The sequence below is a fragment of the Canis lupus genome, chromosome 23 (genome assembly GCF_011100685.1).
Source record: "Canis lupus familiaris isolate Mischka breed German Shepherd chromosome 23, alternate assembly UU_Cfam_GSD_1.0, whole genome shotgun sequence".
Classification (NCBI taxonomy): domain Eukaryota; kingdom Metazoa; phylum Chordata; class Mammalia; order Carnivora; family Canidae; genus Canis; species Canis lupus.
The window spans coordinates 7,475,170-8,051,885 of record NC_049244.1 but is presented as its reverse complement, the minus strand read 5'-3'; the positions used below and the strand labels follow the sequence as shown (position 1 = coordinate 8,051,885).

The following is a 576,716-nucleotide window of genomic DNA, read 5'->3' as shown; positions in this document are numbered from 1 at the left end:
GAGCATCAGGCTTCCTGTGAAGCACAGAAGAACAGTCACAGAACTATGGAGACCATCTGGTCCAACCTAACAGATGTGAAAACTGAGACCCACGGAGGGAAAAGGCTTAAAGGTCTCATAGTAAAGTCAGGAGCAGAGCCAAGCCTGAAACTCTGCCTCCTGCCTTCACAGCTGCCACCCAAACTCTGAAACAGCAAACACAAGTTAGCATACCACCCCTGGTAGACGGAGATGCACCACCCAGATGCCCTTCCAAGGAAGGACTTCCTACCTACCTAGCAGCAGGGAGTGTAATGAACAGCCTCCAGCTGTCAGTCCCTTTAAGTTTACCACAGCTGCTAGAAAGTGCTCACCTGAGACTCCCTTTAAGGGATTCCTCAGCAGTGTGGACAGCAGTCGCACTGAGCAGAGAGGGATCCAAGTCAGCTGCCTTCCTCCTTGCACAGATGAGGAAGCAGTTGCCTTCCAGAGACTGGGCATGCTTCCTCAAATCTGGGCATAAATGCCTCGGTTACGACTGTGGTTTGTGATACAGAGACAGGCACCCCAGAAGGGGTGACTTTTAGCTTTATCATCCGTCTCCAGGGAACAATAACTTTAGCTATCTGCCCCAGTCCTTTTATTTACATATGCAATATACGTGTGCATGCACGGAGAAAAATGAGGGCGGGTGGGTGCCACAGACTAGAAGGTGCCCTCTATGTGTGTTTATATAAACGAGCGAACAGAGCGCCCTTCCACCAGACTGTGGAACACACTGCGACGCGGACTTCGCGCTTTCCTAGCTGCGCCCCCAGAGCCTGGCTCCCGGCAGGTGCCGGCACTCGTGGAGCGGCTGAGTCCCGCGGGGCCGGCCTCTCTGGGGGTGCGCTCCGGCTCCACCACGCTGTCCGCGGACCCCGGGGAGCACCTGCGGGGAGCGCGCGGGGCTCCGGGGCCGCCTTACCCGCCGCAGCTCGTCCACGAATTCCTCGTGGCGCGCATCCTCGCCGCCGCGGGCCTTGATCAAGCTCGCGCTCAGGTCCGCGCCGACCACCTCGTCCGTGTACAAGTTGCGGAAGACGCCGGTGAGCAGGTGCGAGACGTCCTGGGTGCGCAGCGAGGTGGGGCGCAGACGCAGCAAGTGCGGCTCCGGGAGCGGCTGGGGCGTCGGGGGCCCCACGCGGCGGGCCCGGCTCCCGAAGCCGTAGTGGAAGGCCTCGGAGTAGGCTAAGGAGGGCAGCCGGGTGGCCTCGCTGGGGCTGCGGCCCCGGGCCACGCGCGACGCCGGCGTCCAGGTCGCTGCCCCGAGAGCGCAGGACCCGGACTCGCCAGATTGCGGGGCTTCGGCTCCGCCCGTCTCCATGGCAACCGAGACGCCGCTAGCTGCTCGCCGCCCTTCCGCTTCCGGCGGGGCCGCTTCCGCTCGGCCTCTCGCTGCGTTGGCGTCCTCGGTGCCCTGGTGGCGGCCTGTGCTCGCGTCTTTTGCGTGGCCCTTGTTAAAGCGAGCCTGGGCTGAGGCACCAGTGCAGGGTGGCTCATAGCGCAGCCAGGCCCGCCCGCTTGCAAACCCTGGCTCCTCCCTTCTCGGTCCGTCCGTCCGCTCGGGCACTACTTCGTGTAGATTCTATCTCAGGTCTGTGCTAGGAGCTGGAGACAGCAAAGGAAGTAAAATGCTGCTTCTGCCCTCGTTCGTGTGTGGGTGTGAGAGAGACAGACAGACCGACAGACCTAGACCGGGACACCAGGGTGGTGAGCAGGGAGGGAATCGGAAAGCAGGGTGAAGCCCAAGGCTGGCAGTAAATGTCGGTGGTCACGGAGCCACAAAGCACAGGAACTGAATCATCTCCCAGAGGGAGCGTGAACAGTGGCTTTTTGGACCAAGTGAAGACTAGGCAGAGATTTTTTTTTTTTTTTTTTTTTTTTTTTAATGATAGTCACACAGAGAGAGAGAGAGGCAGAGACACAGGCAGAGGAAGGAGCAGGCTCCATGCACCGGGAGCCCGATATGGGACTCGATCCCGCGTCTCCAGGATCCGCCCTGGGCCAAAGGCAGGCGCCAAACCGCTGCGCCACCCAGGGATCCCTGTTTTGTTTTTTAATCACCATCATTAGTCATCAAGGAAGTGGAAATTAAAACCACAAGCACGATACCACTACACACTTAGTAGAATGTCATGAAGTTAAATAAATGTACCAAATGAGTGCTGGTGACATGTGGAGAAACCCCAATTGTCACGTTGCCATGGGAATACCAACAAGCACAGCCCGGCTGGAAAGCGGTGGTCTGGCAGTTTCTTAGAACGTGACACACACAGCAGGCCCGCTCCTAGGTATTTTCCCAGGGGAAATGAAAACTTAGGTGCACACAAAACCCTGTACCCAAATGTTTATGGCGGCTTTATTCATCATCACCAAAACCTAGAAAAAACCCACATGTCCTAACCACTGGTTAAAGGATAAATTGTAGTACATCTGTTCAACAAATGCTCAGCAATATAGAAGAAACAGAATATTGGTACATACAACAGCAGAGATGAGTATCAAATGTATTATGCTGGTAGAAGAAACCATTCTCAAAAGGCTATATACATAATGATTCCATTTTTTAAGGACATTCTGGAAATGCAAAACACAAAACACATCGAGGAGCCTTGGGGGCTCAGTCTGTGAAACAGCAGACTCTTGGTCCCAGCTCAGGTGTTGATCTCAGGGTCATAAGTTCAAGTCCCATGTTGGCTCCATGCTATACATGGAGCCAATTTAAAACAAAATAAACAAACAAAACAGAAAACCAATCAGTGGTTGCCAGAAGCTGGTTATGGAAGCTAGTGTTGGCTCCCAAGGAGCCTGAGGAAATTTTGGGGGGTGAAGGAGCTATTCTTTATTGTGGTGGTGGTTACACAACTGTATGAATTTGTCAAACCTCACAGGACTGTAAAGGATGTAGTTTGCTGTATACAAACTACACTCCAGTTTTTTTAAACAGTGAAGGAAAAAGAAGAGAATGAGTAGGAATAAGAGGAGGAAAAGGGGCATTCTGGGCAGAGGGAACCATTGTATAAGAGTGGGGTGAGAGCAGTGCATATGGGAAGAAATGAAAGAAGTTCAGGAGTGGAATTTCAGAGTTTGAGCAGGAGGAATGAAGCTGAGAGGTGAGGGCCAGATCATAAGCAGGTTTGTAGGCAACATTTAAAAAAAATATTTTATTTATTTATTCATGAGAGAGTCAGAGAGAGAGGCAGAGACATAGGCAGAGGGAGACGCCAGCTCCTGAGATGGGACTCGATCCCAGAATCCTGGGATCATGACCTGAGCCAAAGACAGACAACCCACCATGTGGAAATAAATGGGAACTTAAACTTTAATCTGAGTAAAGGGCCACCAAGGGTCTTCAGCGAGGCATGTGTTCTACTAAGATCACTCTGGTTGCCTCAAAAGAACAGACTGGAGGGAGGAGGCAAGAGGTGTCAGGGTGATGGATTAGGAAACTAGTGCAAAGGTTAGAAAAGAGATGGATTAGGAGCTTGGGTTGGGGGGAGGAACTGATTGGAGACCTGAATTCACAAAGCCTGCTGATTCATAATGGAAGTGAGAAGAGGAGCCCAGAATGACCCCCAAATGTCCTGTGTGTGCAACCAGGGGAGGGATTATCTCCCCTGAAATGAAAGAACCAGGCTTGTCCAGGCCAGCCCCTTGACATCACATGGACTGTCATCATTGGCACACTATGGTGTCCGCTTGCACCTGCTTTTTCCTCCTGGGATGAGTAGGCTTGTCTTCTCTAAACCCACTTCCTGAGATGAGCCCTAGGATGTTTGCCACTGACCTGGGCCACTTCCACTTCTTTTGGGTGGGCCTGTCTCCCTCATCTCATCTGTCCTTTCCAGCACCTTTCCAGTCCTCAGAGAGGGCCCTACTCTGGCTCTCTCCCCAGCTGCCCCCTTCTCCACAGAATGAGAAGACCGAAGAGAGGCCCAGCGTCCACCCTTCAAGTACCTGGGACACAGGAATGATTTGCTCAAACATCCTGAGGCCATTGACAAGTCCTGGGCAGGCCTCTTTTTAAATCTTTCCTCCCTTAAAGCAGTGGAACAGTCTGGGGGAGTCTCCATTTTTCAGGTATTAGGAGTAGGCCAGCTGAAACCAGGGGGTCTCAGGAGCAGCTTTTGTGGGGGCTCCCAGGCCTCCTTCCCTGTCTCGGGGAGAGACAGGAGAATGGATTCTTACTGTCACTTTTGGCCTCCTCGTGCTGCCTCCAGATAGCCTTGGGTCAGTCACAGGGAGAGGTCTGCATCAGCCCAGGAGAAGCCTCCCGTTTTTCTGTGACCCTTCCTACCCTCTGGCTTTAGCCCCCTTGTTCTGTCCAGGCTGAGGTCTCCGGCAACCATTCAGTGCCTCCAGCAGTGGCGGCCCCTCCTCTGTCCTGGTCATCCAGGGCTTCTCAACAGTACTGCAGCCACCTCCTTTTTTTTTTTTTTTTTTTTAAGATTTTATTTATTTATTCATGAGAGGCAGAGAGGGGGGGGGGGGCAGGGACACAGGCAGAGGGAGAAGCAGGGTCCATGCAGGGAGCCCAACATGGGACCCGATCCAGGGTCTCCAGGATCACGCCCTGGGCCGAAGGGGACGCCAAACTGCTGGGCCACCGGGGCTGCCCTGCCTCCTCCTCTCTTGCCTTGCTCCTTCCTCTCCTCTGTGCCCCTTCCCCACCCACGTGTCTCTGCCTGCTGCCAGTCTCTCTCTGTCTGATCAGCTGGATCCATCCTCCATTCTGCCTCCAGACCATGAAATGAATGGTTCAAACCCTGCACCAGAAACAAAGGGCCAAAGGGCTTGAGCCATGTTTACGTCCACTCTCCAGCTTCCTCCTCCAGGCGGACCTCTTAGCACAAAGGGAGTCCCTGGAGCCGCCTTCTTCATTTACTAACCTGTTCTGCTGACTGGAATGTGTGTGTGTGTGTGTGTATGTGTGTGTGTGTGTGTGTTTAAAACAGATGCAAGACAACCCACCATGTGGAAATAAAGTGATTTAATCACGTGCCTACTAATGAACTTCACCTTGTACATGTTTTTGTATGTAACATATAGATAAGATGACAGGATTAGATAATAAGATAATATCATGGAATTAGAATTGCTTAGCCAAAGGGTATGTACTTATTGTTAATATTTGAGATATTGCCACATAGCCCTCCAGAAAGATGATCTCAGAGCAGACTCCCACCAGCATTCTGTGAGAGCATGACGGATGTTTTTCACATGTTTTCAACCATATCCCAAGTTTTATATACAGCCCACATCTCCCTCCAAAACTCTATTTGTGCATCCATCATATACTTGACATCTCACCTCGACAGCCTGAAGGCATCTCAAACGTATATGTCCAGAATAGAGCAGCTGCTCCTCCTCAGCCTTCCCCCATTTCAATTACTGGGAACTCCTTCCTCAGTGGCCCAGCCAAATACCCAGAGCCTTGACTCCTCTGTTTTTCTCAAGCAGCCCCCACCAGTAACTCTTGCTGGCTCTCCCATCAGAATATATCCAGCATCCTACTACTTCTCATGACCTCCACTCCTACCCCCAAGGTCTGAGCCACCACCTGCCTCACTTGGATTACTGCAAGAGCCTCCTCGCCAAGCTCCCTGTTTCAAGCCTTGTCCCTCCACGATACTTCTTTCTGCAGCCAGAGTGATTCTTTTCTTTTTTCTTGAGGGGGGTGGGGAGGGACAGAGGAAGAGGGAGAGAGAGAATTTTAGGTAGACTCCATGTCCAGTGCAGAACCTGATGCGGAGCTCAGTCTCACAACCCTGAGATCATGACCTGAGCTGAAATCAAAAGAGTTAGATGCTGAACCAACTCTGCCACCCAGGTGCCCCAGAGTGATTCTTTTAAAATATAAGTTGGATCATGTCCCTTTTTGGCTTGAAACCTTCCAAGTGCTCCCCATTCCTCCCAGTGTAAAAGTAGAAGCCCTTAGAAGGCCCAGCAGAATGTGGTCCCCATTACTCTTGTCCCCTCTCATTATCCCTCTCCCTTTGCTCCAGCCACATTGAATTCCTTGCCAGTCCTCCAACACACCAGCCATATTCCTGCTGCAGGGCCTTGGCACCGCCTGTCCTCTCTGCCTGGAATCCTCTTCACCAGGTATCTCCAAATGGCCCACCAGGTATCTCCAAATGGCCCACTTGCTCAAATGTCACTTGCCCTGTAAGGTACAAACTATTTAAAATTTAACCCTCTCCCATTCCTGAATTCCCTTACCCTACATACCTTCAATATACTATACAATTCACTTCTTACGTTTATTATAGTGTCTCTTTTCTTCCTATTAGAAGTTAAGCTCCACAAGGGCAGGAATTTGGGGTATATTTTGTTCACTGATGATTCCCAAGTCTCTAGAACACTGCCTGGCACATAGTAGGTGCCCAATAAATATTTGTTGAACAAACAAAATAGCAGAGCAGTATCTTCTTTGCTTCATAGGCTTGAGTGTGTCTCCTCCTTCAGAGGAGGGTCTGAGGGCCAGTTTCCTGACAATTTCCCCACACCAAGCACTAGACCCTGCCTGTGGGGTGGGATTGGGTGGGGGTGAGCATTGGGATTTAGTCCATGTTCAAATAAATATCACAGTTACATTCACAAGCAAGTATACCATAAAATTCCACAAATGTAATTCTGGAAAAGTAACCCCAAGTCGTCCCATATCATCCTGGGATAACCAGTGGGCCCAGACACCCTGTGGTCCATCACAGCATCCTGAAAACCCTGCATAGTCAGTACTGTCTTCATGGCATGATGTAAGCATGCACACTTGCCATAGCCACTTCCTTGGGAGAGGCCACCTTTGCTTTCCCTCTGGATGTGTCTGATTTGGGTCCAGGACCCTCTGGGGGGGATTCAGGTGGGCTTTTTTCCAGCCCTGGCAAGCATCAGGGGCATGCCCTCAGAACAAGAGCCTGAGGCTGGGCTCTGTGACCACCAGGCTCGGTAGAGGAGGCCAGGTAGGGGACATCGGTGGGGACCGTGCATGTCCATCCAGCAGGCACTTATTTGTACCAGGGAGCCAAACTCTGTTATTTCAGGGAATTCTGAGGGAGACTGCAGCTCCTGACTGTGGAGGTCACAGAAATGAAGGGATTTGCTCAAATTCTCACAGAAAGAAAGAGCACAGCCAGTTTAAACAGCCGCTCATCCTGGTGCCCTAGGACAGCCTCCAAAGACCATGGGGGTGCAGAATAAACTGCCTGCAAGTCACCTACCGGAGCTTGCCTGGGTCTGCATTTCTGGGGGAAGGGTGGGGCAGGGCCGGCCCTGAAGCCCTGGGGAGCCTGACAGTCCTGAAAGTTGACATTCATAGCTTTGATCCTCCTCCTCCCCAGGCCTCTAGAGGGGGTAGTGATGAGGGAACAGGGAAGTATCTAGAGGTAGGCAGGACCCTAACACCAGGTCTCACTAGGTCTTCTCTTTCTCCAATCATCCCAGAAGTCCCCTTTGCCTGCACCCAGCCTCACACACACACACCAAAGGCAGGATGGTCAGGGGATCCCTGGGTGGCTCAGCGGTTTCGCACCTGCCTTTGACCCAGGGCGCGATCCTGGAGTCCTGGGATCGAGTCCCGCGTCAGGCTCCTGGCATGGAGCCTGCTTCTCCCTCTGCCTGTGTCTCTGCCCCCCTCTCTCTCTCTCTCTCTCTCTCTGTCTATCATAAATTAAAAAAAAAAAAAAGGAAAAAATAAAAAGAAGGCAGGATGGTCAGCTGAGGTGGCAAGATGCCTGAAACTCTACCATAGGACAACACGGCTTTGAGCATGCGTGGCCCCTCTCTGCACACTAACTGAGCCTGCCAAAAGTCCTGTGAGTCACCAGGATCTCAGGGCATCTTGCAGAGGTAACTGAGAACTGGGCTTTGGGGAGGGTAATTAAGGCGCCTGCCCAGGGCTGGGCCCACAGGAGGCCTTGCTTGTTTAGGGCAGAGGGAGCAGAAGCCAGCAACCCTGTGGTTGGGTACAGAGCCTCTTGCTGGGCCCTCCACACAAAGACGCAGTCATACTCCCTGCAGAGCCTTGCACCCAACAGAAGCAGGCGGAGTGCCTCACGGTCTGTAAGAGTGGGAGGGCCAGACAGAGGAGGTGAGGACAGTCCTGGAGTTCAGTCTGAGCCACAGGGCAGGGCAGCAGCCTGGCCTCTCTGAGCAGGGCACTGCCCAGCTCTCTTTTCTGGCAGAACCTGGTCATATGTGCCAACTCTGAGTCAGCCACACCTAACAATCTCAGGCCAGGGAGGTTTCAGCTTGGGCCAGATGCCAGAAGACGACCTGTGTGGGGAGGGTTCAGGGTATGTAAAGGAAGAACCTGGCTGCAGCCCCCACCAGAGGCATCTGGGGCCGGGGGAGAAGCTGCGGTTCCACATAATGCCCTAGTTTGGAGCCTGGGGCTCAGAGCTGGGAGGTGACGTGGATAAATAGGAATGATGCTTGAATTGAAGCCAAGGCAACTGCTGGTGTCAGAATTTCTTCGCATTTCTGCCTGGGAAGAGGAATAGGGCTGGAAGAGTCCTGATGTACTGAGTAGAGGGGTTTGGAGGACCCCAGGAAAGTCAGAGGCTCCCAGAGGGCAGGCCTGAAGGCATATGTCCTAGCCTAGATGAAAAGAGAGAGAGAGAGAGAGAGAGAGAGAGAGAGTGAGTTGAGGGCAGAAAAGAACCCCCTCATCCATCCTTCCCCCATACCCCTGGCTCAGGCTCTAAAGTCAGGCCTGCCAGTGTGGACTTGCTCATCCCTGACTGGAAAGGAAACCAAGGAGAGTCTGCCAGGCCTGCCAGGCCAGGGAGCACTCCTACTGAAGAACAGACCCACCAGAACAAGTGCCAGATAAAGAGCTAGACCCTGTATGTGGGTCAGAGAGGAGGCTCTCCGAAGTTCCTAAGCCCTGACCCAGTCTCAGTCCTCAGAACAGGAAGACCTGCTCTGTGGCTTGCATCCCTACCTGGGGTATTCAAGACCACCTACACCTGATTGTACTAGAAAGAGGAGGGGTTAAAGCGAGCCAGGCTTCTCCTCCAAGAGAGGTCCAACAGACTTTCAGGTTGGCTTTATTGGCCCAAAAAGCCCGGGTGATTCACTGGTGGGCCCAGCACCCCTCATCCTGGGAGGACTTCTGGGGGCTCTCCCAAGGGACTCTCCCAAAGGGTGGTGGGCAGCAGGATTCCTGCTGGGGGTATATGGGTACCCTATAAAGAGGGTGTCTGGGTTGCTATAGTTGAGTGGGAGCCTCCATGTAGGGGGCTAGGGACCCCTTGTTCAGACAGCCCCTTGGAAAGCCACCCAAAGAAGGGACCCTGGAGATGTAACCCACCCCTAGGTCCTGTCCTTCCACTCTGCTGTACAGATCACCAGAGATTTGCGGTGTGAGAGGCTCAAAGGTGAGTTCCCTGCACCCAGTTGCTGTAAGCTTTCCCTGCCTGCGCCCCAGCCCCTGCCAAAGGCGCTTCTGGGGTCAGAAACTTCCATGGAGAGAGGAGGGGCCCCTCCTCAGGACAAGATCCAGGCGTACCTCTCTGAGGACCTCCTAACCCATGCCCGTGCACCCATTTTGCAGAAGGGAAAGCAGAGATCCGGGGAGCCACAGCTGGACGGCCGGACGCCCGGGCCCTGTTTCACAGCAGCTCTGCGGGGCGTCGGAAGTTCCGCGGTCCCTGTCCCAGAAGCAGGCCAGATTCTTCCGAGCATCACCCCAAACCCGGAGCGGCGCCCACAGGTAGGGCGTGGGCCGGACCGCCCGCGGTAATGACAGGGCCCACGGCCTGCGGGCGGCGGCGGAGGAAGCGGGAGGCATCCGGCTATTTCTGGCCGGGACGCGCCCACTGGCCCGGGCGGGGGTTGGCTCGGCCGCGCGGCCCCCCTCGGCCCTCCCAGATCCCCGAGAGGGGCGGGGAGCAGCGCGGGTCGGCGCGCCCGGGGGCGGGGCGGCGGCCCGGGCCCACCTCCGCTCTCCTCCCCGCGGAGTCTCTTCGGGTCCCTCGGCCGCGCTCGGTCGGACCCGTGCGTCCCGAGGCGCCCCCGCCCGCTGCGCGCCCGTCGGGCATGGACCCGCGCCGGGACTTCCTGACCCTGCACGGTGAGCTCCCGGCGGGCGGGCAGACCCTGCGGGGCCCACCCCGCCCAAAGGCTCCCGGCCCTGGCCGGGGACCCCCGCTCCTTCGGCCGCCCTCCGCCCCGCCCCGCCCCGGGCCCGCCTCTCGGCTCCCGGTTGCATCGGGGAAATCTCGGCCCCGGACTCTCGGGGCGGGACCGCCGGGCAAGACCCTGGCGTCTCCGCGCTCGTCCCCCGGGTCTGGCCGGAGGTGGGGTGGGGTGGGGGCGGGGGGGCGGGGGTGGGGGCGGGTCTGAAGACTTCTCTGAAGGCCACCCCCGACCCCCTGACCCCGCTGCAAGGATTCAACCTTTTTCTGGTCTCGGAGGGCTGGGCGCCGCGGTCCGGCGGGCGCGGAGGGCCGAGGCGGGACGGTGCCGCGTCCGTGAGTCGCAAGATCTCCGCGCCCCGCCCGCGCCGCTGGAGAGGCTCCCCAAAGCCCGGGCTCGCCTGGCCGCGTGAGGCCGCGCGGGCGGGGCGGGGCGGGGCGGGAGGAGGTGAGGAGGTGTGCGAGGTTGGCCGAGGTCGGGCCGGGCGGCAGGAACTGCCCCGCGCGGAAATCCCAGTCAGCGATGCCCAGGCTGGAAGCGGCAGCCCGTCCTCCCGTCCGCGCACCCTCCCGGAGGGACTGAGCCAAGTCTCACCTGGAACTGCCTGCAACTCCGCCCTTGGTCTGGCCGAGTTCTGTCCCTCTGACCCACCGGGTAACAGGCTGGGTGGGCTCCGTGCGGTAACGCCCTCCTCCAGGAGAAAGAGCCGCAGTGGCTTCCCACTGCAGGGCCTGGACGTCTGGCAGGTCAGGACGGCCAAGCTGGTCTGGCATCTCTTCGCTCCAGCCTGGGGACTCACTCACTCTGAAGGATGTCCTGCGCTCCTGGTTCCTGAGATCATCTGCGGTGATTTTGCCTTACGCAAATCCCTGCTTAACCATATCTCCGTGTTTTCTAGTATCCCTGGGGCTGGAGACTTCAGTGCCTGCCACCTATCCATCTAAATCATACATGGAGGTATTGGGAAAGAGAAAGGCAGAGCTCTCCAGCTGCCCGCTAGAGACCCCCTGGAATTCAGGGGAACAGGACATGTTCTTTTCAGACAGCCCCTAGTCTGCCGTGTGTTACCTGGTCTCCATGGCCCAAAGAGATCTTGCTCAGCGCCCAGAGCAGTTATCCTCCCACCAGTAGCTTGGGCTCCTCAAGGCAACCTCGTCCAGCTGGGTCATGGGATCCCTGCCCCTTCCAGTGCTTCCTCTTCTCTCTTCAGAGCAGAGGTGTCTTTAGTGCTTTGGCCAGACTGGCAGGAATGGAGCCTGGATGGCTCAGAGGACCAGTGGAGACCTCTCCTTTCTCTCTCCATCGTTTAATTAGTGCTGTCTCCTCTGCTGAGTGCCACCTCGTCTGTGCCTGTCTCACACTCAGATCTCCTAGAAGCCCTCTGGTCTCCTCTGAACCAGCTCATGTTGGAACGGGCTCCATCCTCAGGAGCCTCATCTGTGCCCTTGTCATCTTCCCTGGAGAGGAAGCTATGTGGAGACACTGTGGCGTGGGTCTGGCCACATTGGCCCATTCTGTTTGAGACCTGCCTCCAAATGCCTCACTCTGTCCAGCCTTTCCTGTGGGGCAAGCAGGAACCCTAAGCTCTTTCCCTGAAGGCCCTGCCACTTCTAGCCCAACACCCAGAATTACCTCCCTTAAGTGCCTTTGATCCTCCTGTAGACCAGATCAGGGAGCTCTAAGGACCTGCTGAGGAGAATTGATGGTAGGAAGGAGTGGTCATTGTGCCCTGTGCTATTCCAGGGTGTCCACACTTCCACTGGAGAGTCTGTACCTCTTGCATATCTGCACCCAACCACGCTATCTGGCTTGGGCAGTCAGCAGACCGCTGCAGAGAGCCCCCCACCCATCTACTGGCCTGGGGGGCTATAGGGCCTCCCTAGTCATGAGATGTCTCTTACATCCTCACCCCAGATGCAGGTAGATGCGGTGTCGCAAATAGGCATAGGTTCTGGAGGCAGACTGAGTTCAAGCCTTGACTTTTTCATCTTAGATAAATTCCTGGTTTTCTTTGTGCTTCAATTTCCTCAGTGAAATAGGAGATAAGGACACTACCGACTTCATAGGCTTGCTGTGAGGACTGAATGAGGTAATACATATGAGGCAATGGGAACAGTGCCTGGTGCTCCATCGGGCCTATATTTCTGCAGGAGGTTCAGCCACAAGTGATCATGCTCTCTGTGTTCTTGGGAGATGAAGGGGCATCATAAGGGAGTCCCTTGCTAGGAAAAATGTGCCCAGAACAGGACTCAAGTACCAAGGGGCTCCTTCTGGTGTCTCAGAAGCCCTCAGACTGATGCTCCAGTCCCCTGGCCTCCTCCCCCTACTCCACTACCTCTGCTGTCTCCATCCTAGCCAGGCCTGTGCTGGGCTCTCCAGGAGGTCCCCAGATGTGCCCAAAAGGACACTGCTTCCCAGGCCCTCCCCTCACTGAACACATCCACCTTCACTAACTTTACTTACACTAAATCCACCCTGCCCCACTGTAAAAACTGGCATTTGTAAAAGTGGAAGGCAGGCTGTAGGGGGGGCCTCATCTTGGACCCAGGAGACCTGAGTTCCAGTCCTCATTTTGCTTCTCTTTAGGTTGTGACCCTGAGCATGCCCCCTTGCCCTTTTTCTGGGCCCTTTTTTTCCACCCATGGCATAGCAACACCCAATTTACAGGGGATGTCATGAGGGAAAAGCACAAATGGGCATAGGAGCTCTAGTTTGCAAAAAAGCCAGTGCCCCCAAGAGATCATGGTTCCAGAGCCATCACAGCAAGTTGGGGTGGCCAGCCCCCTACCCATTCAATTATGTTTCAAAACTGTCTGTCTCTGGGGTTCCAGGTTCATACCCCACAGACACACACTGATCCACACTGATCTTAACATTTTGTGCCATAGGGCCACTTTGACAGTCAGAGGAAGCCTGTGGCCCCCTCCTCAACGTCATGTTTTAAATACATAAAGTAAAATACAAGAGAATTCAAAGGAAGCAAATTACATTGAGATGTGATTCTATCCATAGGTCCTTGGCGTGGGGCAGTGTGTGTGTGTAGGAGGGTGTTCTTGGTCCTCTGGATGGGAACCCTTGTGTGGTTCCTCTAAAACAGGTTCATCTTACCGTCTGCCTGCCCACCCCTAAAAGAAGAACAACTTGTTTGTGCCTGTATTTCAGCCTGTCTACACTAACACACGTTCTCATGATTTATTCTGTGTGGCGTGACCTTAGGCAAGTCACTCTGCGCTTCAGTTTATTGTTAGTGTTGCTTTGCTTGGCCGAGCTAATGGCTGGCTTTGCCGGTGACTCACTGCCAGCGCTGGTGACTGGAGCAGCAGTGAGGCAAAAGGAGGTACTGTTCAGAGGCAGAGAGTAAAAGAGAGGGGTGAGTCAGGCCTCTGGGTGGCGTCCTGACCTTGGCACACAGTAGGGGCTGGGTGCATGAAAGAGAAGTTGTAACTTCCATGAAAGGTCCCACTGTTTCCCAGCGCCCTGGCAGCCCAGTTTTGTATAAAGTTGCAGTGGCTCTCATCTATTTGTCAAAGCAAGCCTGCGTTAATGAACTCATTTTTAAGATCAGCCTTTTTTAAAGAGTTCCATTCGTATTTGGAAGCTTCGAGATTACCCCACTCGGGTGGAGACACCGAGAGAAGGAAACGGGTCTGCCTGTGAGGCAACAGCCAGCTGAATGACAATGAATTCGTTGAGTAATCCAGGCAAAATATTTGGCGGCCTTGGTGGTCTGCCCCAGGCCGGGTCCCCCGCGCCGTCTGACCCCGCCCCATCCTGTCCGCTTAGTCCGCCCACCCAGGCCGCCGCTGCCCGCCCCCAGTCTCCCCTCCTCGGCTTCGTCTCGCCTCGCTCACGCTTTGGGGCCTCCGCCCGCCCCTAGCAGGTGTTTCGAATTCGCGACTCGGGCTCCGCCCCCGCTTGGACACCGCCCCTGGCGGGACACCCACCGCCTCCAGGGCCGGGGTTCAGCCCCTGCCTGCCCGAACCCCGCGTTTTCAGTGAGGGACCCTCCCCCGGCTCGCCCCTGGGCCCCGGCCCCGCCCCTGGCCGGTTTCCCGAGTGAGGCTCGGCCTCCACGTGGCCTCCCACTCGCGGCCGCCTGCCCCGGCCGCCCCCACAACCTCTGGGGTTGGGGCCCCGCCCCCTGCCCGCCCTCTGGGCTCGCGCTCGCCGCTCCTCGGCTTCCCGGGCTATAGACTAGTCCCGCTTCGCCTCTTGCGTTCTGGCTCCTCCTCTCACCGCCTGGAGGCCGCCCTCGCCGCGACTCCCGGGGCAAAGGTCCTGCCCCTCCCGGACCGGCCACGTCTCCCAGGCTCTGCCTCCGCCCCTTTCAGCCCAGATTTCCCTCCCGCCCCGCCTCCGGGGCCGAGGCTCCGCCCCTCCGGGCTGGCCCCGCCCCTCCCCGGGGCTCTGACCCCGCCCCTGGCCCGCCTCCAGGGCGGTGGCTCCGCCCCCGCCGCCGGGGCTTTTTGGAGGCTGCGCGGTCCCGGGCCGGGCTCGGTGGCGCGGAGGCACTGCAGGGCGTCATGCAGTGCCTGGGAATCCCGAGCCGCAGCCGCTCCAGAGAGCGTTACCTGCAGGAGGAGAGCCTCAAGGTGGCCGCGCTCAATGGGCAGAGGCTAGGTAAGGCACGCCGGGGGCTCGGAGCTCTGCGGGGAAAGCAGCTGGGGCAAGATGCAGACTGTTCCCGAGCCCCGGGCTCTGCCTCCCATCCTTCGGTCGGACCTGTTTAGTACTTCTGTGAGTGGGAGACCCACCGCGGGGCTGTGTTAGCAGGGGTGGCATGCGGGATGTGTTTAGGGGGGATTGGTTGCTCTCCTGATCTACCTGAGCCACTCCGAAGCCCCCCACCCCCGTATTACCCCTAATGCCGCCTGTTTACAGATTTCTGAGGCACTACTAGATATATGGCCCAGGGTGTTACTGGTATGACTGTGTAGCTCAGTGAAATGATTTTCCGAGACTATGTGATCCGGTGTGATGCTGTGCAAGTGTGAGTGACAGGTGTGACAGTGGGTTGACCTGGTGTGTAACCTAGTGGTGAGCCTGCCCCTCGTGTGGTACGTGGAGCCGCTGTGTGGCAATGATGATATGTAATGCTGTATAACCAAGTGTGTGACATTGTGACACCAGTGTGGTGTCCACACACACCAGTGTGTGATCCAGGGTGATGCTGTGCACTGTGTGTGACTGTGGGAGACAGACGGTGGGTGCCCCAGGTGATTGATGCTGTCCTGTGTTACAGTGTAGCTTATGTGGACTTTCTGATACTGCTCTTTGTGACATTACTCAGTGTGCCTGAGTGGTGACTTGCATAAGGTAATGTTAATGTTTTGTAGCACTAACCCTTAGGCAGGCTTCTGAGTCCTGACTCCACCATGTAACTTCCTAGAACCTCAGTTTCCTCATCTGTAAAATGGGAATAATGATAGTGCCTTCCTCAGAGGGTTGTTGGGGGAATTAAATACCTGTGCTAAAAACAGTATTTTATTCAAATACTGACCATTAATGTGATGGTGGCTGCTATCATTATCATTGTGATGTCCTGGCACTGTATGTTGAGATGGCAGTGTGCAACTGCGTAGCTGTGTATGGCTGTGGGCTCCAGACCCAACTTGTCTCCATTGTGCATCACCTTCGGTATAGGGGCAGGACTCCCGGCACCCGCCTTGGCCTCCTCTTAGCACCTGCACACCCTCTGCCCTCCTCCACATGGCCACCTCACTGTGTGCGGCTGCCTGAGCAAGTTGGTGAGGCTACAACGTCAGCCCAGGGGCCCCTGAGGTCAGAGGCCCCGCGTCTCTATCCTCCCACAGGAGGAGAAAGTACTAAAGCTGAGTGAGTGGGGCTGAGCGAGGGGTGCCCATGGACTTTCTGGGTGCTAAGGGAGCAAGGATGGTGGGGCAGGCAGCCCAGAGGCCTCAGAAATAAATGGGCCACGCAAATGAGACTCAGAGATGGGGGTGCCTGCCCAGGTTCTCTAATGGCCCAGAAAGCAGTGGCTATTATCAAGGCCCACCTTGGGGCTGAGGTACGTGTTCCGGAAGCCATGTCGGCAACCGGGGGACTTATCTCTGCCTGACCGCAGACAAGGCCACAGCCTGGCTCCAGGACAGGATGAACATGTCATCTCCCCATGGTGTTTTCCAGAACCGGAGGGTGGGGTTCACCTACTTTCTAGCCCCCTCCCCTGCTACCATCTGTGTCATTGGCAGTGGCTTGTTCTAATGAGTGTCCTGCCTGGGGGTAGGGAGCAGGCAGGGGGTAAGGCGATGCCTTGCCTTAGGAAGGACATGGAATGTCCTGGCAGAGGCTGAGGGACTCTCTCCTAGCATCTGGGACTCCCTTCCCCTTCCTGCTGTTCCAAGTGCTAGGGACACAGCCAGCAGTTTAGGGTACCCTGCAGGAGCCCCCTTCTCTTCCACTGAACATCCCTGGCACTGAATGGGGGATGCTCACACTAAGACAGAGGGGTCTCCCAGCAGTGTGGAGAGACCTGGGACAGAGGAGGGAGGAGGCCCATAGACGCCTCTTGCCACGTTGTTCTCACCCAGTGCTAGTGGGGGAACAGAGGCACAGGGAAGGGAAGCTGCCTAAAGCCATGGGGTGGGGCGGGGGGGGCGGGTTGTTAGCACTGGGCTCTGTCTTTAGTGGAGGCAGGAGATTTGGGAGGTATAGAGAAGATATGGGTGGCTGAGGCCTGGGGAAGCGATCCAGAAGGTTCCATAGGTCTTGTGGCTGTGTGGGTTTGGCTGGTCGAGTAGGGGCAGTGGGGACATGGATGAAGCTGGATGGCTGATCAGGGTCTGTAGACCTGGGCTCAGAAAAGAAAAGCTTAGAGGCCTCGTCACAGGGCCCTCAGACTGGACCCACACGGTCCCTGATGTCAGCGCTCTGCTGGAGCCAAAGGACCACATAGTTTTAGTTTTGGGGACGGAATGAAGTGAGATGGCCACCTGGCTCCAAAGAGAGCTGGCTGCTGGACTGCATCTGGCTCAGCTGATAGATATGAATCTAGATGCATCTATTTCTATATTATACTGATGAATCATTAAGGTGGTGAGTGGTCTCTCCTGGATCCCAGTTGATACAGGGTCTGCTTGGGGATGAGGGCTCCTGGGGGCCAAGCCCAGTGCCCCTTCAGTTCCTCCTGCTTGGTCCTGTTAGGACAGAGGGCATTGTATCTTTGGGAGCCCATGCCATAGAGACCAGCCCAGGTCTCTGAAGACAGCTGGGCAAGAGGAGCCATGCAGCCAGGGTTCTGGTTGTCACTTGGGGCCCTGGGCTGGGTCCTGCCTCAGACACTAAGAGGGCTCAGTGTGCCTTAGGACTGTTATACCCTGAAGGTCCCAGACCCAGGACATTCAGAGACAGGGTGGGCAGGGAGAGCCTGGGGCATCCCAGCAGGCCAAACCCTGGCCACAGTGGGCTCATTGGTCTCTTCTCAAGCAGGTGGAAGTCAGGGTGGGGCAGCAGGGGTGAAGGTGGCAGGGATGGGCCCAAGGGTCCTACAGCAACCATAATGTTGACACCAAGAACTACAACTGCTGTTACCTCCAGACCTTTTCTGTTCTGCTCTGCCTAATATTTTGGTCCCAGCTTCCTTCAGATCACTTTCACCCCTAAGTGTGACCAGGAAGGGCACAAACTTTGTTTCGCAGAACCAGGCCATTTCCTAGGTGTCTGGTTCCTCAGGAATTGGATGTGCTTGAATTAGCTGCTTCCCCTTGTTCCATTCTGCTGTGGATGGCAGGTCACAGTATATAAAGTGTAGCCTTGAGTGGGGGGGCGTCCTAAGGTTTGCCTGGCCTTAACTGGCAATCAGAGATGACTTCCTGGAGGAGGCAGGGCCTCCAGGATCACGTTGGAACATGGGTGAAGGTGGGAGAAGGGGACTGAGAGCTGAGGACAAGGCTGGTGGGAAGTGGGTCCCTTCTCAGAGAGGGTCCAGAGGCAAGAGGAGCTAGCACAGGGCCTGGGGCAGCAGGGACACCAGAGGAAGTGGCATTTCACCAGCCCTGCCCCCTAGGTCTCCAGCACGATGAGGACCTACATGCACTGCTGAAGGGCAGCCAGCTCCTGAAGGTGAAATCCAACTCATGGCGGAGAGAGCGTTTCTACAAGTTGCAGGAAGACTGCAAGACCATCTGGCAGGAGTCCCGTAAGGTCATGCGGACCCCAGAGTCCCAGCTGTGTGAGTGTCCCTGGGGCTGCAGGGTGGGAGCAGAGCGTAGGACCTGTGCTTGCATGGGGAAGCCAATGCTGGTTGGGGCCGGGGCCAGAGAGGTCAGTCCTGGACCAGGACCACAAATAGGGAAACCCAGGCCTGTCCTGGTGGTGCCCAGGTTGGTCACACAACCAGGACCAGATACAGGGAAGCTGAAGCTGGCAGAGTTTGGGCAGGGGGTGGGGGGGGAGTTAGTTAAATCCCCCACAGGGAAATTGAGGCCTAGTCTGGGCCAGGGAGGGTAGTCATTGAGGACCAATCTCAGAGGCTGCTGGACAGTGTTGTCTGAACTCATGGGGTATCCACCCAGACAGATATGGGAAGGAGGGAAGTTGGGTGGATTAGGACTCCAGGTGTAGTGAGACCAAAAGCCAGGCCCAAAGTCCGGAGGCAGATAAGGCCCTTCCTGGTTTCAGTGGCCAGGATATGAGGTGGGGCCGCAGGAGGCAGTTCCTCCCTGGGACTGGGGCCATAGCAAAGAGGGAGGGTGGAGTAGAGAGAGGCCATAGCTGGGCAGTTCCCCTCAGGATGTTGGGGCTGAGGGTTTTCTGAACCCAAGGCTGAGGCCTGCAAATGGAGAACACCTCCAGCAAGGCCTCACAGAGAAAGCTGTACTGACTAGCTGCCTTTTAACCCAGTGCCCTAAAGATTTTGTAAAATGAGATGCCCACGCTACATCTTTACTTGGTGGGAAAGTTTTAGACCAACACTACTCCAAGGAACTTTCTTTGATAATGGAAGCGTTCTATTATCTGCGCTGTCCAGTAGGGGTGCCGCTAGCTACCTGTGGCCATTGATCACTTGAAATGTGACTAGTGTGACTGAGGAACTGGATTCTTAATTTTACTGAATTTTAGCTACTTTATATTTAAATAGCGCATGTAACTAGTGACTGTTGCATTGAATCATGCAGAAAGATCATTGTAGCTGGATTTCACACAACCCCGATCCCCCTTGGCTGTGATGGGTAGGGGCAGGGGCAGCCCACTGGGGAGTGTGATCAGACACAGATGACAGGCTCCGGGTGGGAAGGGGGACAGGAGGAAGGGGAGGTGCCCAGGAAGGGTTTGCTGGGTAGAAACCTGAGAAAGTATCACTGGCTGGCCCTATGGCCTGTAGCAGGGTTAGAGGGAGGCAGGACAGAAGCAGGGTCAGATGAGGATTGCTGGGCTGGGGCTTTGGGGGTGTGGGCCATGGATGTTTTCTGTGCAAGGCAGGATAGGGTTAAAGAAGATAGAGCCCGAAGTCCTCTCACACAGCATGGGAGTGACCCAGACCTTGCCTCTGCCTGTCTGTGGCACCAGCCAGGCTGCTTCATAGGCCTCTGCCCTGATATGGGGCTTCCTGTCAGATGCTGGCTGGGGAGGAGGCAGGGGTAATGGCACAGTAGGAGTGGGCATCTTGCTCTCTGGGCTCTGGGGATTCCTGAGAGCACCCCCACCAGGCAGGACATGTGCATGGTTCCCTGCATGTGCCCAGCACTTGATGGCAGTGGGCATGGGGGCAGAGACAAGAGCAGGGGCCCTGGGCTGGTGCAATGAGCCGCCCTCATACTGGGACAGCTGTGAGCGCCAGGGCAGGAGGGGCATTCCAGGCAGGAGACCGGTGTGAGCAAAGGTGCAGCAGCAAGAATGGGGAAGGGGTGGGAGTGAGGGCTCTGAACCTGACCAGAGGGGCCGCCGGGGTGACAGGTGCGGGGTCAGGTAGCAGGTGGATTCAGGTGAGGAATGTGGCTCTCTTCCATGTCGGAGACCCCGAGACGGCTCTCGGGCTGAGCAAACCCGTTGGCTGCTTCCCTTCCCCAGGTAAGCAGTAAGACTGTTGTCCCCAAATACATTCTACCCTTGGGGAAACTGAGGCCAGGTGAGGTGGGAGTGGAGCAGCACCCCCAGTTCTCTCCGCATCTGTTCCCTGCTTGAAGTTTCCCCTGATCCTGCCACTGCTATGCTCGCCCCGCACTGGCTCCCAGAGGCAGACAAGGGGTTATCAGCAGTATAGGCATCTGGACTTTCTCTCTGTGCGGGCGGGGGTGCTGGCCCGGGTGCTGCCTGGCTCATGTTTCCTCTTTCCCCTCCGAGCCAGCCCCGGGCAGGGCACAGGAGGCTGGATGAAGCAGTGATGTCCCCCTGCACCCCAGATGGCCCAGGGCCCAAATGGCCCCCTCTCAGAACCTGCCCAGGCAGGGTGCAGGCAGGCTCGGGGAGGACAGGTGAGCTTGCAGCTGGAGCTAGTCTAGGACCCAGGACAGATGGATGTGGGTGACTCAGGACATAGGTGGGGCAGGGGCAGAGCCTAGAGCTTGATGCTGAGCAGCTTAGCATGAGCCCAGCCGGTGAGACTGGCTCCCTGGAGGAAGGGCTCCCTGGGGGCCCACGAGAGGCAAGGTCTTGCTTGGAAGGCTTGGGTATGATAGGAAGTCTCTCTCCCAGTTCCTAAGGACAGAATGATGTACTCTCCCAGAGCCCTAAGGGATACCTCTTGGGATCCTAGAGGACGAGATTGCCTTCCCGCAGCTTTCTCGCCAAGGGGTTCCCTGAGGTCAGGACACATCCAGACCTACGTAGGGCAAGGCCCTGTCTGTGATGCAGCACAGGCACTTCTCCCTGTGCCCCCACATTCCAGGGCCAGGGCTGCTGGAGGGGGGCTCCAGGCTCCTGAATGATTGGGACAGGCGCCTGGAGGCTCGCATGGTGCAAAGTCAGGTGCAGTAAAGGAGGCTATGTGGCCTCCTGTCTGTCACAGGCTCCAAGCTCCAGAACAGTCTCTCCCCATCTCTAAAAGCCCTGCCCTGCCCTAGTCCTCTCACAGGGGCCCTACTCCCTCCAGGCTAGGAACAGCAGGACTTGGGGTCCCAGGTGCTTCTCTAGAGTCAGTCTGTCCCTCTGTCCCCGTCCCCCTCCTCGTGTTTCCCTGCCCACCACAGCTGTGTCTCACACTCCTCCACTTCAGTCCCTGTCCTCCTTCCTCTCTTGTGTTCCCACTTATCCATCCTCCTGCCACCCTCCTCGTCCCCAGACCCAGGCCTGAGCTCCAGCCTCAGCTCTGTGTCCCCACGCGGTACCTTGGCCACATCAGGGGTAGGGTCTGGCCTCACAGCTCTCTCTGCCACCTGTCCCCTCCTTGCAGTCTCCATTGAGGACATTCAGGAGGTGCGGAAGGGCCACCGCACGGAGGGCCTGGAGAAGTTTGCCCGGGATGTGCCCGAGGACCGCTGCTTCTCCATTGTCTTCAAGGACCAGCGCAATACACTAGACCTCATCGCCCCATCGCCAGCTGAGGCCCAGCATTGGGTGCAGGGTCTGCGTAAGATCATCCACCACTCGGGCTCCATGGACCAGAGGCAGAAGCTGCAGCAGTATCCTTTTGGTGGCAGTGGGTCCTGACCCAGCCCATGGGTGCTGACTCTGGTCATCCCCAGGGCAGCCTGGGTGTGGAAGATACCCAGCTTGGGCCATCATCCCCAAATGGCATAGGCTACGTGGCTCCAACAACAGAGATGAATTTTCTCACAGTTCTGGAGGCCGGAGGTCTGAGGGCTGGGTGCCAGCATGGTCGGGTTCTGGTGAGAGTGGTCTTCCTGGCTTGTAAGTGGCTGTCTGCTCACTGCGTCCTCACGTGGCAAAGACACAGGGAGAGAGACGAGATCTTTGGTGTCTCCTCTTATAAGGGCACTAATTCTATCACGAGGGCTTTACCTCATGACCTCATTAAGGCCCCCAAGACTCATCCCAAGATGCCATGATATTGGGAGTTGGGGCTTCAACATATTAATTTGGGAGGAACACAGTTCAGTCCTTAGCTGAAGGGAAGCAGAGAAGGTACCTGGGGTCCTGTTTGATCTACTGTGTGCAGCCCCCAATGTTCCCTCTCCTCCCCCCCATAACCAGCACAGAGTTCTGGAATGGCAGCAGCCTGCTTCAATGGGAGACTGTGTCTTGGGCATTTTAATCTTGTTTCTTGGAGTTACTACATTTTTTTCTCTCTGGGAATTTGGAAGGCCATGTGCCATTCTCTGGGGAGTGATTGATTTTCCCTGGGCCTCATGTGCAGGCCAGCCTGCAGGCTTAAAACTAATTCACCTCCAAATCTGGATGCACAACAACATGCTAGCCTATGATTCAAAGTGATCAGGCTTCTGGTTCATAGGATTAGGGTGGAACCGGTTCCAGCTCCTTTATTTTAATGACAGTTTTATTGACATATAATTTACATACCATGTAATTCACCTGCTTAAAGTGTACACATCAGTGCTGGTTAGTAGTAAATTCACAGGCTTATAAGTAAATTTACAACATTTTCATCACCTTAAAAAGAACCCATTAGCAGCCAGGCCACATCTCCCCATGATCCCCCTGCCCTGGACAATCGCTAATCTACTTTTTGGCTCTGTATATTTGCCTTTTTCTGAACATCTCATATAAATGGAATCGTACAGTCCTTTGTGACTGGCTTCATTCACTGAGCATGTTTTTCAGGTGCATCCGTGTTGTAGTATGACTCAGGATTTCCTGGGGTAGTATACATCAGACCTTCATTCCTTCTTATGGCTGAACAATATTCCATGGTGTGGTTATTCCACATTTTATTTATCCAGTCAGCAGTTGATGGACAGTGGAGCTGTCCACTGTTTCACTCTGGAGCTTTTATGAATTAATGCCGCTATGAACATTTGTGCAGAAGTTTTGTGTAGTCTATACCTAGAATTTATAAGTCTTACAGTAACCGTATGTTTAACCTTTTGAGGGACTTCCAGTTTCCCAATGAGGAAATTGACGTTCCCACCAGCAGTGTAGGAGGGTTCCAACTTTTTGCATCTTTGCTAAGGCTTGTTGCTATTCTTACTACTTTATGGTAGTCACCTTTGTGGGTGTGAAATGGTATCTCCTTGTGGTTTCAATTTGCATTTCCTTGATAGCCAATGATGTCAGCTATCTTTACATGTGTTTATCAGTCATTTATAGAAATATCTATCAGATACTTTAAAGAAATATCTGTCAGATCCTTTGCCCATTTTCTGTTCTTTTGGTTTTTTTAATATTTTATTTTTATGTAATTTCTATAGCCAATGTGGGTCTGGACAACCCTAAGATCAGGAGTTGCATGCTTGGGCACCCGGGTGCTCAGTCAGTTAGGTGTCCAGTTCTATTTTGGCTCAAGTCATGATTTCAGGATTGTGAGATCGAGCCCCACGTCTGGCTCCATGCTCAGTGGGTAGTCTGCTGGAGATTTTCTCCCTCTGCCCCGCCCCCTGCTCACACATGCGCGCGCGCGCTCTCTCTCTCTCTCTCTCTCTCTAAAATAAATTAAAAATCTAAAAAAAGAAAAAAGAAAGAAAAAAAATTGCATCTTCTACCCACTGAGCCAACCAGGCACCCCTGTTAAGCTCTTTTTTAAATGGATCTGTCTTTTAAACATTTTTATTGGTGGGAAAATCTACGTAAAATTTACCATCTTCAACTGTTTTAGTAGTGTTGAGTACATTCACATTGTCACGCCAGTCAGAACTTTCTTTGTCTTGTAAAGCTGAAATTCTATACCCATTGAACATTCTCATTCTCCCGCCTCTAATCTCCACCCCCACCCCCTACCCACCCCCACCCCTGCCCCGCAACCACCCTCTACTTCCTATCTCTATGAATTTGAGTACCCTAGGGACCTCAGACAAGTAGAATCAGATAGCATTTGTCTTTTTTGCACCTGGCTTATTTCACTTAGCATTATGTCCTCAAGGTTCATCCGTATTATAGCCTGTGTCCAGATTTACATCCTTTTTAAAGGCTGAATAATAATATTCCATTGTCTGCATATACCATATACTGTTTTTTCATTCATCCGTTGAAGGGTGCCTGGTTTGCTTCCACCTTTTTGCTGTTTTGTGAATAATGCTGCTGTGAACATGGCTGTACAAATATCTCTTTGAGACCTTGCTTTCAGTTCTTTGGGGTATATACCTAGAAGTAGAGTTGCTGGATCACAGGGTAATTCTACTTTCAATTTTTTGAGGAACTACCATACTGTTTTCCATAGCACCTGTACTAGTGTACACTAACTGACAGTGCACAAGGGTTCCAATTTCTTCAAATCCTCAACACACTTGTTATTTTATGGATTTTTTTGTTTGATTTGGTTTGGAATTTTCATTTGCATTTCTCTAATAATTAATGATGCTAAGCATATGTGCTTTCCTGAATTTTCTCTGGAGAAATGTCTATTCACATCTCTGGTGCAATTGGTTTGTGGTTTTTTTTAAAGATTTTATTTATTTATTCATGAGAGACAGAGAGGCAGAGACATAGCAGGAGGGAGAAGCAGGCTCCATGCAGGGAGCCTGATGCAGGACTCGATCCCAGGACCCCTGGATCACACCCTGAGCCAAAGGCAGACCCTCAACCACTGAGCCGCCCAGGTACCCCCCCCCGCCCCCCCGCTGGTACAATTTTTAATTGGGCTATGTCTTTTGATTATTGAGTTGTAAGAGTTATTTATATATGCAAGGTACAAGTTTCATCATAATTATCCTTGTAAATAATTTCTCCCATTCTGAAGGTTCTTTTCTTTTTCTTGATGGTATCTGAAACAAGAGGGTTTAGTTTTGGTGACACCTAATTTAGCTACTTTTGCTTTTTTTTGCTTGTGATTTTTGCTGTTATATCTAAGAAGGCTTTGCTTAACCCAAAGTCACAAATATTTGCTTTTGTTATTTTTTCTAAACGTTTTATAGTTTTAGCTATTACATGTAGGTCTTTGATTCATTTTGAATTCATTTTTGTGTGTAGTGTGGTTTGGGGGATCCAACTTCATTTTTTTCACATGTAGGTAGTTGTCCTTGCACCATTTGTTGAAAAGACTGTTCTTTCCTCATCAGTTGTCCTTACACCCTCATCAAAAACCAATTGACCGTAGATATGAGGGCTTATTTTCATGACTGTCAGTTTTATTCCATTTATCTGTATGTCTGTCCTTGCACCAGTACCATATTCTGGTTACTGTAACTTTGTAAGTTTTGAAATTGGGAAGTATGAGTTCTCCAAATTTGTTCTTTTTTTAAATAAAAAAATCTGTTTATTTATGAGAAAGAGAGAGAGAGAGAGAGAGGAGGACCAGGAGAGAGAGAGAGAGAGAGAGAGAAAGAGAGTGAGAGAGAGAGAAAAGGAACAGGAGGGGCAGAGGGAGAGTGAGAGAGGATCTCAAGCAGACTCTATGCTGAGCATGGAGCCTGGTTCAGGATTCAATCTCATGACCTAAGATTGAGCTCTTGGCTGAAACCAAGAGCTGGACGCTTAACTGACTGCTCCACCCAGGTGCCCTTGTTCTTTTTTTGCAAGATTGTTTTGACTATTCTGGGTCCCTTGATGTTCCATGTGAATTTTAGGATCAATTTCTGCAGAGAAGCAAGCATGATTATGATAGGGGTTGTGCCGAATCTGTAGATCAATCTGGAGAGTATTCCCTATTTAACGATATCAAATCTTGTGATTTGTAAATATGGGTATCTTTCCATTTATTTAGATCTTTCTAAATTTCTTTCAACATTGTTTTGTAGTTTTCAGAGTATAAACTATACATTTAAAAAATTTAGGTGTTTTAACTCATTTTGAGGCTCTTTGCTGGAATTACTTTGTTAATTTCATTTTCTGATTATTCATGACTAGTGTATAACCAGCTGCTTTGAGGGACATACTTTGAGCCCTGTTAGTTTCCTTACTCTGTGCTTTTCAGCATTTCACAGATTTTTAAGTATTTTTTTCAAGTCTACCTCTGACTGATTTTGAGCTTTTTTAAAAGTCTAATTCTGTAAGTGGTGGCTTATCCTTGGACAATCTTGTACCCTCTGGAGGCTTCTGTTGCCCAGCCTTTGAGATCATAAAATCATCCCAGCTTGCTGAATAGTAGTTAGCATGGGAACCTCATATCCAGCTGGACCACTTTGAATTTGATTTTTTTACCTGCAATTCTGCTATAATTATTTTTTCATGTAAATATATACATAAAATGTGGAGTTTTCTTTTAATTTTTAAAAAAGATTTAATTTATTAGAGTGTGTGTGTGTGTGTGTGTGTGTGTGCCCACGTGTGTGCATGTGGCGGGTGTGTGTGGGGGTGTGTGTGTGTGTGTGTGGAGGGAGGGGCAGAAGGAGGAGAGAGAATCTCCAGGTAGACTCCCTGCTGAGAACGCGGAGCCCAAGGCAGGTTTCAGTTTCATAAGCCTAAGATCATGACCTGAGCCAAAACCAAGTCAGACGCTTAACCAGCTAAGCCACCTAGGCACCTCAAAATGACGTTTTAAAGGCCCACAAAACAAAACTCCGATATTTGGGTTTTCCCCCAATCTCCTTTTCTGCATTTCAATTTGCCTAATGATGCATTTGCCAAAATAGTGGAGATCATACATTTGTATCCACTTTCTGTGTACCATTATGTCATAATTATTTCCCAGTGTTAGTACAGTTTCCATAAAAAGCTGTAGTGACTGTGTAATATTCCCTGGAGTAGATGCCCTATAAGTTAGTGATCTATTCTTTTTGTGCTGAACATTTATTTTCAGTCTCTCACTACTATAAGTAACATTGCAAAGAACTATGTTCCTAAAACCTTTAGGTATTTAGGAGTATCTCCTTATCAATAGATTCCTAGAAGTGGAATTAGCAAGTACAATGATGTAATAGTTTCAAGCTTTAGCTGTATCTCTGCATCACATTGCCAAGGGTTGGACAATTTCCTTTGTCCAAATGGTGGTTAGGAGTATCCGTGTCACCTCACCCCTACCTGCACTGAGTAGTATGCTTTTATTTATTTATTTGCTTATTTATTTATTTTTAAATTTTATTTAAATTCAGTTTGCCATCATATAGTATAACATCCAGTGCTCATCTCATCATGTGGGTAGTATGCTTTTAAATTGCTGATCTTATAGTTTAAGAAATTGCATCTCATTTGCAAATTATTAATATCTTTGATTACCAAGAACATTTGCAAAAGATCAGTTTGTGTCCTTTTCTCAATTATTAGGGTCATCCTCATGTTATCTGGATGGCTTTATTTCTACTTTACTCAACCCTCAGAATTATTTAAAGTTTATATGGTATCAGTTATGTTGTTTCCTTTGTGACCTCTAAAAACCTGCTGACTTCTAAAATCCTGCTGTCAATTTTTAAAAATTGTTTTTGTTGTCTTTGTTCTTCAATTTCTGTGGAATGTACCGTGGAGTTCCTCTTTCTTGGCTTCTCCAGGTCAAGTCTGAGGGGAGAGGGGCTGGAGGTAAGGGAGAAGTGGGGGCCTAAGTGCCCCAGTGTGACAGCATGATTCAGGCTTTGTTTTTGCCTGTGGTATCCTCACCTTCTGACCTGTGGCTTACAGTTTGCTGTTTCCTGTAAAATAAGTAAGTAGAAAAAAGACCTCTTTAATAGGATGTAACATTTCTCCAAAGAGGCCATCGGGTTGTGTCCCTGGAATGCTGATGTGCAGTACAGTATGCCTGGCCTGCAGGGAGCTTTGTCTATAGGTGATCTCAATCCACCTTGTTCCAGGAGTTGACCCTGGGCTTGAACTGTGGTTCTCGCTGGGACCTTGGGGGTACCAGGGCTCCTGGGTTCTTTCCTTACTTCTTGCCCAGCTGGATTCACTCCTGCTTGCGAAAAGCTGACAAAAACAAGGACAACAAGATGAGCTTCAAGGAGCTGCAGAACTTCCTGAAGGAACTCAACATCCAGGTGGATGACAGCTATGCCCGCAAGATCTTCAGGGTGAGGCAGGGAGTGAGGGCTGGGCCTGGGTGGCTGTGGGCCCTAGAGCCGGGTTGGGACCATGCTCTGAGCCCTGCCCACCTGGCCTTGCAGGAATGTGACCACTCCCAGACGGACTCCCTGGAGGACGATGAGATTGAGGCCTTCTACAAGATGCTGACCCAGCGGGCGGAGATTGACCGCACCTTCGCTGAGGCGGCGGGCTCTGGGGAGACACTGTCCGTGGACCAGTTAGTAAGCTTCCTGCAGCACCAGCAGCGGGAAGAGGCGGCAGGGCCTGCCCTGGCGCTCTCCCTCATTGAGCGCTATGAGCCCAGTGAGACTGGTGAGAGCCTGGCTGCGGTCCCTGGGGTCACACGGGGCTGGGAGACCCCTGGGGAGACTGCAGCCCAAGTGTAGGGAGCTGGAGGGAAGGGGGATGCCTCAGCGGGCCCCAGGGCCTCTGGTCAGCGTTTGCCTGCCCCATGAAGGCAAGCAGATGGGAGACAGGGCCCCAGCATCACTACCCTTCTCCTGGTTCTTCGTCCAGGGGGGTTTGTAGGCTCCTCCCTCAGGAAATAGAGAGGAGGCTGGAAAAGCAAACCCTTTTCCTGCTTCCATCCTGGGGCCCTGTCCTGGGGAGGCTTCAGTCTGGAGGCACGGAGGAGGAGGAGGAGGAGGAGGAGGAGGAGGAGGAGGAGGAGGAGGAGGAGGAGATGAGGCCCCACCTTCAGGGGCCTCACAGTGTGGGGGACCGGGGAGGAGACAGGGTCCCAGTCTGATGGCTGACTCAGACATACCCCCTCCGAGGGATATCTCGACCACCAGCTGAGGACGGGGAGGCAGGGACAGCAAGGGGCTCCCCTGCCAGGGCGGCGGCGCCAGGAGGGTCTCCTGGAGGTGGCTGGCCCCAAGGCTCTGACCGGTGCCCGGCTCCTTTGCAGCCAAGGCGCAGCGGCAGATGACCAAGGACGGCTTCCTCATGTACCTGCTGTCCGCCGACGGCAGCGCCTTCAGCCTGGCGCACCGGCGGGTCTACCAGGACATGGGCCAGCCGCTCAGCCACTACCTGATGTCCTCCTCGCACAACACCTACCTGCTGGAAGACCAGCTCACGGGGCCCAGCAGCACCGAGGCCTACATCCGGTGGGGCCCGGGAGGGGGCGGGGCGGGGCGGGGCGGAGCTGGGGGGCGGGGGCCGGGCGGCCTGGGGGAGGGGCCGGGCGGAGCTGGGGGCGGGGCGGCCTGGGGGCGGGGCCGGGCGGCCTGTGGGCGGGGCTGAGCTGGGGGCGGGGCTGAGCTGGGGGCGGGGCTGAGGGCCTAGCGGGCGCGCCTACCCGCAGGGCGCTGTGCAAGGGCTGCCGCTGCCTGGAGCTCGACTGCTGGGACGGCCCCAACCAGGAGCCCATCATCTACCATGGCTACACTTTCACCTCCAAGATCCTCCTCTGCGACGTGCTCAGGGCCATCCGGGACTACGCCTTCAAGGTGGGCGCGCCCCTGGCGGGTGAGGAGGGCCGTGGTAGGGGCCGCCCCCCCTCCTAACCTGCCCTGGGGCCTCCAGGCGTCCCCGTACCCCGTCATCCTGTCCCTGGAGAACCACTGCAGCCTGGAGCAGCAGCGGGTGATGGCGCGACACCTGCGCACCATCCTGGGCCCCATGCTGTTGGACCGGCCGCTGGACGGGGTCACCACCAGTCTGCCTTCCCCTGAGGTTCGCGGTGGGCATGGGGGCGTCCTGGTGAGAGGGCAGGGGGACTGGCTGGGAGGCCAGCTGGGTCTTGACGAGCTGCTCCTCCGGCCTTAGCAACTGAAGGGGAAGATCTTGCTGAAGGGGAAGAAGCTTGGGGGCCTCCTGCCCCCTGGCGGGGAGGGCGGCCCTGAAGCCACTGTTGTGTCTGATGAGGATGAGGCTGCTGAGATGGAGGACGAGGCCGTGAGGAGCCGAGTGCAGCGCAAGCCCAGGGTTCGAGGGGGAGCTGCGGGGAGGGGGCAGCGCCGGGGCCCTCTGCCATCATGGGCTGTCTGCCTTGCCTCAGTTCTCCGTGGCTGCCACTCAGACCCTCTGCCCCCCTCTCTCTGTCTGTCTCCCTCTCTGTCTCTCTGTGTCTGGGTTTCTGGCTCTCTCAGTGCCCACCCGCCCCAACCTCTGAATCTAACCTGGGCCTCCCCGTGGCCCCCAGGAGGACAAGCTCAGGCTAGTGAAGGAGCTCTCGGATATGGTCATTTACTGCAAGAGTGTCCACTTTGGGGGCTTCTCCAGCCCTGGCACCTCAGGGCAGGCCTTCTATGAGATGGTGTCCTTCTCTGAGAACCGCGCCCTCCGACTGCTCCAAGAATCAGGTGAGCCTCGGCCCTGCGTCCTCAGCGCGCTGGCCATCCCTCTGACCGTTTGGACTGGCCAGGGCCAGGCCTGGCTCCACCACTTGGGTCGTGGCACAGAGCTGGCACACTCCCTACCCTTCCAGATGGGGTGGGCATGGGGTTGGGGGTTGGGAGGTGGGGGTGCTTGGGCTCAGCAGGAGGCCTGCACTTCTGACCACCCACACCCTTTTCAGGAAACAGCTTTGTTCGCCACAACGTCAATCACCTGAGCAGGATCTACCCTGCTGGCTGGAGAACGGACTCCTCCAACTACAGCCCTGTGGAGATGTGGAACGGGGGCTGCCAGATAGGTAGGGGCTGGCAGGGGCTGGGAGGAGGCCTGCATGGGAGGGTTTCGGTCCAGAGGGCCAGGGGTCAGGAGGCTCTGGGGACCCAGCTGGAGCTGGACACAGGGGCTCTGGGGGCTCAGGAGCTAACCAGCCACCAGCGAGTCTGAAATCCCATTGTCAGCACCGTAGTCCTTTGAATTCTGGCACCAGGAATGGAATGTGAGGTTGGCGTGGGGGCCAGTTAGGGTGGCAGGAGGGCAGTGGGCATCGGAGTGGTGCCGGACCACGTTTCTGCCTCCCCACGTGACTCTGAGGCCTTCACTCTACCCCGGGTAGGCTGGGCTCCAGGGCCCCCCGGGGCCAGCCCGCAGCCCGTGACTGGTCTATCCTGCCTCTAGTGGCCCTGAATTTCCAGACACCTGGCCCGGAGATGGACGTGTACCAGGGCCGCTTCCAGGACAACGGGGCCTGTGGGTATGTGCTGAAGCCTGCCTTCCTGCGAGACCTGAACTCTACCTTTAACTCACGTGCCCTGGCTCAGGGGCCCTGGTGGACCAGGAAGCGGCTTAGCATCAGGGTATGGCCAGCCACAGGAGGGATAGGAGCCTGTGGGCCTCCCTCCCTGCTACCCCTGCTGAACCCCCATCTGTCCCTTGCCCCTCAGGTCATCTCTGGACAGCAGTTGCCAAAAGTCAACAAGAATAAGAATTCAATAGTGGACCCCAAGGTGACGGTGGAGATCCATGGTGTGGGCCGCGACATGGCCAGCCGCCAGACTGCTGTCGTCACCAATAATGGTACTTGGTGGGCCTCGGTGGGGCCTGACCCCTGGAGCTGGTGGCCATGCTGTTGACATGGTACTGGTACTCCTAGGTTTCAACCCGTGGTGGGACACAGAGTTCGAGTTTGAGGTGGCCGTGCCTGAGCTCGCCCTCGTGCGCTTTGTGGTGGAGGATTATGACGCATCCTCTAAGAACGACTTTATTGGCCAGAGCACCATCCCCTTGGGCAGCCTCAAGCAAGGTGTTTGTTGGGGAGAGGGGGTGACAAGTTGGAGGGGGCAGGGCCTGTTATCTCTTGGGCTAGGGCCATTATCCCTTGAAGCATCCTCATTGAGTGACTGGAACTCTCCTTGTGCTCTTTCCTGCCCATCCACCTGCCAGGATACCGCCATGTCCACCTCTTGTCAAAGAACGGAGACCAGCACCCATCTGCCACCCTCTTTGTGAAGGTGTCTCTCCAGGACTAGGTTTGGGGGTTCTGGTTCTGGCGGGGGCTTCCCCAAGCAGGCCTGGCCCTCTGTCCACGTGTAGGGACAGGGCTGGTATAGCCGCTCCTGACCTCTCACTCGGAGCTAGAGGCCCCACGCTGCCTTCAGCTCTACATATTGTCTGTGCTGCTGCCTCTCTAGGGGTCCCAGGAGCTGGCCTAGTCCCTGGAACTCTCCTCAATTCCGTTAGGAAAAACACTGCAGCCCTCTGCCCTCTGGCCTGGCCCTGGGTTGAGGGTTTTTATAAAAAATATAAAACTTAGTCCTGTGATCTCCTTATCTGAATGCCAGAAAATCCCTATAAAGAACACATGCATGTGTGTGTATGTGTGTGTGTGTGTGTGTGAGTGCGCTGGAGCCCCAGCACCTCTCTCTCCACCTCCCCCACACTCACACTGTGAGTACGAGGGTGGTCTGTCCCCTTGGGCAGGAAGGACCAGCAAGAACAAACCCCTCCGTGGAAGACAGTGAAGAGAGCTCAGTCCTCTGGAATGTCACAGACCATCCCCATCAATCCCAGAGGCCCCTTCTTCCCAGAGGTGGACCAACCCAACAGAGTGATCCAGACTTGAAAGTTCACACATCACACCTTGTGAGGGCTACCAGCTTTTATTGACCGGGGTGGAGGGGGTGATCCGGAAGTCTCCGACTAGGGAGTGCCAGCAGGGTCTCCCCGGGGCTCAGGTATGTGTTGAGAAGGTACCCTTGGAGGTCCCGGCCATGTGGGTAGCACCAGCAGGGGCAGGGCCTGGGATCAGAAAAAGCCAAGCTGCTTTTTCTCCTGCTGCTGCCTCCACTTGGCCATGCTATAGAATTCTTCCTTGGATTTCCCAAAGATATCTTGGAAGTCAGAGTCAGAGAGATAGAACTGGTGGGGAGAGGGTACAGGGGAAGAGTTGTCAACTGATCCCAGAATCCTAGCCCATCCACCCAGTGGTGTTATCCCAGGGCTAACGGCTCTCCTCTCCCACATCTCTCTGCCTGTTATCCCATCTGGAACTCATATCTCCCAGGTAGCCTGCCCATTGCCCACCATCTGTGGGCAGTGCCCCAAGGGCCTCCAGCTCAGTTTTAGATGATGCATCAGTGTTGGGGCAGTGAGTGGCAGGGCCTCAGGCACCCACCTCCTTGTGGGCTGGGTCCACGCCCTCTGGCAGGTCCTCAGCAGCTTGGTGCATTAGCTGCTCACGGGGCAGGCTCCCCTTGATGGTGGGTTTGGGGCTGCTGTGGTAGCTGCTGGTGCTGGTGCCACCGCCCTTGGAGTCAAGCTGCAGCTCATTTCCTGAGCCGTCCTGGGAGCCCTTGAGGGTCCGTGGGGACAAGGGGCCTGCCCTGCCATGGCTTGGCACTCTAGACAGCTGGAAGTTGTTGAGTTCCTGCCCGGAGAGGGGACTCAGGCTGGGGAGATGTGGGGAGAAGTTCCCAGAGGGAGGCCACACTGAGCCCACTGGCCCCCTTCCCCCACTGCAAACCCTGCCCCCCACCAGGGCCTGGCTCCTGCCTTGCCCATTCTTCCCTTCTGGATCATACTGACCAAGCCTAGAACCCAGCAGGAGCCTGGGGAACCCAATACTCACTGCTGTGAGCTCAAATATGGCAGGTTTTGCTCCCAGGCCACCATCCACCACCTCCTCATAGGACTGGTTGTTCTGAGGGCAAGAATCAGGGCAGGGGCAGGATGGAGGGCACCACCGGGTGATGGAGGGTGGTGGAGGCCCCCAGGAGGGGGCCTGCAGACAAGACCAGGTCTGCTCTACCCACACCGGAGGTCCCCAGACAGGGCAATACCTCCTTCCAGTTGGCTCAGGGCGGGCCCCTCTCCCTGAAGTAGGATGGGGCTGGGAGTTGAGGCCTCACTCACAGTCCACTTGTAGGGGTCCCAAGTGAAGAACCATCCAGTGAAGGTAGGAGGCTCATGGCCCTGCTTGATCACCACGATTGGCGTGGCAAGGCTCCTCCCTGCCGGGTGGGTCTTCAGGTACTCCTGGCCCCAGGTCACCGCCTCCTTCCACCCACTGGCAGCTTCTCCAAGCCACAGGAAGATCTGGGCCACAGAGGGGGCCTGGCCTTGGGCGAGTGCAGGGGCTGCCCAGAGCTGACCACTTCCTTCCCACCCCTATCCATTAAATGGTCTCATGGCCCCCAGACATCCCAGCCAACCAGGCCCACCCAGCAGGCTGGCCGCCATACACACACACCCACAGACGTGCTGGAAAGTCACAGGTATGCATGTATACATTCACTCCACAAGTATTTATTGAGCACCTATTGTGTGCCAGACGCTGTTCTAGGCACTGGAGATTCAACAATGAAAAAACAAAACGGGTAAAAATCCCTGCCTGCTCTTTATAGAGTTTTCATTTTATTGGGGAAGAAAGACAATAAGTAAAATATGTGCTATATTAGATGGAGAAAAATAAGGCAGGGAAAGACGACTTGAAGGAGGGTGGGGATGACTATAATTTTACATTAGAATCAGGGAGAGCCTTACTGAGAAGGTGACATCAAGGAGGCCACCGTGGCTATACCAGAGCAAGTGGAGGGGGGCAGAGAGTCGAGGCCACCAGGTCATGTGGGCTGCCATAAGGGCTTTGCTTTTGTCCTGAGATGGGAACACACAAGCCTCATCACCACATTCACACGGTGTCACTGGCACTGACGTAGACACACAGTCACTCGCTACACAGTCACACAAAGGAATCACATACACTCGCATGGTCATTCAATCTGCAGCCACTATCACTGCCACAGTAGCCACAGGCACGTAGTCACCTGGAATCACCCTGCTATAAGGTACACAGTCACAACTACAGGATGGCTCACAATTGCACTGCAGCCCCAGACACAGCCAGTCCCCTGCAGCTTCACCGTGACACAGAGGTGTCCGCGGTCATAAAGTGCACTGTCACTCACGGTGTTACTGTGTCACACACAATCACACAGGCTCACCCGCGACCTGGCATGGCTAGGAACCCACAGTTCTGCACACTCAGCCCCAGCTGTGGTGGGGGTGGCCGCCTCACCTCCTGCCAAGTGTCCAGTAACATGATGTCATACTTGTCCAGGTCCTCTTGGCTAAAGAACACAACTTCTGTGAGGACCAGCTGGCCCATCTGGCTGGAGCACTCAAACAGTCGTGGCTGGAAGCTGGAGACATCCTCGGGAAGCCTGGCCAGTGTGGGCAGCCAGGCTGTGAGGGCTGCAGAGAGAACTGTGCCCCTCATCAGCCTGGACTGAGCTAGCCCTGAGCACAGGGCCCCTGCCCCCAGGATGGGAAACGGCTTCTGGAGCGGGAGGCCTGGACCCTCCTCTGAGCTCCACCTATCCCATAATTTACTCCAGAGGAGCCTGGCTCCTCTCTGGGCCCCAGTGTCCCCACCTGCCAGTGGGAAAGCATGTTATGTGACCTGTCTAGCCATAGCCAGCTGTGACACATGCTGCCCTGGGAATTCCCCTATGAATGGGCCCTGGGAAGAGGATGGCAGTCTTATTGGGACTGGGCCGGGGGTGGGGGGCCTTGAGGAGGGGTATTAAGCTGGGGCCCTGGCCACCACAGGAGGGAGGAGCCCCTGGTCCTGGCTGGATGCTCAGGGGACTTGCAGGGAGTACAGTGCATAACCCAGCCCCACAGACACTCACAGTGGCTCTGACTCAGCAGCCTCCTCCCTTGAAGGCCTCACCCTGCCTTGCCTTCTGATCCACACCCTGTCCTTTAACACACTCCACACATGCTGTTTATTGACACGTCATGTTACACACACACACACACACGCACACACACACTCAGCACCATGACGCCTGGGGACTGTGGCGGGGAATGTGATAATGGGGCTTTGCCTTCTTGCCCTCTGCCACTGGGAAGGTCCAGGACTGGCCAATGTAGGGAGCATGTTTGGCCAGAAGAGGGCGCCACAACTCCGCTGGTCCTGGCATCTTCCCAGTTACCCAGGACTGCAGAGTGAAGGGTGGGCCCACTCTTCTGGGAACCCCTGGAATGGGGAGCCAAGAGACCTCAGTTCTAGGGTGGCCTTTCCAGCTTTCTGTATGACCCTGAGGTAGTCACCCACCCTCTGTGGGTCTCAGTTTCCTCCTCTGTGTAAGGATAACACCCTTCTCCCAACCTTGTTACCTCTTATTGCTGGGGTAGGGAGCCCGGCCCCCCAGGGCCTCCCAGAAGCAGGGAGGCTCCTGACCCTCCAGCACCGTTTCCTTGGTCTCCCCAGACATGGCAGTGACCACTGTCCGCGCCATCTCCCGCTGGTCACCACTGCAGCCCTGGCGGACAAAGCTGGGTGAGGCCCTGAATGGGGAGGGGTCTTCACCTCCACCCCCAGGGACTCTTGGGGACTGGGCCTGAGACACAGGAGGCCTAGGCTGATGGCAAGGCACACATGAGCAAGCAATCTCCCCTTCCCCATTCCCAGGACTGGGACCTTCTCCTGGTCCAGAGAATGGGATGGGGACCCCAGGCTCAGGGATCATTTGTGGTTTATGTTGAAGAGAAGAGAAAACGACTAGGCCTCCTCTTTTTCCCAAGAGACTCGGTAAGGGTCATGCTCCTTGCTCGAGGCAGGAAAGAGAGGAGGCAACCTGGGCCTGGCCTGACTCTGACCAGTAGAGTCCCAGAACTGCCTGCCAGTTTCAACTCCCTCCCCCCACACCAGGCTCCACAGGGAACACTATGGCCTTTCCCCTGCTCTGCTCCTGGCCTATCTGAGGCTGGACATGAAGTCTGCCTCCCCTGTGGAGCAGAGCCATCCCTGCCTGCGGCATAAGTCAAGTGGTCAGTGTAAGAGGTACCTTTCCAAACCAGAGGTAACAGATGCTAGCTGTGACCAGCAAGAAGACGTCATTGGAGTTGAGAGCTGAGGCACGGGCCGGCACCTCCATGGTCTTGGTGTTGTAGATGTCAGTGCCTTGCACGTGGAAGAGCCTCATGGCAGATGCTGGCAGCTCCTTCCTGTTGTGCCCCATGCGCCCCTACAAGAGGGCTGGGCCTCAGGATGAGGCTGGGAGCTACCTACCTGTCCCAGTGATGGACAAACTGCCCTGGGGCCCAGAAGACTCTTGCTTAAAGCCACCACCCTCTTCGAGACCTTCTGAGTATGGAGTGTGAAGACCTCGTCAGCCTAGGATAGGGAACCAGGCCCTTTCTAAATGAATCCCTCCCCCATCTCCAAGGAGTCAGGTTATGGTTCCTCTAGGCCTTGAAGACAGAAAATGGAGACCCCAGGCAAGGTCCCACTCCCTTCCAATTCAACTTCTTTACCTGTGCTTCTGTTTTGTGGCTGACTCTGGGGAGCAAGTGAAGAAACTCGGGTGGGGGTCACCCTTGGAGCTCCTGGGTGTCTGACAGCACCAGGAGATCAGGGGGTGGGTAGGCTAGGTGTTGGGGCTGAAGAGAAGCCTAGCCCTTACATAAGGGCTACGGGCACAGGAAGGAGCTGGGGAGTCTGCGGGAACAGCACCAAGGTGGGCCCTACCTGGAAGACCACCAGCTGGCCCTGGAGGATGGCGAGGAAGTGCGGGGGCTCGCTGCCCATGGTAACATGCTCCCGCACCAGAGCTCCATGGTACATGAGGTCCAGCTCCTCCGCGTTGCAGTTCAGGGCTTTGATCTCACTTGTGGTGGCCTGGTGGCCCTGCAGGTGGGGGTGGTAAGGGCCTGGGGCAGCTCTTAGATCCCACTCTCAGATCCTCAGCTCTGGGGCCTGAAGGTGCCTACCACCCCCTCAGGCCAGCATACCTGCCACAGGTACAGAATATACTGGACGCGGCCCATCTTTTGGTATGTATAGAGGACAAGGTAGCAGTTGCCCGCATACAATTGTCCGTGATGCTTGGGGTCCATGGGTTGTCTGCATAAGTCCTGGATGCACCATACCTGGGGAACAGGGGACCAGTGGGCACAGGTGCCTCCTCCATTTGAACCAGCCCGCCCAGCTTGTGCCCAACCAGAGAGCTCTCCTCAGCCTAGGGGCAGGACTCATCTGTGCAGGCAAAGGCTCTGCTGGGCCACAGGCAGGTTAGGGGCGGGCAGGTCCTGGCACAGCTGCTTGCTGTTCAGGTCAGGGCAGAGAAAGCTGGGCAGACACAAGGCCTTGGGGCTCTTGGGAAAATTCTCTTTTCTCACGTGTCACTTAAAAAGACAAAGTTTGTTCAAAGGTTTAAAGGAAAATACTTCCTTACACTAAATAGTGTGATTTTCTGTTCCTGTGGGGAGAGCGCCTGGGCTCTGAAGCCAGGCAGATCCTCATCAAATCCCAGGTGGTGAGACCTTCCAAGCTTCAACTTTTCCCACCTGTAAAGTGGGTGTAACACCCACCTGACAATGGCAGGAAACAATGCCTGGGCATCCTGTGCCCACACAGAGCCTGACAGCTCTCTCTGGGGAAGATGTCTCCTGGACCAGAGCAACCCGAATCCAAGTACACATGCCCCTGGGTGTCCCTGTGTGACGTGCAACTGTGTGTACGTGGGGCACTTTAGTGGCCATGCGGGTCACCTGAGGGCAAAGCCCACCCCTGTGTGCCTATCTCCTCCCAGCTAAGCTAATGCCCCTTACCTCCACCTGCCCGGAGGCGTCGTCCACCATCCTGAGCTGGGCCGCTAGCTCAGGCTGACTGTGCAGCTCACCCACATCCAGCCTTCCCCGAATCAATTCACCTAAGGGAGGCCGTAGGGTATCACTGGCGTCCTCACCCCCGCTAACCTCGCCCAGCCCATCACTCGAGAAGGGCCTCTGGCGGCGCGCCCGACCCTGAGGCGCTTCCTGGGTGCAGCTCCTTGTCCGTCCCACTCCAACCCCCAGACCCGGCCCCGCGTTTGCGGCGCGCGTATCCCCACAACTACTCGGGCCTCGTCCCGCGCATTCTTCCCTGCGGCAGAGGTTCTGGGTGCCGCCCCGCCCGCTCTCATCCCACCGAGGCTCTGGGTGCCGCCCCGCCCCGCAGGCCCCGCCCCCGCAGGCCCCGCCCCACGGGCCCCGCCCCCACGGGCCCCGCTCCGCTCCGGCCCCGCCCCCCACCCCGCCCCCGCCGGCCCCGCAGGCCTCGCTCCGCGCCGGCCCCGCCCCGCCCCCGGCCCCGCCCCGCGCCAGCCCCGTCCCGCCCCGCAGGCCCCGCTCCGCGACGGCCCCGCCCCCGCCCCCGCCCCCGCCCCCGCCCCGCCCGCAGGCCCCGCCCCCCGCGGCCCCCGCCCCGCAGGCCCCGCCCCCCCGCGGGCCCCGCTCCGCTCCGGCCCCGCCCCCGCCCCCGCCCCGCCCCCGCCCCGCCCCCGGCCCCGCCCCGCCCCCGCCCCCGCCCCCGCCCCGCCCCGCCCCCGGCCCCGCCCCGCGCCAGCCCCGTCCCGCCCCGCAGGCCCCGCTCCGCTCCGCTCCGGCCCCGCCCCCGCCCCAGCCCCGTCCCGCCCCGCAGGCCCCGCCCCCCGCAGGCCCCGCCCCGCCGGCCCCGCCCCACCCTGCAGGCCCCGCCCCCCAGGCCCCTGCCCCCGACTCACTCATCCCGTGGAGGTTCCTGTTCTCTGGCTTCTTCGCAGACCAGGCCCGGAAGAGCTGTTTGAACGCGGCCGACTCGGCGCCGTCGTTCACCACCTCCACGTTTGTGTAGGTCGGGTAGCCCTTGGCCTGGATGAAGGCCTGGGGCGGGGGCTCTGTCAGGCGTGCGGCCCGGGGGCCCCATTCGCCGCTCCACCCCCAGGGCCCTGCGGCTCGGCCCAGCCCGGAGCAGCATTCATTAACCGAGCTCATGACCCGCTTAAGAAGTTGGCTCCTTCGCTACCTACTTCTCTGAGGTCCCTGAGAACGGGCAAGGTCCCCTCAATCTGCACCTCGGGAAGGGCGGGCCATGACAACACCCCCAAACCTCAGGCAGAGCCCTGTCTCCCTCGAAAAGGAGGGGGCGCCCAGTGCAGTAGGCTTCTCGGCCTGCAAAGGGGGCCTTTCACATGATTTTGGGGTGCTAACTGGTCACCCGCTCCCCCAACTCCTATCAAGGTCCCAGGGCAGGCTGCATGCCCCTATGTTTCCCCTCAGACCCCTGGGCAGAGCTGTGTCTCCCTCTTAAGACGGGGGCGGGGGTAGGGGGGCGCTTTGTCTCTAGGCTCCAGACTTTGTCTCTTAGGGCTCCCAGGGCAGGATGTATCCTCCTCCTGGCCCAAGGGCACCTCCCCTTAAAGACCCCAGGAACGTGGATGGCTCCTAGCTTAGAATGGTACTGCCATTTCTTCCCTCACACCCCAGGGCAGAGCTCCCCCTTCCACCCCCAGGCAGCCCCCTTGAGCCAGGGCCCAACAGCTTCACCAGGGCCCGGCTGAAGGCGGCCTTTTTCTCTTGGAGGCCAGACATGCGTCCCTGCCACACATAGATCTTGGAACCGCCCTGATCCAGGATGTAGTAGTCCTGGGAGCAAGAGAGGGACAGGTCAGGAGGTGGTGCAGGCTGGGTTGGGGTTGTGGGTGGGTGGGGATGGATGAGGTGGCTGGGGGCAGGCCACCTCACCTCCTCTCGCAGTAGGTGTTGGGTTAGTGGGCAGGTGGCCAACTCCTGGATCACCAAGTCCTCCTCCTTCTCACAGACACTGGGGACAGGCATCCAGATGGAGGCAGTCCAGCCTCCTTTAGCCTCCCCGCCCCACCTCCCTGAGGCAGAAGGCATGGGGCCTGGGGCCCTGAGTTGAAGTCTTGACTTCACTGCAGCCTTGCTGTGGAGCCTCGGGTAGCTCCCTTAGGTAACCCTCCAGTGCCTTAGTTGTCCTATCTGTACAGTGGGTTTCTCAGAAGGGCAGTCATGCAAGACTACAGACTGGGCCCAAAGCCCCACGTGGCTTGGTCCAGAAAGCATGGGCCTTTCCTGGAGAGCTTTCTAGAGACATTGTTATTGAAATAATGATAGACATGCAGACCCAGGCTATTCCACCCACCCTGCCCATTCCCAGGGTCTTCTCACTGGTAGAGGCGGACACTGGCCTTCTGCAGCTGGTTAATACTCTTGTTGGGCATGGAGGCAGGCAGGTTGCCCACTCTGCAGCCCAGCACAGCTTCCATGATCCTCATGAGGTCAGTGGCTTTGACCTCATCATCCACCACACCAATCTGTGCGCGACCACCACGCTCCCTGTCCTGGAGGCTGCAGGTCAGGGCCAGTCCCTGTAAGACAGGACCTGGCCATCAGGGCTCTCCCAGCAGGCTCCTCACCCCCCTACTGCTCAGATAGTCCTAGATCCCTCCTGTCACAACTCAGCTCCCAGAAGCTGGAGTCGGGGAGGTGTTACCGTATCCTGGCATTCAAGGATACCACCAGTGCAGGGTCGGGACTCAGCTGGCACAAAGTAGGAGCTTCTCAGATTGTAGTGGAGAACCAAGCCCACCTCTTGGGGTGGCTGGAGCATGGGCATCTGGAGGATCCCCCTTCTCCCTGAGCCCTGCATCCCTTACCTCTCAGGGTAGACACTGACCCTCGCCTTCTCAGAAATGCTGGTCTCGGGCCCATTCCACTGGATCATGATCTTGCCCAGGTCCAGCAGGAAGATGTCACTCTTATTAAAGCTGTTCCAAGAGAGCTCCACCTGCCAGAGCCAGGAGGGATGGCACAGGAAACAGGCTGTCATACCACCAGCACCGAGGCAGAGGGGTACCACAGCCTATTTCCACCCACATGAGCAGCGTCCACTTGTGTGCACGAAGCTGTGAGCAACTGCGTATATGTGTGACCAGTATTGTGGAGCACAGGCATGCCTCTGTGTGACCATGTGAGACCTTGAAGGTCCCTCTGTGGGCGTAGCTGTGTGCATCTCTAGGCACGTGTGACTTTAGGTAATGCTGCATTTCACAGGGTGTACGTGATTATGACACTTAATGCATGTTGGTAGCTGCACAAATGTAGTTGTACATGTGTATACAACTGGGGTGTGCATATCCATTTATCCACATGTGTAGATATGTGTGTACATGCGCATGTGTATATCTACAGGGACACATCAAATGTGAACAAGTGTGTGAGCTCACGGGTGACAATGTATATATGCCTGAGTGGGGGCAGTGTGCTACCTGTGGATGAGGATAGTTCTCATCCAAACAGAGACACTCTGGGGAGTAAAAAGAGGGACTCTAATGATACTATGCAGGCAAAACCTTGCACTGTGTGTTTTCCCTGCAGGTCCAGGGAGATAGGGTCACTGAATCTGTGGGGACAGTGAGTGAGCCTGTGTGGGGGTGTCACAGGGCTGCCGTATACCATATAGACAGTAACATGCACAAGTCAGGTGTCACCACTGACATCACAGACATCACACATCTGAATGTTCACGATACCAAATCCCTCCCAAATGGCAGCAATGTGTCTTGTTCTAAAAAGATCCCATTACTTGCCTGACAGATGGAAGTAATGGGCACTCTACAGACTAGGGTGGGCTTGGCGGGGGGACCAGTGGGTCATCTGGGAAGGCTGACAGCCCATGGTCTCCTCCCCCTGCCCTGCCTCCACCCTCCACACTTCCCTATACTGCCCTACACACATCGCACATCCTGACCTGAGCCCAAGGATGAAGCGGCATCCCGGCAGCCCTCACCTCAGTGGCTGATACGTGCTTCCTCCCTTGGATGTGCAGCAGTCGCTGGATGTTGTACATGTTGGTCTCCACATGCTTGAGGGCAGAGTCCAGGCCACCTTTCCTGTAGCTGAGGAGGGAATGGGGTCTCCTGTAAGACTGCATGTTGCTACGTGCAGGAGTGAGCACAGTTGTGAGCACATGTGTACACATGTACCTGTGTACAAGTGGGGGCATACGGGTATCTGTCCACGGAAGGATAGACCTGAATGAGTGGAATTTGGGCAACAGCATACATGTGTGCCCATGGACACATTTGCATGTTGGTGTGCCCACCTACCGGCCCATCCCATAGGACTGGTTTGTTTTCTGCCTGTGCTCATATAAACACGTCCATCTGTATACCATATGCATGTGTGAGGCTTAACTGTACAAAACAGAAATGATCAAATATTGGCATTTTCCTATGGTTTAACCTAATCTATTGCAATTATTAATTTAATACAGATTTGAAGCAATTTACAGCCAAAGACATATTTTTACTAGGCACAGTAACATAGAGGCAAACTCAAAACAACATTGGTATCCACTCCTGGGTATATCCCCGAGAGAAGTGAAAACCCTGTCCACACAAAGCTTGTAGACAACATGGATGTTAACTAAACTTAGGGTGGTGATCACGTCATAATAGTTGTAAGTCAAGGGACGCCTGGGTGGCTCAGCAGTTGAACATCTGCCTTTGGCCCAGGGTGTGTGATCCCGGAGTCTGGGGATCGAGTCCCGCATCAGGCTCCTTTCGGGGAGCCTGCTTCTCTCTCTGCCTGTGTCTCTGCCTCTCTCTCTGTGTGTCTCTCGTGAATAAATAAAATCTTTTAAAAATTAAAAAAAAATACTTGTAAGTCAAACCATCATGCTGTATACCTCAAACTGTACAGTGATGTATGTCAATGATATCAATTAAACTGGAAAAAAAACAACCCAAAACATGTATACAAATATCCATAACAGCCCCTAAGGGTTAGCAATTCAAATATTCTGGAAGTGATTAATGCATACACAAAGCGGGTTCCCACATCACGTGTTGTATAATTCCATTTATAAAAATGTCCAGAATAGGCAAGTCTATACAGCGTGAGGGACGAAAGTGTTGGGTGGGGGGAAACAGGGAGTGTTGTGAAGGGTATGGGGCTTCTTTTTGGGGTGATGTTTGCACAAGTCTGTGACTATATGAGAAATCACTGAATTTATACACTATTTTTTTTTAAAGATTGTATTTATTTTTTCATGAGACCCAGAGAGAGAGGCAGCGACACAGGCGGAGGAGAAGCAGGCTGCCCGCGGGAGCCGAGGCGGGACCGACCGGGAACCCCGGGATCACACCCTGGGCCCAGGGCAGACGCTCAACCGCGGCGCCTCCCAGGCGTCCCACATTCACACTCTGAAAGGGTCGCTGAGACCCGTTTGTAACTCAGGCAAGGCGTCTCCCCCAGCCCGACCCCCAGCAGGGAGCAGGGCATCCGCCAGGCCTCGCCGCCACCGCCCAGCACTTACAGGACGCCCGGGCGGAAGTAGCTGCGGAAACAGTGGGACTCGTGGCCCTGCGCCTCCCGGTGCTGCACGGCGGCCCCGCCCAGCGCCTCCAGCAGGTGCTGCACGAAGGCGCCCGCCGAGCCCTGCGCCGCCGCGTCCGCCTCCTTCCCCACCCAGTAGTGCAGGTCGCTGGATGCCCCCTGAGTGGCCTTCAGGCTCCGGGGAACCTAAAGCACAGGTGTTTGCGGGGGGGGGGGGGGGGGGAGTGGGGGATGGCTTGCAGAAGACCCAGGGGTGGAGTGGACCCAGATCCTGGATGCTCTGACCGCCTTCAGGGGACTGGGCAGGTGCCTCCACCCCTAGGAGGTTCAGAATGGGGAGGGAAGGTCGAAGAAGCCTCAAAGGCGGCAGCCCCCTCATGGGATGGACTCTAGGGCAGCCAGCCTGCCTCTTCCCGAAGCAAGAGCCTCATCTGCATGATCAGACTCCCCAGCGGGGCCAAGCCACCCCTCAGACAGACTCCCCAAATGCTCACATGGAGGACGATGTAGCAGTGTTCCTCAAAGAAGTTCCCATAGGCCCTTTCAGGTACTGGCACCATCCTCTGGTTCTGGGAGAATGGGACACCTATTGACAACTCAGCAGGACAACTCAGCCATGACCCTCTGGGGTGGGGTGGAGGAGGGAGCTCTGAGTTGGCAGGTGGTGGGGGGAGCCCTAGCCTCAGAGACTGCTGTGTCACCATCTCTGCTGTCTGGTGGTGCCCCTCACCTCAATGATCCATACGTGGAGGTCCCTGTGGCTCGCAATGGCTGGGAGGCCTTTGTTGATGTCCATCCTAGGACAGGCGGGAATGACAAAAGCTGGAGTTCTCATTCTCAGGCCCTGGCTGCCTGTGCTCTGTGCTCCAAGCAGGAACTCTCCCCACCTGCAGCTCTCCAAAGCACCAACATCATAGAACATGCCTTTCATCAGAAGGGCTCTATAAATACCCAAATGCTAGCAAACCAGGACAGGTACTGCAGACACTGGCACAGAGGCTTTGCAAGCAGGGACCTGGTTTGTTGTCTGTGGTTATGCTCTTGAAAGAGAGCCAAGCTCTGTGGGCAGGGATGAGTTTTGAACACAGGGACCTCTGCAAACAGGGAGTTAGAAACAGGTATGTAGACAGACAAGATCTGCAGCTAGGGACAGCCATGGGGAACAATGACAGGTTGTGCAGACAGGCAAGAGTTCTGCTAGTAAAAGAACAGATTCTGCAGCCAGGGATAGGCTCAGCAAACAGGCTCTTGAAATGAGACTAAATCCTGTAGATTTTGTCTACAGGATTCAAAGCTGCAAACAGGCCTAGGTCTTCCAGTTAGGGGACAGGCTATGCAAAGAGAGACCACACAGGCAGAGAGTGATAGATTCTGTGGATAGAAAAAGGCTCTACATATAAGCAAGGCTCTGCAAACAGGGACGGCTTCCTCAGACTGAAGAAAGAGCTGCAACAGTCACAGGTTCTCCTGACAAAAATGAATTCTGTGGTCAAGGACCAACTGTGTGTATCGGGACAGCCTGCAAAAAGAGACACAGACTCTATCCAGGGAAATTCAGACAGGCCAGGGAAACAGCAAAGGCCATGAACACAAAAAAAGACTCAAACAGCCACAGGCTTGGCAGATATGGAGGAGCTACACAGACTGGGAAAGGCTCTGTAAATTTGGGTGAGGACAAACCCTTAAGATAGGGACTCTTTGCATAAGGGACAGACTGTAGATATGGACAGGTACATAGAAAGGATAGGCTCTGCAAACAGACGAGGCAGGTTCTTTAAGCAAGCAGACGCTGCATCCAGGAACAGCCTTGGAAAACAGACTCAAATCCTACGTACAAAGAGATGGGAAAAGCTGGGCAAACACCCATCAATTCTGCCAAGAGACCCAGACTCTGAAAAAAAGACAGAGGCTCTGCAGACAGAGGCTCTACAGTCAGAGACTTTGCACTTTGTAAGCCCACACATGCCCTGCAAACAGACAGGTTCTGAAACAATGACAGCCTCTTCAGAGCAGGCAGGGTTTGCTGAAATGAGCTGGCAGGGAAATCAGCTTTGTGTTCAAGCACACGGGTCCTGGATCTTGAAACAGGACTGGGTTCTATAGAGAGCCCAGGTTCTGCAAACAGGGACAGAGTTGATAGAAAAAGATGAATTCTGGAAACGGATACTCTGTAAATAGGGGAAGGTTCTGCTAACAGTTATACATAGAATTAGGAACGGAGTGTGTGGACAGGCAGAGGCTCTGCAAACGGGGATGTGCTATGCAGAGAGACATAGCTGCTCCCAGACAGACACAGTGTCCTCTGACAGTGATAACTCTTCACAGGACTAGATCCTGCAGGCAGATATCGTTTCCATTCAGGGAAATTCAAATAGGTTGTGCAAGCAGTTAAAAGCCCTAAAAAGATGTCATAGATTGTACAAATAGGGCTCAGATTCTGCAGACAGAATCAGACTCTGAAATAGGAAAAGACTCTGCAAACAGGGGCATAGTCTATGGACAGAGACACTTACTGCAGAGGAAATAGGGTCTGCTGATAGGGATAGGTACTGTAAACAAAGCTTTGCAAACAGGAGCAGTGTCTTTCGGCAGGAAAGAGGTATCCCAGACAAGGACACCAGACAAGCTCCGTAGACAGGGATACGTTCTACGTGCAGGGCAGCTTCTGCCATAAAAGTGAATCTTATACATAGAGGAGTGGGGACACACTGTTTAAAAATACAGGTACTGGGAGACTCAGTCGGTTAAGTGTCTGCCTTTGGCTCAGGTCATGATCTCAGGGTCCTGGGATGGAGCCCCACGTCAGGTGCCCCTGCTCAGCAGGGAGTCTGCTTGTGCCTCTCCCCCTTCTCTCAAATAAATACAATCTTAAGAAGAAAAAAAGACACATTCTGAAAAAAGACCCTGAAAAGAGCCTCTAGACCCAGGCTCAGGAGAGAAACAGACAAAAAGAAGTTTCTGCAAACTCAGGACAGACTCTGCACACAAGGATCGTCTCTGGAGACTGTGATGGAGTCTGTAGCAAGCAACAGGCTTAGCTAACCTGAGAGGCCTGGTAAATCCAGCAGAGGCGCTCTTAAATTCTGAAACAGAGCTGAACTCTTAATGCAAACAGACCTGTGAACAGACACAGGCTCTGCAAACAGTGACTTGGCTCCCCCTTCACTCAGTACTATGGTTCTGGGTGTACCTGGGAGAGCAGCATGGACTGAGAGGTATCTGGGGAGGAAGGGGCTCTCGATCTCGTTACATCAGCAGACAACTCTTGACTCCCCCAGGCTTCCCCATAGCAGTGCTTCAGAAACCTCTGTGGGAGGTCTGGTCATTCCTTCATCTGTGGAAGTTCTTTCTTCATCTAACCTAAATCCCACCAGCTGCAGAGTTTGCTTCTTGCTGCTGCGGGGCCCCAGATCCAGAATCACCACTCTCTGAATTTCTCTTTCCTAGTGACCTATGGTGTCGGTTCCTCTCCCCTCCCCACCCCAGTCCAGCCCCGTCTTAGCAGCGGTAGGAACCCCTGAGGCTCTGCTGACCCTGCATGACCGGGGCAGAGGAGGTAGGGGGAGTTAGGGACTTGTAGAATCAGGGGCTTACTGTGACTTACAAAGAGTCACCTGCGTGCCTTGCACCTTTGTCCAGGGCCCCTGAGGGCGGGCTCAGGCCCCGGGGAGCTCGGAGGTCCCTATGGAATTCCAGGCCCTCTCAAAGAGAGGTGGCTTCTGGAAGCTTGGAGTGGTGAGCATGGCAGGGAGCTGCCTGGAGCGGCCGGTAGAGCAGGGCCCTGCGGGGGCTCCGGCTGGAGCAGAGGAGCAGAGGCCTCCGGGGGCAGAGGCCTGTCCTCTCACTTCCTGCCAGCTCCCAGCTGCCCCATAGCCCGCAGGTACTCAGTGGCAACTATCCATACCTACCCAGGGAGGGTGGAGGGACGGCGGGGCCACCATGGCTCTGAGCCCAGAACTGCTGTTGCAGTACCTGCCACGCTGTGTGACAGTGATGCGGGTGATGGGCAGCCATGGTGATCGTGGAAAGGTGATGACACTGGGCGACAGGCACAGTGACATTCAGTGGTGATGGACAGAAGCATTGTCCAGGGACAGCAGGCAGGGCACAAGTGGGTAGTGGCCAGAGGTATAAACTATGGGCTGCAGTCATGTGACAGAGTGACAGGAAGCCTGGCTGGCCACCGCACTGTGGTCACCAGTGACCCGTGGGGGACAGGAGAGTCAAACTGGAGACCAGAAGACCGGGACTGGGCAGGGTCAGCATCACCTGCAGCAGGCGGGAAGGGTGCCTCGAATCCAGGTCCAGCTTACCTTGTGGGCTCTGGGGGCCTGAGTCCCTCACCCCCACGTAAGCTGGGTTCTGGGGCTGGAGAGGGATTCTCACAGGGATCCCGGAGCACCTCTCTCTCCCCTAGGCAGTCTCCTTCTCCCTTGGGGTGGAGGGGGGCAGGGGCGGGGAGGGCTTCCCTTCCCAGAGGGCCCCCTCTAAACTGCCAAGCCCTCCCGCCTAGAGCCCCTCCCCCCTCCTTCTGGAAGCCCCTTCCTCTTCCTGGGGGCTCACTCCCTACAGCCCAGGACCCCCTTCTCTCCCTGACACCCAGTTCCTTCTCTGACAAATTCCCCTCCCCCTCCCCCATGCTCCCTCCTTTCCTGGGCCCCCTCTGTCCCCACTGGGCACTCCTTCCCCCAGGTATCCCCCCTCCCCAGCCCCCTTCCTCTGCCCTCCCGGCCCCCAGCGCTCCCTACACTGTTCCAGAGGCCCCTCTCCCCAACCTCCCTGCAGCACCCCTTCCCTTCCCCAGTGCCCCCTGGCTCCCCTGGCCTCCCCTTCTCTCGCCTGGGCCCTCCTCACTGCCAGGTGCTCCCTTCCTTCTCCAGATGCCCTCTCCTTTCCTGGGCTCCTCCCTTCTTCTGGGGCCCGGAGGTCACTTCCTCCTCCTGAGGGACCTGTGGCAGGCGGGACCCTGAGGTCACTCCGCCTGAACCGCAGGAAGCGGGGAGGGGCGCCGCCCGCGGGAGTGGGGGCAGGGGGTGCCGGGCCTGGCCCCCAGGTGCTCCCACCCTGGCCCACGGAGCCTCCACCCGTACAGGATCTGCCACCTTCTCCCCATCGGTCGCCGGGGGCGCCGGCCCTTCCTCTCCCAGCGTGTGTCCACTCGCTGCCTCCCACGTTCCGATGACCCCGCGGGACACCCTAGACTCGGAGCAGCGCCCCCCCCCCCCCCCGCCCCGACCCTGGGCCCCCTCACTGCCAGGCCTACCTGCTGCCAGGTGCTCTCTTCCTGGGCCAGTGGGCAGTGCCTGCTGTCCCCCAGCCCGCCCTGCTCTGTAATTCGACCCCTGCTCCGCCGTGGACACACCCCACTCCGCCGCCTGTGGGCTGGGCCTCAAAAGCACTCAGTCAGTCAGTCAGTCAACAAATATTGACTCAGCTCCCAGGCCGTGGTCCACAGGGCCACAGCTGGTCGGCCAGGCCTCACCTCCTGGGGACTGGCGGCCAGAAGGGCACGGAGGCCTGGGCTGCTCTAAGATGCGGGGTGTGGAATATAGGATCACTTTCCTGAGAGCCCGAGGAGCCCCTGATCCGCGACCCCCAGAAGGCCAGGCCATCCCAACAAACCTTAGGAGGCAGGAGGACCATGGCTGTTGGATTGGGGGCGGCAATCTGGCTCCGTGAGACCCCGGTCACTTCAGGAGGTGGGGGAGGTGGCCAGGGCTCCCTCTAGCATCTCTGCTATCCTGGGCGCTCCCAGATTGGCCTTGCTGCCCAGCACCGTCCTCCCCGGGGGACCCGGATACCCACGGTGGGAGAGGCCAGCCCAGCCCTTGCACGGAAGACACCTTTCCCACACCTCGGGCTGCTCCCTCCTTTCCTTCCTGATTGTAGGGTGGGGCAGGTGCTGAAAATAGAACATTTCAGAAACTGCAGGAACAAGGCCACCCCTTACTTTCAGCCGTTTGTCTCAGTCCTAGCCACAGCCCAGCTAGTGGGGCTCCTCTCCCAGGACATACTGCTAAAGTCTGCCTTTTGGCACCGAGCCTCTTTCCCCGTGTCCAGTCCTCGTCCCTACCTACGGCTCCCTGTCACAGAGAGGGGGTGACTCCAGGAAGTCTGGGTCCACCTGCCTAGTACAACCTCCTGCCAGGACGTGACTGCATTTGACAGAACTAATCGGCCCCTGTGACTGAAGGGATGCCTGTGTCACAGGACAGTTGGTCAGTCCCCGTGTGTGTCTGAACTCGTGCGTGAGCCAATGTCTGTTCAATCCTCTGTTCCTTTTTATGACGGTGTGTGTTTGGCTCTGCTTGTGCTTGTGCAGGCCTGTTTCCTGTTTTCCTGACCCCTTTGGTCCCCAAGCTCAGCAAAATCCGGTGTCCTCACTTCTCATGTCTTCACTGCAGATCCTCCCCTCCCTGCACTCTGCTTGGCCTTTGTTCTGGAACGCCCTGGAAATGGCTCTTTCCTAGTCACCGATGCCCACTCTTGCCACAACAGGTTGTTCCCTGTGTTCATCTTACTCTCCCTCTTACCACCCAGGGACCCTGCCGACCACCCCTTCCTCTGGAAACACCTCACAGGCCAAGAGTTCTCCCCAGCTCACTGGCCACTCTGCCCTCTCAGCTGGGTCCTTGACATGTCAGTGGCCACACAACTCAGGCCGTAGCTCCTGTTCCTTGTCTGTTTTCTTCCCAGGATGTAAATGCCACGGAAACACCAGTCTCTTCCACACCCACTCCCTCTCCTTCTGAACGTCCACCTCCAACTCACCCTTCATCCTTCAGCTGTCGGGTCACATCTCTCCCGATGCATCTGACCTCACACTTGACATCCCAGTCAAGCCCCTCCAAGGCCAAAAAATGTTATGAATGTCCCCAAACCTGGGGGCCATCCTGGGTTCCTCTCCTTCCCTCACGTGCACAGGGTGGCCACTAGCCAGTCTGGTTCATCTTGGATCCTGAACTTGGCTGGGCCTCCTTGCCCTGCTCTGGGACCCAGCCTCTCACCAGTTGGGCGGGAGCCTCTCTCTGTGTCTCCTGGTCTCTCTGGCCCCTATGTCCATCCTTGTCCATCCCCCCACAGTTGCCAAAGGGATCTCTTAACCACAAATAGATCACACCATTCCCCTTCTTCAAACCTTCCAGTGGCTTCCCTAAAATAAAGCCCCAAAGTGCCTCTCCCTCTGGCTGCATCTCCATTCACTCCCCCCATTTCCTCACTGTGCTCTAGCTATAATTTTCTCATTGTCCTTTAAGACACCAACCTCATTCTAGTCTCTGGACTTTGTACTTGCTGTTACCTCTGCCAGAAGCCTCTCCCCGAAATCGTCCCATGCCTCTTTTTCTGCATTCTGGCCTCAGCCAGGATGACACCTGCCCAGAGGGGCCTTCCCTGACCATGTTAGCTAACACAGCATTCTCCCCAGCCACCCGCCACTTTCCTCATCTTCCTACTGCTTCCAGAAGCAGATAACCTTACTGATTTGGATCTTTGTTCCGGGTGTGAGGTCCCTGCGAGCGGGGCCTTGCTTACTGCTGTAGCCTGCGTGTAGAATGGCGCCGGGCCCACGAGGGCTGCTTAATAAATATTTGTCGATGAGCTCCCGTGGCCTGCGTTCTGATCGCCTGGACCCTTTCTGAAGGGGAGGCCTGGAGTCGAGCCTTCCTCAGAGTCAGGTTCCAGCCCCAGTTCAAGTGCCCACTGGCTGTGTGACTCTGGGCACATTTCTCAGGCTTTTTCTTGAGCTGACATGTCCTCCTGTGAGAAGGCAGGGCAGGTCACATCTTGTGAGCCGGACACCCCACCTGGTGCAATCCAGCCTCAGCTTAGTGGGGGCACAAGGACCTCTCCGAGGTCCCTCCCCAGAGTTCTCTGGGTCTCTGGAAACCAGAGACTTTGTATGTGCTCGACTGCCCGACTCCAGGATGGTGGGCATCGCCCGTGGCCTGTGATCCTCAGGGCCAAAGAAATGGCAGTGGCCCCCCACTGCGGGGCAGTCCCCGGGGGCCCAGATGATCGCTCCGCTTTGTGTCTGGTGTGGACAATCTTCAGCTCATGGGATCACACGCATGACCCAGAGAGAGGAAACGGAGGCTCAGGGTAGTGCTCCCACGTAACCAGGGTGCTGCAAGGACGGGGGAAGCCCAGCCTCTCCCCACCTCCTCCCCTAAGCAACAAGGGAGCTCGGCCACCCGCTTCTCCTGCTCAGCCAGCACAGCCCCGCTCTGCCCCACTGGTCCCGTGGACCTCTTCGCCCTCCGGGGACCCTGCGGCCCACCGCGCTCTCGCCGGGCGGTTCCCAGGGAGCCCACACCCACACCTGGAAGCCGGCCCGCCCCGGCCCAGCTCTGCCTCGTCAGTGTCAGTCCCTCGCAGTGTGCTGCCCGCCGTGGACACCAGGGCCTGCGAGGGGTGCGACCCTCCGGAGAGCGGGGGAGGAAGGCTTGGCCGGAGCCTTGGACACGTCCTGGCCCCAGGAGAGCAGCCTCGGGCCCACGTGGGCTCCCTGTGACACGGTCCCTCGGAGGGCGCGGTGGTGGGAACCGCTAGGGCCAGGCGAAGAGGAGTCTGTCGCTGTGCCCGTGGGGCCACCACTCTGATGGGCCTCATGAGTCCGAGGACAGCTCAAAAAAGAGCCCCAGGCCCCTGCAGACGAGGAGGTGCCGCTGCTTTGCGTTCCCGCTGCTGGGGATGTGTCACCCTGGCCAGTCGTGGACCCCCTCAGTGGGGACACCGCCTGGGCCAGGACCGGGGTGGGGAGTGGCAAGGCTCGGTTAGGTTGGTGGGCAGTGTGACCAGTGCTCTCACACGAAGTGGGGGGATCCACTCTGCTCCGCACCTCACAGCAGGGAATTGTCAGCTGGGTGTGACCCTATTAGGACCCATTCCTCACCCTTGCCTTGAGGAAGGCCCCGCCGTGCCCGTGTGGGGTTTTCTTTGGAATTTTCTGGGTTTCCTGATCTTTTAGCAATGAACACATGTGGCTGAGCTTTCAGGTAAGGCAATACATGCCATTTCCCCAAAACCCGGCCTGTGGCTCCTTTGCCATACCTGGGGTGTCAGGCCTGAAACACCTTGTGGGACTTTCTTTACCTCCACAGCCAGTCAGAACAGGGGTTCGCAGCTCTTCCTGAAACTTTGAGCCCCTTGGGGGCACTTAAAAATGTGATGCCCAGTCTCAGGGTTTGGGGTTTAAATGGTTTGGGGTGGACTTAAGGGATGTTTATGTAAGAGCCTTCAAGTGATTCCAGTGGGCAGCCACAGCCAAGAATCACTGAGCTAAGGGATGGGGCTGTAATAGAAGTTTGGGATGGAAAACTCTGGAGGCCACATAACCTCCTGAGTGCTGGAGGGCCCAGTATATTCTCCTTGCAGATCAGGCTGGTGACCATGCCAGTTGGTGGCTCTGGGCCTTGAGCACGGGCAGCCCCAGCACAGGAGACCTGCCACGTGAGCATTCCAGTTTCTCCAAGGCCTCTGCTACAAGCCCCCGATGCACCCCGGGTTAGCCCCGGTTAGTCTCCCCAGGCTGGCTTTCCCCAGCCATTCCTCCCTTCTGCTCCCCTCCCGGATTCCTGTCCCTTCTTTGGTCCTGGAATACAAATATGTGCTCAAACAGGAAAGCATCGGGAGGTGAAATCTCAGTATGCCCAAGTCCCAAAGAAGTGACCTCCTGATGACGTGCGTTTCCTTCCCACCTACTGGGAGGGCCTATGGACATTCACTGGGACATCTCAGCTTCAGGGGCTGCCACAATTCTCGGCTGTCTGTCTGTCTGGTTGTGGGGCTGGGCTGAGGGCGGTGCCTGGAGTAGACGTCCCACTGTGAGCACGCGGGCTTGGCCGTCCTTACTCTGCCCGGCCACGCTTCAGCTGGCAGCCGCAGCAGGAGCCCGCGTGCCGTGGGCTCGGGGTTCAAGGCCGCGCGCTCCCACGCGAAGCGGGCGGCTCCTGTGGGGCGGGGCGGGGCGGGGCTGCGCGTGGAAGCCGCCGCGCAAGGAAAGCGAGCCAGGCTGCTGCTGTGTGCGGGGACACCGCCAGGGGCCTGACATCGAGCGGGATGGGTTTCCGGCCTCGCCTGGGGTCCAGGTCGGTGGCTCCCGGGGTGCTGCGCCCCTGCTCCCATCCACCGCGGCCCCGCAGAACGACGCAGGGGCCCAGGACACCGAGGCGCTGGCGTGAGGCTGCGCAGGCGGAGCGGACAGAGCGACCCAGCGGGCGGCGGCGCAGGGCAGGCGCGGGAGGAGCAGGCCATCCACAAGGGGGCGCGGCTTCACGTGTTTATTTTTGGCAGGAAGGAAATCATCGCAACCCTCTCGCCCCTGGAAACGTGCACATTCCACATGTAGTATTTCCCATGTAATGCTGGCTTGTTTGTCACATTCAAATGTCCAACAGAAATCCACGACTACCCAGGCACCAGAATCCCCACTACCGGGGGAGGGGGCTGGGGGGGGGTTAGAGAAGCTCCCTGGAGAAGGAACAGAACAGACAATAGCATCAATCTTACAGTGAGATAGGTACAGAGGCAGCCAACAGATTCTGCTCAGGTAACTGCTCGCACTTCAAGCCATCCCCTCCTCTGGAGCCCCGGCATGCCAGCTGTCCATCACAGCACCTTTAAAAGCGGAGGCACAAACGTCACAAGTGTTTGTCCATATAGGGCTGTGTGGTTCTAGATTTTATTAGAGAGCTGTCCTTAAAATATAGGATTGCAAAATGTTGCCAGGTTATAGATTTACAGATTTCTTTTTTATACCAGAAGTTCAAATGCTGCGACCATGACAAGTCAGTGTCATCACAGCCTCTTCACGTCTCCAAAGTCACCTCATCAAAACTGCAGTGTCTAAGGAGCTTCCCCACCAACCATCGGCTGTTGACAAGTGGTCCTCCCCCTTAGGATACAGATACACCGCTTACAAACAGCTAATGGGTGAAGCCACAGACCAATACACAGGATTCCAGAGCAACAGGAGACAGAACAGTGACAACCTCAGATGTGCCCGGGCACCACCACTCAGGCCCGGCCAGAGATGTCATCCCATCATAGGGGCCCGAGTCCACAACCCAAGGTATCTTGGCCCAGATCTTAATGTAGAAAAATACTTGTCCGGGAGACTATATTTTAACCCGGTACACAAGAAACTCAGGAGGCTGGATTTCTCTTTTGGTTAGAGTGGGGTGGTGAGATGGTATTTTGGTAACATGGGAAGCATATGGCACAGAGAAACAGCTAATAGGGTTCATCAGGTTTTAAAGCCCACAATTTAATAAAAGGTAATAATTAAAAACAATACCCGTATTTACCTTAAAAAACATAAATCCCAAACATTCATCTCATTTCTTGGCCTTATGTTAGAATTCTATTGCTTCATTTACACGTAGAGGATTAAAAATATATAGAGAGATATAGATATTCTGATTATGTACATAAAGCAGAATAAAGGGTTAAAATAAAAATGGCATTTTGGAGTATGGTCAAATAAGGTGCACAGAATCCAGAACCCTCAGGGGGTCTGTTGGCCCCCCTGAGACATTCTATGTCTGCGATGGCTGGAACCGGGCTCCATCCCCAACAGTCGTGCAATGGCGCTCACGGTTTCAGGAACTACTAGGTGCAGTGTCTGGCTCAAGCTTGCCAGTGTCTTCACTCCATCTCTCAGAAGTGGGACACTGTTCCTAGGTTCGATTCCCCTGAAATACTCTGGAATTTCAGTCCTCTCTGCCCCCTATTCCAGGGAAGGTCTCATGATGCCAGCAGAGAAAGGGCAGGGGGGAGGGTGAAAGGCTGTTCCCAGGACTGATCTTTGTGTGGGTTTCAACACATGACAGACACTTGACTGCAACATTCAAGACATTTAAGGCAGTGGGTTCATTAATGACTAGTTTTCCAAATCAAGGTTTAGGGCATATGCAGATCTGCCATGTAAAACTGCCATTCCCTGTGGTCATGCCTAGCATGGGGCTGTTTCTACTGGAACTGGCATGGGGATTACTGGATTCTGCACATGCAGAATGCTGGGGCACCTGGTTACCCCTGAATACTTCTCTTCCAAATGCATGGCAGTCCACAGCTGAAAGTGCTGTTTGGGAGGACGTGATTGGCAGCTGGCTTCATTATTTTGTAAATGAAAGGAAGAACAAAATTTTACCTCACCCCCCCACCCCCCCATCTCCAGACTTGTTAGTGCCAGTTGCTCCCACAGAACTCTGGCGGAGGCCCAACCCACAGAGGACTAAGGCAATGGTGCCGACATGAAAGGGTTCTTTTAAATTATTTTTAAGAGCAATACTTTATAGACTGTCTTGTCAAACGAGGAACATGGCACTGCTTAAAACAGCTCACTGGGAAAGGCTGCAAGGGAAGCCCTAGCCCAGGGAGGGCACCCTGCCTCTCCCCAGCTCAGGGCAATGAGTTCCACATATGGACAGGTTTCCCCAACCCCGGCTCAGAAATAGGCTGTGCTTCAAGAGAGAAGTCCAGGAGCAGACCTGGGCCACATCAGTGCGGTGGCTGGTTGAGGCCACGGATTCTCAAGGAACAATAGTCAGCTCATCACAGTATCTGATGTTGACTGTGGTCTAGAATGAATGCCACGCCTGTGTGGTGTGCTGGCCCTTGCCTCTTTGTTCCCTTCTGGACTCCCACGGCCAGTGCCAGGGAAGGGGTACACTTGGTGCAGTCTGCAGGGGAGCGGGACACCTACTTTCCTGACCCTGTCCAAATCTGCAGCTTAGCAGTGAGCGGATTCTGAGCATAGGCACAGTGGCAAAGAACAGTGTAACAGCCGCTGGTCAATTCCATTTGGTGGCAGCGCAGTAGCAGCAAAGAAAATTCCCAAACAGCTCCGTGTGTATCCAGCTTTTGGAAAGGAAAGATTTAAAAATCAATACACAGATTTTTTTTTTCTCTTTAAATATCCAAGGGTTTCAGAGTTTCTTATAACTGCTCCACCCAGAACGACAACAACAAAACAAAAAACATACAGAAGTATGGCAGTAGTGTGAAAGCGGAAGTGACGATGCCACTTTTCAAGGGGGAAGTGTGACCTCAAGACAAAACTGTCACCATCTGAAATAATATAATAATATAAAAGTATCTATTGTTTCCAAAAGTGTTGAGCCACACAACCGCGGATACATTCCAAACTGGGTCAGTGATTAATGGAGACACCGCCATGGTCACCGAGACTCCTATCAGGAGCCTGTCCCTGCAGCACGCCTGTTGGGAGACAGGCTTCTATGACTCACCTCCATCCCTAGCCACCCCCCCACCCCCCAGGTTCTAGAAAATTGTCATATTTGTCTTTTTTAGAGAATCTAAGACAATAAAAGACTAAAAGATGTCTGGAAATATGTTGTGTAGAAAAATTAACTCTCAGCTTAAAATAACATTCAAAAAGGCACTTCATCCTGTAGGAAAGAGATTCTGAGTTGGGTCAGCTGCTCCAAGCTCGGATAGAAAGGGACAGGTTGTCTGCTTGGAGGGGGGTGGGGGTGGGGAACAGTTGATAGGAAGTCTCATAGATATCAAGCTTGTTTTTTTTTTTTTTCCATTTTTTTCTTTTTGGTATGTTTTACGAAAAGCAAATCCAGTAAAACGCATGTCCCTTTATGAAATCTGTTAAAAGAGTTCATTTTAAAATAGTTGTTTCTGTTCTTAAAAAATAAAACAGGTAGGTATGGCCACGTGGACCCCGTGGCCTGGAGCACGGAGTGTCCTCACTTTCCGCTCCCAGGGAGCTGAGGCTGGGTGGATCCCCGAGGCCAGAGGCTCCAGAGCGACCAGGCGGGAGGCAGGCAGAGGCCGGCGCTACCTATTGCAGAGTCTGTGCAGCATGCTGTACACGTCGTCTTCCCGGCTCAAGCCCTCAAAGAAGGGGATGAGGTCCAGCAGCTCTGTGTCCGTCATGTCATCGAACCAGGACTGCACAGGCACCTGGAAGACAGTGTGTGGAGGGGCAGCGGAACCGCAGCCAGCCCTGGGGACAGCTCCTAGCCTGGCTGGGGCCCCCGTGCTTTTAACTTTTTTTTTTTTTTTTTTGGTAAGGAAGACAGGTATCTTAAAAACCATCACCTGCCCCCCCATCACCATCATCACCATCACCATTATCTTGTTTGTTCTCCTGTCCCAACTAAGATTGATCCAAAAAGCAATTTGGTTCAGGAGGAAGGCAAAGTTCAGTGTATTTGCCTTTTATGTCTTAATGCTAGTTTGTGTGCACTTGCTTGTTTTGGTTTCTCGCCATAGGAAAGGTGGCCAGAGCACAGAATTATCTGAGAGCTAGCCTTGCTCCTTGCCAATTTCAAAAGCTCTCTCCATTGTAGCCAACCAGCTTTTTCCACCTCACCTGGAGCCAGAGGTTACCTGCCAGCTACTGACACCCAGGGAGCCCACAAACAGAGGGCACAGGAAAGCATCCACTTGGGGTGCCATGTGCCATGCCGCACGGCAAAGAGAAGTGGAGAGCTTCCTCCCATCCTTAGCAGTGATCAGTTACAAGCAGAAGTATAAAATTTCAAGACAGTCTGAGCCATGGGCACAGACAGAATTTTCACTTAGTTTTAGAGGGTGGGGAGAGGTGGAAATGGGTGGTAGCCAGGGGTGCAAAAGAAGAGTGAGTTGTAAAGAGAAATTTGGGAGAAACCAAAGTAGTTCAAAAGTAGTATTTTGGGCACTTTTACAAATCTAAAGACTGCTCAGAGACAAAACAATTCATTGTATAATTTAGAAATATAAACTAGGATTACCCAAAAATGACTAGTCCTAGGAGAAGGGCAGGGGATGAGGGAAAGGGTAGACTTGGACACAAGACTTCTCTAAATTCATCTCTGTTGGTAGTTTTGATGTTGGAATCATGGAAATATGTTACATAATTGAAATAAGATTAAACCATTAAGAAAAGAAAGCAATAAAAAGTGAACCTAAGAATAAAGTTGATGACATAACCACACAGAGAATTATTTCAAGTGATTTTAAAAAACCTAGTGTTCTGCCAGTTTTCCAAAAAACCCTACGTGCATTCAATTGTCTTAGTAGTGGTGACAATATCAGTACTGCTATTTGGAAACTACTAGATGTGTACTACAGAATAAATCAAATAGGTAATGATATTAATATATTTAGGAACTAAGAGTTTCAGCACAAGAGGAAGAACAAAACTGAAGAAATTAAATAAAAACTGTTATAACATTGATCTGGAAAAACCAATATGATTTTATGATTTAATTTTAATTCTACAAATATGTATACTTCAGTTCTATCCAGTATAAAGGGCTGGAAGCAAAGGCTATCTCAGGAACAATAAGAATCCACCCAAACTGTCATCTCTAAATACCATTTCCATTAATAGGAAGCAGGCTCCACAAAAGTGGCTGAGGCAAGAAATGGACAAGATGAGTATGGAGCATCTTGTTGCACCAGAAAACTGGAAGCATTCAAAGACTACTGTTATATGAAAGGATGGCCGCTGTCCAAAGGTGAACACTTGAGCATACAAAAGAATAACAAATGGATTAAATTATAACAATAAAAAAAATCCATGAGTTCATAATAACACTTAAGACAAATTCACTGGCTACTTTTGGAAGTTTGCTAGAGCACCACCTCACTATCTGAAGAGTGAAGAATTAAAGAGGACCAAGACTTTACCCTGACTTCCTAATTCAAACATTCAAAGTGAATTTAGGGTAATCAAGTAATCAATGGGGGCAAGCTTGATTTAAAAAAAAAAAAAAAAAAAAAGAGTTCCAGCCAACAAATGTGCAAAGAATGGCAGAATTTAGAAATCACCATTTTGTAATTCTCAATGAAATAGTTGATGTAGGCAAGAGTATCATCAACAGCTGTTCACATTTTTAGTTGAAAGGTCGATGCAGAATTTGAAAACAGATGGAATAGGCTAACAACACTTGAATCCAAAGATCAATTCAAGATCTTTAAAAGTGGCACCTGAGTTGGCTAAGCATCTGACTCTTGATCTTGGGGTTGGTGCATTCGAGTCTGATGCTGGGCTCTCCACTGGGCGTGCAGCCTACTTAATAATAATAAATAAAGTCTTTAAAATTGGAACAACTTGACATTACAATGCATCTTGATGTGATTTCATGGTCTTGATGGTAAAAACTTGAAAGATTTGAAAAATTGAGCCTGCATTTAATCAAGTAACAGTGATCTAACTACTTGTTTAAAGGAAATATGGCAATTAGAAAAACACAGTAAAGCACCCCCAGGAGGCTGCAACCAGACAGATCCAGAAGAGAGGAAATTTCTACAGGACAATAACCAGAATTTCTTCGACAAGTAAATAGGATGGAAGAAAAAGGGAGAAGGGAGGGAGAATTGCTAAGATTATACAACAATTACTAGACACATTACTAACCAAAGCAGGGCTTGGACCTTGTTTGATTCTGAGTCAAACAATTCAAATGTAGGACAACATTTTGAGATGACGGGGAAAATATGAACACAGTCTGGATACTGGGTAATATTAAGAAACTGTTAGTTCTGTCACGTGTGATAATGGAACTGTGATTATATTAAGAAGTAATCCTTATCTGTTAGAGACACATGACAAAATGCATTAGATTGAATTTGATTAACTCGCTGAAATGAACATGTTTAAATGTAATAAATTTGGAATGTTTACTCAAGTAATCATTGCACACTAGCTAACTGAATCTAGCTTGAACTCATTTTGTTTTAAGTGGAGCCACAGAGTTCTGGCTTCAAGGAAAGGACCCTGGGGAAGCTTCTGTTGAGTCTGAGAAGCCCAGGTTTGGGAGAAACCCTCCCCTCCAGGGCAGGCTGCCTGAGCTGTGGGCCAGTGTGGCGGGACTGAGGGCTTGGCCATCAGCAGCAGGCCTGGCTGGGTTCTCTACCCTTGGAAACAGGCCAGGAGGTGGGAGGCCATCTGTCTCTTGCTCAGAGAGTCATGCTGCACCCAGTAGCAGGTACTAAGGATTGCCACGTTCCAGGGAGTTTTATGTAGGAAATGTTCCCATTGCATACTTTTTAGATATCATTATGAGGCGGAAAAGCCTGGCAGGCTTGTCTGAAGACCTTAACTGGGCTCCTTCTATTCATTCTTGTTTAAGAACTTCTGCTGAAGAGGTCATGCAGGCCTTCTGAGTCTATAGAAGTCATGAAGCTAGCTCCAGGAGGTTATTGATGGAACCCTTCTCAGTAACTAACATTAAAAACACCAAGATCCAGGCCCACTGAGCACTTACCCAATGCAGGCAGTGTTCTAAGGGCCTTCCATGCTCTGCCACACTGAATCCTCCAACCATCCTACGAGTCAGCAGCCCTAGAATCCCCATTTGAGGGGGAGGTAGCTAAGGCTCAGTGAGGTTAGATAACTTGGTCAGTGCCATGTAAGTCAGGGCGTGGAGCTGGATGGGGAGCTGTGTTATCCCCCCTGGGGGCTACTTACTGCATTCTCAGGATGGAAGATGTACGAGGCGGGAGAATTGTCCACAATGATCACTTTGCTCAGCTCCCGGCCCAGGCGGCTCAGGTCCTTCACGTAGTTCCCACGATGGAAGACACATGATTCTCTGAAGAGCCGGGCCCGGAACACACCCCAGCGGTCCAGCAGGTCGGCCACGGGGTCTGCGTACTGAAAAGCAGGGCACGGTGAAGGCAAAATGCCTGAAAGAGCCCACAAACCCTAACTACAGCTCCCAGATCCGCACTGCTTTTCTAGAAAGAGATTTAAATAATTGGATGTATGTTAGGATCCTGGTTATTCTACTCTCCGTGTGTGTTAGATATACCCAATTCTTCCACTTCATTGTTTGTTTCTTTTTTTTTTTTTTTTATTTTTTATTTTTTATTTTTTTTTTTTTTAATTTTTATTTATTTATGATAGTCACAGAGAGAGAGGGAGAGAGAGAGAGGCAGAGACACAGGCAGAGGGAGAAGCAGGCTCCATGCACCGGGAGCCTGATGTGGGATTCGATCCCGGGTCTCCAAGATCGCGCCCTGGGCCAAAGGCAGGCGCCAAACCGCTGCGCCACCCAGGGATCCCTTTTTTTTTTTTTTTTAAAAAGATTTTATTTATTTACTCATGAGAGACAGAGAGAGGCAGAGACACAGAGGGAGAAGCAGGTTCCCTGCGGGGAGCCTGATGTGGGACTCAATCCCAGGACCCCAGGATCACGACCTGAGCTGAAGGCAGATGCTCAACCGCTGAGCCACCCAGGCGTCCCTTCCACTTCTTTCACCTCTCACATCCAATCTATCAGAAATTGGTTCCATCTCCGAGAGTATCTTGAATGCAAGAGTATCTGCATCTCTATATGCATAATTGGCACTTCCCTGGTCCTGACCTGTGTAACCTCTGGCTGGGGTAGGTGTGAGCTTCCCAAAGAGCCTCTCCTCCCACTGTGTCTCTGTTGCAGCCTCTGTGCCTCACTGTTGTCAGGCTACTGGAAAACACGTCCCTTCATGCCACTCCCCTGCTTATAACTCCCATTCTCGACCAGCGGCCCCTGGACTGAGGCCCTCACTCCTTGGACCTGCCATACCCTACAGGGCTGCAGCCACGTAATTTCCACCACCCCTTGGCTCCAGCCTGTCCGTCACCTGAGGTGCACTGGGTTTGACCATGGTCAGAACCTCTGTACCCATAGAACATGCTCTCCTCAGATCTCTACATGAATATCTCCCCTCTGTCTCCTTCACCTTTCAGGTCTTGGTTCCCTGGCCACCCGTACATCCCTCCCTTTCTGGCTACTATTGCCTCACTCTGGTCTCCTTCATGGAGTTCGCTCATCACTCCCCAGAGATTACTGGGTTTCCTCTTCCCTGGTCAGGATGCAGGCCTTATCTGTCATGCTCACCATGATGTCCCTGGCATTTTGCACAGTGCCCACCTTATGGTGGGAGCTCAGGAAATATTAGTTTCATAAAAAATGAATAAGCAGGCAGGCTTTGAATCTGGCTTGTGTGGCATGAGGCCATGCTGCCCCCCCATGGGTACTCTGGCAGCTGGGCCAGACAAGCCCCTGATGGCCACAGGACAGTGCCCAGACACCGGCTTCAATTTCCTTGGAGCCCAGGTGTTTTATAAGAAGGAGTGTGAGCCCTGCTTGGCCCTCTCTCATGGCCTGGGGAATTTTCCCAAAGCAAGCTGACCTTCATAACTGATAAAGAAATAAAGGGATCATCCCAGAGGGAAAATTTTCATAAATGAAGATGTCTGAAAGACTGGGCCACACGGAGCAGCTGGGCTGGAGGCAAGGGTAGAGTTCCAAAGCCAATGTGAGGCCAGGTCTCAGCACTGAGACTGCCACAGCCAGGTGTCACCATGGGGCCTGGCAATTTTGCTGGCATTTCTGCTGGGGAGGCAGGATGCCCCTCTGAGGCTGGAGGTGTTGGGAAGGCCAGCAGTAGAGTGCACAGCAGCCCCCAAGAGCAGAGAAATCCCAGCACACTGAAGGATGCAGGGCTCTAGGCAGCAGCTTGGACTCTGTGGGAATGTCCTCCTTTCCCCGGAGACATCAGGAGGAGGCTGTATTTCCTGCTAACCAGGTGGCCATTGCAGTTTTCAGCTGCTAAGTGAGAAGTGCCCCATGGATGCTAGGGGTTGACTCTAGATGGAAACAGTGATTAATTTCCACTGGTGGTGGTGTACATCCTTCCAGGAAATGTCTGAGTCTGGGGGCTCCAGGCCTTGGAGATGGATGTGGGGAAGGTCAGCTCCACAAGGCTTTGTCTCTTTTGTTCTCTGCTGCATCCCCAGTGCCCAGGACAGAGCCCAACATACCATAGGCACTAAGTATTTGTTGGGTGAATCCATCAACAAAGGAGACCAAGATGAGGAAGCAGACATTGAAGGGCTCTGACAGCATAGGGTTTCCGTAGGCTCCTGGGCAGTGGGCCAGCAGGGTGGTGCTGGCTGGGAGCTAAGCCCAGAGCCAAGAACTGGGGAGTGCCCACCTGTCCACAGAACTTGCGCATCAGGGAGGAAAGGGCTGGAAAGTTGCACCTGGGAGCTGACGCAGCTGAGCCAGGCTGGAGCAGCACTGAGAGGAGGGCTGCAGAGACAGATGGAGGCACAGGTGGGAGCAGTTGAGGAAGGGAGACTGCACAAGGATGTTTGAGTGCTGGGGACAACGCCAAGGAAGAGTGTTTCAATTCTGCCAACCTCCCCCACGACAGCAACCCCCTAACCCTACCAGTTCTCCATCTACCTGCACAGGTACTATCTTCCTGTTTATTTCTTTAGTTGTTACTTCAGTCTTCTCAGCACCCCAGAGCACTGCCAGGAGAGCCATCTCCACTACAATACAATTGGTCTTGGTGCCATTCATGGGAAAGAGTACCCACAGGGAAAACTGTCTTCCCTGAGGCTTTTTTTTTTTTTTTTCATAAGGAAAAGGAAGGTCTAGGTTTTAGATTCCCTCTCTACCAGCTCATGCTACAAGGCCTGGCAACGAGCCCGGCAGAATGTTGTGCAGGTGGGGTCCTCTCTCATCTCAGCCATGACAGAGAGATGGCCCAAACCAGGAATGCCCAGTCTGGCAAAGTGTGATGTCTGGGAACCTAGAGTTAGAGTCCCCAGCATGCAGAGGAGAAGGCAGCTGTCCAGAGCCAGGAATTGTCGGGGGATGGGGTGGGGTGGAGCTATATGTGAGTCCTTGCAGCAGGTCTGGAGATGAGTAGACTGCTAACCTGGGCTCCCCAAAGCTCATATCTGGGGCCAGTTTAGAGTCTCTGAGGTACCCTCGGAGACACTGGTGGTGCCACCCATAAATGGATGACCCCCCCTTGCCATCAGAGTCAGGATTTGAGAGATGGTGATGACAAGGATTTCCTCCGAGGGGTGGGAGCCTACCCTCTCTCCCTTAGGCTCAGGACACACATAATCATATAGGGGGCAGTCCTGTGAACCTGCTAGTTCCTTTAACAGTAGGAGAAGGCAAAGAAACCACTCTATGTGGTTAGAGCCAGTGTAGACACTGGGTCAAAGATGTGTGAATTATTTTGTTATCATCAATAATTATGATCATGAAACAATGAATGTCAGGAGCACTTCCATGTGACAGTGCCTGTGGGGCATATGAAGCACAGCAGTTGCTCCATGAATACTTGCTGAATATGAGTCAGGCACTATGCTAATGCCCTTTACATGCATTATATCATTTGTGCCACCCTATGATGTAAAGAGAGTTGTCCCTCATTTCTAGAAGAAATGGAGTCGAGAGAAGTGAAGCCATTTGCCCAGTATCAGAGGGCTCACTAGGACAGTCAGAACCATCCTTCGGCCTGTGCATGTCAGTGAATCTTGGACACTTATCCTTTCCCAAACTTGTGTAAGCTAATGAAGGACACAAAGGCTTACGCCTCTAGTAGTGGGTTGCCAGTCAACAGAGGAGACGCAGATGCCCTTTCTCAGTTCCACCGGACACTTTTGTGATATCCTGCATGCAGCAACTTCATGGAGCATTTGTTCCCAGGGCTCCCTGTCACCATGGTAACCCAGAAGCCTTTCAGGCTGGTGCCATGCACATGGCCTGCATCAATCCCATCTGGGGTGGGAACCTGTCACCATAGAAACCACTTCCCCCACCTTAACAGAGGGCTGCCTGACAGATAGGGGGTCGGGGTGGAGTGGCTGGAGGCACCCAGCTGGGAGCAGGATGTACCTTAGCCAAGCTGGCAGTAAAGAGCACACACTCGAAGAGCTGCCCCATCCTCTGGAGGAACTCATCCACGTGGGGCCGCTTCAGCACATACACCTGCAAAGGCAGCAAACAGCAAACTGGTCAGTCATGGCAGCTGCTGGGGGTGGCCTGGGGCCAACACCCATGTAGGAAGAATTCCTGAGAAGGTCACCACTTCCTGGCCCCAGCTCTATCTGTGGCACAGATACCTCTATCTATCTATCTATCTATCTATCTATCTATCTATCTATCTATCTATCTATCTATCTATCATCTATCACCACTATATGAGGGCTGTGTGGTCAGATGCGGCACTTAAGGCCAGACACAATTCTCTGGCAGGGCTCCTGGTCTGAGTTTGGTGTAGACACCCCTCCCAAGGGAGAAAGGGTAGCTGACCGTGGTACTATGGGTCTTAGGGATTTTCAGAACCAGTGAGTAGAAGAGTTGTGCCATGTTTGCATGGAATGACTCATCCTCTCATGTGTTTCTTGGCATACACTCTGGGTCAGGCCCTATGTGGACACAGGCCACAGTCTGGGGCTGTCCTTTTGGAGGTCAAGGCCTGACCCACTGCCTGGCAGCACTGGGACTGCTCCTGCTGCTACCTTCTACCCTTGACTGAACACCTCCCTTTTTAAAAAAAATTTTTTTTATTGGAGTTCAATTTGCCAACATATAGCATATCACCCAGTGCTCATTCCATCAAGTGCCCCCCTCAGTGCCCGTCACCCAGTTACCCCATCCCCCCACCCACCTCCCCTTCCACTACCCCTTGTTCTTTCCCAGAGTTAGGAGTCTCTCATGTTCTGTGACCCTCACTGATATTTCCCACTCGTTTTCTCTCTTTTCCCCTTTATTCCCTTTCACTATTTTTTATATTCCCCAAATTAATGAGACCATATAATGTTTGTCCTTCTCCAATGGACTTATTTCACTGAGCATAATACCCTCCAGTGGAACACCTCCCTTGCTCAGAAGGCCTGGAGTGGGAGTGCAGGGCCCAGCAAAGCTGTAAGAGGTGCCTTCCGTGTCAGCTTGGGAAGCCGTCTACTTGACACCACAAAGGTTACTCTGCTGGGGTTTGTACAGAAACAGATTACAGGGGACTTGAAGGTACCTATTCCTGGCCCCCAGCCAGCAATCAGGAGGGGCCTTCAAGCAGAGGGGGGCAAAGAGGAGGCTTTCCTAGAGTGGCTGCTGGGCTCTCTGCTCCTGACTGGGGAACCTGAACAAATCTGAGGAGACTAGGGAGATGGGAGAGAAAGCAGAGCTGGTGAGAGAAGATAGGGAAGGTGGGAGGAGGGAAGAACTAATTAAAACTTGAATAAATTCCATTTGAAATTAGCCACTTCCCTAAAATAAATCAAACTTATTAAAATTCAATTCAACTCATATTCACTGAGCCCCAGTTCTGTGCTCAGCCTGAAGAAGTTATAAAAATGAACAAAATGCAGGCCTTGCCCTTGAAGAGCTCACAGTCTAGAGCAGATACAAATAAAAACAAATCAAGATAAGCATGCATAATGGAAGTTGTAGTAGAGGGATATATTAAGGACAGTTAACCTCCTTCTCAAGGGAGGAGGTCACAGAAGGTAATATTTGGGTGAACAGGAGCTCATCAGGCTGATAAGAATGAGAAGCAAGCTTCCAGGCAGAAGAAATTGTATGAGCATGAGACTTGGTCTGAAAATACCTGGGGGTTAGAGCATGGCCGAGCCCTTGGTGACCAGCCCTCTAGAAGAGATGGGAGACAGACGTGGTTGAAGAGGAAGTATGAAAGGCAGCTCGGGAAGAGTATACGTGGGGCTGTGAATGGCAGAGGTTGCCAGCTGTCTATCCTGTGGAGTCACAGTGGGGAGTCGGGGCATTCTGTGCATTGCAGAGGAATTCTGTAATGAGCCAAGGCCTGGTGGAAACTTGTAGCCAAGTGAAAGAGTGGGGTAAGCACAGTCTGGCTGAGGGTGTAGTGAGGGGCCAGAGGAGTAGGACGGCCTGGGGGATGGTGGTGACAACAGGGCTGGGAGGAGCTGGGAGGCGGGGTAGGGGTGAGGGCAGAGCTTGTGGCTGTAGTAGCTCCAGGCCCCCACTTTGCCCATGAGACTTCTTGATGCCAGGGAATGGGTACAGCCTGTGGTCCTCAGTCTCCTTGGGAATAGTACTTGGAAAGCAAGCTTTGCTCTATGCAAACAGCAGGAGACTGATTTGGGAACTCTGATGTTGATGCCTCTGGCAGACAGGAAGGTCCTGGGCCCAGATGCCAGCGTCCAGGCCCGCGTCCGCGTGCAAGTAACCAAGAATAGGCCCATTGGGACCTGCACAGCCTATCCTGGATTACTTGAACGAGGCCACGGCCTTCGCCAGGGCCTTGGTCCTCCTCTTGGCGCCTGTGGCTTCATTCCCTCAGGAGAGAGAGTTTCTGACCCCAGCCCTGGGGCCCTGGAGTATCTATTGCCATATGAATCAGCACAATCTCGAGGGAGGCTAGGGGTAGCTGGAGTGGCTCCTTTGAGAATGGGCTGGCCATAGCAGGTCAGGCCCGGAAGGTCATGCTTGCAGTTGCAGGTAAGAAGGATTAATTTCTCTCCTAATTCTTGTCATGCCAGTAGGCAGCCTCTCTTTTGTCTCACTACTTTGTAGCAGAAGCCAAGATAATAAATGAAGCCCTAACTGCTTCTTAGATGCTGAGTTAATTCAGCTGATGCTTTTGCAAATGTTAAATGCCCAAGTGCCTGCCTTTTGGCTCCCCGGTGGCTTTTAAAAGCATGAAGTGTGGAGACACTAGGGACAAAGTTGCCTTTCTCAGTACTGGCTTCCTGGCAAGACCGTCTGGGAGAGGAGGGAAGGGACCAGAGCATCAGGAAAAGAGACATGGGCCAGGAGGCAAAAGACTGGAAGTCTCATATTAATTTTTCCCATTATATGACCTTGAACCAACCCTTTCTCTGGCTAAGACTTCGTTTCCCCATTTGGATAATGAGGTGGCAGGGCCAGCTGATTTCCAAGGTGTCACCAATTCTGACATCCCCATACTCAAGGGCCAAAGAGACGACTGGCATCATTAAGGAAAGACATTTCTTTTGGCTCAAGCACAAGAGAGATTTTCCTTCCTGGGATAGAAACACATCAGGTCAGAGACTCTTCCCTGAAGACCCTGGGGTTGACAAGGAAGATGGTCAGACCATCCCTGTGGAAAACCTGACAAAACCCCCTCTGCTCCTTAACCTCCAAGGCTACTTTTCCTACAATGTTCCAATATGTTCATAAATGAAGCTATTCCTGGAGAAGTGTCATGCAGATGAGAAAAAAATATCAGAGCAAAGATGCATGCCAATTAACTAGGGCATCTTTATTCAAATTTGTCTCCTGATCCAAAAACACATCTTTCCCCCTTCATCCTTTGGGTTGGGATTTTGCTAAAGATTCATTAGAGAACATGAAACAGGAGCGACAAGATCAGTCTGGAGTGGCTGGCATTGGAAATGGACATCTCTTCCCAAGATGCCACCATTAGTGGGTGACTTGTGGCATTTTTCTGTTGCCTGCTAGGAGAGTAGCCGAAAGCATTTACAATGAGGAAGTTAATTAGATCATCAAGCTAGGCCAGTGGGGGATATGGAAACTTCTAAAAGTCTGAATCAAATCAAAGAACTATTTGAACTTGCAACCACATCTAATATCTACAAATAGATTTTAGCTTCCCTTAAAAACTCGGTGTAGAAGACATTCATCTTAGTGGGAAAAAAACCAGAAAACCATTGTATTGATTTTACAAAGCCGGCTCCCTTTTGATTCAGTCATAAAATTATTGATGAAATGGGAATTTAGAAATAAGTTTATAGGAAATGTAATTACTAAAATAATGTTAATTGCAACACAAGTTGAGCTTTGATTTCTTACCTGATGTATAGTTCCATCGATTTCAACCGGAACAATAAAATCAGCATTACTAATAGGCTAGAGAGAAAATAAATTATAATTAATAAATCTGAAAGAACAAAATAAAATTGGAACTTCAATAAGAAAAAAGCTGTCTGGGCCAATGTTTTTATTATTGGAAAAAAACAGTTCAGGCAAAGGATGTTGAAGTATGCTTTGGTTCCTTAAAATAAACACAAACAGGAAAGTGCATTTTTTTTTCCTATTCTGAATACTGTTACATCTTCAGCACCTTGGTCCAACCTTTCTATCATTTTCCTGGCCTAAATGACAAAAGGTAGGGAAGCCTACCCAGGGAATGGGTCTTCCCAGTAACCCCAGCTCTTGCCTAGAGCCCTGACAGGATGATGTGGAACCACTGCTGGCCACTAGGGGGAGGAGGTGAGAACCCAATGGTCCCAGAGAACCGTGCTACTTGGGGGAAAATGATTTGTATGGGACCGACAGATGCAGGCTGCCCTGTGATGGGCTGCTCAGCAGGAGATGTTAAGCACATGGACACAAAGCAGGGCCACAGACATGTGGGGTGAAGTAAGAGGCCACAGGCCAGGACCTCAGGCAGGCTCCTTCCCTCTGGACCTTGGTTTCTCCTCTCTACCACAGTTACAGTACTGGGTCTGATGAGTGACCCATGGCTCCATCAGTCCTGAGCATCAGTGATTTCAGCCTTGCTGGGGACCAGCTCCTGCTCTGAGCAGCCCACTCTAGATTGCTACTGCTCTGCTCTAGGTAACACAATGCACTCCCACAAACTTCAGTGTATTTAACAACATCAATGACAACATTAATGACACTTAAAGTCCAAATACAATTCTTTGATAGCCCTTGTGCAAGTCAATGCTGGGCTTACATACAGTGCTAAATGCAATTACACAAACAAGGTGGAAACTACTCAAATGAGAATCAATTACCCTAGGATAGGGAGGAGAGCATGTATGTGGGGGCCACTGGGCAGGGTTGCAGAGAGGGGTGTGTGGTAGAGAGTCTCTGGTTAGAATATGAACTGGGATCTGTCTTTAAGCCCATCACTGTACACACACACATCATTCTTTGATAAGCAGACTGAAAATACATAGAAAATACTAGATTGCAGAACCATTCCTAAGTACTCAGTAGAGCACCTGAGCCTTAAGATTACAGTTTATTCACTCCTGTGGTTGGAAGGTCAAGGATGAATTCAGTATTTTACAATTCCACAACTGAAATAGAATATCATGCTAAGAAACCCCACAAGATTGAGGGAAGAAACTCCAGCAAGGCATTAGTAGATTGTGAAATTGTATTCCATAAGGTATATTAAAAGAGAAAAAGCCATTACCCAACTCAGAGCAAGCCTGAGCCTCCATCTCTTCTCACATGCTGGTGTAAAGGAGGCTGTGCCAAGCCATAGTTCTTAGCCTGGGTCCGAGAGCCTCTGAATTATACACCTGTATATTTTCTTTTCTTTTCTTTCTTTCTTTTTAAAGATTTTATTTATTTATTCATGAGAGAGAGAGAGAGAGAGAGAGAGAAAGAGAGAGAGAGATAAAGGCAGAGACATAGGCAGAAGCTCAAGTATCATGCCCTGAGCTGAAGACAGACGCTCAACCACTGAGCCACCCAGGCATCCCCATACATTTTCAAGGAGTGAGGTTCACAGATTTTGGATTTTCAAAGGCCTCTGAAATGCCCCGAATGCTAAAAACCATACATTTAATAAAGGTGGTTGTCAGAGGGAAAGTGGGTGAAAGAATGGGTGAAATAAAGGGGATTAAGAGTACATGCATCTTGATGAGCACGGAGAAATGTATAGAATTGTTGACTTATTATGTTGTGTACCTAAAACTAACACTGCTCCACTGGCCAGTTAGACCCCATTCCTCCTTTTACCCTCAGCCCTCAACTCCTCTCCTGTATGTAAAGTATATTTGAGTAAAAAACAAACTGAATACAATAAAGAATAAGCTGCTTGCAAATATAGGCAGGCCAGGGAGGGAAGAAATGAAGACATGCTGTTCACATAAGCTCATATAATGCCTTTGGAGGCAGGAACCCTCTGTGACCTCAGGCTGTCTGGCCAGCATTGCCCATACTCCCAGAGCTGCTTGGGAGCAAGCTGGGTAGGCTGAAATGGCAAATGGCCCCTGCTCCAAAGGGCTTTCCTCCAGAGGAATCTGAAAAGTCCTGAGCAGCTTGCCCACAGGGGAGAAAAGGCTTCCAATGCTGTTCAGAGCTAAGCTGGGATGTAAGGTCATGGCAGCCATGGGACCAATCCTGGAAGGGCCCTCAAGGTGCTGGACAAGGAGGTGGCACTTCCAGGCTTCAGTGGCCAGAGACAGGCCATTTCCCACTGCTAGAGTAAGTGTGGCACCTCCTCCACTCTCCCAAAGGACTCACAGACAATTGCCTGGCCTTGTCCTGGTAAGGAAGGCTTCTGTTCAGGGAGAAGCAGGCTCAAGGAAGGATGCTTCTGACAGAGAGGTCTTCAGGTACATTTGATGGCTCTTCTACTTCCCAATACAATGGTTAAGGAATGGCTATGGTTCATGTGAGACACATACCTCATCATGGCTGGTGCTTTCCATATCTCTTAGCAAAGGAAGGGGAGGAGTTGAGGGCTGAGGGTAAAAGGAGGAATGGGGTCTAACCGGCCAGTGGAGCAGTTTAATCTCCAGAAATACCCCAAGGAAAACAGGACCAAGACCCTCCTTCCTCTCCCCAACATACTAATCCTCTATTTCCAAACCTTTTTTCCAAAGTTGCCTCTTTGAAACAACTTGTTTCATTTCAAAAAATGGAAAGGCGGTTCACAAAGTCATTTCTTAATAGTGTAGCCACAGCTGTTCCTCCACAGATGCTCTCTGGTAATGTGTAATTTTTGCTGTCATTCTAGCAGGGAGGTGGAATGAGGAAGGAGACAGAAGTAAGACTGTGTGACATCACTGCAGCCCCACCCTCTTCAGGAGGAAAGTCACGCAGGTGGATGGATACTCATTTAGTTATGAAGCTAGTAAAAAACCAACCAAAACCCAACCAGCAACCTCCTGTGAAAAAGCTTGAAATACACAGCTGAATCTGTTCAGATGCTGCAACTCTGGAAGTCTTCTTTAGAGTTGGACATCTTTTAAAAACTGCTCTGGGAAATATTCCAAGGTAGCAGGTTGCTTGACAATTTAACAGTGCCTCTCCTGCCCCTCCCAATAAAACATACAGCACTCTTCTAGCTACCTTGACAAATACACAGTGGCGTCTTGGGGGCACTGGTGTATTGATTGCCGCTTGCCACCTGAAAAGTATTTGTAGGGGTTGGAGGCTTAGGGCTAGAGGCTTGAAAAACTCAAATCTCATAAGTAAGACATGTCTAAGTGACACTGGCAGCCCAGCATTTCCTCCAAACTAACCATGTAATATTCAACTACTTCAGTTAATGTTTACCAGAGTTAGTAAGCAACTGTTCTTGAGATTTTTTCATGAACAGTGAAGACATACACCAACAACTACAAAATGTCATCCTTTTTATTCTTCCTTTCCTATACAACTGTGACTGAATCACAAAGATCATGGATTGTTTATGTTGATTTACCTTAAATGAACTGTGCACCAATGTTTCATCTAAGTCAATGACCACACACTTCTTTCCATAGTCAAGCACCGTCACCTCTGGAAGGAGGTATTTAGCTGGTGGCTAAAATGAAAAAAAAAAAAAAAAAAAAAAAAAAAACAGTACTATTACCTTTATGTAAAAGACAAACCAATGCCCTTATTATTGTTATCATATTACGTCTTTGAGGTTATAAATGAGACCAAACACTTAAATTCCTGATTAAGTACATCATGGAATTTTATTAAAAACAATAGGACTAAGTAGTTTGCAATGGAAGTTTTAACAAATACTGGGTCATTGTGTGAATGGTTATTTGAGGGCCTAGGCTTTGGAACCAGACAAGCCAGGGTTTGAATATCAGCTCTGTCTTTTTCTTGGCTCTAAGTTGGAGTAATAATACCTACCATGACAGGTTGTGGGGAAGTACCCAGCATTCCACCTGGCACATATATGGTACCTGCTGCTATTATTAAAATGGGCTATACAAAAATAAATGCTCAATAGCTACTCTAACCACGCAGGCTCATTTCCTGGGGTCCTATTTTGTCTGAAATTCACTGTGGCACACAAGTGTATCTTACAGCTATACTGGAACCACACTGTTTTGTTTGTTTGTTTTAATGACTAACATTTTCAGAAACTTGAAGAGCACCTACAGACCCACCAGCAAAATGCAATCCAAACTGACTTCCAATAATAGGAAACAGAAATAAAAGTGGTTGAGGTAAAGTGCCCTGTCTTGCGTCTGCCCCACTGCAGTATTAATATTGAGCAAGCATGGCACTGTTACCCCTTGGATTCTCAGTATCTGAAAGTTGTTTTAATCTACACGCTATGTGCTAATCAGAAAACATACTATTTATGTCTTTGTACTAGCTGACTCCAATCTTATGTATGATAAAGAGGTTGTAAAGAGCTAATAATCTGCTAGGTATCTTCAGCCAACTTCATTCTTGATTTAGAGTTTTATTTCTTTGGGCCTTGCCTCATTCCAGAAATGATTTGGTTTACTTTGTGGTGTATTCAGTATCCAATGTTAACTAGCTAATTCTCTATCCTGGAAGGTCAAGCTCTGTTCTATTATTTAATGCAAAACAAAACGCAAAAAACTGTGTCTCTAGCCACTGAAGAGCAGACAATTTAGCATGCTAAAACAAACAAGCGAACCCAAAAACAAGAAACAAAAAAATGCAATCAAGAGGTAGTCCCTTTTAAATGGATATTTCCTTTCTTTGGTGGTGGGGGGAACATTAGTCAAGGATCCACAGTTAATTTTGGACGACAGGGTAGGTAAATTTGCAAGTGTGATGATCATCTTGTCTGGGCTGACTGGATGAGGCTGCATGTGGGTATTCTAATTCTATAGGGGCTCTCTCCAGTGAGTGTGGGTATTTCCTTTTGTCCAATATCATCCTGAAGAAAAAGCCTCCATGGATTCCAACTCCCTTGGCTCTAATTAAAGTTCACCAAGCAGTACTCCCTCAGCCAGTACTCCAAGTAGCACTGTGAGGAGATGTGCCTTAGACACGGGGCATGGGGTTTGGGGTCCTAGAAATGACTCTGTCCTTCATTATAAATCAGCAAGCAAGCAGGTTGCTAGAAAAATTAAACTTGCAAGAAGCAGCTTTGTATCAAAAAGTGTTTTGAAAAGGCAGGGCATGATGAGCTCTGTAAGTGAACAGAATAAAGAGGATTTTAGTTACTTCTGTTGTTTGGGCCATACTAGAAAAGCATGCCTGTGCCTAGAATAAAATTAGTTTTAATTTTTTATTACACAATTATATAATAAAAACACATTCTCATTGTAAAGAACCCAGACATGTAACAGACAACTCTTCCCTTTCCCCTGTTCTCCATTCCTCTTCCCAGATTCTCCCCCCTTTTAGTTTCGTATGCATCTGTCCAGGCCTTTCTCAATGCGTTTATATACTAAAACAACACTTTCACTTTATGTAATTGCTAGCCTGGAAAATAAGGCTCTAGAAATTCTATCCCTAGCAGATCTGAAAACATCAAAGATCTGCCAAAAGTGGCTCAGTTATTTTCCAAACCTGAGAATAAAAATTACTTTCTTAGCCTATTTAACCCATACTTTGCAAGCATTCTCTGAGCTAACAGGATGGAAAAGGCCTCACGGTACTACTGGAAGAGAGAAAAGAGGGAGAAAGGTGAGAGTCCTCTTAAGCAAGCTACTGATTTAGCATTTGTGCTGCAGAGAACAAGGCTGGGCTGGGGGCAATAGACAAGAAGGAGGTTCCATTAATCCTCAGCCTGCTTCCTAAATACACACAGCTTCAGAGCTTGGCTTTAGATTAATGCAAATTCTTCAGCCACTGGTAAGAATTCTTCTGGACAGCTCTGTCCTTGGAACATGCAAGGACGCTATATAATTGCAATAGTGCTTTATTATTTCAATTGATCTGTTCAGGTGATGCTTGAATTATTAACTAAAAATGTCCCGAGGCAAATTTTCTCTCAGGCCACCAGAGAACTAGAGAAGAAGAGAAGCACTAGTTATATTAAGAAGAGCCTTTTCTATACAAACCTCTTGCTCCAAAGCACATGGAGGGCATCGCCAGAAGAGTGGAAGAGGTGGGGATAGGGGGCAAAACCATGTGAGGGGAAGGGGGAAGGAAGGAATCTTGGCTTGCCACCCAAGGTATGGGAAGGGCCTTCATTCCAGTTTTCTTCCTTGTAGTAGTAGGTCTGGAATTTCTCATCCTTGGTAGTGAACCCACAGCCATGAACAGTTAACTCTAAGGTTCTTTAGAGTACCCACCCCACTCACTCTCTTTTTGGCATAACAGATGGGGGCCAAGTCTTAGAGTCTGTACACTAGGCTTCCCAAGCCATAGAGTGGAGGGCAGAGATCCCAGGGCTTCTGTGGGAGGGGGCAAAGGAAACTCTAGACTATCTTTAATTACATTCGTTTCTGCTGATGGGTTCTTCATAACATCTGGTGTAAAAAAGTATACTACTGTTTATTGAAAGGCTTAGGCAAATAGCATAGACACCTGTTAGAAAACACATTTCTCTTCTCCCCTTTCAGCACTTTTATGGCTCAGATAGAGGTGAACCTTAGGACGGAGTGAGATTCGTGCAAGAGTGGGCACAGGGGTAGTCGGTTCACAGCCTCAGTAGCATTCCTCTCTGGGACCAAAGCATTTGAGTGACCACCCAGTCTTCAGGGGGTTCTAAACTAGTCTCTCTGCTTTTTTTCTTACCCTTCAATACCTGACCTTTACTGGACAGCCCATGAAGCTTCCAATAAGATGCGTGGAGAGCCCCAAATCCCAGCTTGTGTTTGGGAGACAAACGAGTGGAATGTTTAACATCAAGTCCAGATAAAGATGTCATTTTCAAGAGGGGTACAAAAGCTAGATTAATCAATAAATAGTGTTGAGACAACTGCCCTGCCACTTGGAAAAGGAAATAAAGCTGGATCACTACTTCATGCCTTACATCAACATGAATTCCAGATAGGTCACAGATTTAAATGTAGAGATAAAACCATTAAAATACTAGGAGAAAATATGGCTCACAGTCATAGAGTGGGGAGATCTTTCTAAGTATGACATAAAATTCAGGAGCCATAAGGATAAGATGAACACATCTGCCTATGTAAAATGAAACTTCTTTGTGGCCAAAATTATTATAACCAAGGCTAAAAGACATACCATAAATTTTGGGGGAAAGTCCTAATTTCCTCGAAATTAAAAGATAACACGGTATAACATCCAGAAGAAATGAATAGGGAAGAAGAAAGACATATGGATAATAAACCTGTGAAAAGATGTTCATCTTCATTCATAAAGAAAATGCAAATCAAAGCAATGAACTGATATACCATTCTTTACTTACAGATCAGCAAAGATTCAATATTCAATTATAATTTTTTATAAATTTATTTTTTATTGGTGTTCAATTTGCCAACATAGAGAATAACACCCAGTGCTTATCCCATCAAGTGCCCCCCTCAGTGCCCGTCACCCAGTCACCCCCACCCCCCGCCCACCTCCCTTTCTACCACCCTTAGTTCGTTTCCCAGAGTTAGGAGTCTCTCATGTTCTGTCTCCCTTTCTAATATTTCCCACTCATTTTTTCTCTTTTCCTCTTTATTCTCTTTTACTATTTTTTATATTCCCCAAATGAATGAGACCATATAATGTTTGTCCTTCTCCTATTGACTTATTTCACTCAGCATAATACCCTCCAGTTCCATCCACGTCGAAGCAAATGGTGGGTATTTGTCATTTCTAATGGCTGAGTAATATTCCAGTGTATACATAGACCACATCTTCTTTATCCATTCATCTTTTGATGGACACCGAGGCTCCTTCCACAGTTTGGCTATTGTGGACATTGCTGCTAGAAACATCGGGGTGCAGGTGTCCTGGCATTTCACTGCATCTTTATCTTTGGGGTAAATCCTCAGCAGTGCAATTGCTGGGTCGTAGGGCAGGTCTATTTTTAACTCTTTGAGGAACCTCCACACAGTTTTCCAGAGTGGCTGCACCAGTTCACATTCCCACCAACAGTGCAAGAGGGTTCCCCTTTCTCCACATCCTCTCCAACATTTGTTGTTTCCTGCCTTGTTAATTTTCCCCATTCTCACTGGTGTGAGGTGGTATCTCATCAATTATTATCATTTTTGATAAGGGAATGGGCAATCCCATACACTCCTGGTGAGAGTATAAATTAGGCTTTCAGAGGACAATGTGGCTTTAATCTATCCAAAATGTAATATATATTCTTTGATCTAGTATTTCCACAATTAGGAAGGGATCACAACAAGTACTATAATTCAAGTCCAAAAACATACATACATAGGAATATTCCTAAGAGAAGCATTTGTAACAGCCTAGAAGTAGAAACAAGGCAAATGCCAACAAGGACACATAAAACATTGAGGTAGATCATTACGCTCTAATATTTGGGAAGATGTTCAAGGTATATAGTTTAAAGCAAAAAACATCTTGCAATACTCTCATTTGTGTAAATACAGTTGTGTATAGATTTCTGGAAGGATACATAACACATATTGGAAGTGGTCATTCTAGGGAGTGGGACCATGTTGGGAGATTTTTTTTTTTTACTTTATTCTTTCAGTGTTTTTTAAAACTATGAGCTTGAATCATTGCTTAGTAAAAAATCAAAAGACCAAGGCTGTACATATAAACAGAGTAGAAAGAAAATGAACCAATATGGCTATGGTGGGAAGCAGAGATGAGGGGCTCCAGCTAGAACTACTCTGGGTACCCACCAACTCAGGGGTACCTTTCATCCCAGGGACTGGAAACAGCTTTTATCCCAGAGGCTGGGAACAGCTTTCAGGAGGCTACAGGCTCTGGTTTGGGAACAGCACAAGCCTGGATTTCTGGTCCTATGATACAGTACCACAAGCTCACATAGGCTGCTCTAGCAGGTTCCCCATGATCTAGAAAGGGCAGGGCTACTGTGTTTATGTGACCTGCAGCCTTGACAGGCGGTGCAGATTCTGCAGGGGATCCCAAGGCTAGAATCCTGTGGCTGAGCTGGCCTCCAAATGGACTTGGGTTCAGCTGTGCATGCTAAGCAGGCAGTTGGAAATCACTCTAAGCCCATCAGTAGTAGAACTGCTTTTCTGGAGAATATCATTTAGTGATGCAAGTTACTTTAGTTAGGTTTTGTTTTTCTGCAAGAAATTTCAGAAACTCACAAGAGTTTCTAGAGTCTCATTTCTTAGGAAGGAGTCAGTGGTTTATTGATCTAACACTGCACTAAATTATATAAGGGATCTTTTTCTCTTTGGCTATTTTATTCTGGGATTTTAGAATATGTTGTATTTGTGGGGAAAGGGTCATTTTCCCTGAGTTTTGCCCTGACAAATGCTTGGTTTGGCACTTAATGAACTTTGAGCAAAGCCAGTACCATAGGAGTATCACAGGTAGGGGGAAAGCTACTTTCACCTGTTTAATATAGGTAGCTTTTCAGGAAAAATCTATGTAACTACTATGTATAGTTGAAAGGACACCCCTGGTGTCAATTCCACTAGGTAGCCCGCTCAAATACTGGATAAAAAGTCCTGCTGCCTGATCCATCTTTTTGATTAAAGTTGGTTTACCTGATGAAGCCCAACCTCCAGGCTTGCTGGTAAAGTTAGAACCACTCTACAAACCCCTGAAACTTGTTAATGGAGAATTAAAGTCCTGAGAAAAATGAAATTATCAAAAAGCTGGGGGGAGGGGCAATATATTCCAATTTATAAGTGACACTCATTACCAAATATGGAGTCAACTTGTACTAATGAAATCCATTCCTTTCAATGTAAGATTGCTAGGTCTCCTGGATGTTCCTAGAAAATATGTGGAGAAGTCCAAGGAGAGTTAGACGAACAGATTTGACTCAAACAATCTGAATCAGAGACTCTTTATGAATTAAAGTTATCAATTCATGGACATCTTTTAAAACCTAAATTCTAAAAAATAAATAAATAAATAAATAAATAAATAAATAAATAAATAAATAAATAAATAAAATAAAATAAAATAAAATAAAATAAAATAAAATAAAATAAAATAAAACCTAAATTCTTCTCTAAGGGCACAGAGCTTTTTAAAAGGCCTTGCTTGATATGGACATCTCAAGTGCAAGTTTCTTTGGAGAGTCAGTCTGATTGTTCTCTTTCTTGTTGGCTGGCCTCAGGCTACGTGGCTCTGTTGTCAGAGCAGAAACAGTTGGGGTGGCGTATGTATGTGTATTTATGTGTGTATGTTGGAGGGGTGGGAGGCTGAACACTGGTAGCTACTCCCAAATTCCAGGGCTGAAAAGAGAAGCAGTGGCTCAAGGGAGTGCCCAGCTGAAACAGAGTTAGAGCAAAGCCAGCCTGTGGGAGTGGGAGTAAATCCTGCAATTTCGGGGAATGCAATCGGGGCAATTTTTTTCTCATCTCAGAGCCAGGGCCAAGTTCCCAACACTGCTGAGTAGTCAGAAATGGTCTGCTCACCTGGGACAGGGCTTGCTGAGCCCACCAGGACAGAACCTGCTATACAATCTTATGTCTGGGCAAAAGTATGTTCTCATGGTCTATGGAGTTGGGGCTGAGGTGCTGGGGTGGGGAAGTGTGGCAGGTTGCCTTAGGTTATTAGCTTGGAGGCCCTTTGCAGAAAGAAAGGAAAGGTAAGAATTTGGGTAATAGATACTGGTTGCCCTGCTGTTCCTGAGAAAGGAAACTCTCTGTACAGAACCTCCTGCTCACAGTTTTTAAATGTAACTTCATTTTTTAACAGAATGGAGCTGTTTATACCACATGCCTAAACTCAACATATGCAAGAATGTTTAAAAAAAATCTTTTATATCAGTAGGCCCAAAGATACAAGATTCCATGAATGTGTAAATAAAATTGGATAAATATACATACACTTGGTATGGGAATGACCTGCCTCTGGTCACCCTAAGGAAAAAGAAAAAAGAAATCATTGTCAGGTTTGAAGAGAAGTAAGTAGATCATATACTCAAAAGAAACTTCAAAGCACTCTTGAGTACAGCAGCCCTATGATTTCCTGTTCTCTGTACCTTAGTGGCATTTAATGAACAGGAGGAACCCAAAGATTTTCCAGTTAGGGCACTGGGCTCCACTCTACCTCCCAGATACTCCCTACCTTGACGAACCAGGCTGGGTTCCCGAGGCTCCTTAATCATGTTTATTTAAGTGGTGCCTCCCTTGCTCCCAGGAATTTAATCCTTAATTGAAAAATAAAAACAAAAGCTCATATATTACTTTGAACCATTAATCCCTTTAATAACTGGCTTATTTCTTCTTTTAAGTAGGTTTTTCCCTGAAAAGACTGAGCCTTAAGTCAATACAATATGCAGGGAAAGGAAAACAAGTTTATCAGGTTATAAGGAACCCTCTTATACTGGTTTTCTTCTAGAGGACTGGGCAGAGGGGACAGGCAAGGCTCAAGAAGTTCCCTCTGAGGCCATAGATGTGGAGCTAGCATTCTTTTTAAGGGGAACAGAACCTGTACTCACAGGAAGTATTAAAAAAATTCAGGTCCCAAGGTGGGGCCTCACCCATTCCTCAGCCTCGGAATGCCAGCCATTCCAAACCTGGTTGATGAAACATTTCATTTTAGCATCATGAAGAAATGCTAATAAAATAACACAGTTTTTCCATTATTGCCACTGGGCATTTCCAGTTTCTGGATTTCTTCTTTTTTAAACAGTGGGACTGGAGGCAATGAATAGCAGCATCCTAGTCCTTGATGAAGAGATACACTGTTTCCAGTCTCCCACATATAAGGATTTGTGAACAGTATGTCCATCTTTACTGAGGTGACACACTGGTGACAAAGGTCTCATGGGAAGGGGTCAAATCCGACTGTTGACAGATGCAGGTGGCTGGTACCTTTTGAGTTCTGCTCTGACTCTAAGCACGATTTAGCAACTTCTTGATTAACTGCAGCCCTAGTAACCACCTCTGCAGTGTAGCAGCAACTACTATTTCCTCTCCAGATCATCTTGACTGCTCTTTCCTTTTTCAGGACACTTGGGGCTTGTCTTAAGGATTCTAAACTGTCCTCTGCCATTATTCAAGGCAGAGCTGTGCTGTTCTCCAACATGACGGCAGAATCAAATCAAATTCCAGTTTCTAAGAACTTCCATGGGGAAGTTCATTTCAGAAGCTCTTAAGTAATATTATATCCAACACCTGGATGTAGCAGCCGATCACTGCTCTTGGTGGGGAGACTTTAACCAGAAGCTCACAAGCCTGTTGGACCATTACAGAGTAGTTCTCAATTCTGGAGCTACCAACATTCTGGGCCTGATAACTCTTTGTGTGGGAGCTGTCCTGAGCCTTGTAGGATGCTCGACAGCATCCTTGGCTCTTTTACTCACTGGATGCCAGTACAGTGCCCAGTAGTGGCCATCGAAAATGTCTCCAGACATTGTCAAATGTGCCCTAAGGGGCCAGAATCCTCTCCAAGTGAGAACCACTGCACTGGTGGGATGCTGCAAACCGCCCCTCCACTCAGGTGCATCTTCAGACAAGCTGAGCACATCATTGGTAAAACAAGAGGTAACAGTAAAAACAACTGAAGTGCTTGGCAAAACACAGGCTAGGACCGAAGACACTACTCTGGCCAGGTATTTGGGCTGGAAAATTACCCTGGAAAAGTTTGCATATATGTGTACCTGTGTGCATGGGGTATGCATGTATTTGCGAGTATCCAAGCAATCCCTTTTCTTTGCCCTCTCCCAGAGGTCCCAGAAGTCCTCCATGGTCCTGGCCATTGGGGTCTTCTGGGTGCTGACTTCTTCCTGCCTCTGGCCAAGGCGTCAGACCCATTTATTTGGGGCAACTGGCCTGCAGGTCCAGGTTGTAACTGTGATGGTGGTGACTGCTGCCACTTTAGGCCACTGCTGCGGAAGCATTTCTCCAGGGCAAAGTGAATACGTACGATAGAACCCCAGATGCCACCTGTTGCATTCTGCCCACAGCCTTCCCTCTGCTTCTGACATGCTGAGTTCCAAGAGGAAGGGAGCTGGAGGCCAGCAGTAGGGATGGGCCTAGAATCTGTTTCCACATCTCATGCGCCTGGGCTCTGTGTTCTAGGGGTCCTGACCAAGCTGAATGTGAGGAAGGGCACAAGGTCCTCTTCTAGGCCTCAGTGCCCCACTTTGACGCCGGTTCTTTCTGTGGTGTCTGGTCTTACAGACTGAATAGTCAAGTGTTACGCAAATGATGCATTACTCAGAGTTAAATAGTTAATCTTTTAAAAAGCCATTTTGATAAATGTTAAGTGAAGGAAGTCCCATGAATGAACACTGAATCCAGGTGAGCTCAGTTCTGCCAGAGGAACTGCCTTCAAAGGCCTTTATGCTCTCATATATACAGCCAGCCATTCTAAGAAACCTGCCAGGGGTGCACCACCCTTGTCTCATGGCATTTCATCTAGGCAAATATTATTTTTATTTTATTTTTTAAAATATTTTATTTTTAAGTAATCTCTACACCCATATGTGACTCACAACCCTGAGATAAGAGTCGTACACTCCACTGACTGAGCCAGTCATGCACCCTGGCAAATACTATCTTTATTTATTTTTTTTATTTTTATTTTTTTTAATTTTTTTTATTTATGATAGGCACACAGTGAGAGAGAGAGAGAGAGAGGCAGAGACACAGGCAGAGGGAGAAGCAGGCCCCATGCACCGGGAGCCCGACGTGGGATTCGATCCCGGGTCTCCAGGATCGCGCCCCGGGCCAAAGGCAGGCGCCAAACCGCTGCGCCACCCAGGGATCCCTATCTTTATTTTTTTTTAAAGATTTTATTTATTTATTAGAGAGAGTGAGAGAGAGAGAGAGAGGCAGAGATACAGGCCGAGGGAGAAGCAGGCTCCATGCAGTGAGCCCGACGTGGGACTCGATCCTGGGTCTCCAGGACCACGCCCTGGGCTGAAGGCGGCGCTAAACCGCTGCGCCACCCAGGCTGCCCAAATACTATCTTTAAATAAAACTTTTACTATGATAGCAGTGATTCTTCCCTTATATCCTCTACAAACCTCAGGTACCAACTATGGTCCTTTTGCTAATGATGATTCTCTAAAGCAATGACAGTATGAGGAAAGCTCACTGGGGGAACACATCAGAATCTGGCGCTACAAGCAGGTTTACAATAGAATCTCATCATATAAATTCCACTAATAAATTTTTCCATACCAATGTATAATAAGGATTCATCTGTTAAGGCAAGTCATCTTTCATTATTTTTTCCTAAATTTTCTTACCTATTCTTGGATATTATTTCTTCCACATAAATTTTAAGTCTTATCTAGAAATATAGCAGATCTCTCCATAAATAAGAGCTACCATAGCAATACATTTTCATGATTCTATTTTGGAAGTATTTGGGTTTTCTATGTAAATAATCATGTCTAATGAAAATAAAACTAATTTCCAATCCTTTTCATATTTACACCAAGTGTTTCATTTTCTTGTCTTATTGTATTAGCCAGAAACTGCCAAAGATTTTACTATGTTGTTTGCTGTGTTTATTGTTTAAAGATTTTATTTTTACGTAATACCTACCCCCAACATGGGCCTTGAACCTGCAACCCCGAGACCAAGAGTCATTCCTCTGAGCCAGCCAGATAGATACCCCATATTTTTAGAAGATAGTTTTTAAAAATCATGTTTAAATGGTTTTCTTCTATATATTTGTCTGCACTGTTGTCTGCACAAAGTTTTATGACTATTATACACTTCATGTATCAGACCTATTATTATTAGAAAATGTCCCTCTTTCTCCCATTTAATGTCTTTGACCTTGAATTTTGTTTTGTCTGATATGAATATTGCCACTTTTGCTTTCTTTTTATTTGGTCTTTTTATATTTTGCCCATCTATTTTCTACCTTTTAAAAATCACTGTATATTAGATGTTGGGTCAGAAACTAGTAGCCACCTACTATAATAGTAATTAGCGCTGGTATCCAAATAATTCCAGTTCTCTTCCTAGACAGTTGGTAGGATTGCATTTCCAAGTTCCTTGAAGTTAGGTGTAGTCATACGAACTGCTTTCGCCGTAAGATGTAAGTTACTTCTTAGTGAAAACTTAAAGAGCCAGTGTGACTCACCCTTTTTCCTACTGTGACAAATCAATAATGGAAGCAAGGAGATGAGGCTTTTCTCAAGTCTAGTCTATGAATGAGGATAAAACAGACTAGGTAATCCAATAATGGTAGCTATGAGTTACAGGTGGCTACTGAGCCTGTGCAAGGTAGCTAGTGCAAAGTAAGATGTGCTATGAGTATAAAGTATAAGATTTTGAAGAATTAGTAAGATAAAAAGAATATAAATCTTATCTCACTGATAATTTTTTCTACTGATTACATGTTGAAATAATATTTTGGATATCTTTGGTTAAGTAAAACATATTGTTAAACTTGGTTTCACCTTTTTAAAATTAGTTTTAAAAATAAGGCTACTAGAAAAACATAAATAACATATGTGACTCACATTATCTATTTATTAGCAAGTGCCATAGAGCAGAGAGCTCACATAATCCATGATAAACATGCAGCAGGAGTGAAAAATATACTCTTACTGTTTTAAGCCTCTGAGGTTTGGGGGTTGTTACTACAGCATAATTGAACCCACATTGACTAGTACATCTACTCAGTAGTCATTCTTCCTTTTTCCTTTGTGAAAGTGCTCTGATTCTGTTGAAGGCAGGAATATGCCAGTCTAAATTCTTCCCCTTTCAGGCTTTCTTTGCTGCAGGAGGGTAGATGCGTGACAAAGTTCTGGCCAATCAACATACATAGAAGTCCCCTGGAGTTTTCTGTGAAAGCATTTACTTTCCACAAAAAGGACAGGCATGAGTAATGCTACTCCTCCTTCTCCTCTTCCCTTGAATGTGGATATGCTGTCTGAAGCTTATGACTTTGAGATAATAAACAACAAACATGAGGATGAAGGCAAACATGCCAAAGATGGTGGGGCAGAAAAATGGAGAGACAAGAACAGAACAAACTTGGGTCCCTGATGGCATCATCAGGCACCTAAGCCAATCCCAACAACTGCCAGACTCAGGCCTTTTATGTGAAAATATAATCCCCTATTTGTTTAAGTTATTATTTGTCAGTCTTCTTTTACTTGCTGCCAAAATTGTCCTATCTGATACAGGTCTATTCTTGGAAATAGCATACAGATGAATTTGTCAAGCCAATCTGATATAATCTTGGTCTTTTGTTAGGAGAATTTGGTTCACTAAACTTGGTTTCATGCCTATTCTTTATGTTAGGTTTATTGTTTTGTCTTTTTTTTCTTTTCTTAATTTTGATGGCTTGTTCACATTTCTGCCCATTTCTCCTTTTACTCCTTGTGAATTTTGAGACTCTGTTTTCATTTCTTTTTTTTTAAGATTTATTTATTTATTTGTGTGTGTGTGAGAGAGAGAGAGAGAGAGAGAGAGAGAGAGAGAGAGAGACAGCGCAAGTGAGCAAGCAGGGTGGAGGGGCAGAGGAGGAGGGAGAAAGAGAGAGAATCCCAAGCAGGCTCCATGCTCAGCACAGGCCCAATATGGGGCTCAACTGAAGATCTATTTTCTAATCGTGCTGCTTGTTGCAGTTCTATTCCTAATGCTTGTATTTATTCCTACATTTCCTATAATTACATCATAACAGAATATCAATCTCACCCAGATTTCTTTTTTCCCTTCTTTGAATCATTATGTGTCTGAAAATGTACTTCCTTTGCCTTAATAGATAAATGATATCTTGGCCACACATAGAATTTTTGGTTTGGAATTCTCTCTCAGTAGCCTGTAGATTTTTTTTTTTTCATAGTCTTGTGGCTTTCAATATGGTTGATGAGAAGTCTGGTACTAGCATAACTTTCTTTCTTTTGAAAATATCTTGTTTTGGTAGCTTGCAAGGAGCACATACTTAGATATATGCTGTTGAAATTCTGAAAACGTAAGTGTAACGAGAAGTCTTGCAGAACTCCTGTTACTTGCTATTAGGTCTCCTGGATGCCTCTTCCCACCCCCCTCAATTATTATCTCTATATCTCTGGTCTCAACTATAAGATATCTTTTCTACTTGCTCTTCTAGAACATTAATTCAGTTCTCAGCAGTGACCATCCTCATTCTCCTTTTTCTCAGTTTTTTTAATTTTTTTTACTGAATTTTTAAATTTAGACATCACGGGATTTCTTTTTTATTTTTATTTTTTATTTTATTTTATTTTATTTTATTTTTTTGGGGGGATTTCTTTTTTAAATTCTAAAAGTTACTTTTGTACTCAAAATTCATTTCTCGAAATATCATTTCTTGAGTTGTCTACTAAAGGTCTCTTCAGAGTGCCTGGGTGGCTCAGTAGGTTGGGCATCTGACTTCAGTTCAGGTCATGATCTTGGGGTCCTGGGACCAAGCTGCATTAGGCTTCACATTCAGTGGGGAGTCAGCTTCTCCCTCTTCCTCTGCCCCTCTCCTCACTCATGCTTTCTCTCTCTCTCTCTCTCTCTCTCAAATAAATAAAACCTTAAAACAAAAAGTTCTATCTCTTCCACTAATTCTACCCCAGTAGGAGCCTCATATTCCAGTTTTTCAACTTGGACCTTCTCAGCAGGGGCAAATGAGAGAGCAATGCCAGGCCCCACAAGGAACAATGTTTTCATGGTCCAGCAGAGCCCAAATTGATAAACCACAAGGACATGAAGAAAGTCCCTGCACTAGTGGGCTCCTTTAGGGTACAAGAAGTAAAAGCAACTCAGCTTATCAGTACAGGCCTTCCAAGGACCACACACATTAAGTGGGCAGTGGCCCTTTTCAAGGGGCTTCACAACTCTTGCTGGCTGGTGGACCTCACAAGACTATCTGCTTGAAGTGTCTGTCCTAGAACTCTAAGACAAGCAGGCATTTCCCTCTGTTGGTAGTTCCCTGCTTCTCACCAAGGACTAGAGAGGATGAATCCTGTGCCTGCTCTTTCCACTGGTGATGTCAGGAAAACTAGAGGCCTTAATACACTTTCCAGGTTCTTCAAGCAGGCTCACCTGTGTTTATTCAGAGAGAGAATTTAAATGGCCAGAGCCATGTGCTCAGGTTATCACCTTCCCAGAATCCTTTTCCTTACACTGATATATACTTTTAAAATGATTTATTTTCTAATCCCAGAAGTAATTTAAGCTTATTTGGTGAAAATTGTGAAAAGAAAAAAAAAAAAAAAGAAAGAAAGAAGTAAAACACAGAAAAGGGGAGAAAATCCAATATATGATCCCATCAGTCTGAGATAATCTCTTCATATTTTGGCATATACTATTCTAGTCTTATAGATGCCTGTGTGTGTGTGTGTGTGTGTGTGTGTGTGTATGTGTGCGTATGACTACATGTATACTTGTAAATATACTCCCCTACGAGTTTTTTATCCTGTACATGACATATTGTGAACATTTCCCTATGTCAGTTATATTTATGAAACATTATTTTTAACAGCTGCACATTATTTGATTGCATGGTTATTCTATTAGTTTTTTTATTGTCTATTGTTGCTCATCAGGTTGTTTACAATTCTGCAATATTAAAATCTATGCTGGACAGTACTCTATGGTTCAATCTTTGCACATCTATAATTATGTCAGTAAATAATTGCTAAGGTTTTAAGATTATATTGTCAAATTTCCCTCCAGAAAGGTGTAACCAATTAACATGGCTACCAATAACCCATTTATATCTTCTACCCTCTCCTCTACCCTTCTATCCATGCTACCCTCATCCAAATCCAAATACTATCTTTATAAATATCTTTTAATAATTTGATAGATGGAAAAGGCCATCTCACTGTTTTAGTTTGCATTTCTTTGATTACTAACCATACTGAACATTTTCTCATGTTTATTGACCAATGGTATTTATTTTACAAAATGCTTGCTCACGTCCTTTGGTCACACTATTTGGGACATTAAGTTTGATGGGTTTTGTGTCCTCAATCTCAACTATCTTCAGAATGAATAATCTTCTTTGTCTTTTTTTTAAGGTTTTATTTATTTATTCATGACAGACACAGAGAGAGAGGCAGAGACACAGGCAGAGGGAGAAGCAGGCTTCCCACAGGGAGTCCGATGTGGAACTTGATCCTCGAGTCCCTTCTTTGCCTTTTTCAGTGATTGTTACCTGAAATTCTATTTGAATGAATGCTGCAATCCTGCCTTTTTTTTTTTTCTCTTATACTTGTGTGACATCTTCTTTGCTCATCCTTTTACTTTTAGCTGTTCTAAGTCACTTTGCTTAGGATACGTCCATTAGACAGCATGTGGATAGAGTTTAGTTGTGCTTTTTTTAATATATTGTGAAAATCTGACTTAAATTTTGTATCTGACAGATATAAAAGAACATAAAATAAATCTGTTTGTTATTAAACAAAGTAGTTAAATCCATTTATACTTATTATTAAGTATAAATGGTTTTTTGGTATGCCTCTGTTTTTCCATTTGTCTTCCCATGCCTTTCTCTACTACTGGTTCTTTAGCTTTCCGTTTCATGCAGCAAGACAGAATGTTATAAAAATGTGAAGTGATTCTTATAACTCTCATCAAATATGTGCTTCAGTTGCTAAATGGGAATGACTGAGATATCCTCGGGGAGTGAAGATGACTTTTCAAGCCATTTTAGATCTGTAAGTTAATGGCTGCACACATACTATTACAGACTCTTATTCAGGATGTTCACGAAGGATGGGACAGCTGTACAGCTACTGAGGCTCTGGTGAGTGCACACCTGTCCTCTGGCACTGACCTTCTGAAGCCCACCGTTCTCCTCCACCAGGGGCGGAAGCACGCTGGGGCCGCTGGCGGGCGGGGCCTCCACATTGTAGTCACGGAAGCAGCAGAAGAAGGAGCTGAGGATTCCACGGCTCCTCTGCTTCTTTAAGCTGACGTTGCATTGAGATGCTGGAAAGAGAAACAGCACAATGGCCAACTGCAGCATGTGGTTGTCATGGTTGTCATGCAAGGTAAAAGCCCAAACGTGCAGCTGCCCCCCTAGAGCCCTGATACTAGGAGACCTACTGAGCACGAGAAGAGGAGGGGCCCCAGGAAGTTACTCTAAAGGATTGTTATTCCACATGGGATTCCTAGAGGGCCAACTGGTCGATGGAGTCAGATCCTGCTGGCCAGACAGTATTCCTCTGACCACAGCCCAGTGGGGGCTGCTGGCTCATTAACTGACCCATCCTTAGGGTCGAGCACCATCTGCATTCCTGAACCCAGCAATACGGTCTTCCAACCAAGACTAAGCATGACTTCAAAACAGAGATCCTTTCAGGCAGAAGTCAGACTCTATACTCTCTGAGAAGCATTTCTCTGTGAAGGGTACCAAGAAAGAGTCACTTTGAAACTAGGTTCTTGAACACTCTAACTCCAAGACTAACTTCATTAAGAAATAAGATGTAGAAGGGAATAAGAAGACTCCTTCTTAAACTCTGTGGTTTGTCAAGAAATTGATGGGGGGGCTGGAGTCTTCCATTACATTTAAAATATAATCAGCAGATGTGGGACAGCGAACACGTGCTCTGGCTGGAGCAGGGCTGGCCTGGGAAAAGCCCATCCTCCTGAAATCCAGGGCAATCCTGTGCCGTGGACTCATTTCCCAGCCTGGACTAAGCCACCCAAGGGAGTGATGTTATCCTTTCTGTTATCCATGTCTCAAGACGAGCTGCCACAAGTCAGAAATAAAAGGCAAAAATTAGTATAAGATGAAAAACACACCTTACGGGAGGAGAATGACAACCTGGAGGGCCAGGAGTAGTGCCCGGGAATGCAGCCAGGGCTGTCCCACCACATACCATGTCTGGGCGGGTCAACAGTACTGAGCAGAAGCCACAAAGGGCCCGTGCTCAGGGTTAATGGGAAATTACCAATGTAGGAAATCACTGAGTCCACATGATAACTGTTGGGAGTTTATCTCTTCCCAAAAGCAGTTTTGGCATGATTCCTCTTTTTGTGTGCTTGAGGGATTTGTACAGCACCTTCACTCTCAAGGGATCATAAAACTTCTGCTAAATGTCTTGGGGTACTCTTCTGCCAGCAGCAAAACCAAATGCATTTACACGGAAATTCACATGAAAAAGGACTGAAAAATTTCTTGCCAGCAACCCCACAGGTGTGGATGACTCCAGCTTGGGTTTGGGTGAGCGACTAAGTGTGAGTTTAAGGTCCTGATTCACTAACGAGATTTAGCACCATAAACTCCTGGAAACGCTGGCTGTTTTATCTTCCTTGAGAATGTGTGGGTACACATCACAGGGCACCAGTCTTCTCACTTGGGGCCCCCCATGGCAGGCCAGGCCAGGCCAGGCCACAGGGACGACTGGGCACAGAGGCCTTCCAAGCAGCAGGGGGCAAGGAGTGATAATGACCACTGTTTCCTGAGGGCCAGCGTCTAAATTCCAGTACTTTACAATCCTCATCTCACATAACCCTCACAACTATCCAAGGCAATCGACATTCCTGCTTCCATCTTACTGCTGAGGAAATAAACTAGGAATTGCACGTGCAAGGATCTAAACCCAAGGGGGACTGTTTCCAAAGTATGTGTTCTCTCCATGTGCCATGTTGAACAGTCCTGACAGACCAGGTGAGATCAATGAGGGAACATGCCAAATGGAGAGAAAACCACTGCAATAAACTCATATTTGGTATAAATGATTGGGGGGCATCTGGGTGGCTCTCAGTCTGTGGAGCATCTGACTCTTGATTTGGGCTCAGGTCACAATCTCAGGGTTGTGAGGCGGAGCCCTGTACCAGGCTCTGTGCTGGGCGTGGAGCCAGCTTAAGATTCTCTCTCTCCCTTTCTCCCTGTGCCTCCCTACCTCTACAAAATAAATAAATAAATAGTTAATTAAAAAAATATGTATGATTGGTTAAACTGTTTTGCTGTTACTTTGAGTGCTTTGGTTGTTATGCCACACTCAAATAATTTAGTCAGAGGAAGAAATAAAATGGTCTCTTCCCTAGCTGATAGCACATTTCCTTGCAAGTAAACAAGCTATTTGTTCATGTCTCAGAGACACTGAGTAGCTAATGCTCAAGCTGGGCAGTAAAGAGCTCTGCAAAAAGCACCCTCCCTCAGATCCCATTTTCATCCTCAGGTCACATACATTTTTCCCACAACAAACTAACAAATTAACAAACTAACTTATATGCTAAAAAAACAAAACAAAACAAAAAAAAAACAACCCTGACCCTGGAACCAGTGAGCTACTTACAGTTTCTACCATTTGATGGCTTACTCGTAGAAGCGACAAACAGAGCTGTGGGAGTGAGTCCCTAGGAAGGCCATCACCCCCTGATAGGAAAGTGACAGCCCAATTTAGAACCTCCCTTCTGTGCACCAGGAGGTGAAGCCGCCCGAAGTGGTCTCACTTCCAAGGCTGAGGCAGGGGCTCTCTAATTTTCTAATTGCTCTTGGACTGGTCTGGTGCTCTCAAAATCAGGTTAGCAAGGGAAATGAATAGAGTTGCTTAGGACCAGCATCAGCCTTACCCTACCCTCAGCACTCATTTGGTCCTGAAAGGGCTCAAGATGCTGGCTGTCTGGGTCTTATAACCCTACTGTCTTCCCCTTACAAACTGCTTTCCAGCAATTATCCAAGGCCTGGCCAATCCAAGCCACATGACTGGCTTAGGGTTGGGCATTTGACTGAACCTGGGCCAAGGAGGGTGTGCCCCAGGATTCAGGCTACAGCCATTGGAAAGGATGTTCTCTTTTTTGCTGGTTTGCCAAGTGGGTAGGATGTAAACCTGGAGCCCCTGGTGGCTCCTTTGCCACCAAGTGAGAAGCATCTATCTGAGCATGAGACAACGCGGAGGAAAAAGTAGCTGAGACATGGAGAGGGACAGATCTCTGACAAAACCTTCTGGGGACTTGGTTTCATTAAAGCCAGATCCTCCTGGAATTTTCAGTTATATAAATTATCTGTTTCTCTAGGTTTACGTTATTTGCGCTGGAAAAGTTTATTACTGAACATGTAAGCTCCCAGGCAAGGCAGTGTAGAAACAGTGGTGAACCACACAAGGCACCATCCCCACTTCATGAGCCTCAAGTCTAGTGCAAGAGAGGCTGGATGAGAAGTTTGTGTCTTGCAATGATGGCAGCACAGGGCACTGACGGGGCCCAAAGAAGGGTGCGCAGTCCAGATTTGAGAGTGGGTAGAAGTGATTTCTTAGAAGAAGTGCTTTCTGAGCCGGGCCAATAGGTGCATAAAATTGTTGGAGGGGGCAGGGAAGTGGGGAAACAGCAACGTGCAAAGGGCCTGATGTGAAAGACAGCATGAGGTATTTGAAAAATCAGAGCAGTGGCGAGGGGGTTGGGGACATGGTTGATGATGGATGGCCTTGTAAACCATGGTAATGAGTTTGTATTTGACTCTACAGAAATGGGGAGTGGTGTGAGCAGATCTGTACCACAAATGTCACGGTTTGACCTCTGTAACTGGAACCACTGAGCTTAAATTTTAAGTTGACTGATACAGGCTATCGATCTGCATCAAAGAGGATACTGAATTTGCAAATCAGAGATATGGACCATTTCTGGGTACTGAATGGAAATCTCTTACTTAAAAACTGACTTTAAATACAAGTTACATGGAGATAAAAAATACACAATAAAGTAAAAAATATATATAAGTCACATGGAAAGAAAATGGGCTTTGGAGTTCTATTTGGGGTTTAAGTCTCACCCTGCCACTTGTTAGCCAGTGTGACTTCATCGACTTAAGCCACACCACTAATATAGGAATCTTCATATCTACCCTTGCAGAAAAGGCTGTTGTGTCGATGCAGCAAAAACACGCATATTTGTTCAAGAGAAAAGATCTACCAGTAGCTTAAAATATAGCAACAAAAGATTGATTGATTTTAGGTACTGATCAGTGTCTCACTGTGAACATTTATAAGTTAGTGTGTATCCAGACAACAGTTCTTATAAAAACAGCCTGGCTTAATGAGAAAACATGGAGGCAGACCCGTTTTGGTTTTGGGTATGTGAATTCTAAACTTAGAACTTGAAGTAGCTCCTAAAAATTTTACTTTCTATCCAGTGAAGGTTTCTTTGTATAATAATAATAATCATAATAATAATGTGGGAAACTAAACAATAAAAAGCAGCTCCACATTGAAGCTTAACATTAACCCTAGTACTCAGGCCTTTTCTTGGAACTCTTATATGAAATATGGTTAGAAAGAAAGTGTTATAATTAAAAACATGAAATGTTCAGGGGAAAGTCCACCAAGGTGGACAGTGAGGTTCGGTCCTTCAGTGGTTATCAAGAGGACTGGTCTAAAGAGCTATTGAACTGTGCTTATGGCAACAGAAGAAAGGTGCAAGTGGATCCATCAGGACTTGGTATGCACCAGCCAAAAGAGGGCATTTCTAGTCATCCGCTTATACTTCCTGACCTAACTGGTCCTCTTCTGCATCCAGAAACTGAAATGTTGACCCTAAACTGCCAGTGTTTCTTAATCCGTGTGATAGCTGTGTATGCACATAACAATGTGCAATTCTTGGGTTCTGACCTGGTTTAGATTAAAGATGTGGGGAGGCTCTGGTTCCATCATCCTGAACTCCTAGCTTCAGACTAGGACCTCTGTGGTCTACAAAGACTCAGAGCTTCACATATTCACCTTTGTGAATACTGCGACCCATCTGTTCTCATCTCAGATCTGACCTGGAGCTCCCGCTGCCCCACACACATCCCCACAATGACATAAGGGGTTCACAATGAAGATCAGAGAAGCTGGAATATAGGTGGAAATGTTTGCTACTATGAATCCATCCATCCCCAATAATTCAAGTTTCTCCCCAAGCGAAGAAACTGCATCTTGGCAGCTACAGAAAACAAAGGTTTGCCTTTAATTTCCACAGTGTCAAGCCAGCCTACATGCCAGCACAGAGGACAGACGGCCAAAGACTCAACATAACAGAATTTCTAGGAGAAAAGTGACTTAACACGAAGTCTACTGCTAATGTGTCAAAGCACCAAAACCTGCCCTGAAAACTAGCTCCTTTCTTGTCAAGAAAGGTATTCCACAGCAGGTCTGTATCATTGAGTGTTCACAGCAGAACATTAAAAGTGTGTCCAAGCATCAATGTGGACACCAGTGCTGTTAAGGCCTCAAAACCACATATTGGAGTTTCCCAAGGAAAAGATGCTTCTTTGCACATGGGGATGTCAGAGCACATGAAGAGACCGTGCAGCTGAATTCAAAACTATACTACTACAGAAAGAGCTGAACATCATTTTTTAAGGGGGGGAGGGGGAGTTCCTCCCAATGGCCCAGCATTTAAATGAATGCACCCTTTCTTCTCTTGTAGGACTGGGCTGCAATCTCTGGAATGTATCCCAGGGCCGTGGTTTGGAGTGGGTGTCTAACAGGAAATTCTGGGCAGTCTATGCATACATTACATTCCTTTCCCACCCCGAAAGAGTGGTCAACAAACACAACTTTCCTCTGTTTGAATAAAACAGGGGGTGTAGGGGGCTGTTGGAGTGGGGAGAGGCCAGGGCACAGACCGCACAGAGTTCAAAAGCAGATGTGGCAGCTGAGAATCCAAACATCCTTTTCTCCTAGAAAAAGGACTTAGTCATCAAAAGAGTCACCTTTTGAGATATCCAGTCAGTCCCTATTCTAGTTCCAAGTGATAATTTCCCCTGGCAATTGCACCTGGCACTCTGAAAGAAATGCACCTTTGAAAGCTCTTTTCCTGGGGCAGCCTACGACTGGCAATGGTGAGGAATCATAGGGAGCAGCAAGGGTGGATGGCTAAAAGCTGGGCAGGAGGAATTCCAATCTCGTCCTTCCATGATGGTACTGTGTGTTTCCTTTATACACTGCTGGCTCCTAACAGTCCTCATTAGTTTGGTGCCTTGCTTGCCAGAGGCCCTTGACATGATACTGACTGGCCTTCCCAGTGTGCAGTGCCCAGATGACACCCCATTTTCCAGTGAGGAAACGGAAACTCAGAGCACTTTCAACTGTGCAGTGAGGGTGCTGGGGTTCAAAGCCAGAAGTGCCTGACTGCTGCACTCCCAGACTTCCCACTACCCTTCTCTGCCTCTCCCCAGTCCTCTTCTGGGTTTGGGGTTTACTTCCAGGGAGAAAATAGATATGAGGCCTTGTGCTGCCTGCCATTACTCCAAAGGTTGCACTTCTGAAAATTCCAAAGTGAGCCAAGGATACTCGTGGCAGGCCTATTAGGTAAGGCCCGACACATACCTAGGCCACTAAATTCTCCATGACTCAGGTTCCAAGAAGTGTCCCTGTGCTGGGAACACCCTCCTGGCCTCACCATGTCCCAGACCCCTGGTCAGAGGCCACACAGCTCCTAGGTAATAGGGCTGGACAGAAACCAGGTCTGTGAGAGTCTAGAATCGGAGCTCTCAGCCATCCCTGTACAGAGTCTGTTTTTCATAGCAAGAGCCCAAATAGGTAACAGAATAAAGGGTTTAAACAGAAAATGCACTTAAGAGGAAGTAAAGGTTAAAATTTTACAGTAATCAAACAAATGAACACTTAAACAGTGAAGACCAGTTTTTTACCTATTAAATGAATAGAAATGATAGAAATAAAAACAGAGAGCCAATGGTGGTGAGGTTTTGATGGCCCAGGCCCCTTTGCTCACACGTGGCTGGTAACTCTGTAAACTGGAACAATCCATTTGAAAAGCAGAGGAGTGACGTGTTGAAGACTGTGAAGTATTCATGTAAACCATGTGAATGTCCAATAGAGTAGGAATGGTTAATTAAAGTACCACATAGCAGCTGGATAGAATACTGTGCAGCCACAAGAAATACCACTATGAAGGTCTGTGGAGAAGTGCCCGTGGTCACTATCTGGTGAAGCATCTCAGACACTGCACATGCCCTATGCCTGTAACTCTGTCATGTGTTTCTGGACAAGATCCGGAATGTAGGCTCCAGGGGTACAGGCTTGGAAATCATCTTGCTCATGCTTGAGTCCCTAAGACAGAGGAGCGTCTGGTATAAACAGGCTTGTTGTGACAGATGTTTACTGAATGAATGAATGTATGAAAGGAAACAGAACAGTGAAAATGACTGAGGTATTATTAGTAAGGAACAGCTCCTACAGTTGTTCAGAGAGAGGTCAGCTCAAGCAGCTCTACTTCCTGAGAAGCCCTCTTGCCCACAGCAACCCTCTTCCTCCAAACTGGTTTAACCTATGCCACCCACACATGGCCAACCCCCCCATCTGAGGAATCCAACTCTTAGCTCCCAGACATTTTTAGTGAAGGTAGCAATCCCTACTAATCCCTATAAAATAATTTTATAATCCCTATAAAATAATTAGTAAAAATTTTCAGAGAGAGATTATATAAAATTCACCAATATGTGCAGTAGGCATGGCAATCTCTGGATCCTAGGACTAGGTTGTTATTTTTCTTTATACTTTTCTATTGTTTCCCAATTTCTACTATCTATATCATGTTAATAATGGAAAAAATGAATATTAAAAATGTTTGTTTCTACTTAAAAAATATATGTGAACATTTTCCCATATCTGATACTCTTTGACAACCTTACTTTGCTTGGTTGTACTGTATTCTACTGGGTAGATGTGTACCATACCATAATTAAACTAACTTTGGACATTTATGTTATATTATTTAAAAAGGTGTCATGACAAATACTGCAGTTGGTTTGCAACAGCAATGGTAGAACAATCTAGTTGTCCATTAACATGGGACAAAATAGGATAGGATCTCCAGTGTGGAATATTCTACAGCTGTTAAAAAGAAGGTTGCAGTTCCATCTGTACAGATACTAGCTAACACTTATGTAAGATGTGCCAGTTGCTATTTTATGCACTTTCTATATAGTGACTCATTGAATTATTTCAGTAATGTTACAATGTAAGGACTATTACTATACTCTTCATAGATGAGAAAACTAAGGCTCAGAGAAGTTAAGAAACTTGCCTGAGATGACATAGAATAAATAGAGTTTATTCAAACCCAACTAGTAAGTAGTAGAGTCTGTTCAAACCAACTAATCTGTGCTTTTTAACTTCTGCTACTGATAATGGAGCACATTCTGAGGGTAAATGAGAAAAGCAAGGTCCATATGGTACATATAACATGCTACCACCAACTTTCAGCACAAAATTAAACAGATTAGCAAAATAAAAAGCACAAGCATGTGTTTATTCTTACATGTACAAAGAGTATCTCTGGAAGGATTTATAAGTAACTGGTTGCTCCATGGCGGAGAAGTGGAGGATAGAACTAGAAGGAAAGGAGAATTACTTTTTACTCTATTTCCTTTTAGTATCCTTTGAATTATGTATCACTTGTTAAAGTAATAATTCTATGTAATGTATCATGCATTATAATAAGAAACTCAAAAAATATTATGGTGAAATTAGTGTACATAATTTTATGTGCATGTCTGATTATTCCATTAGAAGAAATTCCTAGAATTGTAATTGCTAGGACCAAAGTCTCTGAAAAAATGTCAAGCCTCTTGATACCTGTGGACAATCTGCCACCTAGAGAGGTAGTGTCAATGTATGCTCCCACCTGTGGGGTGTGCCACTGAGGCTGTGCCAACATGGAGCCTTTGCCAGTCTGAAAGGTGGAAACAGCAACCCTGTCGCTTTCATGTGTATTTCTTTGACTGCCATCCAAGTTCTATAATCTCTCCTATACCTTTTGGCCATTTCTATTTCTTCTTCAGAAACTACGCTTATATATATATTTTTGCCTATTTTTACATTTTTTCTTTGATTTCTAAGAGTTCCTTTGTCCTATATTGGAAACATAATCCTTGGACTATTCTGTACTGGACTGTTCTGTATGTGGGAAATAGTCTGTTTTAGGCTGTTTGCTTTTGTTTATAATGGTTGTAGATGTGCAGGAGTTTTAAGTTTTTAGGGAGTCAAACCTAATGGTTTTTTAACTGATTGCTTCTCACACTAATATGATACATTATTCATTTACATTTTCTTTTAGTTCCTTTTTAGTTAAAAGTATCTTTTAAAGTAAATATTTAAAAAAAAATAAAGTAAATATTTTTTTCTGTTTGGAGTTTATTTTGAACATAGTAGGATATATGCATCTACCTATTTATCCCCAAAGATTAAATATCCTAGGGGATCCCTGGGTGGTTCAGTAGTTTAGTGCCTGCCTTCGCCCGAGGGCGTGATCCTGGAGTCCCGGGATTGAGTCCTGCATCTGGCTCCCTGCATGGAGCCTACTTCTCCCTCTGTCTCTGCCCCTCTCTCTCTCTCTCTCTCTCTCTCTGTCTCATGAATAAATAAAATCTTAAAAAAATATCAAATATCCTAATAATATTTATTTAAAATTCACCTTCATACACTGATTTGGGCATTTTATTCTATTCTATTCTATTCTATTCTATTCTATTCTATCCCTTCCCATCCCACTTTATTCCACTCCATTCCCCTGCTTGTGCCCGTAATACAAAGCTTTGCTACTGTAGGTTTATTGTTTTATATTAAACAATACAAGTCCCCCTTTATTATTTTTTTCCAAAATTTCTTGGATAGTCTACCCCTTTATGCTTCCAGATGAATGTCAGAATCACTCATCAAGTTCTAAAAAAAATACCATTGGGATTTGGTTGCATTAGGCTCATAAAATATACATCCACTAATTCTAGTTACTTCTATTAAAGTGATTAAAGGAAGGTTAAAATGAAGAAGTTAAAAAATCCATTTGTTGTGTCTTATTCCCCCAAATTGTGCCAAGATTAAAAATGGTCTTGGTTATCAGCTTAAAATAGACTGTTATAACTATGTTTTATATGACTTCCATGATAACAATAAAAAATACATATAGATGAGAGACAAAAGAAAATGAGAAAGAACTAAAAAGCATGTCACCACAAAAATGTCAATGACATACAAGACAGCTAAAAAGAAAAAAAAGAGAGACTAAAAGTTACAAGACAGAAAACAAAATGCTATAGTGAACCTTCCCTATCAGTAATTAGTATAAATGTTAATAGGTTAAACTTCCCAATCAAAAGACACAGAGTGGCTGACTGGATAAAAAATAAGATCCAACTATATGCTGTCTGTAAGAAACCCACTTTAGATTTAAGAATACACATAGGCTGAAAGTGACAGGATAGATAAAGACATTCCATGGAAATGGTAACCAAAAGAGAGGAGAGTGGCTATAGTTACACAGTCAAAATAGATTCTAAGTAAAAACTGTCACAAGAGGGGTGCCTGGGTGGCTCAGTTGGTTAAGCATCTGCCTTTGGCTCAGGTCTTGATCCTGGAGTCCCAAGATCGAGCCCCATGTAGGGCTCCCTGCTCAGTGGAGAGTCTGCTTCTCCGGCTGCCTGTCCTTCTGTTCCTTCTCTCTCTCTCTTTCTCTCTCTCTCTCCCCCCTTCTTCTCTCTCACTCACTGTCTCTCAAATAAATAAATAAAATCTTCAAAAAAGCTGTCACAAGAGACAAAGAAGAACATTATCTAATGGTCAAAGGGTCAATTCACTGGAAAGGCAATAACTATAAATGTGTGTGTACCCAACACCAGAGCAAGCAAGCATGGGCAGAACTGAAGCAAGAAACAGACAGTGACAAAATAATTGTAGGAGATTTCCATAATAGACACAACATCTAGAGAGAAGACAAATGAAAAAACAAGAGGACTTGAGCATCACAAGAAACCAAAGGGACCTACGAGGCATGTACAAAACACTACACCCAACAGCAGCACAGCACATATTCTTCTCAAGTGCACACAGAACATTCTCCAAGACAGATCACATGTTAAGTCACAAAACATATTTAAGAAGACTGAAATCATACCAAATAACTTTTCCAACCATACTGGAATTAAACAAGAATTCAATAGCAGAGGGGAAATTGGAAAATTCACATATATGTGAAAATTAAACAACACACACTTGAAAAACCAATGAGTCAAAGAAGAAATCACAAATATCTGAGACAAATAAAAATGAAAACATGACACACCAAAACTTATGAGATGTAGAAAAAGTACAAAGAGGGACATGTAGAGTGGCAAATGCCTACATTAAATAAGAATGATATCAGATAAACAACCTAATTTTATACCTCAAAGAATTGGAAAAAAAAGAGAAAATCAAGCCCAAAGTTAGCAGAAGGAAGGAAGTAATAAAAATTATAACAGAAATAAAATAAAGACTAGAAAGACAATAGAAAAAAATAAATGAGACTAAGAGTTGTTTTTTCGCATAGATCAACAAAACTGACAAATCTTTAGCTAGGCTAATTAATGAAAAAAGAAGACTTCAATAAAGTAAAAAATGAAAGAGGAGGCATTAGAACTGATATCTCAGAAATAAAAAAAGATTATAACTGAATCATAAAGAAAGAGAAAATCAATAATGAGTAAGGAAACAGAATCAGTAATAAAAAATGAAAATAAAATAAATAAAAAATCTCCCAACAAAGAAAAGCCCAGGGTCATATGGCTTCATTGAAGAATTCTATCAAACATTTAAAGAAGAATTAATGCAATCCCTCTCAAACCCATCCAAAAAATTAAAGAGGATGGAACACTTCACTCATTTTATAAGGGCAGCTTCATCTTGATACCAAAGCCAAATAAAGACCTACAAGAAAAGAAAAGCATAAACCAATAATATCCCTGATGAATACAGCTGTAAAAATCCTTAACAAAATACCAGCAAATCAAACTTAACAGCATATTAAAAGGATCATGTGCATAAGGTGGGATTTATCCATGGGTTGCAAGGATGGCTCAATATATACAAATCAATGTGATACACCACATTAACAGAGTGAAACATAAAGACCACGTGATCTTCAACAGAGGCAGAAAGGCATTTGATAGAATTCAGCACCAACTCATAATAAAACAGGAAAAAATGAGGATTAAAAAATAATCTCAATATAGTAAGTGTTTTTATAAATATAGCCCATAGTTTTGCTGTTGTTGTTATTATGTTACAGTTAAACATATCTCTCCTATGAAATGCCCCTTCCCCTCCAAAAAGCCTATAGTTAACATCATACTCCAAGTGAGAAACTGAAAGCTTTTCCTCAAGGATCAGGAACAAGGCAAAGATTCCCATTTGCCACCTTTATTCAACATAGCAGTGAAAGTCCTAGCTAGAGCAATTAGACAGGAAAAGAGGTAAAAGGCACTTAAATTATTAAGAAAAAAGCAAAAACTGTCTCAACACAGATAACATGATCCTATATATAGAAAACCATAAAGATCCCATAAAAAACTATTAGAACTAATAAATGAATTCAGCAAAGTTGAATACAAAATTAATGTACAAAAAATCTGTTGCATTTCCATCTGCTTACAATTAACAATCCAACAATGAAAAGGAAATTAAGAAAACAATTGCATTTTCAATAGCATCCAAAAAAATGAAATTACTTAGGAATAAACTTAGACAAGGGAACAAAAGACATGTACACTGAAAACTACAAAATACTACTGAAAGAATTATAGAAAACACAAATAAATGCTAAGACAGCATGTGTTCATAGATTCAAAGACTTAATGTTGTTAAATTACAGATTCAGTGTAATCTCTATTAAAATCTCAATGGCTTTTTCTTGTTTCTTTGCAAAAATAGAAAAAAAAAAAAAAAAAAACAATCCTAGAATTCATATGGAACCCAAATAGGTAAAACAATCTTGAGAAAGAAGAACAAAGCTGGAAGCCTCACATTTCCTGACTTGAAAACATTAGAAAGCTACACAACAGTATGGTGCTGGCATAAAAACCAATGGAACAAAACAGAGAGCCCAGAAATAAACTCACACATACATAGTCAAATGATCTTCACAATCTTCAACAATGGAGTCAAGACTACAAAATGAGGAAAGTGTAGTCCCTTCAACAAATGGTATTTCTGGAAACTATATACCATCTACATGCAAAATAATACAGTTGGGCCCTTATATTATGCCGTACACAAAAATCAACTCAATATGGATTAGACTTAAACTTAAAACCTAAAATTGTAAAACTCCTAGAAGAAAACATAGGGAAAAACACTGATCTTGGCAATGATTTCTTGGATATTGACACCCAAAGTGTAGGCAACAAAAGCAAAAACAGACAAGTGGGACTACAGCAAACAAAAGAGTTTCCACACAGCAAAGGCAACCATCAGCAGAGTGAGAAGGCAACCTATGAAATGGGAGAAAATATTTTCAAACCATATATCTGGTAAGGGGTTAATATCCAAAATACATACAGAACTCTTATCACTTATTAGCGAAACAAAACAATCAATCTGATTTTAAAAATGGACAAAAGATTTGAAAAGACATTTCTCTTAAAGAGGACCTACAATGGCCAACATGTGTATGAAAGGATACTCAACTTCACTAATCATCAAGGAAATGCAGATCAAAACCACAATGAGATAATATCTTACACCTGTAAGGATGACCATTACTTTTTTTTTAAATTTTTATTTATTTATGATAGTCACAGAGAGAGAGAGAGAGAGAGAGAGAGGCAGAGACATAAGCAGGCTCCATGCACCGGGAGCCCGACGTGGGACCCGATCCCAGGTCTCCAGGATCGCGCCCTGGGCCAAAGGCAGGCGCCAAACTGCTGCACCACCCAGGGATCCCCAGGATGACCATTACTTAAAAAAAACAAAAACAAAAACACACACACAAGAGAAAATAACAAGTGTTGGCAAGGATGTGGAGAGACTGAACACTTGTGCACTGTTGCTGGAAATGCAAAATGGTGCAGTCCCTGTGGAAAACAATGTGGTCTCAATTAGCAGCACTGTCAGCCCCCAGAGGGCAGTGAATTCACCAGCACATGTTTACTTAGTGTCCACTATGTGTCAGATAGTGTTCTAGGTGGACAAAACTTATAAACACCGCTGCTTTCACTGAGCTTACTTATATTTCAGGGGAAGAGACAGACAGTAAATAAGCATGTATAGAGTATGTTAGGTGTTGATAAGTATTATGGATCAAAGTAAAGCAAGAAAGAGCAGAAAAAGAGGTGTGTGTGTGTGTGTGTGTGTGTGTGTGTGTGTGTGTGATTTCAAATAGTGGATCTGGGGGAAGACCACACTGATAAGGTGACACTTGAGCAAAGACCTGAAGGAGGCAGAGGCAAGCCTTCTAGAGGAAGAGCACTCTGGGCTCTCATGCAACCAGAGTGGATGATGCAGGTGCAAATATCCTGAGGTAGGGGGCATTCTGGCATGTTCAAAACAGCAAGGGGACCAATGTGGCTGCAACAGACTAATTGAGGAGACAGTGGTAGGAGCGGAGGTCAGTGGTGAGAGGCTAGGTCAGGTAGGGCTCTTCCTCTGATTAAGATGGGAAAGTTGAAACAGCCCATAAAAATGGCAGGCGTATGATAGAACTTAAATCTATTTAGGGCCAAAGTCAGGTCCTATGGGGTTATCAGCCCTGAGGAACAGTCCTGGCTTTGGAGAACTATTACCCCTATAAGGAAGGAACTTCACAACTGATGTATCTTCTCCACTTCTCCTTCTGTTACCCACTTTCCAATGGCCTCCACACATATCCCACCCAGCACTCTTTCTGTAATGTTTGCCTACCCTTACCTGTCTATCAGCACCTGCCCTCCTCCCAGGACCAGATGCATACTTTGTAGGAGCCTGGTGCAAAATAAAAATTCAGAGCCTCCTAGCTTAAAAAGTGAGGATTTCAAGACAGTAACAGCAGAGCATGAAACCTAGTGTGGGGCCTTCTGTGAGGTACCAGAATGCACGCCCACGAAGCGGCCCTGCTTATTTCTATTCTACCCAAGAAGGTAGATGAAGGCAAGGCCCTGTGGATGAGCCCTTCCTCCCACTCCAAACACAGCCTCAGTTAGAGGTGCAGGGTGACTGACAGCAGCACTTACTACATTCTACAAAGAGCTGAACAGGTCTGGGTAGAACAGAGAGACCAGCGCAGGACCAGCAGTGGGAGGGCAGCCTTTCATAGGGCAAGGCAGCTTCCTGAGGGGGAACCTGGGCACTCAGAGAGCCCTAACAGAAATGTTTCCTGAGTACCTCCTGTGCACTGGGCTTGAGGGAATAAGACAACGATGGATGATGCGGGCGAGTATCCACAGTAGTTGGCTAAGGCTTCTTTGGACAGAAAAGGTCCCCAGGGGAGATGGGAAGGCAGCTGGGCCTAGAAAGATGGACAGAGGGGATATGGGGGGACTTTTATATGGGACAAATGGAAAGTTACAAGGGCAGGCAGGCAGTCAGTGTGTCTGGGGGGCAACGGGGAGGCCAATTTGGCTGGTGGCAGAGGATGTCCCACCAGGTAGGACCACAGCAGGGAGGGCCCTTAATCTGAGGGCAGTGTCTGTGTGTGTGTGTGTGTGTGTGTGTGTGTGTGTGTGTGTGTGGTGGGGGTGGTGTCAGTGAATGCTCTGAGGAGGGACAGGATGAGAGCTGTGCTCTTGGAAGGCTTGTCTGGCAGTGTACGAAGGGCAGACGGCAGGCTCAGATCCTCATCTAAGCAGGAGTGAGGGCAGGGGGGCAGGAACCTACCCAAATTAGCTGGGTAGAGCCTTCTGACCATCAGCAGTGGGTCTGCCCAGATGGACAGACACAAGAGGAGGTTTAGATGCACATTTCCAAGCAAGGAACAACAAATAAGAGAACTGAACATCCCTGAGACAAAGTTCTCTGGCAGGATGCCCCAAACCACGTGCATCCCGCAGAATTCCTAATTTTAGAAACCAGACTGGAACTTGTCTGACCAAAATAAACCTGGCCCTAAATATTTACTTTTGTCATTATTTTGCAATTGTGGAGGCAGGAAGATCAACACAAGCCCAGAAGGTTTTCCAGGTTACCCACCAGGATAATTCCTCATGGTGCCCTCTCACCCTTGCTGGAAAAGCTAGTAACTACAATACAGGGGAGTCTCCAAGTAAAAGGAAAAGCTGTTGGCACTGGGTCACTCGTCCCTGTTTTTTGGTCTTTTAAATATCAACTTTGGACTTCGTAACTCTTTCGAATTCCTTTTTCGCATGGATAAACAAGCCTCTCAATCGTGGGAGAGCAACCACAAGGGACAAAAGAGCAAATGGCTGGCCTAGAGAAATTTATTTTCATCACATAAACAGGACACACAGCACTCCTTCTCTCTCTCTAGGCCAAATAATCGAAACAACTTTAGCATGAATCATGATGAACTCTGAATTCTTACCTCAAGAATTTTAAGGCAAAGAAAATTTCACCTTGGATGAGTCTGAAGTGTATGGTAAGAGACCTGTCTTCCTTATGCCCAGTTTTCAAACACAGAAACTCTTCCCTGATTCATTTTAATAAGAGAAAGGTAAAATAGCAGAGTTCGTTTGTGACGTTTGGATGAAAACGGGCATCAGCTCTCATGCATATGGACAGATGTTTTCAGGTTAATTTTGAAATTTCATCATTACACGTGTCATTCCTTTCCTACGATCATAGTTTTCCTGACAGCCTAAGTAAGTGATTTAAAACTGTCTGGATTTTGTTTTGCTTTGTAAGTGTGTTGTTTCATTTAAAAAAAAAAATAGACAAAAGCAAGGAATACCTAGAAGGCTTGTTCGCATCAACTAGCTAACAGTTTAATAATTCAGATGGAAATATGCCATTAAATGTCACTGTCAGCAGCTTATAGTTTTAACCACACATTTTTAATTCCCATAAGTGCATGACTGTATAAGAAATTTTTTAGTTATTTGTTCCTTAACCAGGAATCTTCTAGGGTGTATAATCTTTATAAATGGAAAAAATATTAACAAACGACCCCAGGAAACCTCTTGAGATAAAAAATGCTTAAACCACATATTTCAAAATAAACGCCACACTTTGGGGGACTGAACATGGAATAAGTAGTACCATGTGATTCTTCCTACACAGAGTTCCATTCTGCCAAGATCAGATATTTTAAGAACACATTTGAACTATCAGCTGGGATGCAGTCCTCTGGAATTCTTCATGGCATCTTTAGGGTTCCCCCAAAGAAGACCCTGGGGCTCCTTCCTCCAGGTGACTACTTCCATACCTCTAAAGGAACACCAGCAACATGGACAGTGACCTCAGCTTTCCCTTTCACATCCCCCACAACCAACCTGCTGCTAGGCACAGGCTCTTCTCCCATCTGCTCAGCCATCATCCTGGCCCACGCCACTACCCCACCCTCCCCGGGACCTGTGCAACAGCCTGGCTGATGACAGGTCTCTCAGCACCCACTCTTGCAGAGCAATCTCTACTGAAATGCAGATGTGGTGAGGTCCTTCCCTGCTCAGAGTCCCTCAGTGGCTCCACCTAGCCCAGGCTAGGTTGCTGCAGTGTAACAAGAGATGAGGTAACACCAAACAGAGTCAAGAAGGCTTGATGAACTCACCCCCTGCTGTCCCTGATGGAAGGGCAGCCTTGGCTCATCTAATACCCACAGGCTGGGACAGTCCTGCAGGCTCATGGGCTCTGAGGCTGGGCTGGGATGCAGCCTTGAAAGCAGTCCTGCAGACATACTTCGATGCCCCAGGCCAGGCGGGGGCAAGGCCCTGGCTGGCAAGCAGGCTGTGCTCACAAGCCTCATTTTGCCAATCACTTGTTTGGGATATGGAATGCTCTTTCCCATAAATACCATGTGACAAAGAGTGATAAGGTGCCCATAAAAGCTAATTTAACCCATAACTCAACAGAGGTGCTTTTGTGAGGAAAAGGAGTAGCAATCTATTTAGTAAGGATTTATCTGGTACTAGATATAAGGATGTTTGCTAGCTCCTCCAATAAAATAACATCTTGATCCTCTCTACCTGGGCAGAGAGGGAGAATCTTTCCATGAGACAGAGCAACTGGGAACTCCCAGCCAAATTCGTGTCCTGAGATCTGATTTCACTTTGGGTATCCAACTGGTCAGTTGCTCCTGCTTCAAGTACCTCAGGGTACTGTTTTTCAGGCCACTCAGTCTCAGTCTGGAGACAGACCCTGGCCTTCATGCTCCACAACACTGCAAGTCTGAAGAAAGAATTCAAGAATCAAACTCAGGGTAACTTGTAGCCACTGCTAGATGTAGCTGCCCTCACTTTCCTCTCCATGGGAACTCTACGGGGCTGTCCCCAGCTATCTCTCCTCTCTAAGCACAGGTCTTCATTCCCCTTGCTTGACTTGAAGAAGTCCCCAAGCACATGTGAACTCCGCAGAGGCAAGGCCCAAGACAACATGGCACAAAAAGAAATGGCTGTCCCACGATCATCAGGAGTTGTAATGACCACTCTTATAGGAGGTATGTCTGCTTACCACACTGAGAAGGCCTCAGAAAGTTGTAACAGTGGCACATCAGCTTTAAATTTGTACACATTGTGTGTGTGTGTGTGTGTGTGTGTGTGAGTGAGTCAGTGGGTGGGTGATGGTGGTGGTGGCAGTCATAGGGGCTGGGACTGCTTTCTCACACCAGCTATATTCCAGATGCTGATGAGGCACTGAGAGCTTAAAAGAGTTAAAGAAAGAAACATTTCTGTCCTTGGAAAACATGCATACTGACGAGTGGGAGGGGACAGACACACACACACCCAGCTACCTATAACACCGCCTCTAAATGTGGGCATATGGACTATGGCTGGGGTCAAATAGGTCAGGCAGAACAGGCACTGGTCCCACACCCTCTCTGGGTCTCTTTCCGACTGTGAAAGAGACAGTGCCATGGGGCGTGTGCTACACCGGCCAGCCAAGCACAGACAGAGGGGTACTCCTCACATGGGAGCAGTGTATAGAATCCCAGACAGCACCTGTCCCCAACAGCCTTTTCCTTAGGAGAGCCACTGAACCGCTCCAAAGGGAAACTCTGTTAGCTGGTAAATAAAAGGCCTTGTGCTGGCCACCTCTAGAGGATGAGAGAAGAGATAAAATCATGGGTGAGAAAGTATGAGGATGGTGCTTTTGGCTTCCCTCTCTCTCTTGCTCCTATCATGAGGGTTCTGGTTCACTGAGGCTCAGAGAGGCTGAGGGACCTGGATGCCAGCCCATGGCTGGTGGAGCCAGGTCCATGGGGCTCAGAAATGCAGAAGGCAGTAGGGCTCATGGGGATTGGAGCAGGGAAGAGACTAGAACTGGGCTCAACTGTTAGCGTCCCCTTAAACTTGAGCTAATCAGGCCAAAACACTTGCACCCATCCATATGGCAAGGGGAAGGCATCCACATTAAATCCCTAGTGGCTGACAGCACCACAGAGCAGGGGTGAAAGGATGGACAGTCTTGAGCCAGGCGTTGGTCTTCCCTCCCAAAAGGTCACTTGTTGAAAATACCACTGTTCATGAGGACATTTCCAAAATGAAAATGCCACTTGTGCATGGACCTCAACCATCCACAGACCCAAGTGAGAAAGAGCCCGGGCCTCCCACACATCTCCTGCCAGGGAGCCCAATAGGGCTTGTCTCCCCCTCCACTCTGATGTTAAAGCACCAGGGCAGATGTTCACAGCCTGCGGAAACACAGCTGATATGAGGGGGAGCAAAGTTACAGCACAGCTCAAGCTGCCAATTAAAAGGAGGAGAAGACTGCTTCCTTCCTGAGCAGTTCCAGCAGCTCACACCCCTGCTTGCCGCAGCAGATAAGTCAGCTCTAGAGAGAGCTGCCCTCACGGGTGCTCAGTCTCACCAAGACCTGGCACAGGTCACACAGCACTCCATCTGCTGGAGGGAAGGTCCAGGGAGCTCAATTCTGGCCACCAGGTGGGTTTAGCCCCCAAGACAGGGTGCTGTAGCACATGCTCAAAGACCTCAAATGGAGATATGAATTCCTGTCTTTCATCCAGAAATCATTTCTCAGGATTCAGCTAAATCCTTTCTGTCCTACAGTAGGTTGAAATTGAACGATACTCCCCATCAAAGGCAGCCACACACTGATCCCTGGAACCTGTGAAATGTTACCTCTATGGCAAAGGAAATTAGTATACTTGATTACATTAGGGATTTAGAGATGAGGAGATTACCCTGGATTATTCAGATAGGCCCTGTATGTAATCATAAGGATGCCAAGAAATCAACGTAGGAAGTAGGAGATGTGAGAAATAACGGGAGGCTGCAGTGATGTGAGGAAGGGGTCATGAGCTAAAAAATGCAGGTGCCCCAGAAATCAGAAAAGGTCAGGAAACAGATTCCCCCCTAGAGCCTCCAGAAGGACCCAGCTTTGCCCACACCCGGACCTGAAGCCAGCAAAGCTGATTTGACTTCTGACCTCTAGAACTAGGAGGAAATATGAGTGTTATTGAAGCCTCTAGCAGAACCTGAGAGAAGGAATCACCTCAGGGCTTCCATAACTCTCCACCCTCTTAGATGAGCTTTCTGGCTCCTGCCTGCTTTTGCCAGCTCCCTTCTCCAACCATCCTGTGGATTCCTTCACTGGGCTTACTCACTGAGGAATGCCTGCAAACAAACTTCCTTCTCTGTCTCCCCTGAGGCCCTGCCAAGCACAGCTGCCAGAACCCAGGAGGGTCTCTGAGGGCAGAGACTGATGGAGAGCCCATCATCCTGAGAAAGGGGAGCCCTGGGCCTCCATCCATTTGGTCTCTGAGGATCCTTCCTCTGCTGCAGCCTCCTACCAATCCCTGAGCTTCCCCAGGACCTGGTTTTGGATTAGCAAATACCTATTGTCATCAAATTCCTCTGTAAAAAATGGTCCTCCACACCTGCCCCGCCTATTCCTATTCTGGGCTCTCTCACACTTCACTTTTAAAATAAAGATGGAGGTGAAAACGTATTCAGAGATTCTGTCCTGTCATGTGTTAATTATTAACTTGAGGCAAAATTCTACAACTGCTTTTCCAGGGAAGGGAAAAGTTTTAAATTCTAAATTGAGGAAACTGTCTGGAATGTCCTCAGTGAGGGGGGCCTATCTTAAGGCAGACTCCTGGAAACAGCAAGGATACTCTGATCATGAAACCCTAAGTGCAGTTTCCCAAGGGTCCAGAGTCCATAGTAGAGTATCTTCTATAGAAAAGTCTAGTTTCCAAGCTTTAAAATATCAGTAGATGGTCATTTTTAAAAGGTAACTCATACAAGGACCCTAATATAAAACACTGCAAGCTGAGAAGAGCCGCTCTGTGGGGTGTGGGGGGCAAAAGGGGGCAGGAAGCACCAAATCTGATCCACTCAACCCAAGGGGGTTTCTGAGCCGTCTAAAAACCACTGATATCACACATAATCTACTTGTATATTACGTACAGTCTTTTAAATGACAAGTATTCCCATTGACACAAGTCCTATTACAATAAAAGATGCTCTTGCCACTTCCACAGTGTCCCTGAGGGTTCTCCTCTCAACATTCTCTAGGCCCTGTTTCTCCTTCCAGAGAGGTAGCACAGCCTGTAGGAGGGAGGGAACAGTACTTTCTTCATGGTTCTGACTGGCTAACAGCAGCCGATCACATAAAGTTCTTAATGTTTGTTGGGTGAATGACTCAAATTGTTTCCAAGCTCCAGGCACTGTCATTTATTTAAGATCCCACCTGATGCAAAAAGACAAATGAGAAACAACTCTATCATAATTGAAGAATACAATTTCTTAGCGTCACCATAAAGCAATATAAGTTTTGGTCTATTTGTTCATGATCATATTCAAGCAAGAGAACATGGGATGGAGAACTAGTAAGAGTACATGTTACATGAAAACAGAATGTGACTAGAATGACAGAATGAAGTTAGAATCCTCTAGAAATGTGAGCTCAGATGATATCTCCCAGGAGATGCAGACCACATTTATAGGCTGAGGGTGCTCCAAGAATACATTAAATGCAAGAAGGCTTGGGAACTATTCCACATGTGTCCCTAAAGGTGGTGAGACAATCTGGGAGCAGGGTCATGGCACTAAGAAAAGACCGGGCACATGGCACAGGGGGCCACATGGACCCCAGCCAGCCTAAGCAGACAGACATAGGGACTTCCAGAGCTGGCCAAAGCCTTGGCTTGATGAAGTAAGCAATGAGAGCAGACTGCACAGGGGTGGAAGGGGCTTTGACAAGTTAGACTTTGAGGAATGTCCTGATATCACGTGGATTTCTGAGTTCCTTACTAAAGGTATAAAGAAATGAAGTGGTCTGCACAAAGTCAGAGTTGGTTAGAGGCTGACAGAGACTATAACTTAGAGCACCAGGCTTGATCATCATCTGTTCTCTTACTCCACAAAGCAAATATGCATGTTAAACTGAGTATACTAAGCCTATGTTCCTTCTGGAGCACCCTTCTGTACATTTCTGGTTGCTCCCTGCCTCTGCCTTTGCTTCTGCTCTCCACCTCTCCTCACTTTATAAACCTGCCAGGCTCTCGCTAGACCCTAGCCCTTTATTAACCTTTTAAGGCCCAGTTCCATGAAACTCCAAAATTCTTCCCCAAAACTCCAACCCATATTTCTCTTCCTTAATTCCCCCCTCCCTTTTTTTTAAATAAAAATTTTATTTATTTATTCATGAAAGACACACAGAGAGAGCCAGAGACATAGGCAGAGGGAGAAGCAGGCTCCCTGTAGGGAGCCCAACGCTGGATTTGATCCCCAGAACCAGGGATCATGCCCTGAGCCGAAGGGAGATGCTCAAGCACTGAGCCATCCAGGTGCCCCCCTTCCTTAATTCCTACCGTGCCTTTGGGCACTTGCTCATCCAGCTCTTTACTCAATTTTTTACTGTCAAATACCATAGCACTGAATTTTACACTTTGCTTATCTGTGCCTTACTCAACACCGTATCCCTATTGCCTGCCTAGACACTCAAATTAAGGTTGAATGAATAAAAGAATGAAGGCTTCATCACTTACAGTTTGTCTCTAGCTGAGGACAGGAACTGTCCAACACTTCCTTTAACACTCCTTTGAAAGTTATAAATAAAAATTTGATGACTGAGTAACACTGTGTACTAAATAGAAACATTTAATAGTAAAACTATATCTAGTAAGTACACTGTGGTCTGGCATTTGCTGTAAGGCTACATTTTCAAGCAGATGACATCAATCTAATAAATTCTAAATTTATTCACCTATACTGTGATATGATTTAGGACAATTTATCAGCAGATCATTTTCTAAATAATTACAATGAGAGTGTCTAACACTTTAGGGCAAAAGATGTGCCATAAATATTAAACAGGATACATAAATGCTTTCTTACATTTCATTTGTATATAAACCAGAGTGGAAAACTCACTTTGCATGAGTAAATTATTCATACTCTGCTAAGCTCTATTTTAAAAGTTACGATAATTTAGTCATGAAGTGTATCTTCTCTGCCATTGGACCGTGAGCTCCTGAAGAAAAAAAAATGAGTCCTTGTTCTATCCTTCCTGCATTTGTCCTTCCCTGTACTGTGCCCTGATCTCACCCAGACATAGGACCTTAGTGCTCAGTAAGTGTCTGCTGAACAAATGAATGAACACAAAAATGGATGTGTACACTGCCCAGTCAAGTAAATGTTACATTCGTTTCAACTCCAAAGCAATGAACATCAGCCCAGGGTCACTGGGAACCTCTCTTGACCTAGGACACTAGAGAGATGTGATGAAGTTGGACAAAAATTGTGGCATCTCATGGGTAGAAAGAAGCAGGACACCTAGGTACAATCCAAGCTTTGCCTGTGACTTGTGCACCTAATATGTGGCACCTAGATGTTTCCTCTTTGGGCCTCAGTTTCTCTAACTGATCTCACTTGGCACCGCCTACCTGCCCACATTCCTGTCAGGATAGTTGTGCAGAACAAACACTGTGGTTTCTGGGGAAATACTCTGTAAACTATAAAGCAACATATGTGTTTCTTAGAGTTCCCATGTCAAAGCCACTTAAGCTGGGTGGCTTAAAGCAATAGGAATTTACCACTTCACAATTCTGAAAGCTAGGAGTCTGAATCCAGGTATCGGCAGGGTCATAGGTCCTCCTTAACTTGCAGGGAGAATCCTTTGCTTCTTCTAGCATCTGGTGTTTGCTGGTAACCCTTGGTGTTCCTTGGCTTGTAGATGTACCACTCCAGTATCTGCCTCTGTTTTCACATCGATGTCTTCTCCCTGTGTGCCTCTGTCTCTGTATATCTTCTCCTCTTCTTATAAGGACACAAGTCCATTGGATTAAGGGCCTATTCCACTACAATATGACCTCATCCTAACTAATTATATCTGCAATGACCCCATTTCCAAATAAGGCCATGTTCTGAGGTACTGGGGTTTAGGACTTCTCCTCATGTCTTTCTATAGGACACAACTGAATCCACATCAAGCGCCATGTGAATAAAAGTACCACATTTAAAAAAACCACTGAAATAACGTTAGGCTAGGTAATTCAGGTGGATAACACACCTGCTGAGAACAATGAAAAAAGCTGGAAAAATATTTTTAAAATTCTGCTAGAAATTATGGAGGATTATCAGGCAATGAAGAATAACAAAGCCAAAACTCAGAAGAGAGAAGTCCAGAGAGACAAGCCTGGAGTTTGGGGACACTACCTCCAAGAGTGCCTGTTTCTGGAAGAGCTGGCTGAGAGGCTGAGAGGCTGAGCAGTGCTTTGGACAGCCTGTGGAACTAGAGGATCTAAAATTAGAGTCTTATTCCCAAAGTACTACGCTCTGAGAGTAAAGGTGAACCACAAGCAGACTGGTCCTGACAGATAGAAAGGCCCTCTCAATCTTGGAGACTGGATGGCAGTGATAACAGATTGCTGATGTGCTACAGGGCCTGCCAGAAGCAAATATAAATTCTCTTGAAAGTTAAGATAACATTGCTGAAGGCCTCAGGTTTTTCTGTAAGTTTTTCATCTATGATTTGACACTCAATCAAAAATAACCAGGTATATGAGTATATAAGACAATATGAATGAATTCTGAGTAAAACAACAGGCAACTGAAACAGACTTATATGGCTAAAAATAAAAGTGCTATCAGACACAGAGTTTTATTTTTTAAGATGCAGAATTTTTTTTTAAACTATGCTTAGTATGTTCAAAGATAAAACTGAAAAGTTTCTCAGAGAAATAGAGGCAAAATAAAACAAAAGAAAAAAACATATAGAAACCCTGGAACTTAAAATAACTCACATTAAGAATTCAACAGATGCAGGGCCCCAGGGTGGCACAGTTGGTTAAGTGTCTGACTCTTGGTTTCAGCTGTGGTCATGATCTGAGAGTCCTTGGATCAAGCCCCAGGTCGGGCTCCATGCTCTGCTTCGGGATTCTCTGTCTCCCTCTGCCCCCTCCCCCACTCATTTGCACACTCTCTTTCTAGAACATGAAATGCAAGAAAGTTTCAGGACATTAAAAAGAGAATTCAATAGATAGGTTTAAGAGCAGCTTAAATATAGCTTGAAAAGAAAATTAATGAACTAAATGATAGGTCCAAAGAAAATACCTAGTTTGAACTTCAGAGAGACAAAAGGATAGGAAATAAAGATGGGAGAGAGTAAGAGATACAGAGGATGAAGAAGGAAGGGATCATAGATATGCAGTTACAGCCATAGGACAGGAAGGAAAGACCTGGGCAGAAGAAATGACAGCCAAAAAATTTAAAACTGAAAAAAAGACATCAAGCATAGATCTAATATCTTAAATAGATAAACCCCACACAAGATGAATAAAAAGAAAGCTACACCTAAGCACTTTACAGTAAACTGCTGCGCACCAAAGACAAAGTGAAAATCTTAAAAAGCGGCCAGTGGGGAAAAAAGACAGATTATCATTAAGGGGCTTAAATTAGATGGACAGTTGATTTCTTAGTGAAAATACTGAAAGCCAAAAGGTACTGGAATATTGTCAAAGTACTAAAAGAAAATATCCAAATGTTTAAAGAACAAATAAGATCAATTTTGAATAAACTCTTAGGGAGGAAATAACGCATATCTCACACAAACCATAGCACAGATATTACCAAAGGGTAAAATTATACACAATCCTTGTCAGGAGCACAGATGTAAAAAATCCCAAACAAAATATTCGGAGATGGATCCAGCAATATATAAAAATGATAATACATCACAAGCAAAATGGGTTTAATGCCGGAATACAACTTATCAAAGTCAGAAAAATAATCTGATGAAATTCAATATCCATTTATGATAAAATTCCTTGTGAATTAGGACTAGATAAGGACTTCCTGAATCTGATAATTGGTATTTATAAATAACTGTAGCACTCATCATACTTGGTGAAATGTTGAAAGCTTCCTACAGAGATCAAGGACAAGACTAGGCTGCCCAAGTCACAAATTCTATCCTACATCATACTGGGAAAAAAGGAGGTATAAGAAAAGGGGGGAATCTCATTCATGGATTTTCTGACTGTGTGCATAGAAAATCCAAAAGAATCTTCAGATAAATTTCTAGAATCAACAATTATTTGGGAGATAAAGTCAGTCTGAAAATATCTTTTGTGTTTCTAAACATCAATAATAAATATTTAGGAAAGGAAAAAGAATCTAAAGTCATAATTTATACTGACATCCAAATACAAAATAGGAATAAACTATGATGTGCAAGATATGTAAGACCTGTACACAGAAAATTCTAAAATGTTATTTGGAGAAATTTTAAAGTCCATAAAAAATAGAGGGACATACCATGTCATGGTTTTGAAGATTCAATACTGTAAAGAAGTCAATTCTCCCCAAATTGGTCTATAGACTCCATGCAATCTCAGAGAAAACCACAGTAGTTTTTGTTTGTTTGTTTTATGGAAACTAGAAACAGATAAGCTGATTCTAAGAAGAAATGCAAAGAGCCAGTAACAGACTTGCTTCACTGGATACTAAAACTTACAGAGCAATAGTAACTTAAGAAAATGCAATTTTGGTAAAAGAACAGATGAACAGACTAATGCATTAGAACAGAAGCCCTGGGGCAGCCCCGGTGGCGCAGCAGTTTGGCGCCGCCTGCAGCCTGGGGTGTGATCCTGGAGACCCGGGATCGAGTCCCACGTCAGGCTCCCTGCATGGAGCCTGCTTCTCCCTCTGCCTGTGTCTCTGCCTCTCTCTGTGTGTGTCTATGAGTGAATAAATAAAATCTTAAAAAAAAAAAAAAAGAACAGAAGCCCTGAAACAGTTGTGGGCAGATATATATTCCCACACAGAGAGAACAATGTTGGCAGATTCCTAGAGCAACATCATTACTCTCTGTAATCCTGGGCAAGGCTAATCCCCTGTCTGATCTTCAGTTTCTTCATCTCTAGCATCTATAAGCTGGACTGTGTCACAAAATTCTGACTTGAAATAAAAATAGGCAGATCAATAAACATGTCCAGTTTGCAGTGTCTCACATCCACCTGAAAGCAAGACAATCTTCTAAGAAACCATTTCCCCTCTGCTTTCTGGGAAAAAGAAAAAGCAGGGATTATGCCCTCTGTTCTGTCACCTACAGATTTTAGTCCTAAACATTCCAGGCAGTCTCAGTATAAAGGGTATAGCTTAGTGAGGTTTATACTATTTGCTCATTTAGGAGGCATACAAGGTAGAGGACAAATCAAGTAGAACTTGGTTTTAAAATACTACTTTTCATTTACATGTCTATCAAGTTTCTAATTAAACTATTTAAGCTCTTTGAATGTCAGTTATCCTTATCTGGGAAAGGACAGTTACTGTGAAGGTTAAATTGAATAATGCTTATAAAGCATTTAGGAGAGTGTCAGCACAGAGTAAGCATTTAAAAAGTAGAAGCCATGGGGATCCCTGGGTGGTTCAGTGGTTTAGCACCTGCCTTCAGCCCAGGGTGTGATCCTGGAGTCCCGGGATAGAGTTCCACATCAGGCTCCCTGTAAGGAGCCTGCTTCTCCTTCTGCCTGTGTCTCTGCCTGCCTCTCTCTCTCTCTCTCTCTATCTCATGAATAAATAAATAAAATCTTAAAAAAAAATAGTAGAAGCCAAAGTGAAATAAGCGGGACAGATAAACACCCTAGTGATTTTACGCACATGTAGAATCTTAAAAATAAAACAAATGAACAGACACACAGGAACAATAAAAAAAGAAACAGACTCATAAATACAGAGAACAGATCGAAAGTTGCCAGAGGTGAAGGGTGTAAGAGGATGGGTGAAATAGGTGAAGGGGATTAAAAGTTACAAATTTCCAGTATAACATAAATAAGTCACAGAGAAGAAAAGTACAGCATAGGGAATATGATATTGTAATAACTGTATGGTGATAGATGTTGGTTACAGTTGTCATGGTGAGCATAGAGTGATGTAGAGTTGTCAAAGCACTGTGTTGCATACCTGAAGTAAATATCAACTATATTTCCATTAACAATAAAAATATAAATAAAATTTGGAAGCTATTGTTGAAAAGATTCTAGGGCTGGGTGTTAGGGCTATGGTGATGATGAAGAGAGAATAACAGAAGTAACAGTGTAGACTTGTGAGGGTTTATCACAGAGTGCCTAATGTCTGGTTAATGTTTATAAAATATTTGTGGAATGGAGAGGTTACTCATTTACTAGGCTCTCCCAAATCCTTCAAGCAGTTAAGGTCCCTTGTTTATAGTGTCAGACGCCCTTTGAAATGATAACCAAATTCCTAATACATTTCTGTTTCCCATTATTACTGAAGCCTGGGCTGGTCCCCATGTCCCCAACATCACACACACACACACACACACACACACACACACACACACACACACACACCTGAAGACCTGGCTTCAGCTAAGATTTTTTTTCCCACCTTAAACACATGGGTACCTTTCCTGCCTCTTATGCTCAACTCGTGTCTGGGTAGCCTGAAGCCTAGCTAACACCTAATGGATTTACCTTACCCAGAAACTCCTAATACAAAACCTACCATCCATAAAGGAAATATTTCACAACCAATAAGAGGACAGGTACTCAAACCTGTATTCCAGAACTTACACCTGAGGCCTGAAAACATCTGCCTGGAAGGAAGGAGTGGTCAGGGTTGACTGCAGAGGGAGTTGGCCTCCTGTCCTCCAAGGGGAGCCACAGTACTCTATCCTTCCCTGCTGGGACAGTCCCATCACCTCTGGACCCTCACCCCACCCCCCAAGACGCCACAGTATAGGTGCTGTCGAAGCAAGCACTCCCCCAAGCTACCCTAAATCAAAGTGCTTTAAAGTTACAAATGAATATGCTGAACTGTAATTAACTAAAGAGGTTTTCCTAATGACAGTTTTTCACTTGTAAGCATATCAGAGTCCTGCTCCTCCCTCTCTCTGTAGAGGGTTACACCTGCTACCCAGGTGTTTGGACAGCTTCCTGATTCTCGCTACTACCTCTCCTCTTGCCCTTCCTAGTAAGAGAATCTGAAACCTTTTTGGAAATCTACTAAAATGTTAAAGAAAATTTCTTGACCTGCAAAGAAATCCCTATTGTTTGCCAAAGGGTCTTCTTGCTGGATGTTTGGTGGAACAGGAAGCAGGTAATTTGCACCCAAGACAAAGAAGACTGTTATTCCTTCATCCCTCAGTCCACTCTGTTCCAGATACTCAGCTCTACTTTCCTCTCACATTCTCACTGGCCCTTCTCTGAGTTGTTTCCCAGTTCTTGCTGAATAACAAAAGGGAAGTCATCGCTCTGCAGCCTCCACTCAAGTTCTTAATGCATTGAAAATTGTTACCAGAGCAGCCCCGGTGGCGCAGCGGTTTGGCACCGCCTGCAGCCTGGGGTGTGATCCTGGAGACCCGGGATCGAGTCCCACGTCGGGCTCCCTGCATGGAGCCTGCTTCTCCCTCTTCCTCTCCCTCTGCCTGTGCCTCTCTCTCTCTCTGTGTCTATGAATAAATAAACAGAATCGTAAAAAAAAAAAAAAAACCCTTAAAAAAAAAGAAAAAAAAATTGTTACCAAAAGGGACCTTCCCAAGTCTGTGAAACCCAAAGGATACTCTACTCTGACTTACTATTCAGTCATGTCAGCAAAGCACACTGTGGAAAAGTGAACGCAGCAGTCACCATAACCACATCTCACCCTTTGCTTTGATTTCCTGAGTACAGCAATAAACTGAGTCAGCCCATGATAAACTGTTTTGAAAGAATCAAGGGAATGAAGTGATTTAAATTACCTTTATGCTCACTGGAGGCTCTGTGTCTGTCCCAGCACCCATGAAAGACACAGGACAAAATCACCACCTAACAAAGCTCTATTTACAGTCATAAAGCAGGGCAGAGGCCAGGACTTTGCACACAGGCAGGGGCCTCGACCTTGGAACCAGTGGAGTTGAGAAGAGCTATACCCACCGTCTCACCTCCCCCAGACCTCAGACCCCACATTCATGTGTGCTGAGCTCACACCTCTCACACAGGGCCCTGGCCCCCACCCTGTGCAGTGCAGTAATTCAGGCTCTATGTATTTGTCTAGGACAGGACAAAGGGACATCTGTTTCAGTAGCAAGCAAACTTTTTCCATGGGAATATAGCACAAAATTTTAAAAATCAAAGCCAATAAAAATATTCATTATATCCTACAACTGATTTTTCAAGAATATGTTTGCTATACTATTGATGCACATTCTTTGTAAATATTATCTACTTCAAATGACTGAGAAATTTTACCAAATTACCTTTACACTGAATTTTCAGATCTCTGAATAGAAGAATGCAGTCCAGCCTCTGAGAACCATAGATTCAAAGGGAATTCAGTAAGTAAAATCTTAGGGCCTTATGGAAACTATTGTATGGTCACTCTGTGTGGCCTAGAATAGTGTTAATACTTTATTCACACTACCTCATTTAATCTTTTACAGATGGGAACACTGAAGCACGGGGAGGGTAAGTCACTTGCTTAAAGTCACATAGCTAATTAGTCGGGCTGGGATTTGAGTCCTGTTCATGACTTAACCACTCTTCCCAGAATATGAAGATAATGGGAATGTGTGGTACATTCACTTTGTGGGAAATGAAAGTTTAATCTTTAATCAGCGGAAGTTTGAAATCCATTGGCATTAGTTCCTGGGCACCACGGTCTTGAATTCCAAGTGATGGTGACTTGCTCTCCCTTTCTTTGTTCCCTCCCCACACATGGGACTTGGTGTCAAGCCCTGCTCAAGGTCACACAGCCCCAAGATCTTGATCACAGAGCCCCTGGTGGGAAGGGCCAGACTTTCCCGCTGCAGGAGGAGTTAGAGAACTCAGGTTACCCATCTAGGACTACTCCTTTCCCTCCTGCTGCTGACTGAGAGAATACCGCTACACAGGAAAAACAGGAAGCTGGTAACCAGATATGCCAGAACAACAACCCCACTGTTCAGGGCCACTGGTGAGAAGCACAGCCACTGCTGTGAGTCCCTAGGCCGCCTGCCTGGAAGGAAACAGCAGGCCTCAGGGCAGGGTTGGGCATGCCACAAGCAGTCCTGGGTTAGCAGTGCAGCTTTATTCTTCCTAACCAGCCACTCAGCCACCCTGCACAGCCCGCTCAGCCCTAGGATCTGGAAGGCAAGAAGCAGAAAAAGGAGCCCTGTTTACTGGGCACCCACCATGCCAGCGTTTGTTCATAACCATAGCCAGTCCCACACATGGAAGGTGGGTCATAATTTCCATGGCATCAAAGAGGCTCAGAGAGCTTGTGTGATCCGCCCAGCCAGGACATCACAGTCAGGGACTGGAACCTGGTCTTGTCTACCTACAAAGCGTTCAGTTCAGTGCATTTTTCGTTACCCCATGCTGTAAAATTTCTCAAATTTAACAAATAGTATCTTGATTTTTGTTTGACTAATAAAATAAAACAAAAAAACACCAAAGAATCATAGCAGTTCCTATAAAGAAAAACTTTATATAAAAATTTTAAAAATTTTAAAGGGAAAATATAAAATAGTTGCAGAATTCACAAAAACTAAACACTGGGTAAAGGCTATATAAAACTGAAAAGAAGGGACGCCTGGGTAGCTCAGCAGTTAAAGTGTCTGCCTTAGGCCCAGGGCATGATCCTGGAGTCCTGGGGTCGAGTCCCACATCGGGCTCCCTGCATGGAGCCTGCTTCTCCCACTGCCTGTGTCTCTGCCTCTGCCTCTCTCTCTCTCTCATAAATAAATAAAATCTTAAAAAAAAAAAATTAGAAAAGAAAAGCCCAAGACCACCCAATGGTAATATAAACAAAAGTACTAATCTCAAACTTGGAAAAATTTCAACCTCTTTATAATCAAAGAAATGCAAAAATAAAATCAATGTATGTAAGCTATAAAATTGGCAATTAAGAACTTTTAAATGCCACCACTGCTACAAGAATGTACTACTGTTGTAAGTGTAAATTGCTACTATCCTTTTGGAAAGCAATTTGGTAATCTGTACCAAGAGTACAGATGCTTTTCATACACTCCTTTACCCAGTAATTCTATTTCCTGAGTCTATCCTAAGGGACTAATTTAAAATATGAAAAGGTTACATGCAGCATTTTCTGCATTACTTATATGTGGGGGATAAGGGGAAAGCGACTTAAATGTCATTCTAATAAGTGCTGGTATATTCAGTCAATAAAGTATTACACAGCCATTAAAAATGACAGTAACAGAGTCTATATAGCAAAATGGAAAAATACTGTTAAATGCAACATTAAGGAAAGGTAACTGGGATAAGGATGTAAAGTGTAATTTATGTAAAATGAGGTTATGTCAGCATGTGATATCACTTTTGCAAAAAAAAAAAAAACAAAAAAAACAAATTACCCATAAGAGACTAAAAAGGAAAACGTCAAAAAGAGAAAAGAGGGTGTGTTACTCAAAATATTTTACAAAAGCTCTTCGGATAAGTTACATGCACTTGCCATATCTTCCACCTTCCCTTGAGCATTTTTTTTTTTAAACAAAAGAGAACCATATTTGGAATAGCCTTGCCTGCTGTGATGGACATTGGCCCACTTGGTGGGCACTTACCAGATGGTGAGTTTCCAGAAGTGAGCCTGAGGGGCGGCTCACAGCAGCTCTTCCTTCGTGTGGTTTCTACACAGCTTTTGTGCTGTTTTTGTGTTCTGATCCTACAAAGGTTACTTTTGTTCCATTAAGTACTGTGGTTCAGGGGATATACTGAGGGCTATGGAGGAAGACCATTCAAACGTAACAGTAAAATCCTTTTTAGGTTTCTCTTAAAATCTAAAAGAAAAAGAAAAACTGAGGACTTATTGTTTGTTTTGTACCTTATGAGCAGAGGGTTGCATTTATCACATGCAACAGTTCCTGGTTAACACTGTCTAGGCAAAAGCCCTGTATTTATGTTTTTATGCATTTTTTTCCTTTTATGCCTATCAGCCCATTTCCATTCCCCTTGCTCCACAGAGAAATTTTCTAATGTGCCTGAGGTGTATCCTTATATCTCTAACAGTGTTTACAAAATGTGCAATGGGGGTTTCTGTGCACCTATTTTTAACTTATGGAAATATTAGTTTGTGCATCTCATCCTTCTTTTTTCCACTAAATACTATGCCCTTGACATTCACTCACATTGCTCTGTGCACAGTGCTGAACTGCTGGGTAATAAATACAGTGAGGTGTGTATCCACTAGGGCACTGAATGCTGTGGACTCTCAGTCTGTCATCTCTTCACCCCCTTCCTCCTTCCTCAGCTCTGCCACTTGTCTGCACATGTGCTACATGTGGACTGCAGGGATATGGCCAAACATAATACTGAATATCAAGTGAATATGAAAATTATTTAGCCCTTTTATTATTTTTAAAGAAAAAATTGCACTTGATATATGTAGTTTATGAGCACGTATTTTTCCTGTATGCCAAGAAGTCTCTGTGATAGTTTTGATAATTAAAAATGTATAAATATATTCAATTCCCTTATCCTCTCTTAGAACTATTTTGAAGCAGCTGCTTTTAGAAGGGCCATAGGTGGTCACCTAAGACTCTCAAGGCCGAGGTCTGAATTCCAGAAATGTCAGAAAGCTGCTGCTGCTGTTTGATGACATGATTCTGTAATCTGGTATCTCTGAGGTCACACTTTGATCCTGAAATTGACACTCTGGGAACCACGTATGTCTCAGCAAGTGCACATAGCAGGACAGAGTGAATGGAGGAAGCTTTTTAGCTGGGACAGGAGCAAGGGTAATGTCCCCACTGAACTCTGTACCCTGCCTGTGACCCGTACCACAATAAAAGCTATTTATGACTACAATTCTCTTTAGTCCTGTACTTGATGTTCATCAAAGCAGTTTCCCACAGACTCCTTCCTTTGCACCGCCTAACAATCACGTGCGGGACAGGGTAGGTGTTACCAACTCCTGGTTTGGAGGGAAGGTGCTGAGGCTCAGAGGGTAAAGCCACTTGCTCAAAGTCACAGCAAGGGGTAGGAGGGACAGTCCAGCCTTAGTTGATGTGATTCGCTCTTGCTCTTTCCCCACTACCACAGTGGGAAAGCACACCTGTGCTTTCTTTGGAAATCAGGGTTCTAAAAGCCTCTGCCTACCAAGGCTCCAATGATTCTTATCCTAGTGACTCTGCTCAAAAGATCATGTTTCTACTAGTCCCTCCCTCTCCTGATCCTGGTGAACCATGAAAGGAGGCAAGAGTGAAAAATGGGAGCCCCAAAGGGCCAGCTCCTCCCCTGCTTGCAGGCATCTTTTTTCAGAGCTGGAAAAGATCTTAGGAACCGTATCCATCAGGGTTCTGGCAGGAAACAGATGGCACTCTCAAATTGGGTAATTTGAGGAGAGTTTAATAAAGGGGCCATTTATAAGGGGTAGGCAGGGAGTAGGGGAACCACACTGCAATGTTCTGGGACCAGTAGCAGTGCCACAGTTACAACCCTAGGACCAAAGCGGTGAGGGAAGAGAGGCTACTGGAACCTTGAGACAAAGTGCCCTGCATAAAGGGCTGTCGGCCAGAAGCCCAGACACCAGGAGGAGCCAGGAGAATCAATACTTTGGTCCCACTCCTCCTCCACTCCTTGCCCCCTATCTCCTGTGGGTTTTCCTTATAGGGTAAACAACATAACAGGGGCCAGGAAGCAAGGGAGCCCATTCATATAGTCCCTACTGGTCAGCTTCCAGATCACAGGGCAGGGTGGAGAAGGCTGGAGGAGAGAGGATCTGAGGGACAAGGAGAAAACATCCAGCACAAAAACAAACTGATCCAACCCTTTAGCCTGAAAGGTATGTAACTCCCAGCGAAAGTCCTGGTGTAGAAAATGGATAGATGAGCTACAGAGCTGGGCTGGGAACTCAATCCCTGGGTGCCAGTCCACACTCCTCCACTCTCCATTTGACCCAAGAATTCCTTTTCCTACAAGCATGGCTCAAGCCTTGAAAAAGAATGGGCCTTCAAATCAGCTGGAAATGATTTATTTCTCATTTAGGGATTGTGTATTCCAAAGTTACTCCTAATCCCTACCTTGACACTACTCCGCAATAACTTTTGTTCACAACTGTGTGCTACACCTTTGACACAGGAGTCAGAATCCCCGCAATATAAAGGGACCAGCTCAGAAATAAAATATCTTGCAGCAGGTATAGGCATGCAAACACACATAGGTGAGAACATGTCTGCAGTTCTGTGGTGAAGCCCAGCTGTGACACAAGAGGGGAAGAGCGAAGTCCCTCCGTCCAATCTCTCCATTCAGACAACCAGGCCCCCGACCTTCAGTGAACTGGCACAGCACCCTCCCACTCTACTTACATACAGAAATAGCTGTGCATTGACCCATGCGCTCCCCAGGCCTGGAAAAGTCCTCCAGGATATTTTAAAAATCACATGTTCTTCCAAGCCTTTTAAAATTTGACTAGAGAAGTAGTTGGCTAAAAAAAAAGAGCAAATTATCGAGGTCCTTTTTGGAGGCACTGTCTGAGCTACAAATTCAAAATAAAAGATCAAAATGTCATTTGACTCTCAATTTCCTTATATATTTTATAAACCTAGTCCTCTTTATAAAACAAGACAGTCTCCCCAATTCTTTGGATAAGAGACTTAGCTCAAGAAAACCATGAAAAGATTATCAATGATAAATCTCATGCATATATTAGCATGCTACATCTATATAAAATTAAAAACACCAGACAACTCTTGTTTAGCTTCCTAATTTTTATGTCCAGTAATTCCATCTCTAAATGTTTCCTGAGTGTCTGTGTTTGGAGCTACTGGCAGAACAAAGTTCAGTGAGACGACTCAGAGTGGCAAGTGGGGACCAAATCCCAAAGGAAGGTTCTCCCATCTTTTTCTGTCTCTTGTAGGCAGTAAGGAGGCACTGAGCACTTCCAAACAGAGAAGTGATTAGACTGCATCACGCTTTGGCAAGTTATGCTAAAAATATGAACAGGATGGGGATCCCTGGGTGACTCAGTGGTTTAGTGCATGCCTTTGGCCCAGGGTGTGATCTTGGAGTCCCAGGATCAAGTCCCACATCAGGCTCCCTGCATGGAGCCTGCTTTTCCCTCTGCCTGTGTCTCTGCCTCTCCCTCTCTCTCTCTCTCTGTGTGTCTCATGAATAAATAAATAAAATCTTAAAAAAAAAAAAAGAAATATGTACAGGATGATGATGACGTGGAACCCAGAGGCAGGAAGCCTCGTTAGGCGTCTGTTATGATATTGCAGTCAAGATGCAAGGATGGACAGAAAAACCACTTTTCCAGATCATAGAATGTGGAGAAGTAAGTGGCAAAGATTTGGACCAGGTCTACATGATGCAGCAGAGAGATGTGTTCTGGAATGTGGAAAGGAAGGGGACTCATGGCTAGACATGATTTCTCCACAAAAAGGGGGCTGAGCAGAAAGCTGTGAGCTGAGTGCCCAGACAAGGGTGAGCTGTGCCCTTCCTGGTGGCTTGTCTCAGAGTCTGGGGTGGAACACTGCTCTGGCCAGGGACTGGAAGGGGACCTCTCAGTCCTGACAGGCTCCTCCAATCTCATCTCTGTTCCAATGAATCAGCACTAGGGTGAACTGGTTTTCCTGTGGCATAACTCTTCACACTGTGAAGTTCTTTCTTAGTGTGAGTGAGACAAGTACTCTGGGTCTTTCACCTGCTTGAGTGTCCTCTAAAGCTTGGTAGTGTGTACCTCTCCGTCTTCTCCTGGGTGTCTGTAAAGCGGCCCAGTGAGGACCCTCCCCCAAAGGGAATTAGTGCTGAACAGCTGAAAAAAGAGCCACAACCAGCCTGACTCTGCTCAGCAAACTGGCCTTCCTCTCTGATTCAAATGAAAATGTCACATAATCAAGTTCAGAGTTAGTAAAGGGCCGTTCTGCTGGCAAGCGGACAGGCAACCAGACCACGGAGCCAACTTTACTGCCCAGAATTGTTCACGCTCAGGAGATTTAGTGTACAGCTCTCCTGCCCTGGAGAGGCTGAAGGAGCAGTCCAGGAGCCAGCAAGTGTGTGGTACGGATCTGGCGAGGGAGGGAGTGCCACCCAATGACTTTATGTTGATACTGTTAGAGCTCACTCATGTGCTGCTTCTATGAACCAGTTGCCTGGTGGCAGTGGCTGTGGGAAGCTGGCTGGCGGACCTGGCACCAGCTGGAAGCAACTGCATGGAGTTGGCAAGAACTCTGCCCAGCAGTGGTAGTGTCCCTGACCTATCGCAGCTTCTCAGCAGAAGAGGATGGATGCAGGGTGGACAAGAGAAAAGGGACAATGGGGCTTCTGTCCCAAGAGACTCTGAGCTTGTGCCCAGACTGCTATGAAGCCATTGCGTGGCCCACACTGAAAGATGTGATGGGGGTGTGACACACCCTCTGCTGTCTGCCTGCACAGCTTCGTGGTAACAAGGGTGTCCTTGCCTGGCTCTGGCATTCGACCCTTGGGACTCCGTTCTCTTCATCTGCATCAGGAATCACACGAAGACCCTACAGCCAAACTGAGGAGATGGAGCAGCTTCATTCATCCAAGCTGCAGGCCTCTTCCCCACTCTCTGACCACAGGCTCTCATGTCCCAGGCTGCCAGGCAACTCTCCCCAGCTCCCTGTCCCTACCTCCAGGCAGCCTCACACCTCAGGGCTCAAAACTATTTTGTGGCTGCAGTAGCAGCTGTAATAACAGCAACAAGGAGGCCTCTGGAGTGAGTCACTGATTCAAAGTATGTGCATGCACATTCCCTCATTTGTCCTGATAACTACCCCTCACCTCTGGGCAGCTTGGGACGGAGAGTGCAGCTAACAGCAGCTCCATTCTCCAACCATGTCCTCCTCAGGAATGCCAGCAATCTGACCAGCAGCCTTTTCCCAAGACCTTTCCTCCCTCCCTTCAGAGAACCCACACTCTCCACTCTGCCCTGGCATTACTACACTGGTGGCCCAGGCTGGTGTGTGGCTCTCTAACACCCAGATAACAGGAATCACAACCCGCCCACACACACATACGCCCTCACCCCCATCTCAAAGTCTTAAACAAGTCAGGCATCCTTGCTTGGCTCTGGCATCTGACCCAGCCAAGCATCCTTGCCCAGCTCTGGCATCTGAACCTTAGGGCCCGGAGAGGCCCACCTGGGCCTGTACCTCCCTGTTGCTCAACTTCAGGGTAACAGAGTTTCTTCGAACACAACTCTTGTGGTTTCAATGTGCACAGTGCCCCTACCCCTACAGCTGCGCATGGCTCTGTGCCTGAAACTCTCTGATATAATGTACCGGAGAGGACCTGGGATCCATTAGCACCTGCCACAGCCACAGGTCTCTGTTGAGGAAAGAAACCAAAGTGTGTCCTGTGGATAAAGGGTGACTGGGGGCAACTGGGATGGCCTGGTGCAAGATGGCCTGACTGTGATGTTCCTTGTGAGTGGTGACTGTTTGACTCAAGACATCATCTCTTTAGGGAGTCTGACTGTGAGACACAGCAGTGGCAGCAGGGATAGCAGCCAAGGTGAGACAGTAGAGAGGGCAGTAGAAGCAAGAGGAAGAAAGAGCAAAGAGCCCGGTTTTGCAGGCCTAGAAGAATCCTTAGGGGAAGGAGCCCTGTATGACCAGTTCTTAAGTGCTGGCATGACAGTGGGTGCTTAGAGTTCCTGGTACATCCTAAATGATGAGGTGTTACTGGGCCTGCTGGGAAGTACAGAGACCCTGGGTGAATGGGGTGTGGGCAGAAGGGACCCAGGCCTCACTTTCTCCTTGTCCCTGGGGATCTGCCCAAAGAGCTCTCATACCCTGACAAACTGGGTACACCTCCTAGAGGCTGAAAACGCCAAAAGCCAGACTTGAATAGGAAGAATTATCACCAGAGGAACAATTGATCTTCCAAGATACTAAATGCTGATACAGCCAATGATGGCTGCTCACCTGTCAAACGTTCCCTTGCCTCCCTTTCCAACAGAACTCTGATCTTTTCAGGGATGGCAGTGTGTGCAGCTGAAACTTCTCCCACACAGTCCCTTACACCTATGTGGCCACATGATAGACTTCTGGCCAATCAGACATAAGCTAAACCTTTAGGAAAAATCTCCTGCTTTCCTGATCTAAGGATTGCCCCTGATTTCTACTCTACTTCTTCCTGCCTCAGATGTAGCAGCCATCTGCCACCATGAGGAGGAAAGTCACATGCCATGAACAGTATAGGTAGGAAGGTAAGAGACTGAATCCTTGATGATACTGTGTGAGCCCTGGACTGGCTCCTTCCAGAATTCTCATTGCGTCTGAGAAACACCTGCTTACTGATTTAAGCCACTTTTGGTTGGGTTTTCTGAGTTTTGCAGCTGAATGCATCCCTCACTGATATACCTGCCTAGTCATGGAGCTGCTGGTAAATGGCGCAGCTGGGTGCCAAGCAAGGTCTGCATAATTTCAGAGCCTACCTTGCTTGTTTTCCACTGGGCAGTACTACCTCTTGCTCTCAGAACAAGGGGTCTGCAAATTAAATAAGATGCTGTTTGTAAAGTGCCTGACACATCACAGCAGATACCCAGTAATTATTAGCTACTGTTACTACTATTAGTATGAGGCCAAATAGGCTCCAAGTCACTTCAAGCTCCTCTGTGTTAGATCTATGGCCATAGTCAAGAGGGAACCGAGAAAAAGGTATCTTTCTTTCTGAGGAAAAGAGAGTAAGGAGGGGTTAGGTCCTTGGGCCTAACGCTAGGAACAAAAGAGTTATCCACTGAGATGGGCTCCCATTCCCACAGCCTACTTGTCCCCTGGGAAGGGTAGCACAAGTACAGAATGACCCTTGCCATCATTAGTGAATCAGAAGACTTCCTCTTTGTTCCTTCAGTCTGGACCCAGCATCTACCGAAACCAGACAAAGGCTCTGACAGGCTCAATCAGGGGCATCAGGCATCCTGGCAAACATGCATTTCTCTTCCTTCCCCAGACACAGAAGTGTGTTTCCTGAAACCAAGGATATTGCTGCTTTTACAACAGAACATTGAAAATAATCCAGAAGCCTAATAACAGGTACTATTTTAAAATGTGATGCTATGTCCACAAAAGAGAACAAATATTCCATAGTCATTAAATATGATATTCTCTAAGGGTTTTTGTAATTTGGGAAAAATTCTCATGCTATGTGAAAAATAGCTGATATATTAAGTTATACATGTTATATTTCCCATGATCCCCTTATGATATTATACATATACATATGTAAGAGAAAATTAAAAAGCAAGAAAAATAAAAAAGTTAACAATGATTAATATCTTTAAGTTGTGGTATTATGGATGACTTTTTTATCTCTACACTTTTGTATGTTTTCTATGATTTCTTTAGCTTCTTTTATAACAAGAAAATAAGTTGAAGAAAGGGGAAAGTGTATTAATGACAGAAGTTGTGACATTGTTATTAGTATTTGGACAGGATATCTGTCTTCAAAACATGCTGTTTGCCAAGCATGTTGTTTGAAAGCAGACATTTTAGTGAAATATTTTTAAAATGGACGACAGTCTCTGATGTGGCATTCCTCATTTCCCAGCAAAAGAAAAACACTGCCTCCCTTACTTGGGGCCTGGGTCTAGAGACACATTCTTTACCTCTTCGAAGCAGCTCTGATCTGAGACCCTTATCACTGGGGTTCCCTGAGAGAAAACCCTCTTTGTAAAAGACCATCTTTGCCAAGTTCACAGAGCACAGATATCTCAGATACCTGGAAAGGTGTGGCTAGGCGTTTTGATGAGGTTGGGACATGGTTTCTCTCCCTAATATGATGAAAAGTGAACTGATATTAAGAGACGTGTTTTCCCTGCAGTTCAGCTCGCTGTAGCTCCATAAGCATCAAGCTTGAGTCTTTGGAACTGGCTCTAAGCCAGCCAGCAAACCACCACAACCATGGCAAACTTACTATGGAAGTGCTCTGGCCTACCATTCTTTCTGTTTTTCTCACCCGAGGCATTTGTGTTCCTACATCACACTTTTTCAGCCTACCATTTCTTTCCTCACATCAAATACTTAAACTCAGTGGTCTGGAAGTAACAGTATCTCCACTAGCTTTCCTTTACATGTGACATAGCAGGTATTGACCTGGACCTGGATGCTTAGAGATGGAAAGTTAATTTTTCATCATGCACCCAATGGTTCAATATATTGTCTGGGACTTTGATCAAAGATCAGAACCCATCAGAGGTAATACTAAAACCATTAATGAAAACTCATGTAGTAAAAGATACTCTTTTCATCCAAAGAAATCATGTTGTTCCATACAGTTTTAAGATTCCATTTCCTTGCACTCGGGAATTACCAGAATGCTATAAGCATTCTGTGAAAAGTCTCATTTCAAGTTTGGATTATTCAGACTCCTCTGTGACAGATGTAGAACTCCCAGATTCCCATGAAGTGTTGTAAGTTTTCCCCTATAACCCCCATCTGGCTTAACAACACCATCAGTCATTTTTTCAGAATGTGAAAGTTCAACAGTTTTAAATGTTAAAACTCTGTAAAAAGCAGCATTACCACCCAGCAACAGCTCAGAGCTTTGACACTCTGAATATGGGATTTGTAATACATCTAACAGTACAATCCAGACTTGATGAAGAAAGAGTTGGCTAATAGAGTACAATAACATTTCAAGAGGAAATATTTACTCTGTTTGAGCAACAACTTTTTCAAGTGGCCATAGGATCACAGACTGTTGGAACTAGAAGGGCCTTGAAGATCCTCTAACTCCTTCAAGTTGAAGCTAGGGCCTGTGCACCCCTCCAAGGGTGCATGACTGGAATAAAACCTTACAGTGAGGAGGATTGGGGCTCTCATCCAGGCTTCCTACATTTCTAGGTACCACTAAGTAACATTTATGTTAAAGCATCTGTCTCTCAGCCTTGTGCAAAGACACAACGTCTCCCACCTATCTAATGAATAAAATCCAAACCTGGTTTTTAAGGCCCTGGTCTCACCTTTCTACTTTTATTCTACACTCTCCAAATACCTGCACAGGCTCCTTTTTACACCTGGGATACCATTTCTCCTGCTGAAGCCTTCTGTCATTGGTATTCAATATATACCCTCCTCCATGCAGCCTTCCATGGTTCTTCTGACGTAAATATGCTGTCATTCTGAACAACCACACAACCACACCAGCTTGTCCCTTACTCTATTAGAGAAGGTATCAAATTCTGCACTCTATTATTGGTATGTTTGTTTTAGATCTTTCATTAGACTGCAAGCTTCCAGAAGACAGGGAAAATGCTTGACTCATATTAATTAATTATTCTATGGTACTTTGCTTATTAGTAGTGTTCAGGAAACTCAGAACAAATGTGCTCATAATAGATATTTCTTGTCTAAAAGACAGATTCAATGAAGGTTCAATTCACTGTGTTGCAGTAATTCTGTGTACAAAGAATTACAAACAAACTTCTTCCTCACTCATTCTCCCCAACACTTTGTTATGAGAAATTTCACATATACAACAAAGTTGTTTAAGGCCACCAAATTCTACCATTAACATTTATCTGACTGTACTTACTTTATCACATATATATCTATACACATATCTCTTCTTATATTCATTAATCCATTTAATCTTTTTTATATATTTTGAAGTAAACTACAGGTATCATTCTATTTCCTCTAAATAATTCAGGATGTGTATCATTAACTACAGTTCAAATTTCATTTTTTTCTCTTGAGGTAAAATTTGCATTCAATGAAGTGCCCAAATCTTAAATGTATATACAGTGAGTTTACATAAATATACACACTTGGATTAAAAAAATCCTTACTCTGCTGTAAGGAACCACTGTTTTGACTTTTCCCCCCTTATCCTAGAATTTCATATAAATGGAATAAAATATTACATACTTTTTGTGGAAGGCTTCTTTCACTCAGTTTTTTAGTTTCATGCAGATTGCATGTTTTAGTAATATTATCCTTGATATTCTAAGTAGCATTCCATCGTATTAGTATACCACTGTTTATACATTCCCTTTTCCCACTGATGGGAACACATAGGCTTTATATGTGTTTGTCAACATATATTTCAATTTCTCTTGGTGTAAATAATTATGAGTAGAATTGCTAAGTCAAACAAGGACATATTTAGTTTTATAAGAAATGCCAGAAGGGGCACCTGAGTGGTTCAGTTAGTTAAACATCTGATTCTTGATTTCAGTTCAGTTTTTGATCTTGGGGTCATGAGTTCAAGCCCCGCATTGGGCTCTATGCTAGGAATGGAGTGTACCAAAAAAAAAAAAAAAAAAAGAAAGAAAGAAAAAGAAAAGCTATAGTTTTAGAAAGTGGTTACATCATTTTACATTTCTACCAACACTGAGAGCGCCAAATTGCTTGTGGGAAAGTTTCTGATGTTGAATTAGACTTTTTAATAGACATAGGGCTATTCAGATTTTCTCTTTCATCAGGTGTCAGTTTTTTTTTTTTTAAGATTTTAAAAATTATTTATTTGAGAGAAGGAGAGGGGGGAAGAGAAAAAAAGGAGAGAGAGTACAAGAAGGGGAGGGGCAGAGGGAGAGGGAGATATGGACTCCCTGCTGATCAGGGAGCCTGACATGGGATTTGATTCCAGGACCCCAGGATCATGATCTGAGCCAAAGGCATATGCTTAACTGACTGAGCCACCCAGGTGCCCCCAGGTGGATGAGTTGTATTTTTCAAAGAATTTGTAGAGTTCATCAAAGTTGTTGAATTTTCTTGACATAATATTCCCCCATTAATTTTTAATGTCTATAGGACATTATTCTTTTATTCTGGTTATTGGTAATGAGCCCGCTCTCTATATTTAATCAATTTTATTGATCTTTTAAAAGATGTAGTATTTGGATTTACGGTTTTCCCTATTTTTGTCTATTTTCTGGTTTACTGATTTACAGTCTTATCTTTTTTCTTTCATAATGTGGTTTTGTTGGTTGTCCTGAGGATCAGAAGACATTTCAATTTGTACACAATTCTTTTTTTTTTTATGATAGTCACACACAGAGAGAGAGAGAGAGAGAGAGAGAGAGAGGCAGAGACACAGGCAGAGGGAGAAGCAGGCTCCATGCACCAGGAGCCCGACGTGGGATTCGATCCCGGGTCTCCAGGATCGCGCCCTGGGCCAATTCCAGGGCAGGCGCCAAACTGCTGCGCCACCCAGGGATCCCAATTTGTACACAATTCTTAACATGCTTACTGAAAATCTAAAAAACCATGTAGTTGTGATTCTTTTCTAAAAGTTATTCCAGTGACCTTCCAGCTTAAAATTTGAAGGCAAATTTTCCTTAACAGTATATTAAGTACCAATATCTTCAAATGTTGATACACATTAAGTCTCATTAATTCACAAATTAACATAATATATACTATATACTCAAATTCTCGATCTTGCATAATAGCACATTAACACAGTTACTAGGAAAACTGGACTACCAGACCAACATGTTACAAGATGCACAAAATTTTGACAGAGCCAAGATCAAGGAGTGGTTTTCTTTAGGAAACAGTTCTACCAAAACAACATGGAAATATAAGTAATTAAAATGTTCAAGACATTAAATGCACGCCTAACTCCAAACTGCCATTTAGTATGCCTGGTATTATAGGATATTAAAAACTACCCCATCTATGGATAATGTTAAACTGACAGCCAAGACAATCAAAGCCCCCCCACATTCAATACCTCACTATTCTCTGGTTGTACCAAAAAATAAACAACCAGCAAATGATTTCATCTCTTAAAAAAAAAGCAGTTACCCTTAAAAAAGCAGGATGAGGTGGGAGTCCCTCTTCCTTAAAAATGTTTCTAGAGCTACTAAAAAACTTGCATTTACTAAATAGTTGATAAAAATATTTCTCTGGATTGTATAAGAAGGGAGACAGGGACCACTGATAAAACATGGTATATGATATTAATCAGACCGCTTCTTTCTCTCCTGCTTCATCAGAAGCTAGACTCTCATTTTCATTTCTCTGTTTTTCTGCAGGTAAGTCCTCTTTCATTTCCTGGTTAGCCACTTCAGCCTATCTTCCCTTTGCTCCCCTTTCCTCTTTGTTTATACTTCCTTGTCTGAAGATTTATTGTCTCCTGCCACCTTTCTTGGCTTTGTTTCTGCTTTTGCAGGTGCAGCTTTAGCTGACGACCTTGAGACCTTCTCTTGGGCTCTTACTACACTGCTCCCTCGCTCAGTCCTCGAGGAACTGAGCTTCCTCTTGGGGTGGGGGTGGGTGGGGAGAAAGGGTCCCAGTGCTGGGTGCCTGCGGGCTGAGGCACACCAAGAACCTTCATGAGGCTGGGCTGCCTGGTTGGTGTGGCTCCTCCTGGGTGCTGTTATCTTTTTCATGTCCTTCTTACCACTTATTTTGGATATTTTTCTTAAGAGGAAACCTTCAGTCATTGAGTTTTAGACCTGTCTTACCTGATATGGTAGCCAATGACCACATGTGGGTATCTAAATTTATTTAAATTAAATTAGTTAAAAATTAAAGCCATATATGATTAGTGGCTATCAGACTTGACAGCACAGGTACAGAACATTTTAATGGCCACAGAAAATTCTATTGTACAGCAAACTTAAGTAAGACCTTTCTTTTGGGGGCACCTCCATGGCTCAGTTGGTTAAGCCTCTAACTCCTGATTTTGCTTCAGGTCATGATCTCAGGGTCATGGGATCGAGCTCCTGGCTGGACTTGGTGCTCAACACAGAGTCTGCTTAGGATTCTCTCTCTCCTTCTCTCTTTGGCCCTCCTCTCTCCCTCAAATAAATAAATAAAATCTTTTAAAAATACCTTTTTGTAATACATTTTAAAGCTATAAAATTTCTTCTAAGTACCACTTTAATGGCATCCCATAAATTTTGATATGTTGTATTTTCAATATCATTTAGTTAAAACTATTTTTGAATACCTTGTGATTTCTTCTTTGAAATACAGGTTATTTACAAGTATGTTCCTGAATTTCCAAATATTTGGGGTTTTCCAAGATAGATTTCTCTTATTGATTTCTAATTTAATTCCAATATAGTCAGAGGATATATTACATTCTCTACATATTCTAAATGGTCAAACTTTATTGAGATTTGTTTTATGGTCCAGCATTTTGACCAACATGGTAAACATGCCATGTGCAATTGAAAAGAATGTGTATCCTGTTATTGTTGAATGTAGTATTCTACAAATACCAATCTGGTTTATGTCTTCATCTATGCCTTTTACTGATTTTTTTTGGGGGGTGAGGTATAATTGATCTATCATTGCTGACAGTGGGAAAATCTCCCACTCTGATTGAGGTGTTTTTGTTTCTCCTGCTAATTCTGTGAATTGGTACATAAGTTTCTGCCTGACAACTTTCAGTTGGCTAATATGAAATAGAAATTTTGACTAAGGGGATCCCTGGGTGGCGCAGCGGTTTGGCGCCTGCCTTTGGCCCAGGGCGCGATCCTGGAGACCCGGGATCGAATCCCACGTCAGGCTCCCAGTGCATGGAGCCTGCTTCTCCCTCTGCCTGTGTCTCTGCCCCTCTCTCTCTCTCTGTGTGACTATCATAGATAAATAAAAAATTTAAAAAAAATAAAAAAATAAAAATAAAAATAAAAATAAAAAAAGAAATTTTGACTAAAAGATTTAACAATGAAGCTTCTGGTATCATAATAATATGTTAAAGTATACAATGAACTAGGTGGCTTATTTGGTTGTTGTTGTTGTTTTTTTTTTTTTTTTTAAGAAAGATTTATTTATTTATTTATGAGAGAGAGAGAGAAGAGAGAGAGAGAGAAGCAGAGACACAGGAGGAGGGAGAAGCAGGCTCCATGCCGGGAGCCTGACACAGGACTCGATCCCAGGACTCCAGGATCGTGCCCTGGGCCAAAGGCAGGCGCTAAACTGCTGAGCCACCCAGGGATCCCCTTATTTGGTTGTTAATAGTAGTTTGTATACTAAGACCCTAAAAATAACTGTTTCCTCTAGAAGTTTTCAAGTCCCATGTCTTCATCTACTTACAGATATAGTTTTCAAAGTTGCTAATCTGAATTAATTATAGGAAGGAGCAATTTACACTTTAAATGTTCTTTAAAAAGTATGCTTTGGGTTCCACCTTTGGTAGAGCCAATAAGCTCCTACTGGACCAATTCTCCCAGAAAAAAGCTATACACTCCAGACAAAATATAGAAACAACTGCCTGAGGCATTGTAGAAAGACAAAAAAATAGGGAGATTCAGCAGCAGGGCTGAGATATGAAGAAGGGAAAAGACACAGATGTGTTTCTCAATGTTATGGCTTTTAGTTTGGTGGCAGGCCACTGCCTGTGCCATGCTGAGTGGTTAAAACTCCAAGAGAAAGCATGCAGTCTTTCTGAGACAGATTTTGGGACCACCACAGCCTTGGAAAGTAAAGAGGGAATCCCAGAAAGCATACAGCCAGAAAGAGAAAGCCTCAAATTCTGTGTAAAAACTCTGCCCAAATCTCCTGAGACAGGCGTGCATGGGGGGACTCTAAGCAACCTACCTAAGGATAAAATAACTGAACCAAGAATTGAGGTGCTGCCCAATAACCAGGGTTTGCGGTTTTAGTTCAACCAAGGTAATTGCTAGCTAAGGTAAAAGCCAAAATAAACAATAACCATCCACCCAACAATAAACCTCCTCAGAAGAATATAGTAAAATCCGGAGTCTCCCTAATGTAGTAGTACAATGCTTAAAATATAATCTAAAATTATTAAACATACAAAGAAATAGGAAAATGCAGTCCATTTTCAAGAAAAAAAAAACAATAACAATCCCAAGATAAACCAGATGTTGCAGTTAGCAGATAAGGATTTTATTTTATTTATTTGACAGAGAGAGAGCACAAGCAGGGAGAGTGGCAGAGGGAGAGAGAGAACCAGGCTCCCCATGGAGCAGGGAGCCAAATCCAGGGCTCAATCCCAGCACCATGGCATCATGACCTGAGCTGAAAGCAGACGTTTAACTGACTGAGCCACCCAGGTGCCCCCGCAGATAAGGATTTTATTTTTTAAACAAATTTTTAAAAGATTTATTTATTTATGATAGAGAGAGAGAGAGAGAGAGAGAGAGAGGCAGAGACACAGGAGGAGGGAGAAGCAGGCTCCATGCCGGGAGCCCGACACGGAACTCGATCCCGGGACTCCAGGATCGCGCCCTGGGCCAAAGGCAGGCGCTAAACCGCTGAGCCATACAGGGATCCCCTGGTAAGGATTTTAAAGCAGCTATTCTAATTATGCTCAAAGGCAAAAAAGAATATATGAAATATATAGAAAACCTTGCCATAGAAATAGAGACTGTAAAAGAGGACCAAGTGGAAGTTCTCTAATTAAAAAATATAATATAAAAAATTATTTAAAAAATCACTGGATGAACTTAAAAGAATGGAAATGATATTGTAAAGCATCAGTGATCTTGAAAACAGACCAAGAGAAATTGCCTAATCTGAAGAATAGCGAGAAATAAAGATTAAAAAAAACCACAACAGAATATCAGACCTGTAGGACAATATCAAAAAAGTCTATCATAGTGGTGAAAAGACACATGAAAAGATACCTAAGCGGGCAGCCCAGGGTGGCTCAGCGGTTTAGCACCACCTTCAGCCCAGGGCATGATCCTGGACATCTGGGATGGAGTCCCACATCAGGCTCCCTGCATGGAGCCTGCTTCTCCCTCTGCCTGTGTCTCTGCCTCTCTCTCTCTCATGAATAAATAAATCTTAAAAAAAAAAGAAAAAGAAAAGATACTTAAGATCACTCATGATCAGGGAAATACAAATCAAAACTACAATGAGAGATGTCTGGGTGGCTCAGTGGTTGAGTATCTACCTTTGGCTCAGGGCATGATCCCAGAATCCCAGGATTGAGTCCTACATCGGGCTCCCCATAGGGAGCCTGCCTCTCCCTCTGCCCATGTCTCTGCCTCTCTCTGTTTATCCCTCATGAATAAATAAATCAAATCTTTAAAAAATACAATGCAGTATCACCTCACATCTTTCAGAATGGTTAAAATAAAAAACACAAGAAACAAGTGTTGGCCAAGATGTGTAGGAAAAGGAACACTTTTATACTGTTGGTGGGAATGCAAACTGGTGTAGCCACTGTGGAAAACAGTATGGAGATTCCTCAAGAGGTTAAAACTAGAACTACCCTACAATCCAGTAATCATACTACTGGGTGTCTACCCCAAAATACAGAAACACTAATTCAAAGGAATATATGCACCCCTATGTTTATACCAGCATTATTTACAATAGCCAAATTTTGGAAGCAGCCCAAGTGTCCACTGATAGGTGAATGAATAAAGAAGAGGTGGGATACACACACACACACACACACACACACACACACACACTCACACAGGTATATTTTAGCCATAAAAAAGAATGAAATCTTACCATTTGCAATGACATGGATGGAGCAAGAGAATGTTAAGTGAAATAAGTCAGAGAAAGACAAATACCATATTATTCCATTCATATGTAGAATTTGAGAAACAAAACAAATAAGCAAAGGAAAAATAGAGAAAGACAAACCAAGAAACAGATTCTTAACTACAGAGAACAAACTGATGGTTATAAACGGGAGGCGAGTGGGAGGATGGGTAAATAGGTGACAGGGATTAAGGAGTGCACTTTGGTGATGAGTACCAGGTGTCGTATAGAAGTGCTGAATCAGGGATCCCTGGGTGGCGCAGCGGTTTAGCGCCTGCCTTTGGCCCAGGGCGTGAACCTGGAGACCCGGGATCGAATCCCACGTCGGCTCCCGGTGCATGGAGCCTGCTTCTCCCTCTGCCTGTGTCTCTGCCTCTCTCTCTCTCTCTCACTGTGTGCCTATCATAAATAAAAAAATAAAAAATAAAAAAAAAAGAAGTGCTGAATCATTATATTGTACACCTGAAACTAATATAATGTTGTATGTTAACTCTACCAGAATTAAGATATTAAATAAGTCTATCATAGGTATAAGCACAGTCTCAGAAGGAGAAGAGAGAGAGAATGGGGCAGAAAAATATCTGAAGAAATAATAGCTGAAAACTCTCCAATTTTGGTATAAAACCTAAATTTATAGAATCAAGAAGCTCAATGAACTCTAAGCAGAATAAATAAAACCAAAGATAAAGATAAGAAAATCTTGAAAGCAGCCAGAAAAAAAGGATAAATTACATAAAGATAACAATGATCCCAGTGACCACTGACTTCTCATCAGAAAGCAAGGAAACCAGAAGATGGTTAAAATAGCAGCTGAAAAAAAATCCTCAACCCAGAATTCTATATCCAGTGAAAATATCTGTCAGGAATGAAGATTAAGTAAATATACAGTATATTTGTCATATCTTTCAGTCAAAGCTTTTTATTTTGCCCTAAAACTTGGTTAGCTATGTAGCAGTCAGCACATCAATTCACAGAACCTTTAAAACACATGTTTTAAAATACACAGTAATTTATGTGCTTGCTTCAGCAGCACATATACTAAAAAGAACAGTATTTTTTTTTTTTTTAATCATGTAAACTGGAGGGAGGGTAGGGTGCGGGTGGATCAACAAAACAACCTATCTTCAGTTTTTCCCTTTATGGTAAATAGTGGGTAAGAAGTTATTTCTATGTAATCTGATCTAAGTCTGGGAATCATTTACATTCCCAAGATTTCCTGGTCTCAAAAGTCTCTTGTCCTTCCTCCTTTCCCACACGTGTGCAACTGGGCAAGTGAGGAATAGTTCAATTTACGCCTCTTAACAGTATTCAGACCTAGAGACAGTATGTAGAACTATCAAAAGCTCACCTGCTAAGAGTCCAAAATGAAAGGTGGGCAACATATGAGGCACAAGAAAAGAAAACAGGCCAACACAGCCTGAAAGGACACATTCAAATTGGAGAATTAACTGCAAAAGTTTGAGACTGAGTCAATATTTGCATTAGAAAGCTCAACCTGAATTAACACGTTTGTTGGACTTGCTAGTCCAGAAATAGTTCCCAAGAGGGCTCTGGAAATGTGACTTTCTTCTGCACATCTGCTCTGACTTGTATGAGTTCTCTTAACACTTTTTAAAGCCGCTAAGTGTTAATTTTTGTTCAAAGAAGGATTACCAAACAACCTGTTAGCAATACAAAGATCCCCTTCATACTTGCCCTCCTTAAACCTAGAAGCATAGTTTTCCAAACTGTTAACATCCCAAGCTGACTGCCAAACACAGTTATTAACTAGAGTCTGACATCTAAACAACAGCTGTGTGCTGTCCTGCTTAAAGGACAGCCTCACACAGACAGTGACTCTCCAAAGGTCAGCTGTGTCCTGCAGCAGGAAGTCCACGCCATGGTTAGTGGCACATGCCGGCACAACGGAACAGTCTATGTTTGTCCCAATTCCCTTTCCTCCCTTTTGGCTAATCTTCACTGGTCATAAATGTTCAGCTCGCCTTGCACAGGAAGTGGGGGCCTTAAACTCCATCCTGCTCACTCGCTGCAGATCTTGCTCTGACACAAACTCTTTTCACTGAAGATCAGCTTAGAGTTGCCACTGAAAATGGTGCTGATGACAAAGGGCCAGGAGACAAAGTAAAAACACTTGTCTCAGAAGCAAAAACATTTAAAAAATATTTACTGTCAGGTACTGTTCTAGTACTTTCTTACAATATCCCCATCCTCTACTCCTGTAAGAGTAATCCCTCCAGGTTACTACACAGGGAAGCTGAAGTTGCTCACTTACTTAAATGAACTGCCCATGGTCACATGGCTTTGGAGGAACACTGCCAGACTACCTAGTTCTCTTTAACTCAAGTCCAAGGGTCTTTCTACTCTGGCAACCTTCAAAAGTACAAACACCCTTCAAAATTTCAACTAGATTTTAAAAAAAGAACTTGTCATATTGATGGGATGTAGGTGGAAAGTTGATTTAAAAATTTACCTGGAGGAGTAGATGCATAGGAATAGCTAATGTCATTTTAATAATAATAATGTGGGATTTTCCTTTGCAGATATAAAAAAATGTGTTATAAGGATAATGCATGAAACTATGGTATTTGTTTACCCACACAGTGCCTAGCCGATAGTAAGTACTCAATAAATGTTAGCTATGATTATTATAATATGCTAAATACATTATATACTATCTTACTTAGCTCTTTTTTTCATAGGGCCATTCTGAGGACAATTTTATTCCATATTGCATTATCAGGAAACTGAGGCACAGAGTTTAATAACTCGCTACAGGTCACAAAGTATGGACTATCTGGAATCTGAATTAAGGCTGATTTCAGAATTAAGGATGTTATTTCATGAAGAATATTAATATCAAAAGTCTCAAAGAATTCAAATGTTCGCCAATAGGGGGCTTAGATAAATGAAGGTGCATCCATATAAAGAATATTTCCGAACATGAGGTAAATCTATATGAAAAGATGTCTATAATACATGTCAACAGAAAAAACATTGCACCTATGCACTGCAGAGGTGAGATCTCATTTTTGTTGAACAATAACCATATATGTTGAGTCATGGTTGTTTGTGAAGATACATGTGTATATACATATATTGTATACATGTATGTGCATATATTATATAAAGCTGTATATACATACATATATACCATCCTTATTCCCTATGGATGGGATTAGGATGGAGGAAATTCTTTTCTAACACACTTTGTATTGTTTCAATCTGTTATAAGTATGCATTACTTCAGTAATAAACCAGTAAGATTTATTTATTTTTTTTTTATGATAGTCACAGAGAGAGAGAGAGAGGCAGAGACACAGGCAGAGGGAGAAGCAGGCTCCATGCACCGGGAGCCCGACGTGGGATTCGATCCCGGGTCTCCAGGATCACGCCCTGGGCCAAAGGCAGGCACCAAACCGCTGTACCACCCAGGGATCCCAAACCAGTAAGATTTTTAAAATAGCTCACTACCTAAAAAATAAAAGATGTTTTTTTTTTTTTCAAAGGAAAACACTTCCATAAACAGGTGAAATCTTGGCTAACTGAAAGTGCAAGGGGTCCTCCCAAACTAGGAGTTTGGTACAGTCATTTCCACTGTAAAATGGCACTCCAGGCCTACAACAGAAGACAGTCTGGACTTTAACACAGACCCATGTACACAAACAGCCATGTCCTAGCTTGTGGCTGGCCTGGTGTCCTGCACACACCTGTGTGTAGGAGTAGAAAGGCTCTTTTCTATGTAGTCATTTCTTTTAGACAGTGCAAGTCATCAAGAGTAGAGATAGAGAATTGAATGGCTGCTTAAATATGGCCACAGTAGTCCAATTCTAACGAGGCTTGGTGAGCCCATATGTGGATTAGTCTGGACTAGGATAGGTCCCAGATTTACGATAAGGTACCTCCAGCAAGCAGTGGTGATACTGGAGAGAAGGTTATCCCTGGAAAGGAAATCTGGTCCAGCCCATGTTTTCTAGGTTGACTGGGTTGGCCATCCCCAGGTTGGGATAGCCTGGAACCATAGTACCACACTCCAACATCAACCTGGGCAGTGGTGAAAATGGGAGAGCCTGGTGTGCCCGCTAGTTAACTCTACTCCCTAAGGTTGGCCTTGAAACACAGTGAGTCACACCAACAGGCTTCACGTGGTGAAAAGTGGAATCATCATCTGATGCAAGGTCTAGCTGGATGCATTTTGGATAGAATTTCCCTGAAGCTGTCTCAATAGCTAAGTGGCAAATTGTTTTCTAAATTCATCTATAAGGGGATTTTCTCCTTCCTTCCTTTCCTCCCTTCCTGTTAAGAGATACACATCCCTCCGTCTTAGAACCTCACCTGAAACTTGGTATGACTCTGGCAGGAGCCTAGTCACCTGCCAGGGGACAGGAAGGATATCCTGTGACAAGGAACCTGGGGACAAAGGGCCTAGATCCAATCAAGACTTTGTGTGCTGTCCCATCACCCACCACACGGGTGATGCCTGTGCTGGCAAAAGCTTGTTGAAAGATGCAGGCTTGAATTTCCCACTGATGGGCCAAACTTCTGACCTTTTATTATTTTTTAAAATAATTTTCATTTTTAGCAGAGCAGACAAAATCATATGGTTTAAATAAAATTTCTCAAAAATACTGAATTAAAAGAAAAAAGACACTACCCTGAGGTACACACTTCCAATGCTTTTAGTTTTTTAAAAAACCAAATAATATGTTAATATTGCCATTTCTTGGTTTATCCTATTTATCCTTCATCTTTTAACTTTGTTATAATAATTTAGGTTTCAGCTTCTTTACACGTACATCCACCACATTTCCCCTTCCTTACGTTATTACAAGAAAGAAAAGCCAAGGAATTTACTGATTTTTTTTCTGTGTACCATTTTCTTCCTTGTAGTAAACATTTCCCTTTTTATTTCATTTGTTTAATCTTTTCTGCACTTCTATTTAAATATTCCCAAACCTTGCATGAATTAACAATAAATATTATTTTCCAAATGGCCAAATACGTCAGATAATCTATGAATTCCAAAATGGCTGAGCCTATTTTATACACATTGGGCTTCTCTGCACTGTTTTCCTGTGTTGGATTGTGTTTCTCTCTCCTTTTTTATTTATTTCCTCATTTTGCTGAAATATTTATTCTGGTTGTTTCCTAGAAAAGGATCCACAGGAAGCAAACTTTTGAGTCCTTGCAGATTTAAAAGTGTCTTTGTTCTATCTTTGTATTTGATTGAAAGTTCAGCTGAGTATAAAATTCTAGATGGAAAATTTTCCTCAGAATTGACTTTGTTCCCTTGTCTTCTAGCTTCCAGTACTGACGTTAAGAACTGTAATAGCATTCTGATTTTTATTCATTTGTTTGTGACAAGCTTTCCCCCTCCAAAGCTTTTATAATTCACTGTTTCTAGAGTTTTGAATGTTGATGACAAAATGTGTAGGCATGAATAATTTTTTTCATTTGTTGCATTTTTCTTTTTAAGCTTTTATTTTTTTAAGTCATCTCTACACCCAATGTGGGGCTTGAACTCACAACCCTGAGACCAGAAGTTGCATGCTCCACTGACTAAACCAGTCAGGCACCCCTCATTCATTGCATGTTTTATATTATTTTAATTTTTTAAAAGATTTTATTTATTTATTCATGAAAGACACAGAGAGAGAAGCAGAGCCATAGGCAGAGAGAGAAGCAGGCTCCATGCAGGGAGCCCGCTGTGAGACCAGATTCTGGGACCCCAGGATCATGCCCTGGGCCAAAGGCAGGGGCTCAACCGCTGAGCCACCCAGGCGTCCCTCATTGCGTGTTTTAATCTATAGCACCTTGACTTGATCATCAGTTCTGAAATTTCTCTTGTATTATTTCTCACATAATTTCCTTCTATTTCTGTGTTTTCTCCTTGGAATTCCTATTAGTCAAACACTGAAACTCCTGGATGTGCCACTAAAAAATTTTAAATATTATTCTTCCCCTATTTTCTTTTTTTAAAAATAAATTTATTTTTTATTGGTGTTCAATTTGCCAACATATAGAATAACACCCAGTGCTCATCCCATCAAGTGCCCCCCTCAGTGCCCATCACCCAATCACCTCCTCTACGCACAGAGTGGTCCATATCTTGCATAGGAGATATCATGTGAATAAATAAAAGTGATAGCTAGCTAAGGCCTCCTGGCTGCTGCCTGCCATCCAGCCATCAAGCTAGCATTCAGATCCCCCACACTGCTTAGGCCACAAATATATATATATATATATATTTTTTTTTAAATACTTATTTTAAAAGACCCTGAGGTAAGACTGTATATTTCAATCCAACAAAATTTTCCTGGGTCTCAGCCATTCCACAGCAGCTTCATGCTAAGGCAAATGGAAGCCTACCAAGTGCAGAGGCAGAGTCAAGGCTTTCAGCCTGGCCTGGCCCACAGCAGCAACCTCCGGTACTCTCCCTAACTGTGTATCTAAAGATCCACAATTTGAGCAACATCTCCAAAATGTATGGGCAACAAATGAAATATTCTGGCTCCTCCTAGGAGATGAGAATGATGTATGGCCTAAAGATGGTTCCAGAAACAAACTGGTTTTCTAGTCTCTAGAAGCGTGAGCCTTACATTGTGACAAACACCAAGCAACCTATTTAAATCAGTCCTCTTTTAAAGAATATTGCACAACTCAAACAGTGCAATCTAAAAAGTATTTTGGTAGCACGGGAGATCACTTGGTAGGTTCTCATGGACTAGCATCTTCTATCCCCCAAAAGAAATAAGCCACCGGAGCTTGCATTTTAGCACCCTTCTAGGGCTCTCCTGTACTTGGAATCTCAAGTATGGCACCACTGTGTCTGGAGCACCAAGAAAGGTTAACTTGGCACTATGATTACAGCAAGGTGATGCTTTGGCAACCCAATTGGTTGAGTATTTTTACAGAAGAGTTAGAAAAACATATGATTTCAAAGATTAATTCAGATTTGCATCACTTTAGAGACGAGGCAATCTTACTTTTAGCTTAAAAACATAACCAAGGAGTGAGAAAACACTGGCAGTACGGCTCAAATGAGAAAAAATTCATACCTCCCATTGGTGTTAGCCTGATAGTAAATGTCGAGAGATGTTTTTCCTGTTGTCAAGCCAACATGTGCCATAATGGGCATGCATGGATCTCCCGGACCCAAACTTTACAAAGCCTTAACTGCTGCCACGTCTGTCATCTATCACACCCTTCACTCCAGCACTAACACATCTTTTCAAAGCACCCTCTCCTCCACCTTTGGCTCTGCTCATCTGCGTGGTTACAGCCTGTTATGTAACTGCCACTTATCAAGAACTAAAATGCTGAACTGCTGTGTATTTCTTAAATTATGCAAAGCTTGACCTTATTGCTAGGAAATACCTGGTGTATTTTCATTGTCTTCAGGGGTCCAGGCAGCATTTTGAAGAGCTATTACCACCTTATTAGTCATTTCTCTGATCTGCACTCAAGCAACAAGAAAGGAATTGGTAACTCTTAAGGGTGATAACTGTGTTGAGCCATGAATCGTGCCTTTAGAGTCTCATTATTTCATCAGAGTTCCCATGAAACAATGATAATAACTGCAATCTCTTACTGAACACTTACTATGTGCCAAACACTGCTTCAAGTGCTTTACATGCACTTTTTATCCTCATTACCATCCTGTAAGGTAAGAATTATTTTTTATTTTCATAATCTAATAATTTTTTAAATCACTTTTATTCCCACTCTCTAGATGAGGAAACAGGAAAAGGATGTCAAAGGTCATACTACTAGAAATGGTAGAACTGAGATACAAACCCAGGGAGGCAGTATGCTTAGTGCCTTGCCCTAATGACTATACAGACTGCCTTTCCATCTTGGCATACTGGCCCAGGGCTGCATGTGCTGGGATTTGGAGAGCTCTAGGTACATGTTTGGGTTTGGTTTACTTGGGTGTCCTGTGGCACAGATAGTTGGCAGGCTGCAGAGACTGGGCATCTGCACTTCAGAAGGTGCTCAGAAATGCTCAGCAAGTGGGGTGTTTCCAACAAGAATTCCACTACACTTGATATGTTGCCAAGGTGTGCCTAAGAGTATTTTGAAAAATAATTTGGGTCCTGGGGCCAAATAGCCAAGCATGTCAAGGGAGGGCAGCTGCTGGAGCCCAGGCCAGTTTGAGCCTGGGAAGGCATGCAAACTATAGCACAGAGCTGTTGCTATCCCACATTCTGGATAGGAATCTGGTTGTGGGTTAACCCAAACCTACTCCTGACATGGGAAGCTTCAGAAAAGCATGAGTGTCTATAGGGGCAATATCAAGGAACTCAAAACAGAAAGACACAAACTCTATTTCTTAAAGGGTAATCTGAGGATCATCTATATCAACGTCATGTGAAGAGTTGTCTCTGTTTGTTTTGTTTAATGAGGAAATTCAGTCCTACTGGATCCCTACTGGATCAGAGTTTCCCTTACTGGGCTTAGAATTAGAAGTCTGGAATTTTAGAAATCTTCCCAGGTAATTCTAATATACTCTAAAAATTGATAACCATTACTTTGGATCTCTGGGGCTTCATGTCTGGGTATGAGAGAAAAACTGTATTTTAAAAGCAAATTTCAATTCAACATGTAGTATTTAGGTCTGCAAATCACAGTTCTAGTCTCAGTTTTACTAACAGCTTGCTGGTTGACTACGGGGATGTCCCTTGGCCTCTCTGAATCTTAGGCTCCTCATCAGTAAGATCACAGGACTAGGTTACTCCTAGCTCCAAATCCTGGGCTTCCCCAAGTGTATCCAAGTATACTCAACACATCTAAGTGTTTATTGAAATGCAACTGGTGAGGTACTAAAAGGGGTGGTCAGATGAGTACCTAGAGGGCCAAACATGAGTCATTATGGACTGGAGTAAGGCAACATGCCTTCAAATGAGGGGATTCTGAAATGGGGTGGTCACCCTAACACGGCATCACAGTGAGGGGACAAAGACCCAGATGTGAGGATGTCAGAAAGTGAGCTGGGAGAGAAATAAAGCATGTATAAGAAAAAGGAAATATTTGGAAATGAGCGTGGGGAAATAAGATGGTTCCATGTTAATGAAGCCCTTCAAAGTCTGGGGAGGGGATGTAGTATATGATGGAACCTACCAAGAGAAGTGACAATGGAAAGTGGAGTTTGGGGAATATGACTGTGCTGGCTTAGGCAGGATAGGAAGGGTGGGAGAGGGGCTAGGGCAGGCCCCGAGGCTCAGCTAGGGAGAGAGATTTATGACCCAGAGACAGGCTTATTGTAGAGATGATGTGGCCTTGACCTGGATCTATGGCAATAGGAACAGGAGGGGAAGGACATGTCAATGGGAAAATCTCCAAGTCCCTGGGATTGTGGGTAATTCTTAGGGGTTTTTGTTTACTTGTTTTTGCTTTTTGCTTATCTGTAGTTTCTGTCCTCTCTGTAGGGAGCAGATATTGCTCTGTGCTAAGAAAAAGAAACATACAGTTCAGCATTTCCTCTGGGAATCCAGCAGACAAAGCTCCTACCCCTTTGCAGCTCAGCCCTTCCTCTTGTCAGCTCACTTCTCTTTAGAATCCCCTTTCTCATACTGTTTGCTCACACATTTGCACCCCTTTGTTCCTGCCTCATGTCCCTTTACTAAGAGGCTTCTACAGAGCATTCCTTCTTTTCTGGATGATTCCTCTCAGGGCAAGCCAGGAAACTCCCTCTCTCTTGCAGTGGCTCTAGACCAGGCCTCTCCCAACTTTCTTCATCAAGCTTTCTCTGAGGAATTAGCCTTCTTTCTGGCCTGGAACCCAAACTCTTGGTATTTGCCTCAAAAACTTCTTTTGCAGAGTTCCCATCACCACTCTGGGGAAATGCTCCCATTCACAACTAAGATCACCGAAACTCCTGGCATCACAACTCTTACTTTCCCCAACTTCCACAACCATTTCTGATACTCTATGGCCACCTAGCCAACTTGTGTACCTTGAAACATGTCAAACTCTGAAACCCTACTTTGACCATGAACACCTGTCCTCTGGCTTCTTGGATGTCCATATTTCAACTCAATGTCCAGTCCTTAGCACTCTTTCTAATTCACTTTCCTCCCAAGCATCCTGGATTCCAAGGCCAATTAAGTATATTGCCCTCGTCAGTATCCTGAATTCTGTTTTCCTCCAAAGCTCTACTAAGCCTTCTGTACCACCATTTCTGTACCACCATATAACCTGGCACCAATTATGCATTCTGCTTCAGAAGAAGTGCCGTTCTTCTGGGCCCTTTCAAAACCTTTGGTAGGACCCCAGTCAGCTTAGCTGACCCACACCCCATACCTCTCTCCTAAGGCCAACTCTATGAGAGAACTACTGTCCTCAAGACCCCTGTTCCACTCTTGGCAAATGTTCTTTCCTCCAATTTCACTAAGAAATTGGCAGCTATGAGTTGTGAATGTTCTTATCTCCCTTCTCTTTGGCTTTGAACTTCTTCATATCTCCAATCAACTTTTCCTCCCTTCTGAGAAGAAATGTCCTGCTCCTTTAAGGCTAACTTCTGTGTCTGAGTCCAGGATCTCCTGTCTTTCTAAGGGATTTACTCAACGGATTGTTCCTTCTTTCTTATAGCTTTGAGCTTTCCTTCCTTCCTGGCTGTTCTCCACCAGGCAAGAAAAATGCTTTGACACTCCCCTCCCCAACCACCCTCTCATCTTGTGACTGCCAAGCTCTTGAGAAAGTTTTGCTATTTTTGTAGAAATGATGCATGTTCATGCAAACATTTTAAACAATACAGAAGAGCAAAAAGAAAATAACTATTACCCAACATTCTACCACCCATAGATAACTGCTGTTAGAAATTTGGCGGCTGGGGTGCCTGGGTGGCTCAGTCAGTTCAGCATCTGGCTCTTGATTTTGGCTCAGGTCATGATCTCAGGGTTGTGGGATCAAGCACCAAGTGGGATGAGCGCTCAGTGGGGAATTGCTTGAGATTCTCTCTTCTTCCTCTCCCTCATGCACAAGCTCTCTCTCTCAAACAAATGAATAAATCTTAAAAAAATAAATTTGGTGACTATACTTCCAAATTATTTTCTTTGTATACATTCATATGTAAAAGTATGTATTTAACACAGAAGAGACTACAGTATACATACTCTTCTGTGATTTGCTTTTTTTTTTTTTTTTTAAGATTTTATTTATTTATTCATGAGAGACACAGAGAGAGAGAGAGGCACAGACACAGGGAGAAGCAGGCTCCATGCTGGGAGTCTGATGTGGGACTCGATCCTGGATCTCCAGAATTACACCCTGGGCCAAAGGCGGCACTAAAATACTGAGCCACCCAGGGCTGCCCTATGATTTGCTTTTTATAACCAATAATATTTCCCTAGCTCATTTCCATGTCAATGTCCTAAGTTTTGTAGCCATAAAAGTTAGTCTAGTGAATGTGACTAACATAATTACTTCCCTGTCCCATATTGAGTTTTCAGGTGTTTTCTGTTTGCTTGTTTGTTTTCTGCTGCTATAGATAACACTGTATTGAGTATTTTTGCATTTGTGAATTTATGGCAAATTCCTTTTTAAAAGTATTGTTAGATGAAACATACTCACATTTTGTTTGATATACACTATAAAACAGTCTTCCAGAAAGATGATATGAACTTCAACTCCCATCAATAGTTCTCATTTCCCTAAACCCTTCTAAACCCTGAGTTTTGTTGTGTTTAAAAATTTTACCCAATATCAAGAATGAAAAAGAGGAGAGCATTATGGATTCTATAGACATTAAAAAGAGGATAGTTTGAAAAACTTTGCTTTTGAAAATGTAGATGAGATGGACAAATTCCTAGGAAAAAGGAACATGCCAAAACTTATATGAGAAGAAATGGAATATCTGAATAGTCCTACATCTATTAAGTAAATTAAATCTACATTTAAAAACTTCCCCACAAAGGAACTCCAGGATTCCTTCCCCACAAAGGAACTCAAAGGGATTCACCTATGTATTCTACTCAATTATTTAAAGAAAAAATAACACTAACTTTACACAAATTCTTTCAGAGAAAGAATAAAGAGAATAAAATTGTCCAATTTTTTTTTTTGAGGCCAGTATAACCTTGATACCAAAACCTCACAAGGACACTGAAAGAAAAGAAAACCACAGGCCAATCTCTTTTGGACATGATGATAAAGTTACAGGCACTGTTAATACTATAGTGGTTTATTTCCCGTTATCTTCGTAACCGAGAAAAATTCTCAATTTTAGTTAAGGGTCAATGAAAATTAAGAAGTTATATTTTTCACTAACCAAGTTGCTGGATTCTCTGAATTCTATTCATGGGCCATTTGGGGATCTGTGGACTCCAGGTTAAAAATCCCTTCACTGAAAAACCAGTGCTGGAGGCAGCCCAGGTGACTAGGAAACCAGTGCTCTAGTCCAAATGTTGATCCCACCAGTTCAAAGACTTAATGAGCGCGCCTCTATGCGAGGGATGCCACAGGTCTTCAAACACTTTTTCAGTTGATTTCTTTTAAGATGACTCCTTTTGATTTTGCATTTCACACATTTCTTTGTTCTCCTTCCAATATGATTTTACTTTGCTTAATATAAAGGACTTGACTAAACATTTCAGTTCCTTTATTCTCAAAATAAATTCCCATGATAACGGGGTAGAATTGGCAAATCTAGCAAATCATCTCTTTGATGCTACCCAAGCTATTTGACTACACATTTGTAAATAGAACATTTTAAGCCAGCATAGACTTTTACAGCCAGCACTCTACACAAAGCCAACCTGACTCCAGACCAAGCACTCACAACACCCTTTGAAAGGTCACCTGAGAGAAACATAATAGGACTGGGGCGTGACCTGGCTCCAACCTGCATATCTGGCATAGCCTGAGTTAGCACTGAGATCACAGAATCCCCTCTGGAAAGCTCAAGTTTTTTTGGATATCTTCCTGAACACTCTCCTATTGGGAAAAGAACCAATTAAATTCATTAACTGCTTCTTTACCATTCTTTGGAATTGATCTCTATGTAAAGGGGGCAATAATTTTCTAAATTTATCTTAATACTCAACCAAACTCCAGGATTAACATTTTTAATTATGAAGTATTTAAGCATAAGAGAAGTACAAAGAATAAATATAACCAACAACTATATATTAGGCTACCCAACTACCCAGCTCTAGCACCTCTTAAAATCTTGCTGTATTTGTCTCAAGAAATAATTCATAGAATACAAAACATTCAGTATACACCTAAAATTACTTATATAGCCTTCCTTGATTTCATTCCTTTTCCTCCCTCTTGGGAAATAACCACTATTACGAATTTGCTCATCATTCCAAAAGGATGTTTCTGTAGTTTTATAATATATACATGTATCCATACACTATAAACTATTTTTGCATGTTTTCGAATTTCTGTATGGTATCACACTGTAGCTAGTAGTTCCACATTATGGAACTTGCTTTTTCATTCAATGTTACATTTTAAAATTTTAGCCATGTTAACAGGTGTGGCTCCTGTTTATTCCTTTTAATTGCCTTATATGATTTCACTGTTGGCTTCCTGGGGCATCTGGCTGGCTCAGTTGATACAGCATGTGACTCTTGATCTTCAAGTACAGAGTTCAAGCCCCATGTTGGGTATAGAGCTTATATAAAAAAATTGGCTTCCCTTTGTTTCTAGTAGTTTCTAGAAAATGAGCACCTCTTCATGGAGCCTGCTTCTCCCTCTGCCTGTGTCTCTGCCTCCCTCTCTCTCTCTCTGTGTGTGACTATCATAAAAAGAAAAAAAAATTAAAAAAAAAAAAAAAGAAAATGAGCACCTCTTAAGGGAGAACAAGGATTGTTACTTGTTCTGATGCTGCTAAGTTAAATCATCAGCAGGTGGAGGCAGCAATGTATTTCACTAGGTAGTTCTAAAGTATAATTAAGCCTTTTGCCTGGTCTGTGAAACAGCCAAATCTGATTCTCTGGCAATATCACAGAGCCTACAAAATCACTAAAATCTTTTGACAAACCCCTTTCTGTCTAAAACAGTTCACATGGATTCTGTGGTTTGCCCCTCAGAACTCTGACCAATACAATGAGATTCAAACATCTTTAAGAGCCTTTCTTAGCACTCTTTCTTTCCAAAACACCTCAAAACTCCACTTTTACCTAATTACACACCTAGAATGATAAGAGTGAAACCTATCACTTCTTTCAGAATTTTAGAGAGAAAAACTAGTAGATTCTTGGCCCTTACTTTAACTTCTCTCATTTCTTACTGTTCACAGTACACAAGTGAATATGAAGAGTGAAGAGTTAATAGTAAGACTTAAGGAAACAGAATTTGTTATATAAATAACAGAGCATGAATTGTAAGAAAATATGGCCTGTCAACTTGGGTGAGCCCTAGAACTTATCCTGTTAAATATGGTGCCTCTGGCAGAAGCAAGAAGCATCTTTTGGAAAAATATGGTTGCTGTTTTTCAGGATGTAAATTTTTTGAGCTTATGGTATTCTCCAAATATTACCTATGTTGTCTTTTAACAGAATCACACAGACTAGGTTTAACTTCTGGCTCCACTATTTGGTAGGTCTATATCTACATCATATAAGCAAGTTACTTAACCTCTCTGAAACTCTGTTTACACGGATATAAAATACAGATTATAATACCTACATCTAAAGGTTGTTCGAGGATGAAATGCATGTAAAGTACTTGGCATACAGTAGGCATAAAATAAATAATAGCTTCCATGGCACTTTGTATACCTTTTCTTAGAGCAATATGCTTGAACACCTCAAATATATGGGCAGGTCTCATTCATCTGTGCATCCAGGCACCTGGTATGTGTGAACAACTCATCATGAGTGATCAATAAATGTTTCTGAATAAAAGAATTAGAAATAATATGAATAGTAACAAGAAAAATGTTGATTAGACACGTACTTTGATATGCACTATATGTATACACACATATATTACACTGTTTAATCCTCATTATAATCCTATGAAGTATTAACTACTATAAAATCAAGGCTCAGAGAGATTAGGTAACTTGTCAAACTTCACACAACTCATAATGATGAAGCTGGAATTCAAACCGAAGCCTATGCCTTTGAATGTTACACTGTTTACTGCATCCTGCTCAGGCAGTACAAGGAGGTGTCAAGAGAAATTGATGCTTGAGCTGGATTTTAGAGGACTAAGAATCCATCAAGCACATAAGGGAAAAGTATCCCAGTAAGGTGAATCAGTACATGTACAATGGAGCAAAAAATCACAGCATGTATGGGCTTAGCAAGTAGCTCATTACAGTGTAGAAGAGGGGTCCCTAGATAGGACACTGTAAAGGCGGTCTAGGGTCAGTCCATGAAGGGGTTATAGGCTATGAAACATCATGTTCTTATCTTGGGGCCAATGGGGTATCACAGAGAAACAGCTTTAAGCAGGCAGTAGCATGATCAGAGCTGTGCTTTAGAAATTTACCTCAAGCAGCCTCACAGAGGAAGAACTGGTATGAGAGCCCAGATAGGGGGTAGAAAGATAGAAAAGGATTTTAGCCCTTTTCTTGAGTTATCCTATCTCTGAGACTCTGATCATCTCTATATCATTTTCTAAGTGGCATGTTAACATTAGTGGCCAACACAGCTGTGATCTCTATACAAACTGGGTCACACTTTCTGGTTGAAGACTTCGTTCTCTTTTTTTTTTTAAGATTTATTTATTTATTTATTTATTCATGAGAGACACAGAGAGAAAGAGGCAGAGACACAGGCAGAGGGAGAAACAGGCTCCATGCAGGGAGCCTGACGTGGGACTCAATCCTGGGACTCCAGGATCAGGCCCTGGGCTGAAGGCAGGTGCTAAACTACTGAGCCACCCAGGGATCCCTGAAGACTTCTTTCTTGGGAAAGTTTCACTTGTTTACTTACCTGGGGGTAAAAAAAGAAAAAAAAAAATGAGGGTACCCAGTGAATGAGCTCAATCTGCCCTTTTGTTTCAGGTAGTATAAGTACTTCTCCCTGGCTCCTCCATCACAAACATCTGTGGATAGCCTGAAAGGTATCCCTCACAGGCTCTAGAGCCCAGGCCCTTTCTTCAGAGCTGGGGCTTCAGTACATTTCTCTGTTCCAGTGCTATTCTACTCCTTTGTTCTCTCAGACTCCATCAAAATAGTTCCTATTTTTATACTATTGTATAACTATGGGAGACTATATTTTAAACGAAAATGCTTATTTATCTTATATTTTTGTATTAGCTTTTTGCAGAAGGATACTCAAGATTAGAAGAAATTCTCAGACCCAAATTTAAATCTGAAAAAAAAGAGAAAGATATACCATACAAAATCTGTTTCAGTAAGTTCCTAAAAAAAGATGGGAGGAAGTCATAGGTTTTGTCTTTCAGAGCCCCCCTCACTGCAAAATGCAGAGTAAATCTTCCCTGCCAGATTGTAAAATGTCTTGGTCTTCTCTTCTGCTTAAATCATGACCAAAAATTTACTTCTGAGGGATGGCTGGTACCATATTAAGCTTAACACCACTTCACAATAAAGAGGTGATCAAGACTTGAGGAGAATTCAGAATCCAGAAATAGTCCTACATATATGTAGTCAATTGATTTTTAATAAAGGTTCAAAGGCAATACAATAGAGAAAGGGTGGTCTTTTCAATAAATGAGGTGGTAACAACTGCAACATCCATATACAAACAAATCTCAAGTTTTGCCCTTTAGAAGACATCAACACCTCACACCCATAGGGTAATTGCTATAAAAGACCAAAAATAACAAGTGTTGGCAAGAATGTGGAAAATTTTGAATCCTCATATACCTGATAGGAATGTAAAATGGTATAGCTGCTATGGTATACTGTATCACTGGTCCTCAGAAAATTAAACATAGAATTACCATATGATGCAGAAATTCCACTTTTGGATATGTACCTACTCACAACGACTAAAAGATGGAAGCAACCTAGTGTCCACTGACAAATGAATAAGTAAGCAAAATGTGGTGGGGCACCTGGGTGGCTCAGTGGTTGAGCATCTGCTTTTGGCTCAGGTTGTGATCCCGGGGTCCTGGTATCGAAGACCCTGCAGGGAGCCTGCTTCTGCCTGTATCTCTGCCTCTCTCTGTGTCTCTCATGAATAAGCAAGTAAATAAATAAAATCTTTAAAAAATAAATAAAATGTGGTATGCTTTATATACTATATATACATAAATTTATACAATATGTATAACATATACAGTAGCTATAAAGCATATATACATACATATACAATACTGTTGACCCCTGAAAAACATAGGTTTTAACTGTATGAATCCACTTATACATGGATTTTTTTTACAGTAATGTAAGGGTACTTTGTCTTCTTTATGATTTTCTCAATATTTTCTCTAACCTACTTTATTGTAAGAATACAGTATATAACAAATATACAAAACATGTGTTGTCTGTTCATGTTATTAGTAAGCTTTCCTGTCAAGAGCAGGCTATTAGCAATTTAAGTTGTGAAGTCAAAAGTTATATGAGATTTTCAACTACTTCAGGAGGTCAGTGCCCTTAACCTCTGAATTATTCAAAGGTCAACTTGACTATATGTGATGGAATATTATACAGCCTTAAAAGGAAGGGAATTCTAACACATGCTACAACATAGATCAGCCTTGAGGACATTATAGTAAGAGAAACAAGGTGGCCATAAAAAGACAAATACTGCCTGACTCCACTTAGAAGAGGTACCCAGGATAGTCAAAATCAGAGACAGAAAGTAGAATGGTGGTTGCCAAGAACTAGGGAGAAGGGGAAAGGGGAGTTACTGTTTAATGGGTACAGAGTTTCAGTGTTGCAGGATGAAAAGAGTTCTGGAGGTGGATAGTGGCGATAGTTGCATAACAGTGTGAATATACTTAATACTACTGAATCGCACTCTTAAAAACGGTTAAGATGGTAACTTTTATGTTGTGTGTATTCCACAATTTTAAAAATTGGAAAATAAAAGATATTGCTAAGAGAATGAAAAGACAAACAAAGACTGAGAGAAAATACTTGGCAAAACATATTCAACAAAGAATGTATATCCAGAATATATGAAGAAACTTCTAACTCAATAAAAAGAAATGAAACCATCCACAGGGAGCCTGGATGGCTCAGTCAGTTAAGCATTCAACTCTAGATTTTGGCTCAGGTCAGGATCTCAAGTTCCTGGGATGGAGCCCTGGGCAGAGCCCCACATCAAACTCTATGCTCAGTGGGGCATCTGTTTGAGGTTTTTCTCTCTCCCTTTGCCTTTGCCCCTCCCTTCATTCACCTGTGTACTCTCGCTCTCAAATAAATAAATCTTAAAAAAAAAAAAGGAAATGAAACAATCCAATTTTCTAAAATTGGGCAACAATTTGAACCAACAACTTAGCACAGAATCTATTTACATGGCACACAAGCACATAAAAAGAATCAGAATCTCAGCACTACTGGTTGTTAGGGATGGCTACAATAAAAAACTGACAGTGCCAAGTGCCAACAAGGATGCAGAACAACTGGACTGTCATACACTGCTGATGGAAATGCAAAATGGTACTACCACTTTGGAAAATAAGTTTTTTATAAAGTACAACACACACTTTTAAACTGTTGTACTTCCATGCAAGTGAATGCTACCCAACAATAAATACAAACAAAGGAGGATACATGCAACCACCTGGATGAGTTTCAAAAGCATCAGGTTAAATGAAAAGCCAAACTCAAAAGGCTACATATTACACGATTCCATTTAGTATAATATGTCATTCCAGAAAAGGCAAAAAACAATAGGAGAGAGAACAGATCATTGTTGGCAGCTGAGCGTAGAGGGAGGATGGCTGCAATGGGGCCCAGGGAGGATTTTGAGACTGATGTTAATATTCTCTGCCTTGACTGTGGAGGTGGTTGTATAGCTGCCTGAGTTTGTCAACATTCACAGAAATTTGTAACCTTGGGTTACATGAAAAAGACTGATTTTTATTGTATGCAAATTTGCCTCAGTATAAAAGCAAACTAAAAAACATTTCAAAAAGAAGTCAGCCCTATGGCAGTGACATAGAGTAAACTGTGGAGCAGAAAAATTACTGCTCGCCAATAACTGTTTAAACATCTGACAGTTAATAAGCCATAAGCTACTCAAATTGCACACTTATTTGATGACGGCTATGAAATATGTTTGTTCTAACCAAAACCAAAATGAATGTGTTGAGCTGTTTCCTCAACAAGAAGAAAGAAAATATGGCTCTTACTGAAGTCTACGGAATTAAGGTCAATGGTTTCTGACTTGAACATAAGTGAGCCAAATCCTTAGAACAAATTTAATGATATTCTAAGCATGGTAGCTGAGTCTTGATCAGAATGCAGAAGATATTCTATACAACGTAAAGTACAGTATACATTCCTATTGGAACACTGACTTCTCTCTGGTACTTTCAAGCCATGTTAACAAGGTGGTGCAGTCTGTACTTCAAGATACCCTGAAATGTTTAAATGTTAAATACTAATTATGAAAAATAAGAATAGTATCAGTCATCAAATGTTAAGCCACTTCTCTTCAGTTTTTAAAATGCTTTAAGTACCAGGATCTAAAAACATTTTGGCAAATAGCCTTAATACAAATAATCACAAAGAAACCTTTCAGTTTTTAACTTGAAGCAGCTACTCAGAATCAAAATGAGCTATTACTTAGGTGATTACATAATCCTTAGCATCCATAAAGACCACTGTTTATTATGCCCTGGTTTCAGAGAACTATGCCACTAGTGTTTTCCGTCCTGATCCCAAATACAAAAATGTCCACATCCCAACCCAGTGCTACAAACAGTTCCTAAGCCTTTGCCCCATTATGTGATGTTATTTCAGAGCCATAAAGGCAAATATTTGTTTATTTTTATTTTAAATACAGCATAGAATATGCATCATCACTTTTTTGAAAATAGGAAAATATATATTAAAATATTAAAGGGAAGAAAACTATTTCAAGAAAGCAGATTTTAAAAAGAAAGGCCACTAAAAATACTGAATGTTGGGGTGCCTGGGTGGCTCAGTGGGTTAAGTGTCTGCCTCAGGTTATGAGCCCAAGTTCCTGGGATCAAATTCCGCATTGGTCTCCCTGTTCAGCAGGGAGTCTGCTTCTCCCCATTCCTCTAAGCACCCTTCCCCTCCCACTGCTCATGCTCTCTAATAAATAAATTAAATCTTAAAAAAAAATGAAAATACTGAATGTTAAATGCCTAATAAATCAAGATTTAAGATCTGGAAAATAAGTTAAAAGGTATATATCATATCTTTAATATCACTCAAGAGACTCCTTACATTCCCTGACCTTGGCACCCAAACAGTACTGACAGAGCAAGTGAAAAACATGTATATTAAAAATATATATGTATATTTAAATCTAGAATCATTGGTGGCCAGAGTATTTCCTGACTTCTGCCAATTCCTAGCTGAAAAGACCCAGTAAACCCACTGGCACTGTCACGTATCCCACTTCCTCTGCCCACAACATCACTAAAAGAGAAAAAGGCTTTTACCTCACTTCTGGGTATATATCCAAAGGAAACAAAATCACCATCTCAAAGAGACATCTGTCCCAGTCTCATGTTGATTGCAGCATTATTCACGATAGCCAAGACATGGAAACAACCTAAGAATCCATCAATAGAGGAATGGATAAAGATGTGGTATATGCCTATACAATGGAAGGTTATACAGCTATAAAAAAAGAAGGAAATCCTTCCCTTTGTAACAACATGGATGGACTTTGAGGGCATTAGCTAAGTGAAATAAGTCAGACAGACAAAGATAAATCCTGGATGATCTCACTCATATGAGGAATCCAAAAAAAAAAAAAAAAAAACCAAATTCATAGAAAAGGTAATCAGATTTGTGGTTGCCAGACACAAGGAGTCGGGGAGGGGGACTGGGTGAAGGTGATCATAAGGAACAAGCTTGTAAACTCCCAGTTACGAGATAAATAAGCACTGGAGATATATCATACAACACGATGACTATAGTTAACACTGCCGTACGGTATATTTCAAAGTTGCTAAAAGAGTAAATCCTAAAAGCTCTTATAAGAAAAAAAGGAAGTTTTCTGTTTTGTAACTACACAAGGTGAAGGATGTCACCTAAACTTATTATAGTAATCATTTCACAGTAGGTATGTACCTAAGTCATCATGCCACATAACTTAAGCTCAAATAGTATCAGATGTCAATTATATCTCAATAAAAAAATTGGAAGGTAGATAAGTAGATAAGTAAATACATACCTACCTACCTACCTCAGAATTAAACTTGAGGCTCAGTGGTCCCTCCTGAAAACCCAGTCCTGCCATTACAAGTGGGGCTACTCTCCAACCTGGACAGGCCAGTCAAGTGCACTGTAGTGCAAGTTTCTAAAGCCCTAAAACCTTCTTCCAGAGCAGCCTAGACTGAAAGCAGACTTTTCCAGTCACTGGCCAGCAAGCCATGTCCAGTGGTCATGAGTGCTAAATCCAGAGATACACTCCTTTGTGTTTAACCTATGAAGACATTTCTATATATTTAAATTGATGCTTTCTTGCTTGAAAAATAGTCAAAGCTATGAGTTTGAACATGCTTGCCAATCAAACAGAATATTAGATTAAAAATATATTTAAATCAGGATACTATGAACTCTGATCTAAAATTCTGGTGTTAAGACCAAAACTTATGAATGCATCTTTTTAAGATTATTTAAACAACAGTTGTCACTGAAGCCCTACTGATCTAACCTTGATTTCATACTGAATTCATTACTATGTCTCTTTTTTAGGGGACAATCAAGATTCTCAAAGCACTAACTCACTTTGACTTTTACATTACACAATGTTGAAATAAGCCTTTAAAATGACAACTTTCCAACTGCAGTCTTCCTTAAAATACTAATTTGGATTAGTCTAAAAGCTAATCAGGGGACTTCTGCTTCCAGGTACATGGAGTAGACATATTTTCTTCTTATTCTTTCCAAATATAACTAAAAACCCTGGACACTGTTTACAAAATAAACAACAGAAGACTCTGAAAGGTGGAAAGAAGATAGACCAGCTAGAGACTCTGAGACTTGAAATGACATTGCAGTGATGTTTTCTTTTTTCTAACAGCCCAGACTTAGCTGAAGAAGCTGGATAAAGCTAACACCAACAGTTGTAGGCAAGAGTTCCCTCAAAAGACTATTCTTTTTTTTTTAAGATTTTTATTTATTTATTCATGAGAGACAGAGAGAGAGAGGCAGAGACACAGGCAGACGGAGAAGCAGGCTCCATGCAGCGAGCCTGATGTAGGACTCAATCCCGGGTCTTCAGGATCATGCCTTGGGCCCAAGGCAGGCACTAAACCGCTGAGCCACCCAGGGATCCCCAAAAGACTATTCTTTATAACCAAAGGATTGGAAAAGGGACAGCTTAGCAAGACAGAAAACTTTCAGATAATACTGCTCTACTGTAGCCAACTCCCCCCCCCACCACACACACACACACACACACACACACACACACACACACAAATTGTAGTCCCAACCTCACCCGTGCCAGTAAAATCTCATGGGTACCAAGAATTCCACCCTCATTAGGGTGTAAGGAGGCTGGGGTAGTGTCAGAGAAGGCCAAGTAGGGAGCAGGGACTTTAATCCCTGACCACTGGTAAAGAGCCCCAGCCCCCCTCCACCATCCTGCCTCCCAGAGGTGTCAGTGGAGACCACGTGGCCAGCTTGGACTTCCATCCCTACCTAGCAATACAGTACTCTTCGTCTCCCACTGGAGTGGTCAGAGGAGGCAAAGGAAGAGTCGGGGCTTTCCCATTACCCGGTGTTAATGAGACCACTCCCACTGCAGTTCAGTGGAGACCAGGTAGAAGCCAAAACTCCCTCCCTGCCCAGCAGGGTGTCAAAAGAGGCCAAGCAGAGATCCTGGACTTCTGTATCTATCTGGCATAATGAGACAGTACTCTTCCCTCTCTGCTGGAGCGGCTCAGAGAAAATCAAATAAAACAGAAGGTTTAAATAAGATCCAGAGTCTCATAACATAGTATGAAAATGTCCAGGTTTCAACTGTAATTCACTTATTAAACCAAGAACCAGAAATTCTCAAATTGAATGAAAAAGGACAATCAATAGATGCCAACACCAAGATGACAGATGTTTTACTTATCTGATAAAGATTTTAAAGCAGCTATTATAAAAGCAATTATAAACACTTTAAAACAAGTGAGGAAAATAGAAAGTCTCAGCAAAAAAAAAAAAAAAAAAAAAAAAAAAAAAAGAAAGCCTCAGCAAAGAAATACAATACATAAAGAAAAACTAAATGGAAGATTTAGAACTAAAAAATACAAAACTGAAATAGAAGTTCAGGGGATGAAAAAAAAAAAAAGTTCAGGGGATGAAAGATACATAGTAGCATGGAGGGAACCAGGAACAAACCAATGAACTTAAAGGCAGGACAAACAATAGAGATTATCCAATCTGGATTAATAGAAAAGAAAAAAGATAGCATTGATAAATCCGTGGACTATAGCAAAGGATTTAATATTTGTGTCATCAGAGTCCCAGAAGGAGAAGAGAAACAACAATGCTGAAAAAGTATTTCAGGAAATAATGACTGAAAACATCCCAAATTTGGCAAGAGACATGCTCTACAAATTCAATGAACTGAGTAAATTCCAAGCAGGATAAATCCAAAGAAACCCACACCAAGACATGTCATAACGAAACTTCTGAAGACTAAAGATGACACAGCCACTTTGGAAGACAGTTTGGCAGTTTCTTACAAAACTAAAAATATTCTTACTCTACTACACAGCAATGGTACCCCATGCTGTTTATCCAAATGAGTTGAAAAGTTGTGTCTCCAGGAAAACCTGCACCTAGATGTTTATAGCACTTTATTTGCAACTGTTAAAACCTGGAAGTAACGGAGATGTCCTTTAGTAGGCAAATGGACAAACTATGGTGTATCTGTACAATGGAATATTATTCTGCACTAGAAAGAAACGAGCTATGAAAAGCCATGGAGGAAGTTTAAATGCATATTGCTAAGTGAAAGAAGCCAATCTGAAAAGGCTACATACTATATGATTCCAACTATGTAACATTCTGTTAAAGGCAAAACTATGGAAACACTAAAAAGATCAGTAGTTGCCAGGGGTTGCAAGAAGGGAGGAATGAATAAATAGGACACGGAGGATTATTAGGGCAGTGAAGTTATTCTGTATGATATTCTAACGGTGGATACATGCCATTACACATTCGTCAAAACTCACAGAATGTAAAACACCAGGAATGAGCCATAATGGAAACTGTGGACTTGGGGTGATAACAATTGTGTCAGTGCAGATTCATAGATTATAGTAAATGTACCACTCTGGTGCAGGGTACTGATAGTGGGGGAAGGCTGTACCTGTATGGGGTCAGCGTTGTATGGGAACTCTAATTTCTACTCAATTTTGCTGTGAGCCTAAAACTGCTCTAAAAAATAGCCTATTTTTTAAAAAATACATTGAGCAGAGTGAAAATGTCACATCAGAATTCGTGGGACATTGCAAAAGTAGTGTTAAGACAAAAATTTGTAGCACTACAAATGTATACATTAGAAAGTCTCAAATCAATAATCTAAGCTCTCCTCCAAGAACTAAGAAAAAGAGCAAAATAAACCCAAATCGAGCAGAAGGAAGGAAATAATAAAGAACAGAAATCACTGAAGTTGAGGGTGCCTGGCTAGCTCAGTTGGTTAAGCATCTGCCTTTGGCTCAGATCATGATCTCAGGGTCCTGGGGCTGAGCCTCCCATTGGGCTCCTTGCTCAGTGGGGAGTCTGCTTCTCCTTCTTTCTCTCCCCCTCCCCTGCTCATGCTCTCTCTCAAATACATAAAGTCTTAAAAAAAAATTACTGAAGTTGAAGACATGAAAGCAATAGAGAAAATTAATGCATCAAAGAGCTGGTTCTTTATAAAGATCAAGAAAATTGAGAAACCTCTAGCAAGAACAAAAATTAACAATATCAAGAATGAAATATAATGTATCATTTCAAACCCTACAGGCATCAAACAGATAATATGGGAATAATACTATGAACAAATCTACATATAAATTTGACAACTTACATGAAATGGATTAAATCTTTAAAAAAAAACACCTATAACTTAGCCAATATGAACAAGATAATTTGAATCGCTCTATAACTATTAAGGAAATTGAATTTGTAGTTAAAAATTCCCCCCAAAAGAAATCTTCAGACCCAGATGATTTCACTAGAAAATTAACACCTATTTTGCATAATCTCTTCCAAAAAAAAAGAGAGAACATTTCCCAATTTATCTTGTGAGGCTGATGCCAAACCAGATTAAAGACAATGCAAAAAAAAGAAAACTATAGAACAATATCACTCATGTGAATATAGATATAAAAATCCTTAACAACATATTAACAAATAGAATTCATCAATATAAAAAAGAATTATATACCTCAGAAAACCATGCAGTTTATTTTAGGGATGGAAGGCTGGTTCAATATTCAAAAATCCGTCAATATAATCTACCACATTAGCAGACTAAAAGACAAAAACTCACATGATCATATCAGTTGATGCACAAAAGTACATGACAAAATAACAACATCCACTCTTGGTAAAAGCTTTCAGAAAAAATAGAATACAGGGAAACTTCTTTAAACTGATAAAGATTTTCTACAAAAAATCTGTAGCTGGGGCACCTGAGTGGCTCAGTGATTGAGTGTCTGCCTTTAGCTCAGATAGTAGTGATCCCGGGGTCCTGGGATGGAGTCCCACATTGGGCTCTCTACAGGGATCCTGATTCTCCCTCTGCCTCTGTCTCTGCCTCTCTCTGTGTTTCTCATGAATAAATAAATAAATATGAAAAAAGGGGGGAAAAGAAAAACAACAGAACTAGAACAGCTACAATAACTTTTGAAAGAGAACAAAAATTGGAGGAATCAGTCTATCCGATTTCAAGACTTAATACATAGCTACGGAAATCAAGACTGCACAGTATAGGCAGAGGTCGCAAAATAAAGAACCCAGAAAGAAACCTATACAAACGTGCTAAACTGATTCTTGACAGAGATGCAAAAGAAATTCAAAAGAGGAAGGACAGACTTTCCAACAAATGTGGCTGAAGTAATTAGAGTCAGAGGCAAAAAACTGAACCTAAGTTTCTTACCTTACAAAAAAAATTTTAACTCAGAATGGACTTTTTTTTTTTGCATCAGTGAAAATTCTTGCATATATACCTTTTGATGACGTATGAGGACATTTCTCTAGGAGAAAAACCCTGAAATAGAACTATACTTGAAGGAATCACCTATAGTGTTGATGGGCTGAACCAACACCTGTTCCCTTCCATGTTTAATCATCTCCTGCCTCCCACAACAAAGGCTGGAAAAGCTGGAAACTCACTTTGTTGCAGCTAGGGGTGGCCATGTGACCCAGTTCTAGCTAGGTAAACATCAGCAAAAGTTTGCTGAGCAGTTCCTAGGAATGTTTTTTGCTTTCCAGTAAAAGGGGTAGGCACGACTGGCACTGTCTCTTTTTTCTGCCCTGAAGGCGGCAGTGGTGTTTGGAGGGGAGGGGTGGCAGCCTTGTTACAACATGAAGGAAAGCCGAGAGGGTCATGGTGAGGTCAGTCCTGCTATCAATGAATTGCTGAAGGAAAATCAGCAGAAGCTTACCTCCAGACTATTTGTTGTTACATGAGAAAAAACTCCTATTGGTTTAAGCCATAGTATAAGCCTGGTTTTCTTTTACTTGCAGCCAAATAGGTTCCTAAACAATTCAGTACTAAATTACTCTCTAAAAAGTCTGTGTTTATTTTATTCTCTAACAAAAGTCTGTAAGAGTGTCCATTTCCCAAAACTTTTATTTACTTTGAATGTTGTCAGTCATTTAAATGTTTAAACAAGCTGATGTATGCAACTATTTCACACGAAGTAGAGGATCATTTCCTACATTTATTGAACCGATTTCCTCTTCTATAACTTCTATAATTCCTTGTTCCTATCTCCCTTGTCCACTCTTCTAGTGGATCTTCTTACTAATTTATAAGAGTAAATTTCTTGAAAGCAAAGCACACTTAGCTGAACTTACCGGGAAATCTGTCTCTGCATCTTTATACTAGCAACCAAATCAAACACAATTAAGAAATACATCTTCCCTGACAGGCCAGGCTGACAGTGACAATCATGACAGTCATCTCTAAGTAGTGCACCACCATGTGGCAATGCGACAAGAAGTAATTCAACTCATGCAAAACACCATAGCCCAAGCTTATTGGTACTTTTTTTTTTTAAACAAATCTACACTTAAAAGAAATGTTTACAGAGTAGTGGCACACCAGGCAGAGTCCTTAATGTACATCATCTCATTTAACCCTCATATCAATTTGGGGAATATAAATAATAGTGAAAGGGAATATAAAGGAAGGGAGAAGAAATGTGTGGGAAATATCAGAAAGGGAGACAGAACATAAAGACTCCTAACTCTGGGAAACGATCTAGGGGTGGTGAGAGGGGAGGAGGGCGGGGGGTGGGGGTGAATGGGTGACGGGCACTGAGGGGGATGCTTGGCGGGATGAGCACTGGGTGTTATTCTGTATGTTGGTAAATTGAACACCAATAAAAAATTAATTTATTAAAAAAAAACAAATCCAAGAGCAGTATTTTTATTTGTTTCACAAAATAACTGATTAAAGTAATCATTCAAAACCAATAGTTTCTTTTCTACCACAAAAAGGTACAACATTCCAGGACCCATAAATAAAAACAAAAAGATTAAATGTTTACCTTAAATTTAACTATGTAAAATACATTGTGCCTATCTAAATATAGATCAACGCGCTTAAGCTAGAAACATTGCTGAACCTGTTTAGTGGTTAAGGAATCTGAAGAAGCTGTTCCAAAGTTTGGCTCTCAAGTTTTTTGCCACATTGTAATTGACCTTTTTTTTTTTCCTATTTTTTAAAATGAAAAACTGAATTGAGCACTATAATAATGCTTCAGCAAGAGGAACCTACTAGCTAGCCACTCCATCCGAGAGCAGCAAGTATTCGTCTGATCAGTTAACAATCTGCCAACCTGACACTAGAAAATAAACAAAATAAGCTGTTAAAGATAATAAAAGGTCGTCATGAAAAGCAATGTGAAGAGGTTGAATAGAACAAGCATTTGAGTATTGAGTATTTGTACATGGTTTGGATTTTGGTTTGATTGACTCTACTTTAAAAAGTCTAGCAGCTAGAGGAACAGAGAAAGTTGGGGAGGATCCTACTCCTTGACTCAGGCCGGGGGCAGCAGGAGGGCTGAAACCCTGACAAATATTTCCTTGCTTTATGCCGCACCTCTCCTCACATGAGCTCTCGATTCTCTCTCTGGCAAAGCACCACACAAAGCGCTCAATCCGGAGTGTGGGAGAGCACAGACATCAAACCACCTTAGTGCCTCCCACTAAACCTTCCTCAAGAGGACACACCCAGCCCAGTGCTTGCAGGCCAGGGCCCCAAGAACTGACAGCTCCCAATGGCAGGAAGGCCAGGCTACCTATGTGTTGCCCACTTGGGCCCCAGGGAGGCATAAGAGATTCACCTGAAGCACCTTTTTTTTTTGCATAATTTTTTAGCAGTTTTAAGGCACAGGAAAATGTCTGGGGGAGTTTGGTTTCTAATTCTACATAAAAGAAAACAAGTCTGCAGACACATAATGTTTACAGTCTACAAAAGTGCAAATGGGATGATAAAACCCCAATCTGACGGTACCTCTCACAGTTTCTTGCATTTTCCAATGGGCTTGCCTAGTAGTCCCTGCTTAGAAAGAGAGGGTCTTTTCTCCCACTCTACCCCCACCCCCTTCCTCAGAAAGGCTGCACACCTCACCCCTCTGGCCCAGCAAGGATAACACATGGAAAGAAATGTGATTCTTTGCCAAAGTTGGCTGTGGCCAGACGAGGCTGGATGAGGGGAGGGTGCCCTGGTGGGCTGCCCCGGACATCAGTCTAGGTGTTTGTGGGGCACACATAAAGAGAGGGAGGCAAGGCTTTAGTCACCGGAACAGACCAAGCCAGATTCTTTGGCCCTTCAAAACGTCAGGACAACTGACTAGAAGGGCATATGAGAAAGGGGTATATCAAGTCTCAGAGAGGAGCAGAGACACAAAGAAAAAGAACAAGAAACAGAAGAGGGTGATGCAGTCAAATATGCTAAAATCAAACCATGCACTGCAGCACAGAGGGAAGAGACACACCTGGCACCCTAAGGGCTCCCTGAGTGCCTGTTAGAGGCGGGCCCTAAAAGACTTGCAGGCACTCCCACCAGGCTGGTGTCATTGAGACAGTACAGTCCAAAAGGGGGTAGGCTTAGGTACTGCCCATCCCCCCTTTCCTCCCCCCAGCACTTGCACCACCAACTAAACACCCAGGCACACAGCCTCGATGGTGCACACATACATATGACACAGGCAGGCACACAGGCTTCAGTCCATGGACACAACGTATTCAGCCTGCCAGCCGGGTAGTGTAGGCACACGATGCACACACACAAACTCCCGTCAGGAGGGAACACACAAACCTTTCTGCAGGCTCACGCTCATGCAGATACACACATACCTACCCCACAGCCTCTTAGCTACATGCAAAACCTCTACAAAAGGTACATACAAAAACTCATGGCCTGGCAGAAAAACATGCACTCATAACCTCTCTGGTAGGTGCACACACACCCTCACAATCTCACTTGGCGTGTGCACACACACGCAAGTGCACACACACTCAGAATCCACCAGGCACACACTCACCACCTGTCAGGTGCTTAGCATACTCAGCACCTCTCTGGGAGACGCACACCCCCCTTAACGACCTCTCAGTCTCATGCACACACAGCACCTACCAGGGCGCACACACACGCTCACAACTTCTCCGGCGGCCGAGCGCCAACCCAAACTCGCAGGCCGTCAGGGTCACCGCCGCCAGGTCCCAGCCCGGCCCGGCCCGCGGGCGCACCCCTCCCCCAGGCCCGTGCGGGCGCGCGAAGGCCAACTCCAGCGGCGGCGCGGGGAGTGCGCCGCGCCCGCCCCCGCCCCCGCCCCCGCGCCCGCCCCCGCTCACCTTTCTCGCTGGCGCCCCGCGCGCGGCCCTCGTCCTCCTTGGGGTTGGTCACCTGGGTGATGATGGCCGGGCCGTCCATGGGTGCGCGGCGCGGCGGCCGCCCGCGGGCCCGGCCCCCCGCAAGCCAGGCGCGCGGGGGCGCGGCGCGGGGGGCGCGCGGGGCCGCGGGCCGGGGGGGCGCTCGCCGCCGCCGCCGCCGCCGCCGCCGCCGCCGCCGCCGCCGCCTGGGCGCGCCCGCCGCCCGGCCCCGCGCTCAGGGAGAGGCGGCCCGGGCCCGCGCCCCAGCTCCCTCCGCCGCCGCCGCTGGGCTGGAGCGGCCGCCGCCTCGTCACCATGAACCCCGGAGCCGCGCCCGGGAGAGCCGCGCACGGAGAGGCGGAGCGGGAGGCCGGGCGCCGCGGGAAGCGGGAGCGGCCGAGGGGGAAGGAGAAGGAGCGAGCGCCGAGCGAGGGCGGGAGGGCGGGCGGGAAGGAGGGAGGGAGCGAGGGGAAGGAGGAGGGCGGGCGGGTGGGTGTGTCCCGGCCCGGGGACCGGCCTCCGCCGCCGCCGCCCGCCAGCCCCGGGGGGGGGAGGGTGCGCGGGGAGACGGAGGGGCGAGCGGGGCCGCGAGGAGCGCGCGTGCGGGGGCGCGGGGGAGGCTCGGGCGGACGAGCGGGGCGCAGGAGGCCGGGAGGGCTCGGGCCGCGGATGCCGGGGGCGCGGGCGGGGGCGGGGCGGGGCAGAGGCGGGGGGCGGAGTCTGGCGGGCGCGGGGCCGAGCGGGGCCGAGCGGGGGCCCGCGGGCGTGCAGGCGGGGTTCGGAGGCCCGAGGAGGGTCGCTCGGCCGCGGGGGTGGGCTTGGGCGCCGAGACAGGAGGTGGCCCCGCGAGGGGGCCTGGGGGGGATGCCGGGACCGAGCAGCCGCGGACGGAGGCGGTCGGGCGGAGCGGGCCTCGGGCACCCGTGCGGGGCGGCGGGCGGCCGGAGGGGGCGGCGCGGTCGGGGCTGGGGCTTCGCGTCCGCCGTGGGCCCGAGAGCCTGCGAGCCGGGCGGCGGGGCCTCGAGGACCACCCTGCTGGCACGTGGGGTGTCGGCGTCCAGGGGGCCTGAGCAACGGGCATTTCCGGTGCTCCGCAGCCGGGGTGGGGGTGGGGGTGGGGGCGGGGGCGGGGGCGGGCGGGGCTGGGCAGGGGCCGGGCTGCTGAAGGACCGCCAGCCGCGGGCAGGCCCGGAGCGACGGCCAGAGCGCGTGCATGACGGGAAAGGGCCCCTCGCTCAGCCTGGGAGGGTCGGAGCCCTCGCGCGCTCGCGCCGCGGCGTTCCAACTTGGAAGCTCCAGCGACCGCCCTGGACGCCAGGGGGCGGGGCGGGGGCGGGGCCGCGGGGCCGGGGCGGGGCGGGGCGGGGCCGGGGCAGCACTCGCGCGCGCTCTCCACCGATTAGACGGGTTGGCGAGGCTGAGGGGGCGGGCTGCCTCCTGGAGCGCGCCGGCTCCCTGCGCGGGGTTGCGCGCGCACTTCGGGTCTCGTAGGCACGTTCAGCCCCGAGGAGACTTAGGTGATCTAGTCGGTCCCTTCTCGCGCCTTCAAGTCTCCTGGAGCCCGGAGCCGGTTGTAGCTAGGTCGCGTGCTCAACCGGGAGAACCGGCGAACCTCTCCAAAGTTTAAAGTACAATCCCGGAGAAGCCCTCAGGCCGGGGGCAGCCCGCAGACCTCACCTGTTTCCGCGCCAGGTGGAGCGCAGGGAGGGTCCCGCTGCGGGAGACAGCCCAGGGACCGACCGGGCTCCCGAGGCCAAGCAGGTGGGAACTGCTACAAATAGACTCGGGCAGGCCCCACCGCCCGCAAACCCAAGGCCTCAGGTGACATCCTGGCTCTGTGCGTGTGGTTGGGTCCTAGTGCCAGGTGACTGGATGTGTGTTCATGCTTGAGTACCTGCTCTTCTAACGGCACCTTTGGGACCCCCAGTGATTGCCTGAGGTGGCCGAGACGTGAAGATTTAAGTGAAGTGCCCTTCTGGTTAGGAAGGCAAGCCCTAGAGTATGTGGCCCAGGCTCTAGGAGATGCTCTAACCCTCCCAAGTGCAGACCAGACTAGGGCCCCAGCGCCTCCAGGACTACACTTGTCCCTACTTCTAATGATCTTCACATTTGTTAGGAGGGCATGGCCAGCTCAGGGCCTGGTAAACTAAAATGTCCTCTGGATTCAACTTTTTGAAAACTACAGAATTCTAAGGGGTCAGAGGGACCTTCCAGAGAAAGCTGTGCAGTGAGACATGGTTCTCTTACAGTTCTTAGTATATAACCACACAAATTAGTATCCCCGCTGCTTCCTTGATGCGGCATCCCATTAGCCAGGGCAAGGTGATGAGAGCATTTGGACCCTGACCCACATGCTTGAGGTCTTGATAACTTTTAGGTGGGGGACTTTCCAGAGGTTCTGCTCACTTAGCTGAGGCTGGGAAGGAGCTCAGAACTCAGGCACAAGGCCAAAGAAGATAACTTTCATACACAGAGCCTTTCCTGTCTGGTCCTCCCTGAAAGAATGACTCCGTAGGACCCTCCAGTAACAAATTTCTCTTGCCTGCATCCTTCACTGTCCTCAGCTTCCTCCTGAAATGACCTCTAAAAAAAGAAAAAATTACCTTACTCAAGTTTTTGTCTCAAGCTCAGGTAAAGCAGCTTGCTATGTTTTAAGTCCTCCTTACCCTCCATATTTTGTTCATTTAAAGTTTCAGCTTATTTATTTTATAAATATTCATAGAAATAAAGAGAAAAAACCACCACAGCCCTATTAGTTGATCCTTAAATCAATCTATTTTTCTCTATTTCTCTCTGTCCTTGCCAATATGTTAACATAATTCTATGTAGCTATAAAAATATCATGGTTAAGGGCCGCCTGTGTGGCTCAGTCCACTAAGCATCTGCCTTTGGCTCAGGTCATGATCCCAAGGTGGTGGGATATAGCGCCCCCTGCTCAGCAGGGAGCCTGCTTCTCCCTCTCTGCCTCTCCCCCTGTTTATGTTCTGTCTCTCTGTCAAATAAAATCGTTTTAAAAATGTATCATGGTTAAAATTATAAAGTGAGCATTTTTCCATGCGGTAACATAATCATTTATAACTCCCATAATAAATGATTGCATAATACCTCACTGAATGAGCCTTAGATAAGGTAGTATCTTGGCTTGCTTGATAAAGCAATTCAAGAATTGCTGTTGGTTTAACTGGTTAGTAATGAGAAGAAAATACATTTATCTCAGTCTTTACACCATATCAAGATCGATCAAATAATTAAATATAAAAATTCATAAGTAAATATAAGAAAATAAATATAGGTAAATGTTTTTCATATATCAGTTGGGAAAAGGCTAAGTGTGACAAAAATTACAAAGAAATACAGTTATTACAAAGGTTAAGATTGATAAATTTGGCTACATTTGTTCTTTCAACAAATATATTTTAAAGATTTGAGGGAGAGTGACAGAATGAGTAGGGGGGAGGAGCAGAGGGAGAAGCAGACTCCCTGTGGAGCAGGTCTACAGAGGACTCCATCCCAGGCCCCTGGGATCATGACCTGAGCCCAAGGCAGATGCTTGACCTACTGAGCCACCCACATGCCCTCAACAAATATTTATTGAGTGCTCACTATGTGTCAAGTTCTGTTTTAGACAGGATCTCAAGAGTTTTCTGAAATGAGGATTAAGGAAGTGGGCTGTCATACTCTCACATGCCAGTTAGAGCTATGGACTGTCTCTGGGAGTAGGGGGGCTTAAAGCCTTCATGTACGTTAGGCTCTTGAGGAATGGGAGCGAAACAGACCCAGTGATCTGAGGACAGGTGTCAGCCATTGGAGGTCAAAGCACATCAAGTCCCAGAGAGGGATGCCCAGGTCAATAAATCACCGCTGTAAACAGTAAAAGGGATCTAAGGGATCTGAACAAAGCACCAAAATGTTTGAGTCACGATTCCCAAACTATTATCATGCAGTGTCGTTATACCATAATGCACTATTTAATGTTTTAACTTCTTTTTTTATTCAAATAGAAAATTAGTGGATAACATTAAAAAAAAAAAAAGACAAATGGAGATTGTAGGAAGAATAACAACCCTAAAAAAAGAAGAGTTGCCCAGAGTAGGGGGGTAGAGACCGTTATATGAAGGGCAGGGGACATAGCCCTAGAGTTGGCAAGCGTGGCTCCATGAGGCCAAGGACAGGAGTAGGTAGGAAGATGAAGGGTATGTGTGAGGGCAGCCTCGCCTGGAGTCTAAGGGGTAGAGCTCCAGTGTGGAGGGGACAATTGGACCAGAAGGTGGGGCAAACGGTCAAGAATGCTCTTGGAGTGAGGGAGAGGCTGCCCTTGACAAAGGAACAGTGGATATGGAATGGGCAACTAAGGAGGCAGAGCAGAATGAGTGTCCCAGGTAGAGGGAACAAGAGCATGATTTCCAGCTTAGAGGCCAGGGAGAGCAGGCTCGGGAAAGAGTCCACAGTGGTTAGAGTTGAAGATCTCTGGTGATGTGTAAGGCTCATCAAGCAGAGGCTTGTGACTCAGGAAAGGTATTGAGGATTTCTGTACTCTGGGGGCAGTGGGAGTGACATATTCAGATACATGTTTAGTAAGTTCCTACTGACTAGCAGATTGGGTCAGAGGCAGTGCAAGGGACAAGGAAACCCATGGAATGTGTCGCATTAATCCAGAAAGGAGATGATGGTGATGCTCTCTGGACTGGCCATTCCCAGCCTGGCTGGCCCCGTTCTCCATCTTTGAATCTCTGCCCTCCAGGCTCTGTCCTTGGTCAGCTTTCTCTTTTCTCTGCAGGCATCTCAGTCTTGTGTTTTGTGTCTTGTTACTTAGTTTCTATCTCCGTGCCAGCGTTCTTGGTCTTTCTCTAATTCTACCTGCATGTGCTTCTGACTCAGGGCAGCAAGTCTTACTGGGAAAGGAGTGGAAGTAGAATCTGGGCTGGGGGCACCTGGGGAGATCAGTGGTTGAGTGTCTGCCTTGGGCTCAGGGCATGATCCTAGGGTCTTGGGATCAAGTAAGTCCCTCATCGGGCTCCCTGCAGGGAGACTGCTTCTCAATCTGCCTATGTCTCTGCCTCTCTCTGTGTGTCTTTCATGAATAAATAAATAAATAATCTTTTAAAAAAAGAATCTGAGCAGAGATTCCTGATGGTCAGTCAAGTGGATACAAACCTGAGCCCGCCTACAAGTCTCTCTCTTGGGGTCACCTTGGGACCTAGATGAGTTTCCTCTGGGTAAGAGTTCTCTTTTACAGCGGATGGAGCCAGAGTTTTATCAGATCCCAAAAGGGCCTGCTCTAGCTGGGCAGGATAGGCCATACCCACAGAGGTCCTTTATATATTCTCCAGGTGTATATTTGGGTACCTTCAGTATGCCCGGCTTGGGTCAAATGCAGGAGACATAGTGCCCACAAGGGGCTCATAGCCTGATGGATGAGGTAGAGGAATAATCAGAGGGTGGCACAGAGTATAACTGGTTTATTCTCCTGGCAGTCCAGGAGTCCCTACAGAGGATATGATGCTAGCAAAATCATTTTCTGAGTCACAGTCTCCCAGGTAAGAGACTTTTCCAGCCACAGAGAAGACTCCATTCTGAGGAGCAGTATAACATCATGATGGAGGAAAAGATTGGAATTTTGAAAGCCAGGTTGAGTTTGGCCTTTAACCTGTGAGTAATCTGGAGCCTTCCTGAGCAAGGAACAGGCACCATTCAAGAAACTTGTTCAGATCTGTGAGTAGAGTGAAAAACAATTCGAACCAGGCTAAGCAACAACGAAGCTCATGTAACTAAACCAGGGTTACGTGTCTGGGCTGCAGTAGTCTGGGAACAGCACTCCTGACTCAAGGCTGTGGAGCTCCCTACAGGGAGGGTATGAATTTCCTATGACCTGGAGGATCAAGGTGTAGTTAGGGAAGCCAGAGGTCTTCCTTATGCCCAAGACAGCCTGTCTTGTCTTTCCCACGCAGGTTGCCCAGGACATCATTCCTTAAGGGCTCCACAAAAGTGCATCCTTTTACCTTCAACACCCATGTACCCACAACATCCTAATTCTTCCTTTCCAAGACCCCTTCCCCCATTATACATGGATTCCTCCAACCGAATGCCTATTTCCACTAACACTTGGGGCATCCGGGCCATCTTTGTTTGCCTTCTGCGGTCATCCCCAGGGACGTTTTCCATCTGTCCCTATGTGGGACCTGTGCAAAGCATCCTTCCCACTGACTCACAGTTCTCTGCCAAGAAGGCCGCCCCCTGATGAGCCAGAGGTCCAGTAGGTGAAGCCCGCCCCCTGGTGGTCCCCAAGTTGTGAGGTCTTTTTCATGTGCCCAACTGGATAAGAAAGTTGGGACTCCTTGCCAGCTCCCTGGAGTGTACTGTAGGGCCCAAGGACAGGCTGCCCTCAAATGTGCCTTTTTCACATGTTAATTGTTTTAAATAAAAGTTACCTTAGCAAAAGCCTGTGTCAGAAGGACACTCAGACTCTCTGTCCCCCTGAAATCAGGAAATAAATCTCCCATGTGAAAGGTACCCTTCCTGTACCAGGGAGTAAAGAGACATCCTTATCACCAGAGACGGGAAACTTAGAGCTCACAAGGCTGTGTACAAAGAACCCTTGTTACTTTTTGCTAATTTATTCCTCCAGCCCCCAAGTTGAAGTTCCCAAAGTTAAGTTTTCTTAACTTATCAATTCCTCACAAATGTATTATCTCTTTGTCTAAAAACTATAAGAAACTTTCTGCCTTGGTCATTTCTTTGGGTCTCAATTTCATTATTGGGCCTCCATGTACACATAAGAAAACTTTGGGGTTTTTCTCCCATAACCTGTCTCATGTCAAGTTAATTCTTAGTACAGCTAGCTAGAAGACCCTTGGACCAAGGGAAATTTCTTCCTTTTCTTCCACACCATAGCCACAGTGGGCCCAGTCGTGTCCCCTACTTCACCTAGCTGTCATGATTTGCACTCCTGTTCCACTTTTCGCAGGGTATTAACAGAAAAGCCGTCAGGAATGTGAGGATCTGTGTGCTTGTCCCGGGAGCAGAGAGCAGGGGAATTGAACTGGGCCCCACTTGGCAGCCAGCCTTGGAATAGAAGATGAAGTGGCGCTGGTGATGATGGCCACTGGTGATGGAGAATAGGGTAGTCAGCTGGGGTCCTGAACGCAGAGAAGAGGACACCTGGTATAAAGTTGGTGGTTGGAAGCATTTGGAAAATTTGAGAATAAGATACATCCTGGTCTAAGACAGACTCTGGGGCTGTGAGGTTGAGATGTTGCATCTTCAGAGATGTTGCATCATCAGGATACCCAGAAATCCAAGAAGCCTTCCTAGAGGAGGACACGCTAGCCCCTTTCCTTCTACTTCCAAAATCTCAGGCCTGCCCTGCCCAGAGAACATGGGTAGAGTAAGGGGACACAGCCCTGTGCTCACATCCTCCCTGGGAGCTCTGGGTGGAGGGAAGGCAAGGCCTTGCCCTAAAACCCTGTTACAGAGGAATAGCTACTGGTGCAGAATGGGTAAGGCAGCCCTGTGTGCCCTCAGCCCACTGGTGGCAGTGGCTTTGGTTCCTGAAAGGACAGTCAGTCATAGAGTCCTAGCTTGATTTGGTGCCTGGGACCCCACACTTTTAGCCCTCACGTGGATTTCCCTTTCAATGCCTCCCGTATGTCCCAAGGCACCTGGGGTCATCTCCCCAGGCTGGTAGAGGCTGTTCTTGCCTCGTTGATGGCATCTGGCTTCTCTTACCCAGGCTCCCCAGGCACTGGGCTCTGGCCTGGCCACAGGTACCCCCTTTATTCCCTCCTCTGTGTTTGCAGAGGCTGAGTTCGAGCTGAGATAGACAAACCCAGACATGTCCAAAGTCTGTGTCATGAGATATATCATGGGCAGGTCCGGTCACAGACACACATCTTGGCACACACAGGTACAAGCTCATTTGTACTCAGGCTCATATACGTGCTGGGACACAGGGCACACACATGACAAGGCTGTCTTTGCCCAGGCTGGTTTCTTCCACCTTGGCATGCCTCTTTCTCTCCCTCTCTGTAGCCTTCTGGCTCTCCATGTCCCAACCCTGCCAAGCATTACCCTGCCCCTTCAGTTCCCCTTGAACCCCGCCTCCTGCCTCCTGGTGTTTTTTGGACATGATCACAAGTAAGAGCAAGGAAATGTCTGCTAGCAATTTCTATTTTTCACACAAACTTGCCCAGAGGCCTGGGTGGAGAGAGGGCTGGGCTTTCTGCTTTGGAACTGGGAGAAGAGGAGAATACAGGAAGAAAAAACAGATGTCAATAAATCAGCCGTTCCTCTGACACACCCCCTCCCACCCCCGGAGCCACACACACCTCCTTGGGTCCCCCCCCGCCCCCCCGCCCGCCGACATTCTCAGGTGCACCCTGCTGCTCTTCATCCTTCTATACTGCTGTCCCAGAAGCTCGGCTAGAGCTGACTCTTGGGGCTCAAGACCCAGTGAATTGCTGGTCCTGCTCTGCTGCCAAGCTGGCCATGGGAGGCTCTCCCTGTGCTCCAACACCTGAGTGCCAGGCTGGGGACCCGTCTCCACTGAAAGAAGCCACAGGCAAGTGCTTCCTCTCTCCAGGCCTTGCATTTCCTGGGAAGGCCATGCAGCTACATGATGCCTGTTGCCCAGAAGGAATGGGTGCAGACCAGAAGGAGGCGCCTAGCCTGGTCTGAGCTTGGAGATGGGACTGAAAGAATAACATTTCCAGACAGTCTGTAATTGTTATAAAAGTTTTTAAAATATTCAAATCAAAATGTTTTTGAGAGGGATCCCTGGGTGGCGCAGCGGTTTGGCGCCTGCCTTTGGCCCAGGGCGTGATCCTGGAGACCCGGGATCGAATCCCACATCGGGCTCCCGGTGCATGGAGCCTGCTTCTCCCTCTGCCTGTGTCTCTGCCTCTCTCTCTCTCTCTGTATCTGTCATAAATAAATAAAATATTTTTAAAAAAATGTTTTTGAGAAACAAAGATATGAGCCACATGGATTTGGTCAGACCTAGAGAGGCCACAAAGCTCCTTAACATTTACTATCTCTGTAAATCCCTGATACTTCCTGGCAGGTGGGGAGGTGGGTGGGTGTCGGCCATCCTGATTGTTTACTGTATACCAAGCTCTGCATGGGTACCATGTATCCCTGAGGGGCACAGGCTCCTTCAGCTGCAAGGAATGGAGCTGGGGTGAGCATCCCAGAGCAGGCGCTCTGCTCTATCCAAACTTCAGAGGAATCCAGCTTAGATTCTGGAGAAACCCACCACCTGGCAGGCCTTGGGGATGAGTGGGTCCCACTGCCAAGCTCAGGAAACTGAGGCCATTCAGGATCAGAGCCACTCCAGACCAGTCCTCTTTACATTTGTCATGAATGTGACTCCCCTGTGTTTCTATTCCTGCTTTCCTTTGGGTCTGATCACTTGTCTTCCTGCTGGCATTTAACTAATTCTCTTAAACCTCAGTTTAAATTCTGAGGGTGGGGGTGGGGGGCGGAGAGTCCGTTTGGCTCGGTTCATTACCATAGTTCAGGTTACTCTGGTTGGATAAAATTTTATTCCAAAGCTTAGCGACTTAAAAGAAACCCCAGAAATATGTGTATGCGTGTGATCTGCAGACATATTTATTTAGGGTAAGTAGCCCATGATGAGGGACTGAAATGGGCACTTTCTCCTACATTCTAGATAATGAGGCCTGAGACCCAGATTCCATTAGACGGCTGTTCACTAGATCATGAAGACGTGACCTCAGGAAACCCAACTCACAACTGCAGACTGCATATCTGTGGACTGTTCCAAGAAACCTATGAGGAGATGGAGATAAATGGCAAGAGAATAAGACGTAGCCCTAAAGCTACATCTTCCCTATGGTGCCTCTCCTTAGCATATGCTATTCCCTCTACCAAGAATGTTGTTCCCTGCTCTGTGCCTCGAGTAACTTTTCCCTGCCTCCCAAGGCCCAGATAGCAGGGAGCCTCCTTTTCTGGGCTTAGTGCTCCTGGTCTGTGCTCCCTTGGCCTTTGGACTGATTAATCTGGAAAGAGCAATTGCAGAGTGAAAAGGGAGAGGTGGCCTGAATGTCCCCTGAATCAGTCTGCAAACTGATTTAACACCTCCTGTCTTTGGCGGATTAGGCTGCACCCTCAGATGAGACCATTCCATTTGCAGCACGGGGTTCCTGCCTCTCACCTGGTTTCTCCTTCCTACCCACAAAAGCTTGATATGCCAAGAACATTTCCCTTTCCAATGCTGAAACACATTTTCCCTCTTTCAAAAGTTCATTCTAACTTTAAAGTCTCTTCTTTCCCCTTCAGTCATACAAACACGTTTTCTTCAACTGTGAGGCTCTGATAGATTATTAGACACCCCTCTGGTGCTGTGTATCGCTAAGACCAGAAAGCAGGAAGCAAGATTGCTTGAACCTCTCTAAAGGCAGCTAGAGAAATGCAGGACTCCCATGGGGCAAGGCTATCTGGATCACACCACTTTTCTTCATTGTTGAGAATGGAGACTGCATCCAGATTTAAATTGCTTTATTACTAAATTGATTATATAAGGACCATCTCTGTGGCTTCCTTGTTGCTAGTAAGCTGGTTTGAAAGTTCCAGAGGCAGAGGAGCCTGGGTGGCTCATTTTGCTGGATGTCTAACTCTTGGTTTTGGCTTAGGTCATGATGTCAGGGTCATAAGAATGAGCTCTGCATCAGGCTCTACACTAAGCATGGAATCTGCTTAAGATTCTCTCTCTTCTTCTCCCTCTGCCCCTCGCTCTACTCTCTCTTTCTCTTAAAAAAGAGAAAGTTTCCAGATGCAGCAAAATATTCTCCAGCACCAGCAATGGTTGTTATCAGCAAGACCTCACTCAAAATCGACTCAGGAAAATAGCTCCAAGCCAGAGACTGCAAACTGGCAGCCTAGGGATCCATGCTGGTGGCAAATATGATTGGTTGTTCTTACTGTTGTTGCTTGTTTTCACTTGTACCATGCAGACTCTCAAAATGGATTTTTTAAAATAATTATAGCCTTAAAGAAACATTACAAGAATAAAGAATTCCCATATACCCATCAACTGGATTCCCTAAGTGATCACTTTTTAGCTCCCTATATTGTTATCATTTGAACCATATGAGAGTAAGATTTACCAGTAAACACCAGTGAATACTTCAGTGAATATTTCCTTTTTTTTTTTTTGAAGATTTTATTTATTTATTCATGAAAGACACAGAGAGAGGCAGAGACATAGGCAGAGGGAGAAGCAGGCTCCCTATGGGGAGCCGATGTGGGATTTGATCCCAGGACCCCGGGATCATGCCTTGAGCCGAAGGCAGATACTCAACCACTGAGCCACCCAGGTGCCCCTCAGTGACTATTTCCTAAAAACCAAGAATAGTCTGTTACATAACCATGTACAATTACCAAAACAGAAAATCAACATTGAGACAATATTATTATTTGACCTATAGACCTTCCTCACCTTTCACCAACTAACCTGTCCTGCCCTTTGTAACAAAAGAGAAAGTTTACTTTTTTTTCTGGTCCAGGAGCCGATCTAGGACCATGTTGTCATGTTTCTATTATTTCCTTAATCTAAAACAGTTCCTTGGTCATTGTCTTTCATAATCTTGCCAGTTTTGAAGAACAGAGGCTAGTTGTTTTGTAGAAAATCCCTGAATAGGGATCCTTGGGTGGCGCAGCGGTTTGGTGCCTGCCTTTGGCCCAGGGCGTGATCCTGGAGACCCCGTGATCCTGGAGACTCGGGATCGAGTCCCACGTCGGGCTCCCAGTGCATGGAGCCTGCTTCTCCCTCTGCCTATGTCTCTGCCTCTCTCTCTCTCTCTCTCTCTCTCTCTGTGACTATCATTAAAAAAAAAAAAAAAAAAAATTAAAAAAAAGAAAGAAAATCCCTGAATAGGTTTGCCTCTTGTTTTCTGATGATTAGATGCAAGTTATGCATTTTTGTCAGGAATGCTCCAGAAGCGTTGTATCCCTACCCGTGTGTCATGTGAAGAGGCCCATCATATTGCTTGTGGCGTTATTGGTAACATTCACTTTGATCACTTGGTTAGGGCAGCAACTCTAGGGGTTTGTCCACTATAAATTTTGTCCCTGTGTATTTCCCCCTTTCTAAATAAAAAGTATTTTGCGGGGAAGTACTTTAAGACATGTAAATATCCTTATTCTCACCAAATGTTTACCTTCCAAATGTTTACCTTCCGGTTTTAGTATCTGTTGATTCTTGCTTGAATTGGTTACTGCCATCACATTTTCACAGTTTGGGAAAAGTGGGAATTTGTTTGAGTTGGCTTTTGTGTGTGTTTGGCATCTCCCCATTATTCTTTGAGCCCTTCTTTAATTTCTGGTACAAAATGTTCCAGGCTTATCTTGTCCTTTCCCTGCCCTAGTGCTAGAATCAGTCATTTGTCTAAGGAGCCTTGATTCTGTTTAGTGGAGAATACAAACCAGGATCTGGGTGCTAGGTGCACTCACTGCTACTGGGGTGTTATTGATTCTAGGCTCACTCGGTGGACACAGCTAAATAAATGTATCTGTCTTCATCTGTATCAATTTCTTTATTTATATTAATCAAACTATCAGTCATCCATCTATATTCATTCTACTAAAACCATAGGTTTATAAGTGGTACCTCCAGTTACTAACACTGCACAATTATGCCACCCCCCCTCCCCATCTCTGTAACTCCCTTCTCTGACAGTGAGAAACTGGACTCCTGCTACCCATGGTCCCTTTATATACTCATGCTAGAAAATCCAGAAAGTAGCTTCAGAATGCTAACCCATTCCACTGCAAAAAACCAGCCCAACCAGAGTTCAGTATTTGTTCCATGTTCTCTCTGTCTTTTGTCAAAATACTTTATCCCGCCCCCTTTAGTTCTTCCACCCCCAAGTTAGGGTCATTTTTTTCTCTCCTGTAGAATTTTCCCCATTCTTGTTGATTTTCTTTTCTTTTCTTTTCTTTTTTTTTTTTTTTTTTACGGTAACTCAGACATTAATATGGCCCCAAAAGTCAGAGGTATATGGAAAGGTACATCTAGAGAAGTGTCACTGCCCTATCTGTTGTACCTTCCCCCAAGCCCCACACCTCCACCCTGCTTCTACCTTAGCACTTTGGGTAATCATTGCCATGAGTTTCTGCTCTGTCCTTTCTGTGTTTTCCTCTGCTGTACAAACAGCAAATACATGTATCTATTAATTTCTAATATTCTAAGCAAAAGGTAGCATACAGTAGATACTCACTTGTATCTTTCTTTTTCACTTAATATAGTCTGCAAATAATTCCTTCAGTTTATAGAGATCTTCCCCCCCCCCCCTTTTTTTTTTCTTTTTCTTTAGCTGCACTGTCAAGGAGTAGCTTAAGGGTACATGCCTGATAACTGGGTTAAAAGGTAAACACATATGTAGTTTTGTTCGGAATTGCCCATTTCCTCCCAGGAAGATTGTATCAATTTGCATTTCCACCAGCAATGTATGCAAGCGCCTCTTTCCCCACAGCCACAACAATAGAATGTGTTGTCATATTGTAAATTTTTGCCAATCTGCTAGGAGAGAAATGGTATCACAACATAGTTTAAATTTGTATTTCTCTTATAATGTGAGTTGAACATATTTTCACATGTTTAAGGCCCATTTAAATATCTATATCTATCTATATATATATTTTAGTGAACTGTCTATTCATGTCTTTTGCCCATTTTCCCATATTTTTTAAAAATCTCACCTCCTCCATGTTTTAAAGCTCTTTCTATATTAAGGATATTGGTCCTTTATCTCTAACATAGATTGCAAATATTTTCTTCCATTTTATCATTTGACTTTGCTTATCGTGTTTTTCTCGCCAAGAGGAAAATTTTTAGTTTCATGTGGTCAAATTTATCAATCTGTTCTTTATTGCCACCAGATTTTGAGGCATAGTTAGAAAGCCTTTCCTGACACGTAGATTATGCAAAGATCCATCCATATTTTCTTCTAGTACTTGTGTGGTTTCGTCTTTTACACTTGGATCGCTGATCCATTTGGAGTTTATTCTCTTGTAGGTAGTGAGATCAGGATCTAGTTTTTCTTTGCTCATGGCTACCCTGTTGTCTCAGCACCATTTATTGTAAAAGTCAATCTTTGCCCTAGTGATTCAAGATTCCACCTTTATTGTGTATAAATTTTCCATATGTACTTAGGTTGATTTGGGGGCTTTTTATTCTGTTCTGCTGGAATGTCTATTCATGTACCAGTATCACACTGTTTTAATTATAGAGGTTTTAGAACATGTTTTAATGTCTCATAGGACTAGTCCTTGACCCCTAGTTAAAGCTTTTTCCCCCCTCATTTTTTCTAGATATTCTTGCATGTTTATTTTTCTATATAAACTTTAGTATCAACTTGTCAAGCATCATTAAAAAAATAATTTGTCTCCAAAAAAGTTCCCCAAATTTTGAATTAGTTCCTAAAATATAAGATGGGGAGAAAATATGAATTTCTGGTTTTTCTTGAAAATTGGGATGGTCTATCAACATGGGTATTTTCTTTCCACATGACAGAGCAATAGCTGTGGCCTTCACAAAGACCTGTGGTCTCCAGGGCTACACAGTGCCTACCACTCCCTCTGACCCCTCACCCCCGACCTTCACACATAGATGTTCCTACTGTGGCACTTGAGTTGGTGACACAAGCTTTAAATGACCAGGAAAATTATATACCATGTCTATCCTTTGTTATATATTTCTCTGAGCCACCCAGGTGCCCCAATATGAATGTTTTCTATGAATTGAGGGAAGAACACAAGGTGCAGAATAATACAAATAGCAGGCTGCCTTTTCTGTATAAAAGGAAAAACCAAAGATCCATATTTATATTTGTTTGTAAGTACATAAGGATACTCTGGATGCACTCATAAGGAACAAATAAAATTGTTAGGGGGATAGAGTAGGAGGGAAATCTCTCTCTCTCTCTCTCTCTCTCTCTCTCTCTCTCTCCTTTCCATGACTCTGAGGAGTAGGTTTTAAGCCAAATACTTATATATGCATACATAATGCATGTGTACATATACACACATGTATAAAAGCAGCTATTAAACAGAAAAGATAGCAGAGGAAGCCATCAGATCCTGGAGACCACAACTATTCAGCCAGGACTCTCTGTAGGGACAGCTGTTGGATGGGGTCACTTGCTGGAATTTCATCCAGTCTTGCTCAAAGATGATATATTACACATGTTAATTATATTTTGACAGAAAAGGCAATGAAATATGTTTCTGCTCCTACTATCTTGCATTGAGAAACTCCCAGAGAGCACTTTACAAATTGACAGTCAATAAACCACTTCACCCAGTGGAGACATAGAGCAAACTCCAAGATGGAATGCTGCTATTCACGCACCAGAGGATGCCCCTCCCCCACAACGCTCCATGATAAAAAAAAAAAAAGTGAAATATTACAGCTAGTGAAATTGGGAATTTAGCAAAGAAAGAATTTATGGAGTAACTATAGTTCTAGAATGATAGAAAGCTATATCTTCTGAAATATTAAAATGCAAATTCAGGAAGTCTGTAGAGAATAACACAGATCTTATATATTATATAGGGTTTGGCACATGGCATATGATCCATGTGAAGTGAATTTAAAAAAAAAAGGAAATGTATTAAGCTGAGTGCTGTTACTCAAATAGATGAATCTGTATCTGTCATAGCATTTATCAAAATATTTTCAATTGGGGAGCCTAGAAAATAATTAGAACCACTACTGTGGCAGATACTAGTCTGGATGTACATACATCTCAATAACTTGCCTTTTTCCCTTTTTCGGTTTATAGTTTAATTTTTTCTGGGAGTGCCAGTTTCTTTGGAGTTATTAGCTTCTTTTAAAAATAATTCTCAAATAGCAAGCCATTATTCTGTTTTATCTCCTTGCAAGCATCTAACAACAAACAAATGTTAACATTCTGGTAGGCAAAATACTGGTGTTTCAGTTCAGTATGCTACACCTCAAGGTCATATATTCTAAGTAGAAGAATATTAACTTTCAAAAAATTTTTGCATAAACCACCTGAGAATAATGATTCTTGGGTGCAGTGAAAGGAGTCTTTAGCTCATAGGCAGAGTATACAGTTAAGCATTTATACATTGATACCTGGACACAGACAGGGAAAAGAATCTCTATGAAATAGGCCAGAATGTAAAGAGCTCAGATTCTAAGTATGCCTCTGTTACTTTTCTAAGATACATTTCAAATGATTTGTCCAGTAACTGCAACACTGTAGAGGAAATGTTGTCAAGAGATAGCCATTGACTGAGTGGTGTTTCACCCATTGTTACAAAAAGATTAAAAGCGAAATCTCCTTGACCACGGGATAGTTTTGGGAGGAGGAGTGGAGGAAATAGGTTACAAAACATAGAGAACAGCCTCATTTCAGGAAGGATCACGTTCCCCAGGCCGTTCTCTCACTTTGTCTATTGTCCTGCAACTTGAAATGAGGGTCTGTTTTAAAAATTGCTTTTGTAAGTTTATGGTTGAAGTCTTTTGTTGTTGTTGTTCTTTTTTTTTTTTTTTTTTTTTTTAAAGATTTTATTTATTTATTCATGATAGTCACAGAAAGAGAGAGAGAGGCAGAGACACAGGCAGAGGGAGAAGCAGGCTCCATGCACCGGGAGCCTGACGTGGGATTCGATCCCGGATCTCCAGGATCGCGCCCTGGGCCAAAGGCAGGCGCCAAACCGCTGCGCCACCCAGGGATCCCCTGTTGTTGTTCTTTTAAAAGCTACTTACTGGGGCGCCTGGGTGGCTCAGTTGGATAAGCCTCTGCTTTCAGCTTAGGTCACGATCCCGGGGTCCTGGGATCCAGCTCCACATCGGGCTCCCTGCTGGGCGGGGAGTCTGCTTCTCCCTCTCCCTCTGTGTGCCTGCTTTCTCTCTCTCTCTCTCTCTCAAATAAATAAATAACATCTTTATTTTTTAAAAAAGATTTATTTATTTATGAGAGACAGAGTGAGAGAGAGAGAGAGAGAGAGCGCGAGTGAGCGCCAGAGACACAGGCAGAAGGAGAAGCAGTCTCCACGCAGAGGTGCCCGGCGTGGGACTCGATCTCCAGGATCACACCCTGGGCTAAAGGAGGCGCTAAACCGCTGAGCCACCCGGGCTGCCCATAAATAATATCTTTAAAACAAATAAAAGCTGCTTGCTTTCTTTTCCCATTATTCCCACTAATTGCATAACTTCATTTCTTTGATTGTGCGACTCCTCAGCACTACTTCACTGACGTTTTGGGAAGTTAAATGTTTGTTCTCGTGAACACCAAAAATATCCGAACTCCTTTAAAGCAGTTGTTAGACAGGCAGCCCTGACTTGTCCTGACCAGCAGGGGACAGTCGGGAGCCAGATTATTGGATTTCCACCCAATTAATTCATACTCTTGAGGGTGAGCTACTGCCTTCACTTTAGGCCTTCCCTTGAGGCTTCCGAATGGGTGAAGGGCTGCTCTCCTTCCAGCCACCTGCTAGCAGTTCCTGGCTCGGCCACTCCTGCTTCACTTCACACTCGTGCCTCTTGGCTACTACTGTCTGGACACTGGGATCTTCTCAGTTTCTTGAACAATCTAGGCTCCTGCCTGCCACTGGGTCTTTGCACCTGCTGTTCCCTCTGCCCGAGATGCTTTTCTCTTCTTCTTCACCCAGTTATTTCTCCTTCTCTATCATCTCTTCCTTAGGGAACACTTCTATGCTACCAGAACAGGAAAACTTTTTCATTTCATGCTCCCATAATACCCTTTTTTTTGGTATGATTACCTGTATTATTGTCTATATGATTATTGTCAGTAACCGTAGTTGCATAGCCTTGCTGTAGTTTGCTGAGGGGTGGGATGTTAGCCTGAGAGACCCTGATTCCTCCCTGTGAGGACCCACTTCCACACCCAAACTCACAAGAAACTTCTGGGCTGATATCATGTTTCACAGTGAGAGCTGTGACGATCAGTAGTCTCTTCAGTGACCATAAAAGTTGGGGGCGGGGGTTGAGGCTAGATGCATCTGTTTCCCTTTTCTGTTCAACTTTTGTTTTCCCTGAAATTAAGAATTGTCTGGTTTTCCCTTTTATTTAGTTTTCTCTGTGCTGCTCACTAATTCATCCCCAAACCTAGTTCAGACTGTATCTCCCTTCTTTATGACCAGACATGTCAGGTGTCTTTCAGCCCTGATTTCTTGATGAAGCAGCATCTCCCAGAGTCTTCTGACTTGCTCTCGTATGCCTGGGCTCACTCTCCCACCCACTACTGGTGGCAATGCAGAATGGCGCAGCCACTTTGGAAGAGAGTTTGGCAGTTTCCTACAAAACCAAACACAGCCGGACACCTGGGTGGCTCAGTGGTTGAGTGTCTGCTTTCGGCTTAGGTAGTGATCCCAGAGTCCTGGGATCGAGTCTCACATCAGGCTTCCTCTGCTTCTCCCTCTGCCTGTGTCTCTGCCTCTCTCTCTGTCTCTCATGAAAAAATAAATAAAATCTTTTAAAAAATATTTAAAACAAAAACAACCGAACTCACCCTTACCATACCATTTTGCAATTGCACTCCTTGGTATTTGTTCAAATGAGTTGAACGTTTACATCTACACAAGAACCTGCACACAGATATTTGAGCAGCTCTATTCATAACTGCTAAAACTTGGAAGCAACCAAGATGTCCTTCAGTAGGTAAATGGACGTATAGACTGTGCTACATCCAGACAATGAAATGTTATTCAGTGCTAAAAAAGAAATGAGTTGCCGAGCCGTGAAAAGATGTGGAGGATATGTAAATGTATTTTACTAAGTGAAAGAGGCTTGTCTGAAAGGGCTACAGACTGTGTGATTCCAACTATGTGGCCTTCTGGAAAAGGCAAAACTATAAAACTGTTAGGAAAAAAAGGAGGAGGAAATATTCACAACCTCAGGTTCGGTGAAGGGTCCATAGATGTGACACCAAAAACATGATCCTTAAAGGAAATAATCAATAAATCAAAAAATGAAAAGACAGATAGTAGACTGGGAAAAAATGTTTCTAAACCACATATCACAAAGGACTAGTATCTAGAATGTATAAAGAGCTGTCCAAACTCTGCAGCAAAATATCACACAGTTCAATTCAAAAGTAGGCAAAAGACTTGGAGCGAGGTCTCACCAAAAAGGATATACTGTGGGCAAATAAGCCCATGAAAAGATGTTGGGCGTCACTATCTGTTAGGGAAATGTAAATTAAAGCTGCAGTAAGATTGCATCTATTAGCCAGCGAAAAGTAAAAATAGTGATGATACCAAATTCTGGTGAGAATGTAGAAAAACTGTATCTTTCCTATATTGCTGTGAAAATGGAAAATGGAACAGTTACTGGAAAGGAGTTTGCAGTTTCTTATACAACTAAATGTATGCTAACTGTATGACTCAGTAATTATCCTTTTAGGCATTTGTCACAGAGAAATGAAAACTTATGTGCCATGTAAACCTGAATACAAATGTCGTAATACATCATTATTTGTAATAGCCCCAAACTGGGAATGACCCACATGCCCTTCAGCAGGTGAATAGTCAAACAAGCAATACTATGTCCATACCACAGACTATTATAGAAATAAAACGCTACAAACTGTTGATATATGTAACAACTTGGATGGATCTCTAGGGAATTACTCTGAATGAAGAAAAGCAATCTTGAGGGTTATCTACTATTTTTTTTTACTACAATTAAAAGAAGTTCAAATATTCTTGTTTCTCTGATTCCAGTCAGATAAAAGTCACTCCCAGTCCATAGTCCATACAATGTTTGGCAAAACAAAATTTGTCTACACAGTTTCAACACAGTATTTGCAAACACCTAATGACAAGTTGTTTCCCACTTCAGACTTTGGAATATAGTTTCTTACTATGGTAAGCAAGGTTATGGATAGCACTTGGGCCAATGGAAAAAAAAGCCTATTGAATCCATATATTGTATCTATAGGATAGTACTAGAAAACTAGTGTTACCAGTATGGAAGCTAACTACCAAACATGAAATTAGGAATCTTCCTCCTCCCAATCTTCCCACATGGCTGAAGAAGGCTTTCCACACATGGTCATTTGTATGGAAGACTCATATGCAAAGTGGGCATTTCTGCAGAGAAAATAAAGGAACACTTTCTGTGAATAGAAATAAATCTGACTAGAGTGTACCAGTGGAAAGAAAAAAGAAGGTTATGTACTCTATGGTTCCATTTATAAAACATCTTCTAAAAGACAAAATTATAGAGATGGAGAGTAGATGAATGGTTGTCAGAGGTTAGGGGTGGTGGGGGAGGGGTAGCATGAACAAATCCCTTTGTGGTGATTAATCTTCAAATTTTTTTTCGATTGAGTTATAACTGACATATAACATTATATTAGTTTCAAGTGTACAAAATAATGTGATGATTAATCTTGATTGTGGTCGTGGTTATGTGAGTCTGTGTAGGTGACCAAATTGCATGAAACTATAGATCACTCACATACACACACACACACACACACACACACACACATCAGTGCATGTCTACTAAAGCTGATGAGAGGCACTTGGGTGGTTCAAGAGGTTAAGCCCCCAACTCTTGATTTCGGTTCAGGTCATGAGAGCGAGCCCTACCTGGAGCTTGTGCTCAGCACAGAATCTGGCCTGAGATTCTCTTTCCCTCTGCCCCTCCCCCCGACTCTCTGTCTAGAATCAATCAATCAATGTTCTTAAAATAACTGATGAAATCTGAGTATGGTCTGAGTATTGATACAATGTAAATTTTTTCCTTTTTGATACTGAATGGGTTATAGTTATGCTAGATGTTACTATTGGGGAAACCTGGGTGAAAGGTCCATGGAACTTTTTTATACTATTTTTCAGTTGCCTGTGAGTCTATAATTATTTCCCCCAAAAGTTAAAAAAAAAAAAAAGCCGATGGCCCAACAAAATAATTGAAGCAAATATGACAAAGTGGTGGTAGGTTCCCAGGCATTTGTTATAATCATGTTTGCACTTTCCTGAAATATTTCCCAGAATTAAGATAAATGGCATGGGGAAGATACTTCTTTTTTTCTTTTGTAGCAGTGGATTAAAAAATACCTAGGAATTATCCACAACCTTATTATAAGTCAACAGGATGTCAAAGCTGCCAACGAAACACGGATAAAGATCCTTGTTATTGAATGTAGTTCTAGACTGGCAAATCACAGGAAGGAGGGAAAGTTGAGTAGCTTCATTATAGGGTGACAGTTATTTTCCTCTTTATGTCAGAGATGGTGCAGGATGTGGAAACTGTCATAAAAATAGTTTTAGGAACTGGAGGTTTCTTGATGCGGGAAAGAGAAATTTTGTAGGTTATATAGCACCTCTTTCTCATATGCTTCAAGTGCTGTCATGGAGACAAAATTGACTTTTTTTAAAAGGAGGCTTAGGACATATGGTGGGGAGGGTTGGTGAGACAGTGGAAGAATAGACAAATAGACTGGTGGAATAGAATGGAGACCCAGGAATGAACGCTCACACATATGATCAAATGACTTTTGAGGAGGATGCCAAGACCATTCAATGGGGAAAAAGACAGTTTTTTCAACAAGTGGTACTGGGACAACTTGATATCCACATGCAAAGAATGACACTGGACCCTTACCTCACACCACATACAAAAAATCAACTCAAAATGGAGGATGGACTTCAAAGTGAGACCTAAAGCAAAAAAGACTCTTAGAAGAAAACATAGGACAGAAGCTTCCCAACAGTAAATTTGGCAATGATTTCTTGAACATGACACCAAAGACACAGTTAACAAAAGAAAAAATAGACAAATTGGACTCCATAAGAGTGTAAAGATTTTATGTGTCAAGAGGTACTATTCACAGAGTAATTCTCCCACAGAATGGGAGAAAATATTTGCAAATCTTATATCTGATATGGCTTTTATACCCGCAATATATAAAGACCTCCTAAAACTCAGCAGCAACAGCAACACAAAAAACAATTCAAAAATGGGCAGAAGGCTTGAGTAGACATTTCTCCACAGAAGATGTACAAGTGGCCAATAAGCACATGAAAAGATACTCAACATTACAAATTGTTAGGAAAATGTAAGTTAAACCTACAATGAGATATCATCTCATACCCATTAGGATGGTTACTATCAAAAACAAACAAAAAAACCCAAAGCCCAGAAAACAAGTGTTGGTGAGGAAGTGGACACATGGGACCCCCTGTGCATGGCTAGGAGTATAAGTGGTTCAGGCACTATGGAAAATAGTGTGGTGGTTCTTCAAATAATGAAAAATAGAATTAACCATGTCATCTAACAATTTCGTTTCTGAGTAGGTTCCCAAAAGAATTGCAAGCAGGGTCTTGAAGAGATATTTGTACACTCATCTTCATTGCAGCATTATTCACAACAACCAAAAGGTGGAAGCAAACCAAGTGCTCTGCTGACTAGCGAATGGAGAAGCAAAATGTAGAATATACAGGCAATGGGATGTTATTTAGCTTTAAAAAGAAAGAAAACTCTGCAATATGCTTCAATTTGGATGCACCTGGAGGACATTATGCTGAGTGAAATAAGTCAGTCAGAAAAAGACAAATATTGTATGATCCCACTTATATGAGGTACTTAAAATAGTCAAAATCATAGAGACAGGAAGTAGAAGGGCGGCTGCTAGGGGTCGGGATGAGAGGAGAACAGGACCTGCTTTATAGGGACAGAGTTTTGGTTTCATATAATGAAAACCAGCTATGGGGATGGATTGTGGTGATGGTTGTGTAACAAAATGGATGTACTTAATGCCACTGACTATACCGTTACAAATGATTAAGATGGTAAATTATAGATTATATATATTTTATCACATTTTTTAAAAAAGGGATGCTTGGGGACAAAAGGTTGGGGAGGGCTGGGGAAACAGAGGGGGCTCCCAAAGTTCAGGTAATGCTGACCACTGAGGGGAGGTGCAGGTGGAAATCACATGAATGCTCTATCAAATGGAATGTTTGACAGAAGCTGGAAGAATGTAATTTTGGGGATGCTGAAGAAAAAATTTCCATAACAAATGATCTCCAGAATAGATGACAATTCCAAGATTTAGATTCTAGATGTAACTGATATGTGCCAGACCTTGCTGTTAATGAAAGCATAGACAGAACCATAATGACGCATACCCAAGTATCTATACTTTGGCCAGAATCATTCAACCAAACGTTCTTGAATCCCCTCTTCAGCCATGGTCATGATTATATGCAGCTGCATGATTCCCTGTATCCATCTGGCCTGGGGATCCTGGGTGAGCTTATTTTCTAAGGCCCCTTAGACCAGGTTCTGGCACATGGTTAGGGGGTGGGGGTTGCCTCACCAATAACCAGGGCTCTCTTCTGCCAGTCACTTGTCTCTGGGCCCTGGCGGGGATGGCCCTCTGTACCTCTTCTCTCCTGTTGGGTGTTGGCCCATGATCTGCCTAAATCAATAGCTCATCTTGTCAAACAAGCCCCTGTACTGTACACCTCACACATCATCTGTCAGCCAGTTTGGACACGGCATGTGAACATGATAGACATTTGATATCACAACTAGCCTGGGGAAGTCTTACATGGAGAGTCTATGGATGGTCATCATTTCTCAGAAAAGCCTGGAAAACAGTCTATATTTCTGCTGTGGAAGGAGTTTCTAAATGTTTCAGTGATGGATATATAGTGTCTTAGAGATTCCTGTCCTGAAAATATAGGATCCCTCGAGGAAGCTATATCATTCACAATAGCTGGAGTGTGCAGTGTATGTTGTGATTCTCATGTTGCAAGTCCCCAGACTAAGGGGCTAATCTTGCAGGGACTAAGGAGGGAACAGAGAGATCTGAGTTGTTCACCATTGAGTGTGAACCCTCATGTACAGTTGGTGGGAATGCAAATTGGTACAACTGCTGGGGAAAACAGTATGGAGTTTTCTCAAAAAATTAAGAATAGAGGGGCTTAGTTAGTTAAGCACCCAATTCTTGATTTCTGCTCAGGTCATGATCTCAGGGTTGTGAGATTGAGCATGTCGGGCTCCTTGCTGGGCGTGGAGCCTGCTTAAGATTCTCTCTCTCTCTTCCTTTGTCCCTTCCCCCACCTCTCTTTAAAAGATTAAAAATAGGGGCACCAGGGTGGCTCAGTGGTTGAGCCTCTGCCTTTGGCTCAGATCATGATCCCGGGGTTCTGGGACTGAGTCCCACATCAGACTCCCCACAGGAAGCCTGGTTCTCTCTCTGCTTATGTCTCTGCCTCTTCTTCTATGTCTCTTATGAATAAGGAAGTAAAATCTTAAAAAAACTTAAAAATAGAATTATTCTATGATCTAGTACGAAAACACGAACTTGAAAGATATATGTGCAGTATGTTTATTGCAGAATTATTTACAATAGCAAAGATAGGGAAGCAACTCAAGGGTTCATCCATTGATGAATTATAAAGAAGACGTGGTATGTACGTATATATACACGTACATACCACGTCTTCTTTATAACATATATGTCATATATAACATATATAACATACATACGTACATATACCACATATATACCATATATAGACATATATATATATATGTGTGTGTGTGTATATATAATAGAATATCAGCCATAAAAAAGAATGAGAGATTGTGATTTTGCCATTTGTAACAACATGGGTGGACCTAGAGGGTATCATACTGGGTGATATAAATCAGACAGAAAAAGACAAATACTATGTGATTTCACTTACCTGTGGAATCTAAAAATAGAACAAAAGGACAAAAAACAGACTCTTAAATACAGGGAGCAAACTGGTGGTTGCCAGAAGGGAGGTGGAGGGGGGAATGGGTGAAACAGATAAAAGGAATTAAGAGGTACAAACTTCCAGTTACAAAGTAAAGAAATCTCAGAAATAAAAAGTTCAGCATAAGAAATACTGTCAATAAAATTGAAATAACATTGCTGGCAGATGGTGCCTACACTTAGACTGTGATGAGCATTGAGTAACGTATAGAATCGTTGGAACACTATGCTGTATGCTTGAGACTAATATAACTCTGTATGTTAATTATACTGCAAAAGAAAGAATATGAGGGGCACCTGGGTGCCTCAGCAGTTAAGTGTTTGCCTTCAGCTCAGGGTGTGATCCCAGGGTCCTGGGAACCAGTCCCCCAATGGGCTCTTGGCAGGGAGCCTGCTTCTCTCTCTGCCTGTGTCTCTGCCTCTCTCTCTCTCTCTGTGTGTGTGTCTCATAAATAAATAAAAATTTAAAAAATCTAAAAAAAGTTATGTACACTCCTCTTATTCCTTAATAATACACTCCCCATGTTCCTTTGTGAGTGGGTGCATTTTGATGACTCATTTCTGGTTCGTGTTCTATGGGGCTTCCGGGAAGGCTAATTAAAAGGGAGGAGGCATGTGCCATCTTATCCTCCTCCTCTACTGTTGGCTTGGAAGGTTGCCATGATGGCTGGTACCCTGGTAGCCATCCGGAACCATGAAACAACTTTAAGAATGAAAACCACATGTCTAGAAAGATAGGAGCTGATCTCCTGATAATTCATGAATCTACTATATGAGACTGTGATGATCCAGACCTGGTCGTCTTTTGTGTGAGAGAGGAACACACTTCTATCAGGTTTAAACCATTGTTATTTTGGATTTTTTTCCTATGATATGGAGCCGAGTATTCTCTTAACTGATAAGGTGGTTCTGAACGGATGTTGATTTGGAGGGAATTTCATTTTTCTTGATCTGTCATTTCTTAGAAAAAGTTTCTTGGAAATACTTTTTAAAATGCGCTCCCTCTCCCTGCTTTTTCATCTATTTGGTGTCTTCAAAGGGTTATACTTTCGTTGAGATTTGTTTTGATTTTTAGGATCTTTTTCAATTATAGAACAATCATATCAAATACAGTGCAAAATGATCTTGACTAAACTTTGAGGCATAGCAGAGGCCTGGCAGCAAGCCCAGATGGCACAGTTTCAGGTCTTGGCACAGAGCTGGCGATACCCTCTTATATCCACTTCAGTTGGATGTGTACATAGAATGAATAGATGTGATCTCAGGGTCAGGCGCTTTGCTGATGGATGGCTGCCAGTTGGTTTGATAATGCAGGCAGAGCTCTAAGTGAGCACTTACATTAATTCTGTTACTAAGCACAGTAACCTGATGAACAGACACTTTAAGGACCAGATGTAATCTGGTGGATTGAAAAACTCTTGATTGAAGGGGGGGAGGGCTGACATGACTAATTGGCGATTTTTCTTCCTCTTAATTTTGTATCTTTTGATTCTTTTGAGGTTGTCCAGGCATTTTCCTGGCTTAAGGAAACAGGTTAGGCAACCTTAGAGAAATGTACTTAATTAGATGGTGGCAGGTCTTGTTAAGCCAGGAAGCATCCGGAATGAAAAAGCTTGAAATTACTCACTGGACCAGTGCCCTCAGAGTCAGGCTCATCAATGCTTTTTGCTGCACACAAATCTCTTCTCTTTCTAGACTTGCAAATTGGGATCTCTTTCCTAAGCAATGCACACTGTGCCAGGTGTAGTTTTATTGAAGAAATAATTTGCATACGCTTCATTGTTACAAAAGAAATGCCTGCTTACTGTAGCAAACTAAATTCAGATAAGTAAAAACAAAACAACAAACAAAGCCAAAACACACTGACAATCCCATCTACCTAAAGGCAACCATTTTTAATCCCTTGGTGTGTATCTTTTCATCCACCTTCTACACTCTGTGGTGCTTGTGCATGAATTTTCATTATAGGGCAGTAAATTTTAACAAATATAAAGGCAGTAAGAAATGAAATAGGAATAAAATACCAGTAGATCTGCTTGGTACAGCCAAAGGCTTATTCTTGAGAAAGACTAGTAAAGTAGATAGATCTTTGTTGGTCTCATCCAGGGGAAAAAGAGAAAAACACACAAATGAACAACATTTGAGAAAAGAACAGGGACATAACTAGACAGAGATGACAACTCTAAGAGAACACGACTAAATGTCTAAGGATGCTACCGAAACACTTCTCAGAAAATGCTTGGTGACTGGTGGGAACACGTGGAAGCAGTCTACTCATAACAAGGAATCCACCTCATTTAATTTGGGCACTTTTATTAATATCAAGGTCCCGGGGACACCTGGGGCCTCAGCAGCTGAGCGTCTGCCTTCGGCTCAGGGCGTGACCCGAGGTCCTGGGATCAAGTCCCATGTCGGGCTCCCTGCATGGAGCCTGCTTCTCCCTCTGCCTCTGTCTCTGCCTCTGCCTCTGCCTCTCTCTCTCTCTGTGTCTCTGAATAAATAAATAAAATCTTAAAAAAAATATTAAGGTCCTGGGTGTGGCTCTGGGCAGGTAAGTGATGCACTGAGAAGGTGGTGGCTATGGGATGTAGGCCAAGGACAGTGGACAGTTCAGCCACATTGAGGGGGTTGCTCATGCACGACTAGATAGACCTGCATATGCTCGTCAATGCTCATGAAGTACTGCATTCAAACTCCATCTTCAACATCCTAAAAAGGTTCAAGTTCTTCAATCACCAAAGAAATTATAGACCAAACTCCTGAATCATTTGCAGCCATTTTTTTTTATTCCAAACGTGTATTTTTGTAAACCTGCATTTCCCAAATAGTGCAAGTGAATTAGAAGTGACTGCATAGACTTTAATACATGTGACTTTGTAAGGGGTGACCCCTCCCACCAAAAGTCCTCAGCAGAAATGTACGTGGATGCATCAGTCAAGTTCTGGAAGTGAAGTTAGCGTGGGTGTCTGCCATGCAATTAATCACTCTTAAAGCTTTTAAACTCACTCTGCCCATCACACTGTGCACATTAGAATTTTTTTAAAAACCTTAACAAAGTCTGAAATCTAGATCATTGTGCTATAAAGCATTGCACCACATGGGAAATTTGTTCATTATCCCTCACAATGTGCTGAAAATTGGAAGACATTCTAGAAGATTCATCTTGGCCCTACTGGCTCTGTATCCTTCCTTTAGCCATTCATTTCAGAAAATATTCTCCACTGTGTACACCGCTGCTCTATACAGCAGGACAGTAGAACACCACATCCTGTACATTGGAGTATTTCTGAAGTGACACTCACTTTCTGCCTTTTCTTCTGCTACAGGGCCATTTCCTCTGCATAACCATCCTTTACAGTGCCTCTAAATTCCCAGAAGTTTGAGTCAGGTGTCTGTAGGTTTCACCAGATGCACATTTCCTTTGTGACCTATGTGTTACTGCATTCCCCTGGCCATAATACCTTTTCCAAAAATAAAAGTAGTAGAATAACCTTTAAAAAATGACCCGGCTAGGGTTCTAACAGGTAGCATACAGCACGGGTATCACTTGGGGGATCTATTACACTTCTGCATTGAAAACAGGTCCCAGATGTTCTCGGGAGGCCTGCTGGGTTTCTGTTTGTTTTTAATCCCCATGTCCTTGGCTCAAAGACTGTAGGCTGCTCTTGATATGGTGACGGAGGACTTTCTATTGGATTTTCTACAACATTTATCAAACTTTGGAATACTCCTGGGGATGGAATTTTCACAAAGAGCTGATTCCAGATGTGTGCCTGTGAGTCACCAGAAAGCCAGCAGACCTACTCCCTTTTTCTAGCATCTCCTTACTCCTAAACTTTACAGCCTCTTCATGGCGACAGGTCTAGGACTCACTCTGGGGGATGTCCCCAACTCATGAGTCCTGTATCAATTAAGCACAAGCAAATCAGTTTTGAACAGAAGGCATTCTCTTCCTAAGTTTTCACAGAGGTCCTTCTTCCATTTTTAAAAAGTGTCTCAATACTTCTGACAGTTAATGCCATACTGAATCCATAATTAAAAGCTGAAGCAGACTGAAGCTGAAGCAGCTGTGTAAGAGAATATCTGATAGGATTCCACAGTGAACCCATATAAGCAGGAAGGTTAGAAACTGGAATGCACTGTGGACTTTTAAAAGAATATTCTGGAGGAGTAACACAGATGCCATTCACCCTGTCTGCTTCCCCTGAGAGCCTCTTGAGAGCTTCTGAGCTGGGGTGGAGCTGGTAAAATGCCCAGTTGAGAGGGCTAACAGTACGCTTGGCTTCTTTCTCACTGTGTTAAATGGCTCCCTGTTGCCCCACCTACTACTCAGCACCATTGGACACGCAGGGGCACCATCCTGCTCCAGAGAGACTCCTGGAGTGGCTGCCAGTGTTTGCTTCCAGTGAGGCCAAGTACAATTTTTAAAAAGAACTGTCTTATGGAATCTTAGTGATCCTGAGTATATGACTACTCCTGTGGGTCTACCATTCAGAATCAACCAGAGGCGAATAGATCCTGGCTGTGACACTGCCCACAGGAGCAGGGTGCGTCATCCTCGACACTACTGCCAATGTGTCTGCACCCCTTGTGGGAAGCTGGTTAGTGGCTATAAATGCATTTGGTCAAAGCTGCTGATGGAGCTGACCCAGGCCTACCACCTAAGAATCTTAAATGGTTTATTAAAGGACAACATGACACAGTGAACAAGAATCCAGCAAAGGAAAGCTACACATGGGGTCTCATAAAGGCTTTCACTCTCTACACTCTTCTTGAAGGGAGGTCTGGCTCTTCAGGCAAAACATGCCTGTGGTGTTCTCGGGGGACGCCGCAGCACCTAGCACAGCTCCTGGCCTACAGGGCCCCCATAAGTATCCTTGAAATGAGTGACTATGACCCACTCAAAACTGCCTTTGTTGCTCTTGATAGAAGTCACAGGTGAACTCTTAGAACTGGTTTCTTTGCCTGCATCTGCTCAGTAGTCACCTCTGTGACTCCCTCTGTTAGAAGCAACATCCCTGACTTCATTCTAAGATCAGCCTCATTCATGCCACTGACCCTCTGGGCTTTGCTGTCTATTCCCATATTCACCAGGAGGGGACACATGATACATACATTGTCTTCCTGCATCAGAGTCAACTGCATAATGAGAAACAAAAAGATGCTTCTGTTCTATGCCAGGTTCACAACTGCCCGCCCGGTCTCCTCATGAGTCTGCCCCAACTTTAAATGCCTTTGCAAGTATTAGCCAAGTACCTGCACAGAAAAATCCCTTTCCTCTGGAGTTGTCTTTGCAACAATGTTCACAGACCCCCAACATGTTAGTTTCCAGCAAACAAGGCCTTTCGAGAAAGATCTTTCATCTTATTTCTGGCTTCATGTCCATTTGATGCCATCCGTTAAGTACCTGGGGCATCACTGGGCTGTAATAAGCCAGTAAGGACTCTTTGTCAGACCCTGTTCTTTGCCACTTTTTTTCTCTCATCAGATGGTCTGTGGCGACAGCAGCCAGAGCTGCTACCAGTCACTGACTGTTCACTACGGGCCAGGCGCAGGGCTGAGTACACTCTAGCCGTCATGTCACTGCCCTTTTAGAAAACCATTTTGCACTCAAAACTGGGCAGCAGTGCATCTGATAATAAACACCGTCAAATGGGGGGACTGGAAGGCCCCAACTCAGCATTCACACACACAGGGGGCGGGGCAGGGGGCAGAGGTCACAGTTATGCCTAGATCCCTGTGCATCATTTCTTTCACAACATTTCTGGATGCCTCCCTGCGCTGGGGGTGCACTTCCAGCTCTCTTTAGAAGACTTCCTCTGGGCTATCAGAGCCATTCTGCCTCCAGGAACTGAGAGTGAGAAGTTTACACCTCCCTTGGGAGCAAGAATATAAAAGCTCAGCTCCCTCACCTCAGGTTGGGAGAACTCTGAGACTTAACTTGCCCTCCAGAGCTCCCTGGTAGGATAAGGCTGAAGCTACCCTCCACGGGATATCCTCTGAAATGGCACCCTTACCTGGCTTTCTCCCCTTCCCTGTCCTGCTTCCCTCATACCCCTATTGCAGTTTTCCGGGGGCACAGACACTCCCTTAATCAGTCACTTGCATGTAAATCCTTCTATCAGAGTCTGTTTTGGGCGAACCTCACTTAAGACACTATTTTAAAAACTATAGACACGTTGAATGGTCATCTCTGGGAAGAATCTGCAGTCACCATTAGATGGGACAGGCAAGAATGGTAGGGGAAGTGGAGACCTCTGAAGTCAATGAAAAGGCAACACATCACAGCATTCAGACACAAGTCTTTGCTCGGTGGGCACCAGCTTAGTCCTTGTGGTGTGTGGACTCCAATGCATGATGTCCGGGATGAGACGCCATCCTGAGGTTTACCAGATGACCAAATGGCCTTGCTCCAAGTTCTTATCTATTAATCCAAGTGGAAGGAGGGTGTGATGTCTGCTGTAGAGGTGATGCAGAGCAGACTTGTGCTAGGATCAGGTTTTTCCATCCAAGTTCCTATTGGAAATCTCCCAGTGAAAGGTACATATGAAAAGCTACTTACAGTTCTTTAGCACATTGCTTCAAACCTGACTCCAGGCAATAAAGGTGTGAATTGTCTTAAAGGTCTCACCACCACCACGGTTTATAATGCAGCACTACCAGCCTGGTGGATTCATCGCATGAGCTTTCTTCAGATTATTTCATCTCCGAGTCTCTTTTAACAGCAAGTTCCAAAGTACGATCAGATTTTTATCCTTTAAAATGTGTATGAATGCACATGGACTTCCAAGCTTTCAGGCCAGATATCAGTGCTTGAGTGAATTATATAACTATTTAATAGAAATAACAAAACATCGATACAAATATAAAGACGTAATCAGTATAAAAGGCTTATATTTATAAAAATACTTTTAGGTAACAGTTTTCCCCTGAGGGTTGACCACACACGTTGCATCCATAAATACTGCTCATCTCTGTAGCTTGCTTTCCAAAGTTCGGAGTTCATCTCTAAAAGGAAATGGGTGGTGGCTGTAGTCATGTGACCTGGCCAGAGTGGCTGCCTCAGGTTGGCTCCTGGGCTTGGTGAAATGAGGAAGAGAACAGCATCAGTGGGGCCTCCGAAAAATCTGGAGAAGATTCTTTCTTCCAAATATGGAAGATACAAAGATCAAGATACAGGCGAATCATCGGGTCACGTGACTGGCGTGGCAGGTCACTGGTTTTTCTGGACCCAGTCCCAACTGTCTTCGTTCTCTTTCCGGTTTTTCTCGGCCTCGATAATTTCTTTGTACCTTCGGCGAAAGAAGCCCATCTAAAAGGCAGAGAGAGGAGAAGCCAGGTTAGAATGTTGGAGAATCAGTCGTTCTGATTCCCTGGGTGAGGAGGAGGTACAACCTCTACTCACAGAGCTGGGAGGGCTTGGAAAATCCCCTAGAGTAGATTGATGTAGGAAAAGCATCATTGTGGAGCAATCTTTCAAAATGCATGGACTTCCTCCAGGTTGTCTTATGATTGACTGTTCCTTGTTAAGTGCTTTAAGTGGAGCGTTTCCTGAATGGTGTGCCGGGGAACACTAGTTCCTGAGCGTTACTCAAAGGCATTTGGGAATAAAGTAGGTTTCATTCATGGTCAAAGAAGTTTGGGAAATGTTGCACTCTTTCTTGTATGTCTTGTCCTTTGCTCACTGGCATTAGTGGCCACTGTTTCTAAGGTCAGACATCCCGTCGTGCCTCTGCCCTTAAGCCTGACCAGCAGGAGTAGTTTCCACCAGCTCCCTCCCTGGTGTGACAACCCTCAGGTGCACGGCCTACCAGAGCTTCCCAGTGGAATGTGCCCATTTATTCATGAGACACACAGAGAAAGGTCGAGACACAGGCAGAGGGAGAAGCAGGCTCCCCATGGGGAGCCTGATGTGAGACTCGATCCCAGCACCCTGGGATCATGGCCCGAGTCAAAAGCAGATGCTCACCTAGCCACCCAGATGCCCCTGCAACTAGTCTTACCACGTCTTTATTGGCTTCCTTCTTTTTCCTGTCTCACTTCTCTGCTCCGATTGGTGTTTCCTGAAGTTACCCATGCTCAAACCCCCACTTCAGTCGCCTTGAATGGGGGGATTCAAACAGCCACACACATTCGGTCTGCTATTGGCAGCTCTGTGGCACTGCAGGTTTGTGGTACTGTTGCGAGCTTGTAACTCCCATGTTTAAAAATGCTCACGACCAGCAATTTCTGCAGCATGCCCATGTTCTCCAGCTCCTTCACCATGAACTGAGCGTCCACAGTCATTCTGATGATTAGGATTCTTTCCCCCCAAGAAGGGGCTGATTGGCCTAGCAGAAGATGAGAGCTGTCAAGGCAGCTGCCAGGAAACATCTCCACCCACACTGCCACGGGAATCCTGAGAATTTGCTTTGAGCAGAGTCAATGAAGTGTTTGGTGCAGTCTGAGTGAATGGGAAGAGGCTTTCTTCAAACAACTGGCAAGGATCTTGTGTTCTGAGCTTCAACCCTCATGTCCAGTTTTGTGGACACTGAGTTCCTAGCGTTTTCAGCTCTGGCAGTTTCTTCTAGTATGTGCCAGAACCCCACTTTCTGAGACCCCTGCTCCACCTCCCGTGTGCACACACACTTTTCTTCTCCTTAAATCTCTACCGTCTTCTCCCTTCTGCAAGGAATGTAGAACAGGGGCTTGGTCTGGATGTTTTGGAAAACAGCCTTTGTTAAGGCCACCAAAGCACACCCACAGAAGGTCAGAAGAGCAACCCATGACTTACTGGAAATGTCTAAGAAGTTACTGCTTGAAATACCGTTAGGATAAAAATGCGGTTGACTGGACAAATGTGTCATGAGCACCTTCTGTGCTGGGGAGAACATAATCATGAGACTAAGCTGGATGTGGTACGGATGTAAGATTCTTTAGCTCAGGGCAGCCTGGGTGGCGCAGCAATTTAGCGCCACCTTCAGCCCTGGGCGTGATCCTGGAGACCCGGGATTGAGTCCCACGTCAGGCTCCCTGCATGGAGCCTGCTTCTCCCTCTGCCTGTGTCTCTGTCTGCCTCTCTCTCTCATAAATAAATAAATAAAATAAAATAAAAATCCTTTAGCACAGAACTCTGCCTGCTGATGGTGTGATGCCTCACAGGTTCAGTTCCAGGGAAGTAACTCATCTCTACTGTGGCACTCATCAAGCAGGATTTCAACTGCTCCCTTATTATCTTTCCCATTTGCCTTAAGTCTTAGGAACCCCCGGGGCACCTGGGTGCTCAGTGGTTGAGCGTCTGCCTTTGGCTCAGGTCATGATCCTGGGGTCCTGGGATTGAGTCCCACATCAGGCTCCCCGCAGGGGCCCTGCTTCTCCTTCTGCCTATGTCTTTGCCTCTCTCTGTGTGTCTTTCATGAATAGATACATACATTTTTTTTTTTAAGTCTCAGAACCCCCGACAGGTAGGATTTTCGTATTTTGTCCATGGAACTGAGCGTATCACCTGTACTTGGCAGCAGTGACAAACTCCAAAAATGCCCACAGTCCTGCATTCCTCGAATCCAGGCCTTTTACCATGTGACTTTGTGGTGGTTCCCATCCTGAGGCCAGGGCTGACTCCCACCCCTTGAATCTGCACCGTGACTCGTTCTGACAACTGGATACTGTGGAGGGGATGCCGTGTCAGTTCCACACTTACGCCTCCAGAGGCCTCACCCACTTCTGCTAGCTCTCGCAGAACCCTGCCTGGCCTCCATGTGAATGAGCTCCATCTAGATGAGAGTGCACCCAGCTGAGGCCCTGCTAGACCAGCCAAGCTCCAACTGCCTGCAGGTGTAGACATGAGTCCAGCTGAGACCAGAGAGTGGCCCCCCTCACACCCCGCTTAGGCTCAGCCCAAACCACAGACCCATGAACTTCACAGATATTTGTTGCTTTTAAGTCATTAAACTCTGGGGTGCTTTGTTATGCAGCATGAGTTAACTAGATACGGCAGTCTGTGTTTTTTGTCTGACGTACTGAATGAATCAACACCCACAGGAAGAGAGGCAGAGGGGCACCTGATAGTTTTAGATCTAAGGAGCATCATTTGTACTGCAGCAGCCTTGTACTGCTGCACAGACTTTCCTTGTTCATCTCCAAGCAGGACAAAAGTCGGCTCACTTTCTCATGGCTATGCTAGCATAAGGATCTGAGATAGAGTGCGCAAACCAGCTAGCAGGGATTTGGAGCTCCTGGATTACACTGTCACGCGTAGCTACCATGTGCTCATGTTTCAGTGTTATACATGTTATCAACAAAGTGAAGGCACCATTGTCTCCTGCAGGCATGCAGAGGCAAGCTCTTTTCTATCAAGCAGTGTGGTGTTAGCATAAGTCCTAAGAATCACCCTCCACCCCACCTCCGGAATGACTGGAACGCTGCTGCGAAATAGCCTTGCAAACTCCATGCCCTCCTCCAACACCACAGTGTCTCAAGAGCTCTGTGCCCGGCACACCTGTGTGTAGTCTCTTAGATGGAAGGTTGGAGCTGCCACTGAGCTTTGCCCTCCTTCTATGCAGCCCAAAGACCATTTCTTAAACCACAGCCTACTCTCATGGCTAAGGAGTCCTGGGTGCAGCAGTGCAGGCTGTGCCCCTCACATCACAGACATGTTAGGTTTATTACAACTACTTTCCAGTAGATGGCAGTAGAGTGTCTTCCCCCCCCACCCCCACTAACCAAATCAGCCGAGGTTTTCCGAATTTCCTGACAGATGGAAGTAAAGTTTCTGGCCCAGGCGGTGCTGTTTACTAGTCTGCAGAGAGGTGCCATAGAGTCCAGCGGTGGGTCTGTCAAAATAATACTGTTTCTTGCACGATCAAGCTAATTCCATTTCAGAAACAGAGCATATTAGCTTTGTGCTTTGTTTTAGAGCTTAATTTTGGCTTTTGATAGACCCAAAGCCCAGGCTCTGAGTTTACCAAGCAATGGGCTCCCAACAACTGTGTCACCCAGGCCTGCCCACCCAGTGCCATAGGATCCACTCGGAGAGATGTGGCAGAGGGAGCCGTGGGTCCTGATTATTGCTCCTGCTCCAACTACCTCCCTGCTGGGCCACAGGGAAGCTCGCTGTCTGGCTGTGCCCCAGAGACCCAGGGCATTCTCAGACCTCAGCGGAAACACAACGACGACCCCTTTTTATGTTGGTCCCCAAACCAGACTCGGGATTGCAGCCTGTGGGGCATGCAACCTTGTACCCAGGACTCACGCTACGGAGGCACAAGGCACAGAGTCCCCACCTGCGGGCAGCTGTTTTCCAAGAGTTTATGGAAATTTTGGAAAACTGAATGTGAACATTTTTATATTAAAGTATGGATGTATAATAAGACATAAAGAGTTATACAATTCCTTAAATGAAGATAAACTGAGACTTCAAAGACATTTCTCTCTCATGCAGGTCTTCCTTAACCATACACTCTCACTCTGGTTAGTCCTCACGATTACTTTGGGGGAAGACCTTTGAGATGTGCCGGGCAAAACCTGTTTTTGCTGCCGACAGAGCCCACTGGGAAATGGATCAGTGATGAGTTAAAGCTGAACCCTGCAGCAGCACCCCCACTCAGTTCCCATCCAGGGGAGTCAATGTTGACCTGCACTTTTTCTGGAACCTTCCAGGGCCTGCTTTGCCACTCGAAGGGCAAAAGACTGTGTTTATAACGGTTCTGTCTGTAGTGGAGGAAACATTCATGGAAACCCTAGAGGAGGAGCGACTCAGGCCAAGCTTTGCTCAGCAGCAAACAGAGGCAGCAGTGTGCTTTCTGGCGTTTGTCTCTGTTGGTCCTGCTAGGAGCCTCCAGCCCCACAGAGTGGCTCCCTGAGCCCTCCTGACAGACTCACAAAACCTTCTGATGGAAACTTGTATCAAAAACCTCCCAGAAAACAAGGGAAAGATTTCCTTTGAAGAGTCCTAGTTGGGGAGGTACTGGGAGGGAGGCTTAAAACTTAGGAATAAAGGCAGCCTGGTCAACCTCTGGGACCTGCACCAGCCCATTTCGGGGTGAGCGAGGGCCTAGCTGCACAGCTCCAGGCGTCTAGCCTCCTGTGAGATCCCGGCCCCCTCCTTCCCTGGCCTGTGGGTTGCCTCTTGGGTAGCCATTCCAAGGACCTCAGCCACACTCCTTCTTTGGACTAACTTGTGGCCTCATGTTTATGGGATCTCTTCAGTTCCCTGAGTATTTACACAGCATGTCTCTCTTGAGATGTTGACGGTGCAACATCAGCCCAATATTTACTTCCAAGCATAAATAGTCCCCACTGAGTGTCTCTGGCACATGGTTTTGATTGAGACAGTGCGAAGGATGTTTGTGCGCGTGCGTGTGTACATGCGTGTGTGCGTGCATCTTCACCTTCTTTCTTTGGAAGAGAAGCAAGATGGATTCTTACAGCCTGGCTAGAGGGAAGGTGATAACCCAGTGACTCCTGGAGGGGCTGCCAGACCTTACACATCCTCTGGGCCATTTCACAGATTTATTTTCCTGCGTGTTTCTGCTTGAGGTCAGAAGAAATGCTCTCAAATAAAAACCATGAACCCAAAGCCAGCTTTAAAGCAGCAGGCTCCTGGAACAGGCCCAGCAGAGGGTTCAAGGGCAGTGAACACCCACCATGGCCGGCCTCCTCCCTGCCTGGGAAAAGGAAGAGCTAAGGGGTCCCAGCCTTCTGGGGAAGGGCCTGGTTACTGGGCTGGCAAGGTGGTGGCGCTTCCCTTTGCTCCAAGCATCGGAGCTTGCAAAAGGGGCAGAGAGGAGCAAGGGGAAAGGTTCCTTGGTTGAACGTGGAAGGGGGGGATGAAGAGTGTTTCTCCTCCACTGAGGGGTGGCTTGTGTGTTTTGGCAAACTGCCCAAGGGTGGAGGGAGAGTGGTGGGGAAGGGAGGCACTGAGAAGCCAGGGCCCTAAATGAGGCTTTCTCTTCCAAAGGAAAAACAACCTGAGTCTTCACTCTCTTGCCACTTGCCCCAGAGGCTGGCCTCGGGACCTGAAGGCACTTCGTAATGTGCACGTGCCCCACGAAGTGGCTATCCCTACTGGACAATTACACTTTCTTTTATCAACAGGCCTTTATGATTGTGGCAAAGAGACACGAGGCCCAGGCCCAGGCAGCTTCAACCCCCATCAGGAGCTAAAGGAAAGGAGAGGGGAACTCATTTGGATTTTTCTCCCTTAAAAGAGTTTCATATTTCAAAGTTTTCTTCCTGCATGGTGGTTTGGCAAGCTACTGTAATCCTCACACATAAAGTTTAAATTATGGCTCCCAGTGTCTGCTAACATCCCAGCTTTGGGGGAAGCTGATTAGGATCTATTTCAGTATTTGAAGAAGGGTCTGGTTAGCTCGGAACCCTGGTTGTGGATTTTGTGCTGGAGCCAGGGCCTGCTGCCGCCAAGCTTGAGAGCGCCTGGGGGATGCAGGCGGCGGGCGGACCTTCAGGAAGGTTCTGGGGTCTGCCCTGAGGCAGAGGTGGAGGCTGAGCAGTAGGCAGGGAGCCTGGAAGGGCTTTCTATTGTAGATTGATCGTGGATGAGGGGCATGTTAGTAGCACCATGGTGAGTGCAGGAGGGCCTAGGAGATGGTGGCACAGCCCCTTCCCCTGGCCAAGTCCTGCTCACCAATCTGGGTGCTTGGCTCAGCCACCATGTCTGGTCACTTAACCGCATTTCCCAGAGGTCTTCCAGGTTGAGTAAGGGCTCTTTTGTTTACCGCTGTCCCTTTGCCCAGAGTCTCTCACCTAGTAGGGACCCAATACTGTTTGCTGAATGAAGGCACTAGCCATCTTTCAAGGGTAAAGCGTGCTGACCCACAGGCCTGTGTCTTACAAAGAACACATCAGCACAGCCACTGGCTTTGTTCCGTTCTCAGTACCATGCTATGATCTGTGGTTATGTGGCACATTCTGGGGAATGACCATTTTTGGCTCATCAGCTTGAGGCAATGGCAAGCAACCATAGGTGGCAAGATAAGGGGTTCCTGGTCAGCAGTGGCAACTGGGTACCACTCAGTGGTTTTCCCCTTGACGGGGATGGAAGGAATTATATATGAACCATGGCATTAAGCCCAAAACCATAAAGACCTCCCATGGAAGCTGAATATTAGGCTGGTCTTTAGTCCAACTAATCAACAGACTTCTACGCACTGGATTGTCGATACGGTATCAGATTTCTATTCTATACATAAGGCATCATTTTTAGGTTACAGACACAGGAATCACAGTTGATAAGAGGTCTGTTGGTGAAGTTTCAGGAATATGTAGGTCTTCAAAATAATCCTACATTTTGCTTGCCATTTTTAACCTCCTATGGTCATCATACTAGTTCACTGTTGAAGAAAGATGCTTTTCTTTTTATTCTTAAGATTTTATTTATTTATTTATTCAGACACACACACACACACACAGAGAGAGAGAGAGAGAGAGAGAGAGAGAGAGAGAGAGGCAGAGACACAGGCAGAGGGAGAAGCAGACCTCATGCAGGGAGCCAGATGCTAGACTTGATCCCAGGTCTCCAGGATCACACCCTGGGCTGAAGGCGGCGCTAAACCACGGAGCCATCCAGGCTGCCCGAAAGATGCTTTTCTTTTTTTTTTTTTTTTGAAAGATGCTTTTCTTAAAGAAACTCCCTCTGCTAACTTACTTCCTGCATTGTAGCTTTGCCTAAAGAGATTATCCACTCTGAATTCTGAGTGTATTCGTGAATGTTGCACCAAGATTAATTTTTATTCCCTTTCCCTAAAGAAGCTCAATTGTGATTTTATTTATGATACTATGGAAGAGAGATGAGGTTTCAAATACTTTAAAACAACAGTGACTTTCAAAGAAAAGATTAAGAGTTTGCCCCTATCTCTGGCCATCATGAATGTGGCAGATAAAAGGTGGCCCTAAACCCTTTGCCCCTCCTCCTATTAGGATGTGGGGTCTATTTCCCCTCCTTTGAATCTGGGTTGGCATGTGACTGCTTTCACCAACAGAATATGGTGGAATGATGCTATGCCAGTTCTGGACCAGGCTTTAAGAGAACCAGCAGCTTTTACCATGCTCTCTTGGGGCCTACACTATCAGGTAAGAAGTCAGACCCTTCCCTTGGGAAGTTCTGAGTCTACATGGAGAGGGAGTGGGCCTCCCAGTCATCCTCACCAAGTGCCAGCAATGTGAGTGAAGCTGTCTTGAACTCCTCATGCCACCAGGTAAATGCCACTTGTGACTCCACTTAATGTCATTGGGAGCAGAAGAACCACCTAAACTCTTCCTGGACTCCTAACCTATACATTTGTAAGAGGTAATATAATGGCTGTTCAAAGCCACTCAACTTGGGGGCAGTTTGTTACACAGCAGCAGCTAAATGGTACAATATAAAAGCCCATGATGTGGGCAACAGCACCACGAACAACCATGAAGCCCTGCTGGAGTGAGCACCTTTGTGGTATCTGCCTAATTTCCTTCTTTTATGAGATTCAGCCCAACTCCCATCCTACCTCCCCAAAGTGCCACCTTGTATCTTTCTCTCACTGTAGTCTTAGCTGTTTGGATCAGTGGGAGACATGTGACCCAAGTGGAGCCAAATTCTCTCCCTGCCAGTTTCCTGCCTCCAGCCACAGCAGTATACATTCTCTCCCCTAGACTTGCAGACTGGGATCAGTCTTTGGCTGGGACTGATGTGTACAGGGATGTGTGGAGAGGCAGGTCTGTTTTGGGAGAACATGATGCAGGGCTGTAGAGAGGCAGTAGTGAGGGGCTGCATGGGACAAAGGGAGTGAGGGGAAGAGGGGGTTGTCTGGCTTGGTTTCTGGACACTTTCTGGATGCAGATACACATGTTTCCTTTGGGGTCTATGCATACCCTTACATCCTTAGAATTCTCTTTCTTGCTTATGTGGCTGTGGATGGATTTCTAGTTTGTTGGTTGTTGTTATTGTTGTTGTTGGTTTTTGCCACTGAAAAAAAAGGGCCTTGATGATGCCTGAGATAGTATGTTTAGCCCTGGAAACTGAAGGGAAAGCTGGCCAGACCAGTGAGGTGACAGGAATATCCTTTTGGCAACCTTCCCCCTGCTATGTGAGGGGAGCTTGGAGTGACTCAAGCCCATTCTAGTCGCCTATAGGCACCACACACTCAAAATGTCTCATACCAAGCAGCTCCTTTTCCAAAATGACTTCAGATCCTGCCTTCCTTCCTCTGACTAAGGGAAACCATCAATTGTCTAAGCTAAAAGCAGCGAAGGATGGCTACTTTCATTCCTTCCTGACCTCCCAGCCCAACCAGCCTCCAAGTCCTACCTGCTCTAATGTGCTCCCCTCCCCTCCACCATGGTGATGTCCCTGGAGGCTAGGGCCATCACCATGGTGGAGGGGAGGGGAGCACAGATCTGGCAATACTACTGCTCTACCACCAGGCCCCCCATGCTTCCCCTTTCTCCTGGTCAGTGGGTGCTGTCACAGCCCTGGTGGACGATCTCACTGCAGGTGGCTGCCCTCTCATGACACACCTCACAAGCTGCTTGCCACAACACAACTTTCTCACCAACTCTACCTTCTAGATGGAATATCTATCTGCCCTTCCCTGCCTGGAAAACTCAAACCACATCCAAGGTCAGACTTGAATGACACCTCATTTGTGAAATGTCCTATGATTTTTCTCAGGTGCTTCTAAGTGTTAATTAAGCTCAGTGCTAAAGATTTTGCCTGTATCTTCTCTATGCCTCGGCTCCAGGTTATGGTCTCCATTTTACTGAGGAAGAGACTGAATGTCAGAGAGGGTGACTCTCCCAAGCTGGCGAGTGCTAGAGCCCAGTTCTTGTGCACAGCCATTGGCCTAGCCTGCAAAGTGCTCCTCTCACCTTCCACATGGTACTCTATGGCCTCTCACATGGTACTCTGTGGTCTTTCCATTCCCCCTTGGTGTGAGAGATTAATGGTACCTTATTCTCAGTTTCCAGAGAAGCTTGCACACACTCATCATACTCTATTATGTTATAGGTCTGTGTGCTGCATGGTGAAGCGTTCAAGGGCATGGAGGAGTCACAATCACTGATGTATCTATGTACCTACCCAGCATTTGGTTCAAAGCAAGTGTTCAATAAATGTGAGCCAAAATGAAGTACGGCTTTTGGATGATGAGCAAAGTGGTTTTGAGCCCCACGGCATCATTCAACTGCTTCCTTAAAGCTATTTTAGACCATTGTCTTCCACCTCATTAGTAATGGCAAGACTTTGTCTGTGGTAATGCCGCCACTTAACTGCCACCACTCTGCCCTCTTTCCCGGTCCATGGTAGATGGTGGTGTCTGCCTTCTTGGGTCCTGGCTCTTTGGATCACATATATCTGGGTGACATCAGGGTCCTGGCCACCCCATGACAGCCATCTCCTACAACTGCATTATTTAAATAAACACAGCAAAAGCAAAGCTAAGCAGATGGCAGGTGGAATGAAGCAAGTGCATGTAAACAGAGGTGAGACATACACCTGAGTGGCAGAGCCAAGAAGGGTGGTCAAAAGGAGGGCATTCTTGTCATGAGCGGGAATGGGGCATGGCCACAAAACTCCCCACTCTGGCCCTGTCTGGTCTCATGCACCCAGCTTTGGAGGACAGAGGCTTACTCTCATCTGAAGGGCCCAGACAAAGGCAGAAGGAAGAAATACACACACACACACACCCCAACCAATGCCCTTACGGTCTCTTCAGATTCCAAACACTGAGCTGGCTTTGTTCTTTGCCCACAGACCAGAGGCAGTCTGGGCAGGAAGTTGGAAGAGAGAAGGGGGAGTTAAGAATCTACTGGCCACATAGATTAAACAAACAACAAATTGGCAGATTAAAAAAAAAAGGTTAATATCCACTCCTGGCAAATATATAGGAAAATGGACACATACTGCAGCGCTTGTGGGAGGGTGAATTGGTATCACCTTTCTAGAGGCAATTTGCAGTATGTAATAAAAGGCTTAAAGTACTCTTTTCCTTTGACTCTGTAATTCCATTTATAGGGTTTCATCTTAAGCACAAAATGGAAGATTTGTGCAAATATTTGGCTCTTAGGATGATATTCACTATGGCACTCTTAAAGGAGGTGTGAAACCAGGAGCCACCTAAATTCCTGTATCACAGGGCTGGACAAGGGCAGACCTTGCAGCCTCATGACAGGCCTGAGAGTGGGTTTTTAACAATATGGAAAGATGTTTAAATACTGTGTTTGGGGAAGAATAGGCTTAAACACAGTACATGAAAAGCATGGGAATGTAAGATAAGCTTACTTCAAGTTGTGTGCTCAATATTTTTCATTAAACCTCCAGACCCTTTTTCAGGTGATATAGCTCTAAATTTAAAGCAATGAGTCCCATTGTCAGTCTGAAAAATGTGTAATACAACACTTTTTTTTTCCTGTTTCTAGACTTCTCAGATAAAAGTATATTTAATATGCTTTTTTTTCAGATTAATAATTGAACCCACAGTTTTGACCTTAGAGGTCTTGTAGCTCACAATATATCAAGTATATCGAGTATATTACTGGAAAATTTAACATCCCTATTCAAAAATAAGTAGGTGCTATGAGAGTACTTGGTCTACATCTTTATGCAGCGAGTAAGGTCAAGAAGAGACAACACTGTTCATCATGGTTATTCTGAGATGTGGACTCCTGAGTGTTTTACAATCTTTTTTTTCTTCCTGACATGTTACAATGTTGGATCAATAAAAATTATTTTGCAATCTCAGAAGCTAATTATTTGAATCTAAAGCTTTTGTCTATAATGCTGTAAGAGGCCATTTCCGCCTGCCTCTGAAACTGCGAACCCTGGAAAATCAAGGCTTTGGGAACAGTAGGTCCCACCTATGGTTCCTGGTGCTATCCTAGGAGCCAGAGACCCAAGACCACACAGGGGCTCCACTCACCTGGAACATTACTGTCCAGTGGAAGAGACATACCTTCACTAGATAATGACTCTGAGGTTGTTACTGACGAATATAGAGGCTCTGAAGTAAAGGGACTCCAGATCTCTGAGAGTGTGAGGCAAAGAAAGCATCTCAGACTTGGGATGAGGACATTCCCTTCTTCTCGAGAAAGTGACAGGAGGCAAGAAGGATGGGCAGGTATTCCCTGGTGAAGGAGGCAGGGGAAATCTATCCCTTGGTTCACCTACAAATGAACCACCAAGGGGTTGGGAGAATGGTCCACTCAGCTCCCCAGGCAGAACTCTGGACAGTTAGCTCATCTCAGCTACCTGAGTAAGGCAGAAGCCCTTTTCATAGTCTACATGGATAAAGAACAAAGAATTACCCTGCAGTCCCTTGCTTTTTTTTCCCCCCAAGGAAATGGTAAACCATCCCAGGGTCCGCTGTGCCTCCCCAGGCTTCTGTTGGTGTGGAGTCAGGCTCCCACCTTCCTGATAGGACCAGTGAAAGGGTAAGAATGGAGTGAGGCTGAGATGTTTGAATGGTTATGAGTGGCCTCAAGAGGAACCAAGATTCCATTAGAGCCTGCAGGGGGCCCTGCCCTTCCTCCACTGTACCTGCACCATGAAGAAAGTCCTAAGAGGAAATTTCTTCCAAGAGAATTTGCCTCTGGTGAGGCAGGAAGACTGTGCACCTATGGGTGGGGGCTCCGTGGGGCCCCCCACAATCACCAGACTCACCTTCCAGAGCAGCACAGCCAGCAGCAGGAAGATAAGGATTCCCACCAGTAAACTTATGGCAATGATCCACCCCACAACGTAGCCACGGGGCTCCAGATTGTGCAAGGCTTCGAAGACCACCTAGGAGGCAAAGCAGAAGGGGGGGAAGATGCTCAAACACAAGTACTCATCGCGTGACAGAGCCCGGCCTGGGCTTGATGTCTGGAGGGAACTATAAGTGTGTCCATTCTGTTGTTACCAGAGTAGATTTTGGTTCTATGCTTTTCTGCTTATAGACTGATGGATTTTTTCCCCCATGAGCATCAGAAAAGGCACTTGAAATCCAAGCCCCAGTTCTTGAAAGGGTTGTAACAACAAAAAGCCTGACCAGTATCATGAAGCGAACATAAGTGTGGTAAAGGTCTCAGAGGACGTGCTCCGCTCTTGATTCAGGCAACAACAGTCTCTCTTTTATTATGGTTTTGCAATGAAGGACATGGACATGCCCTCCATGTAAGACAGGTACTCTCCCCAAGTGTTCACCTCAACAAGTAGCTTAGCGCAATCGTTTGATCAATGCCAGTTTCCTGACAGGCTGTCGTTCCACAAGGGCCAGGACACCATCTGTCTCAGGTCTCATGGCAGCACCTAGCACACAGTAGGCCCTCACTACTGAAGCGCCGGGCTCTGGTTTCCAGTGGGAGCCATATGCATCCTGGCCCCTGCCACAGTGAGGCAAGTTTCCCCAAATTTTATGGAAACCTGGTGGTGTGTGGGTTAGCAGCCTGCAAGAGCCAACCGCGTGCTTCTCTTCCTCGCCCCACATCTAGTGACACTGCAGTCGTGGTCTGAAATGGGCCACGGGCCAATGTTTACACTGCGGAAACTGGCAGACGAGTCAGGGCCTCCCACTCTCCACCAGGGAACTGATTGCTTAATACATATTAATGCTAAGTGTACCCTTCGGCCCTGTTTTAGCCTCACTGGGCACCGTGCAGTTTGGTTTTGTAGAATTCAAAGCATCCACTGTGTCCTCGCTGCCTGGCAGCTTTCCCTAACATCCACTGCCCACTCGAGCTTGCTGCAAAAGAGACAGGACTCACAGTGCTGGGCGGTCATCATCTCCCTCGGCTGCCTGGTTGGCCCATACCCAGGTCTTTGTCCGAGCTGGGCCATTCCATCCTTGGGGAAAGCCTATCTAACCCTAGCTGGATGCTGGAGGCCAACTGAGGCTCTGCCTCTGCCCGGAAGCCTTGCTTATCATGGAGGAGCCCAGCGGTCCTGCCTCCCCCTGCTCAAGCCATATGTCCAGCACCATGTATGTCCCCTTTTAGGGCCTAGCTCCCAGCTCTCTAATTCTTCCCAAATAGCTCTCTGTGTCAGGCTCGGTGCTTTACTTGTAACCCCCTGACTAGTTTACACAACAACCCGAGGACGGCTTCAACGCCCATTTTACAGAAGGGAACCATGGAGGCCCAGAGAGGAAAAGCCTTTTGCTCTGTAGCTTAAGTACAGAGTCAGGATTTGAACTCAGGTCTAGCCAACCCCAAGCCCCTAAATCTGAGCTTGCCAATGTCACACCACGGAGTGCCTAAGCTGATGGTGGCTCTTCTTAAAGAATACTCGTTGGTTAAATGGATCATTTGTTGTCTGTGTCTGGGTGATAAGGAAAGCCAATGTGAGCATCTCTATCTCACTGTGTCTATCCCTACAGCTGGGGTAGGAGGGGAGTTGTGCACCGGGGGCTGGGGGGGCTGTGGTCATTCATGAGGCAGATGACCTGCCACAGTCACACCTGCAGGCCCTGAATCCAGAACATTATCTCAAGGAAAACCAGGCAGAGCAGAGACCATCCCTTCCTGCATGGGGACAAGTGAAAGATAATAACTACAGACACAGTTGTCATTCTGGGAATGGAAAGGAGGCCACCTTGTAGCACAGACTCACTGACTGTGTGACCTTGGGCAAGGTACTTTACCTCTCTGAGCCTCATTTCATCTGCACAATAGGGGTAAAATAGCACCTCCCTAGAGAATTCAAGGGTACTATGCACATAAAGCTCTGAATCTAATACCTGGCAGAGCCAATCCTTGACAGATAGAAAGTGATTTTTCTATCAGTGCTGACCAGAAGATGTTTTTGAGGTTGTACACAGTTGGCTAGTCTTTAATTTTTAAAAACCATTTGTTGATGTCTAAAATACATAGAGAAAAGTGAACATAACCCAAGTGCATGGCTCACTGAATTTTTATATACCACATGCTAAACATACACGTGTAATCAGCACCCAGAATAAGAAACAAAATATGACCAGTCCCCCAGATGCCTCCTTCCCCCTCCTTTTCTGCTAACACCTGCACAAGGGTAACCACTAATCTGACTTCTCAGGGCCTAGATTAACTGCGCCTGCTTTTGTCCTTGGAACATTTGGAACAGTACAGTGTGAACTCCTGTGTCTGGCTTCTTTCTCTTAATGTTGTGTTTTGGGGAGCATCTGGGTAGCTCAGTGGTTGAGTGTTTGCCTTCAGCTCAGGTCGTGATCCCGGGGTTCTGGGATCGAGTCCTGCATCAGGCTCCCCGCAGGGAGCCTGCTTCTCCCTCTGCCTGTGTCTCTGCCTCTCTCTAGGTCTCTCATGAATAAATGGGTAAAATCTTAAACAAAACAAAACATTATGTTTTGGGGAGTCATCCAGGTTGTAGCATATTTATCCTTACTGCTGGATAGAACTGTACTGTGTGAACACACTACAATCTATTTATCCATCCTATCCTGTCACCAAGAGTGGTTTTCAGACACTGAGCAGGGGGTAGTGGCTTGGAAAGGAGCTGTGAATTCTGTCTTCATGCGCCCCTATTTCCTATCTGGTTTAGATTGAGAGGTCCCTGTCTTTATTTTATTTATTTATTTTTTAAAAGATTTTATTTATTTATTCATGATAGACATAGAAAGAGAGAGAGGGGGGCAGAGACACAGGCGGAAGGAGAAGCAGGCTCCATGCAGGGGAGCCTGACGCGGGACTTGATCCTGGGCTCCAGGATCGCGCCCTGGGCCAAAGGCAGGCACTAAACCGCTGAGCCACCCAAGGATCCCCGAGGTCCCTGTCTTTTTTTTTTTTTTTTAATTTTTATTTATTTATGATTGTCACACACAGAGAGAGAGAGAGAGAGAGAGAGGCAGGGACACAGGCAGAGGGAGAAGCAGGCTCCATGCACCGGGAGCCCGATGTGGGATTCGATCCCGGGTCTCCAGGATCGCGCCCTGGGCCAAAGGCGCTAAACCGCTGCGCCACCCAGGGATCCCGGTCCCTGTCTTTAAAGACAGATTGGTGCCTTTGGATTCTCACCCCTAAAAAGCTATAGACTGAACCACCTCCCATATTCAGAATCTCTCACGGTGTCTTGTACAGATGAGGCAAGACACTGTGGCCAACAGGCACGATGTTAGGCAACCAAGATCCTGCTCTCAGCTCCCCCCTTGTGAAATGGGGGTCTGAAAGGGAAAATCAGATATAGTGTTGTGAAAGTAACGCAAGTCTGTGAACCTTCCTGTCGACGGTGAGTTGCTGAGGCAGGCCGTGAGCTCAGTGTGGGCCAGCTGTAGTCCAGCTCCTTGGAGAGCCCCAGTGGCTTCTCAGGGACAGTGCCAGAAATCTGCATCCCCGCAAAGCTGCGCCGGAGGTCTGGTTTTGCGGATACAGACACAGTTAAGGGTGTCCACTGCAGTTTAGTCTAGCAAATTCCACAAGAATGCCCTGTCATTTCCCCGGAATGCGTGTTTAATCCTTTCTTATTTTTAGTGATGCAGTTCATTTTCTCGGGTGTGTGTCTCGTGCTCTGGCAGAGCTGGCCCCTGCACGTCAAGACTCTAGTAAGTTCGTGTAGGAGAGAAAATCAGAGTGTCCTGCAGTTTTAAGAGGTCCCATCTTGGAGCACCTGGGTGGCTCAGTGGTTGAGCAAACTGCCTTTGGATCTGGGCGTGAGCCTGGGATCCTGGGAGGGAGTCCTGCATTGGGCTCCCCGCGGGGAGCCTGCTTCTCTCTCTTTCTATGTCTCTGCCTCTCTGTGTCTCTCATGAATGAATAAATAAAATCTTAAAAAAAAAAAAAAAAGAAAGAAAAAGAAGTCCCATCTTAGATAAGACCATTTCAGGAGCCTTCGGGAGGATTCCCTAGTGTTAGGAGTTGTCTTTCTAAAATGTAGGTCTTCTGTTGCTTCTCTACTTAAGCTATCAATGGCTTCCCTTTACACTGAATACATCATCTGGGTCCTGGGGCTCTTTACAGTCTGGTCTCCCTCCTACCTGGCCAGCCCCTTGCAGAGCAACCATTCACATCCTAGTCAGTCTGCGTCATCTTGCCTGTGGGACCCGTGCTCTCTGGCCTCTCTGCAGGCTGCTCTGGCCATCTGGAATGCCCTTCCATTCTTGTCCATTTAGCAAACTCCAATATTGCTCATCTTAAAAATGTTCATACCCTTTGGTTCATTCATCCTGTACTTGAAAATTTACTCAAAGGCAAAGAAACATAAAACAGAAAAAGTTTTGTTTTCAAAGATGTTCACTGAGTAATTATTTATACTGGTACATAATAGAGATTTCCCCAACGTCTAACAACAAGGCAACGGATAAGTAAATAGGTAATTATGGTCAACCACAAAGTGGAATACCATAGAGCTATTAAAAAGGATGATAAATCTGGCTGTCCAAGTACAATTTTCAAAAAGCTGAAGACATGCTGCTCATACAAATAGAGAGCGAACACATGTTAAAGATGGATTTAATTCATTATTGAGGGAACCAGCAGGATGGTGAAACTAGTTCAAAGAAGGATCTGAAAACGTATGTGGAACACACGTGCACATACACACACATACGCGAGTGTACACACACAAGAATGCTGAAATCAGATACAAAACTGGCTAATATCCCACAGGGCGATGAACTATAATCTTCGGAATCATATTTTCTGCCAGACAGAAATCATTTTCACCTTTATTGGCAAAAGGCTTTATAACTTATTAGTCTTCTACAATCAACTTGTAATTTGACAGAATCCAGGCCCTAGAGAGTTAGGCAGGCGTGCTACACCTTTTCTCAGATTTCAGTGTGTCCAAGATTCACGTGAGGAACCTAGTTACAATGCAGATTCTGAATCTGTGACTCTGGGTTGGGACCAGAGATTCTACATTTCAAATAAGCTTCTTGGTGATGCTAATGCCGCTGGTCCATACTTTGAGTAGAGAGGGGCTAGGGAATGCTCCAGTCTACCATTGGAAGGACGTGCAATCATCTTTTTACCTGATTTCCATGTTTTAAATACTTTTGAAAACATGATAACGTGGGAAAAATGATAAATGTTACAATGTTAAGTCAAAAAATGAGAATATCAGTTTAATATTTAGAAGGTATCAGCTTTGTAGAAAGATGATAGGAAGTTTCAAAAGTACACAGGTGCTTTTTGATATGGGCATTTTTTTTCTTTTTGCTAATAAATTTTTTTTTAAGCTGAGCATTTTTTCCCTTTTAAAACATTTATTTAAATTCATTTGCCAACGTATAGTGTAACACCCAGTGCTCATCACACCACGTGCCCTCCTTAATGCCCATCATCCAGTAACCCCATACCCCCTAATTTAGCATTTTAAAGCGAATTAAAAAAAAAAAGATGAAAAGGAAAGACACTGCTTCAACATCTCCTATTTCAAGAAGCCTGATCCATTCCTTTCTTTTTGGCAGAATTAGTCATTCTCTGAGCTTCTGGAAACAGCAATTTTCAACCTCTTTTAGCAGAGAAGACCTACTGTGCTATCCCCATGTCTGAAACAGAAAAAAGTGGAGGTTCTCTGGTCGTAAAGAAGGTAGGCAGCCAGAGTCCAGCGTGCTCGGCCCCCTTCCCAAGTCTGCCTATCCCTACCCCAGAGCCAGTTTTAAAACAGTTTTAAAACCATAGCTGAGTACTTGGCAGTCCTGGCTCCAAGTCCTTCTCACTCTGTCAGGTAATGATGGATCTTCCTGCTGATGGACTCCAGTGCCCTGTGAATTCTTACAGAACACGGTTTCGAATGCATGTCCTCCTGTCGCCTAAACCAGGATCATGATTCATTATGTGATTCATGAATGCACAGATTAATACATTCAATGTCCTCTTGGCTATAATATGAGATGAAGCATGAATGTGATTCAGTCTGCAACAAGACATCTGGGGTTTGAAGCTTGAGTCTCTGAGCGTCTGAGTGTGCTTCCCTTCTCTCTACCTCAAAAATAGAGTTGCAAATGTTATTTCTTTGCAGGGAGTTCTGGCCATCCATCCATCCATCTGCTTACCCACCCACCCACTCATCTGTCCACCCAACCATCTGTCCATCCATCCCATCCATCTGTCCATCCATCCATCTATCCATCCATCCATCCATGCATCTAACAAATGCTTACATAGCAACTGCTATGTGCCAGGCACTGTGGGGGTTCCGTGACGAATCAAGCAGGTGGTCCAGGCTCTCACAAAGCTTCCAGTTTTTAGAGAATACTGACCAATTAGACCCATAAATGTGAAATTATAATTTTGTAAAGTGCTCCAAAGGAGAGGTTCACGGTTATGAAAGATTCTGAGATAGGCATGGCAGTCAGAAAGAGTTCCTAGAGGAACTGCGTGAGCTGAGAGTGACGAGTCAAAAAGGAAGGGAGGGAACAGCATTCTAAGAAGGAGCAGCATGTGCAAAACCCCTATGGCAGGAATATGCTTGGTAGGGGTGATACAGGGCCAGCAGACAGTGGGGTTGGAGCAAACAGAATGAACAAGAAGCCAAAGGAAGATGTTCAGGATGAAGCTGGACAGATAGGAAGGGCTGGAGGCTGTGTTAAGAATCATCTGCTTTATCTTAAGAGGAATGGGATTCCAATGCAGGGTTTTGACCAGGGGAGGGACATGGTTCGCAGTATGCCTGGAGCACTTAGCTGAGAAAGGACTGTAGATTAGGAGGAAGAGCTTCACGTGGTGGGGCGTGTGTGGGTTCACGGAATAAACCTGGGTAGCAGGGCTGCAGGGGAAATGGTGCTGGGGAGGTATATGGTGCTTTTCAGGTATGAAAGGAGGTGAGGAGAAAGGGAAAGAGATTGAGGATGAGGAGGAGTCTCATGGTGGAGGTTGATAGGAGGCCAAGAGATGGGGAGACAGAAGTTCTGAGCAGTGAAGGGATGGATGATGGCATGGCCATGGACTTAAGCTGGAGGGCTTAGGTGCCGGATGTTAATTAAGAATACATAAGAGAAGGAGGAGTTGAGGATTTGTCTCAACAGAGGTTCTGAGGAGGACAGACGTGAGGCTGGGGACACAGCCGGCCCCGATACCGGGCATCCTGCCTGCTGCTGTAAAGTTTCATGTACTTGAGGTTGGCAGGCTAGTGTCAGGGGACCACCGGGAGCCAACTTCCAGTCTGAGGCAGCTGGCAAACCAGAACCAGAGAGCTCAATTCACTTCTGTGTTTCTGGAAACTTTTACAATCCCACCACTGCAAATATGCCTAATGTCATAGCTGGCAATGCTCAGGTGTCTGTGTAAGGCCTGAGGACATGACTACAACAGGGTGCCCCCGGTCCAGGACTCTGCTGGACAACGGCTGCCGGGGATGAAGGGACCTGCAGTCAGCCCTACCCAAAGGGAGCTTCGACCTCAGACCCAGTCGGCGGAAGGTCAGTTACAATGGCAAGAGGCTGTCTGCTGTCAACATCACACACGTCTCACAGAAAAGGAATTTGAGTACAATAAAAAGTAGAAAGGGAGGAACATCTGGGACAATGAAATGACATTTCCACCTGCTTCTGATTACATCTAATAGCCAGTGAGGGTGTGTGGGAGGGAGGACAGAGAAAGGGCTGTGAGGGCTGGAAGAAGTGCTCCCCACAGAGCCAAGCCTTAAACTGCTCTCAGAACACAGTCTTCGGGGAGCACACCAGCTCAGGGGAGCAGGGACACTTATGGAGACAACATCAATGACCAGAAAACACACTGCACGTTTGGCAAGATTGATACTGTCCGTCTATGCTGTGACAGACAGACATGCCAAGCACACCGTGGCTGCCAGGCGCTGGGTTTCAGAGAAGCCTTGCCCCATTAGCACACGCAGAGGAATGAGCTGGGCTGGTGCTAATTCCTTTGTTGTTAATAACGGGTCACATTTGTTGGGGACTTACTGAGTTCCTGACATTTCGTTGAGGAGTTTATATCCACTACTGCCCATAATCCTCACCACCGCTCTTTAAAGGGAGGAGGGGGGAAAAATTTAAAAAAAAAAAAAAAAAAAAAGGGATCCCTGGGTGGCTCAGCAGTTTAGCGCCTGCCTTTGGCCCGGGGCGTGATCCTGGAGTCCCGGGATCGAGTCCCACGTCGGGCTCCTGGCATTGAGCCTGCTTCTCCCTCCTCCTGTGTCTTTGCCTCTCTCTCAATTTCTGTGTCTATCATGAATAAATAAATAAATAAATCTTTAAAAAAATTTTAAAAAAATAAAGGGAGGAGGGGAGGACAGCTCATTTATCTCCAGCTATCTTGATGAGAAGCTGTGCATCTGGTGAGGGCCCAGGCCACAACAGGAAGAGCTTCAGAATCAACAGACCCTTTAGTCTGCACACAATGTGCTTCCCAGGCTACCGGAGCCACGGGTCGCTCTGAAGACCAAGGGCCAGCTGCTTACCACCCATGACTGTGATACCTACCACCTGCTCAGAATGGTGTTCCCTTTGTGTGTGGGCACAAGGCCATGGGCCAGAATGGGGCAGAGGAGCACGGTATTAAGGAAGACTCAGGACTTGCAAACAGGCGCACCCAGCAGCCAGTCCTGGCTCTTCGACCGACACGCTGTGGCACCTCAGGTTGGAAGGTCTTTCCAGAGCCTCAGTTTCCCCAACAGGAAACGAGAGTCATGATACCTGGCTCAGAAGGTCACCAGAGCTTATCACATCAAACGCCAGGCACACCACAGGGATTAAATACCACCTTTCACAGCAGAATTCTCTAAAGACCAGGGGTTCAATGAGGGAGTACTGAGGCCACCAACGGAAATGGGAGGTAAAAAACTGGGGGAATTTGGGGTACCTCAGCTCTGATTCAACCAAACCATGTTTCAATTTAGGAGTGGGTTCCATTGTTTTAAAAAATAACAGCAGTGATGATGATCATGATGGTAACCAGAGATCACTGATTTAGAATAAGCTGGCTGAGACCCTGGACGTTTTGGGGGAGGGAGAGGCTTATTCTTCATGTGGTTCATCCTGTCCTTGGTCATCTCTTTATGCCATGAGAGCCACTATTAAGTGAATGCCCACATGGATGCTCCAGGCAAGGGGCTTTGTATCAAGATGTCACTTGATCCCTCCCAACTCTTTTGGTCAGGCATTCCCTACATGTGGCCAGCACAAACTGCAACATCTTTACTGACATAAATCTACATGTCCATTTCCATCTCCTCTGCCACCATCATCTCTTGCCAGGGAACTGTCACAAGCTTCTAACTAACCTTATTTTCACCTTTCCTTCTTCCAATCCACTAACCACATGGCAGCCTGTGATTTTTAAATATACAGTTGACTCTTACATCACAAGAGTTGCAAGAGTTGGTTTGACCTGTGCAGGTCCGCTTCTATGCGGATTTTTTTTCAATAAATACAGTACAGTACTATAGATGTATTTTCTCTACCTTACGGTTTTCTTTTTCTTTCTTTTTTTTAAGATTTTATTTATTTATTCATGAGAGAGACAGAGAGAGGCAGAGACACAGGCAGAGGGAGAGGCAGGCTCCCTGCAAGGACCCTGATGTGGGATTCGATCCCGGAACTCCGGGATCACGCCCTGGGCTGAAGGCAGACGCGCAACCGTTGAGTCACCCAGGCATCCCTACCTTATGGTTTTCTTAATGACATTTTCTTTTCTCTAGCTTACTTTATTTGCGAATATATAGTATGTAATACAGATAACATAACCACATATGTGTTAATTGACTGTTCATGTTATCAGTAAGGCTTCCAGTCAATAGTAGGCCATTAGTCCTTACGTTTTTTGGAGAGACAAAAGTTATATGTGAATTTTTGGCTGCCAGAGGGGTCATTGTGACTCTGTGTTGTTCAAGGGTCAATTGTGTATTGGATCATGCCATTCCCTACTTCAAACAGAAGCTCTCAGAGGCTTCCTTTTGCTACTGCCCCCTGGCGTTACATGGCGTGGAGTTGCCTATGCGTTCCCCTGCAGATATATTCACTGTTCCCTGGGGGTCTTGACACACTGGTCTTTGAACAGTGAACATAGTGGGCTGTTTGGACCTTCAAGCAGCTCTTCCCTCAAGCTGGGGCACCTCTTTCCATTCTTGGCAAGCTAATTCCTTCTCATTTTCTATATCTCAACTTCCTCAGAGAAAGATTCTTTGACCCCCTTAACAGAGAGCAGGTTACTCCCATAGAACTAACCTCAATTTGAAATGAAATCCTTTTTTGCTTCCCTGATTACCATCTGTTGTCCTCTCAGTCATCTCTGGGAGTACAGGGACCATGTTTATTTTGTTTCCCATTGAATTTCTACTGCCTAGTACAGCACCTGGCTCTTAGCAAGCCCCCAGTAAGTATTCATCAAATAAATAAGCAACTGGTACCTGTTAAGAAGTAGGACTCCTCTTCTGGCAAATGCTGAGATATTACTTAATTCCTTATAGTTAATAACTGAATTCTCACTTGTTGGGGGTGGTGGGTGAGAGGGAGGACCACCTTTGGATGATGGTATATGATGGGGATGGTGGTGACCTTCTAATGACCCTCATCTGCAACGTAACTTGCTGTTCAAGGGGGGAAAACTTTCTTGCCATGTAGAATGTAATTTTAACTGTAACTGGCCACATAAGTGTAAAGCACATGTCATAATCCACTTGGTGACTGTAACAACTGTAAAGCTCACACCAAGAAGCAGTACAACAAAAGGACGCTAAGAGGCATCTTTTGGAGTAATCTCTGTTTACCATGTTAAGTGATGCCTCTCTGGTTGAGATGCCCTGGCTTGCATCTTTGGTTGGGAGGCTGTGGTAGGGTACAGAACAAAGGCAGAAATCTCTAGCAAGTAGAAGCTTTCTCATAGTATGGGTGGGGAAACTGAGGCTCACAGAGCATATCTGCCACCCAAAGTCACACAACTAGGATGTGAGGGAGATGGATTTGAATCTGGGCTTTCCTGACTCCCAAGGGGAGATGCAGTGCTCTGTATTCAGAGGTCTGACTTCTCAAAAGGGCCAAGCCTGGGAATTGAACTGAAATGACTTCAGAGAAAATGAACCTGCAACTTGCTGTCCTGATCCATTAGTGTTTGAGAGGGCAGATTTCTTTAGGAGTGAAAGTATGGCTGTGATCCCATGGCTTCATTGTGGGGTCTGATTAGGGATGAGAGGAGAAAGCCCCTACTGGGGTGAGGACAACCAGGTCCAGTCTGAAGGACCTGGCTGGGCTCCAAGGCCACCTGGGCGGTTTTTAATAGAGATGCTTTAAAACAGGTCAATGATTTCCTTTCCATACTGGATACTTTGCATTTGTCCAGGCTGTTTCACTCCCCTTGGCTCAGTGCCTCCCCCAGGGTCTGGCTGGCTGCAGTGGAGAAGGGGGAGGAACACCAGGCTGGGACTCAAAGGTTCTGGGCACTGTTCTTGGTTCAGTCCCTATGAGATCTTGGGCAAATCATTTCTTCTTCCCAAGTATCAGAGGCCCTGTGTTCAGTAGAGCAAGAGACTAGTGGCTCTAACCCGGGGTGGGAGGCAAAAGGGAATCTTCGGGCACTTGTTAGAAATCTGACCTATCTTCCCATCTGCAGAAGGGATGCTGGTGGCAGTGAGCTGCGCGAGGGAGGTGAATGCCAATGGGACATATGGTTCCCATGCACCATGGCAGACGGAGAAGGGCCCCAAACATTTGCCCTGTCAAATAAGCAAGGAAACAGCACTCATTCAAGCACACGCTTTCTTAAAAAAAATAAAAAAGCAAAAGCGCACAAATACTCCTTAACCATCTTTGGAGAAATATTTTTACATTCCCTCACTAAGGTTGCAGCTTGCCCAAAAGAATGGTCTAAATGATTGAACAAGGACTCTGGCTCAGAGGGATGCCCTAAGAAGAGCTTGGGAATGGTTAGTTGGCCCAATATTGAGCCTCAAGGATTGGAGAAGCACAGGGGAGGGGACACTTGTCACTTTTTAGCAGTTCCGTGATGACCTCCCTCCTAGTGCTGGGGAATCCTCCTCTGCGTGAGTCTCAGGGCAATGGTGAGGCAGAAATGTCGGTGATCTGCTTTCCCTGGGATGTGGTCTCCTGGTGACAGGGACCTAACCTCAGCTAGTGAAAGCCTCCTGCCTGACTCTGGAGCAAGGGGCCGAGAGAAGCTAGGCACATCTGTGTCCCGGGCACCACGCCAGGCTCTTCCTGTGGCCTAACTGAGCCTGTGGTCCTGGCTCCTTGGGTTTCTTAATTCCTCTCCTATCACTAGTCTGGTTCTCCAGCCTTCTTGGCAATTCTGGGAGCCACAATAGCCTCTGAACCTACTGTGATTCTGCAGAAGAGAGACAGAGCCAGTCCCTCCTACTTGCTCCTAAGATCTCAGCCTGGTACACAGTCCACATGGCAATGACTTATTTGTCTACAGATTTATGTGTGTATCATATTTTCTGCTATTTGAAAATATCAAGGAAATAGGTCTGCTATGTAATTCATAGAGGCTTCTCACCCAGCTTGGGAAGGGAGTTGGGGGCGGTGGCTTGCAGTCGCAAAGCCCATTCTCCAGATTTTTGGTTTGCCCTGTGGGAGTTTTTAGCTTTAGTTGTTGGCAACTCTCCCTGAAAAGTAAGAAGGGCTGGGTGGAATAAGAATACGAGATGCAGCATACTCTTGGCACCTGGAAACCAGTATGGAATGCCACCTCACTGGTCTCACCTGGAACTCTCAGGTTTGGATCTGCACACAGATAAGCTTGGTGTGGTTGGTCTTGGACAAATGCTAACACATGACCTGGAAAGTACTCCCACGTCTATTTATCAATAATCAGGGCAAATGCTTCAAGAATCTATTACATATTTCTACGTATTCATCCAAATGCTTTGTAAAGCACCACTCAGACCAGAGCATAAAAAGAAAAGATCCACAAGGTCACAGGAAAATCATTTCATGTCCCTGTCGATGACATTTACCATTGTGTACACCTACCTCATGTAGTTACAAATCAGATTTCTCTTCTTGCCCATACCCTGTTCATACCAGCTACAGGTACACTTCCTATTCATTCCAAGGCCATCAAAATTTGGTACCTAATCTAAAATCTTGTGAAATTTTGCTTGGTTTAAATCTGGTGGCTACCCTCCATGGAAATTTCCCCTCAAAAAGACAGTTGACAGAGAGCCAGGCATTCAGAAGACTCATGCAGGGAAGAACGTGTTTGTTCTAAAAAAGTAAACCTTCCTACTCAGAAAAGATTTCTTTTTTCCTGCCAGGAAAGTTGAGAACAGATTGTAGGACTTCATCTTAGCTCATGGATTGAAAAGGCAAAGTCCTGGAAAGGAGGGAGAGTGGGACATTGTAGGATTCTGATGGCTGAGTACTAAAGAAAAATCAGTTGAAATGAGAGCTTCTTCCAAAGAACTCTTGATAATGAAAATATCACCATAGTGCTCAAAACGGAACAGTAATTAATGGAAGTGGTATTTTGGGGGCGTACAGATGACTCAGAAGCCAACAATGGGACATTAAGCAATGTCTTCCTGGATCCCACAGTTCAGTGTTGTCATCGAAGGCAATGTGCCGATTTTTTTTTTCATCTACACAAGGGATTCCACCTGTAGAAAACCTGCTAAATTACATCCATTTGCTCTTAACTGGGAACACTGTGGTCTACCCAAATATTCCAAACCTCTCATGTTGGGCATGGATTGCATTCTAGAAAACTCTTTAACCAGAGCTATGACAATGAGTGATGAATTACGATCTCCTTCACTTCTCAGGCGAGAGTCTGAATTAGCAGTGCAATGGCCAAAAGGCAGGGAGGGAGAGGCAAAAGCCAGCTCCAAATATCCAACTGCCAGAAAAACTCCTCCTCAAAGGTGAGAGATGCCAACGCCTTTCCTTCTCATCCCATTTGGTTTCCGTTATTAAAATTAGCACCTGGTCAATTCCTTGGTATGAATAGAGGAGTCAAGCTCCGCATCTGATGGATGGCCCTTTCCAAGCCCTGGGGCAGCTCAAACATCCCATCTCCGGAGCTTCACAGATCCACTTTCATTCTGTACCAGCCAACGCTCTCGTCTCTTGTTCGCTGCACACAGGAGCAGGCCTGAGGTTTCGAGGTGGTCCCAGAGGCTTACTGTTTAGGGTCTTATAAGAGTGGGCTCTGGTCTGATCCCCATCCTAACCTTCAGATGCATGGTGTTTCCATTGTTGATGGGAAATAAGTTAACAACCTTTTCTTTTTTTAAATTTTTTAAATTGGAGTTCAATTTGCCAACATACAGCACAACACTCAGTGCTCCTCCCGCCAAGTGCCCCCCTCATTGCCCATCACCCAATCACCCCAACCCCCCGGCCACTTCCCCTTCCACTACCCCTTGTTCATTTCTCAGAGTTAGTTAGCAACCTTTTCTTTATAGATACATAATCTCTATGAATTTATCACATATGTAAATTTATCACAGCAACATGGATGCTTCCAAGAGTCCCCGAGAGAAGGTGAATTCCAGGGAAGGAGCACAAAAAAGTAATGTCATTGCCTAGCTCAGTGGCAAAACCAGTTCACAGGTTGCTGTTTCCCCTTTCTATCTGCCTAGGATCTGAGTGTGGGTGTCAGGGATGTGCCTCCCTGCCCATCCCCGAAAGCCAGTAAAGGGCAGCACAATCCCAAGGCCACACTTCCCCTCCGGTCTCTCTCAAACCCCGACGTCCAAGCTTCCTTGCTGCTGTGCCCTCCTATGTCTCTGAGGCTTGCATCCCAACTGTACTCTATGGAGGACAAGGGGTTAGAGAATGAAAGAAGGTTCTAGGCCTTGGAAATTTGGATGTGACCTCTTTAAAGTTATTTAAACAACTTGTTTTTAAAACATCCAGTGTTTATCCATGAAGCAATGTTATGGGGGTGGCACAGATGAGATTTCAGGGAAAGGTCTGAAAAAGATAAAAATAGTCTTGGCTTTCCGAATGGAAATTCAAGCCCTGTCAAGGGTACTTCCAGACTATTTTTCCTTTGGCTGGTCATAGCAGGGAGCTTTCACATAATGATGGCACAGTAAAGAGCAATGCTATCACAAGAGCAGACGGCAGAAATTCTCCATGTGGGCCTGGAAGCCAAGGCAGGCATGGTCTTGGGTCTACCACAAATCTTGGCTCAGAGACACCATCTTTACCCTCAAATTCTAGCACCAAGCCACCCAGATTTCCCCACCCTCTAAGGAGTGCTGTTCTAGGGGTGGCTGACTCACCGTCATCTCTTCTGGGTTCCCGTTGGCTATCTCCACCACCCTCAGGGCAGGGTCCACCTTGACCTTGGCGCGGGTCATAAACTGGATGACAGATGAACTGTCCTGTGGAGGAAACAATACAACTCAGACTTTTTTTTTAGCGATAGTGGTTAGGCCTTAAGGTACTGGGCAAAACTGAAATTCTAAGATTCCATGGGAGACGGACAAAAATGTTATCACTGAACCAGATACCTTCCCATCCCAGGTACCTACATAAGCAGAATTTTACAGTCTCTGTTGAGAATTCTTTCATGCCATGGTGGGTGCTTAAAAATGGAAGTTTTGCCAATCATCAATACATGCAAGCTTGTGTGCCGTGGTTTCCAAGTGGTAAGAGCCAGATATTTGGATATTGATACTGACATATTCACAAAGAGTAGAAAATAAATAAAGCTGTTTAATTGTGTACAACAAATCCGGGCCTGGCATTCCATAGAAGGCATCTGATTTCTATTTCTCAAGCATCTTCCTTCTCTGACCACAACCCTCAAACCCTTTACATGAGTTACTTTTAACTCTTTCTTTACCCTTACAGGAGGGGGTAAAAATGCCATTTGTCTGGGGGTCAAATCCATTTCACATGGGGAGAGGGTACCGGGTAGAGGGAAGGAGAAAGGGAAACATCTGGTTTTTAAATCAGGCTGTGGCCTGAGAAGCAAGGGGTCTGGGGTGGGCGTGGGCGTGTCTAAGACTCAGGAAGAGTCCACTAGCCAGATGCTGTCGCAGGCCTTGGTGGGGGTTCAGATCCAGATAATGAGAAAATGGTTCCCAGGCAGGGATGCAGGAGGAATTTAGAAAAAGGGCAAAACTCTGGCTCCGGAAAGGGTCACGACCTTGAGCCAGTGGTACAGATGGTGCTATACTGACCGCAGTGGAGGAGCAGCCTGGCTTCAGGCGTGGAAACAGAGTGCAGGCTACTGGAGTGTTCCGCAGCCCACCTGCTGGGGGGAGCTGGAGCTCTGTCAGGAAGGTGTCTCGTAGTTCACCCACCCACATCTCCTCAGCCTGCCTGTCGCACACGGAGGCACAGATCAGATGCCAGCTTCCACCCACTTCTGCCAAAACCTACCCCCCCGAGAAGTGAAAGCAGAGGACTCTCATAGGAAACCGTTCTGAGGGAGCCCCCCACTCATCTCTGTCAAAGAAATCACAGAAACCTTCCTGGGATGACATGGGGATGCTACTTTGTGTACTTTACCTGGGACTTACGCACTAGTTCTTATTCTTAAACAGCAATAAAACCAATTTTATTCTTACTTTTATTTTTTTAAAAGATTTTATGTATTTATTCATGAGACACAAAGAGAGAGAGGCAGAGACACAGGCAGAGGGAGAAGCAGGATCCCTGTGGGAAGCCCGATGCAGGACTAGGTCCCAGAACCCCAGATCATGCCCTGAGCCAAAGGCAGATGCTTAACCCATGAGCCATCCAGGTGCCCCTAAAACCAAATTTAAACGCTTCTTGGAAGCTTGTCACTCAAACTGCTCCAGTGAGCTCTCATGAAGCAGTAAATAATTTTGTATGCAAATCGTCTTTTCCTGACTTAACAGTTTTGCAGATTTGTGGCTTTATGTGTCAGGATATACTGTGTTTGCAAGCTTGGATAATCATCATCTTGGATATTTATACAACAATAACAGTAATGACAATGGTAACTGTCAGAGTCAAAGGCCGAGCAGATGAGCAGCCTGCCACAGGACAGGCCCCTGGTGGTTGTAGAAGAACACTTTCAGAGAAATCTGAAGCCTCTGTTAATTTAAAAAGGCAGACCTTACATTTCAAATGAAAACTTGTTAGGATCAAAACAATAAGACCTCAAATTCCCTTGTCTGGTGCTGGATCTTGAGGTCAAAGGAAAATAAACACAACCATAGACACAGGCAAACCACAAGGCTGGAGCAGCTCCATAACCTTTGGGAGGCCAGAGGGCTCCCAGAGCTGGCCAGTGCTCACTCCCCAGGGGAGGTCGTGGCTGGCTTTGGGGCACTGACATTCTGCATGTCAAGCGCCGGGAGCAACTGATGCCCCATCTGGTTCCAGGTCAGCCTCATTTTAGGCTTTCCTCAGCACCTGGAATTTCTGGTTTCTGCAGAAAGGGCACTTGCAGGGAGAGTGATCCTCTAACACCTACATATGACACCCCACAGCCATCTCTTGGGGTGCAGATTGGGCTGGATGGCCCTTGGGAACAGCAGTCCAAACTAATTTCCCTGCAAAGGAAATCTGAGAGAACTGTGCACAGCTTCCCCTGAGTGTGTGTGGGCTGCACCAACGACAGATGGACAGTGGGCGAAGCATCCTGTGTCCCCTCTGCCTGAGATTTCTCAGGTCCACATGCCACTGCCATGCCTAATTTAAAAACTAACGTTGGAAAGACTTTTCTAAAGATATTCATTCAGGTTTATACTGAACACATTTAGTTTTTCCAGAGGAAAATAAATAGAATCTCTGTGGCTAACATGCATATTTTATCTTCACAAGTGATTATTTTTAAAGCATCTTGTTGGATGTGGCCTTTCAGAGTCAGCAGCTCTTATGTTAAAATAAAAATCAGTGAATTCATATGACATTTTTAAAGAACCACTAATTCACTGACTGAGGTATTTTTAAATGAGGCACTTTTGATAAACTCAAAATAGGAATGACAAAGTCATCTGAAATTCAGAAGTTGGACTTCTCTGAAGGTAGGTGTTGGCCAAACAAAGGACTGGTAAACAACCACCCATGGGTCAAAGCTGGGCCTTTGCCTGTTTTTGTAAATAAAGTTTTATTGGGACACAGCCACACCCAGTCATTTGAGCATGGTCTATGGCTGTTTTCACACTACAATAGCAGAGCTGAGCTGTGGCAAGAGACTGTATGGCCTGTAAAGCCTGAAATATTTACTACTGGCCTTTTACAGAAAATGTTTGCCAACCTCTGATTTAGAATTGGGTCCGGAGAGCAGAGGTACTGGCATCACTTGGGAGCTTGTCAGAAATACAGAATCTCAAACTCCACCTCCCAGGAATTTCCATTTTAATAAGGTCTCCAGGTGATTCGGATGCAAGCTAAAGTCTGAGAAACTTAAATGTGCAAACAAAACACCTGGTGAGCTTATGAAACTGAAGATGCTGTGTCTGAGTCATAGAGCCCAAGATTCTGCATTTCTTTTTTCTTTTCTTTAATTCCACATTTATAATAAGTTCCCAAGTGATGCAGATACTGCTGGTCCTCAGACCACACTTGGAACAGCAAGGATCTGTATCTCCCACCCTCAGCATCCTCCAGCAGTGAATTACCAATGGCATTTGCCAGAGAAGTTTTAGAAGGGGCAGAGTTTCTGAGAAAACCCACTTCAATGCTTTTAAATTCCTCAGGAATCACCTACTTTTAATTTATGTTTAATTTTTAAAAAATATTTTATTTATTTATTTGACAGAGAAAGACAGATCGAGAGAGTGAGGGAGCACACACAAGCAGGGGAGAGGCAGGCAGAGGGAGAGGAAGAAGCAGGCTCCCTGCTAAGCTGGGAGCTCTTTATATGGCTCAATCCTAGGACCCTGGGATCATGACCTGAGCTGAAGGCAGATGCTTAACCAACTGAGCCACCCAGGTGCCCCGGATTTACCTTCTTCAATATTTCTGTGTTCAGCAGCATGTAAATGTCTATAGTACGACTTTCTTCTTTAGCAAGTGCACTAAGGTTACAGTGAATTGTTAGGCAAGAAATTCCTGGTTTTTCACAGTCCTGAGAAGAAAAATCAGAGAACTTACAAATGCTATTAAAAACAAAGACAAATGCACAGTTTATGGAGCAGAGTGGTCCATGAGGTTCTATTCTGGTCACTACAATAGCAGGCATTCCCAGGAATTCCACAGTTAGATGCAATCATCATTCCTTCCTGCCACCAGAGGGCAACAGAGGGATTTCCTGCCCAGCAGGCACCAGAACATACTTTCAAGTCAAGCAAATGGGAAAAAGCCTGGTTTACCCTATCAAAAAATTGGATTTCACAAGGAGAAATAATCATTCTTAAAAATAAACACATTTACATATTCCGAAATTATTTTCCTTAGAGTTCTGAACACAATATGTATTTCCTTATATTATGTAACTTTTGCCTGTGCAGTGGCAATTATACTTTCATGTTCCTTTTTCAGGTAGAGCAAATAAGAGGGTTAAGAAGTCATAGGACTCAAGAAAACATATGAGTAAAGAAAAGCACGTTTGACAGGAAAACACGTGAGTCACCAATAGAAATCTAAATTCCAAATTAAAGTTACAAAAGTGGAATTCTTCTCTTTTCTAAGGTAGGATCCAGAATGTATATACATAGATTTATGATGTTTCAAGGGTAAGGTAAGACTGTCAGCAGATACAGAGTCCTGTCTAACAACTAGATATCACTGTGCCTAACAATTCTAAGGGCTTTCAAAAGTAGTTGTGTCATCAGCACTAGGTAAGTAAAAAAAAACAAAAAACAAAAAACCACAAAACACAAAACAAAACAAAAAACCTGGGGGGGGGGGAAGAAAAACCCTCAAACCCAAAAAACCACCCCCATATTCCAAGTGGCAAACAGTCCTACTTTTTTTTTGGTCAGGAAAAAAAAGAGAAAAAAAATGTGAGCAAGATGTGCCCAGCTTGAAATAAGGAGCTAAAGAGATGTAACCAAATACATGGGGGAAAGGAGGCTTTGGGAAAACATACAATTCTATCTTCAATACGCTCACTTTAAAACAATGGAGGTAAAACTTATACATAGTGGACAGAATTAATCTTAATGGCCCATCTTGATATATTTTACATGTCACACCCAGATCAAGATGTCGAACATTTCTGGTACTTAAGCAGGTTCCCTCATGCCCCTGCCTGTTGCTATTCTTTCAAGAGTAACCACTATCCCAACCTCCAACATCATTGCTAGGCTTGTTATCTGAATGTCATATAAGTGAAATTTTATACGTGTGCTTTGGCTCCAGCTTCTTTCAGGCGTTACTATGTCTGTGAGATTCATTCATGTCGCTCTGTGTGGTAGTATTGTTCATTACTCTGTAATATTCCCCTGTGCGGCTATGCAACAATGGTCTACCCATTCTCCTGTTGATGGGGATCTGGAATTTTCCTAGCTTTTAGCTATAAGAAGATTGCTATAAATGTTCTTATCCATGTCTTTGGGGGATAGAAATACTCATTTCTCTTGGGGATATACCTGGGAGTGGAACTGCTGGGTCACAGGATAGAGAGATGTTTAGTTTAGTGGATCCTACCCAAGAGTTTTCCGAAATGCTTGTAGGAGAACCATCACTCTTGATTAGACTCATATTTGTTGGAAAAATGTTTTACTTTGTGTTTGGTGGGTTGCAAAGGTTTTCCTTTTGCCAGGCGATGGAATTTGGAATGTAAATTTAACACTTTGATTGAAACCTCAGGCTGAAAAATAGGAGTTGACCACAGTCCTTGTGACTTTATACGCCAATTGATGAAAACCAGATTTGGGAAATAATAAATGCCAAATAGAAAACTGGCCTCTCATCTCAGACTTGCCTTCCTGGTGAGGACCACCCATGTTAACCCAACTAGTAAGCAAATTCTTACCAAGACTTTTCTTCCAGACTTTGTGAAAAAGGCAAATATTGTATGGAAGATATTTTCTTGCTCCTGAGGGATGATGCAGGGGGTTGGGTTTTTCTGGAAAGAACAGTTTCCCTTCTCTTGGCCCACCTGAAAGTGAAAAGAAATAGATCAGAGCGGTCTGACCCAAGAATGAAATCATAAGCTTGTAATCCCTTCTTGCAGGGGTGATAGCAAAGTCATCTCTTCCCCCTCATCCATTGTCCAGTGGACAATATGGCTGCAAAGCTGAAGGGCAGGGTAGTAGAATCAACCAGGCCAAACAATCCTAAGTCCTTAAATAATCAAGATGAGATGGCATATAACATGCAAATGGGGTGTGACTAGGAGATAGCGAGACTTTTTTTTTTTATAAATTTTATTTATTGGAGTTCAATTTGCCAACATAAAGAATAACACCCAGTGCTCATCCCATCAAATGCCCACCTCAGTGCCCGTCACCCAGTCACCCCCACCCCCACCCTCCTCCTCTTCCACCACCCCTAGTTCGTTTCCCAGAGTTAGCAGTCTTTCATGTTCTGTCTCCCTTTCTGATATTTCCCACTTATTTTTTCTCCTTTCCCCTTTATTCCCTTTTACTATTTTTTATATTCCCCAAATGAATGAGACCATATAATGTTTGTCCTTCTCTGATTGACTTACTTCACTCAGGAGACAGAGAGACTTAAGGAACAAACCAACCTTATACTTTACGGTTTCTAAAGCACATTTATAAGCCTCCTTGTAGCTACTCTCTGAGATAAGCTTTCATGCTTTGTCCAGATGAGGAAAATGAGATTCAGGTTAAGTCATTTGCCAACAATCACAGAGTTCAGAACCCAGGTTTTGAAGCCAGGTCTTCTGAGCCCAAGTCTTCGTGCATGGTCCACTGCCAGAGGTTTTCAAACTGTGTTCCATGGAACTCCTAGGGTGCTGTAAAACCCCATAGTCATCTTCCTAGAGAGAAGAGGCATCTAGCAGGACTTCTCTGGGCCCCATTCTCTGCTCTAACTAGAGCAGCAACCACATATAATGTCACTTAAAATGAGGGTTCTACTTAAAAAAAAAAAAAAAAAAAAAAAAGGTTGGGCAGCCACCACACTGAGCCATACGGGAGCTTATATGCCCCTGAGCTCTTGGTGAGTTATCTGATCTTGCTTCTGATGGCAGTAGCAAGAGTGCTGAGCAACAGCAACATTAAAAACAAAACACATTGAAACAACAGTGTATGGTCTTCCATGGTGGTTTCTTTAAGAACAACACTATTTTTGATGCCTATACTGAGGAAATGTTGATAAAACCTCAAGACTTCTTTACCTAGATCATCACACCACACTGGTTGTGGCCAAGGATCAGATAGAACTTAAGGTCAAGTGGTAAGAGTCATAATTAGTAATTTATAATTTAGGATTGTGTTTATAATCCCATTTCTAACCAGAATTGTCTGTTTAAATCAAACAGTTGATTATTATTTTTAATACCCTTGAGGAAAACATAGTGTGTTTGAATTTATATAAGAATGTTTCAGCTTCCCACTCATGGTAGGGAGCAAAACTTAAAATTTTTACATAAACTTCTAACTTAGGCCAACAGTGCTAGTCTTGTCATGATGAACTATAAAATAAGACTCCCAAATTTGCTGCATTAATCTCAGTTTTATCTTTGGTCTAAACACATATGGCAGGATCTACTATATATGCCTAAAAACAAATAAGATGAAAATCTATTTCCTCAAACTGATTATTAGAAAAGAGAGTGTAGCCTTCACCAATCTCTCATAGTTTAGGATTTATTATTCTTTAAGAATATCTCATAATTTGGGATTGTCTCAATTACTTTATTGGAATCATAAAATCTGGGAAGACATGTCAGTCTGAAATGTTCTCAAACAGTTTTGGCTGCTTTTAGAGGTCATGAGAGGGAATTAATGGGAAGGCAGAAATGAGATTTAACATAAACTTAGGGATTATTCCTGGGGTGCAAGTGTGTCAAACGGTGCTAAGTATTTTAAAGCTCATTTTGGAAAGCAAAACAAGTAGTGAGGATTATGAATAATCACAAGAAAAATGAGAAAAACTGCTGCAATGTTACACAAATAAGCATTGGTGCTTTGCAATAAAATTTCAGCAAGAAGCCTGGATTCAAAATGTACTACATTTCAAATTAATTAGACAAATTCAAGATGATATGCTCTGGAAAACTGTGGACTAAAAAGTGGCTTCATTGTGATATACACTGATCTAAAAAAATATACATTTGTACAAAATCATTTCAGGAGATGTGAGAATGGGAAGAGTAATATAAATTAGTATATTATTCTCACATAATTTTAGGTATGCAACTGCATGGTTAGGTTAAATATTATAAGTAGAGATTATTTAATTCATGTTTCTAACTTCTTTTATTGAGGTAGAATTTACATTCACAAACATGCACAGATCCTAAGGGATCTGGGGTCTGATGAAATTTGACAAATGAAATCACTCACATCACCACCACCCCAGTGAAGGTATAGAATCTGTCACTCACTCCACAAAGTTCCCTCTGGTCTCCTTCTAGTTCATTCCCATCTCCTACCTCCAAGGCAACCACACTTCTCATTCCTACTATGTCGGCAAAAAAAGTGTTAAATGTGCCTCATTAGGGAAGTGGGGGATTGTGTTATTTGAGGGTTACCCTCCATTTAGGCAAACAGGGCACACCGTGGATGGCAAACATTTCATTCATCGAGCATTTGAGAATTTTAACACATTGTGCCCGTGTTCTTAATTCCAATCACTTTTTGCTGGGAAGCATCCTCCACTTTCCCTGTCTTCTGGGGTGGACATTTGCTGAGAGGCCACTGGGAAATGGTCCTTCTGCAGCCCGGGGCAGAGGGTGGGGGTGAGGGCACATTCCTCTGTTGAGATTACTGGGCCTGACCACACAAACACATTGGTCTGGGTTTAGAGAAACAGAATCTCTGAGTCTTGCAGGATGCACTGGTCCTTAATTAAAATCAGGGATGGGGGCAGAGTTTCTCCTAGCTCTGCAGATTGGCACTTCGGGGTCTCTAGGCTGGGAGAGAAAGTGTAGGATCGAGTCCCAGCTCAGCCAGTTTCACTAGCTTCGGGTGTGGGGAGCCTGGCACTGTGAAGACCCCCTCCCCCCATAGATGGGCAGAAAGCAGAGAATGGCAGGGTGAGGAGGGGGTGAGCAGCTGCCGAAGGCTCAGTGCATGCCAGGTGGGGCAGAGCAGAGCTTAGAGCTTCCCTCTCCTTTCCCCTGGAGTTTCGGGGGCTAGTGAATGGGGTGCTGACAACCATGTGATGTTATCCCATGTGACATCTGATCTGCTCCAGTGGAATCTGGAGAAGGGAAATGGAGACTGAGTCTGTGGTGAATGAAAATCTCAGCCAGTTGTGCTCCCGACTGTGGTTACACGGGAATCACTTCAATGGGGGGGGGGGGGGGGGGCGCATTTTTCTGGGAGGTTTAGGGGGGGTCCTCTTTCAAAGGCAGAATGAAGGTTGCTTGGTGCTGCATGGGTCTGATTCCCACCAGCTAATCCTGCTGCAGACGCTCCCTCAGCTAGAATTGAGCAACTCAGATCCTGGCCGGGTCATAGAAGGGAAGGATTTTTCTGTGTTGGATAGATATGTATGTGACAGTCGCAGTAACACCTAACACTTGTGCAGCCCTTACTATGTGCAGGTTCTGAGTGCTTTACACATACTAGCTCATGCAGTCCTGGCCTTGGGAGGGGAGTACTATTGCTAGCCCCATTCTACAGATGGAGAAACTGAGAGGCAAGGGGAGGCCAGATGACTGCCTAAGGACCCCTGTTAGCAGGCCATCCAGCTCCAGAGCTGGTACTTATGACCACCTCCCTGCCTCTCAGGTATAGAGGCTGAGGATGGGGTTGGGGTGGGAGTCATGGATCAGCAAAAGTGGAGGAAAACCAGACCTTCCTGTTCCTACCTAGGTCAAAGGGAAGGAAGCACTAGCCTAGCAGCCTAGAACGCCAAGAATCCTCCATCCTGACCCATTTCTGCCACTGTGGCCAAAAAAACAACTCCTGGCCAGAGTGTGGGAGATAAAAGTGCCTGCTAGCTGGGGGGCCAGGCTGCCTTGGGTTGGAAGGGGAACAGAGTATCCTGGAATGTGGTTTCTGGGAGGCAGCCTGCAGGTCACACAGTTCCTTGGCCTCAGCTGACAGATAAGGAACCAGAGGCCCGGAGTTCCAGACCTCATCCAAGGTCATGCAACTGGTTGCTGGCAGCAGGAAGCACCCAGTGAAGGATTCCTATGGGACAGATGGTCTTGATGAGCACTTGACAGTCCCGGGTGTCAGCCCTAGCTCTGCTTCCTGAGAGCCATGCCAGTTCGGGTCTCCAGGGCCTCAGCTCCTCATGTAAAATTAGGATGGTGGTCTAGGTAGTTACTAAAGTTGTCCTCACCTGCTAATTCCATACTTTGAGGACTATCTGTGCATTTTGTAAAAGCACGGGGCCATCCACTCTCACATTATGTAGACAAGCAATTGCTGATCCCCCCACTAGCTTGGTTCTAACCACGTTCTTTGCTTAAAACGAAGGGGAAGTACTGTTTTCTTCTCACGTTGCAGACAATCCAAACACCACAGTGCTCATTTCCATGGCTGGCCAGGGACTCTGTGGCCACTACCCCCTGCTCATCTCTGCCCACTCACTTCTCATCAATTTTCCAGACTATCCAAGTCCACATGCTTCCCATGACATGGCTGCTTATCTTCTAGGACCTCTGGGAGCTGGACGAGGTCCATGTCTATTGGAATGTGAATAGAAGGACTTCACCAAAAACACACACACAAAGGACACGGCGATGCAGGACACGGAGTCAAGGCTGGATTCTGCCAAGGCAGCAGCTATTGAGGGTTTTCTGCTGGCTTTTGGTCTCCCCTGCTCCCCTCATCCCGACCCCAAAGAAAACATTATGTAAGTCAAAACCAAGAGATGGTGGTGATTTGGGAAATTGTGAGGAGCCCAAGGAGAATGTGGACATCACTTGGTGGCAGGGTCCGGGTCAGTCTCGGTCAGGAGGGTTCATGGTCAGAAGCCAGCATCTAGAGCTTTTACTTTAGTAAAGTCTTTAGACTTTCCAGGCTGTGGTGGTCCGATCAAGGGGCTGGGGAAACAAAGTATTTCCATGTTATGGCTGAGTGATAGAGGCCTGCATAAAGTCCTCAGAGTTGTTTGGTGACCTAGAATTAGAGAGAGGACACAGATCTCCCCCACTGGGGGCCCAGAACAGAGTAGCCCTAATGAAGTCTTTGTCCCTGGGCCTGAAGACTTGAGAGACAGAGAGGTCCTTTGATCTGTCTTCTGAGTCTCATTCCCCAAGCATATCATCCTGGAAATCAATTCCAACTGTTTAAGGCCCCATCCCTGTGCTGAGTTCAGATAAATGGGAATAATACTGGCTAACATTGGTACTATTCTAAGAGTCATGCACTGAATCTATATAGTACCCACACAGAGAATACTGCGATCAGTAGGGTGACCATATCATTTATTGTCCAAACCAGGACATTTTTTAAAAAAGATTTTATTTATTTATTCATGAGAGATAGAGAAAGGCACAGACACAGGCAGAGGGAGAAGCAGGCTCCATGCAGGGAGCCCGATGTGACTGGATTCCGGGACTCCAGGATCACGCCCTGGGCTGAAGGCAGGCACTATACTGCTGAGCTACCCAGGGATCCCCAAAACCAGGACATTTTTTAGAATAAAGTGGGGGAGTCAACCAGATAGACTAGTAAGATAGAGACCTCTATTAGGGATGGCCAGGCAAACTGGGACATCTGGTCTCCTTAATTTTTATCCCTGTTTTACAAATGAGAAGACTGAGGCCCAGAGAGGGTAAGTAGCCAGCCAAGTACCTAGATGGTTCGACTGTGGAAGGAATACCACCTCTGAAGCTGTCCCCAGCTGTCCCTTCCTGTTTCATCATCCTTGGGCACAGGCTGCACAGCCTCTGTTCCCCACACATCTGGACCTTCATCTCACTGTCCATCTGCTCACAGCCCTCAGAGCAGCAGTCCTGCTGCCACCATGACTCTTATCTACAAATTTCTCCCTCCGCCAGCAGTCAGCCTGTCATAATCTGCACTCTGGACTCAGAGGAGGTGGCGCTTCACATGGATCTTGGAAGATAAAGAGGAATTCCAGAGAGCAAAAGTGATAAGGGGGAGGTAATTCCAGGCAGGGAGGAATAGCATCTGTGAAAGCACAGAGGTTCCAACAGTAGACTTGATCTAGAGGGAGCCTAAGAGTTCAACATGGCTTAGGTACTAGATGAATGTTGGGTAGTAGTGGTGAGAAAGGAGGCAGGAGAGGTGGGTCTTGGACACAAAGGAGAATCTTGCAAGCAAATCTTAGATTGGGATGGGGGGAAGCACCTACCCAGATGGCGATGAATATGTCTCAAAATGAAGGAACCATTTTTCATCCTGGGCATGTGGTATTACTGGTATGTGTTTAATAGGCTAACACAAAAATGTCTCGTTTCTACCAGCATCAGCCCATTCCTTGACCATCCCATCCAGGAATGAGAAAGCTCACCAAAATGCTCCTGGCTTGATGTACAAAGTGGACTTCCCTGAACACAGTACACGGCCAATACAAGAGAAGTGTGGGGGATTAAATTGGCATGGGAACAAAACTCAAATGATGCTTGAAGTCTTGACCAATGTGGGTTTTAGGGGAAGTTTGATTTTAAAACTCTGTTGAATTGACTTGGATTAAAGAGGGTACAGGTTCATTTTTGAATAACATGTGTTTCATGTTAACTCACATTTATCTGTTAATCACTGGCTCTGTGTTCTCTGTTACATCCTCGGGCCACTTTTTCATATCGTATTACACCCATCACAGCTGATGGCAACTGGGTAAACATGACCTGTCCCCTGACTTACCACCTGCTCCTCCAGATTCACACGCCCCTTGAGTTTGAAAACCCAGAGAATGTTTTGAATGCCTACTTGACTAATTCAATTATCTACTGCCTAATCTTGGAAACAAGTATCAGAAGATAATAGGCCCCCTTCGGCTACAGGAGGCTCAACATTTACCACAGTGGCTTTGGCGATATTAATTTTAGGATTTCAAGGTTTTAAGTAAAAACAATACTTATATAATGATTGAGCAATTATACCAACTGGTTAATTAGGCTGACCTAAGATGTTTACTGACAGAAAGATAAATAAAAACTATGTATTTTCCATTCAGCAAAATATAAACTGTGATAATAGTCTTTTCCAGTCTTAGAGAGCTCCTTAGCTTATGACTTCTTAAATCACGTTGCTTTGATTCACTATTGAGTGTTTCTTAGTATTGACCAAAGAATGGGAAAAGAGGATAATATTTTACCAATAAATCAAACAAATATTTTTCATGTATTACCATTCATTTTGAGTCTTTGTAATAATAATAAAGATGCAGAATAATGCAGAAGGGGGGCTGCTCAAAGGCTCCATTTATTTACTCTAATTTTTCAACTGCAAGAACAATCTTAACAAAAGGGCAGAGAAACCAATAACACACCCTGGGTACTTCCTCCTCACAGATAAGCCTCGCTTTAGGTTACTAATATATTTGAAAGGTTGAAAACACAATTTTTGTATGCATGCATCATTTTGTGTAAAGGAAGGATTTCTCAAAGGCATCCTCTGGGAGACCTTCCAGGACCATGGATTCTTTTGCTTTGTGCAAAGGGCCCTTGTGTATCAGTTCAACAAATTCTGATTTTCTGATATTTATGTCTGTGTGTAGCTGGAGAGTGCAACACATTCATACAGACAAACAAAAGGCAAAACACTCGGATGATCACAACAATATGAAGTAAATTAACAGGAGGCTCCGGCTTTGGCTAGTCCCTCCTCACCTTGATCCTCAAATCAAGAACATGCTGTTTCTGAACTGAAAAAGGTAAATAAGAGCAGAGCAGCAATCTGTAAACAATAACCCACCTCCAAACGGGCAGAGCTGGGGATGGAGCAAGAGGAGCAAGGAGTTTAAGAAGGACCTGATGTCAGGACGCCTGGATGGATCAGTGGTTGAGCATCTGCCTTAGGCTCAAGGCATGATCCCAGGGTCCTGGGATAGAGTTCTGCATCAGGCTCTCCACAGAGAGCCTGCTTCTCCCTTTGCCTATGCCTCTCCACACAGCTCCTGGCCCCGTCTCTCATGAATAAATAAATAAAATCTTAAAAAAAAAAAAAAAAGACCTGATGTCATTGAATTTCCAGATGGGCAAAGACAGTCACTTTAAAAAAGCCTGAAAAGATCATAAATTTCACTTGAGATGTCTCCTCTCTTTCAAATTGAAAATGATCCTCTAAATAAAACGCTTGTTTCTTCTTACCGTCTCCCCAATCCCTTAGGGTCACCACTGCGGTGAAAGGTCAGGGTGTTACTGAGACCAAAACTGAAACAGGAAATAAAAGGGCAAAGCCTCAGAATCAATCTTCCAGAGTGAAGGGAGAGCGTAAACCATCGTCCGGTTTTGACCTCTGTATGAGTCTGCCACTATTTTATAAAATATTTCACTTCTTATGATAAAAGCCAATGGTTTTTCCCTTTCAGCAGCTCCAGGGTTTGGCGAAAACAATGGTGTTCCCTCCCCGCTCTCCCCACACCCTTTTCCTCTGGGTGTGGCCAGCCCATGGGCTGGGAAGTCAAGAGTGCAGGCTGCCACCAGTGCTGCCCTGTAAAACAGAATTCATTTACATTTAATCACAGCAAGACTAGTCTTCCTGATGAGGCCCATTTCTCAAGCATGGGGATGGCCTTTTCCTGGAGTTAAAGGGATACAGATGGGAAGTACTTTCAGAGAAGCAGTGACACAAAAGAATTTCCAGATGCGGTCAGATTCTCTTTAGTGAAAAAGTGAGACATAAATACATTATCTGAGCGCTTGACATGCATGCCAAAAATGTTTTCCTTCCACAGATAATGAAGCATTTTGGAGAGAGAACAGTCTGTTGATTTGGGTAATAAATGAGTCAGTAGCCCTCACGTTGGACACAACACAGCCCTGGGAACTGTATCAGTTTATCTAGATTCTGGGTCCAGCTTAGACCCAGCTTATGGTAAAGAGCAAAGTTCATCTCTAGTTTACATGAAAGGATAAAGTAACACACCTACTGATTCACTGAGTTATTGCAGCGTTTATTAGATTATCACTTTATAATTATCCCTTTATCAAAAAGCAAAAAGGTGTCTGATTGGCTCAGCCTGCTGAGCATCTGTCCGACTCTTGGTTTTTGCTCAGGTCATGATCAGGGTCATGGGACTGAGCCCCGCATCAGGGTCTCCTCTCCCTCTGCCCTCCTCCTGCTTGCAGGAGAACTCTCTCTCAAATAAAGAAGTAAATAAATAAGTAAAATCTTAGGGCACCTGGATGGCTCAGTCAATTAAGTGTCTACCTTTTTGGCTCAGGTCATGATCTGGGGTTCCTGGAATCCAGCCCTGCTTCTCCCTCTCCCCTTGCCTCTCCCCCTGCTCATGCTCTCTGTCTCTCAAATAAATGAAATCTAAAAATAAATAAATACAATCTTAAAAAAAAGAGTGAAGAACAATTTTCTGATTGCCGTCTGTGTAGCCATCTGTCCTAACCTTGCACACAACTTTCTGAGAGTAGATACAATCAGAGCAGTAAAAAGAGAAACCTTAAATCCAAAGTTTCAAGACTTCATGAGAGGCCTAAATAAAATATGCTGCTACTCCCCAGTTTGGATCATTAAGGAGATGTGTGAGTGAAGCTGGTTCCTGGACAGCTGGGGAGAGAATCACTTCTCAGTGTCTAACAATGTCAAGAAAGTTCCTTCCGGTCAGAAGAAATGTGGTGTGGATGTCAGAGAGGAGTTTTCCTGTTTTGGGGTTTTGGAAGCATCCACAATTAGTCCTGGGCCGGTTACACGAGAACCACGTGTTACCGATGAGCTCTGTTTATCCTCAACGAGATTTCCTGTTAGCAACTTCAGTAACAACCCCTCGCCCAGCAACGACAGGGCTCTGTGTCACGTCGCTTTTAAGGAAGGAGGGAAGTAAACTGCATAATCGTTGACTTTCAAGGGGACCAGAACAACCCCGCACGCAGCACAGGCATTCCAACTGGCCCACACGCCGGTGATGGAGAGTTAATGCTTCCAGATGTCACAGCGGCCCCGGAGCACCAGGACCCTGGGCTCCTTGATGAGCTGGCGCCCTCGATCAGCAGGGAGATGTCACTGCTGGCTGGATCCACTCACTCCGTCCACGGGTTAGAGGGCACCCTCTGGACCACACTGAGCACGGACAGCCCAGGCTGAGCCTTGTCCCCACCTTCCAGAGCGTGTGTTGAATGTAAGCTGTGCAAAAACACACACACTTTCTCCCTCTAGCCAAAACTAAAATTGATCCAAGAGCTCAGGAACGTAACTCTGTCTCCAAAATTCAATCAGCCATCTCCCCACTTTTAAGTGTTTGGCTTCTGTTGAGAAAAAAAAAAAAAGGAAGCCAACCTAATCCTGACTCATTTCAGGAACTCGACTATTCGGCTCATATTCAGACATATGCAGAGGGAAGAAAAAGAAAAAAAAAAAAAGGTTGGAGGCCACTGCTGAGATCTGAGTACCTGACTGTGTGTGTGTGTGTGTGTGTGTGTGTGTGTGTGTGTGTGTGTGTGTTGTGAGAAGGAGAATGTTTTCACCATGTCTCTGACCAAAATTTGCAGAGTTCAAGTCTGCTCTTAGAAGCCTTCATTTCTGGTATGTGATTCAGCTCCTGATTTCAAAGTTTTACCTTTTTACTTATTCCCACATTGAAATTAAGGCCACTTCTGCTGTGAGTTAAGGGAAATTGCCAAAACATCTACACGTGGGATTTCAACTCCATGCAAATTTCCTGAATTCCCAAGACATGTGAGATGCTCATTAGATGTGCCACAGGGTGTGCAGTTGTCGAAGGAAGCACACCCTCCGGTAAGGCAGAAATACATACTTGCGTTGATTAGAATCAACAGAGTGGGTGTGGCCAATTCTTTCATTTATCTGAGCACAGACTGTGGTTGGGGCACCAGATGCTGGGGATACACAGGAAACAAGGTGGCCATGACTTTGCTTTCATGGTGTTTTCAATCTTGTGGAAGAAGGCAATGAAAAATAGTAATTTCAGACAGTGGCAAATGCTATGAAAAAAATAACACAGGAAAATGGGATAAAGGTGATGGGGGTTTGCAACATTAGCTAAGGTGGTCAGGGAAGAGCTCAGTGAAATGGCGAACTTTGGGCTCAGAGCCATAGTATGAGAAGGAACCAGCTATGTAAAGATCTGGGGAAGGGTGTTCACAGCAGAAGCAGGTGCAAAGGCCCTGAGGTAGGACTACCCAGGAAGGTATCTGAGAGGGCCTGATAGAAGAGAGGATGTGTGAGAATTAAGTCTTGAGGAATGAGTGGGCTTTCCATAGCCAGGGGTAAGGAAGAAACCAGGAGGTCAGGAAGCCCAGGGAAATGCATGGTGGGTGGGTCAGCAGCCTTCATAGGGTGGGTCATGAAGCCTTCATCTTCATGGTCCAGAGTGGCAGGAAGACAAGGTCAGAGGCAGAGGAAATTGGAGGAAATGGCCTGGAAAGGTAGATGGGGGGGGCGGTCATGGTGGGTTTTAGGCCACATGGTTTTGACCATTAAGATCTCCTTGCTGGGGCACCTGGATGGCTCAGTCAGTTAAGTGTCTGACTCTTGATTTCAGCTCAGGTCATGATCTCAGGGTTGTGAGATTGAGCTTCATGCGGGGCATGGAGTTTGCTTAAGATTCTCTCTCTCTCCCCTTGCCCTTTCTCCCCCCACTGTCTCTCAAAAAAAAAATCTTTTTGCTATTCTTTTTACAGAGAACCCCAGGGGTGTCTCTCAGAGTTACACAGATAAGTTAATATGTGTAGAAGGCAGCAAGTCCTTGAATGGCAAAGCAGGTCCTCAAGGAAAAGAAGGAATATTACCCATAGACACTGTGTCCCAGGGAGGCTTTTTTTTTTATGTTTTTTTTTTTAATTTATTCATCAGAGAGAGAGAGAAAGAGAGAAAGAGAGAGAGAGGCAGAGACACAGGCAGAGGGAGAAGCAGGCTCCACGCAGGGAGCCTGACGAGGGACTCGATCCCAGGACTCCAGGATCATGCCCTGGGCCGAAGGCAGCCGCTTAAACCACTGAGCAACCTGGGCTTCCCCCAGGGAGGCTTTCTAAGCCATGAATTCTTGTTCACAGGAACCTCCCTCCCATGATGAGTGCTGGTTTGGTATAAGCCCTCGGATTTCTACAGAAAAGTTGAGGAAGAAGGAGGGGGAATAAAAGAAACATGTGTTCACTATGGAGGAGAGTAGTGGACACTGAAAAAAGAAGCAAGTTGTTCAATTTTGGGTTATTCGCCAGGGTGTTTTAAAGTGCCAGACCTGGCTTGTATACAAATTAAGTTCTGACCTCCTGCAAGCTTGCCGTGGGAGAGACTTCTTGTTGCAATCACCCTCCAAGCATAATTAAGTCATGAGATCCAGGGCTCGCTCCTCTCCTACAAAGTGTGCCTTAACCACCAGCCAGCTTTAAAAGCCAGGGTTACTGTCAACTGCTGTTGCCAGCGAATAAGTGATTCCCTTTGTGGCAGAAAAAACTCCCCCACGATGAGTCCTAATGAGCACACACACACACAGAGGCTCCTGGATGTCCAGTCTGGACACTGCACAGGGCAGCATGGGAACTGGGATTTCACAGGAGAGAACCCAAGCAGGGCTAGGAGCAAGAAGAGAAAATTCTCAGAAAACAGAGACATGCCAAGGCCTTCACACACAAAGATCACTGGACAACCTCCCGAGAGAGCATGGATCCCCCACCCTGAATGAAGGTCTCAGCAAGACCTGCCCTGACTACTCTTGGAAGCTACAAACTTTCCCATCCTCACTCCCTTGTCTCCTTTGTTTTTCCTCATGGCACTTGCCATCATGTAACACGCTACTTTATTTTACTTATTACTTGTCTCTACCACAATGTAAGCTACATGAGGGCTGGAAATTATTATATTTTGTCTGCTTTTTTTCCCCCTGCAGCTAAAGCCAGTGTGTGGCATATGGTGGGTGCAAGGCATTTGCTGAATGAATGGATGAACATGTGGATAAAAGATTCCCCACGACAGTCTTGCAAAGATTGTCATCACTAATTTATAGATGAGAAAAAGGAAGCTTGGAGTGATTTAAGTAATATGCGTTGGGCCAGGGCTTATTAATATTAATACTAATACTAATATTAATATGCAAATGAATCACTGGGGATTTTGTTAAAATGCAGATTCTGATTCAGCAGGTCTGGGTAGAGCCTGAGATTCCACGTTTCTACAATTCTAACTTCCAGGTGATGCTAATGATGCTAGACAGCTCATGTCTGGACAAAAGATGTGGTGAGGCCTTGCAAGTGGCAGCCCACTGGTTAAGAGTGAACACTATCTTTTTTTTAATTTTTATTTTTTTTAAAGATTTTATTTATTTACTCATGAGAGACACAGAGAGAGAGGCAGAGACAGGCAGAGGGAGAAGCAGGCTCCTCCCAGGGACCCCGATGTGGGACTTGATCCTGGGACTCTGGGATCACGCTCTGAACCAAAGACAGATACTCAAATGCTGAGCCACCCACGCGTCCTGAGTGAGCACTATCTTAGCCACTTACCAACTCTGTGACCTCGGTACATTTCCCTGCCTCTACTTCCTTGCCAAATTCTCATGAAGATTAAATGAATTTGTTCAGGTAAAGTACTTGGTATAGTGCCTCATCTATAACAAGTGCTTAATAAAAATGTATTACTATTACTACTTTTTTTTTTTTTTTTTTTTTGCTTGAATCTCACAGCTTCCTCTCAGAATCCTAGTGGAATATTATTTTTCTATTTCACCAAAATAGAAAAAGCTTGCATTTATGCTAATAATGACATCAATATCTACTATCAAAAAGTTAGAAATTTCTGCTAGATACATAGTTCTGTGAGAATTTTGAGATAAATTCCTGAAAGTGGAATTGTTGGTATTCATATATTAAATTCTGATGGTTACTGTCAAATTGCCTTTTACACCAACTGTATTTAAGAGTGCTCAATTCTCCTCATCTTAACCAACAATGGATATTAACAATCTTTGGGATTTTGCCAGTTTAATGGTGGGGACCTCATTTTCATTTGAGTGTACATTGCTCTGATTACCAGTGAGGCTAATGTTTTCATTTTTTAATGTTTATTTGCCATTAAAATTTTTGTGAATTGCCTGTTCATATCCCTTCACCCATTTTTATAATATTTGGCCTTTTCTTTATTGCTTGAAGATGACATTTACATATTTCTCTGTTAACTATGTTGCAAATATGTTTTCCCAAATATCTTTGTTTGTGATGCTTTATGATTACACAAAATTTTAACATTCTTTAAATCTGTCAATCTTTTCTTTAAGTGTTCTAGATTTTTATGACTTCCTTAGGAAGAAGAGATTTCCCATCCAAAGATTATGAAAATATTCAGTACTTTCCACTAATACTTCTTTTTTTATATGTAACTTCGTACTATACCTATTTTTTTTTTCCAGTGAGGTAGAGGTTTTCTGTAATTCTTTCCAAATGAAGAGCTGATTGTCTTCATTTCATTTTTTTTTTTTTTTTTGTATGGGAGTCTGTACAGCTCCACTGTTTGGGCAATTCTTTCACAGATATTTTTCCTGCCTCTTTCCCTCTATCTTATCCTTCTGGAACTCCAATTATGTCTATTTTTTAATTTTTTTAAAAATTTTTATTTATTTATGATAGTCACAGAGAGAGAGAAAGGCAGAGACACAGGCAGAGGGAGAAGCAGGCTCCATGCACCGGGAGCCCGACGTGGGATTCGATCCCGGGTCTCCAGGATTGCGCCCCGGGCCAAAGGCAGGCACTAAACCGCTGCGCCACCCAGGGATTCCCAATTATGTCTATTTTTATGTGTATACTTTATGATGTCTCAGAGGTCTCTGAGGCTTTGCTCATTTTTATTATTTTTTTTTCCTTTCTGTTCTTCAGATTGGATAGTATCCACTGACTTATCTTCAAGTTTGCTGATTCTTTATCAGTTCAAATCTGTTCTGGAGCCCCTCTAATGAATTTTTCATTTCAGGTATTTTACTTTTAACTCCAGAATTTCTACTTGGCTCTTTTTATAATTTCCATCTTTTATTGATATTCTCTGTCTGATGAGTCATTATTATCATACTTTCCTTTAATTCTTTAAACATGGTTTCCTTTAGTTCTCCAAATATATTTATAATAGCTGCTTTGAAGTTCTTGCTTACTAAAGGCAACATCTGGGTTCCTCAGAGGCAGCTTCAGTTGATTCCTTTTCTCCCCTCGGACACTGTTTACCCTGTTCCTATTTCTTTCCATGTTTCATAAAAATTTTTAAAACTGAACATTTTAGATAAATACTGTGGCAACTCTGCATTCTTACCCCTGATTTGGGAAGTTGTAGCTGTTACTTTTTTTTTGTTCTGCTTATTTGTGTCATGCCTTGTTTGGACTTTCCTGTGGAGTCTGTTTCTCCTACAAAATGTAAATTTTTTTTTTTTTTTCAAAATGTAATTTTTGATGTCTGCTCAGTATGTTTTTTACACTTGTTTTATTTTTAAGCCTGGTTTCCTAGGGGTTGTCCTGGATCAACATAGCTTAGTGATCAACCAACGATGGGCCAGAGGTTGGTCCAGTAAGGCTTCCACCCTTAGCCAATGGGCCAGTGTGTGTCTTGGACAATGCATTCAAGGTCAGGCAGTTTATGTGTGCCCCAACTTTTGCTTTCAGCATTCACAAGACCTCACATTCAATCAGTTGGTTATCTCAGATTTTCTAGGGGGCAACAACATTGTTTGCCATAGGGATACTTCTGTTTCTTTCTTTACAATAAAGGTTATTTATTTCTTTTTATCATTAAGACCTCTTATACTACTAAACCAAAGATAAAAAAGCAGGAACTCATGTCTTGCTCCTCACTTAGGTGGGATAGCTTTTAACATCTCACTATTCAGTTTCTATATTATAGGTTCTATAGGTTTCTATAGAGGGCTTTTGTCAAGGTGAAGAAGTTTTCTTCCATATCTTCTTTCCTGGGAATTTAAATAAATACCATAGGTGTATGTTAAGTTTCATTTTTGTCTTTTTGGAAGTCCTCATCATGATAATCATCTGGTTATTTCATTCTTAATTCTATTAATATTAACAGAGTGAATACCATTAATGTCTTCATAAAGAAGCAACATAGCATTCCTGGATTATATTGTACTTTACTCAGTATATATTCTTCTTCTAACGGGAATTAATTTGCAAACATTTATTTAGAATTTTCATATTTGTTTTCAGGTGAGTTGGTCTGCAGTTTCCTGCTCTAAGTGCCCACTCTTCATTTCTAGTTATTGACCCAGAATATGTTAGTCTACTAGGATGAGTTTTTCATCTTTTTCTAATCCCTGAAAGAGCTCATATAACTTAGAAATTATTCATTCCTTGACAACTCGGAAGTACTTACCTACATAGCTACCGGGGCTGGTGCTTTTTAAAGGTATAGATCTTTGGCTACTTCTATATTTTTTTCTAAAGTAATTGGTATATTTAGACTTTTCACTTCATTCATTTCTTTGAGTTTTTTTAATGGGAATAAAATTGCGAAGTAATATAAGTTAAAAATCTTTTCCACATGAGTATAGTTCTTCTATCATTTCTAGTGTTTCTGGCATCATGACTCTTTTTAATTTCTTGATCAAGTTTGGTATAGGTTTGTCTATTGTGTTGGACAACCCCCCCCCCCCCCCCCAGTTTTTGGTTTTCTTGATGTGGAATACTTTTGTTATTGTTCTTTTATTTTCCTATATCATGACTTCCACTTTAACAATATCTTCACTTTACTTTGTTAGAGTCAAATTAATTGTCTATTTTCTAGAGTTTATTTGTCAATTTAGTTCACTTTTCTTTTTCAGTCTTTCCTGTTTTCTATGTATATGTAGTGATATTTTCCTCTGTGTGGGTTTTGTCTGCATCCCATTGGTTTTGGTATGAACAAGTTTCACTGTCCTTTATTTGTAATTTGGTCATCATTTTCTCTTTGATTTCTTCTTTGTCTAAAAGCAGACTGTGTCTTTAGTAATTTTGAAATGCTTTTTTTGGTCATGTTTACTGATTCTTTTGTTTCAATTTTATTTTGTTTGCCATTAGTATTGTTATACTTGCTTTCTTTTTGTTAGCATTTGCCTTTTCTTGGGATACCTTATGGGTCATTTTTAAAGGTGTGTCTCTTATAAGTAACTTATGTTTGTACTTAAAAAAATTCAATATGACAGTCTGTCATTAACTAGGGCATTTATTTCATTCATAGCTATTTTGATTATTGATGTGTTTAGATTTATTCTTGCCATCTTATTATATATAAATGTGTGTGTTTATTTATTTTCTTCATGAGTTCTTATAAAATTCTTCTTTAGTGGTTTGGATGTCCTATGTTGTTTTATTCTTCTAAGAAACCATTAAAATTTTTATGTATTTAAAAATTTTATCAAAGTCTTGGGCTAATTGGTACAGAAACTCTTCCCCAAAGAAGACAAGACTCCTCACTTCTTTCACTTCCATTTTTCCTGCCTGCTAATTCTTATATTGTGATCATTTGGATCTCCATTCCAGATTTTTAAAAAGAAATGATACGTTTAACTGGCTTTTTTTTTTGGGGGGGGGGTGGGTCCTTTTGTGCTATGTTGTTGGGAAACCCCTCAATTCAAGTTTCCAACCCACTGCTTCACTCTTTTCTATCTATTCTACTATATAGGTTATATACTGAGGTTTCTGTTTGAGTGATCAAAATTTTAAATTTACGAAACTCTAGCTTATTCTATTCCATGGAAACTATTTTTGCATCTCTCTGAAGACACTAATCTTGTTCATTCTAAAATCTTCTGTTGGCTTCATTATTACACTCTCTGGTATTACTTTTTTTTTTTCTTTGGTATTACTATTTTTGATAGCAGTTGCCTCACTGTCCTGGGGTTGGTTCTCCTCATTTAGTGCATGATTTTTAGTGGTCTGCTCATCATCTGTCTGTTTTATTGACTAAGTCTGTCTCCGGTGAGTGGGGAGTGGGCAGTGCTCCGGAGAGAGGTATGACATAGAATACAGTATGAAACAGGAGCTTTGGAGCCAGACAGACCTAATTATATACCCCACTCTATTGTTTACCAGCTGTGTGATGCTGGGCAAGTCTTTGAGACTTGGTTCCTCAACGTGGGATAATGACCTTTGCTTGAAAAGGCTGTGTGGATTTAATCTGACAGCACATGAATACAGGCCATTAAAGCCTCAGGACTGCAGTAAGTGGTATTTGTTTTTTGTTAGTTATTTAGTAGAAATTTCTTCATTCTTTAGTTTTTGATTAAATGTGATCAATTTAATTGTCACAATACCACTCTCATTAAAAAGCTTCCCCAAATCATCCCAGGGGAAAGTAATTCAGCCCCCCACTTATAGGTTTAAGCTTCTGTGTGGTTACTGATATATCAGGTACATCTTTCCTTTACAGGGATATAGACTCATCACAAATTAAGTGAAGTTCCCATATCAACTGACTCACTTCGGCAGAAATTAGATCATGGGCAGCCCTGTCTGGTGTGCCTGCATGGACAGGGTGGGAGGGGCGTTTATCATTTACTAAGATACATTCTAATGGACATTGGTATTAATATCATACTGATATTAGGGTACCCTATGACAAAGTTATTGATGTGTCTCCCAAGAAAATCATCCCTCATTCCCAAACTTTTTTACCTCCTGGAAATTAGGTCAGTTTTAAGGATTGTTGCCTGAAAGCAAGGACAGAGCTGGTCAGAGAGGTAAGCTTTTTCAGATGGTTTTGAAGGAGGAACAAAGAATGGGATGGCATTTATTTAATGTCTCTAGATTAATTCTAGAGTTCTTCAAAAGATCTGAACTTGCACCTTGAATACAGTTCCAGCCCTTTACTCTATGTAAGCTGTCATTTAGGACTTTCTTCCTTCTTATATATTTACAAGAGCCAAGCTCCAAAGCCTCCTCTTCCAGCATCAGAAAGCTGCTCATATACAGGTTTTCAGTGTTAACAAGTAAAGCTTGAGTCCTGAGACAAACCTCCCATCCTTGCCCTTGAACTTCATACATTAGGAGTAAAACTTAACTTTGTAGGGGACCACTACCCGAGTTCAAATGGTTTCCCCTTCATGAGCCATAAAACTTGTGACATATGTGCTAACTTGGCTTCTCTGAGGCCTATGCCCAGGGCTCTGCTAAAAGGCTCATCTGTGCAGAGAGACTACCACAAAGTGAAGCCATTACATTTTCCAGGCCAATTCCCATCAAGCTGTATGAGAGGTTATATCCTCACTTCAAACAGGAACCTTCTCCAAGGAGCAAAGGCTTGCCTTGCATGTGCTGCCTGGCCTACAGAAACCACTGTTCTCTGCAGCAGCCCAGGGTCATTTGTTGGCAACATCCGTGTGTGGTCAGATGGCCTCTGGTAGCAGAGGGCTTGGCCTTCCCCATTCCTCAGTCAGGAGAAATGAAGGAACCAATCCACAAGCACACAGAAATGATGCACCCCAGAAGGATTAACTGTCACACAGAAATGACTGGTATAGTACTTCTTATCACACTGCCTAGATATCTACCTGCAGTACATTCTGGAAAAGTGTAGGGAACAGTTACCTTTGTCTATCTGTATAAGGGCTAGGCACAGAGCATAGAGGACCAGATACTGCCTCCACTGAACACTTACAACTAGTGACCTTTCCCTCTGTCTGGAATGTTCTTTCCTTCACATGTTCTCCTGGTGAACTATTACACATCCTCTAAGCCCTGACTGAGAGTCTGCATTTCCTGCACCTTTCCTAGGGTGGGATTTGCACCTTTGGACCATCCCTGGATCTGGGCATGCCTCCACTACTGAGTTTGCGCCATGGTATTGCAATGACATTTTCTAGGTCGCTCTCCTGCAAGCCCAACTTTCTGGGAATGCTGTGTGACTTATTCCTCGTATTGGAGCCTGGAACATACAGGTGCTTTTTCTGCCAGTGTTTGCAGAAGAAACCCAGAATGATTTATTATTTTCAATGATTTTATCTTAGATGGACTAGAGAAGTCTCTCTTGCTCATACTCTTTCCTTCACAGTTGTTCCATCTAGGCTTCCATAGGCACTGTGGCTTGCTCACACTTTTGCTGTGCAGTGGGAAGTCAGCATGTCCCCACAGGATGCCGTACAACCCTGAGGGGTGGGAGGGGATAGCAATTAAGTCTTTCCTCAGACCTCCGCTATAGTTCTGTTTCTATATAGAACACAAGCAAGGTGGAGGGGCTGAGGACATTTGCTATAAGGAAAGATCATGAACCACGGCTGGGAGTATGAAGTAGATATGCTTCCTCTGACTTGCTGGAAAATCTCTCCCAGGTGGGCAAAGGCACTCTCCACTCACTGGCAACTGGACCTTAAGAAACCCTTGGGGAAAAACAAGTCTTTGGTGAAACCTAGAGGCAACTCTGTCCTACCCAGGGATCACAGCTACAGCCCCAGAGGCATCTGAATGAATTCTGAACCATCAGTTGGAAAACTGTGTCACAGGTCAGGGCTATAGGTGGGATGAAGGCCCAGGGCCCCTGAGGACAGCATGCCCACCCTTAGCATTCTTGTCGGATGACGGATGACGACCACAAGTAAAACAGATACTAAGGGCACTATGGTGAGGGGGGTGGGATATATATAGAGAGAAAGAGGGATTGAGAGAGAGAGAGAGAGAGAAACAATAAGAGGCGCCCACAGGATGTGGGGAGGGATGTCAACGCCTGTTATCTGCACCTGGGCTTCAGTTGGCTTAAAAGGTAAGCTAGTGGTTGGCTGCCCAGTAGCTGTCCAAGACTGAGGAATGGTGGTGCTGAGGTTGGGGTGGGGAGGGAATGCCACCAGGCCGTGGCGTCATCTCCTGGTGCAGTACAGGCAACGAGGGCTGGTTTCTCCCAGGAGTAAGTCCCACTTGCACCAAGCCACCCATACCTCCCGAATGAAAGCCCTGCTCCACCCAAAGTCCCAGAAGGCCTAAGTGCAGAGCCAGGAGCATTAGGAGCCACACCTGCCTCAGTGAGTATTGGCTCTGCTGAGGAAGGGAGGGGCTGAGGCTGGGGCTGAGCTGCTGGATGCCCAAGCTCTCAGCCTTGTGGCTTTAAGGTGGAAGGTGTGCTGCCTACCGGCCTCTGAGACAAGTACCTGGGGCTCTTGCCTCATCACTGCATCACACCATGCATGGCTTTACATTTCCATGGTCACCGTAATCTAGTCTTGATTGTTCCTAAGAACACAATGCTTCACGACTTGCTTCATGAGATTTGCCAGTGAGCTGGATTTTCCATATCGTGAAAATGCTGTAAGCCTCTGAGCATGGGCTGGTGTATCCAACTGAAGGCTTGGCCAGTTTTGAGAATTCTGTTACAGACTTTGTGAAAATTCTAAATACAGTCTTGAAAGTCCAAAGGGTTTGCGTCTGAAAACTCAAACAATGGAATGAAGCCAGCCAATATCACTTGGGCTTTTGAGGGTCCCACTCAGACTAGCAGTCATGCCGTTCTGGAAATCTTCAGGAAAACCACTGCTAATGCCTCCCAAGCAAACCAGCTGTTTATAAATGTGTTCCAGTGGCTCTTCCTTGGTCTGATGATTAGTGCAGAGAAAAGGGGCAGAGCTGGTTCTCAGATACACTCAGAATCCAAGTGAGTTAAATTTCCTATTTTGGTTAATAAATGATTTTGTCTGTGTAGAAAAAAATTCTCTGTACACTAAAGATGTTTTTGTGAGCAACTCTCAGGGCATGCTCAAGAGGAAAGCACTCCTGGCCGCTGGGGAGTAGGTGGAGAGGTTGGTATGATTAATAATATTTAGGAGGGTAGGCGAGAGCACATGTAGCCTTATGCTAAGCTCTAATCATGGTAGCTGGTACAGGACACTGGGCTTATCTTCTTCAGCAAAGCTCATCGACATGGGCACTTCACGAAGCACAAGTGAAATATGGTGAGGGATGGAAGTGACTGAGCAGGCAACCTGGGAGGGGTTAGCTGCTCTACATTCGACATTTCACATGGTCCAGGCTTTCAGGCCATGTGACCCAAGAGAACAATGCCACACCCTGCTATCACCATCACATGATGGTGCCTCCCATGGGCAGTATCCTCTTCAGCTGTAGGCTCAGATGTGTGACGTGACCTGGACCTTGCTGCCCCAATTTCTAAGCTATCAGTAGAGAGACTGTCCCTTTGTCTGGCTAGCTGTCCCTCACATGCCCATATAAAGAGCAATGATTCCATAATTCTCTCAAAGTGCCTGCAGGTGCTCCTCTTGTGTCCTGACTACCCAGAGCTTCCTGTACCAGTCCTCCCCAGGAGGGGTCACCCTCAAGCCCAGCCACTTGAGACTATGAAGCGCTCTGAGGCACCTCTTAACGGTCTGAAACTTTTCCTGAATTCATGCAGACAGAGTAAACAGGTCTGTCTTATACTGTAGAGTTTTTTTTCAGCCCACACATATTTCCTGAGCATATGCTACATGCCAAGCATTGTATTAAGAGCCTGGAGATACAGCAGTGAGCAGAGAGAAACCCCTGTCCTTAAGCTGTAGGGGGCCAGGAGGAGGGAGAGAAGCTGGTCAAATATGAAAATACATGCAATGTCAGCTTGTGACGAGGGAGAGGGTGAAATATGAGCAGGAAAGAGGCACAAGGAATGCTGGGACTGAGGCTGAGTAGAGAGGGTGTCCCTGGGAAGCTGATATTTGAGCATGCTGGTGAAGGAGGTGAGTGAGGAGGTCATGTGGCTCTCTGGGGCAAGGGTGTCTGCATAGAGGGAAAATTGAGTCCAAGTTCTGGAGGTGGGAGAGTGTCTGCTGTGCTCTGGGACCAGCAAGGGATGGTGTGGTGGGGGTAGAGAGAGTGGTGAAGGAGGAAGAAATGTGGTCAGGGAGTGTCAGGAGAGAAACTGTGGGGCCAGCTAGGGTGCCGGGAGAATTTAGGGAGTAGGTAAGCCACTGGAGGGGTCTGAACTGTGGAATGACATGATCTGACTTGCATTTTGGAAGGCTTGCTCTGCTGCTAGACTGGGAACAGATTGCAGGGGGGCCAGGATAGAAGCAGGAACACTAGCGAGGGGCTCCTGCAATAAATAACTAATGGTAGGTGATGGTGCCTGGGAGTGGGGTGCTGGCAGGGGAGGTGGAAAATGTGGCAACATTCTGAGTTGTTGTGAAGGTGGAGACATTAGGGCTGCTGGTGGATCAGATCTATGAGATGTGGCAAGAGAGGCAGGCATCAAAGATGATCCAAGGTCTTTGACCTGAGTAATTGAAAAGACTGAGTAGGCATTTGCAAAGACGGGGAAGGAGGTGGGAGAAGCAGGTTTGGAAGGGTACTACGGAGAGTTCAGTTTAGGATAAGATGGAGATTTTCAGGCATCTAGGTAGAGATGTCCTAAAGGTAGTTGACTTTCAAAGTCTGGATTTCATGGGAGAGGTTTGGGCTGGAGAGAAACATCTGTGTCATCAGTACATACTGAATATAAAGCCACGAGTCTGGGTGAGGTTTCTGAGATTGAGTACAGATAAAAGGGGGACCCTGAGCCCTATAGATGTTGGTGAGATGAGGAGAAAAGCTAGTGAGAAAGAAGGAACCAAGGGAATGTGATGTCCTAGAAGCCAAGAATGTTTCAAGGAGGTGGGCAGGAATGATCACATACTTGTTGTCAAGCTTCTTGAGACAAAATCTACAGTTGACTTAGGACCAAGGAGAATTGCATATTCCATATATAAACTTGAATTTCAATGTACTCTTCTATCTTATGAATTAATCCTTCATGTTCCAGGCCTCAGTGACCCTTTGAAACTCTTCATATATACTGTGGATCTTCCCCTCAGAAAAATGCAATCAGATACACCTAAATTTTCCAAGAGTTTCCAGTGCCAGAAAAGTCTATCCCAGAAGTCATGTTCATAACCAAACCTGCCCCATACCCAAATAGGTCTTCTCATGACATTAACCAAACCGTCTCAAAGCAGAAATTCAGGTGTTGGGGACCTCTTGGCTTCTCTAGGTATGTCTTCAAAGGTTAGAATAAGTTAGACTTTTTGGGCCCTCAGAGTAGTATACAAAAGGTGAATGGGTTGGCTCAAGTCTGAAAGCAACAGTGACAGCAAACGAGAACTCACCACCATCTCCTGAACATGAAACATCTCTGCACCTCCAGATGATAATCGATTAGGAAAAGTGATGCTCACAGACGACCCAGGAAGGGTGCTTGGCCCAGTGTTATAGACCTGTGGGTGTGAGACAGCAATTTTTAATAGAAATACAGACTTTCATTTCATGACATACAGTAGATACTCCCACAGAGACTATAGGGTTTAGGATCCAGAGGTCATGACTTCAAGTGTATCAAAATATTGAATAATAACAGATTTTAATGCAACAGAAATCCTTCCAATATGCATTTAAAACCCTCAAACTTTCAAATTACCTTACTCCCTTTTAGCATGTTCTTGTCTTCTCCCTGCTAAAAACTGTATTTCCTTTTACATACCGAGGAATTACTTAGAGACTATTATACTAGAGAATATAGACATAATCTGGTCCAGTGGTTCTCAAACTTTAGCATACATCAGAATAATCAGATGGGCTTATTAAAACATACACTAGGAGAGGGCCATGTCTAGAGTTTCTAAAGTAGATCTTGGTGGGGGGGCGGGGGGAGCGTGGTGAGGGGACTTAAGGATATGCATTTCTAGTAAAAAATCCTAGGAGATGCTGATGCTACTGGCCCAGGAACTGTGCTTCTGTGCTTTGAGAAACACTAATTGGGTCCAAGCCTTGTCTTTTACAGTTTGAGGTACTTGAGAAGACAAAGTAGATTGTCCCCAAACCAAATGGTGTAACTGACAGAAAGGGCTGTTCTTACTACACCATCCAGCTAATCAGGTTTCTCTGTAACTTACAGCTCTTCCCTTGCTAATACTGAGGACCTCTTTTCTACCCCAGTGTTTGGTCCTGTAAAACTTGATCTCCTCATCCTCCCAACAGTCCTCCCTGTTTTCTGTCTCCAGCAACCCATCATCTCCTGAGAAATGAGAGGAAAGATGGTAGCCACCAAGAGACAGATAAGGGAAAGGAGGTGGAGCAAAGACTGGGCAGGAGACTTAAGGAAGAAATGGAATACAAAGGAGAATAAAAAATATGAGTAGATATGTCGAGGCAAAGAATAGACTGATGGTTGCTGGGGGCTGGAGTCGGGGGAATATGGCTGACAGAAAAATGGCTGCCAAAGATGTCCATGTGTCCCAATCCACAGACCCTGTGAATATGCTACATGGCAAGGGGGAATGAAGGTCACTAATCAGTAGCCCTTAAGATGAGATTACCCTGGACTATTCAGGTGGGTGCAATGTAATCACAAGGGTCCTTATATGGTGAAGAGGGAGACCATCAGAATCATAGAGGTTGACTGTGAGAAAGACGTAGCTGGCTACTCTTGGCTTTGAAGATGAAGGGGCTCAAGAGCGCAGCGGCCTGGAGAAGATGCTGGAAAGGGTAAAACAGATTCTCCTCTAGCGGTTCCACAAAGGAACACAGCCCCACTGATACTCTGATGTTAGCCCAGTGAGACCCACGTTGGACTTCTGACCTCTAGAACATTGATCCTCTATGTATCCGTTCACCTCTAGAACGGTGATACATTTCTATTGTTTTCAGCCATGGAGTTTGTGGTAACTTCTTACAGCAGCAAGAGGAAACTAATGTAGGGAGTGACTGCTCAAGGGTATGGAGTTCCTTTTTTGGGGGTAAGGAAAATGTTCTAAAATTAGATTATGGTGATGGTTGCACAATTTTTTTTAAAGATTTTATTTATTTATTCGTGAGACACACAGTGAGAGAGGCAGAGACATAGACAGAGGGAGAAGCAGACTCCTCACAGGGAGCTCAATGAGGGACTCAATCCCCTGACTGGGATCACGCTCTGAGCTGAAGGCAGATGCTCAGCTGCTGAGCCACCCAGGAGTCCCAATGGTTGCACAATTCTATAAACACACTAAAAGTCATTGAACTGTACACTTTACTTTTTTTTAAGATTGTATTAATTTATTCATGAGAGACACAGAGAGAGAAAGAGAGGCAGAGACATAGGCAGAGGGAGAAGCAGGCTCCATGAAGGGAGCCCGACATGGGACTCGATCCTGGGTCTCCTGGATCACGCCCTGGGTCAAAGGCAGGCGCTAAACCACTGAGCCACCCGGGCTGCCTCCGAACTGTACACTTTATTTTTTTATTTTATTTTATTTTATTTTAATTTTTTTTTAATTTATTTATGAAAGTCACAGAGAGAGAGAGAGGCAGAGACACAGGCAGAGGGAGAAGCAGGCTCCATGCACCGGGAGCCCGATGTGGGATTCGATCCTGGGTCTTCAGGATCGCGCCCTAGGCCAAAGGCAGGCGCCAAACCGCTGCACCACCTAGGGATCCCCGAACTGTACACTTTAAATGGGTGAGCATCACGGTATGTAACTGAGATTCCAATAAAGATGCTATTGCTTTTTAAAAAATATGGGTAGAAGCAAGCAAGAGAAGAAGCTGGATGCTGCTGCTCTGTGGTCTGGGGACTAGAGAGAGAAATTGGGCATTTGTGGCATCTCTGAAGTTAAGGTCGCTGAGGGCAGAGCCAGGAGGTGAACAGAACTCTATCTAGCCAGGTCTTCACACGTGACAGAATGTACAAGGATTCAGAACTCTATCCAGCCAGCTCTTCCCTAGAAAAGCGTGTGTTCATGTTTTGCAATAGCTGGATTCTGCTTCAAAGCACAAAAACACGATGGAGTAGATGAGCAGTCCTTGCCAACCCTTGATTCGAAAAGAACAGAATTCACCAAAGACAACAACCGTAAGACACTAGAAAAGGAAGGAATATCTAACCACAAGTGAAATAACTAATTTGAAGTGAAACCCGAGAGCCCAGAATTGCAAAGAAAACTACTGACATGTCTGGGAAATCCCAGTGAAAGCAGGAGGTGGGGGAGGAAAGAAGAGAGTGGGTTTGCTTTGCATGCTTTCACTTACTACAGCCAGACTGGTGAGAGGGCCTGTGTCACCATATTTATTTATTCTTAACACATGTCTTAACATTTGATTCTTTGCAAATGTTCTTGTGCAGAAGCTGCATTAGTTTTCATGGTTATTTTTCAGGTGAGAAAAATGATGGACTCTTGATGAATAAAGAAAAAACCTATCAATGGTCAACACATTATCGTGTTTCTGTTCAGAAAACTTTGGTGGGATGTAGAAACAAGGCCCGAGACTAGGATTTCTGCCTTTCTCCCGTCTGCATCTGTGGTGAAGTCTTTAAACAATCACATAGCTTGTTGAATAATAGCCTTTAAAAGACAGAAAAATCACTCTATGTGCAGAATCCTGTGCTCTTCTTCAGTCAAGGACATATAGATCTACATTCCTGGTCCCACCCTCCCCCACTAGCTCTAGTTTTAATCATTATGACCATCAACCTGGTCCAGGGCCTTCCTGCATGACAGTCATAATAATGACAATTCTATCGGAAAATGAATCATCAGAGCTTTCCCAAGGAAACTGTCAGCTTTGCTGACACAAGAGGATCTCCTTCCAGTCAATGACACACACTATCCATCTTTCGGACCCAGGACCCAGCGGACTCTCTTAATCCTGAATGGAATGCTGTGTACTTCCTCAGGCAAACTGATAATCAAGAGGTTTATCTAGGGGCATGCCCATCACTCATTCCCGGCCCCATTCTCTAGCTTGTACCCTAGGTCAGGTCAGATGTGAAGAAAGCTCTTTGCCTGAATACCAAACTTTAAGCTCCCTGTAAAAATGCCTTCTGAGAAACAGGACTTAACCACATACCCTCAAGATCAATTTCTTTCTCTTTTCCTCCCTCCCTCCCTCCCTCCCTCCCTCCCTCCCTCCCTCCCTTCCTTCCTTCCTTCCTTCCTTCCTTCCTTCCTTCCTTTTCTTTCTCTCTCTCTCCCTCTTGCTTCCTTTTCTGTGTCTGTCTTTTCCTCCCTCCTTTTCTTTCTTTCCCTCCTTCTCTCCCTCCTTCCCTCCTTCCTTCCTGGAGGGTGATAAGAACATTTTTGGATCTCTGGCACAACTCCAACTCTTTCTTGTCTTTTCCTTTAACACCTACACCCTCTTCATTACATGGTATGTGTCATTTGAGCCCTTCTGAATCATTTTCTGGATTGTATCTTTTGTTATAAGACACCTCAAAAATTCTAAGAGTGGCTGAGTAATTAACTGATTTCAGTAAAATGCAATCACTCCATCTGGTCTTTATCTGTTTTCTAATTGCAAAAAGCAATGGGGAAAAATAAACTACTTCTGAGCAGCAGTTCAGAAATACAGACGTCCTACTCACAGCAATCACTGTGACATCTCAAAAGCAGGTCTAACCTCACCTTCCCCTTTTCCCTGGAAACTGAGCATAGGGTGTGACAGTAGGGGCTTAGCTGGCCAGGAGGCTCCTCCTCTCTAAGCTGGGGACATGTGTTCTCCATCATGGTTTCAGAGGCCTCCTGCCTGGGAGAACACTTCAGAGAGGGGGAGACCATTGTTTGAGAGCCCACAAATATTTTGCTGCCTCCTTCTCTGGACCCACACCCCATAATTATTTCTCATCCCCTCAGTCCACCTAGGAGTAGCCACGGGGAAAGAAAATAGTAATTATTGGCCACATCAGTCAATGCCAGACCAGGAAACCATCTTTTCCATGGGGAGAAATGGGGAAGAGGTGGGGGACAGCTCTGAGAGCTGGAATGCAGAGATGCTGGACGTAGTTTATAGTGCACCATGGGTGAGCCAGGTCCATCTCCTTCACTTCATCAACAGCTCCTGGCAGGGTGCTTGACCATAGGTTGTCCAGTAGGAGCCTCACTAGTTTTTGTCAACTGAGGACAACAGACTGGATGAGGCTAAGCTTATTCTAGCTTAACATGCAAAGATGTTTGTGTCAAACGGTGCTGGCCTGAGAATTTATACTTCACAGCAGGGGTCAGCAAACTATGGCCTGCCACCTGTTTTTTGCATGGTCTGCAAGCTAAGAATGGTTTCACATTTTTAAGTAGTTTGGAAAATATATATATATATATATATATATATATATATATATATATATATATATATATATAAAGAGTAATATTTCATGACATGTGAAGAGAATATAATATCCCAAATTCAGTGCCATAACTTCAATTTTGCTTATGTATTGCCTATGGCTGCTTTGGCACTACAGTAGCATAGTTGAATGGATGCTACAGACACTGTATAGCCTGCAAAGCCTAAAATACTTACCTGCTGGCCCTGTACAGAAAATGTTTGCCCACCCTGGCCTGGAGAAGGAGGAGTGTTTTTCCGGATGTCCACAGTCCACACTGAGCGGACCTGCTGAAAATGATGCTTATGTGACTGGGCCATGGCTCTGTGAGGGAGCAGCATGCTTCTCACACTGCTTTGCCACTGTAAGCCTGCACTTCTAAATGGCTGTTCCGCTGTGGGAGGAGGCTGCCCTGCTCATAATGTGAATAATGATGGAGAACTGAAAGGCGCCTTTGGGGCCATTTGGGTTGGGATGCTGGCCAGAGGCCTTCTTGGGATGTTTATCATGCAGTTCTCCTAAGTACTGAAAAGCAGAGGGGTCTACAGAGCAGAGTACCAGACAGGGAAGGGATTAATTCTGTGTGGTTACAGAAAATATATACAAGCACATGTACTACACTCCAGCCAATCAGGCTGGGACAAGTTTCTCCCAGGAAGAACCTGGCTCTTCGGCTGCCTTTAGTAGAAGACCCATCCCTGCGGGCCCTTCTGTTGGCTCCCAGTGACAGAGAGCATCTTCAGGGGTCAGTACCTGAAGGGTAATGTTGAGCGGCTGGAAATGACATTCCAGGTCCTCCAGCTGAATGAAGTTGGATGCCTCCACAGACTCGCCATACACAAAGGAGGTTGGAGACATGATTCTGAAAGAGGAAAGCATTTCATCCATCATCCTAAACCTCGGTCAAGCAACCCATGGTCACAGCTGTCTTGAAAACCCAAACATCTGTCTCTAATCCAGAACCTTGCCCCTCCAGTGTCTTCATCAAACCCTTCCGTTCTGGAATTGTTACTTCTTTGTCCCATAAGTGGACACAGCCAGACCCGCCAGACCCATGTTTCCTAAACAGAAGTTTCCTGGAATGTCTTCCCATCTTAGGGTCAAATCAATAAGCTACATATAAATATGTACTGGGATTACATGTCTAAAATAAGGAGGAAGACAATGGTAGCTTTGATTTTGTTGTTTTCCTTTAAACTGGATTACAAAATTATGTATGTTGTTTTATCATTTGAGAAACATTTTGTGGATTGAGGAAGATTATGGCAAGTTTTTAAGAAATAAATATAAGTGAATTTTATATTTAGCATCTTGAAGCTCATTCTGTGGCAACTTTATTTAAAAAATTTTAAACTTGTCAGACTACCAAAACCACTAGAAATTAGGTATTAAAGTTTGGGTCTGTTCAATGATAGCATTTTTCTTCAGATTTCAAACAGTGGCTACTTAAGATGTAGTTAAGAATTCAAGCTCCGTTTGTAGTGATGCTTTCAATGTTGTCCATAAAAACAAGCCCGAGATGAGACCAGGCCCAGACTCACTTAAATTCCCAGACAAATAATGGATTCTAGATGAGATTCTAGAAGGCTGCTTACTTGCCCAGACACAGTCATATAAAATTTTTGGTACGAAGTCTGAATGGTCAGTAATTCATCTACTTTCAACTTAAATGTATTATTTTAGAAATGTCATGAGTTCCTGGTGTTATCAAATGGCAAGAACTAGTTCGTTTAAACTAGCCCTGTTTTATGTTCCTGGAAAGATCAGAGGGTGACTCATGCTTTAACTGATGGCTTCACTGGGGGCTGTTAACGCCTCAACAATGAGGCCTCCTAGGGCCTGACAACAGGATCAAGTGTTTTGTCTTCCCCTGCTAAGGACAGGGATTGGTTCCGGCCATATTCTCACTATTTCTCTGATGAGACAAGTAAATAAACCACACGGTTAAAAATAGAGATAGAGCCATGAACAGAGGCAAATCTATGCTAATTTGCAAATATATTCCCCTGATGCCTCCTGTCTGAAGAATGTGAGCAAAAACACCTAGAGGCTCACTGCAGTACCCAGCAGCATGTGAGCTATTGCAGAATGGCTCCTCCTGCAAAGTATTAACATTTCTGCTTCTAGCCAAGGCTGGGACCCAGAAGTACTTGAGGAGTGAAAAATGAGAAACTCTGAACCTCCAGAAAGTTCAGCTTGCGTTTGGGGCACGGGTTCAATGGGTCCTCATTTGATCTAAGCTAATTGTGCAAATCCTTTTTCCACTATCAAAGAGGTATGTGCTCTGTTTTCTGAAGCCAGAAACAGGAACTGAGTTCTCATTTTTCCAAGCCTGGGCTTTGGCTGAAACCTGCCCAGGCTGCTTCGGGGTCCAGCAGCCGCAGTCCTGCCTTCTGATGCCAGTGGCACTGAGTGGCCGTGGACTTTTTACCCAAGCACATGGTGCACCCGTCCTAATGGGTCCCTGCCCACCACAGACATCAGGTAGAGCCGCTGCTGGCTCTGCAGAGGGGGTTAACAGAAACAACATGAAAGCCAGCGCTGACTGTGTAGCTAATCAGCAGGGCGAGCCTTTCTGCAATGCCGCCAGGGCGTTGGGACACATCTGGCTGTAACCTCTGGCCCCGCAGCATTTGGCTGAGATCTGAACCCAGGAATCATGGCCTTCCGGAAGGGAGGGGTGGGTGCTGGGTATATAGGCACATAAAGGTATATAGAATGCTCAAAGAAATTCTGAGGCTTAGCCTTGTCATGGAACTTCTTGCGTCACCCAGCAGGTGGGTAGGTGGCTGGGAAAGAGGAAAAAACAGGAAGCCAGGAGGGCATGAGACGGTAGCTACAGCTTTGCCCTGCATTTTGAAGCCGGCATGAAGGGGAACTGGCAGGACCAGACTCCTGGCTATACCTGGAAATAAAAGCATGGCGTTCCAGCCTGGGGCACCTTTGTGTTTTGGGGACCCAGCACCGGCTACTCACCCAGTGATGGACGTGTCCACTTCGTGCATCAACGGCACTGTCAGCATGAGGGTGTTGTCGTGCAGGGACTCGGAGCGTTCCACGTTGCCACTGCATGGGAAGAGAGGGGTGAGTGCTGGTCAGTGCTAGCTACCGGGCAGCAGGCTTCATCGTTCTATGTGAGGTCTCAATCTGTCACTCTCCAATGGTTGGCTGTGCACTCGATGTCCCCTTGGTTCTGTTTGTGGTTCCTGTACAGAGTCACAGTGGGCATTGTGCTGTCTCAGCTGTGATCCCCTCCCAAAGATGTGAGTCCCAGCAGTGTGCGGGGGAGGCAACCCCAGGAGACACCAGCAGGAAGTGGAGAAGAGATAGGGGAGGGAATGAAGGCAAAAAAAGGCACACAATTTAGGAGGTCAGCACTCTGGGCAACTGGGTTTGGGCTCACTGGGGACATCTGGGATGCAGCATGGAGTACAAATCTTGGTCTTCCCAGTGGAGTCGGGACTTTATCCATTAACTCCTGAGATCTGCTGCTGGGGGGCAGGGAGCACGAATTTCCTGGTACCTGCCCTCTGCACCCAATTGAGTGGCCTCTGGCCAGAGAAAGCCTGGACAGAGTGGCAGGTGCTGGGAGCCAGAAGCTGTCTAGGAGGTGCAGGGGAAAGGTGGGTGCTGAATGGTTATGGCCAGGTACCAACAGCACGTGCTACTTCTGTAAGTGCTTGTTCCATGAATAATGGATCCACAAGGTTAGGGCATTGCAGCTGGGAAGGGGCTTGTTTCCTGGACTCAAGTAGTTACTTCCCACCTGGAGGCATCACCTGTATCCATGGCCAGCCAAGCCTGAGAAAGAGGCCCTGGCTAATCCTGTCATGATAAAGACCATGGGAGCTCCCCTATAAATTTCTGGCTGCAGTATGTCCACAGACAGGCATCCCCTTTGGAATGAGAAAATGGAGAATGGGGATTGTTGTGGTCTTTCTGGAAAGGAGAATGCAAGGAAGCTGATGCTATTGGGTGGTGGCTTTGTGCCAGGCATACTGCATGGCATGATCTCATTGGGTCCTCAGAGGAACCCCAGTGGGGTGGAGGATTATCTGCCTCTGACAGGTAAAGAGAAGCTCAGATAGATCAGGGAACTTGCCCAGGGATCCAGAGCAAACCAGGTCAGTCAGATTTCCCAACTAGGGCTTTTCTATTGTGACCCCTCCAAATCTGATACCAGATTTGAGAGGTTGTGGGGAGTGGGGGGGGGAGGGGTGGTGAAGGAGGGGAGAGGAGAGGAAGAAGAGGAGGAAGGGGAGGAGGAAGATGAGGAGAGAGAAGACCTGGCTTCTTTTTGCTATTTTGTTACATTTCCAAGATGACTGTGATTATTATTCCACTGGAAGCACCGCCTTGGGAAAAGGCAGGCTGTTGGGTGCAAGTTGCCAAAGCCAGCACTTCCAGTTGGTTCTAACACATGGCATGTATGTGGGATCCCAGTAGGAAGCCACTTCAGGGGTGGAAGGTAGTGGCCCCAAGACCCACTGAGGTTTGGGTACAGCTCACTGGATGGCTCCCCGCTCCATTCCCGGAATGCATGCAGAGTTCCTGTCTGCCCCCCACTGCCTTCCTGTCCCTCCAGCAAGTGCTAAATGCAACAATACTTAAAGGGCAGCCCACATCCCCTCTCCTTCTTTCTCCCATTGTTCTGAAACAATGGTGCTCTGTGACTCTGACCCCTGACTCCTCTCATCTGTCTTCCGCATATGGGGTGACATCCATCACTCAGAGGTCAGCCAGTCTGCAGAAACAGCAGGGTCAGGTGCCCACCAGGCCTAATTCCCTTGCCTTTCCTTTCTCAGGGGGGCAATAAAAGCCTTAGAATCGCTGCTAGAGGGAGCCCTGAGGCAACTACAGAGTGGATGGGACGGATGATGCCCTGGCCTGCTCCCTCCCCACACCCAGCATCCTGCCAGGTCTGAGTAATCGGTTCCTGATGGAAGCACCACCCCTTGCCCTGCCATTTGTCCAGCCACCTGTGGCTGCTGGCAGCTCAGGCCCAACCATCTCATCTGTCATCGGGGTACTGCTCCAGACCGGCTGAAGCTGAAACATTGAGATACTGAGGCCAAATATCAAAAGGCTCCCAGCCACTCTGCAAGCTCGTGACTTGGGACGCTTTCCCATGGTCTGCAAAGCCAGGCTGCTGAGAGAGCTCTGGAGGACTGTTTAGGCTCAACTTTACGTCCTCCTAAATCCACAAGTAGGCAGGAGAGCTTCAAAGGGTGGTGATGGGGAGGACGGAATGATTGATATTTTAACTGTGGCTTTCAAGATAAGGAGCTTTAAGGATCTTTCTGTCTGAGCAAGGAGTCAAGTGCTGGGGGCCGCCCTCTGGGGCGGTAAGACCGGTTTTCACCAACATCTGGAAAGAAATGAATTCCTGTGATATGCTGTTGGGTGTTTAACATAGAAAACAGCTTCCTTAACATCCATGATTCCAATGTTAGAAGATTCTGCTATTTAATTATTTAAGCTGCCATTATTTAACCGGCCAATCCTTGGTGTCCCCTGATGCGACATGGCAATATTAGTGCACTAAGTGGATGTTCTTGATTTTAGTAAGTTATTAGCATTTTCTTATGTGCCCGGCATTGCATCTGATAAATAGTGCGTACTTAATAGATGTATGCTGAATAGAAATGTGCCCAGTTTAGAGCCAGGGACTGCAGACAGTGGTTCTCACCTTGGCTGATGAGACTATTTCAAAATCCCAATGCCTAGATCTCCCCCAAGCCAATAGATTCAAACCTTTGCAGGATGGACCAGGGATTGGTGGTTTTTTAAAGCCTTCTAGGTGACTCCAGCAGTGCCCACTGGACACCTACGATGCCTATGGACACATGATTCTAACTGATTATTGGCTCCCCCTTCTCTGACACCACTGATCAGCCCTGGGTGGGGTTGGGAGGCAGGTGGAGTTTCCTCTTTTTGACAAAGAAGTCCCTTCCATGTCATTTATTTCCTGCCCAAATTTTCCTTTCCAGGATATGGGCGGCCCCAGGTGAAGAGGACCAAGAGAATATACTAATGGATCCGCCCAATCATAGTGAGTTTTCTGTGGATCCAAGAAGCAGCAGGAGAATGACAATTCCCAGGTTTGATTGGCCTTTTGCCTCCCTGTATTAAATTCAACAGTCTTGTGCTCTGTGGGTGAACTGTTGCATGCATCACTTCGCTCTTCAGTAACCTTTTGCCTTTGAATGTAGACTGTCTGAGGCTGCCCAGCCCATTCTCCTCTGTCAGCCTATCTGCCACTGCTCTGTATGTTCCCCGCCAGAGATGGCTCACCAAGGCCCAATTACTCACAATGCCCACCACCCAGGTGGGTGTCACAGAACAGGCTTTCCTGTGTACATTCTCAGCACTACTCCTCTGTGTCTTCAGCCTGCAAACAGACTCCTCTGTTTAAATGCCATCTCCCCAGTGAAGCCCTTCTGGATTCTGGGAACAAAGTCCACTTTCTCTTTGCTTTGCATGTATTTCTATTAGATCACAGTTGTGTTTTATGTGAATGTGAATTATGTGATCCCGAAATTGTATGAATAAGAAACAACCAAGTCTCACACAATTTCAAAGCTTGCAAGCCCAACAAAATGTAATCTGTGCTGAAATGCTTGCTAGTGCCCCATGGTAGGTCACCCTTGCCATGCGAGAAGGTTGTGCAGGATTTCTGGGCTTGCTAGGTTGTATTTTAGCCATCATACTGTTGTCATATACACCAACTTTTTACATATGCTTTAGTGTGTGTTCAGTAAGTCCAATCATGCTGAACTAAAGGCCAGAAAGTCATCACCTCTGGGGTAAGAAGTTGGACATAATAACACAAGGTAAAGAAGGCCAAACACACACTGGGATGTGCTGTGCTCTTATTTTTAGGAGATGGAACAGTCTCCAAAACGTTAGTGACAATGCTAAAAAAAAAAAAATACAGAAAGCAGCATCGAAGCCAAAATATGCAATCGTGGCTGTAGAATTGAGGGGCTCTGAAAATGTATGCTTCTAGCATCACAGCCATTCCCCAGGGAAAGTGAATCTTCATTCCATGAGCTTTAAATAATGTTGAGATGGAGGAAGGCCTCAAATGAAAACAAAATTAAAGAGCAGTGGGAAATGAGATCAGAGCTTTTTTATGTCTGCATCCCACAGATGTGGCTGCTGCTGCTGTCATGTTGCACTTGTTGGGGACTGCCCCAGATGCCCAGCGGCTAGAGGGGGTACCTGAGAGCAAATCCATTATGAAGGGGCCAGAACGGACTGCAGAGAATTGAAAGATGGAGAGCTTGGGAAAAATCATAGTCCAAGACTCTAGGGGAACTGGTGTTTCTGTGAAAATTCGAGAATCACTCAGGGGGTGACTATGACAGTATGTTCCTTCAGATGCACATTTTGGCAGAGGTGTAAGAGATGCCAGATCTAGAGGAATGCACCACACCAAGATGTATTATGGTTGGGGGCAAAAGTCCGAGATGTCACATCAAGGATGGAACAGAGTCCAAAAGGAGATTTCTGGAGAAACAGCTTTTAGAGAAGTGTTTGTGGTGGGGGGAGGGTGTCTGTCCTTTCAGGATGCTTTGGGGCACCCTTGATCATAAGCTGGGGTGGGCTGCATGCCCAGGGAATGAATATAGGGCAAGGCTGCTGGCTTTCCCTCTCCTGGCCCAGGGAAAGAGAAGGGGACATGCGAGAATCCCTGGCATGTCCAGAGACCTTCGGGGCAGAGGCTATTGAGTGGGACCAGTGCAAGATCCCCTTGGTCCTGATCCCCTTTGGTCCTGTCCCTGAGGGCACAGTCTCAGCAGCAGAAGCCGAAAGGATCCCTGGCTGCCATGAGGCTGAGGTTGGAGGATACGATGAGGGACTGAGAGGCCAGAACCCCTAGCTGGGGCTGTCTGTCTGAAGGCAAGAGTCAGCTTGGAATACCCCCGCGGCCTGGGGAGTGCTCACACCAGTACCTGTGAAAGTGCTAGCACATTTCTATTTCACTCACACCTTCTACAGGCTCTGCTGTGAGCGTGGGGGGCTCGGGAACTCCTCTAAGGGGAAGGAGGGCGGGCAGTAGCAGCACCATTGGAGGAAAGCAAGATTGTTCCTGAGAGAGAGGCAGGCTTCCCTTCTGCAGCTCACCCTCACTGAGGGGAGAAAGGCTTCACTTTAAATCCAGCTTTGATTATTTCGGGGGACACCTTAATTACCAGTTTGTGAATTTGCCATGAGACTTGAAGTGACTCTGCGTTACCCGAGAGAGACCTGAGAACGCACAGGATTGTCCTAGACAACCGTCCTGCCTCAAGACAGGGAAAGAACTAACCTCACCCCATGGGCTTAAGGAGAGAGAGTACAGGACACAAGGAAGATGCTTTATGATTACCAGTGTCTGCACTTGCTGGATGAATCGTTACACTCCTGGCTCCCGCTGACACTGTATGGTTCATTTGCTCATTATTTATCCCCCTGCCACCAGCACACTAGCTTCCCCAGGGTAGGACTTTGCCAGTGTCGCCTGGCTTATGGGAAGGGGTCAATATTTGCAGACTGAACGATGAGCGAAGTGTGCCTGCCCTGTGGTGTTTCCTCTCCCCTCCCCTGCAGGAAGCTGTGTGTCTACCTCCATCTCTAGCCTGAAGCCTTCTTCTTGAGATGCTCTGGGATGCAAGACTCGCTCTCACTCATCCAGGATCCCTCTGTCCGCCCCAGCCTGGTCCTTTCCCCATGGCAACCACTTGATGATTGTACATGGCAGTGGGTAGAGTGGTACAAAGCATGACTCCTTGCTCTAACTGGGGGCCAGACACATAGCCTAGCTGGTGCCCCTGTTATCCTGTGCAGCACATCACCCCAGGGAGCTGGCCCTAGTGGGGCTCATCACAAGAGTCTGGGAAATGGCATTCTTTATAAATGGGAACAGGGGATGAGGAGCTCCTTCAGGTCCTGAGGGCATCCTCCTCTTCAAAGGAAGGTTTGTGGAGCACACTCATTTCAAAGGTGACCATGCAGGCGGTGGTGATGGTGGGGTTGGGGGGAGGAGTGGCGGCCTTAGATCCATAAAGCTGAGCCAATGGCCTTACTCTGCACCCCAGATCCCACGGGTCTGTATGTCTGAACCCTGTGCTAACCTTGTGACTCCTCAGACCATCTTTCCCTGGTTGACTTGCAGTCCTGGTTCCCACTGCCTGCTCACCTGGTGTCTGGCCTTCCGTCTTCCTGGCCTCTATTAGCTATGCGGTTCCTCGTTTTGTTTTCTCATCATTTTCAGTGGATCTTGTCTGATCTTGGCCTTCAGGGTGTTTAGTTCAGATCTCTAGACCACCTCTGGGATGGACTTAGGCTCTTTGGCATGAAATTTTGTGTGGAGGTTAAGGCAACTCTAGATAAGACAAGATAACTGAACACAATAGATGATCCTTGACTGGACTCTGGACCAGTGAAAGAGTGGCTGCAAAGTCATTGGGATGACCGACACAATTGGAACATGGGTGGCAAATGAAATAATAGTATTGTCTTGGTGTTAAAATTCCCTGCATTTGCTAACTATACTGGTTATTTAAGAAGATGGTCTCATTCTTAGGGAAGGCAGACTGAAGTACTTATGGGAGGGAGGCATGATTTCTGTGACTTATTTTCAGATGGTTGAGAAAAAAAAACTATACGTATTAAATGATAAAGTCAACAGAGCAAAGCGTCAGCGTTAGGTAAAGCTGGGTAAAGGCTACATGGAAGTTCCTTGAATTATGCTTTGCAACATTTCTGGCAAGTTTAAAATCACTTCCAAATAAAAATTCGAATTACAAAGGTAGCCTTGGGTATCCAGCCTACACCCCATTCAAAGCTTGTTTTTTTCCTAATCACCCATCTAAATACCTCTCTTTCCATCCTCTGTCAGCCAAGCGCTACCCAAATGGCGCTTCAGGGTGCACATGGGTTCTGGCTTGTGGAGGCAGCTGACAACAGGCTTGCCCAGGCCTTCAGACTGCTGTACCCTCTCCCTGCATCAAGGAATGCAACCCACAGGGAAGTCTGTGAACTAATAACCACGTGGGCTTGGATCGGAATCCTCACCTCCCCCCTGTCTGTTTCTCCTTGGCTGTAAAAATCATTACCTCTGACTGGATGATCCCCAGTCCCTCCCAGTTCAGTCTGACATGGTAGCTGCACAGGCAGAACCAGACAGGCACCATCCCTGAGAGATCTGGTTCCAGCCAGCGGTCGGGTCGGGGGCTTTATCACTGAACTGTTTCTTCCTCCTCAGCATCCTGAGCATCATCAAAGCATGACCAGGGAATGTCCTTTCCTGTTCCCATAAATCTTTTATCTTTGAAAAAAAAAATTAATCCCCTCCTTACCTCTGAGCAGTAATGATGAAGCTAAGAACTTCCTCTTCCCCAGACAGGTGGCTTGTGTCAAAGATCACGCTGAATTCATACTAGGGGAAAAGAAAATGACATCTGGCATCAGCAAGCATTCCAAACTTAAACACTACAGTCTTCTGCAGTTTACGACCTCTGGAAGCTCATTTGCATGACAAGCTTTATTTTTTATGCATTTCTTTCTGGTTGCCAGGACAGAGAGACAGCTTGAGCAATAAAACCAAGACTGAAGTGTGTTCTGGTGAGAGGCATACTGTTTTTCAGCAACTGAGGTTCTCTAGGAAGTTAATATGCTTGTCTCTTAAACCAGACCTTTCTAAGTATCACTCACACACCATCTTCCTAATGTTTGTCACAGCTGGTGCCACATCACCTGCGTCATTTACTGTGCACTTTCATTGCCACTTTTTTTGTTTAAAGACTTTACTTTAAAAAAAAAAAAAGACTTTACTTTTAAAAATTTTATTTAAATTCAATTAATTAATATATAGTGTATTATTCATTTCAGAGGTAGGGTTCAGTGACTCATCAGTTGCATGTAACACCCAGGGCTCATTACATCACATACCCTCCTCAATGCCCATCACCCAGTTACCCCATCTCCCCACCCAGCTCCCCTCCAGCAACCCCCAGTTTGTTTCTTAGAGTTAAGAGTCTCTTATGGTTTGTCTCCTTGTCTGATCTCACCTATGATTCTATTTCATTTCTTAAATTCCACATATGAGTGAAATCATATGATAAATCTTTCTCTGATTGACTTATCTCACTTAACATAATACACATCAGTTTCATCCACATCATTGCAAATGGTAATATTTCATCTTTTGATGGCTGAGGAATATTCCATTGTGTATGTATATGTATATATGTGTGTATATACATATATATCCCCCATATCTCCTCCTTTATCCATTCATCTGTCGATGGATATCTGTGCTCTTTCCATAGTTTGGCTGTTGTGGACATTGCTGCTATCAACACTGGGATACAGGTGTACTGTATCCTGATTACTGATTACTATGATTTGTATCCTTTGGGGTAAATACCCAGTAGTGCAATTGCTGGGTGGTAGGGTAGTTCTATTTTCAACTTTTTGAGGAAGCACCATACTGTTTTCCAGAGCAGCTGTACTACTTTAGAAGGAAAATTTCTAACATGATCATAGGTGGGAATCGGGATCACTTATCAGTAAGAGAAGGTGCTCGTAAAAATAAATGGAAACCAAGCATTGTTGCATTCTGTTGCCTGCTGAAGGCTCTGGGCTTAAGGTCCACTCTATTTGGTAAGAGAGAGACTAACAAGTGCTAAGGGGGTGTTAAAGACAGGCTGGCACTATGGGAGACTTTCTTCTGATGTGATCAGGGAGGAAGAGTATTGAACAGGTAATAACTGTGTTGCTGTCAGAGTCAATGCTGTATAGTGCCGTGTCCATGTTTTGCCTAAAATAATCTCAGGAACTGCCTACAATCACTTCATGTACTCCCCATAGTGAGCATCCTATGACTTGGGAAAGACAGCCCTGAGCCATGGTTTTCACCATATACATATTAGGCATGTGTGAGAATGTGGGAGGGACCCCGGGGTAGGAGTTACAGAACCAAGCTCTACTACAAACTGAGTATGTGATCTTGGCCAAGACACTTACTCTCTTCGCATTTCAATGAAAAAGAAGAGGATGGACAAAATGATTCTTAAGTTCCATCAAGTTCTGAGGGTCTATAACTGTTTTTTATCTAAATACTTGGCTTCCTTAATGTCTAGTGGCAGCCCCTGGTCTAACTTCGTGATGCTGGGTTCAACTGCACTGAATGCCACCTGAAAGTAATGAATGCTGACCATCAAACACAGTGGACACTGGACACCCCTCTCTAGACTGAAATTTCTATTACAATGGGGCTTGTCAGTTACCAGGGAAGGTGGGATGTGGTGACAGGATGGGAAGCAGAGCTGGAGGACACAAGGGAAGGGAAAGTCAAGGGTCTTGTCCGAGCACAGAGTCAGAATTTGGAGGAGATCTGAATTAAATACTCTAAAGCCCCAGGTGAAGTGAGAAGCTGAAATCAGAGAGGGAGGCCTGGGAGAATGGAAAGCCAGGAATCTGGCAGGCCGGTCGTGAGACAGAAACAGAGGGCCACCAAAGTAAGCTGACGGGACCGTCCAGAGGCTCAGCAGGTAGCCTGCATCCTGATGAGCCACAGGGGCTTTGGCACAGGGGAGGGCAGACCAGGTGTGGACAGGGGCAGTCCCTGGCCCTGCTGGGTCACTTCTTGGGCATTCTCCAGGGACTAAGCCCTAGACCCCCTCCCTCCTGGGTTAGTGTTGCTCTGGGCTAAACCTCTATATGTGGGAAGAAGGTAGTAGTATCACTGAGCTGGGAAAAAAATCCAACTTTCCAACGTTCATACTTCCATTAGTTCCATGACTCTTTGAGAGTTAATGAATTTTGACAAAATTTAATGCTCCAGAATTCAACGTGGCTTTGTTTTTGTTGTATCCATTTTTATGACTACCCTCTCTTTATGGTAAGTGATCCTGAATCCGAATGTGAAAGGGATACAATTTTCTTTTAAAAAAATCTTTAAACTAAAATGAGCAAGACACACCTTGGGTTTGATTTGGGATGTAGGCTGGATTTTACTATGAAATGACAGCTGTTAACGTTTTTCAATGAAGTCGATTTTCTGTTGCTGGAAAGATTTTAATGAAATGTGTGTGTGTGTGTGGCGGTGTGTATTTCTACAGGCAATAACACCCAGGGTTCAGGGCCTTCCTGAAAGAGTTAGGAATCACGGATGTAAGAGCACCATCCTTTGGAGCAGGCACATTCTGTGGGGCTAAGAGGTTCAAGTGACTGGCTAGGAAATAAGCGAATCTTCTTTCTCACTTCAACATTCTCAGAATTGGTTTGCAAAACAGCTGTGAGGCACTAGGACCAAAATGTCTTGAAGATGAAAACAAGCTGATTCTGTGACTTAGGAGAGGAGGATTAAACTTTCATTTTTTTGGTGTGGGGGGAAAGGTTAGACAAAGGAATATGAAATTTCCTTCAAATCATAGCAGGAAAAATAGCTTCCATTTTCAAAGGCAGACCTGATCTTTTAGATTCTAGTTTTGCTTCCAACAATCACATCTTCTATGTATCTTTGCATATCCTTATAATACTGGCACATACCAGAATGTTCCATGAATGTTTGAATATGCTGGACCATATTATTGTTTGAGCTTAGAAAATTTGGCTCCTTATAAATACCAAAGTGAGTCTAATTTCTTTTACTTAAACAGAAATGAAGTGCAATACCATTATTTATGTTTTAAGAATTTTAAGAGGTCTCTTGAGAAACCTGTGAGTGCCCAGGGGGAGTGGCAGTCAGAACTGTAGGTCAGTAGCCCAGACCACATTTCTCCTATGTTGTCGCACTCACAGTGGCATGGAATGTCCCAGAGGAAGATTTTTAAGGAGGCCAACCAGATGGTGCTTGCCAAAGTACCAAGGCCATGGTGTGTTCTCTCATATTTGGGGTATGTCAAGTGGATCAAAGAGGAACAGCATGTGGGGAGGGCCCCTGTGGAGTGCAATTGGAGTAGATCACAGGCTTCTGCCCCCGCCCCCCCCCCCCAACAGGAGGTGAGCCATGCCACTGTACAAGGTGGGAGGTGGGGGGTGGTGGCGGCAGGGGTGGGTAGAAGAAGTCTGGGGGAAGGGTATAGCTGACAGGGCAGGTGGCTGGTGGGAAGGGCTGGGGGCAGCTGTGAAGGAAGTGCCCCGTCTCTGCCCCTTACCTTCGATTTTGACCTCATGAAAGGAAATCCCACACTGCATTTGAGGAAGTCTGATTCCAGCAGCTCACAGGAAATGCCCATTTCCTCCTGAAAGAGAAAAGACACCAAGGGATGGGCTGGCTGTGTGGAGACAAATGTGTGTAAATGGTCTCAGAGAGGCAAACTGAGACTTCAGCAGACACGGTTCTTCTTCAGGGAAGTTCCCAGATGGAATCACTGCTGGCTTGGGGGGAGGGGAGCCTGTGACCAGGCTGGAGTCCGCAGTCCTCCTCTGACACCCCACCCTTCTCATGGGCTCCCTGGGAAGGCAGGTGCCAGAACATTCTTAATTAATATTTTGGCTCTGAAGTAGGCCAAGCTGCATGTGAGCTGGATGTCTCCAAAGGTTTGGATGAAAGATAACCAAGTCATCTTCCTGGACATTTTCTCCTAAACCCATACTCTAATCTCGCCTTTCAATATCTTGCTGGTTTGGGAATGACACACTCTAAGAAAATCACACCAAGGAAAATATAGGAGTTCTTTCTGCAGCCTGGGGTGGTAAGGGCTGACTGGTCCCCTGCAAGCCTTCTCAGATACAATGGCAAGGAGAGGTCTCCTAGTGTAGCTCACTAGGGCTGGACTCTACACAAAGTGGCATGAGAAAACCAAGACTGGGGTCATGAGGAGCTGTTGTCTTTCTACCTGGAAACATGGTCTACAACCAAGGTCAAAGCAAAGCCAGGAGGCTCTTCAGGATCCACAGGTTCCAAGTTATTGAAATCAAATCAAGACCTCCAAGGGGAGACAGTGTGTTGCAGATTCTGGAGAAGGAGAAGGCACAGAACTCGTACTTGCTGAGTGTCTAGAAGCCATTACATCAAAGTTCAATGAAATCATGTGCCCTCCCCAAGGTCATTCTTGGTGGACTCTAAAGCCTGTCTCCCTCCCCATTCCAAGCTGATTTTCTAGAGGGAAGAGAATATGAATTCTCTTCTATTTCTACTCTGTTTCTATTCTATGAACACCCTTTATCTGGCTTTATTTCTATACTTCTTTTTAAGTTGTTCCTACGATCCGGAACACTTTTCCTCAGTCCTCCGTCCAAGGTTTACTTCATGCATCTTGGCTTCAAATAGTCATGGGTGCTAAATTCACACACGTAGGATGGAAGTGGCCTAGGATTCAGAATGGACCCTGAGCCTCTCCTGGGTCAGCTGAGTCAGAGTATCACCTACCACGACTAGCATGCAGGGCACAGGTCTGAAAGATGGTAGTCCCTGTCCTTGAAGAGCTCATAGTTTAGGAAGAAGAGACCTCCCAGCAGATAGACAGACATCTACACGGAAGTGTGAGGGGATGCTCTTAGAACCTGAAGGATAGGAATTGGCAATTTCAAGAAGGAAACCAGAAGATAATTTCTTAAATGCTGTCTGACGACTTGCATGTCCCAAAGACTGGCTCTAATGAGTCACCGTGGTGGCTTTGTTACCATCTCTTTCCTCATATTCCTCCCTGCAGAAGCAATGTCTATAGCTGGCCCAAGGAGAAGCTCCTCTAAATCCTTGCTAATCATCCTGTGGGGAGCAGAGGCAGTGAACTCAAGCCTAAGTGATGTTGGCTCTCAGTTTCCCTGGCACATTTCCCGTTCACATCTGTCATGGGGTATAATGACTCTCAAGAACATCGCAGTATATGTGTAAATTACCTGATTCCTCCACTCAATTCTTCTTTAAAAATATTTAATTATTTATCCATGATAGACACAGAGAGACAGGCAAAGACATAGGCAGAGGGAGAAGCAGGCTCCCTGTGGGGAGCCTCAGTGTGGGGCTCAATCCCAGGACCACGACCTAAGCTAAAGGCAGATGTTTAACCACTGAGCCATCCAGATGCCCCTCAACCCAGTTCTAAACTCCCTTTGCGAAGATCCATACCTCATGGGGAGTCCCTTTCAAACCAGGAGACAGGTTTTTGATTCAAGTTTAAGGTCTACTTGTTCTTGAAGTAAAGATTCACTGCCTTCTGAAGACTTTTTTAGTTTTTGCATGGGTGTGAAGGAATGACTGTGACTTCAAAAATTGGCTCTGGAACTTGAGAGGACCTCAGTTTACTTGGCTTTGGCTTAAGACTGCTTTTGGTTATTCAAAAGCTGCTGGATTTACTTCTTTTTGTTAATTTCAAGATGCCAGAAAATAACACTTAAGCCAGCATTTATTTCATTATTCCAAGTCTCTCTTCCACCCTACTCAGTCTACTAGAGATTACAAAATTGGATCCTTGGTGGGGCCAGGCAGAGAGTGCAAAAACCACAGACCTCTCTAGGATTGAGAGAGCTCGGCGGACAATTCATGACTCATGCGCTCCTGGTGGTACTACAGGAAGGGATGTCATGCATCACCCTTCTGCTGCCTGTCAGCACCAATAGAGACCTCCTGGGGTTATTTATTTCTATACTCTGCTCTCCTACTGCAGCTGTGAGGTAGCAAACACTATGGCTCCCTGTGTGGATGGTGTGGGTGCTTGTCCTAGAACCCCTTTACTACGCGGGTTCCATAGCTCCCAGCTGAATCAACCCTTTTGCCTGGAAGCTTATAATGCCCTCTCCTACCAGCATTCTGCAGGCTAGGATTGACATCCTTCTGGCTCCAGGTGAGACTGGCTCTGGTGTATGCCTTAGGTTCCAGAGTCCCCATGGGATGAGGCTAAAGCAGCTTCCAGCTGAAGCACATCTGTTTGGTTCCTTCCTCTGTCCCCTTCTGCTCCCTTCGCTCCTCTTTTTTCCCTAATAAACTGCTTGCACAGAAATCTCCATCTCAGGTTCTGCTTCTGGTAAACCTGACATCACACAATGGCTCTTTCTTTCTTTCTTTTTCTTTCTTTCTTTCTTTTTTTCTTTCTTTCAGATTTTATTTATTTATTTGAGACAGAGTGTGAGAAAGAGCACAAGCAGGGGGCAGGGGCAGAGGGAGATGGGGAGGGAGAAGCAGACTCCTTGCTGAGCAGGGAGCCAGTTGTGAGGATATATCCTGGGCCCCTGGGATCATGACCTGAGCTGAAATCAGATGCTTAAATGACTGAGACACCCAGGAACCCCGACAACAGCTCTTTAGAGCTGAGGCTCCCTGTACTGAGAGCCACAGGAAAGTACAGGCATTTGCTCCCAGGTGAAGAAAGACAATGGATGGGGAACATGCACATGCTAATAAATCTGTTTTAGATTCCTATCGAACAGTAGTTTGTAAAATCTGGATAGGAGGCCATCAGGGGAGCAATTGACCCCAAAGCAGAAGTATCATCCTCTTTGTTCTGGTTTCACATCATGCCCAGGGCATAACTGAAAAAACAGGCTCATTATGGAGCCATTCACACCCCTGGCAGTCAGGCAGGCACCCTGTAGGCACAGAGAGACCCAGTGAAGCTTCAAAATAGTGATCTACTGAGGGCTGCTTATTACTTATGCCAGCTACTTGGTACCCACAGGGAGAGGTTCCAGCCACCAGGTGTCTCCTTGGCTCTGCCTTTACTATGGCTTTAGGTTAGAGCAATTTTATCATTGTTGCAAGACATGATAGACATGATGACCAGCTCTCAGCTGACCAGGAATACAGACCAGTGAACAAACTTTGTCCCCGATCACCTGCCAGTGTAGACATCTGATTACCCAATTCAAATACAGTACAAATCTACTGCAGAGGGAAGCTAAGATATTGCTGCAAAAGAAGTAGGCTTTCATGAAATCAATGAAAGTGATGATGGAAAACTGCTCAAGCCACCAAAAGCCACTGTTAAATCTGGACCTGGCCGGGTAAGATCAGTTAAATATCCCTGGATGATAACACTTTAAGATGCTTCTAAAAATAAGGATTTAAATAAAAAAGATCAAGAGAAGCCCTTAGAAGAAATATGCTGTAAAAATGACCCTTTTGTGATTACCCTAAAAAAAAAAAAGGCAAAATATGAAGCAAAGAATATCACCTTATATTAGGAATATTCACATCCAAAATCTGTCCATCAAGCACTCAATTCCTTCCTTTGTCTCTGAAATTACATACTGTTAAAGATGCTAATAAAGCAAATAAGTTTTTGCCTTGTGTATATCTTTGACATTATAATCCCAACATTATAAGAGCTGTTAAATGTAAAATAATGTAAACTTATTTCCATAATTTTTAGTTTCATTGTTTAAGTAAAGTCCCAATCAAAAAATTTTTTAAAGAGTTAATTTATTTATTTGACAGAAAGAGAGAGCACAAGAGAGGGAGTGGCAGGCAGAGGGAGGGGGAGAAGCACACTGCCTGCTGAGCAGGGAGCCCTATGTGGGGCTCAATCCCAGGACTCTGGGATCATGACCTAAGCCAAAGGCAGATGCTTAACTGACTGAGCCATCCAGGCGCCCCCCCCCCCCCCCCCCCGCCTCACCGCTCCAATCAAATCTTACAAAAAAATTTTTACTAGAAATTTTGGATCTTATTCTAAGAAGATTCACATAACTGGCCTTTTGCCTGGCCCAATTTTCCTTGGCTAACAAAGATCTCCAATACCATCAAATGCTATCAGGGCTTCTCCCTAGAGACTGAGTGATTCAATTTAAATGAAATTTTTTTTTTAACTGACACACATTACTCTTAGAATCAGGAAGACATCAAATGGACACTTTCTAGAACATGTGATGAAATACATATTTGGTTTATGCACATTCACCTCTGTATCCTCAGCCTGGCACTGAGCCTGGCACTTAGTAGCTTCTGAGTTTTCTCTTATTAAGTGAATGGGCCTTGGCTGGTCAAGGATTCAGATGAAGGGACTGTAAGAAGAAGCTCATTTGCTGGTCTGCCTGGCACGGGAGATGCTTGCCTTGGCAAAGTCCCCCTCTTTTCCAGACATACCTCAGCTCTCCCGGGCCTAGGAGTATGGCCAGGGGAGCCAAGTCCCAGCCCTGTTTGTAACATGCAGTTGTTGGCAAGAAGAATCAGATAATGAAGTTAGGGAGCCCCCTTGGCCTTTGGACTCCTTCCTCCCAATCATACAGCATTTGATTTCATTCTGGAGTGTGCTTTGACCACCAACACAGTGCTCTTAGGGAACAGCAAATCTGCGAAGTCTGACAAGGGCTCGGTGCCAGGGAAAGTTTGAAATTTAACTTCTCATTTTCTAGCTTCCTCATGGGTTTGTCAAACTGAAGAGGACACTCATGTCCTCATGTCTGGCTGCCAGTCTGGCAATTTGGTGTTCATCTAAGACTCCCTTCCTTCATCTATGCACTAGCGGTGTGGCCCCTATTGGGTTGGTAAGAGAAGCCGCTGCGTTAACTCAGTTAATACAGAAGTTGGGTAAAATTTGGAAGCACTTTATCCTCAATTCTCTAATCAACTGAAGCGCCACAGGGGTTCCCAATAAGTTGGTCCAGTGACTTAATAGAAAGAGACTTCATTCCCAGGAAATACTTCATTGGCCCCATTCGACCATGAGTCAGCCTGAGCCTCACCAGAAAAAACAGTTCTATTCCCGGAGGGGAATCCTTTGGGATAGGATCCATGAAATTCCTACCCATGAAGAAAACCACATGGGTTTACAGCATAAAAAGTGCACAGGTTAGCATCCCAACTTTTATTACTGGCTCAGGTCTGTAACAGCTATGTGTTGTCAGGCTAATTAACCATCCTTTCCTTAAGCTTCTATTTCCTTACCTGTCAGATGAAGTGGTAACACCTGCTTTGTTTGTTGGCCTGCTAGTGCTGATGGCTCTAAAGATGGAATGCACAGATGACCCCTACTCAATAATGGCTTACTACGTGCCAGGTAGCTCCTCTGGGTGGGAGCATCCTTTTTGATGCCATTTTACAAGGAGGAATGAGAACACAAAATAGTTATATCACTTGCCCAAGGGGTCCTAACTGGCAACATATAAATAGATCAGAAGGGGCTTGGGATGGGAACACCAAAAAAGGAACAGACGAGGTCCCCTTCCCCCATCCCCACCAAAGAACCCATGGAAACTAAGCCTGAGAGGTGGGAAGCATACCCGATGAACCCAAAGCAGCCTTTAAGGAACATGGAAAGTATAGTGACTCTAATACAGATGCTCAACATGGCTGATGGCCTGGCAAGGCTGGGTCAGTGGTTACAGACCTCCTGCCAGATAGGAGCCGGCAGCTGAGCAGTCTGAGGAACCAGAGGTGATCACTCACACATGTGGGAGATTTGGAAGAATCAGGCGAAGAAAGCACTACAAAGCAAGTTCCTTTCTTAAATTTTGTCAGAACCCTGTTTGGAAGCCAAGGCTCAGACTAAGCTGGGTTTGTTCTTTCCATGCTTAAAAAAAGTGAAGAAAGCAGGAACTATAGTCAGAACATGCCTGAGACAGATGAACTGCATAGCCATTGGAGCAGAATTCCCCTGGGACATGAAGTATTAGAATTTGGTGAGTGTGCTTTATGCCACCCTGAACCAATCTCAGGCAGAGGGAGGCCAGCTGTCAGAGAAGGAGCAATTACCTAATCAAAGTGAGCCAAACAGTCCTGTTGGCCCTTAGAAAAAGTGCTCTGAAAGCTTTAAAATGAGTAAAAACACTACATTTTAAAAGCCATTATGAATTAGAAAGGAGTTGAATAAACTTATCTGTGTAACATTCCCTCCTTGGTACATTACATCAACCCTGTTTAGAGCTAATCTTTATATTTTCCCAAAGTGCAGACAAATAAAAACACCTCCCCCATGGGACACCTGGTGGCTCAGTGGTTGATCCCGGAGTCCTGGGATCAAGTCCCACATCGGGCTCCCCGCAGGGAACCTGCTTCTCCCTCTGCCTGTCTCTGCCTCTCTGTGTAGATAGAGATAATGAACAGATAAATAAAATCTTAAAAACAAACAAACCAAAAAAACACCTCCCCCAGTGCTGATGATGGGTGCCTTCAGGACCACAGGGATAGGAACTTAGAATATAGACAAAGAAATCAACCAGCTCTCACTGAAGAGCCCAAAGTGAAGAGACCAATAATCCATGCCTTCTAAGGCTTAAGAAGAAATTATTTGATTTTCATCTAGGAAGTTTGTCCTCCTGTTAAATAGTGGGAATGTCTCATTCTTAGATTTTAAACCTGATTTCTATTCTTAGATTAAAACAAAATATTTCCCAAAGCTTGCCAATTCTTGATCAGCCAACTAAGAATTCAACGTTGCATTCTATCTCACAAATCAAATTATTTTGATTTTCTATCGCTCTTTTCCTTTTTCCTACAGGCTGACTGGAAAATCAACAAGGTGGAGACCTCTCCCCAAAGGACACAGGAAAGAATTTAACATCATGGCACAAAAACAATTTATGCATGGTGTTTAGATGAAAGGCTTTGTAGGAGTCAAGTGCTTGAGGAGTACTTATTAAAACCCTGGCCAGGAATCTTGGTGTTAGAAATATACTAACAGGAATGCCTGGGTGGCTCAGTGGTTGGGCGTCTGCCTTCAGCTCAGGGCGTGATCCCGTGGTCCCGATATCGAGCCCCGCATCAGGCTCCCTGCATGGAGCCTGCTTCTCCCTCTGTCTCTGTCTCTTTCTGTTGTTTCTCATGAATAAATAAAATCTTAAAAACAAAAAGAAATGTACTAACAGTGAAGAATTTTACCCCACCTACAAACCGACCTACATTCCTGCCCACTCAAAACTCATTTTCAAATGATTTTGTTGCTAAGGGCCTTGCTCCTCAAAGTGTGGTCCTTGGACCTGCAGCAATCAGCCACCCTTGGGAGCATGCCAGAAATGCAGATTCTCAGGTCTCCCTGAATTAAAGTCTGTACTTTACCAAGATCTCCAGGTAGCTTCTGATCATGACCATTTGAGAAGCACTGCTCTGTATCACTGAGCCCACCCACCCAGGAAACAGGATGTCAACCCATGGAGACCACCGTCTCATGTTCTCTGCCTTCCAGAAAAATATGCACACTACTGATGCTAGTTAAAGGCTACTGTCTATGTGAAGACACACTTTCCTGGAGTTGGAGATCTGCCCGTTCACATGTCCCCGATCTAGGTTCCTCTGAAAGCAGATTCTGGGACAAGGAAGTGACCTCAGGACACTTCATGAAGGAGTGGGCAGGTATGCCACCAATGGGTGAGAAAGCTGGGACATCTATCCTTCAGTATCTACCTGTCCTTGGTTGAGATGTATCAGAAACACCGACTGTCCTGTACTTCCTGTGCTTCTAGCCTTGGTGCTTGACCATAACACACCTGGAGCCTGGAGCCGAGAAAGCCCAAGGCAGAGAGACACAGGTAGGCCTCGGCCTGCAGAGCAATTGGCACAAGTGGTCTCCAGGGAGGTGTCGGGGATATGAAAGGGCCTGGGCTTGGACAGTATGTCCCCTATCCTCTCCTCTCTCCACAAGCAGCTGGGATGGTCAACTGTGGACTCAGAACTCAGGCAGCTACTGATGAACTTCCCTCAGCCACAGATGAAGAGACAGGTCCTCAGAGAGGACCTCTCCTGAGTACTGTGTCTCCACAGAGCATGCTGTGGCCTCAGGGAGGCCTGTCTTTGGGGGCAGCTGCCAACTCATCTCTTCCCTCTGTTTGGTGCATCCATTTAGCTACCTTTGGACACATCTTAGGACTCTAAGAATCAGCATCCTCTTCTAGAATGATCCCTCTCTTCTTTTTCTTTCCTTGCTGCCACAGCACATCAGCCCTAACCTCCTCCCATCCAGATCAGCACAAAACCACCTTAGTGGATGCCCTGTTCTCAGCTGTTCCCCAGTTTGTTCTACAAGCTACTCTAGGTGAATCTTAACATGCTCCTTTGTTCCCTTTTACTTATGAAAGGACTTCAAAGGTTATTACCAATCAACACCCTTCGCTGATCTCTAACTGGAGTGTGCACTGGAGCCAGCTGGGGCCAGAGAAACCATGCACAGCTGTGGACGCTGGCCACTGCACAAGAGACCTGGCTGAGGGGGGAGGGGGGTGAAATCCAGCCATGTGGCTCTCCCCAAGTCCCGCTCCAGGCCAAGAGGCTGTGGACCACCAGAGGGGGCACTTCTCTCCAATTTGTATGACTGTGCTAGAAAGATCAGAGTCTGTGTGGGAGGCTTTCTTTTAAAAAAGACCCAGATGGAAGCCCTGCCATAGACCCACTGAATCACAGCACACAGCAAGGGCAAGCATTCGCTGAAATCTCCCTGGGTGGTTCCAATGTACACTCAAGGTAAGAGCCCTCCAAGGTTAGATTACGTTATAAACCTTGTTAAAGATGCCGATTGCAGGCCCTACCCTCTGGAGTGGGATTCTTAAGAGCAGAAGTGGGGTCAGAAAAATCTGAATTTTGAATCATCTGGAGCATGTGTTCCATGGCAACGTCGGAAACACTGACTCCAGGGGCGAGGACAGTCACCGCCATTTTGGAGGTGAAGAGACTGAGGCACAGCCTGAAGGGAAAAAAGTGCTTTCTCTGGGTTCTAACTCAGGTGAGGACAGGAAGCCTGTCAATATGCACCCCATGCCTGGAATGGGAGCCTCCCAGACTGGTGTCTTGCCCTCAGGGCGGTAATGTAGAGAGAAGAATTGGAGAGACGGTAGCCAACTCCAACATGGGTGCCCATCTCCCGGTGCCCCCCAAGGAAGCCTGTCCACTCATTCAACAAGTGTTTCTTATTTTGCCTCTAATGGGAACCAGCTCCTATAGAATGATATGCATGTTTTCTGTTGTCTTTACATTCCTTTGTTTATTCTCTCATTTAATAATTATCTATTGGGCAGCCTCAATGCCCTTCACTGCTCTTATAAGCAGTCTCCATTGTCTCCCAGGGGGTGCTTCGAAGCCTGTGGTGAGGGACAAGGACCTAGCTGCTGGAGGAAAGATTCCTGTATATCCCTGTGTGATGACAGCCTGGGTGAGGTGTGCTCAGTGGGCTGACATGGAGCTTTGTGCACAAGAGCAGCTTAGGACACATATGTCAAAAGCTATTACAAATGGTAAACAAAAAGCACTATTCATAAAACGGAAAGATCTGGATGAGGGCCCTCTATTCAGGACTGTATCTAGCAAACTAAAAGGTGGAGAAGAGGTCCCTGCAAGACTTGTGGACTTGAGTGGATTAATCTCATGTGCCAGGAGTGGAGGTACTAGGCGAGCTTTCCTGTTCAATGTCGGACATGGAGTGATTGCTTGATGGTGCATCTAACAGAGCAAAAAGCACCAGCTGAGGGCTCAAGCTGTAGGAAATGCCCATGGGAAGGGCAGAGAGGGGAGCACAGGCTGTACTCAGGATGTTCAGACGGCACATGTGCCAAGGAAAAGCCTGATGCCAAGAACCTCGAGGATCAATACCACATTCAGAACAAGAGTACGTCAATTCTACAGCACTGAATCGAGAAGGACCTCCTGTTGAAACGAAATGCTAATGTTCTGTGTCCTGTTTGTATTTCAAGAACAATATAGGGAGATGGGCTTGGTGTCTTAGGATTATAGTTGGTCTTCTCTATATTTAGTTTTAACATTTTCAGTTCATTGGCCACTTATGTAAACTGACCCACACTACACAAAGCGTAAAGGTAGCTTTTGGTTGTTTTAATGGTTGGGTTTTAAATTCAGTTTTGCTAGAGTTGTTTGTGAAAGCTCTTCTGATTCTTCCTGGTTCTTGGGGGAGGGGGTGGGGGGGAGAAGAGGATGAGCTACAGGTTCATCACATTGCCTAAGCGCCAGTATGTTCTGAACTTGCTGGAATAGATGAAACTTAGGATTGTGTCAGAAGCTGGCTTGGTTGCAGGGGACAGATGAATGGACTGGCTTATGACTTCCCAAGCCCTGACGCTGCAAAAGTAATGGACTGATCAGCACTCTATGTGCTTCCATCTGTCATGTGCTGGGTGTCTCCCCCACAGGCAGTTCTGCTTGTTCTTTATTTTCCCTTTGATGACGTTTTCATTTGTCTTACTCTCCACGCTGGTTTTTAGGGCCACTTCAGATGGCTAGACTGACCACACACCACCCCGCTCACAGCAAGCCATGGAAGGAGGGGTCCATGCTGCTGGCAGCGTCCCTTCCACATCCCTGTGCATCTCTTTGCATGTGGCCATGTGCACTGATTTCCAGCTGCCAGCACCTCTTTATGAACATGGTGAAATGGAAATGCTTGGGAATTCACATTCCCTTGGGGCAACCCTTACCCAACAGACCCTTGTCCCTGATTGGGAAGTTCTTAGATGTGACCTGTAATTCCTGCCAAAGTTATCCATCTAATCTTTCTTGCTACCCACTGAGAAATTTGCTTGGCCTCCTTTTCCACTTCCCTACTGGTTTCTCCTGGGAACACTTCCTAGCAAATTACCTTTACATGATGTCTTATCTCAGGATTTCATTCTGGGGAACTCAGAGACCATCACAGACACACCGGGCTTCCCTCCCCTCTCTATGCCCTAGGTAGGGGGATCCTAGCCTGGTGCCAGTGGAAGCACTTCAGACTTTGAGCAAATGGCCTCTCAAGTCTTAGAAAACCTCTCATTCTAATGCATGATGCAGAGCAAGGCTGCTTTCCTCGGAATGCCAGTTCTAAGGAAACCAGGATCTTGTAAAACAAAGAATTCCACCCACCAAACATTAAGGGTGCAAGCTAACATGGCTGTGCAGACTTACATGACTCACATTATCAATTTTAATCCATTTAAGTGCCTCTTAAAAACATGAATTCATTTAATTATTGTTCCTAAGCATTTTTTTCTTTGTCCACTTTGGGAAGGAGTCCTCCCGACCTGTCTGCACCAGGCTCTGGGCAGAGGCGCTGAACAGCAGATTAAAGCCACTCTCCTCTTTATAGAGCTTCCCAGAAAAAGGATCCAGGACCCTGGAAACTTCTTGACTTGTGATTGCACAGTGATTTTTTTCAAACTGACGTGGATTTAAATCTTAGTTCTACCACTTATCCAGTGGTGCCTTAAGTACCTCTGTAAAAACACAGTAATACCTAGTCCACAGCCTTGCTACAATGATTTGGCGAGTGTCTATGGTGGCTGCCACCATGGTGGTGGTGGTTGCTACTCAGCTCTATTGAGGGACTTTTCAAATGTTTCCTTTGCTTTGCCACCTACATTTGCTGGCAAATCCAAGGCTGTTCAAAGCCACTCCAGTATAAGGCCACCTCCCCACCCCACCCGGCCCCGGCTGGGCCGCCTGAAAAATAAGAGACAGAATTAGTGTGTAGTGAACTCTGACCACATGGCAGACATTGCTCTAAGCACTTTGCTAGGATGGACAGATTTATGCTTCTCAACAATCCTACGAAGTAAGTATTAGATCATCCGCTTTGCAGACGAGGATCCAGGAGCCAGAGAGGGTGAAGGAACTCATCCAAGGTCACATAGCAGCTGGATGGTAGCGCTAGAACTCCAGTGTGGCAGACTAACCCCGGAGCCCGTACTGCCTCACAGAGACTGGTCCGCAAAGGGGCCTGCAGGGTGCAGGGCACAGGGGTTTTCCTTCCTTTGCTTTGCAATAACCTGCCTACAGCACACTGGTTCTCAAACTCTATCATGCATCAGATGCACACTGCTGGGGCTCACCCCCACCCCCTCTGATTCAGCAGGTCCAGGGAATGGCCTGTGAATGTGCTTCTCTCATCAGGTCTCTGGCGATGTGGATGCTGGTGGCAGGAGACCATGTTTGGAGGAGCACCTATCCAGATTTTCAGAAACACTGGCCCAGGGCCAGACCCACAGTGGAAGACAGTCTCATAGGAGGGAGTAGGACTTGGTCTGCTGAGCCAGTGGCCACCTGAGGTGGTCCCTTCCAGGGATGCTATGAAGTCTGTGGGGCCCCTGCTGCTGGGGCATATGGGAGCCCTTCACAGGCTGTCCATTGTCACTGGGATACCCCCATGTCTGCTTCCTCCACATTGCTTCTGACTCCCCCACTCCTGCAACAAATGGAACTAGATTAACATCATGGTGGTGTGGTGAAGAGATGCTGAAGAGCACAGAGAGGGGGAGGGAATAAACATTTACTGAGTATCTTCTCATTTTGGGACATTGGAGTGCCATCTTCTTGAAGCCTGATACTGTGAAGGAGGTCTCATAATCCCCACTTTACAGATGAGGAAAACGAGGCTCTGGGAAAGTTGGACAACTTGCCATAATGTGTGTAGCTACTTGGTGGCTAAAGCCAGAGTCACACAGTGCCTACGTTTCCTCTACTCCGAGCTGCGTCCTTGTGCCTGTCTGGATGGTGGATGCCCTGTTTCAGACATAACTGGTGCTGAGGGGGCCTGTGACCCCAGGTGCTGTTTCTGCTGGGGAAGGAAACATTTCACATTCACCATTTCTGGCCTTGAAACAGACTCCAGTCTATGTGGGGTTTTCTAAGCAGAAATAAAAGGGTCAGATGGTATCTCAGTGGCCTGGAGGATCCACAACTTGCCCTTACTGCGGATAGAAACAGCAGCATGACTGCAAGTAGAGTGGCCCTGGGCCTTCAGAAATGGCAAGGAGATGCCTTGCTGGCAGCCACTGGGCCCCTTCATGGGTCTCAACCAGCAGCCCCTTCATGAAGAGAGCCCAGCAGGCCTTTTACAAAGAGCACAGAGAGTTTTCTTTGGCACAAGATTCAGATTTCCTGCCCTGTTCCAATGATCTCACGAGGGAAGCACCCCTGGACCCCCCTCCCCCACCCAGTGCCAACAGTCTGGGTTTCACAGCTCAGGCTTTCTGCTTATATGGGGAGAGAGCTTATTTCTTGTCTTCCTGAGGCCCTCCTCCATGGCTCAGTCCACTGCCTTCCTCTGTATTTGGAGACAAAAGGCAGTCCCTCCAACTGGAACCTTCTAGAAGAGGGGATATGGATGAGGGAGACCCCTCTGTTGTGAGCACCAATTCTGCATTTCCTCAGCAGATGCATTTTTAACTCCTGAGAAATGACACAAGGGAGGAGAATTCTGTGTTTGAATCTTATGATGAGCACTAAAAAGTGAAAGGAAAAGTTGGGCAGCCTGGTGGCCCAGCGGTTTAGTGCTGCCTTCGGGCCAGGGTGTGATCCTGGAGACCCGGGTTTGAGTCCCACGTCAGGCTCCCTGCATGGAGCCTGCTTCTCCCTCTGCCTGTGTCTCTGCCCCCCACCCTCTCGCCCATGTGTCTGTCATGAATAAATAAATAAAATCTTAAAAAAAAAAAAAAAAAGGAAAAGTCATATGGACCTTGAGAGAACAAAAGCTCCCAGTTCTTTCAAAGGTTCTGAAAGGGGTTTTCCTAACTGGAAATTCTGGTTCCTCCCCTTGGCGGGTATCATCCAATTCACGATCCACCAACGTCATTTTAACCCAGTCACTTCTAGAACCATTGGTCACGTCCTAGAGTTTTAAGGGAATACTTAAGATGGTCACAAAGCACTTAGGAGTCAAGGCTGGGGTAGAGAGAGGACCTCTTCTTTCATCATCCACCTGAGCACAAGTAGGATCCCTCAACTGTTAGCTGTGAGATCATGAACAAGTTACTTGCCTGCTCTGAGCCCATTTTCTGCTGGTCGATGAGGATAACAATGTTGCCCTTCAGCTTTGTGAGGACAGACCACAATTCCCTCTGGGGAGCCATCTCCTCCCCACATTCAGCCCAGGACCTGTGGGTGGCACTCTACCCCCAACCCCTAAGAGGTAGGGCATGTAACCCAGGCTTAGGGCAATTAGACCAATGAAACTCAATATAACTTTTGCTAGGAGTTTTATGACATGAGACTGCTCATTCACCATGGTTTGAGAGCCATTTTGCCACCCTGAGGGGACAACCTGTCTGAGAAATGAGCCAAAATGAGAAAGAGAAGCTGACAGATGGACAGACACTGGGGCAACTTTCTGAGGCCTAGTAACAAGATGTGACTAAAGCCAAAGCTAGGTTTTTTTGGTTGTTTTTTGTTGTTGTTGTTGTTGGTTTTGTTTTGTTTTTTGTTTTTGGCAAAACAATGAATTGTTTTTTCACCCAAGCCACTTTGGGTTGAATTTTTTATTGCTTGCCACGAAAAGGGTTAAAACGGGTATAAATACCTATCTCCCAGTGTTCTGGGAAGCAAATTAAATAAAAGCCCTTGAAAGGGCCTAGCAGAGGGTGGGCTGGAGAAGAGCCCCTAGAGTAGGCCTGGGTGCTACAGTGCTGGGACCTACCTCCCCTGAGAGAGGAGGACACTCAGCCATGATGGCCCCATGCACCAAAGTGGGGCTGGGAGTGCTCATCAGAGGGACTTAGGAGGATGTGTGTTAAAGTCTACACTAAGACGGAGTCCTCTGGCTACCTGGTCCCACACAGGAATGACCCACATCTGAAGAAGCCTCAGAGCTGACCTAATTTCCTCAGGCCCTTAGTTATAAAGATGACTCAGGTTCATTCATGCCTGGCAGCCATGCCCAGGCTTACATGATTTCGGACCCTGTCTTGTCCGTCATCATTTGGGAATGTTGCTCAGAGAGCCAAGAGAATCTTTGTTTTTAATGAATACTGGGCACTGTTGCAGGTACCTTACAGACCAGAATTAGAAGTCTGGAACATCCATCCTGATCAGGAATAGTGGTTTTCAAATAAATTATTTGACCCTCCTCCCTTCAAAGGTGGAGCCTCAGTCCCCTGCCCTTGAATGTGGGCCAGGCTTACTACCTCCCTTCCAAGTAACAGAACGCGGTGGAAGTGATTCTGTGTGACTTCTGAGAGAAGGTCAGGGGCGAGTGTGCTGCCTGGCCGCCTTGATGTAAGGACACTCAGACAACCTGTTGGAGGGGCTGTTGTGCAGAAGCCCTGAGGTCTCCTACCAACCGCCACGACCAATCCATCAGCCATGTGAGAAGCTACGTTAGAAGCAGATCCTCTAGCCCCAGCCAAGTCTTAGATAACTGTGCCCCTTGCCAGCATCCTGACTATACTCTCTGAGAGGCCCTGAGCTAGAAGCACCCCAAATCCCTGACCTGCTGTGAAGGATAATAATTGCTTGTTGCTTGAAGCTCCCAGGTTTTGAAGTACTTTGCTGCACAACAATAGATGAATAGGCATCTTTAGGGCTGTTGTGCAGAGCCCCAGAATCAGACAGTGGGGGTGAGGGGGTACACTAAGGCCCAACCTCATCTGGCTCCAAGGCCACAGTCTTCCCCTCATGCCCACTCCAGGGAGCCTGCAGAATCACAAAGCCTTCCTTATAGTTTGACCGTAGGTAGGGTGATGCTGAATCGCATTTGCCTGGGACAGTCCCAATTGATGCCTGTTTTCCTGGGGCTATTTATTAATTATTCTCCTGGTAGGTCTTCGAAGTATCCCAGTTTGACAGATTATATGGTCATCCTAGAAATAAGGAATCTAGCTTTCATGTTCGGGCCTCAGGGTCCCTCTGGGAAGACACTCTGAAGCCAGAAGGTCTCTGTTGATGTGTCTAGGTGAGAGCCCTGTTCACCCTCCTCCCCCCTAAATCATGCCTGGGAGCTCATCCTCAAACCCTATACTCTTATTACTCTCTATTTTGGGCAGGACGCATGGTGATGGTAAGGACAATATTTACTTCCTGGCAGTTCACTGATGTCAGGGATCAGGCCCTGTCCTTCACCGTGAAGCAGGATGGCAACAGAAAAGCTTTGTCATCAGAGAGATGGGAGCTCCAGTGCTAGCGCTGCCACTTGCCAGTTTTGTAAATTGGGGCAAACCACCCTCTTCCTGAGCTGAGTCTTTAGCTTCCGTGAAATGAAATGGAGATGATCATTCTATCCCCGCAGGGTTAGCAGGGGTGCTCCGTGAGATGCTGGCTGTGGCTATGCCCAGCAGAGTCCCTGTCACACTGGGTGTGTTCCTTTCCCCATCAGGGCTCTGCCGAGTTTTTGTGAAAACCAAGCCAGAGCAGTAAGTACAACCTTGTACTTGGTTTTTCCATCACAAGAGAGAGTCCGATGGGATCCTTTCCCCTTCCTGGTGTCAGTTTCATCCAGAGAATATTCTTTAGAAACACCAGATTCTCCAGCTCTGCTCCAGACCTTCCAAAACCTTCCAAAAGTGTGCTCTGCTTCCTCCCATTAGGATTCTCAAGTTAAAGGTGAGGAGTGAAGACAATGATGCCTCCCCTCCACCACCCCACGCTTCCCTGCCACTGCCCCCAGCACCAGGTGGACGTTTCTCCACCTCGAGTCTGCGCAGAACACATCACTTGTCTGATCAACAGAATGCAGCAGACGTGGTGCTCTGCCTGGCACAGGCCTCATCTCCAGAGGCCTTGGAGCTTCTGCTGGCTCTCCTGGAGCCCACGTGAGCCTGGGCCTATCTGCTGAAGGAGGAGACCACAGAGCTATCGCTCCCACTGCCCCAGACATTGGAGGGCAGCTCCATGGGCCTGCCATCTCACCACAGATATCTGTGTGAGGTCAGGAGCCCAGCCTAGAGCGGAGGGACTCCTACCGGGGTCATGAATGACTTTAGGTGATTGCTGTGTTGAGTCACTACATCTAAGGGTGGTTTGTTACAGTGATGGGTACAGAGTACAGAGTTGAGGAATAAATGAGGACCCCTGTGAGTGACCTAAGTCCTATCCAGCCAATGGGAAGCACTCAGGAATGGGTGGCCATGAGGATGGGGTCACCCACCCCACCCCTTGTGAGACCCGTACTGCCAGCCAAGGGAAGCCCTGGCTTGTCCCCACTCCTAGTGCTCAGAAACTATGATCAGTCCTTCTTTTTTGGTTAGCGCCAGAGGCAGAAATGATGTCCACAGATGAAAACAGAGACAGAATATAAGAAAATGCAGAACTCCTAGTAGCAGGTCTTTCATGAGGCTCTGAATGGCGAGATCACCACTGAGCCCATCCACTGGAGCCAAGGAAAATGGGGTCCTGGAGACACTGGATGCATACAAGAAACCCAGTCATCACCTTTTTCACTGTACCTGTGTCCCTGGCAGCTGAGGACTGAACCTCAGAACACGGAAGAACATACCAACTCAAGACGGATGACAAAAAAATGGCCCTTGTTTACTGTCCTTAGAAATTCAAAGCACCAGACCACACTACGAGTAAAAAGAAACAGGACAAGACCACAAACACAGTAATAACAAGGGATGGGTTTCATAAACTCCTCAAAGACATGGTTTTCATTACCTGCTAAAGGTGGAACCACACCCCAAGATCCCACCTAACAGAAGATAACTCACTGGTAAGATGTTCCTTAACTAAATCTTTGTAAATTGTTGAAGCACATTGAACTTCTCATTTGAATTGCACTGCCCTCTGCTAAGATGTTTAAAAATGTTTCTGTATTAATCTTTTTTGTAGGTTAAAGCAATCAAGTCCTTATTTACCTTTCCTAAGGTCTGGATTTCATTTGTTTAGCTCAAAATGAGGTTTCTTGCACAGTATAGTTTAAATGTCATAGCTTTTCAGACATTTTCCCATTTTCATGCTTTCTTAATTTATATCTGGTGTCAAGCATAGTATCAGGAAGAGCCAAGGTCTTGCTTTTTAAAAAAAAAAAAAAAAGATTTTATTTATTTATTCATGACAGACAGAGATAGAGAGAGAGAGAGGCAGAAACACAGGCAGAGGGAGAATCAGGCTCCATGCAGGGAGCCTGACGGGGGACTCGATCCCGGGTTTCCAGGATGATGCCCTGGGCCGAAGGCAGCGCTAAACCGCTGGGCCACTGGGGCTGCCCCAAGGTCTTGCTTTAAACCCTACGCATCTCCCTCTGAAACACAAAGTCCTACCTGTTCACCTCGACTTAGAATGCAGACTGTCTGGATGCCTGGGTGGTTCAGTGGTTGAGCATCTGCCTTCGGCTCAGGGTGTGACCCTGGGGTCCTTGGAGTGAGTCCCATATCAGGCTCCCTGCGGGGAGTCTGCTTCTCCCTCCGCCTATGTCTCTACCCCTCTCTCTCTGTCTCTCGTGAATGAATAAATAAAATCTTAAAAAAAGAAAAAGAATGCAGACTGTCTTCCCTGTGGGCTCATGGAAAATGTCAGAAAACGGATTTGGGCCAGGAGGAGAGCTGACCAATGCTTTTGCTCAAATGGCAGAAGGCAATTAGGGGCTGAACTCAGTTTCTGACAGCTTGGGTTGGGACTGGGGTTAGAAATGGGTGTACATATGCCTCAGATGCCCTGTGTCATTCGCTCTTGGCCTAACTCTGATTTCAACTCTGGCACAGCAGACAGTTCCAATGGGCACTCACACTCACCTGCACCCTTGCCAGGGCAGGACAATCTATTCCTTTGGAGACAGACCTCAACTGACTGGGAGTGGGCACTAGTGAATGAATGCCCAGCCTCAGTGTCCTCTCATGGAACTTCCTGCATGACTTTCTTTACATTTCTCAAAGGTGCGGATACTACCAGTGGTGACCTGAACACACACACACACACACACACACATACACACTCATATGGGTTTTTCTTCCCTTCTTCCTGTTTTCTGGACCCTGATGCAATAAACCACCTGCATTTACATCCTCATTTCAGGCTTGGAAAATGGCAGACACCATTTGCCTGTGGTTGGTAGATCTTAGAGGAAGGAGTGGCCTTAAAAGCATTGCTTTGGGAAAAAGGTGAACCAAAAAGCCCAGTAGTCCAACCGAGGCCTTAAGGAAGATTTCCAGAAGGAGCTCACAGGGAAAAGCCATCCCGAAAGGGTTCGTGGGCAAGATATGCAAAGACATGTGGTTCTTCTGGAGCAGGCCAGTATGTGTGCAGTGGGGAGAAGAGCAAGAATGTAAGAAATTAACCTGCCTGGGTTCTTGTTCTGCAAAACCAAACTTCCTCTGGCCTGGCCTCCATCCTTCATTTCCATTCTACCCCAAATGTCAAGCCCACCATATGGAAACTGCAACCTTTTCATTTTCTGCTGCTTCCATCTCAAAGTCCTCATTGGACTTGGCCTTGCTAGAACACACTCCTTTCTTCCCAAAGAGCAAGGCAGGTTCTAGAAAGCTGGGTGGGTAGTGGCTTTAAAAAAGCCTATATGCTCAATGTGCATACTCTTTCCCCTCATTGCCCAATTAATTCATGAAGCACAAGCAAAATAAAATGGTTGCTGTATACTTCCAGCAAAGTAAAAGAGGCCTTATTTCCCAAAGTCAAAACTAATATTGCACACTGGGACTGATCGGGAGCTGATAAGGAGCGCAGGTAGGATGCTTCAGGGACCATATATGGTAATGATGAGCTGGGAAACCAGACCGGGGAGCCTCAGCATCCTCCTGCACCAAGCTCCACTTTCAGAGAAGCTGGAGAAGGAAGGAACTTCTCTAAACCTAGCTTTGGTTTTCCAAGACAAGAACCAAAAAATCGATATGCATGTGGCCTTGTGACATTCAATACACCATTTCCTTTCCCAGGGGCTCGTCCCACCTGGGAAACGTAATGTCTTAGGTCTGTTAGGGCTTGAGTTTCCCTCCTTCTATGACAAGGGTCAGCTGTAGAGCTTGGATCCATCAGCTGGCTGATAACCATCAATGCCAACCAAATGTGTGAATGATTCTTTTATGATGACAATTCTGGGCTCAACTGAAAAGCTTCTACTTTCATTAAGGATAGCTTTTGTTGTTTTTTTTTGGGGGGGGCTAATATCCTAAAGTAAGGAAAAATAATAAAAGCAGATCCTTACTTCTTCAGAAATGAGAGCTTTATAATAAATAAGTGAATAAGCATTTTTATGGCATTTTATAAATCTATTTGGAGGCTCCAACAATAAGGAATTCCAACACTAAAAAGCTGAAATGCTCACACAATCTCCCTCCCTGCCGCTCACACAGGGACATCTAGCTGTGGGGCTGAACATACCTGTGGCCCCTGCTAGAACCTCCTGGGCTGACTCATTCCCCCATCTTCCCAGAAACTTCCCACAGTACCCCAAGAAACCTGCCATGACACCCAAGTGCGATACACTCACCATGGTGTCAATCCACTGCATGTAGAACTGTTTCCCTGATGGACCGTAAGCAACTGAAGGTAGGGCTTATGTCTGGCTGGCTCATGCATCTTCTACTCCTGATCCACGTTAAACACAGGAATTTTATTCGCTGAGAAAATGGATGGCACCATGATCCTAGTCATGACTCAGCTAGGTGCCCTTTATGCCATTCTAAGCACCACGTTTCCCGTTTGTGAGTTCTTTACTGGTAGGAGAATTAATCCCTATAGACCTTTAGGATATAGGTTAATGGTTACCTCCCAAGTCTCATTCTAAATGATGAAAACGAGGGCTCTATGTTATTCACTCAGCCTCGGTGTTAGGAGAACCAGCCTTTGGTTATTTACAGTAAAACAGAACAAAACTAGAGGCTTTTATCTCATGAAAATCATAGCTGTCTCTACGACCCTGCATCACTTCAATGTACACATACATCAGGAAATTAGAATGTGTCATAGCATTCCACTTGTTATATGATATAATCAATCATTCAATAACCTCCTGGTTTGCCAGACTCACTGTGCCAAGAGCACAAAGCCACCAGCGTGTCCTCTTCCAGCTGTCAAATGCTCAACAGGTAAAGGTCAAAGTAGGGAGGACGGTGCTATTTCCACCTCTCCAATCCCATTTAAGGGCAAAGCTTTCATGTGTGATCTTCCCTTTTATGTTGAGTTCACATGAGGACAAATTAATTTCAGAGAGGAAAACCCAAGGGTGAGGCTCCTGCCAGTTTTCCAGGGTCCAGTGTGGAGACATGCAGGCACCACAGGAAAGCTAACTCCAGGAGGAACTGGTCAGGAGCTGGGTCTGTGTGCCAATATCCTTAGGAGGCTGAAGAGAGCCTTGTTCAGACCAACTGCAGCTGTCTCTGCAAATTCATTAATGTTTCCTTGCCCATTACCTCTTGTACAAAAAACTGGAGATGAGCTCATGAGAAAGACTCATTCACGAAGCACCTGGCCCTCCAGAGGGTAACAGCTCCAGAGCCACGTGAGCAGCCAGCACACTGCACTGGACGTGTAAACAAGCCTCTTGATGCAAAGAAGATGCATTTCAGCTCCCTGGAGTGGCCTGTTTGTGCCTGAATTCTCACTCCGCCACTTACCAGCTATGGCTCCTCCTTAGCCTTGCTAAGTCTCAGTTTCCTGATCAGGAAAACTCAGCTTATAACTCGACATGCCTCACCACAGTGAGTGTGAGGCTTAAATATATTAATAAAAGTGAAGTCCAGAGCATGGTCACACACATTGTGCTGCCCGCTGTGGTGGCCGTGACCGTGCCATGTGCATTCCCAGAGTACAGGGAAAGAATGTAAACTTCCTGCTTATTTTTGTGAATGCTTGCAAAAGCCTGACACCAAGTTGACAGAGACCACACAAGAAAGAAAACTACAGACAAAGCTTGTTTAGGAATACAGAAACAACAGTACTAAATCAAATATTAGCAAATGGAGTCCAATGACATAGTGATGATCAAGGAGAGGTGGGAGCTTTTAAAGTACATTTGATCTATGAAAAGGCAAAAAAAAGAGAAGCAACATGAATAGTTTCAGAGGCCAATATTTTAAGAATAGTAATTAAAAAAAACAAAAAACGTTGTCATCTCAGTGACCCAAGTTGATCAAAACCTTTAAATCTTACTGACTTGGAAGGGGCCTCCCTCAGAACAAGTAATCACTCAAAACAAATACTTATAAAGTAGATTTATATTAGGTTGTGTTACAAAGATAAGATACTCCAAATGGGTCATTTGAGGGAAGAGTCTGTGGTCACAGGGGAACAAAACAAAACATAACTGATTGGTCAGATCAGTAGTTTGAGAAGTGTCTGCTGTGATGAACAAAGCCTATTTATAGAAAAAGGGGCCCATCTGCTGTAGGTCTGGGTACCAGAAGGAGAGCCTGAGATGAGTATTCTGGATTGAAAGATGCATTAAAAAAATGTGCTCCCAGGGAACCAATAAGAAAGTGGAGAAGGCAGGAAAGGGGATCTAGGTGGTGGTGGGAGTCAGGCAAAGGTGTGAGCTCAGGCCAACTCCAGCAGAGGGTGGCCTCTCCTGATCCCACAGAGGGGCTTCTGGAGTGAGTTACCTCACAGCTGTCCTGATCTGGGGGTGCTGGGCATTTGTAAATTGGTACCGCACAGTCACAGCCAAGGGCTGCCCAGATCGAGGCACTTGCACCTCTTCATGACTACAGGTAAAGTGGCGCCTGTGACCTGAGGTCAGTCTTCAATACAAGAGTCACAGTACCTGGGTGTTGAAAGAAAACCAAGGAGGAGTGTGTGTGTAGGTGGAGGGACAAAAATGGCAAGAAGGGCTGGAGGGGACCAGGTGTCACAACAATAGTTTTGGCTACATGGAACAACTGGATCATGGACCAGAGTTGCATCCTCGTGTCCCTGGATCCCAAATCAGCAGTGCCAGTCCACGCCTCAGGCCTCAGCAGGTGGCCCTAACCCTTCTGGGAACGTCCATGCAAGTGCAGCTCCAGGAAGAAATCAGAACTGAAGCCAAAATTAGAATCAGACTAGAGATAATAAATTTCAATTTCTGATAACAGCACGTATGTAGTTGGGTGTCAGTGTTAGTCCACTGACTGGTGAATCATGAGTTTGTTAAGTTACTGAAAGCATTTAAGAGAGTCTGAGATTTAAGAAAAAGTTCAAGCATTTAGCTTGCGTTCAGAGCTAAATGAGAAAATCTATTAGGCTGAACCACCTGACATTGCCAATATTTGGCTATCTTTGAGCTACAATAGTTTCAACTTCATATGGTTCAACTTAAACCACTGAAATCCATTTTCTGACTTACAAGTCATGTAAGTACTATGTGAGTATTTGTAAAATGGTAGTTGCTTGAAAGTAAGTGACTTGGATATTAGGTATCACACTAATAGAAGTGACCATTCCTTGACATGCATAAGAGCTCTTCAAGTTTGCAAGAATCTTACAAAGAGACTTAAAGTATATTTGACAAGATGTCAGTGCTCATCCACATTAATGCACTTCCTTAATATCATTAATAAAACAGAACTCAGGTCTATAACCACCATGATGACCCATTACAGTTGAGAATGAGAAGGATGCTCACTATGCCCACTGCTGTTCAACACCGAGTGAGAGGCAGGGTACTCCTCTAGAGGAAGAAGTGAAATTTTAACATTAAAAAGGAGGGGTAAAATCATTATTTGCAAAGATTATGATTTCTACCTAAAACAGGCTGGGATGAGAGAAAAAGCTAAGGTCCTTGCTCAAAAGCTAAGGTCCAAGTTCAATAAAATCATTAGTTAAACTTACGCCAAACTTGAAAGCTTCTTTTTCTTTGTATATATGTAAGAGCCAGTTAAAAAGAGATCATGGAAATTTTCTAAAAAGTAGAATAGGTTTTCTAAAAAATGTAATATTTACAACAGCAAGAATCCAGGAATAACATGAACAGGTGGGACCTCTGTGGAGGAAATGATGATATCCTTCTGAGGGACAGAAAGGAAGAGTAAATGGACAGAGTAGATTCTTGGATGAGAAACCTGAAAACTGAAAAAATGTGTATGTTCTTCCAAAATTAAAGTACATATTTAAAGTAATTCCAATCACATTGCAATGGAATTTTTCTGAACTTAAAGGAATGACTGAAAAAATAAGCATGTGACATTTGGCGGCAGAAGTTGAAGAAGTCGAGTGCTAAGGGAGACACTGTCTCTTCCAGATGTTAAGCTGTCATAGGAAGCTTCAGCAATTAAAGCTTCATCGGTCTGACCTTGAGGTAGACAGGTCAGGAGGCAGAACACAGAAACTCAGAAACCCAGAAACAGATGCAAATGTAATGGGAATTCAGAATATGAAGAAGATGGTGACATCAAGTCAGGGGCAGTGTGAGTGGGTGATGGGTGTTTAATAAATCTTTTGGAGACATTGTACTATTTGGAGAAAAAAAAAGTTGGATCTGTACATTTTTCTTCTTACACCAAGGTAAATTCCCCCAAAGATGGACTGGAAATTTAAATGTGAAGAGAAAATGAAACTAGGAAGTATGGATACATTTTGGGTAGATATCTGGAGATGGGGAGGAATTTTAAGCCAACACTAAAGTCAGAAACTATGCATAAAGAACAAGATGAATGAATTTGATTATGTAAGAGTTTAAGACTTCTGTTGGGCTAATTGTCATAAGGTTAAAAAAACAAAGGACAAATCAGGGACAAATGTTATTGGCGAAGGATTAGTATTTCTGGTATGATATGCATAAAATACTCCATATGTCCTCTTATGTAATATATATTCAAATGCATAAATAATAACATAAAAATATAAGAGGAAATTTGAGACATATGCCAACAATTCCTAGCAGTCATCACTGTGCTGAAGGATCACAGCAGATCTTTCTGCTAAGCTGAACTGACACCCCTCCTAGGCTTGGGCAGCGACAGGACCCTTCTTACCCCAACGCCAAGCTCTGCTGTGCACTTTCCAGAGGCAGAGCTGACACCTGCCCCATCTCTGAGTCCTGGGCCTCTCCAGACTCCACTGAGGTGCTCAGTGGATATCTAAGGAATTCTCACACCTCTGTTCAGAGGAGGGCTGGGCTTTCATTAAGGAGATGCGTGGCCAAGGAGGCACCCTTGTGATGATGCATTTCCCAGTGTGACTTTCAGGAACATGACATCTTTAGGAGGAGTGCTGGCCACTCCTCTCCTGCAGCTGACCTCCCAGCAAGGTGTTCTGTGGCAGCTCCCACCCTCCCCAATTCAGCCCCATCTCTCCTGCCAGGACCATCATCTGCTCAGCCCCAGGTACCAGCAGCTCCAGTTTTCTGCATTCCCCCTTGGAAAAGCTTCGGAGAGCTGTGTCTGCCTGCTGGGGTGAGCCAAGTGCAAAGGGAACAGAGCTCTCCAGTCAAAGGCTGGGGGCTCCCCGGGTCCATCTTTCACTTTCTCTGGGGAAAACTAAAACCTCGGTGGAGACCTTTCAATGCACAGCTCTAACCACCCTACCATGTACAGGGACCCCTGTGGAGCTGTCGCTGTCACCCCCCCCCCTCCCCCCCCCCCAGGTAAAGGGAGGTAAAGGCTTCTCACTTGGGAGAAGCATGAGCATCGTGGACAAAACACAGCCTTGGTCTCCAGGCAGACTGGGCTCAGATCCCAGCTGTGCTGCTTCCTGGGACAACCTAATCCTTTTGCAGCCTCAGTTTTCTCCTTTTAAAATGGGTTACTGAGAGGCACCAGTGGGTGATTATAATGACTCTGTGTCATCGTTCCCTGCCACCATCACCAGCCACCCGCCCCCCGCCACCCCCATCACAGGTACTTCTACGCTCCCACCAGGTACGCCCTGTTGGTGGCTCATGTATAGTGGCAGTCTTTGGTAAAATTAGGCCCCTCAAGCACCAAATAACTCACTCTTTCGCCTGCCAAAAGCCCACCCTGGATCCTGAGCCATACCTCTGGTGGACCACATGCATGTGAGGCCATATTACCTGCCCCACAGACTCTGGAAGCTCCCTGAAAGCAGAGGCGGCCTGCCTCGTGTCTATCAGTGTGACGCCAATGCTTCCAGATACCCCGGGCTATGTGAGGCCTATAATTGCTCCAACCTCCTTAAATTCTACAGCCTGTGGACTGCTGTTCCATCTCCTTCCCTCTATCTTAGTGAGCACTAGAAAGAAATGGGGCCAGCAGTTGAGGAGTCGGAGGCCAGCCTTGGCTGTGAGACTTCTTGTTGGAGTGGAGGCAATCAGAGCAGACCTTGGTCCACGTCTCTGTCTCTGTCTCTCTCCAGCTGGGGTGCCTGCAGGTTTTCACTGGAGGGCTTTCTCCAGTGACAGAGGCACTGTGGCCTCTATGCAAGGCAAGCGAGAAGTGTTCGAGCAGTCCTCAACAGTGACTGTGGAGAGTGTGGATAAGGCCCCAGCCCTCACTCCTTGGGCTGCTAGCTCTGAGATACCTCATCAATGGGCCCAGAACTCCCCAGTGGGAGGGGACCCAGTGGCCCACAGTATACCTAGCTTGAGAACCTATCCTTCATCTGCTGCTTTCTTTTCTCTCACCCCCTGGGTCCCACCCTCACTGCTGTAAATAAATACCTTGCATCTGAATTCTTGTCTCAGGGTTTACTTCTGGGGAAACCTAATGAAGGCACGTGAAAGAACCCATAGCATAGATGATTTTCAAGCCCGTGGGACTGTCACGTTCCCAGGCCTATCCAGGGCCTGCAAACCAAGGGCAGAAACTCATGGACAGAGAACTGCTCTGGCAGGAAAACGATGCTGGCCTCAAATGAGGGGGCACAGGGCACAGATACTACATGGATCCCTTAGCACCGATGGTGACTTTCGGCACCAAAGGACCAAACTCGCTCATCAGGTCAGGCCTGATCCTACACAGCAAGACTCTCTCGCCAGGTGGGGGTAGCATTGCTCCAGTTCTCTGACTCTTTGTGGTTTGCCTTTCCAGGGAGATAAGAAGCTAGCATACCTCTCCAAGCCACCAAGTTTTTATTTTATTTATTTTATTTTTTTGCCACCAAGTTTTTAAAAAGAGGATTTAGTACTTAAAAAGTACTAGGGCAGTATAAAATTTAATGATAACTGACATAGTAGCCATAAAGTACATAAAAAAATATCTTTCTTCTTTCTATATACCCATTTGCCACCCATTCATTTATTCATGTAACAATACTGACAACTGACTATATCCCAGGTACTGCTGTAGGTGTTAGGGATGAACTGATGAATAAAAAGTCATTCCATACTATATGGAACTTATAGTCCAGTGGGAAGGCTAAGGTAATCAGCAAAACAAATAGTACATCAGATAGTAATAAGTTCTATGGAAAAAATCAGGGTATGGGGGTGTTTGGAACAGTAGGGTATTTCTAATCAGGTGACATTTGAGGCACGATGGGAAGGGATTGAGGGACTGGGCCATATGGATATCTGACAGAAGAGCCTGTGCAAAGGCCCTGAGGCAGGAACAAGCTTGGTGTGTTGCAAGGAATAGCAAAGGAGGTCACGGTGGCTACACTGGAGATGGCAAGGGCAAGAGTCAAAGGAAATGTGTTCAGAGAGGCAGCAACTAACTGGTTCTGACCCTATAGAGTCTTACAGGTATTGCAAAGAATGAAGTTTACAGTGAGATGGGAAGCCATTGGAGGGTTCAGGGCAAAGGAGTGTAGAGGTGCAAGGGTAGAAGCAGGGAGACTAATTATGGAGGAAGCAACTGCAGTCAATAATCAGGCAAAATACGGTAGTAACTTGGGCCAGGACGGGAGCAGGAGGGATGGTGCAAAGTGGTTGGGTTATGGATATATTCTGTAGGTCTAGACAATAGGCTATTGGTGGAACAGATGTAGAGGTGAGAGAAAGGAGCAGGGGCAAGAGGAAGGGAGTTGGTATTTCCTGCAAATGGAAGGTTTGGAGGGACTAGGATCCCATTTCAGACATCTTCCTGTACTGCTAGAAATGTTCTCATTCTTGATGTGGGTGGTGGCTAGATGGGAATAGATATATATAAAGATTATAGATTATAGTTAAGATGTGTACATTTTACACTATGTAAATTACATCTCAATTAAAACAGGCTATTTAAGACTAAAAACAAAAAAAGGACATAAAAGGTTGGTGAATAACTGTGCTACTAGTTGTGATTGGTCCAGAAAGAAGACTGGATTTAGCCAGCTGGAGTCCTACTTGTCTTGCTATTACCTAATCAACACAGTTGATTTCAAGCATAGCCCACTCTTTGGCCCAGGGGACTTTTTTCCTTTTCCTCATCTCAATTTTAGTCCATGAGCAGCTATGCTCACGGTTTGACTTTCTCACCCCAGGAAAGGCACCTCCCTGACCACTATAAACTGTCTTGAGACTTTCTTTGGATCCCTCAAGATCCTTGATTTTGGACTTCTCTGTTTGCTACAGCACATGTACCAGTTAGCTTCTTCTCCTTGAGCGAAGAGCCCACCTCATTGCCTCCTGCATGGGCAGCCCCTAAATGGCTGCCATTTGAACAGTTAATGCTAGGGAGAAACAGCATTACCTCTAACCACAGAGGCAGAGACTGATTTCCCTGGTTAGCCAACCACATTGTTGGCAAAGCATCTGAGAGATTTCCTGGCAGATAAGACAATGAAATCTGGGCCAGAAGGTGATGTTAGCACCAGCTCAGTCACTTTCTAGTGCAATCTCAGTCTTGTTAACCTTTATGAGTCTTGAGCATAAAATGATCATGTTTCTTTCATCTTGTGAGTTTCTCTTCCTTCATCTATACATTGGGAATAGGAGCACCCATCACACAGGGCTGTGGTGAGGATTCAATGAAATAAGCACCCAGTAGAGTGCCTGAAGGATGCTACAGAAATATCTACTTCTCTCCTAGTCCACCCAGCAAGTGGCTCCATGTTTACCTATAGGACATCACACCTGGAGCCCTACCAGGCCCATTACTCCAAGTGCATTTAAGGGTTCTTATTGATGTCTTGATAGGTTACCAAGTTAGATGACCTAAAGTCAGGAGCTATGACCAATGTCAAATTTTGCTGTGTGTACAAATACCCAGGGATCTTGTTAAATGCAGACCCTGATTCAGCAGGGTCCGGGGGTGGTAAGGTCTGAGAGTATGCCTGTCCTTCCTTTCTTTTCTTTTCCTTTTAAAAAAGATTTTATTTATTTGAGAGAGTAAGAGCGAGTGAGAGATAGAGAGAGTAGAAGCAAGGGGAGAGACAGAGGGAGAAGCAGACTTCCCACTGAGCCTGATGCAGGGCATGATGGGAGGCTTGATCCGTCCTAGGATCAAGCCTGGAAACACAACCTGAGCCGAAGGCAGATGCTTAATTGGCTAAACTACCCAGGCACCCTGAGATTCTGCATTTCCAACAAGCTAATTGACTAGATGGTGCCATGCTGTCAGTCTGTGACCATATTTTAAGTAGCAAGCCTATAAATGACACAACTAAACTTCCAAATAGCATAAAAAGACAAGAAGAAAAATAGAGTAAATGCATCACAAATGAATATAATTGTGCTGTGGCTGCCACATTCACAGAAATACCATGTTTAGAACTGGGGCAATGCTAATTCTGTGGTAGGCTCACTGGACAGCAGTTTGGGCCTGGGCTCCATATTTTAGAAGAAGGAAGATGCCAAACTAGACACAGCACAAAAACAGAAATAGAACAGTGAAGAAGGGACTGGAAATATGTACACCAAATGGTTAGGAGGACAGGGGTACTGAATGCTGGCCTTTCTAGTGCAGGTTGGCTTGGACAGAGAGCTGTGGCAGCATTTTCGTGGGAGGCCCCCAAATCCAAATCTACCAACATTGTCATTGGAGTGGCTTCATTTTGTCCAAATAAGAAATGCATATGTCAATGAAGACAGATAAGGCAGACAGGTAAAGATCATCTGATACATTATCAGGATCTGACATCTACTGGAGTGGATTTCACTGGGCACTGCTTGATAAGATGGAACTGAGTCATATCACCTGCTGGTTCACTCTGGGTGCTCTGTGACACCTGGCCAGGGCCAAACCAGATCTTCCCAATAGGTATTCTTTCTTTTGTTTTTTTTAAAGATTTTATTTATTTATGAGAGACACACATACACACACAGAGGCAGAGACATGAGGCAGAGGGAGAAGCAGGCTCCATGCAGGGAGCCCGACGTGGGACTCGATCCCGGGTCACACCCTGGGCCAAAGGCAGCGCTAAACCGTTGAGCCACCCAGGCTGCCCCCAACAGGTATTCTTGATGATGACTTTAATATATCCTAAATGCAGTAATGCAGAGCCTGGAAGAGCCCTAGGAAAAGGAAGATGAGATGGTGATTGTGCTGGTCATTTGCCTGTTTGTCTGTGATTCATTCTCTCTCTGTCCCTCTTTTCTTTTCCCCCTATTTCTCAGAGACACATACTTGCAAACACCCTCTCTCAGGTTTCTGCTATGGCTGACTCCACTGATGCCTCTCAAACACCACTCTCCCCTTCCTCCCCACTGGCAGAACCTGACTGTGTTTGGGGCGGCGATGTGCCCAGCTCAGAAAACTCATCTCTTAGCCTCCACTGTGGCCAGGGGTGGTCAGGTGACATGGTTCTAGCCAATGAGAGGTACATGGAAAATGCCAAGTGAGGTTCCAGGAAAGCTATCTAAAAGGGGGCAGGCCTAACTGGACAACTACATGCAAAAGAATGAAACTGAACCACTTTCTTACACCATATAAAATAAAATCAAAATGGATTAAGGACCTAAATATGAGACCTGAAACCATCAAGATCCTAGAAGAGAGCCCAGGCAGTAATTTCTTTGTCATTGGTCAAAGCAACATTTTTCTAGATATGTCTCCGAAGTCAAGGGAAACAAAAGCAAAAATTAACTGTTGGGACTACTTCAAAATAAAAAGCTTTGCACAGCAAAGGAAACAATAAAAAAACTAAAAGACAACCTGCTGAATGGGAGACGATATTTGCAAATGATATATCTGATAGAGAGTTACTATCCAAAATATATAAAGATCTTATACAACTCACCACCAAAAAACTTCAAATAATCCATTTAAAAAATGGACATGAACAGACATTTTTCCAAAAAAGACATACATATGGCCAACAGACACATGAAAAGATGTCCAACATCACTAATCTCAGGGAAATGCTAATCAAACCACAATGAGATATCATCTCACACCTGTCAGAATGTCTAAAATCAAAACCACAAGAAACAATAAGTATTGGCAAAGATGTGGAGAAAAAGGAGCTCTCCTGCACTGTTGGTGGGAATGTAAACTGCAGCCACTGTGGAAAACAGTATGGAAGTTCCTCAAAAAATTAAAAATATAACTACCCTATGATGTAGTAATTCCACTAGTGGGTATTTACCCAAAGAATAGAAATACATTAATTTAAAAATATATATGCACCTCTGTTTTTATAGCAGGATTATTTACAACAGCCAAATTATGGAAGCAGCACAAGTGTCCATCAATAGATGGAGAAAGAGGTGCTATACACATAAAATATGACTCAGCCACAAAAAAGAATATTTTTCCGTTTGCAACCATATGGATAGATCTAGAGAATATAATGCAAAGCAAGATAAGTGAGTTAGAGAAAGACAACTACCATATGATTTCACTCACATGTGGAATTTAAGAAACAAAACAAATGAACAAATTAAAGAAGAAAAGGGATACAGACCAAACAACAGACTCTTAACTTTAGAGAAGAAACTGATGATAACCGAGGGGAGGTGGGTGGCTGGATGGGCAGAGTAGGTGATGAGCACTGAGTACAGATGAATCACTATACTGTACACCTGACACTAATATAACACTGCATGTTAACGATACCAGATTTGAAAAAAATAAATAAATAAAAGAGAGCAGGCTGTTAGCTTTCCTTTTCTTACTGCCAGGAACATAGCTGCGGCTCTGGAAGTGGAAACCAAGAGACAACATGTATGAAAAAAGGCTGAGTGCAAAGACCAAAGAACTTGGTTTCCTGATGGCATCATGCAATTGCCTACCAGTCCTGGACTGTCCATTTTTACGTTTATTATTATGAAAGAAAAGTCAAAATGGTTCAAAAATCCAATGGGTTAGGATCAGCTGCTAAAAGTTGGCCTTTCTTTTACATGCAGCCAAACATATTCCTAACTACTTTTGAAATCAGTTGTTTAATCCACTTACTTAGGGAAGAGGACTGGCCGGCTAGTTACACTCAAGTGCCTAGATAAGAACAATGCCAGTGGCTGTCAGGAAGCAGTGATGCTACTGGTAAGTCTGGCCTCAAAGGGACAGAATGACAGTTCTGGGAGGCTGGAGCGTCATGGGATGTGGCTGTGCATTCACATTCTCTGTTAAATTCCAAGAGCCTCTACAGTTGCTGGTTCCCTAATTCCGATGCTGCCAGAAATATCCTGTGTGCAATTCACACTATCACCTGAGAATACCACACGCACTTTTCACGAGCTGGATCTTTGTCAATAAGCTCATAACCCAGACTTCACAACACAAAGAACACCAGCAGACGGCAACCCTACTAGAACAAACACTTCCAGGATCCCACCAGATTCCCTTGGGCCCCTGAGGGGCCCACCTCCTGACTCCAGTATGTGTCTTCTTCCAAGAGCCAGCACCCAGGGGTCTTCTTTGGAGGCTTCCCCTCAGCCTACTAGACCACTGTGTCCCCACCTCACCCACAGAGGGCAGAAAGTGCTAGAACTTTTATTCCTCGGTAGGTGGCTTATAACCAATCACTGGTGCTACCAGGGAGCAAAAGCCCATCATGCTGACCTTCAGATGGACCTCGCTGAGTTGTGACTCCCACCTCAGAGCTCCCCTGCAGGATCGGGCCGAGGCCACCCTGAGACCACACCCTGCCCCGTCCTGCTTCCCTGCCCCCTCTGCATCTGCTTCGGGGAAACTCAGCCTAAGACACCCAGGTTCTCCTTGATCTTTTTCGTGTTTTCTTGTTTGCCTTGGCTTAGCAGTCCATCTTCATCGCTCTCCTTTTAAGAGGTGTGGTGCTGCTTTATGAAAAAGATTTAAAATCCAAGACTCCTCTTTTCCCCTTAAAAGAGGAAATTATTTTTTTTTTTTTTTTTTTTTTTTTTTTTTTTTTTTTTTTTTTTTTTTTTTTAAAGATTTTATTTATTTATTCACGAGAGACACACAGAGAGAGAGAGGCAGAGACACAGGCAGAGGGAGAAGCAGGCTCCATGCACCGGGAGCCCGATGTGGGATTCGATCCCGGGTCTCCAGGATCGCGCCCTGGGCCAAAGGCAGGCGCCAAACCGCTGCGCCACCCAGGGATCCCTAAAAGAGGAAATTATTAAATTGCTGTTTTGCAGCGCATTAGAAACAACAAAAAAATTTCAGAGATTTAACACCTTTTTTTCTAAACTACCCCCTGCTTTCCCCCCACCAAATAGATTTACCCAGGTCCTGCAGTTCTGGGAAGCGTCCTTCTTAATTGATCCTTGTTGTAGCTATAGCTCTGTTGACATTTCTAAAGCAAAATGTGGCCTTCCTTCCAAACACAGTGAATACACAAATGCAACTTTTCATATATGTGAAAAGTGAGCCCAGCCGGAATGCCGAGGCCATGCGGTGATTGGAAATGGGGATCTAGGTTTCTCTACCACCTCCTCACTGCCCACCAACACTGTGTTTTGGGGGGCAGCCTGGCTCTCAGGCAGGGCTTCACTGGGAGGTTACAGTCTCTCTGACTGCAATGGCCACGGGCAATCCAGGTGAAGGACCCAGAACCTGGCCTCAGGGTACCTGCTCCTGGCCCACCACCCACTCTTGTCTGCTCCAGGAGGAAGATCAGCGCCGCCAGAAATAGCTCAGAAATGGGAAAGGCTAGGGAGCGTGGGGTTGACCTCTGATGAGCAGGATGGGGAAGACCAACAAGGGAAGACAAGAGAGAAAGAGCTTGCCACTGTGTCAGAGCCTCAGATGGGCTTGGAGCCAGGTGAGGTTTCTCTGCCTGGCATGATGCAGGAAGTTCAAGGTAAAGTCACCAGGGTGCTTGGGGCGCTGGATTAAAAACAGAAAAGGGGCGGAAAAGACTTATTATTTTCTGAGTATCGATATCCACCCTCAGGGCTCCCTTACAAGGGCAAGAAGCGAGTACATTCATCATCTTAATGGCCGGGCCAAATGACTACAAACATCTAAGGGCTGCATTTTACTCGAGGCTACTATTAAGTTGACGAGAGACACCGGAGAAAGCAGAACACAATGAAAATCAGTTCCTGCCCTGAGTGAGAGCAGTGGCAGAGTGAAGGCAGGATGTTTGAAATCTGCTTCCATGGGTCTTCCCAGCTCCACTGAACACATCTTGTTTTGTTCATACGTACAGATGCAGTTTCTGTGTGGAAACTTCCATCTGAGAACAGGCCAGGGCCCTCCCACAAATATAAAGGTATATAAACATGTAAGTGTCTAATCTTTCCCACTCTATCCGGCTAGAGGCTGGATCATTTTTATCGTCTGGCGCCATCTTGAGCAGTTTGCCTTGAAAGTGAGAAGAGAGAAGCCCTTGTGAGAAAGACGCTGCCTTTCTATGGTAAAGGTAGATAGAAACTGGAAGGTTCACTTTACAAGTAAAACAAACTTATGAGCCCTCTATGCCTTTTGTCGTAAAGAATAAGCCGTGGAATGCCACAAAAGCTGACCTGGTGCTTTTCTGCCCCCAAAGCCAACTAGGAGGCCAAGTTTCATTTGGAATTCACAGCACTCCTCTGAAAGAACAAACTAAGCTTTCCTTCACACAACTTCTAAGAGACGTCGTTATCATGATCCTCCCCCTGCTTACTCACTGGTCTCTTTCCTTCTGCCAATCCCAAGACTGAATCTTACCTTCTGGTGTCCCTGGCCTATTTGCTCTTTCTTGGCTCTTCCTCCAGCATGTCACACCAGCTTCTGTCCTTTCTCTATTTTCTCAATCCTCAGGGAAGAACACAGATGGCCCCTCACTGTCTACCTGATAAAATTCCGATTACCCCACCGGGCTTCACGGGGACTGCAGACCTTTGGGCTGGTCCTCTCCCTGCCCGATCTGCAACACTCAGGGCCTAGCCCTACATTGTTTGGGGAGTACATTAGTTTCCTCACTCTCTAAACTCTGATATTATTCATCACACATATCACATATTTGAACCATTATATATCTTGGATTTTAAAAAGTCAACAGCCCCAAACCAAAACTTCTAATACTTCAGCAAATAATAAGTAAATGAAAAAAAAAATCAACAGGCATTACTAAATCCAAACAAACAGGGGTCACCAAAGCTGGCTCATATACTTAACTGTTATATATTTACCAAGTCTTTTTTTTTTTTTAATTCTAGTTAACAAATAGCATAATCTTAGTTTCTGGAGTAGAATTTAGTGACTCATCACTTACAGAGAATACCCAGTACTCATTTTATTTACCAAGTTTTTCATTATTTTTCATGTAATTTTATTTTTTAAGTAAAGGCTATTAAATATAAAAATATGTTCAGTTTAACACTAGTTCTATTTTTGACATTATGAAGGTACACATCCATGTATGCACACTCATGTAATCCCCTTGGTAAGACCCAAGTCTTGATTTTTGGTTTAAAAAGGCAACTTACATGCTTTGTCTTGTAGTCTTGCTTTTTTCCCTCCTCCCCTTCAGCATATAATCTTGGTCTGGAGTAGGTGACCAATATATACCCTCTGAGTAAGTGAATGCATTATAAAGTTTGTGCTTGTGTGTAGGGGGGCTACCATGGCAGGCTACGTATCATGTACAAGTAGTTGGCATAGGCCCCAGTTATTCCTCAGCATTTCTCATTTTTTAAAAAAGATTTTATTTATTTACTCATGAGAGACACAGAGAGAAAGACAGAGACATAGGCAGAGGGAGAAGCAGGCTCCTTGCAGGAAGCTCGATGTGAGACTCGATCCCAGAACCCTGGAATTACGACCTGAGCCAAAGGCAGATGCTCAAACACTGAGCCATCCAGGTACCCCAGCATATCTCATTCAATAAAGAAAGAAACTGAGGCACAGTGAGAAGACCCTTGGCTCAAGGTCACACGGACTGCAAGAAACAGAGGTTCTGCGTCTGCATCTGATGGTCGTGAGAACCTAGCTTTCCTTCTGCTCCACTTTGGCTGCTTGCTACATTACTTCTAAGAACTTCTGAAACACAAACTCCAGCTTAGCTGCTTCTTGCAATCACTGCAAAGTACAAATATTCCAGCCTGTGAAGTTTTCAAAACGTCACTGGCTTTAAAAATGCTATGGATACTACATGTAAATCGACCCTCTCCTTCCCCCAAACACACACTTGCACTTGAACTCCCAAGCTCCAATCTCTTTGGCTAGTTATCTGCCACCCAGGGACAGGTGTGAAATGCAGTCAAGCCTGCACACATGCTTGGTTCTACCACAAATACAGATCCATGTGACAAACAGGCAGGCAGGAGAATGTGCTTACAGCATACGGAAGACAGCTAAGCTGGAGGTCACAAATTGGTAGCCTATGGGCTGGATGTGGTCAGTTGGATGTTTTGTTTGGCCCATACAACGTTCAGAGAACATTTTAATTAGCTGCCAAAGTCATGAGATTTCACATAAAAATGTGGATTTCTGGCTTTTGTTGAAAAATAGGAAGTCTGACAGCACCAGTCCTCACTCCCACCTGGTAACCATTGACTGCTGCAGTGAATTGCCTGCTCTCTCTGGATAAGGCTCCATTTTTCCACAGTCTTCACTGCTTCTTATTGTCCCACACCTGACACCCTTACCCTCTTTACAATACTTGCCTTGCCCCACTCCACTGCCCAAGTCTGCAAAGTGTATGTCACTAGATCTAAAGCTAGAACCTTGGCAAAATTTCATGAAGCTAACACAACTTCTGGAAGCCTAGAAAATGAGGTGCTCAGGTTGCAAATGCTTCCAACCCTGTGGGTATCTCCAGCAGGTGCTGGTGAGCCTCACATAGCTGTGTTGCACCTTTCAGGGTGCTCCACCCCACTTACAGTTGCCAGCAGCTAGGTCTCTGTACCACATGGGTGCATTTTTCCAGAACCGGGTCGATTGCTCTGGCCATGCACATTACAGAAAAGGGAGTCCTGGGGAAGTCGCACTCCTAGAAAGCTTCAACCATTGATACCCTGGGAGGAGGTGTAAATCTCCCAGCTCTCTCTACTCTGTGGTTTGTGTTTTGCATGTCTCCCAGGGTTGTTCTGGGATGAAGTCCCAGTGCCCACTGTGGCAGCTGGTTTAACAACACCCTCTTCATTAGCTGCTTCCACTGGTCTATTGCTGCTCTACCTCCCTCCCAGTGCTCTAGCACCTGCCAAATGAACTGCCCTCAATTCCTTGCTTCAAGGTCAGTGTCTGGGAGATCCAAACCAAGAATGCACTCACACTGTGGAGAAGAGACTAGGTCAGGGGCCTGCCCTTGTTCTTTCTTGTCCAGCATGGCCTCCTCTGTAACTGAGCTGTCAAGCTCCTGAGTCCCCTTTGCACATAAAGGTCGCCTGGGAGCTCTCTTCCACTAGCCTAAAGCTTACAACTGCCCATGTCCCTGTCTGTTTCCACACAGGTCAATACGATGAAGACATACCCTTGAACCCAGCCCCTTCTTTGAGCTTATCTGTCTCAGTCACAGGAGGCATTCCTGAGTGCAGGAGTCCTAACTGACAAGCAGCTTCAGCCTAAGACAGCAGGCATCTGCATTCCTAAAATGTCCTAAGGTCACCCCGCCACTAGGAACATTGCTGGTCCTTTGACCCACATGGGCAGTCTCTTTCCATCTTGCTGGTTCGCTCCAGTCCCTCTTCCTCTGCCCTCTCACCAGGCTCCAGCCAGCTCTCTCCTTCATCAAATAAACTCACCCACCCCCCAACTTTGCAGTGACAGCAGCAGCCAATATCAACTCTCCAGAGGCCCATCCGTCTTTCTCTAAGCACTTAGCTGGGGACTTTGGGTACCTTGAGACTAGCTGTCACAGTCATCACTTCCAGCAGGGCAACGTTTTAGTGCTGTGGTCAGTAGCTGGCCTCTTGTGCTCTGCTTGCTGACATGCCTTGCACCCCATTAGGCCATGAGTTCTTTGGGAGCAGGGATCAGATCCTACTCATCTTTGGGTCCCCTGGCACTTAGCATGTACTTAAAAACTGCTGTCTGAACAAATGCATTCCTATTCCACGGAGGCAAGAGGAGCCAAAGCCTCTATGCCAAATGGCATCACGGTGAAGAAATTAAAACTCAGCTTTCTTTTGACTCTGGGGCCACGTGGTAGTATAGCTCCAGCAGGCACCATTCACATAGTCTGTGGAGTGGTGCTCTGGGAGTGTCACAGAATCTAATGTGAACACGACTGTGGGATTGTGTGATACAGATGGGCTCCAAATGCATTTCTTCCATTCTTTCTTAGTCTCCCTTTCCACTGTGCCCCTACCTCACCCTTAAGAGATCCTGCACACTGCTCCACAGGTGGCCACTGTATTACCACTGGATGCTGTGCCCCAGCCAGCCCACCAGCCAGCCAGCTGGTGGCCACCAACACTTTAAGTCCCATTTTATAGAGTGTTTTCAAGTTAGCTTGATGGAGGTTAGAGAAAAGTCAGCAGATGGTTATCCATGTGCATCCCACATTTTTTATAAGCCGCCTTCCCTTTCAGGAAAGAATCAGCATAAATCTATGAAAGCAGCTTTGCATTAGAGAGCACAGAAGAGTTCATCTTCAGGGAGATGTTTTGTTCAGTCCCAGAAATAAATACATCACGAACTGTGTGATGACACAGAAGACTGGAGACCTCATAGGTCTAGGGCTGAGTCTCCTGGTGGCTACAGACACAGGGATAGCTCCCACCCTCCTACCCACATCACCTGTGCAGCCAGGTGAGACACCTGAGCTGAGATCTGAGGGCAGAGCAGTTGATGAAAGAACATGGGGGTGGAGGGGATTCCAGGCTTGATTATAATTGGATCTGAGTGCACATGTGGGGGATGGTGAGCAATGAGGCCAGGGGAAGAGGGAGGGCAGGAAATGCGGGCTCAGAATGGCCTCTTAGGGAACAGCTGAGGAGTCCAAACTCCATTCTGAAGAATGTCAGACAGGAAGAGAGACGAGATTAAGTTTCTTCTCAAATTTTTATGGTATAACTGACATTATAGGCTTATTTTTTAAATTAAGTTTTTCAGTTATGTATTTACTGTGGCAATACTTTTTCTTTTACATTTGCTTACTATTTTAAATGCTTGCAAGATTTGTTTTTGCTTATGTCTACTTTTATTTGGCCTTAACTTTATTTTACAATTGCAATTTTGCATACTTTATCTGTAAGTATCCTATTTCTCAGGAATAGTTTTATGCTTATTAAAGCTTTAACAGTTACTGAAGCAGATGCTGCCTTGCTCATATGCTCTAGAACCAGCCAGAGGATTGGTCACTTGAAGCCAATGCCCTCCAAGCCAAAGGTCTTCCAATTTCTCACTGCTGGAGTTATTTGCTCACTCTAGGGAGCATGGCCCATTGCCAGAGAAGGCTGAAAGTGTCAGGGAGTTAATGCCCTTGGAGTGATTCTCTGTAGATGAGTGGTAAGAGTTGGTATAGAAATCCTCTAACAGCTTCCTTACCCCTGGGGGTGTTTCTGAGGGGTGTTCCAGGATCTTTGGGGATCCTCAGTGAGATAGAACCCGGGTTCCCAAGGCTTGTGTTCCTATCTTTCATCCCTTCCCTGTCTAAACTCACCACTACAACAAAGTGCCTCCTGAGATCACCCCCAAATAAACTACCTATACCTACATATCATTGTGCTGGGGTCTGTTTTTGGGGAAACTCAAACTAGGAAAGTTAACAGACTTCATGAATTCTCGTATATTCAAGGATGTCTTTATTTTGTCTCCACAATGGAGGGCAAGTTGGCTGGGTATAGAATTCTCAATTCATAAGAGAACCTATTCTGATTTTAAAAATACTGTTATAGAAAAGAAGCCTATGGAACACTGGTTTCTTTGTTTTCTGTTAGGTATAAGTAGTATCACTTTCATAGTTATCAAATTAAAAATCTCATGCAACTGTGTGTTGACATTAAAGTGCTCTAATATTTTTGTCTGATGTTTGCAGAGTTCACTCAAAAGAATGGAGATCCTTCCTTGCTGTCTACTCATGTCTTCTATTCCAACTATTATGGAGCTACTTCTCTTTGCTGATTGGTTTCTACCTTCCACATCTATAGTCCTCAATGTCATCCTTCTTTATTGCTTTGTTCTTTTTCTTTGAATTCTCAGAGACCATCTCAAATATGCCCTGTACAACAATGCATCAATTTGCCATACTGCTAATTCTGCTTTTTCCTGATTATAACATATCTTTAATTCTGCCATCGCTTTCTTGGTTTCATTTTATTTCCTTCTCTGTCTACAATCTTTATATTTTTGTTTGCCTCTCAGTTCATTCCTTTTTCATCCCAATTTATTGTTCTACTATCTGATCTTTTGCTGTCTCATTTTTTTCTTAATTTAGTCAAGAACAGAAGTGGATGCTCTATAGAATTTACTTTTGTTTTCTACTAATAATCCTTCAAAAAGGTATGTTTTCCTTCTACATCCTGAGTTGCACTTTTGTTAGTTTATGTGTTAGAATCTTTTTGTAGGGTCCACTTTGGTTCTGTTAGGTCTGTGCAGGGTGACTGGGCTCTCCTGGTTCCCCTTTACCACCCACCTGGGAGCTGTGAGAATCTTGCTCTGGACTGAGTAATACCATTTACACCTCCGTTTGGAGTTGTGGTTGTGATCACAGGGGATGAATTTTTTGTTTCTTTACCTTCTCTTGCCACATTGAGGGTCATCTCGCCTGTTTTTCTAGTTGGGTCTGCCCTTGTGGCAGCTACATGATGTCTCTGTGCCCTACAACATTTCTCACACTGTTTCCCACATCCTGAAGAGCCCCTGATGTCAACTTCTACCAAATTGAAACTGAGGCTCCCTATGCCAAAGGTTATTGGGATTCAATGGAAAAGAGATTAGAATGATTAGCTGTAGTAGCTAATGACACATCTGTGGTCTTCTTGGGTACACTGTCCTTAACTGACTAGAGTCCCTCAGCCAGAATGCTTGGGGGGCTACTTACTACCCCTTAAGGTGTGCTCAATGATACAGGGGTCAATATGATGCTCTCCTGCCATTTTAAGAGGAGACACTTCTGCTGAGTGATTTATGCTCTTGGGAATCCCTCCACCTCTTTCCATCCTATCAATCAGACCAAGGCTACATTTTATGACAGCACACTCTTAGCCCTTTCCCTGCCTCATCCTACTTCTTTCACTTCTCTCCCACAGCATTCCTCCACTATAGCAGATCCATGTAGTAGGAGAGAATGGGAAATGCATGTAAAGCTCCTGATGTAGTTATATATCTATATATAACTATATATAGTAGGTGGTCAACAAACACTATGTTACATCTCCCAAATAGTTACAAGACTGAAAATATAATGTTCATAGCAATCTCTGTGAAAGACATTCATTACAGTATTTTTAGAGAAGGTTTATTTATTTATTTAAGAGAAAGAATGAGAGAGGAGAGAGAGAAAGCAAGCATGAGCAGGCAGAGGGGTAGAAGGAGAGGGAGACAAACAGACTCCTTGCTGAGCAAGGAGCCTGATATTGGGCTCGATCCCAGGACCCTGAGATTATGACCTGAGCTGAAACCAAAAGTCGGATGCTTAGCCAACCAACTGAGCCACCGAGGCGTCATCATTCATCAGTATTAAAGAGAATAAAACTGGAGTAAAATATCTACATAATAGGAATTTGAGTGTAATACATAGTATACTTTATGATAGAATATTATGCAGCCTCCAAGCTAAAAAAGAAAACTATGATGAAGGGAAATAACATAAGATATAAGAAGCTACACCTTTGTTTGTGAGATATTACTACCAAATCCTATATACCAACTGAGCGGGACTAGCTCAGAAACTTCTAGCAGACAACAGAGAGAACAAAGCCTAGTCACAGAGAGGACTGTGTCTACAGTTAAAAATACGCAAAGTACTCAGGGAAAACACGGCTATCCCTAATTCTGAGACCAAAGAGAAATTTCTCCTGTAGGTCCTAAGTGAGAGGAATCTGCAAAGTAATATGTCACCAACCATATCCTTTCAGTCATCACAGCGATGAGTTTTATAGATCTGTCCTTGAGTGAGCCCCTCTCCTGCCACCCCCTACAGAAAGATGGCATAGCAGCACAGGAAATTCTGAAAAAGAGATTCTATATGGAGTCAGAGATACTAGAACATTGCAGATACTTGGTTCTCTCTTGACTGGGCTTAAACCAGGACAATTTTTAGGGTGTAGAAGACAGATGGGAATTATGCTTTTCTCACGGTCCTTCTTGATTGCTTTTGTGCCCTCCCCAACCCTGGTGCTCCTAAAAGCTATTAAGCAGCAGAGAGTTTGAGATGACGTCTTGTAAAGTTCTTGGAGTGTGCCACCAATACAGATCGCTCTACAGAGTGTCAGTTGCCCCCCAAACAGGGCAAGGTTGGTATAATCCTATCAAAACTGTTGAGCTTGCCAGGATCTGTGTCTGAACAGAAGTTTGCCCATTGGCTTGAATGTGTGCTCATCTGTGGGCAGGGGGAAGCTTTCCTCAGAAAGTGATTTTGATTCCATTTAACACAGACATCAAGGCACTGCAGTTCCATGTTGTAAACACTTTGGAAAGCTCCAAGAATTGCCTTCAAAACTGCTGTCAAGAGTTAGAGCAACCACTGGGGAGGGTGAGATCTGTCTGAACCCACTCATTCCTGTTGCCTGCTGGAAACTCATTCTTTTTTCTTCCCATAGGTGGTTTGTTGAGTTGGATTATGGGAAAGGAGAAAATACCACCTCCTTTTTCCTTTCTGAGTCATTCTACTTAAACTTCAATTTATTCATATACATGAATTCATGCTGAAAAGCTCATTCAGTTAATGAAAATAATTTAATTTCCTCAATTCACTCAAATATATCATAAATAAACATGCCAAAGCACAGGCTGACATATGTGACCCCCCTAATGGAAAACATGAAGTGCACTAGTGCTGATAACAAGCATAATAAGCAGTGATCTGTCCTCATTTCTTATCTTGTTTTTACAACTACTGACATAAAACTGAAATTCTCTAGAACACTCTAGTGTTTGGAGAAGGGGTTAGACAAAAAACAGTAGGGAAAGGGTTCCATAAGAGAGGAAGCATGGGAGACAATGTTAGATATGGATATTGCTGTAGTACTCTGTAGGTATTTATGGTTTCTTCTTGGGCTGTACCAACACACCTTCTAAGTCCCAGGAGAAAAAATTCTCATGGTTCCAAATGATATCCCACATAATGAAACAGTCTTTTCAGAATCACTACACATTGCAAGCTATGATGAAAGTCAGAAAATGCACCAGATGGAACAAAGACTCTCTTTCAGGGGTGCCTTCCTTACCTTCTGCCACATGTTGATGAAGAAGAGCTCCCGGGAAACATTGAAGGACACATTGGCATCATAGGCATCATCCCCAAGGTTTGAGATGGAGATGTTCAGGGAAATATTCTTCACAGCCCCCAAAGCTAGATATGGGGTTTTTCCATCAACACTGTAATGAAAAATAAACAGCAATGAATTCCCTGAAGCTTTCACTAACATGAGATATCAGAGGGTAGCTGGGGGTTGGGAGAAAAAACTCTCCTGGGGTCAGAGCTACAAGTTCCAGGAACCCTATTAACCAGTCATACATTCTTGGGCAAACAGTTAGCTCCCATGGGCCTCAGTTTCCTCATCTAATAGCCTAACTCGATATGTTCTTCTGGAGCTCACATCAATCTCAGAAAATTATAAGACATTTAATACCCTAGACATGTAATTTGGCCATGTAATCATTTAAATGTTTTTTAGTACCTACTACAGCCACTCACTGCTACTCTGTTTGCTAGAAGAGAGAACAGTGAATAAAACAGAGTTCTTGCCTTCTTATGGCTTCAGGGAGACAGAAAACACATACACCAAGCAGCAAACATATAGGTCAGATTGTGCTAAAAGCTACAGACAAAACTCACAAAGGGTAAGAGGGGTGGAGAATGATGGATTTGGAGGGAGAGTGGGTTACAATTTTAAATAGGGTAGTTGGGGATGCCTCACTGATGAGGTGACCTCTGAGTAGAAACCTGAAGGAAGAAAAGGAGCAAGTTACATAGACACCTGGGAACTAGCAAAGGGGAAGTCATGCCTGGCTTGTTTAAGGACTGGCAAGGACACCAGAGTGGCTAAGAGCAGTGAGCAAGGGGGAGTGTGGGAACAAATGGGCATGGGAGGCAAAGGAAGTAGGGGAAGACAGACCATATGGGGCACTGTGAGGCCATCACAAGGACTTGGTTTGATTCTGAAATGAAACTCCTGCAGGGCTCTACACAGAGTGGTGAGATTTGACTCCCACATCTGAGGGTTCACGTTGGCTGTGATGCAAATGGTCTGTGGAGTGCATGGTCATGGGGGAAGCAGGGAGCCTGTTTAGGAAGCTCTCAGAATAATCCAGAAGGCAACTCAGACCACAGTCATCAAAGCCAAAGTAGTGAGAAGAAGTTATGTTCTGGATGTATTTCCAAAGTTATGCCAACAGATTTTGCTGATGGATTGATTGGATGAAGGGTATTAGGGAAAAAGAGTTACAGATGGCTGCAAGGATTTAGGCTCAGCAATTGGAAGGGAAGAGTGGTCATTCATTGAGATGGGAAAGACCACAGATGTAGAAAGTTCAACAGAAAAAAAATTCAAATGCTTATTGGATATTTAAGAAGAGGTGTTGGACAGCTGGATGCATAAACCTTGAAGGAGGGCTGGAGATACACATTTGGGATGGAATGGATATAATTGCTAGGGAATGAGTATAGATAGAGAAGAGGTCTCATACTTAGGAGCTGCAGGTGAGGAAGAGAAGAGAAAGCATGACAAGGGGGGTAGGAGGTAAACCAAGAGAGATGGTACCTAAATGGCCACAGAAGCAATGTTTCAAGGAAGGAATACTCAATTTTGCCAAATGTGGCAGATAGGCCAAAATAACATGAAGAATTAGGACTGGCCACTGGAATTAGCCATCTGGAGGTCACTGATGATCTCAATAAGAGCTGTGTAAGTGGAGTGACAGAGATGAAAGCTTGGAATTGGCTTAAGAAAAAAAGGAGTAGAATAAATGGAAACAGTAAGTGCATTCAACTATTTGGAGGAGTTTTTCCGTAAAGGGGAACAGAGAAATAGGATGGGAGCTGAGGATGGGGAGTGGGCTCAAAGCAATTTTTTAAAAGATGGCAATTATCATATTTGCACAAGTATGGGAAGGATGTTCCACAGAGAGAACAATTAATGACATGACAAGGAATAATTGCAGGATGGCCTGGTAAACAAATGGAAGGGCTGGCCTCAGCTAGTACAAGGTCAGAAATTAGAGCCAATGGCACCAACGTGTTAGTAAATGGGTGTTAGAAACAAAGTAGAGGTTCCTTTGTGATTGCTTCTATTTTTCACTGAAACAGAAGGAGAGTCAAAGACTGGGAAGGGAGAGAAGGAGTAGGGAATGTTTGAGGGGTGAAGAGATGAAGGGAGATGGCATCTCAGTAAAGCAAGGGAATGAGCAGGCCATTAATGGGATGAGAAGGGGGTGAGGACGATGATGAAGATGCACATGAGATGGGTGACTGTTAATGTGACATGAGCTGTGGACAAAATAAAACCACATTGGTAGCCAATCTTTGGCCAACCAGTTAGTGGATGATGTGATTAAGCTTATGAGGGCTTGTGTAATGGACAATTGGTATTTTTGGCTGCTCAGCATCCTGACACCTTCCCGTTAGGGAGGAACCCCAAGATAGATGGGAGCGGCACATCAGAAGAGAGGAGGTTGACCCTGCCTCTTCCCTTCTCTTGATAGCTGAAGTTTGGACACCTGATTATGCAGTCATGTGATCTCAGGGTAGTCAGTGGCCTCAGAATGGTGAGCAGATGCTCCCAACCAGGGCCATGAATTTTGAGGGTTGCACAAAGATACCCGGGCCCTCTGAGGTCATCTGAGGGGAGCTACAGAGAGGTATTGAGAGCCCAGAGGTGGCATCCTGAGCTAAGCCTGGTCTCCCCTGTTTCCCGTTCACATTGGTTCTCCAAGCTTCCTGCCTAGGCTCTGAACCAGCCCATATCCTAGCACTAAATTCCTTTTCTGCTTAAATTAACCAGCACGTGTTTATTGTTGTTTGCAACCACTAATACAATGAATAGAGCATGAAAGAGAAGAGAAAGATCTCAAGTCTCAGTAGGCTGTAATACTTTGAAACACAGATTGTTGCAGGGGGAACAATCCTCATAACCCATCCGTGAAGAGAAGACCTCACTTTCCTGCAAGCCCTGGCTCATCAGCAAGAATAACATGTGCAACGAGAGATCTGATGGCCTTGCTTTTTGGAAGCAAGAGCTCTAAGGATCCAAACAAGATGTGAAAAATTAACTCAGAGAAAAGTTTCAGATTCCTGAATGGTCTCCAATAAATTAAGACCCTGACCTCAAGCTATTGTGGCAGTTATGTATTATTGTTGGCCATTTTAATTTTAAACAATTGATGGGTTATTTCTGTCCTCCTGTTTGCTTTTATAAGATTACAGGAGTAATCCTTGGGCCTTGAGGAGTTATGAGGGAGTGCTATGCTTGCTTTCTCTTGAGAAGGAATCACGTAAGCACTCGAAAGCAGCCCAGTCACATCAGAAAGTACCCATAGTTTCCAAAAGGAACATAGATGATACAGGAAAGCATAGGACCGTGGGGGTAGGGAGCTGCCTCCTCATTCCAGTTTTGTCATTTGTGATCAGCCTCTTTTCCTCACATGTAAATGGCAAGAGAACAGGCCAGGCATGTCTAAGCTTCTCCAGCACCCTGAGCCTGGGCCTCTGTCACTTCATCAGGCAGCAAGGACGTTCCTAGGCTTTCAGAGTCAAGTGATGCTAACATGGCTCCATGATGAAGGGAAGGCAGGCGCCTTCCAGGGTGGAATGTGAACTCAGACTTTTTTAAAAAGGGGTGCTTCAGAGCTGTTTTTGCTCATTCTCTACAGTTGAAGTCCTATGTACGAAATGGTCTGTCTCTGCTTCCAAAGCTATTCTTAGAAATGAAATGAAATGTAATTTGCCTGATACTGGGTGCTTTGAAACATGTCATCTTTCTGAAACTTTACAACACCGTGAACCGTTCCTGATGTTAGTCCCATTTTTAGAGGCGAGGAGATGGAGAAATAGAGATAAGGTGGTTGGCCAGGATGCTGTACTGGGCTTAGGAAGCAGCACCTCCTCTGCCTTCAAAGCCCTGCCCCCTCCATCATAGGCCCCTTCAGATCTCCCTCTTGGGGCAATAAATCTCCCTATTATGAGCCCCTCCAGTGCTCACTTTGGCAGTACACATACTAAAATATGAGCCCCTCCAGCCCCATGTGCTCCGTCAATCCTTCATAGCATTTACCAGGGTTGGGACGACATATTTATTTCTGTGGTTATCTAATTAAGAAACATCTCTTCCCTATTAAAATCAAAGCCCCAGGGGGCAACGATGCCAGTCTGGTTTTGCTCAATGAACAGACTTGTGTCAGGCACATAGTAGGTGTTCAGTGAACCCTTATGGAATGGTTGAATAAACATGCCCAACATCCCCACAACAGTTCATCAGCTCAACCTTTGTACTTTACAGCTGAAGAAGATGAGCCCACCTCCCACCCCCAAAGGGGAACCCACTTTCGTCAAGGTCACTTAGCCATGGAGGGGCTGAGCTGGAGCTAGTGACCAACTTCCTGCCCAACTTCCTTTGGCATGAAGGCCATCTTATGTAAGCTCCATCTCAGTTGGGAGGAGTTTTGGCAAGAAATATCTTTTAATGACATCTGAAAAGAACAGAACTCCACAAAGACCAACCTCTCTTTCAGGACTGAAAGAGTAAGACAATCTGGAACAGAGGGTTTTCACCAAACATCCCACAGGTGCTTACTTATTAAAGAACTACCTTTCTTTTTTTTTTTTTTTAAACATTTTTTTTTAATTTATTTATTTACGATAGTCACACTCAGAGAGAGAGAGAGAGGCAGAGACACAGGCAGAGAGAGAAGCAGGCTCCATGCACCGGGAGCCTGACGTGGGATTCGATCCCGGGTCTCCAGGATCGCGCCCTGGGCCAAAGGCAGGCGCCAAACCGCTGCGCCACCCAGGGATCCCTAAAGAACTACCTTTCTAATTTTCTGGAAATTTTATTCCCTAAGAAATTTTCCCATTAATTCTAATTTGCTTATTTAGCCTCTTAAATGGGTCTTAATACTTTGTACACCACTCACTGGTGTATTTTTAAATGAAAAGTGTTACTAATAGTCAACATATGATACAAATTGTGCAGTTTCTATAAAGCATATCTGACAGCAAGTATATAGCCTGCTGGAAATACACTGCTCATTTGTTATGAAAAATAACAAATATAACTGCCCTAATACATCTTATAGCAGCTGTTTTTGAATATGTTGGGCTTATATTTAAGTTTAGCACTGATCTGATGTTACTGCTGTCAAGTTGGTAGCTGTGTGGTGCCCATGGCTCACTGCAGAACCTGTTCCCTGACTTCACTCATCACCGTACATTCAGAGTGCACAACACTCAAAATTCCTCACCAGGTAGATGTGATACATTTTTGTACCAACCACCATATGCTGAACAACTGAGGCCACTTAAAGTAAATTCTTTCCCCTCTACAGTCATGCAAGCAATTTTATGCAGATATTTTTTTGAGAAGGTGCTACGGGAAGAAACTAAAGTAGCTCAATGGTGTTTAATAATTAATGATGCATTGGATCATTTTAGATTTTCCCTAAGTCCTAAAGATAAAAGCTGTAACCTTATTTAAATAATTTGTGGTTATGAGCCCCTTCCATAAAATGTAATGCTTTTATTTTCTTTTACTGCTAGCTTCAATCCAGCCTGAGTAAAGAATGCTAATACAGGAGTTAATCAAGTGCATTTTAGTCAACTGTATTTGAGTTTTAAAAACTTGTTATACCATTATTTTCTTTAAGATTTTATTTATTTATTTGACAGAGAGCAAGAGAGCACAAGCAGGGGGAGGGGCTGAGGGAGAGGGATAAGCAGGTTCTCTGCTGAGCAGGGAGCCAGACATGGGGCTCCATCCCAGGACCCTGGGATCATGACCTAAGCTGAATGCAGACACTTGACCAACTGTGCCACCCAGGCACCTCTTGTGATACCATTATTATTATTGGTGATATACTTGCCAACCACAACTATATTTGATCATGAGAACCAGGATAATAGTATAGGGCAGCCAAATCCATTCATTCTTTTTCTTTTCTCCTTCCTTTTTCTATCCCTGCCCATTCTTCCTCCCTTCCTTATAGTTATTTATCCATCCATTACTTTTTAAAACTACCTTCTCAACTTAAGTGCCAGGGATACAAGTCCCAGGCCCCTAGGAGTTCATAGTCTAATGTATTTACAAAAGACAAAAGTTGATGTCAACGTGTGTGAAGTGCTGACCCAGAGGTATGAAGAAACAGCCCTAGGAAGTCCCTTAAACTATGAGAGCACAAAGAAGGGATTTTCTTCAGGGACAGTGGGGGTGAGGTGTGGGGGAGTGGTGGGGAGTATTTGGCAAGGTATTACTGAGGAGGTGAACTATGAGTCCTACAATAGCATGACAGCCCTGTCAATAAAATTAAGACAGAAACAGACAGACACACACACATATATACACACACACACAGAGGCAATCCTCAGTTTTCATGGAAATCATGGAAATCATATTAAAAAGGACACTGTGAAGCAGATCATATTCTCCCCAAGGAGAGACGTCAAAATTGGGGGCAGCATTCCTAAGTAAGGATCCAGCATCCAAAAAATCGCAGATATCCTTAACAATGTGTCATAAAAGCAAGGACATAAATTATAGCCACTGCAATTTAAAAGCACAGACAATGCTTCCTATTCTTAAAAAATGGGCAAACATCATAAAATCAGAAATGGTATTGGACAGCTGGATGGGGGCTGACTTGAGTCATCGTTTTGCAGTTAAAGGCCAGAGAGCGAATCATGTCCCTTCGGCCGTCCAGCAGACAGTGGCGAAGCCAGGAGGCCCTTCCAACTCCCGTGGGACGTCTGGTGTTCCTCCCTCTATTCCCAATGCTCTCAAAGTACAGAAACATGCAATTAAACAGACTCAAATTCACAGAAACCTTATTTGGCTCTAATTAGATGAGAAGTGAAATGGTTTTTCCCCTTCTAGCATTTAGAGAGTATTCAAAGTATCAGGAGGTGTCACCTCTTTACAAAAGCTATGTAAAGTACTATTTTCCCCTTGACAGCTTTTTATTTATTTATTTATCTATTTATTTATTTATTTATCTATCTATCTATCTATCTATTTATTTATTTATTTATTTTTACTTACTTATTTTTTTCCCTTGACAGTTTTCCTTGAAATTGGTGGAGGTGTTTGGGATGTTATCTTGAGTCACCCATGCAGGCAATGTTGCAAGTAATAAGTGAAAACGAATACTTTCACCAAAGTAAAAGTAATGACAAAATGAGGCTGACTCTACTCTGTCCCCCGGGGTCTTATCACTGGAGCCTCTGCTTCTATCTGCCAGATCTCCATCTTTTGCTGGAGGACTTTTCTCTGAAGGCCAGCAGAGTGCCAAAGAATAAAGTAGCCCTGGGGTAGCCCTGAACCAATGACTGATGGTGGCTGCTGTGTAATCACCTCAGCAACCTTGCCTACTGGCTGTGATAGCTCTGAAGTACGTGTTCTAGCCTGGGTTGCCCCACGTGCTAGGCACTAGTCACATGTGGCTTCTGAGTATTTAAGATGTGACAGCTCTGAATTCAGTATAAAATACATATCTGATTTCTTAGACCTTACACAATAAAAAAAGGATGTGAAAACCTCCATCATTTTCATAGCAATTACACATTTAGATGATTTTTTAAATTTGTTAAATAGCATTTGTTTCATTCGTTTTACTTTAATTCTTCAATGTAGCTACCGGAAAACTTTTAATTGAATATGGGGCTTGTGTTATGTCTCTCTACTGGCCAGGACTCTCCTAGACTTTCAGTAAATTCTTTTTTTTTTTTTTTTTTTTTTAAGATCTTATTTATTTATTCCTGAGAGACACACAGAGAGAGGCAGAGACACAGACAGAGGGAGAAGCAGGCCCCCTGCAGGGAGCCCGATGTGGAACTCGATCCCAGAACCCTGAGACCAGGGCCTGAGCCAAAGACACATGCTTAATCATTGAACCACCCAGGTGCTCTTTCAGTAAATTCTATGTATTTTAATTTTAACAATGTGGTTGACTTATGATTCATCTTCAGTGGTAAATATTTGCTTACGTTACTTGCAAAGTAGAGGTCTAGGGAAAAGAAAGTACGTTTGGGTAAAAAAAAAATTTTTTTTAAATAAAAATAGGGATCCCTGGGTGGTGCAGCGGTTTGGCGCCTGCCTTTGGCCCAGGGCGTGATCCTGGAGACCCGAGATAGAGTCCCACGTTGGGCTCCCAGTGCATGGAGCCTGCTTCTCCCTCTGCCTGTGTCTCTGCCTCTCTCTCTCTCTCTCTCTCTCTCTCTGTGACTATCATAAATAAATAAATTTTTAAAAATTTAAAAAAATAAAAATAAAAATAAATAAAAATAAAATAAAATCGATAATACTTAGCTCCTAAAACCCACTTGCTTTTCAAATACCTTAATAAACATTATGAAATGTCAGAAAAGGCATTTCACATGTGCTCCCTCCTTCCCTACAGAGTAATTTTGAATTTCATCAAAATCAGAGGCCCAAAGTTGTACACTGTGCAGATAAGCCTCACTGGTTACATGTGATGTGGTGGGAGAAAATGAAGCCAGCCACGTGGACCTCGGCAATCAGGAAGGTCTTATTAGTCTGGCTCTGTCAGAGACAGACCCTGAGGTAGGTTTGAGAACAAATAAACAATTTATCCATGAGGGGGCCCCAGAAAACACCAATGGATGAGAGGTGGCATGAGGGATGGGAGGGATAGTCAGGGGGTTACATGAGGGGAGCTGTACTGGTCATCCGTGCCTGGCAATTGCTCATCAAGGTAGATATGCCAATTTTCTAGAAATTGTTAACTATTTTGAATATTGCCCCTGCCCTAAACTAGTGTACATTAAGGTAAAACAAACAGGACACTGCCCTTGCTAAATCTGAGGGGTATGAGCATGTGTGTGTGTGTGTGTGTGGTGTGTGTGTGTGTGTGTGTGTGTATGTATGTTTTTTTTCTGAGCTACCTTAGTGCAACCTACTTTGGAGAAAATGACCAGGAACCAACTCGAGAAGGTCTAGATGACAACAAACACAAATTTCTGAGGGCACCTCTGCAGGGCATGCGCTCTGTGAGGGACTTCCCTCAGCTTTCCGGCCTGGGGAGCCAGCTGTCAATACTTTCCAGGCCCAATGGTGTTCAGACTATTTTGTGCCAGAATGTCATTATGGTGTTAACGCCTCAGCCTCTGTTTACCTCTAGGGGTTGAGAGCTCTGACAGTCAAGCCTACTGCTGCTTGCAGGCTTATTCCAAAGCCCCCTGGATTCGTTACTGAAGTGTATGCATTTGAAGAGCCAGACTGGAGGCCTCTCCTCTGTGACACAGGTAGCCCTTCTATATAGAGAATGAGAGGTCTAGACCAAACAATATAAAAACCCATTCTCAAAACCCCAACATTTCAATGTCTCCAAAGACTAAAGCGGCCAACCTCAGCCTTTATAGGTAAGATGCCAGGATGAGTGCCCTCGCCAAATTCTGTACACACTGAGCCTTGTGCACCATGTGTTCAGATTCTTAATCCCTTTCAGCTTGTATAAGCCAGAGAAGCTATCCTTTTCCCAAGATGGTCATTCTCACGTGACAGAACCCTGGACAAGGAAACCATGAAGTACAGCGAGGGACTACAAACAAGTAAGTTCTCGTAGAATGTTCTCACATCAGCTCTGAGATTTCTCTTTCCTACAGGGATGGGCAGTTGACTTGCTGGCTTATTTTAGTTAGTGACTGCCTATTTCTTCGGATTCCTGTAGAGCTCATTGATAATTTATCTAGAATCTAAATACCAGTTCTCACTGCTGTAAAAAATCACAAAAGTTTCCTTATTTGTAAGATTCTAGCTACTGTGGCAGATATTCAGGAGCACCAAAAAAAAAAAAAAAATCACTAAGAAATTTCCAAAAAGTATATTGTGCTAACAAGGTAAAATTCTAAATATATTTAAGAAATCATATCTAGTCTTGTTTTATATTTTGATATACTCTAGGAAGAGAGGACTTGTATTTATCCTAAACTGGCCCCACGCGAACCCAGGCCTCCAACCTCCTGTGGTTTACAGCCTCAGCCCCGAACCACCTACTCCAACCCATCCGATGTTCCTCATGCCAACCTGCTCAAGATCCTCTCATTTCACAGCCTATAATACATATTGCTTTAAAACTCAGTACAGGGATCCCTGGGTGGCGCAGTGGTTTGGCGCCTGCCTTTGGCCCAGGGCACAATACTGGAGACCCGGGATCGAATCCCACGTCGGGCTCCCGGTGCATGGAGCCTGCTTCTCCCTCTGCCTGTGTCTCTGCCTCTCTCTCTCTCTCTCTCTCTCTCTCTCTCTCTCTCTGTGACTATCATAAATAAATTAAAAAAAATTAAAAACTCAGTACCACATCTGGGAGCAGCCTGCTTCTCAGTTGTCAGTGCCTCACCTCTGCCACCACTCAGCCTCTCCTCTGGGTGTCCTGTCTTTGGGCTCCAGGGACACACACCACAGTCATCTGTCTGGGCTTCAGCTGAACCCCTTGGCTGATGTGCTTACATGACTTGTCCTAGACCCCTACCAGCATCTATCTGGACATGTGTCTACTTTCAGATACACTTCAAAAAATCTAAACAGCAAAGACTGTCGACTTCAATTTCTTCTTTCGTTTTAAAATCTGTACCTTTAAGTAGTTTTAATGTTCGTACTGTTTATATTCTTGAATGCTGCATCAACCAGTAACACTATCATCAAACAGAACACACTATACGTATGTATGGATGTAGGTCTTAAACTTCTCCAAAAGTGGGTTATCATGCCATATAGTTTGAGACATGATTCACATCTCACCATGCTTTATAAACCTCTTCTAATCATGCAAAACAGATCCATATGGTTATTAACTCCAGATAGAGATCATAAGGCACCTCTGTAAGGCACGTCAATTAAAGTTTACAGCAGGTCACCGGAATGATTCCTGGGACTAAGTTTCTGGTTTGAAAATCACTTCTATGAAGCCAGAAATACCCCTATCTCCCTCAAATGTACCCACCTGGGCCAGTTTTAAGCTCATAAAGTGAGAGAAAAACATTTACTAAGGTGATCTGAGCCAAAATAGTGGTTTCCCTAGCAACATTCAGATAATTAACATGAATATGTGGTATTTAAAAAAAAAAGTGCCTATATCCTGACTGTGCTAGCATCAATTTGGTCCTAGATCTGGCTCATTTAGCAACTCATGTAGTGGTAGAATCAGTATTTGCTTCAATAGTCATCCTTTTCCTAACAAGGCAAACGTGAGAAGCCAGAGGGTCTGCCCTCCCCCTGCCCCATCTGTTTAACTGTGAAAAGAACTGCTGGTTCTCAGCTAACAGAGGAATTCAAATCCTCATCAGCCTCTACTTTAGTAGTTTCTGGAATCACTAAATCTTAGGACATCTGGAACAAATCAGGTCCACTCACTGTAACAACTGGATTAAAGACAAAGAATACTTGGGGTGCGGGGGAGGGCACAAAGGAATTCCCAAAATCTGTGGGCTGCTCAGAGGTCTGATGTCATAAGACAGCATGGTGTGCAGCAATGTGTGACCCGACCCAGCAATGGCATGGTGCCACCTTATACCACACATAAGCTGCTTCTTAAACCTGGCCACCACGTACTCAACATGCAAGAAGCTGATCTGCATTTCATGGAAACTGGCAGTCCAGGTAACTCAAGAGAACCCAAGTCGGCAGGGCCACTGGGGTCTTTTGACAAGTAAGTGTGTCGTGGCCATAATTTTTCCCTGCTTCAAGCTCAAGAAGCAAATGGGTTACAGACAATAAAACGTGTTGAAATTATAAGCCTCCCTGGGTTTGGAACCGTTTTTCCTGTGAGGTGAGGAGCCACGGGAGCAAGGAGAAAATAGCCCTGCCTGCCTGGGTCCTTTGGAGCTCCTCGAAGGTAGAAACAAGAATACACACAGCAGACACAGAGCATCCAACAACCACCGGCGTGCCCATTTGGCCACAAAGTGGCTACCACATTCACCCCCCAGCCCAATTTCTCTGCTTTTGGCCCAAAGCACTAGTTTTCTTGAGCTCATCAAAGCTCTGATGCACAGTTACCTGTCTCTTTAAAAAACCAAGAACAAAGAATGAACGTGTACTTTATGATCAGTATATTACAGACCCTAGGAGCCAGAGAGTCAGGGAAACACTTCCTGCGGTGGTTTCAAAGTTTGGTCTTACATTAAAAAAAAGAAAACTATAACATGACAACAGCTTTATAATGAGATCCCAGTTCTGCATATTATAATAAAAATTTTCTGTCTACTTCAGTGAACAAAGCAAAACATTTGCTTCTTCAGCCTGTATCCTTCCCATAATCAGGAAAAAATTCTCAACAGGGGTTTTTAGCCTGTTTTTATGCCACCAGATACTCCTGGTAGCCTACTGAAATGAATGGCCCCCTTATCAAAATAAGGTTTGAAAATGCGTAAAATGGAAAATCAGACTACAAAAAAAACCCAATCATACAAAATTATCATGATAATTACTCTTAAAAATGTGTGGTATAGTAATATGTGCTCTTTCTTTTATGACATTAAGTAATAAGATTTGGCAGTGGGTCTAGTAACTACCATGACTTTGAAGCAAGTATGAATGTAAACGATATTCTGAAACATCTGCAACACTGTAACCTGATAGGCAACATCAGTGATTTCTATGTGTGACAGTCACAGGTCCTGCCTATATTCTTATGTGTCATTGTCTACATTTATAATCGAATAAGATGCTACATTTCAGTTTGTAGTTAATGAAAATGAAGACTGTCTTACTATTCAAGTTCACAGACTCCATGAACTCGATGCCCAGATCACTAAGGGGCTATGGATCCAGGGTGGAACATCTGTCCTGTGGGAAATGGAGGGAGACGGGCTGGTTTAATGACAGGAAGGAGAGGCTGAGCTGAGGGGAGAGAGGAAAGACGAAAATGTCATTTCTGGAAGGTGTATAATAAAGTGTTTGCAACTGCTCTGGATTTCCTTCACCTTGATTCCCATGCCCCTGGACTGACAATGAGCCTTCTTTAAAACTGATGGACCTGGGGAGGCTAGCCAAAGAGGTGCATATGAGAACCTTCTCCTTCTTGGCGTAGAAGGTTAATCTGTTTGAGTTCTTCCACACCAGGAAAAAGAAACAAAAGCAAAAATTTTAAAATTCATTTTTCATTTTTTTCTTGAAGAAACAACTGTCAGGTGAAACAATGGTATTTACCTCTTGTTCAAATTTCATTTTCGCAGAAAATATTCTATAAAGGAGCCCAGTGCTCCTGGTGAGGAAGCCTGATTACTCCACCTGAGTATCCACATACTAAGGACTCTGGCTGCTTTTGGTTCCCCACCAGTCAGGAGCTTTCCAGTAAAAGCCATCTCTCATGGGGGCACCCCCTCTCTCCTTTTATCCCTTGTGTCTGCAGAGCCCTCTTTAAAAACAAAGTCCCAGGGACGAAGCCACCAGAAGTAATCCTAAAGACACAAGAGCTTGGGAGTGCCTGGGTGGCTCAGTTGGCTGAGTTTCTGACTCTTGGTTTCAGCTCAGGTCACTGTCTCAGGATCGTGAGATCAAGCCCAGTATCAGGCTCTGTGCTCACTACGGAGTTTACTTGAGATTCTCTCTCTCCCTCTGCCCCTCCTCCTGTTCACGTGTTTGCTTTCTCTTGAATGGATGAGTGAATGAATGAATGACACAAAATCCCACTCACCACCTGAAAGGACCTCTTACACATCACTCCACAGGCCTGGTTTTAAAAATCCAAAGACCTCTCTAATTCCAAGAGGGCAGATAAAAAGTCCATTGGCAACTATTTCCCCCCACTGATACCTAATAAATACATTGGATTTAGTTTCCTCTCAAAACTCACATTCCTAAAAAAGAATCAGACTGCCTGGCCAGGAGATCCAAGAAGGAACAAATAGGATGTGAAGTATAGCCTCTCAGGTTGGCTTCCCTGGAAGCAGTCTCTGATTGGGATTCAGGTGGTTTAGAAAGGGATGTCATGAGGAGCAAGGAGCCATGGAAGGCGGATGGGGCAGGCAAGGAGCTGAGCAAGACTGTGGCCTTGGATGGAGTCGCCTGATTCACATAGAGCACAAACTGCAGCACAGAATTACCTACACTTGAGAAAAGGGGACTAGTTTCTGTGTCTCCCAAATGAGCCAGCCAGTCATTGGCCAAGAGTTGCCCCAGGGTGGGTGTAACCTCCCAGGCAATGTGACTCCCAGAAGGCAAGGGCCATTCTCCGGGCAAGAGGAGGGGCAGCCGTGGGCCCTGAGTAGCCAACACTTAATGACAGCTGGGAACTGGCATCTGCAAAGTAAAAAGGATCTGGGTGTGGTACCAAAAGCATCCACCCAGCCTCATCGTGTTTGGGTCAAGATCACCTGGCATGGAGTCAGAAAAGCAGGATCATAAAATCTAGAAGTTCTTTACATAATACCTCCCTTCTCATGGCAATTGCGATGAACCGTGACTTATGAGCAGTCCACCTTATACCCAAGTCTGTCACCTTTGGCCCTGCAGGTGGGGGTCAGTGACCACTGGGGACAAAGCAAAAGGATCATCCCTTCTCAACCACAGCTACTTGGGTTTTTCATTGGTGGAGAGCACAAGGGTCAATTTCTGATTTCCTGGAGGTCCCATCAGGTGGCTCAGAACAAACTGGGAAAAGATGCTCACAACAGGGCGTGGGCAAGACAGCAAGAAAAGTATGTGTGGGGAAAGACTTACTTCAGAAAACAAAACAACTGCCTGGCCTTGGAATTTAGCTTTTCTTACAGAAATAAAAGTCTGCTTCAGGATGGGTGAGGCTAGTAACAGTGGCAAGTGACCCCGCCGCAGAATAGACTGCCAAAAATCTTAGCAAAGAAGTAGCCCGTCTGTTCTGCACTTGAGAAGTGAGGGATCTAGTTGCTACCTTCTCTTCATAGCTCCTTTTCTTGGTTTAAATGTCCAGGGAGAAGGAAAGTAACAGCCGTATCATTTGGACCTTGCTGGAAAGATGCTTACACATAAAACCTCCAATGGTTGGCTGTATTTGGAAGCCAAGGAAAATATTACCAAATAAAATTTTATTAGGTACACCCTTGAGGTAGACCGAGACTTCCCAGGTCGCTTAGGAGGGAGGTGGCCTACAGGCAAGTGCTGTCCCAGTGGCTTCTGTGGTTGCCACGGTTACTCCGCAGCCCTGCCTTCAACATTCCTTTAGGGATTCCCCAAACTCTCACCATCCAGATGGAAAATCCGTGTGTCTGCTGAGCAGGGGGAGGATTGTCCCTGAAATCCAGTACTTGTTGGGATAGATTTCTGCTGTTCCTATGTGTGGGTGGGGGAGGGGGCAGAGGAAGCTGAAAAAATGAAGTGACCTCCCCTCCATGTTTTCAATCTGTCCAACAAGGAAACATGGTCAATTCCGCAGGTGGTGGCCCACTCTCCTCAACCTCACACCTGAGGCTGGTAGGCTATTTAGGAAGCTACCAATCAGATCTGCCCTGAGATAGGCAGGAAGTTCCTAAAGTCATCTCCACTGGTTAGCGGCACAGTAGAGTGGGTGTCAGAGACAGACCAGGTTCCCCAAGCTGCCATGGCTAAAGACACAGGCCATGGGTCTAATGGCTAGGACATTGGACTCGGACTCAGGAACCTACCAGCAGGTGTTTTTCCTGCCACTGCCATTTAACTTTCTTTTTGACTTCAGAAAAGGGACTCCAATTCCTGCCTATCAGCTTCCCATTCTGCACCTGAAATGCTATGGCTCCCAGTATGTACATGCCAATCACCAACCGTGAAGGACCTGTGAGCTGGACTTCTTTCTACCCAACCTGAGTTACTCTGAAGGACAACAGAGAGGGCATCTCAGAGCCATACAGTCACCCTCTGTGCTCATCCCCAGACCGGGCTGGAGCCAGGGCTCCAAAAAAACACAGCTGCTTAGCCCTGCTCCACTCAGGTCCCTCCCAGGACGATGGAGGAGCCAGAAGTCTTACCCTCTTTGCCCAGGGTGTGCTGTGAACACGTCTCTTGCCTATCTTTCCCACTGCCCTCAGGAAAATGAGAACAAAGCTCCTAGTCCTGTACTAGGCTCATGGGTTTGCTCTAAAACCAAATGCTCTTCATATTTGCTAGAGAAGGGACAAAGGATTAAGATACAAACAAATGCAATAGGAAATAACGTTTTTTTAAAAAAGATTTTATTCATTTAATTCATGAGAGAGAGAGAGACAGAGAGGCAGAAACACAGGCAGAGGGAGAAGCAGGCTCCACGCAAGGAGCCTGATGCAGGACTCGATCCTGGGACTCAGGATCACGCCCTGGGCCGAAGGCAGGCGCCAAACCACTGAGCCACCCAGGGATCCCCAGGAAATAATGTTACCATAGTAATGGAGAATGTTGGGTATTTGGCAAACCATGGAAAGATAGTATTCTCAGGAAGCTAAAGGGAAGAAATCTTAGGGTCAAAAGGTTCTAACACACCTGTTAGAAATTCCGGAATAAATTCATCAATTGAGATTCTTTGAGAAAGTGGGTGTAGCAGACATAATCCATGCCCTTGCCCCCCTCCTTGGATGGTGCCAAATGCTCTTGCCGACCTCCAGCTGCCAGTGTTTGCATCTTTGTATCCAAGGGTCTCTTTCTAGAACCAGACAAAGCTGTCACAGGCTGGGGGTGCCAGGGATTAACTGTCCCTACCCTCCCAACTCTGGAGCAGCCCTCAACCCATGACCGAGAGTCAAACACTCCAGCCCCTCTGCCCCTCTGATGGAGTAATTGTGAAAAGAATGTTTTCCACCATGCCTTAGGGTTTTCTTGCAGGGTATAGCTGCAGCCACTGTGGTAGGCTGGCATGATGAACTGACTACTGGCCTCTCTCCACGTGCATCCTTTGTCATGTGACATCACATCCCCTCCCATCAGGAAGTAGAGTTTACTTCCCCACCCCTTGAATCCTGTTGGCCCTGTTGGCTTTGCTCTGGCCAACAGAATGGGACAATGAAACTAACCCTTACAAGTCTTTGTGCATTGCTGTTCTGGATTTTGGATCCCTGCCACACCATAAGTGTGGACCAGCTGGCCAGAGTATGAGAGACCACGTGGAGGCCAGTGGAGGAACCCCAGCCACCAAAAACCAATCATCACAAACAGAGGCAACTGGCCAATGAACTTGACTGCAGATCCATGAGGGAGTCCAGGAGACCAGAAGATCCAAACGGCTGAACCCACCCTAAACAGCTGACCCACAGAATCAAGAGATAAATAAATAGGGTTTTTCCAAGGCATGAATTTTTGGGGTGACTTATTACACAGCAATAAGTAACTAATACACTAGAGTTGCACAGTGATGCAAGAGATTGTCCCTACTTGCCTTCATCAAGCCTGGTATATCCACAGCAAGTGCTCTGTTACTTGTCAAATAAATGAATATACTAGCACTTTGTCACCTCCTGCCAGATGAGTAGAAGCTAGACACCCTGGAAGGTTACTATATGTTTCGATACCCTTCCCAGTGTGTGAGTGTTGCTTTGCTTATCTGACACTGCTGATTACCTTCCCAGGGGCCTAAATCCTACCCTCTGCCTGGTTAACTCCCAAAGAAGGACCACCCACATGTCTGTTTAACCTTGATGTGTTCCTGAAATGTGGAAGACACACCTGCTGCCTCCCATTAGGGAATCCACATCAGAGCAAAAGCAAAGACTTATTCTGAGAGAGGAGAGGATGAGCAATCCTTTGACTCATTCAAAAACTCCTATACACTGGAGCATTTCATTTTTCTTTCAAGAATACACCCTTGAGGGATCCCTGGGTGGCGCAGCGGTTTGGCGCCTGCCTTTGGCCCAGGGCGCGATCCTGGAGACCCGGGATCGAATCCCACGTCGGGCTACCGGTGCATGGAGCCTGCTTCTCCCTCTGCCTGTGTCTCTGCCTCTCTCTCTCTTTCTGTGTGACTATCATAAATAAATTAAAAAAAAAAAAAAAAGAATACACCCTTGAAAAAACCATTCCTGTTTCCAGATATTTTAGAAATAGCGACTACACAGCCCAATCAACAAACTTCTTTTGCATTTTTCTTCCAGATCTGGGACAGTGAAGGAAAAAACCTTCACTTCAGTGAAGTAAGTCAACCGGCTAATATTCTGACAAGGGCACAAGTTTTCCAGGTTCCTGATCAGCTCCCACTTGCCTTCCTTCATAAAAGTGACAACAACAATGATGGCAACTTTACATATGAGGAAACTGCTGATGTGCCCATCATAAGCTTGGGGTCAAATGTGGCCCTCAAAGGAGAGGAAAGTCCAACTTAGAGGAGTTAAGAATGTGTGATTCGGGAATCCCTGGGTGGCTCAGCGGTTTAGCACCTGCCTTCAGCCCAGGGCGTGATCCTGGAGTCCCGGGATCGAGTCCCACATCAAGATCCCTGCATGGAGCCTGCTTCTCCCTCTGCCTGTGTCTCTGCATCTCTCTCTCTCTCTCTCTCTCTCTCTTTCTCTCTGTGTGTGTGTGTCATGAATAAATAAATAAAATCTTAAAAAAAAAAAAAGAATGTGTGACTTGGGCTGCCTGGGTGGCTCAGTGGTTGGGTGCCTGGCTTTGGCTCAGGGCATGATCCCCGGATCCGGGACTGAGTTCCACATCAGGCTCTTTGCAGGGAGCCTGCTTCTCCCTTTACCTATGTCTCTGCCTCTCTCTGTGTCTCTCATGAATAAATAAATAAAATCTTAAAAAAAAAATGTGTGGGTCATTGCAGTGGTGTGCAGACACCACCACTGACCCATCAGACAGGCAGCAAATGTCTCCAGGGGCAAGAGCAGAGCTTTACATGTCCAACAGCACACAAGAGAGCATGAATGGGGATGGATGGAAGCCATCTTGATTCACAGATTTTTTAACCCACCCAGCTCCTTTCTGGATGGGACTTCTCACACAGAGGAGGACTTTTTCCCCAAGGTCCCCTGCCTCAGTACTTCGGGTCCAGAGCCAGCTGATATCAGACCCCCAACAGCAACTGAGGCTAGTGTTCAGGAGGAGAACTAGATGCAGGATTTGACATTCCTGGCTTTAAGGGCTTGAGTGTCTGTATCCTCCCCACTAAAAAGAGTATAATAATATTTACTTGTTAGTGTCATTGAGAGGATTAAATCAAATAATAATGCTAACTTTCATTTGCTGAGTGCCTACTATATGCCAAGCACTTTTAGAGACACTTAAATCTGTTTTAATTCATTAGATACTTAGAATAACTTTATAAGGTGTTGCTATTATTTCTCTTGTTTTACAGATGAGGAAATGGGCATAGAGATGTTAAGCAACTTGCCCAAGGTTGCACAGCTGGTAAGACACTATGGTGTGTCTATGTATACCCATGACTCTCTAGGGTACCTAGTGCACAGTAGGTATTCCTTAAATAGAGCTCTCTTCCCCTTTATCAAACAAGACTTTACTTCTACTGCATGATGTGCAGTTGATAATTCCAGTTTTGATAATATAAAAAAAATAGCCACTTTTGAGAAGAATAATTTTCAGGTTCTAAATAGCTCTTGGGTGCAGCAATCCTCCCCTCTTGAAGGCTGGTTTTTCATGGATGGAGCTACCTGTCTCCCAGCCAAAGATTTTGGGAAATGCACCTGATCCCACACCTCCACTGTGGTAACAGCACTGTTAAGACCACAAACATACAAGCATTATATGTGGCCACAAGATGGTTCTTCTAACTTCATAAGTATTTTACTGTGTCTTTTCACTTCCCTTAAGCGTTCTTTCATTATTCAGGTTGGCTAGCCAGAAGGTACCGCAATGTTCCACTGGTCTCCTATGGGATGCATCAAAATATATACGTGTATTTTTAGATCAACTGCCATAGTCTACATTTCTTTTTATCTTAATCACATGTGCTGTAATCTTAGATACTGTAAGTATTCAGACAGACAAAACAAGACATGTTGCATCATTTCACAAATGGAGTTTTCAGTTCTGTCTAAGCAGCTTCATCCCTGTTCCTGGACATTCTGGAAGAAGCGTGTTTTGGAAACAGGCTCAAGCCCGTTAAAGACGATGAACCTTTAATTAAAGACTTGTTTGTTTTAAGAGACAACAGGCCTGCCAGAATTCCTGCTCTCTGGAGAGAAAAACCAAAACATCACTGAGTCCCCATCACAGATAGCATTTCCTGGCCTGATCCCTGGCCACTCTGGGGGACCCAATCACTCCCAGATGTCTTTCCCTCTGTCTTCTGCAGCCTCCTCAGTCTGGTGGGTACTTGGCCACTTCCAGCCACACCTTGTCCTGCGCTGTCTGCCCAGTCATCAGAGGGGTCTTCCTCTGTTATGCTTTGCTTCGACTTTTCAGTACAGTGGGTCACAGCTAACACAAGAGTGAGGTTCTACAGGCACTATGGAAGACAAAAGTCGTGTCCAAACTGCCCTTCTGAAATCTCTGGGGAGGCACCGTGGTGAAGATCAATACAGCATGTCTCATAAGTCCGATGCTGCCAAGGGTACTCCTGCGCCAGGACAAAGGGGCTCTGTGGACCTGTGCCGGGGACTAGGAAATGAGGTGGGTGGGAAGGAGTTCATTCAAAACTCAAGCTTTCGCTGAGCGGAAGAGAGGAACAGATGACCCACACCATGTCACTCTCTCTCAGTCTTGCCACATCTCTCACTGTGTCCTCCTGACCCCCCTCCTTCATGCCAGACATCTGCAGATCTTTGTGGGCATCAGCCCTCCACACCTTCATGCCTCTGCTTACATTTTCCATCTGCCCAGAAAACCCACATCCTCCCCATCATGTCTCTTCATTCCTCATCCTGGAAGCTGCTCCCTAGCCCTATAACGACCCATCTACCTTTGTTAGTCTCCTCTTCTAAACAGAGGAGCTTGCAGGGGCTGGGCCTGCTGGCTCAGAGGCAGTTCGGTAGGTACATCCCCCTGCCCTTGTCCTCTCCCTGTCCCGAGCTGACTGCAGCTGCCCCAGCTCCAGCCCCAGGGGCAGGCCTAGCACTGACCAGGTGATGCCATGTCCATAGTGCATGCTGGGAGAGCAGGGTGCACACAGCGTTCATTTCTGCACCCTGGTGCCCAGTGTTTCCCTGACTTGAAAAATCAAGGGATATGCAACCCTCATCCTCCCCTCCCTGCCCCCAGGGCAATAATGAGTCAATAGAGTTCAGTGACAACCAGAGCCACTCGGTTCTGGTTCTGACAACTGAGCCTTCATGAACCACATTCACACCCTGGCTTCCACCAGCAGTTTACTGCCTGTGCCTTCTCCTACTTGGTGACTGGCTCTACATGAAGGTCTGGGGAAATCCAGTATACCCAAAGCCACCATTTGATTTTTTTATTTCTCCTCATTCAATTACCAATTAATGTTTCTCTGATGGCTCCCTTGGGGACAGCTATGGGTCCAAGATACAAAGAAGGTTTAATGGGGGATCCAGACAAAAGGCTATTTTGAGGGACAGGGGTGGGGGAAGGGAGAGCTCCTGGGAAATAACTCATCCTAAGGAGAGGCTCATAGCTTTCATCCAATGACACTGTTTCTGAGATTGAGAAAATATTCTTACCCAGTCTCTAGGTCTCATGCCTGAGTCAAGAATGTTGGAATTAGAAGAAAGGTTGAATCAGCCCTGAAAACTAAGGTATCAGGAAAAAGAGCATCTAAAAAAAAAAAAAAAGAAAGGAAAAAGAGCAGTCCTCTTCCTTATGTAGTAATGTAGTAGAGCAGACTGCCATATAGGTCCCAATTCACCCTTCCCTGAACTTATGCCCTCTGCTGTGTGACTTTGCTGTGCCTCTCACTAAGGCGGCACAGAATATTTTCCTGTCCCCTGATTTTGGGGTCTGTCATATGACTTGCTGTGACCGATGGAATAAGGCTAAAGGCAGAATACACCAGGTCCGAACCTCGGCCTTAAGGGTTATTGCATGTTTTTGCTTGCCCTTTCCACTGTCACCAAGTCATGAGAAGGATATGCCCATGCTAGCTGACTGGTTCCAGCAGGACAATGAAGATACATGAAGCAGAGCTAACTGAGTCACTTGAGCCTAGCCGAGATCAACTTATCCTCTGCCGAACCCCAGATGCTTGGGCAAGTCAGCCAAGATCCAGCTGAATCCAGCCTGGACCAGCCAACCCGCAGCCAACCTGCAGTCCATGAGAATAAATGACTGCTGTTTCAAGCCACAGAGTTTTGAGGTGCTTTGTTATGCAGCTGGCTATAGTGAGCTGATACATATGGGGGATCTGGATCCTGGCTGCCATACCAGTTCTCAAATTATCAATTACTGGGCCAATAAAGCAGAACTGGTTCTGATCCACAAATCCTGAGGGGCCAGGTAGGGGCAGCGGAGGCCATTTTAAGTACAAGGTGCCTTACCAACCATGAGCCTTGGAGTTTATATCTTAATACATGAAAAGTACAGTTGAACAGAGATAGATTTGACCGTGTCCATTAATGGGCAGAAAGAACATCAGAACTTCCCTAACCTAATATTTAACCTTGGAGCAGGTGTACATTTTCCCACCACACAAAGTTTTCTGATCCCAAACAAATTTCCAACATTCACAGTCTGCTTCAAGACAAAACAAATTCGTATATTTTTGTTTTATGTTACTTTTTCCCTAAAACACTTTTTGGAAGACCTATTTAAAGCTAAAAGTAATGACTTGATAATTTATGAACTTTTTAAGAACTGGTTTCTCTAATAACCCCAGCAAGTTCTTTTTAATGTTAAAAAATTCCAATGTCCACTTCATTTGTCTGAAGTAATCTTCTAAGGTTGGCAAAACATGTGCCACTTTAATCTACCACTTTTGTCCTAAGTAAAAGTAATGCTAATTAATATTTAAGTGGCAGGCACCTGGGTGGTTCAGTAGTTGAGCATCTGCCTTTGGCTCAGGTCGTGATCCCAGAGTCCTGGGATTGAGTACTGCATTGGGCTCCCCGCAGGGAGCCTGCTTCTCCCTCTGCCTGTGTCTCTGCCTCTCTCTCTGGGTCTCTCATGAGTAAATAAATAAAATCTTAAAAAAATAACATCTAAGTGTCATGGAGGAGTATTTGTGTGTGTGTGGTGGTGGTGGGGGGGGGCAGTGTTACATCACCTTGTGCCCAATAAATGAATATAAAAGAAAAAGAATCTTAGTATTACTTCCTTTGATGAATAGATTATTTATCAATGTAAGTGTTCCAGTACAGTCACTGTTTACATTCCACCCATTCTCACATTCTCAACAATCATGGTTACAAATAAAGGGCACAGTATGGCATTTTGGAAAATAACTATCAAAAGAAATGGTAATAAACCTATGGAGAGACTTTCTAGCCGCCAGGCTAAAACAATCTTTCAGAAGGAACTGTCTTGAAAGGAAACCATTCTCTGAAATGTGGTCAAATGATTAGGACCAGCACCTAGATCCTACAAAACATCTAGAATAAAAGGCTGGCAGAGAGGAAACAGAAGGCCTCTGTGTGGTTTACCTTTGCCTGGGGGACTCTCGTACTGTGGGAGGAAAGCCTGAAACAATAGAGACTGTCTGTTCCCTCTAATCAGAACCACTAGTCTCTCTCCTTCACCCCCTCCCACTGCCATAGAACCTTCACCTGTTGTGAAAGCAGATGCCATTGTTAAGTGCGTGTGCGTGGTGGTGGTGGGAGAAATTAAAAGAATCTTTTATAATAGTCAAGTCATATGAACGGTCTCAATTAAATACTGGCAATTTCTTACGGTTCAACCTAATACAATGTGTAGGTATAAAACACCCCCTCCATCACACAAATCAGAAATATGGGCTAAACCGTAAGACATGTAGAACTGTGAATGAAACAAAAAGCAGATTATCCCCTGCAGATGATAGGCGTTGTTAACATGATCACAGGGCAGTGGGTGGCTCAGTCGGTTAAGCGGTTGCCTTTGGCTCAGGTCATGATCTCCAGGTCCTGGGATGGAGCCCCGCGTCAGGCTCCCTGCTTGGCGGTGGGGAGTCTGCTTGTCCCCCTGCACCCATACTCATGCACAGTATACACGCTCTTTCTAGCTTGTTCTCTCTCACATAAATAAAATCTTTTTAAAAATTAATGTATAATACATACACATCTTTTTAAGCTACAAAATACTGTCATAACCTACCAACTCTAGTTATCTTCTTTGTGGAGCTGAGGTGGGGGGAATCTGCACACTCAAGCTTTAGGGTCATGACAAACGCGCCCCCTGGAAGGAGGTGGCAGGAGCGCTGACTTACCTGGAGAGCAACAGTTGACCTTGGAGCTGCAGGTCGGCGGCACAGTCCTCTGAACGGCAGTTCCTCTCAAAGACCGTCTGTGGGGGACAGACAATGGGAAGGACAGGATTTAATGGCAAAGGTGTAAATACCAGCCAACAACTTTCTTCCAAATCAGCGAGCGGTAACTCTTCCTGGGAACCTTCGAGGCCTCCCCTCCCACGAAGCCAGCCCCCCAACAAGGTGAGGGCTCCTCCTCAGGCTCCAAGGAAACCCAGGGCAGAGGGGGCCTGGACTGCAGAGCGCATTCCTTATCGGGTTCCTTTCTCAGTCTACCGAAGTGCTTCTTGAAGTATGTTCCTCAAGAAGGGTACAAGGCAGGTGTCCTTTCCACATTTGAGAAGATCCTTAAATGCTCTCCAATGTGAGTGAATAATCCAGTTGCATAAAGAATTCTTAGATTATAGTGTGGTCATTGTCTTCTGTTTGCTCTCTTGGGGAGGCAGAAAATCTCTGTGTGAGATGGGTTCGGCTCGAGCGATGGGATGTTATAATGTTTGGTGCCAAAGAGAAACGTCAAAGGCAATGAGGCGAGTAAGCTGAGGACACCACACCCGGGCTGAGGGGACTCTTTCCTACGTCTGGGGGGTGGGGAGGCATAGCCTCTAACCCAGATTGGGCCTCGATGGCCAAAGCTCCCGCTTAGCTTCAGGGCCTAACCCTCTGTACGCCAAACCTGCTCTGTCCATGGGGCTTGTGCAGCGTGCTGAGCCAGGTCTATCTGTGGAGGTTGGCAGGGGAATCGGGAGCAGCATTTTGGGAGGAGTTACAGTTTTCCCCTGTGGTCCACAGCAGGCTGCCAGTCCCTCCCTCATATTGGTCTGGAGCCCTCTGACATGGCTCATCTACGGACAGCAGGCTCCTGGTGTTCCAGACTCACAGACACTCCTCACTACTGTCAAGAGGCTTTGATCATTTTGGATTTTGGAGACAAGAGCCTGTTGTCATTTTTTCATTGTAAGTCATTCACTATTGAACGTCTCTTCTGTCACTGCTCATGTTTGTGGGTTTTTCCCCACCACAGAACACAGTTCCAAGTGATCTGCTCCCCTCCCACCGGGTCCATCCAGGCGGCTCTCAGAGTGCCAGCACGGACTCCGGTGAACTTGCTGGCCCACGGACAGTCTAGACCTACCAGACGGAGTAATTGTGCCTATGGAAATTCATATTCCTGTGTCACATTTCCAAAAGAATAAAGTGCCCCAGCCAACATTCCCGGCCTTGATTGTGGCAGGGGCAAAACTCATGGAAGGCTTGGGCAAAACAAAGGAAATTCCCAAGTCCTTTTGGACACTACTGGGAGCAAGGGAGAAGTCAGATTTCCAGACTTCCAGATAAGACATTTGTGCTTGATTTGCCGTCTTGAGCAAGGAGAGAACAGGAGCAAGTGGATGTGGACTGCACGGATATCTCAGGCAAGAGCAGCAGGCTCTGGAGGGTAGGAATGAGGGCAAAGCACCAAAAGTGGCTTTACCTTTGAGACTGAAGCCTGAAGGTCCCTTCATGGGGGACTGTCCTGCCCTGACCGAGGCTTTGCACCTAACCTTGTTGTAATTTCACATTTTTCTTCCAGCAAACTTTCCACCCATATTATCTAAGCTTCAGGTCTCACAATACCCAGCCCTACCCATGCTGACAAGGCTCCTCCTTGCACATGTCTTTCCAGTTTCACAGGTGAGAAGGACAAGGTGAGTTCCCCACTGTGGGACATGAGGTGGGAAGCAGGTGAGAAGTTATGGAAAGGACGTGACCTAAGTCCTCCTGTGGCACACAATCTGGCAAGACCTGGCCCCTTCCCTCCTTACCTCTGTCCCTCTGGCTCTCTTGTGCCAGCCACCCCTCAGACTGGCCTCCCATTTTCCCATAGGACAAGCAGGGCCTCCACCACAGCTGGTCCCCAGCTCCTCCACCTGGTTCACCCAGGGCATGTCCTCTCATCCTTCTATGAGCAAATCAAAACCATGTCTCTGAGCCCCTTCCACCCATGAGCTCAGGCTTCATTGTAGTTCTTCTAGTTCTGGGTACTTTCTGCTGCTACTGCTCCTCTGGGTTTAAAACTAACTGATTTTTATCATTACTGGTTTCCTGTTTATCTCCCCTGCTAATATTATGCCTCCACAAAGATAGGGACTGTATTGGTCTTTTTAAAAAAATATTTTATTTATGTATTCATGAGAGACACAGAAAGAGAGGCACAGACACAGCCAGAGGAAGAAGCAGGCTCTCTGTAGGGAGTCTAATACGGGACTTGATTCTAGGACCCAGGAATCATGACCTGAGCCCAAGGCCGATGCTCAACCACTGAGCATCCCAGGTACCCCAGGATATATTGGCCTTGTTCACCTTTGTGCCTGTCCCTGGAGCCTGGCATGTTGAAGTTGCCCAGTCAACACTGGAAGACTGTGTGGTGCTCTGAAAGATGAGGTGACCCTGAAATGGGGAGTCCCATGGTGGCCGCCCCAATCCAGGCCAATGCTAATAATCAATGCCCAAGCTGTAGCAACCATCCCTTAGCAACATGTGAGTGTAGAGCCCCCTATGAAGGGTCTGTTGCTTTGTAAAAATTCATTGTCTTTGGTCTGCCCTCCTCTTGTACTCTGCTATTTCCTATCCCTGGAACTGACTCACATCTTCCAGGGCTGCTAAATTTCCATCCAACAAAGGCAAACACTGAGTCCACCATTTATATATCTTGATGTACACACACAGGGATACATATATGTACACACACACACACACGTGTTTACCAGCTAAAACTAAGCATGGCCTATTCCAAGAAGATAAAACACCAGCTTACAAATTAGCCCAGGACTCAATTTCCACAGTTATAAAATGAAAATCAGCATGGCTTTAGGCAAAGATCCTTCCAAGCTGCGAATGCAGTTGTCTTAGAGGCAGAGTAGCAAGACAGAGGAAATCAAGAGACTTGCCTCATGTACTGGGGAGGCTGAAGCTGAAACTCAGAGTTCCTGTGCTTTGGACCTAGATTTGTCTCTCTGGGCAAATGACCATTTTGTTTCCTGAGGAACTGAAAAGCATCCCTCTGGGGCAGAAGGTAGGCAGACTGAGGCCTCAGAAAGCCAGCTGACAACAGAGAGTTTCCAGGAGCAAGTAAAGACTACTTCTCTTTTACTAAGTACAAAGAGTACAGGTTCCCTATGAAGCCAATGGGCCAAACTCCCAACTTTCCTCTTAGAAACAACCCTGAGCACCAACCGGGGCCTCTACGAAATTCCTCCACCCGCTTTTGCCCCTGTCTCCCTAGTCTTCTGGGCAAAGGCAAGCCTGGCTGTCCGAATCTGACAAATCCCCCACCAGCTTGGAAGCATTCTCTCCTACTGCCCTCCAGCCTCCACCTTCTGGTTGCCAAAGCCCCGTCAATTTCTTTACCCAGAAGAAAACTTTCTGGAAAATGGAAACAGATCTGAGAAGCCACCATCTCTTAATTCCTCTCTGGTTAAAGGAGGTAAACCCTTTCTCTCAGGAGAAAACTGTTTCTTGCCTCAGTCTTCAGAGACTTGCACACTGGACTCCCAGCGGCCTCCTCAGCCTCACAGACTAAATTTCCATGTTGGCTCCTTCCTCACTCTGGTCTTCACCCAGGTTTTCCTGGAGAATAGTTTTCTTTTTAAAATCCTTTATTCAGCTTCTCCCAAAATCCTTACTCTGCTTCTTTTAAAACAGGATTGGCAGACTTTTTCTATAAAGGGCATCTAGTAAATACTTTTGGCTTTGTGGCTATATGGTGTCTGTCACAACTAGTGGTGTGAAAGTGGCCATATGCAATATGCAGAGACAAAGGCATGGCCACATCTCAATAAAACTTTATTTATAAGAACAGGCAACAGACCAGATTGGCCTGCAGGCTGTAGTTTATGGACTTCTGTTCTAGAATATTTGGCTATTGGTTTCCTCCTTCTCTTCAGGCCAGGAAAAACAAACAAACAAACAAAAAACAACAACAACAATGAATCCAGCTCAAGTTACATTTTTCCCTGAGCCAGAGTACAGAGGCTGGAGCTGGCCATGCTTTCTTCCAAACGCAGTGGCCACCAAGGCCAAGGCATCCTTGGGGATGTGTGGCTTGGGGCTGGCAGCTCAATGGCTGTTCTGGCCAAGGTTGACTTTAGAGAGGAAGTTGTCTAGGGACTCAAGCCTTGGGGTGCCCATTTCTCATATTCAAATCTGCATTGGAAAAAATCTTCCTTCCTGATCTAATAGGAAGTAGGATTCTTCACCTATTCTAGCTGCATGTTCATAGGAGGGTCAATTTCTTGGACTTGGTGATATTTGCTTTTATATATATATATTTAAAAAAAAACACAAACCAACAATGAATCCAGCTCAAGTTACATTTTTCTCTGAGCCAGAGTACTGAGGCTGGATTATACATATGTATAATACATATGTCAATGTATTAATCAATGACATAGATTAGATTCTATTTACAGGCTTGCTGTGGCAACCATATCCATGCTGAGGCCTGAGAAAATAGCACAAGTGGATTGAATGGGAATACATGATTTTCAAATCCCACCCCAAGGGGACCCAACAAGAAGGCTATTTTTAAGCTAACATGAGTGAGGCATTTCCTGATGGGCAATGTGACTTACCAGAGGGTCTCTGCCTGGATGACAGGAAGTATATTTCTAAACTGCTGTTCCTCCTACAGTCCCATAGAAGTTCCCAGAGGCTCTGGCCATATGTAAATAATGTCTGCAACCCCCAGCACCTAGTACAGTGTTAAAAAATTGTATAAATGCCATGACCAGAGTGTAAAAGGTTTCTCCTTCCAATTCTGTTTCAACAGACTCTTTTTTCAGAATCCAACACTGTCTTTAATGTGAGCTCAGGGTGGTCCTGAGATTTTCTTTGTTTAGCCCCATGCCCAAATGAAGAAAGGAAATGTCTCATTGCCCAGTATTTAAAATCAGGTCATGCAGATAGAGTTCCTTTCTAAAAAGTATCATGTCCAAAGAAATAAATGAAAGACAAATACTTTGTAAGACTAAAGTGGAGACATTCCTCCTATATCAGGGTCTGTACAAATTATCCTTTTTTGATTTTGAAAGCATGGGAATAAAAACAGTCCCATTGGTCTTCCTCTAAACACAAACACAGCACCAATTTTGCCTCATGTCTTTAAGGAGAAATTGGAAGTGACAAGTTCTGTTTGGGGCATCCTTGGGTTTACTCTATGGCCCTGCAGTTCATAGCATAGTCCCCTCTGCCTAAAGACAGCCTTCCCCATGATCCAGTTAAACCCCCATGAAAAAGTGAGAGCTGAGCTGGCCCCTCTGGAACTGCACCTGGCCTCTGGACTCACCTGGATTCCAGGACTGCCTGGGATTGGCTGGCCTTTTATAGGCCACATTTCACATCCCCTTACAACCTTTGCCTTTTAATATCAGCCATAAACTTGCTCCTAGAGACCTTCTGCCTCAAGGGTCAGAAATGCTCTCCCACGATTTTTGCCCTGGAATCTTCTGTGTTCTACACTTCATTTATTTTTTTTGAACAGTTACTACTAATTAGTCACAAGAGGCAGAAAACAGAACCAGCAATAAAGATGCTGGGCCTGTCAGAGAAAAGGAAGAATATGCTAGCTGTATTCCTAAAAGCTGCAGAGCCAGATGGAATCAGGCAACTGGGAGACAGATGCCCTCAAACTGGAGAGGCTGCCAGCAAGACCCCTCCCCATGCACCCACAGAGCCTCACTTCAATGGGGCTCCAGGTGTAACCTCAAGCACCAAGTGCCTGGCCTCGGACTTCCTCAATCATCTCAGAGGAGAACAAAGAAGTTGGTGTTCCTTCCCTAGCCAGAGACTGTCCTCTGGAGTCGAGCCCTCATTTGTTTATATACATACTCTATGGGCTCACGGACAAGGTTTTCTATAAGGCAGGACGAAAGAAAGAAAACCCAATGGGCCTGAAGATTTGGGGGCAAAACCACGATTTTTTTCTTACAGAGGGTTGTGGAGGATCGGAACAACTCTTGCCATAAGTTGCAGAGATAAAGCACTAAAGAAGAAAGTGTGCAGGCTGCGCAGGTCACTGCTGGGTACAGCCCAGCCTTTGGGAGATGGGAGTCCCCTCTCCTTTTGGAGTTAACCATGGTGGAGAAGCTAGGAACATAGGGATGTAACCAGACTTCTGGGGTCAGTGAGAAGGCTAAACTACACATGCTTGAAGCTAGATGTCTTTCACACGTGTTTCACTATGACCGTGGTGCCCTTTCTGAAAAGATTACCCAGAAGCTGATGCCAAGGAGCTGATGCTTATAAAAGTGGAGGTAATCTGGTTAGACTAGGGATGGGAGTAGAAACTTCTTCCTCTCACTCCCCTCCTACCCTGCCGGGCCAAAGTGCTTCCCTGAATCCAGGTGCCTAATCTGCCCCTCCTCCCCCAGACTGGATGGTCCATGAAACCTCTCTGGCCCTGGTGTCTGCAGTGACATGCTCTCTCTTCCATCCTCCCGACCACTCAGCTTTGCACTGTTCCCTAGACGTTTTATATATGATAATGAAAATAAACTTTCAGCCTGGCATTTTAAGGCAGCTGGGCACCTCACTGGGGAAACCATTACCTCATGTCCAGGCTGAACAATCAGTGAGTTCTCATGGGCTTGGGCTATATTTCCACACATGCAGGCACTGAGAGGTCTAGGGTCGGGGGACAGATGGTGACGATTTCCAGCACAATGGAGACCCAAAGGCTATGACTTCAACATAATTCAAAATTAACAGTAGAGTAAAACAGCTCACTTTTCACTTGAAAGATGACAGAGTGTTCTCAACACAGGTAATGCCTATTCTTTCACTGAGCATATCTCCTCCAGCTTGTTTTTTGGAAAGGACATTTACACGTGCACAAACGTACGACGGTTGTTAGGTGAATCACTCTAAATCACACACCATGCTCTCCTGTCTGGGAGGAATTCCCAGAGAGTTCATAAAGCACATTTAAAAAAAAATTATATAACCTTACTGAATCTGTCAGTGGAGAAATTCTGATACGATGTCCAACCTTTGTGGGAAGCCCTAGCTTTGTGTTCTTTCAGAAGGGCTGTCACCCGAGATAGATTTACTGAGTATCCACTAAGGCAAGGCACTGTGTCAGCTACCAGGGATCAACAGAAAATGAGAAAAAAATTGATCCCTGTCCTCTTGAGCCTCCATTCAAGTGAGGAAGACAGAAAAGCAATTAGACAAATAATAATAGATTGTGACAGGTTTCATGAAGGAATCAAATAGATAAGTCAAGGCATACAGGTGTTGGAGAATGGTTCTTTGAGGAGGTGGTATGTAAGCTGAGACCTGAAGAATAAAGAATTGGCTGTGAGAAAGAGCTTTCTAGAAGAGGTATCAGCATATGCAAAGGGCCTGAGGCCGAAGAGGGTTTGAGTTTGAGAGTGGTTGGCATGCAGTTTGTAGCTAACACCCAATAATCCTGGAGAGGTCAGGGCCCCATTGTGCAGGGTCTGTGGGCCTTAACAAGAGTCTAGATGTTCTTCTAAGGGCAGAGGGAAGCTGGGGGAAAGCTGGGGGTAGGTAGGCATTATAAAGAGAAATGACCTGGTGGCCTGGATTACAATGGTGGCAGGAGAGAGGGAGTATGGCAAGGATTCATGTATCAGTCCAGCTTGTGCTGGAGAGCCAGCTCTTGGGTTCTGGTAGTGTAGATCATCCCCATACCATCCCTCTAGCACAAGGGCATCTCTGGGCCTCACAGGCAAGGACCAGTGCTGAAGATCATGAGAGGTCCATATGAATAACCAGCCAGAGCCCTTAGTGTCACTGCTTCCTACCCAGGGAACTGACACATGGGCCAGCTGAGATCAGACACACGCCCTGCAGAAGGGAATAAGCTTCAGTGGAGCATCTGCTTCCTCTAGTCCCACTTAGACATTCCTGTGGTTTGCCCTATTCTTTCCTCACCACAGTGCTGTGAAGCTGCCTTGTCACCTCCACTCACTGGGGTGGAGACAGAGGCTTCCAGAGGCTAGGTGACTTGCCCTTCCCAGGAAAGGAAGAGCAGAATCTAATGCTGTCTCACCATTTCAATGCTCCTCATGTATTATTTCACAGAATCCCACAATCTCCCCCAGGTAGGCAGAGCAGACAAAGGTACCCCAAGTGACAGGTGATAAGCGGGGCTCTTAGCAGGTAAGTGCCCCATGCCACTGGGTGAGTACATTCTGCTCTGGCCTGGGACCCTGATCTTACTCCAAAGACTGTACTCCTTCTCCAGAGAAGCCAGGGGAAGAAAGAAGCCCTGGAGTTCTCTGGGGTATGGAGCACATTCCTTTTCTACTGCTGCAGTAATAAGTTAGCACAAATTGAGCAGCTTAAAACAAGATAAATTTATCATCTCACAGCTCTGCAGGGCTTGGCTGGTTTCTCTGCTCTGGGTTTCACAAAGCTGAACTCAAGGTGTCAAGGGTTTGGCCCTTCTCTGGAGGCTCTGGAGGAGAATCTGCTTCTAGGCTTACTCAGGCTGTTGGCACAATTCAGCTCCCCGTGGTTGTAGGACTGAGGCCCCAGTTTCCTTGCAGATGCTCACTGGGAGCCTCTCTCAGCCCCTGAAGGTTTCCTATGTTCTTTGTCAAATTGCACCTCTATCATTAAAACCAGCAACAGTCAGTCAAGTCCTTCTCATGCTTCAAATCTCTGACTCCTTCTTTTGCATCTCCCTGACCTTGTTCCTCTGCCTCTAGCTGGAGAAAGATGGGGCCCACCTGGATTATCCAGGCAACTCCCCCTATTTTAGAACCCATGACCTTAATCACTCCTGAAAAGTCTCCTTTGCCATGTAGTTTATTGTATCCACAGGTTCTAGGAATTAGGGTATGGATATGGGGGTCAGGGGCATTCTGTCTACATGGTGGGTGACCTGCAAGTCCAGCCCCAGTCAGGTCTTTGGCAGCCTCCTGAGGAAGCGTGAGAGCAATCAGAGTTTTCAAAGCTCTACTCTGTGTATAGGGTTTGAAGACAAGAGCTTCTGTCATAGCCACTGGTATGCTCACCTGACGGGGAAAGACAAGGGCTCCTCAGGTGATAAGTTCAGTGCCAGCCTTCCTTCTTTCCCAGCACACAGGCCAAATGAGGCTTTGCAGGATTCTTTCATTCGCTCTATACTGTTTCAACAGCTGAGACCAAGTAGGAACTAACGATAAGTCAACTCTCTGGGTCTTTCACACTGAACCTCTGAGAGAACTCACGTGGCAAGGCCTTCCTGGCACTGCTGTGAGAGCTCCCAAGGGCCTCACCAGACCCAGACAGACCAGTCTCCCCAAGGCACGTCTCTGACCTCCTTGTACTCAAAAAGATGTAATGGTTTCCTGTCCCCAAGAGAATCAAGTCCAGCTCCATGGCTGGTGAACAAGGTCCTAGTCTTCATGGCCCCTCCCCCTCTCCTGACACCAGACATTCAGCCACATGGAAGACCATTAGGTTCCATCAGTCCTTCCTCCTCGGTTAGCCTGTCAAACCCCTCTAACCCCAGGTGTCCAAATCCTACTTTGTCCTTGACTCCAGCCCATTCTCCCCTTTCTCCACAGAATACCTTCTCCTCGGTTGGAAGTGGAACACACACACACTAATCCGAATCTCACTATCTTCTCTGTACACATTATTCCTGTACTGTAAGCCTATTGAAAGCAAGCAATGTTTTATCTTTTTATCAAGGGCTTACATGGAGTAGGCACTCAATGACTGGATTGCTTTTGGATTTATTACAGTCCTTTTAAATACTCTTCTGGCTAAGGGATAAAACAAGTTGCCTTTTCTTGTTGTTGTTGCCTATTTTTGTACTGAATATCTCCTGAGGAGAGGCAGGTCTCTACTCTGCTTACATTTTTAAGAAGTGTGTGCTCATCAGGCTGAGAATCCTGCAGAGTGCCTAGGATCTCAGGTGGTTCTCAGCACTGGTGGCAACTGCACTCTGCACTCACGCAGCCTAGCACTTATCCTATGGCCCACATTCTACCAATACTGTTCTTTACCCAGCAGAGGGGAGGCTTGGCCTCCTACCTGTCCCACTTGCTGCAAAGAACTGCAGATCCCTCAGGATGCCTGTACACACATGCTCTAGTCCTTGCCTCCATGTTATATACACTGTGCAGCTATTCCACCTGAACACAACTACCCATGAGGGCAGGCCACAACTCCAATGGATCACCAGAACTTGGTTCATCCCACTGCACAATCCTGTGTACCAACATGGGCTGGGTGCCTTTTAGTTGAAGAGACTACAGTATATAAATACTAATGTTATCTGGCAATGTGACTTGAAGAGTTCCAATGAGGTTATTTCTTCCTATGAAAGAGGTTAGATGCTCCTTGGGGAATGGTCATAAATACATGGGCTGAAATTTAGCTCAGTGTAATGGAGTAGGCTTAGCTCTCAGAATCTTTCTCCTCAAATTTAGCTAACATCTGGAAGACACATGGAGTATGATCATTAAATTAGCGCCTCCCCCCACCTAATCAGGAAAAGGAGAAAAGCAAGGATCACTTTTCCCAGAATATTTTTGAGACTCCTAGACAATCTTCCCAATCTAAGAACAATATTTTTCTTTCATTTTAATTTCAATCAAAGAATCACATGGTTAAAAAAAAATAATGACCCCCTGCCACACATCTCTTTATACTGAGTCCTGCTCTCCAGGAGCAACCACTATTACCCATGTCCACATATGTTTCTTTTGATGATTAATCAAATTTTGACATCTTATGGAATTTCTGCCACAAGGTACAAGAATTTCCCTCTCCTCCACCTTCCTAATTCTGACGGGCAAATCATTAGTCTTAGCTTCTCTCCTGCAGCAGTTCTCAAACATCAGCTGCATGAGAATCACCTGGTCAGCTTATTAAAAGACAGACTGTTGGGGCCTACTCCATGAATTTTTGATTCAGTGGGTCTGGGTGGGGCCCAAGAATTTTCATTTCTTACAAGATCCCAAAGGGGCTGACATGGCTGGTTCAGCAACCACAACTTAAGATGTAGTACTCCCCCCCAAAAAAAAAAAAAAAAAAAAAAAAAAAAAAAAAAAAAAAAGATGTAGTACTCCACTGAAGACCTCTGCAATTTTAAGTAGTAAATAGCTATTTCTTGTTTCACCAAGTTTTACAATATATTTTGACTCAACAATTTAAAAGATGTTAAGACAATTTTGGTTGTCCTATTTTTACCTCTATATTTAGTCAAATTTAATGATATTTGCATTTTATTCCATAACTGAATACAAATAAATAATTCTAATGTTATTATGGCTACATGATTATTGATCACAGAACCAAAACAAGTATCACGATTACAAATCCTCTTCTATAGGTGAAAACTCCTAGAACACTCAACTTCCACTTAAGGGAGAATATTTCTAGTATCAAAGTCTTCTCTTCCCTATACTCTTTTACTTGCTTAAAATCACATGATATTTTGTTTTATGTTTGTTTAAACCATGATAATTGACCATATTTCTATTTTTCTAAGAATTTTTGATTGCCTTTATTTTTTTGTTAGAGAAGAAATATATTTCATCTACACTGTATCCTAAAGTTTTGCTACTTTCTGTTTTTCTGCCTATTGCTGGCTTCAGTCCTCCTGAAGTCCATTGATCCCCTTTTCTAAATTGGTTAATTATTTTTTTAAAATTTGCTATTACCCTTTTGTGTTGTTGGAGTGCATTTCAAGTTATTCCCTTAAAAGAGTTCCTAGAGAGGTAAACCATGTGATCCTTGCTTGTCTGAAAAATGATTGTATTTTGACCTCATACTTGAGTGTTAAGCTAAGTATAAAATTCTAGTTTCAAATCACCTTCTCTCAGAACTCTGAAGTCTTTATTTCACCATATTCTGGCTTCTAATATTGCTAATCAGGAGTCTGATGGTTTACTTAGTATGACTCTAATTTTGTTGTAAGCTGACATATATCCCTCACTACCACCATCCATCCTGTATTCTCTGTCCTGGAAGCATTTAGAATTTTCCTTAAATGTTAGAAGCAGAGACACTGCAAAATGATGAATCTAGGACATTTTTGGTTTCTCCTGCTTGTAGTTGGTAAATTAAAAAATAATGTTACCCTTTACCTCTGGGAAATTTTTTCTATTGTCTTTCATAACTTTTTAAATTTTCTCTGTTTACTTTTTCTGGTATTCCTATTACTTGAATATAGGACCTTGTAAATTGATTTTTAGTTGTCTTTTCTATTTGTCTTTTAACTCTGATTATTTGAGGATTTCTTACCATCATCTTCTTATCCTATTAAATTTTTGTCTCTGCAGCCATATCGCTAATTTTTAAGAACCCTTTTCTTGGGGCACCTGGGTAGCTCAGTTGGTTAAGCATCTGCCTTCAGCTCAGGTCATCCTGGCATCCTGGGACTGAGCCATGCATCGGGCTCCCTGCTTCCTCTGTTCCTCACCCCACTCATACTCTCTTGTTCTCTCTTTGAAATAAATAAATAAAATATTTAAAAGAACTTTCTTTTTTCCTGTTACTTCCCTGCAAAAAGAAATAGAATTCAAACCATTTCCTAATGGACAGAATGCATTCTTAAATCTCCTATGTTTATTATGTACAGTTTAAGGTAGTTTTTAAATGTATATAATGTCTTCTATTCCCTGAATAATTTATTTTCTTATAAGTCAGTTATTCTGTTGTTTATTTTGTTTCTTTCTCAATGTACCACATTGCCCCTTCATTCTCAGGTTTTACTGGCTGTCCATTTGTATTTAAGGCAAAAGGGCTGATCAGAAAATCTGTGGATGTGTCTGGGTGAACAGTAAGAAGGGCAACTAGCACTTACACTGGAGTCTCTAAATGCCAAGAGGTAATAAGGTTTTCCTTTGGGGAACCAGCCAACTCACACCTCAACTAGTTTATTCAATTCTTTACAGAAGAAAAATGCCTGGTTGCCTGCTATTCTGCATGCCCAAAGTATTGGGACAAGGACAGAGGTGAAACGTCAACTCTTCCACTTACCAAATTTCACTTAATATCTCCCTCCCCTATTTCTTTTTTTTTTTTTAATTTTTTTTATTTATTTATGATAGTCACACAGAGAGAGAGAGAAGAGGCAGAGACACAGGCAGAGGGAGAAGCAGGCTCCATGTACCGGGAGCCCCACGTGGGATTCGATCCCGGGTCTCCAGGATCGCGCCCTGGGCCAAAGGCAGGCGCCAAACCGCTGCGCCACCCAGGGATCCCTCCCTCCCCTATTTCAGTTCCACCTGTCACTCTTTCACCCCTCTGTAACCACTGGCCTGGCCATGACTGTAGCCTTTCTGGATCCCTGGATAGATGGGCACCCAGGCCCTCTATGCGTAGTTCAAGGTTCACCCACCAACACTCTTCCATCTTCTTCAGTCACTCCAGAAAATTACCAGACTCTCTCACTGATTGATGTCCCTTCTCCCTCACAGTCTCTATTAACTCATTTATAATTACTGTAATAGGGTCTCAGGAAGCATAAACATATGTGCTTGGTTGATCCAGAAGTGACCAAAAAGGGCATTTTCATATTCATCTGTCCCTGCATCTTTGGCTTTGATTAGGCTGATTCATTGAGACCCCAGCCTACTCCAAGTGTCAATAACAGTAGGACCTACCAGTCACCTTCCAGGGTACTTGTGTTTTGAAAGAAGTTCATGTTTGAAATAAAAAGAAGGACCTAAAAAATCAGTATTTGCCAGTAGGTTGTGTGTATATGTGTGGCAGGTCCTGGGAGCCCTGCCTACACCCATGCACAACTGCTGCCCATCCCCCAGCTGATGTGTAGGTAGCTAACAGCTCACATCTGTGTCCTTCCACAGAGAACTGTGAAAAGCTGAAGGGAATCTCCTTCAAGGAGACCCACACTCCCCTTCTACACTGGACAGCCAGCCAATGGTTGACTAACAGAGGATACAAAAGCCCTCTTGCCTCAAGAAGACAACTTCTTGGTATAATTTATCCTCCTGAGTTCCCCAGCTCAGCTAAGCTAGCTGATGCCACATCCTTACTCAGTCCCGTCCACTTCCCTTACTTCCTTGTTTCTTCCAGTTGCTCCCAAGTCCCTGCCTCAGGCTCTGCTTCTAGGGAACCTGACCCAAGACCATGTGGGAAATACTTTGGTAGAGAACTGGGATGCCTTGGTAAAAATCTCACCACTTAATGAACATCTGGATGCATATCACAAACCTCAAACACTTCTCTGTGTCTCTGTGGTTTTGTTCGCAACTCTAATCTGCAAGGCACGGCTCACTGACGTGCTAATTTTCCCCTACACTCAGTGCAGTCAGCAGGTGGGTGGGGCCGGTGAGTGGTTCCACAACTTTGCTCCCACCCTGCATAGGTTCGTTTGGCCAAAAAGCAGTTTTGCCTGACCGTCCCCTCACCATAGTCTTGGAGCTGTGGTGATCTTGGGTGTTGAGGAAAGATTGAAAACAGATTTGGGACTAACAGATTCTTTTCATATTTCCTGGATAGTAGTGGTGCTGCACATTTCACAGATGGCTCAGGGCAGACAAGCAGCACTGCCGCACAGAGTCAGCTCATGGGCTCACTCCAGCCCACTCCTACTTGGAGGGCCTGTCCCTGACATTGTTCTGAAGCTCTTCTATACAGCAGCACGTCCTAGAATCTGATAAGCATCAGACAGGATGGGTGGCCCACCAGCACTCATCATGTTCTAGGCTCCAGGGATGCTTGGGTTGGGAATTTCTAACCAACCACCAATTCTACAAGATGATGTTCTCACTTCTTCACCTCCCTCAATCCCTCACCAATAAAACATTTAGTGAGCACCTCCTATGTGATCTAAGCTCTGGAACTGGTCTGGGAACAGGTGTCAAGATCAGGAGCCAAGTAACCAGTTCATGACCTCAAAGGGACATTAAGGAAGGCACGTGATGGAATGAGCACTGGGTATTACATAGGACTGATAGATCACTTACTTCTACCTCCAAAACCAATACCTCCAAAACCAATGTTAATTAGTTGAATTTGAATTAAAAAAAAAAAAGAGCCAGGTTAAATTCAGGTTCTGTCTGACCTCAGATTCTCTGTGCTTAGGTCATAACCATTACTTGTAGTGCATCTCCATTCTACACCGTAATAAACTGGGACTGTAGAGGGGGTAAAAAAAAAAGGATGTATTAAAAAGAAAGTATCATTCCCCAGGTTACTTTTTTTTCCAATTTTAAATCCAGTATAGTTAATATGCAGTGTTATATTCGGGTCAATATTTGTTAATATAATAGCTGTAGTAACCCAGAAGCCCTAAAATCTCAATGTCCTAAATTAAGAGAAATTTAAGTTCTCTCTCAGTCAAATTCCAATTAGGGATTAACAAATGGTCTGCCTTTTGGTAACTCGGATCCTTGACTTTCTTCCATCTTGTGGTCTGCCATCTTCTGGAGCCTTTGAGTCCTTGGCTTCCAGTGGCAAAAGAAGATGATGCAGGTTTTGGTTTTGGTTTTGGTTTTGGTTTTCAAATAACATGCTTTATTGGATCAATTTAAACGCTACAACAAGAAGAAAGAGAATGAGGTAGATAACCAGAGTGAAGAGATGTATACTGAATGTACGATGCAGTGATTCCACGGTTCTAGCTAGTAAACAGTGTTCATCAGGATGAGTGTGTTCTTTATCTTCTTCACCTATTTCACACACTACATAGTAACTAAAAAGGGGAAAAGATACTTTTACAAAGGAGGGTTCTGGTAGACACCACTTTAGCTAAGTAATCTATCTTAATTATAATGAATAATGGGTCAAACTGATACTGCCTTCTGAAGTGATAAAGTGGAAGGATACAGCATCATCTGTGTAAATAATTTGTGAAAATGTTTAGCCTGAAACTAACTGGGGGAAACAACCAGACAATTCCAGATTATGGGACAGTCTACAGGACAATTTGCTGATAATCTTCAAAATAATGATATAATAATATTATTAAAATTTTTATCATTATATATTAATGATGGTGAATTACTATGTTATACATTATAATATGTTAGTGATAGGTGAATTATTATATTATATATTATATTATATTAAGGTAGGTGAATCTAGGTGAAGGGTATATGTCCATTGTGCTGTTTCTTCAACTTTTTGTAGGTTTAACATTTTCAAGATAAAAACTTCAGAAACTTAAAAAAGATAAGTTTATAACCACTTGGGAAGAGACTCCATGTGTTTAAATCATGTCGTTGTTAGACGCAACCCCCCAAACCACATATTTTATCATTTCGCAGATCAGGAAAGGGAGGTGCGGTGGGGGGGGTGCCTGTGCCCTCTTCCGCCAGGCAGGGCCGCAGCCTCTGCCACAGGCACCTGCCACCCTGGGTCCCGGTCGTGAGCATCAAGGTTCTGACCTGATTCTGTTGGGCAATCTTCTGTCCCTTTTTCCAGCGGAGCACTGGTGTCAGGGCTGGCAGTTCTCTCTCCTCCTCCCCAGTCACATGCTCACCCAGGCTGTAGGCGGCTTCAAACACGATGGGGCTGATGACGTCCTGCACTCTCCGCTGAAACAATAAACAAGCAGTCACATTAATTGCTAATACTGGCCGACACGTGCAGAGCATTTCACAGTTTATAAAGACCTTCCACATGGATTGCCTCATATGATCCTCACAACCACCCTTGTGAGGTAAGATTTTATTGCTCTCATATTTCAGATGAGGTAACTGAGGTGGAGCGCAGGGAACGTCTTGTCTAAGGTCACCTTGATAATGAGTGGGGGCTTCCCCACTCTACCTTGCGTGATGCTCAATCATCTTCTCTTTAGCATATGGAACACATTACCTTACTCGTCTTCCAAATATTCTTCTCAGCCAGCTGACGGGTAGGAGAGCATCTGCACTCACGCTGGAAGCTAACCCTCTGCATTCATAGTGTTTGGATGACCACGGGTCTTTTGTACAGAGATAAATATGGCTCTTGTGCCAGGACAGGAGATCCCAGGACACTGAGGAGACTCTTGTCTTCCCAGGGTTAGGTATCGGTGGCCTTATGTTCTTTCCTCTGACACCAAAGGGCTTTGAGACCCAAAGGAATGAGAGGTTGATAGTCACAACAGGAATGGAGAGGGAAGGAAGGAAGAGAGCAAACAGACAATGAACACCTGCAAGATGCCAGGTACTGGGCCAGGTGTTCTCACCAGAAGAGCAACATGCCCAAGCCCTGTGAATTAGGACTTCCTACCCTCCATCATCCAGAAAAGATCAAGGAAAATGCAAGGATACACTCCCCAGGGCACAAGGCTGAAAAGGATTTGAGTCACATCTGTTCAACCCTGGAGCTCTTGGCCTTCTGGCACAAGGTGTCACCATCTCTTGGGGACTCTGGGTCCCCCAGTCTCACGGTCTCTGGTTAGAGGCAGGGTACAGGGTAGGTAGTTCCACGTTAGGGCCAGCATGCCCTGTGAGAGGTGGGCTTCCAAGTGGAGCGGGGCAAATCTGAGGAGTGGCGCCAATAAGCCACATCCCCACTACTCTCCATCTGTCACGGGCAGGGAACCAGCAGAGAAGCAGTGGCCCTGTCAGGGACTGATAGAAGCTGGGCAGGAGGGCAGAAGCCGACCATGGGGCCATGAGCAGAGCCAAGGACTTCACACCACTCTCTGTGCGAAGTCTGGTGGAATTTCAAACAGATTAGAGCTGAGTTCAAAATAATAGAAAGTTCTAAAGTTCCCAAGAAGTGCACAGTGAGGAACTGGCTCCAGCCCCTCCCTGACACCCAGAGCCCCCTTCCAGAGGCAGACACGCCTGTCATTTTTGGATATGGGTCCAATCTAAGTGTATGCAGGCCAATCGCAGTTCATGGCATACTGCAGTTTATTTTCTTCACATAGCATGTATCCTGGAGGTGGTTCAGTCAATACACAGAACCCCAGCACCTTCTGGATAAACTGCTTCCAGAAAATTCTCTTGACCTTCAGATTTGAGGGACAGGTCTTTAATACCTATGTCCTCTCTGGGAGTAAAACCTATACCTGGGAAACAGATCTCCTCTGCCTTGCTGACTTTGCTAAGCAGAATTTAAAGACTGTTGGGGGTGTAAAGAACAATGAGAGTGCAATCTTCATGGTTTTACAAATAAATGCCTCAGTGGTTTTGTTGTTGTTGTTGTTGTTGTTTTAAGGTTGCCTATCTTATGGCTTTTCCTTTAAATCCTTTGTGTTGAAGTAGGTCAGTTACTATGTTTTTATTCTTGGGGGAAAGGTTGAATCTGGGAGTGGGGGAGAGAGAAGTGACCTATCATTTCCCAGCTACCAAATGCATGTATTCCAGAGACTCGGCCAAGATGTTACTTTATCTAATCCACATTCCACCTGACCTGGTAGACTATTGCTCCCATTTTGTAGATGAGGCAACAAGAGGTTCAGGAGCTCACATAAATTGCATTTCACCCCAAAGCTAATAATAAGTGGCAGAACCAGACTCATTCTTAGAACCAGAAGCAAAACTCCTTTCCCTGAAGTCCATAAAAAACTATTTAAAGGCTATCCCAACTGCTTTCAGTTCTGACATCACCCTCAAACATCACCTGTTAACTTAAGAGGACAAGGGGCAGGAGTGAGGGCTGTTTCTCATACAAGTAGGAATAGGAGTTACTGACAGCCAGGAAACTGGGTCTGTGGGTGAGCACTGTTCCTAAACATGTGGCCATCAAGCCAGACTCACCAAGGAGGGAAGCCTTACTGGGGTCTCTTATTTGGAATGAGTAATGAAGTCAGACACATAGGCGTGCAGATGCTGTGCTGTGGCACTGATGGCAAGAACCTATTTTAATGAAGAAGTTTTAAAAAAAAACAGCCTTTAGTACATGTCCTGGTGGCTCTGGGCAGAAGGGAACAAAAACACACTGAGCCATGGGCGAGGGCAGGGGCAGGGGCAGCATTTTTTTTTTTTTTTTTTGAAATTTAGAAACAAATTTTATTTAAGATCTGAAATACAATTCCTAAAATATCAACTTCTCCAGAAAACCATGGCTACACAATAATGCATTGCTTCTGTCATGTTAGACCATGCATTAGACTCAAATACAAAAACCATGAAACAAATCACCATCCTTCAACAATTTGAGCAAAAATAGAATGCCTAAGGAACAACATAGATGGGCTTGCAGAGGATGAGCTGTTTTACTTCAAGCACCATAAAAAAAAAAAAAAGAGCACAAATGCACGGGTTTTCAGGTATATACATTAAGTTGAACCTTTGGCACTAGGAATCAGGGCATTTTGTGACGTAGCATTAACACATATTAGAAAATTGTGTAGTCAAAGGGATAGAACCACCAGCATTTAAGCAATGTCGTCAACTAGGCAATAAAATGTTCTACTGAATGTTTCTTCTTCATCTAATTACTGCGTACACTGGTAGCAACTTTGCAATGAGAAAAGGGGCTTGTACTCCTTTCATTTTCTGTTTAAAAACAGAACAGAAAAAAAAAAAAAAAACAGAACAGAAAACAAACCGAAACATAAGCCCTGTTATACATTAACAATAATTAACAATCATTAATGATACAAGAAAAAGACTAAGAATGAAAAGAATGTTTACAGATACCAGACATAACAGTGGGTGGTCACTAGACCCTCACAGGGCTCTGCGGTGGTACTCAGCTGAAGCCACTTTGTAATCACTGGCAGTAAACAGAGATGCAGCACTCTTTGCCAGATATTTTACGAAATCATGCAAATAGCCCAACAATAATGCAAGGCTCTTCTCATCAAGGGGTGTATATGCCAACATTGCTCCAATTCTTACAAATAATCTCAGTAGGTGTGGGGCTCCATAAACCTGGGACATTGGCGCATCAGGGTGAACCAAGAATATTTCAAAGTGATGTTGGGCACTCAGCTGCTCTACAAATTTGAGAGGCCCCAGTATACTGAAATTCTCAGGGGCAGCATTTTGAAAGGTGCCAACACCCCCAAGAGGACATCCCCCCTCCCACACTCTGTTTATTTTATCTGAGCTGTGAAGGAAAAGTGGCAGCAACGTTTAGTGGTTTCCTTTTCATTTCTGCAAGCCTCCCTCGGATCAGCACTGCAATTAGTGGAGGAACTCCTTAGGATAGAGGAGGCTTACCATGTTGGCAAAGGCTGTCATCACTGAAATTTCACTGCTTAAAAAAAAAAAATCACCATTGCAAACTGAAGCTTCTATAGTACAGCACTTACTCAACAGACCAAAAGGCAAGAATCTACCTTTTCGCACTAAAAATCTACCAGGAGTCTCTTGATTCTGAAAGTGGAAGGAGCCCCATGGAAAACGCTGCCCAGGCTGGTGGCAGACTTGGTAGTGACTGAGGTTTAACAGGAAACTTACCATATGCTCAATTTGAAACTTACTGGGTGCTTAACTTTGTGCCAGGCCATGTGCAGGCTCTAAAAGAAACAGAGAAGAAAGACCCTGGGGGAAAGAGGTAAGTAGTGACAATCCAGTGCAACATGCACAGAACAGAAGAGGCTTCAGGGAATTCAAATGAGGGACATCTGATTTGGACAGAGGCTTGGAAGGCCTTGTCTGTGGCAGAGATAGCACAAGGAGCTTGGGAACCCCAAAGAGGCCAGCCCCATGTGCCTGGAGAAGTCCAAGAAGGCTTCTTGGATGAGGTAACATCAAGTAGAGGCCTGAAAGACAAGTGGGAGTTATCCAGTCCAAAAAGAGTGCACAGGGAGAGACTTACCAGGTGGAGGGCTTATGGAGAGGAATGAAAACTTATTCCTTCAGGAAACTGAAAATGGCTCAGTGTAGCAGGAGGGCAGGTTTCTGGGGGCAGGAGTGGGGCATAGCCTGGGATAGATGGTGAAGGACAGTGTGGGGCAGAGATGGGAGAGGGATTGAGGCATGTTACACAGGTAGAATCAGCAGGACTAGGTGTGGGAGGGAGAGCTGAGCCAGAGCCCAGTGCTTGGTGACAAGGAGGGAATGTAGGAGGAAGAGGTTTGGGGAATAGCAGACAAATTCCATTTTACCATGTTGGGCCTAGACATTGTGAGATATCCCTCTGGAAGGCCTCCCAGAGGAGGTGCCCCGGGTTCAGCTATAAGACAGAAGGACATCGGCCAGAGAACAGGCAGGAAGCAGGCTGGCCCAGCAGGATGGAGAGGACATGGGGTGTCCAATGGATTGCATGTGATTCCCAAAGTGGGGAAGTAGGGCTCACGGGGAGGAGTAGGGAGAGAAGAGGCTGCAGCAGAGAACGGATCTCAGAATTCTCACAGGTTGTGCTGACTTCATCCTGTAAGCTGGGACCAATTGCAAGAAGGGTAAAGTGATGATAGAGGCTATGTTAGAGAAGAATCCCTCTGGTTTCTTACACTGATAGGTAAGATGGGAGGCAGGGAGGCCAGTAAGAGGCTGGAGGAAGCTGTATTCTAGAAAGATCCCTCTAGTTGTAGAATGGAAGTAGACTGATGGGGATAGGCCTGGGGACAAGCAGGATAGGAGGAGGCCGCCATAGGGCTTCAGAGGGAAGATTGTGAAGGTCTTTGCCAGGACACAGCAGTGGTGATGGAGCAAAGGGGAGGGACAAGAGGGTAACTCAGGAGGAAAAGGTGGTAGGACCTGGGGACTGGCTATGAGGATGACCTCTCTTCCATCAAGAGTTATGGAGGATGCCCTAGCATTCAGCTTGCATGAGTGAGTGTATGGACACATGCCACTCAACATAGTGGTACCAGAAGGACAGATGTGCAGAGAGCTTGGGTGTAGACATACTGAGCTTTGTTACACCGCAGAAACCCCCTTCCTGTCTCCAGACTAACTCTGTAAGGAATCTCCCTGACTAGATCAATTTGGCCCTAAAACTCAGCACCTCCTTTTCTCATCTACAAAACCATTTCCCTGCCCCAGTGTCCAGCGTCAGCCTTCCCTGGTAGGGTTCATACAGACCCACCATGGGTCCTCTGCTTATACCACGAGCCCATTCAACCATCTTCCCTGGGATGGGCTTTGCCCTCCTTTGGACGACAACCTTTCATCCTTCCTTGGCTCACTTCACATGCAAAGACATTATCTTGGGGTCCCTAGAGAGGGCTATGGGGCCTTGCAAGGTCTGTTAGCAAGAGGGAGTGAGGGCCACAGAACAACATGCCTTCCTATGGACTCCCATTCCTTATGGAAAGTCCTTCAAGGCTTTTCCTTCTAACTGATTACTTCACTCTAAAAATGAAATAGAAGTAACTCAGATGGAAAATCCTGCAGGGGAAGGCCATGGAAGCAGGTGCCACCTACCACCAGGGTTGCTACTGGAGAAGAGGTTGCTCTGCCCCATTATCCTGGGGTGTCTAGTTGTCTGGGGGTCCAAAGTCTTTGTCTCCTTTATTTGTGGAATCACAGAATTTCACCGGTGAGTATAATGAGTATCAAATCACAGGAACCCACATACCTGCCCGAAAGAGGGCATGAGTTACTAGGTGGGGGAAACCCTTACCCCCAAGTGATTCAAGTCCAGCCTTTGCTCCAAGACCCAAAGCAAGCAGTTCCTGAGCACCTGTGCACCCAGACCTGCCTTGTGAATTAGAAACCTATTTCTCAGCTGCTTTTCTCCCAAGAAACAGTTTTCATCTTTCTTAGCTAACTAGCAGCTGCAGGGGTCAACTAAATGAAAACAGGAAGGGCTGGCCTCACTTTAAATGTGCAAATAACCTAGAAGGTCAGCAAATAAGCCTCTAGCATTAAGCCAGATAATTGGTTTCGGAAAAACCCTCTAAGTGTTTTTTAAAGAGGCCTTGGTATTTTTTCTTTTTCCAAACAGGAGATTTTTTTGTCCCTTCCCCAGATCCTTTCTGCCTATTTCTCCCTACAATGGGCTCTACTTCTGTCCATGACTGTCCTGAAGGCATGCCCACGAATAGAGAAACCCTGAAAGTGGAATGAAAGTGGAATGCTTTTTCCTTTATCTATCTAATCAGAAGGATTACAATGGCAGTTCAATGGTTCAGGCAGTTCAAAATATTCAGAAGCTTGAAAATTCTTTGAAAAGCAAGGTGAGGCTTTTACATTTCTAGTAATAACACAGTACACTGTAGAGCCACCCTCAACACAGATAAGAGCAGGGCTGGACACTGCTCCTCCCCCCACCAGACACACATACACACACCTGTTTAAAGGTATTAGAAAACTACGGAGAGGCTGGACTTCAGAGTCTAGGGTCTCAAGGGGAAGGAAAGGACAATGAGCAGACCCCAATATGTGGCAGCCAGGTGTGGATTTGGAAGCAGCAAAAATGGGAAGCAAAGAAACTGAATGTGAAGTGGTGGCTCAGAGGCCCAGTTTCTGAGCTGAGTTTCTGGTACTCTTATGAGTCTGTGAAGATAAAACAGAGCTAAGGGCTATTAAGGTGGCCTGGACTTGAGAACTAGGATCCCAAAGAGAAGAGAAGCATCTAGAGGCTGATATTCAACATCATATTTCCTCCCAGGTACTTGCTGATTCCATTAGCACTCTAGGGCTATGAGATGCAGAAACCCAGCAGAAGAGAGTGGTCAAGACCAGAGAAGGTCTACTGAAGAGCACACTGGACACAGCAGAAGACCAGTGATCCAGAAGGTAAGGCAACAGAAAATATCCGGCTTCGAGCATGGAGATGAAAAAAGATGGAATGTTCAGACACATAAGAGGCCGCAAGTGAAGGGAAAATATATTTCTAACGATATAATACTCTTGATAAATATACAAAAAATCAAGCACCATGACTAGCACCATGTAGGTGAGCAATAAATAGTGCCTATTACTTTTATCATAATTTTTAAATGGCAACTTTGAATGTCTGTAAAAAAAAAAAAACGCCCTGCCCTATTACAAAATGGATTCTTATTATGAACTCCACATGTAGCAAGAAACGATTTCTCATTTTATGAGAGAATAAACTAGGCCAAGTGTGATTTCATTTAGAGTCCTATAAATTTAAAAAAATAAATGAAAATTTAAATTAAAGCGGAGGGAAAAATTCCTGGAAATAATTTTAAGCAAAATCTTCCGAAAAGCACAAATGACTTATAAGAGTCTTACAAGATGAGATTTACCCTGGGAAGAGAGAAAGCTTTATCTTTGGACGAGTTCAGTTATAAACACTGACTAGACAGGGCTCTGAGGCTCAGCTGAATTCAAAGAACTCCAGTAATGCTGTCATGAGAGGCGGAAATAAGTGGTGAGCAACTCAGAACGTCTTGTTTCTGAAAGTTTCTCAGTGAGATTAGAAATTTTAATTATGACAACAGATTCCTTTATACATAATATCTTATGGAAATAGGTATCATCATTAGTCTGGTATGTATTATTTTCTGGCTAGCATCCATGCTCAGGAAGCCATCAATGACTCTTCAGCTGACACATTTGCATACATTATGCATGAAAATCACAAACCCACTGAAGCTTTTTCCCCTTTAAAGATAAAACAACCTCTAGCTAGATATCCGGAAAATGGTTTGCTGTTGTGTTTCAGAGTTTCTGTATGTGTGCGTGTGTGTGTGTGTGTGTGTGTGTGTGTGTGTGTGTGAGAGAGAGAGAGAGAGAGAGAGAGGCATGGTGGGGGAGAGTGTTGTTTATTTAGCTGTTATGTATGTTGATATGTTTTCTGGTTTTTGTTTTTGTTTCTTTTTCTCTGCATGCATCCATTCCAAAATATGCCGATGGGGGATTAGGACTTTTGACTGTTTAGAAACAATCTTCTAAGAACATGTCACATCTTTGTGTAACACTCTTTGCAAAGAGACATGTTAATTACATCACAGATAATTACACACATCATTTGTTGGCTAAAAGACACCAGACAAAATTGGCCCAGCATGGAGATTATCCAGTCAGCATGTCCCCTAGGGAGAACCAAATTTTGACTTCTAATCTACTGCGCTGCCCTTCTTCTCTTCATTCTCTCTTCTCATCTCCTATCCCCAAGCCCCCACAGTGGCTTAGAAAAATACTTGTAGTTGAATAAGAAACTAACACAAAAGAAAATGCTAAAAACATAACCCAAGAAAGAAAAATGAGCAGAGTTGGCATAGGTAGCTTTTCCTCTCCACCACCCTTTTCCCACATCATCTCAGCCATCAGTTCTGTATCTGCATGGTGTGTCAGCCTTCAGTCCTCACGTCAGGGCAGATGCTCTAGGACCGCCAGAGTTAAAAGTGGCCTTTGTGCTGAAACTCAGCAGTCTCCGGCTGTTAAGTGAAGGAGACATGGGGATGAGAGGCGGGGACCTACTTGGCTCAGCAGGCAGTTGAAAACCCTGAGATATCAGTCTCCTCTCCCTGCATCTTGTGAGGACAGGGATACAATTGAGCATCTGCTCAGGTCCCACCTCTGACCTTTGCTCCCACTCATGCTGTTCCCATGCCTGGAATGCTCTTCTTCCCACAAGATGGGACTTTACCCTTTGAGACTCAGCTCGAAGCTGCTCCTTCTATGAAACTTTCTTTGAGGACACCAACCCTCCAGTCATGGCCCACCCTGCAACTAGAACCCCAGGGTCCTCATTACCCAATCTGGCACTTGATTATTTTGTCTTCTATTCCTCTCTTTCCTTAATTTTAAGGATTTCTCCTTACCTCCCATTTAAAGTTTCTGAAGCTGGGATGCATCTTAGCATTGAATAATACATTTATCAGGAGAATGTTTCCCCTCCTCAACTCCTGCCTGAAAAGCTGTCATTACATTGTTGAAATGTAGGAAGGGAGGAAATATAGTACCAGTTCTGGGGGTGAGTTAACTCATGGCTGGGTAGTGTTGCTGTGAGAATCGGATGTCAGCTCTACCTTGAGGTCATAGTCTCTCAGACAAGACCAAGCATGCCCTTGTCCAACAAGGTAGGATGTGGCAGCAGTAGGCAGGACATGGCTCTCAGGGATCCTTCAGTGCTAGGGATGACAGGTGTATGTGGAGGGAGGTAGAAAGGTGAGTGGACAGACATTATGGTTGGCCCTCCCAAAGACCTTCATCAGGGTTGCGTTCAGCCAACACTTGGTTGCTGTGTGCCTGCGCCAGGCACCGTATTAGGCATGGGGAAGCAGAGAGGATGCAGGCAGGGGGTGAAGGGTAGTGAGCAAAAAGTCAAGATGCAGAGGGGAAGGTACCCACTCCAGAACTGTGAGAACCCAGTGAGAGGGAATCACTTTGGATCCTGAATGGGATGTGGATAGGGGTATCAAGATTCCGTGGAGAGGTGGTGACTCTGGAGGAAGAACTGGAAGTTCAGCAGCCTGATAGGGGAACAGGTATAAGGGCTATTGTATCAGTCAGTGGAGACAATCTGGAGGTCTAATAGACCACTGTATGACTGAGGAACAGAGGCAACTGACAGGGTGGGAAGCAAGGACTTTGACATAAGTTCTGGGTCCAAGGGAGTCGAAGCTCCATCCCTTACAGACTGTGTGACATTGGTTACTTCATCACACTGAACCTGAACAGTTGTAAGATGGGTTGACACAATCAACCCTTCATGGCTATTGTGAAGACTGGAGACCATACACGTCAAGCACCATGGAGAGCTCCTGGGACTGAGTAACAGCCAGGGGCACCTGTGTTATCATCATCACCATCATCACCGTTACCACTGGTACTGCCTGAAAAGGGGCTGTGGGGCAAGACCACAGGGTGAGGAGCAGGGAGGGGCTGCAGACAGTGAGAGAAAGTAGCCTAGAACCAGGTTGCAGGACCTTGAAAACAGATGAAGGCCTTTCATTCAATTCTTTTTTCTTTCATTCAATTCTGTGGGCAATGGGGACTGTCATGAGTTTTGTAAGCCAGCCTTAGGATAAGAACCACAGAGGTGATCTAAAGGACTGACTGAGAATGGAAAGGGAGGAGGACAGGACCTTTATGGGGCTAAAGCACCCATCCCCCAGCTGCATGCCAGCTATCACAAGCTCACAGCTACTTCTTATAGAGAAACATTCTTGGTTAGATGGGAGCCATGTTATAAAATAGGTTTTATGTCCCCCTTTCTCCTCACTGGCGATGACTGACTGCCATGAGGGTATAAAAGGGGATACTCCTTGCTGAAACGTAGGACAACTTTGTGGTGTACTTCATGTCCCAGAGCTCCCTCACAGGATCAGGCTGAGGCTGGTCTCCAGCTGGGACCCCTCCCTCCCCCTCTTACTTTCCTCACTGCCCTTTCCTGAGAACACCCCCTCAATAAATCCTATGCAAGTGAGTCCATATTTCAAGCTCTGCGTCCAGGAACCTGACCTCACATCATAACTGAGTGTTACAAAAAGTTGTGGTAGCAGACATACTTCTACATATACACACACTACTTAAAATGTGGACTTGGACATAGGGAGAGTACTGTCTTGTTCAACATCTACTCTCAACCCCTTGGCATACCCAAGGGGAATTCCTATGCCCCCTTCATGAAAGAGATGAAAACACCGAGGGCTGAGGAGTGAATAGACCCACCGAGGTCATAGCACCAGCACTCCTAGATTCTGTGGAATGTGAATGCAATAGAGTCAGAGAAGTGGAGGGGGCCCTGGCTAGAGAAGTCTTGGAACTGCAGTGAGGACGAATGCCTCACACAGCTCTTTGGATCCTGTGGCTCCCAGTCTCTTACCAAGAGGGAAATATGGCCCATGAGGCAGCATTCTGAGAGCTGGGAATGGTCTCAAAAGTGACCCAATCCAGCTCTGCGAGCTCCCAGGGCATGCTGGTCTGCAGGTGGCAAATTCCTCCTTGTTTGCACTCCAGCCTGCATGACCACCATGGGTCTACAATGTAATTACTAACCCTCGTGCCTATCTCTACTGCCACACTGTGAGGTCAAAGTGGTACAAGGGGCAGAAATCAATCTCTGGCTGACCAGCTGGATTGTAGTTTTGAGGCCCTACACAAGGGGACCCAGGTTGGGGGCACTCAGGCTCCTGACCCACAGAAACTGAGATGATAGATGGGTGTTGTTTTAAGCTGCTAAATCTGTAACTTTTTATGTATCCTAGAAAACTAAAATGTGCCCCACTTCACCAGCTGGCGGATACAGAGGTCAGACAGCCCATCCACTGGCCTCTGTATGGATGTATTCATACTCTAGGGCTTCTTCATGGGACCAGGCTGAGGCTCAACTTCTCTAGAGAACACATCCTTAACCCAACTTTTCCCTGCCCTGTTCTGCCTCCCCCACTTCTGAGAGGCTGCCCCACTGTCAGTCTCAGGCAGAAGCCCCCAGATTCTGCTCCTGGGGAAGCAGATATGAGATACCACATAATAAATCCCAAGTTGAATCTGTTGGCTGAGAGGCACCTGGGTAGCTCAGTGGTTGAGCTTCTGCCTCCAGTTCAGGTCATGATCCTGGAATCCTGGGATTGAGGCCTGCCCTGGGCCCCCCTGCAGGGAGCTTGCTTCTCCCTCTGCTTATGTCTCTGCCTCTCTCTCTCTCTGTCTCTCATGAATAAATAAAGAAAAAAAAGAAAAAAGAATCTGTTGGCTTTTTAAAGAAGAAAAAGAATCTGTTGGCTGAAATATCCTTAAAGAGATGAGAGAAGGTAGTTGAAGCAGGATGGAGACCTGAGCTCATGTCTGACCAAAACACAAGCAGATCCCAAGACGACAGTGCGTGAGTCTGGGGTCCTACACAGGCTACCATATTGATTATTGTGCTCCCGTACTTCAAGTCAGAGTTTCACCATGCCCTTCCTTTGTTTATTCTTTTTTTTTTCTTTTATTTATTCTCAAAAAGAACAGAACTAGCACTCTGAAAGAGTCTTGGAGCTTGGGGTGGGTTAAAGATACAGATCAGCCCCAGGCTTCCTCAAGGCAAACTCTTTCTTTTTTCTTTTCTTTCTTCCCTTTCTTCCCTTTCTTTCCTTCCTTCCTTCCTTCCTTCCAGCTGCTCACAAAGCACCACTGTCTCTAGTGCACTCAGCTCCAAGTTTTACAAAGGGCAGAGTGGCAAGAAAGGGATAAAGTTAATAAAGGAACTGGGGCTTGGAGCATCCACAAAATTAATAATGAGTTCCTCATCCCTGAAGAGTTATGATGTATGCCATGCAAACTGTAGAATTGTTTTTCTACCTTCAACCAAAATTACATCTTAAGCCATAGGTTCTCAACCTAGAAGAGAATTCAGGGGTCTGTGAACTTGGATGGAGAGAAAAACATTACATCTTCATTTTTATTATCCTCTCACTGAAATTTGGCATTTCCTTTCATTATAAATGTAGACAGCAAACCACTAAAGTATTAGAAAGACTTACGACTCTGTCATCAGTAGAAATCTGAGATATTTTCACATTATATTACAGTTGTAGAGTCCTTGAAATATTGTTCATGCTCATCAATACTTCAAAATTGCCAGATCTCATTATTTAATGTATCAATAAAAAGTAATATTATAAATGTGGGTTTTCTTTTTAACACTGATAGCTGAATTTCGATATATAAATCTACATATTTTACAAAGTTCTATGTATTTTACTGTATGCACTCAAAAACATTGTTTTTAAAGACTTCTCCCAAATGCCAAAGCAGCCCATGTACAAAAACGGTCAAGAACTTTGGTCTAAATGGTAAATGATACAAAGAGAGGAACCATCTTGTGGTTTCTGAAATGCTTCCAAATATGCTTCTAAAATTGCAGAAAGAAGCATGATGTTGCTTCAGTCTTCATAGGTTATATGAACTCCCCGGTTTCAGCAGTTAAAAATATACTGTCCATTACATTTTATGACAGGTTCAAGGCCTAGGCTCAAAATCATACCAGGGCCCCTGGGGTTTTAAGAATTCCATCCTGGACAGTTATTTCAGGCAAGAGTAGAGCAAATCTGCTTCGATGCTGAGAGTTATATGAAAGCATCTGTTTCCCTGTGTGAGGCCCTAGGAGGGGTAGGGGAGAGAGAGTAGGTTCCCTGGGCTACATGTAGTGTTCACTGCTTTTACAAAAGGAATCCTGACCTTCCCGGGGCAGGCCTGCTGCTTCATGAGCCCTGGGAGGGTATCTAGAAAGCTGAGAAGCTTTCCCTAGACCTTGGTGGTGTGTGAAAATCCTGAACCGTGACTAAAATGAAGAAAAGAGTCAACATACTGACCCCACAACATTTCCAAGCTACTCAAACCACAGTGGGCCTATCTGCTCAGCTTGGGGGTTAACTGAACCAGCACAGTTTCTCTGATTAATTTGCAGCTTAGCAAGTGAAGAAAGTAGCTCCCCTCAAACCTGTAATAAAACAAGGTCATTAAAATTCCAGTGAATTTCATCAAAACTTGTGCAGTCTTTGGTCTATTTCATTCTTCTTCTTGCTCTGTTTCCATTGGGTTGGTCAAGATCACCAACAGCTGCCATGTTGCAAGATCCACTGGGCAGCCCCCCTCTCCTGTCAACTTTCTTACCCCCAACAGGCACTCCTTATTGAGTCTCTTCTTCCTGAAGCTCATCCTTCCCTGACTCACCCAGGGGATGGCTTACTTCTGCCTCCACTGTTCTTGTCCTCCTGAGATGATATCTAAGGCAACACATGGCATTTATTGGTTGACATATTCCTCACCTCCCAAACTAGACTAAAACGCTCTGGGAGCTGAGGTCATATTGCATTCATCTCAGTATGTCCCCATGCATGGGACAGAGCAGACACTCAATAAACATTTGCTGAGGTGTATGCATACAGAAATGGATAAAACCAAAACAGGCGGCATTGGTGAATCTGAGATCACCCCTCCTAAGAAAGCCAGCTTTACTCAGGGGACTGATCCTACTCCTACAATTAATGTGCAATACACAAGACATCTTACTAACACTGACCTGAAACTTCATTGCTTTGCTCTGCCATTACTTCCTTTCAGTGTTTATATATCTCACACCTCTTTATTGCCTTTCTTTTCATATGTCCCTTCTTCTTAACCTTGGCTATTCTAAGTATCTTTAAATTCAAAAGAAGCATGTTATGCTGGTCCACGAAAACCTTTTTAAACCACTTAATAAATACCATTTATTACACCTCTTAGCACTCTCGGGTTACTGGATACTGTGGGATCTCAACCCAGTAATAAAGAAAATGGATGCTGCTTTCTTACTTATGGGGAAGGGTTGGAACATTGGCAAAGGGACGCTCTGAGTAAGGACTCCTTTAGTTCTGGTCCTTTCAGCACCAGCACCTGTCGCATTTCAGTGACACTAATCAATCACCAACACCCAGGACTGAACCACATGCTCTTACAGGTTACCTGGTATAACCTCTTCACAGGTATTATTTTTCCTCAAGTAGTGAAACTCCAGCTTAGACAAATTAGGTCTGTATGTGTATCATTTCAGAGTTTATGGATATGATCCCAAGAAATTGTTAAATTTGTCAGGAATCACAGAAGATGCTGAATTATTGTTGCATTTCTGGATTTATCAGGTGTTCTCATTTCTCTCCCTTCTATTTGGATAAGCCTCTTTTCCTTTCCCACCTGGCCTTAGATGGAAACCTTGTACAAATTTAAGATGACATATGAGAGATCCCTGGGTGGTGCAGCGGTTTGGCGCCTGCCTTTGGCCCAAGGTGCAATCCTGGAGATCCGGGATCGAATCCCACGTCGGGCTCCCGGTGCATGGAGCCTGCTTCTCCCTCTGCCTGTGTCTCTGCCTCTCTCTCTCTCTCTCTGTATGACTATCATAAATAAATTTAAAAAATTTAAAAAAATAAGATGACATATGAGGTTTTTGTTGTTGTTGTTTTGTTTTTAGAGAGAAAGGGTCATATATTAAAAAAAAAAAAAAAAGAAAGGGGGTGCAGGGGCAGAGGGAGGGAGAGAATCTCAAGGAGGCTCCACACCCTGAGGCTCCACACCTCTGTAGCCTGATGTGGAGCTCAATCCCATGACCCTGAGATCATGACCTGAGCCAAAATTAAGAGTTGGGTGCCCAACTGACTGAGCCACCCAGGAGCCCCTGACCTATGAGTTTTAATTAAACAGAGAATGAAAAATAAATCTCAACTTCTTGGATAAATGTTAAACAGACCTGCCCCTTAAAAATTCCAAAGCTATCTCAAAAAGAAATAAAGAAAATAAACAATCCCATTTGCAATAATATCAAAAACAATACTTAGGAATAAATTTAACTAAGGAGGTAAAAGATTCATAAGACATCAATGAAAGAAATTGAAGATGACAAAATTAAATGACAAAATGAAATGAATTAAATTCTGTGTTCATGGATTGGAAGAATTAATATTGTAAAAGTGTCCATCTATCCAAAGCAATTACAGATTCAATGCAATCACTATCAACATTGCAATGGCATTTTTCATCAAAATAGAAAGAACAATCCAAAATTTGTCTGGAACCACAGAAGACCCCAAATACCCAAAGTAATCCTGAGAAAGAACAAAGCTGGAGGTATCACACTTTCTGATTTCAAAGTATACCACAAGCTATAATAATGAAAGCCTAGTCAGTCTAGTACTTGGATCAAAGTAGAAACACAGACCAATGTAACAAAACAGAGGTTAGAAGTAAACCTATGAATATATGGTCAATATTTGACAAGGGAACCAAGAACACTCAATGAGAAAAAAGTCTCTTTCATAAATGGTGCTGGGAAAATACAATATCCACATGCAAAAGAATGAAACGGATCCCTATCTTATACCACTCAAAAAATTAACTCAAAATAGATTAAAGACTTAGATGGAAGACTTGCAACTATGAAACTCTGGAAAGCTCCCTGACTTTGGTCTTGAAAATGATTTTTTTGGATATGACACCAAAAATATAAGCAATAAAAGCAAAAATAAACAAAGTAGGACTGTATCAAACTAAAAGCTCCTGCATAGCAAAAGAATGATAGACAAAATAAAAAGGCAATCTACAGAATGGGAGAAAATATTTGCAAACTATATATCTGATAAGAAGTTAATATCCAAAATATATAAGGAACTCAGATAACTCAATAGCAAACAAAAACAATTACAAAAACCCCCAAATGAGCCATTAAAAAATGGTCAAAGGAACTAAACAGACATTCTTCCAAAGAAAATACACAAAGGACCAATGGGTACGTGAAAAGGTACTCAAAATCACTAATCTTCAGAGAAATCAAAACCATGAGTAATACCTCATAGCTGCTAGAACAGTCATTATAAAAAAAAAAAATCCACAAGAGATAATGAGTGTTGGCAAGGATATGGGGAAAGGGGAACCCTTGTACGGTGTTAGTGGGAATGTAAATTGGTGCAGCTACTATGGAAAACAGTATGGAGGCTCCTCAGATTATTTTTTTTAATTTGTCTATTTATGATAGTCACAGAGAGAGAGACAGAGGCAGAGACACAGGCAGAGGGAGAAGCAGGCTCCATGCACCAGGAGCCCGATGTGGGATTCGATCCCGGGTCTCCAGGATCGCGCCCTGGGCCAAAGGCAGGCGCCAAACCGCTGTGCCACCCAGGGATCCCGGCTCCTCAGATTAAAGACAGAACTACCTTATGATCCAGCAATTCCACTTCCAGGTATATATATCCGAAGGAAATGAAATCTCTATGTTAAAGACATATCTGCACCCCATGCTCATTGCAACATTATTTACAATAACTAAGACATGGAAACAACCTAAATGCCAACTGATGAGTGGATAAAAAGATGTGAGATACACACACACACACACACAAATGTAATTCAGCCATTAAAAAAAGAAGAAGAAGAAGGAAATCTGGCCATCTGCAATAACATGAATGAACCCTGAAGGCATTATGCTAAGTGAAACAAATCAGAGAAAGACAAATACAGTATGATCTCACCTGTATATGGATAGTAGGCCAGTGGTTGCCAGAGGCAAGTGTTATGGGTGGGAGGATGGGGAGGCACGGTGGTCAAAGGATACAAACTTCCAGTTATAAGATGGATAAGTTCTAGGGATCTAATAATGTTCAGTATGGTGACTATAGTTAACAATACTGTACCATATACTTGAATCTTGCTAAGAGAGTAGATCTAACATGTCTCACCACACACAGAAAGAGAAATTGGAACTCTGATGAGGTGATGGTTATGACAGCTTACCTTACTGTGGTAATCACTTCCCAATATATACATGTCACATAATTATCACACTGTACACCTTAAACTTCCACAATGTCATATGTCAATTATATCTCAGTAAAGCTGGAAAAAAATGTGAAATCTAATTCAGGAGATATAACAGATCCTTCAACCAGCCAGCCAGTCTATGCCTGTACCTTTTTTTCCCACTAACAAGACTCCTCATCTGTACTTATTAACCTTACTATGGACCCTATGAACCCTTTGCTCTTCCTCTTCCAAAATTCAAGGGGAATCCCAATATCTCATCCCAAGACATTTTCCCCAAGGGACTCTCTGTCATCTAGTAATAATTACCACCAATTGGGTTCTTACTTACTCTTGCAGAGTGTATTTTCCAGAGATAGCTGCAAAATATCTCCTATTCCACATGTTCTTCTGCCATTTGAACTTGATACTTCCCCCATCAAAAGCTAGAGTCCAATTCTCTTCCTTTTCAATCTAGATGGATCTCAGGACCCATTGTAACCAACGGAACACAATGGGAGTGATGCTATGTGACTTCTAGCTTGGGGCAGAAAAAGTCACATGGCTTCTACCTAGTACTCTTGGGATGCTTGCTCTGGAAGAAGCTAACAGCCACCCAAGAAGTATGTTCCCTTTAAGCCCCCAGAATATCATGCTGGAGGGGCCAGGCCCAGCTATACCCAGCCTTCTAGCCACTCCTGTGCCAAGGTGGCAGATATGTGAATGAAGAAGCTTGGACATAGCTCTGAACCATTCACATCTCTCCCAGCTGATGCCCCAGCATTGTGGAGCTATCCCAGTATGTTCTGTCCAAAGTCCTTGCCTGTAGAATCTATGAGCACAATAGCTATTGTTCCATACCATTAAGTTTAGGATGGTTTGTTACACAGCAGTAGATAACTGAAACACTCAGATTTAGTGATAATATAACAAAGCTGCTTACAATTGCGATGGGTGGAGACCACATCATTCTTTGATAAATCTTCCACTGTACCTGGCACAAGAATGTGCAGAGAAGCGTTGAATAACTCACTTAGTTGGCATCGAAAAGACTAGAAAAAGCCTTTCACTGGAATGGGGAAGAGCCTGCAGGAATTCTAAACGCAGCATTATTTGTACCAAGGGCAAGCTCGTCTAAAATGATTCATAAGTGCCAATGGACTATCTGAGCCCCAAGGACACACCTGTCTAAACTGATTCACATGAACCAGCAACCTTCACATAACTAGAGTCAAAGATGATGACAAAGTTTTTGTTTTGTAAGTCTTAGGTGACTGACCCATTTACCACTAAATATAAGCCTCTCTGCATTGATATTCACATGATCACACACCAAAAGAAGAACAGAAAAGAAAAAACAGTTAACACTTTGGGGGGTTTACCTTTGAAGAGATTTTCCCAAACTCCTTGTTTTCAAAGTAGCTGAATTTTGTGTTCTTGAAATAATATTCAAGCTGTATCTATGATTTATTTTATCTTAACCTCTTCAGTGGGTAAATTAAGAACACTTTTTATATTGGAAAGGGAAACATAAATGCCTGAGGCTTTTATGATAAATCACTACCCTCCCCAATCAACATAAATTTGATCATAATATTTAAAAGCATATTCTGGACATACAGAGCCCACAGATAAATCCATACATATCCAAACACCAATTTATAAGTAGATCAGTTCAAATTCAGGGTGTCAACAAAGATGTGCCAAGTATGGAAAGCCAAGGCTGCCATTAGGATGATTACCTGTTAGTGAAAAGCCCTGCTTGGCTTTTTCATGCCTGGCTATCCCAGCAGGAATAAAAATAGCTAATTTTTGGTGGTGCAGTCAATTGGGTGTCTGACTCTTGGTTTCGGCTCAGGTCCTGATCTCAGAGTCTTGGGATTGAACCCTGCGTGGGACTCTGTGCTGAGTGTGGAACTTGCTTGAGATTTTCTCTCTCCCACTCCCTCTGCCCCTCACTCCCCTCCAGCTCTTGTGCTCTCTCTCTTAAAAAAACAAATAAAAAAAGTTTTGAAGAATGACTACCAGTGGTGAAACAGGGTTATCCCCAAATTAAAGTTGGTTCCCATTCAACTTGATTTTTAAAAAAGAACCAGCAGTCCTTTCATGGAACCATGTCTTCAGGGCCCCAGCCTCCCTACTCTGAGCTGTTTTGGGGCAGTGATGTTGTTTCTACCAGATTCTATGGGCTCTGAACACCTCTTTACTGTAATTGACAGCTCCAGACATTTTAACCCCTTTCTTCCCTGGAAAAGTTATATTCTAAGTCCAGGGCAAGTTGCTCTCCATCATATATTCATCTGTTATCCTTCAAGTATCTTTTGCTACATAGAATATACATGACTTCCCCCTATGCGGAATGCTGATACCTTAATTTGAGGGGCAGGACTCCCACAGTCATCAAATTCCAGAATGGAAGAGAATTAGATGTCATTGACAATTAACACTCATTCAACCACTGAGCTTCCACATGTTATAAATCTTTCTTTCCTCATCTAGGGACTGAAAAAAACAAGGGTGAGCCCAAGTATTTTGTTCTTACACTACTTCCCCATCTTCCCTGGAGTAACCTGCAACTTCTCCTACTTTGCACAAGTGAGCCACCTGATTTCTACCCTCAAATCCAGAAGTGGGTCTTCTAGTTCCTCCACCCACCTGCCTGCCATTCAGCAAGGGCTTCCTGAAAATGCTCATGTTCTCCAGGGGTGGCCCTCCTTGCTGTTGTCACAGCCCCACTCCTATGGTCACTGTTCCTCAGAAATCTCTCACACAGCCCACAAAGTGGGCATGTGCCAAGAGACTACTGACTCTCAAGTGTCTATGTTAGTAGGGACAATCTCAACACCAAGAGTAGGAGGTGGCAAGTACCCTCCCTCACTCAGACTTGCTGCCCTACATGGCCACTGCTGGGCACCCAAAGAGACCAAACAGGAGAAGGCCAGAGCTCAGAGCAGCTGTCTGTGCAGACAGGGGACATGCATCCCTCTGTGGACAGCCTTCTCAAAGACTCCTTCTCAATGCCACTTGATTGATTGATTGATCTTATTTAAACATGAGAGAGACAGAGTGCACAAGTGAGCATCTGCACATAAGCACAGAGGGAGAGGAAGAAGCAGACTCTTCCCTGAGCAGGGAGCCTGACTCTGGACTTGATCCCAGGACCCCGTGATCATGACTTGAGCCGAAAGCAGATGCCTAATTGACTGAGCCACCCAGGCGCCCCTCAGTGCCACTTTAATCTCAGCACACAGACAGCAGTGAATCCCGAGGTGGCAAAGTGACCCCCTGTGCCTGTCCAACAACAAGTCCGCATTGCAGTGTCACCACGGGAGACACAAATTCTGGTGAGGTTCTCAGGTGGATATCAGAATAGGCTGTGAGCTCATGGATTCACATAACCCTTGGGGCTCAGAGGATGGGTGTTCCATGAGGAAAAAAAAAAAAAAACATTTGTCTAGAACCACACTGTCCAATCCAGAAGCCTTTAACTCGACAGGGGCTATTTAAGTTTAAACTAATTAAAATGCAGCAAAATTTAAAATTTAGTTCTTCCGTTGTATAAGCTACATTGAGTGCTTGGAAGCCAGGTGTGGCTAGAGGCTACTGTATTGAACATGCCTATGGAGAATATTTCTACCACTGCAGTGCACTTCCAGCCAGCATTTTTAAATTGGTCTCTCTGGGAGCTGGAGAACCCCTTGGATGATAGGGCAGCAAATCTCAGCATCTGTTCAGGGCCGTACCAGAAAACTGTGATTGAAACAGGATATTTCTTTGTAACATAAGGATTCCGAATGGCCAGACTCATGATGAAAGATAGAACTGCTTTGTTCAAACTCAAAATAAGTACTATGTGACTTTCCCCTAAAAACATCAAGATTCTTGGGGTATGAGACTTTAGTACTCCACTGGACCAGGGGCAGTGATGGTCAACTGGCACCAAGTGGGCACTAGAAGCATGTAGACTCCTGTCAGTGGGAGGGTGACCGCAGGAAGGTTTAATGAGCCTCCATCAGGCATTCCATCACACCTACACACTTTATCACACTCGTGTGTCACCCACAGATGGTGAGCAGAGACATGAAGCTAAAGGAATAAAAAAAAAGGCTCAACTATTCCAAGTTATTAGCCCAGTAAATGACTACATATAAATGACCACACTGTGTGATTTTTCACCAGTTGCCCGCCCTTAGAGAGACATTGATGGTAGTAAAGAAACAAAGCATCTTTTTAGCTCCAGGCTGTAATAAGATGTTGCTCATGCAGGGGCAGCTGAGTGATTTTTCCAACATTGCAGGAGTCCACCTCCTTTCAATATGAATCATATTATGGCTCAGATAAGCATATGGTCCAGGTTTATAGAGGACTTTATGAAAACTTATTCCTTCCAGAGACCACATGAGAAAATACTTGTCCCTCTTTATGAGCGGCAAACAGCTGAATGCCAGAGAGATGAGGAGACCTGCCCAAAGTTGTACAGTAATGGAACGGCAGGGGCAGAATTAGAATTCTCCCCAGGTCACTGGGATGCATGGCAACTTCTTGCCAGATCTACCATGTGAATCTCCTCTCTGGCTCCCCGCCTGCTCTCCTGCTCCTCTCTTGCCCATTGTCCATGCAAAAGCCAGGGTAATCTTCTGAAAAAGCAAGGAAAACCACATACCCTTGCTGCAAATCCTTCAGTAGCTTCCCATTGCCCACCTAATTAGACCCACTAGCTGAGCATGGCCACCAGGCCCCTCGGGAACTGGCTCTGCAGACTTCTCCATCATCACTTCCTTCCACGGCTCACTTGGCCACCACACTGCAGCCACACTGGCCTCCCAGCTGCCCCTCTAAACACCCCTCCCTGCCTCCAGGCCACCACACTGGCTATTCCCTCTGCCTCAATGCTTTCCCCCCAACACTTAGCATGATTGACCCTGGTCATCGTCCTCACAGCACCTGTAACAACCAATTTCTACTCATTTGGTTATTATATGTTTACTTTCTAGAATTCCTATCTGATGCTAAACTCAGCAAAGAGTAATTAGGCCCACTGACCAGCCTCAATACCCAACCTATAAAAAGACTCAGCAACCGAGCCGAATACATTAACCAACTAGATGGATGACTGCCTTTTCAGGCCTTGTCAATGGGCCCCGGTGCTTTCATGATCAGGATTTCCCTCAACCTTCTGAAACCAACTCTCTTTTCAGGGTTATAAAGGGGTGGGGTGAGAAATACTGACCTCTACCCAGGACACCTGCCAAAAGCTACATCTTTCAGGTTTCTGTGCCACAGCGAGTACAGAAGAGAGAGGACATTGAGGAAAGGTGGATCATAATTAAAGGCTAAGCGGAGCGAGAGCCTCCCGTGATTTCTACACCGTTCCCAAAAGCCACACAAAGCCCTCAGTGTGAAAACCCTCTGGCTAAACATGTGCTTCTAAAAGCAAGCTTCTCCTCAATGTTGTAGCTTGAGCTCCTGATTCTCACAAGGAACCCGTTTTCTGCTATCTTCCAGGCATACACAGTAGGGAAATTACACAGATTTCCATGAATTATTTCTAAAACACACCAAAAATGTCAGGCTTCACTTCTAGTAAATCTGCTTCTAGGATTTGGCTGCTATGAAGAATTTCTGCCTCTAGAGCTGAGTCTAACACCAAGTGGTGGGAAGTGGAGAAAACCCAGGAACTGTTGCCAACTAAATGGAAGCTGTGCCTCCGCAGTATTTCGTTAGCACCTCTCTGAGCCTATTATCCACACCTGGCTGTCTTGCTCTCCCTGATTCTCACCCATGTAAATCTCAGACACTTCAGAGACTCCAGGTGCCACAGAGAGGGAAGAGCCCTCCTGCCGTCTCTGCTGCAGGGTTGAGAGGGGCAGGTGATGGGGCAGGGGGCAGGGGAAGAGCCTCAAAAATCTCTTCAAACTGAATCACTTTGCCTTCTGACGGGAATGTCTGCCCATCTGTATCCTTTGCACATTTCCTAGCTGGATAGTAGCCTGCTTTCCAATTCTAGCGCTGGATAGAAGGAAACCGGAGGAGTTAGGACACGTGTGGACACACTTTGGATCAGGTACCTATCTGGTTCTTTCATCCAGCGCTGAGCCTCCTTGTTGCCCTTCTCCATCCCAGCAAGGTGAAATAATGGCAGCATGGTGTGGTGGAAAGAGCAAGGCTCTGGGGTCAGAAACCCTGGGTTTGAACCTTTTCACCGATGATGCCCTAGGTACGGGGTTCAGCCTGAGCTTCCATTCCCTCCTCTGGCAAAGGAAGATGGGTGAGTGGATATGCATCTCACAGCGTCTGGTGCGCTGGGCGAAAGGGAACCACTGTAACATGTTCAGTGAAGCAAAAGCCCAGGTCATGTGGCCCCTTGTCAGATACTTCCAAGAAGGAAACGCAGATGCTTCATTTAATGCTTCAGAGTACGTCTTAATTCTCAGGAAGCATCGCACATTGTGTCCCTCTTATGGTCACGTGAGTGGAACCTAGCATTAGGTGTGGGAAATACTGAGCAACACCAACCCCACTTAACATGGCCCCAGGATATCAAAGATACTCAAGTGGCTAGAATAAATGATTCTCCGGGAGATCATGAGGAGGTTGAGGAGCTGGGTCAAGAGGGAGAGTGCTTTACACCCTTTGTTTGCATCCAGATCATCATGTCCTGGGTCAAGAGGGAGACATGGCATCATGAAAAGTGGGTGACCCACAGGGAAATTCTAGGACGGCTGTTTCACCCTCATGAGAGACCATTAGAGAATAATGGCTAAATTCACCACCTTTGAAGGAAAATGAACAGTTGCCCCAGCTTTCCCAATTGATGGCTTTGTGGCCATGGACAACCTACTTACCCTCTCTAAACTGCAGTTCCCTTTTTGGCAAAATCACAATAATGGTATCACCCATGACACAGATTGTGAGGTGTTTTTTTTGTTTGTTTTTTGTTTTTTTTTTCAGAATGTGGTTTTAATTAAATGAGATACAGTACACAAAACGGCTGACATCAAATAAGGTCTCAGTAAATACAAAATGCTGTTTTGAAAGAGAAACCTATTTACAGTGACAGCTTGAATCCATGGACTCTATAGCTGACCTCACGTGCAAAAGGCCAAGAAATGTAGAAAACTAGAAAATTATGCCTGATTTAACAAGAATAAAAGAAAAGATACAAAGGAAAGAGGGGAGAATCTAAATCTTTTTTTTTAAAGATTTTATTTATTTATTCATGAGAGAGACAGGGAGAGAGACAGAGACATAGGCAGAGGGAGAAGCAGGTTCCCTGTGGGGAGCCTGATGCGGGACTTGAGCCAAATGCAGACACAACCATTGAGCCACTCAGGTGCCCTGAGAATCTAAATCTTTTTTTTCTTTTTGAGAATCTAAATCTTAATACAAAATTTATCATCTAATGAAGGAAGACAGCACTTCAAGAAATATATTTTTAAAAAGATGATGGATGGATACAGGTATCATAAAGCAAACACAGTAAAACGTTCATGATGAGTGATGAGTATATGGTATTCACTGTGAAAATCTTTCAACTCTTCTGACTGTTTGAGAGGCAGGAAGTGGGGATCCTAGTTTAGAATTCCAGACTTACCAAAAGGTTTGAGAAGTTTATAATCCTTGAATGAACTCCAGTTTAATCCTTTAGGACAGTCTTCAAAAATCATCATTTCCTCTCTGAACTTTCTTCATAGTGTTCCCATAGCATTTAAGGAGTGTGTGCATATTAATTACTCAAGAAATTCGTGAATGTATTCCTACTAAATCCCTCTTCCTTGCTCTCTCAGTTCTCTTTCCACACACAGGCACTGTTAACAGCCTTCCAGAACTTTAAAAATATTTTTATACATATATTAAGAAATATATAGCAATGTGGGGTTTTTTTCATGTATATGGAATCAAGAAGACAATTTCATTGCCGCAGGCTGGGTTCTGTGGAGCCAACTCTGGGGATGGTAATTAGTGTGCATCATCTCCTCTAATGAGGATGGTTAAGGAGTGCCCTTGGGATCCATACTGGTGGAGAAGGTACAACAGAAGCAGACGGAACAGATGGAAAAGCTGAGCTGTATTGTGGTCTCAATGGAAGCCTTAGCCAACCTATTACTCAAGAAATAATAATTATTTTTATTATATTATTATTATTATTATTATTATTATTATTATTATAGAGTTCTAAAGATGGAATGACCTTTCAAGGTGGTTCCAAGTTGGGCCAAGATCCCCAGATCTCTCTATTCCTCTGTGAGGATCAGCCCTGGATACAGGTTGCTTCAGGAAGGGGGTGTGACGTTAGACAAAGTCAACTGAGAGTGATGTGCAAAGGGAGAGGCCCGCTGAAGGCCTCAGCTGGAGGAAGAAGTCCTTCATTCTTGGATGCAGAGCTGAGCTGTGAGCCATGCATTATGGCATCCACCATATTCCTTTCTTTATTTTTTTTTCAAAGTACGATCTCTGAGAGCTTTCTACTTCAGTACAAACTGCTCTGCAAGTGGTTTCAATTTTTCTACTGCTATGAACAACACTGTAATAAAAATCCTTGCTTTGAGCCCATGTGCAAATATTTCTATAAAGGAGAGGTCAAAAAGTGGAATTGTTAGGTTGAAGGATATGAGCAATTAAAACATTTGATGGAAGTTAAGCACACTTGTAACACTGGTAAATTCAAATAACTATTTGCCTAATTTTCACCAACATCTGATATTGTTAATATTTAAAAATTTTTGCCAATACAAAAATGGTAAAAATGCTATCTCATTGTTTTGTGCTACCTTAATTACAAGTGGGCATAAATAAATATATTTGTGCTTATTTCTTGAACCATTGTATTTCCTAGACTATTAACTGCCTCTTCATAGCTTTTGCTAATGGTTAATGGTTTTCTTTATTGTTTTTAAAAAAGTTCTTTATGAGCTCCTGCACAGTGAAGGAAACAATCAACAAACTAAAAGACAACTTACTGAGTGGCAAAAGATATTTGCAAACCACATATCCAATAAAGGTTTAGTATCCAAAATACATAAAGAACTGATACAATTCAGTACTCAAAACCCAAATAATCCAAATAAAACATAGAAGACATGAACAGACTTTTCTCCAAAGACATCCAGATTGACAACAGACACATGAAAAGATGCTCAACATCACTCATCATCAGGGAAATGCAAATCAAAACTGCAATGAAAGATCACCTCTCATGTGCACCTCTGAGAATGGCTAAAATAAAAAACACAAGAAACATCAAGTGTTGGTGAGGATGTGGGAAAAAAGGAACCCTCTTGCACTGTTGGTAGGAATGCAAACTGGTGCAGCTGCTATAGAAAACAGTGTGGAAGTTCCTCAAAAAGTAAAAAATAGAACTATCTTATGACCTGGTAATCATACTAATGGGTATTTACCCAAAGAATACAAAAACACAAATTCAAAGGGATACATGCACCCCTATCTTCATAGCAGCATCACTTACAATAGTCAAATTATGGAAACAGCCCAAGTGTCCATTCATAGATAAATAGATAAAAAAGAAATATGTATATGTAAATATACATACAGTGGAATATAATTCATCCACAAAAAGAATGAAATCTTATCATTTGCAATGGCATGGATGAAGCTAGAGAGTATAATGGTAAGTGAAATAAAGAAAGACAAATACCGTATGATTTCACTCACATGTGGAATTTAAGAAACAAACCAAATAAGGAAAAAAAAAGAGTGAGAGAGACAAACAAAGAAACAGATTCTTAACTAAGAACAAGCTGATGATTACCAGAGGGGAGGCAGTTGGGGGTGGGGGATGGATGAAATAGGTGATGGGGATTAAGAGTATACTTCTCTCGGTGAGCAGTGAGTAATATATAAATTGTTGAATCACTATATTGTACACTGGAAACTAATATAGCACTGTATGTTAAATATAGTGCAATTAAAATTTTAAAAAATTTTTAGAGTTCTTTATATATTCTGATTAGAAATCCTTTGCCTATTATATATGTTCTCCACTAGCCATTTTACTCTATTGATGGTACCAATGGTCATAAAAGGAGTTTTAATATAACAGAATGCTTCATTTATTCTTTATAGTATTGACATCTTATATCCTGTTTGAAAAGTTCTCTCTTACTCCAAGTTCATAAAAATGGTCTTTTTTTTTTCTGCTTATGTATCTTAATATTCCTGCTTCTTATACTTAATTCTTCAATCCATATGGAAATTATTTTTGTCAATAGTATGTAGTAGGGATTTAACTATTTTTTCCAAATGTATAACTATTTCTGCTAATAATTAACAAATAGTTCAGCCTTTTCTCCAAGATTTGAAACATAAGCTCAAAAAAAAAAAAAAAGAAACATAAGCTCTTCCACTATTAAAATCTCATATACACACATGTGTTTCTGAACTCTCTATTTCACTGATTTGTCTACTTTTGTAGCAATTTTATATGGGTTTAATACTAAACTTGATCAGCTTGTCAAGTTCCATGGAAAAAATCTTACTGTAATTGTGTTTGGGGACAACAGATTTGTGTGGTGTATCTATTTAGTCAAATCTTTTAAGTCATTTTTAAAAATTTAAAAGTTTCCTCATATGAGTCTTATTATTTCATAGGTTCATTCTTAGATACTGTTTATTTGTTGCTATTGTGAACCGTGATTTTTTAAAAAATATTTTCTCAGGACACCTGGGGGGCTTGGTGGTTAAGCATCTGTCTTTGGCTCAGGTCGTGATCACAGGGTACTGGTATCAAGTCCTGCATTGGGTTTCCTGCAGGGAGCCTGCTTCTCCCTCTGCCTATGTCTCTGCCTCTCTCTCTCTGCATCTCTCAGGAATAAGTAAATAAATCTTTAAAAAAATTTTTTTCTCACTAAATACTGGTACACGGGAAAACTATTGATTTTTTTATATAGATTCAGCTAAACTACTGAAATCTATTAATCTAACAGTTAAATTATTCTGCCAATTTTCTAGGTAGATAGCATTATCTATAAACAATAACAGTATTATCTTTTACTTTCCACCGTTTACACCTATTTTTCTTTCCTTATTACATTGGCAAGACCCTTCAATAGACAGTAGTAATGACAGCATGTATTCTTGGCTATGGTTTCTTTACAGTGAAAATTATTTCTATATTTCACCATTAAATAAAATACTTATGGGGTTCTTGTTGAGACCGTGTTGGATTAAGGGAATTTACTTTAGACCTTAGAGTTTGCTACCTATATTTTAGCTCTATAACATATGTAATATTATAATACAATGGGCAGGGACCTCATGGTTCCACTCAGTTTTGTACCTCTAATTCCTAGGACATCATTTGTTTATAAGAGGTTCACAATTAATGTTATTTGAATAAACTGATGGGATAAAAGAAAAATGGGAATTTTTTTAGAACAGTACTTTGAGATATTTTTCATATTTTAGAAAAACAAGGCCATCAATTTTGACTTGAAGAATCTGATTAAAGGGGCACCTGGGTGGCTCAGTGGTTGAACGTCTGCCTTTGGCTCAGGTCATGATCCCAGGGTCCTGGGATCGAGTCCCACATCAGGTTCCCCACAGGGAACCTGCTTCTCCCTCTGCCTATGTCTCTGCCTCTCTCTCTGTGTCTCTCATGAGTAAACAAATAAAATCTTAAAAAAAAAAAAGAATCTGATTAAAGGACAAAATGCAAGTTCTGATATGTATGAGAGAATTTCGTTCAACTCTGTGTGTACAGAGTTCAAGTCTCATTAATATCAGAGTGAAAGCCTGATATTTTCATGTTGATAGTTAGCAGAAGTTATGAAGTCTGAAGTTAATCAGTATTTTATCTGGAGTCCTTAGAAAAATTCCTAAATGCAAGTAGCCTCTGGAGATCTTAGGAAGCTACCTCAGGAATATACTGCTTCTGTGAAATCACCAACCGCTGACTCATGCTAATGAAGGGTTAAAAAGTGGATTGAGATGTTGATACCTCTCCATTTTATTTTACTGCTTCCTAAAAGCAACACCAACTGGATGACAAAGAAACCTCTGCTCTTATATCACTCATTGTCTGTATTCCTCCTGGCCTTTGAGTTGTTTTTTTTTTTTTTTTAATTTTACTTAAATTCAATTTGCCAACATACAGTATAACACCCAGTGCTCATCCCATCAGGTGCCCTCCTTAATGCTTGTCACCCAGTTACCCCATCCCCCCACCCACCTTTCCTTCTGTAACTCTCTGTTTCCCAGAGTCAGAGTCTCTCATGGTTTGTCTTATAATACCCTCCGGTTCTATCCACATCAGTGTAAATGATAGATATTCATCCTTTCTGATGGCTGAGTAATATTCCATTGTGTGTGAGAATATATATATATCACATCTTCTTTATCCATTCATCCCTCAAAGGACATTGTGTTGTGGTTCCTTGCACGGTTTGGCTACTGTGGACATTGCTGCTATGAACATTGGGGTGCAGGTGTCATGTTGTTTTACTAGATCTGTATCTTTGGGGTAAATATCCAGTAGTGCAATTGCTGGGTTGTAGGGTAGCTCCATTTTTAACTTCTTGAGGAACCTCCACGCTGTTTCCCACAGTGGCTGTACCAGCCTGCATTCCCACCAACATTGCAAGAGGGTTCCCCTTTCTCCACATCCTTGCCTGCTCCCAGGAGGATCTGGCCTTTGAGTCCTTGCAGGCTAAAGGGGCTCTCTTTCCCAGAAAGCTGTTCTGTTTCTGTCACATTTACCCTCCTCTTCCATTCTTCTACGCTGACCTCCATGGAGCACTTAAGGTTTGGCTGTTCTGCTCAGAAAAAAAAAAAAAAAAAAAAGCAAAAGAGAGGAAGTGGAAGGCTCCAAGGGAACATGGAGATACAGCAGAAAAAAAAGAAACTACTATTCCCCTATTCCCTCCCATAGGCTAGGATGTATGTAGGAAGAGAGCCTGAAGTCTGACAAAATTGCTAGAATTTTGGGGGTGGGTCTTAGAAGGGCTGTTGATGGGTAAGAGAGGGGATTCCTGAGCCTCATTGTGGGGCCTGGGGGAAGGTACAGTCCCCGTTCCACAGGTACATGACTGGTATCCTTGGACAACTTCAAGTTCTTTATCCCATTTATTAAACTTGCATTTGTATTGTGTTGGGTCCTGCTCTTCTCATCCAAGATTTGCAGGTTAAGGGAGAAGAGGATGGGGCAAGCTAGGCAGCCTCCCACTCCTTCAGACATTCCCTAGAGGTATGGAAATATGGATCTTGGTGTGTGATCTTGGGTGGGGGATTTCTGTCATTGCCCGTGGTACTCCCAGGAAGGGGTGCACTGACAATGGGAGGAAGCTGAAGGCAGAAGAGGAAGAGAGCATTTCTGTCCACGGAGCTCCTACAGGGGGTCAGACTGGCCCACTGACCCACTTTAAGGCAGGCTCTGAGGAGTGGTGGATCACAGTGCATTGTTAAGGCTACAGGAGCATCAGTAAAAGCCTCTGGAGATGGAGGTGACTGTATCATATCTACAGACTCAATCCTTCAGATCACAGTCATGTGTCAGCTCAGGATTCCCACATCCAGCCCAGGCCTCCTGCTCAGCTTGCCTGCTCTCTATTACGGACCCTGCAGCATGGAGTTCATTCTTGCCCTGGGTCTGTTTGGGGTACAGGGAGGAGTCTGCTTTGACTTGAGTGTAGCACAAGAACAGGGTATGGAGGGCAGCCAGGTAGCATAAGCTGAGATCAGATTGTGAAGGGTCTTGAGCTTGAGAATCTATGATTTCAGATGCAATGGGCAGTCCTCAGAGTTTTCTGGGCAGGCAGTGAAGCTGAAATTCTTTAGTACAGGGGGAATGCCTTGTTTAGCTGGGTCTCTGGCTCCTGGCATAGCGTCTAGTACATAATAAAGGCTTGTTTTTATTGACTAAATAAATGATTAGAATTACTGTATTTATAATGGTAAGATGTTAAGAAAGTGTGGATGAAGGTTGAGCAATGAGAGTAAATGAATCCAGTATTCTTCCCGTTTGCCTGAAAGCTTTATTTCCTAGAGTTTCCAGCACAAATGAGATTGCCTCCCTTCCTTCTCTAGTCTAATTCCCCAAATTTCCAGTGTAGATGAATATCCATCCCTTGTTGTTTTCCAAAACTGAAGTCCTGAGTTTAAATTATGCCACAATGATAGAGGGGACAGTCCTCTCTATTGTCTCAAAGAAGGGTAGATCTATAGAGAGTGCATTTTCCAAAATAAAAAAATGAGGAAAATGCAAAACACATAACATGCTGCTTGTTAAATGAGCATTTACTAGGCATATATGCTTTATCTAATCCTCCAAATGACCTCTGAGGTAAATTCTATTACTGTCCCCGTCTCACGGACCAAGAGATGCTATATGTGGAGAATCCTAGACTGATGTCTACATAAGAAATAACAAAGGAAAGGTACCACCCACCAGGCTTAACAGGTCATTGGTACAGCCTTCCCTACAAACCCAGAGATCCCATAAAATATACATGCCAACAGGTGCCCAAGTCCCTAGGTTCAGGTGGAGGGATCCTGGTGTAAGGATCCTCAGAGACTGCTGAGCTTTCCTTCCTTCATCTGCTTCTTCCTCAGCCCCATTATCAGATGGCTTTGGTCACAAAAAATGAGGTTTTGTACAGAGGGGGCTTCATACACTTTGGCCCAAAGAGCAGGTACTCTGCTTGTGGATGGGGGGCCAAATCCCATAAGGTAGCATCGTGTCTCAGGGCCAGTACTCCTCTTGGCCAACCAGCCTCTCTGATTTCACTGTGTGCCAAAGTCTCTTGTCCACCCTGCCTGACTCTTCCACAAGACTGTGATTAATCACTGTTGAATCCCTAGCACCTAAAAGAATATGTTTCACAACAGCAGGTACCAAAGAAATGCTTACCGAATAAAATTAATCCCTTGCTTCTTACAGAATCTTCCATGGTTTCCATGGCTGGCAAAATAAGATCAGGACTCACTGGCACCATACCCCTAGAGCCAAAGACTTCAGCCAATCTTCCTGCACACTCTCTCACCTCTTCATTTCCAGAGCGCTTGTCCTACCTTATCTCCACACCTGTGTGTATGCTACTTCTCCAGCCTTGCACTCCCTCCCAGCCCTCTGACTCTTTCCCATCTATGAAGAGTCTCCTTTTTCTCTTCTGTGCTTGTGCCATAAGCGGAGTCATTTATCCCTTCAGGATGGAACAGCGGGAAGGAGGTATCACTGCTGTTATTTCATTCATGGCCCAGTGAGATCAATTTTCTCAGTCCCATTTTACAAAGATAGACATTAAACCATAAGGCATAAAATAACTGAAGTCACATGACTAGTTGGTGTCGCAGATGGGATTCAAGCCCGCATCAATGATTCCATCAACGGCCTCCTCCATTGCCATGACACCATGCCAGCACTGCCTTTTGGAGGATAAGATACAGGTGGAACACAGCTGCGCAGCCACAGTCACCAAAGCCCAGGCCAGTGGAGACCGCCAACAGCCAGCTGACCCCTAGTGATGTGAACAAGCCCTGCCAAGATCAGCAGAGCAGTCCAGCCAAGCCACTACTCACCTGAGATTTGTGAATAGCATGCTTATTTTTAGATGCCAACTGAGGTTCTGAGTTTATTTGCTATGTATTATTGTTCTAAGAGATAACTGAAATGAACTCTCTTGTTTTTCTTACTGCACCTTATTTAAGAAACACTGATCAGTCAGGTATTAAGTACCTGTTGTCAGCAGGTACGAATCATAGTCCTGGGTGGGAGAGGGGGAACTAATCAGAGTTCTTCATACAATAGAAACAAGTCCACAGTAGAGACAAAAGGAGACCACAGGAGTCCTACATCACTGTCTGCTGCCTTCTCTGCAGCCTGCCCTCCCTCCTCACCTCCATCACAGACCACTGCAAACATCCTCCCTGTTCTTCCAGAATCCACACTCACCTCCCTAACCTGCAGCCAACATGATCTTCCTGAAATGTGACACTGACTGCACCGTCCTGTGCCCCTCAAACCCTGAGATGCGTAGGTTGGTCCCCTTCTCCCTAGATGAACTTGTGGGCTGCTCCCATTCCCTCTTGGATCACTCAGATTACAAAAAGTCTTGCAGCCACTTCACAATAACCTTGTTCAGTACTAGAATGACCAGTCCTGTGTAATAGTATAAAATTTCAAATTTCACCTTAAGTTAAACTTGGCTGTATCCTATCTCAGGCTTGAAAGCTGCTAGGAGGTGAGAGTAGAGGATGGAAAAGCAAAGGGTGGTCACCTTCTCCTGCTTAGGACACCTTCTGGGGCAGGGTGGTGGAGAGGAGCGGAAGACATACTTGGCTGGAACGCACATCATCAGGTGTTGGTTCTCCTGCCACCACTGCAGATGTTCAAAGCTTCCCTGGACACTTGCATGTTGACGTCTCCCGGCTTAGTGGGTGTTCCTGGTTATGTTTTGAGGAACATCTGAAGGCTCCCTGGAGCTTCTCCAGCATTGGGACCCTCCTCCGAAGCTCCTGAGAGGACAACTGGTCTCCAATCCCTTTTAGATGGTTCAGGAAGACACAGTGGACCAGCTATCCCTGAGATTCATTCACACATCCTTCTGTGGGAAGGTAAGCCCTTCTCGGGGCTCCATGAACTCCTCTTTAAGGTGTATGTCCAACATCCACCTTTGCTCCCTGAGACTCTGGAAGATACCTGGGCAAGCACTCTGAGTGTTCTGCTTTCTCATGGCTTGAGGGGAATATACCCTCTTTTCTCCAACAAGCTCAGATGGGAAACCACTATACCACACCATCAGCCTTCTCCAAAACTGTCTCCCTCTCCAAAGTCAAACTTCCTGGGCTTCGCTAATGGCAATGCCTTTGTACTCTGGACATTGGTCAGGGGCTAAGTTCAAAACTGAGCTGCAGTCTGTCTCTTTCCAAGTTCCTAACAGGTAGTGGAGTATCTGGACTGAGGATGTGGAAAGAGTGGCAACCCTTGGGGCTTGGTGGAAACTGACAAGAGAATGTCACATGTAAATGCTGGGCTACACTTTAATAGCATCATGTTCCTTCATGGCAGGTACCACAGCTGGAAGGAGACATTCATTCACAGGGTCATTTTATTCATAGTGCAACCTCCTACAGGGCAAGGGCCATGTCTGCTTTTCCTCATCACAGTACCTACAGCACCTTGCCCAATGATGGCCCATGGAGAGTGCTCAGTAAATGCTTGCTGACTGACCAAGTGGATCAATGAATGAACGGAAGAAGAAAAACCACCTGCGACCAGGATGCATGGTTCGACCTTCCTGGGATAAGCCGATGGAGCTTTTCATCACCTCTCAGGCCCAGGCACAGAGAGGTGGCCTGAAACCCCCAAGGCGAGAAGTCCCAGCTATGGGCCAGACTGTCTTTCACTGCCACACACAGGGACGAAGAAAACGCCCTGAAAAACTGGGTGGCAGGAAACCACCCCGTGGCTCTCTTCATGCATACATGGCCACCATGCTGACAGCCCAAACACCGGGCCAGGAGGGGAACAAAGTGGAGAAGCAGAGTTAGCAAGCTGTTGCAACATGAGGAAAAGCCAAGTGGGGCCAAGGGGCCCTGAGTCCAACTCTGCTCGCCCAGCACTCCCAGTGCCACCCCCGATCATGAAAATAAAGCGATGAAGTAGCTGAATTGGTTTGGCAGTGTTTACGCTTTTCTGCTACTCTCTGAACTGTGCACTCTGGATAAGGGAATAAGTTTCTCAACTCAGAGTCTGTTTGCTTTCCATTTGGGCTGTTGTTTTTTTTTTTTTCTGTGCAGCTTTCAGACTGCAAGTTGATCACACGCCATCAGAATTCCCTGACATCTGCACTTCTTGCTTCTGAGGCTTTTTCTCACTGTTTTCTTCTTTTCCCTGGCTTGGCCCTTGGGTTGCCAAGGGTACGGTCTGGCCTAACGGTACGGCTGGCCTCAGAAGGGCGGCTGACCCTGATCAGGGTGGACAGGCCTGGTTCCTTGTGCAGCCTGGGAATATATGGTCTGTTTTCCCTTGGCCTCCCCAAACTCAGGCTTCTGAGGCTCCCAGCTCCCAGACATGTCTGGGACTCCAGAGGCCTCCTTCTTCCAGCCTGGCCTTCCCTGGACCGTGACACTACTGCTGCTCTTCCCAACGTCAAAAATCTTCTGAATGTGAAACAAGGCAGAGATATTACAGGTGCCTTTTCAGGTGACTCCAGGAGAAGACAGCTTTGTTTGATTCACCAGTTAGTCCTGAACAGGGCCCACATGATGAGAGTTAGAGGGTAATCTGTGGAACCCTGACAATCCGGGAATGGTTTTGGTTTAGTGGAAAGATACTCCCAGAAGTTTCCATTTATTACCCAGAGAACATGAAGCCAGTTTTAAACCTAACTTGGCAATCTTATTATCTTATTCCAGCATCTTCTTCCCGCTGACTATACAGAGCTTGCTCTCACCTGTTCCTCCTTGCCCTCTATGTGCTCAAAAGCCTCTACTCCCCACTCCCCTTCCTAAACCCTAGCTCAGGCTTCAAGATACAGCCTGCCTGCACACTCCAACAGGGGTGCCTCCCCAGGCCTGCAGCCCCAGAGTGCTCTCCCCAGCAGCACCAGTGCAAAGGAACCTGGGACCTCACACTGAGGGCCACAGTGTTCTAGGCCAGACCTCAACATGCTCATGCCTCCCATGTCTCAATCACCACCTGATCCATAGCTGTCTATGGTTTTCTGACAGTTCTCAACCTCCTGCAGGTGCTCGCAGTCTCACAAACACTTTGGGCTTCCCTTAGAAATTAAACAAACAAACAAAATTTCCTTAATTGTGGCCTCCACACTCTAAAAAATTCTGTGTGCTCCCCACTGTGGAATCTTCTCGGTAGGCCTTCACAGAAGGAATGGAGAAGGGGCACAGGATTTGCTGAGAGCAAGGGGAGAGGTCAGAGAGTATTCAGCTGTCAACTCTCCCCTCCCTCAGCCCAGGCTCCCCATCCAGGTAGGGGTGTGAGTCCCATCCTCCACAGCTCCCTGCCAGTCAGGCAGTGCCCCTTCTTGCTCTTGGCATAATAAAAGGCTACTAGTTTGACCTTTATTTTTGTTTTGTTTTGTTTTTTAATTTTTATTTATTTATGATAGTCACACACAGAGAGAGAGAGAGAGAGAGAGAGGCAGAGACACAGGCAGAGGGAGAAGCAGGCTCCATGCACCGGGAGCCCGACGTGGGATTCGATCCCGGGTCTGGGTCTCCAGGATCGCGCCCTGGGCCAAAGGCAGGTGCCAAACCGCTGTGCCACCCAGGGATCCCTAGTTTGACCTTTAGACAGAAATGGGGCCAAGCCTCCATCCTGCCCCCAACTCTTACTTGCAAAGCTTTTCTAAATATCTGCTCCTGTGACCTGCTGCTAACTCAGAGCTCAGGTGGCCTGGGCCGCCTGGCACCTGCTACTGGCACCCAGTAGCAGAGTGATCTGTGGCTACAGCCCAGCTCCTGGCCTGCAGCTGGTTCCCCCTTTCTTTCTGATGAGGGAAGAGAGGGGCAGCCTACTTGCCTCTGGTCAGATGCCTAGGTAATGCCAGCTCCCAGTCCTTCTTGGCGCCCTGTCACTAGGGCAATGAGGCTGAGGCCAAGGAGGGCAGAGGAAGCTGTGCTGGCATAAAGCAGGCAGGTGCTCCTCATCTGAGTCAGGTGGACCAGGATCTGGCTTGCCCTCATCCCTCTCCCCAGGCTCAGAGAAACAAGAACCCAGCACTAAAGAGGGCCCGATGCCTGGGGTGATGTCCTCTTCTGGGTTACTGATTATGCCTTTCTTCCCCTGACCTTTTTTTTTAAGATTTTATTTATTTGACAGGGAGAGAGACAGAGAGAGAGAGAGCACACGGTAGGCAGAGCAGCAAGCAGAGGGAGAGGGAAAAGCAGACACCTGGCTGAGAAGGGAATCGACCAGGGGCTCTCTCCCAGGACCCCGGGATCATAACCTGAGATGAAGGCAGACACTGAGCCATCCAGGTGCTCCATGATTACTCTTATTATTAGCTTTGCACTTGCATACTGGTTGATCTGATCCACCAGATGCTGTGGTTTCAAGCTATGAGTACAGTTCCTGAACTCCTTTTCTCAACTAGATCTCCATGGGATGGGCAGAAGGGCCTCAAGTCCATTCTGTTTCTACTCTTTCCTAAATCACAAAACATTCTTATAGCCCCCAGTCCATGCTGGGCACATGACAGATAGGAGCTTCCCCTCTTGACATCAGCCCCTCTTCCTGGAGACTTCTTTCCTTGGGTGGCAGCACCATTCAACCTGTTCTCCAAGCCAGAGACCTCAGGGGACCTAGGACTCCCGATCTTTCTTCATTGCCCCCAACACTCACTCATGAAATCCTGCTGATGTAATCACTTTGTCACCTCTCCAGGACACCTCTTTCTCTCCATTTCCTTCCACTGATGCCATGTGGAGTGATCACTGTGATAGCTCCCAAGCTGGGACCATGTTCCTTGGGGACCAGCTGTGGCCATGTGGCTGGGTCTCACCAATAGAAAGGGATGTGGGTCATTTTTAGGCTGGAGTAGTTAAGAAGTAGATGTGGCTTCTCCACTGGCTCTTTCTCCTCCTGACCCTAAGGAAGCAGATGACCATGGGGCCCTGAGGGAGGACAAAGCCAACAATGGAAAAAAAAACCCAAGTCCCAGAATCACCATGTGGAGGAAGCTGCTTCCCCTGAGGAAGAGTCTTATTTGATGGATACATGAGTAATGCACAAATTTCTAGTGGGTTAATACTCTGAAAATTGAGGCTTTATTTGCTGCAGCAGTTGGTGCTGTGTTAATAGACACAGACACATACTGGGTTACCTTGTTCTTAATGTGGCTTAACAAGCATATTTAAGCAGAGAAGTGATGTGAAGGGAGACATCTCGGGCCACATCAGGGGAGAGAGGGAGAGAGGTGGCAATAGAGAATGGGCTTCTTAACATTTCCCAAGATGGAGGTGCAGGGGGGAAGGCAGGGGCCTCATCCCCTTCTCTCTCCACTGACCACCACCCTAACTGTGTCTCCTCATGTCTAAGCTCTGGGTTCCAAAAACCACTCTATGTCTTTGTCTCCTTTTAAAATCTAGAAGTCGGGATCCCTGGGTGGCGCAGTGGTTTAGCGCCTGCCTTTGGCCCAGGGCGCGATCCTGGAGACCCAGGATCGAATCCCATATCGGGCTCCTGGTGCATGGAGCCTGCTTCTCCCTCTGCCTATGTCTCTGCGCCTCTCTCTCTCTCTCTCTCTCTCTGTGTGACTATCATAAATAAATAAAAATTAAAAAAAAATAAAAAATTAAAAAAAATAAAATAAAATCTAGAAGTCAGTTAAACCTCATGATGCAGGTCCCCTATCAAAGTAATCCCCTTTTAGACCAGGTTTCAGAAGGGAAATGAAGGGACCTTGGGCTGGAACTTCAGAGTGGAAGAGGGCTTCAGTGAGGGGGAGGCCCTCAGGCTGACTGCTAGGGATCCATAGGAGCGGGAGACAGATTCCACAAGCTAGCCTTCAAGGACCAGGCCAGAAACAGCTCCCGCACCCTGCCAAGGCTCAAGCAGTGATGTTCGGGCTTTATGCTGAGCTCCAGAGGCAGGCTGATGGAAGGGCCTGGGCTACGTACGAGGAGAGTCTACAGCTGGGGAGGAGGCAGCAGACCCAGAGAAGATTTAAGACTCAGCCCCTCAGCCCCTCAAAAGAAATGGTCCTCCTGACTCCATTCGGACAGCTGCCAAGTGCTCCTCTGTCACCTGCCCCCACTCCCCAGCCACATCCCCCCTTCTGGCAGCTCCCAGAGGCAACTTGAGTGTGCAGCCCAGGATGCTCACCCTCGCAGGAATGGCTAAGGGTGGGGTGCGCCAGGGGTCCCCAGATGCCAATGGGATTCATTCCATCCCAGGTTACATAACCTCTTGGCTGCAGCCAAGGTCTGAACTGACTATGAAAATGGAAAATGCTCCAGCAAATGAATTCCAGGGGCATTAGGCAAATGGCCCTTTTAAAGAAACAATAGCTTTCATTTTCACATGGATGCGAGGAAAGGGACTGTGTGTGGGGGGGTGGGTGAAGAAAAATGGATCCTGCCCTGATCACAGAGCTGATCCCAAGAAGAGCCCAGGGCCCTGGCATCAGGGGCAGCCTGGGGTAAGTCAGACTCTTCCCGGGAGCAGGCCTCCCTCCCCTCCGCAGGGCAGGGTGGAGCAGGGCAGCACCAGGCAGCAGGGGGAGGATTTCCTCAATCTGAGCAACCCTGATAACCTGTGGGGCTACACAAAGGGAGTCAGTGTTTCCACTGGCAGAGTTCTTCCTGAAACAGAGCTACGGGGGGTCTTGGCATCTACTTGGGGTAGTGGTGGGAAGGATGAGCATATCAGTGGCAGCTCTGACTCAATAGGAAACCCTCTGACCCAGTGTCACCCCTCACCTCTGCTGCCCTGAGCAGTGGGTGAGGCCAGCCTTCTTATCCCCATCCTGTGCCCTTGGGGGCCCCCCCATAGAGCTGCAAAGGGGGATATGTCACTTGGCATAGGGTCCAGGAGACCCTTCCAGCCCTGGCAAGGCTGCTAGGCTGATGCCAAGGGCAAGGCATATATCTCTCGGAGGTTGTCTGGGTGGATGTCTGTGCCATAGTCTGCGCCCAGCAGAGCAAGGTCTGGCCACAGCTAAATGTCTGGACTGCACCATCCACAGGAACAATGCATCTTCTGACTGAGCCCTGAAGCCCCCTGGGAAAGCCTTGCCTGGGAACTAGTCAGAGAACAAAACCCAGCCCAGCTTCCTGTTGGCTCTCTGACACACACCCCCTCAGTCGTCTGCACTCCACCCTGCCCCTCCACCCAGCCTGGGCTATCTTCTTCCTGTCTGCCTGTCCTCTGCCACCAGATACCAGGACAAAGGCATCCAGGAGATCAGGGGCCCAGGGTGGCCTGGGCATGGGCCCTGACCTCCACGGGAAGTGGGGAGAGAACCCAGCTAAACCAAGTCTCCCAGAAGGGTGGTCATAAGCAGCCCTCTTCAGAACTAAAGTGAGCGCCCACCATCTGCCCCAGGCCTGTGCTCCCACCAACACTGTCACTCTCTGTTTAAAAGGGTCTCCACCTGGGATCGAATCCCACATCAGGCTCCCGGTGCATGGAGCTTGCTTCTCCCTCTGCCTGTGTCTCTGCCTCTCTCTCTCTCTCTCTCTCATAAATAAATAAAAATTTAAAAAAAATAAAAAAAATAAAAGGGTCTCCAGCCTCAATCCCAGGACCCCAGGATCACAATCTGAGCCGAAGAAAGATGCTTAACCCATTGAGCCTGCTTCTCTCTCTCCTGCTCCCCCTACTTGTGCTCGCTCACTCTCTGTCAAATAAATACATAAAATCTTTACCAAAAAATAAACAAACAAAAAAATAAATAAAAGAGGCTCCAGAATACAGTGCATCAGATAATTGGCTGTAGACAGACGTCTGGGACCTGAGGGAACAGGAGGCAGGGCAAGGGGTGGAAGGCCATGCAACATGGACAAGGGCAGCAAGCCCATAACAGGAGGTGGGGAAGAGGTCTGGGGGCTCAGCCTGACGATGTAGACGCAGCCCGAGGGCCCAAGCCACAGGGCAGGCCATGGGAAGGAGGTGCAGAGGCCATGTCACTTCCTTGTTAATACCCTGCAGAGGCCCCATCTCAGTCAGAGAAGGCCAGCCCTTTCAGCGGTCTACGAGGCCGTGCCTGTACTGGCCCGTTGCTTCTCCAGCCTCATCTACAATCTGTGTACACGTACATACACATGCACACTCATTCTGCCCCAGCCATGCCAGCATCTTGGTTGTCCCTGGAGCAACAGGCATTTCCTCGGGGCCTTTGCACTGTCTTTTCCCTCTGCCTGGAATGCTCTTCTCCCATATCTCTCATGGCTTCTTCCTCCACTTCTTTGCTCAGATGTCCTCTTTCATAGGGCCTACCCTACCCCGACTGCCCTATTTAAAACTGCAGCTCACCTTGTTGTGACCAAAGCTTCTTCCCCTGTCAAGTTTTTTTTTTCCTCTCCATGGTACTTATTAAGCTTCTATGCAACTTCCATGGTTATTTTGCTTATGATTCATCTCTGCTTCTGCCTATCAGGAGGCCAGCTCTGCTATGGCAAGGAATTTTGTCTCTCTTGTTCACTGGTGAAGTCCGAGATACCAGAATAGTGCTTGGCACATGGTAAGCACTCTATAAATATCAGTTGGATGGATGAGTGGTTGGGCAGACATATGGACAGCAGTTCCTTCTCAGCAGGGCCCAGGGCTCCTGGAGAACGGTAACAGCACCCATCACAGTAGCTGCTGCTCACTCAGTGCTCACTGTTGTGCAAAGCCACATGCTAGATTTCCACAAACACTTCATTTTCCACCTGTGCAACTCCACCAGCAGATTCCATTTTATTCCCAATTTCCAGATGAGGAAAATGAGGCTCCAGGAGCTTAAGAAAAATCATCAGGCTAGTTGGTGGTGTGACAGAGGCTATGCTCCTGAGAAGCCTGTCCCCAAAGCTTGCGACTTTTATATAAACTGTGTTTTCAAGTCTCGTCTCTGCAGCAGAGCTCATGTAAGCTGCAGTCATCCATTCGGGGCTGGCCTAAGGTCCTCATACCTCACAATGCTGCTATGATGAAGTCTGGAAAATCTCAGTCTTCTGGAACTATATGCAAGTGGCACATTACTCGGTAAGACGAGAACTGGGAAGTGGCTGAGGGAATGGGAAACCGGAGCTCTAGACTCGGCTTGGGATTTATGAGTGGGTCTCATTCGGGTATAACATGCAGCCCCTTCTAGCTGATGACTTGGCAGAACTGGTATCACCTAGGATCCAGGCACAGGGGCCCTTGTCCTGAACCCCACGTTCAAAAGAACCCTCGAGCTATACTTATCCATCAGGGGCAAGGAGTTGGTAAAGCAAGGACAGAATTCACGTTTTCCCCTTCCAGATGCACTCTGGGTGCCCAGGATTCCCCACATTTCCTGCCCAAAGTCCTGAATCTACTTTCAGGGTCTATGTTGGGCTCTGCTCCAGGTTCACCCTGTCAACTGCAAACCGTGCCACCACTAAGTGTCCCTCGGGGCCCAAGGGCAGCTTCTGCGGGGAGTGGGTAGACGCAGCCCGGATGGGCATCCACAAGCATGCAGAACTATCCTGGCTGGCATGTGTACAGGACAAAGCCAGATAGAAGGGGAAGTGGAGAGCCTTGATCACTCTCCTCAAGCCATCCCTTTCTACACTCAACTCTGAGGCACCTGAAGGTTTTAAATTCCATCCTGGCCTTCCAGGTGGTCATAAAGGTATATCTGCCAAGGTATGAGGACAGAACAAAGTTTACTTCACAGCTACATTCACCTGTAACTTTTTAATATTTAGGCATCTGCTATGTGGATCCCAGTTTATACTCTTGTACTGGTGCCATCATCCAATGACAGGGTGAGTCTGAACAGAGTCTCAAGTTTCCAAGAGACTGGAAAGGGTGAGGTAGAGAAATGAGAGTTGATGGGCTTCCCAGGGGTTCTGTCTTGTGTATACCCCTTCTTCTGTTTCAGTGATGGCAGGAAAATACCCCAGGAAGAGAAGAGGTGACAAACTGGGGACTGTTCCATGTCTGACCCTGCCATAGAATGCTTACTCTACACTCCCTACTTTCCCAGAGGGTAGGTCTGCATCCAGGCAAACAGAAAAGCCCATGTAATGTAAAAGAAGGAAATGCTGCTCTAATCCTAACTGTCACAAGGATGCCTCAGGCCTGCTCCACCTTGACTGGCTTGGTGATCGGGAAAGGTACATTAGCTCTGTTCTCATAAAAGAGTGGGAGATGTAAATTCTTACTTCACAAAGATGCTCTCAACGTTGGAGACTATCTGGCAACAATAGGTTTGTGATACACAAGGTAATATTCTGCTTTTCTATGGTAAGCCCAGCATGTCAACACAGTGCCAGGTACCTTGTAGGAATTAGTAAATGCTGACATGTATGGATGGATGGATGGATGGACAGATGGATGAACAGTAGACCAGTGAGCAGATTCTGGGTTGGATTCTTTAAAGGATATTACAAATTTCCTAGTGTTCATAAAACTCCCCATCCAACATTGCCCTTGAACTGAACCTCAAATAAAACTCCCTTTGTCTTTCAGGAAGAAAAACAATAACGAAAAGCTTGGAATTCACCACTGGAGTTAGGACTTGGACTTAAGCGCATTCTCCTAAAACATGTGCTAGAAGGTCATGTGCAACAGTCATAAGCAACGGTCATAAGCTTAGTTCCAGAAGATGCATATTTCAAGGTTCATGGCCCCAAGGGTCTCAATATGCACCATGGCCTAATCTCTGCCTGTGAACCTTTATTAATATCACAATTATTGTCTCCACTAATTAAGGCTTAAATCTCAGTCAATGCAGAATGAGAAAACAAGTATTGTACTATTTTCCCAGACATGCAATGCTACATATGCTCAACCAAGGATGCTGATAAATCAGCTTCAATCCAGGGTATTGCCATGAATGAGGAGAATGTGCCAACACTAAAACACACAGAGATCATAGCTCTGCACCCCTCTAAGCCTCTGGGCTTGTATCATTCATTCAATACCGTTACAGATTCCACAAACGGCAGAAGAGAGTGTGGACTGGGGGATTAAAGTGAGGGAACTAAGTGTTATAAACAGCATGCATGGAGGGAACAGAAATATAGACCCCTCAGCCCCATAAGAGAACTCAGTTTTGCCAGCAAGGCATCTCTTTCCTTGGGAGCGGGACACAGAAAAAAATAACCTGATGAGTTGTAAGTTAACAGACAGCCCTGGATCTCTTATTAAAATAAATGACATGAAGCTTCCCAAAATGTACTAATTAATAAAGTTTGAAAATTTCCCCTCCAGAATCCCAGAGCATAATCACAGCACATTTGATCCCAAAGGCCATAAAGTCATCTGGTATCAGAGTAATTCAAAGTTTTCTAGGCATGGCTTTCTGCAGAACTGCTACAGAAACTTGAGATGGTGTTCCTGAAGGCAGGCCTTCTAACCTGCAAGAAGGAAATAGCCCGGCATGCCCTTTTTCAGGAGGAAACATCTGTGCTCCTCTCCAGAGAACAGTCAAATAGGACATGCCCTGCAGGAAAACCCTCTGCAGAGCTTTCTAGAAATTCCTCTTGCAAGATCCAGACATGGGGTGAGGTTCAAAGAATTTTATCACAAAGTCATGCGGTAGTGCTCAAAGGGTTATAGCTAAAGGCTATTTGCTTGTAACTATCATGTGTTTTAACATGGCAACTGCTATATCTTTACTCCTGGGGTCAATCAGGATATTTAACAAAAGCCTGCTGGTACCATTCTTCCCATTCGATTCTGGGAAAATAATGTTGGCACAGGCAATATAAGACAAAAACACGTCTTGAAGGGGCCAATGTGGTTAGCAAGACAATATATATAAAATCTTGGCAAACTATGGAGTGCTTTCTAAATGTACATATTCTTGTATATGATCATCATCGTCATCACTAGATTTCTCTGAAGTCAATAGACCAAAACCTGTCAGAATCATAGCTGGGCACAGTGTATCCCACACTCAATTAATATAATTCACCCAAGATGCATGTTGAAAGCAGATCTCTAGGCACCCACTGCCAACCCCTGCTGGGGACCAGTGATCCAGAATCACTGGGAAACTGAACTTTTAACAAAACATTATCTTGACCAGGGAAGTTTGGGAAATACTCCACTGGTTCCCAAACTCATGTGGAAATTGAAATTCAGGACCCTCTTTTTCCTGCTTAAAAATACCCAAGTGCATTACTCTACTGAGAGGGCACAGTGGTGTTAATTACCCCCTCAGAAATTAACTAAGGCAGGGGCACCTGGGTGGCTCAGTGGTTGAGCATCTGCCTTTGGTTCAGGTTGTGATCCTGGGGTCCCAGGATCAAGTCCTGCATTGGGCTCTCTATAGGGAGCCTGCTTCTCCTTCTGCCTGTGTCTCTGCCTCTCTCTGTCTCTCATGAATAAATAAATAAAATCTTTTTAAAAATTAATTTCCAATTATTATTGGAAGGATCTATGTATCTCTTCCTTATGTTGAGAGTTTTTTTATTTACAAACATCACCTACATTCCCTTCTTGGAACATGATATGGCATAAATCCCATCTCAGAAATAAAGCCCCCACAATTTATGGAGAAAACGTTGCACTTGAAAGAATCCCTAATTATCCAAAAAAAAAAAACAAAAACAAAAAAAAAAACAAACAAAACAAAACAAAAAAAACCTCAGAGGAAAAAGCACAACCATACCTATTCCGTCTGATGAACTTACTGGGCTAGGTTCTTGTAGGAGGGGATGGTGGCAGACAAGTAAGGGCTTCCTGACCTGAAATCCCATGGAGTTTTCAAGCAGAAGTGACCTTTTAGTGGTATAAAGGCCAGAGGGCAGGAAAAACCAGGAGCCCTGGTTTACACCTACTCTTGTTCCAAACAGAACTGAAGTATGCTTATAAAAAAGCCCATAACAGGGGCGCCTGGGTGGCTCAGTCAGTTGGGCCTCTGATTCTTGGTTTTGGCTCTGGTTATGGTCTCGGGGTCATGGGATCAAGCCCCACGTTGGGTTCCGTGCTCAGTGGGGAGTCTGCTTCTCTCTCTCTCCCTCTGCTCACTCTCTCACTCTTTCTCCCACACACACTCTCTCTCAAGTGGATAAATAAATCTTAAAAAAAAAAAATCCCATAATAAAATGAGCAAGTAAGAACAGCAGAGTGGAGATAAAATGATGATATGTGAAACCAAGGGCTGAATAAACCAAATGCACACCATAAAGCCATGTCCTCCAACTAGATGTGAGCTGCAAAGTTGTCTCTGAGCTTCCCAACAGCTAAGGTAAAGATAGAAACAAGATTCATAGGATGAGTAAGGCACGGATGGGTCAGATACCCAGAAGGGGATCTGGGTATCTGAAGGGCAATTATTTCCTGGAACTGAGATCTGATAGACACGTCTTCTCCTGGGGCCCCATCAGATCCTATGTAGTGAACCCTGTCGTCAACAGAACCCTCACAGAAAGCACTTTGATGCCATGATGATGATGAAAGCAATGGCTAATGCTTACAGAGTGCTCCCCATGCACTGGTAGTCATTTTCTAGGTGCTTAGCCTATAAGCAATTTTCTCCTTTTCTTACTATGCTCTAAGAAAGAGCAGTGGCTATTTCTCATCATGACCCACAGGAGAGTTGCCTTTGGAAGACAGCCATCTATGCACAACAGTCTGGGGACTCCACTATCAGACAAAGGATAACCAAGCGTGTATCTTGAGACTCTTCTCGAGAATCTAAAAATCAAGATCTGGAAACAAAATATTCCACTTCTCCATGCTGACAATTGTATAAGACAACACCATGCAGGGCAAGGAAGACAGCACTGAGCGAGATCTGGCTGAGAAACACACGAACAGCATGACCATCAGGCCCCCCACCATAAATATAATTAATTTTGGCCAAAGTTTTGATAAATATTGAAGAGCAGGAGTCCTACTGAAGTCCTATTGATTGACAAATTTGGGGATGTTGATATTAGATTATGTTTTTTCTAAGATTATTTTTTATGTATTTATTCATGAGAGACACACACACACACAGAGAGAGAGAGAGAGAGAGAGAGAGAGGCAGAGGGAGAAGCAGGCTCCATGGAGGGAGCCTGATGTGGGACTCAATCCCAGGACACCGGGATCACATCCTGAGCCGAAGACAGGTGCTCAACCACTGAGCCACCCAGGTACCCCTAGATTATGTTGTTAAATTATGGGATCCAGAGGACTGCCTAGGCCTGGGGAGAGACAGACACTTCTGTGGGTGTGGCACAGGACAAAGTTAGTGTCCCTTCCTAGAAACGGTACAAGGAAGGTCCAGGAATCAGATAATCAGTTGAGGAGAATTAAGACCATTATTTCTTCAACTCTGGGTTTATTTCTTTAGCTTAGTGGATTTTTGTGGAACCCACCAAGACCTATCAATTAGACTGCCACCACCACTCCTCAGAGCAGCCATCCTCAAACCTGCCATCAACAAGCAACATGACAGACACCATCTGAAATTCTGTCCCCCTGGCCCCCCCACCCCAGCAGCCCCCACCTACTCTACTGAGAACATCAAACCTTTCCTTTCCTTTGGAGGAAGTTTAGAGTGATGCAGGAGGTTAGGAAAAGGGAGAGAGGAAAACAAGAAGTGCCATATATATTCAGCCATCTTCCTCCCCTTCAAAAGCAATCCCTATTTGGAAATGTTTGCTATCCCTTCTTCAACAAGACGAGTGACCTCAGGGCTGGAGAAATAAAATCCCCTGCCTGTCTCGGCTCAACAGGTTCCCCGACAAGCTAAACACAGCGGCACTTCAGCTGCTATTTTTAGACCCTATAAATTCTGTTCTCTCTGTCTCCGAAATATTCTTTACAGATTGGCCAAAGACTTTTATCTGGGCTCTGACTCCGTGACAATAAATTCATGAGCACAAGGTCCTCACTGTGCCTCTGTTTGCCATTTTGGTCATTTTAGGAATATACTCATGAAACACGCAGAAGATTTGTTCTTCCTTGGAGGGGACGCTGCCTGCCTCTCATCGCCCCCAGTGTCTCTGAACGATGAACAGGAAGAGGAACTACTACCACTGAACTGATTGTTGTTAGAAAGATAAATAAATAAATAAATAAAAGTGGAAGGAAAAGAACCAGAGCAGGAGTCACACCAGGAACTCCTCAGGGTTTCTCAACAGTGGTTCAAAACCCTAATCCAACTCTGGGTTGGCTTTCACTTTGCTCTGACCCTGTTAGCTACAGTGAGGGGACCAGTGTCACCTGAGGTGGTATCAAGATGAATATCAGAGGTCTCTCAAGAGACTGTGTCACTTTCTAGTGTTCCTGAGAGACCAGCTCAATGTTGCTCAACTTGATTCTAGAAGATGCTGTCTGAATGGATGGACGGTCAGAGCAAATGGCTTCAAATGCAAGAACAGAAGTGGACCTTGGCCAATTCCACTGTTATTCATTGTACACCACTTCCAAGGGCAGGCAACCCTTCTCTGCCCCAGGTACCCATGAATCTGGCCACCCAGCCAACACTCTGTAGCCGTCATCCATGTGCACAGTCCTTTGCCAGGTTCTGTGACAGGCACCTCTGCACCCCCCAACCCCCCACAAACCCAGGATTCCCACTTGACTGTTCTCTTACCTTCCCTCCCTGTCCACATCTAAGACTTCAGCCACTATCTCTACCATCAAAAGGTCTCCAGGCCCATCTGCTTATCCCTGACCCCAGCCATCTGGTATACTGCCCTTACCTTCTGGCTGGGCTGTCCACATCTACTCCTCCTCGCCTACCTCAATGCACTCTCTCCAGAGAGCTGGAGTGACTGTCTGAAAACACCTATCACATCACGTCACCGACCTGCTTCCCAAAGCACTCAAATAAAATGCACACTCTCAGCATGGCTTATGCAGCCCAACACAGTCTGGTCTTCATCTACCACTCTGGGCTTGTCTCATACATGATTTTGAGCGATTCTCCTAATAGTCTTTCAGGTAGGAATTAACCTCAGTTTATAGATGAGATTCAAGAGCTTCAGCAAAGTGAAGTAACTTGCCCCAGGTCACACAGCCAGTAATGGTGAGCTGAAGTTATTAACATCTGCGTCTTTCAGACACCAAAGCCCATGCTTTTTTTCTACCTGCCCTCTGAGCTCACATTAACCAGATTCAGGAACAGAAAGATGGCAGGCAGCCCCCATGGCTTGCAGTTCGTTTATTTCCAAAGATCAGATCTGAGTTAATTCAGGAAGAGCAGGATGGCAGCACATAGGGCCACCACTGGGGGTGAAAGAGAGTAAGAGAAAGAGATGCGAAGAACAGAAAATGAGGAAGAGGAAATGGGAGATGATGCTACGAATGACATTTTATAAAGAATTACAAAATGTAGCTGCAAAATTCCATCTGCTTTTGGCCAGAGCTCTGTTAGGTTCCTAATGCCAGAGGGTTGGGCCAACAATGATATTCCTCCTCCCCTAGAAGTTGCAGTCCCTGGTTACATCACCTCCTTGGGGAACTAGCAGACAGTGAATCAGCTGGTCACATGGGGAGGGCTCACCAGAAGCACTTTCCAACTGAGATGTCCGGCATAGTCAGAGTTTCCTTCCCTCTCAGAGCAAAAGGGAAAGCCCTTCCTTCCAACCATGCCAATTTCTTTCCGTCCATTTATTATTTTCTTTAATGTGGTGGAACATACATTAACATAAGTTGATTTTCAGGATTCCCTGCCTTTTACAAATATGAAGTACTGACACAAGTTTTCTCAGTATAATCCCATCTTCCTACATCATTGTTCAAACTCACATAAAAGAGCCACAATTTTTCATAAATATTTCCACCATTCTACTAATATTGACTAGTAGTGAAACTCTCATCTCGTTTCTCTAACAGCTGTAGAGTACAATTACATTTATTTTTTTTATTTTTACTTTTTTAATAAAATAATTTTTATTGGTGTTCAATTTACCAACATACAGAATAACACCCAGTGCTCAACCCGTCAAGTGTCCCCCTCAGTGCCCGTCACCCGCTCACCCCCACCTCCCGCCCTCCTCCCCTTCCACCACCCCCAGTTCGTTTCCCAGAGTTAGGAGTCTTTATGTTCTGTCTCCCTTTCTGATATTTCCCACACATTTCTTTTCCCTTCCCCTATATTCCCTTTCACTATTATTTATATTCCCCAAATGAATGAGAACATACACTGTTTGTCCTTCTCCGATTGACTTGCTTCACTCAGCATAATACCCTCCAGTTCCATCCACGTTGAAGCAAATGGTGGGTATTTGTCGTTTCTAATGGCTGAGGAATATTCCATTGTATACATAGACCACATCTTCTTTATCCATTCATCTTTCGATGGACACCGAGGCTCCTTCCATAGTTTGGTCATTGTGGACATTGTTGCTATAAACATCAGGGTGCAGGTGTCCCGGCGTTTCATTGCATCTGAATCTTTGGGGTAAATCCCCAACAGTGCAATTATAAGGCAGCCCCGGTGGCTCAGCGGCTTAGCGCCACCTTCAGCCCAGGGCCTGATCCTGGGGACCCGGGATCGAGTCCCACATCAGGCTCCCTGCATGGAGCCTGCTTCTCCCTCTGCCTGTGTCTCTGCCTCTCTCTCTGTCTTTCATGAATAAATAAATAAAATCTTAAAAAAAAGAACCTTAAAACAAATAGCAAAACTATGTATTTACTAATACTGCCAGTTTTCATGGCCTAGATTTCTCTAATTTTATTTATAATTATTAACACCTTTATTATTAACATTTAAACTGGTAATTATGTAAAACCCTCTGGGAAGAAGTTAATCTTTAAAAAATGCTTATAAGTGACTTCTTACTAACTACAGATCCATGGAGGGAAGGGGGGGCAAAGGTGAATCTGATTCAAATCCACAAAGATGGGCTGAGAACTTACCATGCAAGCCCCTGGGTTAGTAGCTATAAATGGTACAAAGAGGAGGAAGATATGCTCAGGGCTTCCAAACAGCTCGGGGTCTGAGAGGAGAGTTAGATATTCTATAAATGGCTAGAATGCCAGGCGGAATATATTATGGTTCACACATTGACGTACTTCATATATACTAGGTCATGGTAGAGACTGCTATTTTCCTACCCAATACCCATTCTCGAGATACTTCTCCCTTTTTACTGAACTTCAATTTTATTCCAGTTTGCAATGAGCTGAGCTAAAGGGTAACATTTCCCAATCTCCCCTGGACCAAAAGGTGGGTAATAGGATATAAGCAGAAACCATGTGAGGCTTCTACTGAGGGAGACAACTCCTCTGAGACATGTACTCTTGTGTACTCTTCTCTCTTTCTCATGGTTCTTATTTGGATGTGACAGCTGGAGATACAACAGCCATACTGGGTAATAAAGCAGCTTTGAAGCTGGAAGCCACTGTCTGAATATGGTGGAAAAGAAAAAGAGAATAATCCTGGATCCTTGATGACCGTGAAGTGACCAATCCGCAACTTCTTTTGCATGAGAGCAATAAACCCGAATCTTATATACTTCTTGTTGGGATTTTCTGCTCCATGCAACTGGTCTGGCCTAAAAGAGTGGTAGCCACCAGGAGACGAATCAAGAGGAGGATGCATGGTGAGAGTATCTCCCCGGGGTTGCAGGCACTGTTGGCAGGCCATGGCTCAGATACCAAAGGATGGGTTCACAGAACTTCTCTTGGCAAGGACAGGATACTCCATGATAAGGGGGGGGGGGGGGGGGGCGGCAACAAGGCAGGGGCACGTCCCCTGTTCTTAACAGAATCTAACTTCCACTCATCAGTTACAAACCACCCAGAACAGCCTTCCTTCTCACCTCTCTGCTTGTTCCCCCTTCATGGATCTAGATGACTGTTCATGACTACAAATGATGGAACCTCAAGGGCAATGAGCAGGAAATCTTGGGACTTCCTTCTTGCCTTCCTTTTTCCCTCCCACCACAATGAGGTCTCTTCCTGTAGCTCTCTCAGGGACACCGAAACAGGTGGGGATGTGCCAGGAAGAAATATTCGTGAGACTGTAGATTATGGGAGGTAGGCTCCTCTCATATCTTTCTTTTGCTCTCTCTCTGGACAAAAGGATGCCCAACAAAATTCCTGATTCCCTCTAAATCCAAATCAGAGCAGTGGGCTAGAGCCTAGGAAATTAGTCTCTCTTGTCTGAATTGGCAGGTGTAATAAACAAGGCTGGAAAGTCATGGGACCTATAAAAGGGAAGCATGTCCCTAAGGGACCCCAAGGCAAGACTGAAGAGGGGACAGCTGCAATCTTCTTTGAAAATTCATCCAAGGGCAGCCTGGGTGGCTCAGTGATTTAGCGCTGCCTTCAGCCCAGGGTGTGATCCTGGAGACCCGATATCGAGTCCTGCATTGGGCTCCTTGCATGGAGCCTGCTTCTCCCTCTGCCTGTGTCTCTGCCTCTCTCTCTCTGTGTTTCTCATGAATAAATAAACAAAATATTAAAAAGAAAGAAAGAAAATTCATCCAAAAGTAGACCAGCCTTTACATGTCTCACCAAAAAGTGGCAGGTCATCCCATGTCCCTCCAAGGATGCAGAAGGAAGTAAGCTTTCCCACCCTCTACCCCTACACTGGTTCTTAAGACAATATAAATATTTATGAAATGAACTCACCCCAAATTTCCCAGCAATGAATTAAAATTTAACAATACCAAGCAATATACTTAAAAGTTCCAAAACCTAATTTTCTCTTTTTTTTTTTTTTTTACCAAATGCAAATTTTTAAGGAACAGGAGACAAAGTATCTTCTCACACTAAACCTTTCTTCCATATTTTATTTTCTTTAATATTTTACTTATTTATTTGAGAGAGAGAGAGAGATTGAGCATGAGCTGGGGGAGAAGGAGAAGCAGACTCCCGACTGAGCAGGGAGCCCTATGCAGCTCCATCCCAAGACTCTGAGATCATGACTTGAGTCAAAATCAGATGCTTAACCATCTGAGCCACCCAGGCACCCCACCTTCCACCTTTTAAAGATGCATCTCATCCCCACCCCTACCCCTATAAATTCTTTCTGGAACTAAAAATAACAAATTTATATCTTTTCCTCACTAGGAACCATATTTGGGCTTGAGATTAAATAGCAAGAATTCTTTAAAACTACATTATTTCTAAAAAGTAAATAATGACCGAGGGAAAAAGAATCTCACATTTTTCCAATACAACATGAAGATGACAGCTCAAGATAATACTGAAGGCCTCCAGGAGGAGAGACCAATGTGAGAATCATTTAGGGCCCTATTTATACCCCAATTGACACTTGTTGCTAAATAAAAATGTGTTTATGTTTCCACAAATCCACTCAGATTTCACATGTTCTGCTCAGCCATCACTGAGCAGGAAGAAGTTACATAGCTTCATGGTAGATATGGAAATAGAAAGCTTTATTAACTGTTCCTCTTATACTACAACCTACTATAAAACAAGACTGAACAAGAATTCAGGACAATCTTCTACAAGATTTAAAAAAATTCTGCAAGAATTATAAAAAACAAAACTGATTATTCCAAAATTAAAGAGGCCCCTGAAAAGGACTTAACCTTTTCAGCCATATCCGTGCCATTTCTATATGCTTTTGTAAGGACACATTAAAACTGAAATGGCAGACAGGGCTGGAAAAACCTGCTTGGATGATCCACTCGAGGCAGAAATAGTTGGTTTCACTGCTGGTCCTGGGGCTTTCTGTGGCCACATTTTATGGATCTCCAGGGAGGCCTCAACCACCCTGAAGTAAAAGGACTCTTTTACTTGCCTCTGAAGGACACCAAAAAGCCTGCTGTCCTCACAGAAGTCAGCCATCGTGGTGTGAACACCACCCTTGGCTAAGATGAAGCCAAAGTCATCATTTGAGTTTTATGACTATAGTCACTCCATGTCCAGCCAGGATTCCTTTTATACTCAAGAAAACTAAGACAATTAATTGAGGCTTGAGGCATTCCTATGCAAGGAAGGGTTGGGAAGAGAGGGCAGTAAGGCTGAGGGGCCCAGGCGTGTGCAACTCTAGACACAGGGGATCCCCTCTCACAGGGCACTGTAACAGGTGGCATCATGGAAGCACATGACTTCCCCGGATGTGGCCCTCACTGGCCTGCTCTTCCTACCCCCATGACCCCTTACACCAGGTCAGAGAACAGAGCTCAGGCACCACACTGCCCCAGGACGTGGTTCTGAGACCCAGGGACCAGCCTCTGCCGGCCGGAATCCCAGACAGTCTCTGCAGTGCCTGGGTTCTGAGCTCAAGCACACCAACTTGATTCTCTAGTTCCTGCTTCACTTTCTTGAAACAAGAGCTGTGGCTGGGCCTGTGTGTTTGGCTGTGGCTCCCAACAGCACCCCTCCATGCTCCAGGAAGGCCTCTGTTTCCTGTCTTTTCACCTCAACTTCTGCAGCAGGGCTTTTCCGCAAGGGAGATGATCCTCATGGGACCTTCTCCTGAATCCTCCTCACACTGGACTGCAATTTCTCTAACCAAATGGAGATCTCAGCACTTAGGTGTAACTTGCATCAAAAGCCTTTCTCTTGTAAAGGGGAAAAAAAATAAGAGTTCCTATTCACAAAAAGTACACTGCAGGAAGGCTTGAACATTTCTATTAAAAGATCTGAAGACAGGGGAGCCTGGGTGGCTCAGCGATTGAGCATCTGCCTTTGGCTCAGGGCGTGATCCTGGGGTACTGGGATCAAGTCCCACATCGGGCTCCCCGAGGAGCCTGCTTCTCTCTCTGCCCATGTCTCTGCCTCTCTCTGTGTCTCTCATGAATAAATAAATAAAATCTTAAAAAAAAAAAAAAAGACATGAAGACATTGCCCCAGGCCAAGGCCAAATAGGCCAAATTCACACTTTTCTCCCCTCTGCTTCCCTCACCCCGTATGCCCACCAGAGAAGGGCTCCATCATATCCTGTCCTCTGGGAGGATGGGATCCTTGAAGACAGGGACATGGCTGGTTCACCTCTGTGTCCCTGGAGACCAGCAGGGGACCCAATAGCACCCATGGCAAGTGCTCCACAAACAGCAACAGAATTAAAGCCACCCGAGGGTCCACTGGCACTGGGCTGTGGGCTGTGGTCCTTCCCCAGAGTCAAGGCTGACCCTTTCATCACTTCTGAGAAGCCGTCCTTCTAGAAGAGTCCTTCTACTTGACTCCAGGTTTTGTTTCTTGAGAAGATTTTCAGATGGTCTAAAATTAGCAACCCCTCCAACTCAATTAGGAAAACCTTGACATTTTATGAAGTAAAACAAAACAAAACAAAACAAAACAAAAACCACTTGGTTTTAATGACTTGCTTCCACAGTGCAAAGCACTTTCCGAACAGCCCTACTTCTGGTGAGCAGATAATCAAGCGGCAGGATTATCTACACAGCTGCGCTCTGTCACCCAGGTCACGGAGCCCACCCTCCAGCAGGATGGCCATGGACACTGAACAAAAGAGCCAGGCCCCCCAGGTAGGAGTACAGCTCTGGGATCAAATACACTGGGCTTGGGGCCTGTCTCACTGCTTTCTGCTTCTAAAAGCATGGGCTGAGTCACTTAATTCCCAGCCTCAGTTTCTTCATGGGTAGACAGGGAATGACGATAGCATACCTCAGAGGGCTGAAGTAAAGATCAGGAGACAATCTGAGTTATGAGCTTAGACTAGTGCTTAGGCATTCAGTAAATTCTAGTCATTGTCACCGATGTGATTTTTGTGACTTTTGCTACATTTATTTACGCTTAAATAGAAGACAGCAGATAATGTCAAATAAAACAGCAGCCTGAGCAAAACACCAGTAGGTGTTTGCTACACATTTGGTAGCTTATGCTGTGGAACATCTGCTCGAGGCCCACCAGTCATGTGGGGACTGCCTTCTCTCCACGGCGCTCTGAGCCACCTCCACACAGGCAAAAGGGATCATCTAGAATCTGCTTCTGAAAACCAGGACCAATGGCATAAAAGTGAGCTGCACCAGTGGCTTAGGCATGAATATTCTAGGTGACGGCAGTCTGTGCCTGGGTGCTGCCTCACCAGCAAGATCCTCACGAGTGGGTGTCGTCCTTTTACCACCAAATGTTCACACGCAACTGTGTACAGCTGCTCCCCCTCACCTCTATTAGCTCTCACTCAAGGGTTCCTTCAGGGGAGCCACCTTCAAGGAAATAGACTCTGTATAGATTCCAAGGCAAGATCCACTGGAAGGTTCTGAGAATGTTCCAGAAGGATCCCTCTAACTCTGGACCAGGTGGCTCAGATCCTGCTGAAGCCCCAGTACCGACCTGGATCAGTTCTCCAATATGACTTCATACTTGCCCCACCAGGAAGGGGCGTGCGGCCCCACCCAGGGAGCCTCCCACTTAATTGAAGGAACACAGCTGGAGAGCCCGTAGCCTTATGAGGTTTGCATGGCTAAGAGTCCCCCTCCAATGAGAAATGGCAGTGAAACATCAGGGACCTTTCCAAAGGCTCAATAAGAAATCAACTCTGGGGCTAAGAGACAAATCAGGAAGTTTAGGGAAAGGTAACCACGTCCCAGTGGGAGTTCAATGCCTTTATAGCTTATTGGTTAAGACCTTGAGTTTTAATTTCAGATTGGATCTTAATGTAACAATCCTTGGCTGCAAGAGCTGGAGGAATATGGAATAACAGGAAAGAATAATAGGAAAAAAATCAGCAAAGGTGACTCTTGGGACTGATATTTTATTACACCACACTTGATCCTAACCCAAAGGTCAAAAAGCAATAGGATTTTACTCTCTACTTAACCTGGAGCTTCTCCAACCATTATTTAAAGTTAGTCGTTCTGAGGATATGAAGATGGTTCAAAAATCAGAGAGTTATTCTGGTGGGGAGTGGCAAAGGAAAAGGAAATACACTATTCACAGTCTTAAAAGAAATACCCTGTGAAGAATACCAGCACCAAAAATAAACCCCACACAATGTAAAATAAACTTTTACAAGCAACCTTGTCCTGGTACCGATTTTTTTCTTCCCATCTGAGTTAAACATAAGTGAGACAGGACACTGAAGGAGATGAACTTTTCTCTTCTTTACAGAACTCTGTAGGTCCGGGGATCCCTGGGTGGCTCAGTGGTTTAGCACTGCCTTTGGCCCACAGCATGATCCTGGGGTCCCAGGATCGAGTCCTACATCGGGCTCCCTGCATGGAGCCTGCTTCTCCCTCTGCTTGTGTCTCTGCCTCTGTGTGTGTGTGTGTGTGTGTGTGTGTGTGTGTGTGTGTGTCTCATGAATAAATAAATAAAATCCTAAAAAAAAAAAAATAGAACTCTGTAGGTCCTATGCTAAATATAAATAAATCTTAAATGGTCTCCAATAAGGTCAAGTTTTCAACAGGATGAGCCCATACTACAGAGTCCTTAGGTTTCCTTTGAGAAATGATTGTTCAGGAGCCCTGCTCACTCTGCTTGGCTCCAAGATAATCTGCACAAATATTTGTGAGGTGAATGATGAGCCACCACTCTCTTTTCTTCCTCTGCTCCCCACCAAATCTGAACTGACCTGACCTTGCAGTCAGGGTCTTCACCTATGGTTCCCTCTCTCTGCCTAGTATTGATCAGCTCATATTTTCTACTGGTAATGAAAAAAAAGAAAAAAAAGTATTTCCTTCCTTTAAGTCATCCACTTTTCTATAATGTAGCCTTGACACACTTCCCACTGAATGGCAAGGTCCATCTGCCTTCCCTTTGAGCTCTGGCGGGTCATAAACACGCCATGCTCTTCCACCCTGCTCTCCTGACACTCCCCATTAGGAATAGTGCACCATGTTGTGAGGAAACCCGGATCAGCACACATGGAGAAACATGCTGGGAGGCCACATGTAGGTGTTCTGGCAATTAGCCCACCTGAGGTCCCTGTCACAGCCAGGTAGCTGGCAGACTTGGGAGGGAAGATGTCCCAGATGATACACCTGCATCTTCCCTGCTAAGGCCCCAAACATCATGGAACTCTGAGAAACCATCTCACTTTGCCCAATCTGAATGCCCCACAGAATCCAAAGCAAAATAAAATGGTTGCTTCACTCCCTCTGGCTTGTTACAGAGCAAGAGTAACCGAGATACCATCCCTCAGTGAAGAGAGTCACAAATGTGAAGGAGAACCAAAGTAACCAGGTGCTAGACACACTGGGAAGAGAGTGATCCCAGAACCAGGAGACAAGGTTATGATCTAGCTGTCGCTAACCACCTGTGGAGCCTGGCCAGTCATTTCTCTGAGGTCTTCATTGTATGAACTGTAAAATGGGACTACAGAACCTAGTAAGACCATTGTAAAGATTAAATGAAACAGAGCATACAAAGACCCTTTGAAAGGGGTGAAGTGTGAGGCATTATTATCACCACCACAAGTGAGATCTTATGATATCATATGCATCTTCATTTTAGATGTATGAATTCCATTATTCCATGATACCTGTCGAAACCTACCAAAAAAGTAAAGTGAGCGACAGTAATGGAGTAGCAGGAAAAATTCAGATGAGGCTGAAAGAATGTTATAACACCATTTTCTTCCCTCTAGCCGATTTTCCCTAGAATGCATGTAATTGCTCTGTGAAACAATCTTGGATAGGTAGGAAGACTAAGAATTCCATTCCTAAAAATATACATATGCAATAGCATACTTTATAGGTCTTATGATAGCTTAGCTTTCCAGGAATAATAACTAAAGCGTGTTGACTTTTTTCTAATAGCACAATTCTAATTGTGTGACAATACTTTTACATTGCAAGGATTCTTACAGCAATACTATTAAATAGATTCTAGTATTATCTCAATTTACAGGTGCAGGCACTGAAGCACAGGGAGGTCACATCACGTAGTGTGAAGTGGCAAAACCAGAATTCAAACAGGAGGCTTTTGGAACAAGGCCATGCTTGCACTCCTGCATGATTTTCTTTTCTTTTCTTTTTTTTTAAGATTTTATTTATTTATTCATGAGACAGAGAGAGAGAGAGAGAGAGAGAGAGAGGCAGAGACAGGCAGAGGGAGAAGCAGGCTCCATGCTGGGAGCCCGATGTGGGACTCGATCCCGGGACTCCAGGATCAGGCCTTGAGCCAAAGGCAGGTGCTAAACCACTAAGCCACCCAGGGATCCCCCATGATTTTCTTCAGGGTCAGATGTGAACCTCATTAGGCCCGTTTCCCATCTAGTTATCTGGGAACTTAAAACGTGCTGTTAATGATATTGTGTCACTGAAGCTCCCTTGAAGAAACATGAGGGAATGACAAAAAGTACTCTCTCTATCTCAAAGATGACCCTTGTGCATTGGCTCACTGCCTCCAGCTGAACCCCTACGCCCGGGGCTGACCCTCCTGCCCTGGGCTGACCCCCGGCCAGGAAGCAGCTGCCCCAGGCTCTGTGTCTTGCTGTGTATCCCTCCCCTGCCCTTAGCAAAGGCCTTTGAGGAGATGGATCCCAACAACTAGCTTTCCCAGGGTCTCTGCACGAGGCTTGTTCTTCTGCTTTAAATCATCACATCTATATGAACAGTCAATTTGTTTGACAGATATTCAGTAAATTCTTACCAGCAAACTATTATTTATAAATCAAATTTCATGAAGCGATCTACATTGTAGGAAATACGAAAACTAAACAAACAAACAAACAAAATATATATATATATATATATATATATATATATTACCCAGGAGTCCACGTTTCCTTCTCAAAAAAAGTGGGTCATACGTTTCTGGCCTGGAGAGCTCTAGTTTCTTAGGAAATTGGAGAGTGGTGTACCTAATTTCCTGCCCACTGCTGTCGGACACACTCCTAGCATTCAATACAAACAGCTTCATCTGAGCCCTGATTTGAATGACGGAAATAGGGTTTTTAACTTCTGTCCACCTCTCACCAATGGGTTCTCATAACCTGGATTCATGTCCAGCACTCATGAAATATCCCAAAGTGAGTCTGAGAGATGATACCAAGGGGCAACGAGCTGGGGGAAAACAGGTACTTCCAAAAGTACAAAGCCTCTATGTGGTTCCAAAGAAATCTGTAAAACAATCTGGTCCCCAAACTGCTCACTGCAGTTCATAGCTGTATCATTCCCCTACTCCTGTCCCAAAGGGCCCACCCAGCTGAGATCCGGTTTGTGAAGCTTTTGGACACTCAACACAGAAGAATAGCGACAGCCAGAATAGCTCACAGGACTCTAAAGCTGTCCAGCAAAAGCTGCCAAACACTTAAGAGGTGCATCCCATTGGGTCTTTGCTGTACCCTTGAGAAGAAGGTTGGCCAAGGACAGGGGTAGCCCAGCCCACGGAAGAAATGCTGAGACTCTGGGGGATCAAGGCAGCTGCTTCAGAAACAGGCAAAATTACTAGCCAACCACACTTTGGGGAGCTAGTTTCTCACAATTGTATGATCCTTAAATAGTTTAAAAGCTCTCACTGGCATGACTCAATAATACAATTCTCAAAGCTCTTAGTGTACTGACATTTGTTATCCACATAAAGTGGCAGCCGATTCTAATCTTGCTTCATGCTCAAACACTATGTTCCCCCTAGAATCTACAATCTGTCATACCAATATTTCTCCACATCTCCCTTGCATACAAAGGCCATGCCATACGACCTTTGCATGTGCTATCTCTTCTCCCTAGAATGTCTTTGCTTTCCTTGATTCTACCCCCAACTCCTCATCAACCCAGCAAATTCCAGCCCGTCTTCTGTGGTCTAGCTCCTCTCTCAAATTTGCACCCTCCTGGCCTTGTAGATATTGCACAGCTACTTCCCCACATCTGTCAGTATTTCACATCTGCATGCCCTTGGGCACTTATCTATATTACGCTTGTGTATCTGTATCCATCTTCCCCACCATATACTGCCTTGTATGCACAATATTCTCTTCATCTCGATACTCCAAGACCTGGAACATTGCCTGGTATGTAGAGTGCCAGGATTTAATTCATGTGAACCAAGTAGACTACGGCCCAGAAAGTTAATCACTTTGGCAATGACATCACATGGAATATCAGTTGATTCATAGTCTGATCAATGTTAGTTGCAAACTCTGCCGAAGCAATTGAGAATGACAGGATTCTTCTCAAGGGTTAAGGCACTCAAGGAGCATCTGGTCCAAGTTCCCTCTTAGTGCTGGGGACAGGGATCCTAAGGCTCATGCTTGAATATCTCTGGTGATAAGAAACTCACTACAGCCTGAGATAGTCGATTCCAAAGAACAAGCTGGATCAGCCACAAGCCACAGGTGATAGATAAATACAAGAACCCCATCTGGTCCAGATCCCGTGCCTCTGGGACTAAGCTTTGCTGAGGACTGTGGTTAACCCACCTCAGGATCCCAGGCACTTATCTCACCAAAGTGCAGCTAAAATGGGCAACTCAAATAATTGTGTTGCAAATGGATTCCTAGTCTTGAGCTTGGCACTCTTTCCAAAGAAAGGAAAAGAAAAAAAACTATGGTATGTATGGTATTATACTATGTCCTAGTTTTGATAATGTACTATAGGTAGGTAAGATGTTATCAGTATGTAAAGGATATGTGAGAACTTTCTACATATCATTTTTCTAACTTGTTATAAGTCCAATGATTTCAAAATTTAAAAAAGACTAAAAACAAATTTTAGTAAGTTACTAAATTAAAAATAAATTATATATATGTATGTATGTATAACTATATATAATGGATATATATATACACACACACACACACACACACACACACACACATATACATAGAGAGGGAGACAGGAAGGGGGAGAGAGAAATATGGGAGGCAAGGTCACTGTCTTGACGGTACAAGCGCATAATGGAATGCTCTGGGTATGGACTCATTTCTCTGAGGTCCTTACTATCTATCTATAAGGTAGGGCAAATTCCATCATCTCCACGGCCTTGTCTTCTCACCTGCTGCTTTATCTGAATCTTGAGACCAGAGAAGTCTGATGAGTTTATTGCCTGTCCCTGTAGTGCCACCCCAACCCAAGACTATCCACAATATGAGGCCTGTCCCTGCTTGCATCAGCCAGCCTGGCCTTTACCTAGCAGCCCAGGGAACACCCAGGCTCCCCAGGAGGCCAGGGAAAGGAAAAGAAATCGATCCTAAGGAGCACCAGCTACATACTGAGCACCCTCTGGGGTGCTCTGCAAGCATTACCTCCATTAATCCTCCCTAGGATCCCATGTTGTGCCTACAACATGTGCCTCCTCTACGGAGGAGGAAACTAGGAGGTCCAGTAGGGTGGGAAGTGTTCCTAGGTTGCCGGGCAGAGTAGTGCAGAGGTAGAAGGCATACAAGTTTGGTCCTTGCTCACCCACAGCTCACTGCAGGACAGCTGCTGACCCTTGGGTCAGCAATGATACTGGACAGGTTTACAGAAGCCCAAGACCCAGCCTTTCTTGGTTTTATTCAAACCCCTTACCTTCACTCATGCCTTGTATCCCAATACCCATTTCCACTCCTCTGTAGGGTTGGTCTCCAGGAATGTCTGTTAATCCCAGGGGCTTCTTTTAGCCTGTTTCTCTTCATTAAGTCTGGGTGGGGACGGGTGTGGCTGGAGCTCTGAGGCCCTTTAGCCAAAGCATGAGGGCCCCAGGCCAGCATAAGGTTTGTACTCCTAGGCATTCAACAGATGCCGGTTGAACTACAGGGGCAAATATGTATCTATCTTGGTGATGTGTCACATTTTTAAAAAGACACCCACTTATCCAGTGGCTGCTTCCTCTGGTCATAAATCAGTAAAAATTTCATGATGGGGAGTAGGAAAGAGGATCACATTTTCTTCCATTAAGACCAGCAATCAATCAAGCCTGCTGAAAGCCAGGCTAAATTTAGCATGAGATATGGGCTTTCAGAAAGTCCTTCACAGTGTACGAGGCCACTAAAAATATAGCAAAACAATTAAGTCATCACAGGATTGACAGAGGTCTATAAATGGTGAGGGTACTAGGGCCTGCCATACCTTTAAACAGGTCTTATCAATGAGAAGGACCTAAAGGAATATCTCTGGATGTGAAATATCATTCAGTTCTTTTATTATTAAAAAGCGAAGCTACAGAAAGGTAACTGTATGGGTAGGGAGAAAAGGCACAGGAAGGTGTAAAGCCAAGTTATTTAGAGAAAACAAATCTACAGGGTAGCAAAATCTTCTCAACTTCAGGAGAGGAAAGCATTCTGTGGAAATGCCTCAGACTGTATGCCCCTTGTGCACATGGGCTTCTAAAAGCTCTAGGAGGTCCAGGAATAAGCAAACCTGTCCATTGTTAAATGCAGGATTTTCCAAAATTTATTTGAATACAAAACTTTATTTTGTTATTGACATAAAGCTTGTTACCATCCTATGGGGAAAAAAACACTTTAGCTTTGGGAAATGTTGGTATAAAACATAATATTCTTTGCTGTCAATGTGATTTAAACAGGGGCCTGGGTGTCATCAAAGATTGTTCCATAAAAATGATCAGCCTGTGCACTGCTGCTGACCTATAAAATGGCAAAAATGCCAGGACTGTCAGAAAAGGTGTGAGAAACCCAGCCAAGCCCACTCTCCTCTGCACACCGGGCTGGACTTCTAGAGGGATGGGACAGAGTAAGAGGACAGGAGCACTAGTGACCAACACCAACATCAGTGGGCTGGGAAGGGACTGGAACGTTGACCTAGCAAAGCCACAGGTAGGATTTATCCTCCAGAATGGACTGTCGGGCACCCAAAGACATTCACTTCATTCTGACAGTAAGGGGGGGGGAACGAGGAAGTGGTGAGACCTCTAACAACAGCAGACAGCACACCCAAAACGGGGAGGTGGGCTTTTCTACCTGCAGATGCCCTAGCTCCAAGCTGAGCAGTGTCAGTTGAGCACTGCCCGCACCACAGCCCCCAGCATGGCCTGTTCAGACTGCACCGCTTCAGCCCATGATATAGCAACGACAATCCCATATTTGGTAGGGGAAGTAAGGGATCTGCCGGCCACCTTCTCTGAAGCCAAAGTTGAAAATGTAGCACCCATCAGGGAAGAGTTTTTCAGGCTTTCAGGCCCTGTGGTCATTTACTTAGTCATAATCAAACAATATTTTTACTTCATACCTGTTTTATGGTATCTTTGGACACCACACAGAAATGAACTCAAAATGGATCACTGACTTAAATGTAAAAGCTAACACTATCAACTTGTAGTAGCATACCTTGGGCATATGTTCATCTTAGACACAGCCCAGGTCCTTCTCACACTCAGTGAGTATTGAGTGATTAGCCAACGTCAGTGACTCTGCCTGGTGCTGGGTATATATGGTGGGAGCAAGCCAGTCCCTGATGCCAAATGTCTTGTCGCCTTTCAGGAGCTCATTATGGCTTTGTCTTTAATAAAATTATCCCAAACCTCTTTGAATCCATGTCTATTTCTTGCCAGCACTATCTTGGTTGTAACCTAGGTTTATGGAACTTTTTGGCTCATTACCTAACCAGGGAAGGATATCACCTGCTATATGCTGACATTTTCTTACCAGGATGGGAAGGAGGACATCCAGCCTGGGGAAGTATAGGATGAAAGGGGAACAAATGGCAGACCTCAGGAGAACCTAATGGATACACATCATGGTTCAACCTGGCCCAGCACAGACTCCAATGTGCTGGAAGAGTCCAGCCAGCTGGGAGACCAGGTTAGAGGGTAGCCACTGCTTGGAGGAAACAGGAACAGGCTAACAGGAAGGAATTAGCACATTCATTTAACCTCCTTATTACAGCATCTTCCCCACACTGTTATGGATAAACAGAAAACTGGCTGCTTTGAATGTCTTCTCCTTTGTTTTTCCCTGACCTCTGGTGGGAGGGTGGGGGGTGGGGAGCACAGATTGGCTAACAGGATATAAAGGATGAGAAGAATAAAAACAGAGTGGAATAACAAACTGGAGATCCAAAGGCACAGGAGACACTGAGACCCTGAGGAAAGAGGAAGTGGGGGGTTGGCGGGGGGGGGGGGGGGGGCGGGCGGGGGCAGACAAATGCCTATGGCCACTCTGGTGGGCACAGAACTAGGAGGAGGGTGTGATTACACCAAGGTGGACTCTGGTTCAGTGTGAAGAAGGACTTTTGGGTAATGCACACCACCCAAAGCTGGATGGGCTGCCAAAGCCAGTGGAATCCTCCCATAGCCCGGGAGGCCAGAGACACAGAACACCTACAATGGCCACCCTCCACCCTACCCTGGGCTCTATTCATGGCTCTCTGCTCTGGGAAGAGGGGAAACCCCACCAGCAGAGCAGCTGTAGGCAGAGAAGGCCGCCCAGAGCTGCATTTCCCAGGCATTCCACACAGGTGGAGAGCATTATTTGTGGCACACGGGAAATGCTTACACCCTGACTTCAACACAGGAAGCACTTAACCAGTAATGATGCTGGCTTACTTCATCCACCTTTTGTACCCTCCAGGGCCTCTGAGCGTTAACAGGCCTGACAAATGAGTCCCAGGAGGATCTGTCCTTGAGCTGTGGGTGAGAGCACTGACACTGGGCTTCTCCTGTCCCGAGAGCTTCTTTACCCACTCCCTCAGTCCCATGCCCTCCGGCGTGACCCCAGGAAGCCTGACAATGTCATCAGAAGCTAAGCAGCACAGGAGCACCAGCAAGCTGGGCGAACACCCGGGCTCAAAGCAATGACACCAACATTGTCAGCAGCTGGATGGGCCTCCCGTACGCTTTCTGAAATGCTGAAAAGATTTCACAGGCCCTCACCACCAGGTTTATGGACACTTATGCTCCAGAAACTCCAGCTCAGGAAACTGAGAAGCAAGCATGCTTCCTATTCGAAGCATGAGGGCAACCTCTACAATATTAAAGTGTTTCTCAGAACCTCAGGTGATAGGAGCTCTACTTGTACTATTCGTTGATTGAGGAAATGTATTCACACATACGAATTCACACTCAGGCCCCTGAAGCAATCCCAATTAGGAGGTATGATGCTAGACCAATATGGCAGCTGTGCAGTGTGGCAGCCACTACCCCACATGTGCCTAGTGGGCATGGGACACGTGGCTAAAATACACACCGAGTTTCAAAAATCTGGTATAAAAAATATATGTATTTCATTAATAATGTTTCTATTGATTATATATTGAAATAATAGTATTTTGGATATATTGGGTTAAATATGTTGTTAAAGTTAATCTTATCTGTTTAACTTTTTCAACATGACAAGTAGAAAATTTACAATTATGTATGTGGCCTACCTTCTATTTCTATTGGGCAGCACTGCTCTGGAGTTTCCACTCTGGGGACAACTCCTCTTCCTGGATAGAAGTAAAAAAGCCGCCACTGCCTTATGGTCCCTAGGCATGACTCCTTTTCACCTAAATCAACTTCTTGCCAGGTGGCATCCCAATGAGCCACAGAGTTGACTTTTTATACAGAGCAATAGCTCTTTTTGGCTTCCTAAAGGATGATGTAGCCTTGGACTACTTTCTGAAACTGTTTGGGTCCCTTCCTCATTCCCTCCAAACCAGATTAAGTAATCTGAGAAGGCATGGAGGATAGGGTGCACATGTGACTCTCCAATCAACATCTGGTGAGCCTTTGGTATTAAATAAAAAGAAAATAAATAAATAAATAAATAAATAAATAAATAAATAAATAAATAAATAGCAAAATTACAAAGGACTAAAAAAAGGTGATAAGGGCACCTGCCTGGATTTACCTCAATGGATTTACATAAGACTTTTACAAATGTGTTTGTGTATTTTCCAGTGTGCTGGGTTTAGCACATTACAAGCAAGGTCTCATCTTATCCTCACACTAACAGTGTGGGGTAAATAGCCAGGCCCTGCCTTTTCCCAGTATTACATTTACAGCCAAGAGAGAGATTATCCAGAAAGCAACTCCTTATTTATTTTTTTTTGTAACAAATGACCCCAAAATGTTAATGTTGTGCATGTATGTGTTCATGTGGTTTCATCCAGCAAATTTTTTCCAGGATCAGAGAAGTTTGATTTATTACATTGTGAAAAATAAATAAATCTCTCCTTTGAACTTCAGTCCATGAACCCTACTCATTCCTTGAAATGGACAGTAAGGAAGAAATGAGGCTGGAACCTAATTAGTCATTTGACAAGCATTTTGGGGGTCCTACTCCATATTAGGCATGGCCCAGGGTAACTGCACCCCATGTCCTAAGCTCCCTGCCCTAAATAATGGAGACAAACAGCTAGTACCAAAGTGTTAGAGATAAAATTGTGTCCTTCCTAAACTCCTATGTTGAAGCCCCAGAGCCTCTGGTACCTCAGAGTGTGGCCGTATTTGGAGGTAGGGTAATTATGTTAAAATGAAGTCTTTAAATTGGCCCTAATCCAGTATGACTGGTGTCCTTCTAAGAAGAGGTGACGAGGACACAGACAAGCACAGAGGGAGAACCAAGGGAGGGCACAAGGAGAAGGTAGCACCTGCAAGCCAAGGAGAGGGGCCTCAGAAGAAACCAGCCCTACCCACACCCTGATCTTAGACTTCTGGCCTCTAGAACTGGAGATATAAAATCCCTGCTGTGAAGCCACCTGGTCTGCGGAGTTTTGTGATGACGGGCCCAAGCAGACTAGGACACCAGGTAACAAGGGAGAAGAAGGCCTTGCCCCACCTGAGAAATGGGGATCGGGAAGAGGAATTGAGCAGTGAACAGTCATTCTGGAGAGGAAGCATGGCAGCTGGATCTGGAAAGGGGAATCTGGTCTGTGCAGGGGGAGGTGGTGGGAAGAGAGCAATAGGAGCAAGTGCAAGGACATAATTTGTCCAAGGTCCCAGAACTATTTAGTTGCTAGATGGGATTCAAACCCAAGACTTTGCTGGGGACCAGTTATGAGGTCCTGAGTAGATGAAATACTTGAGCATCCGATTTGACAACTCTAAAATGGGATTTTATTTTGTCTGTATATGTCTACAGAATTATGATATATGTAATTCTATGTATAAAATAATATTATATGTCACTGGGTTCTCAGTCCATACATTAAGGACTAAATTTACATGTAAAACACTTAGCACATAGTAAATGTTAAATAAAAGATATTATCATTATCACTGTTACCATTACTGCTTATTTTCTTCTTTTTATTTGCACAGCCCCAGTGTAGTATTTAGAAAAGAAAGCAATTTCCTGTTACTGTCTTTACACAAAATGAGTGGGACGCATATGGACAGACTTTTCTTCAGGACCTTCATTATTCCAGCTAGAATGCAGCAGGTCTGGGGCACCTGGCTGGCTCAGTGGTTAAGTGTCTGCCTTCAGCTCAGGGCATAATCCAGGGTCCTGGGATAGGAGTTCTGCAACAGGATCCCTACAACGAGCCTGCTTCTCCCTCTGCCTATGTCTCTGCCCCTCTCTCTGTGTCTCTCATGAGTAAATAAATAAATAATCTAAAGAAGTAAAAATAGGTAGGTCCTCATGTGTCTTGGGAGAAGAGCCTAAAAGCTGCCTGCAGGCAGCCACTTGGAAGGGGTGGGTTTTTTCAGTGTGGGGGCTTCCCCGGCTGGTTGTTATGTGAGAGCACCCTTTCTACCATCCACATACACTCCAACCAGCAAATCCCCAACCTCAAAATCAGAGGTCACCAGAAGCTCATGAGGAAAATGCACGTGACCACCATTTTCTCTCAAACATGGAAGAACCCACACAATCTAAGTTGTTTCTCATTTTGTTTGTTCCAAGAGAGCAGAACCAAGGAAAAGAGAAAGAAAAAAAAAAAAAAACATTTAATATTATGCTGCTTAAAAAAAGCTTGTACTTTAAGAAGCTCCTAGTCTTAGGGAATAGAAATGAATTTCTGACATGGTTGTACCCAAAACACTCCAATGAGGTTAAACAGAACTTCCAAAAAGGCTACGCTCAGTAAGTTGACTGCTAATGCCACCATCCTTCAAGCAACAGGCAGCAGGTGAACAGGAGACGCTGCAGCCCACCCCGGCCCTCCTATTACCGGCAAGCACCAGCCTGAACCAGTGTGTCACACAAGGTCACAGTCAAGCCAGAGCGTTACAAGGAGAACTATGTTCCGTCCTCACTGATAGGGGACTCTCCCAACAGCAAGGTCAGGGGAGAGGCAGCTGGCCCCTCCAATGCCCCTTGGCTTCTGATTCTTGGGAAACTGCCAGCTGATGGCCTTCCTCCTTTGACTCTACTTGTAAATCTTGGCACCTATTTGTTCTGGCTCCTTGCTTTGCAGAGCATGGTCCGTGGATCAGAAGCATGGGTGTGATGGGGGAGCCTGTTAGAAATTACCCCAGATCTGCTGCATCAGGGTCTGCACTCAACACTTCACATAGGCCCTTGGTGACTGTGCACACACTGAAGTCTAAGAGGCCCTTGCAAACTGACTCATGAAGGTGTAAGTCGGCCTTTCACCTAACCCACTCTGCTCCAGGTGAAGGAAGGCGTCCGTTGTGCTACCATTTGGCCTCCTCTCTTCCCATGTAGATTTCTTGTTTGTGCCACACTTTTTAGTTTCTTTTCACCATCTGCTCCTAATCATTAAAATAAAAATCCCCTCAACACCTATGAAATGAGTCTTGACCCATTCCAAACAAGGCAGCAAGGTAGAGTCACAGATTTATGGGCTAGTGAAGGAAAAAGGGGCCCCATGTTTCCCAGCCCCCTACTATGGAGTGGAGACTCTCCTTCCCATGTTCGGGCTTAGAACTGGAGGCTTACAATAAAGGTGAAGCAGGTTGCCCAGGACCACGTGACAGACCAGCCAGACCTGCCCCTCGTGGCCTGTGCCACACGGGAAAGTGCTTCACGAATGGGAGCTCAGGAGCAACTGCTCTCTCCAGGACTTGCGCAAGCAGCAGGAATGAGGGCCTTTATAAACTACAAGGCAGCTCTGTAATGTGTCTCAAACCTTAAAATGCTCTCCCTCTGGACAACAATTGTGTCTCTATCCTCTATATCGCCACTGTGTATATAGTTTCATGCCACAGAAGAGAAAACAGATGCAAGACTGTGACATTCCTTACATGACCTACTCAGGGCGAACATCTGATTTCCTCAGCGCTAACGTTCTTCTCTGCCCCCCACCATATATGGCCTAATATGGCCTATGGACACTATGTTTGTGGATACAGGGTTGTGTGTGTGTGTACGTGCATGTGCTCCAAAGGAACACTGGAAAGAGAGACTTAATCAATGGCATTCCTGAAACTCAGGTTTTAATCAGCATATGTAAGTACAAAGTGAAACAGTCAATTTGATTTCAACCCTGTTATTTATGTTTCCATTTGCCTCCTGAGGCTTGACTTCTGTGATCAGTGTCCTGTGAAGACTCCATTTGCTCCTGTCACAGAATCTGCAAGTTGCCTGCCCAGTGTGCCTCCCTCTTCCTCCTGAAATAATCAAACTTCAGTATTGGCACTGTCCCATATGGTAGCTACTGGCCACATGTGGTTATTTAAGTTTAAACTTAAAATAAAAATTCATTTCCCCAGTGATGCTAGCTCCATTTCAAGTTCTCAAGAGTCCTTTAGTGGCCACCATATTGGACAGGCCAGTTAGAGCACATTTCCATCTCAGAAAGTTCTACTGGGCAGCAAAGCTCCACTGTTAAAAGTCTGTAGGATGTCCAGCCAAAACCGACATCTCTCAGTCTCCCTTAAGATATGATCAGTGATTTGGTAGAAGTCACTGGAGACTCTTTAAAGGGCCCTCAGATCAGATGGCAAGACTTTTTGCTCTTCTCCATTCATGGAGAGCAGACACAGTAGCTGGAACTCAGCAGCCATCTTGGGACCATGAGGAAAAGTGCTTCTAATGTTCTAGGAGTGTCTTTGTTTCTTTTCCCCTCTCCCTCACCTCGGTGACTTCATCAAATCTCACAGCTTTATTTTATTTATTTTTTAAGATTTTTTTTTTTTTTTTTTTTTTATTGGGATGCCTGGGTAGCTCAGCAGTGGAACGTCTGCCTTTGGCTCTGGGTGTGATCCCAGTTCAGGGATCATGTCCCACATCGGGCTCCCTGTGATAAATAAAAGATTTTTTATTTATCTACTTATGAGAGACACAGAGAGAGAGGCAGAGACACAGGCAGAGGGAGAAGCAGGCTCTTCACAGGGGGACTGATGTGGCACTCGATCCCCAGACCCGGGATCACACACTGAGCAAAAAGGCAGACGCTCAACCACTGAGCCACCCAGGTGCCCCAAATCTCACAGCTTCAAATACAATCTGCCACTGAATCCCAATTTTATACCTCCAACCCAGACTACTACTCAAAATGCAGACTCATATATACACATCTATACTTCACTATCCAATGGACCCTTCTAACTCAGTGCATCTAAATATGAACTCCAGAACTTTCTCTTAAAACCTGGTCCACCTGCAACCTTACCAATTCCAAAGAGAACACCATTGACAACTCCCTGCTTCCAGTTAATCAGGCTGAAAATCTTGGAGTCACCTGGGATACCTCATTCCCTGATACGTGACCATTAAAATCTCAGGATCCACCGTTGAAATGAATGCAGAATGCAACCACTTCTCCCCAGCTCCACGATTATCACCCCAGGCAGAGCTACCAAGCTCTCTTCCCAGATGCTTGAAGAATCCCCTACACCTGTAATGCTCCTATCCCATCTCCTACAGTTCATTTCAACATAGCAGCTAGAAGAGTCCTTTCAAACTGAGAGCCCTTACTTCAAAGTGGAAGTTAAGACCATGGCACTGCTCTGCTCAGATCCTCAGAGAAAACACAACAGCCTCCCCATGTCCTGCGGGGTGTTATGTGGTCTGCCCATGCCCATCACTGCCACTTGGACTCCTCTCCTCCCATTCCCTCCCACAGTCCCCCTGCTCCTCCTCAAGGCTGTCTCATACCCCGGGACCCTCTCTGATGGGTCCCTATAGGAATCCCACCTTGCTAGCTGCCCCCTCCCCCCTTCTCTGGAAGGTCACCCTGACCTCCAGAAGCCCAACCCTGCACTCCCAACCAACTTCACCTTGCTCTATTTGTTTTCTTTCTCCATTGCCCTCATCACCTAACACAATTTCAGTTATTGCTTTATTATCTCTATTGTTTGCCTCTCTCCACTGGCAGGTAAGGTCCCAGAGAGCATGGATTTCTGTCTGCTCTCAGACGGACGTGAGGGTCCACACAACCCAGGACATAGTAGGCACTCACTACACATTTCCTAAATAAGTGAAAGTTCATGAGAATTGCATCCTTGAGCATTCAAAATAGAACCAGCAACTTCTCTTCCTCCTCTAAGAAGTCTTATAACATGGTTAGAGGTCAAGTAATGTGCTTAAGACCCTAGAGGCGGGTCTCCACTCCTGGCAGCTGAATGAATTATTGTGAAAACCAAGGGTGTCATGCTGTATCCAGAGTGCAGGGAGAACTGGAAGCTCTTTGCAGAGGTAATGGTACTAGAAGCCTCACTTGTGACCCAATCAATAGATTACCTCCCAAGAGCTGAAACTTGCCTCTGTTCCAGGGAGCAGAGGAAACATGGTGAAGCAAGGTATCCTATTATTAGTGTCATCTTCCTCAAATCCTTAGCTGGCTAGGAATTTTCCCAGAAGAATTCTCTGGACATCCCCTTCCCCCCACTGCCCCTACCCAGATAACAGTCACCACCCTCTGACAGATGTCTTTATCCATATCCTATTTTGACATGCAGCACAGCACAAAGGCAGCTCTCTTCCCTCATTTCCCTCTTACTGTAGCTCCCACCCAAACACAGGACTCTTCTTATCAGTCTGGGTTTGAGCCCTTCCCTCCAGGCACCTGCAACCACCCTGCAGAAAGCGCCGGGTACCCAGCAACCTGGTGGCATGGTACACTGCCTTTGCAGGTAGACACTAGCTGGGTCTGCTCAGCCTTTCCACCTTCATTCAGAGACCACCGTGGGCCCTCCCACATGGAGCTGGACATCTCAGACACAAATGCTCACTTGGGAAGAGATAGGAAGGTTTGTGGGGCCTTCTGGACCAGCCACTACACAAAGGGTGGCTTCTAGGCCTGCTGCTTTTTGATTCATGTGGCGCTCACTTATTAGGCCAGAGAACTCTCCAGATGGCTTTGGGAATGGATGCCTCAGGAGGGACAACAAAGAAAAGCACACTAGTACAATTTGGGCCACCTTAATATGCTGCTTCTAATTAGCACAACTGGTAAGGAAAGGGCAGGACCCGCCCAAAGTTTCTACTTGATCAAATCACCATGCAAGAAAACCTCACGGAGCAGCCAGCCCACCCCACACTCATCAGGACAGGGCCAAACTCAGTCTCTAGAAGTAAGGGGATTGACACGGTTTAATGGCCTACTGGAAGTACTCTTGCCATCACCAGGCCCCTTCCTCCTCCAAGACAACTCAATAATCAGCCCATTACTCTTTGGTGTGTAGAGCACCGCTGAACAGAAGAATCTCAGCGTGTATATGGGGCAGGGAGGGAGGAATGGTTAAATTTACCTACCGATAAATTTAAATAAAATCTTTTTTATTATGTTAAATGGAAACCATTAAACCATCTAATATTTTCGATCAAAATGCAGAGTGCTTCCAAACCAAATGTACAAATATAAAAGCTGTGGTCTAGTGGTTAAACTAACCTCACAAATTTAACTTTCCTATTATTTGTCAATCTAAAAAAAAAAAACCACAGGAAACAAGAATGAAAGACTGATATCAAACATCTGTGTGTAAGGCAGGACTTGAGTGATATGATCAACTTAGAGACAAACACAGCAGACACAGTGGTCACAGCCAGTGGAACGTTCTGCAGTAGGCTTACAAGAGCCAACTGTTCAATTTTCAGAAAGTGCATGAGCCAGTGGTCATAATAGCCATTACTAAATTGCATAAGCTTATAATCAAATGAATTATATTAAGTTAAAGGTGGGTAATAAATACTCAAAACTCATCACTTCCTAATTATTGTATCATTTATTTATTTATTTATTTATTTTTATTTATCTTCAATCATTTATTTATATCTATACTGTTATCTATGTTCTTAAGGTTATAAGATCTACATAATCTCTCATGCACGGTCCAGAAATACTATACAGTAGTATGCTATGGTGCATTTCTTCCTAATGCTACATTCAGTGATGTCCCATTGATAGAAAGAGTGGGAATATTCACACCAGGGAAACTGGCAAAATGCTCTAGGTCAGGTCCCTTCCCCTAAGTACCAGCACACTACTGCGCCACAATATGCTCATCAACAGCTGCCACCTGTGGTGGCCATGTGCTGATCCCAATAAAGGCTCTCGCTAACTCTGCAACCATGGGCAAATCACATGCCCTCTTTACCCAGGCAATTCCCTTAGAAGAGTAGCTGGCATATAAGTGCTTCATTAGGGCAGCCCGGGTGGCTTAGCGGTTTAGCACCTGCCTTCATTCAGCCCAAGGCCCGATCCTGGAGTCCCAGGATCGAATCCCACATAGGGCTTCCTGCGTGGAGCCTGCTTCTCCCTCTGCTTGTGTCTCTGCCTTTGTGTGTGTGTGTGTGTGTGTGTGTGTGTGTGTGTGTGTGTGTGTGTGGTGAATAAATAAATAAATAAATCTTAAAAAAAAAAAGTGCTTCATTAGTTGTGGCTTACACTTACGAGAGGGGCTACAGTGTGGTGGTGAAGAGCCCAGCCTTAGGAACCATGCTGCTGGGTTCAAATTCCACTTCTGCTCCTTGTTGGCTCTAAGGTACTGAGCAAGTTCCTTCACACCTCTTTGCCTGGTCTTCTAAATTCCCCAAAGAAGGCCAAAATTAGGAACTATCTCTCATGTTAGTATGAGGAGAAAATGAATATAAAAGTAGTCATGGATAATAACTGGCACATACTAAATAAATGCTCGACTAGTGTTTGCAGCTTCCATTATTACTACTCCAAATATCATAGGAATTCTTTTAGTGAGAAGCATTTTTAAAGGGGGTTTACTTACTAAATTCTTTACTAATTTTGATATTATCACACCTTATTTTTCTCCCAAATAGACTATTACCTACTAGAGAGGATCACAGAGAAATCCTGCTGCTTTTAAAATTCAAGTTAACTCCAAAAGTTTACCATTAATTAAAAGTGAATATTTAAGAACAGAACTATATTATCCAGTAATTCCAATCCTGGGTGTTCACTTGAAGAAAATAAAAATGCTAATTTGAAAAGATATCTGTAACTCCCACGTTCACTGCAGCATTATTTATAGCAGCCAAGAGATGGAAGCAAGCTAAATGTCCAGCGATGAATGAATGAATAAAGAAGTTGTTGGTGTACACACATGTGTGCAGGCAAACACACAAGAATATTACTCGGCCATAAAAAGGAAGGAAATCCTGCCATTTGCAACAACGTGCATAAACCTTAAGGGCATTATGCTGAGTGAAAGAAGTCAGAGAAAGACAACTACCTTATGACCTCACTTATATGTGGAATCGAAAACAAACAAACGAAACTCACAGAGAACAGACTGGTGATTGCTAGAGATGGGGGGTGGGGCAAGTAGGTGAAATGGGTGGAGGGGGTCAAAAGGTACAAACTTCTAGTCTTAAATAAGTAAGTCCTGGGGATGTAAGGTACAGCATGTGCTACAGTCAATCATATTTGAAAGTTTCTAAAAGAGTAAATCTTAAATAAATTTGTAACTGTGTGGTGACAGATATTGACTAGACTTACTGTAGTGACCATTTTGCAATGTATATATAGAGAAAATTGTTATGTACACCTGAAAACTAATATAATGTTATATGTCAATTATATCTTAATTTTTTTTAAAAAGTGAGTAAACCGTGGAGGAAATTCCAAAACAGGAACTACTAAAAGATGATTACTTTGAATGAAATCACTCTTATAATAAACATGTAAGCTTTAGGTTTGAGGAGTAAAGAAAATCCTTCTTTAAAATTCTTTAAAATCAGGGCAACTGGGTGCCTCAGTTAAATGTCTGCCTTCAGCTCAGGTCATGATCTCAGGGTCCTGGGATCAGCACCGCATGAGGGTCCCTGCTCAGCGGGGAGTCTGCTTCGCCCTCTTCCCCTCCCCGCACTCGTGTGCTCATTCTCTTTCTCCCTATCTCTCTCTCTCAAATAAGTAAATAAAATCTTTTTTAAATCCTTTAAAATCATATCTCAAATACCAGGACAAAACCAGTAAGACAGAACACATTATCATGTGCGACTTCAGAAAAATATTAGTGTTATAAGGGTATGCATAACATACTAAACCCAGAAAACTGTCTCTTAAAATGAAAATTTCACTCACAATTGATAAAGTACAAGAAAAAAGCCTATGATAAAACTTTTAGTGTCAATGCCATGGCTCTGTATTTATACCAGCCTTGTTTCCAGGGAAAAAAAGGTGAGGTGGGCAAAGCCACTATATTAGAATGATTGTACCTTCCTTTACCAGTCATAAGGTCTTCTGTGGCACTATCCAAATGCAGACTTCATTCGACCCAACAAAGAAATCAATAGCCAAATGGTACCCAGAGAGGACATCAACACCCATGTAGAACATCTACCCCTCCACCCCCTAAATTCGAGATCCCTCCCCAGTTTGCTCTCCAACTATGCACGATGCAGTCTCTTGGAGGAGGTGGTCAAAGTATCCACACTCTGGGGGTTGGCTTTAGGCACAGGTCTCCAGAGCCCCACCTCCAGTTCCTTAGTGACATCTAGATGACCAGAGTGCACCACATGAGCAGCTTTACAACTGAGCTCAACAATGATGGCAGTTCCCCATAGATCAGTTCAACCCACCTGAGGTTGAACTCCCCACTTACCCTGCCCTACTTTCTAGCATGACTTTAGCACACATTTGGGCTACCTATGCCACCTCTGGCCAAAGAGGACCTGCCAAAGGGACAAAGCTAAACTGCAGGAATGAAGAAAGATATCCCCAGTTTTCCTTGGGCACTCCACAGCTGAAAGGCTCATCCTCCCTAAAACATATGTCCAAGGCCACCTCAGGGACTACCAGGGCCCCTCCATCTGTCGTCTTCAGGGTCCCTATCAAACCCTCAACCAGAACACTACAGGCCTGAAACAAGGAAGACGAAATGGCTGAAGCTGGAAGGGACATTTCATTCCTGTTTAAGGGCCATCCCCCTTTCCAAGGCAGGTTAAGGGTTTTCCGAAAAGGGATCTGAACCACATCTAGAGAAGGAAACTGAGATTACTAATCTACAGACTCCAGGTGAAGTCAACGTGAAGCTGGCATTTAGAAGATACCCTGGAAAAAAAAAAGATCCCCTGGCCAGGTTAAATAAATAAAGGGACAGTCTTTCAACAGGATACCATACAGACATGAAAGAGAGCAGGGAAACTGCAGACACCAATATGGAACAACACTCAGGATCCTTTTTTTTTTTAATTTAAATTCAACTAGCCAACATATAGTACATCATTAGTTTCAGAGGTAGAGTTCATTAATTCATTAGTTACATAGAACACCCAGTGCTCATCCCATCATGTATCATCTTTAATGCCCATCACCCAGTTACCCCATTGCCCCCCACTTCCCCTCCAGCAACCCTCAGTTTGTTTCCTAGAGTTAAGAGGCTCTCATGGTGTGTCTCCCTCTCCAATGACTTCCCAAGATCCATTAAAAAAAAATAAGTTTGATTGAAATATAGTTTACATACAATAACATTTACCAATTTTAACTAAATGCTTTGATGAGCTTTAATAAATGTATTCAATCATATAACCATCACCACAGTCATGATCCAGAATATTTTCAACACCGTGAAAAGGTTCCTCTTGCCTCTATGCAGTTAATCATTCCCAACCCTCCCCATCCCTGGCCCCTAAAGCCACTGATCTGCTTTCTGTCTCTGTGGTTGGCCTTCTCTACGTTGTCATATAGATGGAACTGTTGTACTACTAGCTTTTTACGTCTGGTTTCTTTCACTTAGCAGAATGCTTTTGAGATTCATCATGTCATTGCACACACATGTGTATATATATATATATATAATCGCATGTTATATGCATGTGTATATACACATTATCGTGTACATTGGTAGTTCACTGTCATTGCTGAGTAGTATTCCATTGTACAGATTTACCAAAATCTGTTTATCCATCTAACTGGACATTCTAAAAGAAAAAAGCAAGTTGCACAACAGTGTGCCACGGCATGCTGCCATCCATGTATAAAGGGGATGTGTGCACACAACTTTGTGTATTTATTGACAAACATGCAGAAAATTGGGATCGTGGTTGTCTCTGAGTGGCTAAAAGATATCCTTTCTCTGTATATCGTTTAGTACAGTTAAAAATGTTTTTGACAATGCACATACACTATCAATTCAAATAAATAAGTTTTAAGATGACTTCCTCCATCTAAGGTCTGCATCCCTTTTCTCCAAATATTAGAATCTTTTTTTTAAAGCTATTTCTTTGACTTATCAAGATGAGGTTTAACAAATCACTTTCCAGATAAAACAAATTTTTGTTTTCCTTCCTCCCCTTCCTCATGGAGTTCTTACACACTCCAACTTAATCTCCTTTTACTATGTGCTTCATAAACTTAAGAAAATTAGAGCCTCTGATATCTGACCACTGCATTCAGTAGAGCAAAGGCCCTGCAAACTCCCAGCCTGTCACATGAAGCTCAGTCCAAAGGCATCTCATTGGGTGTGAAAACAGAAACAGACTGGACCACCTGGGCAGAGCCCGAGGCACGACCTCTGGGGAGACCTGGTGGCCCGAGATGCCCTGCCCTTTGCCAGGCCAGGCCGACCATCTGTTCCCACAAGCAACAAAAGAGCTGCAGTACGTTAGGTCTGAACTCCCTTGAAAAACCCTCCAGCAACATAAAAGCACAACTGCATGAACATCTGCAGCTACCCAGGAAAGCCAATGCGCATTCATATTCCCTTGTCTGGTGTGGGGTGGGGGGTGGGGGTTCCCCTTGTTACATTAATCCTCATTCTTGGCTCTTTTAACAATGTCTGACACATGGCTTCGCTCACTGAAAGTTTTCTGAAGGCCTCTAGAGGCCTGATCCTCAGAGCTGGGAATGACGTAACTGACCCCATGTTCCATCGTGCCTGGGCTTCTCCCCACCATCCCCGTAGAGACTCAAGCTGCTGCACTGCTCCCCAGCTCCTGAAGAGGTGCTCACCTGCCCAGCACACATGAGCATCTGGCTCACAAGGGCTGACTTCTCAAGGCATCGTGCAGGACTTGAGGCCAGAGCATGGCTCTCACCCTAGTAAACACACACAGGCCAGAAAACAATGGAGCAATGACAGATCATGCTAATTCAGTCTTCAGCTTGGGCCACGCATCCACAACTCTTCCACCTCACACCACCACCTCCCATCCCAGCAGCAGCAGGTTCCCAGGGAGGTGGGAAGGACCCACCCTAACCAGATACCCCCTGGGACCTCTGTCTCCAGCTAACCAAGGAGTCACTTCAACAAGGCGCGCTTGGACGAGCATTTGTTTTGTGCCTATCATCCCCAAAGCAGGAATCAGGCGGCATGGAGCACGTTCCCAGGAGACAGGCAGCTGACAGTGGCATCTCTGGGGCCCATGACAATGCCCAGCTGTGGACTGCCGGGGCCTTCAGCAGGCAAGAAAGGTGAGGTGTATTCAATCAAAGCAGAGCATGGCCAGGCCTTCCCAGACAGGGCTCAGGACATGGTTTTCCATGGCACTATATCAGGACCCACATATATGGAAAGTTATTGCCCAGTCAATACCCTTCCAGTCCCTCTGATTGCATCAGGGGGAAAGTTCAGTACAGTTGCCAGTACATCTTTAACACTTCCCTAGCACTCCATCATCTCCCCTTCTCACACACAGGAAGAGTGGGTGGCTTGTCCACAGACTGGCAAACAATGAAATCCAGTTAGAGTTTGAGGACACTGTTGTGTCTTCAATGCGTTTACTTTTATAGTTACTTTCTGTTTGGCACATAGTAGTTGGTTTCTGCCTACAGGAGGGTACAAAATTTCTGTTTCAAATTATTTTATTGTAGACAAAAAAGTCAGCTGATTTAAAGAAAAAAATATGAAATAAGATACCAGAGGAGCTGTGTGTTTAAGATTTTTTTAAAAATGCAAAAATCATGTAAGGGGTATGTGGTTGTACATACTTCTGACAAAAACTGGGCCTCTGATCACTGAGAGGCCAGGGACGCTGGGGTTCTTGGGGGTGAGCCCGAGAACCCTGGAATGGAGTCAGTCTACCTTGACAAGAGCCCAAGGCATGTGTGATGGGGTATGGAAGATGAGGCTAGAAATGTAAGCCAAGGCCAGGCTGTAGAAGCCCTGAGGCTGAGTAGACATGCGAGGGCTTTCCCCTGCAACTGGGGAGACACCCCCCCCCCCCCCCCCGCCAAGACACCTCCAGCCCACATCACTAGAAGGAGCTGATTTCCAAAACTGGGCTGGTCTGGGGAGGAGAGAAGATAAACTGGGGCACATGGACTCTGAGACAGAGAGGCCAGGGAAGAAGCCTACACTACGTCAGCTCTGTGAGCCCCTGAGAATGGACCTGGCACCCCCAGGAGGATGGGGCTTATTACAAAATTCTGTACGTCCTGAAGGCCCCATCAGGGCTGAGAAGGGAACAAAGCATGGGACAAAACACAGCTAGCCTGGGAGGCAGGTGTTAGCTCAAACAGTCTTCTACGGTAGAGATACTTATCACCATATATGGAAGGAAAACTTCTAGGGAAAAGGAAGGGAGAGAGGGAGAGGAAAAAAAAGGGGATTGGAATAGGCTTAAAGTGTGTGGGGGGGAACCCTAAAGATAGCCTAAACAAAACACACCCAGCCCCTAGCGCCTGCCTCACAGTCTGCTAGCCATATGGTATGTGATAAGCCGGAGCACTTTTATTTACCTTCCGTCACTGTCTACAAAGCCAGCCCATGAGAAGGCTCCACTTGCACCAGAGGCTACACCATGCCCTCATGCTCAGATGACCAGTTCCCAGTCCAGTCCCCAGTCCCTGCTCTAGGAAGCCACCTGCTGCCACTCCCTCCCCACCGTGTTGCCTGCCTCAACTCCCACAAGAGCCACCGCCTCCCCAGCTGTTTTTCCACAATGGACAAACCAGGGCCAGGCCTACTGCCTCCTTGGCCAGCTGGGCCATTGGGCCACACCACATACAGTCAGCCAGCTCATTAGTGTCTGCCTTCACTGGTTGCCTCGGCCATTCACCAGGGACCTCTGCTACAGCCCAGACAACAACTGGTCAATAAACTTTCCTGGTGGCCATAAACACTCAGCCACCTGAGCGCCACTTAACAGGGATACTGTCTCTTGAACCACAAAGGCCACAGAAGTGTGTGCCTTCCTGATGCATCCCACCATGCCCATGTATATATACCGGCAAGCACCAGCCTGAACCAGTGTGTCACACAAGGTCACAGTCAAGCCAGAGCGTTACAAGGAGAACTATGTTCCGTCCTCACTGATAGGGGACTCTCCCAACAGCAAGGTCAGGGGAGAGGCAGCTGGCCCCTCCAATGCCCCTTGGCTTCTGATTCTTGGGAAACTGCCAGCTGATGGCCTTCCTCCTTTGACTCTACTTGTAAATCTTGGCACCTATTTGTTCTGGCTCCTTGCTTTGCAGAGCATGGTCCGTGGATCAGAAGCATGGGTGTGATGGGGGAGCTTGTTAGAAATTACCCCAGATCTGCTGCATCAGGGTCTGCACTCAACACTTCACATAGGCCCTTGGTGACTGTGCACACACTGAAGTCTAAGAGGCCCTTGCAAACTGACTCATGAAGGTGTAAGTCGGCCTTTCGCCAAACCCACTCTGCTCCAGGTGAAGGAAGGCGTCCGTTGTGCTACCATTTGGCCTCTCTTCCCATGTAGATTTCTTGTTTGTGCCATACTTTTTAGTTTCTTTTCACCATCTGCTCCTAATCATTAAAATAAAAATCCCCTCAACACCTATGAAATGAGTCTTGACCCATTCCAAACAAGGCAGCAAGGTAGAGTCACAGATTTATGGGCTAGTGAAGGAGAAAGGGGCCCCATGGTTCCCGGCCCCCTACTATGGAGTGGAGACTCTCCTTCCCATGTTCGGGCTTAGAACTGGAGGCTTACAATAAAGGTGAAGCAGGTTGCCCAGGACCACGTGACAGACCAGCCAGACCTGCCCCTCGTGGCCTGTGCCACACGGGAAAGTGCTTCACGAATGGGAGCTCAGGAGCAACTGCTCTCTCCAGGACTTGCGCAAGCAGCAGGAATGAGGGCCTTTATAAACTACAAGGCAGCTCTGTAATGTGTCTCAAACCTTAAAATGCTCTCGCTCTGGACAACAATTGTGTCTCTATCCTCTATATCGCCACTGTGTGTATGAGAAAACAGCCAGGTACCAATCATATCCAAACTTCTCCAGGTCCAATGTACTGGACTGCTCTCTTGCTCTCCCTGAAAAGGACTCAATCATCACATATTGCCATGTGCTTGCTCAGTGTTCCTGAGTTGCCCTCAACCCTCCAAAATCTTCTGACCACACTACCTTTCTTCTTAAAAGCCACAGTTCCATGTGTTTTTAGATATTTTTATTCTTTTTTGTGTTCTACACAATGACACAGAGGTAGAGGGAAGTGATGCTTCAATATGAGGGAACCCTTTACAATTAAATCTGCAACTATACATATTTATCTCACATGCTGGTAAAAAATCCCCAACATTTATGGAATAGGACAAATCATATCATGGAAGAACTAAGAAAGCTCATGAAGAAATATAACTGAGTATGAAAGTATTATACTCTTGGAGTCTTTGCATCCTTCTCTTCTGTGTGTTTAGGTACAACTCATTGTCTCCTTGGAGAAACATGTCCCTTTCCATCCAGGAATTCTGCTATCTGTTCCAAGGCTGTGCTCACATAGCCATCCAGGCAAGCCACTCCAGAATTTCATTCTAGCACAACTGGTGTCCAGTGATTTGCTTTAAAAACTCCTTCAGGGTGGCTTCCACAGACTCACCCTCAGGGAGCGAGGAGCAGATCTCCTGGCATCCTGGATGCCAAAGAGCGCATCCGCATGGGGATGTGTGGGGGACCAGCTGCCCCAGAGACTCAAGAGTGTGTCCCCACCTGACCCCTTTGGGGGCTGTATAGCTCACCCAAGGGATGGGAACCCCTGTCAACCATGTTTTGATCAAATGGAAAAGTACCAAACTGTGGGGTGAAAGGTATCGGGATGGTTGAATCTTCTAACGGATGCTCAGTTAAATCTGAATTTTCAGATAAACAACAAATAATTTTTAGCATAAGTATATCCCATGCACTATTTGGGCTATACTTCTACAAAAAAAAAAAAAAAAAAAACATTTGCTGCTTATCTGACTTTGGGATTTAATGAGGAAGCCTTATGTTTATTTTCTAGACTCTGGCAGCCCTGGCTATCAGGAAGTAGCAAGACCTACAGCCTTGGGCAGCCCTGCTCTTCTTCCCGTTTACCCTCAGAAGGCACCACAGAAACAGCTCTGCCTCTGGCCAGCACATTATTGCTGTTCCCTGAGTGAACTCTGTAAAGGCCTGCAGGCACTTGGGGGCCCTATCTTGAGGCCACGACAAGAAAGTGAACCCTTCAGCCAAAGTGAAAAGTCACAACAAGACCTGAAGGAAAGCATCTGTGGAAGAGACTCAGCATGAGGAAGCCTGAAGGAAGATGCCTCACCACTGGGAAGTATGGAGACATCCAGCACAGGCACTTAGAGGTCTCGCAGTGTTCAGATATGAGCCTGTCCTGGGCAGCCTCATGCTTCCAAGGGCACCCATGAACCAATGTAATCTAAGACCTAGAGGCATGAGTGGCCGGTTGACGTAATAGAAGCACGGACCCCTTTATAAATGGCCTTCACCAGGGCCAGAGGGCAGCTGGTCTGGGCAGGCCCCAGCACGAGTCTTGGCAAGAGACATAGGCCAGCCCCATTGAAAAGCATCTCAGAGGCACGGACTCATGGGCTCTTGGCCAGACCAAGTGCCATGGATGTGTGTGGCATTTCTCTATATCCAATCCAGAAGTATCAAGAAGCAGCTGTTATTCTCCTGCTCTGGTACTAACAGCTCAATAACAGAATGAGATTCTAAGCTATGGACTATTTTTACTCTTGGCCAGAAAGCCACTGGCTAATATCAGGTTGAACTACATGAAAATACATTGTCCTAAGTCAGCAATGTTAGAATACTGACCATTCCATATGGCCCAAACAGACAGTAATGCTGAGTGCCTGCTGTGGGTCAGACTCCATGTCAGGTCCTTTAAGTATATGTGACCCTTTTATCTAGTTTTTTTAAAAGATTTTATTTATTCATGAGAGACACAGAGAGAGAGAGACAGAGACATAGGCAGAGGGAGAAGGAGGCTCCATGCTGGGAACTCGATGTGGGACTCGATCCCGGGTCTCCAGGATCATACCCTGGGCTGAAGGCGGTGCTAAACCGCTGAGCCACCCACACTGCCCTATGTGCCCATTTTAGAGATGCAAAAATCAAGACACACAGATGTCAGAGTACTGATCCAGCTGGACACACACCAGGGTCTGTGTGACTCCAAACCCCACATTCGTCTTAAGCACCATGTGCTGGGTACATGTAGGTCCTTCTATCTCCTGTGCTCTCTGCCTGTGGGTCAGTGCCTGGCTATCCCTGCAGCACCAGGCACCATCAGGATTCCCATCCTGCCAGCACCTGTCTACACAGAGGCCACTCTGTAGCTAATCAAAGCCTGACCTCCCAAATTAGCAAAGTATATTTAACAAACAATCTCAAGAGGGAAAAAACATTTGAAAGTTTATTTAGAGTAAGAGGGGAAAAGAGGCCAAAAAAAAAGCACTCCTAAAATAAACAGAAAGTAATCAAGGGATAAAAACCTAGTTTTTAAGTCCAACTAGTTTTAAAGCGCCTTAACCATGACTATGAGCTAACGTGTAGTAGACCACTGAGAAAGCCATCAGGTGCAGTGTGATCTAGCACCACTGCAGACCCGGTGTACTTCTGTGGTGTCCTCCGAGAAGACTACAGAGCTTCAAAGAGGGAGGAGGATGGAGAAGCCTCCCAAAAGGACAAACCAAGGTCAGGGAGTGTCATTGGTCTGGCCCACCATAACTCCCCCTCAGATGCTGAGGCCAACACAGTAAGATAAATAAAAGGGCTGTCAGGCTTCAACTTCAAAAGAAGAAACGAATGTTCTCCTTGTGAAATAAAATGTTAGAAGTCAGAGCATACATAACATACAATAAAGGTAGTTTCCACAAGTTCTAAATGAATATCCATCCACAGAGATCAAAGCTGGAGAATGAAAAAGAGGACTGACCTTCACATGGGCCACGTAGTGATGACACGTCTCCTCCATGTAGACCAGTTGCAGCTTCTCTGTGATCTGACCCACGGACTCTCCTGGTAACACAAAGTAGACTCTGGGCAACTGGCCCTTTGCCTTTTTGGCCACATCAGCCGTCAGAATGTAATTGAGGCCTGCCAATAAATAAGGTCAAGACATCAGTGAGGACTCACGTGCAGTGACAAGGCCACCTGCACTCCCCCCCACAGGCTCACAAGCACACTTCGTATGCTACCTGGCCCCCCAGTGCACCGAGGACTGCAGCCCCAAGTCAACACCTTCTTGGAGACAAGCACGCAGCTAGCATCCTCACAGAACCAAGAGACAATGAGGCCGCCCCCTGCCTTCCTGGTGACGCTCCGTGGATCACATGTCATGGCTCCTCCCTGCCATAAAGCCCATGAGTTACCAACTGAGTCACCATTATACACATCAGTAATTAGCTGTACCCAGCACAGTCGGTGTCCTGAAAAGGAGACACCATGGTGAACCTACAGAATATTCCTAGAAGCTGCAGAAATTATCACAGCTGCTCATAATCCCAATTCTTATAAAGCAATGGGAAAAATGCCCAACACAAGGGAGCAATACCCAGCAATTCACGGATGTTGAGTTGTGCTCGATAACCACGACATCCCTCGGACCATGTGCCACCTCTCCCCCAAGCACCAACTATGTGCCAGGCACCATTATGGGGGCACAGGGCCTATATGTATGAGCAACACAGGCGGAGCCCTGCCCTCCTGGCGCTTACACTCAGGGAAACTCCGACAGAGGCTAAAGCTGACTTTATTCCCAGGGAGCTGAGTATATGGATCACGAATGTCATAGCGCTTATCGTTTCAGTGGAACCGTGACCCCTGTGGGGCCTGTGCTAGGTGTACTGTGCTGCACTCCTGAAGAGAGAAACCCATTGCCTCTTCCTGAAATGTGTAATGTCAGATGGGAGAACCTATTGTCACACAATCTGAAACTTAAAAAAAATAAAAATAAAAATAAGTCACATTAGATAAACCCAAGAGGTTTGACTTTCTTAATTTCAGAGCCAGTCACCCTCCCTACAATGATGTGCTTTATTAGGCAGACCTATTTCACTGCCTTTCTGTACCACAGCAGGGATCAGCCCTCTGTGACCCTTTCTAGTTTTCATTGCTTTGTGGATTCAAGGGAATGTGGCATTTTTAAAGGGCGAGAGAAGGAACATTCTGTCCCCAAGATGACCAGATAAGGCTGCAGAGCCATGGGAAAACAGATGACCCTGCCCTGTCTCCAGAAACCAGCCCCTTAGTGCTGGGGCTCTTGCACCAGTAAAAAGCCGCTCACACCTGCCCACACTGAAGTATGAGAAGCAGGGCAGCAGGGATGGCTCCAGCTTTTAATAACATCAAAGGGATCAGCCACCAGGGGAGATACGAGCCAGGAGGGAGGAAAGTGACCAGGACAGGCTTTCTGCAGCTGCCACAGGGTGTATTTTGGATGCATTTAATGGTTTTCCTGGGTCTCTGCCATCTCAGGGATCTTGCCATGCCTAGCTGGCGGATTCCTGGTCAGCAAGGGCTGGTCTGCCCCAACTTGTTTACTTCAGCCAACGCTAATTGCCAAGGCAAGGCAGGGTCACCAGGGGGACCTGAGACCTGGATAGTCACAGGAAATGTAACAAAAAAGAAAAGAATGCATTTGGGAAGGTAACATGACAGAGAAAACACGAGAGCCGGGATGAGAGTCACACATGGACTCCTTTGGTGAGTGACACCAGGTAATGGAGCAGACACATAGAATGTGAAAGCTTCAGAACAATCTAGGGACCCTCCGGCTCAGAACCTTCATTTTTCAGATGAGGAACTGAGGCCCCAAAAGGAAACCAGACTTGCTCCACATCAACCAGACTTGCTCCAGGCCAAAGGGCCATTCACCACAGAGCTGAGTCTAGAACTCTCCTAACCTCCAGTGTGGGGCTATTCATTCCTACCACACTGGTTCTTGGTGCACTTTTTACATTTTTCAAATGCCCAGACAGCAGAACCAAATACATGCAGTTTTCCAGAACTGAACTCTGGCCTGTTTACTTTCTACTGATCACAATTTCCCCAAGCAACAGCCAAACAGTAAGAAAGGATTATAAATGGACTGTGTTTTCAAGTTCTGTTTGGCAAGTCCAGAGCTAGAGATGGACATTGCTGGAAGACCAGCCAGGCCACAGCTGGGCAGGGGTAGCTGCTGAGTGGGCCTTCCTCTGAGCAGCCCCTCCCTGGCCTTCCTCCCAGGTGCAAGAGCTGCCCTCCCTCGGGAAGGGTGGGCATGGGGAGAACAGAGGGTGTGAACCCTCTTGCCAGTGATGAGCTAGCTGAGCTCAAAGAAAACTGGGGGTAGAAATGATCACAGGAAGACAGAGCAGATAGTATCAGCGCCCCACCCATATCCTCTCGGCTTGTACCATTTCTCTGTTGTCCAGCCCAATTTGCAACTGCCAGCACCCACACCCCCCCTTTCCTGAGAGCTTCTCTGGTGGCTCTACCCATATGCATGACTGACTAGAAGTGCCAGAGAACCAAAGTCGCTGCAGCAGACCTCAACACTGCAGGACCCCAGCTCCCTCATCCCTTAGGTGGAGTAACTCTAAGGGATGCTCTACATGGACTCTCAGGATTCCCCAGCAGGATTCAAAACAACACACCTTCTGTTTGGCTGCTGTGATGGTTTACTTTATGTTTCAACTTGACTAGGCTGCAGTACTCAATCTGGATTCACTGCAAAGGTATTTTTATTTTTTTAAAGATTTATTTATGAGAGAGAGGGAGAGCAAGAGAGCATGGCAGGGAGGTGGCAGGGAGGATCAGGAGAGAGAGAGAGAGAAAGCCTAAGCAGACTCCACACTGAGCAGAGAGCCTGACATGGGGCTGGATCTCACAACCCTGAGATCACAAGCTGAGCAGAAATAGTCAAACATGTAACTGATTGCGCCACCCAGGCATCCCTGCAAAGGTATTTAAATTGAGATTATGTTTAAATCAGTAGACTTCAAATAAAGCAGATTACCCTCCACAATGTGGGTGGGCCTCATCTAATCACATAAAGGCCTTGCGAGGAAAAGACTAAAGTCACCCCCAAAGAAGGAATTCTGCATTCAGGATGCCTCCAAACTACAATGTCAATATACACACATCTGATGGGTTCTGTTTCTCTGCGGAACCTGACACAGCTTCCTTCTCTTCCTGTCTCACTGTCACACTTTCCTACTGGTGCTTCCTGGGATTGACCACAGCCTGAATCAGCCATGTGCACCAAATCCTTGCCTTAGACTCTGATTCTGGGAGAACCTAAATTAAGATAGGGAAGGTCAGGAAAAGGGAATGGATTCAACCTTCAGTATGTGCCAAGCTCTGTGCTGGATACTTTTCAAACATCACTTTAGTCCTGTAAAACCCCGTATCACTGTAGAATCTCTGAACCAATATATCCCTCTTACAACTCAAAAGAGAACAGAAACAACTCACAGTTACTAGAAACTGAGCTGAGGATCACAACTACTGCTCTGTTCCAGGCAGAGCATGGGCATGCCAACAAGTTTACCCATCAGCTTTTTCTAAAATGTTAAGATATACAATCACAGACAGGCCGAATTAACCAATTCGCCAAGCGCAATCATTCTGGAAGCTTTTCACATCTCTGTAACTGCCTGCTTAAAGCTTCTTTATATCTGCCTTCTTGATTTAAAATTTACTTTGACATTTTAAATCACATAAAAAGAAGTCACTTCCGTATCAAACTCTTTCTTCTAGAAGAAAGCCACCAGGAGACTCACGATGGGAAACTCAGCCTGAGAAGGGTCTCATAGCTGCCAGGGTGGCAAGAAGTGCAGACCATGCTGGAGTCCTGAGTTCAACTGGCACTTTTAAACAGTACCTTCCCCAAGAGTGTCTGAAAGGGATCCCCTAAGAAGTGGAAGAGATGCTAGAGAAGCAGCCAATCAGCTGGCATGCTCCAGCAGCCCAGCCCTGTGGGAGGATGGCTGCCCCTAATGCAAGCCAGGCCAGCCAGCCCCTGCCCAGGGAGGGTGCTGGTTCTGATTATCGCCTGCTCCCACCGCAAAGTCCACATCTTCAGGTTTTCCTTCTGGCAGCTTGTGTCCATGCCATGTCGAATGATGTCATGTTGATGGAAAAGCTGACCAGCCCCAAGTCATGTTGCAGCCTCCTCCTTTCCCTGCCCCCAGCTGGTTCCCAAGGGCCCCCCATACTGGCCTGTGCCAGGAGGGAGCCAGCTGTCTTGCATCAACTCGGCTCTAGTTGTGTCCCAGAAAGTTTTTGATTCATTCCCATTCTGTATCACAACATGATTTCAGCTGTGAAATTCTATTAATAAATCCTCCTCCCAAACTTACTGAGCTTCCTTTAGAGTCTCCCAAGAGAAGGGGGTAAAAGGATATTTTGCCCTTTACGAGTTCTCCTAAGCTTTCTCCACCCTCCCCTCCCCAAAGGAACAAAGTGGTAATTATTAGACTAGGTCACTTCATTCCTCATATAACTTAGATTTGCCTCATTATCCCATCTCCATGCTGCTCAAGAGACCACAAGGAGCTCGGAGAACGTTCTCTGTGTGTGAATGCTCTCTGGAGTGGAAATGCACCCCTAAAGCCAGAGGAAGGGTTCTGGGGACAAATCACCTGGTTTTAAACCTACTTCTGCTACTGGCTTAGATGACTTGGTGCCATCCCTCGGGATCTAGCTCCACTGCTTGTCCCCAGGCACAAGTGGGCACCCCTGCTTGCTCACAGCTCTGCTGCGCTGAGAGCCATGGAAACGAGGGGTGCCAGATCAGAGCACAAAACACAACCACTTAGGGCTTATCCCTCCCTGGTTTTCATTTAGCACTCTGGGCAGAGTCCAGGACTGCTGGCTCGATCCCTAGCCTCCAGAGGCTGACGAGCACATTTAGGCTTCAGCCTGGTCAGGAAGCTGGTAGAGCCCATGGGTACAGGGCAGAACCTTCCAGGCATGGTATTCACCACCCTTAGTTATGGCAGCCAGGAGGCTTCGAGGAGTGACAAGCTGCTTCCCAGGCCAAGAATGAAGTGCCTAATAAGACTTGGGATGGGCAGAACTCTTGTTTTAAACTGCTTGGTGAAATGGGTTATAAATCTATTCTTTGAACCACTGCAGTTGGACACATGCCTGCACCCCAGGAATGTAGGGCCTACCACACAAAGGGGCCGGGACACATCCAGGAGGAGCGATGGGACATTGGTGGCTTTTCTCTGCCTCCCTTCCTGCAGAATGCAAGCTCCATGAGGGCCAGGGCTCTGTCTGGCCTGGCCTCTGCTTGGCGTCCGAGGAGCACATAGCCTGGCACTCTTAAGAACTGTTTGTTGGTTAATGACTCAACAACAGGTGCCTCCATAACTCTGCGTGACTGGCTACTTGTGGTGCTGGTTTCTGAAGTTACTGTCTCTCAGCTTCCAGCCCACTCTGCTCTGCGAGGCTGGGTCCAGGACTCTGCAAACCTCATTTCTGCATTGCCAGTGGTTCCATGGGAGGCTATACCCAAATGGACAGCCTGAGGGAGGCTGGCAGAGGGAGGAGGGACTGCACCTTCCTGTTCCCATCAGCCTAACCCAGCTTTAGTCTTCCCCAGCAGCTGGTTCCAACAGTGGCTAATACCAGTTGTGATTTTTTTCTCTCCTCCAAGGTTTAGGTCCCAGGTTTGCAGTCTCTTCTCCAAGTTTCTAGGTTCTGATCACCCCAAGTGTGACCTCTTCTCTTTGTCCTCTTGACCAGCGGTCTCAAGTCTAAGCCACCCAGAGGCTTGCTAAAGTACAGAGTACTGGGTCCCCCCCTCACCATCTGAGTCAGTTAGAATGTGCATTTCCAACATCCCCACGTGTTGCTGCTGCTTGCAGCTGGACTGGGGACCATGCTTTGCGAGCCCCAGGTGCCATCACAGAAGTGGGAGTTTCTTTTTAAAGCTACTACCAGGGACACCTGGGTGGCTCAGTGGTTGGGCGCCTGCCTTTGGCTTAGGTCCTGATCCCAGGATCCCGGATCAAGTCCCGCATCTGGCTCCCTGGGAGAAGCCTGCTTCTCCCTCTGCCTGTATCTCTGCCTCTCTCTTTCAGTCTATGTCTCTCATGAATAAGTAAATAAGTCTTTAAAAAAAATAAAAAATAAAGCTACTACCAGGTCCTCTACAACCTGCTTTACCAATTCCTAAAGTCAAATTCTGTCAAAATAACTGGTTTCTGTTTTCCTAACTGGATCTTGCCATAGAGGGGCCAAGGCAGAGTCATCTCCTTCAGAAAAGCTCTACAGTTCCCACGGTACTGCCAGAGGCCACAGCTGCCCCTCCAGTGGCTTGGTAAATCAGCTGGCCCTGAACACTCCTGAGACCAAGTGGGAGCTGTGGTTTTCCACTGCTAAAGCAGAAGATGAAGAGGAGAATAGAGTCCCTTCCCCACCAGGTCCTAAAGGAGAGAAAAAAACCAAAGAGGCAAGACTATTAATAAGTAACATGAAGTGCCTATTGCTCCCCAAACTATCTCCAGGGAGGTCTTGTGGCTTAAGATGCCAGCAGATAGAAAGTGCTTCTGACAACTGTTCAGAAGTACCTAGCATGCCACTGGTGCCTCTTTATCGCACCATGCCAGGCACACCACACCAATGCAGCCATTCTACAGACCAAACTCAGCCCTGGATATGCAGACATTGAGAGGTGCCTGGAAGGTCTGCCCAAGGTGGACATTCACTTGCCAGGCATTCCATGGCCAAAACCACCACCACCAAGGCTCCTCTGCAGCTGCCAGCAATGGGAGAGGAAGGCTCATCACCAGAGCCCCAGCCTTGGGTTCCCAACACAGAAGCCTGGGCAATGACATTGAACTGGTCAGCCAGTCTGCTGAGCCTGGAAGACAGTGGAGGAAGGTGGTGCCCCCACCCTCCATCATCTGGAGACCGGGAACTTGATCTTCCTGACCATGCTGAGCCAAGGCACTGCCTTCTATGCCAGACCCCAGGGACACCCCACCACAGCTAGACCCACAAGAGCTACCTTTCACTTCCCTGATTTCTATCACATTTCCATAACAGCTGCCCATTTTCCCTTCCTCAAATCTCTCCATATTCCAATGCCAGCTCCTATTTCACCAGATTTCTGCAAAGATGGAAATATAACACATTTCCCTGAATGTCAGGGGAGGACAAAGAAAAACAGGTGGATAATTTTCTGCACTGCCCCACTGATACTAAAATTCCCCTGTTATCATTATCTTTAGGCCTCCATCTTAAATATATGTGGAGAAATACTGCTTAGATAGTCAAGGGATGTTTGATTTCAACAATAAGCCCATGTGGCAGATGGAGGGTACGGAAGCAAGCTCTCCTGCTCAGTCCACCACCCCCATGTGGGAGGCAGCCTCCCCACTCCATACTCCCCCTAGAGGCAGTACCATGTGCTACCCAAATGCCTGTCCCCTTATTAACTAACACTTCAAGGGTCATGGTTAAGCCTAGACTTCATTATAATTCTGCCTAGAGGTCAATGAAAGGGGCTCCAGTGACTGGGGCCCAGAAGGCCCACTGGTGGGGAGCAATGTGAGAAGACACCCACCTCTCCTCCAGCCCACAACCCTTCACATCAGAGTTTGCTCTACTACTTGTCTTATGCTCTGAAATCCCTCTTGCTTAAAACTGGCATTGTGGGTTTCTTCTCACCTGCCCCTGCTATGCCAAATCACCTTTGTTACCACAATAGTGATGTCATTAAAGAGCCTGGAAATTGTGTACAATGGTTCAGATTCAAAATAATAGAAACTGTGGAATTCCCATTCAAAGCTCCACGAGGATAAGCTTGGCACATGTAGGCACACAATAAACATTTGTCAAATGAACACACGTGAATTATTAATTACTTGCTTATTTTAGAGTTCTAGAGTAGTACTGCTTATTTTTATGCTCACCAATGTTAACCTTCAACTCAATAATTCTTTTATAATGTATTTTAATGGAGTCCAACTACATCGTAAGTTGGTATTTGACAGAAGACATGCCATCTAATTAGGCAGAGGACATATGAGTTGCAGGACCAAGAGAAAAAGTGTTTTTCCCTAGAGAATGATCTCTTAAATAATCAGGGAAGAGGTGAGAAGTAGTTTGTGGAAAGCAAAACCATTATGACCAGGATTCAACTCCTGGCTTCACCAATGTGACCCTGAGCAAGTACTTTCTCACTGAGCATGATCTTTTTCTCATTGGGCTATCCATAAAGTGTTTGTCAGTCCTTTCTCACTAACCAAGTCGTGAGTTCACAGTGTTTACATTTAGTTTTGAAATTTCTAATTTTTTTTTAAAAAAGACATCTCAGTGAAAAAGTTCAAAGTTTGATTATTGAACTTTTTCAATCCACCTGAAGATCAAATAAAGTATCATTGATATGGCTGGCCTAGGGTTAGCACACTGTTAAATGTACAACATTCAATATGCAGCTGAGAAATAGACCACAAGTGAAAGTGTACTTTTGTACCTCTGGGTGTGTGTACACACACGCACACACTCCAGAGCAGTGCTTCTCAAGCATGAATCTGCACATGGGTCCTGTAGGATCCTGTTAAAATGCAGATTTGATTCTAAGATCCAGAGTGAGGCCTGAGATTCTGCATTTCTAACAAGCTCCTGGAGGATGCTGGTACTGCTGCATCCAGGAACCACTGTGAATAGACACCTAACTCTAAAAATGTCTAAGAAAGGCACTAAGTCAGGTCCTTATTGGTTTTTTATTTTTTTAATTTTCCTAGAACTCTATTTTCTACTATTAAATCAGCCTTTCAATAAAAACAAAGCACTTAATAATCTGCACAACTGAGAGCACTTGGATGGCTCAGTCGGTTAAGCATCTGCCTTCAGCTCAGGTCATGATCTCAGGGTCCTGGGCTCAAGCCCCACATTGGGCTCCCTGCTCAGCAGAGAGCAAGCTTCTCCCTCTCTCCCTCTCTGCCCCCTCTACTCATGCTCACTTCTCTCTCTCTCTAATAAATAAATAAAATATTTTTAAAAAATCTGCACAACTGTTCCAGATTCATTTCCTTCAGGTGATCACACACATACTCTTGAGTTCTACTCCACACTGATCCCATCCTCTTCCAGGAATTGATGCAGTCTCTGGAGCTGGGCTGGCAAGCTGGCCTTCCCCAACCAGAGAAACACCAGGGCCAGCTGTCTCTTTTCAATCATCTGAAGCTGACAAAGCAGCTTGCTCTCTTTTGCAAGACTAAGCCTTCATAAAACTTAGCATCCCAACCCTACCATCCATCCCTGCTCTCAGATTCCACAGTAAAGGGCTTAAGGCCCTGACATCTGGCTCGTGCTGCAGGCTCAGGGGAAGCCTCCAAAGACTCACCACTTCTTTTTTCTAACTGAATGGAATGTTCTGCAAGGACCAGGCTCCAGTCACTACCTTTCCACAAGTTCCACTGGCCTGTGACACCTGTGGCCCAGTGAGGTTTCAGTATGGTCACACATCTGGGGGAAGGATTCTTGGGGTCACATATTCTTTGTTCTAGAACTGGAAGTTACATTAAATCGGGAAACTCCCAGAAACACAAAAAATCAGGAACCACAGAGGGAAAGGGTGTCTGGCCTGTATGTCTGCTGCCTGCAAAACCAGCCAGAATGCACAGTGAGAGCAAAGAATCCAGAAGAACCCATCAGTAGCCACAATCTCACAAGCCCGCCCCAGTTCACATGGCCATCCCGAGCCCTAACTCAGTGGCTCATTACCAATCTCTCCTGGAACATGCTTGCCGTGGAAGCTAAAGCAGGCGGTGACGTTCAGGCAGTTCACAGGCTGCAGCCCATCGTGACACTGAGGGGCTGTGATGTTGATGGAGGCTGGGAGGAAGATGGAGACGTCCACCGTAATGATGGGTCTCGCCCTGTATGTCAAGAGAAGGAGGTGACTTAGACATGCTCTCAGAACCAAACAAGAACTAAGCCAGCAAGAGAAATCCTGGGCCTTCAGCCCAGCGTTTTACTAGAGCATGAAATAACCCGTGAGAAGGGCCAATGTGCCCTGTAAATGCTTTTTCCTGGTCTTAGAAGTGGCTTATTTCCTAATAAATTAATGGTTAGCTTCCCAATCATAAAGGCTAGTAAGTTGTTAATAAAACACATCTGGTTGAAGCCATAAATGAACCACCAGATGTTGGATGATTATTTAAAATTTCACCAATTAAGTTCCGATTTCCATTTTATTAGGAAGATAGTAATACATTTAAGAGGAGTTCCTACAGAGGATGCCAGGACTTGAGAAGTAGATGCACCATCAGGAATTCCCCCCGAAGCATTTGCTGTCTCTGTAAGCACAAATGGCAGATTTCCGGTCCCATCCAGTGGGTCAAATGTCCCCCCTTCATTAAGTCCTCTCAATTCATTAAGTACTTTTCTCAAAGAACTTGATTAATAGAGTCCCAGATGATAACACCCAGGCACTTCAGAGCTGAAGAAATCAATCCACCTGGCCTCAGGAGCATTGAAACCTTATAAACATCTGCACACTCATCACTAACATGGACTACCACCACCCCCATCACCACCCCAATCCTGTGCCTGATATGCAGAGCATCTCTGTTGTACCTTCTGCGGATCCCCAGGGTTGGCCAACAAAAGCTGACAGTGACTCACATCATTCTGCTCTCATTGCAAACACCTGCTCAGGGATGGGTCGCCTAAGCCAGGGCTTAACTTTCTCCCCTCCAGGCCTCACAAAGAGACCCTTTTACCTCTAGGTAGCCTAGGCCTTCATGCCACTGGAGTGATATAACAAGATTAAGGAGCATTAGTGGCTTGAGAACAATGACCTCTCTTGTGTACAATGGCCCCACAGAGCGCCTACGGTGACAAGACAGATGGGAAAAAGGAACACAACTCTCAGAGAAGAAAGTATTAAGGAGAACCTTGGAAAAAGAGGGAAGGAAGGAGACACGGGGCCTAGATGGGGGGAAGGGTCTTTACTGCTGCCACCCCTGCCATGGATGTGGGTCAATAATGGGAGAGTTGTGACAAGTGCAAGGGAACTGTGAGTCCTTCAGAGCAAATCCAGCTGTAAGGTCAATAGAAGTCAGACAATAGTAGTGCCTGAAAGAAATCCAATGTCCTGGCCTTCCAATTTTCTTCTGGTGCATCCTTAGAAGATGCTATAAATAACACAGAAAACAAGTAGTCTGCTCCTGGCCAATGTGATTGTACAGATGCCAACAGACACTCTATAAAGCCCCCAGGTGCCCTTCAACAGCCAGCTTATGTTCCCCCTCTCAGGGGGCCAACTCCAAGACCCCTGGCAGGTAGATACCCTCCTCCATGGCCCCAGCACTATATTCACACTTCATCTTACTTATTATCGATTTCCAAGCCTGCCCCACCAGCCTGCAGGCCCCTCAAGGACTAGGACTCTGGCAAATTCACCCTGATATCCTCAGGATCAGTGTTCAAAAGCCCCAGGTGTTGAATGGGTGCCAATGTCACTCCAGGCCAAGGGACTGAAAACCACAGCAGTGCCCAAAATTTTACAAAACAGACTGAGGCCCCACGGAGAGCTAGTCTCTGCCCTGTGAGAGCCTCCACCCTGCCCAGAGCACATCCTGCCTGGTCATCGCACGGAAGAAAGGCCTCACCCCCTCTCACCATCCCAGAAGCCACTGTGTTGGGGAGGCCACATGGTCCCCCATCACAGCAGAGCCCATAAAGAAGACAAGGTGAGAAGCGTAATAGACTGACGTCGATGGAGGCCATCAAGCCAGAATCCTCTCAAGTGAGGACAAGAGCCTTCAGAAGGTGCATGTCTCACCAACGTCAATCACATCAGGCCCTTGAGCCTGTTTCAATTCCAAGAACTGTTTTTGGACCAGGGAAAGCCCAGAAAGCTTTCCTAAACTCTCTCATCACTTCCTTTGAACTCCAATGGCACTGCACCAGGTGTCTATCACCCTAACACAGAGCTTACAAAAGAGAGAGAAAAATCACCAAGGGCAGTGCTGGGCCAGCCCACAAATGTGCCAGCCTCGGTGAGAAAAGCAAAGGGGTACCTAAGGACAGCACCTGCAAGACTTTATTTTTTAAAAGCTGGGAGCTAGAATACTTCTTTCTAATGACTCTGACCGTTCAAATCCTGACAGACAGTCCCTGACTTATGACAGTTTTACTTCACAATTTTGCAACCTTATGATGGGTCGACACACATTTAGTAGAAACTGAACTCTGATTTGTGATTTTGGAGCTTTCCCCATCCTGGTGCTATGCGGGATGATTCTGTGGTGACGCTGGCCAGGGGCCACAGTTTTCAAGGTCAGCCAACCAATCATGAGGGTGAATCACCAGCACACTGACAACCTGTCTGTACCCACATGGCCATTCTGTATGCTACTTTAGGTACAGTATTGAACAATTTACATGAGACAGTCATCACATTATTATCAAATAGACTTTGTGTTAGATAATTTTGCCCAACTATAGGTGGATATAAGTGTTCCAATACAGTTAAGATAGGCCAGACTAAGCTATGATGTTTGGGAGGTCAAGGGTAGTAAATGTATTTCCATTTATGATACTTCCTAGGTCAAGGTAGATCGGTTCTTCACCTGTATTTACTTCCCAGTAAAACCAGTCAGGGTGCCCTCTAATGTGGTGTAACTCCCATCACCCCAGCCTTCTGCATAGGCAGTGCTGCTTGCAGGAGAGACAGAGGTGGGCAGGTGAAGATGGCAGCTACTAAACCAGCCCAGAGTCATCTCCAACAGGCAGCTAATTAAGGTCTATGTCCTTAAAGCCATTATCAGCAAGGTTTTCCCTTAACAGTAGCCCAAAGGATTTCAAACCCATACACATCTGGACACTCTTCCTTGGGATGTATAAGAATGGGAATGGTGTGTTTTACCTGCATTCACGTGCTTGGTTTCTTTTTCTGGTCCCACCCAAACTCTGAGGTGACTCAAAGTCTACCTAACTTTCCAGTCAGCTAGGCCAAGCCTGAGACGCCCACCTAGCTTAGCCAGCTGATATCTCCACACCTTCCTGCCCATAGTTGTTCAACCACGTCCAGCACTTTATCCACAGATGCCACTGCCAATGAACACCAGACATACTCAGCAGTCCCTCTGCCTGTTCCTCCCTGTGCCTTCTCTAAGGGGGTCCAACTTGCCTTTAAGGCCTTCCCTGTACTCTGAGTCCCTTACACTCCCAGTAGAGACCTGGGATAGTCACCCATACCCATGTTCCATGCTGAACCTTGCGCTGGGCCTGTTCCAATCTTGGGACCTGGCTCAAAGACAAGGCCCCTGCTACTCACAGCCTATATACCACATCCCATATCCCCCCCGTCCCTTGACCCTCCAAACCTCATTCATCCTCATCCCCGTCTCCCTCTGTCCCTTCAGGACTCAAGACAGGAGTAGGGTCAGGGCAAGCTTTGTATGGCTGAGGATGAAGCTAAAGGTAACTACTTCTGATTCTTGCAGGACAGTAAAGGACCCAGGAGAGCAGGAGAGGTTTCAAAGACTCTCGGCTTTAATATCTGAGCCACCTGGCAATCCCATTTGCTCCTTTATAGCCAAGCTTCTGGAAAGGAGTCAAACTACACCATCTGTTTTCTTGCTTCTCCTTCTCTCTCCCACCCACAGCGATCTGACTTCTGCACCTCACTTCTCTACACCTGCCAGAGTCAAGGGCACCATTGGCCTCACACTGTCACCTTGTCACCTCCAACAGAAACTATGTGGTTTCTCTGGTGGGCTTGATGTGGGTGGGTGCCCTTGACAGCATAACCCTGCTTTATTATCCTCATGGTATTGACCACCATCTCTAATTATCTCCTTTGTAAAATCAGTAAATTTCAATGTCACTTAGTTTTCTCATCTATAAAATGGGAATGATAGCAATAATATCTATGTCCTGGAGTTGTTAAGAAAACTAAGAATTAAAATATGTTTTATTGGGGTGCCTGGATGGCTCAGTCAGTTAAGTATCCAACTCTTGATTTTGGCTCAGGTCATGAACTCAGGGTTGATTCTCTCTTAAGATTCTCTCTCCCTCTTCCTCTGCCCCTCCCCTCTCTAAAAAAAATTATGCTCTATCAACAAAAGAGAAGAACAAACTACAGTATATTTAGTCAGTGGACTACTGCTCAGTAAGGGGGAAAAGAACTGAACAACACAACAGCACAGATGAATCTTGAACACACTGTATTGAGTGAAAGAAGCCAGAAGTAAGAGTGTATACCATATAATTCCATCTCTGTGAAATTCTAGGACAAGCAGAACTGATCTATGGTGATGAAAATGAGGCCAAAGGTAGTCCATCAGTAGCCAGCATAACTGGGAAGAGACAGGAGGAAACTCTCTGGGGTGATGAAAATGTTCTTTATCTTAACAGAGGTGGCAGTCACACAGGCGTATACACTGGTGAAAACTCATCAAGCAGTGTACTTAAATCAGCAGGCTCTACCATATGCGAATTATGCCTCAATACAAGAAGAAAAAAACAACCAAAAAGAGTTAATTATGCAGGTGAGTGCCTAAGCAATGCCTGGCATATGGCAGGCACTTAACCAAACACTGGTTATATTAGTTACTTGTATAATTGTTCTTCAAGGGGATCTGGTACATCATTGCCCACAACAGGTCTAGGATATAAGCTGAACAAATGAAGGAACAGATCTCTGATCTCCACACTCCTCTCCAGCCATCAGGGCCTTCTGCTGAAAACCTTATCCAGACAGAGCCCTACAGCCCCTCTCCTAAAGCCTCTTCTCTTGATAAGCGACCCCTGACGTTTTCTCCAAGGGACCCTGCCTTTGTGCCTGGATGATCTCCCCTCACCAGATTCAACTTCCACCCCAAGTTGGGGGCTGGGGCTGCCGTCTTCCATATAACTGCCCCACTTTACGTCTCCAGCCACGTGTGGGCAAAACTCCCAGAGAAGGCCACTACAGAGTAGAAAGAAAGCCCCTTTGGAGTTGAAGCTCACAGCTGGAAGCTTATAAAATAAAAGAATGATGAAAAAGCAGAATCTACAGGATATACCTTAAGCCAGACGCTCCTGGTTTTAAGAGTGCCTGTTTTCAACTGGGAGAGCAGGGAAAATGTGTTTTGTTCCAGGGGAATTGTGATGAGCTAGAGCAAGCTGCTTGGGGACAGGACACCACAAAGGCAGCAGGTAAGCCCAGCTTCCAAAGTTATCACCTGAGTTGTTTGCGGCCTTGTAAGCTGTTTTACCTGAGAGGAAATGGCCAACTCCCAAGGCGGGAGGGGATTAAGAAGGGGAGACCCAATCATGGCAATAGTGAGGTCCCTGCCTTGGGGACACACATGCCACCATCCAATACTGAAGGACTGCTACGGGCAAGACATAGGATCAAGAAACAGAATTGCAGGGACGCAAATTCAGCCCAAGTTATCTAAGAACTGCTAGCATTTATTGACCACCTACCTGTTCTGTGCATTTGCGTGTAGTACTAACTCACAGAATTCTATGAACCCAGTGAGGCAAGTGTTACTGTTCTCCTGTTTAATGGGTGAGAACCCTGCAAAACAGGTTACTTGACTCACCATGGGAAACCCACCTTCCAGCATCAGAATGGGGGTTCGAACCCAGGCCTCCTGGCCCTGGAGTTCATCATCTTAACCTAAGGTGATTCACAATTTAACATCTTGAGTTAGCTGGGGGTTAACTGGTTCCCTCAGAAGTGACTAAGCTCCCACCCCGAGGGGCGCCTCACTCAGGCGAAGTCTGGATGCCTTGAGCCAGAGGCTCGCAGGAAGGCACTGCTGAATGAGAAGAGTCTGGGATGTGCGACTACATGGCCTCCGGGACCCCTTCCAGCTCCAAGATCCCACTGGCCTATTTTAGAAAGTTCTGCCATCAGGTTATTAACAAAACTGAAGAGCTGGCTCCCACTCCAAAGGGTAATTCCGCCTCCTCTGACTCATACAGACAGAAATACTTGGAGATGGTTCATGGTGGGATGGCAGCCTACAGCCTTTGTAGGAGAGATCCAGGCTCCAGGGGCTCTGGGAACCCTGGGCCCAAGCTCCCATCCCTCACCTCTGCCTCCACAGGCAAGGAAGTGCTGCCCACAGGGTAAGAGGCTCCCAGCCCCTGGGGATCTAGGCACTGACAAGGTGGGGATGAAGTGCTAGGACAGGCCAGAGCTTCAGAGCCCCTGGGTGTCCTGGTACCCGTGGAGATGATGACATCGTGTACACACATTAATGAAGCAGCTGTTCATGGCAAAAGCAAAACCCTTAGGGCTGAAGCCACCCCAAGCCCCAGGGTGCTACCGTCTCATAGCTGCAAGCCACTTGAGGCCCACCCCAGCTGGAAACTGCAACAGGGCCTAAGGAGGACAAGAAAAGAGAGAGCATTCCCACTCCCCAAGCACCCAGGAGCACCCGGAGCCTCCAGGAACAGGACAGAGGGAACTGCTGACTACCAGTGAATAACTCCCCCTGTCACCCCATCACCAAACTTTAGCCTTCACCATGAAGAATGTAATCCAGAAAGCAAGAGGGAAACATCTCACCTCAGAAGAACCACACTGTCGGACATGAAGGCTCCAATCGTTACATCTGAAAACCAGAAGTTTACAGCATTCAGAGATGTGTAGAAGCCCATCCCACCCCACCCACCTCTGGCAAGGGCCACAGCCACGGGGGCCCAGCCCTGAGGTCGGGACCCCTGACAAGCTTCCTCTGGGTCATACAATTATCTTGTAAGAGTTAGAGCCACACTGTCCCACGTGGCAGCCAATCACTGGGTGTGGCTTGTTGAGACCTTGAGATGTGTCTGATCTGAACTGAAATGGTTCGGTTCAGATGTGTTCAGGCCAGCAAGGGTGAAATACAGACCAGTTTTCAAAGACCTGGTACAAAAACCACAAACGATCTCAAAAACTTTTATATTGAATATTAAAATTAATTTCACCTATTTCTTTTTATCTTTCTCATGTGGTTCCTAGAATATATTAAATTAAATATGTGGCTCATATTATGTATCTTTTGGACACTAGTGAATTAGAGAGATGGAGACTTAAAACTAAATGACCTGGAAAAAGCTCTAGGTTCTGTAGAACATGTGAATCATCTCTGCTCCACCCCTCATTCTGTGTGACCTCAGAATCTCTTAGAGTGTCCTTGTCTGTACTGTGGACATAATCATCCCTAGTGTCTTCTCCAAAAGCTGATAACATTTCATAATATTTAAATAAGAAGACATCTATTAAATATCTATTAAACATAATATTAGTTGTTCAATATAATATTTTTGATATTTAAATACATGTTAACTATGTTAAATTACATATTTAAGTCAGAAAATTCATGAAATATTTAGCACACTACCAACCAAGATGCAAGTGTTAGCCAGTAATGTTTATTCTTAAGTAACTTTAATTTAGGAAGTGTATACTCATCTAATAGCTCTCTGCCTTTCTTCCCCTTGAAAGTAAACTTTTTAGTCCTGGGGTTCCTGTTACCACTTTACAGAACCAAGCATCTGAATCCCCGAGTCTATATGGCGCCCTCATTAAGGAAAAAGAAACAGCAAATCCATGAATTGTAGTGCTGCTAAAATTTCTGCATTTGGGTCTGGTCATTAATTTTGCTGTTTTCCAAGTCTTTTTGAGTTGACTAGATATCTGAAAATAAAAGAACCTGAGGAATCTGTTGTTTCTTTCATGAAAAATGTAAGAAATTCAGGGACACCTGGGTGGCTCAGTTGGTTAAGGGTCAGCCTTCGGCTCAGGTCATGATCCCGGGGTCCTCCGATTGAGCCCCATCTAGGGCTCTCCATGCTCAAGGGAGAGTCTGCTTTTCCCTCTGCACCTCCCCCCCCCCTTAATTTATGCTCTCTCTCTCTTCCTCTAATAAATAAAAATAAATCTTAAAAAAGAGATAAAGGTAAGAAATTCACATGCGTCATGAAGCATGAACACATCCCCTCACTGTGTGTGTGCATCTCTGCCCACCAAGATGTGACCTCTGGCCAGTCCCCTAAGTTTTCTGTGGCTCAGTACCCTTGTCTATAAAGTGGGGGACACCCCATCTCCACCTACCTGTCGCACTACCTATAAGACATCTACTGCATGTGGAAGCATTTTGCATATGTTAAAGTATGAAACCAACAAAAGGTATTATTTCAGGATGGCCACAAATTACCCAAAACAAGACTTGCTTTCTCCAATTTAAGAAGACCCATGATGGTCCACAGGCCCAAAAACTTCAGCAATGACCCTTTCTTATTCCCTCCTCCTGGCTCTGTAAAGTCTTAAGAAATTACCATAACTGCTGCCGGGGGCAGCCCAGGTGGCTCAGCAGTTTAGCGCTGCCTTCAGCCCGGGGTGTGATCCTGGAGACCCAGGATCAGGTACCGCGTGGGGCTCCCTGCATGGAGCCTGTTTCTCCCTCTGCCTGTGTCTCTGCCTCTCTCTCTCTTTCTCTCTGTCTCTCATGAAATAATAAATAAAATCTTAAAAAAAAAAAAACTACAAACAATGGTGCCCTCGTACAGCACTGCACTGGATGCCAGAGGTCCTTCAGGAGGCATTGTTCAAGTGGCCAGAAATATTTCCTCAAGACGGCAAGATGACCCTTACTATCAGGGAGATGTTTTCTGAATTCCAGGATGATTTGGGATTTTTTCCAAATTCTCATCTTAGTTTTGTTACCTCATCCCACTCCTCAAGCCCCAGAAGAACTACCATCCCATTGTCTAGTCCTTTTTACCTAAGCCAGACACACTTGAGATTGAGGTGGGAAATTGTACATTTTTATTCAATTAGCTTCAACCACCACAAGGCATTAATTAACCCTGAAGACAGGGCAGCCAGTCTTTAATGGTGAAGGTCTGTTTTGTCCATCAGGGACAGGGCACGCTTTTCTTTTCTGCTCCAAATATTTCAATTTTCTTGCAGGGGTTAGAAGGTGGGGAAGGTGCTGCTCAGTTATTTTTCCCCTCTCAAGTGTAAGAAACCTCTTCAGATGGTTAAATATCAAGAAAAACATGAGGTTTTGCTATCATTTTTAATGTAGACAGTACTTCTTTTTTTCTTCATTAGAACTGTTGCCACAGAAATCATGATTTTTTTGTTTTTCTGTTTCTGTTTCTTTTGAAATCACTGTTAAGATCTACCCTTTTGGTCCTTCAACCCTTCAGAATAGATCATTCTAAAGCCACAAAATAAACTTCAACCGTAAAATCAAATACCAGGCAAAGCATCCCATTCTGTTGCGGGGATTTTCCTAATCCTAAATAGATGTTACCACTGCTTACCCAGATTGGAAATTACTCTACCTCAAGTATTTATCTTCATTTGTCTCCAAAGGCTTTAAAAGAAAAAACAGCTTACCAGGATAGCCGTTTCCATCCATATCAATGCCTCCTGATATGGACTGACCAAACATCCGCAGGACTGGACTTATCTTCTGGCCAGACAGTTTCTGAAACAGATAATAGAGAAATTGAGTCACCAAATACGAGCACAGTCATAAATAAAACCTGTGACTTTTCTATGCAGCTTCTGTAGGACACTGGGTCCTCAAGTTGTGGAAAGGGAAAATTGTAATTCTGATTTGTTTTTGTTTATTTTTTTTAAGATTTTATTTATTAATTCATGAGAAACAGAGAGGCAGAGACATAAGCAGAGGGAGAAGCGGGCTCCCTGCAGGAAGCCTAATGCAGAATTTGATCCCAGGACCCTGTGATCAGGACCTGAGCCAAAGGCAGATGCTCAAGCACTGAGCCACCCTAGCCTCCCAGGATAAGACTGTTCCATCTAGTAAATCTGGAGCTCCATGGTCCTGAACCTTCTATAAACTGTAAGAAATCCAAATGAATCAGCTGAAGCCACCCTCTTCCCTAAAAAGCAGCCCCCCAGTCAAGCAGTTGGAGTGCACAGCTCTACCAAGGGACATCTGCACTTTTATTCATCATCAAGTTTAACCTATGCTAACACATGCTGCATTGGCTCAGGACTATTTATGTACAACCGGCTTTTGTCATTCATCGATGTCTGCGTGGCACAGTTCCTCAAAAGATATCAAACTTCCTGAATCAGAAAAGTCCCATCTCCTGGGATCTGACCCGTTCCTTCTTCCCTTTGTTTATACAGTCTCTTTGGGGAGGCTTACCTCCCAATGCCCTCATTTTGGATGACAAGAAAAATGCTTTGTTTTCATACCATACAGCACAATCCCTGTCGGAACCAGGTTTACAGATATCCAGGGGGCTCACTTTGGACTTTCTTTCCTCATCCTTTTCCTTCCTGAGTCACCCTGCAGGAAAGTCACGAGCGGGGGGAGTTTCCATAGGATCTGCAGAGGGAGATGCCAGGGACCACCCCCACCCAGCCCCTCCCAGGGGCCCATTACTGGATTAACCTTCCACTTGCCTTCTTCAGGTAAGCCATCCAGCAGGAAAGGAGCAAGCATCATAGTACAAATCACAACACTGTAGCAAACACTCAAGAAATGTTTCTTGCTCACAGGCAGAGCTTCCTGTCCCACATGGCTCTGGCTAAACAAGCATGTACATACGTCTATTTCTTAAAAGCCACATTCTGAGGCAAACCAGCTCAGCTCCGCAGTCTCACATGCTAGCAGCAGCTTGCCCTGGGTCTGCATTTTGTCTGAGCTCTGCTGTGGCTGGGACAAGGGGGAAGAGTGAAGGGGTGGTCCATTTGGGGGTGGCGATGCGGGCTTAACATCTGCAGGCCATTAGGCCATAAAGCCAGGAAGATAAGTCTGCTCGGTGCTAATAACTCTAAATGAAAACCAGGAGCCTTGGAAAACCTCCGCTTGACCAGGTTTACAGGCAGTGTCCTTACGGCAGGAGAAGGATCACAGGGGCCGCCACGACATGCCCCGGGGGGCTCTCAATTTGAGAAAGGCACACAAGGATCTTAAAATCAACACTTCTCATGGTGAACTCAAGAAAGAGGAATGAGTTAAAGAGTAATGTGGACGCACTTCAGCCCTGATCTCACAATTTCTCCGGCAGAAATAATACCAGTCTGGGCCAAAGAAAAGCAACTCCTTTGCCCAGAGCTGTTTCTGATTTCTTCCTCTGGTTCACCCACACAATGCCAGCTCTGTCTGGACCCCAGCCCTGAAGAATCTATCGTTAAAGGATTTTTCTTTTTCCTTTTAAATCACTGACCTTATTGTATACATATTAGCAGCTTGGAAAAGTATAAGCATAGCTGTTTCTTTCTTTTTTTTTTAAAGTGCCCCAAACCACTTCTCTTTGTCAAAGCTAACAAGCCTGCCAGCGTGCTGACAGAGGCAGGAAGGGTCCAGCTGCTGATCCCCGCTTCCTACTAGAGACACTCCATGTTAACCACAAAATTTGTACTTCAGTTCTCTGCAGGGATTCCACCCAGCAACATAACAAAACACTGGAGGGCACCGGGAGGAGGGAAAGTGAGGGGTCTCTGACAGGTTGCTTCTCTGTGTGATTTGCTTCCAAAGTCCTGGAACAAGCTTCCAAGAGGATGCGTGGACAGTGACCCTGGGCAGCTGCCCAAGGACCGGGCTCCCTGGATGACTTCCCGCTTGTCACATTGTGAAGAGGGTCCCTAAGTCAGACCACAACAGCTCTCATGACATGGATGTGGCCCCCAACCAGCTCCCAAAGCCTTCTTCCTCCTGCCACATTGGCTGAATCACCTAAGAGCTTACTGTCACCATGATTCATTTCTAATGGGAAGAGTAGACCCATGCCCCTCGGAGTACGTTTGCTTCAGAACAAAATCAGTTTCCAGATTTCTAAGTTTTCCAACTGAGCTTCCCTGAGTGTTCCTTCCTCCCACGTGGAGTTGTGGACGTGTTATAAGAAAAGGTTGAGAGTCAGACAGGCAAAGTTTCAGTCGCCCTACTGCCACTTACTAGCCGGAGACCTTGGCCAAGCAAAGTCCCCTCCCTGGGCTGGAGGAATGTCATAAAGACACTGTGGATAATAAGGACACCATCTCACAGGACTATGACAAGAACTAAAGAAAAAAAGAGAGCAGAGCAGTCCCTCCTCTCTGCCGTCTGCCTCATGTGGGAGTTACTGAGCTGGGCTGGCCCCAACACAGAGGATGCTGGAAGCCAGTGATAAGCCAACCCTTAACCTTTAATCAGCTTACTTGTATCTACTACAAGAAGAACAATTATGAAGGCACAAATTGAACTTACATTTATGTACTGGCTCTTAAAATCAGCTTGTAAAGTCTCTTTCTTACCTAGAGACTTCGGCACATGAACAGGCATTGACACTTTACTAATACTTCATTTTATAAAACAGTTGTAGAATATTTTACAAGAACACATCCCACATTTGCTTCAACGTGGATGGAACTGGAGGGTATTATGCTGAGTGAAGTCAATCGGAGAAGGACAAACATTATATGTTCTCATTCATTTGGGGAATATAAATAGTGAAAGGGAATGGAAGGGAAGGGAGAAGAAATGTGTGGGAAATATCAGAAAGGGAGGCAGAACATAAAGACTCCTAACTCTGGGAAACGAACTAGGGGTGGTGGAAGGGGAGGAGGGCAGGGGGTGGGGGTGAATGGGTGACGGGTACTGAGGGGGGCACTTGACGGGATGAGCACTGGGTGTTATTCTGTATGTTGGTAAATTGAACACAATAAAAAATAAATTTATTAAAAAAAAAGAACACGACTCAGTTAAAAGTTGTTTCCTTAGAGATAATCAAGATATGAGACCAGCTTTTTTGTGATGAGAAATAAAAGCATGAGTAGGAAGTGGTAAGCACCTAAGAAGCACTCAATAGATCAATATTTGCTGATTGAAAATTTCTCAACTTGTGCTCAATCCCTTCCTGTCATTGACCCACTCACTGGGAGAATGATACAGGCCTGTGCCACTCTAGACAGAGACATCCACAAATATCCTGACGATGCTTCTATCAAGAGAGTGACTTCCTTTTTTCCCATGGGTTGGGCTGGACACATCAGCAAGACTGAACACCAAGCTGATATGGCAAAAAAACACAATTCACCACTTCCACGTTCCCAAGTCTGGGGCTCAAGGCCAGAGCTTTGACCAGCTCCTCATTTCAATGCCAATTACAACAATCAGCCCCATGACAGCCTTCAAGCCCCTACCCTGTGGACCATTGTGTCTCTAAATTAAATTTTACAACATAATCCTTAAGCTTGCATAGATAACTAACAATAAAAAAGGAAAGCCTCTTTTTCTTCAAGAAATAACTCAAACTGCGGGTAAGGATGGGGATGTAATCCTTCCCAGGCAGGATGCATCCCTGACCATGAGCAAACTTGGAAGTCTCTGAATATGTTTTTATACTTAATAAGCAATACCAGTGGTCTCTGCCTTTCCCTGGAGGGCGGGAAGATTGAAGTCGTAGAAACCATGTTGTGTTTTCCTCTGTACCCCAGGGTGTGGCACAGACTAAAGGTTCCCTGCGTGTTTGTCAGATGAATGTATGGACAGTTACCATGTCATTCTCACAGCAATTACCATTGAGTACTGAGGGACTATCCCACCAGCATCACCATGATAGATATAGACGGCCCCTGAGAAGTCATCCTCCTTGGGTGCACCAATGGCCACATCTGAGGAGAGAAAAACAGCTTTTGGTTAGAAAGCCACATGGAGTAACACAAGGACTTTTCCTAATTCCTGCCATCATCTGGGTCCCTCCACACCAGAAATTTCTTGGTCGCTGGTTGCTCAGGCATTAAACTAGATACCCAGTCTCTTAGCAGGAAAAAAAGTAGAAAATTATTGAAGCTGTGAGGGTTTTGTTTCCAGAAAAGTTCCTACCTCATTCTCACAGGAAAAAAAAAAAAAAATCATTGACTCACCCAATAAAAGAAATGCAAATAGAAACCACTACCCAAATTTCTGTCAGAGAGGGGAATTCCATAAACTAAGGCTATTGCCTGAAAAAGTTGACTCTGTTCCGGGAGAAGGGACTGGTATAGGGTGGCACTCACTTCCCCCCCACAAAAATTGTTACCCTCACACACTGACAACCCCTGGAACAAAGCTGAGATCTTCCTGACTTTCTTCCCTTTGCTTCTAACAAAAGTCATGTGTTTACAGAAGTGAGGTCAAGGGTGAGGGGCATACGCTCACATGACCTCGAGAGGTCCTCTGTGGGCAGGGGCGTGAGGGTATCAAAGGAGCCTGGATGTCTGGCCTGAGGCAAGAGCTGCCCCCCAGCCTGTCCTCTGCCACAACCATCACCCTGGAGACATGGCTCCCACAGGTCCTGATGTCCTTCTACTGCATATACAGTAAGCAGGGGGGGGGGGGGCACTGAACAGGCCAGAAACAGGAGCCAAGAGGCTGTGAAGGTATCTGCAGTCCAGACAGAATTGGAAACTGGGTGCACACAGCTGCAACCTCTCTGCAGGGACACATGCAAGACTATCCCCTTGCTGTTGCTCTCACAGCTGAGAATGTCTCAGTCATCCCTCAATCGTTGTACTAACTACACCGTAGAGGCTCAGATTGAGGGCTGGTAGCGGGAGAAAGCGGGTTCCACTTCCTCAAACACGTCTGCTTCAAGAAGCCCCAGTAGGGATCCCTGGGTGGCGCAGCGGTTTAGCGCCTGCCTTTGGCCCAGGGCGCGATCCTGGAGATACGGGATCGAATCCCACGTCGGACTCCCGGTGCATGGAGCCTGCTTCTCCCTCTGCCTGTGTCTCTGCCTCTCTCTCTATATATATCATAAATAAATAAAAATTAAAAAAAAAAAAAAGAAGAAGAAGCCCCAGTGGCCCGGCCCCAGGTGCGTTCGCACCGCAACACTCAGCCAAGAATTCCGGGCTGACAAGAAGCTACCACGCAGAAGCAGAGCCCAGCCCTGAGTGCCTGCATGGAGCACATCTTCTCCAAGGGCGGCCCTCCCTACGGGGGCCTTCCAAGCAGGCAGGCAGATCCAGCAGCACATCATGTCAGGGAGAAGCCAGAGGGCAGGTGCAAGCTCACTGACCTGGGAACCCATCGTCATCAAGGTCACCCAGGCTGGCGATGCTCTCCCCAAAGTGTGCGTTGTAGGCGCCGTCACCACTCAAGGCCAGTTGCTCCTCCAGGGCTCCCTGGGAAGCAGGATGGAGGAAAAAGTGGAAAACAAAACACAAACAGAACCGAAAAAAACAAACAAACAAACAAACAAACAAAGCTCCGAATGTCACCCTCAAAGTGCACCCATCAACAGGAGACACCCAGGCAGGACTGCAGGCACCTAAACTTCTCTTTCCTCGTGGCAAAAGGAGTTCCTTTCACTTGTGCAGCAGGAAGAATTCCCACAGCCTGAGATGCCTTTTAGAGGGAAGAGGATTCTCACAGTGACCAGCGACCCCACCTCTCCCTTGTCTGGACACTCCATAAACCCACCTACCTACATACTTATCACCACTGAATCTTCTCAACTGCCCTGACCTTTTCCTCTGCAAAGTTGTTTTACATGGGCATGCATATTTCTATTTTTTCTCTTCTGTGACTTTTAGTACAAAGTTGCTTTACAAGGTACATGTGATTAGTAATCCAACACCCAGTAGTTCTTGGCCAGAGTGGGGGGGCATACACAACATGCCTGTTCTAGTTGGACTCAGATTTGCATTTCTCGAGCAAACACCAGATAACAAAGGGAGGGAGCTAATGGTGTATGGTGGCAGTAAAAGCCATTTGAGGATACCCACTCTACCCCAAATCACTGACATGTCAGTATCAGAGTATTAAAGTGCAATCTGAGATTTTGAGGCATAAGAATGTCTAAATCTGCCCTGGCATAGAGGAACCCTGGACTCACTGCACACCCACAAGCCATCCCAAGGAGTATCTGGCTTTAGATCAGACCTCGTGGCTCCCCCCACTTTACAGATGAGGAAACTGAACCACTAATTTTAAGTTATTTGTCCACATTGCACAGGCTAGAATGTGGAAAACCCAGGATCCAGGTCCATCTAACTCCAAAGTCACCATTTTCCCATTCCTCTGCACTGCTTCATAATCATTCATCAAAGAGAGGGAGATTCAACAGATATACTACCCTTGTACTTAGGGAAGCCACACGGGTATTAAGATACATTGGTTGGGTGTTGGAATGTGTGGGCACAATGTGTCTGGGGAGTTATCCTGCTCTAAGATTCCACACCCTGATTTAGACACACTGTTGAGCTATTGAGCTGATCACCTTGCTGCCTGACAAGGTCATACCTATGTGAATATTTCATTCTCCTACAAATAGAGTAGCCAGCAGCCACTGACTGTTGCTGAGCTCATCTCCATAATGACCACCTCATTTCTCCCCACACCAGCCTGTCCCTTTCCTGGAATGTCAAGGGGGCTGCAAGTGCCAAGCATCACTGCAGGAGGTACCAGGAAGTATCTTCGGTCCCAGGTTTTAGATTCACTTCCTTAAAGAGTTTACAAGCATCTGAGAAAGCCCACGGCTCTAACATTCCCTGGCTCCTCTTCACATGGCTGTCCTTTCTTTCTGACATCTGCCCACCTATAGTTAAACACCATTGTCCCCTCCAACTGAATTAGTTATCCAACTAGGATAACTAGCATCTTGGTCACCACTTAAAAGTGTACTTTTTTTTTTTTTTTACCATGAAAGAATTACATTCTTGCTCTTTGAGTAAAGATAAAACTAAAAATCTATCCAAGGCTTACCACCCACAAAGATCTGTTATTAACATTCTCTATGCATTCTGTGTATTTTTATAAAGGTTGTTTGTAGAGCAAGTTTTCATCCTGCTTTTCACTGATTACCGCATAACCATTTTCTCATGTTTGGTGACAAAATTGATGCATTTAACTCTCTTGTTGAACATTCTTAATTCTAGATGCTGAAAAGATTCTGCTTTCTCACTGGTCTCCCACCTCCACTGTGCATTACTCCCCCACTCTATCCCCCCAATCCTCCACTCAGCTGCAAAGGGGCAGAGGCATCTTTCTGACACCATCACCCCCCTTTCATGGTCCTGCAGGATAAGGGCACCACGATCATGGCCCTTGGCCACTGCACTGGTCCCCAAGCAACCCCCAGAACTAAGTGGTCCTACTGCCCCATGCCTCATCCCACTTGCCCAGCTCCCAGCCCACCCCTGCCTGTCTGCCTAACTCCTACTCCTTCGGATTCATCCCAGCCATTGCGTCCTCCAGGAGGTTTCTCTGCTCCCCTGGGCATGTGCTTAGATACTTCCAGGGAGGGAGCACAACTTCCAGGGATCCAGCTGGCCTAGGTTCAAATTCCAGCCCACCACTTCTAGTTGTGTGATGGGGGGCACATTATTTAACCTCTCTGGGCCTCGTTTTTGCATCTGAGAAATGGGACCCCTGATATTACATTGAAATCATTTATAGAAAACAGGAGGCACAGTTTCAGGTACATAATAGACACTCAAAATCAAACAACAGACATTACAATTTTTTTCAACCCCTGTATGTTTGCGGTGATAACACTGTGTACAGCTTTCCATTAATGGAATGTTGAGCTTTCTGAAGGTAGGAAAAGAGTCTTTTCACTTCCTCTGGGTTATGGGGCCCAGTGCCCAGCCCAGCAGGGTCTCAGTCACTCTTTGCTGGACAGATGTCCCCCCACACACACTCATCCACATAGTGCCCAGCACTGTACTCACATTTCCTCTGTTGATGTAGACGGTGACCTGCCCCTCATCTCTGATCTCAGAGAACATGGGGGCCCCCACCAGCAGGTCAGAGAGGCCATCTGCGTTCAAGTCAACTGCGCATAAGGAGGAGCCGAAGTAAGAGCCCATCTGCAACCAAGTCGAGTTGCAACAAAGCGTTCAGTGTCTGCCCTCACACAGGAGGTCCTCACTTTCCTCTAGCCGGCTGCTTAGGCACTCTTGCTCCCAAGCCCCTCAGAGGCTGTGAAGGCTATGCTGCCCCATAAGCCAGAAGGCCCAGGCCAGTGGTGAAATGCCTGATTTCCCTGGCTCCTGGCAGCTATGCTGGGGCCCCGGCAATGTGAGACCAAAGCTAACAGGCTCAGAGGCCCCCTCCTTAGAACCCTACCAAGGGGAAAACAAGTGGACCAATCCCAGGAGAATACAATATGGTTTTTAAAAATGCAAGTCGAGGTTGCAAAATGGGTTACAACCATAGTAAAAGTGCCTCATATAACAGACATCTGACAGGGCCAACCATGTAGGAATATGAAATTTTGTAACATAAGGCAAGCTTGAAAAGAAATGCTACATGGGGAAATAGATTCCCCTCCCCCTGGGCCTGCTCAGAGCTAAAGCTAACCAAGAAGGCATGAACTCCAATGACAGAAAAAGGTACAACTCCTAAGACTATGTAATGGATAAGGGAACACAACCAGGTTACATTGGCTCTTCCCGTATCACGGCTTACTCCAATGCCTATTACTGTAAATCAGGGGTCTTAACCCCAAATGCCAAAGGGATCCAGACCCGTGACAGAAAAACCATAAGAAAAAACATGTAACATTGTAAAGTTGGTCACAGGTGGCAAGTGACACTTGGTTTCAGTGTCTAACAATGAGTGGTACGGACTGTGGCAAACAGGAGCCCACAGAGCCAGCTACTAGACACGCTCCTACCCAGCCGCAGCCAACTGCTGTCATGAGGGAGGCTGACCCAGAGAAGACCAACCTTCCTGTTTTTTAAGAGAAGCCAAAAATCAAAAATTGTATTTGAGGTGCCTCTTTTTAAAACACAGGCAACTTGGGGGCATCTGGGTGGCTCAGCAATTGAACGTCTGCCTTTGGCTCAAGCCGAGATCCCGGGGTCCTGGGAGCAAGCCCTGCATTGGGCTCCCCACAGGGAGCCTGCTTCTCCCTCTCCCTAGGTCTCTGCCTCTCTGTGTCTCCCATGAATAAATAAATAAAATCTTAAAAAAAAAAAATGTGAGCAACTTGTTCAGAATAAAAAAAAACAAACATACCGGGCAGGCCAAACAAAGTTTCACAGGCTGCATCCTTTCTAAAGGCTGCCAGTTTGCAACCTCTTGGAAAGGGAAAAGAAAAAAAAAAAAAAAAGCCATTCTTTTAAAATAAATGTTTTCAAATAAAAGGCCTCTGGTTCTGCTGATGGCAACAAGCATTTTCTTTTGGAGTTGCAGTTTGCAGTTTGTTGGCCGCTGCCCCAGGGAGTGTGAGAGTGGAGGGCACTCCGGTACATTTCCTGCAGTGAACCGGGGGACTGGCGCCCCTCCTCAGTCACATGCCACTTGTGCTCAACCCACCCCACCCTACCACCGCCCATTCCCAGAGGAGAAGCATGTGGGCAATGCCTGAATTCACAGCTGAGACCAAGTTGCCAGTCACTAATTCGGTGGCCTTGCCGATCTTTCCATCTGGACTTTAGCAAAATAAGCAAACAAACAAGCTGGTGAGACCCACACAAGGCCCCGAGGACCAAAGCTGCTAGCTGTTCTCTCTGGCTGAGCCCCATGGGAACAATGTGCTTCATTCCAATGGGCTATTTAACTTGGCATCTTTATCAATGTTCAATCAGAAATCCCTGAACATGAAGTTTCCTATCTAAGTTCTGACATACAAACACTTCAGATACCCTGTTAACTCAATAAAACTCCTATATGGCAATGACATGCTTTCAGGGGTGGGGGGGGGAGGGTGTTCCTTGATCAGAATTCTCCCATAAGTCTGGAAATACAGGGATGTGTGTCTATATTAACATCTGGATTGTGCACATATTGATGATTTCTTAGATGGACTATATGAAGGCTGTCAATCGAAAAAACCCAGAACTTTGAGGTTTCATTTTATTTTGTTTTGTTTTGTTTTTAGAGTAGGCCAGGTGACAGGACTACCTCACCAAATCCTGGTCGAAAAAAGCAGAAGTGGGCCAGTGGTTGGCTGAGTCAGAACCCTCCCCTGTGTGTGTGTGGCTCCGGACACAGGGGTAAAGCTACAGACATCCTTTGAAAGCCTGGGGTCATGTCCTTTCCCTCTGAAGTAATGGAGAAGTCAGAGAGACTGGAATTTCTCTTCTTCTTGCAAAAAGCAAAATCATATGTATAAAGAGAGTGATCATCTTTTTCAAAATCAGAAAGCTTATGATGGAGTTAAAGCCAGAAAAAATGGGAGAGCAAGATTGAGTGGTGTAAGAAAGGAATGACTCTAGCTAGGATGGTGCAAAGTGAAGGCAAGTAGAGCCCTAATGAAAGTGACAAGTGACAGAGCCATGGAACTGGTGGGTGAAACACCTGGCCCTTCCATCCCCTCTCAGGGAGCCCCAACACATACATCACAAGGACATTCAAGCAGACATGCAAACCAGTCTGTCCTGGACTCCACGGCGTAAAGTTCTCGGGAAGTGTGCCCAAGTGGCTCCTCAAATGTTGACCTCTCCAACCACCTGCTCTTAAATCTGTTGCCCGAAACATGACCACAGCCAGTCACAGATGAGTGGCCATGTAAATTGTCATTTGCACCAGGAGGTTTTTGAGAAGGAGGGGGGCACAATTATAGGCTGTTAATTATACCAGGATGACCACCCTGGGCACAGGTGGCTGGTGGGGGTGGTGGGCAGGAGGCATGGAGACACAGGTGGAAATGAACGTGAAGATACTCTGAAAACTGGATGACAGGTGTGCTCCAGCTCCACACATCACATTAGAGTCCTTAAATAGTATTTATGTGAGGTGATGGGTGTGTCAACTAGCCTTACTGTGATGGATCAAATCATCCATTGAACACCTTAAGTTCACCCAGTGCTATAGGTCAATTATATCTCAGCAAAGCTGGAAGAGGGGGACAGTTCCTTTAATTTTATGCTGTCAAGCCCAGGTATGTTTGCAGGGGAGGGGTGGGGGTCTGGGTTTCCCACAGTAGGCACACTCACCTATTTATTATTTTTTTGTAAGAAAAATATAAAATGTTAGGCTTAGGAGCATTTACATCCTGCTCTTTGGGGCTCTTTCACAAATGGCACTGAGTTACTTCTTGTTGAACTGTCAGGAGTGCCTGGAAAATCTTTTTTGCAGAATTGCTCACAGTCCTTTTCCAGTGCTGTTGCTCTGGGTTTTTAGAAATGTTAAAATAACATAGGCCAGTGTAGTTCCCAGGGAAAACTTCACAAAACTGATTTGGTAATGCATTTTTTTTAATGGAAAGGATTATGACAATTCTATACCAAGTACACACGTTAACATTGTTAAAATTGAAAGAAAATTCCACTTGTGAGTGGGATTTGGGGAAATGAGAATATCCACCACCAGAACAGTGTGTAATGGTGCCAGGCTGGAGTAGAGCAGGTTTAACCCCACACTGGGCTGGGACACACAGCCTGCCCCACAAAGGAAATAATCGCTTTTCACCCTTTCTTAGGGTGGTGGGAGGTATAACAACCTTCCACATTCTCCTATCTCCTGGAATCTCTCTCCCAGGCCCCAGGGGTCCTGTGCTTCTTCCCAGAGCTCACTGAGGCCTCCACCAAGACAAGCCTCCAAATTACTTTGTTGGCCTCCCAGCCCAAATATGTGTCCCCTGAGAGCAGCCAATCTCTCTCAACAATCTTGTTGGTCTGAGCCACACTAAGGGGTGCAGGACTGATAAGCCTGTGAAAAAATGCTGCTTATTAATCAAAGCACTCTCTACCTGCCTTAATTTCAGACTATGGTGCAGCATAATGGAAACATGCAGGAAATGGAGAGAGAATTAGGGCCAGGATGAAGACAAGACAACCCAAGCAGATCAACCTTGCCCAGGACTAATTTCAAGGCAGCCTTCCCAAGCTATTTCTATTTCCAGGTTCCCAAAGGAGCTGAGTGACACTGTCACACAGTGTCTCTGTGTGACAATAGTCCCTGTGACGATGGTGGCAGGGAGCTCAGGATGAGGAGGAATGGTGCTGGGCCAGGGACACAGGGAGAGTGAGAGCCATTTGCCTGTGTGCCTACTTGGTTAGCTATCATGGGTTTGCACTGTACTAAACTGTGATCTCCGGGGTGTTGATGTGTAGGTACAAGAGAGCAGCAGATGGAGGAGAGGTTGCAAAAGGCAGAGAGACCCCGCGAGTCGTAATTTTGATGAGTATCTGAACTATGAAACTATTTTGAACTCTGTGATGTAACTTGGTCATGTCCAAATGCATCTTGCTTCCTATGTCCTAATCAAGCAGGAATTCCACAATCTGCAGGTTACACACAATGCTAAGGAGGTTAAGGCAACTGCATGCGGAGCCACCATACAAACTTAAGGCCCAGGTAGGACCTTTCCACCAATTTTCTAAAAAAATGAACTGATTCCCACATTCTGACATCTCATAAGCAAAAAAGAAGATAACAGTGTCAAGAATCTCACCTTTTTACCTGATGCCTGAAAAATCTTAATTAACGTGCCCGATCTTCGATCAGCTCTAAAAATATAAACCTATGGAATGAAAAAAAAATCTAGTTAAGAAGGAAGCCAGGATCAAAGATCTTTACCAGCATTCTCCTGAGAGTCCTACTTAAATCAAGGCCAATGAGGCACAGGGCAAGTGCACTTAAATTAGCTGACAATTAAGAAGTCAGCATTCCCTGCACTTTACCAACTTTGTAAAAAGAATGTCCTTCAATTCCAAGGCAGAAATCACATCCTCTGCTCCTGAACCACATCATTCATGGAAGCCATGCACAATAAGGTCCAAGGAGCTTACAAATTACTAATAAACAATTCAACTCTTGGATGAAGTATGCATTTTCTTCCTTGAAATATTTCTTTCATTCCCAAGAGTTAGAGCTGCTGCAGGTAGAGCAATGGAAGACAGAGGAATGGAAGGGAGTATTTCAGACAAAGCAGTTTTCCAAAGTGATTCCACAGAATATCAGAGCCTTATGATCTGCTTAAGTAAGCAGGAGTTTAGTTGGGGAGACACCAGATTTAAACATTAAATCAATTCCTCTACTGCAGGACTTTGAGAGCCTTTAGTATGCACCATGCATCGCTACCACAAGGAAGATTACTCACAAAGGACTTCCCAAATGCCAGGACTGTGGAAGTTCTTTTTCAAGTTGCATCTTATAGGAAGTGTCCCATGAGGACCAGGGTAGGGGACCCTCCTAGAGGGTAAGAAGCCTCTACCTTAGTGAGAATGTGTTTATGACCTGACACCAGAAACAAATAATCCTGCAGGCCAGAGGTCTATTCTAGGGTTCCCGGGAATGGGACAGTCAGCAATTTTGTCAACTATAACCAGTTTCCCCAGCACCTCTCATGTGATCCAAGTGAAAGAAGCATTTTCAGGTTCTTTTTTGTTAGTTGCGTCCAGGATTCTCTCTGTCTGGTTCTATCAGTTATAAAAACTGTTCTCATCCTAAGACTTAACTATCTTGAAACTATCACAAGCATATGCAGAGAAAACAGCACAATCAGATCAAAGTTTGTGTAACTGGTGAGAAAAGGAAGCATTGAGGCATCTGCATGGCTGTGACCCAGGAGGCAGGCGCTTTTAACAATGCTAGGGATGCCTGGTCACATGCAGGCAGCTTCTTTCCCCGGTGACATTATCAGCATGGGGACAGCTCCTGATGCTTCTTCCCTCCACCATGTAGAGGAAATTGTGTGACCCTGAAGGACCCACCTCTCTCCTGACATTATCAGATTCATCTGCCTGCCTCCCCCTGCTCAGTACCATTGCATTTTTATTTATCTGGTTTCATTCTCGAAGATCCTTTCTCCCTAGCACCAGTGGTAGCAGGGTGGGGGGGGGCGGGGGGAGGTACAAGTTCCAGAAACGAGAGCTACGGTTCCTAACTCCTACCCAGGGGGATCTGGGGAAATGATTCTCATGATGTACCTGTAAAGCCCAGTCAGCTGGCCAGACTGACATGCTGGCTCAAGGCTCCAATTAACAGTAGTTTGGGTCCATCTCTAAAATCCAGACCCCATTTCTCTGAGCCCCTAGAGATATGGCCATACTCTATCCCAGGTCCACCCTATTGCCTCAGGTACAAAGATTATTCCTTTGTTCAGATTTTTCTATCAGAGAACCTATGGAATTTGTCAAAAATTTAGGTTCCTGACTCATGTAGACCTACTCAATCTAGATTTCCCATGCCCTGGAGCTAAAGAACCAGCAAGCATAGTTCTTCATGCTCTTGGACCCATAGAGGCCACAATTCCTAAAGGGACCAGAAAGCCCTGGATCCATGGGGTCTTTCCCATACCCTGGGAAGATCCTTTAGGAGAACTGATCCCACATATTTCCAGTTCAGCCTTTGGACTGAACCAGTCTTGGCTCTAAAACACTGGGAAAATAAATATGAGCCTCCAGGCCTCAAGATAAGTAACTCTCTCTCTATCATAAATAAATAAAAAAATTAAAAAAAAAAAAAAAAAAGATAAGTAAAGTCCCAAAGACACTTGGGACTAGACCTGATTCTGTTACGTCAAAGTCAAAATTGGGGAAGGCTTGACAGAGTGGAGCCTGGACAGTGCTGGGTACCATTCCTTTGGAGGACGCCATGATGCCAATGGTCAGTCTTAATAACATCACACACAGAGTGAGCTGCCAAACGCACTGAGATGAGAACAGGGAGATCTGTGAGCACCATTCACTCTCTGATTAAGCTTTCAGGATATGCTCTCAAAAGTGGTCAGAAGGAGGCTGATGGGAGACTCCTCATGGCTTCATTTACCTGCCAGCCACCTAGTAGAATGTTCACATCAAATAAGTGACAAACCTCTATACCAGGGGCAGCATGCTCCCCCCTCGTGTCTGACTCCATGCTATTCCAGACTTTACTCCTCACCTTTCCAATGCCTTCATCCTGTGGAGCACCTCCTACCACATCGGTGGTGAACGGACGAGAGAAGGAGCCGGCAGTCACTGCATAGCCTGTAAGGAAGGGGCGTTCACCGAGAAGACAGTGAGAGAGGGCAGGGAAAAAAAGACCCATCAGAGGAAAAAGGGTCTCAAGCATCCCTTCCCTGGACACCTATGACCCAGCTATTCTTGGAACATAACCTCCCAGGGAACAAATGGATCTTTCTATCAGTCTTCTCACCCTGAAATGGCTCATCTCACAAAAAGTCAGGTTCACAAAAACATGAGGGCAGGAAAGAGTGTTTTCTGGGAGTCCTCTTTAAAACAGGTACTATACTGGGGAGCCTGAGTGGCTCAGTGGGTTAAGTGCCTGCCTTCAGCTCAGGTCATGATCTCAGGGTCCTGGGGTCGAGCCCCACATCAAGCTCCCTGCTCTTGGGGGGAGTCTACTTCTCCCTCTCCCTCTGCCTGCTGCTCCCCCTGCTTGTGCGCTCTCTCTCTCTTTGCCAAATAAATAAATAAAATCTTTAAAAAAAAGAAAACAGGTACTGTGCTAAATACTTTATGTTTTTCTTTTTGAGATATAATTTTTATATGGTCAAGTGTATACATCTGAAGTATAGAACTCAAAGTGTCCAAATGTACACAGCCATGTGATCACCACCCAGAGTGAATTTAGGCAGAGACCCCAAACTAGAAGGTTCCCTCCTACCATCTCAAGTCAGTGCTCTCCTACAGGCAGCCACTACTCTTTTTCTATCACTATATATGTATATTTTTTAAAGATTTTATTTATTTATTCATGAGAGACAGAGAGAGAGAGGCAGAAACACAGGCAGAGGGAGAAGCAGGCTCCATGCAGGGAGCCTGACGTGGGACTCGATGCCGAGTCTCCAGGATTCTGTGCTGAGCTGAAGGCAGCGCTAAACCGCTAAGCCACCCAGGCTGCCCTCTATCACTATATATTATGTTTACCTATTCTAGAACTTCACTCAACCTAACACCTGTGACATTCATCCATGCTGAGTATAATAGCAGCCATTCCTTTTTATTGTTGAGCAGTGGTCTACTATATGAAGAGTACAGAACATCTTTATTCTCCTGCTGGGCATCTGGCTGGGCTGTTCCCAACAATCCCAGCATTACTATGAACAAAACTTCTGTGAACATTCAGACGTGTGATTTTGGATGCCGGCAAATTTTAATCTCACAATTCTACGAGGAAGGTCTGATTATTTCTTCCACTTTATAGATGTAGGAACTGAAACTAAACATGGTCAAGTAACATGCCCTAGATAACAATGCAAGATTCAAATCCAATTGGGATGCCTGGGTGGCTCAGTGGTTGAGCCTTTGGCTCAGGTTGTGATCCGGGAGTCCTGGGATCAAGCCCTGCATTGAGCTCCCCGCAGGGAGCTTGCCTCTCCCTCTCCCTGTGTCTCTGCCTCTCTCTCAGTCCTTAATGAGTAAATAAAAAAATCTCAAAAAAAAAAAAAAAGATTCAAATCCAATCTGTGTGTCTCCAAAGCCTCTGCTGTTAACCACTGTGCCATCTTCCCTCCTGGGAGAAGGCAATAAGTGAGTGGGTGAATAGATGAGGAAAGAATCCGGATGCAAAAGCAATCTAGAAACAAAGGTCAAAGCTGTCTGAGCTTAGTCTAAATGTCTCCTGCTTTCTGAGACAGGCTTGTGGGCAGGCTAAAAGTTCTCCTTTAGCCAGCAGAAACCCATATGGGTGGCCATATATTCCCCAAACCTTGTCTTTGCCTTCAACCTTAATGCTGTGATCACAAGCTGTTTGGATTTTGTGATGACACCATATTGTGGTCAGTTCTTATGGACCCTGTGGCCTGACCACATTACCTAAGAGTATTGAGTGATCTCAAAGCCTTAAGTGACCCTTGGAAGCCCTGCAGCAGTAAAGGTCTCTGGTACAGAGCAAGGCACAGGTCCCACAGGTTCAAAGGACTTACTCTGAACCCTAAAGCCATACCCAAACCAGGTTCTGGGCTGCCTTCTAGACACGTGTCAGGTCTCCCTGCTGTGCACTGGGCTCTGTAGCAGGTCCTGGAAATGTCAGGCCCGCTCTGCGCCTCTGAGGTGCTCCCAGCTGACACCAGAGGTCAACGCTGTCTCCACAGCACACATATGGCAGGCAGCTTCAGGTTTGGAAACCGCAGGTTTAAGCCCCCACTCTGCTATTTACAAGCCATGTGACCTTTTCAAGTTATAGACTTCTATATGCCTCAGTTTCTTTACCTCTAAAATGCAGGTAATGATAGTTGCCTCATAAGGTTGTTTCAGGAATGAAACGAAATAGTATCCAGAACTATAGCATTTAGAACAGGTACTAAGGAAAAGAGCCACACAAAATCTTCAGGTCCACAAGCAAAGACAGGCTATCTCTGTCCCTCAATAGGTACACTGTCATGCTTGCCTGGTGGCTGTTGTGTCTATTTTCTTTCTAGAAGGTTGAAAGGGTTGAGAAAATAAGAGAAATTTTCCTGAGCCTGCAATTAACCTTCAACATTACGCTGCCATCTGTCATGCTAATTTCTGGTTCTTGCTATTTCTATTTGCAACTGGTGGTGTGACCAGGAAGCAGAGGCCACAGCCAAGCAAATGTCAAGGGAAACCAGGATTCCACTGCACTCATTTTGTATCTGAACTTGAGTAATTGCTCAAATAATAAATGAAAATGTTTGCTTCCCTGGAGGTTCCACTGTCAGCTCTGTGATTACACCAGTTTTAATCCAGACCCCTCCTTTGTTCTCTACCTGCTGGGTGAAGGGCTCCATGTAAGGTACCCTCGCTAAGAGCCCACCTAATTAGAACAATAAATGTAAAAGCCAACAAACTCTTCTTTCTACCATAAAGCAATAGTTGGCGAGCCAGGTGAAAATTGTTCCCATTTCCCCTCCTTATCTGTCACATCCCTGAGCTACTCACCCAGGTAAGTGTACCGCCTGTTCATGATCACTTCATCGTTCAGTTTGAAATAGGTGTTGTCTGTAAGGTTCAGCACTTTGACTGTCCCAGCCCAATAAAATGAGCCTGGGGCACCCATCACTACCAGCTCCTACAAAAGACAGACCCAAAGGTAAATAAACAGGAAGGATGCTGAGGAAGGGAGCAGGTGATATAATTAGAACCACAGCTGCATCCAATGCAAAGACACTTCACACCAAGGACTTTATTTGGCTGAGCCATGAAAAGTACTTCAGCAGATTCCCTGGCATGATGGAATCCATCATATACACAAGGTCATCGGGAGTAAAGACAAGGATAACGTACCAGACCCCTCTGCTACCCATGGATAAGCTCACATGTACTTTCTCACCTTTACACCAGGATCAGACAAGGAAATGACAAACATCGCACATTGTCCTAAATCATAGAATTCCGGGAAACAGTGGTCGTGAAAAGATACCACCTCCCTCCTGGTCCCCAACCCCACCTGCTTCCTACAGAGGAAGGAGAAAACAAAGATAAGAAGCATCTTTGCAAAAAACAAACAAACAAAAAAAACGGGTACCAACACTCCAAGGAAATCGTCCCCAGTCCTCACTCAGGACATTCTTCTCAGGGATGGCTCTAAAGCTTGCTTTTGGGCCACTGTGGCCCCTGGCAACCTCATAACGAAATCAAGAGAGCAGAGAGGAGCACTAAAGAAGAGGACAGAGACCCCTGGCAGCAAAAGACAGCGCTGCTCTTAAAAACAGGCCCAGAGAGAGGCATCTGGGTGGCTCAGCAGTTGATCATCTTGCCTTCGGCTCAAGTCGTGATCCCGGGATCCTGGGATTGAGTGCCAAATTGGGCTCCCCACAGGGAGCCTGTTTCTCTCTCTGCCTATGTCTCAGCCTCTCTCTGTGTGTCTCTCATTAAAAAAAAAAAAAAAAAACAGGCCCAGAGGGACATCCAGGGGGCTCAGTCACTTAGGCGTCCTACTCTTGGTTTTGGCTCAGATCAGGATCTCATGGGTTGTGGGATCAAGCCCTGCATTGAGCCCTGTGTTGGGAATCTGTGTCAGTGGGGAGTCTGATTGAAATTACCTTCCTCTGCCCCCCTCATTCGTTTCCATGCTCACACGCATGCGCTCTCTCTAAAATGAATGAATTTTTAAAAATAAATTTAAAAAGAATAAATAAAATAAATAAATAATTAAAAAAAAAAAAAGACTCAGAAATACAAGACATGGCAGTCTCCAGCATTTGCGTTAGGGGTAAATGGCCCTGTACCCTCAATGGGGTCGAGAGCAGGTCTGTGCTACAGACCCATCCCATGAGCAATCCTGATGAGAATTCCAAGTGCTTCCAAATGATGCATCTACCTAAGGAAGTCAGCGTGGATCCCCATGTGGATTCACCCACAAGGAGAGGCATTGTCACTGTGCTAAAGGAAGCTACAAGTGATCTAACCGTCTAACAGCTGGCATTCTAAATCATGGTACGCCCGTTCAACAGAATCTGCAGCAGTAAAACTGCTGTTGCTTAACAGCACTGAGACAGGGCAGCAAAGTGCTGAGTTAATGAGGAGAGGCCAAACAATATGCATACTACGATCACATTTTATAAAAGGGCGGGGGGAAGCATGTACAGACAGACAGACATGAAACAAAGACCAGAAGGATTAGCCCTGAATGTTTATGGTTTTTTCCCCACTGTGTAACAGGATTACAGAGATCCCTCCTCTGCCCTCCCTTCTTCTATCACTCTGTATCTTTCTCTGTGTCTCTCCCTGTCTCTCATCCCCAAAATTTGTGTTTTACAAAGTTATAGAACAACGATTAAATGCTGACAGGAAGTCACCTCAGAAAACACACAATGTGTTAAAAATGGAGCACAGGCTGTGTGTAAGCTGTACTGAGGGTAGGTGTCCACTGCCTCCCTGAACCCACTGGGTGACCCTGGCTGAAGCTTTCATTCCTTCCTTCCCCAACAGGGAATCCCTTCTTTTGATTATCTATATTTCCCAAAGTACCTATGTTGCAATAAGAAACAATATAAATTATTTTCATAACAAAATCACTAATTTTGCATTCCATAGTATTAAGCACCTATAATTGTGTAGAAAACCTGACAGATCAATCAAGTCCTTTTGTATGACATTCCCAGGGTAAGGCAACACGGAAACATACAAAATATTTTAGAAAAAGTTATATCCAAAAGGGTCCAAATAAAGACAATTTTAGGGGAAACCTCTCAGTTGTACAAAAACCCCAAAGGTGCAGGCCAGGCAGAGAGTAGACACTAGACACCACAATGTCATCAAGGACTCTCAGTGACAAAAGATACCCACCTCGCCCTTGGCCCTTAGAGTCCCCATGGTTTTTAACATTTTTTTAAAAAGATTTTATTTATTCATTCCTGAGAGACACACAGAGAGAGGCAGAGACACAGGCAGAGGGAGAAGCAGGCTTCCCGCAAGGAGCCCAATGTGGGACTCAATCCGGGATCCTGGGATCATGCCCTGAGCCGAAGGTAGATGCTTAACTGCTGAGCCACACCGTTTTGTTTCAGAAACATCCTTTCAGGCTGACCCCTCTCTGCAGAGCTGGCCTCACTGTCAGAAGCTGCTGCTTTCCGACTAGTCCCTGAAAGCTACATCTTGCTACAAGGACTCTGAATTTCTAATGACAATTCATAAAGTCACACTGAATTCCCACAGAGCAAACGTCTGAAAAAGCCAGAGCCATCTAAAGAAAAGAAAGAAAAAAAATAAAGAAAGAAAGAAAGAAAGAAAAGAAAGAAGAAAGAGCACCTGGGCAGGAGAGCAAGCGTATGACCATGGTGGCACTGGGACAATGTTCTGAGTGCCATGTGTGCCGTGGTCCATTTGGAAAGAAATTTAAACAGTAGGGTGTGAGCACAGCCAGAAGAGAAGCCACCAGATCCTGCCTGAATGGCATGTTCCTGGTGATCGAGGAAGGTGGAGCCCAGGAATGGCTGTGGAGGAATGCTGCATTCAGATTCTGACGTCCCATCCACCTCCAAGGGAGCAGGTGAGAAACTAGACACTGAGGCATCTCGCTGTTTTATAAAAACATATCACTTGCTGCACTCATAGCTCATCACTAAAAAAACACAGGTGGGGAGTGCATTCATTCACTCCTGTCCCCTACACTCATCTGCTCTGTGTAAGGGGCTATACTAGTTCTAGGGACATTAGACCAGGGCACCTGGGTGGCTCTGTGGTTGAGCACCTGACTTTGGCTCAGATCAAGATCCCAGGGTCCTGGGATCGAGCCACATCAGGCTCCCTGCAGGAAGCCTGCTTTTTTCCCTCTGCCTGTGCCTCTGCCTATGTGTGTGTCTCTTGAATAAATAAAATTAAAAAAAAAAGAAGAAGGGATATTAGACAAAGGACTTTTTCCTTGGACTTGAGCTCAGAAAGGCATTTGGAATGGGGTGTCTAAAAGCATAGGGCATGGAAGAACATGATAATCAATAGTCTCCATACCAGTGGTACACACCATATGTAGAGCTTTTTCCATCCGCAGCTCTTCATAAGCCAAAATCCTGAGCAGTGCCAGAGACACAAAAGGCTCTCAGGGATACCAGGCAGTAGACACAGTGTTTTCTGATGACTTAAATCAATCCAGCATAAAAATTGAGAGCTGTACATCTAACATATCCCCGCACCCGGTCTCTCAAACATTGCAAAGAGAACAAGACAAGGTAATCTATCACCTCAAAAACCTCCAACCAAAGCTTTTGTCTGTCTTCCTTCTCCTCTTTGTGCTCAGACTCCTCCCTTGGTTCAAACTAGATGACCTGAGACCTGCAGGGCTGGGGCCGAGGGGTGGGGAGTTCCAGGAACTCCCTGTAGTTGGTTTTCTCATTCACTAGGGATGATGCCTACATCTTTTTGATGCTGTTCACAAGGGTCAGGAAGTGGCACCAATACTTATTAGCTACCACCCAATGCAGATGGTGCAGAGGAACACCACCTTCTCTGCAAGCCAAAGGCCACACCGCCTAACTCACGTGTGGAACCCCTTCCCTGAACAGTACAGGCCTTTTCCCAAGGTGCATTTACTAGCAGAATCTCCATAACTATGGAGGTGTGTGGGTGTGTCTGGTGAGCCTTGGACTTCTCTCTGTACGCCCCTGCAAGGCAGCATAGCAGGGGGGCAGAGGGGCACTTGGCATCTACAGCAGAAGTCTGCGCTCCGGGCTCCCACGGTAGTGCTCCAATGCTGGCAGGGTGCTCTGTCTTCTCTTGCTACGCACAACTGTCTCTATCCTCCTAGGCTACAAAAATAAAGTTCCCAGGAAGCTCTCCTTTACCCTCAGTGACAGACTAAAGCTTACATGGCATCGGTAGCTCAAACAGCTTTGGTAACCCCTACGTCACGACCTTCAGGGCAGGCAGGCACCTGGGGCCAGAGTACTCAGGGCCACATGGCCATGTCCAAAAGGCCACAGAGTCACATCCAGCTGGAAAGGTAGCTGCCTGCCCTGTGCAGGGACCGCCAGCCCACAGCCAAAGCAAGCCCAAGTAATGAGGTCAGCAGGAGGGCATGGGAGGGGAGAAGTGTTGCCTGACCCCTGCAAACACATTTCCTGTTCAGTCTCCAGTAGCTGAAGTTTCAGAAAGGAGAGACCGCGAGTTCAAAGACCTCTTGTTTCAGAAGGCCAAAGCCCAGGGCAGCCAGGAGGCAGTGGCTGGGTCAAAGGACTGAGCCTCCCACTTGCTGGCCTCACAAACCCCCATCTGTGTACCACGACTGTCCCACTGCTCTTTGTTCAGCCAGCACATGCTGAGGTTCCATGGCTCCCAGAGCCTGGAGTTCTAATAGGTCCTCTTGTTCCTCTGGTCACCTGGAGCTTGCACAGCCACCTGGATTCTCCTTCACCCCTGCCCCTTCTGCTCCTCCCACCAACACCCCTTCCACCCAGCCCCAATGACACCTCCTCCCTGGGAGCTCCTTCTCTCTTTTAGCTCTTCAACAACATCTCTGATGAGTTCTCATTTCTGCAGTTTACTTTTTCTCCTCCCACTGTCGAAAGGAGGAGCCCTCTCCCCACCCCACCCCCAACTCCATGCTGAGCACACCCAGTCCCCTCAAAGAGGTACTAGCAATGACCAAATCAGAGTTTCCAACTCAGGTGGGGTTCTGGTCCCTGTATCCAAACATCTTCTAAAAACACCTATGACACATGATGAGATGAGCACTGGGTGTTATACTATATGTTGACAAATTGAATTTAAATAAAAAATATATTTTTAAAGATTTTATTTATTTATTCATGAGAGACAGAGAGAGAGACAGAGACAGAGAGAGAGAGAGAGGCAGAGACACAGGCAGAGGGAGAAGCAGGCTCCATGCAGGGACCCGATGTGGGACTCGGTCTCGGGTCTCCAAGATCACGCCCTGGGCTGAAGGCAGTGCTAAACCTCTGAGCCACCCGGGCTTCTCTAAATAAAATATTTTAAAAATAATAATAAAAAAAATTAAAACACCTATGAGTGTCCCATCTATCACCTCACACTGCACGTGTTGAAAGCAGACCCATTCGTTTACCTCCCCCAGTGATTCTTCTCTAGACAGCCTTTTGCCACTGGGGCCCCCCTGTTCTCTAGAACCCTGGCTCACAACCTACTTCCTCCAACCCATAGGCCTCTAGTAACCCAGCCCACTGATACTGTCTTAATAGTCTCCAATTCCCCTGAGCATTTTTTCTTCCTGCCCTGTTGTTTTGTAGCTAGACCACATCACAGCCTCCCCCCAGGCCCTCCCACTTTTAAAGTCCTGGGCACAGCAGCCCATACAACCTCTCCCTCTCAGCACTGCCATCCATGGTGTCCATCACCTGCTTGTGGACTTACAGTGGTACCCTCTTGCCTCCTGGGCTGAGTCAGACTTTGCTAGACCCTACCAGAGAAGTGACAGCCACAGAAGTTAAAAAACCTAAATGTGCATACAGATGGAAGAAGAGTGTGAGCCTGGCATATGGCAGGATGGTATTTCAAATCAATGGGGAGGAGAAAATAATCACCTACACATTTAGGAAAATAATGGAGTTTGTTTCTACCATATAAAGTTTGCAAAAAGAAACCCAAGATGTACTAAAGAGATAAATCTTTCTTTAAAAACTTATAAAAGTATACCTATACTATAAAACTATAAGAAAACCTACAAAACTATAAGAAAATATAGGTGGATATTTCGTATTCTTAGGAGAGGGATGACCTTTCTGAGAAGTCTAGAATCCAGAGAGAAAATGATTGATACATTTGACAAACATGAATGTGTGATGGCAGTACTATAAAGACACCATAAGCAAACTTGGACTGGTAAAAAAAAATTTACAATACATATAAGAGATGAGAGATTAGTGTTGAAACTATCTTACAAGTTTCTAAAAATCAGTTAATCAAAAAAAAAAGAAAAAAAATGGGGTGCCTGGGTGGCTCAGTTGGTTAAGTATCTGTCTTCAGCTCAGGTCATGATCCTGGGGTCCTGGGATTGGGCCCCATGTTGGGCTTGGAGCTCAGCAGGGAACCTGCTTCTACCTCTCCTCCCTGCTCATGCCCTCTCTTGCTACCTCTGTCTGTCTATCAAATAAATAAATAAATAAATAAATAAATATCTTTAAAAAAAAGAAAAAGAAAAAAAGAACAGAACAATGAACCAAGAACAAAAACAGCCAATTTCTAGAAAAATACAAATGGCTAACATTTGAAGAATACTAAACTACATTAATACTCAGATAAAGGGAGATTAAAGCAAAATGAGGTACCTTTTCATTATGACAAAAACAGATACTGGTGAGAGACTGTAGGATCAATGACACAACAATGTGGGGGGGGTGGCTGTTAGCTGGCAAACACTTCTGGAGTACAATTTTTCAGAATGTACCCAAATTCAAAGTTTGAATAGCTTTGGAGTCCTCTACCACATTTCTCTTCTGCAGAAGTGTGAACTTGTGCACAAAAATGCCATGTGGGGGGACCTCCAGCCCAATGCTGCCAGTGAATCTGGTATGTTCCAGCATAAGTCCCAACTGTCTGAGGCTGGAGGCAAAGAGACCAGGAGGCCAGATAACAGGTAAGGCAGGAAAGGTAGGAAGACCTGGGCAACCATGTAGAGGAGTCTGGATCTTATTGTAAGTATGAGGGGGATACAAAAGGTTCTGGGCAAAGGAGCACCACAATATTTTTCTCATTTCTAGGAGGTAGTTGTGGCAGTTGCATGGGAAGAGGCTGCCTCAAGGCAGGGTGGGAGCAGGAAATTAGGAGGGTCCTGCAGTGGTGCCCTAGGTTTGCAGGTGGCAGCAGAGGTAGAGAGAAATGGAGGCCTCTGGGATAGGATTGGGGAGCACAGGAAGTGGGATTCCCTGATGGTTTGGATGCAGGAGAGGAAATAAGAGAGGAATCTTGTTCTTTTGGGCCTGAGCAGTGAGGACGATGGGTGGCACCATCCACCAGGCCTCCCATGGAATTCTGTGTAGATGGTCATAAGGATCTTACAAAAGTGACATCGAATGGATATAGTAAGAATTAGAGGGTGCAGACTGCAGGAACAGGAAGAAGCATCTCGTATTTATTGGTCTGAGAGTGAAAGACAGCATTTCTGACTTTTCTACCCTTTCCATGTTGCTTTGTGAATTCAATGCTGCATTGCTATTTTCTGAATTTAAATAGCAGTAACAGAAGTCAAGGTGGGCAGCTTTGCTTCAGATCAGAAAGCTCTGGACACCGGTGGGTGTCCCCTCCCGCAGCTCTCTGCTATCCTGGAGCAAGAGGAAGAGAGAGAATGTCAGAAAGCCAGGCCCATGAGCCAAGACACAGAGTTTGGATTTTAATCTACCATGTGATGGGAAGCCACAGAGTCAGAATGATAGGGTTTGATTTTGAAAGATTCCTCAGGCTGGTGTGCAGAAAACACAGGGTGGGGGTGGAGAACAGATGCACATGGAGGTGACAGGAATGTTCTCAAGCTAGAGAGGCTGTGGTTGCACAACACTGTGAATGTACTAAATATCACTGGATTGTTTGCTTCCAAATGGTCAAAATGGTCAATTTCATGTTATGTGTATTTTATTACAAAAGCAAACACACACACACACACACACACACACACACACACAAAATGAAACAAAACGAAACAAATGCAGGGAGATCAGTTCGAGACCAGAATATATATCTCCAGGCGATGACAATGGCTTTTCCAGAAGGATGATGGTGGTGGGGAATTAAAGCTGTCACATTTGGGATATGCTTAGGAGGTTAAAATAATAGGATTGCAGGTGAATCAGAAATAAAAAGTACTTTTTTGAAGGGCCTGAGCAACTACATGGATGCCAAAGCCACTTATGGGACCTGACATGGAGCTTTGTACACAGAAGGCAACTTGAGAAATCAGGGGTTGATGTGAAGAGTGAACTCACAGTAGGTAAGCATCACTTAAGAACAGTCCCTAACGTTGTACCACCAACCAAAGATCGTGGTATGACTGCACAGGTACAGAAGTATTCAAGTCCACAGTCCTTTGGAATGTGGGGAAGGGGCTGGCTGAGTTATGTATAAAACCATAACATTTCTCCACCTAGGAAGGAAGGATGGTAGGAGGTGATGCTTAACATATCCTCCTCACTGCCAGCAATGAGACACAAAGGTGACTGAGCACCCTCTCGCCTGCACCCTCTTGAATCAGTTCCTTCCATGGGTCTCAGGGTCAAGAAGACTCTTTAGAGAAACTGTCCAAAGAGGTGCATCCTCCAAATGAGCCCACCAATGGGGCCTCTGGCCAGCAGGTGCCCACCAATGTCAATAACCTTCCCTGGAGAGACAGAACATGAAGACTCCTAGCTCTGGGAGACGAACTAGGGGTGGTGGAAGGGGAGGAGGGTGGGGGGTGGGGGTGAGTGGGTGACGGGCACTGAGGGGGGCACTTGACGGGATGAGCACTGGGCTCATCCTCATTCTGTATGTTGGCAAATTGAACACCAATAAAAAATAAATTTATCATTAAAAAAAAACCTTCCCTGGATATCACATCCGGGGATCAGAACCCCCCCCCACAGCTCAAGTATGCGGGGGCATCAGCAGGCCCAGCTCAAGAGGCTACCGAGACCACCGCCAGGCAACGAAAGGCAGCAAGGGAGCAAAGGCCCGAGGGCCGACACCCACCTCCGTGAAGAAGCCCGCTATCCCGGCCTGGCAGGAGCCGTGTTCCTCGCCGTACTTCTTCTTATACTCTGGAGGGCAGGGAAGGGGAGAAGCAAACCACAGCCTCGTCAGTGTGGGCCGGCGTGGGCGGCAGCCGCGAGCGCGGGGGGCCGGGGCCGGGGCTGGGCCCAGGGACACCTTCCAGGCCGGGGCGCGGAAGGCGAGTCTCGGGAACCCACCGGACCTCAAAAATCCAGGCTCCGGTGCCACCGGGCCGTGAGGCTGCCAAGGGCCCCGGCCGACTTCCTCCACACACGTGGCGAAAGGGGAGCGGCAGCCGTGGTCATTAAGTCATTAAGTGGGAGGCTGGTGACGATTATTTCATTTACTTCAGAAACGATGGAGAGCCCCAGTAGGAAAAGGAGCCGAAACCATGACCCAGAAAGGGCTTGGTGTGGCCACCCCTGTGTGCAGCGTCCTGGGAGATAACCACGCCTCCCAACACCACACTGCACAGGGCTGGAGGCAAGAGGGTTTCTGCCATCGGACCAGAAAGCAGCCAGAGGAGCCGGGGGCCACGGGGAGATGGGCCCCCACCGCTCCTGCTCCTGGACTGGGTTACACTATCCCCACGGTGCACGCAACATGCTAACGCCTCCACCTTTCGTAAACGGGGCAATCTCTCCAGGTCAAGATAGACACAAATGGTTACGACGTTCATGTCCTCACAGTTCCCAACACTCTGACCCGACGAAGGAGCATTCGGTGTCACTGTTTTATTTCTAAGTTGGAAGGAAGAATGATTAGCTACATCCACGCATGCCATGTCATCAATCCCTTTTCCCTGGGAACCCATACTGCTATCCCTTAATAGGTAAAACCGTGAGGCTCAGAGAGGTTAGGTCAATCACCCAACGTCACACAGCTAGTAAATGGCAAAGCCTACATTCACCTTAGTTCACCCCTACGGCCTATCAAAGGATCTACGGAGAGAGTGATCACACAAAACCAAGGACGTGACCGGCCAGCTGAAACAATTACATGGGTAAAGACATAGAGACCGAGGGACGTGCAGTCAGATGACTCAAATTAATTGCATTGCCAGACACGGGCTCCTGGCGGTCCCTCAGCACCTGCAGGCCCCGGGCGACCCAACAAAATAACCCAGTGATCCCCCCATGTCACCTCTGGGCTCTTGGCAAGTGTCTGGTACCATTAAAGGCAATATACTTAATTTTGAAACAAAATAAATAATATGAAGGAACAATGAAGCTGTGATTGCAACACAATGCCACTTCCTGCAGCCCCGAGCTTCTCTAGAGGGCCCTAGGGAAATATACAGAGTAATTCAGTTTCTAACAACACTCACCACAAAGCCTGGTAACATTTTCCAGTAAGTGGCCATTAACCGACTGCTAAATTACAACGGAATGTCAATTGAGTTACTCCTCTTCCCTGCAAGGGCTAAATCAGTTCCTCCCGCCTTGTCCTGTTATTACAAGAAGAACTCAGGCCTTGCCAGAAAGCAACCTAGGGACGATGGAACTCGCCTGTTCTCTGCAAAATCTTGCACCCGGGCTGGGAGTGGGGCTTGTGCAAAGTCATAAAGAGATCGTGCATCAAACTGTCTGATAGCAAGAAATAATAAAAATTAATAATAAACCTACATCAAATAGCATAATGGCAAGAAGGATCAAAATGTCCCAAACTGAACAAACAGTTATATTAAATTTGGAAGGTCTGGCAAAAAAGCATATCCACCCCCACTGACTTGAGAGGTTAAATACTCAACTGTAACTCTCAAGCAAATGAAACAAAGAAAATTCAGACCCCACCAGCTGAAGGAAGCTACAGTGCAGGACACACCAGTGTAGGCCTCATAAATTTATGACATGAATAAGAATTCTGTAGGAATCTCTCATGTTTTAAAGGAAACAGTCTCAAGGTCTCCTTTGTCATGGGGACTCCAAAAATAGTAGATATAAAACTTGTCTTTCTCTACCCCATCCCTGGACTGTGCTGGCCAGCTCTACGCCAGAAGCAGGAGCCAGGACTTCTAAGGGGGGCACAGCCATATTGGAATCTAGGAGTACCCCACTCCTGGCCCCGTGAGAAAGTCCTGCAAGGTAAAGCCCTACCACCAGCACCCCTGCCCTTAGCCAGCATCAAGGTACCGTTAGAAGCCAGCCCCAGTGTCCCTGAGCTGGGACCACCTCATCAGAGGTCCGAGGGCCAGGGACACAGAACAAAGGCATCGTCCCACTGGCTTTGACTTTCTGAGATTCTAGGGCCTATACCCACCTTCTCAGAGTGCTCTAGACAAAGAATCAAATCCAACCACGTGGGGCTCCAGACTAGTACCCGTAACTCTGACCTCCCAGAAACTTCTGTAACTCTTGATTAACCACTTCAACTTGGAACAGGCTCCAGTCCTAATACTTCCAACCCCACTCCATCCCACTACACATGCTTTGCGGTGAGGGGAGGCAGTAGTAGCAACTCTAGTCTGGGAAGGCTCAACTGGTGTGACTGGGTTAGACCCTTTCCTATCTGAGCCATTCACAGCCTTCCAGAAGTCCTCTTCAGCTTCTCTGTCTGAGTGACCTTGCAGGTAAATGTAAATGATACCCTCTCCCCGTCACAAAAAGTGTTTGTCCCTCACGGTTTATTCAACAGCAAGATGAATCATTTATTTCATTGTCCCCAACACCAGCCTCGTGTCAGTGACTGGGATGTGCTGGTGCTGGAGCGGTAAGGGAGGGTGTGCACACATGTGGCTCTGTGCATAGACCCAAGGCCTGGGCGGCAATGTAAGAAGATTGGGTACATTCCTCCGGCCACTAAGCACCCGGGTTCTCCAACTTCCCTTCCCTTGGACCATTGCGCCCTGTGCTCTGCTTGCCCTACCTTCTGTCTTCCGATCAGTCAGGCTCCCTTACCTTCACCCCCAGCCTTGCTGGGAAGGGAGTCCTGGGTACCAGGAATTCTGAGTTCTCTACCCAGAGCCATCATGAACCCCAGAGGCCTAAGGATGGTGGCAGTTGCGATTGGAGTAGGGCAGGGCCCCACAGGATTGATGTTTCTGGGCTTTCCAAACTTAGGTTGGCTGATTCTACCTTGGGCAATCCCATCTCCCCTAGGGCCTCAGGAGGAACAGGACAGAACACGCAGATCCAGTTCCTGAGAAGGCAGGAAACCCTCTATACCATAGAGCTTTGAAAGGGGAGGTAGGTATGGAGATAAGAAGCTGCCCCATCCGGGGTCCTCAAGGAACCCCCCAGGTCACAATCCCTCCTCCACTGAGAAGTCCAGGCCGTGCAGGCTGCAAGGATGGGGTGGGACTTCCCCCAAGCTCTGGGGTTCCCAGAACTTGTCCCGCACACACACAGGCTGCGGCCCTGCCGTGGGCAGCTCCTGGACACGTCCACGCATTGTCCAGCTGCCCCCAGGATGTGGCCAGGTGGAGAGCTACAAGCTGGTTCCCTCCCTCACTGCGTGGGACACAACATTTATCCACCTTGAAGCAGCAAAGGGGGGATCAGGGTTGTCATGACAGCAGCCTATTGTCCTTCCATAACAAACCTAACACTGTTAAATCCACAGGAACCGAATCTTGGAAGAAAGATGTGGTTGAGCGAGGAGACCTGGAAATCACCTGGAAGAGGCAGAAACAGGTTGGAGCAAAGCCCTTTCTCTCTGCTGTGGGCGGGTCTGAATTACTTGGCCTGTGTTCCACACGATCCATTAAGTTGTATGGCTCCTCTGCTCTAAAAATGGTAGTATTTTCCTTGGTTTAGCTGCTGGTTTTACTAAACCCTGTCTAAACAGAAGGCAATTCAGAAAGGGAAAAAATGCTAGTTTCCAAATGTTCACAACCCACAACTCAATACACAGAGCTTACACTAATGAATTTTAATTCATTCAAGAATTAAATGGGGTGGGGTCACTTCCTGCACTCTTCCAGAAATGCTGGTGGGATAAAATCAACCCGTGGAAAGATCAAGATTTACAGACAGTGTAACATATTATTCCTACTAATCTCTCTTCCCATTTGAGAAAGTTTCCTATTTCAAAGAGAGTCTTTTTAATGCATCAATTTTAAAATTGTTTTTTTCCATAGCTCCTGAACTTAGCCATGAAATGGGAGGAGGGCAGCTTTCTAGTCCTAAATTATTCCTGAATTTTTGCTCAATTTCTGAGTGAACATCAAATAATTGGTCATTAAACAATTTAGAGGACAATGAACTTGGGCAGACAGATCTCTACTAGTAACTGGGGCATTTCAACATATAAAACTGAAAAGACAAAACTGCCTGCAGTTGTGCGGCACCACAGTCTAAATGGAAAAAAAAAATGTAAATGACCTAAATAGCTAGGTTAGAGAGCAAGGGAAAACATTTTCTCAAAATAATGGACAATTAAGCTATGGCGGGCATTAAAGGTAAACTACATAAAGCCAGCAGCTTCCAATTATGTGAAAGCAGCTTTCAGAGGGGACAAGATCTTGTGAGCGCATCTATCACCTGAACCTCATCTCTTTCTTTTACAGATGAAGCCACCATGGCTCAGAGAGAGCAAGCAGCTTATTTAAGCCCACACAGCAAATTAGCCTGAGGCAGGAGTAAAGGGCAGGCTTGCTGACTGCCAATCTGCTTCAGAGACACCATCATGCTTCACAGAGCACACACGCTCTGTGGTGATAACATTCTTAGCCCTAGGAAAAAATGTTTTCCATCTGTGGATGAGTGAATATACAAAATGTGGTATACACATGAATCCCGTGGAGTATTGTCTTAATATTAAGTCTTAATGAGGAAACTCTAACACATGCTACAATATGGATGAGCCTTGAGGACATCAGGTTAAGTGAAATAAGCCAGTCACAAAAAGAGACTGCATAATTCCACTTATATGAGGTCTCTGAAGAAGTCAAACTCATTGAGACAAAGCAGGATGGCAGTTGCTAGGGCCTGGGGCTGGTGGAGGGGACCATGTTTCATGAGGACGGAGTATCAGTTTGGGATGATGATAAAGTTCTAGGGATGGGTGGTGGTGGCTGCACACTAGTGAATGTATGTACAGCACACTTTGAAATGGTTAAAATTGTAAATCTTATGTTATATATTTTTTTATAAAAAACGTTTTAAAAATCTGTAATGTTTTGTGATCTTTAAATAGTACCAATTTTGCCAGCTCCCTACTTCAGAAACAGAAACAAGCAACTTACAGGCACAATACAGTATACCTACATTCAACGTACTGTGTGTTACAGACTAAATGTGCGTGTCACCCCAAAATTCCTAAGTTAAAGCCATACTCCCTGGTATCAGGCAGTGGGGATTAGCATTAGATGAGGCCACAGGGGCAGAGCCCTCATAAATGGGATTAGTACCCTCTTGGGAGTCTAGAGAGCCTGCCTCTCTCTGCTCTCCACCACGTGAGGACAGAGAAAAGGGCCCTCTTCAGACGTTGAATAGGTCAGGGCCTTGATCTTGGACTTCCTAGCCTCCAGAACAGTGAGAAATAAATGTTTGTTGTTTAGGTTGCTGTTACAGCAGCCTGAAATGCCCAAGACACTGTACACTGTATGTTATCTTTCATCCCTCCAAAAACAGTGACTCTGAACATAGAGGCACATCTCAGTGACAGTCTCAGCTCAGAGCTGAGTAGACTTCACATGATGCGATGCCCGGTGGCTCAGTCAGTTAAGCATCTGCCTTCAGCTCAGGTCATGATCCTGGGGTCCTAGGATCGAGTCCTGCATCAGGTTCCCTGCTCAGTGGGGAGTCTGCTTCTCCCTCTCCCTCTCCTCTGCTCTCCCTCTATCAAATAAATAAACAAAATCTTAAAAAAAGAAAAAAAAAGAAAAAAAGAATTCACATGATGACCAAAACTAACACTCATAGAATAACTACAAGTTAAAGAAACACCTAGGACATAGAGCAGATAGTCCTACCAGTAAAATGTTATCAGGCTGAGGAACCCCATCTCCCTTTGCATCTGCTAGAACTTGTCTATATTTTGTGCCTACAACTGCAAGACTGCAATACAGCTTGAGGAGCCTCTAGTACAGTGTCCTAAAAATTCAGAATAAAATTTTGACATAATAGGAGATCTTGCTCAGTGAGGGGCCACAGCATCCCAGTAATCACAAAAACCAACATCCGAACCGAACAGGTGGTACAAAGAAACCTGCTCTGAATTTCAATGCCAACAATCCTTTTGCTCCTTGATAAGCCTGTGACCTTCACCAACCTCGCCAAGTCTGTTTTCTCATCTGTACAATAAAGTTAAGAATTCTTACTCCCTAAATGGGGTCGTTACTCATAAATGTTAAGTGCCCTAGCACAATCCCTAGCACCCGGTCAGTAAATCTGAATCTGTCAGTTTCTCTGAGAGGAATAAAACCCAAGGAATAAAAACCTGTCATACAGATTAGCAATTTTAGGAGATGAGATTAATAAAATTTAGACATCTGTAAGGATAATACAGATGTATATAGATATATAGATGATATAGTTTAAGTAATCAATAATTCCATACAATGTATGGAAACATGTTTGAAGTACAGACTATATTTGTGCCCATGATAAAAATTCTTGGCACCAAAATTAAAACTTGATGGGGTTCCCTGAACTCCAAGAGCCACTGCCAGAGACTTGGTTACCTCCTCTAGCCCTGGTTCTTCCCTCCAGCTACCCTCCCTCCCTCTCCCAGCCTCAGGGTCCCTTCTCCACATTAACTGGCTATAATACAGAACTACATCTGTTTTTAAATTTGCTGTATTTACTTAAATGAGATAATGTTTATGAAAGCTCTTTAGAAACCATAAAATCCTATGTAAATGTAAAGTTCTTTATTTAATAAAAATTTATGGGGCTTGTTCTTAAATTTTTAAATGGATCAACTCAGCTTCTTACGGGTCTCTCCAAAACAAAACAGAAACACAACAAAACAAGACAAAACCTCAAATCCTTTTCATTTGCAAATGGCTCTTGATTGATTTTTATTCCCTGTGGAACTCCAGCACTTCACACTAGACAGGGGGGAAATAACTTCACATGTGAATGGGTGATCTATTTTCTTTTCTAGAAATGAACCCTGTCTTGAGAGATGCAAAAGCAACTAGGAATAAAAGGCCAGTCACCCTCAGATAATAAAGAAAATGGCACAGAAGTCTTTTGAATCAATGGAACAATTTTAAAGCACAGTGAAATTTGATAAATTCCGACCCCAACAATTCCCAGCTTGAGAATGTTTAAACATGGCATGGATTAAACTTTAGATCATCTACAAAAAGGAGAGAGGAGAGCTTACCAGCAAATAAATTGTGCAAATAGGATCTTTAAAGATATTTATGAAATTGTCATCTTTTCATGGAATCTTTTTTTTCCATGGATCTTAAAATCATTTTTGTAATACCCAATTTTCTACCCTTCATTACCTATTCATTTTTTTTTTCATTACCTATTCATTAAAGCAAGATCTGCTAGTAAAGGTTTAAGGATAGCATTAAGGCACTCAAGTTAGCTAAAAAATTCATACTCGTCGAGTGTTCACTCTGAGCTAAGCACCTTATATACCTCAAATACCTCTTCAGTGGCTAATCTCCCCATTTTATAGATGAAAGAACCGAGTCTCAGAGGGATTACTCAAAATCACCCAGACGTCGTAGGTTCAATCACAGTAACAAGTGAGTGGTAAAGCAAGATTCTGAAACTGGGTCCTAACATACAACAGTGCTCTAATTGTGCTTCTTTATCAGCATTGCTCCCCAATTTTTCCATATTAGTGAGGCTCTTTTGTCACAATAAAAAAATGACTTGAGGGGGGCCTGGATGGCTCAGTCAGTTGGGTGTCCAGCTCTTGGTTTTGGCTCAGGTCATGATCACATGGGTCATGAGATGGAGCCCTTAGTGGGGCTCCGTGTTCAGCAGGGAGTCTGCTTGAAGACTCTCTTCCTCTGTCCCTTCCCCGGCTCACATGTATGCTCAAATAAATAAATAAATAAATGAATAAATAAATAAATAAATATGACTTGTTTACAGCCCTCCTCCTGCCAAGCTCTGGCTTCTTGTCTCAGTAAGCTCAAGGGCAAAGGATGAGAGAAATCTCCATGCCTGCCATTAACAATGCATGAACTTCACTTCGAGGAGCCTAAACTATGACTTGGTCAATAGCAACAGGTTTCATAGCACTTGCTCTTCAGTTTACAAATAGTTTCCCCCATGTCATCCCATTGAATTTCTTGTTTTCTCACACACTCAGATAAAACCAAACACCATATGGTAGTAATGATGCTGTTTTCATATCAAACATAAACTAAACGGCTGACTTAATGGTATGCTCCATTGGTTTATTTTACTTTGTGTTCTAAATTCATTTTTGTTTCCCATTCCCTCTACATTTCCTGGTTCCAAACAGGATATTCTGATAGCATTTCCCACCCAACCAGAAACAGGAAGCACCTGAAAAGTCATGAGAAAAATGTCTTTGTGCCAAAGACTGATGGTTTAAGAATTCAAAAGTTTGAGACTGTCTGGACAGGGGCCTACAGACTTCGAGGCTTTCGTCTATTAAACAGACCTGGCAACATTCTGAAGAGAGCACAGGTGACCCTCCAAGAACTCTCAATAAGGCCACAGTGAGAGAACAATGCATGGTTTTTCTGAGCACTTCTGAATTTTCTCCGGAGCCCTTGATGGTAATCCTTAGAGGTCATGCAATGGAGGCCCAGCCACAGGCCTGGGGCCATAGAGACAGATGTGCAAAAGGGCAGGACTCAACCAAACCTTCCACACCCCTCAGTGGTCCTTCAGCTATTCCACAGCATGCACATTCAGAGGAGGCAGGGCCCCTCCCTTCCCAGCACCCACCACCATGACCAACGATGGATTCCCACCATTCCTCTCTTCCGGAAGCCCTGCTTGGCTGCAGACTCTAAGTGGGCATCCATTTCTCCAGCTGGAAAATGAAATAAGCTGTCTTAATGCCACTTAGACCTTGGATGTAGGTTGGGCCCTTGGGGAGAGGTGCCCTGCAGGACACACTGGCATGAAATTCTCTCCCCACATAGCTCTCCCACTTGTGAAAGATCATGTTTCCCCTGTTTTCCCCTGTACATGGAGAACTTCTTCACACCTGGAACTGTGTGTCACTTGGGTTTTATCTATCAGGCACTTAAGATTATGTGGGCTCTATCCCTAGCAGACAAATTAGTCACCCCACAGTGATTAACAAACATTTGCCTAGCATACAGTACATTAGCACAGAATATGGAATATCAAAATATTCATGTTTACCACACATGCACACACACGCATGCGCACATGCACATGTTGGGCACTATTCTAAGAACTAACAAGTTTTAACTCACTCCACCTTTTTCACAGACCCCTGAGGTAGCTTAGGGGAAAGCCAGGACTTGAAGTCTGGCATGCTGGGTCCAGAGTCTATGCTCTTAGCTACCATGCTACTTTGCCTCTCCATTGTATGACATATGAATAACAGAAAGGAAACAAAAACTTGGCCTTGAAAAGCCACACCACATCCCTAGACCTCAATAAAGATAGGCTCATTAAGATGATATCCAAAAGGTCCTGTTGAATTCTGAAGTACTTCTATTGTACTGTACTTGCTGTAATGTGATCCCTCACTTGGAACATAGAGTTTGAGTCACCGAGTTTTTCCACATTAAGAGAAAATATAGTTGCCTGAAGACCCAAAGTAGTCCACAAAACTGGGAGGTGGACATCCCCAAAATTAACAGGGCACAGGCAAGGCTCCTCTAACTATGGCCGGCAACATGCATGTTGCCAAGCCAGTCTTCTAGAGAAATCTGAGTGTCTGCCACCCCTTGCCTCCTACAGAAAGAAAAACCACAGAAACATTCTCCTCAGTGCCACATTGTTCTAGGGGCTGCTCTTATACTCCATCACTCCCTTTCCCAGTGAATGAGTTAACATACAGAAGTACATGTGAGCCCATGGAGGAAAACGATTGGGCAGGGGCACCGCCATTTTGCTAATTTGTTTGCTGGCTCGGTCTGGCCATCATTAAGTCAAGGAACAGTCAAAGAGCAATCCTGGCAGCCTGGGTTGATGGTACATCCACTGTTGTGTAAGGAATCTGGGATCATGAGACGAGCTCGATGTCAGCTATTACTGCATAACAACCATGAAATGTCTATGACAAATAACAAATATTCATTTCCCACTACTCCTCCCACAGATCAGCTGGGCTTTGGCTGATCTAGTTGGACTCAGTCAGCAGGTTCAGTTCAGGTCTGTTCCACACGTAGCTCTTCTGGGACCAGTGAGCCACAGGGGGCACGTTCCGTGGTGAGGGTCCCAAGCACCCAGAGGGGGAAGAAATACATGACACCTCTTAAGGCCCAGGCTGAGAGTTCACATGCACTTGTGAACGAGGGACATGTGGAGCAGACCTGAACTGACCTGTCATCTGGCCCAGCTATGGCCCTCATCGGCTCACACGGGCTTCCACCTTCCTGCCAAGCATCAGGGGCCCCCAGCACCATCACCATTTCCAGGATGCAGCCTGGTGGCCAGAATGTGCATCTTTCCATGGGGGTGGGGGGCTTTCCCTGCCTCCCCCCCACAGGACATAACAGTAGAAAGACTCCAGCCCCTACACACCACAGGTGGTTAATCCCAAGGTGTGTTCTATGCTGGCCCCAGGGCTCCCCAGAGACTGTGCCCAGCTGCCCAGGATAGGAACCTGTAGGTAACATCCCTTATAGGCTGCCTTCCCTTCCCTCTCTCGCTTCCCATGCCCTGACTGGGGTCTTCTGAGATGACCTCCAGAAAACTACCCATATTCAAACTCAAGTGAAGGGAGTTATAAAGATTAAATGACAGATGGTGTAAAGTCCCCAAGCCAACACTGGCCCAGCACTGATCTCACAGCCACTTACCAACACATTAGTTTCAAGTGTGAGCCATGGGGGCTATGGGCTCTAGCAACCTCTTCAGAGGTCTGTCCTTTTGCATTCTGATACTTACAGTGGCACACAGAAGAGTCAGTGGGCACAGCAACATGTCCCCATTTCACAACACGTCTTCTGGGAAAAAAACCAACCTCCTGGGCTATTGCATAACTAGTTTGGATTCAATATCCCTGGATTGATCCCCTCACCTCCCCCAGGCCAGCAGGCTACCCGAAGACTTATTTCAGGGGCTTCCCCTTTTCTTCCGTGGGGGTAGGGCAAGTGAGGAGTAAGCTGGGGTGGTCAGAACACAGTCTTGACCCCTTATGGATGCATTTATACTACCTGTGCCTCTCCGTTAACTGACTACATCACATCCATTTTTCACATGGAGGTTTTTGTCTGCCTGGGGTAACAGAGAGACGAACAGGGCCAGAGTTCCATTTCCCCCATGGTCCCACCACAGCTCACCCATTGCTGACACAGAAGGAAAGCATAAGCCTCGCCCCCACGGAAGGACAGGGTTCATGCCTCCTGCTGGGCCACTGCCAGTTCTTCTGTGAGGCCGTTGCAAAGAACACCTGCTCAGGACACCCAAGTCCCTTTCAGGGCCCTGAACGGTCCTCTGGGGACTGGACAGAAAAATGCATGTGTCCAGACAGCATTTCTCAGAAACCTCTTTGGTGGCCACAAAATTTGAAACCTGGGAAACCCCAGGGAGGCCCAGAGGAAATGTGGACACAGGCTAGTGGAGACTTCAGTCCAAGCAAATAAATTAGAGAGGGAACTAAAATACTAACAGCATAGCTCTCAGAGGGAACAAGTGCTAGCTCACTCAGAATTAGGCAGAGAAAACCTGAGTGTACAATTTATAAGACTGATGAAAAGGATAGCATTTCCTGAATCCTTAAAGCTCAAGTTCAACCAAACTAAATAATGATCAGCTCAAAAAAATTAATTAAAAAAATATAATAATAATCAGCTCAGTTTGGAGGTTTTAAGCAGGAATCCTGAGAAAATACATTTCTTTCCAAGATCCCAAGCGCCCCTTGGTAAAGAGGTCTTCAAACTTACATGAGAGCATGTGGACCAGATGGGAAGGAAAATCAGCCTTGAGGTATCACGGAATTATTGAATCTGGGTTTCCTTTTCCTGCTGCCTCAGGACATTTGTCCACAGAGCTGCCTTGGGAGCCTTGGGACCATCTGGGGAGCTGGGACTGTGGAGACCATCTGAGCCAACCTCTGGGTTTTCAGGAGAGGACATCAAAGTCCAGAGAGAAAAAGTAGGTTTCCCAGGGCTACAGAGCATGTGGCAGTGCCAGAAAACCAAGTTCTGCTTAATCACTTGGCTGAGGCTTAGTGAATTTTGCTGAGACTTCATATAGCTCGGTAAGCACCCTGGGCTCTGGACAGAGATGGGGAGGGCTGGGGCTGGGCAGGGTCTGAAACCATGGTCCTCTGCTCATCCCCATTCCCTGGGCAGGCCCATGGGTGCCAAGAGACAAACCAGGGATCCAGGGCTGCCCCCCCAGTTAGTTTGGAAAGCTGAGGGAAATGGAGATGATGGGAGTTGTTGGGGGTGCTGTGGCAGGGGCAGGGGGCAGGGATCAGCAGCGCTCACCTTCATAGCAAGGGATCAGCGTCCTGCCTTTAGCCTGGAGGTTGGACGGGATGATGTAACAGAAGCCATGGGGCAGGATGTGGTCTGTTTCATAGTAGATGTTCTTCCAGCGGTGGGCACAGGCCTAAAGGACAGAGACGAGGTCAGAGCAGGGAAGTCAGCCCCAGAAGGCGCCAAAGCAGAGCTCTGGCAGTGCCAGGTTCTTCTGTGTGAGGAGACAAACAGAGGGGCCAGAAAGCCATCCTCCCTCCTGCCCGGCCATGGTTTGGCACCAGGTAGTATCTGGGGCATCAGCAGCCTCTTTAAACAAGAACAAGCCCCTGGAAGGCTACTAGGAAGAGACAGGAAACATGTAAACTAACAAGGGTTATACCTGGAGCTGAGCCCTGGGAGGGAAAGACTGGGGTTATGGGATGGAGACTCTGTAGGTGGGAAGGACAGAGATCAGGGAGAGAGAAGAGCCAGCCAGCCACACTGAGCATGACACAGAGGTCATTGGGAACTGAGGAAGCAGTGAGAAAGGCCTGGAGGTTGGAGGGAGAGGAGGGCCGTTGGCGGGAGGGAAGGGGTCAGAAAGGAGACAGAGCTAGCCCATGGGGGTCTAGTAGACCTTGAGGGCTATTATTTTGGTGGATGTGCAAGGGAAGCTGACACAGGTAGGTGGCATGATCTGCTTTATGGTTCAGAAAGGGAACAGCCACCATGTGGAGGCTGCAGGTGGGAAAGAGCAGAAGTGAACATCAGGTGGGAACAGATACTGGTGTGGCCCAGGATGGGGGTGGTGGGGCAGAGGAGAGGAGAGAGCTTCAGGGTATGTGCTGCGAGTAGCATGGATGGGCCCTGGGGAATCACCTAGGAGAGCAGGGAAGGCAGGAAAAGGAAGCCAAGTGAAAAGGAAATAACCCCCAACATGGACCTTGAGGCCCTCCGGCCAGGATGGCTACACAGGCCTCACAGGTGCATCTGATCACTCAGTCAACTAGTTATTGAGCACCCACTGTGTGCCAGGCTCTGTGCTGGGCCTGAGGATACAGCAATGAACAGCCAGAGCCCTGGGTCAGTCTGAAGGGTCAGTCTGAAGGGAGAGACACACTCTAGTCCTCCTGAGGCTGCTGGGCCAGGGCACACTTTGGGAAGCTCCTGTTTTGAGCTGGTTTGGGGCAAAGGTTGAACCATTGCCCTTACTTGGCTGTTGTTGCCTACAGAAACATTTCAGCGTGCACATCATTAACCAGAATTAAATGTTGATGGTTCTATTTTCAAAGTAGATTTACACACAGCAAAATGCTCAAGTCTCAAGTATACCATTTAATGCACTTTGACAAAGGTGTACATTTATGTGAACAGGCCCGAAGCAAGATATAAAATGTTTCCATCTCACCCCCAAAGTTCCCTCATGCCAGTAATCAGCTGGTTTCGATAGGAAGGTCAAGAACGGTGACTCTGAGGAGGTGCCATCTGAGCAGAGGCCTGAGAAAGTGAGGGAGTGCCTGGGAGGGCACCTGAGGGAGGCTCAGGGCAGAGGGCTCTGAGGCAAGCGAGAGCTTGGCGTGTGTGAGATGAGGCCGTTAGGGACAGACCCCCTAGTCAGCATTCTGAGCAGCTTCCCAGCACTGGGCTCCAACAGACACTGGAATGGGAAGCCAGTGGGAGGAACGGAGGCTGGGTGCACCCTTCCCCACCCACCAAAGAACACCCCCAGCCTCACCCTCAGACATAACTGCCCACTTGATGTGGGAAGGCCTATCCACATCCAAATATCCACAAGTTTGGATTAGGCACCGATCTGCTTACTCTGAGGGCATGCCCGGTTCTCATGGACGTGCCCCACTCACTTCTGCTACCAGTTCACCTCACTCTGGCCTACAAATCTGTTTTCTTAAAATACCGCATTTTAAAATAATCAGAGTGCTTAACCTCTTGCTTTCTTTCCTTCAAATGTACAACAAGCCACAATGTTCAGCATTTATATGGCCCATATTCTTCTACAACTCTAGAGGGTGCACAAAGGAGTCTTCAGAATTCCTATTTTCCACATGGGAACCCCAAGTGGGCTCAGAGCTAGCAAGTATTATAAACAGGCCTGGAACCCACTGTTTCAGGGTCCTCCTCATCTCACTAGAAAACATCTTCCATTTAAAACTTTCTTTTTTTTAATTTTTATTTATTTATGATAGTCAGAGAGAGAGAGAGAGAGAGAGGCAGAGACATAGGCAGAGGGAGAAGCAGGCTCCATGCACCGGGAGCCCGACGTGGGATTCGATCCCGGGTCTCCAGGATCGCACCCTGGGCCAAAGGCAGGCGCCAAACCGCTGCGCCACCCAGGGATCCCCATTTAAAACTTTCTATTCCTGCCTGAGCAGCCATCAAACCCACCGCCTGAGACAGATCTAGTAGCTGTTGGGCTACCAGCCTTACCCACAGGCTCCAACACCCCTGAAATAACCACTCTGGGGCCCAGTGAAATCCCCAGGTCACCAAATGAGAGAGGCGCCTCTTTGGGGTCCTCAGATCATCCTATGATGAAAATCACTGTCTGCCAGCCTCTCTGCTCTTCATTCCTTCAAACCAACTGCCCACAGGACCCCTAACAAGGGCACTCTCTGCCCAAGGACAAAACTACTGGAAATAAGAATGTGCCCACACACTCACTGGCTCTTGCCCTAGGACATTAAACTACATAAAATAAATCTCTTGTTATTCCTTATACTGCAAACCATCTTCATTTCTCTCCACTTGATACAGTTTCACATTCACAGCATGTTTCTCAAGGGGCTATACCAATCCTTCATAAAGCACATCATCGCTCCAACCCACTAAGTAGTTGATTTTTAAACTGTTTAGTTCTGACTCAATTCTGATGCCTTGCAAGCCATTGAATTGGCAGGTAAATTACTTCTATTTTAACTTATAGACTTAGCAAAGCCCCTGGCTTCCAGGGCTTACTGCATTTTATGGTCTTTCTGGGCCGGAGAGACCATAAAAAGAGGCGGATGTTTATCGTGGGGCATGCTGACTCTTCCTAAGGAAGGACACTCTGCATTTAATGTCTAGTTTATTGTCTCCTCATTTGTTTTTATTTTGTTTTTTTAAGTGCCATAAACTGTTTAAGGAGTGATCTTGGAGAATTCCTAGAAAATCCAAATATTACATTTCACAGTAAACTAAACTGAAATTAAGGCATTCTGTGAGGTCAGAGATCAAAGTGTCAAAGGCAGTATGCATGGAGGAAAACAATGAAGAGTATTTCTGAATATAAATTATAGAAAGAAAAGACTGTTTAGCTCTGATTATCATTATGTATACACACGCATGTCAATCTGACTCCTACATTAAAAAAAAATTCCTAGGGACTGTCTCCAAAGGATTACTAACCTCATCAATCTCTCCAAATGAGTTCTGCTGTGAGGGAGGAAGGGGGCCAGAGCAGGGAAGAACAGGAAAAAGAGTATTCTCTAAAAATAGCAAGACTGGCCAAACTCAGATTCCAAATAATCATAAGAAAGGGGAGGGTCATCTAGCATCACCCCAAATCTTAGAGTCTGACATCTTTCCAGTTATAAGGACTGTTTTTTTAATTCTAAAAAATTAAAAGGAGAATATGAGCAATTTTTATTTCAAAGGTCTTTTCTGTTGTATGGAAACAGCACGTCCTTCCTGGGCAGGCAGCGTGTGGGGCGGGGTGTAGGGGGTGCCTCTCCCAATGGCTCAGCCACAAAGGCACATAGGCCCCCATCTCCACCCTCTTACACAGATGTCCAGAGCTATTACCACACCTCGGGTCCACCCTCCACAGCCAGGGCCAGGTCCTGGGCCACCGAGAACAGTGGGTGGAGGGGGTCAGGGACATGATGCCACAGATCTCCCCCTACCCAACAAGGAAGCCCCCTGCCCTGCTCCAAGGGAGGATGGAGTGGCTTAGGAGGCACAGGGAAGAGGTCCCTGGGTGCTGGGAAAGTCCATTCTGAGAATGTTGACCAAATGACAATTCATCAGAGTGAATACAAATTATGTGTGTCCTTTCTTGCATGTGTTATAGTTCATTAAAAGTTCTCTAACCAACAACCAGGAAACATGGCAACGGAAGTAAATGCAAAAATGGACTCTGCAGCTTTGAAAACAGCAGACAGGTGAGAAATGGTGAATAGGAAGGGACTGCCCTGTCACTTGGAGAGGACACAGCACACAGCCAAGAACGCTGCTGCCACCAGAAATAATCTAGACGCTTCAGTTACTTGTCATCTGAGCCTTGGAGACTACTGAAAAGCAGAAACATCAGATTTGAACATTTGGAGGTGCCCTCCCAAGTCCAAGAAAAGAGTCTATGCCTATGCCGGCGGGGGTTGGGTGGTGATGGCAGGAAACGAATTCTTTTTCTCCATTTCTCTGTCATCTGCACACTGGGGGTGCCAGGGACAGCGTAGAGAGGAAAGGGACTTGCCCCAAATCCTGATGCTGTGTTTGCACCTGCTATCATTTGTTCGCTGGGGGAAAACAGGAAGGTACCACAACACCTGCAAGTCAAGACCCCGGCAAAGGCAGAGCTGGATGCCGGGTTCAGGGGTGAGAAAACATCATTTGTCAATGAGACATTTGACGCCCTGTCACAGCTTTTAAATTCTCCACCTGTTCTTTACTTTGAATCAGCACCAGATGCCATTTTTAAAAAACCCACCCACGTCCCCCTCTTCAAACCTGCCCTGGAATCCAATATTATGTTCCCTAGGGATACAGGTCCTACACTCACACCCCAGGTACCTCTTGAGCATTCAAAAGGTGTTTGAAAAACATCCACCTTCCTGTGTGTAATTTGCAAATAAATACTTGCCTTGCAGAAAGCCCTGACAGGTAGACTTGACACATTAAAGAAAAAGCAGGGATCCCTGGGTGGCGCAGCAGTTTAGCGCCTGCCTTTGGCCCAGGGCGCGATCCTGGAGACCCGGGATCGAATCCCACGTCGGGCTCCCGGTGCATGGAGCCTGCTTCTCCCTCTGCCTGTGTCTCTGCCTCTCTCTCTCTCTCTCTCTGTGTATGACTATCATAAATAAATAAAAATTAAAAAAACAAAAAAGAAAGAAAAAGCAAGTGGATAAAAGGTCTCCATGTAAATATGGATGACATCACCATTCCCTGTACCTTGGTGTCACTCTAGGGCCATTTTATAGCATTTTCCCTGTCTACCAGTCAGCCACCAAGAAGGGATGGCAACTGATTTGCTTTCTAGTTGTTTTAACAGTGACACTCAGCCCTTATATTATTCAAACACACTTTTCAACACTCCTCTTTGAAGAGATCATCTCCAAGCACTGACCATGAGAAGGGTAAAAGATGTGGCCTCTCCCCAAGCAGCGTCCATAATAAAGGAGACATACACACAAGATAAATTATACATACAGAGGTAACAACATAATGCTCAGTTCCTAATGAGCCCAAAGATGCTAAGCTTATTCCAGAAAGCACTGTCACCAAACGACAGGCTTCAAGGAGGAAAATGAGTCTCAACCAGGGAGGATGGAGGGGGCTGGGAACAGAGAAGACTCAGGACAAGCCTTTCCTAGCAAGATGACACATGTGCAAATGTTTCTCATGAATGACTAAATAAAATCTTTTAAAAATAAATAAATAAATTTTTAAAAAGAAGGAAATACTGTCATATGCTACAATACGTATGAACCTCGAGGACATTATGCCAAGTGAAATAAGCCAGTCACAAGATAAATACTGCATGATTCCACTTACGGGAGTTATTTAATACAAACTCTTAGAAACAGAGGAATGGTGGTTGTCAGAGGCTGGGGGCAGCAAGAAGGGGGCAAGTGTTCAATGGTACAGAGTTTGTTTTACAAGATGAAAAACTTCAGAGATCTGTAGCCCAACAAAGTACACACAGAAAATGCTACTGTACTGCACACTTAAGAATGGTTAAGATGGGGGATCCCTGGATGGCTCAGCAGTTTAGCACCTGCCTTCAGCCTAGGGCGTGATCCTGGACACCCGGGATCGAGTCCCACATCAGGCTCCCTGCATGGAGCCTGCTTCTCCCTCTGCCTGTGTCTCTGCCTCTCCCTCTCTCTCTCTCTCTCTCTCTCTCTCTCTCTCATGAATAAATAAAATCTTTAAAATATAAATAAATAAAAATTAAAAAATTAAAAATAAAAATGGGTAAGACGGTAAATTTTATGTTATGTCTTTGACTACAGTAAAAGAAAAAAAAAACATGAGGGAAACGAATGCCGTTGGATGCTTCTCCTTCTCTAACACCCATGGGTGACTTACTGAATGGATGAAGCAGTAATTGTATAAAACATGAGAAAAATAGCTCTGCGTGCAATGAATGAGAGCAGGATTATCACAGTAGATTATCATATCAGAGCACTATCTCCACTAAGCACTGGCTCTGCCTTCTTGGTATCCTTTGCTAACTCATTCCTGTAATCGTTACGGCTGATCACATCTCCAGAGACAGCTCCCTCCTCAGACTGATTTGCAGTGACACAGAACCCTCTGGAAGTAAGTTCTTGGCCACACAGAGGTTATCCTTCTGTGGGAGGAGGAAATGTTTTCACAGGATCAACCTCTGGCTCTAAGCTCCAAGCACTCTAGAGCATGGTGTGTTATACCACCACCAGACTACCACTTGCTCTATCCTGAATTTCGACCTCAGGCCATCCTGATTTAGAAATGGATCAGCTTCTTCCCTCCTTTCCAGAGGACGGCACACAAGCATTTGAGCCCTCCTGGGGCCGAGCTGTCCAGTCAGGGTCAGGCTCAGTGTCTGGAGGAATGTAGAAGTTTGGAGATGGTCCAGGAAGACCGCAACAGTAATTAAAGCACTGGACATGGCGACACACAGCAGGGTTGGGGCCCTCAACAGATATACAATGGTTCCAGTAGGGAGGCCCCTCCATACTGGTGATAGCATTCAGCTGCTTCCTCCTTCCCCATGGGGCCTGGCAAGGGGCAGATGATAAATTTGTGGTGAAAAGGCAGGCCAAATTCACATGAATAGCCTCTGCTATGGCGAAGTTTAACATAAAAGTGGGCTCCTGAAAGAGGGGAAGGAAACATTTTGCCTAGATCTGTACAGAAAACCTACTTCCCCTGGGATAAAATATAAATATGTAAAACACTCCACTTTACAGCATGTAGCCCAAAGGAAGCCTCCAATGAATGGCAGCTGGTAATATTTTCCCTCCTTGATCTTATGTTTTTATAAGAAAAATCTTCATAGAGCTTCCGAGAAAAGTCAATGAAAAGAAAAGGCCTATGAAGTCAGAATACTGGTTATCTCAGTGGAGAGGGGCACAAGGGAACATTCTGGTATTAGCAACAAGGATGCAGGAGTGTGGTTAAGAAAAATTCACCAAGCTGTTCACATCAGATTATGTAAGTACTTTAGTGTTCTACCATAATAGAAATGAGTAAAAGAAAAAGAAAAAAGTAGACAAAATTTCCGAGGTAATTATAAATTCCTTTTTTGTTGAGTCTAATAAAACCTTCTGGAGTGATGGAAATGTTTTCTCTGTGTGCTGTCCAACATAGTAGCCAGTAGCCATGTGCTGCTACTGATCACTTGAAATGGGTCTAGCATGACTGAAAACCTGAATTTTTAATTTAGCTAAATTTAAAGTATACTGACTCCATGTGGCTGGCAGCTACCTCCTTGGATGGTCTAGCTCTGGGACATCACAGGTCTCAAGGGTCAAAACTTCTCTTTGTACCTCTGCAAAGCACCCAATGAACCTGCTGAGTATATCATATGCACTTTGGGAACTAAATATAGTAAACCCTTGAACAACATGGTGGTTTGGGGGCAGCAGTCTCTCATGCATTTGAAAATCTGCATATAGCTTTTGATTCACCCAAAACTTAATAGTCTGTTGACCTGAAACCTTATCAAGAACCTACCGATCTTCCCAGCAGGTCAGAGAGTCAGTTAACACATACTCTGTATGTTGTATTTACTAGACACTATATTATTACAATAAAGTAAGCTAGAGAAAAGAAAATATTAAGAAAATCCTACAGAAGAGAAAATACATTTTACAGTGCTGTAAAAAAAAATCCACCTGTAAGTGGACCCATGCAGTTGCAACCCGTGTTGTTCAAAGGTCAACTGTAAAGCACTAAAAATAACATGGATTTCATAATATATAATACTATGTAGGAATAAGCAGGAATAAACTACTACACACAACATGGGTTAATTTCAAAAGTATTTTGAGCGAAAGAAGTCTTACACAAAAGAACACACATGGTAGGTTTCCATTTATATGAAGTTCTAGAAATATAAAAAGTAATCCATGGTAGTACTAATGATAACAGTGGTTGACTCAGGGTGGGAGGAATGGACTAGAAAGGAACACAAGAGAACTTTTGGGGGATGGAAGAAATAATCTATAACTTGATGGAGACAGGGGGATTACACAGGAGTGTACCAGTGTCAAAAGCCAAACTATAATCTTAAATCCTGTGCATTTCACATACCGCATACCCTGAAAAGCACACACTCACAAAAATGCTTACGTAATGAATAAGATTTCTGAAGCACTCTTCACCCACATTTTGTCATGATTTGACAACTGTACCTCTGCACCCTAGAACGGATGTTAAACATTTGACAGATAAAGAAAATATAATGGTTAGTTATTTGTCCAAGCAGTAGTCCAGAGCAGGCAACCTCAAGGCCATACCCTTGTCACCGTGCCATCCAGCCTGCCTAAGGAATCACAAAGTCATTCATCCTCAGAGTGCCACCCCTTCTCCACAGCACCCCCGGAGGCCTTACCAGCACGAGGCCATCAGCCTTGGGCTGCCGGGCCAGGCTCACCCCCATCCACTCATCATCCCGGTCTTCCCGGCAGGTCTTTCCACATGGCATGCCCCGATTCTTCCCTAGATGAGAAAGAGAAAAGCCAGACTTCCTTTTAGAAATGATGTTCTGCTGGCTGCTTTTCAAAGGGTGGTCTACAGTCCAAATGCTGGTCACCTGCCAGTGAGAAAATGAGGAACTTGGAACAAAGTGTAAATCAACTCTATCACGATGCACTGTTGACTGCTTAATTCAGCCAATATTTTTTTCATCGCCAAGACTTTTGCTCCAGGAAGGAAGTGGTGCGGTGATTTACATTCTGAAGCTAGCTCCTTACTCTGCTATGCACCAGGAATCAGCAGTTCACAAACCAGTCATTTTGAGTGGCACTAAAGAACACCACGGACACTTCTGCTTTTCAGCTAAAGAATATCTTAACAATTCTTTGTTTAAAAAAAATATAGCTAGGATTTCTTGCTGGGAAAGAACTTTGGAGAAAGTGAAGACCTGAAGGGATAATAAAGTGTGCCAAGCACGGATCTATGTGACACTTACCTCACTTAACTTTGTCAAGGTAATTGTGTAAGGTAGATATCTTAGTCCTAACTTTACAGGCAAGGAAACTGAAGCCAAAGAGGCTATGGAACTTTCTCAGTCCCAGTAAGTCCCAACTAGTAACTGGGAGAGCTGGGCTCTGAACCCAGGCGAGTATATAACCTGATTCTAAAGATGACGGATCATATATTTTCCACTGGACCAAAGTGAGCTTTGTAAGACCTCCACCTATCATATCTTTCCCCTACTTGAAATATAAAGCCTAAGATTGATTTTAATGGCCTCCCGCTTCATGCAGAACATAAAATCTTAACACCTTACCCCAGCCCGCGTTGTCAACTCCCCATGTTCCCATCCTCCCGCTCACCACTCCAGCTATACTGTCCTCATTTGGTGCTTTAAAATGGCACAAGCTTTCCTCTGCTTGGAGGTTCTGCCTCCCACAGCTGCCCAGCTAACTACTGTGAATCTTTTCAATCATGTGTAGATCAACTACCCACCTCCCCTCTGGTCTTCTTGCACTCGACTATTCATTTTAATAGTCTCTTTGCCCACTAATCTGTATGGCCCAGGAGGGCAAGATCTTTGCTTTGTTTCACTAGTAGGTCTCAGTGCTTAATAAGTAATATGCACTCAACACATGATGGATGGATGGATGGATGGATGGATGGATGGATGGATGGATGGAAGAGGGGATTAATGATCAGGCCACCCTGAGATGACAAAGAAGAAGTGTGAGGGTACGGAACCCATTTCCATCTTGGCAATGACATCCACCCACCTCGAGCCATGTCCAATTCGGTGCATCTCCGGTCAGGGTTGGTGTGGACACGGCACTTAAACACAGCCCCAGGGGACTTCACTGAAGCGCTGTATTTGGAATCTGCCTTTGGTGCCCCCACGAGGACCCTGCACGTGAAGAAGAAAGGACATTCTGTCACAACCCAGCACCAGGAAAGAGGAGGCTGATGGTTAAATCCTCACCCAGCCATGGGTGGGTTGCCTGAGCGCTTATTGAGAAACCCTCCTCCAGCATTAAAGTGTGCTAGAGGGCCTAAGGGGAAGGGTCCCCCGCAATGAACCTATTAGATTTTTCTCCTGGTACCTTTAGAGCTTAAGACTGGCTGAGAACTCATATAACCAAAGAGCTCATATCTAAAACCTATAAAGAACTCCTATAAATCAATAAGGAAAATACAGACAACCAATACAATAGTAGGCCAGATACTTGATGAAAGAAGATAACCAAACCACCAATAAACATATAACAAGATGCTCAATAACATTTCTTATCAGAGAAGTCCAAGTGAGAAATCCATGCCTCCTAGAAGGTTACAAGTGCTGGCAAGGATACAGAGGAACCAGAACCCTCATATACTGCTGGTGGGAGTGCAGACCATGACAACCACTTTAGAGAATTAGCAGTTTTTAAGAAAGCAGAACATGGGCCTACCCGAGAGCCTGGCAATCCCATTTCCAGAAACACACCCCACAGAAATGCAGGAGTCTACCAGGAGACATGGACAAAAATGTTCACAGCTGCAAATGTCATGGCCAAACACTAGAGGAGACTCAGAGGTCCACTCATGCCAGAAGATACAGGTAAATGGTGGCACAGAAATACAACAGCATTCTACATGGCAACGAAAATCAATGAGCACGCAACTACTGCCACATGATGAATCTCACAAATACAGCACTGAGCAAAAGACATCAGGCACAATAGGCACTCACTGTCTGATTCCATTCATCTGAAGTCCAAAGCAGCTGGAATTTAACTGGTGCTAAAGGTCATGCTACAGGTTACCTCTGGGGAGGAGCAAGGGGGGTTGTAGCTAGGGAGGGGGGCTTCCAGGGGAACTTGTGATGTTCTATTTGCAACCTGAGGAGTAGCTAACCCAAATGTGATAACTCATTGAACTGTATATATGACATGGGCCTTTTCCAGATGTGTGTGACACTTCAGCAAATAATAATAATAATAATAATAGTAATAACAAAAAGTAGGAAATTTAGAGATGCCATTTCTCTTCTGTGTCCCCTCTTCCCCTTGCCCTCTACCACACCCAAGGCACCTATGTTTAAGAGGAAATAGGAAAAAAATAGCAGGAGGGTAGAATTATAAACCATATCCTTTACGCCAATCCCAAACCAGAGGTAGAGTTCAAATATGAACAGGGCCAAGAAGGAAGCTCAGCATCCCTTCTTCATCATGAACCAGAAGCTGCTGTGGAGATGAGCTCCCCCTGCAGTCCCCTTCCCTGCCATGGAAAAAAAGAGTGAGAATGCTAAGATGACAGAAGAGATACACTTAGGGCTGTGCAGGCACGGAACATGGGGACACTGGCAATAAGCTCCCCTGCAGGTGTTGCAGAAACACTTCTGCCTCATGTTCCCAGAGAGCAGTCCAGTGCCGAGCTAGAGTGAAGAATTCTAATGGCACCAATAGGCACAGCATGTGCTGAGCCATATGCCATTTGGAAAAAGCCTTGTCAGGTGAGACTCTGAACAAGATCTACACCTGTGTCCAAAGAGTAGAAAACTCCAAGCCACTTCTGAAGGAGAACACGAGCTGCTTCTTATGTGTAGCAGCCTGGAAAGGAGATGCAATTCACCCTAAGAGGTACCAGGCACATTGTGAAGTACACCATTCCCCACTGGCCTTGGAATAGAATGCATTATCTACTATGTATGTGTGGAAAAGCAGTCTAGCAGAGGTTGGAATGACCCCAGACAGCCTCCCCAGAGATGTGGAAAGCTAGCCCAGGCTCCCCTCACTTTGTCCTGAAAGTCACCTTCACCTTGGGAATCATGACATTCACCCACCCCCACCCACAGAATGACACTGCTCCCTCCCCAGCACCTTGGCTGAAAGGAATGGAGATTTATATATCAGACAACAAAAGTCTGGGACCCTCAGCAAAGGCCCAACAGCCATACTAATCTGGCTTAGAGACGTGGTATCAGGTTCACAAGAAGGCATGTGGGTCCTGTCTTCATTCCCACTGCCTCTGAGCCCAATCCCTCAACACCCAGAACACAGAGGATCTCTGAGGCCACAGTGAGCCAGGGAAACTCACCCTCACTAGACCGTTTTTTTCTAGGTAGGTCTTGAGAGTCTATACACAATGGGGTATAAAAGGAACAGGCCTCGAAGCTTCCCTGCGGCCCCTCGGTAGCACCCCAGGAAGCTGTGCTTCCAGGTGCTTGCTGGCAACTCCCACTCCTGCAGCCCCCCCCCCAGTGGGCCCCAGCTGCAAAATCCTTAGGCAATGGTGGGGCTGGAACCCACAGCCTTCGGAAATCTTTGTAAGCGCTTCACCACACAGACCACACCAGGGCAACTCGCGGGCTCCCGGCTGCTCTAACTCAAATGCATGATGACACTCAAAACAAAACTCCAGTGAGAAGAAAGCCACATTAAGGGATCAATTTCCCCCCCTGGCTTCTGGCGCTGAGCTTCAGAGCCACCAGGGCAAGCCAAGGGTTGCTCTTGATAATGCCAGTTGTGTTTTCACAGGTGAGAAGAATTAGCAGTTTGACATGTCTAAACTGCCGAAACATCCACTGCCTTTCCACATGTCAGGTTGTAGGAGCTGCGGAACATAAAATGCCTCCTGCACTCAAAAACCCCAGTGGGACAGGGCTTGGTCCAAACATTCCCACAAATTTCAAATTTACATTAGCACAGTGAATAAATGCCACTTGCAATTCATTTGGTAAAAATTACACAAAGGAGAGAATTATTCCCATACTGAGGAAGGGAAATGGCTGCAAGAAACAAGGTGCTTCTGTATCACATCCTCCCAAATGGCACTAGGACCCTGGTCATGTCAGAAGTGCCACTGTGCCAAATTCACAGATCAAGGCTCACAGGTTATCCCAGGAAGGGATCCCGGAGGGCTAAAATCCCAACTGCGGCTTCATCCAGCCTAGAGCTGAGACTGAGAAGGGTGAAGTTCCCATCAAAACCTAAGATAGAAAAAGGATCCACTGGTTTATTTTTCTCTTCCAAGCCCAAAATACTCAGGGGTTCTACCATTGGGCTGATCAAGCACTGATAACAACCCTCTGCGTACAGCTCTTCATCAGCTGGCCAGATGAGAAGGTTCTTCCCAAATCCTTTGTCATGGGAAATGAAGCAAGAGATGAGGGGGTGTGTGTACACACATACACGCTCACTGGGGTGGCACGGTGGAGCATGAGCTTGTATCTCTGTGTTTACAGAACGCCGTGGCTTCCTCCACAGCCTGGTGCTGTTCTTTACCTAGGCTGTCTGCCAGCAAGACTGCTGCTGCCGGCCAGCCGATGAGCCTGTCTCTTCTGAAGTTGGTTCAGCTGGCTCTCCGCCAGGCCAATCCCAAGAGATGAAGAGCATGCAACCGCCCAGGGTTCAGGACAAACCACCAGAAAGATGCCATCTGCCTTTTCTCTCATTGTTCTCTGAGTTATAAAGAGATAGCCCAGACACTTCAAAGATCCCCCCAAATCTTCCCTGTACTCTTGACAAGACCCTGAGATGTTTCTTTCCCTTGTACGGTTACCATATGAAAGGGCCCAAGTGTTCCCACCAACAGGCTCCCATCACTAAATCATCAGGCTGATTCTCACCTTTGCTGGCTACTTCAAGTGTGGTCCTCAGACCAGCAGCATGGGGAACACCTGGGAGCTAGATGGAAATGGAGAATCTCAGCTCTCAGCCTGCTAAATCAGAACGCACGTCTTAACCAGCTCTCTGGTTGATATATAACTACCAATGCCGATTACAAATCATGCTCCATTTGGAGCCAGTATGAACAGATGACTCTTGAGAAGTGAGACTCTCCTCCTATCCTAGCCCGTTAAATATGCACCCAAACTCCCAAGATGTTTTAGGGTCCCTTCAATTAATTCATAACTCTAGATTTCTAATTACAAGGACAACCAGGGTGTATCGGGCACTTAGAGTATGCAGATGCTGGGCTGGGCTCCTTAAAGGCAGAATTGCATTTAATCTTCAGAGCAATTCTGTGGAAGGCACTCCCATCCCCATTTCACAGATGGAGGAACAGGAGGCCAAAGGTAGTCACGGGCTGTACCCAAGCCCACAAAGCACAGTAAAAAGCAAAAGCAAGCCCACAAGTACAGGGCCCTCTCCCCTCTCTGCCCACCCCACATGAGCCAGAAAGTAGGAAAAGGGAGCCAAGTGTGGAGCGACCCCTCTGCTGCTAGCCACCACATGTGATCTTGCCTAAACAAGCACTCATGAGGCTCTGTGGGTGGCCCCCAGGTTAGAACTTTGATTTGGAATTTCTGTCATGCCAAAGGACCAGGGTTTAGAATAGAAAGAAGCCCTTTATCCTCCTGCAACAGGCTGTGTTGATCACTTTCTTGCTTTTCTAAAACGTGTACTCTGCTGGCACAGTGATGCTCAGAGGTTTGCCTCTCCTAATGTATAGTTCAGACACCTGTCTGGAGAGCTGGGCCCATCTGCTCATCTGCCAGCACCAGTTATGCTCACATGTGGTCTGATTTCTTGCTCAAAGGTAACCCCGTTGGGCAGCTTCTGGTGTGCACTTTACTCAGAGACTGTGGGTTACACAACTGGTGAGCAGTAGAGCGTGGATCTACACCCTGGGCATCCATGTCTGAGGGTGTGCTCTTTCCAGTCCTCCAAACTCCCTGATTGTGGCAGTTTAAATGCCCTCCCTTTTTCCAATGCAGCCACCTCCTTGGTTGACATGTGTGTGGTCAAGCTGGCTACAAGGGCTCCACTCCTACCACCCATCTGCTCTGAACCCATCCCTAACATCAAGAGAGCAAACAGCAGGTAAATTCCCTAGCCAGCAGGCGACAGAGAAGGACCAAGCTGCCTCCCTGGGGAAGGCTCCCTCCCTGCCCACTAATTCCACAGCAGCAATTCCTCAGGGTGAAATTACAGTGAGTTCGAGGGCAGCAACTGGGAATTGAAAACCTTAAATGCATTAGGTTTGCTTCTGTGCATTTGAACCCAATGTAAAAGCTTCCCCAGGGACCCATGTGTCAGTTACATGAGTGGAATTCAATCATTGCATGTCCCTCCACACTGCCCAGATACCCTAAGAATCACTCCACCTCCCTTACTGGGCAGAAAATAGCCAAGACTTGAACAGAGAGAGAGCTGGTTGGTGCCAGGGAGCCACCTCTGACCACACAGAACCCTTAACACCCAGAGAGCACAGACTCTCTAGGGCCAATGCCTGCCAACAGAGCTGGCGAACCTAAAAGGCCCCAGAAGCTCCTCTTTTTACATTTGGGGAAACTGAGGCTCGGGCTCAAAACAGGGAATACTAACTGCTTTTTAGGGGTTTAAAATTAGTATTTCCACTTGAGTTCTAAGCTTTGAGGGCAAGTTATTCAGGGGGGAAAAGTGTAAGAAACACAGGGATAGCACAGGGTTCAAGTTCTGCAACACTGATAAGTGTCCTATCTGAGGCCACATAGATTCACTACTCTGGGCCTCCATTTTCTTCCTCTGTAAAACAGGAAGAATTGAAATGTACCTAGTAAGGGTTCTCACAACGTTTAAGCTAATGTTTATAAAGTACCTAGCATGGTGCTTGGTACAAAGTTGGTGCTCAATGAAACATGAGAGAGAATGTTAGACAGTAGGCCAAACACCTGAGCACCCAACTTGTCCCAGCTCCTCATCTTCGTAGCACTCTCAGGAGCTCCTCAGACCCAGGAATTTATTCAGACCCTCAGCTGAGCTCATAGAAATCCAGGAATGCCTAGGACACTCTCACCAGTACTAGCAGACTGCAAAAGGAGCCATGCCCTTCTCAATGGGGCTCTGCAGCTTCTTCCATTAGGAAGTGACGTCTGTCCCCACCCTCCACCCCCGGCACCCCTTAAATGTGGGCAGGCTCAAAATTTGTATTGGCCAACAGAATGTGACAGAGGGGGAGTGGTTGACTTCCCAGCTTCGGCTTCAAGAGATCATTCATGCTCCTGACTGCTCTCTTGGCACCCTGCTCAGCCATCATGTGTACAAGCCATGCTGCTGGGGGGTAAAAGACACATGGAGAGGAGCCATCCCCAGTGAAGCCATCCTAGACCAGCCGGCCAACCAGCCTAACCAGAAGTTGACAGCAGACACATGCATGAGCCCAGCTGAGAGAAGAACCATCCCGCTGAACCCAGCCTAAACTGCCAACTATAGATTCATGAGCTAATAAATGGTGACTGGTTTAATCCCGAGTCGTAGAGTAGTTTGTTACACAGCAACATTGTGGTAATAGAAAACAGAGCATCAAGGTAGGACATGCCACTTTTGCATGGAAGTGCACTGTGGTACCTCCACTGTCCCCCAATTGCTCCTCAGTCCAGCCTATGGACCTGGCTCTGCAGCTGAGAACTGCTGCTCCTGTTTCTCCAGCTGTCTGGTCTCCTCTCCTTCCCCCAAGGGAAATCTTCTTGCCAACCAGGACCACAAACTTTTACTGAGGACCCTGCTATGTGAAAGGCAGGGTGGGGTGGGAGATACAGCCCTGAAGAACGTGCTCCCTCACCTCCAGCTCTGTGATCTCAGGCAAGCTCCCTGGCCACTCAGGACTTCGTCTTTAAAAGATAATACAAATGCACAGTCCTCTTCCCAGGACAGCAGTGAGGCACGAAAAGAAATGGCAAAGTATGTGTGCATGTGTGTGGGGGGGTGCATTTAGGATGGCCAGACTTTTGAGAACAGGGTAGGAGTTTTCATCCACCAAGGCCAGGGGCAGACAGAAATGCTCCTAGAAGTAGCATCAGGGCACTTTTTCTTCCTCCTTAGGAAATGGATACCTTGGACAGGGGCTTGATGGGGGAGGGCACAGTAGCAAGGCTGACCCTGAAAATGGCCAGACCAGCACTAAGTCAGGCCCATCCAGGTTCAAATCACAACTCTGCAATCTACTTGCTGGGTAACCTTGGTTTTGGCTTCTGCACCTCACTAGCAGCCCCACTGCTTCAGAGTGACGATGAACATACCCCCTCTGGCACACAGACAGTACTCATAAAAGACTGGCAATAATATTTTTATTCTGGGAACTTTACGCTGGAGTAAAGAAAGGGAAAGAGGGGATCCCTGGGTGGCGCAGCGGTTTGGCGCCTGCCTTTGGCCCAGGGCGCGATCCTGGAGACCTGGGATCGAATCCCACGTCGGGCTTCCGGTGCATGGAGCCTGCTTCTCCCTCTGCCTGTGTCTCTGCCTCTCTCTCTCTCTCTCTCTCTCTCTCTGTGACTATCATAAATAAATAAAAATAAATAAAAAAAAAATTTAAAAAAAAAAAAAAAGAAAGGGAAAGAGGGAGGCGTTCAATCCAAATGCGGAGTCAGAAAATGAAACAAGGGGCTTCCATGCCCAATTGGGACAGAGCAGAGGCGCAGGCAGGGTCCCCTCCGTGGAGAGGCATGTGGAGAGGCCTCTGTCAGGGAGTGAAGTGTCCTCAGAGGCTGCTATCCTGGCCAGGGCCTCAGGTCTTGGCAGATGCACCGAGAAGCAGCCACTGGAGAAGGGAGCATGGTAAAAGAGCCAATGCTTTCCTTCTCCACCTGAGAGCATCAAGTAAACATTAAAATCCAAGAGAGGCAAGACTCTGGGAGATGTGAATAAAAGCCATGAGGTCTTTCCAGTGCTTTCTTGCAAGAATTTTTTCTCCAAGAACAGGTTAGTACTTTTACCTTTATACTTTTTTACTAAAATTCTCACTACTACCCCCCAACCTTAGAACTACAGACCTACCTCTCAGACTTATATGGAGCCCCCATCCTGGGGAGCACCCCACCACAGGGGTGGCATCCCACCTGCTGAGAGAAGAAAGCAGCATGCAAAGCTCTGGGATGTCCAATCCCACAGGCCTCCAATTAAAGAAGCCATCTCAGGGACGCCTGGATGGCTCAGCAGTTTGGTGCCTGCCTTTGGCCCAGGGCGTGATCCTGGAGTCCCAGGATCGAGTCCCACGTCGTGCTGCCTACGTGGAGCCTGCTTCTCCCTCTGCCTGTGTCTCTGCCTCTCTCTGTGTCTCTCAGGAATAAATAAATAAAATCTTTTTAAAAAATAAAAATAAAAATAAAAATAAAGAAGCCATGTCAGAGCCCTTCTGGAAGCAGAGAGGATGTAATGGAATACACAAAAATGCAGATTTACATAGAGTATGACCAAAATTTTAGAAACCACACATAACGAATGCACCTTACACAGGTCTATCACATTCATTTCTGCATTGAGTATAGACACTTCGATTTTGATAAATGTACTGAAAGCAAACTCTTTTAGTATCTCAAGTTGGGATGAAGAGGACCATTAGTTCCAAAGGCCAGATCCAAGTAAAAATAAAAAGAAGTACTAGTATTTATCAAGGGTTTCCTAGGTGTTGGAGGTGGTATTCCAGGCTTTGTGGACATCACCTCATTTAAGGCACCCAAGAATGAGAAGAGGGAGAAACTCTTTATTCCTCTTTTCCAGAGAACACACACCAGCTCTGCCACGTTGGCCACCTGACCTAGGCAAGCAACATCTCTGTGTTTCAGTGTTCCCCTTTGTGAATGGGACTAGAATGACAACCAGCTGAGACTCAGGCACATTAAATGAGTTCATGCATATAAAGCATGTAGCATAGTACTCAACACATGCTAAGGACTCAGTATGCATGGCTGCTGCCACCATGTTGCTTCAGCTGTGAACAAACTCACAACACAAGGCCTTTCTGTTCTCTCAGAAAGCAGAAATTGGGGACCCAGAGAGCCTGTGGTTTCAAAGACTCTAGATCTTTCCCAATCTTGGATTCACTTTCACTTTCTAGGGCTCCCTCTGGAAAAAGGAAGGTCATAATAAAACACTTTCTTCTGCTTGGGCTGGTCACCAATCCACGTGGTTTAATGGCTTGTGGTTCACAAGGTACCAGGAATGAGGTCCCACTGCTCCCTCTGGTCAGGAACTCATAAGTTGCCCAATGGTTCAAGGTAAGGGGGCGGGGGGGCTCTCCCTCTTCCATCCTTCACCTGTGACTTCCTTGAAATCAGGAAGAGGTGCCCTGGGCATCAGTTAGCAGCTAGAACACCCTGGAGTTGGCTGTAGGCCAGAATCCTAATGTTCCCCATGCTGACCCAGCGTAATAAGCAAAGGCACAGATAATCCCCAGCCACAACTGCTGGCCAAGGAGCACATCTCATACCTTCCTAACACAGCGATTCACAGACGATGGGCTCCATGGCAGCCATGGAGACGTGCATCCCCTGCACCACCTTATGCTGCTCAGCTACAAGGGGGCAGTGAGCTGACAGTCCCCAAGGGCAGCCTCTTCAGGGTGGCAGAGCAATCAAGCTGAGGCCATGCTCCTCCCAGGCAGGCACAGCCAATGACTGATCAGGATCATGGTGGGGGCGAGGGGGAGGGGTGGCCCTGCTGAACTGATGGACACCTTAATTAGATCTACAGCACAGTCTGAACTCTCCTTGCTCCCTCCCGCCATTCTTCCATAGCCCTTACCCCCCACACTTCTCTGGTACTCCTATCTCTGCCCGAGCATCCACTCCCAGAGGACACAACACTGACACAAGCTCCCAGTCAATGTGCATTGATCACCGAGCCTGGGGCCAGCTTTGGACAAGGTAACTCTAAGCTGCAGTTCTCCAACTGGCAAACTGGAAAACCATGCAACCAGCTTGTCCCAAAGATTCCACTAAAGACTATGATGCCTGTGAAAGCATTTGACCCCTTACAGAGCGATGCCCAACCAATACTATCTGTTGGGATGATCAGTTTTCATTTCTTAAAGTTACAGGCTACTCCCTTGATTTCTGAGAACACACTGGCTCCTTTTAATACACACGAAAACAACATTTCCCCCCAAACAAATCACAGTAAGAGTTATCAGAAAAAGACCATTTCTGGACTAGCAGCAAGTCAGCAGGGAGTCAGAACTGGCTGGGGCCCAGCTCTTCACACCCTCACACCCAGAGCTGTAAGTGACTTGCTTGAGAAGAGTCGTCTTCTTGCCCCATAACGTTCTCCCCTGGGCAAGACGGCTGCCTCTGCCTCTGCCTCTGCCCCTGCCAGCTTTCAGCACTAGCTCAGGAAACAGCACCCTTGCCAGCTTCTCCAGATCCGCAGAGAAACACCCCAGAGACCCCAAGAGACACTTTCTGGGTCCCTTAGAACTCATGTCTCACACACACACACGCCATGCCTTCCTGAGAGCTTGAGAAAGCAGGCTCTGCAGGGCAGTAAGAACCAGGTGTGAAGAACAGGGTCTGAAAATGTGACTTCCAGAAAATCCTTCTGGGGAAGTGGAGCCACACTCCCACCCAAGGGCCTGGTATGGGCCAGAACTCAGCCAAGACATGCCCCATGCAGCTTAGAAGAAGGTGCGGCTGCCACTGCCATTTCTGGATGCCTCCTCCCAGAGACAGGCAGTGGGCTACAGCAAGGTCCTGGATCCCAGGGTCCCCCTTTTAGAAGTTTTGCCTTCATGGGGGTCTCCCCTTTGCCCCTCTGAACCACCTGTGCCATCCCAAGAACGAGCCTCTCCCCATCAGAGCCCACATATTAGGCTGTGCCTGAGACACAAGACAAGAACCCCACAATGTCATCCATCAGACAGGTGGTGGGGTTTCCACTCCTGAATCCCTCCACCTTAGCAGAGCAGCCACTCCAGTGTCTGAGCAGGGAAAAGACAAAGAAGTCAGCCTCCCTGGCTTGTCCACTATTAATTCGGAGTTAGATTTAACCACCCGAACTTGTTTTGATACACAGATATGCCAACGGCTGATTTTCTGTTTTTCTTATGTCACCATCTGATCCTTGTCTAGCCCTTCAAGACTGAATTCATTGCTCTAAACACCCACGCTGCCCAAAACTCTCCACGGTAAGTATTCTACATACCGTCCGGTACACTAGTCATTATCCACGTGTGGATATTGAGCACTTGAAATGTGGCTCGTATGACTGAGAAACTGAATTCTTAATTTTATTTGATTGTAATTAATTTTAATTTAAATAGCAATCCATCTGGCTAATAGCAACTGCAGTGGCAGTGCAGAACCGTCTAGCTTGTTCTTTTAATTCTCAACCTTAATGCAAAAGGAGAATGTTATGTTCTCCTTGGCTCTGAATTACCTCCTATTCCTCACTGAATGATGCTCTGACAGCCTTAACAAAGCAGAAAGCCGGCGCGTCTTCCATTTCCGAGCACTTGCTCTGCGCCTGAGCACAGCCGTCTTGATGTGTCCCGGGAGATGGGGCAGGAAGCACGTCGCCAGAAAGGAAGCCAATGCACCCAACCACCTCGGACTCCAGGGCGTCTGGGGCAGAGAGGAAGGAGGGGAGGGGAAGGGAGGGGTGTGAAAGAAACCCACTCTGGGGGCTGGACGCCAGCCGGGCTGCATTTATTTATATCACAGGGTGTTATAGTTGTCTGCCCTGCAGCTGAAGAACCGGTACACGTCTAAGCAAAGGGGACAGAAATGGGCTTTGTCCATGTTCCCTGGCACCTAGTGCTGTTGCTCAAAGGATGCAAGAAGACCCGGGGCAGAGGGTGTGGGGAGAGAGGTACAGGAGAGGAAGCTAACTCTGGCAGGCAGACGCCCTGAGTGTTGCTGGCAAAGAAGAAACTGAGTCATTTGTATGTTTGCACCCAAATGACATCTGTAACACTGTCTGGGATATTCTGGTCCACCTGCCCATGAGGACAACTCTCACTGCCTGGAGCACAGCAACAGAGGGACCATTCAAGCCAAACACTGGGTCTGGGGCTCTGCTCTGGATGTGATGGGACCAGAGAAGCTGTGTTCAAGCCCCAGGGTTTAGAGAAGCAAGGTCACCTCTAGGTCTTGCAGAGATCTAAAACTTTCTGAGCAGTGACAGGTATGCTCAGTTATGGGATTCAAGAACAAGTGTTAGCTCTACTGGCAGAGCACATACACGTGCTTTGCGATGTGCGCCTGGAATCACGTTAACACCACGGACCCTCAGCTCTGCGGCAGAGCCCACCCTGACCCTGGTGCCTGGGCTGTATCCCCGGCCCCTCCAGCACATTCTTCTTGCTCCTCTATCCTATCTGCAACAAATCCTTCTACCTGTAAAACAGTGTTCAATTAACATGAAGCCAATTTATTAAACCACTAATACTGAACTAAGAAGCTCAGTAGGAATTTCTTAAGAAGACAAACTCCAAATACAAGGATTAATTAACATTTTCCTTCTTCTCAAAAGTTTCAATGTCTTTCTTTTCCTTTTCATGTCTATCACTTACTTCTCACACCCATTTCTGCCTATTTGTGATCTTTTTAATTCCCCTCACAGAGATGGCTAAGTTCTTCAACTGCACGGGATCAGCCCTGCAGCAAATCACTCCAAAACCCCAGGGTCAGAGTTAATGCATTCCTCTAAAGTACACACTTTAACTTCACTGGCACTTTGAAGATGCATAGAAAACGTCTCAAGCCTCCCTCCTCTCTGACCCAGCAAATTCCAAGCCCCGGAATCTATTCAAAGGAAATAATTAAGGATGTCCGCAAGGCTTTAGTTACAGGGATGTTTACCCCTGCTGTTGTTTATAATCATGAGTAATTGGAAACAACATACACGTCCCTCCAGTAGGAGGGGATGCAGACTCCTCAGTTTTGAGGAGTCTGCATCTCTAGTGGCCCAGGGCCCAGGGACTGCCCAGTAGGAAGAGACCAGCAATCAGTCGCTAAGTCACTCAACCAACCCCAGAGCTAAACGTTTAGAGACATTGGGTAGATCCAGATTCCACAGAGCCTGGATCTCGTAAATTTAGGGTGACTACCTTTCAGACAAAGTTAGGACTATAAATTTAGGGGATCCCTGAGTGGCTCAGCGGCTTAGCGCCTGCCTTTGGCCCAGGGCGCGGTCCTGGAGTCCCGGGATCGAGTCCCGCGTCGGGCTCCCGGCATGGAGTCTGCTTCTCCCTCCTCCTGTGTCTCTGCCTCTCTCTCTCTCTCTCTCTCTCTCTCTCTCTCTATGTCTATCATAGATAAATAAATAAATAAATAAATAAATAAATAAATAAATAAATAAATCTATCTTAAAAAAAATAAAATAAAATAAATTTAGGCACAGGGTCTTGGTGGGGGCCCATGTGAGTGAGGGGGCTTTGGTAGAAGTTTCCTTGGCCTCATGGGGAGTCTAGTTTCCAGAGAAAAGAAAGAGAAAGGAGGCGTGGCTGGAAGTCTATTGCTTCAAGAGCCACAGTTGACAAAGTCTGGACAGCAGAATCAGCTGAGAATAACATTCAAGGTCTAAGACAAAGAATATTGGAGGGAAGGGAGAGGAGAGAAAAGGCTAGGGAGGAAAATGCTGGGAAAAAGCAGCAAGAGGACAGACATCAAGGACATAGCAAAACTATGATAAAGGGACTCCTGGGTTGCTCAGTGGTTGAGCATCTGCCTGCCTTTCCTCGAGAGCCCCCTGCCCAGAGAAGCCCTTCAATTCCTGACCGTTGGCTCCACATACTTTGTGCCAAGGCCACACAGTCCAAGAGCCCAGCGTGGGGTTCCGGGATGCGTTCTCCAACTGCTCCTGTTGTATTCTCTACCAAATCCAAAGCCCACAGTGGACTCTGGACATGCGGGACATGGAAAAGGCCTGCTTGGCTTTAAAAGGGGGATTTGAAAAAATAAATTTAAAAAAGGGGGATTTGGCAATGCAGAAAAAGATAATCTAGCCTTACACTCAGCAACTGGAGTAAACTGTAGAGAAGGAGATGCAGGACTGGACAGGGGCCACAAAGGACTTTAAAAACTGGTCCTCTTGGAGGCAGTTCTCCTAAACAATATGATTGTGAACACGCTGGCCGGTCATGGAGTCACCCTTTCCCAGGAATGCTCAGACCTACAAACCCACCTTTAAAAAAAGATTTTATTTATTTATTCATGATAGATGCAGAGAGAGAGAGAGGCAGAGAAAGATACAGGCAGAGGGAGAAGCAGGCTCCATGCAGGGAGCCTGACTTGGGACTCGATCCCGGACTCCAGGATCACGTCCTGAGCTGAAGGCAGACGCTCAACTGCTGAGCCACCCAGGTGTCCCCAAACGCACCCTTTTTCAAGATTTTTTTTCTAGATTTATTTATTTATTTATGATAGACATAGAGAGAGAGAGAGAGAGGCAGAGACACAGGAGGAGGGAGAAGCAGGCTCCATGCTGGGAGCCTGACGTGGGACTCGATCCCGGGACTCCAGGATTGCGCCCTGGGCCAAAGGCAGGCGCCAAACTGCTGAGCCACCCAGGGATCCCCCAAACGCACCCTTTTTGATCAGCTTCTGTCCAATTCAGAGCAGTGACGGTCTCACAGAGCTGCATGTGGAGAGCACACATTCCTGACCTCACCTTCCTAACCTGCATCCCCAAAGGATACTCACACTGGTGCCCACACAATAAAACCAACTCCAGACTTGCCTGTCACCCAGGGCCCACTGGGCCATGACCTTGAATAGGAGAACTGTCTGTGGTCTAACTCTCTGATGAAGAGGTGACCCTTGTGTGCTGTGGGGTTTCCACGTGCCTGGGGAAGGGGTCAAGGAGGAACCAACCTCATCTCCGTGGCACTCCGCAGGGGCTGGGCAGTCACGCTCTGTGCCTGTTAGCTGCTGGCACTTAATGGAGGCAGGTTCCTACCCTCTGGGACTCTCGAGGAGCAAACTAGACTCCTTGACCTCTAGAGAACCACATCCCTCTTCTAAAACCTCAGGTGCTTGTCTCCAGGTCCGATGGCCCGTGGGAAAGGAGGCCCAGGCTGCCCCAGAAGTCACCCACCAGCCTTGTGACTTAGGGTCCAGGGCCGCCGTCCCACCCAGCATCCTGGACCCTCGCAGCTTGCTTCCCCGGAGGCCCGGCAAGGAGGGAGGGGGCCTCTGGGCCGCAGGGTGCCCCGCGGGCTCCCAGACACTGCCTTGGGTCCCCGCCTCCCTACACACGCGCCCCGGGGGCTGAGCCTCGCCCGGCACCACGCAGCAGAGTGGCCTGGGGCAGGCGGCGTCGCCCGGAGCTCCCGCGGCCGAGGAGCCTGCGCCCGGAGCGGCGGGGCTGCTGGCTCGGGGCCTCGGACGGAGCAGCCAAGCCTGCGGGCGGGGCGCGGGGAGAGCTGGGCTCCGGCGGGACCCCGGACCCCGGACCCAGGACCCAGGACCCCGGACCCAGGACCCCGGACCCCGGACCCAGGACCCAGGACCCAGGACCCCGGACCCAGGACCCCGGCCCGCGGGGCACTCACCAGCGCGTGTGGTCGTGGACGTGCTCCAGCACCGCGTAGCCGAAGAAGGAGCCGGCGGGGCCCTGGAAGCGCACCGGGCGCTGCGGGTCGAGGCTGTAGGCGTCGGCGGGCGTCCCCGCGGCCACCAGCGCCAGCAGCAGCGCGCGGAGCCCCCCGGCGCCCCTCCGCGCCGCCGGGCCCCCCATCCCCGCCGGCCGCCGCCCTCGCTGTCCCCGGGCCGGGCGCCGAGCGCGAGGGCGCGGGGCCGCGGGTCGCCGACGGCCGGGAGGCTCCCGGGGCGGGCTGCGCTCCGAGGCTGGCGGGCAGCGGCGCGGGCCCGGGACGGCAGGCGAGCGCGGGCGGCGGGGCCGAGCGGGGGACGGGCGGCGGGGGCGGCGGGGGCGGCGGCGGCGGGCGGCGTCCACGCTGCGGCCGCGAGGTCTGCGCGCCCCGAGCGAGCGGTCCCGGCCGGGCGGCGCTGGACTGCGGGGAGGCGCGCCCGCGGGGTGGGCGGCCCGGGGCGGCGGGGACGGCGGGGGACGGGGACGGGGACGGGGACGGGGGACGGCGCGCCGGCGCCCCCTGCCGACCGCCCGAGGCCCGAGGCCCGCCGCCCGCCCCCGCCGCGGCCCCGCCCCCTGCGGGCCTCGCACCCCAGCGGGCGCCGGAGGACGCGCGAAGGACTGGGGGCGCCGCGGCCCGACGGGCGGTCACCTCCAGCCGAGGCGGGGAGCGGGGACCCGAGGAACCAGAAGCCCGGGGTTGGGGGCTCGGGGAGCGCGGGGCCCAGTGGTGACTCCGGTTGTGATGCGCTGGCCCAGGGATTGAGCCCCGCCCCGGGGCCCCCGCAGGGAGCCTGCCTCTCCCTCGGCCTAGGTCTCTGCCTCTCCCTGTGTGTCTCATGAATAAATAAATACATGAATCTTAAAAAAAATACAAACACGAAGAAGCTCTGAGGGTTGGGCCCAGCTGTGTGGGGGGAGTCAGGTGTTGTTACTGTGATGAAATATACACAGTATGAAACTTACCATCTTCACCGTCTTTAAGTGTACAAGCTTCATGGCATTAAGTTCACTTAGGTTGTTGTGCATCCACCACCGCTCATCTCTAGAACTTTCCTGTCTTGCAAAACCGAAACTCTACATCCATTAAACACTAACTGCCCAATCCTCCCCTCCCCCAGTCCTTGGCAACCATCGTTCCACTTTCTGTCTTTGAACTGGACTGCTCTCCTGCTCTCAGGACTTCATATGAGGGGAATCCTATGTGGCTGGCTTATTCCACTTAGCAAAATGCCCTCGAGGTTCACCTAGGTCGGAGCAGGTGTCAGTACTTCCTTCCTTTTTAAGGCTGAATAATATTGTACATACATGTTTTCTTTATATATTGATCCTTTGATGGACACTTGGGTTGGTTCCACCCTCTGGCTATTGTGAATGTGAATAATACTGCTATGAATATAAGGGTACAGTTACCTGTTTGAGATAATCGCAGTCAGGTCTTTAAGGTATATGCCCCTGAAGTAGGATTGCGGTATCATATAGCAGTTCTGTATTTAATTTTTTAAGGACTACCATAATGTTTTCTACAACAGCTGCATCATTTTCCATCCCACAGACAGCGCACAAAATTCTACTATCTCTATGTGCTCTTAACACTTATTATATTCTGGGGGTTTCTCTCTCTCTCTCTCTCTCTCTCTCTCTCTATATATATATATATATATATATACACACATATATACATATATATGTGTGTGTATATATATTTATTTATATATACCCATACACATACAAATATATACAGTGACATATTCACCTCACATCCTATTCTATAGATACATAGATATAGATATATATACACACACACACACACACACACAATAATCCCATGTCCCAGATAGCAAGTACCTAAACTCAAAAAAAGCAGCACAAAAAAAAAAAAAAAAAAAAAAAAAAAAAAAAAAACAAAAAAAGCAGCACAATTAAACAGAGAAAGGTTATTTCTGCCTCATTTCCCCAAGCTTGTTTCTCTGTGTGAGCTGCCCAGACTCACCAATGGTGCTCCTGGCCACACAGTCACCTAAGATAAGAGCCTAACACAAAGTCCTATATCTATTTCTCTCCCACCCCCTATCCAACCAGTCCTGTTTATTCCACCTCCTCAAACTCTTAAATCTATCAACTCATTCTCATCTCTGCTGCCTAGGCTTCGGGTCAAGCCCTTGCTTTCCTTGACCACAGTGTCATAATTATTATCTTTTTTATTTCTACAGTATCCATAGGGATGTCCCTCATTTCATGCATCTTATAGGTAACTTGTGTTTTATTTGTCTTGGTGAGAGTTATTAATTTTATTAATCTTTTTAAAGAAGATTTCCTTCTTTACTGTTTCTTCTAATTTCTTTGGATTTAATTTGCAATACTTTTTTCTAGCTCCTTGAGATAGATACTCAGATTTTTAGCCTTACTATTTTTCTAATTCTTTTCTAATATATACATTTTATAATATATAAATATATATGATATATATAATATATATAAATTTCTATACACACACACACACAAATTTCCCTCTAGGTACTATCTGACCTGCATCCTATAAGTTCTGCCAATATATTGTATTGTCATTATCGATCAGTTCAAAATATCTATGTATGTATGTATTTATTTATTTGAGAGAGAGAGAATCTTAAGCAGGCTTCGTGCCCAGCACAGAGCCCAATGCAGGGCTTGATCTCACAACAGTGAGATCATGACCTGAGCCAAAATCAAGAGTAGGTCCCTTAACCAACTGAGCCACTCAGTTGGTTTTTCCTAAAATATTTTCTAATTGTTGTTGAGTTCTCCTTGGTCCATGGAATATATAGAAATATATTCTTTAACTTTCAAGTTTGGGGAGTTTTTTTTTTTTTTTTTTTTTTTACTAATTTCTTTTTATTTTTTTAAAAAGAAGTATTTATTTTAAGAAAGAGTGCCTGTGGTGGGGGGGGCAGGCAGAGGGAGAGGGAGAGAATCTCAAGCAGACTCCCCACTGAGTAAGGAGCCCCACTAGAGGCTCCATCCCACAACCCTGAGACCATGACCTGAACTGAAATCATGAGTCTGAGACTTAACCAACTGAGCCACCCAGAGACTCCTTGTTACTGATTTCTTAATTCCATTATGGTTGTAAAACATACTTTGTATGTTTTCAATTCTTTGAAATTCATCAAGATATACTTTATGACCCAGCATATGGTCAATTTAGTGAATGTTTCATGGGCACTTGAAAAAAATGTAGGGACATCTGACTGGCTCAGCCAGTAGAGTGTGTGACTTGACCTTGGAGTTGTGAGTTCCAGCCCCACATTGGGTATGGAGATTAGTTAAAAATAAAGTCTTAAAACAAAAAAAAAGAATGTAGAACACATTGTTGGAACTTTTGTTCTATGTATGTCAGGTCAATTTTGTAAAATCATGTAGATCAAAATTTATATATCCCTATTGATATTTCTTTGCTTATTCTATGAGTGACTTGATGAGATATATTAAAATCTCTATCTATGATGATGAATTTTCTAATTTAGTTCTGTTGGGTTTTTCCTCTATAATTTAGGGCTTGTTTTTAGATACAGATATATGATTCATACTGAATTGGCTCTTTTATTGTCAATGAAGTGTGACTACACTATTATGGTTTCTCTATATGTGCTCTCTTCTTTTATACCTTTCCCCCCTACAACAGAGATAAGATAATGGTTTGAAAACTTCTGTTGCCTCCCCCTTCCCACAGGTTGGAGCCAATGCTCCATAGCAAGACTGAAGTAGGGTGGGTGTCCCTACCCTTGTTTCCAGCCCCATTTGTGCCCCTTTTCTGCCTCACTGCCAGGAACCCTCCAAATCACTGACACTCAACATCTGTCTGTTCCGTAAATGCATCCAACAGGGGTTTTCAGACATCTGTGCATTCTCCAAAGCTGTTCCTTCTTCCTGAAATGTTCCACCCTCTTATCCAACTGGCAAAGTCCCACCCATCCTAATATTCTGGTTCAGTTCTTGCCTCACTCTTTATGTGACTCTTCCTCTGCCCCTTTCTCCGCTGAGCTCCCACAGCAGTGTTCACATGCCTGTATCTCAACACTTACAATATTATAATCTTTTTCTTTTTGGCTCTCTGTTCCTTCTAGACTGCAAGATTCTCTACAGAAAAAAAAAAAGTATCTTGGGGTGCCTAGGGTGGTTCAGTCAGTTAAGCATCTGCCTTCAGCTCAGGTCATGATTCCAGGGTCCTGGGATTGAGCCCTGCATCAGGTTCCCTGCTCAGTGGGGAGTCTGCTTGTCCTTCTTTTTCTGCCCCTCCACCCCCACTCATGTTCTTTTTCTCATTCTGCTGTCTCAAATAAATAAATCAAATCTTGAAAAAAGAAGAATATCTTAATTCTCTTTGTATCCCCAAGGCCCAGCTCAGTGCCAGACATAGGTAGATGCTTAAACATTGTTGAAAAAAATGAACTGCTTGAGGAAAAGCAAGATGAATAAAATGATAAAGCCTTTGGGGCATCTGGGTGGCTCAACTGGTTGACCATTGACTTGATTTCAGCTCAGGTCATGATCTCAGGGTGGTGATCTCAGGGTTGTAAGATTGAGCCCTCCCACACACACCCATCCCATCCCCACCTATCACCACCCCCAATTACACACACACACACACACACACACACACACCACCTCCAGCCCTGCACGGGGCTCGATGCTTTGGGGAGTCTGCTTCTCTCACTCTCTCTCTCCCTCTGCCCCTCCCTCCACCCTCACTCTCTCTCTCCAAGATAAATAAATTTAATTTAATTAGAAAAAAAAAGAAGATAAAGCCTTTTGGAAGACACTCTGAAGGAGAGTTTTAACTTTCTCTGAGTTTTGGTTATGGAGTAAGAAATGGTCCATTCTACTTTTAGGAAACAAAACCCAAGTTTCCACTGATGGCTAGTAACTTCCCAGTATCTATACTTCCCATTTTCCTAATTTAGAGAGCTTGAAATTACTGCAGCATTAATGTATCTCTCTTAAAAAAATAAGTAAAATAAGTATATAGTAAATGAAACTATATATCCCAGTCTTCCTTGCAGAAGGGGAGGCCACACTAACAGTGTCTGGCCAATGTGATACAAATGTACATTGTGGCAGGTGGGGCTTCTGGAAAGGTTTTTTTAAAGGTGTGCTGACTCTGATGGCCTGTGACTTTTGCCCTGTGTCCTTCCCTGTCTTGCCTGCACTACAGACAGAGGTCCAGGCTGGAAATAAAGCCCATCTTGAGAGCTACCTCAGAGTAAAGGCCAGGAGATTGCAGAGACCTCAGTTCCAGCATCCTGCAGCTGCCACCCTTAACCTAGGCTGCCTTCTTCAGGACTTCTTATTATATAAGAAAATTTAACACAAATTCATGGGAGCCACAACTTTTGAGGATTTGGTTATTTGTAGCTAACTGAACACCCAACTGAACAGTTCCTAGAGCAGAAGCTCCTAACTTAGGGTTCACACAATTCTATCAGTAGCTTCAGAGGTTCTGAGACCCCTGTGGTTGGCAGAATAATGCCCTCCACCCAGATATGTCCAAATCTCTATCCCTGGAAGCTGTGAATATGTTACCTTACATAGTAAAGGGACTTTGCAAATATGCTGACAGGTAAGGACTTGAGATAGCAAGATTTTCCTGGATTATCTGCGAGGGCCTAATCTAATCATTTGAACCCTTATAAGTAGAGAACCTTTCATTGCAGTCAGATAAAAAGATGTGACCATGCAAGCAGGGGCAGGGAGATGCTAAACTACTGGCTTTGAAGACGGAGGCAGGGATGCATGAACCAAGGAACACAGGTTGGAAGCTGGAAAAGGTGAAAATGGATTGTTCCCCCAGAGCATCCAGAAAGAAATGCAGTCTAGCACCACCCCAAAGGTAGTCTGATGAGACCTGTGTCAGATTTCTGATCTTAGAACTGTAAGATAGTAATTGTGTTGTTTTAAGCCACTGAGTTTGTGGTTATATGTTATAGCAGCATTAGAAAACTAATACACTCCCTTAAATTGTATGCAGAAGGGTATGTGTGGGTGTGTGGAAGTGTGTGTTGATATGTGTGGTTCTTAGGGAAAGATCCACAGATTTCAACAAATTCTTAAAAGGGAAGGTAGTTTAAACTTCCACTTATAAAATAAGTCCTGGGGATGTAATGCACAGCATGGTGACTATAGTTCCTAGTGCTGTATTGAGGAAGGGACAGGTGGAGCTAGGTAGGGAGAGGTAGGTAGACTATGTGACTAGGTTCACATGGGAGCTATGTGACCAGCCTCATCAAAAATCCGAAAAATGCTGAGCCATAAGGAAACTAGAAATAAGAGAAGAAACCAGACCACTCTGCCCTGGGTCTCAGAGATGGGATCTTTTTATGGCAGTCACTTTGTGACCAACAAAGAATGATCAGACCCCAAAGAAGTAAGCCATTAAAGATATTATCACCAGTCCTTACTCAAACCAAGATGTCACAAGAATGGTAAGGCCACAAGCTTCCTGGTCAGTTCTAAATAAGAGACTGTCAGTGGAGGCCCACATTGGCAACCCATTTGGGACCAGAGCCTCTCTCTCCTGAGAGCTTTTCCTGTTTCCTTGCCTAATGAAATTCTATTGCTTTGCTCACTCTTCTTTGTCCATGAGATTCATTCTTCAATTCTCCGAGATAAGAACCTCACTCTCCTGCTTCAGTATTGTATATTTGAAAGCTGCTAATAGGGTAAATCTTCAAAGTCCTCATCACAACAACAAAAAAATCTCTGTAGCCTTGTGTAGATGTTTGTTTGTTTTGTTTTGTTTTCTGTTTCCTTGGGTAGGTGTTAACTAGACTTACTGTAGTGATGATTCTGCGATGCATACAAACATCGAATCATTAGGTTATATACCTGAAATTAATACGTCATATGTCAATTATATTTCAATTTAGAAGAAAGGTAAGGTAGTTGCTTTGTTTTTAAGATTCTGTTTATTTGAGAGAAGAGAGAGAGAACTCACACACAAGAGCTGGGCAGGGAGAGGGAGGGGGAGACTCTCCACCGAGCAGGGAGCTTGACAGGGGCTCATCCTGGGACCCCAAGATCATGACCTGAGCCAAAGGCAGACACTTAACCAACTGAGCCTCAAGGTAGTTTTTAGAAGGTTAGAAACCAGTGATCTAAATCACACTGATTTCAACCTCTGTAGCCTAAATTTTAAAAGTGACATCAGGTGAAAATTGTAGCAGTTATCATCAACAAAACAGTGCCTGCCAAACCTGGCTGTACATCAGACCCCCAGGCAACCACTCAAAAAGGCAGCTTTACAGGGACACCTGGGTGGCTTAGGAGTTGAGCATCTGCCTTTGGCTCAGGGCGTGATCCCTGGGTCCTGGGATGGAGTCCTGCATCGGGCTCCCTGCAGGGAGCCTGCTTCTCCCTCTGCCTATGTCTCTGCCTCTCTGTGTCTCTCATGAATAAATAAATAAAATCTTTAAAAAAAAAAAAAGGCAGGTTTACAAACACCACTAAATCAGGTCTAGAGGTGAGGCCCAGGAATTTGTATTTCAAATACCTCTCAGAAAATTTACCAAGTAGCCAAGTTTGGGAAGCAAGGTCCTACAAGAGATTCAGAATTCTGCATTGTGTTCCTGAACACGTTCCTAACACCATTATATGACAGGAAAAACAGAATTTGGCTTCACATGGAGAGGATTTAAATCTCAGGCCTGACCAACTGTGTAATCTTGGTATGTCAATGAAACAGGGAAACTAATAAATGAATAACCTATGGATGGGCTTCTTGGGACATTATGTTCTAACTGTAAAAGTCTAAACATTTGTTATTCATATAATCTGACATCAAGCGTGAGCTCAATTTCCTGGTTGCCAGAATAAGCTTTCCTACAGAGACTTGATCTGAAGTATGAGTCTGTAGGATAACTATTGGGCAACAGAATGTTTCAAACCTGGCCATACAGAATGCAGATTTGCCCCACGGGTATATGCCTTTGGGAAAGCGGAAACTCTTGTCACACTTTCTAAGTGAAATGACAACTGGCTGCTTTTCCTTCCTTTTTACCCTCTCGCTTCAAGAACAGATCTGTGAAAGTTTTCCGTTAATTCTGGTGGTTGCAAATTGAACAACAGCCACTATCAGCTTACCTATCATTAGCCTTTTCCACAATCTGCCATCAATTTCTCTAAGGCAAACTTGACTTCCTCTCAGAGCTGCAGAAAACTTGAGAACATCCTTATCGCAACACTGCAAAAGAACTGGTTTGCCCTCACTCCCTCCCTGCCCCAGGCACAGAGGAATAATGTATTGAAATGATTAAATGTCCCAATGGAAACGTTGGTTTCTCTTAAGCCTTGAAAAGTCTTAAGATTTATTGGTCTATTTTTCCCCTTCCTTTCTCAACCAACTTTTTTTTCTTATAAATTCATTATTTCCTAGCTGCTTAGATACTAGGTCATTTTTAAGGCTCTTTCTACAAGCCAATTGACTCAGGAATCTTTATGTTTAGAAAATAATTTTTTCATTACAAAAACCTTCGATGAAGACAAAAAATACACATAGTTCTTTCAAATGAAAAGACAAGGGAGTATTTTCAGGCACTATCTTGAGCCATACCTTTGCCTGAGATCTCTTTTCCTGAAATGTAGCTCTCTGCTAGGTCTCTGATAGGAAACGCTGATTCCTTTCTGCTGCAGTGACCCATACAGGACTCTGGAACACTCCCTGGACCCATCCTGCTGAGTGCTCATCCTTTTGGACACAGAATGTACCTCAGCAGGGTGCTAAGGGGAGGTCGAGCCCACAGCAATGACTATGAGTGGGTACTGGCTTGAAAAGAGCTGATGTGAGTGCAGGTAATGAGGAGGACAGGCACTGCTATAAACTGCTTGGCCATTTACAAAGCAGGTGCATGTGCCAGGCATCTAACATTGCACCGAACATTTTACTGAACATTTTGTCTCATTTAAACCACATAGTGACCAGATTAGGAAACTGCAGGCTAAGACTTGATCTCAGTTACCAAAGAACTGTGCAAACTGAGGACTTGACTACATTGCCAGTTCATAATCCTTGTCCAAAACTGTTGCGGCCAGGTATGTTTCTGGATTCAGATTTTTTTCCTCAGAGTTTATAAGATAACATAGCATAATCACCAAGTATTATACACCTAGCACCTAAATCAAACATATAGCTGGGCAGCAAAATGTGTGGATATTCACACTGTGATTGCCAGAATAATGGCCCCAGGAATGTCTCTGCCCTAATCCCCAAAACCTGTGAATATCTTACTTTACATGGCAAAAGGGACTTTGCAGGCTTTTGTTAAACTCGGGACCTTGAGATGGAAAAGTTATCCTAGATAATCCAGGTGGGCCCATTATAATTGCAAGGGTCTTTTTTTTTTTTTTTTTTTTAAGATTTCACTTATTTATTCATGAGAGACACAGAGGGAGAGGCAGAGACATAGGCAGAGGGAGAAGCAGGCTCCCTGTGGAGGGCCCAGTGCAAGACTCAATCCCAGGATTCCAGGATCACGACCTGAGCCAGAGGCAGAAGCTCAACCACTGAGCCTCCCAGGTGCCCCCAAGAGTAGCAATTTTAAATAGGAGGATCTGGAAGAAGCCACTGAGAAAGTGATGGTTTACAATGACTCTTTTAGTTATTGTTATTACAGTAAGATATACATAAATCATGCCAAGAAAGGATTTTGTACATTTCTCAGTAGTCCTTTTATCCTGCTTAGAATTCACCAGGCTTCCTGCCTCTGAAGATAGGCATCTTTCCTCAGTTCTAGAAAGGTCTCAGTTGTTACTCTTTGAATGTGACCTCTTCAGTTATCTGTATTCTCTCCTTCAGGAACTCTTATTTGCTATATTTTTTAGGCCTTCTTGCTCTCCCATTCATGGGCATAAGCCTCCACATTTGCCATCTCTTTGCCTTTTTAGGCTGCATTTGGAGTAATTTCCTTAGCTGTGTTGTCTGGGTCACTCATTTTTTCTTCAGTAAATCTGTTACCAGTCCTTTTTTTCTTAAGGATTTTATTTATTCATGAGAGACACACAGAGAGAGACAGAGACATAGGCAGAGGGAGAAGCAGGCTCCTTGTGGGGAGCCCAATGCAGGACTCAATACCAGAACCCCGAGATCACAACCTAAGCCAAAGGCAGATGCTCAACCACTGAGCCACCCAAGTATCCCTTTACCAGTCCTTTGAATTTGTAATTTTCATTATAACATTCTTTTAACCTTAAACAGTTCAATCAATCAATCAATCAATCAATCAATAAAAGATTCTTCGTGGTTCTTCTTTGAAAAACTACTTTGTCAATTTGATGGTGTCTTGCTCCTTAACTGTACTTCCACATCTTCCTTCATTTCTTTAAAAAATTAAGCTTATTTTATATTGTTTCTGATTGTTCTAATTGTATTCTGTACATTTGCTTCTGCAGTCTGCTTGTTCTCTCTCATGGTGGCTTGTTTCCTTGTGCAATCTGTAATCTTTGCTTGTGAGCTTCCTTGGAAATTTATCTTTGTTTAGGATAATACCTTCCTCCATGAATGATTTGTGTTTGCTCCTGTGAGTTGCCCAGGGTGCTGCTCCGTCACCATTATTTTAACCTAAATTTCTGCTGGGATTTTTTTTCTGTTACATGTAGCACAGCACAGGCTACATATGGTTCAGTGTGCTCAGGGGACTCTTTTTCCTCTTCTTATTTCCATTCCACCAACAGCCACGGCGGCCGAGACAGGAAAGACTTCCTATAATCCCTCTCTGTGGGCAGGTGTTATCCTAGTTTACCCACCAAAGGGGTTTAGCTTGATTTGAGGTCTCCAATCTGACTACAGCCAGGTTTGGTTTGCTGTCCTCTGCATGTGTGAGAGCCACTTAAATCCAGATAGACTCAGGGTGAATGCTGATATCAGCACTCACTTTTTCCTCTAGATTAGATTTTTTTTTCATTATTTCTGGCCTCTGAATATTTATTTCCTGCCAGCTTAGCAAACCATTATTCATTTGTATATGTTATTCAGCACTTTTAGGGGTTTTGTACCAGGAAAGATTCCCAGATATCTACCATTTACTCTACCATATTGTCAAAAAGGAAATCTTACTAATTTTTAAGTCACTAAACAATAATTTAATAATAAGTTAGCAAGAATAATGACCTAATCGTGTTTTTGAGTCTTTTATTCTATTAAGAGAACTCATGTTGTTTCAAATCCCTAAAGAGGAGCCAGGATAAATGTGGGGCCCTGGAATTTGAGGGACAGCATGGTGTAAAGATAGGCCTTTGTCACCCAGGCAAGAGGCTTTGGAGTGAAATTACTTACTTTGCATCTTCACTCTTCAGTGCCCAGAATCAGCTGTAACAGAAGCAGGACATTGACCAGAGGACAGAAGAGGATGACAGATAAAAGCTTTTATGCATGTGGCTATTTACTTACGTGTTTGTTCAAATGTATTTGAATTATTCATTCATTAATTTCAACTTTTTCAAACATAAAAACAGTGAAAAAGAAGCCTTCCACTTCTTTCCTGCAAGCCTGCTCTTCCTAGAGACAACCATTGCAACCAGTTTCTCAGCATGCCTCTAGAAACATTCTGTACATATTCAACTAAAAGGATTTTCTATACACACTTAGACTACCCCATACATTGTGTTGTGCTTTGTCTTTTTAAAATTTAGCAATATGTTAGAAATGTTCCATATTGATATGATTTATTTTCCTAGTGGCTGCATGGATTGTCATCATATGGATGAACTATAATTGATTTAAATAACCTCTCCCTCTGCTAACTGGTGGACACTGGAGACTTCAGAAACGTTGAGGCTAGGAACCTTCTGGCATATAGATCCTGTGACCATAGTAAGTATTTCCATAGTACAATTCCTAAAGGTGAATTCCTTTATCAACAGTAGTGTATGTTTTAATTGTTATGGATATCATCAAATTGCCCTGAAAATAAGCTGAGCCAGTTTGTAGGCCCAAATAGCGTAGCATGAGAATACCTGCTTCTAGGGGCTCTTTTGAAATCTACTTCATATATTCTTATTTTATTAATACATTAACAGTTTGTACAGCTAATGAATTCACCCAGAAAGCATCTATATTATGAATGTACATTGTATATTATGCCTAGCATTATTGTGCATTACGCCTATTATTGAACATAGAAATATCTCTTCATAGGTATATAGTGGAAAATTACACTTAAATTAATATGTAAAAGTAATAAAGTTGTATTTTTAAATTACTTTCTGATTTTAATACATTACTGATTGCTAGTAAATTGGAAATGGATCTCTAGACATTAAATCTCACTTTATATACTTCCTCTTCCCCACTCTACCTCTTCTCTGCACCACAAATGAACCTCAGATATTAAAAATCTGATTATATCATAAAGTCCAATCCTCCCTAGCAGTTACCTCAGGAATTTATCAGAAGAAATAATTGGATATAAGGTTTTTAAATGTCCATGTAATGATTTTCAAGGCAGTTTAAGGGCATCTGGGTGGCTCAGTTTGTTAAGCATTTCACCCTTGGTTTCAGCTCAGGTCATGATCTCTGGGTTGGGGAATTGAGCCCTACGTTAGGCTCTGTGTACTGTCTGCTTGAGATCCTCTCTCTCTCTCTCTCTCTCTCTCTCAAATAAATGAATAAATAAAATCTGCCCCTCCTTCTCCTCTCCCTCCCTCTGTCAAATACATAAATAAAATTAAAAAAAAAAAGATTTTTATAGCAGTTTTGCAATAGTGAAAATCAGAAAGTACTATGACTAAATTCTATAAAAAAGGTACTGGCTTATACTTTATGGACAGCCAGAGAATATAAAAGTATGCAGCTATCATAAAAAGTAAAAAGAGTTTGTTTCATCTCAGCATGTCTGTGTGCATGAAATGGTTTTATATTTTCTCTAAATCTCTACCACCATAATCCACGATACAGTAGCCTTTCCTGATAATATCCCAGTACAAATCATAACCCTTCAATCAGTTTGCCCATAGTCTCCTCTTGTCAGGAGGACTTTGTCTTGTTAATTTAAAACCTCATAGAGGATGTGTGGGTAGCTCAGTGGTTGAGCATCTCCTGCCTTTGGCTTAGGGCATGATCCCAGGGTCCTAGGACCCAGTCCCACATCAGGCTCCCTCTCAGCAGGGAACCTGCTTCTCCCTCTGCCTATGTCTCTGCTTCTCTCTGTGTCTCTCATGAACAAATAAATAAAATCTTCAAAAAAATAAAACCTCATGGGGTGTTTGGGTGGCGCAGTCAGTTAAGTACCCAACTCTTGGTTTCAGCTCAGGTCATGATCTTACAGTTGTGGGAACCAGTCCTACATTAGGCTTTGTGCTAATTGTAGAGCCTACTTCAGATTCTCTCTCCCTCTCTTTCACTCCCTTTCTCAAATAAGTAAAATGTTTTTTTTTATTTTTAAAAATTAGAAAAATAAAACTTCAAATTTAGGGGCACCTGTCTCCACCAGTTAATCATCTGACTCTTGATTTCTGCTCAGGTCATGATATCAGAGTCTTGAGATAGAGCCCTTGCTACTAAGAAGCCTAATCCCAAGCAGGACCACCAGTACTGGCAATTCCCTGTGAGACGTGGCTATCCCCTTCTGTTGTCACCCAGCTGGTGGCTTCGATCCATATTCTCTGATACAAGGGTCTCCTGTGCTACAGTGGTTTCTCCCATGAGCCCATACTGTGCATGCCAACTACCCTCTGCCACCCAACCTGAATCTAGCAAGGTGACAGAGACATACATAACTCTTGGGGAATGAAACTTCAAAGGGGTGCTTATTGCCCCTCTCCAGTGGCTGCTCTACTTTCCTACTCACTCCCATTCTTTCCCTACCATTGCCCTCAGCTCTAAACCAGTAGCTTAGCATAACTGAAGGATAAGACACAGGCTACTCCTATAGTCACCTAGAAATTTTATGATCAGTTATACTGAGGGCCCCTTCCATAGATTCGAGTGAGAAAAAATCCAATAAGCATCCCTCCCTCTGGTCTCCCTCCTTAGGACAGTAAGAGAAGAGGAAAGACTATCTCCATGGACACTGCACTCCTCCCAGTGCCCCTAGAAATGTATGGCCCAGAGAGTTTCCCCTCCCTAGCTTTTGAAGCACATGCCATGCCAACAATCAGTTCTTCCTTGGGGTTAATCCTAAAGAACTTCACTTAGTTCTTAATAGGGCACAATCTAGGCTGTACTCTTGCCATTATCTGGTTGAATCTGCACTCACACAAGCCTGTAACAAAAGGATAGTGGGCAACTGTATATACTGACAAGGAAAAGCATCTAGAGCACATGAAGATGGAAGTAGGCTCCTTAACACATGCCCGGTATGATCTGAAATACATATTTTCATGTATCTAAATGTGTACACGCACATAAAGAGTCCTGGAAGTTTTGCTCAGGTGTTGGTAATGGTTATGGTGGTGATTATGGGCTGTTCTTGATGACCTGTCTACCTACCTTTTCCCTTAGTACTGTTCAAATTGTCTAAGAGAGCCAGCGTGGATATAGATGTTATGCCCATAAGGCCAAAGTTACTAATCAAAAGAGAAAGTCTGAGAGACAGAGAAGTGGATCAGGAGCCACACATATGAGACTGTCACTCCTCCAAATAAGGAGAAAACTTGACCTTCATGCAACAGGGGAAGAAAGTGGAGCCAGAGGCAGCCCTCATTACCTGTTGATGAGCCCCTGCTATGTACAGTGCAGGCCTATAGAGGGGCTGACATCCACTTCCTGCGAAGGGGCTTTGCCAGCAAAGGTAAGCAGGAGACCAGCCAGCATGTGGAAGAAAGTGGTCAAAGCCAGATGTCTCTTCACAGTATTTTTAAAGGAAGGAGAGAGAAATAGGAAGGGCCTAGATCATTTGCACACCAGATAATCATTCTCTAAATGATTGATACTTAGCTAAATACACTTCTTAATGTCAGTTCTTCAAAACTTGCCTGGCCTTATTTTTTATACAAGACAAACTACACTTCCACATGGTTTTCAAATTCAGAAAGTTCAGGGGAAGGGCAATTACTATCACAAACGTTCAACTCTAATAGCAGGCAGAGATTTAAGCAAATACTTTCCCACTGAAGTATTTCATAAGCCAAAAATCCAACTGTTATTATTGGGTGCAACATTTCCAACCTGCTTCCATGCTCAAAAAAAAATTATTTTTCCAGAGATCCAAATTTAGTGAAACTGCTTCAAGCAGCCATCAATGTTAGAATACATCTGTTACCATAATGCCAAGTTTTTAAAACATTTCTCACCTGAATTGAAATATTAAAACTAGCATAACACTTGTCCAAACATAAAAAATTTTTAAATGATGATATTTCTAGGAGGCAGTTGAGGGCAAAGAATGAAGGGTCTAGAACTTGTAATCCCAGTCCAGTGAGTTGTTTGGTGTCTTCGTCAGCTGGGGCTGCCATGACAACATACCACAGACTGGGTGGCTGAAACAACAGAAATGTGTTTCCTCACAGTTTTGGAGATTGGAGGGCCAATGCCAAGGTCCCAGCAGGGTTGATTTCTGGTAAGAGCTCTCCCCTCAGGCTGGGGACAACTGCCTTCTCCCTGGGTCCTCATGCACAGTGATCGAATTCACAGGAGTCCCTTCTTGTGAGGACATGAATTATCTCAGGTCCCACCCTTACAATCTCATTTCACCTTCATTACTTCCTTCCTCCAAATACAGCCACTCAGGGGTTAGGACTTCAACCTATGAATTTGACGGGGACATATATATTCAGTCCATAGTGTCAGATATGTGACCTTATGAAGTTATTTAACCTCTCAAAGCCTCAGTTTCCCTATTAGTAAAAAGAAGATCATACCAAGAGATTTGTTGTGAGGATTAAATGAGATGAGCCACGTAAAGTCCATTATAGAGTATCTGGCACGTGGGAAGAAATTGATAAATGTTAAGCAATTTAATACCATTATTACTGTGTTATTTATTTCACTCTTTTTAAAAGATCTTATTTATTTGTTCGTGAGACACACAGAGAGGCAGAGATATAGGCAGAGGGAGAAGCAGGTTCCCTGCAGGAAGCCCGATCCAGGACTTGATCCCAGGACCCCAAGATCATGCCCTGAGCCCAAGGCAGATGCTCAAACACCGAGCCACCCAGGTGTCCCTTACATCACTCTTTTAAAAATATGTACTTTTGTTTGGAGTAAAAGAGAAAAAATTTAAAACTCTATTCTTAAGGTGACTTCATTTTTAAAAAAGATTTATTTTAGAGAGAAAGAGCACATGTACTCGGATGCACCTGCACACTGGGGGAGGGGCAGAAGGAAAGGAAGAGCCTCTCAAGCAGACTCCCCACTGAGGGCAGAGCCTGATGCAGAGCTCGATCTCAAGGCCCACGAGATCATGACTTGAGCCAAAACCAAGAGTGGCCATTCAACTGACTGAGCTACCCAGGTGCCCCTAGGTGGCCTCATTTTTAAGTGGATTATCTTAGAGCCTTATCAGGCTTAAAAGTTCACCACCTCATGCTCCCAGGGCTTCAGATCTGGGAAGTAATGACCCCTGACTAGCCATGACCTTATCTTTCATATAAGTGGACCACACCAGCTGGGCACCTACCTCAGGGCTCGCTCTACAATCACTTTGGTGAGTTGTCAAAACCGCATCCCACCAGCTCTTCAGATGTGAACCATCAGTGAAAACTCCTGAAATGTCTTCTTTACTGATTTCCTCAAGTTCCCACCCATCCACTGTTTTCCTGCTTTAAATCCAGCCTGGTGTTAAGATGTTGCCCTGTGTGTGTGTGTGTGTGTGTGTGTGTGAGAGAGAGAGAGAGAGAGAGAGAGAGAGGGAGAGAGAGAGATACACTTCAGTATCATTTAGTTGTGATGGGCCCTCCACAACCAAGTGTCTGGAATTGAATGTACCAGAAGTTGACTGCCCTAGCGGAGTGTGTCTATAAATAAGGAATGGAGACCTGGGGTGAGAAAGGGGGAGGGTAAGCTTCCAGAGAAATAGAAGGGCACTTCCAGCCCCTTCCATGTCTTCTTTCAGACAGCCTCAGTTTACCCCAAACTCTAGGGTGGATGTGAATATCTCCAGGGAAGCACAAGTTGTTGGATGAGGATTCTAGTTCTTGTTTGCAGAACCTTGGAGGTCATGCTGAAAGTGCCCACAGCTGCAAAATAGATCTATTACATCTTCTCGGCGTACCAATGTTCTCAGCAATATGAAAGGAGAAATAAATAACACGTAGTGAGGCTGGGATAGCCCTGAGCTGAACCCAGGGACAGGGACCTGTCCTAAAAGCAAGGTGACCCCCTCTATGCACAGCATTGGGGTGAAGAGGGAACAGTGATTCTGAGTCCATGAGGTGAGATCGTCATCCTTCCTGGAAAGAGGCTTACTCCCTGGACAAAGGTAGGCAATGTGTCTGTGTTGGTGACACCACAGGCCGGGCCCTATTTGGTGAGGGACAGAGACGGGTAGAAGATTGGTCCCCAAACTCCAGGGAGCACTGGGGCTATGGAAGGGCCAGCACCAGCCGTTGTGGGAAGAACAGGAGCGGTGCACTCAGCCCTGGTCCAGGTCCCTGGGAAACTAATGGGGTGGTGCTCAGGCAGGCATATGGTATTCCCCGGCCTCAAGGTGGGGGTTCTGACTCTAGTTTCCCTTCACAAACCTAGGAATGGAAGGAACCTCAATATCAATTCCGGAGTACGTTGACTAAGTGTGGAACAGCCAATGAGCCTCCAGAAGAAAACTGCATTGCTATTACCTCATACGGAGTAAGCTAAAATCAATGCACACCCACCTATGTGTATGCATTTACTCAATGAACACTTCAGATAACAACACCCGTAAGACAGGACCTGTGCCACGCACTGAAGATGCAATGATAAATAACACAGCTCCCCGGGAGGCTGATGGTGGGCCTGGGGCCACCACAGGTTAACAAGATCATCCGGTGAGAAGAATAGCAGGTCAGAGGAGTGGAGAGTAAGGACAAATGAAACCCAAGAGGGTCCTGCATCTGTCATCACATCCAACCTGTCTTCAGAGAGTGCTGGCCACCGCTTCTCTTTTGCCTTCCAAAGCTTGTGGGAATTTCTCTTTTGACAAACTCCAGCTTGAAAATACACAGGGAAGGAGGCTCTGAGAAACACGTCCAGCTTACCCACGTTAATGGAGAACAAGCCACAACAGTCTCTTTGTCACCATCCTCACAGTTGAACTACCTACTGTTTTGTTGGGCTTCTCAATGTTTCATCTGGCAAATACTTAAATCAGTGTTCCATATGAACTCACAACATGGTTTGGGGGTCATCTTCAACCTAAATACCCAGATCAATCTGAGATAGCCACCAACATTTGCCATTTGGTGCATACACATGGTTTTTATGTGCATCGAGTTTTGGTTACTCAGTATGGGGTAATAGCAATACAGTTTTCTTCTGGAGGCTCATCAATTGCCCCACATTAGTCATTCACAACCACCTATAATTATGTTAGAATCTATAAAAATTAAATGTATAGAAAAAACTTTATATGTATAGAAATGTATAGAAAGAATCTTCTTGTGAACTGGATATTCCTAATAGGCCCGGATATAGAACTTGTAATGATTACCTGCAAATAGTGTTTCCCCCTCACTAATAGGAAAATAATAATAATAATTTCAACATATTATGTTTTTTTTTTATTTCTAAACTTTTGATGAGTTTTTAAAAATATGTACCTAGGAGTGTGCCTGGGTGGCTCAGTCAGTTAAGCATCCGACTTGGGCTCAGGATTCTGATGCTCTGCCTCTCCCTCTGCCTCTCCCACCACTCATGCTGTCTGTCTCATTCTCAAATACATAAATCAAATCTTAAAAAAAAAAAAAAAAAAAAAACATGTACCTAAGTGTGGTGGTCTTCTCACTTGGTTACTGAGCCCAGAGAAATCCCAGCAGAATGGCCTATCAAATGCTGAGGAAACTGGCCAGGTCTTTGTTTCTGTATTTGAAGGTGTAAATAGGCTGTGTGTCCTCCAGGAACTAACTTGCCATCCTCTTTCTGTAGGTCATTATTTGCCTTTTCTTTACTTTCTTTTTTTCTCCCTTTTGTTGTGGTTGTTTCACTTGGTTTGAATTTGTTTTTTTCTTTTGAACAGAATGTTTTCTTTTGTCATACTTGATCCAGTCACTCTGGTTCAGATGGAGGCACATCCATTGGAAGCCTGGGCTCCCTGTCCACAAAGCAATGAGCAATGAGAGCCAAATGTCAGGAATGCAAGTCCGCTTGGCTGGGCTCCTGAGGGAACTATTGCTGAGATATACCCCTCCCACCCACAGGGGCTGACTCTCTGCAGGGTGCTGAGTGTATCTATGGTGAGGAAAAGTGACAGGGAGGTGAGAGTGCTTGATGCAGCAGGATATCCATGCAGGGAGCTGGAGGTGTCCATGGGTCACCAAGATACCAATAGTCACATTTGGCACAGAGACCTTAGAGAAGGAGAGCAACTTGCACATAGAAGCCTCATTTCTTTTTAAAAATAAAAGATGCGGGGGTGCCTAGGTCGCTCAGTCGGTTAAGCGTCTGCCTTCAATTCAGGTCATGACCCGAGGGTCCTGGGATCAAGCCCTGCATCAGACTCCCTGCTCAGTGGGGAGCTCGTTTCTCCCTCTCCCCCTGGCTCGTGCTCTGTCTCCCAAATAAATTTAAAAAATTTTTTGAATAAAAGATGCCAAGTCAAAGCCCAAAGCTGGAGTCTTTCCCAAAAGAGCCTCACTGGCCCCAGGAATCAGCTTTCTGAGTTTGATTCTCAGCTCCAACATTTACCAGTAGTAAAAAAACAAAACAAAACACCCAAGTTACTGAGATTCAGTGTCCTCAAAAATACAATGTAAAATGATAATAGTAAGTACCTACTTGTGGAATTATTGGCAAGCTTTCTGTAACATGATTAGAACACTTCCTGGCATATAGGAAGCCTCTGCCATGTTGGTGGTAGTAGTAGAAGTTGTCTGCTACTGTGAGGGAGGCCTCAGAGATCAATGCTCCCACACCCAAGACTGCTAAGTGCTTAAGCATAGCCACGAACTTGGCATGGCTTTCCAGAGAGCAGTCTGGTGGAGGAGGGCAGATGACTAACTGCTTAGTTACAACATGAAAAAGCATGAAATGGGGAGAGATGGTTGAGATGTTGGTAGAAAGTGATTAGGGGTACAGAGGAAGAGGGCGGGGGGCTAAGGCTTCCCTCAAATGGCACCTCAGTGGAGACCTGAAGGGCTAAGAGTGGGCTAGGCAAAGAGGGGTGAGGTACAGGCAGGACAAGAGGATAAATGAAATGGTCATCCGAGGAATACACAGCGTCAAGGGAGGGCTTTTTAAATTGTAGGGGAGACTCCAGCAAGCTTAAACAATGGAGGGAAGAAGAAAAGATGAAGAAAGAAAGGAAATACCATACGGATGAAGGTTGTAAAAAAGCACCGGGTGAACTATGAGGGCAACGTGCTGTGTAGCTATGTCTGAAACAAGACGTGCCCTTGGAAAGTGTCTGTTTAGTTTTATTTTTTTTATAATTTTTAAAAAGATTTTATTTATTTATTTATTTATTCATGAGAGACACACAGAGAAAGAGAGAGAGAGGCAGAGACACAGGCAGAGGGAGAAGCAGGCTCTAGGCAGGGAGCCCAATGTGGGACTCGATCCCAGGAGTCCAGGATCACGCCCTGGGCCGAAGGCAGATGCTCAACCACTGAGCTGCCCAGGTATCCCTCTGTTTTGTTTTAAAATGGAGACAATTGTGCCCAGAATGCAGGCTCAGTATGAAGATAATGGCAGAGGTAGAATTAGAACTGGTTTGAGAGGGGCACCTGTGAGGTACAGTCGGCTGAGCATCCAACTCTTGATTTCAGCTCAGGTCATGATCTCAGGGTCATGAGATCAAACCCCACAATGACTCTATTCTGAGTGTTGAGCCTGCTTGGGATTCCGTCTCTCCCTCTCTCTCTGCTACTCCCCCTACTCTCTCTCTCTCTCTCTCTCGAAGAAGAAGAAGAAGAAGAAGAAGAAGAAGAAGAAGCAGTGGCGGCAGCTTGAAGGCTGTTTGGTGCAGTGTTCTTTATGCAGAAGGACAAAAATTAACATGGACTCTTAGGAGGTTTTCAGATGAAGGCCTACTGCCCAACAGACAGGGAAGTTCCAGTTGCCAGGGAATCAGTTCGGAGAAGGAGCAAGTCAGAGAAGGGAAGGTCAGCGCAGTGGTCTCCCAAACCAGGCTGCCTTTATATATTTGTCATGATAAATGGAATTTCACATCCAAATACTCTGGCTCATATTTATTGAGCATTATTATGTGCCAAGCTTTTGGTCATCTATTACTGCCTAACAGACTGCCCCCAGAACTTAGTGGTTTAAAACAGTCGTTTTATTTGCATCTCACACTTTTTTGGGTCAGGAATTGGGGCCGGGCTCAGATGGGCAATTTTTCACTTCTGTTCCATGTGACATCAGCTGGTGGCTGGGCTTCTCTGGAGGGTCCAAGGTGGCTTTGCTCACATGTCTGGTGCTTTACTGGGAATGGCTGAAGGTCTGGGCTTGGCTGGTGCTGTCAACTATAGCACAGATACACGGCCATTCTGGTATCACACTCTAATAGGGGAGAGAAATGTTCAGATTTTCATTTCTAAAAATGGCTATTCTTCCCCTTTTACAGGTGGACCCCAGCAAACTTTCCCAAACAAAATGTAGACAACATAATTGCAACCAACTGTCATGACATTTGGCATATGTGGTCTGAACTCACAGGCTTTCAGATACCAAGAGATTCTTCCACAGATGTGAATTTTGCCCATAGGTCCAGTTCAGGAAGGAGGACTGAGCATCAGTTACAGCCTCCCTTTCCACTACAAGTCTCTAGAAATGAGAAGAAACAGCATTTGATCCATAATAATGTTAAGAAATTAGAAGGAGTTTTCTTATGGATAAGAAATCACTATGTGGAACTTAAGAAACAAAACAGGCAAAGGAAAAAGAGAAAGAAAAACCAAGAAACAGGCTCTCAACTATAGAGAGCACACTGAGAGTTGTTGGAGGGGGATGACGGCAGGTGGATGGTTAAACAGGTGTTAGGAATTAAGGAGGGAACTCATGATGAGCACTAAGTATTGAATGGAAGTGATGAATCACCAAATTCTACACCTGAAACTAATATAACACTGTATGTTAACTATGCTAGAATTAAATCAAAACTTTGTTAAATTCCACATGAGTGACACCATAAAATGATTGCCTTTCTCTGACTTATTTTGCTCAGCATAATATGCTCCAGTTCCATCCATGTTGATGTAAATGGTAAGATTTCATCCTTTTTGATGACTGAGTAATACTCCAGTGTGTGTGTGTGTGTGTGTGTGTGTGTGTGTGTGTGTACACACACCACATCTTCTTTATCCATTCATCTGTCAATGGACATCTGGGCTCTTTCCATAGTTTGGCTATTGTGGACATTGCTGCTAGAAATTAACCATACATTATATGTTAACTAATTGAATTTAAATAAAATAAAATTTAAAATGTAATTAGTTAATTACTAAAAAAAATAAAAAGACTGGCTGTACAGTGCCGGTGAGGAGAAGGGGGAACCCTTTTACATGGCTGATAGGAATGTAAGATGCAACCACTTTGGAAAACAGTTTGGCCGTTTCTTTAAAAGTTAAACATATACTTACCATATGACCTAGCCATTCCACCCTTAGGTATTTATCCAAAATAAAAGAGAGCTTGTGTCTTACAAAGAATTGACCACCAGTGTACATAGTGGCTTTATTTGTATTAGCCCCAATTTAGAAACAATGTAAATGTCCATCTATAGACGAATAGGCAAAGTGTGGCATATTCATACAATGGAATAGTACTCAGTAATATAAAAAAATAAACATGTAATAATGTGAATGAATCTCAAAATAATCATTCTGAGTGAAAGAAGACAGGCAAAAAAGAACATATACTGTATGATTACATCTATATAAGACTCTAGAAAAGGCAGCTAATCTGTAGTGAGGGATCAGTGATTGGGGTTAAGGGTAGGAGAGAAAAGAGGAAGGAATTACATGGGGCATGAGGAAACTTTTGAGATTAATGGATATGCTCACTCTTTAGTTTATGGCGATGGTTTCATAGGTTATAAACATATGTCAAAACTTAGCAAAATGTATGGTTTAAATATGTATAATTTATTATACAACAATTATAATTCAATAAGACTGTTACTATATAAATATATATTGTATACATAGTGTATATGTATAATATGTCTCTATATAGACAGATATCATGTATGAATAAATATATATGTATCTCAGTGTTTCTGATACTTATTAGACCATGACCCTCTTTTCCTTGCTCACCTATTACACTAGTTTGCAGAAACATGGCATATGCAGAGGCAGACCTAGAACCGATCCTGGCTTCACTCTCTTACTGGCTGTATGCCCTTTGGTAAGTGATTTATACTTTCAGAGCCTCAGTTTCCTTGTCAGTAAAATGGAGCCATGGTCAGGATTAAAGTAGTGAATTTTAAATGCCTGCCATATCATAGGTTCTTAAAAATTTTAGTCCAGTAGGCTCCCCCTAGAAATCAAGCCAGCCCTATTTACGGATTTCCCCAATTGCATTAACTTTATTTCAACTAAAGAAACCAGCATTTGGTCAACTTGAGTCCAAAGTCCACGGGGAAAGATGTTGAAATGCTTAGCATTGCCCTGCAGGCCCATCTGCTCTGCATTAGCTGGTCTTCCTCTGTTTATTATTCCTGGTGTTAAATCTCCTCCAATTCGTGTGTGAAAAGTTTGGACACACAATAACCTCTTTATCACATTTTCAAACTCTGGGCTTGTTCTGGAAAGTTTACACCTTTTTCTTGTTGCCATTGTTTTCATGTGGATTCAGATTTCTGAAAAGGACGTTTGGAGCTCTTTACTGGAAACATTTATGTGTAAACTGGATACAGACAAATATCAAAGAATGAAAATGGGATGTCAGAGGAATTAGAACTGCACTCTGTGGGCTCTGTGTTGTTCATCGAGGCTCAAGGTGGTGGTCAGGAGCCAGAGCTGGTCAGCCTCCTCCCTCAGCCTCTCTCCTTTTGGGAGTAAAAACTGAATAATACTGAAAAGATAAATAGAAACAAACCAATGTTAGGATATAGAATAAAAAGTGTACGTAACTATAAAAATAAATACATCATAATAATACTGGTTACCATTCATTGAGAATTATCTCTACTCCATGCTTTACTAAATGCTTTTTTTTTTTTTAATGGAATCTCTACAGCCAATGTGGGGCTCAAAACATTACCCCAAGATCAAGAGTCATGTGCTGTCCATGCTCAGCCAGCCAGGCACACCTAAATGCTGTTTTATTTTTTTAAAAGATGTCATGTATTATTCATGAGAGACGCAGAGAGAGAGGCAGAGACATAGGCAGAAGGAGAAGCAGGTTTCCCATAGGGAACCCGATGTGGGACTCTATCCCAGATCCCGTGAGCCAAAGGCAGATGCTCAGCTGCTGAGCCACCCAGTCGTCCCCTAAATGCTGTTTTATTTAAACCTTGAAACAAGCCTGTGCATCAAGTATAGAATCAGTAGACTCTTCCAGTCACAGGTGACAGAAAATTCACCTCAAACTGACTTATAAAGGAATTTTTAGTGGTTATGTCCATTAAAATCCTAGATTTAATCTTAGCTTCAAGTGAGACTTGATCTAGTAGCTCCAAAGGATGTCTCTAGAGACTCAGATTCTCTCCTTCTCTTCCCTGCTTTCTTATTGGCTTTCTCTTTATACTTCATGAAGTCAGTCCAGAAGTTCCAGGCTTTCCCATGGTAGCAAAATGACTGCAGTCATTCCAGACCTCACAACTTTACACCACATCACTCAGAAAGAGAGAACAAGCCTGGAATTCACACTCTCACACTGGTCCCAAATGAGCTGTGTGTTTGTTGCTGAACAGATCACTAGTGGAGGAGAGCAAAAGAAGAGGTAAGAGCAGTTGACTGGATTAAGCCTTTGGGGTGGGGCAGTGGCCCATACCCAGGAACTAGTGATGGGAACAATCCCAACCAAAGCCCCAGGCTGAGAAATTGGGAGAAGTGGTTTCTCAAGACAAAATAGAAAAGAGGTTGATAAGAAAAGGGAAATAGGGTGCTGGGGACACACTCACAAGTGTCTACTCTAGTATTCATTTATTTATTATAAAAATTTAGGTGATGATACATTGTGGAATAAAAAAACAAAAATTCCTGTGATAGATGCTGTTGATGCTCACCCCTGTCCCCACATGATCCCTTGACCCACCTGTAACTGTGGCGGACCATTCCCCCTCATGGGAACTGTGTGCATCAATTTGCTTCTCCACTTGAAGACTTGTTCTGGCTCTGGAAACTTCTTCAGCTGCCTGGATGTGCCAGAGGTTTCATGCCCAACAAGGGACAGGGGCTGGGGACTGGACCAGAGCTGTTTTTATTTTGTTTTATTTTATCTGTAGGTAGGAAATCTCTGGGGCTGGCTTGACAGGGCTTCTCAGAAGATCTCAAAAGGGTTGAGCCCCAGCTGCTAGAGCAGTAATGAATGGATTAATGCATCCTTTCCTGGCTTTGCCCCCTTCCTTGTCTCTTCTCCCCAACTCTCTTGTGCTCATTGGGGGTCACCTTCGAAATGAACAACTGGCACCAAGGTCCTTGTCTCATGGTCTACTTTCAGTGGAACCCAAACTCAGACTACCTTGCCTTCATGGACTCACATTCTGAAGGCAGAGAGAGACAGATGATAAGCAGAATAACTTAGCAAACTCTATAATGTTTGATGGAGACAGTTGTTATGGAGAATTATAAAGTGGGGAAAAGGGTAGAGTGCCACGATAGATGTGGGGCTGCTATTTTATATCAGTGTCCAGGAAGGCCTGAGGGAAATGTAACGTGTGAGTCAAGACCTGAAGAAGGGGTATCAGGTCAAGCTGCCTCATCTAAGTTAACAAGAGATCCCCAGTTCATCATGGCTTAGAGGTTCATTGCCCACTGAAACCATATGCCCATTGCAGGTCAGCAGGGACTTTGCTCCACATACCTTCAGTTATTAGCTGACTGAGGAGACATTGCTAGTTGTCATGGAAGGCAGAAAAACAATTCTGGAAGGTCTTACATCATCAAGTAAAACTTCAAATCTGAGCTTTTCGGTTCTACTCACAACTCATGTGTAGAACTGGTCATGTGGCCCATCAACCTAGAGGATGAAGGAATACAATTTACCAAGTTTCTGGGTGGTAGAGAGCTAAAAATTGAGGACAAACCTAGTAACACACAGTCCATTTTTCCAATTGTCAAATATTTAGACAAAATATACTTGCCCTCTTTCCAAGGGGGATAAAGTAGATCATGGCATCAAACTCAATCTATCTGGGGATGAATTGTCTCTGTATCAGGTGTATTATAGTTTCTCTTGATCCAGAGACCTATGAACCAAAAAGACAAGTTGTCTGAACTCACCATGCAATATATGTATGGCTTTCAACACAAATTACAAAGCATACTAAAAGGCAAATTGCACGGTTTAAAGAGACAGAGTGAGGATCAGAACCAGACCCGGATACGGCAGGAATATTGAAATTAACAGACCAGGAGTTTAAATAACTCTGATTACTCTGCTAAGTAAGGGCTCTAGTGAAAAAAGGAGACAGCAAACAGCTACAGGTGGATAATATAAGCAGAGAGATGGAAATTCTAAGAAATATTTTTTTAGGAATGCCTGGGTGGCTCAGTGGTTGAGCGTCTGCCTTCAGCCCAAGGTGTGATCCTGGAGACCTGGGATTGAGTCCCACATCGGGCTCCCTGCATGGAGCCTGCTTCTCCCTCTGCCTATGTCTCTCTCTGCTTCTGTGTGTGTGTGTCTCTCTCATGAATAAATAAATAAAATCTTTTTTTTTAAAGATTTTTTTAAATGCTAAAGATAAAAAATACTGTAATAGAAATGAAGAATGTCTCTGATGGGCTCATTTAGTAGACAAGACATGGCTAAGGAAAGACTCTCTGAGCTTCAGGATATGTCAATTGAAACTCCTCAAACTGAAAAGCAAAGAGAACAAAGACAGAAAAAAATGGAACAGAATACCCAGGAACTGTGGCACAACTACAAAATGTGTAACATACACATATTGGGAGCACCAGAAGAAGAAAGAAAGGAACAGATGAAATATTTGAAGCAATAATGACTGAGATTTTCCCCCCGATTTATGTCAGATACAAAACCACAGATCCAGGAAGCTCAGAGGACACCAAGCAGGATAAATGCCCCTGGTGCTACAGCCAGGCATATCATCTTCAAACCGCAGAAAATCAAAACAAAGAAGTAGATGAATCCACTATTGTAGTTGGAGACTTCAACACCCCTCTATCAAAAACTGACAGATCCAGCAGGCAGAAAGTCAGTTAAGGACATGGTTGAAGTCCACAGCACCAAGAGGTCAATTCCAAAAGGGGACAATAGAAGAAACAGAGCAGGTACCTCTCTAGCAATTTGGAAATCCTGATGAGCAGCCAAGGCAAGGGCCTCCCACCCCGGAGGTAGAATAGTCATAATTTTGCTCCCTGGGATATTGGTTTTTTGTCCCTTGGCCCCCTGCACTGGGAGAGTCTTCTTTCTCCGTTATTCTCTTTGGTCAGATCTAAACTGGGCTTTGGAGAATATGCCGTCCCTGGGGGCTGTAATAGGACACAAACCCTGTGAAACTTCACAGATCCTATTGATGGCTTCCTGCAACCACCGCCCTCAACATCTACTGTGAGAAGAAATAGTGGAAGATTATAAGGGAAAGGAGGGAAAAATCAGAGAGGGTGACAAAACATGAGAGACTCCTAACTTTGGGAAATGAACAAGGGGTAGTGGAAGGGGAGGCAGGAGGAGGGTTGGGGTAACTGGGTGATGGGCACTGAGGAGGGCACTTGAGGGGATGAGCATTGGGTGTTATATTGGCAAATCGAACTCCAATAAAAAAATTTTTTAAAGAAGATATCTTTCCAAAGCACAAAAAAAACCGACACATACACAAGGTCATTAATTGCAGCCACATTTGTAATAACAAAAGACTGGAAACAACTCAATTGTTCATCAGTAGGGGGTCTGGTTGAATAAATTACATTCATATAATGAAATTCTGATGCAGCTGTACTGAGAATGAGGAAGTTCTTTGTGAACTAGAGTGATCTCCAGAATATACTGTTAAATGAATGGGAAAAAAAGCAAGATACAGAACAATGCCAACTTCTGTTTAAGAAATAAGAGGAAATAAATATTTTTGCTTATTTTTCCCAAAAGATACACTGCAAATGGTATAAAGAATATAGGGAGGGCGGCGAGATCCCTGTAAGGATGACTTTTAGTGTTGTCTTGACTGTGAATCCTGTAATACTTTACATATTCAAAAATAAAGTTAAAACAGAAAAGAAAAATGAAAACCCCCAAACTGAAGATAGTGCTATGAGGTTCACTGACCACAAGGTGTGGTGCACGAGAAACAGGAACGCACACTAGAAACTGGAAAGATGACACTGCCTTAACCGACTTGGGGGCAACAGGGGGAGGAACAGGTCTGGGGGGACAATCGGGACCCAGTTCCTGATGTGCTAACTTTGAGATGTTCATTAGGTGTCCAGGCGGAGACACTGAACAGGCGCTCTGCGGGAGTCTGGGGACCAGGGAGGAGGTCTGGCTGCAGATAGAAACATGAGCGTCACTGGCTTGCAGCTGGTGTTTAAAACCACGAGACAGGATGAGATCACCAAGGGGACGAGGGAACGTAGATAAGAAGGAGGAAAGGCCTGGGGCCTGAACCTTAGGGCCCTTCGTTCTCTGGGTCAGGGAAACAAGGGTACGTGCTAGCCAGCCAGGTGGAGGAGAAGCAGGAGTGGGGTGCCCTGGAAGCCAAGCGAGGGGAGGGTATCACAGAGGAGAAAGGGACCACCTCTCGCCCTCCAGATGGAGACCCAGAGTGACTACTGGCCTGGCAGAGAGCAGCTTCCATGGAAGGATGGGGGCTCCTGACCAGGATACTTAACATATAGTGTTATGCCAGTTTCAGGTGTACAGTACTCTAAAGAGTAGAGAATGGAGGAACAGGTGGTGGGGGTGGAGTCCAGACAGCATTACATTGTAAGGTCAGAGCCATAAAGCATGCTTGTCTACAGATGGTAATGATCCAGTAGAGAGGGAGAAACCATGGCAAGAAAGAGGCACTATCATTATCATATAATTTATAAGATGAGGGAAATGACACTTTGGGATGCGGTTAGTGGAGGCTGGAACAGTGACTTGCTGGGGTCACCAGGCAGGAAGTGCCCCACACCTCCAAGCCCACCATGTTCCCAAGCGAGCACCTTGGGTCTCTGGCTCTGCCCATAAATGGGCAGAGACCTGTGAGCAGCTTCTGACCGGGCCTCCGGGATACAGGCTGCCTTGAAGGGACAATTAAAGTGAAACCACCTCCATTAATCAGTGCACGGGATTAGATATGAATGTCTGAAGCCTTGCCAACAGCTCTAGCTCCGACAGCTGATGGGGACAGTCAGGAGGCTCTTAAGCACAAGCATGCCTATGAGAGTTTCCACGAAGCCTATCAGAGAGAGCGGTCACATAGCTCACATACGCTGCTGTGGAGCCCAAGGTCAGAGGAAAGGGGACCCCATAGAACCCGCCACCCTTCACAATCAGAGGCGCACAAAATGTGGTGGGCCTATGCATGATGACACATCTCTCCCTTTTTCTTGCTCACTCATGTGGGATCTGCCTACTTGCTCCCTGTGGTACAGAATTTATAAACGTGGCCAAAGTCCCCCCACACCGCCTCTACCCACACCCCTCCACAATGTCACTTTGCAACTCCTCTCATTGAGGGGTGGAGTCTGTCATGATCAATGAAACAGAATAGAGAACCCAGAAATAAATCCATGCTTATATGGCCAATTAGCCTATAATAAAGGAGGCAAGACCATCCACTGGAGAAAAGACAGTCATTTCAACAAGTGGTGTTGTGAAAACTGGACAGCTCCATGCAAAAGAATGAAATGGGACCATTCTCTTACACCATTCACAAAAATTAACTCAAAATGGATTAAAGATCTAAATGCGAGACTTGAAACCATAAAAAACCTTTTAAAAGCATAGGCAATAATTCCTCTGACATCAGCTGTAGCAACATTTTTCCAGATAATGTCTCCTAAGGCAAGGGAAACAAAAGCAAAAATGAACCATTGGGACTACATCAAAATAAAAAGCTTTTGCATAGCAAAGGAAATCATCAATAAGATGAAAGGGAACGTACCTAAAGATGTTTGCAAATGACATAGCCAAAAAGAGGTTAATATCAAAAATATATAAAGAACTCATACAACTCAACATCGAAAACACAAACTATCTCATTAAGAAACAGGCAGAGGACCAGAATAGACATTTCTCTAAAGAAGACGTCCAGATGGCCAACAGACACATGAAGAGATGCTCCACACCACTCATCGTCAGGGAAATGCAAATCAAAACCACAATGAGGTAAAACCTCACACCTGTCAGAATGGCTAAAACCAAAAAGACAAAAATAACAAGTGTGGGCAAGGATGTGGAGAAAAAGGAACCCATGCCCGTGATTGGTGGGAATGCAAACTGGTACAGCCACTGTGGAAAACAGTATGGTGGCTCCTCAAAAAGCTAAAAATAGGACTACCCTATGATCCAGTAATTCCACTACTGGGTATTTACCCAAAGAAAGCAAAAACACGAATTCAAAAAGATACATGCAGGGATCCCTGGGTGGCGCAGTGGTTTGGCGCCTGCCTTTGGCCCAGGGCGCGATCCTGGAGACCCGGGATCGAATCCCACGTCGGGCTCCCGGTGCATGGAGCCTGCTTGTCCCTCTGCCTGTGTCTCTGCCTCTCTCTCTCTCTCTCTCTCTCTGTGACTATCATAAATAAATAAAAATGTTTAAAAAATTAAAAAAAAAGATACATGTGCCCCTACATTTCTAGCAGCATTACTTACAATAGCCAAGATATGGAAGCAAACTAAGTGTTCACCAATAGACAAATGGCTAAGGAGGATGTGGTACACACAGAATCCATGCAAGAACACACACACACACACACACACACACACACACACAGGAGTATTATGCAGCCATAAAAAGGATGAGATTGTGCCATTTGAGACAGCATGAATAGACCTAGAGGATATTATGCAAAGTGAAAAAAGTCAGACTGAGGGACCCCTGGGTGTCTCAGTGGTTGAGTGTCTGCCTTTGGTTCAGGACGTGATCCCGGGATCCTGGGTTCGAGTTCCACATCAGGCTCCCACAGGGAGCCTATTTCTCCCTCTACCTATGTCTCTGCTTCTCTCTGTGTGTCTCTCATAAATAAATAAATAAAATCTTTTTTTAAAAAGGTCAGACTGAGGAAGACAAAACCCTGTGATTCTCTTCTTAAGTGGAACCTAAAAAAAAATAAATAAATAAACAAAAAGCAGAACGAGACCTATAAATACAGAGAACTAATGATTACTGGAGGGGGGGGAGGGCAGGATAGGGAGAGGGGAGTGGGGGTACAGGCCCCAGCTATGAAGTGTATAAGTTACGAAGATGAAAGGCACAGCACAGGGAGTACAGTCAATGGTATTGTAATCGTGCTGTATGGTGACACATGGGAGCTACACTTGTGATGAGCACAGGATAACATATAGAGCTGGTGAATTAGTATGTGGTGCATCTGAAACTAATGTAACATTGTATGCCAACTATACTCAAATAAAAAAAATAAAAAAGTGGAGTCTGTGTCCCCGATACTTGAATCTGGGCTGGCCTTGTTTTGCTTTGACCAATAGAGTGTAGTAGGAATGATGGAGTACAAATCTGACTCCTGGCCTCAAGAAGCCCTGCACACTGGTACTTGCCCTCTATGCACCCTCTGCCATGTGAATGAAGAAGCCAGGCAAGCCTGTGGGCTCTGGGGGGCCACACAGAATGGAAATCAGTCATCCTGGCCCCTGGAACAGCCAGATTCGGCCGACTAGCATTCAATTCCGGTTGCATGAGTGAGCCTAGCTGAGATCAGAAGGACCACCCAGTTGATTCCAGCCCTAATGGCCAATCTACAGATGTGTGAGCTCAACCAGTGGTAGCTATTTTAAGCAGCAAAAAGTGACTTGTGCGTCCAACTAATTGATCCGCAGGTGACCAAGTAGAATATGGTCCCTGTTGATTTACAATGTATCTTTGGTGGAGAATTATTCAGTGAGACTTTAAACCTCAATTTTTGGTATTTTCACAAGGCAGTGTGGGCTGTGGCCAGATGTGGGAATGATTGGCAAAGCCCCAAGGAAAGAAGCAGGAAGGTGAGAGTGTGCCCAGAGGGGCACATTCAGGATGGCACATGCAGGCAGCCCTCTCTGCCACATCCTGAGTTAAGCTGGTGGCCCATGTTCTGCCCACCAGCCCCATCACATACAGACCAGGCCTCACAGACCTTGAAGCAGGACCTTTCCTGAGCTCACACAACCAATGCAACCCCAGATTACCCATCCTCAAGTGGTCACAGGCCCCCAACTCACCAGAGTCTATCCAGCATGGTCTTGCCTCCATCCACAGACTCATGACCAAGGGCATATTTTGCTTCCGCACAGAATGCATTCCAAGGCTGTGGACCAAGGAAGAGGGTGCAGAACTCAACGTGACTCCCTTACATTTGGGGAAACAGCCTGAGTTGTTTACCCAACATTATTGTACCCTTCTCTCCACCCATAGGGGGCCCATGCATTGCAGTAGTTGTGCCCAGCTAAAAGATTACATATCCCAGCCTTCCTTACAGCAAGGGTGGTCAATCATTCTTTCATTCCTCCAGGACTCATTGAATACCTAAGGCCAGGAAACTCATTTTCAGGCAAGTTCTGGGTTCTGAAGATATCACAATGAACAAAAGAGACTAAGTCTCTGTCCTCATGGAGCCACTGTCTGGTGAGGGGAGAAGGTGACAATAAATTAATGCCTACGAAAAAAATCTAGAGAGGGAGTCATATGGGGTTGACTGCTGGGGGAATACACAGAGCAGAGTGAAGGAGACAGAATTTGCCTAGCAGGAGTAGGAACCATAATTTATGAAAGATGCTCAAAGAAGACATTTCTGAAAATTCAAGTTTGAGCAGACGCCAGATGAAGAAGAAGGAAATATAACATAGGGTGTCCAGTGGAAGAACATCTCAGCTGGAAAGAACAGCAAATGTAAAGGCCCTGAGGCAGGAACAGGTCTCAAGGATAAGCAAGGAAAGTGGTGTGGCTGAGCAAAAGGAGCAAGCCACAGAGCGCTAAGCAGTCACAGTGGTGATCGTGTAGGGCCTTGCTGGTCACTGAACAGACACTTTCCCTAGAGTGGAAAGGAGTTAAGCAGGAGAGTGAAATGGTCTCACTTCTATTTTAGGAGAACTGTTGTAGCTGCCGTGTTGAAAAAGGATCTTAGAGGCCAAAGGCACAAACAGGAGGCAGTGTAGGAGGCCACTGTCATAATTCAGTTTAAAAATGATGATGGTTTCAATCAGAGTAATGACAATGGGATTGAGAAAAGGCAGTTTAGAACCCAGAAACATTTTGAAAGTAGAGACAACAGGATTTGCTGATGGATTGAAATGTGCAATGTGAGCGAAAGACAGGAGGCAAGCAAGGGTCATGGTAAGGTTTGGGCCTGAGGAATTAGGACAGAGTTTCCAGTCACCAAAGAAGACAAAGTCTGCAATGGGGAACAGGTTTTGGAGGGAAGATTAAAAGCTTGGTGAGGGATAGAATGTTAAGTCTGAGATGCCCACTACACATCTGCTAGGGACTGAATTGTGTCCCTTCCAAACTCATGTGTTGAAGCTTTAACCCCCAATGTGACTGTATTTGGAGATAGGACCTGTGAGGACATAATTAAGGTTAGAGGCTCTAATCTGATAATAAGGATGGGGCTCTAATCTGATAGCACTAGTGTTCTTATAAGAAGAGGAAGAGACACCAGAGTTCTCTCCCTCTGCACACATGCACAGAGAAAAGGTCATGTGGACGCAGTGAGAAGGCAAGCCAGGGAGGCAGGTGTCAGGAGAAACCTCCTCTGCCTCCAGAACCATGAGAAAATGATTTCTGTTGTCGAAGCCGTCCTGTCTATGGTATCTTGTTACAGTGACCTAACACAACATCTAAGTGGAGACGTTGAGGAGGGAGCAGTCAGATCTACAAGTCTGGAGTTTGGTGGTAAAGTGCTGGGCTGGAAAAGTATATTCAGGAGTTGTCAAGCACTTGAATGGTGTCTGAGGCCATGAGACCAAATGAGTTTGGCTAAGGAACAGGTACAGGTGGGGAAGGAAAGTGGTTTCCACAATGATCCTTGGGGACTTTAGAGGCTAGGGAATGAGACTGAGAGAGAGGTGGCCAGTGGGGTGAGGTGAGAAACAAGAGAGGAATGTCCCAGAAGCCAGGAGGAGAGAATGGCCAACATCAAAGGCTGTTGATAGTTTGAGCAAGATAAATACTGAGAATCAACCATCAGATTGGACTCTCCGGAGGCCACTCGTGACCTTGAAAAGAGTCATCCTAATGCAGTCTGGAGCAAATCCCTGATTTCAGTGGTTCAGATAGAAAGAAGTTGAGGGGCACCTGGGTGGTTCAGTCCATTAAGCACCTGCCTTCAGCTCAGGTCATGATCCCAGTGTCCTGGGAACAAAACCCCTGTCAGGCTTCTCGCTCTCCCTCTGCTCCTCCCTCTGCTCATTCTCTCTCTCTCTCTCTCTTTCTCACACACACACAAATAAATAAGACGTGAGGACACAGCAGCAATTTGTTGACGTTCACTTTGTTTTGTTTCTTTTTTTTTTAATTTTTTATTTATTTATGATAGTCACACACACAGAGAGAGAGAGAGAGAGAGAGAGGCAGAGACACAGGCAGAGGGAGAAGCAGGCTCCATGCACTGGGAGCCCGACATGGGATTCGATCCCGGGTCTCCAGGATCAGGTCCTGGGCCAAAGGCAGGTGCCAAACCGCTGCGCCACCCAGGGATCCCTGTTTTGTTTCTTGAGAGGGAAGCTGCAAGAGCACTTTCATGGACGGATGGGATGGGAGCAACCCGCAGAGAGGAGCCCCCTTTTCAGCAGGGGAGCTTCATCCCTGAGGAGGCTCTGGGCTCCGTGCTGAAATGGTGGCATTGACTTCAGAGAGACCTGGGCTCAGGCATCATGGTGGGAACAAAGGCAGAGCTGGTGGGACAGAAGCAAGTGGATTGTGGAAGTGCTGGGAGAACAAGGGCCTGTTTGAAGGTGATCCTGCAACTCAAAAGAGCAAGTGCGTGCAGTTCAGCAGCTTTCCTCAGCATCCCCCAGCTGCCGGGTGTAGACCAGGAGTAGTGGGTGGGGATCACTGGAACCCAGGTAGCTGTTTTGCCAGGTGAGTTTAATGAAGAGCAGGAGATGGGTGCTGATGATGCATGGCCACCACACAGGCCCATGGAACCCAGGCTGTCCGAGGCCAAAAGGGAGGGAATAAATGATGAGGTTGGGAAAGGATAGAGGTAGAAGCAGTGAGTCTTAGGCTGGGTCTTTAGTTTCAAATAATCGTGGAGGTGTCCCAACAGATGTGGCAGCTGATGGAAGAGTGGCCTTACGGGTACAGATGGCAAGAGGTGTCAGGAAGGGGGAGGGGAAGGGATGCAGGCTGGAGGGCGTGAGAGGGTACAAGGTGCACATGGACCACACTCTTGGGCCCAGGGATGCAAGGGGCATGAGGAAAAGTGCCCCCCCCCTCACCTGCTACCACACACACAAACTCCAGAAAGCTGCAGGGAGTCAGAGTCCCCTCGGGACAGTAAGGGTTTCGCTGACTCAAGAAAGCGGGAGAGTTCAGAGCAGAATGTGGGTGCTGGGGACAGAGCAGGGATCTGCCGAGGCCCAGGGGAAGGTCTGGGATCACCAAGCCCGGAGCTCAGAATTCAGATCCCACCTTCTGGGTTAGCAGCATCCTTCCTGACCTCAAAGGGGACTCAGTTTCCTCACCTGGGGTTGCCAGGAAAGTTCAAACAGAGCAGGCAAGCAGACTCTGTAAGGAGAGGGAACAAACTGATGGTTCCCAGAGGGAGGTGGGGGAGGGGAGGAGGATGGGGACTGAGGGCGCTTGTTGTGAAGACAGCCCAGGGATTCAAATGAAAAGTTTTTTGTTGTTGCTAAAGAGAAAAAACAAGAACAAACAAATCATGCCAAGTGCCCAGCATAGAGACCGTCAACCAGGGCCCATCCTTTTCTGTCCTGACATCTGACGTTTTGGCCTCAGCTTCCGATGACCGATGACCGGCACGTGGGGGGCCTACCTTGCCAGCTGTTTTCTACAAGAGCCCCTTCCCTCTCCCCACACCCCTGCCATCCCCCCGCCCCCGCCTCTGCGGAGGCAGCTCTAACACAGCCCACTCCCCGCCAGGAAAGAATCCCAGCGGGCACGGTCCCAGGACCAGGGCACCCTCCCCGCCTGGAGCGCCCTCTTGTTTGAGCTTCTATTCCTGCCACTGCTCAGTGAAACCCAGCTTCAACTTTTCAAACAGCTCTAAAACACGCCTAAAAGTGAATCCTGATTAGTAAAGTGAGGACAAGCAAGCCCACAGCCCCAGGGGTGCAGGGGTGAGCCAGGGTGCCTGGGTCCCTCGCCGGGTGTCTGGAGGGAGAGGATGCCAGGCCCTGCTTCTCTTTCTCTTTCTTCTCTTTCTGTCTTCCTTCCTGGAAGGGAGGGGTGCCCTCAGTGGGGGCACTACCCCCCCTCCCCGCGCGCTGAAGATCTGTCTGCCTCCCTCCAGCTGGGCACCGCCTTCACCGGCCCTGCGAGCAGCCTCACGTGAGTTGGGGCCTAGGAAAACTGGACCACGTTGTACAAAAGAACAATCAGAGCCAGAGTGTGCATATGGCAGACTCAGAGGGCAAGTCTGCGATAGGAAGAGAACAGAAATAATGAAGCCAGCAGGGACAGCCCAGTGGCCCAGTCCAGACTGAAACAGAATCTCCGCAGTTGACGGCTCTGTATTTTAAAAGCTCTTGGGCCATTCTAGTTTTGAGTTGTGTAAACTTGTGATCTGAATTTGGCACCAAGCTTCCAGGTGGCCGAGGTGGAAAGGGAGACATGTTATCTGATACATAAAATAGTTCTCACCGTCCAGGGGAGAAAATACACTGAAACTCTAACTGGCACTTGGCTGTGAAATAAATATCGTGCACACAGGGGACTCTGGTTAAAGAGTTGTAAGGAACATGCAATCACTGATTCCCTGAAGTACTTTCTCCCAGTGGCCTTTGAGGAGAGCCTCGGGCGGAGCTGAGCAAGGTGCTGGTTCTTCAGGGACCAAGGAAATCTGTGCTAAGCCTGCTCTTCCTGTTGGTCTGAATGCATTCAAGGAGAGGACACTTTTTAAGGTGTTTTGATGGTAGAACTCTTTTCAAAAAAAAAAAAGGAATCTCATGTAGAACCCCAATATCTAAACCAAATAAAAGTGGAGCAGCTCCGAGCAGGGAGGAGGGCCCAGAGCCCTGCCTTTTCGTCCTCTCCCTCCCCCTGCAGAGTTCCCTGATGCCACCCACCCACCTTACTTTGGAACTGAAGGGCTCCCCAAAACCTACCTTGAAGACCGTGCATTCATCATTGTGATAGCAAATAGGTCTGAGGTCACATATGAACACAAGAGATGGGCAGTGGCTGGGGGGTACTGAGCTGGGAAGTGTTTTGATGAATCATTTGCATTAAGGATCCCAATCTTCATGCTCTTACTGTATTCAGTACACCCCTTTGTAATGTGACTTTTGGAATCCTCCTATCAAGAGACGCTGTTTCTCTGCCTCTTAATTCTGAGTTTGGCCCAGGTAATGATACAAGCAAAAGGTTCAAGGGTGCTTGCAGGGTTCCATTTCTGCTCTAGCATCTAGCATCCTCACATGAGAACATGGCCTGCCAGCTTGCTGGAAGGATGATAGAAGCACAGGCAGCAGAGCCAAGTTTCCCCAGCTGAGCTGCTGCAGACAGCCTGCCAACCCTCACCTCATGCAGGGGGCCCCAGCCAAGACCAGCACTGTCCAGCCTTAATCACTGACCTGCAGATGCCCTTGAGCTAAATAGATGCTGATTTTAAGCCGCTGGATTCTGTGTGGTTTGCTATACAGCACAATTGTGGCAACAGGTAACTGAGACAAGTGTTGACAGTTATGTCTGGCATGGTACAGGATGGGGCTTCAAACCATCATTACACACGACCCACCATCCCTGGTCTTTCCAACCATCACACAGCACAGGCAAATGCACCGTGTCAGACATTCACCTGAGATCACCTGCCATGGCAGAGCCTGAAGGTGAGTTCACTCCTGGCCACCGTGTTAGATAGTGGGGAAGCCAGGGGTCCAGGTGAGGCCAGGCTTGGCATCTGTTTCTCAGCAGTTGTTCTGTAGTGCAGAGTGGGGAGAGGGGGAAAGAGGAAAATGCTCTTGAAAGGCACACACAATTCCCTCCTTCCCTTAAGATCATTCTCCAGTCACTCAGTTGGTTTGCTTTTGGTCATTCACACCTTCGGCTGGCTGTGGAACACAGGCTCCCCAACGTGAGAGTGGGATCCACCTGCGCCAGCTGAGCAGTGGCCCAAGGGGCTGGGGGTCTCATCTAAATCTTTGTGAAACTGTTCAGACTGGGGCCCTTGGTTACAAAGGCCAGCTGGCTGTAGCCTCATTCTCCTGGGCCCAGAGAGTGAGCAATGGGGGTGCACAGAGCCCCAGTAAACAAACATGAAACAGCCCCCTCCCCCCGCCCCCGCTGCCACCTCCCGTTCCTGCCCTGAGCACTCTGTGCATTGCATTCAGCTCGAGCAATGGAACATCCCCATGTGCATTTCATATTTTAGAGCCCACACTGGCAAAAGCTGCTTCTGCAAGATTGCTGGCAGCAAAATTGGCCCTGCACTTTGAAGGAAGAAGATAAATGGCTTTGAGCTGAAAACCTCGACTATCATGCAGCCGTCTCTCGTTAGTGCTTGGGACGAAGGCTAAGAACTGAGCAAGGAGCACGTGGCCTTCATAACTGCGCGGCCTGCCTCACACCTTCTCTGGCGGCCCCCATGGTGGGGGTGTCACAGCCACCCCCCCTGCCCCCGTCCCGTATCTCTGTGCTTTGCTGTTCCTCCTTGGAGCCCACCCCCTGCCCGGCCTGGCTTCCTCCTGCTCTTCTTCAGGTGTCATCCTCACAAGGCTGTTAGGAGTTTTCTTATCTGCCTTGGGGGTGCAGTTCTATCTGTGCGTCTGCCGCCACCCCCTCCCAGGGGCTAGTTCCTTCTGGTGATCCTCTGTGGGCCTTCCAGCACCTGGGATGTGCAGGCTTCCCTGCAGAGCACTTCTCGCTTCCTGGGGCTGGGGCTCCAGAGGCTCCAGAGCTGTGTTTCTATTCCTTTCCTTGCCCGGGGTTTTGGCATGACTCTGTTCCTGGTCACTTGTGGGGTGGGAATCGGGCCATCACCCGCCCACATGGTGCAGGCTCAGCCTCAAGTTGCTCTCAGGCAATGCTTCTTCGCCCGCTCTCCTGGGCAGCTCCAGCCCTGCTCTCCCAGGCCACAGAATGGGCTTTTTCTACTTCTAGTTCAACGGACAGTCTTCACTGGCTCCCGACTTTATGCAGGAAGCTCAGGTCAAACCCCCATTGCACAGGGGTCCGGTATCCACTCACATCCTCCTGGCCTCACATTTGATTCAGCCATGGCTGGACCAGACAGTTCCATGTGGACTTAGATTTATTTTATACCTATGCATATTAGCCAGGCCCCCTCTCTGGGACAGTTTGCTCCCTCTCAAGGAGCCTCACGGGGCTGCGATGGGGCAGGATCCAAGGCCCAGGGCCCAGGGCTGGACCACATAGCTGGCATCAGGCCCCGGGAGCGGTTGAGAGTGGTATCAAGGAGCCCTGGAGGGCAGCATTAGAGTTAGTTCTGAGAACATAATCAAAGGTCAGGACAGAATGGTGAGTGTGAGACTGAGCACAGTTGAGGCAAAAAGAAAGGACAGACCCTGTGGCTAGGGCTGCAAATGTGGTCATGGGTGACACGGATGGGAATAAGATAAATACTGGCAGTAGGTCCCTGGGCAGCTGGTCACCTTGAAGACCTAACGCTGAGCTGTACAGGCCATGACTGGCCCAGGAAGGTGGTCACCTTCAGGACAAATAGGACACTTGATGGTAATACTGGTTTGCAGGCCCCCAAAATCCTGTATCTCCTACAGACATGGAGTCAAGTTTAAAGGAGGGGTATGGCCAGCTCCCAGAGAATTCCTGGCCTCTCCAAGTAATGAAGATCCTCAAAGATCCCTGCAGGAGGAGGGCAAAGAAGGTACAGTGTAGACCCAACCAACCCTGGGTGGATACCTTTGAGAACCAAGAGGAAAAGGAAAGGAAATGCTGCTCTCAAGCCTGGGCAGCACATGAGAAGAACAGGTGCTGGTGACAACACCCCAATTGGGGACACCCCTCCTCATAGTCTTCACTGGAACTCCTCTTTGCCTACTTCCAGGCAGGGTATGGGCACTTGCTTTGCTTGAACCCATTCTCTCTTTTTTTTTTTTTTTCAATTTTTATTTATTTATGATAGTCACAGAGAGAGAGAGAGAGAGAGAGGCAGAGGCACAGGCAGAGGGAGAAGCAGGCTCTATGCACCGGGAGCCCGATGTGGGATTCGATCCCGGGTCTCCAGGATCACGCCCTGGGCCAAAGGCAGGCGCCAAACTGCTGCGCCACCCAGGGATCCCAAACCCATTCTCTTTGAGGTCTTCCTGACATTGGCAGGGGTCAGCTCTGGACAGTCGTAACCACAGTCATTAGCATCTTGCCTGTTATAATGGACAACTACAAGAGTGCTTGGCTTCGGTTTTGTTCAACTTGTATCTTACCTGGTACCCTTGCACCCTAACAATTTCAGTGTTATAAGTTATTTACTAAAGACCAGCAATATCCAATTGTTCTCTAGCTCTTACTGTGTTTGAGATGCCATTCTAAGCATTTTATAGATAGTAATCCAATCTAAGACATAGTATAATTATGCCCATATTATAGATGAAGAAACTGAGGTTTACAGATTAGGCCCCCTGCCTAGTGAGTAAAGAAATGGCCAAGCCAAGCATGAACCCTGGCCATCTGGCCCCAGAGCCTACACTCCTAGCCAGCAAGCAGTGTTGCCTCCCCAAGAGATGAGGAAAAATTAATCTGTTTGGACAGATTCTTTCCCTGGGCCTAAACTAATCTTTGAATTCAACATGGCTCAGTCTTGAAAGAAAAACATCTAGGAAATTAGGAATGAAAACACTAGGGAAGGGATTCTTTCCAGTGGTACTCATTTCCACTGGTGTGTCCTGAGGTGTGTTACCAGGATTTGGTTCCTTAAAATATCAATCTTTGTAACTAACTGACTTATAAAACAAGTTAAAATAAAGTCCAGGTTCTGCCACTATTGTGTTCCTTTTGCTTCTCTGCCTTCCCCAGTGCCTTCTCCATGTAGAGAGAAAGAGGTCTTTAAAAAATGTTCCAGTCTTTTTATTTTTTTATTTATTTATTTATTTATTTTTTTTAAAGATTTTATTTATTTATTCATAGAGACACAGCTAGAGAGAGAGACAGAGACACAGGCAGAGGGAGAAGCAGGCTCCATGCAGGGAGCCCGATGTGGGACCCGATCCCGGGGTCTCCAGGATCACACCCTGGGCTGCAGGCGGCGCTAAACCGCTGCGCCACTGGGGCTGCCCTGTTCCAGTCTTTTTAAAACAAATTATTTTTAATTGTAGACAAAGTTATGGTACATTTTATCCTCTTTTTTAATTTACTTGTCCACTCATTCAGTCAGTCAGTCATTCAATAAATGATTATTGAGTGCTTACTATATATTCTACGTCCTAATGATGCAACAGTGGAGAAGACAGATAACACACCTGCCCTCTTAGAGTTTTTTATTCTAGGGGCGCCTGGGTGGCTCAGTTAAGTGTCTGCCCTACGCTAGGTCGTGAGCCCAGAGTCCTGGAATTGAGCCCATATTGGGTTCTCTGCTCTGCAGGGAGTCTGCTTCTCCCTCTCACTTTCCCTCTGCCTCTCTCCCTGCTCTTGCACACATATCTGCTCTCTCTCTCTGTCTCTCTCAAATAAATACAATCTTTTTTTAAAAAAGTTTTTATTCTAGTACAAGGAAAGAGACCCTGTTTACTGAGGGTGTGCAATGCTAGATGCCAATGAAAAAAGGTAAAGAAGGTGAGGAGATACAGGGTAAAGGTGATTAAGGAAGACTAGTTTTAGCCACTATAGTGAATGAATTATATGCCTTTCTGGTTCATATATATATACATTTATTAAAAGTATATGCATCAGTAACATTGCACAGGATTCTTTAAATCAAGTAAATAATACATAATAGCTACATGAATAAAATTACATTGTGTAGGAGACTTCCACTTCCAGGAGCACGGATAGATGCACTCCTCCCTATCCCTCCCACTAAGTACAACTACAAACCCTGGACATTACATAGAAGACAAACATGAGAAGACTCTGAAGGCGGAGGGAACACCACAGACTGTCTGGGGGACTTGGGGCATGTGGAATGGCATGCTCTGAGTTCCTGACGGTTTCTCTGCCTCATGCACGTAGGCAGACCTGGGGATGAAGGAACTGGCTGCCTGTCAATGCTCAATGCTCTCTCTGAAGAGAAGACTAGGAAAGGAACAGCCTGGCAAGACAGCTTTTAGATAACTGCCACTGTACTCTACCCACACAGCACAGAAAACACTACAGCCCTACCCTCACCTGCCAGCAAAGGTTCAGTGGGGAACTTGACCTCTAACATTGCCAGGCTGTAAGGAGGCACCCCAAACTCATTCCAGGGTGCTGTTGGAGAAGACTGAACAGGCAGCAAGGACTTCCCTCCCTGGTGGATAGCAAGGGGCCTTCCCCCACCCACCTCATCCCCATGTCAGTGGAGAAGCCTGAACTTCCACTCCTGCTGGCAGCAAATAAGTCCCCTCCCTCTCCCTGCTGGGGCAGGAGTGGGGGGTGGTGTGTTAAGTGGAGAGACATGGACTTTCACTACTACCCAAAGGTAAAGAGGTCACTCTTCCCATCACTCCTCCTGGATGTCAGTGGGGGCCACATGGGGAAGAGTAAAGAGGCCCTCATACCCTTCCTAGCCCAGGTGGTATCAGTGGGGATCTGTAATTCTATACCCTTTCCCAGTAGTAATGAGGAGACCCTCCCCACCCTGGGTGTCAGTGAAGGCAAAATAAGAGAATCTGGACTTCTATCCC

General features: G+C 45.8%; 6 protein-coding genes, 3 long non-coding RNA genes and 2 other non-coding genes across 40 annotated transcripts in view; 5 read left to right on the top strand and 6 right to left on the bottom strand.

The window, feature by feature from the left end:
* The window catches only part of DLEC1 (DLEC1 cilia and flagella associated protein), an 80,639-nt gene extending 79,040 nt beyond the window's left edge, over nt 1-1,599 (bottom strand). For 9 of the 12 annotated variants that reach the window (XR_005376849.1, XM_038570430.1, XM_038570431.1 and 6 more), the window contains exon 1: nt 947-1,360. Coding sequence is in view for 10 of the 12 variants with exons in the window: in XM_038570430.1 (XP_038426358.1) it covers nt 947-1,345 (399 nt within the window). In the remaining 2 variants the exon portion in view is untranslated. Of the gene's footprint in view, nt 1-353; nt 495-946 lie in introns of those variants that run through there. The other 3 variants (XM_038570433.1, XM_038570437.1, XM_038570435.1) reach the window with 3 other exon arrangements.
* A 6,417-nt stretch (nt 1,600-8,016) lies between these two features.
* Nucleotides 8,017-9,639, top strand: LOC119865346. The gene is made up of 3 exons (XR_005376851.1): nt 8,017-9,064; nt 9,341-9,401; nt 9,578-9,639. It is a non-coding gene; the product is annotated as an uncharacterized LOC119865346 (long non-coding RNA).
* A 311-nt stretch (nt 9,640-9,950) lies between these two features.
* PLCD1 (phospholipase C delta 1) lies at nt 9,951-32,301 on the top strand. Of its 2 annotated transcripts, none has more exons than XM_038570440.1 (15): nt 9,951-10,096; nt 18,188-18,352; nt 21,512-21,740; nt 27,998-28,127; nt 28,221-28,452; nt 29,051-29,252; nt 29,450-29,594; nt 29,671-29,820; nt 29,914-30,072; nt 30,290-30,449; nt 30,665-30,781; nt 31,159-31,337; nt 31,425-31,557; nt 31,634-31,783; nt 31,924-32,301. In XM_038570440.1, exons 1-15 carry the CDS (start codon nt 10,063-10,065, stop codon nt 32,007-32,009), a joined length of 2,271 nt encoding a protein of 756 aa, XP_038426368.1. In that variant the 5' UTR covers nt 9,951-10,062; the 3' UTR covers nt 32,010-32,301. The 2 variants fall into 2 exon arrangements, with proteins under 2 accessions (XP_038426368.1, XP_038426367.1); XM_038570439.1 differs by lacking the exon at nt 9,951-10,096 and adding an exon at nt 14,630-14,781.
* Nucleotides 32,302-32,623: 322 nt separating this feature from the next.
* Nucleotides 32,624-49,916, bottom strand: VILL (villin like). 15 transcript variants are annotated; one of them, XM_038570414.1, is made up of 20 exons: nt 48,054-48,394; nt 44,876-44,942; nt 44,640-44,714; nt 44,126-44,331; nt 42,596-42,704; nt 41,483-41,593; nt 40,975-41,174; nt 40,528-40,606; nt 40,330-40,428; nt 39,528-39,666; nt 38,596-38,696; nt 37,777-37,914; nt 37,514-37,672; nt 36,831-37,010; nt 36,160-36,305; nt 35,054-35,198; nt 33,892-34,074; nt 33,608-33,679; nt 33,155-33,406; nt 32,624-32,778 (listed from the first exon to the last, which is right to left on the bottom strand). In XM_038570414.1, the coding sequence occupies exons 1-20, from the start codon at nt 48,227-48,229 to the stop codon at nt 32,680-32,682; spliced, it is 2,736 nt and encodes a 911-aa protein (XP_038426342.1). In that variant the 5' UTR covers nt 48,230-48,394; the 3' UTR covers nt 32,624-32,679. The 15 variants fall into 15 exon arrangements, with proteins under 15 accessions (XP_038426342.1, XP_038426346.1, XP_038426344.1 ...); XM_038570418.1 differs by lacking the exon at nt 48,054-48,394 and adding an exon at nt 49,768-49,916 and having other exon boundaries at nt 32,639-32,898; XM_038570416.1 differs by lacking the exon at nt 48,054-48,394 and adding an exon at nt 49,409-49,491 and having other exon boundaries at nt 32,639-32,898.
* Nucleotides 49,917-54,411: 4,495 nt separating this feature from the next.
* On the bottom strand, nt 54,412-169,704 carry CTDSPL (CTD small phosphatase like). Of its 2 annotated transcripts, XM_038570411.1 has the most exons (8): nt 169,580-169,704; nt 89,619-89,773; nt 80,738-80,770; nt 73,318-73,419; nt 69,717-69,773; nt 65,799-65,891; nt 61,580-61,765; nt 54,412-58,083 (listed from the first exon to the last, which is right to left on the bottom strand). In XM_038570411.1, exons 1-8 carry the CDS (start codon nt 169,656-169,658, stop codon nt 57,958-57,960), a joined length of 831 nt encoding a protein of 276 aa, XP_038426339.1. In that variant the 5' UTR covers nt 169,659-169,704; the 3' UTR covers nt 54,412-57,957. The 2 variants fall into 2 exon arrangements, with proteins under 2 accessions (XP_038426339.1, XP_038426340.1); XM_038570412.1 differs by lacking the exon at nt 80,738-80,770.
* MIR26A-1 (microRNA mir-26a-1) lies at nt 68,099-68,159 on the bottom strand. The gene has a single exon (NR_049286.1). It is a non-coding gene; the product is annotated as a microRNA mir-26a-1 (primary transcript).
* A 208-nt stretch (nt 169,705-169,912) lies between the features above and the next one.
* Nucleotides 169,913-170,667, top strand: LOC119877449 (glycine-rich protein DOT1-like). The gene is made up of 2 exons (XM_038571342.1): nt 169,913-170,038; nt 170,137-170,667. Exons 1-2 carry the CDS (start codon nt 169,913-169,915, stop codon nt 170,665-170,667), a joined length of 657 nt encoding a protein of 218 aa, XP_038427270.1.
* A 26,461-nt stretch (nt 170,668-197,128) lies between these two features.
* On the bottom strand, nt 197,129-533,518 carry ITGA9 (integrin subunit alpha 9). Its single transcript, XM_038570409.1, has 28 exons — nt 533,334-533,518; nt 517,883-518,010; nt 516,523-516,629; nt 507,735-507,858; nt 495,188-495,255; nt 485,999-486,128; nt 483,036-483,121; nt 480,604-480,672; nt 475,931-476,068; nt 473,275-473,380; nt 471,792-471,886; nt 467,654-467,744; nt 464,831-464,876; nt 458,038-458,192; nt 448,247-448,407; nt 362,869-363,018; nt 346,469-346,545; nt 322,306-322,456; nt 278,476-278,562; nt 274,672-274,751; nt 267,302-267,391; nt 265,079-265,187; nt 259,362-259,469; nt 235,066-235,191; nt 233,095-233,214; nt 229,445-229,546; nt 213,995-214,114; nt 197,129-201,676 (listed from the first exon to the last, which is right to left on the bottom strand). The coding sequence occupies exons 1-28, from the start codon at nt 533,516-533,518 to the stop codon at nt 201,578-201,580; spliced, it is 3,108 nt and encodes a 1,035-aa protein (XP_038426337.1). The 3' UTR covers nt 197,129-201,577.
* LOC111091867 lies at nt 267,597-291,450 on the top strand. Of its 3 annotated transcripts, none has more exons than XR_005376847.1 (3): nt 267,597-267,695; nt 269,131-269,531; nt 270,316-270,496. It is a non-coding gene; the product is annotated as an uncharacterized LOC111091867 (long non-coding RNA). The 3 variants fall into 3 exon arrangements; XR_005376846.1 differs by lacking the exon at nt 267,597-267,695 and adding an exon at nt 291,063-291,450 and having other exon boundaries at nt 269,059-269,531; nt 270,316-270,426; XR_005376845.1 differs by lacking the exon at nt 267,597-267,695 and adding an exon at nt 285,697-285,885 and having other exon boundaries at nt 269,059-269,531; nt 270,316-270,426.
* On the top strand, nt 492,875-500,207 carry LOC111091868. Its single transcript, XR_005376848.1, has 5 exons — nt 492,875-493,103; nt 494,337-494,450; nt 498,307-498,393; nt 498,770-498,840; nt 499,716-500,207. It is a non-coding gene; the product is annotated as an uncharacterized LOC111091868 (long non-coding RNA).
* A 22,552-nt stretch (nt 533,519-556,070) lies between the features above and the next one.
* On the bottom strand, nt 556,071-559,598 carry LOC102151744. The gene is made up of 3 exons (XR_005376681.1): nt 559,449-559,598; nt 558,681-558,935; nt 556,071-557,495 (listed from the first exon to the last, which is right to left on the bottom strand). It is a non-coding gene; the product is annotated as an uncharacterized LOC102151744 (transcript).
* Between the last annotated feature and the right edge of the window lie 17,118 nt (nt 559,599-576,716).

What these genes read in the sequence shown, in the direction of transcription:
- CTDSPL (XM_038570411.1), bottom strand. Translation starts at nt 169,658, where the DNA reads ATGGACGGCCCGGCCATCATCACCCAGGTGACCAACCCCAAGGAGGAC. An exon ending in AGAACGGTGGGCTTCAGAAG is followed by an intron (nt 80,771 to 89,618) that starts GTCAGTGCCAGA and finishes CTTTTTCCTTAG; the next exon opens with GGTGACCAGAGGCAGGTCAT. An exon ending in TCGATGGAACTATACATCAG is followed by an intron (nt 65,892 to 69,716) that starts GTAAGAAATCAA and finishes CTGCCTTTGCAG; the next exon opens with GTGTATGTGCTGAAGCGGCC.
- PLCD1 (XM_038570439.1), top strand. Translation starts at nt 14,685, where the DNA reads ATGCAGTGCCTGGGAATCCCGAGCCGCAGCCGCTCCAGAGAGCGTTAC. An exon ending in ATGCCCGCAAGATCTTCAGG is followed by an intron (nt 28,128 to 28,220) that starts GTGAGGCAGGGA and finishes CTGGCCTTGCAG; the next exon opens with GAATGTGACCACTCCCAGAC. An exon ending in GGAAGCGGCTTAGCATCAGG is followed by an intron (nt 31,338 to 31,424) that starts GTATGGCCAGCC and finishes CTTGCCCCTCAG; the next exon opens with GTCATCTCTGGACAGCAGTT.
- ITGA9 (XM_038570409.1), bottom strand. Translation starts at nt 533,518, where the DNA reads ATGGGGGGCCCGGCGGCGCGGAGGGGCGCCGGGGGGCTCCGCGCGCTG. An exon ending in CGAATTGGACATGGCTCGAG is followed by an intron (nt 516,630 to 517,882) that starts GTGGGTGGATGT and finishes TTTCTCATCTAG; the next exon opens with GGAAGAATCGGGGCATGCCA. An exon ending in TTCATCATTACTGCTCAGAG is followed by an intron (nt 267,392 to 274,671) that starts GTAAGGAGGGGA and finishes CTTCCCATGCAG; the next exon opens with TGGCAACGTGGAACGCTCCG.
- VILL (XM_038570414.1), bottom strand. Translation starts at nt 48,229, where the DNA reads ATGCTTCTGTCCATCACCACTGAATGTCACTGTGCCTGTCGCCCAGTG. An exon ending in GCCAGTGTCCGCCTCTACCA is followed by an intron (nt 40,607 to 40,974) that starts GTGAGAAGACCC and finishes GCCTGTCCCCAG; the next exon opens with TGTCTGTGAGAAGGAGGAGG. An exon ending in ACGCCTCCGGGCAGGTGGAG is followed by an intron (nt 37,915 to 38,595) that starts GTAAGGGGCATT and finishes CCTGTTCCCCAG; the next exon opens with GTATGGTGCATCCAGGACTT.
- LOC119877449 (XM_038571342.1), top strand. Translation starts at nt 169,913, where the DNA reads ATGAACCCCGGAGCCGCGCCCGGGAGAGCCGCGCACGGAGAGGCGGAG. An exon ending in CGCCGAGCGAGGGCGGGAGG is followed by an intron (nt 170,039 to 170,136) that starts GCGGGCGGGAAG and finishes GCCGCCCGCCAG; the next exon opens with CCCCGGGGGGGGGAGGGTGC.